General features: G+C 40.0%; 2 protein-coding genes across 3 annotated transcripts; both read left to right on the plus strand.

Annotated features, from left to right (window-relative positions):
* The first annotated feature begins 37,667 nt into the window (after positions 1–37,667).
* On the plus strand, positions 37,668–300,448 carry AMMECR1L (AMMECR1 like). Of its 2 annotated transcripts, XM_053709953.1 has the most exons (8): positions 37,668–37,801; positions 49,768–49,862; positions 63,983–64,309; positions 115,410–115,520; positions 117,425–117,539; positions 118,960–119,050; positions 204,785–204,881; positions 298,903–300,448. In XM_053709953.1, the coding sequence occupies exons 3-8, from the start codon at positions 63,996–63,998 to the stop codon at positions 299,012–299,014; spliced, it is 840 nt and encodes a 279-aa protein (XP_053565928.1). In that variant the 5' UTR covers positions 37,668–37,801; positions 49,768–49,862; positions 63,983–63,995; the 3' UTR covers positions 299,015–300,448. The 2 variants fall into 2 exon arrangements, with proteins under 2 accessions (XP_053565928.1, XP_053565929.1); XM_053709954.1 differs by lacking the exon at positions 49,768–49,862 and having other exon boundaries at positions 37,674–37,801.
* Positions 300,449–422,001: 121,553 nt separating this feature from the next.
* On the plus strand, positions 422,002–451,277 carry POLR2D (RNA polymerase II subunit D). The gene is made up of 4 exons (XM_053709955.1): positions 422,002–422,186; positions 422,644–422,824; positions 450,206–450,301; positions 450,972–451,277. The coding sequence occupies exons 1-4, from the start codon at positions 422,111–422,113 to the stop codon at positions 451,048–451,050; spliced, it is 432 nt and encodes a 143-aa protein (XP_053565930.1). The 5' UTR covers positions 422,002–422,110; the 3' UTR covers positions 451,051–451,277.
* Positions 451,278–576,716: the final 125,439 nt, after the last annotated feature.

A 576,716-nucleotide genomic window follows, 5' to 3' on the forward strand; every position in this document is an offset into this window, starting at 1 on the left:
TTCATGAAAAGAGCGAAAGAGCTCAAATTGCGTCTGAAGGAGAGAGGTTACACAAGAAAAATTATAAGATTGGCATTCCAACGTGCCAAAAGAACCTCAAGAGACTCCTTACTCATACCTAAAAAGAAAAACACTAAACTTGATGATACTGTAAGATTCGTTACAACCTATAACTCAGAACATCAGCACATTCATGAGATACTTAATAAACATGTTAACATCTTGAAATCAGATCCAGTTTTGGCTAATTGTATAGGCCAAAGAATTAACACCAGCTGGAGCAGAGCACCAACAATAGGGAACAAACTGGTACAGAGTCATTTTATTAGGAAAAAAGCAAGTACCAAAAGATTATGTGGAACTTATGCTTGTGGCTCATGTAGCTTCTGCGAATATATACATGATGAAAGAGAATTTTCTACACGTGCTGGAACCAAACGGATGCTTGGTTTTGCTAATTGTAGGACCAAAAATGTGGTCTACTGTTTACTATGTGAATGTGGTTTGAGATATGTGGGTATTATGACCAGAGAACTACGCACCAGAATAGGTGAACATATCAATAGCATTAAAAATTGCATTACTGATATAGGTAAAAATAAAACACTCACTCCGGTAGCAAGACATTACTTAAAGAAACATGGTCCTAGACCACGACTAAAAGTCTCTGTATTACAGGTTATAAAACCAGGCATAAGAGGAGGAGATATAGAACAAATGCTGCACCAATCTGAATGCCGCTGGATTTTTTGGCTTAATACCCTTACACCCAATGGGATTAACGAACAGGATGGATTTGCGGCATTCCTGTAAATGAACAATAGGTGACTTTTAATGTGCATATAGATCAATAATCCATGACAGAAGGAACAGTAACACTATTGTAATAACTCATATAGGGATAAACTACCATACTGGCACGAATGATAGTCCTATACTTGTAGCAGATGACGTTTGGGAAATTACAAAATTATGACTATAACCACTGTAATAAGTGATACACTTTAGAATATTTCGTTTTAGGATTGCATAACAATACTCTTTGCTTTTATAAATAAGAATAGTGTGTTCAATTTAAGTCAATTGGTGGATTAGTGTTGACATTATTCTTTTATTATCGTTTGTTGAAAAACGCAATTAAATTTGGTTAATCCACTAATGGGCAGGATCTGCACTATAGTGATAATATTGGCTGAAATATTGCAAACAATGTCCCGTTTTTGGTTTGCTATTTGAAATGTGATACGCATTACGTGATATTATTGATAAAATCTTACATATAGATTTTTGATATCAAGCTATTTTATGCACTTAATCTACTAGGGACACACAAGAAGATTCCGTTTCAATAGAGTCAATATACTTATTCGTGTTAACATTACTCTTTGCTCTGACAGATAAGAAGAGTGTGTCTTATTTAAGTCAATTTGTGAATGAGTTTTGACATCATTCTCTTATGATCGTTTTTTGAAAAACGCAATTAAAATTAAAATTTTCTATCAATATACATGGAGAGGCTTTATTTATTTATTTTTCTACATCAATAGAGTATTTACCTTCGTGTGATATAGGAAGGATGTTGACATCATTCTCTTATGATCGTTCTTTGAAAAACGCAATCAAATTTTCTATCAACATACATGGAGAGGATTTATGCATCAATTGAGGATTTTCCTTCGTGTCACATAGGAAGGATGAATCTCATTATATGTGTGTTGAAATGTGTGAATGAAAATCTGTTATTGATAATGAACGCAGATTTTTGTATTGTAAGACACTTTCGAATCCAATTGAATATCTAATATCTTATATTACAAAATTGTTTCAACAGGTTACTAGCCTGACATCTGCTTGATACGATCATGTGATGAATCTTTAACCAATTATGTTAAGCCTCTTGTGATAGGCTGCATCTAGAGGTGTGTGCTTAGAACCAATTTCTATTGGTCAATGACGATACAAATACCGGGTTGGGGCCCTGACTCTGGTTAGCCTCTGAGAAAGCCGTGCTAGCGGCGAAATGTACATCAGGCATTGTCTGTGTGCATGAGACTTGCTAATTTGTGTTTACCTGGGACCTCTCTAAGCTCATATTGATGTGGCAATTGCCTTCCTTAATCAGTCATTTACAAACCGTTTCCTCTCCTGCTCTAGATACCAGTATTGCTCAGATTAGGTAATGTTGTTGGGGTCAATCTCCTTTTTAGATTAGCTTTAGAGCAATCCGTGTATTCTCTGAGCCCTGAGGGTTACGGTGTATTTGAACTATTACCCAGGGAAGTAATTCTGTTTTTGAAGTCTCACACACACAGTCCTGATCTGTTTCTTAATCTAAGTTTTAAATGTATGTCTCACATATTTATGTTATACATTTGGTACTATTTACCACATTTTTTATTCTATCATTAGTAAAAGTTACGTTTTAATAACCAGTTCTTGACACAATCCGGTTTTCAATGCATACTGTTACTATATAGTGTTTTGTGAGTGCTGGGTACTGTCAAACTTCTCTCTCTTTTTTTGTACCTATATATCTATCAGACAGTCAGCACCCCCCTTCTCCTACACTTCACCAGTGATACTAACTGGTATATAATGAATACTGAATAGATTATATATCTACTATTATTTCAGCATACTATATTATGAAGGGGTTGATATTTGCTTAAACTAACACCGTTGCCACTATTTCCACTGATATAAAAGCAACCATTGTCAGACAAAGGAATTTTTTGTTTTTGAAAACATAAATATGAAAAATACTTAAAATAGATCAAATGTACTATTAAAGGTAAACCAATCTCAACATCTATGTGGTAGTAAACCAATCCAAAACCTCTAAGTGAAAGCCGCCAGATCTACATTAGCATTGAGGCCCTGTAGGGATAGGGTTTTCAGTTTGTAGATCCAATAAGTTTCCCGTTGTCTAAGTCTAACTAATTTGTTGTAATCATGGGATTTTGGAACATGATCTATTGGCATAAATGTGTATACGTTTGAGTTTCTACAATGAGTACACAAACAATGATTGGGGATACTATGTTTAATTTTGCCGTTCTTGCAATTCCGAAAGTGCTCGCCCCATCTGATTCTGACCTTCCTGGAGGTACGGCCCACGTATTGGAGGCCACAAAAACATTCTACAAGATACACTATGTAACTGGAATCACAATTGTAAAATCCAGAAATTTAAAAATTCTCTCCTGTGATGTTAGTCCTGAAGGATTTACTTCCAAAGTTAAAGGGACACTGAACCCAAAAAAAATATTTTGTGATTCAGATAGAGCATGCAATATTAAGCAACTTTCTAATTTACTCCTATTATCAAATTTTCTTCATTCTCTTGGTATGTTTATTTGTAAAGTAAGAATGTAAGTTTAGATGCCGGCCCATTTTTGGTGAACAACCTGGGTTGTCCTTGCTGATTGGACAGCACATTTAAACAAGTGCTGTCCATGATCTGAACCAAAAATTAGCTGGCTCCTTAGCTGAGATGCCTTATTTTCAAATAAAGATATCAAGAGAACAAAGAAAAATTGATAATAGAAGTAAATTAGAAAGTTGCTTAAAATTACATTCTCTATCTGAATCATGAAAGAAAAAAATTTGGGTTCAGTGTCCTTTTAATATACTTACATGTATTGCAACCTCTCTTATTACACTTATATATTCCCTTAAGTCCAAAAGGGTGGTTACCATTGTGATGAGAGCAGGATGTGATGTCACTAGTTTGGGGGCGGGGCTTAGGTCCGGTAGTCTGTGTCGCAGTTAGTACATTCAAACTGAATAGATGTGTGTTTCTGTGCTCTGTAATAAAATAGAGTTGTACCATCCTTGCTGTGTCCTGCATATGTCCTGCATCTCATGACATGGTGTCAGAAGTTCTGGCCTGCGCTTCTGTTCCTGATCGATGACAATGTCAAAGTTTACCCCACCTAAGCCTTTTGACTTCTCTCAGCCTGCAGCTTGGCCCACATGGCGTCAGCGCTTCAGGATTGCTTCCAAACTGAACAAGGAGAGTGGTGAAGTACAAGTTAATTCTCTTTTATACTCTATGGGGAAAGATGTGGAGCCAGTGTTCAATGCTTTTACTTTCCAAGAAGGGGAAGAATTTAACTTTGATATAGTTATGGATAAACTCAGTGCCCACTTTGTGCCCAAAAGAAATGTGATTCATGAGAGAGCTTGTTTTCACAAACGTAATCAGCGTGTGGGAGAATCTGTGGAGTCATTTGTGCGCAGCCTGTATAAACTAGCTGAATTCTGTGAGTTTGGTGTTGCTAAAGAAGAGCAAATTAGAGACAGAATAGTTATTGGAATTGCAGATGCTGAAGTCTCACTGAAGCTGCAGTTAGAGCCTGATTTAACATTAGATGGGGCTATTAGGATGGCCGCCAGAGTGAACTGGTGAAAAAGCAAAGTGCTGATCTGAGGTCTGAGAGTATGGTGGATGAAGTGCAACAGTCCAGCAAAACTGCTAGTGAAAGGCACAGTGTGAGCGGTAGATCTAAAATAATGGACAGGCCTAGAAGTGGATGGGCGCAGCATGCCCGATGCACACGGTGCTACCGTGCCCATGATCAGAGTGTTATATGCCCGGCCAGAGATAAAAGATGCAGAAAATGTAACAGAATGGGCCATTTTGAACTGGTGTGTAAAACTGAATATATTAAGGAGATGCAGGTGGACAGTGACCAGGAGGGTCAGGAAGTGTCTTTTGTGGGGTCTGTTGTGGAACGGCCAAGCTCAGAAGAAGATTGGAAAGTTACTTTTACTGTAATGGGAGCCAAAGTTGATTTTAAGATTGACACAGGAGCAGATATCACTGTAATGTCTTTTGCTGCATTTATGAAACTGCCTCGACAGCCCCAGCTGGCGAAGGTTACTACAAATGTCCATAGTCCCGGTGGCCGCATTGATTGTGCAGGGAAATTTCTTGCCAGCTGTGAGTACAAGCAAAGAAAATTCACCATGTGGGTGCATGTGATTCGAGGCCAGTGTGTTAGCAATTTATTGAGCAGAAAAGCAGCCTGTGATTTGGGCCTTGTGGCCAGAGTAAATAAGATCTCCGAAGATATGTTTGGCGAATTGGGCCTACTGAATTGCAAGCCAGTTCGTATAGCACTTAAAAGCGACGCAGTCCCATACAGTATTTCTACTCCCCGTAGAATTCCGTTCCCGCTCATGCCTCAAGTGGAGAAAGAGCTTATGCGCATGAAGTCTATGGGGGTTATTGAAGAGGTTGTTGAAGCAACTGACTGGTGTGCCCCCATTGTTCCGGTTGCAAAGAAAAATAGAAAGGTGCGCATCTGTGTGGACCTGAAAAGGTTGAATGAGGCAGTGAAGAGAGAGAGATTTGTGCTGCCGACATTAGAAGACATAGCTCCAAAGTTGGCTGGGGCGAAGTTCTTTTCTACATTAGACGCTTCTAGCGGCTTTTGGCAGATCCCCCTGGATCCAAAGTGCCGCAAACTGACTACCTTTATCACACCGGTAGGTCGGTTTTGCTTCTGCAGACTCCCCTTCGGGATATCCTCTGCTCCAGAAATTTTTCAAAGGGAAATGAGTTCTCTCCTAAGTGACCACGTGGGCTCGGCTGTCGTCATGGACGACATTCTGGTGTATGGGTCTACAGCGGAGGAGCATAATCAGCGTTTAAGTTGTGTGCTGCAGGCTATCAAAGAGTCTGGGCTGAAGTTAAATAAAGAGAAATGCCATTTTAGAAAAACTGAATTATGTTACTTTGGGCATATCATCAATGGGGATGGCATCAAGCCAGACCCCGAAAAAATTTGTGCTATTGAACAGATGAAAAGTCCTTCTGATGTACATGAGCTGAGACAGATATTGGGCCTTGTAAATTATGTGGGCAAGTTTCTTCCAGATTAATCAACAGTTCTACACCCTATCACAGAGTTGCTAAAGAAAGACGTTGCCTGGGTCTGGGGACCTTCACAAGAAAAAGCTTTTATGCAGGCCAAGTCCCTGCTGGGGTATGCCCCAGTGCTGGGGTTCTACGACCCTTCCAAAAAGACTGTGGTTAGTGCTGATGCAAGCAGTTATGGGTTGGGGTCTGCTCTCCTGCAGTTAAATGAAAATAAACTACAGCCCATCGCCTATTGTTCCCGCACACTGACGGCTGCGGAGTCAAAATACGCTCAAATTGAGAAAGAGTGCCTGGCTGCAGTTTGGGCCTGTGAGCGCTTTCAGCGTTATCTAGTGGGTTTGGAGAAATTTAGTCTGGAGACTGACCACAAACCTCTAGTCCCTCTAATCAACTCTTATGATATCGACAAAACACCCTTAAGATGCCAGAGACTTTTAATGAGACTGCTCAGGTTCAATGTTCAGGCAGTGCATGTGCCGGGGAAACAACTGGTTGTGGCGGATACACTATCCAGGCTCCCGCTGGCTGCTGCTGAAGAATCCTCCACTGAATCTGATGTGAAAGTGTATGTTGATTCAGTTCTGGCCTCTAAGTCCATTTCTTCAAGGAAACTGGAGGAGATAAAGAAAGAGACATATTTGGACACAGATCTGCAAGAGGTTATAAAGTACATAAAAGAAGGCTGGCCCGAGAGCCGGGCAGCCTGGATGTCTTTAAGTTCTTACCAGCCAGAGAGGTCGCAGCTCACGGAGCTGGAGGGGTTGGTGCTGTTCCAAGACCGCATCGTAATTCCTGTCAGCATGAGGAGGGAGATGTTGAACAGGATTCACGATTGCCACTTAGGCATTACAAAGTGCAGAGAAAGGGCAGCTACAGCTGTGTGGTGGCCTGGGATCAGCTCCGACATTGCAAATCACGTGTCTAAATGTGACTTTTGCCGGGAACGCCGGCCTACTCAGAGAAGGGAGCCCTTGATTTCTACTCCGCTGCCTGCGGGGCCGTGGCAGAAAATAGCTGCTGATTTGTGTGAACTGCACGGGAAAAAGTTCCTTGTTGTGATCGACTACTATTCCAGGTATTTGGAAATTGCACCTCTGAATGATATCACAAGTCAAGCCGTTATCATTCGTCTGAAGAGCTTGTTCGCCTGGTGGGGCATTCCAATGGAGCTGGTGAGTGATAATGGTATGCAGTTCGCTTCTACAGAGTTCAGTGCTTTCAGCAGGGAATATGACTTTGTACATTCCACGTCAAGTCCACATTATCCGCAGGCCAACGGAATGGCTGAAAGGGCCGTTCAAACAACAAAATTAATTCTAAAGCAATCTGAGCCGTACCTAGCCCTCTTGTCATACAGGGCGACACCCATTCAAGCCACCGGGTTTAGCCCGGCACAGCTGATGCTAGGACGCAAGATTCGCACCACTTTACCCTCAGTGGGTGTCTTCAAGCCACCTGGCCCTGTTCCTGTGGACGAAGTCCTTAGGAGGGATGAAGAGGCCAAAAAGGGTTATCGTTTCTTCTACGACAGGAGACATTTTGTCAGGCCCTTACAGGAACTGACTGCTGGGGCAAAGTGTCAGAATTAAACTGGATGATGAGAAGAAATGGAAGATGCCTGCTACGGTAATTGGACGCTCTCCAGAACCAAGGTCTTATACAGTCCTTACTGATGGAGGGACGGTTACACGCCGTAACCGAAGACATCTTCAGCCTGTACCTGAGAGTCTGGAACCGGATGCCTCAGTACCACTGCCGGTGGGATCCCCTGTTCTAAGAGAGGTGCCTTCCCCTCAGCAAGATCACAGCGGGGATATATCTTTGCCTCCAGCGGACTCTTATTCACCATCTTCTGTATCAGAGGACAGTTCATGCAAAGTTACATCAAGCGGAAGAGTGGTGAAACTTCCGGCCCGATATAGGGACTGACTTTAGCTAGAACAGTGACCGGAAGTATGGGCAGAATAATCCCATGGTCACTGTGGACTAGGGTAGTCTACCCCGATGTCCAAGTCAGGATGTAATTTATGTGTTTATATTTTCTGAACGTATTTGTTTATATATTGTTCGAAAAAAAATGTTGTTGTATACTCTGTTCGTATACCTTGTTATTTGTTATATTCAAATGTATGCTTCGCCTTTGAAAAAGGGGAAGATGTGATGAGAGCAGGATGTGATGTCACTAGTTTAGGGGCGGGGCTTAGGTCCGGTAGTCTGTGTCGCAGTTAGTTAGTACAATCAACCTTAATAGATGTGTGTTTCTGTGCTCTGTAATAAAATAGAGTTGTACCATCCTTGCTGTGTCCTGCATATGTCCTGCATCTCATGACAACCATTATTAAAAGTTTTATTTCTGTTATTGGTTTTATTAGGAACTTCTTTATGTTTGACCCTTTTACTAGGGGCTAATTTGCTTCTTAATGTCGGTGCTATTTTGTATACTATTCTAGGCCTATTTTCTACTATGTTTTTCAAAACAGGGTCTCTCTGTATTATGTGCCAATGTCTATTAAGAATATTTTGGATTTTTTTGTGGTTACTATTATATTGGGTAATAAAGAGGACTTTTTGTTCATTGTTCGGATTTTCATGTTGATTACCAATGTTTTTCTTTTCCTTAGTGAGTAAAGTTTCCCTATCCAAACTTCTAACTCTATCTAGAGCATGTTCTAATAGCGATGGAGGATATCCTTTATCGATAAATCAATTTTTTCGAATCCTTCTAAATTGACTGAAGGGAATATTTTTGATTCATCCCTTATGATGATTGCTCGAGAACTCTAGATAGCTGTTACTCTCTACGGATTTAAAATATGTTTTTGATTCAATATAATTGGAATTATTCCAACCAAGAATAAGATCTTAAAGGGACACTGAACCCAAATTTTTTTCTTTCGTGATTCAGATAGAGCATGCAATTTTAACCAACTTTCTAATTTACTCCTATTGTCAATTTTTCTGCGTTCTCTTGCTTTCTTTATTTGAAAAAGAAGGCATCTAAGCTTTTTATTTTTGGTTCAGTCCGCGGGACAGCACTTTTTATTGGCAGATGAATTTATTCACCAATCAGCAAGAACAACCCAGGTTGTTCACCAAAAATGGGCCGGCAACTAAACTTACATTCTTGCATTTGGGTTCAGTGTCCCTTTAAAATTCAATGGTATAATCTTGAATGTTTCCGTGAAGCATAAACCTAAAATATTTTAATTTAAATGGGAAATAAAAAGATTGGCAGAAATAATGTCACCATTCCATAAAAAAAATAGGTAATCAATGTAACGGCCATAGTAAACCAGGCTTGCCCCTGTGCCATAGGAGTAGATGTATTTCTCCTCAAAACAAATAAAAAGTTTGGCAAAACTAGGGGCAAACCTGGTTCCCATGGCTGTTCCCTTGATTTGTAAATAAAAAGATTCCTGAAAAATAAAATAATTGTGTTTTAAAATATATTCAATGGCTTCCAATATAAATTACTTTTGTAATTCGGGCATATATGGATCTTGTTCTAAATAATAAGATACTGCGCATGCGCAATGTTAGAATATAAAGCGCTCACATCCCAAGTTATCCATAGGAAGTTATCAGTATTTTGAATATTTTGTAGTTGCTGCAGAAGATGTGTACTGTCCCTAACATGTGAAGGTAATGCAATAACAATTTTTTTGTAGGAAATGGTCAATATAGAAAGACAAATTGTATGTAAGATTCCCAATGCCTGCAATAATGGGACGACCCGGGGGCTTTTTTTTTATCCTTGTGGATCTTTGGCAAGTGATAGTAATGTGCTATACTAGGATCTGTAGTTTTTAAGAAATTTATTTTATCCTTGTTAAGAATGCCCAGATCAAAGCCCTTATCTATTAGTACAGCATAAGTGAGTGGGGTCTTTTATTAAAATCTGGTAGTATTCCTTGTCCCCTAAAATTCTATGGGCTTCATCGAGATAATCCCCAATGTTTTGGATGATAATTCCGCCCCCCTTATCCGCATCACGTATAATGATTTTTAGATCTTATTCTTGGTTGGAATAATTCCAATTATATTGAATCAAAAACATATTTTGAATCCGTAGATAGTAACAGCTATCTAGAGTTATTGAGCAATCATCATAAGGGATGGATCAAAAATATCCCCTTCAGTCAATTTAGAAGGATTCGAAAAAATTGTTCCAGATCTGAAGTTTTTGAAGAACAGATTAAAATACTATATCAGAGATTTATCGATAAAGGATATCCTCCATCGCTATTAGAACATGCTCTAGATAGAGTTAGAAGTTTGGATAGGAAAACTTTACTCACTAAGAAAAACAGAAACATTGGTAATCAACATGAAAATCCGAACAATGAACAAAAAGTCCTCTTTATTACCCGATATAATAGTAACCACAAAAAAAATCTTAATAGACATTGGCACATAATACAGAGAGACCCCATTTTGAAAACACAGTTGAAAATAGGCCTAGAATAGTATACAAAATAGCACCGACATTAAGAAGCAAATTAGCCCCTAGTAAAAGGGTCAAACATAAAGAAATTCCTAATAAAACCAATAACAGAAATAAACTTTTAACAATGGTAATGTAACATATGCCTGCCTGATATCACTGTCCCTTTAAGACTGCCTTCCCTGCTACTGACAATCATACTGTTTGGGGAGTATCTGCATTCAACTTACCTGCCAAATAATTTATCATTCATGCACCTGATTCCCTCAGCCTTTTTTCAAATTAACTCAGGCCTAATATGCATTGCATTAGCTTTAAAGTTTTGTTCCAGAACAACAGAGGTCTGTGACTGTTCCAGCATATTCAAACTACAGCCATTCCTTTTAGCTATGCTTAAAATCATCTAATCGCAAGTATCCATATAATTCCATTTTGTTTCCTGGACACTGCTACTTAACAAACTCTGAACTTATTCTAAATTATAAGTATGCATTTGGTTATAATCACTCTCTAATTACTACAACAGCATCTTACTCAGAACTTTATAACTATTCTCTGCTACAAGTTGTCATAGCTGAAATATCCTCCACCAAATATGTTAATATATTCAGAACTCTGCATCTATTTGTTCAGTTAAACAGCCTTCCTGTGATTCTACAAAATATGCACAAACAGTATTTAATGCCTTGAACTTGCAATTTGTCTATCACCTGTGCTGCTCTGCTTATTACTTTGGCACATAGCCCTAAATCATATTATGTACTGAACCTGCAGCAACACTTTGCATCTATGAGACACAATCTTCTACAAGTTTACTCTGAATCCCGAACATCCTACATTGCTATATTTTTCACTCATGAATTCTGTAGCTACTCCTATTAACTATAAGTCACTGTATCAATTTATGTTTCCATTGAAGCCAGAATATATTGTGTACATATGTTTTACCCTCCATGAATTCTACAATAACTTCTTGACACTATGAATCACAGAATATCATCTATCCACGTCTAGGATACTCTTCCCCGGGTCAGGGGTCGGTGTCTCCAATTCCCTACCACTGCCCCGAGTGTCTGTGTCCTGAGTGCATATACACTGGAACATGACAGAAAGCTAATGCCCCAAAAAAGAACTCCACAGTGGTAGTGGATGCCAAGACCCAGGAAGAAAAATAAAAAATTACAAGCTATCAGCTATCCCTAAAGGAAAACCAGAAGATTTTCATACTTTTGAAAATTTAAAGACACAGTACTCCCATTCTAGAGTATCCTCTACTCCTCATGTTCGTGATTTCCATTTTGGTGAAACTGATTCTGAATCCGACTATGAAGATGAAGAGAATGTATTCATAGATTCAACAGAAAAAATTCAGATCTTTAAAGATTTAAAGAGACAGAACCACTTTTCTAGAATTTCATCATCTACTCATGTTCGCGATTTCCATTTTGGTGAAACTGATTCTGAGTCTGACTATGTAACTGAAGAGAATGTATTCATAGATTCAGCAGAAAAAAATCAGATCTTTAAAGATTTAAAGAGACATGACTATTGTTCCAGAATACCATCTACTCCTCCTGTCTGTGATTCCCATCCTGGTGATACTGACTCTGAGTCTGAATATGTCAATGAGGAGGATGACTTCACAGATCCAGCTGAACTGGCATTAGACTGGTATGAGTGCAACTTTATCAGACAAAACTGGTATGAGCGCCACAAAATCAAACAAAACCTCAACCTATTGGATATAATTACATCCTTGGAAGCTATATTTACAATATAGATGCTGCAGACAGCTCCCATCAAGAAACCTCTCATGGAAATACTGATCTTCCTATTTCTGATATTCCCATGGATTCTGTAGATTGGACAGATTCAGAGCTGGAAGAAGAGACATCTGGTTTACAGACTACTGTTTGGAGAAATGGTCCCCTCAAGAACTATGCTGATTTTTTACTTCAGAATTATGCATCCAGTGATGAAGAGGATTTCTGCTCTCAAACTGATATAAGGTACTCCAGGCCACAGTGGCACCACCCTAAGAAGCCTCATTTTGGGAAGAAATATCAGTTATCTAAGCTCTCTCTAAAAAAAAAAAGAAAAAGAAAATCTGCCTACAGAAACTCAGAAGTGTAAAGAGGAAACTCAGCCTGAATCTCCTGTTTTAGTTTCTGTTGTGCCAGATCCTCTCTTGCCTCATGATAATCTCTGCACCAAGCTGGATGTTGACTCTAGTCTAGCACTTAATGGTTTCTCTTCTCAAACTCTACAATTACAAACACTGCTTTCAACTGCTGATTCCTTACATCCATCTCATGCTGCCTCAATGTCTGTAAATCCTGTGCTAGAAGCAAAAGATAATTTTGTTCCAGATATACAACCTTTCAGTTTTCCAGAGGTAGTCCCTGGAGAATTTAGCCCTGAAATTCAAGCTCAAATAAGTATGCCTGCTGAACCCCAGAAAACTTCTCAGTCAGAATCTTGTGTCACAATTCCTCTGCATCTACCTGAGAGTGGCATATTTCAGTACACTCCACCTTCTCAAAATTCTTCTGTTACTGCATCTAAGAAAATGTTTTCCTTGGGAGATACTTCGCATCAACCTACATTTTCTACTACATCTGTTCCCTGTACAGGAATTCCTGATACTGAACCCTGTGAGGTTATTTTTGAACCTAGTTCCCAAGTGGACGTTCTTGATCCTGAATCATGTACTAAAGTTATTGAACCTAGTCCCAAAGTGGACATTCTTGACCCTGAAACTTGTACTAAAGTTTTTCAACAAGATTCTCCAGTGGCCAATCCTGTCCCTGTTTACCATGATGATACTACTAAACCTGGCATCAAGGTGGACTCTCCTATTTTTGACCCTGCTATGGGTATTCCTTTCCTGAAGATAGCCATGCCCTCTGCTCAGAAGCAAGTATGGTTCTTGGCTCTAATGTGGGTCTTGTAAATTCTTTGTTTGTGAACCCTGAAGAAAGCCTTGCCCTCTGCTCAGAAGGGAATATGGTTCCTGGCTCTAAAGTCGGTTCTTTTTCTTTTTCTATAGTTGAACCTGATCCCAGCACAAGTATCTCAGCAACTTTCCCAAATTTGGAAACTCATGTTTCTAACCCTAATGAGGGCATACCAGTCTTCAAGCCTCTTGTCCATGAATAAAGCCTTGACGTTGGCACACCTGTCCTCAGTTTTTCTGTCCTCGAACCTTGCCCTGGTGTGGGCATTCCTGAACCATGCCCTGGAGTGGGCATTCCTGTACCTGATCCTACTGAGGATATTCCTGAACCTTGCCCTGGTGGGGGCATTCCTGAACCTTGCCCTGGAGTGGGCATTCCTGTACCTGATCCTACTGAGGATATTCCTGAACCTTGCCCTGGTGTGGGCATTCCTGAACCTTGCCCTGGAGTGGGCATTCCTGTACCTGATCCTACTGAGGATATTCCTGAACCTTATCCTGATGTGGGTATTCCTGAACCTTGCCCTGGGCATTCCTTTACCTGATCCTACTCAGGATATTCCTGAACCTTGCCCTGGCATGGGCATTCCTATACCTGATCCAAGTGAGGACACTCTTGATTCTGAATCCAGTAAGAACACATTTGATATTGAACCAGAAGATGGCAAGAACTGGTCAAATCTTGCAAATAGCTTTTTCTTTTGGAGTATATCTAATCCTCAACCAAGAGGTTAATTCTGAAGGTACTCAAATCTCTGATCCAAAAGTGGATAATCTGGTTTACAATCCAGAATGTTGCATCTCTATTTCTGAAGTGGAGGAAAGCCTATTCATATGTCTAGGACTGGGTGCCTTTTCATTGGCTATGTACATGGTCATCTATCATGAAGTACTTTCGCCTATCAACCCTGAGGATGATTCCGTGGTTGGAAGCTCATTGTATGTTACGTTCAAGCATTCTCATAATGACTACAAGAAAGATGACTTCAAGTTTTGCTCTCATCATTTTCAAGATCTTTTGATACCTGAAATCCATGGCCTTCACATTGTCATTTTGCTTTTTCAAGAGATCTCCAACCTTCCTTTTTTTATTTTTGGATTGGACTCACTACCTCCATACAGCTATTACTGGCTCTCCATGTCATTGTTGTTCTCTCTCCATTTGGATTGCGTTGGGTGCCCAAAGGTCGCCTTTAAGGGGGGGGTTCTGTAACATATGGCTGCCTGATATCACTTTCCTTTTAAGACTGCCTTCCCTGCTTCTGACAATCATACTGTTTGGCGAGTATCTGCATTCAACTTACCTGCCAAATAATTAATCATTCATGCACCTGATTCCCTCAGCCTCTTTTTAAATCATCTCAGGCCTAATGTGCATTGCATTAGCTTTAAAGTTTTGTTCCAGATCAACAGAGGTCTGTGACTGTTCCAGCATGGATTTTACCAGCATATTCAAACTACAGCCATTCCTTTTAGCTATGCTTAAAATCATCTAATCGCAAGTATCCATATAATTTTATTTTGTTTCTTGGACACTGCTACTTAACAAACTCTGAACTTATTCTAAATTACAAGTATGCATTTGGTTATATTCACTTTCTAATTACTACAACAGCATCTTACTCAGAACTTTATAACTATTCTCTGCTACAAGTTGTCATAGCTGAAATATCCTCCTGCAAATATATTAAGAACTCTGCATCTATGTGCTCAGTTATACAGTCTTTCTGTGATTCTACAGTATATGCACAAACAGTATTTAATGCCTTAAACTTGCAATTTGTCTATCATCTGTGCTGCTCTGCTTATTACTTTGGCACACAGCCCTAAATAATATTATGTACTGAACCTGCAGAAACTGTTTGCATCTATGAGACACAATCTTCTACCAGTTTACTCTGAATCCCGAACAGCCTACATTGCTATATTTTTCACTCATGAATCCTGCAGCTACTCCTATTAACTATAAGTCACTGTATTAATGTATGTTTCCATTAAAGCCAGAATATATTTTGTCCATATGTTTTACTCTCCATGAATTCTACAATAACGTCTTGCAACTATGAATCACAGAATATCATCTATCCTCGTCCAGGATACTCTTCCCCGGGTCAGGAGTCGGTGTCTTCAATTCCCTACCACTGCCCCGAGGGTCTGTGTCCTGAGTGTATATACACCGGAACATGACAGGTAACCACCTTTTTGGACTTAAGGGAATATATAAGTGTAATAAGAGAGGTTGCAATGCATGTAAGTATATTAACTTTGGAAGTAAATCCTTCAGGTCTAACATCACAGGGGAGAATTTTGAAATTTCTGAATTATACAATTGTGATTCTTGTTACGTAGTGTATGTTTTTGTGGCCTCCAATACATGGGCCGTACCTCCAGGAAGGTCAGAATCACATGGGGGGAGCACTTTCGGAATAGCAAAAATTACAAGAATAACAAAAATTAAACAAAGTATCCCCAATCATTGTTTGTTTACACATTTTGGAAACCCAAACATATAAATATTTATGCCAATAGATCATGTTCCAAAATCCCATAATTACAACAGATTAGTTAGACTTAGACAACAGGAAACTTTTTGGATCTACAAACTGAAATCCCTATCCCTACAGGGCCTCAATGCTAATGTAGATGAATGAATAGCAGTTTGTGCACACACCTATAGGCACTTACGTACATTATCTACCTCCCTGGAGTTCTCACTGTCAATAGATAATTCAGGTTAAGACACAGAATTAGGACTAAAATTGTTAATTGCAGTTTGTGCACACAAATATAGTAGTTTGTGCACAAACTTACAGGCACTCATGTTTATAATTATTTTTAAATAAATTCACTCACAATAAGAGATCTACCCCCATGGATTTTTTCACTTCCAATAGATTATTTGTGTATAGATACATATGGAATTAGTATTAGAATAGCAGTTTGTGCACACACTTATAGGTACTTACGTACATAATCCCCTCGAAGTGAGCAATAAGCTCACACACGATTAGAGATTCACCCTCTTGGAGTTTTCACCTTCAATAGATAATTTAGGTATAGACACATAAGGAATAAAAATTAGAATTTTGAATAGCATTTTCTGCACACACATATAGTAGTTTGTGCACACACTTATAGGCACTTACACACATAATTCATTTCAAGTGAGCAATAAGCTCACACACGATTAAAGATCCACCTTTATGGAGTTTCTAATAGACTATTTTAGTAAAGACACTTATGGAATTAGATTTAAAATTGTGAACAGCAGTTTGTGGACACACATTTAGCAGTTTGTGCACACACTTATAGGCACTTACTCATCTCAAGTGAGCAATAAGCGCACACATGTTTAGAGATCCACCTCCATGGAGTTTTCACTATCAATAGATAATTTAGGTAAGACACATATGGTATTAGAATTAGAATTGTGAATAGCAGTTTGTGCACACACATATACCAGTTTGTGCACACACTTATAGGCATAATTCATTTGAAGTCCACACATTATTTATTTTTATTATTAGTTATAATTTTTTAGGTTGTGAGTTATTTCTGGCAGCTTCTGACAGCTTCAACAGAATTTTTACATTGTATTATTTTATCTATACACTGTAGAAATTAACTTTCTTAATGTCAGCATGAATGTGTGATCTACTTTTGATCTATCATATGTGATGTGTCAGTTATTTATTTTATTCTGTTTCATCATAAGCAGTTTTCATCGCTATTTCAATAGGATATATGTACATATGATTTTATTTGTGAAATTGCTTTGTATACAAGGATTAAACAGTTGGGATTGATTGATTGTATTATATAATGTAGACATATTTTAGATCTAACACTGTTTTCAAACTGACTGACACAACAGCTAAAGACTGTTGGTGATTAGATGACATGTTCATTACACCTGTGCTCTCAGAATCTGAATGGATAGGATAGCATTTAAATAAGTGCATCAGTATAGGGTTTGTTATGCCTGAGGAAACAGCGTAACTGCTGAGAAACGCGTTGCATATCTGGGGGTACAGACTGTGTATACCCACCAGTTTTTAACACTGTATTGTTTGAATTTTATATGGTTTTAATAAATCCGTTTTTAAACGACAATATTGTTTACAAGCCCTAATTGCCAGGTGCACATATGTGTTGGGCCTACTGTTTGGTTCATCACTGTGAGTGTGTTTGAGCTGTCCCTGGACTACGTGCAGCTGTCGGGAGGAGGTAAGCTGACACACCTTTATACTGCCAGCCTGCGTCTACTAGCACATAAGGGTGCTCTATGAAAATGTGAGTACCCTGTGTTTGACATTTTCTATCTGATTTGTCTATTTGGTGACTGATGCACACATGAGGCGTCTCTCTTTTATTTGCTAGATGCTGTTGTTTTATTCCACTATATTCGTGTGAAGAGGAGTGCAGCCACTGTGATCCTGAAATTGCTACAGGAAATTTAACCCCTGATGAATTGACAATATATCGGAGTCCAGGAACTTTAACCCCTGATGAACTGATAATATATGGGAGTTCAGTATACCCTGTGACTAGGATTTTTTTTTGTGTATCATTATCTGTATATACTTTGTTTCATCTTGTATGTTTTATGTATTCTATCATTAAGCGCCCCTATAGAGCCATTTTTGTAGTTCTTGTTGAATTATGATTAGTAATGATGTGCTTTAGTATTGTAGAAAATGTATATTTCCAATCTATTCACATATTGTATTACATATTCTAGGTAGGTTCTGGTAGTTAATGTTAAACCGCTAGTTCTGTACATTATTTGGAAATGAATATATCTTCTCACATTATATCTACGCTATCTTCTAGACTTGGGTCTATATCAAGGGAGACCTGCATTAACTTGCGGGAATTTAGTTATAAACCAGACTGTAGGTTGGTTCACATATGTACCAGATTCCTGTACGTTCTCATTCTCTTGTTATTTGATTTACTACCCTAAATAAATTTAAAAAATGTACCATACTTCCTAAACTACTGTACTTTTTTAGATCACTTCCTATTTCGATCTCCATAGCAGAACTACACTAAGTTCTAAAGGAAATCATTATGCTTATATGTGGTGGTAAGAGACCTTGCACAAATAAATCCATTCTGACTAAACATAGGTCAGGTAGGGGCTTAGGAGTACCTCAGCTGACCTCATATTACTATGCAGCCAGGATGGCTCAAACATCCTTATGGCATAATGCTAAGGACGATATTCGATGGGTCCAGCTTAAGTTCCACTTAATACAGATAGCTCCCACTTTGGTCAGCAAAAACATTGAGACCTCCACATTGGAAGCCTTTTAATTCCCCATAGCACACACCATATATCTATGGGACAGACTGAGATCCTCCTACAAACTGATTTCATACCGTTCCAAGGTGACCCCTCTTGATTTTTTGGCGACTCCTCTCCCGGCTTTGGTATTGAACACATGGGCCAACAGAGGCCTTTATAGAATTGTGGATGCTGTCATCAACAATTTGATCCTTACATATACTCAGTATGTGGAACTAGACCCAACTGACTAAGATTATTTGTAATAGTTAATAAATATTATTAGTTAATATTGACCAAAGATAGACACTGGATAACAGGAGTGACTATAATTGTTCAATATTAAAGGGATAGTAAACCCACTTTTTTTTATTTCATGATTCAGATAGAGCATGCAATTTTAAGCAACTTTCTAATTTACTCCTATTGTAAATTTTTCTTTGCTCTTGGTATCTTTATTTGAAAAATTAAGAATGTAAGCTAAGGAGCTGGCCCATTTTTGGTTCAGTACCCCTGGCTACATTTAGCCACCAATAAGCAAGTGCAACCCAAGTTCTGAACCAAAAATGGCTCCTAAGCATACATTCCTGATTTTCAAATAAAGATACCAAGAGAACGAAGACAAATTGATTATAGGAGTAAATTAGAAAGTGGCTTAAAATTGCATGCTCTATCTGAATCATGAAAGTTTAATTTTGACTTTAGTGTCCCTTTAAGTCTAGTGATATCTAAGTTATTTTCATTATGTATTTGGCTATACACTCAGTCTACTTACTGCACAAATAAGACACGATTGAATTTTTATAGCTTAGCAGCATAAAATGAAATCAACAAATTGATCACAAAAACAATCACAAATTAGCATATCAGGTGTAACTATTTCACTAATATCTAGTACCAATAGCAAATCAGATATAACCACAGACAACAAATGTATTTGAAAACAATAACGATACTTAATTCAGCAAATAGGAGATACAGATAAATCAATGTAACTAGACAAGGTTTACTGTTCTATAGAGTGATTTGCTAATTAATCACAGTTCTTTTTATGAAAATGCAATTGCAACTAATTTTCTGTACATTTTATGATAAAGCATTAAAATATATATTATTGAAAAATATTTACCTTAATAGATTTACCTTATTAGCTCAATGCACAATTAAGTCCATATGGTTATCCTTTATTAATGATACTAGTCCTAAAGCCCGTGTGCACGAGCCAAAATTCCCATCCACTTGGATCCCTTCTCCCTCCCTCCTTCCCCTTCCCTGCAGCTCTCAACTTTTTTTTCGGTAGTGCAGCGGTCCCACCCGCTCATGCCCTCCCCCCACCACGCACCGCCCCTCTCTGATGTCTGATCCTCACTGTCTGATCCTTCCTTATGGCCAGGTATGTTTGTCCTCGCGCAGTCTCTACTGCGCATGACTGCATCGGACAATCATACTTGGCCTTTTATAATATAGGATAGGATATTATTGGTACGGTATTATTCATTCAATTACACCCAGGACAAGATTGATTGTTACATTTAATTCATTTATTTTAACTGCAATATAGGTATTACACAATAATTTAATATGCTCACTAAATACTGTTCTATGCTATCTGGTGAGGTAGCTCAGTTGTTAAAATGCCCTGATTACAAAAGCCTGTTCAAAGATCCAAAGGTCACAGACTCACAGGTTCAAATCCCAGCAGGGCCGACTCAGCCCTTCATCCTTCCGAGGTCGATACAATGAGTACCATTAAATTAGGTAATAATAACAACTATTATTATTCAGCTGCCGATTTGGTTAATTCCGAGAGCGAGTGCTAAAAAAGCGCTTTGAGTCCCACTTGGAGAAAGGCGCTATATAAATACTAGTTATTATTATTATGCAAACCAAATGAATATGCTAAGAGAAATAACCGTATTCTCTGTTAAGTAGTTTGTATTCTTTCTGCAGGTAAGAATAAAAACTTACTTATACTACAAAGGTTTAAACGAACCACCATTTATTTGGTCTGATGTCCCAGATACTGAAGTTTAAATTACTCTAGGTAATATTACTTATGGAAAAGAAATTATACTTTACCAACCAGTAGTGAGGACCTTAGACAGGATAAAGCAGGCTTTGGTAATTAGTGATGAATGGAGAAGATGAGTGAAGAGCCTCCTGGTGTGATGGTACAAGATCTTGTAAAATGGGTGCCTCCCTATCCATAGTTTAGTTGACTCTTTGGCCCATATTTATCAAGCTCCGTACGGAGCTTGAAGGGCCGTGTTTCTGGCGAGTCTTCAGACTCGCCAGAAACACAAGTTATGAAACAGCGGTCTAAAGACCGCTGCTCCATAACCCTGTCCGCCTGCTCTGAGCAGGCGGACAGGAATCGCCGGAAATCAACCCGATCGAGTATGATCGGGTTGATTGACACCTCCCTGCTGGAGAGCGTATTGCAAGACCTTGATAAATAGAGGCCTTTATACTAAAAATTTCCTTATTACACATTTGGAAGTGCTTGGAATCAACATTATTATTAAGTGATGTAAATACCCTGATTATGACAGATTCATAATATAACAAGTGTCTATCCTATTTTATTAGACTTAACTAGTCCTAAAGCCAAAATCCCCATCCACTTGTATTCCCCCTCCTTCCCCTTCCCTGCCGCTCTCAACTTTTTTTTGTTTTCTGTAGTGCAGCGGTAACACCCACCCCTCCGCTCGCTCTCAGTTATGTCTGCCCATTCTCTGCTAGTAAAGGTTTTAACAGAAAATCTCTGGACAAACAGCTAAAAGAGTCTTCCAGAGGTGAATTTTAGGTTATCCACATGTCTTCATTATATCCTAAATAAGAAATATATAGTTCACCTTGAACCTAGTTGTCTGTTCAAAGTATCTGACATGACAGACATAACTGGTTCTATTATCTACAGTTATGATCTAGAGTCCAGGCAATGTTATGCTCCCAAGCCCCGGATCCCCTAACTGTATTTGAAATATTGTGCCTCTCCAAAAGCAGACCTAAAAGGCGCCATAGCTCGATTATATCCCATCTTTAATATTCCCTCTATCTGTAATAAAGAGTGATTTATACAATCCTAGGACACAGAAGTTAATGTTAATTGGACCCTTAATAAATGGGCATCCACTTTCTCTCTTAGAGCTACCCTTAAAGAAAATAAAAAAATAAAAACCTATAGGTGGTATTTGAACCCAACTCGACTGTTTAGGTTTTGTTGGGAAAGGGGCACTTACTTTCACATGTGATGGTGTTGTAAATTTGTAACACAAGCATGGTCCCAAACCTCTGAACTACTAAGCTCTATATTTAACAGGTGGATTGACCTCACCCCCACACAAGCCTTGTTACATGACCCTATCCCATGCTTATCACAGAATAGCTGTAAGCTTACTATGACCATCTGTACTGCAGCCAGGTTATGCATAGCCTGATACTGGAAGAGAGACATCCTTAAAGGAATACTGAACAAAAAAATGTTCTTTTGTGATTCAGATAGAGCATGCAATTTTAAGCAACTTTCTAATTTACTCCTATTATCAATTTTTATTTGTTTTCTTGCTATCTTTATTTGAAAAAGAAAGTCCAGAACCCTGGACAGCACTTAATTATTGGTGGATGCATTTATCCACCAATCAACAACAACCCAGGTTGTTCATCAAAATGGGCTGGCATCTAAACTTACATTCTTGCTTTTCAAATAAAAATACCAAGAGAATGAAGAACATTTGATAAAAGGAGTAAATTAGAAAGTTGCTTAAAATTGCATGCTCTATCTGAATCACAAAAGAAAAAAAATGGGTTCAGTGTCCCTTTAACTGTTCCCTTATTATTCGTAAGATTGATTACATCTTTCAGTTGTCCAGCATCTCAGCAGATCTATTGGCCCAAAGGGATCAATTTCTACTAATCTGGGAATCCTGGATAATGTACTCTGAAGCCGCCCATAGATATACTCACAGAACACAACCAGTGGTAGACCAGACCCTTAAACAGCATCATTGCTAATATTATCCCTCCTAGCAACTATGGGAAAGTTTGTATGTGATTATAATATAGAGTGTATACTTTGCTTAAAGGGACAGTCTAGTCCAAAATAAACTTTCATGATTCAGATAGAGAATGTAATTTTAAACCATTTTCCTATTTACTTTTATCACCAATTTTGCTTTGTTCTCTTGGTATTCTTAGTTTAAAGCTAAACCTAGGAGGTTCATATGCTAATTTCTACGCCTTTGAAGTCCGCCTCTTCTCTCAGGGCATTTTGACAGTTTTTCACTACTAGAGTGTGTTAGTTCATGTGTGTCATATAGATAACACTGTGCTCACGCACGTGAGGTTCCAGTGAGACAGTTTTGATTGACTAAAATGGATGTCTGTCAAAAGAACTGAAATAAGGGGGCAGTTTGCAGAGGCTTAGATACAGGGTAATCACTGAAGTAAAAAGTGTATTTATATAACCGTGTTGGTTATGCAAAACTAGGGTATGGGTAATAAAGGGATTATCTATCTTTTTAAACAATGACAATTCTGGTGTAGACTGTCCCTTTAACTACTGCCGCTGTAAATTATCTTATATGTTGTTATTTATCTGTGCAAATGTAAATGTAATTTTGAAAGATTTAATAAAAATTATTTAAATTTTTTTTTAATTTGAGAAAAATCCTGTTTCCTATTTTTTCTACCTTGCTAGAGGTATACCTGATTGAACAAAGAAAAAACGGAGAAGCATTAATTAATTCCTGATGAAACTGGCTCAGTTGTATCCAGTTCCATGGTCTTTTGCTGACATGGATAACCCATCTAATGTGATCTTCCCTATGGGCACGTCATGGTTCTTTGTATCATTAGGTAGCAGAGGCTTGCTCTAAAGCTAAAACACGCAGTTTGATTTTCAAGGCTATGGTGTATGGAAATTATAAGTTAGTTGTACGAAAAGTATATTGCTCAAAATAAAAGCAGAAACTACATGTGTTCCTAATCCCACCTTTCCATACACTTTGTGTTATTATGTGGAATTATCATGAGTCTGAGGCAGAAGCCCTACCTGAGGACTGCGGGGTGACAGGCGTGTTTGCGCTATAAATAAGGGTCTAATGGATTCCCAATAAAATTTGATGTCCAGGAATGTATCAAGTTTTTGGGTTCTATAATAGCCATACTCCTCCAGGACAAGTGTTTCATCAACGTGAGTTATCAACTCAAACCAAGTAGGGACTATTGAGTTTTTCCATTTTCTAGCTATTAATGTTTTAGCCGAATTAAGGATGAATTGCGTTAAACGTTGGTGTAAATAACCAACTTTTCTCGGTAGTAAGTTCAATATCGCTATAGTGGGTTCTAGTCTAAATGAAGAGTTGAACAAATTTTGTAGTAGGGATTCAATGTGGTACCAAAAGGGGCGTAATACGGGGCAATCCCACCACATGTGTAGCATTGTTCCCTTTTGATCACAACCCCTCCAGCATTTGTCTGTGGTGGTAGTGTATATACTTTTTAGCCGAGTGGGCGTGAGGTACCACCTTGTTAAAATTTTGTAGTTAAGTTCTATCATCTTTGTTGAGGTGGATGAGGTTTTAGTGTAGTGGAAGATGCGTTTCCATGTCTGTCTATCCAGTTCGTTTTTCAGCTCTAAGTGCCATTTGTGTGTGAAGGGCGGCATATCTATTGTATTATTGGCTAAGAGAATGGATTTTGCTAATGTTCTGAGAATAATATGTAGATGTATTTTTAATTATATTATAGTTGATCAAAGGACCACTAAATACAGAAGAATTGAGTAATTGACAAATACACAATAAAAAGACAATGCCTAAGCACTCTGAATTTGAAATGAGGAGTAGAAAATGTACTTCAAATTTCAAAGTTAATTCAATTTTCCCTCCCCCTGTATCATGTGAAAAAGTTTACATTTTATTTAAATGATCGCATTTGGTGGCGAAACTGTGGCATGAAATATACTAAAATGAGCCTAGATCAATACCTTGGGTTGTCTACAAAAAATATAAAGTTTTGATAGGTAAATAAAAAAACAAACAAGACTCTGTTTAAATGGAGTGCTAAAAAATCTTCGGTCTTTTAGGCAAGTTTTTCTCTGAAATTCCTGGTCATTAAGGGGTTAATCTCCCTTTCACAATTTTTCTGAACATCTACATATGGTGCACTAAACATTGAAGAAGAAAAAAACCTGTGATTCGCTAGGATCACAGAGCAGGAATGCTTCCCAGAAAGTTCCCCTTGTGAAGATCAAGTACAGAATATGCTGGTCCCTGAGTGCTTAACAGCTCACTCTACAAGGGTAGTCTCTTCTTTTGTGACAGCAGAGGTTAAAACCTCTACTTCAAGCATATGTAAGGTTGTAAGGTAGTCTACACTACTATGGGACCTATTTATCATGATGTGAGTGGACATGATCCAATATTGCGGATTATGTCCGCTGCACATCGATAAATGCCGACAGCATACGCTCTCTGCATTTATCATTGCACCATCGGCCGCTAGCAGGGGGTGTCAATCAACCCGATCGTATTCGATTGTGTTGACTTCCGGTGATGTCTGTCCTCCGCCTCAGAGCAGGCGGACAGGTTATGGAGCAACAGCCTTTAGATCGCTGCTTCATAACTTGTGAAGGCTCGCCAGAAACACGGGGCATCAAGCTCCATTCAGAGCTTGATAATTCGGCCCCTATATATCATTTTGAAGAGCTACAGAATGGATGTTCAGCCAGAAATGTAAAATTATGCATTCTGTTTTGCAATTATAAAATATATAAATATATCACGCTTTAACATTATATATGGTATTTCTCATTCTTAATCTATCCAAATGTATTTTGTTACATGGAAACATAGATTTTGAAGGCAGATAAGAACCATACTGTAATAAAAGATTGGCTCAGAAAATCCTTTTGATTCCACAATACGTAATAAAGTTATAAAAATAAAATGAATTATTGCCACGCACGCAGAAAAATCAAATACTTCTTATTTCAGTTGTAGAATATAAACATTATAGCACCAAGGATACGACTTATATCATAGGAAAATGAAGAGTTGAGAGACTTACTTTCCGTAACATCACGCATCAGGACCATCCACTGTGTGAGTCCGTCTGTACGGCTATCCTCTGTTTGGGGTATCTATATACAGCAACTCTCTACACGTGGAGAACGCTGACCCTCACTCTCGTTCAGGTCCCAACCACGTGACAAGCCTTGTATAATCCAATGAAGCAAACATTGGAACATATGCAGCACTCATGCCAAGGATCATCCGAATTGTGCCTCTATCTAGTAAGCATCCCTCCACTTGAGGAGTTGTGTGCAACTATTCTCTGTACTGTTGGAGCCGCTAAGCCACAGTTTCAGTCAGGAAAGGCCACGTGACCCAGTCTGTCCAATCTACTGCCACCAAATTCAAAGTGTGTACGTTCACTTTGTGCTCTGCTGAAAAAAAACTGGCAGTCTATAAGCTAAAGTGTCACTCAAGGATCCAGTGAGAAATCTTCTTATTATAAAACGTAGCTTTTATTTGCAGTATAAATAAAATACAAAGGAGGAAATCACGAAAAATTAGAAAAACACACAGCGCAACCAGATTTAAGGTGAAAAATAATTTATTAAAAGCACCACCCTGCTTCTAAATGCACTTACAGGGTTGAAATAACAAATTCTCTCATCACAAAGTAATGGACAGCCTCGATACAGTCAGCTTCGATACAGCTTCTGCTTAAATTTACCACTTTACGCTGTTTGCAGTGATCCTCTAGACGAATATGTACTCACACTGCTTACTCCGGCACTTGGTAGCAGAGAAGACCGCTGGTCACATGTTTTTACCCCAAAGAAGTCTGCTCAATTTTAAGCAGATGAAACGCGTAGTGTTTTCAGGGAACATTTATGTTTCTTTTAGACATTCACGGACAATAATGCACAAACAGCTAAGTGAACAGCGGTCTTCTCTGCTTCCAAGTGCCGGAGTAAGCGGTGCGAGTACATATCCATCTGCAGGATCACTGCAAACGTCACAAAGTGGTAAATTTAAGCAGAAGCTGTATCGAAGCTGACTGTATCGAAGCTGTCCATTACTTTGTGATGAGCGAATATGTTATTTCAACCCTGTAAGTGCATTTAGAAGCAGGGTGGTGCTTTTAATAAATTGTTTTTCATCTTGAATCGGGTTGCGTTGTGTGTTTTTCTTGTTTTTAGATATTTTTGTCTTTATTGGGACAAAGTGACACGGTTTTATCTCGTAGCTTCAACTTCGACAATGAGACAACATCCCAACATTGAGTTCACTATCGGAAAATACTCAAAAAATCATTGGATACTTTGAGATCTTAGCTATCTGTGTCTCCAGTAGAACAAGAATGTGCAAGTACTGTTTTATACTCCTACAGTGGACTCTGATGTTTTTGTTGGAACTGTTGTTACTGTTAATATTATATTTTGTTCAGGGTCTCTCAGTTTTTTATACATTGCATCTTCTTTATATATAGTGGTTACTTTCTGTTTTAAAGGGTTTTACATTTGTTTCTCCTTGTTGTGTATATCTGACATATTGCGCTGATAGATTTTTCTGTTTTTTGTTCATTGAGAAAATCACGAGACAATGTGCATCATGAAGAAAAACTTTATTAACTATATAACGAGACGCAACATCAATCTTTTGTTTATACTTAACCCAGGCATTCTCAAAGTCCCCCACAGTGTTTGTCATTACCTCCTCTAATGAAAGTTTAAGATGTTCTTCCTCAAATTGCTATTGAACCTACTACGCTTTAACTTGAGATCATAGCTCCTTTTTCTGGCATTGCTCTTTTTATGAAAAATACTTACAGGGGGCTAGTTATCAAGCCGTCTACTTTTCTGGCTTCGCCGGCCCAATACGTCCGCCTAAGCTCGCCTACCTTCGCCGCCGCGGACCTTGAATACGTTCGCCTAAGTTATCAAATAAAGCTGTCAAAAAGCCGCGGGGCGATGAGCAGCGGACTGTGACAGTTATCACTCATCCGATCTCGCTGCCCTTCGGCTTTTTCCCAGCTTTATTGCTAGCCTGTCACTAAGCACTCACACTAAACTGCACTGTTCTGCCCCCTATACCGGCGCCCCCGGAGCCCCCCGCAACTAAATAAAGTTACTAACCCCTAAACCGCCGCTCCTAGACCCTGCCGCAACTCTTATAAATGTATTAACCCCTAAACCGCCGCTCCCGGACACCGCTGCCACCTACATTATACCTAGTAACCCCTATCCTGCCCCCCCTATACCGTCGCCCTCTATTATAAAATTATTAACCCCTATCCTGCTGATCCCGCACCTCTCCACAACTAAATAAATAGTTTAACCCCTAAACCGCCGCTCCATGAACCCGCCGCAACCTATAATAAATTTATTAACCCCTATCCTGCCCCCCACTACGCCGCCGCCACTGTAATAAAATGATTAACCCCTAAACCTAAGTCTAACCCTAACCATAACGCCCCCCTAACTTAAATATTAATTAAATAAATCTAAATAAATTAACTCTTATTAACTAAATGAATCCTATTTAAAACTAAATACTTACCTTTAAAATAAACCCTAATATAGCTACAATATAAATAATAATTATATTCTAGCTATCTTAGGATTTATTTTTATTTTACAGGTACCTTTCAATTTATTTTAACCATGTACAATAACTATTAAATAGTTATTAACTATTTAATAGCTTACCTAGCTAAAATAAAGAGAAATGTACCTGTGAAATAAATCCTAACCTAAGTTACAATTACACCTAACACTACACTATACTTTAATAAATTATTCCTATTTAAAAATAAATACTTACCTGTAAAATAAACCCTAAGATAGCTACAATGTAATTAATAATTATATTATAGCTATCTTAGGATTTATATTTATTTTACAGGTAACTTTGTATTTATTTTAGCTAGTTAGAATAGTTATTAAATAGTTATTAACTATTTAATAACTACCTAGCTAAAAGAAATACAAAATTACCTGTAAAATAAATCCTAACTTAAGTTACAATTAAACCTAATACTACACTATCATTAAATTAACTAAATAAACTACCTACAAAGAACTACAATGAAATACAATTACATAAACTAACTAAAGTACAAAAAATAAAAAAAGCTAAGTTACAAAAAATAAAAAATTAAGTTACAAACATGTTAAAAATATTACAACAATTTTAAGCTACTTACACCTAATCTAAGCCCCCTAATAAAATAACAAACCCCCCCAAAATAAAAAAAATCCCTACCCTATTCTAAATTACATAAATTTCAAAGCTCTTTTACCTTACCAGCCCTTAAAAGGGCCATTTGTGGGGGCATGCCCCAAAAAGTTCAGCTCTTTTGCCTGTAAAATAAAAATACAACCCCCCCCCAACATTAAAACCCACCACCCACATACCCCTAATCTAACCCAAACCCCCCTTACAAAAACCTAACACTAATCCCCTGAAGATCATCCTACCTTGAGTCGTCTTCACTCAGCCGAGCCACCGATGGAACTGAAGAGGACATCCGGAGCGGAAGAAGTTAATCCTCCAAGCGGCGCTGAAGAAATCTTCCATCCGATGAAGTCATCATCCAGGCGGCGCTGAAGAAGTCTTCGATCCGGCCGATGTCATCTTCAAAGAGGCGCTGAAGAGGTCTTCTATCCGGGCGAAGTCATCTTCCAAGCCGGGTCTTGAATCTTCCTTCCGCCGACGCGGAACCACCTTCTTCACCGACGGACTACGACGAATGACGGCTCCTTTAAGGGACGTCATCCAAGATGGCGTCCCCTCAATTCCGATTGGCTGATAGGATTCTATCAGCCAATCGGAATTAAGGTAGGAAAATCTGATTGGCTGATGGAATCAGCCAATCAGATTCAAGTTCAATCCGATTGGCTGATCCAATCAGCCAATCAGATTGAGCTCGCATTCTATTGGCTGATCGGAACAGCCAATAGAATGCGAGCTCAATCTGATTGGCTGATTCCATCAGCCAATCAGATTTTCCTACCTTAATTCCGATTGGCTGATAGAATCCTATCAGCCAATCGGAATTGAGGGGACGCCATCTTGGATGACGTCCCTTAAAGGAGCCGTCATTCGTCGTAGTCCGTCGGTGAAGAAGGTGGTTCCGCGTCGGCGGAAGGAAGATTCAAGACCCGGCTTGGAAGATGACTTCGCCCGGATAGAAGACCTCTTCAGCGCCTCTTTGAAGATGACATCGGCCGGATCGAAGACTTCTTCAGCGCCGCCTGGATGATGACTTCATCGGATGGAAGATTTCTTCAGCGCCGCTTGGAGGATTAACTTCTTCCGCTCCGGATGTCCTCTTCAGTTCCATCGGTGGCTCGGCTGAGTGAAGACGACTCAAGGTAGGATGATCTTCAGGGGATTAGTGTTAGGTTTTTGTAAGGGGGGTTTGGGTTAGATTAGGGGTATGTGGGTGGTGGGTTTTAATGTTGGGGGGGGTTGTATTTTTATTTTACAGGCAAAAGAGCTGAACTTTTTGGGGCATGCCCCCACAAATGGCCCTTTTAAGGGCTGGTAAGGTAAAAGAGCTTTGAAATTTATGTAATTTAGAATAGGGTAGGGATTTTTTTTATTTTGGGGGGGTTTGTTATTTTATTAGGGGGCTTAGATTAGGTGTAAGTAGCTTAAAATTGTTGTAATATTTTTAACATGTTTGTAACTTAATTTTTTATTTTTTGTAACTTAGCTTTTTTTATTTTTTGTACTTTAGTTAGTTTATGTAATTGTATTTCATTGTAGTTCTTTGTAGGTAGTTTATTTAGTTATTTTAATGATAGTGTAGTATTAGGTTTAATTGTAACTTAAGTTAGGATTTATTTTACAGGTAATTTTGTATTTCTTTTAGCTAGGTAGTTATTAAATAGTTAATAACTATTTAATAACTATTCTAACTAGCTAAAATAAATACAAAGTTACCTGTAAAATAAATATAAATCCTACGATAGCTATAATATAATTATTAATTACATTGTAGCTATCTTAGGGTTTATTTTACAGGTAAGTATTTATTTTTAAATAGGAATAATTTATTAAAGTATAGTGTAGTGTTAGGTGTAATTGTAACTTAGGTTAGGATTTATTTCACAGGTACATTTCTCTTTATTTTAGCTAGGTAAGCTATTAAATAGTTAATAACTATTTAATAGTTATTGTACATGGTTAAAATAAATTGAAAGGTACCTGTAAAATAAAAATAAATCCTAAGATAGCTAGAATATAATTATTATTTATATTGTAGCTATATTAGGGTTTATTTTAAAGGTAAGTATTTAGTTTTAAATAGGATTCATTTAGTTAATAAGAGTTAATTTATTTAGATTTATTTAATTAATATTTAAGTTAGGGGGCGTTAGGGTTAGGGTTAGGTTTAGGGGTTAATCATTTTATTACAGTGGCGGCGGCGTAGTGGGGGGCAGGATAGGGGTTAATAAATTTATTATAGGTGGCGACGGTGTAGGGGGGGCAGATTAGGGGTTAATAAATGTATTATAGGTGGCGACGGTGTAGGGGGGGCAGGATAGGGGTTAATACATTTAATATAGGTTGCGGCGGGTTCAGGGAGCGGCGGGTTAGGGGTTAATACATTTATTATAGTTGCGGGGGGCTCCGGGAGCGGCGGTGTTACGGTACCAACAGTGTACCAAGGGTTAATACCAGGGAACAACGTCCTGCATAGGGAATCAGCAATTCACAAACCAGCCAGTTTTCAGGTTTAAACAGAATATATGCTTTATTTGAAGGCAGCACACAGATTTATACACCCTGGCTTCAGGTTACAAAGGGCATTGGTTTAACAGTAAAGCAAACATATGAACAATGCATCAAACAATTGTCTATTCACAGGTAAAACAGATTAACATATTAAGTTAATTAACTAGGGAAGAACGTTTACTCAGACAATCTGATGTTGGGCAGTCTAGTTAACATAATCACACAAGGACACAATCAGTTTACCCAGACAGACTCCTGAGACACAATCAGATCTTAAACATACATAGAATACATCTTATTACAGAATATAGGAACAGTTCTTATTAGCTATAAAGTCTTTTATGCCCACTTTGCTTATAGAGTCACAATTGCTCCCACAAGGGGCACTCACACCCTGTACCCATCCTGTATTTATGGATACAGGGTGACATAGACATAAGACAGAGGTATGAAAGTACATGGGGTGTCCAGCATATAAAATTCCATATTTCCATGCAGTCTCTGGGTATCCTTAAGCCCATGTACCTCCAGCCCAAAGAATGTTCCATAACAGGCCCTCCAATGTACAGTGGCGAGATTGGTTTTGTCACATCTCTCCCCTTTTCCAAACAGACTAACAGGGTATCTGACCTCCTGCCGGTCAGTGCCCTGGTTAGTCCAGCAACCCACCCATAAAACACAATTAGTAGTACAGCCCACCCACAATAAATGGTTACTACACCTGAGTACGGGGAAAACTTGTCCATGTCCAGGTGCCTCACCACAGCTGTGTGGGGGACTGGTACGCTGAATTGGTGGGTTGCGAGGTGGGCAGAGACCAGCTGTACTCTGCCCGGGTGCCAGCACTACCATGGAAGTAGCCTGGTGGGAGCCTGGTTGCTGGAGGGGAAGACCGACTGTCTCCCCTTCGGATACATAGCTGTGCTGCTGGAGGGGGAGACCAATCGTCTCCCCTTTGGCTAAACAGCCGTGTTGCTGGGGGACAGGACCATCAAACTCCTCTCCCTCTGGTTTGTCATGCTCGGCTGTCCAGGGTATATACTGTGGCATATACCACCAGAGCGCCTGGTAGGCATGTCAGTTTGCTGGGACAATCCATCTGTATTCCCGTTATGAGAGAGAATTCCTGTCCATACAAACAAGGGTTCAAATTCCTCAGTGCCCAGACCAGGGCCAAACAGTCCTTCAAAATCCCATCAGCTTCTTTACGAGTTTTCTGTACCTGCTCTTTATAGGTATCCACAATCCCTTCATACTGACATAGGGTGCCCTTGAGTTGCTGCACCTCACTATGAGCCAGCGTCAGCTTCTCCTCCAGTGTCACTAAGTTTGTCTTTAATGTTTCATGTTCCACTCTCAAGCTGGTGTTTTCTGCAGTTTGTCGGTGCAGCTTGTCTAGCAGAGATTCCTGTTCTAAACGTGCTTTTTCCTCTGCGCTCCTCTTCTCCTTCATCAGCGCATTGTAACGGGACCTCCACATATCAATAGCGGATAGAGATTTACTGAGCTCAGCGTCCTGGGGCTTAGCAGCAGGTGGGTCAGTCTCTGCTGCACGGATCTGGGCACGGGTAGTCACAGAGTTAACATCAGCGGGACCCATAGGAGCGTAGGCAGAAACAAGGGGGGCCAAGTCATTTCCAAGAAGAACATCAGCAGGTAAGTCCTTCTTGACCCCCACATTCACAGGTCTAGCGCCCACTCCCCAATCCAAATGTACCCTGGCAACAGGTAGGCTGAACACATCGCCCCCTGCTACCCTCACAGCCACAGTGTCTCCAGTGTACTGTTTCTCAGACACCAAGTTCTTTTGAAGCAAGGTCATGGTAGCACCAGTATCCCGTAGACCACTGACCTTCTTCCCATTCACTTTAACCAGTTGCCGGTTATTCCGGTGGGCAGCTTGCACAAGGTCTGCCTCATGTAGGATGCTCCAGCATTCTTGCGCCTCTACGTAGCGGGCCGCAGGCTGAGGATTACGTGGGATTCCGCCGGCGGGTCTTCTCCAGGACTGCGCTTGGTTCGCTGCGTTTAGGGGACACTCTGGTCTTTTGTGCCCTAGTTGCTTACATCTAAAGCACCGAATAGGTTGTGAGTAGCCCCGCGAATTGAACAGGGCTCTCTGAGGGTAGTTTGTGGCCGGAGGCCGTGTGGTATAGCGGTGCGCCGGGGTTTGGTAACTGGCAGCTGCTGGGGTGACTGGGGGTCTGTACTCCACTCTAGCAGGGGGCTTAGTGGTAGCAATGTCCAGTTTGCGGGCATCCGTATACTCATCTGCCAAGCGAGCCGCTTCCTGCAGGGTGGAGGGTTTACGGTCCCGAACCCACTCTCGAACTCCTGCGGGTAATTTGTCGAAGCAATGTTCCAACAGGAATAGCTGCAGCACCTCTTCCCCAGATATGGCTTGGCACCCCGCTATCCAGTGAGCTGCTGTGCGGTGCACCTTACATGCCCACTCAAGGTAGGAATCTCCAGCTAATTTAACAGTGTCTCTGAACCGTCTCCGGTATGCCTCCGGTGTAACCGCATACCTGGAGAGCAGAGCCTCTTTTACAGTATTATAATCCCTGACTTCCTCATCTGGAATGGCCCGAAAAGCCTCTCTGGCCCGGCCGGATAATTTTCCAGATAATATCGTGACCCAGTCCTCTGCGGGTACCTTGTGTAGTGCACATTGCCTCTCAAAATCCGCAAGGTACCCATCAATCTCTCCTTCTGTTTCCAGGAAGTTTTTAAAAGCTGCAAAATGTACTTTTCTCTTTTCCATCTTAGTCAGTATTGTAATAATCCCCCTCTTCCTGAGGTTACTGGCTTGTGTAGTTGCTCTTCTGGGCGATAAGGTTCATTCCGTCGCTGCCACCAATGTTACGGTACCAACAGTGTACCAAGGGTTAATACCAGGGAACAACGTCCTGCATAGGGAATCAGCAATTCACAAACCAGCCAGTTTTCAGGTTTAAACAGAATATATGCTTTATTTGAAGGCAGCACACAGATTTATACACCCTGGCTTCAGGTTACAAAGGGCATTGGTTTAACAGTAAAGCAAACATATGAACAATGCATCAAACAATTGTCTATTCACAGGTAAAACAGATTAACATATTAAGTTAATTAACTAGGGAAGAACGTTTACTCAGACAATCTGATGTTGGGCAGTCTAGTTAACATAATCACACAAGGACACAATCAGTTTACCCAGACAGACTCCTGAGACACAATCAGATCTTAAACATACATAGAATACATCTTATTACAGAATATAGGAACAGTTCTTATTAGCTATAAAGTCTTTTATGCCCACTTTGCTTATAGAGTCACAATTGCTCCCACAAGGGGCACTCACACCCTGTACCCATCCTGTATTTATGGATACAGGGTGACATAGACATAAGACAGAGGTATGAAAGTACATGGGGTGTCCAGCATATAAAATTCCATATTTCCATGCAGTCTCTGGGTATCCTTAAGCCCATGTACCTCCAGCCCAAAGAATGTTCCATAACAGGCCCTCCAATGTACAGTGGCGAGATTGGTTTTGTCACAGGCGGTTTAGGGGTTAATATGTATAGAGTAGCTTGCGGTGGGCTCCGGGAGCGGCGGTTTAGGGGGTAATAACTTTATTTATTTGCGGCGGTGTAGGGGGGGTCAGATTAGTGGTGTTTAGACTCGGGGTACATGTTAGGGTGTTAGGTGTAGACAGCTCCCATAGAAATCAATGGGATGTCTGTCAGCAGCGAACTTGTACTTTCGCTATGGTCAGACTCCCATTGATTCCTATGGGATCCGCCGCCTCCAGGCTGGCGCTTTGAAAACCAGGTACGCTGGGCCGTAAAAGTGCCGAGCGTACCTGCTAGTTTTTTGATAGCTAGCAAAAGTAGTGAGAATGTGCCGCACTTGTGTGCGGAACATCTGGAGTGACGTAAGAATCGATCTGTGTCGGACTGAGTCCGGCGGATCGAAGCTTACGTCACAAAATTCTACTTTTGCCGGTCTCGAGCCTTTGATAACTAAGGCGTATCAGCCTCGCCACAAATACGCTGCGGAATACGCAGCGTATTTGAGGTTGACGGCTTGATAACTACCCCCCAGAGCCTCAACTTTACTAAGCCCTGTAATATACTTGAAAGTGTCTATCATGCCACCTATTTCCCTTATCACCTCTAAGCTATACATATTTAGGTCATTGAGCCTTTCCCAGTAAGCTACTACTCTTGTACAATGGGATGCTAAACTCCAATAACTCAGAAGTTATTGTGAGCTCACCCATCACTTTCTCTAATGGTGTGAAGTCAGCATTCAGGGTACCCATCACCCATCATGCAAACAAAACATGGAGACTGGAGAGTGTTTTCCCCCTCTATAATCCTTACACACATCTTCTATGTGTCTTGGACAGTTATGATAAACTTTTCTTTGTTTGTATTAATGCATTGTTTAACTTTATGTAGCTATAGGAGTGACGAAACAATCTTTGTTAGGTTTGTTTCTGTTGACATTGTATAATCATAAAAATAAATAAAAGGTTGGAGAATCATAAGTTGTGAACTCCATTTTATGTGATTAACTATGGTTGGAATTGTATATTTTGAAAATGAATAGTGTTCTATAAATAAACTAAACTGTACCTTTATTTATGAATTTGTATTGAAGATGTGCACCATCATTATTTTATTTAGATAATCATTATATTCCATAACCCCCATCCAGCCGACCACCACAAAAGTTGTTTTTTTTTTTCATTAGGTGACATTTCCACCTCTTATCCAATAGGCATGCTAGCCATAAACAAAAACAGTTTTGTGGGGAGTGCCCAAATGGGGGTTACGGAATGTAACGATTATCTAAATAAAATAATGTTGTAGCGCATCTTCGATTCAAATTCATGAATGAAGGTACAGTAGAAAAAAAAAAAAATCATAATATACATTTGTGCACATTAAAATTTCCAATCAATTTAATGGTGAGAGATCTAATAATCTGTATTCTATAGATAAAGCCTTTGATAAGAGTTGTTAAGTGCCAAGTGTTAAAGGGACACTAAACCCAAAAAAAAATTATTTAATGATTCAGATAGAGCATGCAATTTTAAGCAACTTTCTAATTTACTACTATTTTAAATATTTCTTTGTTCTCCTGCTACCTTTATTTAAAAAGCAGAAATGTAAAGCTTAAAGGGACACTTAATTTTTTATTTTGTGATTCTGATAGAGCATGGAATTTTAAGCAACTTTCTAATTTACTCCTATTATCAAATGTTCTTTATTCTCTTGGTATGTTTATTTGAAAAGCAAAAATGTAAGTTTAGATGCGGCCCATTTTTGGTGAACAACCTTGGTTGTCCTTGCTGATTGGACAGCACCAATAAACAAGTGCTGTCCATGGTCCTGAACCAAACGTTTGCTGGCTCCTTAGCGTAGATGCCTTCTTTTTCAAATAAAGATAGCAAGAGAACGAAGAAAATTTGATAATAGGAGTAAATTAGAAAGTTGCTTAAAATTGGATGCTCTATCTGAATCATGAAAGAAAAAAATTTGGGTTCAGTGTCCCTTTAAGAGCCGTCCCATTTTTGGCTGAGAAACTGGGTTATGTTTGCTTATTGGTTTGCTAAATGTATCCAACAATAAGAAAGTGCTATCAATGGTGCTGAATCTAAAATGGGCTGACTCCTAAGCTTTAAATTGCTGCTTTTTAAATAAAGATAGCAAGAGAACAAATAAAAAATTGATAGTAGGAGTAAATTATAAAGTTGCTTAAAATTGCATGCTCTATTTGAATAATTAAAGAAAAAAATTTGGGTTTAGTGTCCCATTAAAAAGATGCTGTTTTTGTTGCCATATTTACTAAAACTTTTAGACAGAACATTTCATTATTAGAAGAAACCAATGTACAAGCTATTCCATTATTACCAAAGGTTAGAAATAAAAACCCATACTAAGTTCAATAATGTGAAATTCCTCTTGATAGTTTTAAATATAGCTGACCACTCTGGAGTGTAATTTTAGGGTCAAAGAGCTGTATTGATTTTTTTTTACATACAGCCTTCTGCATCATTTGGTAAATCCTAACGCATATTTTATATGAGCTGAATATTATGGTCATGCCCAGCTAACGAAATAGCCACACACACGTATATGTTATATTAACAAAATGCCATCATCCCCTAAAATAAATACAGTAAGTAATAGGATGATGTGGACTAATATTTCTATTCTTAGCTGACACCTATAGACTCGCCCACATAGCCCCGCCTCTTTTCTCTCATTGGTCAATTTACAGTGTTCAGCGTCTGATATTGGGCATCATTCCGCTACTTTGCTCTCCAATTGGTCACCGTTCGCAGTGACTTACCCGGTAGCTGTTTTCCGGTTCCGGTTGGGTTCGGCCCGGTTCGGTTCGGCTGCGGATGGCAGAATCCGGGCTAAGGGCTAGAAGAGACCGGAACCGGAACCAGCCCTGGAGGGAGCAGGTAAGCCCGTGCCTGTATATATTTTATTTAGCTAAATGGGTGCATAAATATCCATGTAGATGTGCAGGTTCGTTAATAGTAATTTTTATTGTAAAATACAATTTGATTGCAAAAATAGCAGATTTCGCCATGTAACAAATAAATATATTTATACATTTTCATTAGTTTAATGTATGATGGCAATTTGCATTATAGTGTCATGATCACAATGCATAATTACCCAGTGTGACAGGCATATGTTCCCATACGTGACAAAAACGCCTTGATTTATATGAAACCAAGTACTCTTTGTATAGTGCACAGAGAAATGTATATGAAAACCTAATATATTGCAGGCGCTTGTTATTATTATATGCCATTGCCAACACCTTAAACATTATACACAAACGTATGCCTTATATATCCCATACATAGACCCACTTGAAGGCACATATTGTACAAAACAGTTTTATAATCACACTTACATTCCCATATATTATTATTTGCACACACAATTAACATATATATATATATATATATATATATATATATATATATATATATATATATATATATATATATATATATATATATATATACATACATGGTCTCACACTATGTACAAAATCTCCTTTACTCAAGCCTCAAAGATATGGTTACATTTCCTCAGGGTGTATATTAAAGGGACATAAGTGCAAAAAGAAAATGCTCTAATGTGAGAGCATTTTATAATTGCAAATGGATGCATGTTTAACTCTGCGAATGATTTAAACACCCACTTAAAATTAGCTCCATTGCAGCAATGCACTACTGCTTCAGAACTAAACATGGCTGGTGGCTATGCACGTATGCCTCTTGTCATTGGCTCACTGACGGTGTTGCGCTATGGTTCAGTGATGAATTGGTACTTGGGAGCTAATATTTTCTTATTACACTTGTATATTCCTTTAATTATAAAAGAATTGAAAGTAAATTGTAGCTGCTGTTAAAATATGTTCTTACATTACTATATATACAATATACAAGGTGAATAAATCCCAACATAGACTGGGACAGGTGTACTGGAGAGGAACCTAGTAACTGGAATGACTTGAAATAACTTGGTTGGTGATAGGTAACAGAATTGACGACAGCAGAATTTGGATGGGTTTGAAACAATAAAGGCTTATCATTAGGAACAGAGTTCTGGAAAATACATGCGTAAACCATCTAGAAATGTGACTGTCCGACACAAGCTGCAGTCAAAGTAATAAAGGGCCTCAGGAGACAAGGATGGCATCTATATCAATTATATTCATACAGTCACTGAAATATAACAGAAGCCACCACAAAGCACATCACATGGGTGACAGACAGGACTTCACATAGCATGTCACATGGATGACATCCGAATATGCTGCATGGAGGTAATGCACAGTCATTGGTGTCTATTTATACACGTTGGCCTCAGTCCCCCCCAGTTAAAGGGACAGTCAACATTAATCCAAAGCTTTCAGCATCTAATTCTCAAAGGGGCATTGCAGTGAGAAAATGACATATTCTAATTTTTTTTAGAGCATGTAATTTTAGCGTTAACCACTCTACGAGTCTGTGTGTTTAACGCATCTCTTTGTAGGGGATAAACATGTGTTTAAGTACCACTCTGGAGCTGCAGAGAACTGCTGGTCTGGAGCAGATGTGGCCTCAGAGCCAATCAGCAGCTGCAGTCACATAACCTACCTGTGTTGCTACTGATTTGCTCACCAGCTGTGTCTGCATGGGAACAACATTATTTCGGGGGCTTTAGGTGGCTAACCACTTTGTGGCTGCTGATTAATTTTTTTAATATATAATAGCAGCAGTCAGTTCTGCAAACCCTACGACAACCTATCACCCCAAGCTTTCCTTTATCAGCGTGTATATGTATAGACCCCGTGAGAGAGCACAGGAAAAAGATTTGGGGAAGGCAGTTGTCTTCTTTTAGGCAGAACCACTTGCTGATTATTTAAATAAAAAGTGGCGCAAGTAGAAGACAACTTTGTTGTAAAAATACTTAAGCAGGTATTGTGGTTTACTTTCAGCTAAAGGGACAGTCAACACCTTGAGATTTTTAGATACAATGTTTAGTTACGTGTAATTAAATATCTTTGTGATGTATTTTCATTTATTTTACTGCTTTTTTTTAATATCATTTCATCTGAAAATTGAGTAATTTCTAATTCTCAAAACTTGAAATGTGCTGACTTCTCAAGGTTAACCCTGCTACATATCTATCTCTAATTGGCTTTGTAAGATAACTGCAAAACAATGTATTTTATGCTAACTTTATGACAGGGGCTAGCCTTTTTGTCTGTGTGCTAAAGCCCAGATTGGCTCCTCCAAATAAGGCAAGTGGTGGGAGGAGTTTGGCAATTGAAAACCAGTTGCAGTAAAAAGGATGTTAATTTGTTTCATCCCCTAAAAGGGCCATTATAGCTGAAAAATGACATGCACTAATTGGTTAGATCATGTCAATATAAGATTGTTGACCTGCTACCACAGTGTGTTTAACCCACGCAAAAGGGGTTAAACACACAGTAGAAGTGTCACTTGGGATCCATCGAGCACGCACTTCTGATCCTGAGTAGAACCTGCTGCTGATATTATCTGCAGTGCTAGTTACACATCTGAGTTGTGCTAAAGTATTGCCATTTCTACACCTATATACTGCTGTTACAGTCCATGCGTTCACTTCAGATATGGCAATAAGCAGCATGCTTGTTTAGTCTAATGCAAATCATTACAGTATCATGCAAGTGGCAATTTCAGCCAGTCACAATGATCACGTCGAAAATGACAAGCTATTGTTTAACAATGGTTGGCTTTAACCCCCTCTCTCTCTTTTAGTACATAGTTAATAAAGTGTATTTATGTATTTTTATATATGTTATTTTAATAAACTTTTTGTTTTTTAAATTTCATTTTAATTCAATGTAGGGGTTTTAATCCTTAAATTGTATTTTTTGCCCTTAGTAATAAAAGGGTTTAATTAAAAATGTAAAAAATGTCTCTAGGTAAGTACCCTGATGTCTAGTTTCTCCAAATATGTTGTTTTGAATTGAATAACCGCTATTAAAGTGATGTTCAAGGAAAAGTAAACTTACGTGCACTTCAAAGCCCCAACGCAAAGTACATACAAAATTAGCTTGACTTTAATTCATGATTTTTAGGATTTATGTAGTATTTTTCTTATAATTCTACCTCGCAATCCGCTATGTCACTTTGCCTGGATATTACATTTTTTTTTTTTTTGACGAAAATCGTCTTCATGATCCTCATTGGTCCCACATTGGCACCCCAAAATACTAACTACATGCCCCCAACTTAAACTGCGCATGCGTGTCTCATTGAATATCCTGCCTCTATACATGCTCGTTCATGAGACACGTATGCAAATTGACGGCACAGGAACAGATAATACGATCTCTGCTACGATACTATGTATCACAATAGAGATCGTATTTTAACGCATGCGCAATACGGGATGCTTCAAAAGGAGCTTGCACGGATGACCACATAAGAGCTGGTGGGACCGCTCTTCTGAAATAGACAAACCAGGAAATGAGCGGGTGGGCTGAGGATCAGTAAGTATGGTATGTCTTAAAATAATAAATATAAAAAAAACAACAATGGATTTAAAAAAAAATTAGCGACTACATACAGGGTGATAATATGGATCAATGGCATTACGTTTTTTGACGAAAATTTACTTTCACTTTAAATGTAAAGTCTTGTAAATTTGCCATTACATCTGTAATGTAAAGAACAATCTGCTTATTTTTTTAAATATATAAATCAGACTTCATAGCTTAGAAAAATATTAACAATATTTTACGCTGTTGTTGTCACCCTTCCCCCTTGCATTTCTCTTTTCTAGAGTTTGGTAACGTATAGAGCGGTTCCACCTGCTTTAAACATAGTAGTAAATACGCAGATCGATGTGATGTACTCCTAAAGTAAACTGAATCAGAAGAAGAGTTCCAATTCACTATTTACTAATATGTCATATATATTGTACTGTAGCCCTCTGTGCTATAGTACACATGCCCTTACTTATTTTGTGATTGAGCACCACAACATAAGGGCAACCAATCATACATGCGTGTATCTCATTTTACCAAAGTCACCCAGAGGCAGAATTTTTTCCATCTAAAGGGGAGGAGAGTCCACGGCTTCATTCATTACTTTTGGGAATAAAGAACCTGACCACCATGTAGAGGCAAAGACACCCCAGCCAAAGGCTTAAATACTATAGAAAAAGTGAAAAAAATTAATGCTCACTTCACAACATTCTATACCATAAAGCTTATAGTGCAACCTAGAAAAGAGATTCAATACATAAATAAAAGGAGAAAGTAGATCTCACAAAATAAGTGAGGTCTAAAAGTCTAGGCAAAACAGCACCTATAAGTATTCATCACAATAAGTAAGTAAAAAATCAGATACAAACGATCTATGCAAAAAAATATAATACATTTATTGGGAGTATAATTATCAAACATATAAACTTTAAAAACATACAAGTGAGGGGTCCCCCATATATGTATTGTAGTACAAGGAAATGGCCAACGTTGATAACTAGAGTGCTGCACCACCTATGCTAAAAATAGCAGTTAATGCCAAAGGAGATTTCCAAAGATTGCTGGGTAGAAATAATAAGCATTGCAGACAGGCATAAGGGCATAAGTGTTAGCAAGCCCAACAAAGCAGTCAATGCTAGTAAAGTTCTCCAGTTTTGACTGAATGATAATAGCGTAATGCAGAAAGTAGCAGAGTATGAGCATAAAGCAAGGCAAATCCACAAGCAGTTGTTAGATCTTCAAACAGCCTGATAGATCCATGCACAATCACAGTCGGTTATCCTCACTTAAGGCAAAGTAGATGATACATGATACATTCACTCAACTGAACCATAGATACTGCACTTTCAGATAGTGTGAAGTAAAAATGCAGCCAGCGTTGTTTCCGGCGCACCGGTCAGTTGTATACTTATCCACATGCAGTGTTCCATCAACAAGGAGTGTTCCGACAAACAGGAGTGTGTACAAGCCACAGAGGATAATCATGTGAAGAGGGGATCCAGAAACAAGTAGAAGTAGTGACAAACCAACGCGTCCCTGTGCGTGTTTCACTCCACTCTCATGGTTGCTCAGAGCTTCTTCCAGGTTGTGATGTCACCCCATGGAGGTTGCTATTTATTGGATACAAGTATCACATGGGGCTCAGCAACTGCTGAAATTCTTAAAGGGCCATTACACAGTCACGCTAAAGCCAACACATTGAGCCTTTTCTTTTTTTAATATATTTCAATGATCCAACCCAGCGTGTCTTGCAACCTTATTTTAACAGAGTGTCGTGGATGAAAAGGATACCCATTTTTTTTACAATCCTCTTAAATACCTCCCCCACTCCCTTCATCCCCCAGTCATTCTTTGCCTTTCGTCACAGAAGGATGGCAGAGAAGTGCCAAAGATTTGGAGTAGTCTCTTATGGAGGGTAGTACTCTTCGAAATGGGAATGGAGTTTTAAGTAGTCCTGTCAGCCTCCCAGTGAGAGACTTGGTGAAAGTTAGAGTCCGGAGATGCAGGGAGAGTCTTTCTGCGAAACCATCCCAACTCATATTAACAGCTCCACAAGCAATCAGCGTTGGCAAGTTTCTCTGCCTGCTTTCTGCACTCAAGTCCATATCAGTAGTGATGCTTCTACCTGTCACACTTGAAGGGCCGTGTTCCTGTTCCACGGCATAGATTCTGGTAAGATCGTTTTATTTTTTATACATAATGATAACACAGAAGACAGGGTCACAGTGTGGCACCTTTAATCTTATGGAATTAAGGGTTAATATTACTGGTAAGGGGATTATTGAACAGGGGGGGTTTATACATGATATTGTTTATTATGTGATTGCTGCATTATGTGTGAGATGAGGCTCTGGCAATGGTAGAACTTTCAGGTTGACTTCCGGGAGTATTTGCTCGGCCGGTTTTGGTGCGTTTACTCCTTAGTGCAGGGGCGGTCCTGCGAGGCATCCATGTGACCGGGTGCGGCGGTCTCCACTTCCTCTGTTGATCAGCGGCGCAGGAGACAAAGCGGTTTCTGTAGTCCGGGTCATAGGAGGTTGTGAGTGCCCCGGCCCTTGGAGGTATAAAGGTGCCTGTTTATTAAAGGGACAGTATACACTTATTTTCATATAACTGCATGTAATAGACACTACTATAAAGAATAAGCTGCACAGATACTGATATAAAAATCCAGTATAAAACTGTTTAAAAACTTACTTAGAAGCTGTCAGTTTTTGGCTCTGTTGAAAAGGTAGCTGGAAAGCCCACTGCAAGTGGCAAATAAGACACTCCCCCCTCCCCCTTCTTTTGCATATGAAAATACCCTTTACAAAAACAGCAGCAAGCTGGAGAAGGTAGCTGACGGTATTCACATAAAACTTTGGGGCTTGGTTAGGAGTCTGAAAATCAGAGCAATGTTATTTAAAAATAAGCAAAACTATACATTTATTTAAAAAAAACAAAACTTTATTGGCTATATAAATAGATCATCTACAAAACATTTATGCAAAGAAAAAATGAGTGTATAATGTCCCTTTAAGTTTATCTAGTCCATAATAAAAGCGCACGTTAGAGGAGGTTCTTATAGATCAGCTTGCTCAACTATGTTCCAAATGCCTTGAAAAAATTGCGACATCTAAAAATAAAAGGATGTCTAGTACTACTGAGCCGTCCACCTCTGAGGGTTCCCCGCCCCGTGAGGTGCGTTCCCTGCTTTCATCTCCGAGTGCACATGTAGCGCCCCAGGGTCCAACCATTACTCCTACGGGAGAGATTCGTTGGTCATCGGATTTTGCGGATCAACTGCAAACGGCAGTATCGAAAGTGATCCATGCGTTACCATGTTCTGCTAAGCGCATGTGTAGGGTGTATCATGGCGGCCCGGCCCAGGGGTTGTCTACGCCTATGGAAATATCAGAGGCGTTATACGATGACAAGACCCACTCCGACTCCTCGGAGGAGGCTCCTTCTTGGTCAGAGTCTAAGTCATCTCATCCTCTGGCTGTGGAGGAGCCTGACTTTAGGTTTAGGATAGAGAATTTGCGCTTTTTTCTGAAGCAAGTGCTTGCTACTCTGTAGGTTCCGGAACCAAAGCTTCCAGAGGAAACTTCAATTCCTAAGCTTGATAATGTATACAAGGACAGGGTGGTGCCTCAGACCTTCCTGGTTCCTGTTAAGATGGCTAACATAATTAAGAATGAATGGGAGTGATTAGGTTCTTTCTTTTCCCCTTCTTCCTTTAAGAAACTGTTCCCCGTCCCGGACTCTCAACTCAAACTGTAGGGGACTGTCCCTAAGGTGGATGGTGCTATTTCCACACTTGCGAAGGGACAACTATTCCTCTCGAGGATAGTTCGTCGTTTAAAGAGCCCATGGATAAAAAGTTGGAAAACATGTTAAGGAAAATGTTTCAGCACACAGGGTTTGTTTTTCAACCGGCAGCAGCTGTAGCTGCTGCGACATATTGGTGTGAATTCCTGTGTGATATGGTCGAGAGGGAGACTTCCATCGACGAGATACAGGATAAGATTAAGGCGTTGAGGGTCGCCAATTCTTTAATTTGTGACGTCAATATGCAAATTATTCGCCTGAATGCAATGATTTCAGGATTCTCTGTTTTGTTTCGCAGGGCTCTGTGGCTAAAGTCTTGGTCGGCGGACATGACCTCTAAGTCGAGGCTGTTCTATTCGGTCCAGGATTGGATTCGATCATATCCACGGTTACGGGAGGCAAGGGAGCTTTCCTACCGTAGGATAAGAAGGCTAAGCCTAAAGGATCTACTTTTCGTCCCTTTCGTGCGAATAAGGCCCAGCGCCAGCAGCCCACTGCGAAAGCGAATCAGTCCAAGGGAACTTGGAAGCCTGCTCAGTCTTGGAACAAGTCCAAGCAGAACAAGAAGCCTGCCGAGAAAAAATCGTCATGAAGGGGCGGCTCCCGACCAGTCTCCGGACCAAGTAGGGGGCAGATTTTCTCTCTTCTCCGAAGCCTGGTTGCAGGACGTTCAGGACCCTTGGGTTCTGGAGGTTGTTGCCCAGGGTTACAGGATAGGATTCAGGTCTCATGCGCCCAGGGGCAGATTCCTATTGTCAAACCTGTCTTCAAGACCGGAAAAGAGAGAGGCCTTTCTAGAATGTGTGAGGGACCTCTCCTCTCTAGGTGTTATCGTTCCAGTACCTCAAGCAGAAAGGGGTCTAGGGTACTATTCAAATCTCTTTGTGGTTCCAAAGAAGGAGGGCACGTTCCGCCCGATTCTGGACCTAAAGTGTTTAAACAAGTTTCTGGCTGTTCCATCGTTGAAGATGGAAACAATCAGATCTATTCTGCCCCTAGTTTAAGAGGGGAAGGTCATGACGACAATAGGATGCTTACCTTCATGTTCCAATTCACAGGGACCATTTCAAGCTCCTAAGGTTTGCGTTTCTGGACCAACACTTCCAGTTTGTGGCCCTTCCCTTTGGTTTGGTGACGGCCCCGAGAGTCTTCACAAAGGTTCTGGGGGCGCTACTTGCAGTGGCCAGATCCAGGGGCATTGCTGTGGCGCCCTATTTGGACGACATCCTAGTCCAGGCGCCGTCGTTCAGCCTTGCAGAGGATCAATCGAGGGCTCTTCTTTTCTTGCTTCAATCTCACGGTTGGAAGATCAACTCAGGAAAGAGTTCCCTGGTTCCCAGTAACAGGGTGGAGTTCCTGGGCACAATAATAGACTCTATGTCAATCAAAATATTTCTCACAGATCAACGACGCAGGAAGATTGTCGTGCCCTTCAGCTCTCCTCAAGCCTTTCGGTGGCTCAGTGTATGGTGATGATAGAATAGAAATCATCCCTTTCACCAGGTTCCATCTCAGACCTCTTCAATTGTGCATGTTGAGACAGTGGAACGGCGATCATTCAGATCTATCTCAGCGGATATTCATGGATGCTCGGACCAGGGACTCCCTCTCTTGGTGGATCCGTCTGGAGCATCTGTCCCTGGGGACATCCTTCTTGAGACCATCCTGGGAGATCGTGACTACGGACGCGAGTCTCGCAGGATGGGGAACTGTTTGGGGTGCCGGGATGGCACAAGGAAAATGGATCTGGGAGAAGTCTCTCCTTCCGATAAATATTCTGGAACTTCAAGCGATTTACAATGCTCTGAGGGCGTGGCCTCCTCTGGGGTTGTCCAGCTTCATCAGATTCTAGACCGACAACATTACCTCGGTGGCTTACATCAACCATCAGGGGGGGTACGAGGAGCTCCCTAGCAATGAGGGAGGTGTCTCGGATTTTGGAATGAGCGGAGTCCCACAGCTGCTCGCTTTCAGCGATGCACATTCCAGGTGTGGACAACTGGGAAGAGGACTTTCTCAGCAGGCAATCCTTCCATCCAGGGGGAATGGTCTCTTCACCCTGAAGTGTTTGCGGAGATTTGTTGCAGATGGGGAACGCCGGAGATAGATCTCATGGTGTCCAGACTCCATTGCAAGCTGCCCGATACGGGTCAAGGTCAAGGGATCCCCAGGCAGAGCTGATAGATGCCTTAGCGGTGCTTTGGGGATTCAGCCTAGCTTACATTTTTCCACTGTTACCACTTCTCGTGTAGTGGCACGCATCAAACAGGAGCGAGCTTCGGTCATCCTGATTGCTCCATCGTGGCTGCGGAGGACATGGTTTGCGGATCTGGTGAGGATGTCATCCTCTCCGCCATGGAGGTTACCATGTCGTAGGGATCTGCTGGAACAGGGTCCCTTTCAACGTCAAAATCTCGTTTCTCTGAGGCTGACTGCGTGGGGATTGAACGCTTAGTCTTAGCCAAGAGAGGGTTTTCTGAAAGTGTGATTGACACTCTAGTTCAGGCAAGGAAGCCAGTCACTCGTCACATCTAACATAAGGTGTGGAGGATTCACTTGTTCTGGTTGGAGAAGCATGGATATCTTTGGCACAAGGTGAAGGTATCCAGGATTCTGTCCTTTTCTCCAGGAGGGGTTGGAGAAGGGTCTTGCCCCCTTCATCAGCTGATGCCGATGATGCTGATGAAGGGGATATTGTCCCCTGAAAACGTTACATTAAAAAGTGATTTACTTTGTTTGAAAAGACCCGTGAGTGCAATCTCTTTCTTGAACTATATATATATATATATATATATATATATATATATATATATATATATATAAAATCAGCATACTCATTTGGTGGTTTACAATTTATATACAGGCCACTTAGTAGTATCGATATGGACTTTGTTTGAATCATGTATTGATGGATCCATGTTTTTTATGTGTGTTTTTTATGATGATACAGGGTATTATATATCTGTTTATAGAGAAGATATTTCCATGTGCTATTTTTTTAATGTGACATGTATTTGAGGTTTTAGGAAGACAGAAATTAATCATGATTGTTTGATTTTTAACATATGTGTATTCAATATGCCCATTAGGGGTGGGGCTTATGTTCATTGGCCCACTGAAGATTTAAATACTATTGAATTGTGCTAGATGCCTGATGAAACTGCAGTTATCGCCGAGAAACGTGTTGCAAATAGGGGGTAAAACTTGGACACCCCTATATCACTCACTGCTTTTGTTTTTAATGTGTTGTTTTTAAATAAACCATTTTAACCTGAGCATAGTGCTAGCACCTTTTGTCTTCCTATTGGAACATCGCATTGTGGTGAGCCCTGCATCCGGTTTGGGAGAGAGAGGGTGAGCTGATACACCCAGAGATATCAGCTTGTTATTACCAGCACATAGGTGTGCTATTGCCGAATGTGAGTATCCTTTTGGCTTTGGCCTATACACTCTGCACCTTGTTTTTGTTGATCTACACATGAGGCGCCCCTCTGTTTTGTACTTCACTTCATAGTTCTGCCCAGGATCATCTGTGAGGAGGAGAGCGGCCTACCTGACCCTGTAACCTGTGGAGGTCTCCACATATCGTGGACAGTGTACAACACTGACCCCTGTTTTGGGACTACTATCATAATACTGCAAAGTTATAGACAGGAATAGTTGTCTTTATGTTTTAACAACATTTTTGCGAATTTCTCGGTAATACACTATATTATTGTATAAATTAGCTATTGTATATTATTAACTGTGTGCCCCCTCTATTCTTCTTTTGCTGTTAATAGCCTAATCCAGCCTGGGCCTCTTTCCCCACAGTGGTTGATATCACACATAATGTATATACCGCACAAACCACACCCCTCCCATGACTCCCAACCTCTAACTCTCAGGACATAGCAATTGCTGCTCCCTAATGGACTGTTCTCTTTAAAACAGTGCTTTGTTGCAGCAGAGTCACAACACTGTTTGACGAGAACAGATTGATGTGGAGCGGCTCATGTGTTCCATTCTTTGTGCAGGAATGCTGCATTTTCTGCGACGCAGATTGCAGCATGTTCTGCCTTCGGGCAACAGTCACATAAAAATTGTGAGCCGTGGAGCATAGATTCTAATTGGATGACAAGGTGGCAAATAAGAAGTAAGACAAAACTATTTGCAATATCGTATAAATTAGAAACAACATGTAAAATAGCTATTAGACTATATATGTTTAACAGATTTAATTCTATGATTCAGAAATGAGGAAAACCACACAGCTTACCATCACTTTAAGCTTATAGTCAATAACTCCATCTTTGTGGTACTTCGCTATAGATCACTTGGAAATCTAGATATATGGGGTATTCCTAAAATCAGGACAAAATAAATAATCGATTTGGATGCATTTTCCTTTAGCTACACTCGATTTTGATTTTAGATTTGATTCTAAAGAAAACTTTTTTTTTCCTTTTAATTTTTGCACCATTATTTAATATTAAAAAGCAAAAATGACAAAAAACATTAAGACTTGGCTGATATGTTATTGTATAACAACACATCAGAAATGTCTTGTAATTACACATTGTTTACTGTCTCTTTAAGAAATAGATGCCGCAAGCTGACTGTCCCCTTTAAGCCAGGTCCAGTAAGACTCCAACCAATAACTCTGCCTTACAGGGTTATGGCCATTTCATCAGGTAACTATATCAAGGCACCATGGAAATCAAATGCAATGTGAATCAGAGTATTTGCTAGGACTAACAACATGAAATATTACCTAATGTATGCAAGGTGTAAAAATACTTTAGACATTTAAATCTGAAGACATTTGCTCTATGCTCAATAATAGAAAAACAAAACATGCACACCTGGTCTAGATAGGCTATATTAAAAAAAAAAAAAAAATGTTAAAGAGATATAAACCCCCACATTTTTCATTAATGATTCAGATAGAGAATACAATTTTAAACTTCTTTCCAATTTACTTCTATTATCAAATTTGCTTCATGCTCTTCCTTTGTTAAAGGAGCAACAATGCATTAATGGAACCTATGTGAACACATCTAGTGAGACAATGACAAGAGGCATATATGTGTAGCCGCCAACCAACAGCTAGCTCCCAGTAGTGCATTGCTGCTCCTGGAACTTACCTAGGTATGCTTTTTAAACAAAAGATACCAAGGGAATTAAACAAATTAGCTAATAGAAATAAATAGGAAAGTTGATCAAAGTGCATGCTCTATCTGAATCATGAAAGTTGGTTTTATGGATTTATTTTTAACAGAGACACGTTTTCAAACCTCTCACACGTATTATTTTAAACCTGGTGTCCAACAGATTACACAACTTCCATTTTTATCATAACCAGAGTGTCAATTGTCCCCCCCTCCATTTGAAATTCAATATTCACAACAAACCATAGCACTTAAATGCCTAGATTACTGCTGACTGCAGTGCACGTGCGATATGGTTTTTTTTTTTTTTTATAATTGTATTTTTTATTGATTTTTGTTAAGATAAAGGTGTAATAGATACAACAACTGTACGAGACAGTCGTACATCAAGTACAAATACATCATACATCATAGCATTTACGTAATCATTACAGACATAAAGTAAATTTCTATGAAAAGGGAGTCAGTGTCCTAACAGGACATAGGTTATCGTCAAGAGGGTTGGGAAGGGGGGGGGGGAGAGGGAAGGGGAAAAGGGTATGAAGATACGCTAAGATTACTTCAAAAGGGGGTTAGTTCAAATGCGTAAGGGTGAGGTCAGATCTACTGCTTATGTGGTTAGGGGTGTACTGCCATTTAAGTGTCAAAGGTGGGGAGCCAGAGAGTATCAAATCTGTTTTTCCAATCGGACCAGATCAGTTCAAAGAAATCAGTCCTACCCGAGGCATAATAGATACTCTTCTCCATAGAGTACATGTATGCCATAGTGGATATAATATCCGACCAGGCTGGGGGAAGGGATCTTTTCCAAGATCTCGCTATATTAAGTTTAACTGCTGATAGAAGGTAAATACACAGCGCACCATAATGTTTGGGTAATTTACATACACCTAAGTGAAACAAAGCCGTTTCGGGAGTTCTGGGTAAGTTGATACCTAAACTGGTTAATGTTGAGAAACATTTGTTCCAGAGAGGTTTGAGTCTGGGACAGCTCCACCAAATGTGGATCATATCTCCAATGTGCGAGCAGTCTCTCCAACAAGTGGGGGAGGCCTCTGGAAAGATTTTTGCAAGCCTAGCTGGGACATAATACCAGTGTGTGAGCACTTTAATGTAAGTTTCAAGGATGGTAATGCAATGAAGGGTTTTCTTTGTAAAAAGGAGCGTGCGTTGCCACTCTAGAGAGGATTTCGTAAAGTCTAACTTCCGTTCCCATTTCAGAATATGCTGGGCTTTGTCAGCTGGGGCAGCGCCTTCCATAAGGGAGTAGTGTAAGGACAGCGGTTTGCCCAATCTGAGCCCCTGTTGCCATCTAGCTTCCCAGATGGTAAGCTGTCGAGGTAGAGATGGTTTGAAACCCCACCTAAATAAGAAACTAGTAACTCTGGAGTATTCAAATTTCATATACAAAGGTGTAGATGGAGTTATGTTGAGTTGGGTGTAGGGGGGAAAAGTTGTATGTGGCGGGGTTGACCATAGGTCTCCCACCTTCATAATACCCAGCCGAGCCCAAGCGTTCGGATGGGAGTCCGGTAAACCAGACAGAAGACCAGTTACGGAGGTAATTGGGGAAGGGTGAGGGGCCACCTTGGGGTTATGCCTCAGGCGGTCCCAGGCAGACAGGCATTCCTTTATAATCGGGTTAGAGGCGCCCAGGTTCCTTCTGCAATGGGGTTGCGTCCATATTGGGTCCCTTAACGTAAGGTTATAAGGTAGGGAGGCTTGTTCAATAGACCTCCATTTGCTGTCTGAGTCCTTGACACCCCATTGAGAAATATGAGTGAGCATAGCGGCATCCGCATACCTAAAAATAGAGGGAGAAGCAACCCCGCCATGTATTTTAGGGTATTGCAGGGCATTATGAGCAACTCTAGGGGGTTTACCCTGCCAAATGTATTTGGTACAGGCGCTCTGAAACTGAACTAAGAGAGTTCTGGGGACTCTTAATGGTAGACAGCGGAGGGCATATGTGAGTTTAGGGAGATAGCTCATCTTTAGAGCTGCTATGCTTCCTAACCAGGATACACATTTGAAGTTCCAACGTGTGGGCAGGGACCTTAGCTCGGTTAGAAGTGGTTTGAGGTTATCTTCGAGAATTTGGGGGAGAGAATTGGATAATTTAACACCAAGATGGGATACGTACTTATGGCTGGGGATAAACTTATATTTTTTACATAAGTTTTTGGAGACCTCCTCGGGAAACCCAGAGGTGAATAATTCAGATTTCGAGTGATTTAATTTATAGTACGACAGGGAACTAAATATCTCTAGGAGGGACAAGAGTCTCGGGATCTCTCGTGAGGGTCTGGAGAAGAACAAGGTAGTGTCATCTGCAAATAGGGCTACTTTATGGACCGTACCGTGTAGGGTGATTCCCGAAATCTCGTTATCTGTCCTGATGGCCGCAGCCAGAGGCTCCATGGCCGATGCGAACAAAATCGGGGAAAGGGGGCAACCCTGACGGGTGCCATTAGATATAGGAAAGGGAGTGGGGTCAAACCCCAGTCCTCTCACCAAGGCCACTGGGGAGGAATATAAAGCTTTGATTGCCAAAATAATTCGTGTAGGGAACTGGAAGTTCTCTAAGACCCGCCAGAGGTATTCCCATCTGACACGGTCAAAGGCCTTCTCGGCATCCAGAGAGAGCACCGCAAGTGGCCTATTCAGTCTCTTGGCCTCTAGGAGTATGTTAAGGAGCCTCCTGGTGTTATCTGGGCCTTCTCTCCCTGGTATGAACCCGACCTGGTCTGGGTCAATAAGTGTTGGGAGCAGTTTAGCTAGCCGGTTAGCCAGGATTTTGGCGTAGATCTTAACGTCGGTATTGATGAGTGAAATGGGTCGGTAATTAGCGCAAAGGGTAGGATCTTTATTGGGTTTGGGAATGGTGATGATGGAGGCCTCAAGGAATTCCCTGTCGAATTTCCCTGTGGACATAGCCTTATTGAAAAATCTAGTAAGCATAGGGGCGAGTTCTGCTAGATATGTCTTGTAGAAAATGGCTGTGAAGCCATCAGGCCCAGGGGCTTTAAGAGATTTTAGTTTTTTAATAACCGATTTAACCTCCTGGCTAGTAATCGGGGAGTCAATGCACTCTTTATGAGAGTCATCAAGGGTGGGAAGCTCGAGGGAGTGAAGGAAGGAATCTATGTTTTCTGAGGGGGCGTTCCCTAGCGCCGCGGAATTGCCTATGTTGTAAAGTTCAGAGTAGAATTTATGGAACTGTTGGCCAATCTGGGAAGGAAGTCGGACTGAACGGCTGCCCTGTTTGATTTCATGAATACTAGTGGCACCTGCACGCTGCCTGATTTTATTGGCTAGTAAAGAGTCTGCTTTATTGCCCTTGGAGTATAGGAGGTGTTTCAGACGGAGGAGATTGGATTGTGTTTTACGGAATTCTAATTGGCAAATGTGCCGCCTAAGGTCTTCTACCTCAGATTTGTGGATTACCGAGTCAGGGATCCGCCGTTGGGTTTCAAGCACCCGCAGTCTGCTATGTGCTTGGGAGAGGGAAATGCCTGCCTGTCTCCTGAGATGAGCCTGCTTACGGATGAAAAGACCTCGTAGAGTAGCCTTAAATGCCCCCCAGATAGTATTCTCACTAACTTCTGGGGTATTATTGGTCTGGAGGGTGAAGCAGATCTCTTTCCTGATCTCTTCTCTAAACGGGACATCCGAAAGGAGATGGTGTGGCAGTCTCCAAGGGGCTCTGGTTTTAGTAGTATGACTAGAGTCAATGTCTAAGGTGATAAGGTCATGGTCTGACCACGGGGTAAGGTGAATATTCACGGAGCGGACCAGATCTAGGTCAGTGGGGTGTCAAAAAAAGTAATCGAGCCTAGAGTGTGTAGAGTGAGGGTGGGAGAAGTGGGTGAAATCTTTATCTAGAGGATGTAGGGACCTCCAAATGTCAAAATACGTAAACTGGCAGATAAGTTCCCGGAACCTACGACTGGTAGGGTCGTGATTGGGGGGGAGTCTCTTAGAGGGGCCTGTTTTCCTATCTATCTTCTCATCCCATACCATGTTCAGGTCACCAGCAAGGATAACTCTGCCTTGTTTAACCTTCTCCACATGCAAAAGGACCTTCCTGAGGTATCTGGGTTGAAGTGAGTTTGGGAGATAGACCGAAACAAGGGTATATGTGACATGATCTAAATTACATATAAGGATGAGATATCTAGCCTGAGGGTCTCTAAATATAAAGAGGGGCTTGTAAGCCACTCTTTTGTGTATTAGGACGGCTACTCCTCTGGCTTTCTTTGTGAAGGAAGCCGCCTCAAGTACTGGGAAGTCCTTGGAGATGTGGGGGGGGGGAGGAGTCCGCTAGGAGGTGCGTCTCCTGAAGGAAGGCTACGTCCGCTCCGTGGTGTCGGAGGGAACGTGATAGAAGGCATCTCTTGCCTACAGTGTTGAGGCCTCTGACATTATGAGTGAGGAATCTGAGGGAGGCCATTTAGAATTCCTGAGGGGGGGGGGGAGGAGAGAAGGGTAGGGTCAAAGGGTTGGTTGGAGTAGGGGATGAAGGATGAAGGATAGCAAGTGGAAGTAGTCCACCTATGTGGGGCCCTAGAATGAGCACCAGAAATTGGGGGGGAGTTAACCTTGTCTAAAAGACAGAGGGACTTGTGCAAGTAGCCCCGCTCAACTATAAGAAAAACACATAATAGCTAATTAACCATATATATCAACTTAAACTCTAACTTAAATTAGTTACAATAAATATTGACAGAAACAAATCACAGTATATGAACCTGACAGTGGTATTGAAATGCATGTCGACAATCTCAAGTGGGTGAGGCTTGAGGCCTTAGGGTGTGGTCAGGGGGGTTCAGTTTTGACCGCTTTGGCCTTTGTTCTTTGACAGACCATTCAGAGGCTGTGACCCTCAATCTGGAGCGAGACTCTTGCTGGTTGCTGGGGGCAGCTTGGAGTCCCCAATTGGCTAGTAGAGTGCCTCCCATAGAAGGTGAAGAGACTGTGTGGGTTTGAATGTCCTTAGTCACAATCAGCTTAGTGGGGAATCCCCACCTATATTTGATCCCTGCTTTCCTCAGCTGAGTAGTAATTGGAGCATAGAGCTTTCGTTGTTGCAAGGTATGTGAGGAGAGGTCAGGTAAGAGTTGGATGTCTTTGAGATTATCGGGCAAAGTAGGTCTGTTGTATGCTGCCTGCATCAACCGGTCTTTGAAGGTAAAATGGTGGAAGCAGACGACCACATCTCTCGGCCTATCTGATGATACTGAACGTGGCCGGAGAGCCCTGTGGGCCCTCTCCATAGCATGCATGTTGCCTTCCAGCGGTCCCAGGTATGCGGTGAACAGAGCTGTGAGAAATTCCTGTAAACCACCCGTGGTTACCGTCTCAGGTATGCCTCTAAATCTTATATTGTTCCTCCTAGCTCTGTCCTCCACATCTGCCAGCTTCAGCTCCAGCTGGGAGATTTGTTCGGCTAGATTTTCTGCGTAGGCCAGGAGGTTCGAGTTATCGGTAGCCAGATCATCTTGTTGCCGTTCGAGGGAATCAACCCTATCTCCTATTTCTTGGATTTCCTTTTTAAGTTCAGCTGAACTTCTCTGAATCTCAGCAGTGATAGATTTAGTCTGAGCTGCGAGGAGTTTCTGAAGAGTACTTTCGGTGATGTAGTGGTTGAGATGTGCAACAGACTGAGAACTTGATTGCGAACCCTCATCTTGAGAATCTGGGTCGCTAATGTCCTTGCTCACAGAGGGAGGTTTCTTGCACGGCTGAGAGAAATGGTCTAGGACAGTCTGCTTCGAGGCCGCTTGGGTCTTGGTGTTTTTTCTAGCTGAGTGTGACATGATTGGTGGTTAAAAGAGACCAAGGAGTATGTCGGTGTGGTGGAGACAAGGCCCACCCTGACCACGTAACCACAGAGAAGTCGTTAAGGCCCTGGACTAAACTTCAGAGAGAGAGAAGGGTTAAATTTCAATACCTGGGTAAGACATTAGCAATATATGGTATACTGTAAGAGCGGGGCTCGCACTGTCCTCATAAGGAGTGACACCTAGCACATAGTACTACACCTCAGCAATGTTAACGGCTCCAAAGAGCCCCCACGCACCTCAGGGAGGGGGGTACGACCAAGAGGAAGGGAAAAGGGGAAGTGGAGGTGACCAACCCAGACAAGCTGGGCCGGAGCGGAGGAGGCGCAAGGGGGACCAATGCAGCCCGTCCCGTGCAGCGGGACCTACAGCACTATTACCAAAACACAGAGCAATAAGGACACACGGCAGTATGCTTCAAAATTTAGATCAACTCTAGGTAGCAAAGGCCCTAGCAGATAACTAGAGTAAAAATGATGGGAAGCACTACGCCCCGAGTGTTGGGGATTAAGCAATCCGAGGCCAAAGCTAATGGGTTGTCACTTAGCTTAGTATAGGGGGAGAGGGGGGGTACTTTATGGTAAATGATATGTGGAAATGACCAGCTCGCCACTGGGGTGGGCCAAGAATGTAAGTGTATACTAATTGCTAGGCTGGCTTAAGTATGTTCCTTAGTATAACCTATAACCACAGTATCGATACAAATATGAAAATGCAGTTTGGGAGCAGCAAAGAGGAGTTAAGTAGACATATGCTTAATATACAGAAAGCATCCACATAGATTAGTACTGTAAATAGAACCTGTGAAGAGAAGCAAGTATTAGAATGGCAGACAAAAGTAATAACACTCCACTTTGAGCATAGAGCCCAAAGGCACATAGGCTGACACAGCAGCAATGGTTACACCAATTAATGGAACAGGTTATTGTGTTCAGAGAGGCTCACTGAGGACACTTTTAGGCAGAGCTGTGAGAGTAGGATTACTGTGACTGCAGTCCCTCAGGTTTTTAAATTTTTCTGCATAGCTTGAGGACACATGCAGCAGGGCACAGTGGGGCAGACTGTCAGGTGGACAGGAGGTCTGGGGTTAATAAGCAGTATAGATCTCGCAACCCTATAAAGACTGTTCTGGCCTTCTCAGCACCTGTTCCCTGCTAGGGCAGGGGCTATGTTAATTCAATTGACTGATAAGGGTAGTCCTTAGCTGTGAGTCTGTGAAAGGGCAGGGAGCTAAATTTAATACTCTGGGATCAGCACAGAGAGGAAGGTATAGAGTCCAAAGTTCCTGTGTGAAGAACCTGAGACCCAATTTAGAGTTGAAGAAGGGAGCTCAAGGGCTCCTGTGTAAAGTTACTGTGGTCCCTCTATTATGGCTTGTTACTTCCCAGCAAATAATATGGTGATGGAGGCCAGCAGAGTGACTCTTATTGGCCCCTCAGGTAGAGTCAAACTGTCTGGCAACTGTACACTTCTGGCAACTGTACTCTGGTTAGTGGTGTAGGAGGTTAGGCCCGGCTAACTATGGCCTGCTAGATGTGAGCCGATCCACGCTAAATGGAACAGCTGTGTAGCCTGGCAAATGGTGTATGAAGACATATAACGTTTTTACTTACGGCGTCCAGCCATCCGCTCCTGATACTCCTCACCTCAAGGTCTGGTGATCTAGCCTGAGGGTCTCAGGGGAGCACGCCACAGGTGTTAAGGAGCTCTCAGTGTGGCAACCAGCTCTCTGTATTTATAGCTGGGATCCGCAGTAACCGGTCGGAGGTGTCAAGAGGGCAGCGGGTGCAGATATAGGTCCAACTTTCAAGGCAGCGCTCTTCTGGTCAGGTGATTTTCCTGCGCTCCCCGCAACCCAGGACCTCAAAGCCGGGGGTGACCTCGGAGCGGAGCCCCGACCCTCCGGGTCACTTCGAAGACGGGTAAAGTAGTTCCGCCACCTTAGGGGTCAGGATCCAGTCAGTCCGCAACTCCTCGAGGACTAGAGTCGCGGATCGGGTGCGAGTTAAGATCTGGCTGCAAGTTCTAGCCCCGGCAGGGAGCAGGTAAGCGGGCCCAAGATGCCGCCGTTTCGCGCCTTTTGTCACGCTAGGTGTCCCTTAGTAGGCTGCAAAAGGAAAAGTCAGTGACTGGATTTTGGGTCGCTCGGTTGAGATAAGGCGGCTTATGGATGCAGAAAGCTGTGAGTTCGGCCCCCTGGCCCCTACCAGGGACTTCTCTGAATCTTAAGGTATGTGCTCCGGAGCGGGTCCCCGGCCCTCCGGAGCAATGCGGTGAAAAGCCGGTAAGTACAGTCCACTAGTAACCTGGTTGTAATAATCTCCAGAGCGGAGCCCCGACCCTCCGGAGATGAAAGACCTCAGCAGGATGTCTCAGGTTAAGGCTGTGGCGCTTGTAATTTAGAAACTTTTGTCCGGTGCAGCGCGGCAATTTGTCTCCTGAGGCCCGGTGTAGGGGCAGTTCCCTGTGGGGCTCAGGCCAACTCCTCTATCCACAGGGAATTGGCAAAGCTGTGAGCAAGGGTAGGAGTCTGAGATTTATGCCCACTTTCCGAAGGTTTTAGGTGTTGAAAATCTCATTGAAAAGGTGTTTATTACTAGTAGCACTCAGGAGCTCAGTGAAAGCACGTCCATGCTGTGCTGCGGCTAGCTCCGCCCCCCCGCGATATGGTTTTTCTTTAAGCTCCATCGAGCCTCTTCAGCCTCGCTAGCCTCACCAGTTCTTATGTTATTAAATAGTATATCAGACATGACTAAGGATGCAAATCCAAAACATTTTTTTTTAATATATATTTTTATTGAGGTTGAAGGCATACTTAGTTACAATCGTAATACGGCAACAGTGACATTGATGGAATTATACAAAAGCATCATAATGTACAATAGTCACACATATTATTCTCAAAACCTCGCATTTTCCATATATTATGTAATTAAAGTCCCATAGAAGCACAACTAAATAATTATCAATTTCCCTTAGTAATTAATTGTGGCCTCTCTTGGACCACCTAAAAAGGCATATGAAAATAATGGGAACATTTAGGGATAACTCAAATAGAAAGAGACCACTTTTGGGTCTCAACTCGTGACCTGCTTTGAAACTAGGAGTAAAGAGGGATAAGGGAAGTCGCCTCGCTACAGTGAAGAAACCATGGCTGACAATAAATCTTTACTATCTACCTTCCTTAGAGATTATTGTCGGATTCAAGTGTGCTGCCCCTTTCCCTGAGACTGGGTTTGGGTCTGTTCTAAATCTGGAGTATTCAAAAACTTTGGACCAGTAGGGAAATTACATAGGTACATGATAGCCCACCGTTGCAGATCAGAGATTCCAGTGACTAGTGTCGGCAAGGCTTCACCCATCAAAATCTACTCATAGGTATACCATGCTCCACTGCCCAGGCCGCGGGCAATGAGACAATAACTCAATACGACAATAGAGGGGGGAAACCACACTAGTACAGGAGATGAGTGCGGGGCCTTAGGTCTCCCGCCACTGTACCTATCAGCACCGAGCTGTCTGTAATAAGGATTGAGATAAAAGCATAGATATCTAGCATTGAGGCTTAACCAATAAAATACAAGTGATCCTGTATAAGCACAAGGGAAGTAAGGTTAGATAGATTATCAACTGGTCTTATCTGGGTAGTGTATCTCCATGTATAGGACATTGGCACAAATATGATGTGTAATATATGCCGCCTCATGGTCTCTATATGTGGTAGTAAGATTTGTTCACTAATGTAATGGAGGCGAATAGCGTAGTGGGAAATGGGAAACCAGGAGAGGTGTGAGGCAGGGTAGAGGGAAGCAGGATGGTATAGTCTTAGCTATAATCTAGTTAGGAGGGTATACCTCAGGTAATGTACACAACAAATAAACTATATTTGGAATTCTAAGGAGAAACAGAAACTGAATATACGTTGCTGTGTATTGAAGGGGGATTTACCTAGCTATCATAAATAATGTCAACATGCTGGAAGATCAATAGGGCTGACTGCCTCAAGCTAAAAGGGGTTGCGTCAACATTGAGTTGGTATATGTAAAAGGTGGGCCTGGCATGCGATAACAATGAAAACAGTACAAATAACATGTAATAACAGAAAAACTTAGTGGGCAATATTAAAATGCTATGCAAAAAACAATCGATAGTACTGTTGGTTACAGGGGTAAAATACTATGTTAGCTAGTAACAGTTTAGGTTTATAACATTGTGAATACAACAATAATGTCTAACCAACTTCTATGAGTTGGAGTAACTGCATTGTCATAGAGAAGTCCCCTCAGAGTCCCATAAGTTACTCATCTGAAAAGTAATAACGTTGTACTGCTTTAGCCCACTCCGCTTCTCTGGAAAGACCATGAATTATCAGCAATCCTCCTGAAGCAAGGGTTCCAAAGACCCTTATGTTCTATCATCTCAGGTGCTGAATTTAAAGTCTCTGGAATCTTAACATACCTTACGGTCTGCGTCCCTAACCCGGCAGTGTGGGACAGAAATTTCTTGCCGTACAAGGTTCTTATCTGTTCCAAGTCCCATGAAGGTGAGACTGTCAGTATCCGTTCATAGCTCGTAGCAGCCGGGCCTCGTCGATCTGCTTGTAAGCTGTTCTCATCTGTGGCCTCAGGCGTCTTCGGAAATAAAATTGCATTCGCGGGAACGCGTTGGTAAGCGGGGGCAAAAAACACTTGTATAGGGGTTAATGTAGACATCGGTTGTGAAAAAGCGCCCAGTACTGTTTCCGATATTAATCCTCTGGAGTCAGTCGCACTTAGTGTCTCTGTTTTCTGTAGAGTCCGTGGGGAGATCAGTGGCCTCAGAATCTTGCATAGTTCCTGTTCTAACTTTTCAAAGTGCCTCTTGAGGAGAGACTGTATCTCCCATTCCCATAGTTCAACAGCAGCCAAAACTGAATCCATGGTGCGACGCTGCCAGGTAGATGTCTAGTACTTTCCAGTCTATTTAGCGTAGGTGTCCAAGCTGTCAAATACAGATTATTACTGCCCCAGTAGAACAATTAGCGACTTCCTTCAGTTATTATCCTATTATATAGGATATCGTAACCCTGGAGTTCAGGGGGGGGGGGGGGGTAATAGTATGGCAGCCCCAGACCTACGTTTCATAACCTATACACGATCTTCTTTTCACAAGTTGCTGCGTAGTTGCAAAAATGGCTTCCAGTCCTGATAATAAGCCTGTCCCATAGCTGCCTCAAAGAACATAGGCAGGAACTCCATCAAAACATCAACTCTAAGAAGATATATATTCACCTTGATGAATATCCGTTTCAAAGCAATAAATATTGAAGGTTTGCTATGTTTAACTTGTAAAAGTAGATTCAGAGAGCTTCACTGAGATGCATCCTGCCACATTGAGTGTAGGCTCCGCCCCCCCCCCCCCAATTTTTTTTTTGATATGTTGGTTTTAATAAAATTTGAGATTTTACTCTGGTGGTGCTGCTATCTTCTTTCTGGACTTTGCTAGTGATGCTGAAGACGCTTGAGGGAGTCTAAAGAAAAAACATATTGCACATGAGCTGCAGTCAGTGCGGCGCGACTTGTAATGTAGGTGAAAAGCTTTTTTTATAAACCAGTTCCTTACGTGTCTACTGTGGTATATGGAGTGTGCGGGGGGGGGGTGCAGGATACAGCATTTCTCCCACACGTCAAAAATCGAATACACAATGAATTGCCAGCATCCATTCCTAAGATATTTCCAATTGAAAGGCAGCTTGAACACAAAACAATATTGCAGTGAAACATGTTTGTAACTCTATTAGATCATTGTGTAGGTGTACCCTTTTCTATGATGTGTATCAGCAAGGCCTGTTTTTTCAATAAATAGGTATACGCTTAACTGACACATAAGTGTTGCCTTTCTATTTGTGTTGTGTTTAATACATTTTTGGTTAGATTTTGCTTGTTGGGTTTGTGTGTGTGTGTGTAAATATATATATATATATATATATATAATCTATCTCAAAATTTCCACTAGCCATTGGGGAGTGAAAATTTAACAGTGGCGAGTAAAAGTAAAGTTAGTAATTGAATGTCTACAAATATTTTCTAAAGGGATATTACAAATCCATGAAAGGTCAAGGATATGTTATTCCTCGTTCCACCACCATCCTCAAAAAAACACTCCCTTGACCCTAATTCTCCTGCAAGGCACCACCCCATAACACTGCTTCCACTAACTTCAAAACTCCTGGAAAAACTAGTTTTCGACCGCCTAACCTGCTTCCTGTTCTCCAATTCCTTGCTTGACTGCCTGCAATCTGGCGTCTGTCCTCAACACTCAACTGAGACTGCCCTCACGAAGGTTACTATCTTCTTTTTGCTAAAAAAAAAATAACGGCCACTACACTCTACTTATTTTACTTGACCTCTCAGCTGCCTTCGACACTGTTGCCCCCCCCTCCTACAGACTCTCTTGCTCCCTGTAACGCCGCCCTCTCTTGGATTTACTCTTATATCTCTAACAGGTCCTTTTTCTGTTTCATTTGAAGGTGACTCAATGCTTCTGTCAGTTGGAGTACCTCAAGCTCTGTCCTGGGTCCTCTACATCTCTTAAGTTTATCCAGTGAAGAAGAATAAATAATCAACAACTATGGCTTTAAATTTTACCTCTATGCTAATGATATTCCAATCTACCTCTCCATCCCTTCTCTCTCTCTCTCCCTCTGCCCTTTCTTTTGTCAGTCTGCTTATCTGGCATTTCTTCCTGGATGGCCTCTCACCACCTAAAGATCCATTTGCTCTCTTTATCCTGCCCAACCACCTACGCAATATCTCCAGAATTTTTCCATTTTTGACCACTGACACCACTGAGCAACTAATTCACTTCCTGGTAATTTCCTGACTTGACTACTGTAATAACCTTCTAACTGACCTTTTATCTCTGCTGCCTCTCCCACCTTCAATCCATCCTAAATGCCTCTGCCTGGCTAATTTTTCCCACCACTCTGTATCTGCTGCCCCTCTCTGTGAATAGCTTCACTCGCTCCTCATTTACAGCAGAATTAAATTCAAACCCCATTTACAGCACAATTAAATTCAAAATTCTCACCTGACCTACAAAGTCCTTACCAACACTGCCCCCCACGTCATTTCCTTAATAATGAACAATTTTATTCCAGCCTGCCCCCCAACAATGACCTGCTCCTTGCATATTCTATCTTTACATCCACCTATGCTAGACTGCAGGACTTCTCTCATGTGGCACCAACCCACTGGAACACACTTCCTCCGACTTTCCCTAATCTGTCCACCTTTAAACACATTTTTGTTCAAGGAAACCTACCACCCAACTCAGTAGTAAATTAATTCTACTTACCTAATTATTGCCTTCATCTAATTCTGATACTAACATCATTCTCGCCATTGCAGTCCTCATCTCCTGTTTCTCACCCTCCTACCCGTCTACATTGTAAATTCCCACTAGAACAGGGACCTCAATTTCTCTTGTATTTGTTTGAAACATTTTGTTGTGTCTCTTAAAAATATTGCATCCTTGTTGTACTTTTGTCTTTTGTACCCTTGGACAGCGCTGCAGAATTTGTTTGCGCTGTATAAATAAAGTATAATATATACCCATTTCCTGGAACAGTGTTAAGAAGTCAGACTATGCAGAAAGCTAATGACATTTCTTCTGAGGTTTGTATTTCAATAAGAGTCTTACCCAAAAAAACAGCCAGCATTAACCAAATTGTTGACAGTAAAAATCCATTGTAAAGTGGGGAGACTAGTGGAATTCAATGCTTTTAAAAATGTCCATGTATTTCTTATGTTGTCTCTACAGGTTGTCTCACAGTATGGGGAAGAGACGTTGTATATCGGCTGCAGAGAACAAGCCATCTTCAGGGTGCTGTGGAGTGAAGAAACTGAAGCTGTGTCCTTCCCCTGCAGGCAGTGTAGCATCCTCAGTCCCACACAACTGCCAGCAACCTGAGGACAAAACGGTTGGACCAGGAGCCCTTACCCCACTCTCCCGGCCCAATGGGACCACAAGTGGTAGGGAGCAGTTGGTGGTGACATCTGAAATGGGTTGCTACTGCTTTGATGTCCTCTACTGTCATCTGCATGGTTTTCCTCAGCCACGTCTGCCACGCTTCACCAATGACCCCTAGTGAGTGCCTGAACCATAGCCAAATGCCAATGAATTAAAAGAGCAATGTATGAGAAATTGCCCATTTAGGTTCATTGTTGTACATAAAATAGCTATTTTTGTTCTTTAAAACAACCAACCCATTACACTTGGCTGATGTTGCAGGCAGAGCAGACATCATTATCTTATTTCTATTGACATAGAGGCTTCATTATTTTATCTCTCTTTGTATACACAAAGCTGTATACTCAGAACAATTGAAAATGAACGTTTTAATACTTATGTCTGCCACCACACACTGGGATTGTTAATGCTTCCGTTCTTATTTACATAGCTGCAGCATTGACATTTTCAGTATAGGTGGTTTTTAACAGGAAAATCAGCTCATTTGAATGGCAAAATAAATGTAAATTAGCTGTTTATAAACAATGTAACCTTAAAGGGGAGACAATTTTACAGTACATGTCCCTTTAATCATAAAAACATGATTTTGATTGAGTAATCAAACACATAGGCATCTATTTATCAAAGCGTCAACTTTCTTGCATTTGCCGGCACCAATACGCTTGCCTAAGATCGCCTAACATCGCTGCCGCGGACCTGAATACATTCTCCAAAATGACCAAAAAAGCTGTCAAAAAGCCGCGCACCAAGTGCGGGGCGATGAGCAGCGGACTGTTGTTAACTAACAGTCATCGATCTCGCTGCTATTCGGCTTTTTCCCAGCTTTATTGGTACCCTGTCACTTAGCACCGACACTATACTATACTGTTTTACCCCCTATACCACCGCTCCCGGACCCCGCCGCACCTAAATAAAGTTATTAACCCCTAAACCGCCGCTCCCGGAGCCCACCACAACTCTAATAAATTTATTAACCCCTAAACTGCCGCTCCCGGAGCCCACCTACATTATACATATTAACCCCTAATCTTCTGCTCCCTATACCGCCGCCACCTACATAAAGTTATTAACCCCTATCCTGCCGCTCCCGGACCCCGACGCAACTAAATAAAGTGTTTAACCCCTAAACCACCGCTCCCGGAGCCCACCGCTACCTACATTATATTTATTAACCCCTAATCTGCCGCCCCACACCGCCGACACCTACATTATATTTATTAACCCCTAATCTGCCCCCCTTCCCCTGCCGCCACCTACATTATATTTATTAACCCCTAATCTGCCCCCCCCACACCGCCGCCACCTACATTATATTTATCAACCCCTAATTTGCCTCCCCTACACCGCCGCCACTATGTTAAATGTATTAACCCCTAAACCTAAGTCTATCCCTAACAACCACTAACTTAAATATAATTTAAATAAATCAAAATAAATTATTCCTATTAAAAACTAAATACTTACCTATAAAATAAACCCTAAGATAGCTACAATATAACTAATAGTTACATTGTAGCTATCTTAGGATTTATTTTTATTTTACAGGCAACTTTGAATTTATTTTAACTAGCTACAATAGTTATTAAATAGTTATTAACTATTTAATAACTACCTAGTTAAAATAAATACAAAAGTACCTGTAAAATAAAACCAAACCTAAGTTAAAATTACACCTAACACTACACTATAATTAAATTAATTACCTACATTAACTACAATTAAATAAAATCAAATAAAATTATCTAAAGTCCAAAAAACAAACACTAAATTACAGAAAATAATAAAATAATTACAAGATTTTTAAACTGATTACACCTAATCTAATCCTAACAAAATAAAAAAGCCCCCCAAAATAATAAAAAGCCCTACCCTATACTAAATTACAAATAGCCCTTAAAAGGGCCTTGTGCGGGGCATGGCCCCAAAGTAATCAGCTCTTTTACCTGAAAAAAAAGTACAATACCCCCCCCAACATTAAAACCCACCACCCACACACCCAACCCTACTCTAAAACCCACCCAATCCCCCTTAAAAAAACCTAACACTAACCCCTTGAAGATCACCCTACCTTGAGACGTCTTCACCCAACCGGGCCGAAGTCCTCAACGAAGTGGTCCTCCAGACGGGCAGAAGTCTTCATCCAAGTCGGGGAGAAGAGGTCCTCCAGACGGGCAGAAGTCTTCATCCATCCGGCGCGGAGCGGCTTCATCTTCAAGACATCCGACACGGAGCATCCTCTTCCATCGACGTCGACTGTAGAATGAGGGTTCCTTTAAATGACGTCATCCAAGATGGCGTCCCTTCAATTTCTAATTTCTATCAGCCAATCGGAATTAAGGTAGGAAAAATCCTATTGGTTGATGCAATCAGCTAATAGGATTGAAGTTCAAATCAGCCTATAGAATGTTCCAATCAGCCTATAGAATGCAAGCTCAATCCTATTGGCTGATTGGATCAGCCAATAGGATTGAACTTCATTCCTATTGGCTGATTGCATCAACCAATAGGATTTTTCCTACCTTAATTCCAATTGGCTGATAGAATTCTATCAGCCAATCAGAATTGAAGGGAAGCCATCTTGGATGACGTCATTTAAAAGAACCTTCATTCTACAGTCGACGTCAATGGAAGAGGATGCTCCGTGTCGGATGTCTTGAAGATGGAGCCGCTCCACGCCAGATGGATGAAGATAGAAGATGCTATCTGGATGAAGACTTCTGTCCGTCTGGAGGACCTCCTCTGCCCGGCTTGGATGAAGACTTCTGCCCGTCTGGAGGTCAGTTCGCCCGGCTTCATGGGGACTTCGGCCCGGTTGGGTGAAGACGTCTCAAGGTAGGATGATCTTCAAGGGGTTAGTATTAGGTTTTTTTAAGGGGGTATTGGGTGGGTTTTAGAGTAGGGTTGGTTGTGTGGGTGGTGGGTTTTAATGTTGGGGGGTATTGAATTTTTTTTTCAGGTAAAAAAGCTGATGCCCCGCAAAAAGCCCTTTTAAGGGCTATTTGTAATTTAGTGTAGGGTAGGGCTTTTTTTATTTTGTGGGGCTTTTTTATTTTGTTAGGGGGATTAGATTAAGTGTAATTAATTTAAAAATCTTGTAATTATTTTATTATTTTCTGTAATTTAGTGTTTTGTTTTTTTTGTACTTTAGATAATTTTATTTAATTGTAGTTAATGTAGGTAATTCATTTAATTATAGTCTAGTGTTAGATGTAATTGTAACTTAGGTTAGGTTTTATTTTACAGGTACTTTTGTATTTATTTTAACTAGGTAGTTAAATAAAGCCTAAGATAGCTACTATGTAACTATTAGTTATATTGTAGCTATCTTAGGGTTTATTTTATAGGTAAGTATTTAGTTTTAAATAGGAATAATTTATTTTGATTTATTTAAATTATATTTGTTAGGGGGTGTTAGGGTTAGACTTAGGTTTAGGGGTTAATACATTTAATATAGTGGCGGCGGTGTAGGGGGGGCAGATTAGGGGTTAATAAATATAATGTAGGTGGCGGCGGTGTAGGGGGGCAGATTAGGGGTTAATAAATATAATGTAGGTGGCGGCGGTGTAGGGGGGGCAGATTAGGGGTTAATAAATATAATGTAGGTGGTGGTGGGCTCCGGGAGCCGCAGTTTAGGGGTTAAACACTTTATTTAGTTGCGGCGGGGTCCGGGAGCGGCGGTTTAGGAGTTAATAAGTATAATGTAGGTGTCGGGGGGCAGATTAGTGGTTAATAAGTATAATGTAGGTGCGGCGGTGTAGGGGGGGCATATTAGGGGTTAATAAGTATAATGTAGGTGGCAGCGGTGTAGGGGGGGCAGATTAGGGGTGTTTAGACTCGGGGTACATGTTAGGGTGTTAGGTGTAGACATTACCATAGGAATCAATGGGATATCTGGCTGCATTGAACATAAGCTTTCGCTGCTTTCAGACTCCCATTGATTCCTATGGTATCCGCGGCCTCCAGGGTGGCGGATTGAAAACCAGTTACGCTGATCCGGAAAAGTGCCTAGCGTACCTGCTAGTTATTTGAGAACAAGCAAAAGTAGTCAGATAGTGCCGAACTTGCATTCGGAACATCTGGAGTGACGTAAGCATCGATCTGTATGTTACGTCAGTAAATTCTGTAGGGTTTGATAACTAAGGCGAATCGGGCTCGCCACAAATATGCTGCAGAATTCCAGCGTATTTGCGGTTGACAGCTTGATAAATAGATGCCGTAGAACCTTTTATTTTTTCAAGAATTTATTTTTTATTGTATATATATATATTTTTTTTTTTAAAAAGGCAATACTTATGATAATAAGAATTGTCTATGTAGTCCTAAGAATCTCCCTTCAGAGTCTCTAGTGATTCGTGAGAGTGTAATCGGAATAATTTTTTTTTTAAAAGGATGTTACTTCCACATTTCTTTGATGCACCTAAACACTGATAATGTTGGGTATAGACAGGGCCCGAATATTTAGGTTATTTTTTATTCCTAAAATGTGTCCTGTAAGAATAGTATATCCCCCTGTCTTTTTGCTAAATCTGAAAATGCCTTTGCTCATTTATATGGGGAGTTCAATCCCTTCGTATTTTGGGTGACTACAATATGTGTGAGTTTTCATGTTTGTTGTAAGACTTAGCTGAAGCACAGACCATGAGTTTTCATGTGTCTCTGAGGGGCAACTGGGTGTATCATGTAACTCTCTATGTCAAATTCTAAAATAAATTTTTCAAACAATTTAAAATATAATAGAAAACATACCAAAAACAACAAATACAACAACATTATCTCTCTGTCTGATACAGGATAATAAGAGAGGAAAGTAAAGGGGAATTGCAAAATACCAGTAAACATATAGTAGACCACAGATAAATAACATGTTACCTTCTTTAACAAGCTGGACATTAAACCAACCCAATACTGACAAACCTGGTAGCATGTTCATTTTCAGTTCTTGCAACTATAGTTCTTACTGCTGATTCAGAGATCTTGGTGGTCTTCAATCTTTTTCAGAATCCGATACCAATGATAGGCCAGATGGACTGTAATGGACTTTCTGTTGAGAAGGAGATGTGGAGGGTGCCACCTTCCTTTTCTGTAATCCTGCTACTTGCCATTTTTTTACATTCTCTTTCTGAGAGCAAAGAAGAGATGACTGAATTCTGCAATTCAGAATGTTACGTATTCTAATTATGAATATTAATAATTAATAGCAGCATACAACTTTTGTCAGTGATATCTACAATTAATATAGCAGAACTTTGTCAGTACACTGCAGTAAGATATTAAATCTCTGTAATGTACTCCAAAATATCACTACTGAGATTTGACAACAATATTATTATTACAAATTAATATTTAACCCTTTGTTCTGATCAGTTAACTTTTATATACACAATTAATTATATTTCCTTTGTAAATAGCGTATTAATTATGGCCAAATATATATGTCTATGTTGTTACAGTTTTCTATACAAGGCAAGCTATGAAAGAAATATTTCTATTAATTAAACTTACTCAAAATGAATTGCTTATTAAAATCACTCCATACCATTAAACTTACAAGGCAATTTGTATTAGCTAACAACACAAGTCCAATACCAAAACATGGATCACTAACTTACAATGCTTAAACAACAACTAGAGAAGTTTGTATATTATCAACACAATAGCCATTGTATGTGCTTATAAACATAAAAAATATTAAACCTCTTCCAAGCAATAAAATTATTTACCACAAATATATATATATTTCTAAATTACACAGGGCTATGGGACATACATTTAAAGTAACATACATAGTAACATAGTAGATGAGGTTGAAAAAAAGACCGAAGTCCATCGAGTTCAACCTATACAAATCTAAAATATATACAATAGCTCCAGTTAAATTTAAATAATCCCACTAAAAGGTGACCCATTTAATACTATCAATCATATCCATTAATTTTGTTTATAGACAGAAATGTATCCAAATAATTTTTAAATGTATCTAGGGTATTGGCATTCACTACCTCCTTTGGTAATGAGTTCCACTATTTTATTGCTCTTACAGTGAAAAAACGTTTCAGTTGCAGGAGATTAAATCTCCTTTCCTCCAACCTTAAATTGTGACCTCTGGTCACAAACAATTTTCTTGGAATAAACAGAGCTTCTGCCATCTCTGTATATTTATATAAATTAATCATGTCACCTCTTAAGCACCTTTTTTCTAAAGAAAACAGACCCAGTTTTGCTAGCCTCTCCTCATAGGTTAAAATCTCCAATCCCTTATTAGCTTTGTGGCCCTTCTCTGAACTTTTTCTAGTTCTGCAATATCTTTTTTTGCAATTGGTCCCCAGAACTGCACTCCACACTCAAGGTGAGGTCTTACCAGGGCTTTATATAGTGACAGAATTATGCTTTCCTCCCTCTTTTAATACATGCTAGTATCTTATTAGCCTTTGAAGCTGCTGCCCTGCATTGTGCACCCATCTTTAGCTTGTTATCTATTACTTCCCCCAAGTCACTTTCCTCCTGTGTTTGGCTAAGTCTTGTCCCATTTAAATAATATGTTGCCTGCTTATTTTTACTTCCAAAATGTAGAACCTTGCATTTTCTCGTATTAAATCTTATTTTCCATTTACCTGCCCATACTTCTAATTTCTGCAGGTCCCTTTGTAACGAAAGTTCATCCTGCGCTGACCTAATGACCTTACTTAACTTAGTATCATCTGCAAAAATAGAGATGTCGCTATTTAATCCTAGCTCCAAGTCATTTATAAAAATATTAAAAAGAATAGGGCCCAGCACTGATCCCTGGGTCACTCCAGTACAAAATACCCTTTTAAATCACCAGTTTACATTAAACTACAGCAACATTGAATACCTTTGCTTTAAAATATTAAATCACAAAAATCACCATACATTACCCAAATAAAAAGTTTCAGCTTTTTCAGAAAAATCCTTTTCACCGTCATATAAAGAAAGTGTGCAATTCTGGAAGTAAAATGTTTAAGCCCAATTTTTTCTTTAAAAAACTCTGAGTATTTCTAATATAGCAGCTTAATTCAGCAGTCAGTTTAAGCAGCATCAGCCAGCCTCTTCTACTCCTGTACATGAGACTTTATCAAGTGATAAAGCCCACCTCTTTTTCTAATCATTGGTGAAAATTTGGGCACGCCCTAAACGGAGCTGAATATCTCATTGACCCAGGGAAATATGTCTTTTAGCAGCCAACCCCTCCTGGCTGCAATACAATTTCTGAACCATCGGTGGCAGCAGACATTGTTAAACAGTTTCATTACCAAATATAACTACAGAAAGGATATATTTCTATCAAATGACTATTTTTATACATTCATAATTTCCTAGTTTTAATAAACTATATGTTCCATACATGGCCCATTTAATCTGACTGATTACATAATTATAAGTCAAAACATGAGTATTCCACCTATAATATTTTAGAAGATACATTTAAAAGTCACATTTTTATTAAAGGACTTAAAAGAATTTCTTTTTAATGACACGATGAGTCCACGGATCATCTAATTACTATTGGGAATATCACTCCTGTCCAGCAGGAGGCGGCAAAGAGCACCACAGCAAAGCTGTTAAATATCACCTCCCTTCCTTTCCACCCCAGTCATTCTCTTTGCCTATGTTAAGAGCAAGGAGGTGATAAATTAGGTGTTAGAAAAGATTCTGCAATCAAGAGTTTATTATTTTTAAAGTAGTACAAGATTTGCTGCTTTGTCCTAGGATGTAGCCGTAGCCCATATCAGTCTCTTCAGTAGAGCAGTGGTGGCTTTAGAGCAATGGGAACTTGTGGGACATAATTCTCACTGCGCCTCCATATACTGATGCTGCCCTAACTCTGAAAACCTGAGGGATATTACTCAGGACTTTCTTTTATTTCACAGATCCATGTGAGGGAGAGGACCTCTCAAACCTGGGAGCTGCCTTGCTGTCAGGTAGAATATGAGGTAAGTGCTGGCTTTATTTCTGGGGGTAGAAAGAAAACTCAGAAAAAGGTTGGGCACTTTATTTTTTAAAATGGGACAGACCTCATTGAAATTAGGCTCTTTATAAGAGGCATAGATTCTCCTAGAGACATAGGGGACACTATGGGCAGCTTAGACGCAGGCACTGGGGCTGGATTTAATATGTGGTGGTTTCACATCTCCTGGCGGTTTCATAACTAATAATAGCCGACCGGGAGATTAGTTATTGGCACGCCCACGATGGGCGGTACTTTAGGAAGCGACAATTGATTGCGTGCCCTTTCTATTCACTTCCCGCTTCATTGTAAGGTGAAGTTGTACATCTTCCTGTCATACTACACATTTTCTGATATATATGCGTGTTTTAATCTGGAGACCGACTTCTGCAACTGCTGCTAGGTTCCGGTTGTGTTTGTGAGAAAACGGCTCCTGCTCAGAGGAAGATAGGCACTGCTGAGGTGTAGACATGTTCTGCAGGATTATTTAAGCTTTTTAGCCTATCTACACTTAATTTTATAAAGGGAATAAAAAAAGTCACAGTTTAAAATTTAAAGTGACAGTAATGTTTTTTTATGTTTTTGACTTTTATTAATAAAATGTAATCCTTTTATGATAAATTGTTTAATTGTGAGTCAGAATGGACCATGAGGCCTTACAAAGTTTCACTTGCTCTTTATGTTTTGATGCCAATGTGGAACCACCAATCCCTTTTTGTTCCTCATGTATTGAGAGAACTTTAAACTTCAGGGATATACTTTATTCTGAGCCAACATTTTCCAAAGAGGATGCAGTTCAGGAATCTAATGGCAATGTTCAATATATGCTGCAGCTTTCTCCTCAAGCGTCCCAAATTTTACCGCCCTCACATGCAGTGCCCTGCGCTTCCTGTCTAGCTCCATCGCTTCTCTTATGTCTTCTGCAGTTTCAGATGCTTTCAGAGTCTGCTTTTCCAATGTTGCAGGGAAAGAGGAAATTCAGACATTCAGTAAGCAAGGTTTCTGACGCAGTTGTTGCTATTTCGAATGCCCCCTCCCAGAAGCCTGAGGAGGACGATACCGTAGTAGCATCTGAAGGTGAAATTTCAGATTCTGACAGTGTAATTCCTCTTGCTGATACTGAAGTGGCATCTTTCAGGTTTAAGCTAGAACACCTCCGTCTGTTACTTAAGGAGGTTTTAGCTACATAGGATGACAGCGACTCCACGGTCCTTGTTAATCCTAAGAAATCCAGTAAGCTAAACAAATATTTTGAGGTACCTTGCTCGGTAGAGGTTTTTCCGGTACCAGACCGAGCTTCTGAGATCATTGCTAAGGAGTGGGAGAGACCAGGTATCCCTTTTTCTCCATCTCCTATATTTAAAAAGATGTTTCCCATAGCCGACTCTATCAAGGAGACTTGGCAAACAGTCCCCAAGGTGGAAGGAACTGTTTCCACCCTAGCTAAGAGAATTACTATACCCATAGAGGATAGTTGTGCTTTCAAAGATTCTATGGATAAACAATTTGAGGGGTTACTCAAAATGATGTATGTACATCAGGGTTTACAATGGCAGCCAGCTGTGTGCATTGCTACCGTCACTAGTGCGGCGACATATTGGTTTGATGCGTTGTCTGATGCTATTAGGACAGACACTCCCCTGGATTAGATCCAGGATAGGATAAAAGCTCTTAAAGGGACATTAAACCTCAAATTTATCTTTCATAATTCAAATAGAGAATACAATTTTTAACAACATTCCAATTTACTTCTATTATCTAATTTGCTTCATTCTTTAGATACCCGTTGTTGAAGAAATAGCAATATGAGTGAGCCAATCACATGAGGCATCTATGTGCATCCACCAATCAGCAGCTACTAAGCCTATCTAGATATGCTTTCCAGCAAAGTATATCAAGAGAATGAAGCAAATTTTATAATAGAAGTAAATTAGAAAGTTGTTTAAAATTACATGCTCTATCTAAATCATGACATTTTTTTTGTAGGTTTCATATCCCTTTAAGTTGGCTAATTCCTTTATTACGGATGCTTCCCTCCAAGATAAAAAACTGGGAGCAAAGATTTCAGGTTTCTATGTTCTAGCTCGCAGAGCTTTATGGTTAATACCTTGGTCTGCAGATGTATCCTCTAAGTCTAAGCTTTTAGCGATTCCTTACAAAGGGAAGACCTTGTTTGGACCGGGCTTGACGGAAATAATCTCTGATATTACGGGACCGGATCTTGTAGGGGGCAGACTTTCCTTCTTCCCTCAGGCCTGAGTTTGAGATGTTCAAGATCCCTGGGCAGTAGACATAGTGTCCCAGGGATACAAACTGGAGTTCAAAAGTTTTCCTCACAGAGGCAGGTTTCTGCTTTGAAGATTATCTGTAGACCAGACAAAAAAGAAAGGCGTTCTTACATTGTGTAAGAGACCTCTTCGACCTGGGAGTGATAGTTCCTGTTCCGATGTAGGAACAGGGTCTGGGGTTTTATTCTAATCTGTTTGTGGTTCCCAAAAAAGAGGGAACCTTCAGGCCAATTTTAGATCTCAAGGGTCTAAACAAATTTCTCAGTGCCGTCCTTCAAGATGGAAACTATTTGTTCCATTCTCCCTTTGGTCCAAGAGGGTCAATTTATGACAACGGTGTATTTAAAGGACGCGTACCTGCATGTTTCCATTCACAGGGATCATCACAAGTTTCTAAGGTTTGCTTTTCTAGACAAACACTTCCAATTTGTGGCTCTTCCTTTCGGTCTTACTACAGCTCCCAGAATTTTCTCAAAGGTTCTGGGATCTCTTCTGGTGGTGCTCCGATTACGGGGCATTGCAGTGGCGCCCTATCTGGACGACATCCTGGTCCAGACGCCATCCTTTCAATAAGCAAGGTACCACACGGAAATGTTATCCTTCCTGCGATCTCACGGTTGAAATTAAATTTAGAAAAGAGCTCCTTAGTTCCAAATACAAGAGTAACTTTCTTGGGAACCATAATAGATTCTTTATCAATAAATATTTTTTTGAGAGAAGTCAGGAAATCAAAGATTTTCGATTCTTGCCTAGCGCTTCAGTCCACTCCTCGGCCATCAGTGTCTCAGTGCATGGAGGTAATCGGGCTGATGGTGGCGGCAATGGACAACATCCCGTTCGCTCGTTTCCACCTCAGATCTCTGCAGTCTCCACAAATTCTACTGGAGCAGGAGACAAGGAATTCTCTTCAATGGTGGTTGTCTCAGGATCAACTCTCCCAGGGAACCTGCTTTTGCAGACCCTCCTGGATGATTGTGAGAACAGACGCTAGCCCCTTATGATGGGGAGCAGTCTGGGGCTCCCTGAAGGCTCAGGGAGTTAGAACTCAGTCAGAGTCTGTTCTGCCTATAAACATTCTGGAGCTGAGATCGATCTTCAATGCTCTTCTGGCCTGGCCCCAGTTAGCCTCGGCCCAGTTCATCAGGTTCCAGTCGGACAACATAACCTCAGTGGCTTACATCAATCATCAGGGAGGAACGCAGAGTTCCTTAGCAATGACAGAGGTAGCCAAAATAATTTGGTGGGCGGAATCCCACTCTTGCTGTTTGTCGCGATCCACATCCCAGGGGTGGACAACTTCCGGGGGAGTGGGAATTCCATCCCAAAGTGTTTTCCAGTCTGATTCTCAAATGAGGTCAGCCGGAATTGGATCTCACAGCATCTCGACAGAATTCCAATCTTCTGAGGTACGGATTGAGGTCCAGGAACCCTCAGGCTGTACTGATAGATGGCCTGGCGGTACCTTGGACCTTCAGTCTAGCATACCTATTTCCTCCGTTCGCTCTTCCTCGGGTCATTGCTCAAATCAAGCAGGAGAGGGCATCGGTGATCCTCATTGCACTGGCTTGGCCTCGCAGGATTTGGTATGCAGATCTGGTGGACATGTTGTCTCTTCTACCTTGGAGACTTCCGTTGAGGAAGGACCTTCTACTTCAAGGGCCCTTTCTTCATCCAGATCTAGTTTCTCTGAAGCTGACTGCTTGGAGATTGAACACTTAATTTTATCCAAGCGGGGCTTTTCAGAATCGGTCATAGAGACCATGATTCAGGCTCGTAAACCTGTAACTAGGAAGATTTACCACAAGATATGGCGTAAATATCTCTATTGGTGTAAATCCAAGGGCTTCTCTTGGAGTAGAGTTAGGATTCCTAGAATTTTGTCTTTTCTCCAAGAAGGTTTGGAGAAAAGATTATTGACAAGTTCCCTAAAGGGTCAAATATCTGCCTTGTCTATTTTGTTACATAAGTGTCTGGTGGACGTACCAGACGTGCAATCTTTTTGTCAGACCTTGGTCAGGATCAGGCCTGTGTTCAAACCAGTTACTCTTCCATGGAGTCTTAATTTAGTTCTTAAGGTTCTTCAAGGGACTCTGTTTGAGCCTATGCATTCCTTAGATATTAAGTTGTTATCTTGGAAAGTTTTGTTTCTGGTTGCTATTTCTTCTGCTCGTAGAGTGTCAGAGCTCTCAGCATTGCAGTATGAGTCTCATTACCTTATTTTTCATTCGGATAAGGTAGTTTTACGTATTAAATTAGGATTTCTTCCTAAAGTAGTTTCTGACCAGAACATTAATCAGGAGATTGTTGTTCCTTCCTTGTGTCCTAATCCTTCCTCTCAGAAGGAACGGCTTCTGCACAATTTAGACGTGGTACGCTTTACAATTTTACCTGCAGGCGACTAAGGATTTTTGTCAGTCTTCTGCCTTGTTTGTGATTTTTTTCGGGAAAATGTAAGGGTCAAAAAGCCATGTCTACTGCTCTATCTTTTTGGCTGAAGAGTATCATACGTTTTGCCTATGAGACTGCTGGACAGCACCCTCCAGAGAGAGTTACGGCTCATTCCACGAGGGCTGTTGCTTCCTCTTGGGCATTCAAAAATGAAGCTTCTGTGGAACAGATTTGCAAGGCTGCAACTTGGTCCTCTCTTCACACTTTTTCAAAGTTCTATAAATTTGAAACTTTTGCCTCGACTGAGGCTGCTTTTGGGAGAAAGGTTCTTCAATTATTGGTGCCTTCTTTTTAGGTTCCCTGTCTTGTCCCTCCCGTATCATCTGTGTACTCTAGCTTGGGTATTGATTCCCAATAGTAATTAGATGATCCGTGGACTCATCATGTCATTAAAATTGATTTCTTTTTTTGACACGAGGAGTCCACGGCCCGCCCTGTTTTATAGACAGGTTGTTGGTTTGTTATAAACTTCAGACACACCTGCACCTTGTTACTTCCTTTCTCTCCTTTACTTTGGTTGAATGACTGGGGTGGGAGGGAAGGGAGGTGATATTTAACAGCTTTGCTGTGGTGCTCTTTACCGTCTCCTGCTGGGCAGGAGTGATATTCCCAATAGTAATTAAATGATCCGTGGACTCATCGTGTCAAAAAATAAATACATTTATCAGGTAAGCATAAATTTTCTTTTTGAAACTTTCAGCATTCCTAGTATCATCTTATACCATACATGTAATTTGAAATGAACTCTGCAGTTAATTAGATAGATATTTTTGGTGTCTGATCTTATTCCATTTACTATAAATATTGTATACTTGTGAATTGTCAGGGTGCCAGGAATTAGACTGAGACGAGAAGTGCAAAAATAATCACACCTTTATTAATAGCAAAAATAATAAAAAAGTCCACAAGTCAAATAACAAGCCAGGAGTCAAAACCAGAGCTGGTAGTCAGACAAGCAGAGTCAGGAGCCAAAGCGAATAGTCAGACGAGCCGGAATCAGGAACAAGGAAAACAGCAGAGTCAGGAACAAGCCAGGGATCAGGAACCAGGAAGGACGTCAGGCAGCCAGGAGGTAATACACAGGAACTCTCACAAACAGGTCTGAGACAACGCAAAGGCAAAGCACACTGAACAGAGGCCCTTTAAATAATAAGTGATGACATCACAATTCTGAGACTGCATCCTGTCTCACATGGATGATGCACACCAGTCTGCCCATAAAAGGAAGTGCAGGAAATGAGCAGCATCCCCCACAATGCACCACAGTCAGGAAGAGAGGTGAGTAAAATGGCTGCAGCAGCACATGGCAAACACAACAGGGAAAAAACCCTGGCAGTACCCTCCCCTCAACGACCCCTGTCCCATGGTAGGACAAAAGGCTTATTGGGGAAACGGGCATGGAAGGCACGGAGGAGGGCGGGAGCATGAACATCAGAGGAGGGAACCCAAGAACGCTCCTCCGGACCGTAGCCCCTCCAGTGAACCAAATACTGTACACAGCCCCTGGACATACAAGAGTCAATAATGCTGCTGACCTCATACTCCTCATGGTTGTCAAAAAAGATAGGATGGGGACGAGGCAACACAGTGGTAAACCGATTACAAACCAATGGTTTCAAGAGGGAGACATGAAAAACATTGGAGATGCGCATAGCAGGAGGAAGGTCAAGAGCGTAGGCCACAGGATTAACCCGTTGGAGTATTTGAAAAGGACCAACATAACGGGGAGCCAATTTATTGGAAGGCACACGAAGGTTCAAGTTGCGGGAGGACAGCCAAACTCTCTCACCAACCTGGTAGGATGGTGCGGGCAGACGCCTACGATCAGCCTGGAACTTTTGGCGCTGCATAGAACGATGAAGGCACGTGGAACAGAGTTGCCGGAGATGCTCCTCCAAAGCCGGAATCCCCTGAGACATGAATGAATCGGGCAACAAGGATGGTTGAAACTCATAATTCGTCATGAACGGGGATAACTTGGAGGAAGCATTAATAGCACTATTACTAGCAAACTCTGCCCAAGGTAACAGTTCAGACCAATTATTGTGGTGATCTGAGACATAGCAACGGAGGAACTGTTCCAGAACTTGATTAGACCGTTCCGCAGCCCCATTGGATTGAGGGTGAAATGCAGAGGAGAAGGAAAGCTGGATCCCCATTTGAGCACAAAAGAAACGCCAAAATCTGGAGACAAACTGGCTACTCCAGTCCGACACTATCTCCTTGGGTAACCCATGTAAACGGAAGACCTCCCGGGCAAAAATTGAAGCAAGCTCCTGAGCGGTAGGAAGCTTCATCAAGGGAATGCAATGTGACATTTTAGAAAAATGGTCAACCACCATAAGGATAACAGTATTGCCATTGGAAACAGGGAGCTTGACAATGAAGTCCATGGAAAGCTGTGTCCGACGCTCACCATTAGCAATAGGTTGAAGAAGACCCACAGGAAGACGTCGAGGAGTCTTATTCTGTGCACAAACTGAGCAGGAGGCAACTTACGCAGCAACATCAGAACGAAGATCTGGCCACCAGAATTGTCAAGTGACAGACCAAATCATTTGGTTCTTGCCTGGGTGACCAGGAAAAGTGGTAAGTGAGCAAAAGTTTAGTTTGAAGATTCTCAGGAACAAAACACTTACCACTAGGTTTCTCAGGAGGTGCAATGGTTTGTGCAGCCAGGATCTCCTCCCCCAAGGGAGAAGTCAAATTAGTTTGTATGGTAGCCAAAATATTGTCAGGAGGTATAACAGGAGTAGGTACAGACTCCTCCTTGGACAGAGGCGAAAATTGTCGAGAGAGGGTATCAGCCCTAACATTCTTACTACCAGGCAGGTAGGAGACCACATAATTAAACCGAGACAAAAATAGCGCCAATCTGGCCTGTCGGGGCGACAAACGTTTTGCTTCAGATAAATAAGGTAAATTCTTGTGGTCAGTAATAATGAGCACTGGCACGCTAGTACCCTCAAGAAGATGCCTCCATTCCTTGAGTGCCAAAATTATGGCCAGTAATTCCCTGTCGCCAATTTCATAATTGCACTCCGCTGGAGACAATTTCTTATAGAAGAAACCACACGGATGCAAGGAACTGTCAGGCGTAGGACGTTGAGACAAGAGGGCACCTACTCCAGTCTCAGACGCATCGACCTCAAGAACGAAAGGCAGGACAGGGTTAGGATGAGCCAGAACTGGAGCGGCAGCAAAGGCAGTTTTAAGACTATGAAAGGCCTTAATGGCAGTAGGTGACCAATGGAGTGGATCATTCTCTTTACGGGTCATGTCTGTGATAGGTTTGACCAAGGAAGAAAATATTTTTAAGAAACTTTCTATAGTAATTGGCGAACCCCAAAAAACGTTGAATAGACCGAAGACCAACTGGGCGAGGCCACTGCAGAACTGCAGATAACTTGTCAGGATCCATGAAGAACCCTGCAACGGAGATAACATAACCTAGGAAGGTTACTTGAGTCTGATGGAACTCACATTTCTTGAGTTTACAAAACAGGCCATTCTCACGTAGTCTCTGAAGAACCCGTGTAACATCAGAACGATGAGCCTCAAGTGTGGGTGAGTGTATGAGGATGTCGTCTAAGTATACCACAACACACTGTTGCAACATTTCTCATAGGACATCATTAATACATTCCTGAAAAACAGCAGAAGCATTACATAGGCAAAGGGCATTACAAGATACTCATAATGCCCGCTCCTGGTGTTAAATGCTGTTTTCCATTTGTAGCCCTCCTTAATCCTAACGAGATTGTACGCTCCTCTCAAATCAAGTTTATTAAAGATTGTAGCTCCCTTGAGGCGGACAAAGAGTTCTGTAATGAGTGGAATAGGGTAAGCATTCTTAATGGTAAGACAATTAAGACCCCTATAATCGATACATGGTCTTAGCTCGCCACCCTTTTTCTTCACAAAGAAGAAGCCAGCCCCTGCAGGAGAGCAGGATTTGCGGATGACTTCCCACGACAGAGCATCGGCAACATACTCCTCCATAGCACAATTCTCTGCAACAGACAGAGGGTACACCCGGCCCCGAGGAGGAATATGGCTCTGGGTTGCAGGTCTATGGCACAATCGTAAGACCGGTGAGGAGGCAACATACCGGCACGCACCTTGTCAAACACGTCTAGGAACTCTCGGTACTCCTCTGGCAATTGAGATACCGAAGAAGTGCACAAGACTTTAACTGGTTTCCGAAGACAAGTGGAAATACATTGCGGGGACCATGACAAAACTTTGGACCTGTGCCAGTCAAGACTGGGATTGTGCTTTTGGAGCCAGGGATAACCCAGAACAACCGGAAAATGCAGAGAGTTTATCACCTGGAACTGGAGGGTTTCAAAATGGAGAGCCCCAACAGCCATAGACAACGGAGCAGTTTTGTGAGTAACGAGTGCGGGCTGAAGGGGCCTGCCATCAATGGCCTCAATAGCAAGCAGAACGGACCGAGGCAAAACAGGAATGGAGTGCTTTGATACAAAAGCACTGTCAATGAAATAGCCCGCAGCACCGGAGTCAACAAGAGCCTGAGTGACTATGGAGGAGTCCACCCAGGAAAGGACAACCGTGACCAAAGGTTTCTCCTTAAGCGGTTCCGGGGACGAGGATAAACCACCCAAGTTCTGCACCCGACAGGACCTTAGGTGTGAGCGTTTCCTGGCCGTGTAGGACAAGACTTCAAAAGGTGGCCCTGTAACCCACAATAGAGGCAGAGCCCCTCCCTCCTCCTAAAGGCCCTCTCCGCCGCGGAGAGAGGCGTGAATCCCAACTGCATTGGCTCAGCAATACCTGGTGACTCGGGACCAGGAGGCATGAGAGGAGAGGGAGGCATGGGTGGGAACGAATACGTAGGAGACAACGGAACAGGAGGCTTCCGCAAGCGCTCCTTGAAAGAGGGCCTCTCTCTGAGTCTGATGTCAATTAGGATAAAAAAAGACACCAATGCCTCAAGATCCTCTGGTAAATCTTTGGCAGCAACTTCGTCTTTAATCGCATCAGAGAGCCCATGAAAGAAGGCGTCAACAAGGGCTTCATTGTTTCAACCTACCTCTGCGGCAAGCGTACGGAACTCAATAGCATACTGATGCAACAGATCTTGTACCTTGCTGAATGGTCATGAGTTGTTTAGCAGCAGAGGAGGAGCGAGCCGGAACATCAAATACCCTTTGAAAGGAGGCCACAAATTCAGGGTAATTTGAAATCACAGGTTTATTAGTCTCCCACAAGGGATTAGCCCAGGCAAGAGCTGTGTCAGAGAGTAACGAGATGAGAAATTCCACCTTAGCTCTGTCAGAAGGAAACGCCTGAGGTAATATCTCAAAGTAAATGCCCACCTGGTTCAGAAACCCTCTGCACTGAATAGGATCGCCTCCATATCGCTGAGGTAGAGGTGCAGAACCGGACATGCTCCTGGTAGGCATAGGTGCAGCAGCGGAAACAGGAGCAGCCATAACTTGCGGGACACTTTGGTCCAAATGTGCAGTGCGAGTCAGCAGGGTTTGCAGGGCTAGTGCAAATTGATCCAAGCCTGGAAATGATGGCAGGTAAAGGTGGATAATTAGCAGCATCAGGATTCATGGCCTTTGCGTAATGTTAGGGTGCCAGGAAACAGACAGAGACGAGAAGTGCAAAAATAATCACACCTTTATTAATATCAAAAAATAATAAAAAAGTCCACAAGTCAAATAACAAGCCAGGAGTCAAAACCAGAGCTGGTAGTCAGACGAGCAGAGTCAAGAGTCAAAGCAAATAGTCAGACGAGCCGGAATCAGGAACAAGGAAAACAGCAGAGTCAGGAACAAGCCAGGGATCAGGAACCAGGAAGGACGTCAGGCAGCCAGGTAATAAACAGGAACTCTCACAAACAGGTCTGAGATAACGCAAAGGCAAAGCTTACTGAACAGAGGCCCTTTAAATAATAAGTGATGACATCACAATTCTGAGACTGCATCCTGTCTCACATGGATGATGCACACGAGTCTGGCCATAAAAGGAAGTGCAGGAAATGAGCAGCATCCCCCACAATGCACCATAGTCAGGAAGAGAGGTGAGTAAAATGGCTGCCAGCAGCACATAGCAAACACAACAGGGAAAAAACCCTGACATGAATATCACTTTAATATTCAGTGCCTAGACATATGTTTATGACCCAATATGCTTGTTGGTTTATTACATGTCTGAAAAATAAAGACAGATGTTGTTATTTTGTAATAGGTCAAACATTTATGAACAACATTGCAGTTATTTATTTAAACTCACAGTCATTTATCTAACATAGTATATTTTTCATATCAACATATATATGTTGTTAATACCATCTGAGTATTTTAAATTATATAATAAATTTAGGCACAGACAATCTTCTATGTTCATATATATATTATTACCATACTGAGGTACAAATTAAATTTTTCTGCAGCTTAAATATATTTCATATTTAAAAATGAACTTTAAGTCCCAGTACCCATTCAATTGTCAGGCATCATTTTGTGTATTGGATTTTCAGAGGAACCCAACATTTGTATATCATACAAGTGTCAGCTACCCACTTTCCTGAGGTCCTGTCGGTTTATCTGATTCAAGGTAGAGAATTGTGTCTCTGTCTCCCCAGGTGGTCATTATCTGGTAATTTTATCACATAGAAGAAAGATCCTCTTAGAAGTGACATCCTGAGATTTTACAGATGTCTTTTCCTTTGTTCTTGAAACCTGTGTTTCAGAACAAGGGTGGTTGATATCACCCATTCCAGTGTTTGTTCACAATGTAGCCAATTCATGCAGTAATAAAGCTTCCTATATGAATGTATTAATCAATATGATATTTGTGCACATAGCTTCCAATGATATCTCGCCTTTACATGACATAATTCCCCCTTTTAATTTCAATATATGTAGGACACATGTATTGGAAATGACTTAAAGTCCAGTAATTGGTGAGTGTACTGACAGTATGCATCATAGACAATCTTACTATGAAGAGAGTTTGTTATTTTTCAATCCTCATATTTATACTCGTTAGCTAGGCATCTTTAAACTACAATACTTCTTTAGTGCATTTAGGGATACTTCATTCTCTCTCTATGACTTGTAGTTGGGATCTAGGCTGGCACGCTCGCAACTGGTTAATATGGACCCATTTATCCATAAAGGTATAATTTTTAGGTATCCTAATTTTATAGGCAAATGGAGATATTTTGTCAGTAATGACAAACGGACCCTTCCATGATGGAAGAAATTTCTTCTCCTTAACCTGATCTCTTCCAAAGTTATAAAGATAAAGTTTATAATTAATTTCATATTCCTTTTTTGACGTTTTGAGATCATAATAGGTTTTAGCGGCGGTTGCGGCCTTCTCTATGTTCTTTTGAGTAAATGCAAAAGCATATTGCAGATGCTTCCTTAAGTTTTCCACATGTTTATGTGTAGTAGCAGCATTTATTAAGTTCTAGTCTGATGTACGGTACAGTAAATGTTGAGGTAGAACCATTCTTCTACCAGTCATCAACTCAAAAGGTGATATTTTTGTTGCACTACTTGGAGTTGCTCTTAATGCCATTAGGACTAGAGGTAATTTTACATCCCAGTCTTTACCTGTTTCACTCACAAACTTTTTGAGAATTTTCACAATGGACTGGTTGTAACAGTCTACACCACCACTAGAGGCTGCTCTATATGGAGTTTTCTTTTACTCCCTAGTATTTTCCACATCTTGGTCATCACTTCGCTAGTGAAGTGGGTCCCCTGATCGAATTCGATTCGCTGGGGTATACCAAATCTGGAAAACACGTGGTTGATGAGCAATGCTGTGCATGTTTCAGCACTGTTATTAGGTGCACTGATACACTCTACCCATTTGGTGAACAGACATGTTACTGTCAACATGTATATGTTAATCTGTTACCTCTTGATGACCTAGTTACTGGATCAATAAAATCAATTTGTATGTCTAACCATGGCATTACCATCCCCCTTTTCTGCAATGACGCTCTGCGTGTTGGCGCAGTGGGTTGGAACTATGGACAGATTAAACAACCTTGACGGTAGGTTTGAACATCCTTCAACATATGTGGCCAAAATGCGTAATCACGCAGTATTTCATATGTTAATTTTTCCGCCACGATGACCAGATGTGGGAGCATCATGGGCATGTTGAAGCCCTGCAAAGCGTGATAGCTCCATTTTAAGAACAGATTATGAGCATTCTGACCCTTTGGTAGCCGTATCCGATATACCCTCACAACGCTCTGAAGTGGGAGCGAGGGATTTGATGTCTCAGGGAGAAGTCTCTGATTCAGGAAGGGTTCCTCCTCAGACAGATTCAGATACATTGGCTTTTAAATTTAAACTAGAACACCTCCGCGTTTTGCTTAGGGAGGTATTAGCTACTCTGGATGACTGCGACCCTTTGGTGATCCCAGAGAAATTGTGTAAAATGGACAAGTACCTAGAGGTCCCTGTTTACACGGATGCGTTTCCGGTCCCAAGGAGGATTGCGGACATCGTTACTAGGGAGTGGGATAGACCAGGTGTTCCCTTTGTTCCCCCTCCTGTTTATAAGAAAATGTTCCCAATATCTGACCCCATGCGGGACTCGTGGCAGACGGTCCCTAAGGTGGAGGGGGCTGTTTCTTCACTTGCTATATAATCAGTTATAGATACTCTGATTCAGGCTAGAAAGCCTGTCACCAGGAAAATCTACCATAAGATATGGCGGAAATATCTTTGTTGGTGTGAATCCAAGGGTTACTCATGGAGTAAGATTAGGATTCCCAGGATATTGTCCTTTCTCCAAGAAGGATTGGAGAAAGGATTGTCAGCTAGTTCCTTAAAAGGACAAATATCTGCTTTGTCTATCCTGTTACACAAGCGTCTGGCAGAAGTACCAGACGTTCAAGCGTTTGCTCAGGCTTTAGTCAGAATCAAGCCTGTCTATAAACCTGTGGCTCCGCCATGGAGTTTGAATCTAGTTCTTTCAGTTCTTCAAGGGGTTCCGTTTGAACCTTTACATTCCATAGACATTAAGTTGTTATCTTGGAAAGTTTTGTTTTTGGTAGCTATTTCTTCTGCTCGAAGAGTTTCAGAATTATCTGCCTTACAGTGTGATTCACCTTACCTGGTGTTCCACGCAGATAAGGTAGTTTTGCGTACCAAGCCTGGTTTTCTTCCTAAAGTTGTTTCTAACAAGAATATTAACCAGGAAATAGTTGTTCCTTCTCTGTGTCCTAATCCATCTTCGAAGAAGGAACGTCTTTTACACAATCTTGATGTAGTTCGTGCTTTAAAGTTCTATTTACAAGCAACTAAGGATTTCAGACAAACATCTTCCTTGTTTGTTATCTATTCTGGTAAGAGGAGAGGTCAGAAAGCGACTGCTACCTCTCTTTCCTTTTGGCTGAAAAGCATAATCCGTTTGGCCTATGAGACTGCTGTCCAGCAGCCTCCTGAAAGAATTACTGCTCATTCTACCAGAGCAGTGGCTTCCACATGGGCTTTCAAAAATGAGGCTTCTGTTGAACAGATTTGTAAGGCAGCGACTTGGTCTTCACTGCATACTTTTGCCAAATTTTACAAATTTTATACTTTTGTTTCTTCGGAGGCTATTTTTGGGAGAAAGGTTTTGCAAGCAGTGGTGCCTTCCGTTTAAGGTACCTGTCTTGTTCCCTCCCTTCATCTGTGTCCTAAAGCTTTGGTATTGGTATCCCACAAGTAAAGGATGAATCCGTGGACTGGATACACCTTGCAAGAGAAAACAGAATTTATGCTTACCTGATGAATTACTTTCTCTTGCGGTGTATCCAGTCCACGGCCCGCCCTGGCATTTAAGTCAGGTAAAAATTTTTTGTTTAAACTACAGTCACCACTGCACCCTATGGTTTCTCCTTTTTCTTCCTAACCTTTGGTCGAATGACTGGGGGGTGGAGCTAGCTAGAGGGGAAGCTATATGGACAGCTCTGCTGTGTGCTCTCTTTGCCACTTCCTGTAGGGAATGAGAATATCCCACAAGTAAAGGATGAATCCGTGGACTGGATACACCGCAAGAGAAAGTAATTTATCAGGTAAGCATAAATTCTGTTTTTATTGAAAATATCGTTTTTTTGAGACACTTTGAAGGTTCCTTTGGGTTTCTTTCAGGGGTTGTTACCCACATGGCTAATATTAAAACACTTTGGAGTGTTTCTTTAGGCCTCACAAGCACCGTAGTGAGGTGGGAGGGGCCTAATTTCGCGCCTCTGTTGCGCAGTTATATTTGACTAGAAGTTCAGGCTGTTTCACATGGAGGGTCCTGCTGCAGTTTGAGGGCCTATAAGAAGCTTTTTCCCCACAAATCTGGTTCGTAAGGGAAGGTAGGGCCACAGCAGAGCTGTGGCAAGGTGCTGAACGTTTTTAAACCGTTTTTTTGGCTTACTGTCGATCCGGTTTGGGCATTAAGGGTTTAATCGTTTTTATTGCTAGTGGTGCAATCTTACTAATCCTTTAGGTACATACTGCAAAAATTTCGAAAAGTTTCTGCATTTTTTCACTGTTTTGCAAAATTGTGTGCCTTTTTTATCTCTTAAAGGCACAGTAACGTTTTTTTCAAAGTGTGTTTTTACTTGATTAAAGTGATTTCCAAGCCTGCTTGCTTTACTACTAGTCTGTTAAACATGTCTGACACCAAGGAAAATCCTTGTTCAATGTGTTTAGAAGCCATGGTGGAACCCCCTCTCAGAATGTGTCCCACTTGTACTGATATGTCTATACACTTTAAAGATCATATTGTTACACTTAAAAATGTGGCCCAAGATGATTCTCAGACAGAAGGTAACGAGGTTAGCCCATCAACCTCTCCCCAAGTGTCACAACCCGTTACGCCCGCTCAAACGACGCCTAGCACCTCTAGTGCGTCTAACTCTTTTACCTTGCAAGACTTAGCGGCAGTTATGAATAATACCCTCTAAACTGCCCGTGTTACCTGCAAAGCGTGATAGCTCTGTTTTAAGAACAGATCATGAGCATTCTGACGCTTTAGTAGCCGTATCCGATATACCCTCACAACGCTCTGAAGTTGGGGTGAGGGATGTGCTGTCTGAGGGAGAAATTTCCGATTCAGGAAAGGTTTCTCCTCAGACAGATTCAGATATATTGGCTTTTAAATTTAAACTAGAACACCTCCGTTTATTGCTCAGGGAGGTATTAGTTACTCTGGATGACTGCGACCCAATGGTGGTTAAAGAGAAATTGTGTAAAATGGACAAGTATCTGGAAGTTCCTATTTATACTGATGTGTTTCCGGTCCCTAAGAGGATTGCGGATATCGTTACTAGGGAGTGGGATATACCAGGTATTCCCTTCGTTCCTCCTCCTGTTTTTAAGAAAATGTTCCCCATATCTGACCCCATGCGGGACTCGTGGCAGACGGTCCCTAAGGTGGAGGGGGCTGTTTCTTCACTTGCAAAACGCACAACCATACCAATTGAAGACAGTTGTGCTTTCAAAGACCCTATGGATAAAAAATTAGAGGGTTTACTTAAGAAATTTTTTGTTCAACAAGGTTTTCTTCTCCAACCTATTGTGTGCATTGTTCCTGTAACTACTGCAGCTGCTTTCTGGTTCGAGGCGCTGGAAGATGCGCTCCAGACGGAGACCTCATATGAGGACATTATGTACAGAATTAAGGCTCTTAAGCAGGCTAATTCTTTTATCACAGATGCCGCTTTCCAACTAGCTAAGTTAGCGGCAAAGAACTCAGGTTTCGCCATTTTAGCGCGCAGGGCGCTATGGCTAAAGTCCTGGTTGGCCAATGTGTCGTCAAAATCCAAACTCTGGAACATCCCTTTCAAAGGAAAGACCCTCTTCGGGCCTGAATTGAAAGAGATTATTTCAGAAATCACTGGGGGAAAAGGCCATGCTCTCCCTCAGGACAAGTCCTTCAAGACAAAGAACAAACAAAATAATTTTCGTTCCTTTCGGAATTTCAGGAACGGTCTCGCTTCATCCTCCCCTGCTGCAAAGCAAGAGGGTAACGCTCCCCAACCCAGGTCAGCCTGGAAACCTTACCAGTGCTGGAACAAGGGTAAACAGGCCAAGAAGCCTGCAGCTGCCTCTAAGACAGCATGAAGGGATAGCCCCAGATCCGGGACCGGATCTAGTAGGGGGCAGACTCTCTCTCTTCGCTCAGGCCTGGGCAAGAGATGTACTCGATCCCTGGGCCTTAGAGATTGTATCCCAGGGATATCTTCTAGAATTCAAGGACTACCCTCCAAGGGGAAGGTTCCACATTTCTCATCTGTCTACAGACATGACAAAGAAAGAGGCGTTCTTACGCTGTGTAGAAGACCTACATACAATGGGAGTGATCCACCCAGTTCCAATAGCGGAACAAGGGCTGGGTTTTTACTCGAACCTGTTTGTGGTTCCCAAGAAAGAAGGAACTTTCAGACCAATCCTGGATCTCAAAATTCTAAACAAATTCCTCAGAGTCCCATCATTCAAGATGTAGACCATTCGGACAATCTTACCAATGATCCAGGAGGGTCAATATATGACCACCGTGGATTTAAAGGATGCGTATCTGCACATTCCTATCCACAAAGATCATCACCAGTTTCTCAGGTTTGCCTTTCTGGACAAGCATTACCAGTTTGTGGCTCTTCCTTTCGGGTTGGCCACTGCTCCCAGAATTTTCACAAAGGTGCTAGGGTCCCTCCTGGCGGTGCTAAGACCGCGGGGCATAGCAGTGGTGCCTTATCTAGACGACATCTTAATTCAGGTGTCGACTTTCCAAAGAGCCAAGTCTCACACGGAAATTGAATTGGCCTTTCTGAGGTCTCACGGGTGGAAGGTGAACATCAAAAAGAGTTCTCTCCCCCCTCACAAGAGTTTCCTTCCTAGGAACTCTGATAGACTCGGTAGAAATGAAAATATTTCTGACGGAGGTCAGAAAGTTAAAACTCTTAACCACTTGCCGAGCCCTTCATTCCATTCCTCGGCCATCTGTAGCTCAGTGCATGGAGACAATCGGATTAATGGTAGCGGCAATGGACATAGTCCCTTTTGCATGGATACACCTCAGACCACTGCAACTATGCATGCTCAAACAGTGGAATGGGGATTATGCAGATTTGTCTCCTCAAATACAGCTGGACCAGGGGACCAGAGATTTTCTTCTCTGGTGGTTGTCTCAGGATCACCTGTCTCAGGGAATGTGTTTCCGCAGACCAGAGTGGATCATCGTAACGACCGACGCCAGTCTGTTGGGCTGGGGTGCGGTCTGGGACTCCCTGAAAGCTTAGGGGTTATGGTCTCGGGAAGAAACTCTTCTCCCGATAAACATTCTGGAACTGAGGGCGATATTCAACGTGCTTCAGGCATGGCCTCAGCTAGCAGCGGCCAAATTCATCAGATTTCAGTCGGACAACATCACGACTGTAGCTTACGTCAATCATCAAGGAGGAACAAGGAGTTCCCTAGCAATGACGGATGTAACCAAAATAATCAGGTGGGCGGAGGATCACTCCTGCCATCTCTCAGCAATTCACATCCCAGGAGTAGACAACTGGGAGGCGGATTTTCTAAGTCGTCAGACTTTTCACCCGGGGGAGTGGGAACTCCACCCGGAGGTATTTGCCCAGCTGACTCAGCTATGGGGCACTCCAGAATTGGATCTGATGGCTTCACGTCAGAACACCAAACTTCCTCTTAACGGGTCCAGGTCCCGGGATCCCCAGGTGGTGCTGATAGATGCTCTAGCAGCGCCTTGGTCCTTCAATCTGGCCTATGTTTTTCCACCGTTTCCTCTCCTCCCTCATCTGGTTGCCAGAATCAAGCAGGAGAGGGCTTTGGTGATTCTGATAGCGCCTGCGTGGCCACGCAGGACCTGGTATGCAGACCTAGTGGACATGTCATCTGTTCCACCATGGACACTACCAATGATGACTGCTTGGAGATTGAACACCTAATTCTATCAAAGCGTGGTTTCTCTGAGTCGGTTATTGATACCCTGATTCAGGCTAGAAAGCCTGTCACCAGGAAAATCTACCATAAGATTTGGCGAAAATATCTTTTTTGGTGTGAATCCAAGGGTTACTCATGGAGTAAGATTAGGATTCCCAGGATATTGTCCTTTCTGCAAGAAGGATTGGAGAAAGGATTATCAGCTAGTTCCTTAAAAGTACAGATATCTGCTTTGTCTATTCTTTTACACAAACGTCTGGCAGAGGTACCAGACGTTCAAGCATTTACTCAGGCTTTTGTCAGAATAAAGCCTGTTTATAGACCTGTGGCTCCTCCATGGAGTCTGAATTTAGTTCTTTCAGTTCTGCAAGGGGTTCCGTTTGAAGCTTTACATTCCATAGATATTAAGCTTTTATCTTGGAAAGTTTTGTTTTTGGTAGCTATCTCTTCTGTTCGAAGAGTTTCAGAGTTATCTGCTTTACAGTGTGATTCACCTTACCTGGTTTTCCATGCTGATGAGGTAGTTTTGCGTACCAAACCTGGTTTTCTTCCTAAGGTTGTGTCTAATAAGAATATTAACCAGGAAATTGTTGTTCCTTCTCTGTGTCCTAATCCTTCTTCAAAGAAGGAACGTCTGTTACACAATCTTGATGTGGTTCGTGCTTTAAAGTTCTATTTGCAAGCAACTAAGGATTTCAGACAAACATCTTCATTGTTTGTTATCTATTCTGGTAAGAGGAGATGTCAGAAGGCGACTGCTACCTCCCTTTCCTTTTGGCTGAAAAGCAGCCTCCCGAAACAATTACTGCTCATTCTACCAGAGCAGTGGCTTCCACATGGGCTTTTAAAAATGAGGCTTCTGTTGAACAGATTTGTAAGGCAGCGACTTGGTCTTCGCTGCATACTTTTTCCAAATTTTACAAATTCGATACTTTTGCTTCTTCGGAGGCTATTTTTGGGAGAAAGGTTTTACAAGCAGTGGTGCCTTCCGTTTAAGGTACCTGTCTTGTTCCCTCCCTTCATCCGTGTCCTAAAGCTTTGGTATTGGTATCCCACAAGTAAAGAGGATGAATCCGTGGACTCGATACATCTTACAAGAGAAAACAGAATTTATGCTTACCTGATAAATTACTTTCTCTTGTGATGTATCGAGTCCACGGCCCGCCCTAGCTATTAAGTCAGGTAGCTTTTTTGTTTAAACTACAGTCACCACTGCACCCTATGGTTTCTCCTTTTTCTTCCTAACCTTTGGTCGAATGACTGGGGGGTGGAGCTGGAGGGGGAGCTATATGGACAGCTCTGCTGTGTGCTCTCTTTGCCACTTCCTGTTGGGAAGGAGAATATCCCACAAGTAAAGGATGAATCCGTTGGCTCGATACATCACAAGAGAAAGTAATTTATCAGGTAAGCATAAATTCTGTTTTCTATTAATTAACCTTACTCAAAATGAACCGCTTATTAAAATCACAGCTTACCATTAAACTTACAAGGCAATTTGTAATTAGCTAACAACACAAGTCCAATTCCAAAATATGGATCATTAACTTACAATGCTTAAACAACAACAACTAGAGAAGTTTGTATATTATCAACACAATAGCCAATGTATGTGCAGTTCTTAAGAGATTTCACAATAAATAAGACTGGCTTATAAACATAAAAAATATAAAACCTCTTCCTAGCAATAAAATTATTTAGCACCAATATAATTATTTCTAAATTACACAGAGCTATGGGACATAAATTTAAAGTACAAAATATGCTTTTAAATGACCAGTTTCAATTAAACTACAGCAACAGTGAATACCTTTGCTTTAAAATAATAAATCACAAAAATTACCATACATTACCCAAATAAACCAATTTGAAAGTTTCAGTTTTTTCAGATAAATCCTTTTCACCGTCTTAAAAGGAAAGTGTGCAATTCTGGAAGTAAAATGTTTAGGCCCAATTTTTTGCATTCCAATGTAGCAGCTTAATTCAGCTCTTAAGCAGCATCAGCCAGCCTCTTCCACTCCTGTGCATGAGACTTTATCAAGTGATAAAGCCCACCTCTTTTTCTAATCATTGGTGAATTTGGACACTCTTTAATCGGAGCTGAACATCTCATTGGCCCGGGGAAAAGTATGTATTTTAACAGCCAACCCCTCCTGGCTGCAATACCATTTCTGAACCATCGGTGGCAGCAGACATTGTTAAACAGTTTCATTACCAAATATAACTACAGAATGGATATATTTATATCAAATGTCTATTTTTATACATTCATAATTTCCTAGTTTTAATAAACTATATGTTCTATTATCAGGTTCCTTGCTTATTTGAATCACAACTGCAGAGTTTAAATAAATTATATATGTTTCACAACTGGAGTACAGGCTATTATATCAGCATAGACTGTATTTACTCAGAGTGATTTTTATAAGGAAATGCAGGAAGACTTTATATGGTTATATATTGTTGTTATACCATATAAGTAATATGAGACTGAAAATAAGTATTAGTATTAATAACAACTTTTGACATTTGTATAGTTCAAGCCCATATAGGAGAGATAGAGTTCATTGTAATAACCACTGAAGCGTGAGAGACATGAGATAGACAAACTGCAGGTGCTGACAGGGGCGTGACCTGCTGCGAGACACAGCACACTGAATAATGTTTGCAGCGTGGATAACTGAACACAGACCAGAGAGTGTATTGAGAGCTGTGAGACACGCTGAGTTGCGAGGAGCTGTCTGACACGCTGAGATATGTGAAGCCGTGTGACGTCACAGAAAGTCCGTTACTGTCGGGTATGGGAATGAATCAAAGAATGGTTATAACATTATCATGAAACATACGTTGCAAATGTTAGTAGTATTTCAGAGACAAAGTCAGTTTAGAAATGTTCAAGAGAAAACATGACATTTGAAATTAGCCGTTAGATTAGGCTTCTAAAGGAAAGTAGAAGTGATACAAATACCGTAGCGGTAGTAAGGAGAATCCTTCTGTTGGTAACAAAGTAGCAATTCCTGTAGAGATGTTAAGTTGAGATAGATTATTACTTCTTGGAATAGTACGCTTCAGGATGAAATGTAACTAGTTGTTATCAGTCCTTAATGAGACCAAACTGCAGCTGGTATTTGTAATCCAAAAGTTGAAGTAGTAAAAGTAAATCTTCTCTTGATATGAATATAGCTTATAAGAAACAGAGCACTGCTTTTAGCAAACAATACTCAACAACTAAGCACTTGTTTGGGGCGTGGTGATGCCTTAAGTACAGGTGAGGGAGGTGAGTTGAAGCAAAAGGTAAAAGCAGGACTGGAATCCTTATATTCCATAAATGTCCCATTTAATCTGACTGAGCACATAATTATAAGTCCATACATGAGTATTCAACCTATAATATTTTAGAAGATACATTTAAAAGTCACATTTTTATGAAAGGACTTAAAAGGATTTTGAAACTTTCAGCATTCCTAGTATCATCTTATACCATACATGTAATTTGAAATGAACTCTGTAGTTAATTAGATAGATATTTTTGGTGTCTGATTTTATTCCATTTACTATAAATACTGTATACTTGTGGATATCACTTTAATATTCAGAGCCTGGACTTATGTTTATGACCAATATTCATAGGACATCTTGTTGGTTTATTACATGTCTGAAAAATAAAGAAACAGATGTTGTTATTTTGAAATAAGTTAAACATTTATCAATAACAATGCAATTATTTATTTAAACTCAGTCATTTATCTAACATAATATATTTCTTTCATGTAATTAGCAAGAGTCCATGAGCTAGTGACGTATGGGATATACATTCCTACCAGGAGGGGCAAAGTTTCCCAAACCTCAAAATGCCTATAAATACACCCCTCACCACACCCACAATTCAGTTTTACAAACTTTGCCTCCTATGGAGGTGGTGAAGTAAGTTTGTGCTAGATTCTACGTTGATATGCGCTCCGCAGCAGGTTGGAGCCCGGTTTTCCTCTCAGCGTGCAGTGAATGTCAGAGGGATGTGAGGAGAGTATTGCCTATTTGAATGCAGTGATCTCCTTCTACGGGGTCTATTTCATAGGTTCTCTGTTATCGGTCGTAGAGATTCATCTCTTACCTCCCTTTTCAGATCGACGATATACTCTTATATATATACCATTACCTTTGCTGATTTTCGTTTCAGTACTGGTTTGGCTTTCTACAAACATGTAGATGAGTGTCCTGGGGTAAGTAAGTCTTATTTTCTGTGACACTCTAAGCTATGGTTGGGCACTTTATTTATAAAGTTCTAAATATATGTATTCAAACATTTATTTGCCTTGACTCAGAATGTTCAACATTCCTTATTTTCAGACAGTCAGTTTCATATTTGGGATAATGCGTTTGAATCAATCATTTTTTCTTACCTTAAAAATTTGACTTTTTTTCCCTGTGGGCTGTTAGGCTCGCGGGGGCTGAAAATGCTTCATTTTATTGCGTCATTCTTGGCGCGGACTTTTTTGGCGCAAAAAATCTTTTCTGTTTCCGGCGTCATACGTGTCGCCGGAAGTTGCGTCATTTTTTGACGTCCTTTTGCGCCAAAAATGTCTGCGTTCCGGATGTGGCATCATTTTTGGCGCCAAAAAGCATTTAGGCGCCAAACAATGTGGGCGTATTATTTGGCGCCAAAAAATATGGGCGTCGCTTTTGTCTCCACATTATTTCAGTCTGTTTTTTTCTTTGCTTCTGGTTACTAGAAGCTTGTTTATTGGCATTTTTTCCCATTCCTGAAACTGTCATTTAAGGAATTTGATCAATTTTGCTTTATATGTTGTTTTTTCTCTTACATATTGCAAGATGTCTCACGTTGCATCTGAGTCAGAAGATACTTCAGGAAAATCGCTGTCTAGTGCTGGAACTACCAAAGCTAAGTGTATCTGCTGTAAACTTTTGGTAGCTATTCCTCCGGCTGTTGTTTGTATTAATTGTCATGACAAACTTGTTAAAGCAGATAATATTTCCTTTAGTAATGTACCATTGCCTGTTGCAGGTCCCTCAACATCTAAGGTGCAGAATGTTCCTGATAACATAAGAGATTTTGTTTCTGAATCCATCAAGAAGGCTATGTCTGTTATTTCTCCTTCTAGTAAACATAAAAAATCTTTTAAAACTTCTCTCTCTACAGATGAATTTTTAAATGAACATCATCATTCTGATTCTGATGACTCTTCTGGTTCAGAGGATTCTGTCTCAGAGATTGATGCTGATAAATCTTCATATTTATTTAAAATGGAATTTATTCGTTCTTTACTTAACCCCTTAATGACCACAGCACTTTTCCATTTTCTGTCCGTTTGGGACCAAGGCTATTTTTACATTTCTGCTGTGTTTGTGTTTAGCTGTAATTTTCTTCTTACTCATTTACTGTACCCACACATATTATATACCGTTTTTCTCGCCATTAAATGGACTTTCTAAAGATACCATTATTTTCATCATATCTTATAATTTACTATAAAAAAAAATATAAAATATGAGGAAAAATTGAAAAAAAACCCCACTTTTTCTAACTTTGACCCCCAAAATCTGTTACATATCTACAACCACCAAAAAACACCTATGCTAAATAGTTTCTAAATATTGTCCTGAGTTTAGAAATACCTAATGTTTACATGTTCTTTGCTTTTTTTGCAAGTTATAGGGCAATAAATACAAGTAGCACTTTGCTATTTCCAAGCCATTATTTTTCAAAATTAGCGCTAGTTACATTAGAACACTGATATCTTTCAGGAATCTCTGAATATCCATTGACATGTCTATATTTTTTTTTAGTAGACAACCCAAAGTATTGATCTAGGCCCATTTTGGTATATTTCATGCAACCATTTCACCGCCAAATGCGATCAAATAAAAAAAATCGTTCACTTTTTCACAAATTTTTTCACAAACTTTAGGTTTCTCACTGAAATTATTTACAAACAGCTTGTGCAATTATGGCACAAATGGTTGTAAATTCTTCTCTGGGATCCCCTTTGTTCAGAAATAGCATACTTATATGGCTTTGGTGTTGCTTTTTGGTAATTAGAATGCCACTAAATGCCACTGCGCACCACACGTGTATTATGCCCAGCAGTGAAGGGGTTAATTAGGGAGCATGTAGGGAGCTTTTTGGGGTAATTTTAGCTTTAGTGTAGTGTAGTAGACAACCCCAAGTATTGATCTAGGCCCATTTTGGTATATTTCATGCCACCATTTCACCGCCAAATGCGATCAAATTAAAAAAAACGTTAAATTTTTCACAATTTTAGGTTTCTCACTGAAATCATTTACAAACAGCTTGTGCAGTTATGGCACAAATGGTTGTAAATGCTTCTCTGGGATCCCCTTTGTTCAGAAATAGCAGACATATATGGCTTTGGCATTGCTTTTTGGTATTTTTAAGGCCGCTAAATGCCGCTACGCATCACACGTGTATTATGGCTAGCAGTGAAGGGGTTAATTAGGTAGCTTGTAGAGAGCTTGCAGGGTTAATATTAGATTTAGTGTAGAGCTCAGCCTCCCACCTGAAACATCAGACCCCCTGATCCCTCCCAAACAGCTCTCTTCCCTCCCCCACCCCACAATTGTCCCCGCCATCTTAAGTACTGGCAGAAAGTCTGCCAGTACTAAAATAAAAGCTATATTTGTTTTTTGGTGGGTTTTTTAAAAGCATATTTACATATGCTGCTGTGTAAAAGTCCCCCCTTAGCCCCCAACCTCACTGATCCCCCCAAACAGCTCTATAACCCTCCCACTCTAACTTAATTGGCGCCATCTTGGGTACTGGCAGCTGTCTGCCAGTACCCAGTTTATAAGAAAAAATGTTTTTGTTGTACATTTTTTTAACGTTTCTGTAGTGTAGCTTCCCCCCCACACAAAAACCAACCCCCCACCCCTCCACGATCTCTTTTTTTTTTTTTTTTTGTTGTGCTTTTAACTTTTAACTTTTAATTCATTTTCCGTAGTGTAGCGGTTCCCACCCGCTCCCGCCCCGTGCACGCGCGCGCGTCCGTGCGCGCCCCCGACGGTTCCGCCCCCGATCCCGCCCCCCTCGACGTCACACGGCACACCGATGGCCGCCCACCCGCCTCCCAAGTCGGCTCCCACCCACCAACGATACCGGCCATCGATGTCCGGTGCAGAGAGGGCCACAGAGTGGCTCTCTCTGCATCGGATGGCCATGTAAGGTTATTGCAGGATGCCTCCATATCGAGGCATCACTGCAATAACCGGAAAGCAGCTGGAAGCGAGCAGGATCGCTTCCAGCTGCTTTCCACACCGAGGACGTGCAGGGTACGTCCTCAGGCGTTAACTGCCTTTTTTTTGAGGACGTACCCTGCACGTCCTCGGTCATTAAGGGGTTAAAGAAGTACTAATTGCTTTAGAAATAGAGGATTCTGGTCCTCTTGATACTAATTCTAAACGTTTAGATAAGGTGTTTAAATCTCCTGTGGTTATTCCAGAAGTTTTTCCTGTTCCTAATGCTATTTCTGAAGTAATTTCCAGAGAATGGGATAAATTGGGTAATTCATTTACTCCTTCTAAACGTTTTAAGCAATTATATCCTGTGCCGTCTGACAGATTAGAATTTTGGGACAAAATCCCTAAAGTTGATGGGGCTATTTCTACCCTTGCTAAACGTACTACTATTCCTACGTCAGATGGTACTTCGTTTAAAGATCCTTTAGATAGGAAAATTGAATCCTTTCTAAGAAAAGCTTATCTGTGTTCAGGTAATCTTCTTAGACCTGCTATATCTTTGGCTGATGTTGCTGCAGCTTCAACTTTTTGGTTGGAGACTTTAGCGCAACAAGTAACAGATCATGATTCTCATAATATTATTCTTCTTCTTCAGCATGCTAATAATTTTATCTGTGATGCCATTTTTGATATTATCAGAGTTGATGTCAGGTTTATGTCTCTAGCTATTTTAGCTAGAAGAGCTTTATGGCTTAAAACTTGGAATGCTGATATGGCTTCTAAATCAACTCTACTTTCCATTTCTTTCCAGGGTAACAAATTATTTGGTTCTCAGTTGGATTCCATTATCTCAACTGTTACTGGTGGGAAAGGAACTTTTTTACCACAGGATAAAAAATCTAAGGGTAAAAACAGGGCTAATAATCGTTTTCGTTCCTTTCGTTTCAACAAAGAACAAAAGCCTGATCCTTCATCCTCAGGAGCAGTTTCAGTTTGGAAACCATCTCCAGTCTGGAATAAATCCAAGCCTTCTAGAAAGGCAAAGCCTGCTTCTAAGTCCACATGAAGGTGCGGCCCTCATTCCAGCTCAGCTGGTAGGGGGCAGGTTACGTTTTTTCAAAGAAATTTGGATCAATTCTGTTCACAATCTTTGGATTCAGAACATTGTTTCAGAAGGGTACAGAATTGGTTTCAAGATGAGACCTCCTGCAAAGAGATTTTTTCTTTCCCGTGTCCCAGTAAATCCAGTGAAAGCACAAGCATTTCTGAATTGTGTTTCAGATCTAGAGTTGGCTGGAGTAATTATGCCAGTTCCAGTTCTGGAACAGGGGATGGGGTTTTATTCAAATCTCTTCATTGTACCAAAGAAGGAGAATTCCTTCAGACCAGTTCTGGATCTAAAAATATTGAATCGTTATGTAAGGATACCAACGTTCAAAATGGTAACTGTAAGGACTATCTTGCCTTTTGTTCAGCAAGGGCATTATATGTCCACAATAGATTTACAGGATGCTTATCTGCATATTCCGATTCATCCAGATCATTATCAGTTCCTGAGATTCTCTTTTTTGGACAAGCATTACCAGTTTGTGGCTCTGCCGTTTGGCCTAGCTACAGCTCCAAGATTTTTTACAAAAGTTCTCGGTGCCCTTCTGTCTGTAATCAGAGAACAGGGTATTGTGGTATTTCCTTATTTGGACGATATCTTGGTACTTGCTCAGTCTTTACATTTAGCAGAATCTCATACGAATCGACTTGTGTTGTTTCTTCAAGATCATGGTTGGAGGATCAATTTACCAAAAAGTTCATTGATTCCTCAGACAAGGGTAACTTTTCTGGGTTTCCAGATAGATTCAGTGTCCATGACTCTGTCTTTAACAGACAAGAGACGTCTAAAATTGATTTCAGCTTGTCGAAACCTTCAGTCACAATCATTCCCTTCGGTAGCCTTATGCATGGAAATTCTAGGTCTTATGACTGCTGCATCGGACGCGATCCCCTTTGCTCGTTTTCACATGCGACCTCTTCAGCTCTGTATGCTGAATCAATGGTGCAGGGATTACACAAAGATATCTCAATTAATATTTTTAAAACCGATTGTACGACACTCTCTAACGTGGTGGACAGATCACCATCGTTTAATTCAGGGGGCTTCTTTTGTGCTTCCGACCTGGACTGTAATTTCAACAGATGCAAGTCTCACAGGTTGGGGAGTTGTGTGGGGATCTCTGACGGCACAAGGAGTTTGGGATTCTCAGGAGGTGAGATTACCGATCAATATTTTGGAACTCCGTGCAATTTTCAGAGCTCTTCAGTCTTGGCCTCTTCTGAAGAGAGAATCATTCATTTGTTTTCAGACAGACAATGTCACAACTGTGGCATACATCAATCATCAAGGATGGACTCACAGTCCTCTGGCTATGAAAGAAGTATCTCGAATTCTGGTTTGAGCGGAATCCAGCTCCTGTCTAATCTCTGCGGTTCATATCCCAGGTATAGACAATTGGGAAGCGGATTATCTCAGTCGCCAAACGTTACATCCGGGCGAATGGTCTCTTCACCCAGAGGTATTTCTTCAGATTGTTCAAATGTGGGGACTTCCAGAAATAGATCTGATGGCCTCTCATCTAAACAAGAAACTTCCCAGGTATCTGTCCAGATCCAGGGATCCTCAAGCGGAAGCAGTGGATGCATTGTCACTTCCTTGGAAGTATCATCCTGCCTATATCTTTCCGCCTCTAGTTCTTCTTCCAAGAGTAATCTCCAAGATTCTGAAGGAATGCTCGTTTGTTCTGCTGGTAGCTCCGGCATGGCCTCACAGGTTTTGGTATGCGGATCTTGTCCGGATGGCCTCTTGCCATCCGTGGACTCTTCCGCTACGACCAGACCTTCTGTCGCAAGGTCCTTTTTTCCATCAGGATCTCAAATCCTTAAATTTAAAGGTATGGAGATTGAACGCTTGATTCTTAGTCAAAGAGGTTTCTCTGACTCTGTGATTAATTCTATGTTACAGGCTCGTAAATCTGTATCCAGAGAGATATATTATAGAGTCTGGAAGACTTATATTTCTTGGTGTCTTTCTCATCATTCTTCTTGGCATTCTTTTAGAATTCCAAGAATTTTACAGTTTCTTCAGGATGGTTTAGATAAAGGTTTGTCCGCAAGTTCCTTGGAAGGACAAATCTCTGCTCTTTCTGTTCTTTTTCACAGAAAGATTGCTAATCTTCCTGATATTCATTGTTTTGTACAAGCTTTGGTTCGTATAAAACCTGTCATTAAGTCAATTTCTCCTCCTTGGAGTTTGAATTTGGTTCTAGGGGCTCTTCAAGCTCCTCCGCTTGAACCTATGCATTCATTGGACATTAAATTACTTTCTTGGAAAGTTTTGTTCCTTTTGGCAATCTCTTCTGCCAGAAGAGTTTCTGAATTATCTGCTCTTTCTTGTGAGTCTCCTTTTCTGATTTTTCATCAGGATAAGGCAGTGTTGCGAACTTCTTTCGAATTTTTACCTAAAGTTGTGAATTCCAACAACATTAGTAGAGAAATTGTGGTTCCTTCATTATGTCCTAATCCTAAGAATTCTAAGGAGAAATCGTTACATTCTTTGGATGTTGTTAGAGCTTTGAAATATTATGTTGAAGCTACTAAGTCTTTCCGAAAGACTTCTAGTTTATTTGTTATCTTTTCCGGTTCTAGAAAAGGCCAGAAAGCTTCTGCCATTTCTTTGGCATCTTGGTTGAAATCTTTAATTCATCTTGCCTATGTTGAGTCGGGTAAAACTCTGCCTCAAAGGATTACAGCTCATTCTACTAGGTCAGTTTCTACTTCCTGGGCGTTTAGGAATGAAGCTTCGATTGATCAGATTTGCAAAGCAGCAACTTGGTCCTCTTTGCATACTTTTACTAAATTCTACCATTTTGATGTATTTTCTTCTTCTGAAGCAGTTTTTGGTAGAAAAGTACTTCAGGCAGCGGTTTCAGTTTGAATCTTCTGCTTATGTTTTTCATTAAATTTTATTTTGGGTGTGGATTATTTTCAGCAGGAATTGGCTGTCTTTATTTTATCCCTCCCTCTCTAGTGACTCTTGCATGGAAAGATCCACATCTTGGGTAATCATTATCCCATACGTCACTAGCTCATGGACTCTTGCTAATTACATGAGTCCATGAGGCCCACCCTTTTTTGTGGTGGTTATGATTTTTGTATAAAGCACAATTATTCCAATTCCTTATTTTATATGCTTTCACACTTTTTTTATCACCCCACTTCTTGGCTATTCGTTAAACTGAATTGTGGGTGTGGTGAGGGGTGTATTTATAGGCATTTTGAGGTTTGGGAAACTTTGCCCCTCCTGGTAGGAATGTATATCCCATACGTCACTAGCTCATGGACTCTTGCTAATATGAAAGAAATGAATTTATCAGGTAAGTTCTTACATAAATTATGTTTTTTCAGATCAACATATATATGTTGTTAATACCATCTGAGTATTTTAAATTATATAAAAATCTAGGCACAGACAATCTTCTAGGTTCATCTATATATTATTACTATTCTGAGGTACAAATTAAACATTTCTGCAGCTTAAAGATATTTCATATTTAAAAATGAACCGTAAGTCCCAGTACCCATTCAATTGCCAGTGTCTCTTTCTGACATCATTTTGTTTTGGATTTTCAGAGGAACCCAACATTTGTATATCATACAAGTGTCAACCACCCACTTTCCTGAGGTCCTGCCAGTTTATTTGATTCAAGGTAGAGAATTTTGTCTCTGTCACCCCAGGTGGTCATTATCTGGTAATTTTATCACATAGAAGAAAGATCCTCTTAGAAGTGAGATTTTACAGATGTGTGTTCCTTTGTTCTTGAAACCTGTGTTTCAGAACAAGGGGGGTTGATATCACCCATTCCAGCGTTTGTTCACAATGTAGCCAATTCATGCAGTAATAAAGCTTCCTATATGAATGGATTAATCAATATGATATTTGTGCACATAGCTTCCAATGATATCTCGCCTTTTACATGACAAGAAGATGGAGATTCTGATGGTTCTAATTCTTATAGTGAGAAAAAAGAAGCTATTTTATCAGGCAACTTGCAAACAAGGAGTTTATTATCATGAAGTGTCAGGGTTTTTTTCCCCCTGCTTTGTTTGCCATGTGTTGCTGGCAGCCATTTTGCTTACCTTTTCTTGCTGAATCTGGTGCAGAGTGTGTGGAGCTGCTCATTTCCTGCACGCCCTCTTATGGCCAGACTGTTGTACATCATCCGTGTGAGACAGGTTGCAGTTTCAGAATTGTGATGTCATCACTTATTTTTAAAGGGCCTCTTTTCAGTATGCTTTGCCCTTGCGTTGTCTCAGACCTGTTTGTGAGTTCCTGTGTATTACCTGGCTGTCTGACGTCCCTCCTGGTTCCTGACTCGGCTTGTCTGACTACTCGCTTTGGCTCCTGACTCGGCTTGTCTGACTACCAGCTCTGGCTTTGACTCCTGGCTTGTTATTTGACTTGTGGACTTTTTATTATTTTTTGTTATTAATAATGGTGTGATTATTTTTGCACTTCTCGTCTCAGTCTGATTCCTGGCACCCTGATATTACGCAAGGGACATGAATCCTGATGGTGCTAATAATCCACCTTTACCTACCATCATTTCCAAGATGGATGAACAGGATCACCGCTTGTATCAATTTGCACTAGCCCTGCAAACCCTGCTTACTCGCACTGCACATTTGGACCACAGTGTCCCACAAGTTTTGGCTGCTCCTGTTTCCACTGCTGCACCTAGTCCTACCAGGAGCCTGTCCGGTTCTGTACCTCTACCTCAGCGATATGGAGGCGATCCTATTCAGTGCAGAGGGTTTTTAAACCAGGTTGGCATTTACTTTGAGATGTTACCTCAGGCGTTTCCCTCTGACAGAGCAAAGGTGGGATTTCTCATCTCGTTACTCTCTGACACAGCTCTTGCCTGGGCTAATCCCTTGTGGGAGACTAATAAACCTGTGATTTCAAATTACCCTGAATTTGTGGCCTCCTTTCGAAGGGTATTTGATTTTCCGGCTCGCTCCTCCTCTGCTGCTAAACAACTCATGACCATTCAGCAAGGTACGAGATCTGTTGCTCAGTATGCCATTGAGTTCCGTATGCTTGCTGCAGAGGTAGGTTAGAACAATGAAGCCCTTGTTGCTGCCTTCTTTCATGGGCTCTCTGATGTGATTAAAGACGAAGTTGCTGCCAGAGATTTACTAGAGGATTTCGAGGCATTCGTCTTTTTTTATCCTAATTGACATCAGACTCAGAGAGAGGCCCTCTTTCAAAGAGCGCTTGCGGAATCCTCCTGTTCCATTGTCTCCTACATGTTCGTTCCCACCCATGCGTCTCTCCTCCCATGCACCCTTGCCCGAGTCACCAGGTACTGCTGAGCCGATGCAGTTGGGATTCACGCGTCTCTCCATGGCGGAGAGGGCCTTTAGGAGGAGGGAGGGGCTCTGCCTCTATTGTGGGTTACAGGGCCACCTTTTAAAGTCTTGTCTTACACGGCCGGGAAACGCTCGCACCTAAGGTCCTGTCGGGGGCAGACCTTGGGTGGTTTATCCTCGTCCCCGGAACCGCTAAAGGAGAAACCTTTGGTCATGGTTGTCCGGTCCTGGGTGGACTCCTCCATAGTCACCCAGGCTCTTGTTGACTCCGGTGCTGCGGGCTATTCTATTGACAGTGCTTTTGTTTCAAAGCACTCCATTCCTGTTTTGCCTCGGTCCGTTCCACTTGCTATTGAGGCCATTGATAGCAGCCCCTTCAGCTTGCACTCGTTACTCACGAAACCGCTCCATTATCCATGGCTGTTTGGGCTCTCCATTTTGAAACCCTCCAGTACCAGGTTATTAGCTCTCCGCATTTTCCGGTTGTTCTGGGTTATCCCTGGCTCTAAACGCGCACAATCACAGGCGCAGGTCCAAAATTTTGTCATGGTCTCCGCAATGTATTTCCACTTGTCTTCGGAATCCAGTCAAAGTCTTGTGCACTTCTTCGGTATCTCAATTGCCAGCGGAGTACCGAGAGTTCCTAGACGTTTTTGACAAGGTTCATGTCGGTACGTTGCCTTCTCACTGGTCTTACGATTGTGCCATAGACCTGCAACCTGAAGCCATTCCTCCTCGGGGCCGGGTTTACCATCTGTCTGTTGCGGAGAATTGTGCTATGGAGGAGTATGTTGCCGATGCTCTGTCTCGGCGAATCATCCGCAAATCCTGCTTTCCTGCAGGGTCTGGCTTCTTCTTTGTGAAGAAAAAGGGTGGCGAGTTAAGACCATGCATCGATGATAGGGGTCTTAATCGTCTTACCATTAAGAATGCTTACCCTATTCCGCTCATTACGGAACTCTTTGACCGCTTCAAGGGAGCTACGGTCTTTTCTAAATTTATTTGAGAGGAGCGTACAATCTCGTTAGGATTAAGGAAGGCCACAAATGGAAAACAGCATTTAACACCAGGAGCGGGCATTATGAATATCTTGTAATGCCCTTTGGCCTATGTAATACTCCTGCTGTTTTTCAGGAATTTATTAATGATGTCCTATGAGATATGTTGCAACAGTGTGTTCTGGTGTACTTAGACGACATCCTCATACACTCACCGACACTTGAGGCTCATCGATCTGATGTCACACCGGTACTTCAGAGACTACGTGAGAATGGCCTGTTTTGTAAACTCGAGAAATGTGAATTCCATCAGACTCAAGTAACCTTCCTAGGTTATGTGATTTCCGTTGCAGGGTTCTCCATGGATCCTGACAAGTTGTCTGCAGTGGCCTCGCCCAGTTGGTCTTCGCTCTATTCAATGTTTTTTGGGCTTCGCCAATTACTATAGAAAGTTTATTAAAAACATTTCTTCCTTGGTCAAACCTATCACAGACATGAACAGTAAAGAGAATGATCCACTCCATTGGTCACCTACTGGCATTAAGGCCTTTGATAGTGTTAAGACTGCCTTTGCTGCTGCTCCAGTACTGGCTCATCCTAACCCTGTCCTGCCTTTCGTTCTTGAGATCGATGCGTCTGAGACTGGAGTAGGTGCCCTCTTTTCTCAACGTCCTACGCCTGACGGTTCCTTGCATCTCCAGCGGAGTGCAATTTGAAATTGGCGACAGGGAATTACTGGCCATAATTTTGTCACTCAAGGAATGGAGGCATCTTCTTGAGGGTACTAGTGTACTAGTGCTCATTCTTACTGACCACAAGAATTTAACTTATCTATCCGAAGCAAAACGTTTGTCGCCCCGACAGGCTAGATGGGTGCTATTTTTGTCGGTTTAATTATGTGGTCTCCTACCTGCCTGGTAGTAAGAATGTTAGGGCTGATGCCCTCTCTCGACAATTTTCGCCTCTGTCCAGTTATACCTCCTGATCATATTTTGGCTACCATACATACTAATTTGACACCTCCCTTGGGGGAGGAGATCATGGCTGTACAAACCAATGCACCTCATGAGAAACCTAATGGTAAGTGCTTTGTTCCTGAGACTCTTCAAACTAAACTTTTGCACACTTCCCACTATCCTAAAGCCGCAGGTCACCCGGGCAAGAACCAAATGATTTGGTCTGTCACTTGACAATTCTGGTTGCCAGGTCTTCGTTCTGATGTTGCTGCGTATGTTGCCTCCTGCTCAGTTTGTGCACAGAATAAGACTCCTCGACGTCCTCCTGTGGGTCTTCTTCAACCTATTGCTAATGGTGAGAGTCCTTGGACACACCTTTCCATGGACTTAATTGTTGAGCTCCCTGTTTCCAATGGCAATACTGTTATCCTAATAGTGGTTGATCATTTTTCTAAAATGTCACATTGCATTCCCTTGAAGAAGCTGCCTACCGCTCAGGAGCTTGCTTCAATTTTTGCCCGGGAGGTCTTCCGTTTACATGGGTTACCCAAGGAGATAGTGTCGGACCGGGGTAGCCAGTTTGTCTCCAGATTTTGGTTTTCCTTTTGTGCTCAAATGGGGATCCAGCTTTCCTTCTCGGCATATCACCCTCAATCCAATGGGCTGCGGAACGGTCTAATCAAGCTCTGGAACAGTTCCTCCATTGTTATGTCTCAGATCCCCACAATAATTGGTCTGAACTGTTACCTTGGGCAGAGTTTGCTCGTAATAGTGCTATTAATTTTTCCTCCCAGTTATCCCCGTTCATGGTGAATTATGGGTTTCAACCATCCTTGTTGCCAGATTCATTCATGTCTCAGGGTATTCCGGCTTTGGAGCAGCATCTCCGGCAACTCCGTTCCACGTGGGTGCAGATTCAGGATTGCCTTCAACGTTCTATGAAGCGCCAAAAGTTCCAGGCTGATCATAGGCATCTGCCCGCACCTTCCTACCAGGTTGATAAAAGGGTTTGGCTATCCTCTCGAAACTTGAACCTTTGTGTGCCTTGCAATAAACTGGCTCCTCGTTATGTTGGTCCTTTTCGAATACTCAGACGAGTCAATCCTGTGGCTTACCCTCTTGACCTTCCCCCTGCAATGCACATCTCCAATGTTTTTCACGTCTCCCTCTTGAAACCATTGGTTTGTAATCGGTTTACCACTGTGTTGCCTCGTCCCCGTTTTATCTCTGTTGACAACCATGAAGAATATGAGGTCAGCAGCATTATTGACCCTCGTATGTCCAGGGGCTGCATACAGTATTTGGTTCACTGGAGGGGCTACGGTCCTGAGGAGCGTTCATGGGTTCCCTCCTCTGATGTTCATGCTCCCGCCCTCCTCCGTGCCTTCCATGCCCGTTTCCCCAATAAGCCTTTTGTCCTCCTGCGGGGGAGGGGTCGTTGAGGTGAGGGTACTGTCAGGGTTTTTTCCCTGCTTTGTTTGCTGCTGGCAGCCATTTTGCTTACCTTTTCTTGATCTCGTGCAGAGTGTGTAATGCTACTCATTTCCTGCAGGCCCTCTTATAGCCAGACTGTTGTACATCATCCGTGTTAGACAGGTTGCAGTCTCAGAATTGTAATGTCATCACTTATTTTTAAAGGGCCTCTGTTCAGTATGCTTTGCCCTTGCGTTTTCTCAGACCTGTTTGTGAGTTCCTGTTCCTGTGTATTACCTAGCTGTCTGATGTCCCTCCTGGTTCCTGACTCGGCTCGTCTGACTACCAGCTCTGGCTTTGACTCCTGACTTGTGGACTTTTTTATTATTTTTTGTTATTAATAAAGGTGTGATTATTTTTGCACTTCTCGTCTCAGTCTGATTCCTGGCACCCTGACATGAAGATCCTATCTGCGTAGGGAATCCACACCTATAGGGGATTTTTTTCATTATTGAGGTGTGAAAATTCCATTCTGAGTTGAGTGTTCGTAAAGAAAGGTCCTGGAAAAATTGCAATACATTGCCCTGAAAACATAATGGTTGAGTTTTACTAGATTGGGCCAGTATCATCTCCTTATCTGCTAAGTTTTTAAATCTTATTATGTCTCTAGGAGGTCATAACCAAGATCTCCAGTAAATACAGGCTCTGAATGCAGGAGAGGTCTTATGCAGTGTATAGTGCAGAGTTCATTGATATACAACCGAACAAACCGTTGATCCTCATGTTGGGCTCATACACACGTGTAACCAACTGCCATCGAAGGTGCCCCATTTGAGTAGGCTTTATGTAGTTTTCTGCTCTATACTTACATAGCCCTCGAGGTGGGCTCTACCTGGGGCTGCAGCACTGGTGTGTAGTAGCGCACTCGATCCTTACCGCACAACTGGCAGCCTAAGAGCTGGAGGCTGATATCAAGATAGAGGGCAAGGTGCTGTACGGCAACAGGAAATCCCATGGGAGGTACACAAAGGCAGGATTATTGGCAGATAACTGCACTGGAATATAGCTGGAGTGGTCTGGTCACGGCACTGTTGTTTATATGTGGCTGGTGGCAGCGTTATTGCAGACAGTACATATAGTGTGAGATAACTGCAGTGGAGCGCCAAAATGACACCGCCATCTTGGCCACAGCCAGCTCCGCCTCCTCTAAACATGTTATATTTTGCATTAGAATGTCCCTTTAATTGATTAAAGTATTTTTAGTTGTATCTAAATTAATTTTAAAATGTATTACAATTTCTTTCATGTAATTGTCAATACTCCATGAGCTAGTGACGTATGGGATATACAATCCTATCAAGAGGGGCAAAGGTTCCCAAACCTCAAAATGCCTATGAATACACCCCTTACCACACCCACAGTTCAGTTTTACAAACTTTGCCTCCTATGGAGGTGGTGAAGTAAGTTTGTGCTTGATTTTCTTCTGTGATATGCACTTCTCAGCATTTTGAAGCCCAATTCCTCTCAGAGTACAGTGTTTGTCAGAGGGATGTGAAGGGAGTATCGCCTATTGATTCTATGGTTTTCCTCACGGGAAATCTTTTCAAAGGTTCTGTTCGTAGAGATTTATCTCTTTTTTTTTTTTAAAAAACTTTTTATTGAAGCAAGATAACTAATTTTACAGGAGTAATTTTTTCAGAATAGGAATAAAACATTCAGACAGAATATGGAGTAAAGTAAATTATACATTTCTTCCATGCATAAACTAAGTATAATAGATCCAACTACGCTTAATTTTCATTTTTGTCTTCCACCCTACAACCCACCCAATACACCTTAATACAGACAACTAACTAAATACGAAAACTGGAGATTGCAGGGAGGTTAACATATTCATTGGATAGTATCTAAAATACCCCCATATCAGCACCAGCTTGCAACTGCGTGCAGTTTGTCAAAATAATAATTCTCATATTCCATTACCTCTACTGATACTGTTTCAGTACTGGTTTGGATATCTGCTATATGTGGATGGGTGTCAGTCGGTAAGTATGTTTTCATTACTTAAGACACTCTCAGCTATGGTTTGGCACTTTTTGTATTAATATAAAGTTTTAAATATATGTATTGTACTTCTACAGTATTTGCCATGAGTCCGGTTTATGTATATTTTCTTTTGCAGACTATCGGTTTCAAAATTGGGAAACATATTTAGGAAGTTATTTTTTCTTACTTGGGGTATAGACTTTTCTTCAAAATTGACTGCTTTTTCATTAATTTTCACGGCAAAATTAGGGTTGAGAGGTTTCAAAATGCTGATATTTATTGCGTCATTCTTGGCGCGAGAAGGTACGTTCGGTGACGCAAATTCGTCATTTCCGGCATCTTAGTTGATGCCAGGTTTCCTTGCACAAAGAATATATGCCTCTTGCCTTTTTTCTCTTTCAGAGGGCTATGCTGTTTGTATTTTTTTCACATTCCTGAAACTGCCATATAAGGAAATTTATAATTTTGCTTTATATGTTGTTTTTTTTTCTCTTACATTTGCAAGATGTCTCAATCTGATCCTGTCTCAGAAACCACTGTTGGAACACTGCTGCCTGATAACAGTTCTACCAAAGATAAGTGTCTCTGTTGTAAATTAGCGGAGATTATATCTCTAGTTGTAGTATAAAACAGTTGTCATGATAAGCTTTTACATGCAGGGAATGTATCCATCAGTACTTGTACAATGCCTGTTGTGCCTTCAACATCTAATGTACATGATATACCTGTGAATATAAAAGATTTTATTGCTGATACGATTCAGAAGGCTTTGTCTGCTATTCCGCCTTCTAATAAACGTAAAAGGTCTTGTAAATCTTCCCATAAAGTTGATGAAATTTCAAATGACGAACAACATACTGAATTATCCTCCTCTGATGAGGATCTATCTGATTCAAAAGATCCTACCTCAGATATTGACACTGACAAATCTACTTATCTCTTTAAGATGGAGTATATTCGTTCCTTGTTAAAAGAGGTGTTGATTACTTTGTATATTGAGGAAACTAGTCCTCTTGATATTAAAACTAGTAAACGTTTAAATTCTGTTTATAAACCTCCTGTGGTTACTCCATAAGTTTTTCCAGTTCCTGATGCTATTTCTGATATGATTTCTAAGGAATGGAATAGGCCTGGTACTTCTTTTATTCCTTCTTCTAGGTTTAAAAAGTTGTATCCTTTGCCAGCAGTTAGATTGGAGTTTTGGGAAAAAATCCCCAAAGTTGATGGGGCTATTTTTACTCTTGCCAAACGTACTACTATTCCTATGGAAGATAGTACTTCTTTTAAGGACCCTTTAGATAGGAAACTTGAAAATCTTATCTAAGGAAAGCTTATTTATTTTCTGGCTACATTCTTAGACCTGCTATATCCATGGCTGATGTTGCAGCTGCATCAACCTTTTGGTTGGAAAGCTTAGCGCAACAGGAAACAGATCCTGATTTGTCTAGCATTGTTCGCTTGCTTCAACATGCTAATCATTTTATCTGTGATGCTATTTTTGATATCATTAAAATTTGAATGTTAATTCTATGTCTTTAGCTATTTTAGCTAGAAGAGCTTTGTGGCTCAAAGATTGGAATGCTGACATGGCATCTAAGTCTAGATTACTATCTCTTTCTTTCCAAGGTAACAATTTATTTGGTTCTCAGTTGGATTCAATTATTTCAACTGTCACTGGGGGGAAGGGAGTTTTTTTTACCTCAGGATAAAAGATCTAAGGGTAAATCTAAAGCTTCTAATCATTTTCGTTCTTTTCGACAGAATGAGGGACAGAAAGCTAATCCTTCCCCAAAGAATCTGGTTCCAATTGGAAACCTTCTTCAAGTTGGAATAAATCCAAGCCTTTTAAGAAACCAGCCCCCATGTCTGCATGAAGGTACGGCCCTCATTCCAGCTCAGCTGGTGGGGGCAGATTAAAATATTTCCAGAACATTTGGGCAGATTCTGTCCAAAATCAATGGATTCAGAGTATTGTCTCTCAAGGGTATTGAATAGGATTTAGAGTAAGACCTCCTGTGAGAAGATTTTTTTCTCTCACGCATCCCAGCAAATTCAGTGAAGGCTCAGGCTTTTCTGAAGTGTGTTTCAGATCTAGAGCTTTCAGGGGTAATCATACCAGTTCCGTTTCAGGAACTATGTCTGGGGTTTTATTCAAATCTATTCATTTTCCCAAAAAAAGAAAATTAATTCAGGCCAGTTCTGGATTTGAAAATTTTGAATCGTTTTGTAAGAGTGCCAACTTTCAATATGGTGACTGTAATGACTAGTCTGCCTTTTGTTCAGCAAGGTCATTATATGTCCACGATAGACTTACAGGATGCATATCTTCATATTCCGATTCATCCAGACCACTATCACTCTTCCATTTGGCCTAGCGACAGCTTTAAGAATTTTTTTCAAAGGTTCTCGTGCCCTTCTCTCTGTAATCAGAGAACAGGGTATTGCGGTGTTTCCTTATTTGGACGATATCTTGGTACTAGCTCAGTCTTTACATTCTGCAGAATCTCACACGAATCAACTAGTGTTGTTTCTTCAAAGACATGGTTGGAGGATCAATTTACCAAAAAGTTCCTTGATTCCTCAGACAAGGGTCACCTTCTTAGGTTTCCAGATATATTCAGTGTCCATGACTTTGTCTCTAACAGAGAAGAGACAAATAAAATTGGTTTCAGCTTGTCGAAACCTTCAGTCTCAATCATTCCCTTCAGTAGCTATGTGCATGAAAGTTTTATGTCTCATGACTGCAGCATCGGACGCGATCCCCTTTGCTTGTTTTCATATGAGACCTCTTCAGCTTTGTATGCTGAATCAGTGGTGCAGGGCGTATACAAGGATATCACAATTAATATCCTTAAATCCCAATGTTCGACTCTCTCTAACTTGGTGGTTAGATCACCATCGTATAGCTCAAGGGGCCTCTTTTTTTTCCAACCTGGACTGTAATCACAACAGATGCAAGTATTTCAGGTTGGGGAGCTGTCTGGGGATCTCTGACAGCACAAGGGGTTTGGAAATCTCAAGAGGCGAGGTTACCAATCACTATTTTAGAACTCTGTGCTATTTTCAAGGCTCTTCAGGTTTGGCCTCTGTTGAAGAGAGAAACAATTTGTTTTCAGACAGACAATATCACAACTGTGGCATATGTCAATCATCACGGTGGGACTCACAGTCCCCTAGCTATGAAAGAAGTATCTTGGATAATATCTTGGGCGGAATCCAGCACTTGTCTAATTTCTGCGGTACATATCCCAGTTGTAGACAATTGGGAAGCGGATTATCTCAGCCGTCAGACTTTACATCAGGGGGAGTGGTGTCTCCATCCAGATTTGTTTTTTCAGATTGTTCAGATTGTGGGGTGTTCCAGAAAAAGATATCAGATGGCTTCCCATCTAAACAAGAAATGTCCCAGGTACTTGTCCAGGTCCAGGGATCCTCAGGCGGAGTCGGTGGATGTGTTAGCAGTTCCTTGGTTTTACCAACCTGCTTATATCTTCCCGCCTCTAGGTTGTCTTCCAACAGTGATCTCCAAGATCATCATGGAACAATCGTTAGTGTTTCTGGTAGCACCAGCATGGCCTCACAGGTTCTGGTATGCGGATCTTCTCCGGATGTCCAGTTGCCAACCTTGGCCACTTCCTTTAAGACCAGACCTTCTGTCTCAAGGACCATTTCTTTCATGTAATTAGCAAGAGTCCATGAGCTAGTGACGTATGGGATATACATTCCTACCAGGAGGGGCAAAGTTTCCCAAACCTTAAAATGCCTATAAATACACCCCTCACCACACCCACAATTCAGTTTTACAAACTTTGCCTCCGATGGAGGTGGTGAAGTAAGTTTGTGCTAGATTCTACGTTGATATGCGCTCCGCAGCAGGTTGGAGCCCGGTTTCCTCTCAGCGTGCAGTGAATGTCAGAGGGATGTGAGGAGAGTATTGCCTATTTGAATGCAGTGATCTCCTTCTACGGGGTCTATTTCATAGGTTCTCTGTTATCGGTCGTAGAGATTCATCTCTTACCTCCCTTTTCAGATCGACGATATACTCTTATATATACCATTACCTCTGCTGATTCTCGTTTCAGTACTGGTTTGGCTTTCTACAAACATGTAGATGAGTGTCCTGGGGTAAGTAAGTCTTATTTTCTGTGACACTCTAAGCTATGGTTGGGTCCATCAGGATCTCAAATCGTTAAATTTGAAGGTATGAAAATTGAACACTTAGTGCTTAGTCATAGAGGTTTCTCTGACTCAGTGATTGATACTATGTTACAGGCTTGTAAATCTGTTTCTAGCAAGATTTATTATCGAGTTTGGAAGACTTATATTTCATGGTGTTCTTCTCATAAATTCTCCTGGCATTCGTTTAGAATTCCTAAAATTTTACAGTTTCTTCAGGATGGTTTCCTCTTTTTGTCCTAATCCTAAGAATTCTTTGGAGAGATCCTTACATTCTCTGGATGTTGTAAGAGTTTTGAAATATTATGTTGAATCTACTAAAGATTTCAGGAAGACTTCTAGTCTATTTGTTGTCTTTTCTGGTCCTAGGAAAGGTCAGAAAGCTTCTGCCATTTCCTTGGTATCCTGGTTAAAGCTTTTGATTCATCAGGCTTATTTGGAGTCGGGTCTCAGAGAATCACAGCTCATTCTACTAGATCAGTTTCCACTTTGTGGGCTTTTAATAATGAAGCTTCAGTTGATCAGATTTGCAAAGCAGCAACTTGGTCTTCTTTGCATACATTTACTCAATTCTACCGTTTTGATGTATTTGCCTCTTCTGACGCAGTTTTTTGTAGAAAAGTTCTTCAGGCAGCTGTTTCAGTTTGATTCCTCTGCTTATGTTTTAGTTTTTTCTTTTCAATTATGAGAAAAGCTTAATTTTTTCATCAGAAAATCGCTGTTCTTATTTTTATCCCTCCCTCTCTAGTGACTCTTCTGTGGCGTGCCACATCTTGGGTATTACTATCCCATATATCACTAGCTCATGGACTCTTGCCAATTACATGAAAGAAAACATAATTTATGTAAGAACCTACCTAATAAATTCATTTATTTCATATTGGCAAGAGTCCATGAGACCCACCCTTTTTATGGTGGTTATGTTTTTTTGTATAAAGCACAATTATATTTCCAGTTCCTTTTTTGATGCTTTTTACTCCTTTTTCTTTCACCTCACTACTTGGCTATTCGTTAAACTGAATTGTGGGTGTGCTGAGGGGTGTATTTATAGGCATTTTGAGGTTTGGGAAGCTTTGCCCCTCCTGGTAGGCTTGTATATCCCATACGTCACTAGCTCATGGACTCTTGCCAATATGAAAGAAATGAATTTATCAGATAAGTTCTTACATAAATTATGTATTATGTATTTATTGATGATTCTGTGCTTCGCACATTTTGTTTTTATGCCTGTGGGGTGGTTGTGTCCATCTGTCAGCTGTGGAGTGTACAAAATTCTTGTTTGTGTCAAAAGGAAAGCAAACTGCTTTAATTACTCTTTGTAATGAAAATGTTTCTCCATCTTTCTCTTTTTTTTCAGCCCTCTGTTTGTCACTTGGAAAGCTGGACGTGACAAGCGTCTTCGCGGCTGTATTGGGACCTTTTCTGCCATGAACCTTCACTCAGGACTCAGGGAATACACCTTAACCAGGTGAAGGAAACCTTCCACTATAATGATATCAAATACTTATTTATAAAGCAGAGTCTGTGTGTTATAAAAGCAGTCTCACACACCTTAACCTAAAACTGTAAGTACACACTATCTATAGTTACACCTTGAGATGTTTTTATAAAATGTTTAGTTATGTCTAATGAAACAACTTTGCAATATACATTTCTTAGTTATTTTTGCCTCTATTTTCATGTAATTTAGCTTTGAATTTTTTTTTCTATTTCTCAGATCTTGAAATGCACCTTACTGACTTCTCAAGGCTAACAATGCTACATATATGTATGTCCATAATTGGCGTTAGCTGATAACAACTACAAAACAATGCATTTTATACTAACAATATGACCATTTGTTACCCTTTTTGTCTACATGCTTAAGTCCAGATTGGTTTCTCCAAATATTACATATGGTGAGAGGAGTTTGGCTATTGAAACACTATTGCAGTAAAAAGGATGTTAATTTGTATTAGATTCAACTGATACGTGTTTCTATAGCTACACAACAGAACTTGGCTTTAGTCTGCAGCCAACAAGGCTAGCCACAGTTCATAATATTAGTATAAAATGCATTGTTTTGCAGTTGTTATCAGTTAAATCCAATTAGGTACCGATATATAGCAGAGTTAGCATTAAGAAGTCAGCAGGGTGCAATTCAAATTCGGAGAAAATTTTCCAAGCAAAATTAAATGAAATGGGGCAAAATAAATATTAGCCGTATAATATTTAATTTTGCATTCATCAAACATTTTATATAACAAACTCAAAATGTTTACTTTCCCATTAGAGGTAGGTAACAGCATATCTAGTGCAAATTTTTTTTTATATATATATATATATATATATATATATATATATATATATATATGTAGTATGTGAACACTTGACCATCACACCTATACTAGCTTGTTGGGGTTGGCCAACCCATTCCAAAACCATGGAATTAATATGGAATCCCCCACCACCACATTTGCAGCTATAAGAGATGATACTCTTATGGAAGGCTACGTTTTCGCAAGATTATGTTGTGTGTCATCTTAAAGGTGTTCAGTAAGGTTGAGTTCAGGACTTTATGCAGGCCACTCAAGTTCCTCAACACCAGATTTGTCAAAATATGTCTTCATGGACCTCGCTTTGTGCAGCATTAAGATGACCTAACAGTAGAACTAAGGGTCCTATCCCAAACCCAAAAACAGCTCCAGACCATTATCCCTCCTTCACCAAACTTTACAGTAGATACTATGCATTCATGTAGGTAGCATTTTCCTTGGATCTGCCACACCCAGACTCTTCCATCAGACTGACCGATAGTGAAGTGCAATTCAACACTCCAGAGAACACATTTCCACTGCTCCAGAGTCCAGTGGTGACGTGCTTTACACAACTCTGACCAACTCTTGACATTGCACATGTTGATGTGGGGCATGTGTACAGCTGCTTGGCCATGGAAACCCATTTCATGAATCTCCGAATGCACAGTTCATGTGCTGATGTTGCATTTAAAGGAAGTTTGTAACTCTGTAGTGAGTGATGCAACAGATAATAGGCATTGTTTTACTTGCTACAAAGTTCAACACTCGGCAACCACACTCTGTGAGCTTGTGTGGTATTCCACTATGCAGCTAGGCTGTTGATGCCCATAATCACACAGTTGACTGAGGCAGATTTAATAGGGCAGAAATGTCATGGACTTGTTGCAAAGGGGGCATTTTATGTGTCATGTTTACAGTCACTGAGTGTGGCTGAGACACCCAAACTCAATCATTAGTATGGGTGTCCATATACTTTTCACCATATAATCTATGTTTGTGTGTGTATGTATATAGATAGAAATGCAGAGTATATTTACAATAACCACCTAATGATAATTCCTGTTGTAATCCTCAGTGCCCTTAAGGACAGCCGCTTCCCCCCGCTTACTCGTGAGGAGCTGCCAAAGTTGTCCTGTTCTGTGTCTCTGCTAACCAATTTTGAGGATGTGGGTGACTTCCTGGACTGGGAGGTGAGTATGGTGGCTGCTAAAATGTTGTGTTTTTTTTTTACTACTATGTCCAATAATTGTATGGTATGTTGGTAATCCAGAATAAATATAGATATAAAGTCCGGATATCACAAAAATTTCTCCATAGTTTGAGGGAATTCACTCTGAAAGAATTGCCATTTAAAAGCAATAGTAGCAGCGTTAGTTTCTAAGATGAAAATGATAACAATGATAATAACAATACATCATTAATTGTCCTGATTACTATGGGCCGGTATTGTTACCAGCAAAGATGGCACCACTAGAGGTGAATTGTAGCAAATTGCTTATGATTCCCAAATATAGGCTCCTAAAATTATTAACTTGAAACACTGTTTCTTCTTTCTTTACTGCTTAATTGTTATATAATTTTAAAGGGACATTTTATTGCAAAAATAAAATATTCTTATCTGTTAGATCATTTAATTGTGGAACTAGTGTCACCTGCAAACTGTTTGTTTAACCCCCCCACAAAACACATTGCAATTCATGAACAGGACATAGCTGGTAATTGTAAGCTTCACGAGTATGCCTCTTTTAATTTGCTTGCTGGCCATGTCATACTCAGGGGGATATTGCAGACTGACTAAACACCTGTGTACAAGAAGAAGGGGGTTATGGTATATAAATACCTTCCCTGCATACAGTATCTTCTTAAAGGGACACTGAACCCAATTTTTTTCTTTCCTGATTCAGATAGAGCATGCAATTTTAAGCAACTTTCTAATTTACTCCTATTATCAATTTTTCTTCGTTCTCTTGCTATCTTTATTTGAAAAAGAAGGCATCTACGCTAAGGAGCCAGCAAATTTGTTTATTGGTGCTGTCCAATCAGCAAGGACAACCCAGGTTGTTCACCAAAAATGGGCCGGCATCTAAACTTACATTCTTTTGAAATAAACATACCACGAGACTGAAGAAAAATTGATAATAGGAGTAAATTAGAAAGTTGCTTAAAATTGCATGCTCTATCTGAATTACGAAAGAAAAAATTTGGGTTCAGTGTCCCTTTAAATATATAGCAGCGTTTTCTTTTTAAAAACTGAAAAATATTTTGATTTAACATAAATATATAAATGAAAGCCGATCATATAGCTTTAGTTTGAAATCATCAATACAAAAAAAACATTAAGCAGATGATTGAAAAGAGGGGTCTCATGCCCCTTTATGTTTCATCTAAAATCTCCCTGGTGCCTAGTGGGCAGGAGAGAGAAATGTGACCACTTGTTTAAAAGAGGGAATTCCCCTCTCTCAAATGAGGTGTGTAGTTCCACCCTAAGTAAACCCGTGGGTGAGATAGGGACTATGGAGCTACTGTTTCTAGGTATCTTCATATAAGAGGCCAAAAGAGTTAACATATATTGTTGCTTTTTCTCTTTTTTATGGTCTTTACTTCTTCCAGGTTGGAGTCCATGGAATCAGAATTGAGTTTGTAAACGAAAAAGGAGTTAAACGCACAGCCACTTACCTGCCAGAAGTAGCCAAGGAACAAGGTGTGTCTTCATCTATTACTTATAAATAGAAATATTAGCATTCTATACTGCACATATTCTCTCACACTCTTCATGGTAGAAAATCGATATTAATTACGTTACTGTAGAAATTCCTGGAACCTGTTTTAGAAGTCACTGCTCTAAAAATGAAGTCACATCACTGTGGTTTTCACTTGTCTTTGTATTTTTTGGAAGAAGTTGACAAAATAAGTTCTTCTAGAAAATGTGTTTTTTATTATTATGATGATTATTATTATGTATTAGTGACCCACAATTGCGGCCAACATCAACAATGGGCTTTAGCCACTGTTCTGCAGTCTTGGTAGCATATAGTGAATACAGGTTTTGACATAAAATAATTTTAACATTTAGCATTTGCTGGCAACACTAACATTAACAAGGCTAGAGAACAGAACTTCCTCTTGCTCTAATAAAAAGAGAGAAGCGCTCAACCTGGGAATGAACAATAGCATAATAGCTTGTTCTATGGCTAGTTATCACCCAAGAAGCAGCCTCTTTTTGCTCAACATGTGCCTTTCACAGAGAAGAACTTTCCTGTAGCATATCAGTCTGATCCTGACTTAACAGTACAGTCCAGCCCCGAAATACCAGGCACTCCCTGAGAGAAACGGCAAAACCCCTTGCAATGACTGCAAAGTTTGTTGCCTAGTTAACAGCAAAGCAGCTATAATATTTAAGCTCCATTTTTCTTTCTGACTTTGAAGGGATGACACTCTCTATTATCCCAATCATGTGCATATTCAGTCTTACAACACAACATAATTTGCTTACATTAAAGAAATTTCCTAGAAGCTGTTCATTCTATATTCATATATGAAATTAAAATGTTATAGTAACCAGTCTTATTGCTATTAACATTAGTAGGAGATTACAACTGGCATATGTTTTCCATCCAGTTTTTCTCCTTTTTTTCCCCTCAAAAAAATAATATATATAAATATATATATATTTTTTTAAATTATTTTTTTTTTAGTAATTTTCATTGGGCTGTTGTTCTGTTGATTTGTTTTAAACCCAAGAAAATGGGTTCTGCTTTAGACTTGCTGTAATCCGAGTTGTTACATAGTACTTGTCAGATAGTAAAACTATGTGGCAGTCAGATTACATTTCTTTCATGTAATTGGCAAGAGTCCATGAGCTAGTGACGTATGGGATATACAATCCTACAAGGAGGGGCAAAGTTTCCCAAACCTTAAAATGCCTATAAATACAACCCTCACCACACCCATAATTCAGTTTTACAAACATTGCCTCCTATGGAGGTGGTGAAGTAAGTTTGTGCTAAGATTTCTACATTGATATGCGCTTCTCAGCATTTTGAAGCCCGATTTCCTCTCAAAGTACAGTGAATGTCAGAGATGTCAGAGGGATGTGAAGGGAGTATCACCTTTTGAATGCAATGGTTTTCCTCACGGGAGATCTATTTCATAGGCTCTCTGTTATCGGTCGAGGAGATTCATCTCCAACCTCCCTTTTCAGATCGACGATATACTCTGATATTCCATTACCTCTACTGATAACCGTTTCAGTACTGGTTTGGCTATCAGCTATATGTGGATGGGTGTCTTTTGGTAAGTATGTTTTCATTACTTAAGACACTCTAAGCTATGGTTTGGCACTTTGTGTATTTATATAAAGTTCTAAATATATGTATTGTACTTATATTTGCCATGATTCAGGTTTCAGTTTATTTCCTTTTGCAGACTGTCAGTTTCATATCTGGGAAAAGCATTTTTAGGATAAAATTTATTCTTACCTGGGGTATAGTCTTTTTTTCAATTGACTGTCATTTTAAATTTGCGGGCCTAATTAGGCTCGCGAGGGCGCAAAATGCTAAAATATATTGCGTCATTTTTGGCGCTAGATTTTTTTTGACGCAAAGTTACGTTTGATGACGTCATTTCCGGCGTCTTAGTCGACGCCGAGTCCTTTCACAAGGTTGCGTCTTCAGTGACGCAAGTGTGTCATTGCTGGATGTCTGTTTGTGTTGTGCGTCATACTTGGTGCCAAATATTTCATTATTTAAAACCCCATTCCTATATGCCTCTTGCCTTTTTTCTCTTTTAGAGGGCTATTCTGTTTGCATTTTTTTCCCATTCTTGAAACTGCCATATAAGGAAATTGATAATTTTGCTTTATATGTTTTTTTTTCTCTCTTACATTTGCAAGATGTCTCAATCTGATCCTGTTTCAGAAATCACTAATGGAACCCTGCTGCCTGTAAACAGTTCTACCAAAGCTAAGTACATTTGTTGTACATTTGTGGAGATTATTTCTCCAGTTGTGGTTTGTAATAGTTGTCATGATAAGCTTTTACATGCAGATAAAGAGAATGTATCTATCAGTAATAGTACTCCTGTTGTTGTTACTTCAACATTTAATGCACAAGATATACCTGTGAATTTAAAATATTTTATTGCTGATTCTATTCAGAAGGCTCTGTCTGCCATCCCGTGTTCTAATAAATGTAAAAGGTCTTTTAAAACTTCTCATAAAATTTATGAAATTTCAAATGACCGACAACATACTGAATGATCCTCCTCTGATAATGATCTATCTGATTCAGAAGATCCTTCCTCAGATATTGACACTGACAAATCTACTTATTTATTTAAAATAGAGTACATTCGTTCTTTGTTAAAAGAAGTGTTGATTACATTAGATATTGAGGAATCTAGTCCTCTTGATATTAAAACTAGTAAACGTTTAAATTCCATTTATAAACCTCCTGTGGTTACTCCAGAAGTTTTTCCAGTTCCTGATACTATTTCTGATATGATTTCTAAGGAATGGAATAGACCTGGTACATCTTTTATTCCTTCTTCAAGGTTTAAAAAATTGTATCCTTTGCCAGCAGTTACATTGGAGTTTTGGGAAAAGATCCCCGAAGTTGATGGGGCTATCTCTACTCTTGCTAAACGTACTACTATTCCTATGGAAGATAGTACTTCTTTTAAAGATCCTTTAGATAGGAAACTTGAATCTTATCTAAGAAAAGCCTATTTATATTCTGGTCATCTTCTAAGGCCTGCAATTTATTTGGCTGATGTTGCAGCTGCATCAACTTTTTGGTTGGAACATTTAGCGCAACAAGAATTGGATTCTGATTTGTCTAGCATTGTTCGCGTGCTTCAACATGCTAATCATTTTATTTGTGATGCCATTTTTGATATCATAAAAATTGATGTTAAATCTATGTCTTTAGCTATTTTAACTAGAAGAGCTTTGTGGCTTAAATCTTGGAATGCTGACATGACTTCTAAGTCTAGATTGCTATCTCTTTCTTTCCAAGGTAATAAGTTATTTGTTTCTCAGTTGGATTCGATTATTTCAACTGTCACTGGGTGGAAGGGAGTTTTTTTGCCTCAGGATAAAAGACCTAAGGGTAAATCTAAAGCTTCTAACCGCTTTCGTTCCTTTCGACAAATTAAGGAACAGAAACCTAATCCTTCCCCCAAGGAATCTGTTTCCAATGGGAAACCTTCTTCAGTTTGGAATAAATCCAAGCCTTTTAAGAAACCAAAGCCAGCCCCCAAGTCCGCATGAAGGTGCGGCCGTCATTCCAGCTCAGCTGGTAGGGGGCAGATTAAGGTTTTTCAAGGATGTTTGGACAAATTCTGTCCGAAATCAATGATATCGAATAGGATTCAGAGTAAGACCTCCTGTGAGAAGATTTTTTCTCTCATGCATACCAGCAAATCCGGTGAAGGCTCAGGCTTTCCTGAAGTGTGTTTCAGGCCTGGAGTTTTCAGGGGTAATCCTGCCGGTTCCATTTCAGGAACAGGGTCTGGGGTTTTATTCAAATCTATTCATTGTCCCAAAGAAAGAAAATTCATTCACACCAGTTCTGAAAGTACCTACTTTCAAGATGGTGACTATACGCACTATTCTGCCTTTTGTTCAGCAGGGGCATTATATGTCCACAATAGTCTTACAGGATGCATATCTTCATATTCGGATTCATCCAGATCATTATCAGTTTCTGAGATTCTCTTTTCTAGACAAGCATTACCAATTTGTCGCTCTTCCATTTGGCCTAGCGACAGCTCCAAGAATCTTTTCAAAGGTTCTCGGTGCCCTACTCTCTGTAATCAGAGAGCGGGGTATTGAGGTGTTTCCTCAGACAAGAGTCACCTTTTTAGGTTTTCAGATAGATTCAGTGTCCATGACTCTGTCTCGGACAGACAAGAGACATTTAAAATTGGTTTCAGCCTGTCAGAACCTTCAGTCTCAGTCATTCCCTTCAGTAGATATGTGCATGGAAGTTTTAGGTCTCAGGACTGCAGCATCGGACGCAATCCCCTTTGCTCGTTTTCATCTGAGACCTCTTCAGCTTTGTATGGTGAACCAATAGTGCAGGGATTATACAAGAATATCACAATTAATATCCTTAAATCCCAATGTTCGACTATCCCTGACTTGGTGGTTAGATCACCATCGTATAGTTCTAGGGGCCTCTTTTGTTCGTCCAACCTGGACTGTGATCACAACAGATGCGAGTCTTTCAGGTTGGGGAGCTGTTTGGGGATCTCTGACAGCACAAGGGGTTTGGAAATCTCAAGAGGCGAGATTACCAATCAATATTTTGGAACTCCATGTAATTTTCAGGGCTCTTCAGTTTTGGCCTCTGTTGAAGAGAGAACCGTTCATTTGTTTTCAGACAGACAGTATCACAACTGTGGCATATGTCAATCATCAGGGTGGGACTCACAGTCCCCAAGCTATGAAAGAAGTATCTTTGATACTTGCTTGGGCGGAATTCAGCTCCTGTCTAATTTCTGCGGTTCATATCCCAGGTATAGACAATTGGGGGGCGGATTATCTCAGCCGTCAGACTTAACATCCGCCTATTTTCCCGCCTCTAGTTCTTCTTCCAAGAGTGATCTCCAAAATCATCATGGAGCAATTGTTTGTGTTGCTGGTGGATTTAGCATGGCCTCACAGGTTTTGTTATGCGGATCTTGTTCGGATGTCCAGTTGCCAACATTGGCCACTTCCATTAAAGCCTGACCTTCTGTCTCAAGGTCCGTTTTTCCATCAGGATCTCAGATCATTAAATTTGAAGGTATGGAAATTGAACGCCTAGTGCTTAGTCATAGAGGTTTCTCTGACTTAGTGATTAATACTATGTTACAGGCTCGTAAATCTGTTTCTGGAAAGATTTATTATTGAGTTTGGAAGACTTATATTTCATGGTGTTCTTCTCATAAATTCTCTTGGCATTCTTTCAAAATACCTAGAATTTTACAGTTTCTTTAGGATGGTTTGGATAAGGGTTTGTCTGCAAGTTCCTTGAAGGGACACATCTCTGCTCTTTCTGTTTTGTTTCACAGAAAGATTGCTAAGCGTCCTGATATTCACTGCTTTGTACAGGCTTTGGTCCGTATCAAGCCTGTCATTAAATCAATCTCTCCTCTTTGGAGTCTTAATTTGGTTTTGAAGGTTTTACATGCTCCTCCTTTTGAGCCTATGCATTATTTGGACATTAAACTACTTTCTTGGAAAGTGTTGTTCCTGTTGGCCATCTCTTCTGCTAGAAGAGTTTCTGAATTATCTGCTCTTTCTTGTGAATCTCCTTTTCTGGTTTTTCATCAAGATAAGGCAGTTTTGCGGACTTCATTTAAATTCTTACCTAAGGTTGTGAATTCTAACAACATTAATAGAGAAATTGTTGTCCCTTCCTTGTGTCCTAATCCTAAGAATTCTTAGGAGAGATCCTTACATTATTTGGATGTGGTAAGAGCTTTGAAATATTATGTGGAAGCTACTAAAGATTTCAGGAAGACTTCTAGTCTATTTGTTATGTTTTCTTGTTCTAAGAAAGGTCAGAAGGCTTCTGCCGTTTCCTTGGCATCATGGTTAAAGCTTTTGATTCATCAAGCTTATTTGGAGTCGGGTCAAGCCCCACCTCAGAGAATTACAGTTCATTCTACTAGATCAGTCTTCACTTCATGGGCTTTTAAGAATGAAGCTTCAGTTGATCAGATTTGCAAAGCAGCAACTTGGTCTTCTTTGCATACATTTACTAAATTCTACCGTTTTGATGTATTTGCTTCTTTGGAAGCAGTTTTTGGTAGAAAAGTTCTTCAGGCAGCTGTTTCAGTTTGATTCTTCTGCTTATAATTTCAGTTTTTCCTTTCATTTATGAGAATAAACTTATATTTTGGGTTGAAGATTAATTTTTTTCAGCGAAAAATGGCTGTTTTTATTTTATCCCTCCCTCTCTAGTGACTCTTGCGTGGAGTTCCACATCTTGGGTATTGCTATCCCATACGTCACTAGCTCATGGACTCTTGCCAATTACATGAAAGAAACCATAATTTATGTAAGAATATACCTGATAAATTAATTTTTTTCATATTGGCAAGAGTCCATGAGGCCCACCACCATTATTTCCAAATTCCTTTGTTGATGCTTTTTACTCCTTCCCTTTTTTTTTTTTTTTCTTTTTTTTTTAAAACAGGCTTTATTGAAGTGTAAAGGTTACAATAACAAAGTCGGGTATAATAACAAATTGGCATAATGTATAATACAAGAATAAAGCAAAAAGGAATCTATACAATTTGAATCAATGCCCATAAAGATTGTACACTTCAAAATAATGTAAACATCATGCTCCTTGACACACAGCAGGAGCATGAGAAATCAGATGAGAGCTTTTTCTGTTTTTGATCAGTTAGAGATATATAGAGGGAGAGAGAGGACAGAGAGGAATAGAAAGGGAGGGGTATGGTGGGGAGGGGAGGGGAAGTGGAGAGAAAAAAAAAAAAATTATAAGTACTAATCAGATTATTCTTTTTCTTTTGTGGTTAGCAAGCGCGAACAGTGGAATATTTAATTATATAGTGCCCTGCCACAGCGCTCGCATGAGCTCATATTCATCTATCTTATGGTTTTTAAGGTAAAAGTATCTTTCCATTAGTAAGACTTCCTCGACTTGCGAGTGCCACTCTTCTAGTGTAGGAGGGTTTTGTTTCTTCCATTTTTTAGGAATCAATTTTTTCGCACTAGTGAGCATAATTAGCAGTAAGGCGAGGTGTGTTCTGCTTTGCGTTTTAGGGAGCTCTAAAAACAGTAGAGCCTCGGGAGTTTTTAGAAGAGGGATATTAAGGATTTCAGCCATTTTATCGAAAATTTCTGACCAAAAGGGCGTTATAATTGGGCAAGACCACCATATGTGGAGCAAGTAGTTGCTCATCATTATTTTACTCCTTCCTTTATCACCCCACTACTTCGCTATTCGTTAAACTGAATTGTGGGTGTGGTGAGGGGTGTATTTATAGGCATTTTGAGGTTTGGGAAACTTTGCCCCTCCTGGTAGGATTGTATATCCCATACGTCACTAGCTCATGGACTCTTGCCATTATTAAAGAAATTAATTTATCAGTTAAGTTCTTACATAAATTATGTTTTTCATCCGTTCATTCTTATTACAGAAACAGAGAGAAAACATCTTATGCCATTTAGCTTTTTTTTTTATTTATTTACTTATTTTTATTTCATTTTTCTTTTTATTAAGGTAAGTAAACAAAAAATTACAGGCAAATTACAACTTTATATTTTCAAACATTCATTGTCATTAATAAAATGTCTAATGAACAATCATATCACATCTTCAAATATTAAAAGCACTAATTTCACATTCCTAAAGTTCAACTATAATCTTGACTAATTATACAAAAAGAAAAGTACCTGCAATTTTCTCAAAACAAAAAATGAACAGTACCTCATATTTTCTTTATAATGCTATGCCTCAAAGCAACATGTGTTATTCTTTTTGGTAGTTCAAAACAAAATATACATTCTTTACAGCAATTAATACTGTATAACATTCCATATAAAACTTATAAAAATCTATAAACTTGCTGGGTATTGCAGAATAGCATTATTTAGAAAAATAGATCCATGAAATGGTTACATAATTCTATTTTGTGAATCACATGGCAAAGATTTAATAAACTGTAATTTTTCTTTCTGAAATAATTTAGGGATCATATTTATCCAAATTCAGTTACATCCTCATTCCCTTAATCAATTTTTCCATTCTTGGAGGGGTTTTAGAATTTCATGTTTAAAAAATTAAATTCCAGCCTAATAATATTAACGTATTAATTAGATCTAGATATACATTCTTTACAGCAATTAATACTGTATAACATTCCATATAAAACTTATAAAAATCTATAAACTTGCTGGGTATTGCAGAATAGCATTATTTAGAAAAATAGATCCATGAAATGGGTAGATAATTCTATTTTGTGAATCACATGGCAAAGATTTAATAAACTGTAATTTTTCTTTCTGAAATAATTTAGGGATCATATTTATCCAAATTCAGTTACATCCTCATTCCCTTAATCAATTTTTCCATTCTTGGAGGGGTTTTAGAATTTCATGTTTAAAAAATTAAATTCCAGCCTAATAATATTACCGTATTAATTAGATCTAGATTTTCAGCTTCCTGAGTGTTATTATGTAAAAATATATATTTTCTCTTGCAAGGTGTATCCAGTCCACGGATTCATCCTTTACTTGTGGGATATTCTCCTTCCCTACAGGAAGTGGCAAAGAGAGCACACAGCAGAGCTGTCCATATAGCTCCCCCTCTAGCTCCACCCCCCAGTCATTCTCTTTGCCGGCTCTAAGCACTAGGGTCTCTCTCAGGAGAGTAAAGTGAATGTGGTGTTAGAAAGGGTTCCTCCTCAGACAGATTCAGATACATTGGCTTTTAAATTTAAACTAGAACACCTCCGCGTTTTGCTTAGGGAGGTATTAGCTACTCTGGATGACTGCGACCCTTTGGTGATCCCAGAGAAATTGTGTAAAATGGACAAGTACCTAGAGGTCCCTGTTTACACGGATGCGTTTCCGGTCCCTAAGAGGATTGCGGATATCGTTACTAGGGAGTGGGATAGACCAGGTGTTCCCTTTGTTTCCCCTCCTGTTTTTAAGAAAATGTTCCCCATATCTGACCCTGTGCGGGACTCGTGGCAGACGGTCCCTAAGGTGGAGGGGGCTGTTTCTTCACTTGCTAAACGCACAACCATACCAAATGAAGACAGTTGTGCTTTTAAAGACCCTATGGATAAGAAGTTAGAGGGTTTACTTAAGAAAATGTTTGTTCAACAAGGTTTTCTTCTCCAGCCTATTGCCTGCATTATTCCTGTAACTACTGCAGCCGCTTTCTGGTTTGAGGCGCTGGAAGACTCACTCCAGACGGAGACCTCATATGAGGAAATTATGGATAGAATTAAGGCTCTAAAGCTAGCTAATTCTTTTATCACTGATGGCGCTTTCCAAATAGCTAAGTTAGCGGCAAAAAATTCAGGTTTCGCCATTTTGGCGCGCAGGGTGCTATGGCTAAAGTCCTGGTCGGCCGATGTGTCGTCTAAATTCAAGCTTTTGAACATCCCTTTCAAAGGAAAGACCCTCTTCGGGCCTGAATTGAAAGAGATTATTTCAGAAATCACCGGGGGAAAAGGCCATGCTCTCCCTCAGGACAAGTCCTTTAAGACAAAAGAACAAAGCTAATTTTCGTTCCTTTCGTAATTTCAGGAACGGCCCCACTTCATCCTCTCCGGCTGCAAAGCAAGAGGGTAACGCTTCACAGCCCAATCCTTACCAGGGCTGGAATAAGGGTAAGCAGGCCAAAAAGCCTGCAGCTGCCACCAAGACAGCATGAAGGGGTAGCCCCCGATCCAGGACCGGATCTAGTAGGGGGCAGACTCTCTCTCTTCGCTCAGGCCTGGGCAAGAGATGTACACGATCCTTGGGCGTTAGATATTGTATCCCAGGGATATCTTCTAGAATTCAAGGGTTCTCCTCCAAGGGTGAGGTTCCACATTTCTCGTCTGTCTACAGATCAGACAAAGAAAGAGGCGTTTTTACGCTGTGTAGACGATCTACATACAATGGGAGTGATCCACCCAGTTCCAATGGCGGAACAAGGGTTGGGTTTTTACTCAAACCTGTTTGTGGTTCCCAAAAAAGAGGGAACTTTCAGACCCATCCTGGATCTAAAAATTCTAAACAGATTCCTCAGAGTCCCATCATTCAAAATGGAGACCATTCGGACAAACTTACCAATGATCCAGGAAGGTCAATATATGACTTCCGTGGATCTAAAGGATGCATACCTACACATTCCTATCCACAAAGATCATCACCAGTTTCTCAGGTTCGCTTTTCTGGACAAGCATTACCAGTTTGTGGCTCTTCCTTTCGACTTAGCCACTGCTCCCAGAATTTTCACGAAGGTGCTAGGGTCCCTCCTGGCGGTTCTAAGACAGCGGGGCATAGCAGTGGCGCCTAACCTAGACGACATCTTAATTCAGGCGCCGTCTTTCCAAAGAGCCAAGTCTCACACAGAGATTGTATTGGCCTTTCTGAGGTCTCACGGGTGGAAGGTGAACATCAAAAAGAGTTCTCTTTCCCCTCTCACAAGGGTTCCCTTCCTAGGGACTCTAATAGGTAGAAATGAAAATATTTCTGACGGAGGTCAGAAAATTAAAACTCTTAACTACTTGCCGAGTTCTTCATTCCATTCCCCGGCCATCTGTGGCTCAGTGCATGGAGACAATCTGATTAATGGTAGCGGCAATGGACATAGTCCCTTTTGCTCGGTTACACCTCAGACCACTGCAACTATGCATGCTCAAACAGTGGAATGGGGATTGTGCAGATTTGTCTCCTCAAATTCAGTTGGACCAGGAGACCAGAGATTCTCTTCTCTGGTGGTTGTCTCAGGATCACCTGTCTCAGGGAATATGTTTCCGCAGACCAGAGTGGATCATTGTAACGACCGACGCCAGTCTGTTAGGCTGGGGTGCGGTCTGGGACTCCATGAAAGCTCAGGGCTTATGGTCTCGGGAAGAAAAGCTTTTTCCGATAAACATTCTGGAACTGAGGGCGATATTGAACGCTCTTCAGGCATGGCCTCAACTAGCTGCGGCCAAATTCATCAGATTTCAGTCGGACAACATCATGACTGTAGCTTACGTTAATCATCAGGGGGGAACAAAGAGTTCCCTAGCGATGACGGAAGTAACCAAAATAATAAAGTGGGCGGAGGATCACTCCTGCCAGCTCTCAGCAATTCACATCCCAGGAGTAGACAACTGGGAGGCGGATTTCCTAAGTCGTCAGACTTTTCACCCGGGGGAGTGGGAACTCCACCCGGAGGTGTTTGCCCAGCTGACTCAGCTATGGGGCACTCCAGAGTTGGATCTGATGGCGTCCCGTCAGAACACCAAACTTCCTCTCTACGGGTCCAGGTCCCGGGACCCCAAGGCGGTATTGATAGATGCTCTAGCAGCGTCTTGGTCCTTCAATCTGGCTTATGTTTTTCCACCGTTTCCTCTTCTCCCTCGTCTGGTCGCCAGAATCAAGCAGGAGAAGGCTTCGGTGATTCTGATAGCGCCTGCGTTGCCACGCAGGACTTGGTATGCAGACCTAGTGGACATGTCATCTGTCCCACCATGGACACTGCCAATGAGGCAGGATCTTCTAACACAGGGTCCGTTCAAGCATCCAAATCTAGTTTCTCTACGTCTGACTGCTTGGAGATTGAACGCTTAATTCTATCAAAGCATCAGTTATAGATACTCTGATTCAGGCTAGAAAGCCTGTCACCACGAAAATCTACCATAAGATATGGTGGAAATATCTGGGTTGGTGTGAATCCAAGGGTTACTCATGGAGTAAGATTAGGATTCCCAGGATATTGTCTTTCCTCCAAGAAGGATTGAAGAAAGGATTGTCAGCTAGTTCCTAGATATCTGCTCTGTCTATCCTTTTACACAAGCGTCTGGCAGAGGTACCAGACGTTCAAGCGTTTGCTCAGGCTTTAGTCAGAATCAAGCCTGTCTATAAACCTGTGGCTCCGCCATGGAGTCTAAATCTAGTTCTTTCAGTTCTTCAAGGAGTTCCGTTTGAACCTTGACATTCCATAGATATTAAGTTGTTATCTTGGAAAGTTTTGTTTTTGGTAGCTATCTCTTCTGCTCGAAGAGTTTCAGAATTATCTGCCTTACAGTGTGATTCACCTTACCTGGTGTTCCACGCAGATAAGGTAGTTTTGCGTACCAAGCCTGGTTTCTTCCTAAAGTTGTTTCTAACAAGAATATTAACCAGGAAATAGTTGTTCCTTCTCTGTGTCCTAATCCTTCTTCGAAGAAGGAACGTCTGTTACACAATCTTGATGTAGTTCGTGCTTTAAAGTTCTATTTACAAGCAACTAAGGATTTCAGACAAACATCCTCCTTGTTTGTTATCTATTCTGGTAAGAGGAGAGGTCAGAAAGTGACTGCTACCTCTCTTTCCTTTTGGCTGAAAAGCATCATCCGTTTGGCCTATGAGACTTGTGGCCAGCAGCCTCCTGAAACAATTACTGCTCATTCTACTAGAGCAGTGGCTTCCACATGGGCTTTCAAAAATGAGGCTTCTGTTGAACAGATTTGTAAGGCAGCGACTTGGTCTTCACTGCATACTTTTTCCAAATTTTACAAATTCGATACTTTTGCTTCTTCGGAGGCTATTTTTGGGAGAAAGGTTTTGCAAGCAGTGGTGCCTTCCGTTTAAGGTACCCGTCTTGTTCCCTCCCTTCATCCGTGTCCTAAAGCTTTGGTATTGGTATCCCACAAGTAAAGGATGAATCCGTGGACTGGATACACCTTGCAAGAGAAAACGGAATTTATGCTTACCTGATAAATTACTTTCTCTTGCGGTGTATCCAGTCCACGGCCCGCCCTGGCATTTAAGTCAGGTAAATTTTTTTGTTTAAACTACAGTCACCACTGCACCCTATGGTTTCTCCTTTTTCTTCCTAACCTTTGGTCGAATGACTGGGGGGTGGAGCTAGAGGGGGAGCTATATGGACAGCTCTGCTGTGTGCTCTCTTTGCCACTTCCTGTAGGGAAGGAGAATATCCCACAAGTAAAGGATGAATCCGTGGACTGGATACACCGCAAGAGAAAGTAATTTATCAGGTAAGCATAAATTCTGTTTTTGCTATTGAAGCTTATTTTCTTTAAAGAAATGTATTAACCAAAAAATTTGCCGTACACCAAAATCTTTGGATTTTAAGTCATAGCCAAAAACAATGCTTTAAATCTGCCTTGGAATAAGAATGTCTATGACAATTAACCTCTTCATTAGCCCTTTATTTCGATAAACATCCAGGAGTAAGGTATGCTTTATTAATAAGTTTCAAATGTGATTCCTTCCAGGCTGCTGAGAAAACAGATCTTTCTAATCTGGCCATCGTATTTGCAATATCCTCAATTTCTAACTCAAGAAACGCTTGAAGCTATTTTTGATGTAACTTATAAAGATTTAATTGACATTGCTTAGCAATAAGAGTTTTATACCAAATAGAGACTGAGTGACTGCCTAATTTATATAGCTTAATGTTCTTGTCCAATGCACCTAACATCCATTTTGTCCCATATTTCTTAGTTAAATTCATACAGTAATTTCTTACTTGTAAATAGGGATAACACTCCTTAGAAGATAAGAAGTTACTAGCTACATTTTCAATAGTTTTAATTAACCCTGACTCCGTCTCTAAGTTGCAATAGAAATTTTAGCCCTTTAGACTGCCATTATTTAACTATAAAGGACTTTAGACTGGGCACGAATATGGGGTTCTCTTTAATAGTCAAAAATTTGATATATATGAGGATTAATCTGTAATGCTAGAGCTATTTTTTTTGCCATGCTTCTATAATGTTTGTAACCATCACTTTATGTTGTATCTCTTTGGGTAAGTTCTTCTTGGGAAAATGCAGAATTGCTTTCAAGGAAAGGGGGGAATTGAGTTCCTCTTCCAGCTTATAAAATGACACAGTTTGCATCTGTTAACAAATCTACCACAATTTTAGCTAAACATACCCAGTTATACAATTTAAGGTTTTGGTAGAGCCATCCGTCTAAATTATGAGCTGTTTGTTTCAATTAGCTGAACGTGGTTTCCTTTTTCCCCAGAAAAAAATTGAACATATAGAATTGAAACAAATTAACTTGTTTTTTCCTTTAAAAAAAAAAAAAAAAAAAAGTAAATTTTGCATAAAATAGAGATCTTTATGAAAGAGGAACATTTTCACTGTTTGAATCTGTAAGTGAAAGGGGTAAGTTAGACCGTTTTCTTAAAATGATATGAAACCCAAAAATGTGTGATTCAGACAGAGCATACAATTCTTAAAAAGTTTCAAATTTACTTCTTTTATCAAATTTGCCTTGTTCCCATGGTCGTCTTTGTTTAAGAGATACCTCGGTAGGTGGCTAGAGCGCTACATGGCAGAAAATTGTGCTGCCATTTAGTACTCTTGCAAACGGATAACATTCTTCCAAAAGATCTGCCATATAGTGCTCCAGACATGGGCAGGCTCCTGAGCTTACGCCCCTGCTTTTCAACAAAAGATACCAAGAGCATGAAAAACATTTGGTAATAGAAGTAAAATAGAAAGCTTTTTTAAATTGCATGCTGTATTTGCATCAAGAAAGAAAATTTTTTTGTTTCATATCCCATTAAATCTGCTGCCACTTTGTCCCACAATTTCTAAATAATTCAAATCATACCAACTGTTGGGGGTCTTGCCTATATATTAACCAAAGTATTTAATATATTAGTCGAGGTATTTAATATATTAACCAAAGTATTTAATATATTAGTCGAGGTATTTAATATATTAACCGAGGTATTTAATATATTAGTCGAGGTATTTAATATATTAACCGAGGTATTTAATATATTAACCGAGGTATTTAATATATTAGTCAAGGTATTTAATATATTAACCAAGGTATTTAATATATTAACCGAGGTATTTAATATATTAGTCGAGGTATTTAACATATTAACCAAGGTATTTAATATATTGACCAAGGTATTTAATATATTAACCAAGGTATTTAATATAGACAGGCAATTTTAGATGACAAACATAATAGGGCAATTTTAGATGACAAACTCCCGTTAACTACAGAGGAATATGGATTTTTATAAATTAATTGATTAAAGTTGCTGAAGTGACCGATTAAACCAAATTTATCTAAAGCTGTAAAAATATGGTCCCGCTATATGAAATTGAAAGCTTTCTCCTGTTAAGTGTAGTCAGTCCACGGGTCATCCATTACTTATGGGATATTAACTCCTCCCCAACAGGAAGTGCAAGAGGATCACCCAAGCAGAGCTGCTATATAGCTCCTCCCCTCTACGTCACACCCAGTCATTCTCTTGCACCCAACTAATAGATAGGATGTGTGAGAGGACTGTGGTGATTAAACTTAGTTTTTATATCTTCATTCAAAAGTTTGTTATTTTAAACGGCACCGGAGTGTGTTGTTTTCTTCTCAGGCAGCATTTGAAGAAGAATCTACCTGAGTTTTGTGTATGATCTTAGCGGACGTAAATAAGATCCATTTGCTGTTCTCGGCCATTCTGAGGAGTGAGGTAACTTCAGAACAGGGGACAGCGGGCAGGTTCACCTGCAAAGAGGTATGTTGCAGTATATTATTTTCTAAGGAATGGAATTGACTGAGAAAATACTGCTAATACCGATATAATGTAAGTACAGCCTTAAATGCAGTAGTAGCAACTGGTATCGGGCTGATATGTATGTATGTTTGCACTTAAGTATTTCTGGGGAATGGCACTTCACTGGGAAAATACTGTATGCATATAACTTTTAGCCTAACTTGCAGTGTGAGCGACTAGCAGCAGGCTTTTAATGACATTTCATAAATTAGATTTTAAACGTTTGCTGGCATGTTAAATCGTTTAATTATCTGAGGTACTTGGTGAAAAATTGTTTTGGGCGTTATTTTCCACATGGCTGTCGTTTGTTTTGAATTAAAACAGTTTACTGAGCTTCCCTCACTGTTGTATTGTGAGTGGGAGGGGCCTATTTTGGCGCTTTTACTACGCATTAGAAATTCAGTCACAGTCTGCCTTCTTCTCCCTGCATGATCCAGGACGTCTCTACAGAGCTCAGGGGTCTTCAAATCTAGTTTTGAGGGAGGTAATCACTCACAGCAGACCTGTGAGACTGTGCTTTGACTGTGATAAAAACGCTTATATTTTCAATTGTTATCCGTTTTTTCTGATATTAAGGGTTAATCATCCATTGCTAATGAGTGCAATCCTTTGCTAAATTTATGCATTTACTGTGAAAATTTGGTTTCTATAACTAATCCGGTTCATTGTTATTCAACTGTGACAGTTTTTTGTGTGCTTCTTAAAGGCACAGTAACGTTTTGCATATTGCTTGTAAATTCAGTTGAAAAGTATTTCCAAGCTTGCTAGTCTAATTGCTAGTTTGTTTAAACATGTCTGACACAGAGGAATCTCTTTGTGCAATATGTTCAAAAGCCAAGGTGGAGCCCAATAGAAATTTATGTACTAATTGCAGTGATGTTACTTTAAATAAAATCCAATGGATAAAAAGTTAGAGGTTCAACAAGGTTTTATATTGCAACCCCTTGCATGCATTGCGCCTGTCACGGCTGCGGCAGCATTTTGGTTTGAGTCTCTGGAAGAGACCCTTGACTCAGCTCCATTAGATGAGATTACACACAAGCTTAAAACCCTTAAGCTAGCTAATTCATTTATTTCTAATGCCGTAGTACATTTAACTAAACTTACGGCTAAGAATTCCGGATTCGCCATTCAGGCGCGCAGAGCGCTGTGGCTAAAATCCTGGTCAGCTGATGTAACTTCTAAATCTAAATTACTTAACATACCTTTCAAGGGGCAGACATTATTCGGGCCCGGTTTGAAAGAAATTATCGCTGATATTACGGGAGGTAAAGGCCATGCCCTGCCTCAAGACAGAGCCAAACCAAGGGCTAGACAGTCTAATTTTCGTGCCTTTCGTAACTTCAAGGCAGGAGCAGCATCAACTTCCTCTGCTCCAAAACAGGAAGGAGCTGTTGCTCGCTACAGACAAGGCTGGAAACCTAACCAAACCTGGAACAAGGGCAAGCAGGCCAGAAAACCTGCTGCTGCCCCTAAGACAGCATGAAGTGAGGGCCCCCGATCCGGAAAAGGATCTAGTGGGGGGCAGACTCTCTCTCTTCGCCCAGGCTTGGGCAAGAGATGTCCAGGATCCCTGGGCGTTGGAGATCATATCTCATGGATATCTTCTGGACTTCAAAGCTTCTCCTCCACAAGGGAGATTTCACCTTTCAAGGTTGTCAACAAACCAGATAAAGAAAGAGGCGTTTCTACGCTGTGTACAAGACCTTTTACTAATGGGGGTGATCCACCCAGTTCCGCGGTCGGAACACGGACAAGGGTTTTACTCAAATCTGTTTGTGGTTCCCAAAAAAGAGGGAACCTTCAGACCAATATTGGATTTAAAGATCCTAAACAAATTCCTAAGAGTTCCATCGTTCAAAATGGAAACTATTCGGACAATCTTACCCATGATCCAAAGAGGTCAGTACATGACCACAGTGGATTTAAAGGATGCCTACCTTCACATACCGATTCACAAAGAACATTACCGGTATCTAAGGTTTGCCTTCCTAGACAGGCATTACCAGTTTGTAGCTCTTCCCTTCGGGTTGGCTACGGCTCCAAGAATCTTTACAAAGGTTCTGGGCTCTCTTCTGGCGGTACTAAGACCGCGAGGAATTTCGGTAGCTCCGTACCTAGACGACATTCTGATACAAGCGTCAAGCTTCCAAACTGCCAAGTCTCATACAGAGTTAGTGCTGGCATTTCTAAGGTCGCATGGGTGGAAAGTGAACGAGGAGAAGAGTTCTCTCTTACCACTCACAAGAGTTCCCTTCTTGGGAACTCTTAGAGATTCTGTAGAAATGAAAATTTACCTGACAGAGGACAGGTTAACAAAACTTCTAAATGCTTGTCGTGTCCTTCATTCCATTCAACACCCGTCAGTGGCTCAATGCATGGAGGTAATCAGCTTAATGGTAGCGGCAATGGACATAGTTCCTTTTGCACGCCTGCATCTCAGACCGCTGCAATTGTGCATGCTAAGTCAGTGGAATGGGGATTACTCAGATTTATCCCCTATGCTGAATCTGGATCAAGAGACCAAAGATTCTCTTCTATGGTGGCTTTCTCGGCCACATCTGTCCAGGGGGATGCCCTTCAGCAGGCCAGACTGGACAATTGTAACAACAGACGCCAGCCTACTAGGTTGGGGCGCTGTCTGGAATTCCCTGAAGGCTCAGGAATCATGGACTCAGGAGGAGAGTCTCCTTCCAATAAACATTCTGGAATTGAGAGCAGTTCTCAATGCCCTTCTGGCTTGGCCTCAGTTAGCAACTCTGAGGTTCATCAGGTTTCAGTCGGACAACATCACGACTGTGGCTTACATCAACCATCAGGGAGGGACAAGGAGTTCCCTAGCGATGATGGAAGTATCAAAGATAATTCGCTGGGCAGAGTCTCACTCTTGCCACCTGTCAGCGATCCACATCCCAGGCGTGGAGAACTGGGAGGCGGATTTCCTAAGTCGCCAGACTTTTCATCCGGGGGAGTGGGAACTTCATCCGGAGGTCTTTGCCCAAATACTTTCGACGTTGGGGCAAACCAGATATGGATCTCATGGCGTCTCGCCAGAACGCCAAGCTTCCTTGTTACGGGTCCAGGTCCAGGGACCCGGGAGCGGTCCTGATAGATGCTTTGACAGCACCTTGGACCTTCAGGATGGCTTATGTGTTTCCACCCTTCCCGATGCTTCCTCGTTTGATTGCCAGGATCAAACAGGAGAAAGCATCAGTGATTCTAATAGCGCCTGCGTGGCCACGCAGGACCTGGTATGCAGATCTAGTGGACATGTCATCCTGTCCACCTTGGTCTCTGCCTCTGAGACAGGACCTTCTAATTCAGGGTCCTTTCAAACATCAAAATCTAATTTCTTTGAAGCTGACTGCATGGAAATTGAACGATTGATTTTATCAAAGCGTGGATTTTCGGAGTCAGTAATTGATACCTTAATACAGGCTAGGAAACCTGTTACCAGGAAAATTTACCATAAGATATGGCGTAAATACTTACACTGGTGCGAATCCAAGAGTTACTCATGGAGTAAGGTTAGGATTCCTAGGATATTGTCTTTTCTACAAGAAGGTTTAGAAAAGGGTTTATCTGCAAGTTCTTTAAAGGGACAGATCTCAGCTCTGTCCATCCTTTTACACAAACGTCTGTCAGAAGTTCCAGACGTTCAGGCTTTTTGTCAGGCTTTGGCTAGGATTAAGCCTGTGTTTAAGACTGTAGCTCCACCGTGGAGCTTAAACTTAGTCCTTAACGTTTTACAGGGTGTTCCGTTTGAACCCCATCATTCCATTGATATCAAGCTGTTATCTTGGAAAGTTCTGTTTTTAATGGCTATTTCCTCGGCTCGTAGAGTTTCTGAGTTATCAGCCTTACATTGTGATTCTCCTTATCTGATTTTTCATTCAGATAAGGTAGTTCTGCGTACTAAACCTGGGTTCTTACCTAAGGTAGTCACTAACAAGAATATCAATCAAGAGATTGTTGTTCCATCATTGTGCCCTAACCCTTCTTCAAAGAAGGAACGACTTCTGCACAATCTAGACGTAGTCCGTGCCCTCAAATTTTATTTACAGGCAACTAAAGATTTTCGCCAAACTTCTTCCCTGTTTGTCGTTTATTCTGGACAGAGGAGAGGTCAAAAAGCATCTGCTACCTCTCTCTCTTTTTGGCTTCGTAGCATAATACGTTTAGCCTATGAGACTGCTGGACTGCAACCTCCTGAAAGGATTACAGCTCATTCTACTAGAGCTGTGGCTTCCACTTGGGCCTTTAAGAATGAGGCATCTGTTGAACAGATTTGCAAGGCTGCAACTTGGTCTTCTCTTCATACTTTTTCCAAATTTTCCAAATTTGACACTTTTGCTTCTTCGGAGGCTGTTTTTGGGAGAAAGGTTCTTCAGGCAGTGGTTCCTTCCGTATAAAGATCCTGCCTGTCCCTCCCGTCATCCGTGTACTTTAGCTTTGGTATTGGTATCCCATAAGTAATGGATGACCCGTGGACTGACTACACTTAACAGGAGAAAACATAATTTATGCTTACCTGATAAATTCCTTTCTCCTGTAGTGTAGTCAGTCCACGGCCCGCCCTGTTTTTTATGGCAGGTCTAAATTTTAAATTATACTCCAGTCACCACTGCACCCTATAGTTTCTCCTTTCTCGTTTGGTTTTCGGTCGAATGACTGGGTGTGACGTAGAGGGGAGGAGCTATATAGCAGCTCTGCTTGGGTGATCCTCTTGCACTTCCTGTTGGGGAGGAGTTAATATCCCATAAGTAATGGATGACCCGTGGACTGACTACACTACAGGAGAAAGGAATTTATCAGGTAAGCATAAATTATGTTTTTTTGCATCAGTTGTAATTAACGCAATATGATATGGGATGAAAGTGCTTATTCTGAACTTTATTCCAGTAAAGCATCACTTTTCGTAAATTATTTTCCTAATTCCGTCCCTGCATGAACTTTGTTTGGTCTTTATGTATCAGTGGAACAAATACACTTTTAAGCCTATTAGCAATTATGTCAGTCAGTAATTTATAATCATTATATAGAAGTGAAATTGATCTATATGAGCTTTGGCCATTAGCTTTGGGTCTCTTTTAGTATTAAAGTTATTATTGAAGCTGTAAAATATGGAGAGGTCATCTCATTTTGCAAATAGTATTTGTTAAATAATCTAGTTAAAGTTGAAAGAAGATAAACGTCAAGTATTTTATAAAATTCTGCTGGAATTTGATCTGGTCCAGAAGTTTTATTAACCGATGTGCAGTTAATAGCCTGGAGAATCTCTTCTTTCAGAATAAGGTGGTTTAAAAAGCTCAGTTTCTCAGGAGACATCCTGGGGATAGCAATATGATTCCAGATTGATATCATTTATCTGCTCTGTCGCATATAACTTTTGGAAAAATTGGATGAAGGCCTCTCCGCTCTCCTGAGGCCCCACAAATCTTTTATCCCCTGCTTTTATGGCTTCAATAAACCATCTAGCTTTTTCTATTTTTTTTTAAACCATCTTTATTAATAAAACTTTTGTTACAACTTTTGGAGTCGCAGCGCCACAATTTATAATTTACAGATGTTGGTTGATTTTCTCAAATGAAAATGGTAGCAATAATATAATGATTAACCCCAGCTAGTGTTAACTTTTCTTTCTTGAGGTAACAGTCCATAAGTGGAAGATAATGGTATTTCATGGTTGGTTTCTCTGGGGGTCATGACATGAATTGTCTTGCAATATTTTTCATTATAAACAAAAGGAAAATGAGAAAGAAAGAAAAAATTATATTAAAAATAACATAAGAAATAAAAATGAATTAAAGGGACATGAAACCCAAAATTTTTCTTTCATGATTCAGATACAGGATACAGTTTTAAACGTCTTTCTAATTTACTTCTATATTTTAATTTGCTTCCTTCTCTTGTTATCTTTTGCTGAAAGGTTTATCTATGGAAGCTCACGAGCAGCAGAGAACCTAGGTTCTAGCTGCTGATTGGTGGCTGCATATATATACTGATTGTCATTGGCTCACCCATGTGTTCAGTTATAAACCAGTAATGCATTGCTGCTCCTTCAGCAAAGCATAGCAAGAGAACGAAGAAAAATTGATAATAGGAGTAAATTAGAAAGTTGTTTAAAATTTCATGCTCTATCTGAATCATGAAAGAAAAAAAATGTGGGTTTCATATACCGTTAACAAAACTTGACTCCTCCACACTCCCCAGTAGGTGTTAAGCCTGTTGTTCCCACTGCCTACTTGGTACATACCGGTAATACATGACCTAAGTATTGCTAAAAAGGTTTATTTATGGTCTGATTTAGTATCTTTAATATAATTATCCCATAAGCATGATATTTCTGTGTATATATCTATTTTATTAATTTTATAAGTTCTGTGACTTAGCCTACATAGTTAAAGATGAGGCTTCTTTATGTCTCCAATTTTTGACTAATAGGTATTTCACCCCGTTGTTCATTACAAAACAATTTAAGATGAGGTTTGTGTTTGATTTGGGGGTTTTTGTTCAGTAGCCATATTAATGGGACTTGTATTTTGAGAATTGATTCGATTTCAGAAATTACTGATCTCCATAAGTTTTGTATGAGGTTACACCACCACTTATGGGCAATATTGCTATTAACATGGCCGCAGCGCCAGCATTTTTTTTTTTTTTGGTGCGGTAAAGGCGGTGTGATTTTTTTAGGTGTAAGGTACCATCTGTGTAGTAGTTTGAGGTTAATTTCTAACATTGTTGATGATATTGAGGACTTTATAGTATTTTGAATGATGGATATACTTGTTTGAGGGAGAATTATAACCCCAAGGTCTGTCTCCCAGCTCTCTAAGTATGGCGGAATAGAGCCATGTGGGTTTTGTGTTAGTATTTTATATACGGTGGATAAGGTATGTCTAAGGGAGGGGTCTGCACACAAAGAGATTCAAAGTTAGTTAGTGACCTAACCATGTTTCTTTTTTCCTTATAGCTTGATATAAAATGTTGGGTTTGTCAGTATGTAAACCAATTCTTGAAACAGTCAAATCTCTTATCTATGAGTTCAGATTGTTAGAGTAATGTTTCATTTTTGGTCAGTAAGTGGATTGTAAGGTCTCTGTGCACAGTGTCATAAGTTGAGTGAGTCATATATGGTCTTATGGTAAATTCACCATTGTCGCTAAGAGAGGTCAGTGGGAGCTTTTTCTATTTTTAACCAAATTGGCTAAGGTTTTTGCAGGTTTCGACCCAAGCCTGTTAAAAGTGGCTTTCATTTTCAGATCCTCCTTGATACTTTTATGGTTGTAAAAAGTTCTCGCTCTATCTTATATTTTAAGATATCTATCCTAAGTATGCTCATTGATATTCCCCAGATAAGTTTATAACTAATCCTGAACTGATTTGCTAATTGCATTTAATTTCGCCTCTTAAAAAAACTTTGGCTAATTTCCAAAAGATTTCAACTCTATCCAGATATGCTTTATTAAATTCTTGAAATGATTTCTATTTTACCAGCAGCCAGTTTTGGAATTATGTGTCATTACTTAGGAATGTAGGGAAAGTAAAACTCATTCATTTTGACGCATTTGATGTAAAATTTAATTCCAATAAGATAACAGCATGATCCGATATTAAAATATCTTTAATATCAGCTTTAAGATCTATACTCATCAACGGTTCACTTATTAGAAAGAAATCTATCCTAGAGAAAACCTTGTGAGCTTTAGACTCACAAGTATAACTACTTTGGTCAGGATGTTTTATGCCCCAAATATCTTTGAAGTCTAAGGCTTTTGGGGAAATATGACAAGCTTTTTGCTTCTTTATTATATAATCTAAGATTCGTTTGACAAACTTTATTTAACTCAGGTCAGTAGGACATATTAAACTCACCAGCTAAAATCAAATTCATCCCAGTATATTTTAAGAAGTCTAGAATATAATTTATCTGAGAATGTAACATCTAATTTATTAGGGCCAAATATATTACACAGCACTAAATTAAGTGTTTTAATTTCAACTTCAAAAATCTATCCTCAATTTCATTTGGATATCATTTTAAAATCTAGATTCTTATTAAATAAGCAGCCATTCCCTGTTTTGCTATATGTAAATGAAATGTAAATAAACTACCCAATCCAGCTAGTACTTAATTTACTGATTTCCTGCAGTTTCAGATGTGTTTTTTGAATAAAGACAATATAAGGTTTAAACTGTTTAATTAGTTTTATAATTTGTTTTCTTTTTATTGGGAGGTTATCCCACGAACATTCCATGAGAATATGTTTAAAATAAAAAAATAAAAAAATAAAATTAATATGAGAAAAAAGAAAGAAAAAGAAAACAACCTGATTGCTAACAATACTACAGACTGTGGAGGTAATTTAACATTTATTTAAATCACCTGAATTCCTTAAAGGGATATAAAACATGACATTTTTCTTTTGTAATTCAAACAGAGCATACCACTTTAAAAAAAAAGTTCCCAATTTACTTCTATTATCAAATTTGCTTCGTTCCCATGATATTCTGTGTTGAAGAAATACCTAGGTAGGCATCTGGAGCACTAAATAGCAGGAAATAGTCGTGTGTCTCTAAGACGCATCACACTCTCTCACAAATCGACTATTTTCTCACCTCCCCCCTAATCACCCCCAGTATACTGAACACATCTATACACCAATACAGATTTTAGACAACATCTAAAGGCATACTGGTTAGAATACACTCTTGATAATGAGCAGCACAGACCTAATCCTGACCTGTTTTGGCATGCCTCTAAGGCGGTCATCAGGGGCAAAATCACAGCATATACAGCTCATCATTTTAAATCCCAAAAGAAGGTCACCACACAACTCCTATCAGATTTGACTACTGCCTACAACACTTACCTAGAAAACCCTACAGAGATAAATCGCCAGAGATACTACACTATTAAAAAAGACAGAGGCACGCACTTACAGATTCTTGATCATAAATTTAATCTGCATAGGCAAGGCAGGTTCTACCGCCACGGTAACAAAGCTGGCAAACTCCTAGCAAACTTAGTGAGACTCCACACGCCCAAATCCATTATAACCGCAATTAAGTCGGGGGAACACCTCAAGACAGACACTAAAGATATAATGCAAGTGTTCACAGCCTATTACAAATCCCTGTACACTAGGCAGAATATAAGAGAGGAAGATAAGAACACGTTCTGGCAAAAGGTTACAGTACCCCGGCTGTCGAATACTCAGAGAGACAGCCTTAATTCCCCCATACATACACGAGAGGTAATACATGCTATTGGAAACTCCAAAATAGGGAAAGCGGCAGGTCCAGATTCCCTACTGATTGAATACTATACGATTCTTAGCACAGATATAGCCCCAACCTTAGCCACCACATATTCTAACTACCTACTAGGGAAATCCACGCCAGATGCGAGATTTACAGATGCCAACATTCGCATACTCCCGAAACCACACAGAGACCATACACAGCCCTCCTCGTACAGACCGATCTCGTTGCTTAACAGCGACTACAAGCTATTCACTAAAATTCTGGCAGACAGACTAGCAGATATACTACCGGACGTAATACATCCTGACCAGACCGGTTTTATCAAACATCGCACTTCAGTGATTAATATCAGAAAGACACTAGCCGTTATATCCCATTATAATAACCCACACTACACAGATCCACAGAAACCCAGTATTGACGCATGCCTTCTCGCCATTGATGCCGAGAAGGCATTTGATAGAGTAGAGGGGGATCATCTGTATGCTTCTTTGGAAAAGTTTGGCATAATTGGAAACTTTCTTAATGTACTCCGACTACTATACACGTCACCATCAGCTTCTATAATCATTAATGGCCAGCTATCCCCGCCATTCCTTCTGGAGAGAGGAACCAGACAGGGTTGCCCCCTGTCTCCGTTGCTCTTCAACTTAGCAATAGAACCATTGGCATGTTATATTCGTCAATGCAGCGAAGGCTTAAGAATTCATAGGCAGACATTACACCTATCCCTCTATGCCGACAACCTTTTGTTATATGTCCCCAATCCACACACCAATGTACCCAAACTGTTACACATACTAAACAAATTTGTAGAATTCTCGGGCTACAAAATTAATACAGATAAATCTGAATTAACATGGCTGCTCAACACTCAAAAAACTCCACTACAGGGCACGGATTTAAAAGTAACTACAGGAACCTTCACCTATTTAGGGATCCACTTACATATAGATACTATCAAATTATACCACCTAAATATAGGTAACACAATAACCCTCATTCATAATCAGGTGAAGGGGTGGAGAAACTTACCCTTGTCCCTTACGGGTAGGATCCATCTTTTAAAAATGATTATCCTGCCAAAGTTGCTTTATCCCCTACAGATGCTTCCTCTCCTTATGACAAAACGAGACCTCAGTGACCTAGCAACTTTGTTTGGCACGTTTGTCTGGAACCAGGGAAAACCAAGGATAAGCAGGCTTCAACTGGCAATGCCAATCAGCTTGGGTGGTCTTAGCCTCCCCAATCTTAGATGGTACAATTGGGCATCTCTGATCAAGGTTATAGTGGGATGGTTGACCCAATCAGATTATTTTTGCCCCCCTGTAGAATGTGAATTACTAGCACCAATACACCCTGCTTTCTTGCCACACACCCAGCTATCATCCCTCCCCCCGCATATAAAACAAAACATACTATTTAGGGACCCGTTGAGGGCTTGGACTAAACTTTGCAAAACATGGGGAATGGAGTTCACATTCAGCAAATACCTACCTTTACAGGGCAATCCCAATTTCATACCAGGATACACAACGACTGTTTTTAAACTGTGGGAACGCCAGGGGCTAAAGATGGTGGCGCAGTTGCTCAATCCTACCACACATCAGGTACTCCTTTTTTCAGATCTTCAAGCCCAATACACTCTCCCCAACACGCATAGATTCGCTTATTTTCAAAGTCGACATTATGTCCAGAATCTTCTGTCTGCGGGATTGGCTTCGTCAGAGATAACGAAGATTGTCACACTTTGCAATCTGGCCTCCCAAGGAACGCACTCCATTACACCTATCTATAAGCAAATAGTAGCACACAAACAATGCAGGGGATAGTAGCTAAATGGCAAGGACAGAGAATCCCTGAGGTTATGCAAGAACATATTACCCATAGCATACAAGCAGCCAGAGCAGCCACCCTATCTTCGAACCTGCGTGAAACACAAGTAAAATTCCTACACCAGGCATACATAACACCCAAAATTAGAGCAAAATGGGTTCCAGATACACCTAATACATGTCCTAAGTGTATGGCTCCCACCCCAGACCTGATACACCTGCTCTGGGACTGTCCTAAGATGCAGAGGTTTTGGGGCAAAGTTAAATTCTGGTTGTCAACAATGCTTAAGACTAATATATATTTGGCCGCAGTAAACATACTCTTATTTCAGGACATTGACATGCCCTCTAGACACCAAAAGTTCTTTAACCTAGTTGTTCTAATGGCCAGGAAATTAATGTTACAATATTGGGCCAGGAACAGGGAACCCCCTTTCAAAAAACTGACTCACGCATTGTATCAACAGCTTTTGATAGAACAAGTGGACGTACAGGGGGACCGCGATGCCAGAATAAAAATATTTATAAACAAGTGGGAACCATACTTACTGTATTTACCGAGAGGCTTAAGGGAAAAACTCCTACGCCCTTTTCAACATACTGTATTCATGCTTAATGAAAATCTCTATGGCCGCTGGTGCTTACTGGGATCTGAAGCGGACACTTGACAGAACATGACTGACATAACAGATGGCCAACTGCTTGAATGACTGGACCCAAGGTCTATGACTAAAACCATCCGCTGATGCATATACGTACTCATATATAAAATGGTATTAACATTGTTTACCTTTACTATTGATAGTATTGCATCCAATTACTCACTTGATCACAGAGCGCATACACTAGTGTTCTGCATAGGGGATCTGAACAGGTACAATAATAAATGATCATATGAAGAGTCTTACATCAGTGTTAATAAGTAACTTCATTGTGGTACAAACAGTACCTCCCTGATTATTTCTCCCTCCTCCCTTCTCTCAATACGCTCTGTTATACCCAGCGATATCATATTATGCCTTTAAACCAATTAATACCAGTGATTAATACTTGTTACTGTTTTTGTTGTTGTTTTGCTTTATTTGTTGTTTTGTTTATTTACATGTTACAATAATACACGGGGCTTGGCCACTCCACATGGTTCAAGAAAAGACTTTTGGACTCTAAGCAGATTCTGCTATGTTGATGAGACAGTACATTGTTGCCTACAAAATGCCTTACGATGTTTGATATTGTGTAAGGCTGTGTGGTGTTGTCCAAGTTTCTCTGTGAAAAATTCAAAAATAAAGTTTTTTAAAAATAAAATAGCAGGAAATAGTGCTGCCATCTAGTTCTCTTGCAAATAGATAATCTTGCAAAACTGCTGCCACATAGGGCTCCAGAAATGGGCCAGCTCCTAAGCATACGTCCCTGTATTTTAACAAAAGATACCAAGAGAACAAAGAAAAATCGATAACAGACGTAAATTAGAAATTTGTTTAAAATTGCATGTTCATATCCATTTAAAGTCTTCTCCTGTAGACCCACTGACTGAGCTTCAAATTTATTCAGAAAATCAGTAGTGTCTGAAATACAGTATCAACAAAAGAATAAAGTGTATTCAATAATAGAAGTAAATTGGAAAGTTGTTAAAATTGTATTTCCTATCTTAATAATGAGAGAAAAAAAATGGGTTTCATGTTCCTTTAATGATTTTTCATTTGGCTGGAAAAATAAGAGTTGCCTGCAAACCCAACTTTATTAGTTGTGAACATAACAGTGTAATTTCCCTTCTTTATTTAATGTTTCAGTTGAGAAACCTTTAAAAAGCAAACTATGATTTTGGCCTATCACAAACGTTTTTTTTCCCCCCTGTAGTTCTGAACAGATGATAGCAGAACACTAGTAATTCCCATTATCTTCAGATAATAAGAATTAGGGGTGTGCTGCCATCATCTGTTCATAACTAGGCCAAAAATTGTTTCTTGCTTTTTCAATAAGACTAAAGATTATTGAAATTACTGGTGTGCTACCATCATCTGTTCAGAACTGTATGTATTATGGGCCTGAGTGTGAGGCCCTGAATGGCGTTTTGCACCCTCACTATAAACACAGGTGCTGGGAAGTATTATTGATGTATTAATTTTCCTGTAGTGTCTAAATATGTTAACTTTATCTTGAAAGTTTAAAAATTTAATCATGATTTGGCGTCTTTTGGAAATCTTATTATCACTGTCTTTAAGTGGATGAAGCCAGTGTATTTTCTCTACCAGAATAGGGTTCTTGTCTATTTGTATTCCTAGGGACTGTGGAAGTACTTCTGAAGCAAACCGTATAAGGTCTTGGAACTCACTGGATTCTGGTAAACCTAGCACTTTAATATTGTTGCATCAAGAGTGGTCCTCATATTTCTCTAATCTAGTTTGTAACATTTGCATTTCTTTCTTATGGTGGTGAGAGTCCACGAGTCATTACTGTTGTTAATTCATTTCCTGGCAACCAGGAGTAGGCAAAGACACACTACAAGAGCTTAAATATCCCTCCTACTTCCTGATTCTCCCATTATTTGCCTTCGCTTAGTCTAAGAGAAGGCGAAGATAGAGGTGTTCTGCATATTCTTCAAGATTAAAGGGATCTTAATCCCGTTTTTTTCCCTTTGTGGATAGTTCCTGGAAGTGAAAGACAAATGAGAGTACTGGCTGTGTAATGTAAATCTCTCTGGAGTTATGGTCACAAGCTTGCCACGGGTGTCACTGGGAAAGTTCCTTAAGCCTCCTCCTGTGCAGACATGAGATGTACTTCCCCAGTATATCCTCTACTGTTAACTAAAGTACAGGATGGGCTGTCTACTGTATTCTCATGGATAATAGCAGGGTAAGAACAGTGGAAGGGACTTTGTCTTATTAAGTACCTGTATGTCTCAAACAGCTTACATTTCTCACAGCACACATTTCTAATGGCTGCATTATTATTATTATTATACAACATTGATGGTGTGTGCACAAGAGAATATAGCACTTTTAGTCAGAAGACTGAACAGCAGGATATCAGACTGCACAAATTTGGCACATTCCTAATGCCTGGATAGTATACAGTAGTGATGGTTTGTGCACAAAAGAGTATAGCACTTTTAATCAGAGGGCTATACCGTAGTTAAATGTTTTTTGATTCTTAATATAACGAGAGCCTACGGCTTCATTCCTTACTTTTCGGAAAAACTAAACCTGGCCACCAGGAGGAGGCAAAGATACCCCAGCCAAAGGCTTAAATACCTCTCCCACTTCCCCTATCCCCCAGTCATTCTTTGCCTTTCGTCACAGGAGGATGGCAAAGAAGTGTCGTCAGATTTTGGAGCTGTTCTTCAGGAGGGATATATGCCTTTTGTTATGGAACTGGGGTTTTAAGTAGTCTCATCAGCCTCTCAGTGAGAGCATTGACGAAAGTTAGAGTCTGGAGATGCAGGGAGAGTTTCTGCAAACCCATCCAGACTGCCTGCTAACAGCTCCTTAAGCAACCAGTGTTGACAAGTTTCACTGTCTGCCTTCTTCACTCAAGTCTATGTCACGAGCGATGCTACAAGACTGTCACACTTGAGAGGCTGCGTTTCTGTTCCACAGCACGGATTCTAGTAAGATCGTTTCAATTTTTACTTATGTTGAAATTGCTGAAGACCGGGTCACAGTGTGACTCCTATCTTTATAGAATTGTGGGTTAATTTCTCCTGAGGGAGGTTATTGAACAGTGGGGATTGATCAAATGTGTTTTATTTGATTTATGCTGCTTTATGTGTGAGATTTATTTTGGGCTCATAGACTATTGTTATGCGGTAACAGAACATACAGGTGTTTTACTTTCACTTTGAACGCTGCGCAGCTTGTAGCTTGGCGCACTTTTTCTCATAGCAGAGGCAGTCCTGCATTGCGCACCACGTGACCTGGTGTGGTCACACTTTTGTTTTCTCTTTCCTGACCGATCTAGCTGTCGGAGAGGTTGCTTCTTCTCTGGTTGCCTGGGTCTAGGAGGTGGTGAGTGCCCCAGTCATTGGGGGTATAAAGGTGCCGTTTTTGTGAGAAATAAAAAGGGCATTTATTTGTATCCTACTGTTGGAGGATCCTGATATGTTTGAGGGTACTCCCTCTATTCCTAATAGTAATACCTGTCTCTATTAAGAGGAGGCCTTGGTGTGCCCACCCTCTCAACTCATCAATCATCTCCATTGTCACATGCAGCTTCCCGTAGCACGCCTGATCCTCCGTCTGGAGGGAGGCTCTTACCATCAGACTTTACCGTGCAGTTAAAGACGGTGGTGTCTGAGGCCCTTAGTGCTCTACCTCATCCTGCTAAGCGCAAGCAAAATGTTAAACATAGCTCTCTGGTCCAGGGGACATCCAGTGATTTGCTTGAAATGTCTGTCCTTCAAGTATCCCAGGATGGGTCACATTCTGAGTCGTCAGAGGGTGAAATTTCTGGATCGGAGTCTGCTACCTCTAGGCTTCCGGCTGCGGGGGAGCCAGCCTTTAGATTTAAAATTGAATACGTACGTTTTCTTCTAAAGGAGTTTCTGTCGACATTAGAGGTTCCAGAGGCCAAGTTGCCTGATGAACCTTTGATACATAAATTAGACACAGTGTACAAGGACAGGGTAGCCCCGCTAACTTTTCCTGTACCTGTAAAAATGGCGAATATTATTAAAAATGAATGGGACAGAATTGGATCTTCCTTTTCCCCTTCGTCTGCCTTTAAAAAATTATTCCCGGTCCCGGACTCTCAGCTAGAGAGGTGGATGGTGCTATCTCCACATTAGCTAAGCATACTACTATCCCTCTTGAGGATAGCTCCTCTTTCAGAGAGCCGATGGATAAAAAGATAGAAACTTTTCTCAGAAAAATGTTTCAGCATACGGGATATTCATTTTAATCGGCAGCGGCTGTTGCCTCGGGTTGCTGGAGCTGAGGCCTACTGGTGTGACTCCTTAAAGGAAATGATCGAGGAGGAGGGTCCCCTCAACGTTATCCAAGACAGAATTAAGGCTTTGAGAATTGCTAATTCTTTTATCTGTGATGCAAACATGCAGATTATTCCCTGAATGCTAAAATTCATGGTTTCTCAGTGCAGACGTGTCAGGCGCTCTGGGGCTTAAGTCCTGGTCTGCAGACTGCTGACTTCTAAGTCTAGAATTCTTTCCCTCCCTTTTAAGGGAAACATTTTATTTGGTCCAGGCCTGGAGTCCCATCATCTCCATGGTTACAGGGGGCAAGGGTGCCTTCCTACCACAGGATAAAAAGAACAAATCTAAGGGACAAGGATCTAATTTTCGTTCCTTTCGTTCTGAAAAGTCCCAACATTAGCCGTCCTCCTCTAAGCCCGGCTCAATCCTGGAATAAATCCAAGCAGAACAATAAGCCTGCCGAGAACAAGTCAGCATGAACGGACGGCCCCCGATCCAAAGCCGGATCATGTAGGGGGCAGACTGTCACTGTTTTCAGATGCTTGGTCCAGGGACGTGCAGGTTCATAGCTCAGGGATACAAGATAAGTTGAACAGCCCACAGCTGTTCGCTGTCAGCGATCGACATTCCTGGTGTGGACAACTGGGAAGCGGATTTTCTCAGCGGACAATCCTTTCATCTGAGGGAATGGTTTCTCCATCCTGAAGTGTTTGTGGAGATATGCTACAGGTGGGGGACGCTGGAAATGGATCTCATGGCGTCTCATCTCAATACCAAACTACCCAGATATGAGTCGAGGTCCAGGGATCCTCAGGTGGAGCTAATAGATGCATTGGAGGTTCAATCTAATCTACCTTTTTCTGCCATTACCACTCCTTCCTCGGGAAGTGGCCCGCATCAAGCAGGAGCAGGCGTCAGTAATACTAATTGCTCCATCATCGCCACGAAGGAAGTGGTTTGCGGACCTAGTGAGGATGTCATCTTCTCCTCCATGGAAGTTACCTTGTCGCAGGGATTTCCCGGGAAAAGGTCCTTTTGTTCATAAAAATCTAGATTCTCTGAGGCTGACTACGTGGAGATTGAATGCTTAGTCCTGGCCAAGAGAGGTTTTTCTGAGAGAGTTATTGATACTCTCATCCAAGCTCGCAAGCCAGTTACTCGTCGCATCTATCATAAGGTGTGGAGAACCTACTTATTCTGGTGTGAAGAGAGTGGTTTTCCTTGGCATAAGGTTAAGGTTGCCGGGATTCTGTTGTTTCTCCAGAATGGTCTGGAGAAGGGTCTTTTGGTCAGTTTCCTGAGGGGTCAGATTTCGGTCTTGTCTGTTTTACTGCACAAGAGGCTCTCTGAGCTTCCAGATGTTCAGTCTATTGTAAGGGCTCAGCTTAGGATCAGACTTGTGTTCAGATCTTTGACTTAAACTTAAAGGGACAGTCTACACCAGAATTTCTATTGTTTAAAAAGATAGATAATCCCTTTTTCTCTTGTTAAGTGTAGTCAGTCCACGGGTCATCCATTACTTATGGGATTATATCTCTTCCCCAACAGGAAGTTGCAAGAGGATCACCCAAGCAGAGCTGCTATATAGCTCCTCCCCTCACATGTCATACCCAGTCATTCTCTTGCAACCTAACTAAGAAAATACTGTTAATACTGAAGTAATGTATGAGCCTTAACTGCAGTAAAAGCGACTGGTAGCAGGCTTATTAATAACACTTCATAACTTTTTAAAATGTATGTTCAAAACGTTTACTGGCATGTTAATCGTTTTTTTGAGAGGTACTTGGTGATAAAACTTATTGGGGCATGATTTTTACCACATGGCTAACTTTTGTTTCTGCATAGAAACAGTTAACTGAGCTTCCCCACTGTTGTAATATGAGTGGGAGGGGCCTATTTTAGCGCTTTTTTGCGCAGTAAAAATTCAGTCACAATCTTCCTACTTCATCCTCCATGATCCAGGACGTCTCTAGAGAGCTCAGGGATCTTCAAAATTCATTTTGAGGGAGGTAATCAGTCACAGCAGACCTGTGACAGTGTGTTTGACTGTGAAAAAAACAAAACAAAAAAAAAAACGTTAATTATTAAATTGTTATCCGTTTTTGGGTATTAAGGGGTTAATCATCCATTTGCTGGTGGGTGCGATCCTTTGCTAACTTAATACATTTACTGTGAAAATTTGGTTGCTATAACTAATTTGGTTCATTGTTATTTCAACTGTGACAGCTTTTTGTGCTCCTTAAAGGCACAGTAGCGTTTTTTATATTGCTTGTAAATTTATTTGAAAAGTATTTTCCAAGCTTGCTAGTCTCATTGCTAGTCTGTTTAAACATGTCTGACACAGATGAATCTGTTTGTTCACTATGTTTGAAGGCCAATGTGGAGCCCCATAGAAATATGTGTACTAAATGCATTGATGTCACTTTAAATAAAAGTCAGTTTTTACATGTAAAGAAATTATCACCAGACAACGAGGGGGAAGTTATGCCGACTAACTCTCCTCACGTGTCAGTACCTTCGCCTCCCGCTCAGGAGGTGCGTGATTTTGTGGCGCCAAGTACATCAGGGAGGCCCTTACAAATCACTTTGCAAGACATGGCTACTGTTATGACAGAAGTATTATCTAAATTGCCAGAATTAAGAGGCAAGCGTGATAGCTCTGGGTTAAGGACAGAGCGCGCTGATGATGTGAGAGCCATATCCGATACTGCGTCACAATTTGCAGAACATGAAGACGGAGAGCTTCATTCTGTGGGTGACGGATCTGATCCAGGGAGACTGGATTCAGAGATTTCTAATTTTAAATTTAAGCTTGAGAACCTCCGCATATTGCTAGGGGAGGTATTAGCGACTCTGAATGATTGTAACACGGTTGCAATTCCAGAAAAATTATGTAGGTTGGATAGATACTATGCTGTACCGGTGTGTACTGACGTGTTTCCTATACCTAAAAGGCTTACAGAGATTATTAGCAAGGAGTGGGATAGACCCGTGTGCCTTTTTCCCCTCCTCCCATATTTAGGAAAATGTTTCCTATAGACACCACCACACGAGACTTATGGCAGATGGTCCCTAAGGTGGAGGGAGCAGTTTCTACTTTAGCTAAGCATACCACTATCCCGGTGGAGGATAGTTGTGCCTTTTCAGATCCAATGGATAAAAAATTAGAAGGTTACTTTAAAAATGTTTGTTCAACAAGGTTTTATCTTACAGCCCCTTGCATGCATTGCGCCTGTCACTGCTGCGGCGGCATTCTGGTTTGAGTCTCTGGAAGAGGCCATTCGCACAGCTCCATTGGATGAGATTATGAACAAGCTTAAAGCACTTAAGCTAGCTAACGCATTTGTTTCTGATGCCGTCGTACATTTAACCAAACTTACGGCTAAGAACTCCGGATTCGCAATCCAAGCGCGCAGAGCGCTATGGCTTAAATCCTGGTCAGCTAATGTGACTTCTAAATCTAAATTGCTTAATATTCCTTTCAAAGGGCAGACCTTATTCGGGCCCGGCTTGAAAGAAATTATCGCTGACATTACGGGAGGTAAGGGCCATGCTCTGCCTCAGGACAGGGCCAAATCAAAGGCCAAACAGTCTAATTTTCGTGCCTTTCGTAACCTCAAGGCAGGAGCAGCATCAACTTCCTCCGCTCCAAAACAGGAAGGAGCTGTTGCTCGTTACAGACAGGGCTGGAAAACTAACCAGTCCTGGAACAAGGGCAAGCAAGAAAACCTGCTGCTGCCCCTAAGACAGCATGAAGAGAGGGCCCCCTATCCGGAAACGGATCTAGTGGGGGGCAGACTTTCTCTCTTCGCCCAGGCTTGGGCAAGAGATGTCCAGGATCCCTGGGCGTTGGAGATCATATCTCAGGGATATCTTCTGGACTTCAAAGCTTCTCCTCCACAAGGGAGATTTCATCTTTCAAGGTTATCAGAAAACCAAATAAAGAAAGAGGCATTTCTACGCTGTGTACAAGACCTCTTACTAATGGGGGTGATCCACCCAGTTCCGCGGACGGAACACGGGCAAGGATTCTATTCAAATCTGTTTGTGGTTCCCAAGAAAGAGGGAACCTTCAGACCAATCTTGGACTTAAAAATCCTAAACAAATTCCTAAGAGTTCCATCATTCAAAATGGAAACTATTCGAACCATCCTACCCATGATCCAAGAGGGTCAGTACATGACCACAGTGGACTTAAAGGATGCCTACCTTCACATACCGATTCACAAGGATCATTATCTATCATGTAACAAGGATGAAAAGTTCTTAAAGAGTGGATCTCAACTGCAGACCCAGTTGTTAGGTAGTAATACAAGGAGATTTAGAGCTGACTCCTGCAATCTTGTTACAGGAGTAGGATGATGAACCCAAAGGCTGTAGCAGGCAGTAATATATGTCAGATTGATAATGAGAGACAGTGGTTGCCTTATATAAGATGCACTGAGAAAGCAAAGTCTATTTGAATCATGAACAGTACTGTTTAAGTAGTTAACAGGAGTTGTGGCAAGTAAACTTGATTAATCAAACAGTTGTAGAGACTGAGAGGCAGTCGCAATTCAGTGTAGCAATACAGTCCGCTTGAACAGAGTAGGGAGAAGTGCTCCGTAGCTGCAGCAGCAGCAGTTGTGAGGGTGTGAGCGGACTAACCAATCAGCACGCTGAATCCGCTGACAGGCTGAGACGACGCTGTGTTCACAGAAGCAGCAAACAGCAGGAGCGGTAAAGTTAAGTGAACGCTGGAAGCCTGACAAGCGGCTAGGATAGCTCAATAGTTCAGTAAGACGGTTATAGTTGAGCCGGCTTGAGAGGAAACTGACCTTGTGATGGTAGGAAGGTAATAAATGGTATTGCCACAACAAGTAGTAAGAGCTTGTTCCGGAGGTTGATAGGAGCAAATAGCTGAATAAGGTATTTGCTTTGCGATGTTTTAGCACAACAGGTCTGGCACAAGAAGTGTTCAATAATTGTAATCCAATAGATTTGGAAGTATAGATTTTAGCCACGAGTAAGAGAGCTGTATCCAGGTAACTTGGTCAGAACTCTAACTAAATTAATTGGCAGGTGGAAGGGGGAGGAGTAGCCTTATATAGAATCTGCTTAAAGGTACAACCTGACTGACAAGTACCTGACAGATCCCCCCCTCAAAGGTGCTGCACTGCAGTACCAGCATGCGGCTTATCCGGATGATCCCTATGGAATCGGGCGACGAGGCGAGTGGCGTTGACATTACCAACGGGCTCCCAAGAATCCTCATCCGATGAACAACCCTTCCATCTTATTAAGTACTGCAGCTCTCCCCGAAATAACCTGGAATTCAGTATAGAAGAGATCTCATAGACATTCTCCTCGACCACCACTGGAGAGGTCGTCTGACCAGATGTCTGTTGTCTAGTAGGGAGGTAGGGCTTCAAAAGAGAGACATGGAATGTGGGGTGTACAGGAATCTCCGCAGGAAGATCCAAAGTGACAGCATTTTCATTTATGACTTTGATTATCTGGTAGGGTCCTATGAAAAGTTGTGAGAACTTTTTCGACGGAGTCTTCAGTTTTAGGTGTTTGGTTGAGAGCCAAACTCTATCACCTAAGCGATAAACAGGAGGTTTCCTTCTTTTTGAATCATAGTACTGCTTATGTTTTTGTTGGGCGAGATGGATGTTCTCCTTGAGGAATTCAACTATCTCAGATAGGGTTCTGGAAGTATCATCTACTTGAGGTGATGCGGAGTTAAGATGTGGGTATAGATGGAATGTTGGATGATATCCGTAATTAGCATAGAATGGAGAGCACTTAATAGAAGAGTTTAAGGTGTTGTTGTAGGCATATTCTGCCATGTATATATTGTTCTCCCAATCGTCCTGTTGGTGGGAGCAATAACAACGTATGTATTGCTCAATCCATTGATTAATTCTCTCCGTTTGGCCATTCGTCTGTGGGTGGAAAGCAGTACTATAACGATGGTCAATTTTTAAAACAGAGCAGAGATGTCTCCAACACCTGGACGTAAATTGCGAGCCCCTGTCCGACACTATAACTGAAGGTAGGCCGTGTAATCGTACAACATGTTTTAGGAAGAGAGCTGCGGTTTCGGTAGCTGTGGGAATTTTATGATGAGGGATGAAGTGAGCCATTTTAGTGAGATAATCAACCACGACCATGATGGTGTTAAAATGGTTTGATGAAGGAAGTTCCACGATGAAATCCATCCCAACTGTGTGCCAAGGCCTTTCGGGTATTGGCAATGACTGGAGTCTGCCAAAAGGTTTGGATCTTTCTGACTTAGAAATTGCACATACATGACATGACTTAATGTATGTGTCCACAGTTCGCTGCAGATTCGGCCACCAATAGTTTCTAGATACAAGATCAGTGGTTTTGTGAATGCCTGGGTGGCCTGCGAGTGGGGAGTCATGGTGTTCTTGGAGAATCTCTTGCCTCAAGGTGGGTGGTATATATATTTTTCCATGCACATGCGAGATGCCTCTGGAATCGAGGTGTTGAATGTCTTTGGATAGGCTGGTGTCTGCTTGTTGGTGAGAACGGAGAGTGGATGAGGCAAGTTTTGAGATACCTAGAAAATGTTGGGGACTCAGGACATGTGAAGGTTGAGTGCACGAACTTGGACGCTGTAAGTGCCGTGAGAGAGAATCAGCTTTACCATTTTTACTACCTGGTCGGTAAGTAATCAAGAAGTTAAATCTGGTAAAAAACAAACTCCACCTAGCTTGTCGAGCTGAAAGCGTTTTACAGGATTGTAGGTATTCGAGATTCCTATGGTCGGTATATATGAGAATCGGGAGCATGGTGCCTTCTAAGAGGTGCCTCCAATGTTCCAGGGCTGACTTAATCACCAACAGCTCTTTCTCTCCGACAGCGTAGTTTTGTTCGGCAGGTGTCATCAGCCTAGAGTAGAAGGCTACAGGATGCATAGGTTCTGTGGGTGTAGTCCGCTGTGATAGGATAGCTCCAAGAGCATACTCAGAAGCATCAACCTCTAAAATGAATTGGAGCTTCGTGTCTGGGAAACGAAGAATGGGAGCAGTAGTGAAGCTACGTTTAAGATAACAGAAAGCATCCTCTGAATCTGGATTCCATTGGAAACGAGTGTGGGAGCCTGTAAGCTTACAGAGGGGTTTTGCAATCTTGGAAAATCCTTTGATGAACTTTCGGTAAAAATTAGCAAATCCGAGGAAACGCTGGACGTCTTTTTTGCTGGAAGGTCTAGGCCAGTTGAGGATGGCATCTATCTTACTGTTCTCCATCTTAATCCCAGAAGATGAAATGTTGTAACCTAAGAAGGTTATTTCATGGTTGTGAAAAGAACACTTTTCTAACTTAGCATACAATTGATGGGTCCTAAGTCGTCCTAAGACCCATCGAACATGTTTAGTGTGTTCTTCTATGGAGTTGGAGTAGATCAGGATATCGTCTAAGTAGACCACAACGCATACGTCCAGTAAATCCCTGAAGATATCATTGATAAAGTACTGGAACGTAGCAGGGGCGTTACAAAGCCCAAATGGCATCACCAGATACTCATAAAGACCGTATCTGGTGCGGAAGGCGGTGAGCCACTCATCCCCTTCTCTGATCCTTATCAGGTTGTACGCACCTCTGAGGTCCAGCTTGGTAAAAATGGTTGCTTTACCGAGACGTTCTACCAGCTCGGGAATCAAGGGAAGGGGGTATCTGTTCTTCTTGGTCCTTCTATTCAACTCACGATAGTCAATTATTGGACGTAAGGAGTTGTCTTTATTCTTTACGAAGAACATCCCGGCACCAGCCGGAGAGGTAGAGGGTCGGATGAATCCCTTCTTTAAATTTTCTTCTAGGTATCCCTTTAGGTGATCCAATTCAGGCTGTGAGAGCGGATATATGTGTCCAAAGGGGATGTTAGATCCAGGTAGCAATTCAATTGGACAATCATATATCCGATGTGGTGGTAGGGATTCTGCCTGCTTTTTGTCAAATCTTGGTATTCAACAGGGATTGCTGGATTAGATAAGTGTAGTATGTTCTGTTGAGGATAGCAAGTCTCCCTACAGTATGCAGAGTCCAGTTGCACTTGGAGGGACTGCCAGCAAATTGATGGTTGATGCTGTTGTAACCAGGATAACCCCAATACAATTGGGAATAAAGGGGAAGGTATGACATCAAAACATATCAACTCAGTGTGCCCTTTACCTATCATGACCTTAAGAGGAATGGTGTGGTGTGTTATAGGGCCAGAACTGACCATAGTACCATCAATGACTCGTATGGAGACTGGAACTGCTTTCACACACAATGGAATTTTATTTTTATTTACAATGGATAAATCAATGAAATTTGCATAAGCTCCTGAATCAATGATTGCTTCCGCCTGGAGAGCCTGGAGGTCCCACTGTATGGATAAAGGAAGAGTACAGTAAGCAACGTCAAAGACCTTGTTTGTTAAGCAATTACTAGTAACTGTTAACTTACTTCTTTTTTGACGTTTAAGCAAGGGACATTCCTTTACTAGATGGGTAGGAGAGGCGCAGTACATACAGAGGTTTTTCTGCTGGCGACGATGTCTCTCTTCCAATGTGAGTGGGCCTTTAGTGAAGCCAATCTCCATGGGAATAGTGGATTCTTTTATGCCCTGAGAAGTTGACGGGAATCTTGGGGGTCCTTCTGTTAGTTGGCGTTCCGAGCGTCTCTCCCTGACCCTCCTATCGATCTGTATTGACAGGTTCATGATACCTTCCAGTGTGGCGGGTAGTTCAGTATGAGCTAGCTCGTCCTTCAGGATATCAGATAGACCCAAGCGATACTGATTACGTAGAGCTACCTCACTCCATTCAGAGTCTTTTATGTAGAGTTTGAATTCTGTAAGGTATTCCTCTACGGGACGTCTGCCTTGTCTGAGAGAACGCATCTTGGCTTCTGCAGTGAGCTGTTTTTGCTTATCTTCGTAAAGGAGACTCATTTGTGCGAAGAAATCGGTCAGTGAGGTGAGGGTTGGATCATTATTCTCGAATAGATTATCAGCCCATATCCTAGGTTCTCCAGACAAGAAGGATATTACTGTCATGACCTTGATTCTTTCGGTTTGGTAAGTCCTTGGGCGCATCTGGAAAAGGAGATAACAGGCATTCCTGAATTGCCTGAAATTCTTCCTGTCGCCCGTGAATCTTTCAGGTAGGCAGACCTGAGGTTCTGGGGTATTGTCTCTTAGAGCTGCCCTCAAGTTATCATTTTGTAATTGAAGGTCTCTGAATGCCTGTGATAGTTGATCAACCCGCTGTGTGAGGGTATAGACCACATTGGGAAGGTCTGCTGGATCCATGAAGGGCCAATTAATATATCATGTAACAAGGATGAAAAGTTCTTAAAGAGTGGATCTCAACTGCAGACCCAGTTGTTAGGTAGTAATACAAGGAGATTTAGAGCTGACTCCTGCAATCTTGTTACAGGAGTAGGATGATGAACCCAAAGGCTGTAGCAGGCAGTAATATATGTCAGATTGATAATGAGAGACAGTGGTTGCCTTATATAAGATGCACTGAGAAAGCAAAGTCTATTTGAATCATGAACAGTACTGTTTAAGTAGTTAACAGGAGTTGTGGCAAGTAAACTTGATTAATCAAACAGTTGTAGAGACTGAGAGGCAGTCGCAATTCAGTGTAGCAATACAGTCCGCTTGAACAGAGTAGGGAGAAGTGCTCCGTAGCTGCAGCAGCAGCAGTTGTGAGGGTGTGAGCGGACTAACCAATCAGCACGCTGAATCCGCTGACAGGCTGAGACGACGCTGTGTTCACAGAAGCAGCAAACAGCAGGAGCGGTAAAGTTAAGTGAACGCTGGAAGCCTGACAAGCGGCTAGGATAGCTCAATAGTTCAGTAAGACGGTTATAGTTGAGCCGGCTTGAGAGGAAACTGACCTTGTGATGGTAGGAAGGTAATAAATGGTATTGCCACAACAAGTAGTAAGAGCTTGTTCCGGAGGTTGATAGGAGCAAATAGCTGAATAAGGTATTTGTTTTGCGATGTTTTAGCACAACAGGTCCGGCACAAGAAGTGTTCAATAATTGTAATCCAATAGATTTGGAAGTATAGATTTTAGCCACGAGTAAGAGAGCTGTATCCAGGTAACTTGGTCAGAACTCTAACTAAATTAATTGGCAGGTGGAAGGGGGAGGAGTAGCCTTATATAGAATCTGCTTAAAGGTACAACCTGACTGACAAGTACCTGACATTATCGGTACCTAAGATTTGCCTTCCTAGACAGGCATTACCAGTTTGTAGCTCTTCCCTTCGGGTTAGCTACGGCTCCAAGAATCTTTACAAAGGTTCTGGGCTCACTTCTGGCGGTACTAAGACCGCGAGGCATAGCGGTGGCTCCGTACCTAGACGACATTCTGATACAAGCGTCAAGTTTTCAAATTGCCAAGTCTCATACAGAGATAGTTCTGGCATTTCTGAGGTCGCATGGGTGGAAGGTGAACGTGGAAAAGAGTTCTCTATTACCACTCACAAGGGTTCCCTTCCTAGGGACTCTTATAGATTCTGTAGAAATGAAAATTTACCTGACGGAGGCCAGGTTATCAAAACTTCTAAATGCTTGCCGTGCCCTTCATTCCATTCCACACCCGTCAGTAGCTCAGTGCATGGAAGTAATAGGCTTAATGGTAGCGGCAATGGACATAGTACCATTTGCGCGCCTGCATCTCAGACCGCTGCAATTGTGCATGCTAAGTCAGTGGAATGGGGATTACTCAGATTTGTCCCCTCTACTAAATCTGGATCAAGAGACCAGAGATTCTCTTCTATGGTGGCTTTCTCGCCCCCATCTGTCCAAGGGGATGACCTTTCGCAGGCCAGATTGTCAGGGATCTACATCCCAGGCGTGGAGAACTGGGAGGCGGATTTTCTAAGGCGCCAGATTTTTCATCCGGGGGAGTGGGAACTTCATCCGGAGGTCTTCGCTCAACCGATTCATCGTTGGGGCAAACCAGATCTGGATCTCATGGCGTCTCGCCAGAACGCCAAGCTTCCTTGTTACGGATCCAGGTCCAGGGACCCGGGAGCGGTGCTGATAGATGCTCTGACAGCCCCTTGGGTCTTCAACATGGCTTATGTGTTTCCACCATTTCCGATGCTTCCTCGACTGATTGCCAAGATCAAACAGGAGAGAGCATCGGTGATTCTGATAGCGCCTGCGTCGCCACGCAGGACCTGGTATGCAGACCTAGTGGACATGTCGTCCTGTCCACCATGGTCTCTGCCTCTGAGACAGGACCTTCTAATTCAGGGTCCTTTCAACCATCCAAATCTAATTTCTCTGAGGCTGACTGCATGGAGATTGAACGCTTGATTCTATCAAAGCGTGGCTTCTCGGAGTTGGTTATTGATACCTTAATACAGGCTAGGAAACCTGTTACCAGAAAAATTTACCATAAGATATGGCGTAAATATTTATATTGGTGCGAATCCAAGAGTTACTCATGGAGTAAGGTTAGGATTCCTAGGATATTGTCTTTTCTACAAGAGGGTTTAGAAAAGGGCTTATCTGTTAGTTTGTTAAAGGGACAGATTTCTGCTCTGTCTATTCTTCTACACAAACGTCTGGCAGAAGTTCCAGACGTTCAGGCTTTTTGTCAGGCTTTGGCTAGGATTAAGCCTGTGTTTAAGACTGTTGCTCCGCCGTGGAGCTTAAACTTAGTTCTTAATGTTCTGCAAGGCGTTCCATTTGAACCCCTTCATTCCATTGATATCAAGCTGTTATCTTGGAAAGTTCTGTTTTTGATGGCTATTTCCTCGGCTCGAAGAGTCTCTGAGTTATCTGCCTTATATTGTGATTCTCCTTATCTGATTTTTCATTCAGACAAGGTAGTTCTGCGTACTAAACCTGGGTTCTTACCTAAGGTAGTTTCTAACAGGAATATCAATCAGAGATTGTTGTTCCATCATTGTGTCCTAACCCTTCTTCAAAGAAGGAACGACTTTTGCATAATCTGGACGTAGTCCGTGCCCTGAAGTTCTATTTGCAGGCAACTAAAGATTTTCGTCAAACTTCTTCCCTGTTTGTCGTTTACTCTGGACAGAGGAGAGGTCGAAAGGCTTCGGCTACCTCTCTCTCCTTTTGGCTTCGTAGCATAATACGTTTAGCCTATGAGACTGCTGGACAGCAGCCTCCTGAAAGAATTACAGCTCATTCTACTAGAGCTGTGGCTTCCACCTGGGCCTTTAAAAATGAGGCCTCTGTTGAACAGATTTGCAAGGCTGCAACTTGGTCTTCACTTCATACTTTTTCAAAATTTTACAAATTTGACACTTTTGTTTCTTCGGAGGCTATTTTTGGGAGAAAGGTGCTTCAGGCAGTGGTTCCTTCCGTTTAAAGTTCCTGCCTTGTCCCTCCCATCATCCGTGTACTTTAGCTTTGGTATTGGTATCCCATAAGTAATGGATGACCCGTGGACTGACTACACTTAACAAGAGAAAACATAATTTATGCTTACCTGATAAATTTATTTCTCTTGTAGTGTAGTCAGTCCACGGCCCGCCCTGTCTTTTAAGGCAGATCTAAATTTTAATTAAACTCCAGTCACCACTGCACCCTATGGTTTCTCCTTTCTCGTCTTGTTTCGGTCGAATGACTGGATATGACATGTGAGGGGAGGAGCTATATAGCAGCTCTGCTTGGGTGATCCTCTTGCAACTTCCTGTTGGGGAAGAGATATAATCCCATAAGTAATGGATGACCCGTGGACTGACTACACTACAAGAGAAATAAATTTATCAGGTAAGCATAAATTATGTTTTCTTTCATGTAATTCGCAAGAGTCCATGAGCTAGTGACGTATGGTATATACAATCCTACCAGTAGGGGCAAAGTTTCCCAAACCTCAAAATGCCTATAAATACACCCCTCACCACACCCACAATTCAGTTTTACAAACTTTGCCTCCTATGGAGGTGGTGAAGTAAGTTTGTGCTAAAGAAGTGTTGATAACTTTGGATATTGAGGAGTCTGGTCCTCTTGATAATAAATCCAGTAAACGTTTAAATTCCGTCTATAAACCTTCTGTAGCAGGGTATTGCGGTGTTTCCTTATTTGGACGATATCTTGGTACTGGCTCAATCTTTTCATTTAGCAGAATCTCACACAAATCAAATTGTGTTGTTTCTTCAAAGACATGGTTGGAGGATCAATTTACCAAAGAGTTCCTTGATTCCTCAGACAAGGGTCACCTTTTTAGGTTTCCAGATAGATTCAGTGTCCATGACTCTGTCTTTAACAGACAAGAGACAAATGAAATTGGTTTCTGCCTGTCGAAACCTTCAGTCTCTATGTGCATGGAAGTTTTAGGTCTCATGACTGCAGCATTGGACGCAATCCCCTTTGCTCGTTTTCATATGAGACCTCTGGAGCTTTGCATGCTTAATCAATGGTGCAGGGATTATACTCGGATATCACAGTTGATATACTTAAATCCCAACATTCAACTCTCTCTGTCCTGGTGGTTGGACCATCATCGGATTCTTCAAGGGGCCTCTTTTGTTCGTCCTTCTTGGACTGTGATTTCAACAGATGCAAGTCTCACAGGGTGGGGAGCTTTCTGGGGGTCTCTGACAGCACAAGGAGTTTGGAATCCTCAAGAGGCGAGGTTACCAATCAATATTTTAGAACTCTGTGCTATTTTCAGGGCTCTTCAGGCTTGGCCTCTATTAAAGAGAGAATCATTCATTAATTTTCAGACAGACAATATCACAACTGTGGCATATATCAATCATCAAGGGGGGACTTGTAGTCCTTTAGCGATGAAAGAAGTATATTGGATACTTTCTTGGGCGGAATCCAACTCCTGTCTATTTTCTGTGATGCATATCCCAGGTGTAGACAATTGGGAAGTGGATTATCTCAGTCGTCAGTCTTTACATCCAGGGGAGTGGTCTCTCCATCCAGATGTATTTTGTCAGATTGTACAGATGTGGGGTCTCCCCGAAATAGATCTGATGGCTTCCCATCTAAACAAGAAGCTTCCCAGGTACCTTTCTAGGTCCAGGGATCCTCAGGCAGAGATGGTGGATGCGTTAGTAGTTCCTTGGTTTTACCAACCTGCTTACATTTTTCCGCCTCTAGTTCTTCTTCCAAGGGTGATCTCCAAGATCATCTTGGAACAATCGCATGTGTTTCTGATAGCACCAGCATAGCCTCACAGGTTTTGGTATGCGGATCTTGTCCGGATGTCCAGTTGTCAACCTTGGCCACTTCTTTTAAGGCCAGACCTTCTGCCTCAAGGGCCGTTTTTCCATCAGGATCTCAAATCGGCAAATTTGAAGGTATGAAAATTGAACGCTTAGTACTTAGTCATAGAGGTTTCTCTGACTCAGTGATTAATACTATGCTGCAGGCTCATAAGTCTGTTTCAAGGAAGATTTATTATAGGGTTTGGAAAACCTATGTTTCATGGTGTTTTTCTCATAAATTCTCTTGGCATTCATTTAGGATTACTAGAATTTTACAGTTTCTTCAGGATGGTTTGGATAAAGATTTGTATGTAAGTACCTTGAAGGGACAAATCTCTGCTCTTTCTGTTTTATTTCATAGAAAAATTGTTAAACTTCCTGATATTCACTGTTTTGTTCAGGCTTTGTTTCGTATCAAGCCTGTTGTTAAATCAGTCTCTCCTCCTTGGAGTCTTAATTTGGTTTTGAAGGCTTTGCAAGCTCTTCATTTTGAGCCTGTGCATTCTTTGGATATTAAACTACTTTCCTGGAAAGTGTTGTTTCTTTTGCCTATCTCTTCAGCTAGAAGAGTTTCCGAATTGTCTGCTCTCTCTTGTGAGTCTCCTTTTCTGATTTTCCATCAGGATAAGGCTGTTTTTCAGACTTCGTTTAAATTTCTTCCTAAGGTTGTGAATTCTAACAGGGAAATTGTTGTTCCTTCCTTGTGTCCTAATCCTAAGAATACTCTTGAAAGATCTTTACATTCTTTGGATGTTGTAAAAGCTTTGAAATATTATGTTGAAGCTACTAAAGATTTCAGGAAGACTTCTAGTCTATTTGTTGTTGTTTTTTTGGTCCTAGGAAAGGTCAGAAAGCCTCTGCCATTTCTTTGGCATCTTGGTTAAAGCTTTTGATTCACAAGACTTATTTGGAGGCGGGACAGTCTCCGCCTCAGAGAATTACAGCTCATTCTACTAGATCAGTCGCCACTTCTTGGGCTTTTAAGAATGAAGCTTTGGTTGATCAGATTTGCAAAGCAAAGCCTTGAGTGCCTTACCTCCCTTTAGCAAACATAGAGAAAGGTTAAACATAGTTCTCCTGACCTAGAGTCATCTAAATATTTGTAGGATTTAGCTACTATGTCCCAGCTATCCGAGGATGAGTTAACCTCTGTAGCTTCAGTGGGTGAACTTTTGAGTCGGAGACTAAAGTTTCTAAACCTCCTTCAGCTGAGGAACCCTCCTTTAGATTTAAAATCGAGCATCTGCATTTTTTATTAAAGGAGGTTCTGTCTACGCTAGAGTTTCCAGAGGCTACACTTCTTGAGGAACATAAGATCCCTAAATTAGACAGGGTTTATTAAGACAGGAAGGTCCCTCTTACTTTTCCTGTGCCAGTTAAGATGGCGAACATTATTAGTAACGAATGGGAAAGAATAGGAACTTCTTTTTCCCCCTCAACTACTTTAAAAAAATTATTCCCGGTCCCTGACTCTCTCATTTAGATTTGAGGGGCTCCATCCCCAAGGTGGATGGCGCTATTTCTTCGCTGGCTAAGCGTACTTTTATCCCTCTGGAGGATAGTTCTTCTTTTAGAGAGCCTATAGATAAGAAAATGGAAACTTTTCTGTAGAAGATGTTTCAGCATACAGGGTTTTTATTTCAACCAGGTGTAGCCGCTGTTGCTGGAGCAGCTACCTAATGGTGCGACACTCTGTCGGAGCTCATTGAGGTGGAGACTCCCCTCGAGGATATTCAGGAGAGAATTAAGGCTCTGAGAATTGCTAACTCCTTTATCTGTGACGTGAATATGCAGATTATTCGCCTAAATGCCAAGGCTTCTGCCTTGGCGGTCCTAGCCCGCCATGCACTCTGGTTGAATTCTTGGTCTGCGGATATGACTTATAAATCCAGACTCCTTTCTCTTCCTTTCAAGGGGAAGACTTTATTCTGTCCAGGGCTGGACTCCATTATTTCTACGGTTACCGGAGGGAAATAGGCCTAAGGGACAGCAATTGTCTAATTTTCGTTCCTTTCATTCTGACAAATCACGACAACGGCAATCCTCATCCAAGTCCGTGCAGCCCAAGAGTACTTGGAAGCTGGCTGAGTCCTGGAATAAGTCCAAACAGACTAAGAAGCTTGCTGAGAACAAATCGGCATGAAGGGGCGGCCCCCAATCCGGGATTGGATCGACTAGGGGGCAGACGATCTCTTTTTTCAGATGCTTGGTTCCAGGATGTACAGGATCCTTGGGTCCTGGAGGTTGTATCTCAAGGATACAGGATAGGATTCAAGTCTCATCCGCCCATGGGGAGATTCCTGCTCTACAGTCTGTCTACAAGACCAGAAAAGAGGGCTGCCTTCTTAGGTTGCTTATAGGATCTTTCCTCTCTAGGAGTATTGTCCCGGTACCTACAGCAGAAAGAGGTTTGGGGTTTTATTCAAACCTTTTCGTGGTTCCAAAGAAGGAGGGAACTTTTCATCCAATTCTGGACTTAAAGTGCCTAAACAAGTTTCTGAACGTTCCCTCTTTCAAGATGCAGACAATACGGTCAATCCTTCCTCTGGTTCAGGAAAGACAGTTTATGACCACCATAGACTTGAAGGATGCATACCTTCATGTTCCGATACACAGGGAAAATTTTCAGTTCCTGAGGTTTGCCTTTCTGGACCAGCACTTCCAGTTCATAGCTCTCCCGTTTGGCCTAGCTTCTGTTACAATTATATTTTTGAAGGTTCTGGGGGCTCTTCTAGCCATTGCCAGAACACAGGGTATTGCAGTAGCACCTTACCTGGATGATATCTTGGTACAGGCACCATCTTTTTGTCTAGCGGAAGAACATTCAGAGTTCCTTCTCAGTCTTCTTCGATCACATGGATGGAAGATAAACTTGGAAAAGAGTTCTCTTACTCTAAGTACAAGGGTCAATTTCCTGGGGACAATAATAGACTCCATATCCATGAGAATATTTCTCACAGATCAGAGACTTTGCAAGCTAGCTTCTGCATATCTTGCCCTCCAGGCCTCCTTGAGACCCTCAGTGGCTCAGTGTATGGAGGTGATTGGACTCATGGTGTCCTGTATGGACATCATTCCTTTTGCCAGATTCCATCTCAGACCCTTACAACTATGCATGCTGAGACAATGGAACGGCGACCATTCAGATCTGTCTCAACAGTTTGTGCTGGACAACCTGTCAAGAGACTCGCTCTTTTGGTGGCTCTGTCCAGATAATCTGTCCCAACGCACGTGCTTCTTGAGACCGTCCTGGGAGATTGTGACTACGGACACAAGCCTTTCCGGCTGGGGAGCCGTTTGGGGTACCAAGAAGGCACAAGGACTGTGGACTCAGGAGGAGTCCTCTCTTCTGATAAATATATTGGACCTCCGGGCAATCTTCAGTGCCTTGAAGGCTTGGCCCCTTCTGGGTGCGTCCCAGTTTATCAGATTCCAATCAGACAATATAACCTTGGTTGCCTACATCAACCATCAGGGGAGAACGAGAAGTTCCTTGGCGATGAGAGAAGTATCTCAGATACTAGAGTGGACGGAGACTCACAGATGTACGCTGTCAGCGATCCACATTCCGGTTGTGGACAACTGGGAAGCGGACTTCTTGGGCAGGCAATCCTTTCACCCAGGGGAATGGTCTCTTCACCCAGAGGTGTTTGTAGAGATATGCAGCGAGTGGGGGACGTCGGAGATAGATCTCATGGCATCCCGCCTCTCTACCAAACTACCCAGGTATGGGTCGATGTCGAGGGATCCTCAGGCGGAATTGATTGATGCCCTATCAGTACCATGGAGGTTCAGACACCTATATATTTTTCCTCCATTACCGCTTCTCGCTCGTTTGGTGGCTCGCATCAAGCAGGAACGAGCATCAGTGATTCTGATTGCTCCATCATGGCCGCTAAGGACGTGGTTTGCAGATCTGGTGGGGATGTCCTCATCTTGTCAGTGGAGGTTACCTTGTTGCAGAGAGCTACTGATACAGAGTCCCTTCATTCATAAAAATCTAGATTCTCTGAGACAGACGGTGTGGAGATTGGACCCTTAGTCTTAGCCAAGAGAGGGTTCTCTGATAGTGTTATCGACACTCTAGTTCAAGCTCGTAAGCCAGTTACTCGTCGTATCTACCATAAAGTGTTGAGGACTTGAGTACTGGTGTGAAGAGCATGGCTTTTCCTGGCATAAGATGGATAAGAGGGACTTCCAGTGTGTGGATCTAAGCAGCGGCTCTCATTGCTGGCGTTCAGAAAACAACTTGAGGGTGAACGTAGGGAATCAGCCTGGAGCAGCTTGGGAGCGGCAAGATACTGTATCCAGAGCAGGCTCAAGCTTACCAGGGCATGATGGTGAATGGAGGTACTTTTTTTTCTTCTTAGGCGTACTGAGAGGGACTGTCTCAGACGCCGGACACCTCACCGCAAACTTCGATAGCTGATGGGGAGCGGCGAGATCTGCAAAGAACCCGGATTCCGGGGGCACACTGGTTAGTTCCGTACGTTCTTACTGGGACTGTGGAAGAAGCTAGTCCTACATCATACCGAAGGCTTTGAATTGTTGCCTTTCAGATAAGTAAATCTTAACTATCATATTAAAAAGCTGACTCAAATCCCAACAATTAATACTTTTCATCTAGCCGTACGTTAACTTTGCTCTCTTAAAAGGGAGATAAACTGGAATGGCTGAATAACCTGTTTTTGGAGATGATAGTATAAAATATTGGGAGGCAGATTTATCTGATGCTCTGCTGTCAATAGCGGTTATAAGGGACTGAACTTTCTTGAGTACTGCTTTCCTTGTTAAAAGGGATATTAACCTGGACCCTGACTGAAGTTTCCCTATATTTTCTCTACAAGAGCAAATATTAGAGAAATTTAATCTTTGGGCAGAAAAGAAGCAAAAAAAGGGGAAGAGGAAATAATCAAGGGGAGTAAAGAATCTGAAGGGTATACTATTGGAGGTTATTCTGCTCCCTGTTTCTCAGACACACCCTGTAAATAATACTCTGACCCCTGGGGTTGGGATATATCGAACAGCTAAGTTTTTCTAATGCTGATCCTGCCTGAAAACTGAGAAACTCAGACCTGATTTGTTGATACCCTAAATTAGCATACTGAGTTGAATCTTTATATAATGGAAGAAAAGTTCTTTTTGCATTCATAAGGTGAAGTATTTACATCCAGTCACTATATAATCTTTTGACATTTGAATAGATATCGTCCAAATACTAGCACTTCTGAAAAAGGGTGATGTTGAACTGTCCTGCTGAGGCTGCATGTGTTGGAATGGCAGGCTTTCATGAGGATAGACGGTAGAGAAATGGAGTATTTCCCTAATAGGGGCCAAGGAGCCTTAACTGGGTACCTGTAACTGAAAAAACTTTACTATATTAAGTCTTAAAGACCTTTAGTAAGCAGAGACTAATTTCCCTCTGAGCATAGAGGCCTAGTAGCGTCTTGTGGTGTGGTATAGTCGCATATATATATATATATATATATATATATATATATATATATATATATACATATATATATATATTTATTTATATACTGTATATGTATATATATATATATATATATATATATACCATCAATAACCCCCCTTTTATTTTTTTTTGTGCACTTTATCATTGGGAAAAAAAGCAATGTGATAGCTCATTACTGAATATTGGAGCACCCCCCCCCCTTTTTTTCTTTTCTTCTCTTATTGTTCTTATATTGCACTATGGAGAATCTATTGAAATTATCTAGTTTTGTAACACTCTATCATTAAAGAAAGGCTTTGTGTTTAAATTGTATATCCAAGTAATGTAACAACTCATTACTGAATCCTGGATCACTTTATTTGGTTGAAAGTTATTATTCCTCCCTTTTTTTTCCCTCTCTCTCCTTCCTATTGAAGAAAGGTTTCTGGGTTGAAATTGTATATGCAAATAATGTGATAACTTATTACTGAACATTGCGGGGATATTCATCTAGGCTAAGTGAGAATATTTCTCTATGGATAAATTTATATCCTCGGCCACTCATACTAAGTCCCCTCAGGAAGAAGGATCAGAAACAGCAGGGAATTCAGAATTGTTGAGACAGATTAATGTTTTTTTTTCTACCCAAATGTGATGCATTACAGAAAATAGATCACAGAGAAATAATTTAAGAGTTATTGAAGTTGCAGAAACTCTAACAGAGAAAGATATACTGCATTTTGCTGCAGTGCAACTCCCCACAATATTAAAGATCCCCAATATAACGTTACCAATCTCAGTGGAGTGGGCTCACAGAATAGGCTTAATTAGGAATCAGGAGGATCTACTGGAAAAACCTAGATCAATAATTATTAAATATTTAAACTTTCAGGACAAGGTAAAAATGTTGCAGGCTTACAGGAACCAAAGAAATGTGTTGTTTGAGAATCGAAAGCTGTTATTATTTCTGGATTTCTCCTATAAAACCTCTAATAGGAGGAAGTTATGTGCTCCAATTTGTACCAAGAAGGAAGGATAGTTAAATTGTTATACCCCGCCAAAATAAGTATAAAAACGAAGAAAGGCTTGTAGATTTTTGATTCTCCCCAAGAGGCGGAAAGCTTCTTAAAAGATGAAAATAAGGAGGGTGAAGGACCTAGACATTACCAAACTAGAAGTGAGCAAAGTTGAAACAAATAATATTGAGATAGATTCTCAAGTGAATGAGAGATATCTAATAGTAGAACTGTAATAGGCGGGTTTATCTGTTTCCCATGCACAAAAGTAATATGTGGTTTTTTTTTCTCTTCTTGTTACTGGTCAGACCTGGGTTATAATATGGACACTTTGTATAATATTGGTTATCTGATGAACTATGTATAATTTTGGATCTTGGAATGTAGGGGGATTTACCTCCCCAGTGAAAAGGAAAGCTATTTTGCAACATTTAAACAAATTAAATGGATATTGCTTTTATACAAGAGACCCACTTAGGTGAATTAGAAAGTAAAAAATGTAAATAGGGATGGGTGGGAGAGGTGATTTCCGCACCAGGATCTCATAGAAAGAGAGGTGTTACCATATTATTCAGGAAGAATCTTCAGTATCAAATTATAAAGAAGGAAATAGATGATCAAGGTAAATTTATTATTATAGAAGTTGTGCTTGAGTGTGCATGTGAATGTCTATAGGTGTTTGTGTGTGTCCATGTGAGTCCCTGTGGTTGTCCTGTTTATGTGTGCATGTGGGTGACCTGATATGTGTTTGCATGTGTCTGTGTGAGCTTGTGTGTGGATTTCTGTATGTGCAAGTATACATGTGCACGCATATGTGTGGATATCTGTGGCTTCTTGTCTGTAGGTTGCTCTTTGTCTGATTGTTGTACTGGTTTTGTATATGTAGGTGTCTGTGTAAACATGTGGTTGCTTGTGGGTGCCTTTGGTATACCTGTGTATGCAGATGCTATGTATGTTTGTATGTTTGTATACTTTTCTGTGAGTACCTGTTTGTGTATTTGCTTTTCAAGCATGTGTTTCATCTGTCATTTAGTATATCTGACAGGTATTTTAAAGTCTTGTTTGAACTCTCATATGTACATATAATAGGTATTTCAGCACCATAGCTATGATGTTCTGGATTTATTTAGTGAAGATGTATAGATTTTTTTTCTCTTCCAACCATATTTTATTATTTTCCTTCCTTTTTTGTTTTGGGGGCAAATGTTACTACCTGTGATTTCACTTCCTTTGATGTCACATTTGCATAATTAATTATACTAATTGTCAAAGATGGTATTTTTTGGCGAACAAAGGTGGCAACCCTAGCTGAGCTGTGCACAAGTGCCTTCACCTGCTATGCCACTGTCATTATTTATTTTAGTATAGTACTGCAATAAGCGTAGTAATATTTCCCTTTGTAAGTGATGGGTGGGTCATAAGATCCAAATGGTGACTGTGATGCACTCCGTTGTCAGAATGATTTGAGCAAGACTGCGTGTTGTGTGTATGTATGTATGACGTGTGTTCTCATTTGCATGCTATTTGTGTATATGTGTGCATTGTGTGTGTATTGTGTGTGTGTGTTTATAGTGTTATTTTTGCAGTATCCTTCACCCCTACCCTTACAAGTGATGTTATGGTTGGTGAACAGAGCCACATCACAGAGTGAGTCATCTGGTGCTGAGGACTGAAGAATCAGTACCAGCAGAAGTGGCAGGCAGTGAGCTGGGCTGATTACCCTGTGGAGTGCAGTTTTCCAAATGCATTTCATTATTATAAGGAACACACACTAACAGTGCAAGATCATGTAGTGGAAACACATATGATTTGATTTCTATTTCAGTTTTTAGTTTTTTTTTTGTTACTTTTTCATTTTTGGGAGATAGAGAAACAAAGAAGGGAAACAAAATTAAAATGGTGGTGGTGGGGATTACACAAATAAATCAGACACAAAGAAGGGGATATTAAAAAAAAACAACAACAAAAAAAAACAATGGAGTAGAGAGTGTAACATGTAAAAGGGAGATAAAAATACAAAGTGGGGAAAGAGCCAGAATCCAAAAGAGAATTACATAAAAGAGGAGAATAAAAGTTAGAGTGACACACACTCAAAGGGGAAAAAAAAAATACTATGTAGTACTGACACTGATCCAAACTGCATTGCTCTGTGTGTTTAAGAGTGTTTCTATGTGTGCGTGTATCTGTGTGTGTGTGTGTGTGTGTATGTGTGCAAGAGAGTGTATTTGAGTGTGTGTGTGTATGTGTGTGTGTGTGAGAGAGAGAGTATTTGAGTGTGTGTGCATGTGTGAGAGAGTGTATCAGAGTGTGTGTGTGTGTGACAGAGAGTATCTGAGTGTGAAAGAGAGCATGTCTAAGTGTGTGTGAGAGTATATCAGAGTGTGTGTGTGTGTGAGAGAGAGTGTATCAGCGCCTGTGAGAGAGAGAGTATCTGAGCATGTGTGGGAGAGAGTGTATCTGAGTGTGTGTGTGTGCGTGATAGAGTATTTGAGTGTGTGAGAGAGAGAGAGTATTTGAGTGTGTGTGAGAGAGAGTGTATCTTAGCCTGTGTGAGAGTCTTTCTGAGCATGTGTGAGAGAGTATTTGAGTGTGTGAGAGAGAGAGAGTATCTGAGTGTGTGTGTGTCTCTCTGAGCATATGTGAGAGAGTTTTTGAGTGTGTGTGTGTGTGTGTGTGTGTGTGTGAGAGTATGTTTGTATGTGTGCAAGAGTGTATCTGAGTGTGTGTGTGAGAGAGAGTATTTGTGTGTGTGAGAGAGTATTTGAGTGTGTGTGTGTGAGAGAGAATCTAAACGTGTGTGAGAGAGTATTTGAGTGTGTGTGAGTATTTTTGTATGTGTGCGAGAGAGTATCTTAGTGTGTGTGTTAGAGAGAGAGTAACTGAGTGTGTGTGTGTGTGTGTGTGAGAGAGTGTATCTGTGTGTGTGTGAGAGAGAGAGTGTATCTGAGTGTGTGTGTGTAAGAGAGTGCATCTGAGTGTGTTTGTGTAAGAGAGTGTATCTGAGTGTGTGTGTGTGAGAGTGTATCTGAGTGTGTGTGTGTGTGTGTGTGTGAGTATCTGAGTGTGTGTGAGAGAGAGTATATCCCAGTGTGTATTAGAGAGTATTTGAGTGTGTGTGAGAGTGTATTTGAGTGTGTGTGTGAGAGTGTATCTGAGTGTGTGTGTGTGAGTATCTGAGTGTGTGTGCGAGAGTATATCCCAGTGTGTATTAGAGAGTATTTGAGTGTGTGTGAGAGTGTATCTGAGTGTGTGTGTGAGAGTGTATCTGAGTGTGTGTGTGAGAGTGTATCTGAGTGTGTGTGTGAGTATCTGAGTGTGTGTGAGAGAGTATATCCCAGTGTGTATTAGAGAGTATTTGAGTGTGTGTGAGAGTGTATCTGAGCGTGTATGAGAGCGTGTATTTGAGTGTGTGTGTGTGAGAGAGAGAGAGTATCTGAGTTTGTGTGTGTTTGAGAGAGTATCTGAGTGTGTATGAGAGAGAGAGAGTATCTGAGTGTGTGTGTGAGAGAGAGAATAATTGAGTGTGTGTGTGAGAGAGAATATGTGTGTGTGTGAGAGAGAGTGTATCTGAGTGTGTGTGTGTGCGTGATAGAGTATTTGAGTGTGTGAGAGAGAGAGAGTATTTGAGTGTGTGTGAGAGAGAGTGTATCTTAGCCTGTGTGAGAGTCTTTCTGAGCATGTGTGAGAGAGTATTTGAGTGTGTGAGAGAGAGAGAGTATCTGAGTGTGTGTGTGTCTCTCTGAGCATATGTGAGAGAGTTTTTGAGTGTGTGTGTGTGTGTGTGTGTGTGTGAGAGTATGTTTGTATGTGTGCAAGAGTGTATCTGAGTGTGTGTGTGAGAGAGAGTATTTGTGTGTGTGAGAGAGTATTTGAGTGTGTGTGTGTGAGAGAGAATCTAAACGTGTGTGAGAGAGTATTTGAGTGTGTGTGAGTATTTTTGTATGTGTGCGAGAGAGTATCTTAGTGTGTGTGTTAGAGAGAGAGTAACTGAGTGTGTGTGTGTGTGTGTGAGAGAGTGTATCTGTGTGTGTGTGAGAGAGAGAGTGTATCTGAGTGTGTGTGTGTAAGAGAGTGCATCTGAGTGTGTTTGTGTAAGAGAGTGTATCTGAGTGTGTGTGTGTGAGAGTGTATCTGAGTGTGTGTGTGTGTGTGTGTGAGTATCTGAGTGTGTGTGAGAGAGAGTATATCCCAGTGTGTATTAGAGAGTATTTGAGTGTGTGTGAGAGTGTATTTGAGTGTGTGTGTGAGAGTGTATCTGAGTGTGTGTGTGTGAGTATCTGAGTGTGTGTGCGAGAGTATATCCCAGTGTGTATTAGAGAGTATTTGAGTGTGTGTGAGAGTGTATCTGAGTGTGTGTGTGAGAGTGTATCTGAGTGTGTGTGTGAGAGTGTATCTGAGTGTGTGTGTGTGTGTGAGTATCTGAGTGTGTGTGAGAGAGTATATCCCAGTGTGTATTAGAGAGTATTTGAGTGTGTGTGAGAGTGTATCTGAGCGTGTATGAGAGCGTGTATTTGAGTGTGTGTGTGTGAGAGAGAGAGAGTATCTGAGTTTGTGTGTGTTTGAGAGAGTATCTGAGTGTGTATGAGAGAGAGAGAGTATCTGAGTGTGTGTGTGAGAGAGAGAATAATTGAGTGTGTGTGTGAGAGAGAATATGTGTGTGTGTGAGAGAGAGTGTATATGAGTGTGTGTGTAAGATAGTATATCTGAGTGTGTGTGTAAGAGAGTGTATCTGAATGTGTGTGTGTGAGAGAGTATCTGAGTGTGTGTGAGAGAGTATATCAGAGTGTGTATTAGAGAGTATTTGCGCATGTGAGAGAGTGTATTTGAGTGTGTGCGTGAGACAGAGTATCTGAGTTTGTGTGTGTTTGAGAGAGTATCTGAGTGTCTGTGTGAGAGTATCTGAGTGTGTGTGTGTGTGTGAGAGAGAGAGAGAGAGAGAGAATATCTGTGTGTGTGTGTGAGAGAGAGTATCTGAGTGTGTGTGTGTGTGAGAGAGAGAGTATCTGAGTTTGTGTGTGTTTGAGAGAGTATCTGAGTGTGTGAGAGAGTATCTGAGTGTCTGTGTGTGAGAGAGTGTATTTGAGTGTGTGTGTGAGACAGAGTATCTAAGTTTGTGTGTGTTTGAGAGAGTATCTGAGTGTGTGTGTGTGAGAGAGAGAGTAACTGAGTGTGTGTGTGAGAGAGAGAATATCTGTGTGTGTGTGTGTGTGAGAGAGAGAGAGAGAGAGAGAGAGAGAGAGTCTATCTGAGTGTGTGTGTGAGAGAGAGAGAATCTGAGTTTATGTGTGTTTGAGAGAGAGAGAAAATATCTGAGTGTGTGAGAGAGAGAGTATCTGAGTGTCTGTGTGAGAGAGAGTATCTGAGTGTGTGTGTGTGAGAGAGAGAAAATATCTGTGTGTGTGTGTGAGAGAGAGTATCTGAGTTTGTGTGTGTTTGAGAGAGTATCTGAGTGTGTGTGTGTGAGTATCTGAGTGTGTGTTTGAGAGAGAGAGAGTAACTGAGTGTGTGTGAGAGAAAGAGAATAGCTGTGTGTGTGTGTGAGAGAGTATATCAGAGTGTGTATTAGAGATTATTTGAGCGTGTGTGAGAGAGTGTATTTGAGTGTGTGTGTAAGACAGAGTATCTGAGTTTGTATGTGTTTGAGAGAGTATCTGAGTGTGTGAGAGGGTATCTGAGTGTGTGTGTTTGAAAGTATTTGAGTGTGTGTGTGTATTTGATTGTGTGTGTGTGTGAGTATTTGTGTGTGTGTGTGTGTGAGAGAGAGAGTGTATCTGAGTGTGTGTGAGAGATAATCTGAGCGGGTGTGAGAGAGCATTTGAGTGTGTGTGTGAGTATTTTTGTATGTGTGCGAGAGTGTATCTGAGTTTGTATGAGTGAGATTATCTGAGTGTGTGTGTGAGTATTTTTGTATGTGTGCATGTGAGAGAGTGTATCTGTGTGTGTGTGTGTGTAAGAGAGAGAGTATATCTGAGTGTGTGTGTGAGAAAGTATATCTGAGTGTGTGTGTGTGTGTGTGTGTGTGTGTGTGTGAGAGAGAGAGGGTATCTGAGTGTGTGTGTAAGAGAGTGTATTTGAGTCTGTGTGAGAGAGAGTATTTTTGTATGTGTGCATGTGTGAGTGTGTATTTCTTTCATGTAATTAGCAAGAGTCCATGAGCTAGTGACGTATGGGATATACATTCCTACCAGGAGGGGCAAAGTTTCCCAAACCTCAAAATGCCTACAAATACACCCCTCACCACACCCACAAATCAGTTTTACAAACTTTGCCTCCTATGGAGGTGGTGAAGTAAGTTTGTGCTAGATTCTACGTTGATATGCGCTCCGCAGCAGGTTGGAGCCCGGTTTTCCTCTCAGCGTGCAGTGAATGTCAGAGGGATGTGAAGAGAGATTTGCCTATTTGAATTCAATGATCTCCTTCTACGGGGTCTATTTCATAGGTTCTCTGTTATCGGTCGTAGAGATTCATCTCTTACCTCCCTTTTCAGATCGACGATATACTCTTATATATATATACCATTACCTCTGCTGATCTTCGTTTCAGTACTGGTTTGGCTTTCTACAACATGTAGATGAGTGTCCTGGGGTAAGTAAGTCTTATTTTCTGTGACACTCTAAGCTATGGTTGGGCACTTTTTTATAAAGTTCTAAATATATGTATTCAAACATTTATTTGCCTTGACTCAGGATGTTCAACATTTCTTATTTCAGACAGTCAGTTTCATATTTGGGATAATGCATTTGAATCAATCATTTTTTTCTTACCTTAAAATTTGACTTTTTCCCTGTGGGCTGTTAGGCTCGCGGGGGCTGAAAATGCTTCATTTTATTGCGTCATTCTTGGCGCTGACTTTTTTGGCGCAAATTTTTTTTTCTGTTTCCGGCGTCATACGTGTCACCGGAAGTTGCGTCATTTTTGACGTTCTTTTGCGCCAAAAGTGTCGGTGTTCCGGATGTGTCGTCATTTTTGGCGCCAAATAATATGGGCGTCTTATTGGGCGCTAAAAAAATATGGGTGTCTCTTTTGTCTCCACATTATTTAAGTCTCATTATTTATTGCTTCTGGTTGCTAGAAGCTTGTTCACTGGCATTTTTTCCCATTCCTGAAACTGTCATTTAAGGAATTTGATCAATTTTGCTTTATATGTTGTTTTTTCTTTTACATATTGCAAGATGTCCCACGTTGCAACTGAGTCAGAAGATACTTCTGGAAAATCGCTGCCTGGTGCTGGAGCTACCAAAGCTAAGTGTATCTGCTGTAAACTTTTGGTAGCTGTTCCTCCAGCTGTTGTTTGTATTGCATGTCATGACAAACTTATTAATGCAGATAATATTTCCTTTAGTAAAGTTCCATTACCTGTTGCTGTTCCGTCAACATCTAATACTCAGAGTGTTCCTGATAACATAAGAGATTTTGTTTCTAAATCCATTAAGAAGGCTATGTCTGTTATTCCTCCTTCTAGTATGCATAAAAAGTCTTTTAAAACTTCTCATTGTTCAGATGAATTTTTAAATGAACATCATCATTCTGATTCTGATAATGGTTCTTCTGGTTCAGAGGATTCTGTCTCAGAGGTTGATGCTGATAAATCTTCATATTTATTTAAAATGGAATTTATTCGTTCTTTACTTAAAGAAGTCCTAATTGCTTTAGAAATTGAAGATTCTGGTCCTCTTGATACTAAATCTAAACGTTTAGATAAGGTTTTTAAATCTCCTGTAGTTATTCCAGAAGTTTTTCCTGCCTATATCTTTCCGCCTCTGGTTCTTCTTCCAAGAGTGATCTCCAAGATTCTGAAGGAATGCTCGTTTGTTCTGCTGGTAGCTCCAGCATGGCCTCACAGGTTTTGGTATGCGGATCTTGTCCGGATGGCTTCTTGCCGACCGTGGACTCTTCCGTTAAGACCAGACCTTCTGTCGCAAGGTCCTTTTTTCCATCAGGATCTAAAATCCTTAAATTTAAAGGTATGGAGATTGAACGCTTGATTCTTAGTCAAAGAGGTTTCTCTGACTCTGTGATTAATACTATGTTACAGGCTCGTAAATCTGTATCTAGGGAGATATATTATAGAGTCTGGAAGACTTATATTTCTTGGTGTCTTTCTCATCATTTTTCCTGGCATTCTTTTAGAATTCCGAGAATTTTACAGTTTCTTCAGGATGGTTTAGATAAAGGTTTGTCCGCAAGTTCCTTGAAAGGACAAATCTCTGCTCTTTCTGTTCTTTTTCACAGAAAGATTGCTATTCTTCCTGATATTCATTGTTTTGTACAAGCTTTGGTTCGTATAAAACCTGTTATTAAGTCAATTTCTCCTCCTTGGAGTTTGAATTTGGTTCTGGGGGCTCTTCAAGCTCCTCCATTTGAACCTATGCATTCATTGGACATTAAATTACTTTCTTGGAAAGTTTTGTTTCTTTTGGCCATCTCTTCTGCCAGAAGAGTTTCTGAATTATCTGCTCTTTCTTGTGAATCTCCTTTTCTGATTTTTCACCAGGATAAGGCGGTGTTGCAAACTTCTTTTGAATTTTTACCTAAGGTTGTGAATTCCAACAACATTAGTAGAGAAATTGTGGTTCCTTCATTATGTCCTAATCCTAAAAATTCTAAGGAGAAATCATTGCATTCTTTGGATGTAGTTAGAGATTTGAAATATTATGTTGAAGCTACTAAGACTTTCCGAAAGACTTCTAGTCTATTTGTTATCTTTTCCGGTTCTAGGAAAGGTCAGAAGGCCTCTGCCATTTCTTTGGCATCTTGGTTGAAATCTTTAATCCATCATGCTTATGTCGAGTCGGGTAAAACTCCGCCTCAAAGGATTACAGCTCATTCTACTAGGTCAGTTTCTACTTCCTGGGCGTTTAGGAATGAAGCTTCGGTTGATCAGATTTGCAAAGCAGCAACTTGGTCTTCTTTGCATACTTTTACTAAATTCTACCATTTTGATGTGTTTTCTTCTTCTGAAGCTGTTTTTGGTAGAAAAGTACTTCAGGCAGCTGTTTCAGTTTGAATCTTCTGCTTATATTTTCAGTTTTTTTCATTATAAAATTTAAATTATTTTGGGTGTGGATTATTTTTCAGCGGAATTGGCTGTCTTTATTTTATCCCTCCCTCTCTAGTGACTCTTGCGTGGAAAGATCCACATCTTGGGTAGTCATTATCCCATACGTCACTAGCTCATGGACTCTTGCTAATTACATGAAAGAAAACATAATTTATGTAAGAACTTACCTGATAAATTCATTTCTTTCATATTAGCAAGAGTCCATGAGGCCCACCCTTTTTGTGGTGGTTATGATTTTTTTGTATAAAGCACAATTATTCCAATTCCTTATTTTTTATGCTTTCACACTTTTTTCTTATCACCCCACTTCTTGGCTATTCGTTAAACTGATTTGTGGGTGTGGTGAGGGGTGTATTTGTAGGCATTTTGAGGTTTGGGAAACTTTGCCCCTCCTGGTAGGAATGTATATCCCATACGTCACTAGCTCATGGACTCTTGCTAATATGAAAGAAATGAATTTATCAGGTAAGTTCTTACATAAATTATGTTTTCTGTGTGTGTGAGAGACAAAGAGTGTGTTTCTCTGTGTCTGGGGGAGAGAGTGTTTCTCCGGGTGTGTTTGTAAGAGAGATAGTGTATCTGTGTGTGTGTGAGAGAGTTTATTTGTATCTGAGACAGTGTTATTACTGTGAGACTGTGTTTCTGTGTGTGTATGTATCTGTGACGTATAAAGCAATATTAATTATAAGGGGTGATGAAAACTTGGTGAGTTCCCACACTTTTTTGTAGGACTTGACCCCTGATTTCAGCTATTTTTAAAACAAACAAAAGTTCGGATGGAAAGGAAAATGTAATATTAATCGGTTCTTCGCAAAGTGGGAAGACTACATAAGTTCATTGGATATTAACACTCAAAAAAACAATTATTAGGCCATTTAAAAATTCAATCTATATTTTGGAAGCAAATTTGAGAGGAGAATGGCTGTATCCTGTGTCTGACTAGTGATTAATTTATTAGGTCATATTTGTATGTATATATATTTTCTTTTTGTTTGTTTGTAAGACTATTTATTTGTTGTTTCAAGTAAAAATATCAATATTGGAAATGGAACAGAAAAGTGACTTAGTGTATTTAAAGAATTTGTATTTTGTTATATCTAATCAGATTGATGTATGGACTTTGGAAAAGAAACTGGCTTTATCATTTCAAAGGGAAGCTGCGTCTTCCAATCTTTTGTATATTTTGCATATGTTAAATAAAGCCGGTTTAAAAAAAAATAAAAAAAAATTGTTATCTTGGAAGGTTCTTTTGTTTTGCTGGCTATTGCCTCTGCGCGCAGAGTTTCTGAGATTTCTGCTTTGCAATGTGACTCCCCTTATCTTGTTTTCCATGCTGATAAGGCGGTTTTTACGTACTAAATTAGGGTTCCTCCGTAAGGTGGTGTCGCATTGTAACATTAATCAAGAAATTGTTGTTCCTTCCTTGTGTCCTAATCCTTCTTCATCGATGGAACGCTTGCTTCACAATCTAGATGTGGTTCGTGCCTTGAAGTTCTATCTTCAGGCTCCTAAGGAGTTCAGACATCTTCCTCTTTGTCATCTATACGGGAAGCGTAAGGGGCAGAAGGCTACTACGACTTCCCTATCTTTCTGGTAGAGGAGTGTCATCCGCTTAGCTTATGAGACAGCGGGGCGACAGCTTCCTGAGAGGATAACGGCTCATTCCACTAGAGCATTGGTTTCCTCCAGGGCTTTTAAGAATGAAGCCTCTAGGGATCAGATTTGTAAGGCGGCTACCTGGTCTTTCTTACACACTTTTTCTAAATTTTACAAGATTGATGTGTTTTTCGGGAGAAAAGTTTTGCAGGCTGTGGTGCCCTCAGAATAGGCCCCGCCTCTTTTTTTGTTCCCTCCCGTTATTCATTCAGTGTCCTCTGGAGCTTGGGTATAGTTTTCCCAACAGTAAGGAATGAAGCCGTGGACTCTCCCTATCTTAGGAAGGAAAACATAATTTATGCTTACCAGATAAATTCCTTTCCTTCCGGATAGGGAGAGTCCACGGCCCACGCCCGCTTTTTATTGTATATGGGTGGTCCCCTATTATTTATTTTATTCTTCTGGCACCATTTATAGCCTTATGTTTCTCCTACTTTTCCTTGTTCCCTCGGCAGAATGACTGGGGGATAGGGGAAGTGGGAGGGATATTTAAGCCTTTGGCTGGGGTGTCTTTGCCTCCTCCTGGTGGCCAGGTGTTGTATATCCCAACAGTAAGGAATGAAATCATGGACTCTCCTTGCCAGGAAGGAAAGGAATTTTTCTGGTAAGCATAAATTATGTTTTTTGTGTGTTGTCACATTGCAGCGGCATGCTCTCCCCTTGACTGAAATCCTTATAGGACAACCGTTGCAATGTCACGCCAAATGTTCCCGCGGCTCTTACACACTGATTGATCATCTTAAACATTGTGTAACACAGTCACGAACAAATCCCATATTACTTATTACCAAAACCCAATCACAGGATTCCCACTGGGACCACGTGATCACTTTAAGACCAACTGGATCCATTTTTTTTAAAAACATAATAAAATGTGAAACATTTCTTCGTCTCCATCAGACCTTACAATCACTCCATTCTTTCAAGAGACCATGTGACCTTTAAGACCCAATCGGCTCCAATACTCTATATCAACTAAACAAACAAATAGATTGTTATTGTAAATTAATACACAAATGTTAAAGTTTACAATCATCCCTTAATGATTTTCTTCTTAAACAGGAAGAGTCCACAGCTGCAGTCATTACTTTTGGGAATTCAGAACCTGGCCACCAGGAGGAGGCAGACACCTCAGCCAAAGGCTTCAAATACCTCCCCACTTCCCTCATCCCCCAGTTATTCTTTGCCTTTCGTCACAGGAGGTTGGCAGAGAAGTGTCTGAAAGTTTGAGTTAAGTCTCTTATGGAGGGTAGTACTCTTCGAAATTTGACTGGAGTTTTAAACATACATTTCTGCTTTTCAAATAAAGATACCAAGAGCAGGAAGAAAAATTGATAATAGCAGTAAATTAGAAAGTTGCTTACAATTGCATGCTCTATCTAAAAAAAAATTGGGTTTACTATCCATTTAAGTTCAGGGGGTGAGTTACCCTCTGAAGGTTCATCTTTAATTCAGATTGGGGATCTGAGGGTTAGACCTTGTGGGCCCCGGCTTAAATTATATATTTTCAACAGGGGCGCTTTTTATCCTCTTAAACAGCCAGTGAGACTGAGAAGCCTTTCCTGGACCAGCCCTTTGAGTTGGGGGCGGCCTGGGTTTCTAAAAGGTATCAGAGTTTGCTCTCCTCACGAGGTGAGTTTTCAGATCAGTATCTTGGAACTTCATGTGATCTTTAGACGCAGCTTCTTCTGAGGACTGACGTCTGCAAGCGGTCAGCAGATTTTCTTTCAGTTGATCACTTTCTCTTTCTTCCTGTTGAACTTTAGCCAAGGGTACTTGCTTGGATTGATCAGGAACAAACTTCAGCATTTGTACCAGCTCCTAAGTTTGGTGTAGATTTCCAACCAAGGCCTAGTTTCCATTGAGAAGGTAAATTGTGGAAACTAGGGATAAAAAACATTTATCTCCATTAAAGTCAACAGAGAATTTTTATGTTACCACCAGTTTCCAAACTTTACCACCTCAATGGAAACTAGGCCCAAGTCGGTTATTTCAAGGTAAGTTTTTGCTTAACGAATATCTTTCATCTCTCGAGATGTGGAAGTTTTTTTTTCCCTTCTTGGTGTTTGGCTCAGGGTTCCTTCCTGACATTTTTTCCTTTTGGTATTTCAGCCAATGCTCTCATTGGTTCTACAGTTGTTATCCTTGGAGGCTTTGATTATTTCTTCAGCTAGAAGACTCTCTGAGTTGTTGTTTTCTCAGAATCCTCCATATTTTGGGTTTTATCAAGTCAAGCTATTTCTACTTTCTATATACTTTGGACAGTTCTTAGGTAAGGTGGTGTCTTCCAAGAATATTATTCAGAAATCTATTTTTAACCTTTTATCTACAGTCTGCTATAGACTTTCAGCAGATCCCCAGTTTTTTTTGTTTTCTTCTTAAACAGGAAGAGTCCACAGCTGCAGTCATTACTTTTGGGAATTCAGAACCTGGCCACCAGGAGGAGGCAAAGACACCCCAGCCAAAGGCTTCAAATACCTCCCCCACTTTCCTCATCCGCCAGTCATTCTTTGCCTTTCCTCACAGGAGGTTGGCAGAGAAGTGTCAGAAAGTTTGAGTTAAGTCTCTTATGGAGGGTAGTACTCTTCGAAATTGGACTGGAGTTTTAAGTAGTCCTGTCAGCCTCTCAGTGAGAGCATGGATGAAGGTTAGAGTCCGGAGATGCAGGGAGAGTTTTTCTGCGAAACCATCCCGACTTATATTAACAGCTCCTTGGCAATCAGCGTTGACGAGTTTCGCTGCCTGTCTTTGTTTACTCAAGCACGTGTCAGAAGCGAGGCTACTATCTGTCACACTTGAAGGGCCGTGTTCCTGTTCCACGGCGTAGATTCCGGTAAGATCGTTTAATTTTACTTCATTATGTGAATGTGATGTTAACGTAAAGGTAGGGTCCTAGTGGGACTCCTTTTATCTTAAAATAAGGAATCATGGGTTAATATCCCCTAAGGGGGGTTATTGAACAGGGGGAACTTTAATCATGTTTGTTATGTGGTTCTATCTGCTGATGTGTAGTAATACTTTAGGCTCATGTCTTTTCGGAACATTAACGGCCTTATCGTCATTTGGCATGATCTTTAGATTTGCGAGCTATTTTATGACTGGCACGGTGCACCTCGTGACCGGGTGCGGTTACGTTGTTTTCACTTCCGTATGCTGACCGTGTGGTGACAGAGAGAGTCTGCTCGTGGGTTGTCTGGTTCACAGGAGGTGGTGAGTGCCCCAGCCATTGGGGATGTAAAGAGGGTGCCAGTTAGTGTTTGTCATTTTTGTAATCCCATGATGGAGGATTCTGACTTTTTAGACACGGATGTTTCCGATGCGGAGAATGCGTCTTGTGATGAATATGAAATGGCCCGGGTTATCCATGCCCATCAGTTATGTTCCGATTGCCGTTCCAGAGTACTTTCTTCTCCCGATTCAGGGTCCTCAGAGTGCATTGAGCCATCCGCCCCCGAGGATGTTAGGTCCTGTGAGGCGTGTGTCCCAGAAACTCCCTTTGCTACGCGAGCAGGTGTACCTTTGGTCTTTACTCCTTCTCCGGAAGGTGATCTGTTTCCTCCAGAGGTTACGGCACGGTTCTGCATGGCCATATCTGTGGCCTTGGTTCATTTGTATCTCCCAAGTGAAATATTTTTAAGATACTGTCCGTGTTCTGTCAACCAGGGCCCGCTGGGCAGGGGATTGCCCGATTCAGTTTGGCCTCCTGGGGAAGTAGGGGCCTGTGAGGCTTCAAGGGCCCCAACCTTTGGGCCAGAGTCATTTGTCGACCCGGCAAGGGATACTTTTGCCTTCCGTTATAGGTTGGCACGTCTTTGTGTCCTACTAAGACATGTTTTGGCGTTGCTAGAGGATCCGAGTCCTAGTGGGCCGAGGGATTTGAGGCCTTAGATGTCAGATGGCAACCTAGATAGACGTTTGGGGATTAAGCTAATCTCCTTGCTTGGGTGAAGGGGGCCTTCTGATCGGCTGGTCTGGTTGGGCATACCTTTTTTTTCCCTTGGGCGTTCACATGTTCTTTCACTGGAAACAATACTTGCGATTTTGTGGTCGCATGACACTTCCTTGGAGGTTGCGCACTTTGGTTAAGTCCGAGGTTATGTTTTTTAGTTCATATTATCGAGCCTTCGGGTCGATTTTTCTTGGACCTTAGACAGATTCTGGAGTGCTCTTGTACCAGACAGGTATTGGTCGGGCGCTGTCTACTGTTTCTTGGGTTCATGCCTCCCTCGTGGTGCTGATTAGCCTGTCGACTTAAAAAAAAAAAAAAAAGAATGTGTCTCTTAAGGCCTAGTGTTATGGACTCCGGACTCGGATCCTACAATGAAGTTTGGGGCCTGGGGCGTAGATCCAACGCTTCTGGTAGGAGGGTTGTGTGCTCCGATATAAGTTTTTTTTTTCTGAGATATTGCTTGAGATGCATGACTGACTTTTTCAGACGTCATTGTGGTTTCTAGGGTCCCTTGGGACTCGGAACCGTGGGTTTCCATTCCTTTGGAAGTCTGGAGATGTGATTGATTTCTGGAGGTTTAGTATCTGAATAGTGGACGATTTGCGTCTTCACTTGCTGTATCTCCGGATGACGACTCTTGTAGCCTAGTCGCATTCCTTTTGCAGTGGCGATGTTTCCTTCCCTCCCGTCTTGGGTTGGGTCATTTGTTATGAAAAAGTGGACATGTCCTTCTTTTTTTCAGCGTTTCGTTTGCTCTAGTGCGTGGAGTGCAGGGGTCTCCCTGCCGTTCTAGCAGGAGCTGCGAGGCTCCGGTTATTCCATTTCAAGGATGTCGGGAGACCGATCCTGCAGGGATCTCTGGAGACTGCCGTCTTCTCAGGATAAGAACTGCCCCTTGTCATACCATGGTCTTTTGACTCTCGGGTGCTACCCGTCAATCTTATTGCAGATCTAGCCCTTCGGGCTTGAGGGTAGGAGGTCTGGAGTCAGTTACAGTCTTTTCGTCCTATCTGGGGTCAGGAAACTGACCATTTAACCTTTCCAGTGTGGGGTCAGGTCGTTAGGCCTGTCTACATGGATTACCTTGTGATCCAAGGGTACTGGTGGCCCTTTCCTAAACCGGTCGGGAGTTCTTTTCAGACTCTTGGGTTTGTGGATGTTGCTAGGTACTTTAAATCTAAGGACTTTAGATGGCGGAAGGCTCTGTCTGGGTGTGCTCCTAACCATAGGAGGTAGCTTATGGGTTCCTCAGGGGTGTCACATTTTCGGATCGGTTCCGTTTTTCGAGGACTCCGGCTAAGGACCATGTCTCTTGACTGGAAAGGGTATGGACGTTCTGCTTAACCTTTGGGTTTGGTTCTCCCCCGTGTCCCTTTGGAGGGGGCAGGGTTTTCTGACTCTGAGAGATTAATATAAACCTGAGGCTTTAGTTTGAGGTTTTCTGATGGGTCCCTACTTGTCTGCTGGGGCATCTGATGCTTCCTGGAAGGCTCCAGTTGCTATCCAACTGGGCTGACAATATTGGCCGAGGGGTTGGCCTCTAGTAGGGTGTTTTCCGTTGATTAATCTTCTCACCTAGGGTGGGAAAGGGATTTTTACGTGTTCTCCTTGGTTTGGAGGTACCTCAGTATCTGTAAAGGGGCCGTGGGTCCTTGTTCTTCTCACCTCGTAGGGTTTTTTCCCTCTCTTGCATTCTCAGTATCACGAAATTTAATTCTGGTATCAGAAGGCTGTGGGTCAGAGTGCCTTCTTCCCTTGAGGAGTGTTCCTTCTTATGGAAGGCTGCAGTGTAGGGTTCCTTAGACCCGAGGATGAGGTTCCTGTCAGGGTTTAGGGTAGCATGCAAATTGTTTAGTAGCGGTCAAAATTCTACTCTGGGGCTTTGATGCCTCGTAGATCCATCCTTTTTCTTCAAAGGGTCTGAGACTCTTGTCTGCAAGAGGTCTTTCACTAGCCTTGGGGCTGGGACCGTTATCCTGGTAGGAAGGTCGGGGATCAGTCTGCTTTTGCAGCATGGACCGTTTACTTTTATGAATCTGTCCTCCCCTTTGTTGGGGGGACTTTTAGTGCCCATCTCTCTATCGCGGCGGCTGTTTCCTGGGATGGATCGCTCTTTGGATTCCGGAATTTTCTGGTTGGGAGCTGTTGTCGAGATCATTTAGCACTTTTCAGTGGGATGAGTCCCACGCTAGCTTAAGACGGCTTTGTTGCCTGTGGACGGGTTATAGCGAGTTTTGCTCACAGGTGGCTCTGTGCCCTCTTGTAGAACTCTTTTTAAGCTGCTGGGATAGTTTTTCCTGTCTCTGCTTGTCTATGCTTAACCTGACGGGATTTGTCTTGTCTTGGTTACAAGGGGGAACTTGCGGGTTTCTGGAACACCATAGTTGGTATGGTGCTGTGTCAGGGATTGGGGTGGCCTTTCTGGTCATCTTAGTGACGTTTTCTACTGACTATGGACTTATCTTCTGGTCCTTGTCCTCCTAGGGAGTCTGTTTCCCTGGACAGTGGTCCTGCAGCAACCTCGGGTTGCTCTAAGTTGATGGTCTTTTGGACATCTCATGGGGCCTCTATTCTCCCTCTCGGGGTAGATAGAGATTTTGACCAGTTTTTGATTTAAGTCTATTTTGGATGGTCCTTCGGATCTCCTGGGTTCCTCTACTCTCCCTCTTGGGGGTTGATAGAGGTTTTTCGGTTTTGGAATTGTGGAAGTTGAGTGCCGCAGGGCTTACTCCTCGGAAGCCTTGTGCTCAGCAGACTCTGGGTCTGAGTGGTCTCTAGCACGGCTTTGCAGGTTGTGTAACAGATGAGTGGTTACCCGGGCTCCAGTTTTTCCCTTGTCGTTATAGTTTTTTGTAGGGTGTCGAGTAATTTCAGGCTGTGGTGCCTTTCGAAGGAGCCACCTCTTTTGTACCCACCCTTTGTTTACATTCAGTGTCCTCTAGCTTGGGTATTGTTTTCCCAAAAGTAATGAATTCAGCTGTGGACTCTTCCTGTAAACATAAATTATGCTTACCTGATAATTTTCTTTTCTTCTGACAGGAAGAGTCCACATCTCCCGCCCGCGCTTTATCTAAAATCACCCTGATATTTCTCCTAATGTTCCTTGTTCCCTTGGCAGAATGACTGGGGGATGAGGGAAGTGGGGGAGGTATTTCAAGCCTTTGGCTGGGGTGTCTTTGCCTCCTCTTGGTGGCCAGGTTCTGAATTCCCAAAAGTAATGAATGCAGCTGTGCACTCTTCCTGTCAGAAAAAAAGAAAATTATCAGGTAAGCATAATTTATGTTTTTGTTTATAGTTAGCATAGAGGTCAGGAGACTTGGTTGTCTTAGCTTTAGGGTTGAAGGGTCACATTCACAGTGATTTCTTGGTGGCAGGATAGTTCGGGACTTTATGAATTACAGCTCATTCCTCTTGTTCTGGGTCTTTTTCCTGGGTTTTCAAGAATGAGGCATTAGTAGAACAAATTAACAAAACAGCATCAGGTTTGTATTTACACTCCTTCACCAAATAATCTTTCAGTTTGAGATTTTTGTCTTGGCTGAAGCAGTTTTTGGCAGGATGGTTCTCCTGGAGGTAGTTCTGGTAAATAGGTGCCTGCCACTTTTCTTTTGCCCCACCCATTTTTCATAGACTATGCAGCTTTGGTTAGTTCCCAACAGTAGTGAATCGGGGACTCTCACCACCATAAGAAAGAAAACATAATTTATGCTTACATGATAAATTCCTTTCTTGGTGGTGAGAGTCCTCAAACCTGCCCAATTCTTCTTAGTGGCAGCAGTTCTAGCTTGCAAGACTAGACTGCAATATAGGTTTTAAGCAGATACTGCAGTATACAATAGAACTGCACAGGTTTAAAGGGACAATCAACACCAGAATTTTTGTTGTTTAAAAAGATAGATAATTCCTTTATTACCCATTCCCCAGTTTTGCATAACCAACACAGTTATAATAGTATATTTTTTACCTCTGTGATTACCTTGTAGCTAAACCTCTGCAAACTGCCCCCTTATTTCAGGTCTTTTGACAGACTTGCATTTTAGCCAATCAGTGCTCACTCCAGGGTAACTTCACAAGCATGAGCTCAATGTTATCTATATGAAACACATGAACTAACGCCCTCTAGTGATGAAAAACTGTCAAAATGCTTTCAGATTAGAGGTGGTCTTCAAGGTCTAGGAAATTAGCATATGAATCTCCTAGGTTTAGCTTTCAACTAAGAATACCAAGAGAACAAAGCAAAATTGGTGATAAAAGTAAACTGGAAAGTTGTTTAAAATTACATTCCCTATCTGAATCATGAAAAAAAAAATTGGATCTTGACTGTCCCTTTAAGCAGATACTGTGTTATATACTAAAACAGTAATACAGGATTTTAGCAGTAACTGTAGTAAACACTAGAACAACAACACATGATGTAGGGAGATACTGCAGTATACACTAGAACTACAATATATGTTTTAAACAGTTACTTTGGTTTAGCAATTCAGTGAACTAGTAATACTCTCACCACCATAAGAAAGAAAACATAATTTATGCTTACAATTGTGTGTTTTCAGTAAGGGCGCTAAGAAAGCTAAAGATATCTGAAATATAATAGCTAAGGGGTACATACAAGAAAAATTATACAGTATTCTAACTGAAAAGTGGATTAAAAATGTAATCAAATTATATGTATATGAAAAACATTTTTTGAGGAGATCATATAGTAAAATTCATTTAATAGTAGCAAAATCTCTAAAAAAAAAAAATGAGACATCAAAATAAAAAGAAAATACCAAAGAGAGTTACCGTAAATGAAATAGGGACGTTTCCCTAATGATTGTACACAATTTTAAAAAAACATCAGGTATTAATATACACAGTCTAAAATAACGCACAAAGACTGAAATGACAGTAATATGTAACTCCCATAATGCATGCAATATCATAAAGGAGGTCAAATTAGTAAATATAACAATGAATTAACCACAAGGAATGGGTTAATATGAAGCAAATAGTTACAGCATGAAATCTCCACAATAACGTATTTGGGACATGAAAGTTCTTGGTATGTAGCAAAGCAGTATGAAGGCAGAGTAAGCAATGTATCACTGGAGAAAACAGATGACTTATGGAGCAATATTGTAGCAGGGTTACTTGTAATCCTACGATAAGATTAAACAGTTTGCAATAGGGAAATATGTTACCTTAAACTTCTATGCCTCTGAGAAGTAGGTACTGTGTATTGTCTGTGGATTTGTTGATCAACCGCGTGTTCACACCACGTGACTTTGTGTCTGACATCATGGGTGACACTCGGGGGGCCCGTCTCGGCCCAACAAACCAACCTTGCTGCAGATTTTTGATAAGGAACGATCCTCTCATCCACCAAAAGATGTTGTTAATCTCTCAGTGAGAGTGATTCTGTGCTTTCGCCTGCACTTAGTACTATGCACGCAGGCAGTGGTTGTTTTTACAGGATCAGGAAGTGATAGCTAACCCGGGTTATAGAAATCTTGTAAAGTGTAGCCAAAGTATTAAAAGAAGTAAAAGGTCACAACATTCAACGCGTTTTGCGCTATCAGAGAGCACACAGTCGATATACAGTACCTACTTCTCAGAGGCATAGAAGTTTAAGGTAACATCTTTCCCTTTTGCAAACTGTTTAATCTTATCGTAGGATTACAAGTAACCCTGCTACAATATTGCTCCATAAGTCATCTGTTTTCTCCAGAGTGATACATTGCTTACTCTGCCTTCATACTGCTTTGCTACTTACCATGAACTTTCATGTCCCAAAGACGTTATTGTGGATATTTCATGCTGTAACTATTTGCTTCCTATTAACCCATACCTTATGGTTAATTCATTGTTATATGTACTAATTTGACCTCATGTACGATATTGCATGCACTATGGGAGTTACATATTAATGTCATTTTAGTCTGTGTGCGTTATTTTAGACTTTCTATATTAATACCTGATGTTTTTTTAAATCGTGTACAATCATTAGGGAGACGTCCCTATTTTATTTAACTCTCTTTGGTATTTTCTTTTTATTTTGATGTCTCATTTTTTTTTAGAGATTTTGCTACTATTAAATGAATTTTACTATATGATCTCCTCCAATTTTTTTTTCATATACATATAATTTGATTACATTTTTAATCCACTTTTCAGTTAGAATACTGTATATTTTTTCTTGTATGTACCCCTTAGCTATTATATGTCAGATATCTTTAGCTTTCTTAGCGCCCTTACTTAACTCACACTTGTACACTTGTTTTTGAATAGAATGAAAGATCTATTTACTTGTAAGAAGTTTGATATCTTTGACCTTTGCGCTCTACTAGATCCCCTCCTCACATAATTTATGCTTACCTGATAAATTCCTTTCTTGGTGGTGAGAATCCACAAACTTGCCCAATTTTTTTTAGTTGTGGCAGTTTTAGCTTGCTGTTTTTTACCCTTCTATCTTTCTTACTTCTTACTCCTATACTTGGCTATACGTCATACCGGAAAGGTTCAGGAACTAGGAGGGATATTTAGATTAAATCTTTTTTATTGAACATTTTAAGGATACAGTACAAATAAAGTCAGTCACATTTAACAGTTGAGGCATCACCTGTCCTGTAAAGAGATAGGCTGTAAGGAGAAAAGAACCTTGAAAGAGTTCAGATTTCCTGTAGTACAACCTCAGAGGCCTGTACTAGTTATAGTACATGAATCAGCATCTCTTATGAGTCTCCATTACAGGCTGTTTGCGAGGGTGGAAGCGTCCTTGAAGTCCATATGACACATTTCCCTCCATAAAATCCATCTGGTGGTATAATATGAGGCAGGTGATTTTCTTGTATAGTTTGGGAAGAAAATTCCATATTATTGACTATTTGTATCAACAAAAAAATAAACATATACAGGTAATATAAACATTTTTATACATACTAACTTAAAATAAACTTTATTTAACTGTCGATAAATCTATTTTTGTCACTTTGTCTCGATCTTTACTACTTTCTGAACTAATTACCTCCATTGCTCATAGGGATTTCAAGATGGTCTTGTCTTCTTAGTTCTACAGTAGCATGTTACCTAGATATGTGTCCCCCCACCTCTACCCCAATTCTAGTTGTCCTGTGAAGTGAGACTTGAGTATGATATGTTCCTTCCCTCATTCCCAAGCATCCAGTAGTACCATATCTTCTGAAAAGAGTCTGATGTATTTTGTATGTGAGCAGCTGATTCATACATAGAGTATGTTTGCTTGATTTTGGACAGTATGTCCGACCATGTGGGTGCTCCCGTTTTCCAGTACTTTGCTATACTGGTTCTAGTTCTGGTGCATTGTATTCTGATGAAAGCATTAATATAGTTATTGAATGCGGGTAGATTGTCATGTAAAAGAGCTTGTGGTATTTCTAGGTTTATATTCTCATCTAGTAGACCACTCAGAAGCCTAGAGAGGTCCTTCCATATAACACTAACCCTGGGGCATTCCCACCACATATGGAGGTAGGTTCCCACCTCTTCGCACCCCCTGTAGCAAAGTCTAGACCCATTATTAACAGAGTGAGCCGTTTGAATGGGAGTCAAGTACCACCTAAAGGAGGTCTTGATGATGTTCTCTCTAAGGTCAGCACTCGGTAGATTCTTACTCGAGTCATGAAACAGCCTGTCCCAATTTTCTTGTTCTTTTTCCACCCCCAGATCAGCCTCCCATCTGAGTATTAGTGGAGATTTGGATTTAAGTTTAGCTATCTGCAAGTCAAGATATATTTGTGATATTGCGTGTTTAGGTCTGTTGGAGGTACTACTCAGTCTTTCCAGATTTGTAGTAGGGTGTATAGTACATTTGGATATGTATGCGCGAATCGCAGATGCAATTTGTAAGTATAGGAACCACTGTAGTGGCAACGGTTCTATTTTTTGCCTCAATTGTGAGTAAGAGATAGGTAACCCATTTTTAACAAGATCCGCGGAGTCCCTTATTTTCCCATTTGCTTATTAGTGGTCTGTAATCTGAGACTATCAAATATTTTAAGGGTTTTTTCAAAGAATTTGCAGGGAAAATGTTGGGGATCTGAAGAGCAGAGTGCCATTCTTGTATTGAAAGTTTAGTAATTGGGGAGTATTGTGTTGTCCCTTCCCCCCAAACTCCGATTTCCATATGATGTCCTCTGGGGAATTGAGTTTCCCCAACTCAGATTCTAAAGCCGGCCAGAGGATGTTGTTATCTCTCCTGCCACATAAGGAAATTTGAGCTAACCTAGAAGCCCGGTAGTAATCATGTAAATTAGGTAGCCCAACCCCTCCCAATTGTCTGTGTCGTGTGAGAACCTGAGAAGGGATCCTAGCCCGTTTCCTGTCCCTGAGAAAGCTGTGCAATGCCGATTGACTTGATTCAAGGTCCTGTTTGTTGACTTTGATTTGTAGAACTCTGAATAAATATAATAATCTTGGCAAAATGTTCATTTTAATGTAAGTTAGTCTTCCATACCATGAGAAATTATATGTCTGCCATCTGTTAAGGTCTGAGCGAATTTTCTTAAATAGTGGGATATAATTTTGTTTGTAAAGGCTGGAGGAATGGGGTGTTAAGTTTTTTCCTAGGTATTTTATACTATTTTTAGCCCATCTGAATTCAAAGTTGGTTTCAATAAGTTTAATTGTGTGTTTTTAGGAGGGAAATTTATGTTTAAATCTTTTATTAGGTTTATTATTTTTACAGAAAAATTAAACAGAATAATACATCAATAAGGCATATCTATTTAAATATGAGCATAATCAGAGGTCCTGATATCTCCACATGTATCCAACTTTTAATGAAGACATTCAATCCTGACCTATTATCTCAATAATGATATGCATAGACATACAAACTTGTAAAGAATACAGAAGAAAAAGAATCAGAAAATAAGGAAAAGGAAAAGAGGAGGGAAGAAGAAGAAAGAAAAAGAAACCCCGAGGATTCAGTGCTACCTCATCTGTCGATATCCAGCTCGTAGATATATTATCATTTATCCCCCTAGTATGGGGTCTCCCAGAGAGCATGAGTAGAAGTAGAGTGGGGAAAGGAGAGAATGAGTGCATAGGTAAGAAAAAGAAAAGGGGTGAGTCAGAGCAGAACAGGGCTCCCAGGCTCCCCCCCCCCCCCCCCGATCGTTGCAAACCATGAATCCTGCCCCTCTAATGAATCTTATCGGGGGTTAAGTGGCTAAGTCCTTATTAAGTGTCCAATAAAACCAGACTCTTTCAAATTGGGATTGAGTGTCTAGAATTTTAGAAGCTGCTTCATACATACGGTACGTCAAGTTTAATTTATTCCTCACCTCTTCCCACGCCGGGGCCCTCACCTTCCAGTATCTTGCGATACACGTTCTGGTGACCGTGCACGCTATCTTAATAAATGTGTTTATCTGTTTGTTGTATTGTGGGAACGGATCATGTAGTAGGGCCTGTATTGGTTTTAGCGCAATTTGATCTTCTAAGACCACCCCTAGGAGGGAGGACAACCGAGCCCAAATAGGCTGTATTAAGGGGCAGTCCCACCACATGTGGAGATATGAACCCACTTCTCCACAGCCTCTATAACAGAATCTATTATTTGTGATGGTCATATGGTGTGTTCTAGTTGGGGTTAGATACCACCTATAGATGGTCTTAATAGTATTTTCTCTTAAGTCGGCGCTAAGTAGGCCAGCGCACGCCGACTGTAGAATCTCATCCCATTCTTTTTTGAGTTTATGTATGTTTAAGTCTTTTTCCCAACTTAAGATTATTGAGGGTTTTGTAGAATTATTTTGGGCTTGAATCTCTACGTATAGTTTAGATATCATCTTTTTAGGCCTGTGAGCTGAGTACATTAAAGACTCTGTAAGAGATGAGGTGTGGTTCCCACCTAGTCTAGTATAGTGTTGAATAGCAGAATTAACTTGGAGGTATTGAAACCATAGCAACTTCTGAGGTGTTATTTGAGTTTGAATTTGTGTGAATGTCTTAGGTTTACCCCCTTCCAACCAATCTGCGACCCTGTACAGTCCCCTATTTGCCCATTTATCCACCATCAGCTGGGTGTCAGAAGTGAAGAGATATCTCATTGGGCGCATGATCGATTGAGTGGGAGATAGTTTAAGTTGTTTACTTACTAGAGACCATAGGTGAGTGGTGTGGTCGGCGACATGTGAGCGATACCTAGTTAGTGCTGTGTCTGTCGATTGTTTGCACCATAGTATATCATCCGTGTGAGTGGATCCCCTTAGGTCTGCTTCAAGCTTGGGCCAGAGGACTAAGTTTCTCCCTCCCCCCACAAGCAATGTTTGTGCCAATCTCGCTGCTTTGTAATATTCAATTAAATTGGGAGCCCCTATTCCTCCTAGGCTTTTATGTTTTGTTATGAGTGAGGATGCTATCCTAGCCATTTTTTTCCCCCTAATGAAGGTCAAAAGTTCCGCCTGCATTTTTTTCAAGTCTGATATCGGGACCTCAATGGGGAGCGTCCTAAATAAATATAGTAGCCGGGGCAAAATCGTCATCTTTACAGATGCAAGCCTGCCCATCCAAGAGAATGGATGCAGCTTCCACTTAGCTAGGTCTCTTTTAGGAGGGAAATTTAAAGGGACATGAAACACAAAAAAATGTCTTTCATGATTCAGATAGAGAATACAATTTTAAACAACGTTCCAATTTACTTCTATTATTTAATTTGCTTCCTTCTCTTGTTATCATTTGCTGAAAGGTTTATCTAGGTAAGTTCATGAGCAGCAGAGAAACTAGGTTCTAGCTGTTGATTGGTGGCTGCATAAATATACCAATTGTCATTGGCTCACCCATGTGTTCAGTTAGAAACTAGTAGTGCATTGCTGCTCCTTCAACAAATGATACCAAGAGAATGAAACAGATTAGATAATAAAGAAAATTAGAAAGTTGTTCTTTCTGTAGGGCGTCTTTACCTCCTCCTGGTAGCCAGGAGATGAATTCCCAGCAGTAATGATTTGTGGACTCTCACCACCAAGAAAGGAAAAAATTTATCAGGTAAGCATATACAATATGTTTTTTAACCCTCGGGTTTTTATTTCAGAATCATGCTCATTAGTATTATCTTCCAATAGTTGTGTATTAGCACACCACACAATCATTTACCCCATCAAGGGAAATATCTATACTATTACTTAACATTTTTTTATGTTTTACACTCATAGCGGGTGATTTTACTTTAGAGTTATTAATACATTTTTCCATGTGTGCCAAAACAAAAAAAATAGAAAAACAGGGGATAAATAACACATGCAGGACCAGATTACAAGTTGAGCACGAAATATTGCTTCCGCAAATGCGATATTTGCGCTCAACTTAGTAATACCAACGCACGCAAGCTTTTCGTTCACAAGAGTGCGCTTCCATAGGCTCTAACGGGAACCTCGTTCTCATCCCGTGAGACACGGCATGAGAACTAGCGAAGCAAAGAGGGTAATTCACTCAGCGATGGGCAGCAAATATAAATATATATTTATATGTATATACACATATTAACACATAAATATATAAGCATACACCTATATATTTACTTGGAACACACAGTTCCCATAGACCGCAATGTAAAGGCACTTTTCAGTGCCATTATTTTTTTTCTAACACGCCACACCACCGACTTTAGCCCCCAAAAACTGCTTAACGCAGTTATTTTAAAAAAAATGCTATGTTTTTTTAAAAGGGACCTCATGTTATTTTGGAGGCTATTGGGGGACATTTAAAAAATTAACCAAAGGTCTGACCTCTGGTTAATATTTTGAGATCTAATTGCTACCGCAAACTCGCGTTATCAATAACCAGCCACTTGTAATGGCTGGTTATTTATTGTGCGTCTGTAAACGGGCAAAGTTGCCTGTTTCCTGGCATGCAATAAATTAGCACTCCACTTGTAATCTAGCCCATAATTGTGAAAAAAACGTCTTCTGTGTAAAGCAAAACGTTATAGTGATACTTAGATAGCTATTACAAATCTACCTATTATTTATTGTGTCTTTTATCTATAGTGGAGCAACCACCCTTTGAAAAATTCACAGATCATTCAATGAGCCTTTTGAGGATATACTAAAAGTGACGGTATAGTAAATGTGAATATATATTTTTTATTTTTCTATACCACTTTCTCAATCGTAAATCGTATGGGCAAGATACACAATTGACCTTATCTCAAAAAAAAAAATGTTGATTCTATTGGAGCTTAACCCGGAACACTAAAGCAAGCAAGCAAGCAATTAATATAGATCTCAGGTCACATAATACGCTTCTTCTACCCTTAGTCTGTTAAACTTAACTAACTTTTTATTAGACATGCTATTATAGCCATTATGAATCTTTACAAATAAGCAACAATAATAGGATTAGTACATCGTACTACACCCATTAAGTGAAATAAACAAAGCCCACGAGAGAACTTAGTGCCCACATAAGCAGATTTCGTAGCCACTATTATCTGATAACAGGCATAGACTCTAACCTGATGTATAGATATAATAATACACATGAACAGTACTAATGCTCCAAAACCTTATAACAAAGCCATGTCTGCAGAGTCTCTCCTGTAAGAGCCCCCAAATTAAAGGTAGCAAATAGTCACAGCCATGTCCATATTAGCAGACAGGATAGCAACTCGAGAGTCCCTGGTTTTCCTTAAGAAACGTACACAGGATTGAAGATTCACTAACTGGAATATTCCTTAGGCAATGGTAATTTTTAGCACAGAGACTCTATATAACATTGGATGATATCCCATTTCCAATCATGCATAACCAGCAACGATTTTCTCAATTCTCTTTCACCACAAGAAAGGCAAACAATTAGCTAAGCAGCACCAGAAACAAGATATATTGATAGATTGCAGCCAGTTCAGCTCTTAAACTCTCCATAGAATCTTATCATATTTGTAGACCGTTAAAACTGGCTTTTTTTATAATGCCAGAAAATAGTACTTATCTTTAAAATCCGGTACGCTCCAGGATACGGTTTAGATTCTTCCCTTTTAAATAAGATGCTGATTCTTCTCTGTACATAAGACAGTAGTCCGCAGGAGTGAGACGAATCGCATTGCATTTTATTCACATTGGTGGGATATTGATATCAATTTAATACAAGCTCCTGCACAGGAGGCGAGCCGAGAAGGGTCTCAGAGTTTACCCGCTCTATCCCTGCTCTAACCTCATAAACGGATCCTTAGAGCAGATCAAGCACAGCTCCTCTTTAACCTCTCACCTACCAGACCGATGATATTGGATCCTGACGCTCAGCGCCTGGGTGAGGCCTACGCCTCCATCATCCTCAGGTATGTGTACCCTCAGGACAGGGCCGGGCAACGTCTACGGATAGGACTTCCACGTGCAGACCCTGATGCCCACAGGTCAGTATCCAAGCTGCGGCACAGCTCCCCCCCCAAAGGATTATTGCAGCTTGTGTGCAATGGTAAACACTCTCCCAGACCGTGAGCGTTTGCGTGACTTCACCCACAACGAAAGCCCATTTAGCTTTTTTAAACAGTTGTACAAAGTGGTAACCTGGTCATCCCTTAATATATGCTCATAATGTTTTACCTGCATAATGCATTTGCAGTCTTGAAAGCAGCCAGTTTCCTAGAACCTAGACAATTTGTCCTTTAGTCTTCTGTACATACTTGCATGTGGACAACTTTGGTTTTACACAATCAGTACTGAATGCGACAGAGGTTGGGAGAAAATAAGATTTTACTACTTACGATAAAACTGTTTTATTTATACTTAAAGCGAATTTACTGGGAGGCCTTCCTTAGTACACTGCTTATACACACTGCTTGTTTAATGTGTAGGGATATTTATCCCAAGATACATCCTAGCTTCACTAAACATGCACTGATGCAGACTAGATTTAACTGGTTATAGTAACACTACTGTGAGCTCCTAAGTACTCCCAAGAAGGCACAAATGTGTGTGGGTGTGTTTGTGCACATATGAAATATGTATGTATAAAATATGTGTAAAATGTGTGTCTGATTTTATAAATGTATGCACTCTGTATAAGACATGTTTAGAACATTGATTTTCAAATCAATCCAAAATTGAGCTTTGTTTTGCCCCCAATTTTCTACTACCATACTACTGGCACTGAACTTGTGGGAAACATATTGGGATTTGTAGTGTCAATACATGAATGGGAAGTACTATTCTCACCATATTGCACATGAAAGCCGTGCCTCCATAGAATGAGCGTGCTGTGATGTCACCACACAACAGCCCATGTAAATCACTTCTGCACGTGAATTAAAGCTTTAGCACTTCAATTGCCTTGTTAGCCTGGAGTAATAAAGAGGTTAATAATTTATTGATATGACTCCATGATTTTGTTTTGTTGAGCCCTTCCCTGTGACAAATTTTGTTTCCAATATTACAAAAGTATAATTTAATGTAATTTTTAAAATGTACACTGTGTTTAACATTTAGGACTAGATTACAAGTGAGGCGCAAAAATGGTTTTGCGCAAGTGATATTGTCTTTTTGCGAGCCATTTTAATTGCGCTGATATTACAAGTTGAGTGAAATTGTGATTGCGCTAGTGCAATAGCCATTTACTCTTCAATCCTTACCACGATCTCAGAGCTGTGGTTAACACACATCAAAAATACATTACAAAGTACAGTTACACTCATTTTAACACTGTCTAATAAATATAAAAAGAAAGTATATATATATATATATTGAATAAAAAAGTTATAAGAGCTTAAAGATATAAGATCTCGGGTGTTAGAAGAAAAAAAAGCCGCCAAAGTACTTTAACATAGAGATACATACACAGCATACATTGCTAAATATGTATTTGTATGTAAATGTATATATATAGTTATGTCTCTATATGTGTACATATGTATGTAAATGTTTATATATGTATTAACAGACATATATATATATATATACATATAAACACATAAATATATAAGTACACACATATATACATATATATATATATATATATATATATAAATGCATTATAGCCCTTTGCAATTAAAGGAATAGTCTAGTCAAAATTAAACATTTTAACGATTCAGATAGAGCATGCAATTTTAAGCAACTTTCTAATTTACTCCTATTTTCAAATTTTCTTCGTTCTCTTGGTATCTTTGTTTGAAAAAGCAAGAATGTAAGCATAGGAGCTGGCCCCTTTTGGGTTCAGAACCTGGGTAGCACTTTATGATTGTTGTCTAAAATGTAGCCTCCAATCAGGAAGCTCTACCCAGGTGCTGAACCAAAAATGGGCCGGCTCCTAAGATTACATTTGAATAAAAATAACAATAGAACAAAGAAAATTTGATAATAGGAGTAAATTAGAAAGTTGGTTAAAATTGCATGCTCTATCTGAATAAAGAAAGTTTAATTTTGACTAGACTATTCATTTAAGTAGATAAAACATGATAAAACATATATATGCAATATTCATATTTAAAGGGACAGTCTACCATAGAATTGTTATTGTTTTAAAAGATAGATAATCCCTTTATTACCCATTCCCCAGTTTTGCATAACCAACACAGTTATATTAATATACTTTTTACCTCTGTGATTACCTTGTATCTAGGAACCTTCTTCCAGCCCCCTGATCACATGACTGTGACTGTTTATTATCTATTGTCTTAAATTTAGCATTGTATTCTGCTAAATCTTAAATATTTTTTTGTGCCTGAACACAGTGTTATCTATGTGGCTCACGTGTACTTTCTGTCTCTTTGTGTTGAAAAGAGATTTAAAAAGCATGTGATAAGAGGCAGCCCTCAAAGGCTTAGAAATTAGAATATGAGCCTACCTATGTTTAGTTTAAACTAAGAATACCAAGAGAAAAAAGCAAATTTGATGATAAAAGTAAATTGGAAAGTTGATTGAAATGAAAAGTCCTATCTGAATAGTGAAAGTTTAATTTATACTAGACTGTCCCTTTAAAGAGACAGTCAACTCAAAAATGTACTTGGAGTACTTTGCCTATCGTACTGCAAGACGTATATATACATCTTAGCTTCAGGAAGCGCCAGCGGTCTCAGCTGTTAAGTTACAGCCGAAAGCTGGAGTTCCTGAAGCTCCAGGCATCTGAAACATATGGACCTGGAGCGCGATCGGCACTCCGGTTCCATATGAGGGTAAATGCGTTATCTCTACAGACTGTAACACTGTGTGTGTCACTGTCTGTAACAATCTTCTGTTGGTGGTGGTGGGTGTGCGGCCCAGCAGTGGAGGGGGGAGGGAGTGGGAGGACCCTACTCTACAGAAAAAATAAATAGACAGGGAGGGATGGGGCAGCTGCACTATAGAAAAAGGGATGTGGGGGTGTAGGTTGTGATAACTAATAATCTCGGGAGATGGGGGGACACTACGCTACTGGTAATATACAGAAGAGAGAAGAAATTAAGAAAAAAAAAAAAAACGTTTTATAGGTACTGGCAGACAGCTGACAGTACCTAAGATGGAGGCTAATAGTTAGAGGTTGGAGGTTTATAGAGCTGTTTGGGGGGATCAGGGAGGTTGGGGGGTAAGGGGGGATCCTACACTGCAGAAAACATCAAAATAAAATAAAAAATAGTTTATTTAAAAAAAAAAAAAAAAAAAGAAGCCTTATATTTTCATACTGACAGTCTGTCTGCCAGTACCTAATATGAGGGTGACCAGTGGGGGTTGTGGGAGGGAAGAGAGCTGTTTGGTAGGGATCAGGGGCTGGGAAGTGTCCAGTGGGAGGGTAATCTCTACACTAAAGCCAAATTTAACCTTTTAAGCTACCTAATTAACCCCTTCTCTGCCAGGAATAATAGAAGTGTGGGCGCAGCTGCAATTCGCGGCCTTCTAATTACCAAAAGGCAATGGCAAAGCCATCTATGTCTGCTATTTCTGAACAAAGGGGATCCCAGAAAACTTTTACAACCCTTTGTGCCATGATTGCACAAGCAGTATGCTCACCCCTTAATAAACTTCCCCAGCTCATCAACACAGTCAGCTCCTGAACTAGATTACTGCCAATGCTGACTCAGTCAAGGAGGATGCCGGTGACCAGTGAGTGAGTGAACTTTCAACTCAGTTGGCAAAGCAAGAGCACCTCCTCCCACCCGGTCACCCTGAGTGCCACAAATTTCACTTAGTCAGTACTGATACTCACACACTGTGCTCCCTGATTGCCAGCAGCAGCCAAACAGAACTTCTAAGTTCTTAGTGACTGTGTCCCAGTCAGCTCAGCTGTCAGTGCAGCACAGTGTGTGAATCCATTACAGGTCCTAGGGACTCTCAGACCGGCAGCCTGAGCCACTACCCTCCTAGTTCCTGCCTGCTTGCTGCCTTCCCTAGTTGCAAGTCCCCCACGGCCAGTGCAGTCTGTCTGTACCTGGCTTCTGCCCCCAAACATTATTACAGTATCAGCTACTTGGGATCAGATAATTCACTGACTTGGACTTACTGAGCTCCACAGAGAGACGAAGCAAGAATTCCTCCTGATGACCCGGCGTCCCCCATCCTCACACTCTCACTCGGAGCACCGCACTGAAGCTGCCACTACCTCACGGGTGCAGCTGTGCGCCAAATGCTTGACTGAAGGAAGTGACTGTAATACCACATGACCATCTGAACACTCGTAACACTATACTATTGGTTACAATTTTGTAAAGTCAGATCCAATAGAATTTAATAAAAACAAAATGTCAAAATCAATAGAGGCCCGGTGCAATGCGGGACACACAACACTCTGCCCGGGACATCGGGACAGACCCCTAAAATCGGGACTGTCCCGCGAAAATCGGGACAGTTGGGGGGTATGTTAATATAACAATGTTGGTTGTGCAAACCTGGGGAATGGGTAGTAAAGGTGTTATCTATCTTTTTAAACAATAACAATTTTGGTATTGACTTCCCTTTAATAAATATTTTAACTATGTATTTACTGTAAATATTTCACATTTGCTAATACCAATATGCTATGTTGTTTGCACGATGGGTGTTTTTTTTTAAAAAAAAAAATCATTGATTTCTATGGGGAATGCAAAAATGCGATCGTGTTTACGTGATCTCAGGTGTTCTACTTTTTTCTCTCTATTGATTTCTATGTGGGAACACATGCACACGCGAAAACTCATTAGGATTTTTGCGCTATTCGGGTTACAGCTTGCCCAAAATAAATGATTTTGGAACTTGTAATACATACGCAACCTGACTAGCGCAAGACGCTTAACTCTAGCGGAGTTTTTGCGATCGCAGGGAAAAAAATACAGTGCCACTTGTAATATACAGGTTTAAAAACCCTTTATCCAAACTGCTTGGGACTGGAAAATGTTTGGATTTCAGTATAGTTTGGATTTTGGAAACATTTGCATCTTGGGACAGTTTGGAGAGTGGATGGAAGTGTAACCAACATCTTATGCCATTTAAACAATATTTCATGTCATAATACTGCTTATACATGCAACTTAAAGGTAGTTTTATATAATTTTTAATACTTTTGTACACATAGTACCCTCAGAAAGATAGTACAATACTGTAATCAGAAAGGTAATCGTTTGTTGTTTTAAAAAAAATATCAATTTGCATTTTAGAACACACAAAAAAAAAGACACAAGCAGAGAAGATTGTAACTTACAGACAGGGAATTATTTTATTTTGTTATAATTATTATTATTTTTTTATTTTTTTTAAATATTAATTAAAAAGTTCGGATATCAGATTGTTTGGTTTCTGGATTTCGGGAATTAGGGTTTTCTCCCTGTACTACTATACATATTGACTGTCAGAAGTCCTTAAATTGAATCATTTCTAAACATGTTCAATATCTCTCTTTAGATTGGGATCAGATTCAGACAATAGATTCTCTGCTCAGGAAAGGTGGCTTTAAGGCTCCCATTACCAATGAGTTTAGGAAAAGCATCAAACTCACAAGGTAAGTTCTCTGTCATTCCCCTTACAGTTAAAAGACCAGTAAATACAGTAGATTTGCATTATCAACAAATACATAATAAAAAAGACAATGCAATAGCACTTAGTCCCTGAACTTCAAATGATTTGTATATTTGTTTTCTGACAAGTTTCAAAGTTTCAAAATGTCTATTTCCACTCATAATGTATCATGTGACAGCCATCAGCAAATCACAGATGCATATACATATATTCTGTGCATTGTTCACATGCTCAGTAGGAGCTGGTGACTCAAAAAGTGTAAATATAAAAGGACTGTGCACATTTTGTTAATGGAGGTTAACTGGAAAGTTGTTTAAAGCGTATTAAGTTGTTTAAAACCATAAATAAGAAAGGGTAAATGTAGCCACCAATCAGCAAGTGCTATCCAGGGTCTGAACCAAAAATGGGTCGACTCCTTAGCTTAGATTCCTGATTTTTCAAATAAAGATAGCAAGAGAACGAAAAAAATTGTAATAGGAGTAAATGACAAAGTTTCCTAGAACTGCATGCTCTAGCTGAAACATGAAATAAAACATTTAGGTTTAGTATCTCTTTAAGAGCCAACCTATTTTTGGTTCAGCACCTGGGTAGCGCTTGCTGATTGGTGGCTAAATGTAGCCACCAATCACCAAGCGGCACCCAGGTGCTGAACCAAAAATGGGTCGGCTCTTAACCTTACATTCCTGCTTTTTCAAATAAAGATAGCAAGAGAACGAAGAAAAAATTACAATAGGAGTAAATTAAAAAGTTGTTGAAAATTGCATGCTCTATCTGAATCATGAAAGAAAAAATGTGGGTTTAGTATCGCTTTAACCCCTTAGTGACCAGACCATTTTTTTATTTTTTTTACCGTTAAGGACTAGGGCTATTTTTACATTTCAGATGAGTTGTTTAAAACGTATTAAGTTGTTTAAAACCATAGATAAGATAGCTGCTGAAAGGGTAAATGTAGCCACCAATCAGCAAGTGCTATCCAGGGTCTGAACCAAAAATGGGTCGGCTCCTTAGCTTAGATTCCTTATTTTTCAAATAAATATAGCAAGAGAATGAAAAAAAATTGATAATAGGAGTAAATTACAAAGTTGCCTAGAACTGCATGCTCCAGCTCAGAGCTTTCCAATCTTTTCATGTTGGTGACGCACTTTTTAGACCTACATCATTTCGCGACACAGTATTTAATTCAGTTGTACTAGCAAAAAGGAGGTTAAACTAACTTGTTTTAAAAGATACAGACACATACATAAATTATATAATAATAATAGGTATTTACAAGTAACAGTATGTATGTGAAAGAATTGAAAAAAAGTTTAATACCACCAATAGCTACTTACTATTTTAATGGGATGTATGAGGTTGATGGAATGAACACAGTTTCTGAATATTTAGTGGAATATTAGATAAAGACACTCGCATTTCATCATCAAGCATTTTTAAGCTTCCACTTCCTATCCATATATCAAGAGCTGGAACAGCAATGCACTACTGGGAGCTAGCTTCCAAAAAAAACAAAACAACACTTTGACTTCTGCGTTTAAGCAGCTGCCCTCAGCGCTCTGTGAGTCCGACTGACTACTGCCTGTGCTGAAAACACACTGCTGTCCCACTCACTGACTACACATGCAGTCACTAGCCAATTAAGGAGACTACACGTGCAGTCAGGAGCCAATGTGCTGCCAATGGCAATAGTTTCAGTTCCCACTGAGCTGTGCCAATAGGTTAAGATGATCTGTGACCCACTAGGTATCAATCACGTGTCAACCATGTGATATGCATAGCAGGCAGAAAGTCGGAACCCCCCCAAAAAAAATTAAAAAAAAAAAAAATGTGTTGAAGCAGGGACACACCTACACACTGCTGCCGACACACTAGTGTGTCCCGACACACAGTTTGGAAAGCACTGCTCTAGCTGAATCATGAAATAAAAATTTTGGGTTTAGTATCGCTTTAAGAGCCAACCTATTTTTGGTTTAGCACCTGGGTAGCGCTTGCTGATTGGTGGCTAAATGTAGCCACCAATTAGCAAGTGGTACCCAGGTGCTAAACCAAAAATGGGCCGGCTCCTAACCTTACATTCCTACTTTTTCAAATAAAGGTAGCAAGAGAACGAAGAAAAAATGACAATAGGAGTAAATTAGAAAGTTGTTTAAAATTGCATGCTCTATCTGAATCATGAAAGAAAAAATGTGGGTTTAGTATCGCTTTAATCCCTTAGTGACCAGACCATTTTTCAATTTTCTTACCGTTAAGGACCAGGGCTATTTTTACATTTCTGCTGTGTTTGTGTTTAGCTGTAATTTTCCTCCAACTCATTTACTGTACCCACATATTATATACCGTTTTTCTCGCCATTAAATGGACTTTCTAAAGATAACATTATTTCTTCTGTTAAGTGTGATCAGTCCACGGGTCATCATTACTTGTGGGATATTAACTGCTCCCCTACAGGAAGTGCAAGAGGATTCACCCAGCAGAGTTGCTATATAGCTCCTCCCCTCTACGTCACCCCCAGTCATTCTCTTGCACCCAACGACTAGATAGGATGTGTGAGAGGACTATGGTGATATATTTAGTTTTTATATCTTCAATCAAAAGTTTGTTATTTTATAATAGCACCGGAGTGTGTTATTCCTTCTCTGGTAGAATTTGAAGAAGAATCTACCTGAGTTTTTCTATGATTTTAGCCGGAGTAGTTAAGATCATATTGCTGTTTCTCGGCCATCTGAGGAGTGAGGTAAACTTCAGATCAGGGGACAGCAGGCAGATTAATCTGCAAAGAGGTATGTAGCAGTTTATTATTTTCTGACATGGAATTGATGAGAAAATCCTGCCATACCGTTATAATGTAAACTCAGCCTTGAATGCAGTAGATGTAGCTGATATCAGGCTGTCATGTATGTATATTTTACACTTCAGTTTTCTGGGAAATGGTACTTCTCTGGCTTTTAAACTGTATACATAGACTTAACCTATTTTGCAGGGACTTGCAATAGGTTTTAAATGACAATTAATTATTGAGGTAAAATGTTTTTTTGCTGGCATGTAAAAACGTTTTTTTCTCTGAGGTACTGGGTGAAAAAATGTTTTGGGCACTTTTTCTTCTGTTATGTGTGATCAGTCCACGGGTCATCATTACTTCTGGGATATAACTCCTCCCCAACAGGAAATGCAAGAGGATTCACCCAGCAGAGCTGCATATAGCTCCTCCCCTCTACGTCAGTCCCAGTCATTCTCTTGCACCCAACGACTAGATAGGATGTGTGAGAGGACTATGGTGATTATACTTAGTTTTTATGACTTCAATCAAAAGTTTGTTATTTTAAAATAGCACCGGAGCGTGTTATTACTTCTCTGGCAGAGTTTGAGGAAGAATCTGACAGAGATTTTTTACTATGATTTTAACCGGAGTCGTTAAGATCATATTGCTGTTCTCGACCATCTGAGGGAGGTAAAGGCTTCAGATCAGGGGACAGCGGGCAGATGAATCTACATTGAGGTATGTGGCAGTTTTTATTTTCTGAATGGAATTGATGAGAAAAGCCTGCCATACCGTTAAAATGACATGTATGTATACACTTCAGTATTCTGGGGATGGTATTTCACCGGAACTACTGTGTTAAAGGTCACTAATCCTTTTAATAACTATTCTCATGTTAAACGTTTTTGCTGGAATGTAGAATCGTTTACATTGCTGAGGTACTGTGTAAATAAATATTTGGGCATTATTTTCCACTTGGCAGTTTTTTGCTTTAATTGTGACAGTTTCGTTTCTCTTCACTGCTGTGTGGGAGAGGGAGGGGCCGTTTTTGGCGCTCTTTGCTACGCATCAAAAAATTCCAGTCAGCTACTTTTATATTTCCTGCATGATTCGGTTCATCTCTGACAGATCTCAGGGGTCTTCAAACTTCTTTGAAGGGAGGTAAATTCTCTCAGCAGAGCTGTGAGAATTCTTATAGTGACTGTGAATAAAAAACGTTGTTTTGTTTTCTTATGTACAAATTTAATTAGTGTTGTTTTTTACTAATGGGAACAAACCTTTGCTAAAAGTTGTGTTGTTTTAAAGTTTGATGCTATAACTGTTTTTCAGTTCATTATTTCAACTGTCATTTAATCGTTAATACCTCTTTGAGGCACAGTGCGTTTTTTTTTTGCTAAAAAAGATTATAACCAAGTTGTAAGTTTTTTTGCTAGTGTGTTAAACATGTCTGACTCAGAGGAAGATATCTGTGTCATTTGTTCCAATGCCAAGGTGGAGCCCAATAGAAATTTATGTACTAACTGTATTGATGCTACTTTAAATAAAAGTCAATCTGTACAATGTGAACAAATTTCACCAAACAGCGAGGGGAGAGTTATGCCGACTAACTCGCCTCACGCGACAGTACCTGCATCTCCCGCCCGGGAGGTGCGTGATATTTTGGCGCCTAGTACATCTGGGCGGCCATTACAGATAACATTACAAGATATGGCTACTGTTATGACTGAAGTTTTGTCTAAATTACCAGAACTAAGAGGCAAGCGTGATCACTCTGGGGTGAGAACAGAGTGCGCTGACAATGCTAGGGCCATGTCTGATACTGCGTCACAGCTCGCAGAGCATGAGGACGGAGAGCTTCATTCTGTGGGTGACGGTTCTGATCCAAACAGATTGGACTCAGATATTTCAAATTTTAAATTTAAATTGGAGAACCTCCGTGTACTACTAGGGGAGGTCTTAGCAGCTCTCAACGATTGTAACACCGTTGCAATACCAGAGAAACTGTGTAGGTTGGATAAATACTTTGCGGTACCGGCGAGTACTGACGTTTTTCCTATACCTAAGAGACTAACTGAAATTGTTACTAAGGAGTGGGATAGACCCGGTGTGCCGTTCTCACCCCCTCCAATATTTAGAAAGATGTTTCCAATAGACGCCACCACTCGGGACTTATGGCAAACGGTTCCCAAGGTGGAGGGAGCAGTTTCTACTTTAGCTAAGCGTACCACTATCCCGGTGGAGGATAGCTGTGCTTTCTCAGATCCAATGGATAAAAAATTAGAGGGTTACCTTAAGAAAATGTTTGTTCAACAAGGTTTTATATTACAACCCCTTGCATGTATCGCGCCGATTACGGCTGCGGCAGCATTTTGGATTGAGTCGCTTGAAGAGAACCTTAGTTCCTCTACGCTAGACGACATTACGGACAGGCTTAGAGTCCTTAAACTAGCTAATTCTTTCATTTCGGAGGCCGTAGTACATTTAACCAAACTTACGGCTAAGAACTCAGGATTCGCCATACAGGCACGCAGGGCACTGTGGCTAAAATCCTGGTCAGCTGATGTTACTTCTAAGTCCAAATTACTTAATATACCTTTCAAGGGGCAGTCCTTATTCGGGCCCGGTTTGAAAGAAATTATCGCTGACATTACGGGAGGTAAGGGCCACGCCCTACCTCAAGACAAGGCCAAAGCTAAGGCTAGACAGTCTAATTTTCGTCCCTTTCGGAATTTCAAGACAGGAGCAGCATCAACCTCCACTGCACCAAAACAGGAAGGAGCTGTTGCTCGTTACAGGCAAGGCTGGAAGCCTAACCAGTCCTGGAACAAAAGCAAGCAGGCCAGGAAACCTGCTGCTGCCCCAAAGACAGCATGAACCGAGAGCCCCCGATCCGGGACCGGATCTAGTAGGGGGGCAGACTCTCTCTCTTCGCCCAGGCCTGGGCAAGAGATGTTCAGGATCCCTGGGCACTAGAAATCATATCTCAGGGATACCTTCTAGACTTCAAATTATCTCCCCCAAGAGGGAGATTTCATCTGTCAAGGTTGTCAACAAACCAGATAAAGAAAGAAGCGTTTCTACGCTGCGTACAAGATCTGTTAACAATGGGAGTGATCCATCCGGTTCCGTGGTCGGAACAAGGACAAGGGTTCTACTCAAACCTGTTTGTGGTTCCCAAAAAAGAGGGAACTTTCAGGCCAATCTTAGATTTAAAGACTCTAAACAAATTCCTAAGAGTTCCATCGTTCAAAATGGAAACTATTCGGACAATCTTACCCATGATCCAAGAGGGTCAGTACATGACCACAGTGGATTTAAAGGATGCTTACCTTCACATACCGATCCACAAAGATCATCACCGGTATCTAAGGTTTGCCTTCTTAGACAGGCACTACCAGTTTGTAGCTCTTCCATTCGGATTGGCTACGGCTCCAAGAATCTTCACAAAGGTTCTGGGTGCCCTTCTAGCGGTACTAAGACCGCGAGGGATTTCGGTAGCTCCGTACCTAGACGACATTCTAATACAAGCTTCAAGCTTTCAAACTGCCAAGTCTCATACAGAGTTAGTTCTGGCATTTCTAAGGTCGCATGGATGGAAAGTGAACGAAAAGAAGAGTTCTCTCTTTCCTCTCACAAGAGTTCCATTCTTAGGGACTCTTATAGATTCTGTAGAAATGAAGATTTACCTGACAGAAGACAGGTTAACAAAACTTCAAAATGCATGCCGCGTCCTTCATTCCATTCAACACCCGTCAGTAGCTCAATGCATGGAGGTGATCGGCTTAATGGTAGCGGCAATGGACATAGTACCTTTTGCACGCCTACACCTCAGACCGCTGCAATTATGCATGCTAAGTCAGTGGAATGGGGATTACTCAGATTTGTCCCCTACTCTGAATCTGAATCAAGAGACCAGAAATTCTCTTCTATGGTGGCTTTATCGGCCACACCTGTCCAGGGGGATGCCATTCAGCAGGCCAGACTGGACAATTGTAACAACAGACGCCAGCCTACTAGGTTGGGGCGCTGTCTGGAATTCTCTGAAGGCTCAGGGACTATGGAATCAGGAGGAGAGTCTCCTACCAATAAACATTCTGGAATTGAGAGCAGTTCTCAATGCCCTTCTGGCTTGGCCCCAGTTAACAACTCGGGGGTTCATCAGGTTTCAGTCGGACAACATCACGACTGTAGCTTACATCAACCATCAGGGAGGGACAAGAAGCTCCCTAGCAATGATGGAAGTATCAAAGATAATTCGCTGGGCAGAGTCTCACTCTTGCCACCTGTCAGCAATCCACATCCCGGGAGTGGAGAACTGGGAGGCGGATTTCTTGAGTCGCCAGACTTTTCATCCGGGGGAGTGGGAACTTCATCCGGAGGTCTTTGCCCAAATACTTCGACGTTGGGGCAAACCAGAGATAGATCTCATGGCGTCTCGCCAGAACGCCAAACTTCCTCGCTACGGGTCCAGATCCAGGGATCCGGGAGCAGTTCTGATAGATGCTTTGACAGCACCTTGGAACTTCAGGATGGCTTATGTGTTTCCACCCTTCCCGCTGCTTCCTCGATTGATTGCCAAAATCAAACAGGAGAGAACATCAGTAATTCTAATAGCACCTGCTTGGCCACGCAGGACTTGGTATGCAGATCTAGTGGACATGTCATCCTGTCCGCCTTGGTCTCTACCTCTAAGACAGGACCTTCTGATACAGGGTCCATTCAAACATCAAAATCTAACTTCTCTGAAGCTGACTGCTTGGAAATTGAACGCTTGATTTTATCAAAACGTGGTTTTTCTGAGTCGGTTATTGATACCCTGATTCAGGCTAGGAAGCCTGTTACCAGAAGGATTTACCATAAAATATGGCGGAAATACCTATACTGGTGCGAATCCAAAGGTTACTCCTGGAGTAAGGTTAGGATCGCTAGGATATTGTCTTTTCTACAAGAAGGTTTAGAAAAGGGTTTATCAGCTAGTTCATTAAAGGGACAGATTTCAGCTCTGTCCATCTTGTTACACAGACGTCTGTCAGAAAATCCAGACGTCCAGTCCTTTTGTCAGGCTTTAGCTAGGATCAAGCCTGTGTTTAAAGCTGTTGCTCCACCATGGAGTTTAAACTTAGTTCTTAACGTTTTACAGGGTGTTCCGTTTGAACCCCTTCATTCCATTGATATAAAATTGTTATCTTGGAAAGTTCTGTTTTTAATGGCTATTTCCTCGGCTCGAAGAGTCTCTGAGTTATCAGCCTTACATTGTGATTCCCCTTATCTGATTTTTCACTCAGACAAGGTAGTTCTGCGTACTAAACCTGGGTTCTTACCTAAGGTAGTCACTAACAGGAACATCAATCAAGAGATTGTTGTCCCATCCTTGTGTCCAAATCCTTCCTCAAAGAAGGAACGTCTTTTACACAATCTGGATGTAGTTCGTGCCCTCAAGTTCTACTTGCAGGCAACTAAAGATTTTCGCCAAACTTCTTCCTTGTTTGTCGTTTACTCTGGACAGAGGAGAGGTCAAAAAGCTTCTGCTACCTCTCTCTCTTTTTGGCTTCGTAGCATAATACGTTTAGCCTATGAGACTGCTGGACAGCAGCCTCCTGAAAGAATTACAGCTCACTCCACTAGAGCTGTGGCTTCCACTTGGGCCTTTAAGAATGAGGCCTCTGTTGAACAGATTTGCAAGGCTGCAACTTGGTCTTCGCTTCATACTTTTTCCAAATTTTACAAATTTGACACTTTTGCTTCTTCGGAGGCTATTTTTGGGAGAAAGGTTCTTCAGGCAGTGGTTCCTTCTGTATAATGAGCCTGCCTATCCCTCCCGTCATCCGTGTACTTTTGCTTTGGTATTGGTATCCCAGAAGTAATGATGACCCGTGGACTGATCACACATAACAGAAGAAAACATAATTTATGCTTACCTGATAAATTCCTTTCTTCTGTTGTGTGATCAGTCCACGGCCCGCCCTATTTTAAGGCAGGTAAATATCTTTTAAATTATACTCCAGTCACCACTTCACCCTTGGTTACTCCTTTCTCGTTGATTCTTGGTCGAATGACTGGGACTGACGTAGAGGGGAGGAGCTATATGCAGCTCTGCTGGGTGAATCCTCTTGCATTTCCTGTTGGGGAGGAGTTATATCCCAGAAGTAATGATGACCCGTGGACTGATCACACAACAGAAGAAAGGAATTTATCAGGTAAGCATAAATTATGTTTTTTCCACTTGGCAATAGTTTTGATTTAAATTAGAGCAGTTCACTGATCCCTCTCACTGTTATGTGTGTGGGGGAGGGGCCATTTTGGTGCTTTCACTATGCATCAGAAAAACTCAGTCAGAGGTTCATTTTCTTCCTGCATGATCCGGTTCATCTCTACAGAGTTCAGGGATCTCAAGAGTCTTTTTTGAGGGAAGTAATCATACAGCAGAGCTGTGCTGATTGTATTGACTGTGATATAAAAAACGTTTATTTGTGTATTTTTTTTTCTGCTGCCTGGGTTAGTTATCATTTGCTGAGGGGAACAATCCTTTGCTAAAACTGTATATTCTGACAAAGATTGATGCTATAACTTAATTATTTTATCTGTTATAATATTTTTCTGTGCTTCTTAAAGGCACAGTTCGTTTTCATATTATTTGTAAATTACTTTTATTTCCAAGTTGCTGTTTATTTGCTAGTGTGTTAAACATGTCTGATTCAGAGGAAGATATCTGTGCTATATGTGTTAATGCCAAAGTGGAGCCCAATAGAAATTTATGTACTAAAGGTATTGATGCTACTTTAAAAAATAGTCAATCTGTACAAATTGAACATATTTCACCAAACAACGAGGGGAGAGTTATGCCGACTAACTCGCCTCACGTGTCAGTACCTGCATCTCCCGCTCAGGAGGTGCGTGATATTGTAGCGCCGAGTGCATCTGGGCGGCCATTACAAATCACATTACAAGATATGGCTACTGTTATGACTGAAGTTTTGGCTAAACTACCAGAACTAAGAGGTAAACGTGATCACTCTGGGATGAGAACAGAGTGCGCTGATAATGCAAGGGCCATGTCTGATACTGCGTCACAGTTTGCAGAACATGAAGACGGAGAGCTTCATTCTGTGGGTGACGGTTCTGATCCAAATAAACTGGACTCAGACATTTCAAATTTTAAATTTAAGCTTGAGAACCTCCGTGTGTTACTAGGGGAGGTATTAGCGGCTCTGAATGATTGTAACACAGTTGCAATCCCAGAAAAAATGTGTAGGTTGGATAAATATTTTGCGGGTACCGACGAGTACTGACGTTTTTCCTATACCTAAGAGACTTACTGACATTGTTACTAAGGAGTGGGATAGACCCGGTGTGCCTTTCTCACCCCCTCCTATATTCAGAAAAATGTTTCCAATAGACGCCGCCACACGGGACTTATGGCAAATGGTCCCTAAGGTGGAGGGAGCAGTTTCTACTTTAGCTAAGCGTACCACTATCCCAGTGGAGGATAGCTGTGCTTTTTCAGATCCAATGGATAAAAAATTAGAGGGTTACCTTAAGAAAATGTTTGTTCAACAAGGGTTTATATTGCAACCTCTTGCATGTATTGCGCCTGTCACGGCTGCAGCAGCATTTTGGTTTGAGTCTCTGGAAGAGACACTTCAATCATCCACACTAGATGACATCACACACAAACTTAAATTCCTTAAGTTAGCTAATTCATTTATTTCAGATGCCGTAGTACATTTAACTAAACTTGCGGCTAAAAATTCAGGATTCGCCATTCAGGCACGCAGAGCTCTGTGGCTAAAATCCTGGTCAGCTGATGTTACGTCTAAATCTAAATTGCTTAATATTCCTTTCAAAGGGCAGACCTTATTCGGGCCCGGCTTGAAAGAGATTATTGATGACATTACAGGAGGTAAAGGTCATGCCCTGCCTCAGGACAAGGCCAAAGCCAAGGCTAGACAGTCCAATTTTCGTTCCTTTCGTAATTTCAAAGCAGGAGCAGCATCAACTTCCTCTGCACCAAAACAGGAAGGAGCTGTTGCTCGCTACAGACAAGGCTGGAAACCTAACCAGTCCTGGAACAGGGGCAAACAGGCCAGAAAACCTGCTGCTGCCCCTAAGACAGCATGAATTGAGGGCCCCCGATCCGGGACCGGATCTAGTGGGGGGCAGACTTTCCCTCTTCGCCCAGGCTTGGGCAAGAGATGTTCAGGATCCCTGGGCGTTAGAGATCATATCTCAGGGATACCTTCTGGACTTCAAATCCTCTCCCCCAAGAGGGAGATTTCATCTGTCAAGGTTGTCAACAAACCTAACAAAGAAGGAAGCGTTTCTACGCTGCGTACAAGATCTTTTATTAATGGGAGTGATCCATCCAGTTCCGCGGTTGGAACAAGGACAAGGGTTTTACTCAAATCTGTTTGTAGTTCCCAAAAAAGAGGGAACCTTCAGGCCAATCTTGGATTTAAAGATCCTAAACAAATTCCTAAGAGTTCCATCGTTCAAGATGGAAACTATTCGAACAATTTTGCCCATGATCCAAGAGGGTCAGTACTTGACCACAGTGGATTTAAAGGATGCTTACCTTCACATACCGATTCACAGAAGTCATTACCGGTATCTAAGGTTTGCCTTTTTAGACAGGCATTACCAGTTTGTAGCTCTTCCATTCGGACTGGCTACGGCTCCAAGAATCTTCACAAAGGTTCTGGGCACTCTTCTGGCGGTACTAAGACCGCGAGGAATTTCAGTAGCTCCGTACTTAGACGACATACTGATACAAGCTTCAAGCTTTCAAACTGCCAAATCTCATACAGAGATAGTACTGGCATTTCTAAGGTCGCATGGATGGAAAGTGAACGAAGAGAAAAGTTCTCTCTTTCCACTCACAAGAGTTCCCTTCCTGGGGACTCTGATAGATTCTGTAGAAATGAAGATTTACCTGACAGAGGACAGGTTAACAAAACTTCAAAGTGCATGCCGTGTCCTTCATTCCATTCAAGAGACCAGAAATTCTCTTCTATGGTGGCTTTATCGGCCACATCTGTCCAGGGGAATGCCATTCAGCAGGCCAGACTGGTCAATTGTAACAACAGACGCCAGCCTACTAGGTTGGGGCGCTGTCTGGAATTCTCTGAAGGCTCAGGGACTATGGAATCAGGAGGAGAGTCTTCTTCCAATAAACATTCTGGAATTGAGAGCAGTCCTCAATGCTCTTCTGGCTTGGCCCCAGTTAGCAACTCGGGGGTTCATCAGGTTCCAGTCGGACAACATCACGACTGTAGCTTATATCAACCATCAGGGAGGGACAAGAAGCTCCCTAGCAATGATGGAAGTATCGAAGATAATTCGCTGGGCAGAGTCTCACTCTTGCCACCTGTCTGCAATCCACATCCCGGGAGTGGAGAACTGGGAGGCGGATTTCTTAAGTCGTCAGACTTTTCATCCGGGGGAGTGGGAACTTCATCCAGAGGTCTTTGCCCAAATACTTCGACGTTGGGGCAAACCAGAGATAGATCTCATGGCGTCTCGACAGAACGCCAAGCTTCCGCGCTACGGGTCCAGATCCAGGGATCCGGGAGCGGTCCTGATAGATGCCTTGACAGCACCATGGACCTTCAGGATGGCTCATGTGTTTCCACCTTTCCCGATGCTTCCTCGATTGATTGCCAGAATCAAACAGGAGAAAGCATCAGTGATTCTAATAGCGCCTGCATGGCCATGCAGGACTTGGTATACAGATCTGGTGGACATGTCATTCTGTCCACCTTGGTCGTTACCTCTGAAACAGGACCTTCTGATTCAGGGTCCTTTCAAACATCAAAATCTAACTTCTCTGAAGCTGACTGCTTGGAAATTGAACGCTTGATCTTATCAAAGCGTGGTTTTTCTGAGTCAGTTATTGATACCTTAATACAGGCTAGGAAGCCTGTTACCAGAAAGATTTACCATAAAATATGGCGTAAATACCTATATTGGTGCGAATCCAAAGGTTACTCTTGGAGTAAGGTTAGGATTCCTAGGATATTGTCTTTTCTACAAGAAGGTTTAGAAAAGGGGTTATCCGCTAGTTCCTTAAAGGGACAGATCTCAGCTCTGTCCATTCTGTTACACAAGCGTCTGTCAGAAGTTCCAGACGTTCAGGCTTTTTGTCAGGCTTTGGCCAGGATTAAACCTGTGTTTAAAGCTGTGGCTCCACCATGGAGTTTAAACCTTGTTCTTAACGTTTTACAGGGTGTTCCGTTTGAACCCCTTCATTCCATTGATATAAAGTTGTTATCTTGGAAAGTTCTATTTTTAATGGCTATTTCCTCGGCTCGAAGAGTCTCTGAGTTATCAGCCTTACATTGTGATTCTCCTTATTTGATTTTTCACTCGGATAAGGTAGTTCTGCGTACTAAGCCTGGGTTCTTACCTAAGGTAGTCACTAACAGGAATATCAATCAGGAGATTGTTGTTCCATCCTTGTGCCCAAATCCTTCTTCGAGGAAGGAACGTCTTTTGCACAATCTGGATGTAGTTCGTGCCCTTAAATTTTATTTACAGGCAACTAAAGATTTTCGACAAACGTCTTCCCTGTTTGTCGTTTACTCTGGTCAGAGGAGAGGTCAAAAAGCTTCTGCTACCTCTCTCTCTTTTTGGCTTCGTAGCATAATTCGTTTAGCTTATGAGACTGCTGGACAGCAGCCTCCTGAAAGAATTACAGCTCATTCCACTAGAGCTGTGGCTTCCACTTGGGCCTTTAAGAATGAGGCCTCTGTTGAACAGATTTGCAAGGCTGCAACTTGGTCTTCGCTTCATACTTTTTCCAAATTTTACAAATTTGACACTTTTGCTTCCTCGGAGGCTATTTTTGGGAGAAAGGTTCTTCAGGCAGTGGTTCCTTCTGTATAAAGAGCCTGCCTATCCCTCCCGTCATCCGTGTACTTTTGCTTTGGTATTGGTATCCCACAAGTAATGATGACCCGTGGACTGATCACACTTAACAGAAGAAAACATAATTTATGCTTACCTGATAAATTCCTTTCTTCTGTAGTGTGATCAGTCCACGGCCCGCCCTGTTTTTTAAGGCAGGTAAATATTTTTTAAATTATACTCCAGTCACCACTACACCCTTGGCTTCTCCTTTCTCGTTGGTCCTTGGTCGAATGACTGGAGGTGACGTAGAGGGGAGGAGCTATATAGCAACTCTGCTGGGTGAATCCTCTTGCACTTCCTGTAGGGGAGCAGTTAATATCCCACAAGTAATGATGACCCGTGGACTGATCACACTACAGAAGAAAGGAATTTATCAGGTAAGCATAAATTATGTTTTTCATCATATCATTTAATTTACTATAAAACAAATATATAAAATATGATGAAAAAATTGATAAATCACACTTTTTCTAACTTTGACCCCCAAAATCTGTTACACATCTACAACCACCAAAAAACACCCATGCTAAATAGTTTCTAAATTTTGTCCTGAGTTTAGAAATACCCAATGTGTACATGTTCTTTGCTTTTTTTGCAAGTTTTAGGGCAATAAGTACAAGTAGCACTTTGCTATTTCCAAACCATTTTTTTTCTCAACATTCACTTTTTCACAAACTTTTTCACAAACTTTAGGTTTCTCACTGAAATTAGTTACAAACAGCTTATGCAATTATGGCACAAATGGTTGTAAATGCTTCTATGGGATCCACTTTGTTTTCCGAAATAGCAGACATATATGGCTTTGGCATTACTTTTTGATAATTAGAAGGCCGTTAAATGCAGCTGCGCATCACACTTGTATTATGCCCAGCAGTGAAGGGGTTAATTACATAGCTTGTAAGGTTAATTTTAGCTTTAGTGTATAGATCAGCCTCTCAACTGACACATCCCACCCCCTGATCCTTCCCTGACCCCCCTCAAACAGCTCTCTTCCCTCCCCCCACCTCATAATTGTCACCGCCATCTTAAGTACTGGCAGAAAGTCTGCCAGTACTAAAATAAAAGGCTCTTTATATATATATATATATATATATATATATATATATATATTTTTTTTTTATATATATATATATATATTATTCTGCAGTGTTGGATCCCCCGTAGCCCCAAACCTCCCTGATCCCCCCCCCCCCCCCAAACAGCTCTCTAACCCTCCCCCCTCTACCTAGTTTTACCCAGTTTGCTAAAAAAATCAAAGTAGTCTAGCTGCAGACTGGAGCTCCACTCTAGACAGGAAACATGTGACTTCCACTGACTCTAGACAGGAAACATGTGACCTCCACTGACTCTAGACTACACTCAAAGCTTTTTTTTTTTTTTTAAATCAACTTTAATGTAACAAACAACCTATAGACAATCATTCTGAAAACGAAACATTTTGCAGCTTTCTTGTTCTTCTTAATGTGCACTCACAGTGGTTTATATTGATTGTTATTTATAACCACTGTGAGTGCACATTAAGAAGAACAAGAAAGCTGTAAAATGTTTTGTTTTCAGAATGATTGTCTATAGGTTATTTGTTACATTAAAGTTGATTTAAAAAAAAAAAAAAAGCTTTGAGTGGAGGTCACATGTTTCCTGTCTAGAGTGGAGCTCCAGTCTGCAGCTAGACCCTTCTCAAAAAAATTGCTTTATTTTATAAAAACCCAATTTTTCTGTAGTGTAGCTGCCCTCCCCTCAATACCCTACCCCCCTCCCAGATCCCTTTCCCAGCACTTATAGCACTTATTCCACCTCCCTCTCCCTCCTTCCACCACAGCACTTAATAGAGCGCATGCTCGCTCCCGCCTTCCCACACTCGCTCCCGCCTTCCCTCGCTCGCTCGCGTCCCCCCTTGTGAGCTCCAGCTGCATTGCTTGCTTTGCCGGAACTAGAAACTCCCTCGCCGGAACTGATCCAGGTATGGGACGACCACCCACCTCCCTGCTATGGCTCCCAACCACCAATGATCGGCACCATCGCTGGCCGATGCAGAGAGGGCTACAGAGTGTCTCTCTCTGCATCGGTGGGTAAAAAAAGGGTATTGCAGGATGCCTCAATATCGAGGCATCACTGTAATACCCTGAAAGCAGCTGGGTACGTCCTTGGTCATTAACGACCGATTTTTTTGTAGGACGTACCCTGCACATCCTTGTTTAAGGGGTTAAGATTTAGATTAACAAGTTATGTAGAAATGTAATATGTTACAATATAACACTTCTTTGTTTTGTGAATATTTGTTTAACTAGAGAGGAAAAGAAATAAAGTAAGGGTAAGAAAAGAGAAAGAAGGCAAACACTATTTTATCCTATATAATAGGTTAAGTGTCCCATTGAAGTATTTCTTATTTTCACTTTCCCCTTCCTATAAATAAAAACACTAAAAATCAGATAATATGATGAGTGTCTTGCTTTGTTTAGGAATATAGGAGGTTGGTGCAGTAAATAGGTAACATATAATATAAGCTTAAAGGGACACTGAACCCAAATTTTTTTCTTTTGTAATTCAGAAAGAGCATGCAATTTTAAGCAACTTTCTAATTTGCTCCTATTATCAATTTTTCCTCATTCTCTTGCTATCTTTATTTGAAAAAAATAAGGCATCTAAGCTTTTTTTGGTTTCAGTACTCTGGACAGCACTTTTTTATTGGTGGATGAATTTATCCACCAATCAGCAAGGACAACCCAGGTTGTTCACCAAAAATGGGCCGGCATCTAAACTTACATTCGTGCATTTCAAATAAAGATACCAAGTGAATGAAGAAAATTTGATAATAGGAGTAAATTAGGAAGTTGCTTAAAATTTCATGCTCAATCTGAATCAAGAAAGAAAAAATTTGGGTACAGTGTCCCTTTAAAAAACCCTATATATTTCTAATTTGACATCTATAATGGATTTAACAAAAATGGCCAGATATTGCTCTAGTATGACAATTAAACTACTGGCTGTGAGTCAGGGTCACATCACTAGTTAGCAATGGGTCCCCCCCCCCACTACACTGTCTACAGGTCTCCCAACATAAACAGTGAATATCTATTTTTTTATTGGTGAGAAAGTATTCACTTTCCATAGTTTCTATATATAGTAGTATAGAGATGACCTGGGTCTATTTAGGACTCTGGGGTTTGCACCAGTTTAGCGATGACTAGTTTGACAGCCATAAATAAATATATATATATATATATATATATATATATATACTGTGTATATATATATATATATATCCCTATCCAAATAAATCCATGGATATACTAAGAGACCCAGTGTTTTTTATTTCCTCATTTCATATATATATATATATATATATATATATATATATATATATATATATATATATATATATACAAGTAACTAACATGTTAAGAGATTTTATTGGGTAAAAAGGGAAATAGTCCCATTTAAGGGTGAGCAAGCCCAGTGACTCTAACAGACAAAAAAGGCCCTAGACCACAGCCGATTGAGTTAATAGTTTAAAGAATAGTTCAAAAACTGTTGCACAATGAATTGCCTGCTTTGTTAAGGTAATTACCTTTGTCCAGGACTCCATGGTAGCTTCAAACTGAAGTGCTGTTTTCCATTGACGGATATAAGAGGATTTAAAAATAATGGGGGGAAGCATCACATCTCTGTAGCAAAGAGAGAGTAGTCTCATAATTGGATTACCAGTTATCCAACATCTTCCCCAATCCGTCATTCGTCTGAGAGGAGAAGCAAGTAAAAAACGTTTTAATCTATAAAATTCAAATTGAAGCAAGGGGGTTGTCGGAAATGTAGTCTGGAATTGTGCCACAGTATAGATAGAGCTCTGAAGAAATAGTTTTCTAACAGTTTCGACCCCAATCTCTGCTCAAAAATCAGGGTGTGAATCTTGAAATGCTGCTAGGAGTCCCTTAACAGAGTGAATTGAAGAAGGGTGTGGTGATACCCCTGGTAGGTGTCGGATCCTGTCCCAGGATTTGAGATTGTAGTTGATATACCTGAATTCCTAGAGTGTTTAGGTATCCATAACAGATCTCGGTGTGATATATCAAAAGATATGGTTGATTGCCCCAAGATCGAGCACTTACTAACAGGAGTAGTATTGGCCCATGCTAAAATATGTGCCAGACAGGAAGCTTCATGATATGTAGAGAAATTCAGCATTGCTGCCCTCCGTTTTTGCCTCCAGACGCAGATGCACGCAGATTGAAATTGAGCGATTAATGCTTTTGGGACTGGAAGAGGTAAACACTGAAATAATTATGGAAGATTAGGTAACAAGTTCATTTTGATTGCCACAATTCTGCCCCACCATGAAAGACTCAGAGAATCCCATCTAGACATTCTTTCTTTGAATTCATATAAAAGTGGGTGGAAGTTGGCAGAAATAATTGTATGAAGGTTATGAGAGAGGATCACCTCTAGGTGTTTGAGTGTAGTTAAAAGGACATGCCAGCCACATTTTTTCTTTTATGATTTAGAAAGAGAATGCAATTTTAAACATCTTTCTAATTTACTTATATTATCTAATTTGTTTTATTCTCTTGATATTCTTTGATGAAAAGCATATCTAGATATGCTCACTAGCTGCTGATTGGTTGCTGCACATAGAAGCATCGTGTGATTGGCTCACCATGTGCATTGCTTTTTCTTCAACTAAGGATATTTAAAAATGAAGCAAAATAAATAATGGAAGTAAATTGTAATGTTGTTTAAATTTCTATTCTCTATCTGAATCATGAAAGAAAGATTTTGGGTTTAGTGGCCCTTTAAGGATCAGGTGAATGGGAATTGACTTTGTAATGCCAGATAATCGGCCTGAGGGATGTTAAGAGCATAGGCTTCTGTTTTTGTGTCAGGTCATCTGCAAATAATGCCACCTTCTGGATTGTATTATGAAGGTGAAATCCTTCAATTGATGGGGAGCACCGGATAGCCTCTGCCAAAGGTTCCATTACCAGCACAAAGAGTAGAGGAGAAAAGGGGCGCCCCTGAGAGGTGCAGTTAGTGATTGTAAAGGAGAGAAACAAAATCCTAAACCCCTGACCACTGCACTGAAGGAGAAGACTACAAGGCCACGATCATAGTTTGGAAAGTATGTGAGAAACCAAATGTATATAGGACCTCTGTGTTTTTATATATTTTTAAAGCTTTCTGGCACAAGACTCTGTAGATGATACTGTTTTGATGCATTTGGATGCTGTGTCCATCATCAGGTAAGTCACAGGTAACAAAGAATGTTTTTGTTTTTTTACTTTAAAGGGACATGATACCCAAATGTTTAAGCACTTAAAAGTGATGCAGCATAGATTTAAAAAGCTGACTAGAAAATATCACCTGGACATCTCTGGAAAAAAAGAAGATATTTTACTTCAAAATGTCCAAAGTATTCATACCACTCTGTAAAGAGACTTTAAGCAGCCAATCAGGATGCTAGTCCCAGGACTTGCAAGGGAATGTGCATTTTGCATGTGCAGGAACAGTGATGTTATTTTCCTATTCCATTTAATTAAGGTTACTATGAAATCTCACGATATCGCAGCAAACCAAAGCCTGACCTCTGCCTTGCTGATTGGCTATTGTTTTTTTTGTTTGTTTTTTCATCTTGCAGCTGGACAGCAGCTGTAGTATAACACAGAACACTCTTGTGAGCTGAAGAAATTTTGAGGTAAAATATCTTCCCTTTTTATATAGAGATGTTCAGGTGATATTTTCATGTCAGCTTTTTAAAGTTATGCTGCATCGTGTTCAGGTGATTTAGCATATGAGTATTATGTATTTTTTTCCTGACATGGCAAGAGATATTGTTTCCAATGGAACTTTTTAGTACTGACAAACCCTACATTTCCAAGAATATGTTGCAAATCTATTCCCCAGATGTTGATTTTTGTCAGGGTTTTTTCCCTGCTTTGTTTGCCATGTGCTGCTGGCAGCCATTTCTCTTGTAAGGTGTATCCAGTCCACGGATTCATCCATTACTTGTGCGATAGTCTCCTTCCCAACAGGAAGCTGCAAGAGGATCACCCACAGCAGAGCTGTCTATATAGCTCCTCCCCCTAACTGCCACCCCCAGTCATTCTCTTGCAGCTCTCGACAAGGGAAGTAGCTAGAGAGATGTGGTGAATTAATGTAGTTTATCTTCAATCAAAAGTTTATTATTTTCAAATGGTACCGGAGTTGTACTATTTTGGCTTCAGGCAGAAAGGTGAAGAAGAGTCTGCCTGAAGTTTTTTGATGATCTTAGCAGCTTGTAACTAAGGTCCATTGCTGTTCTCACACATAACTGAAGAGATGGGTAACTTCAGCTGGGGGAATGGTGTGCAGGGTTTCCTGCTCTGAGGTATGTGCAGTTTTAATTTTTTCTAGTGAGATGATAAGCTAGAAAATGCGGACAGTACCTGATTTATTTAAGGTAAGCCTGATTACAGTGATTTAATAACGACTGGTATCATGCTTGCTGTAAAGGGTAATATTTTTGTTATTTACTCTCATTACTTAATAGATATAACGTTTGCTTGATGTATATAAACGTTTACTACAAATGGTGATAAAACTTTATTCTGGGGCCAGTTTTTCCACATGGCTGACTAGATTTTGCCTAGGACTAGTTTTTTAAGGCCCTCTCACTGTGAGTACATGTTGGGAGGGGCCTATTTTCGCGCCTTAATTGCGCAGTTGTTTTTGCAGCTAGAGATATCCAGCTTCCCTGAAGGAGTCCCCTGACATATAGGACTCTTCTACATGGTTTTTGTGCCTTCCAAAGTCGTTGTATGGACAGGTAGGAGCAACAGTAGAGCTGTGGCAGTTGGTTGTGACTGTTTAAAAACATCTATATCGTTTTTTTGATCCGGTTTTGAAACTAAGGGGTTAATCATCGATTTGCAAGTGGGTGCAATGCTATTTCAGTCTATTATACACACTGTAAAATTTCGTAGAATTTACTGCTTTTTTCACTGTTTTGCAGTTTATGTGATTGTTTTTTTCTGTTAAAGGCACAGTACCGTTTTTATTTTTTGCTTGTTCACAGTTATTAAATTGTTTTCCAAGCTTGCTGGTCTCAGTACTAGTCTGTTTAAACATGTCTGACATAGAGGAAACTCATTGTTCATTATGTTTGGAAGCCATTGTGTACCAAATGCACTGATTTTACTATAGATTACAAAGACCATATTCTGGCTTTAAAAAATTTATCACCAGAAGAAATTGACAAGGAGGAAGTTATGCCGTCTAACTCTCCCCACGTGTCAGAACCTATAACTCCCGCTCAGGGGACGCCGCAAGGCTTCTATTCAAATCTGTTTGTAGTTCCCAAGAAAGAGGGAACATTCAGACCAATCTTAGATCTCAAGATCTTAAACAAATTTCTCAGAGTCCCATCCTTCAAGATGGAGACTATTCGAACCATCCTTCCTATGATCCAGGAGGGTCAATATATGACTACCGTAGACTTAAAGGATGCTTATCTTCACATCCCGATACACAAAGATCATCATTGTTTTCTCAGGTTTGCCTTTCTAGACAGGCACTACCAGTTTGTGGCTCTTCCCTTCGGGTTGGCCACGGCACCAAGAATCTTTACAAAGGTTCTAGGGTCTCTCCTAGCGGTCCTAAGGCCGCGGGGTATAGCAGTAGCCCCTTACTTAGACGTCATTCTGATACAGGCGTCGACTTTTCAAATTGCCAGGTCCCATACGGACATTGTTCTGGCATTTCTGAGGTCCCATGGGTGGAAGGTGAACGAAGAAAAGAGTTCTCTATCACCTCTAACAAAAGTTTCATTCCTAGGGACTCTGATAGATTCCGTAGAAATGAAGATTTACCTAACGAAGGCCAGATTGTCAAAACTTCTAGATTCTTGCCGTGTTCTTTAGTCCACTTCTCGTCCTTCAGTGGCTCAGTGTATAGAAGTAATCGGTTTAATGGTAGCGGCAATGGACATAGTACCGTTTGCCCGCCTACATCTCAGACCGCTGCAACTTTGCATGCTCAGTCAGTGGAATGGGGATTACACAGATTTGTCCCCTCTACTAAATCTGGATCAAGAAACCAGGGATTCTCTTCTCTGGTGGCTATGTCAGGTCCATCTGTCCAAGGGGATGAGCTTCTGCAGGCCAGATTGGACTATAGTAACAACAGATGCCAGCCTTCTGGGCTGGGGTGCAGTCTGGAACTCCCTGAAGGCTCAGGGCTCGTGGCACTCCTTCCGATAAACATTCTGGAACTAAGAGCGATATTCAATGCTCTTCAGGCTTGGCCTCTGCTAGCTGCGGTCAGGTTCATCAGATTTCAGTCGGACAACATCACGACTGTAGCCTATATCGACCATCAGGGGGGAACAAGGAGCCCCCTGGCAATGTTGGAGGTTTCAAAGATAATTCTATGGGCAGAGGTTCACTCTTGCCATCTCTCAGCTATCCATATCCCAGGAGTAGAGAACTGGGAGGCGGATTTTCTAAGTCGGCAGACTTTTCATCCGGGGGAGTGGGAGCTCCATCCGGAGGTATTTGCCCAGCTGATTCAACTATGGGGCAAACCAGAACTGGATCTTATGGCGTCTCGTCAGAACGCCAAACTTCCTTGTTACGGGTCCAGGTCAAGGGATCCCCAGGCAGCGCTGATAGATACTCTAGCAGCGCCCTGGTCCTTCAGCCTGGCTTATGTGTTTCCACCATTTCCTCTGCTCCCTCGTTTGATTGCCTAGATCAAGCAGGAGAGAGCTTCGGTGATTTTGATAGCTCCTGCGTGGCCACGCAGGACTTGGTATGCAGATCTGGTGGACATGTCATCCTTTCCACCATGGACTCTGCCACTGAGGCAGGACCTTCTACTTCAAGGTCCCTTCAAACATCCAAATCTAATTTATCTGCGTCTGACTGCTTGGAGATTGAACGCTTGATTTTATCAAAGCGTGGTTTTTCCGAGTCGGTCATTGATACATTAATTTAGGCTAGAAAGCCTGTCACCAGGAAAATCTATCATAAGATATGGTGTAAATATCTTCATTAGTGTGAATCCAAGGGTTACTTATGGAGTAAGGTTAGGATTCCTAGGATATTATCCTTTCTCCAAGAAGGATTGGAGAAGGGATTTTCAGCTAGTTCCTTAAAGGGACAGATTTCTGCTCTGTCTATTCTTTTGCACAAACGCCTGGCTGAGGTTCCAGACGTTCAGGCATTCTGTCAGGCTTTAGTTAGAATTAAGCCTGTGTTTTAACCTGTCGCTCCGCCATGGAGTTTAAATTTAGTTCTTAAAGTTCTTCAAGGGGTTCCGTTTGAACCTTTGCATTCCATAGATATTAAACTTTTATCCTGGAAAGTTCTGTTTTTAGTAGCTATCTCCTCAGCTCGAAGAGTTTCGGAGTTATCTGCTTTACAGTGTGATTCCTCTTATCTAATTTTCCATGCAGATAAGGTAGTTTTACGTACCAAACCTGGTTTTATTCCTAAGGTGGGTTCTAATAAGAATATCAATCAGGAGATTGTTGTTCCTTCACTATGTCCTAATCCTTCTTCAAAGAAGGAACATCTATTACACAATCTTGATGTGGTTCGTGCTTTAAAGTTTTATTTACAAGCTACGAAGGATTTCCGTCAAACATCTGCTTTGTTTGTTGTCTACTCTGGACAGAGGAGAGGCCAAAAGGCTTCGGCAACTTCTCTTTCTTTTTGGCTAAGAAGTATAATCCACTTAGCTTATGAGACTGCTGGCCAGCAGCCTCCTGAAAGAATTACAGCTCATTCTACTAGAGCAGTAGCTTCCACATGGGCTTTTAAACATGAGGCCTCTGTTGAACAGATTTGTAAGGCGGCGACTTGGTCTTCGCTTCATACCTTTTCTAAATTCTACAAATTCAATACTTTTGCTTCCTCGGAGGCTATTTTTGGGAGAAAGGTCTTACAGGCAGTGGTGACCTCCGTTTAAGCGCCTGCCTTGTCCCTCCCTTCATCCGTGTCCTATAGCTTTGGTATTGGTATCCCACAAGTAATGGATGAATCCGTTGACTGGATACACCTTACAAGAGAAAACAAAATTTATACTTACCTGATAAGTTTGTTTCTCTTGTGGTGTATCCAGTCCACGGCCCGCCCTGTCATTTTAAGGCAGGTGTTATTTATTTTTAAACTACAGTCACCACTGCACCCTATAGTTTCTCCTTTCTCTTGCTTGTCTTCGGTCGAATGACTGGGGGTGGCAGTTAGGGGAGGAGCTATATAGACAGCTCTGCTGTGGGTGATCCTCTTGCAGCTTCCTGTTGGGAAGGAGAATATCCCACAAGTAATGGATGAATCCGTGGACTGGATACACCACAAGAGAAACAAACTTATCAGGTAAGCATAAATTTTGTTTTTACTCACCTTTCTTGCTGAATCTGGTTCAGAGTGTGTGATGCTGCTCATTTCCTGCACGCCCTCTTATGGCCAGACTGTTGTACATCATCCATGTGAGACAGGTTGCAGTCTCAGAATTGTGATGTCATCACTTATTATTTAAAGGGCCTCTGTTCAGTATGCTTTGCCCTTGCGTTGTCTCAGACCTGTTTGTGTGTTCCTGTGTATTACCTGGCTAGTCAGACGTCTCTTCTGGTTCCTGATCCTTGGCTTGTTCCTGACTTTGCTGTTCTCCTTGTTCCTGATTCAGGCTCGTCTGACTACTCACTTTGGCTCCTGACTCGGCTCGTCTGACTACCAGCTCTGGTTTTTTACTCCAGGCTTGTTATTTGACTTATGGACTTTTTTTTATTATTTTTGTTATTAATAAAGGTGTGATTATTATTGCACTTCTTGTCTCAGTCTGATTCCTGGCACCCTGACATTACGCAAGGGCCATGAATCCTGATGGTGCTAATGATCCACCTTTACCTACAATCATTTCCAGGATTGATGAACAGGATCACCGCTTGGATCAATTTGCACTAGCCCTGCAAACCCTGCTGACTCGCACTGCACATTTGGACCAGAGTATCCCACAAGTTATGGCTGCTCCTGTTTCCGCTGCTGTACCTAGTCCTTCCAGGAGCATGTCCGGTTCTGCACCTCTACCTCAGCGTTATTTAGGCAATCCTAATCAGTGCAGAGGGTTTTTGAACCAGGTCGGCATTTACTTTGAGATGTTACCTCAGGCGTTTCCCTCTGACAGAGCTAAGGTGGGATTTCTCATCTCTTTACTCTCTGACACGGCCCTTGCTCGGGCTAATCCTTTGTGGGAGACTAATGAACCTGTGATTTCTAATTACCCTGAATTTGTGGCCTCCTTTCGAAGGGTATTTGATGTTCCTGCTCGCTCCTCCTCTGCTGCCAAACGACTCATGTCCATTCAGCAAGGTACGAGATATGTTATTCAGTATGCCATTGAGTTTTGTACGCTTCCCGCAGAGGTTGGTTGGAACAATGAAGCCCTTGCTGCCGCCTTCTTTCATGGGCTTTCTGATGTGATTAAAAACGAAGTTGCTGCCAGAGATTTACCAGAGAATCTCGAGGCTTTGGTGTCTTTTTTTTAATCCTAATTGACATCAGACTCAGAGAGAGGCCCTCTTTCAAGGAGCGCTTGCGGAAGCCTCCTGTACCGTTGTCGCCTACGTTGTCGTTCCCACCCATTCCTCCCTCTCCTCCCATGTCTGCTGGTCCCGAGTCACCAGGTACTGCTGTGCCGATGCAGTTGGGATTTACGCGTCTCTCTGCGGCGGAGAGGGCTTTTAGGAGGAGGGAGGGGCTCTGTCTCTATTGCAGGTTACAGGGCCACCTTTTAAAGTTTTGTCCTACACGGCAGGTTAAACGCTCGCACCTTGGGTGGTTTATCCTCGTCCCCGGAACCGCTAAAGGAGAAACCTTTTGTCACGGTTGTCCTTTCCTGGGTGGACTCCTCCATAGTCACCCAGGCTCTTGTTGACTCCGGTGCTGCAGGCTATTTCATTGACAGTGCTTTTGTATCACAGCACTCCATTCCTGTATTGCCTCGGTCTGTTCCGCTTGCTATTGAGGCCATTGATGGCATGCCTCTTCAGCCTGCACTCGTTACTCACGAAACCACTCCGTTATCCATGGCTGTTGGGGCTCTCCATTTTGAAACTCTCCAGTTCCATGTGATTAACTCTCCACATTTTCCGGTTGTTCTGGGTTATCCCTGGCTCCAAAAGCACAATCCCAGTCTCGATTGGCGTAGGTCCGAAAATGTTGTTGTGGTCTCCGCAATGTATTTACACTTGTCTTCGGAAACCAGTCGAAGTCTTGTGCATTTCTTCGGTATCTCAATTACCTGAGGAGTACCGAGAGTTCCAAGACGTTTTTGACGTGTTGGTACGTTGCCTACTTACCGGTCTTACGATTGTGCCATAGACCTGCAGCCCAGAGCCATTCCTCCTCAGGGCCGGGTTTACCCTCTCTCGGTTGCAGAGAATTGTGCTTTGGAGGAGTATGTTGTCGATGCTCTGTCACGGGGATCATCTGCAAATCCTGCTCTCCTGCAGGGGCTGGCTGCTTCTTAGTGAAGAAAAAGGGTGACGAGTTAAGACCACGCATCGATTATAGAGGTCTTAATCGTCTTACCATTAAGAATGCTTACCCTATTCCACTCATTACGGAACTCTTTGACCGCCTCAAGGGAGCTACGGTCTTTTCTAAACTTGATTTGAGAGGAGCATACAATCTCGTTAGGATTAAGGAGGGCCACGAATGGAAAACAGCATTTAACACCAGGAGCGGGCATTATGAGTATCTTGTAATGCCCTTTGGCCTATGTAATGCTCCAGCTGTTTTCCAGGAATTTATTAATGATGTTTTACGAGATATGTTGCAACAGTGTGTTGTGGTGTACTTAGATGATATCCTCTTACACTCAGCCACTCTTGAGAACGGCCTGTTTTGTAAACTCGAGAAATGTGAGTTCCATCAGACTCAAATAACCTTTCTAGGTTATGTAATCTCCATTGCAGGGTTCTCCATGGATCCTGACAAGTTGTCTACCGTCCTGCAGTGGCCTCGCCCAGTTGGTCTTCGCTCTATACAACGTTTTTTGGGCTTTGCCAATTACTATAGGAAGTTTATTAAAAACTTTTCTTCCTTGGTCAAACCTATCACAGACATGACCCGTAAGGAGAATGATCCACTCCATTGGTCACTTCTGCCAATAAGGCTTTTTAGAGTCTTAAGATTGCCTTTGCTGCCGTTCCAGTTCTGGCTCATCCCAACCCTGTCCTGCCTTTTGTTCTTGAGGTCGATGCGTCTGAGACTGGAGTAGGTGCCCTCTTGTCTCAACGTCCTACGCCTGACAGTTCCTTGCATCCGTGCGATTTCTTCTCTAAGAAATTGTCTCCAGCGGAGTGCAATTATGAAATTGGCGACAGGGAATTACTGGCCATAACTTTGGCACTCAAGGAATGGAGGCACCTTCTCGAGGGTACTAGCGTACCAGTGCTCATTCCCACAAGTATTTGACTTATCTATCTGAAGCAAAACGTTTGTCGCCCTGATGGGCCAGATGGGTGCTATTTTTGGTTTAATTATGTGGTCTCCTACATGCCTGGTAGTAAGAATGTTATTGCTTATGCCCTCTCTCGTCAATTTTCGCCTCTATCCAAGGAGGAGTCTGTACCTATTCCAGTTATACCTCCTGACCATAGTTAGGAGAGGAGATCCTGGCTGCACAAACCAATGCACCTCCTGAGAAACCTAGTGGTAAGTGCTTTGTACCTGAGAATCTTTGAACTAAACTATTGCACACTTACCACTATCCTAAAGCCGCAGGTCACCCGGGCAAGAACCAAATGATTTTGTCTGTCACTCGACAATTCTGGTGGCCAGGTCTTCATTCTGATGTTGCTGCATATGTTGCCTCCTGCTTAGTCTGTGCACAGAATAAGACTCCTCGACGTCTATCTGTGGGTCTTTTCAACCTATTGCTAATGGTGAGCGTCCTTGGACACATCTTTCCATGGACTTCAGTGTCGAGCTCCCTGTTTCCAATAACAATACTGTTATCCTAATGTGGTTGACCGTTTTTCTAAAATGTCACATTGCATTCCTTTGAAGAAGTTGCCTACTGCTCAGGAGCTTACTTCAATTTTTATTTACTTTTTAAATGTAAAGATTTCAGTGCTATAAGGGGCTATCATTATTATTTGAATATAAAATATATTCCAGAGATTGTTTTTTTGCTTTTATTGGCATGGTCCTCAGTTTTGCTTTCCTAAATTGAGAGCAAGTTTTTTTTTCTTTATTTATTTAAAGGGATATGAAACCCCAAAACTTTATTTTGTTATTCAGACAGAGTATACCATTTTAAAAAAAGTTTCCATTTCACTTTTATTATCAAATTTGCTTTGTTCCCATGATATTGTTTGTTGAAGAGATACCTTGGTATGTCTAGAGCACTACATGGCAGGAAATAGTGCTGCCATCTAATGGTCTTGCAAATGGATAACATTTGCCATATAGTGCTTCAGAAATGGGCTGGCTCCTAAGCTTACATTCCTGCTTTTAAATAAAAGATACCAAGAGATTGAAGACAAATTGATAATAGAAGTAAATTAGAAAGTTGTTTTTTTTAAATTGCATACTTTATCTGAATCATGAAAGAAAATTTGGGGTTTCTTCCCATTAACATGTGTAGTCTCATATGCGAAAATTTGAGGCGCCATTTTAATTTCAAACTATCTTTCTTTCTCTGTGGTATTTGTTTGATACAATTTTTTTGTATTTTCAATTTTCCCTTACATAAATCCAGAAGATGTCTTATAATTGATATTAGATTTATCTGGGCTTATTATAATACACACATCGTTTTTAAGAAGATACTTCCACGGCAGCATATTCCTCATTGTTCTATGTCCTCTTTATGGTTGTGAAATATTGCTGCTTGATGGTTCTTAAGTTTAATTTACAAGGATTGTTTTTTTTAATAGCAATGGGATTAATTTAAGATAAACTGAAGCTTTTTTGTAAGTATATTAAGATTTGTGTAGGTTGAACTCGATGGACTTCTGTCTTTTTTCATCCTCATCTACTATGTTACTATGATATTCTTCCTCTGATCCACCTTTTGTCTTTGAGCTTCAGAGACATTCTGACTACTGTACCTAACAAATCTTATCTTTGTGCCCACTTTCCCTTTCCTGAATGTCTTATCCCCCCCCACACACACAATTATTGTTCTTCCTCAGTCCCCTTCCACTTCTACTTATTAGAAATGTTTGTGTTTTAATAAAAATTTAAATTTTACTTGTGTAAAAATAGTTATAAAAAATGCTTCATGAGTTGACGTATCTATACTTCTCTGGCACATCCTCTGCTTTTTTACTACTTTCTGTTGGTGTACCTTAAGGCTCTGTTCTTGGTCCCCTTCTCTATCTATACTTCATCCTTAGAGTTCTTAATAAAGTCCCATGGTTTCAGTATCATTTGTAAACTAATGACAGCCAAATATACCTCTCTGCATCAGACCTATTATCAGTTATTTGTAGAGCGCCAACAGATTTCGCAGCACTATAAACATGAGTCTAATATGCAAGGTAACAATTATGGGAGACAAAGAAATAGAGGGCCCAAGATTTGCAAATCAGCTTTAATGAAGGTGATCTACACAGCAGCTGGGCTTGAATGCTTACATGCTAAGGGGTTGATAAAAGGAGGAGAGGAACTAAGATAAGAAAATGTTATTGTATATTGTATGCATCCCTGAAGAGTAGAGTCTTTAAGGAGCGTTTGAAAACTAGGGGAGAGTCTTGTGCAGCGAGGCAGAGAGTTCTAGAAGAGAAGGGGCTAATACGGAGAAGTCTTTTATAGACAGGAATGTTAGAAGGTAGCAAGATAGGAGAAGAGAAGGGGGTATGAGCAAAGCTAAGGGGACAGGTGGGAGAGTATATGGAGATATAGGTTCGAGCAGTGTTAGTAAGAGCCTTGAATATCAGTCAGGATTTTGTGTTTTATTCTGGAGGTTAGAGGAAGCCAGTAAAGGGATTGGCAGAGAGATGCAGCAGATGAGGAGCCATGTGTAAGGAAGATCAAACCGAAAGGAAAAATGATATGAAGAATACCAAAATTCCAAAAGTATGCACTTGTAGCACTCTGGGCCCTGAACTAAAGGGCAGGTGGTCCCACCAGGATTTTAAAATATAACTTTTATTATTAAAATTAAAAAACCAAATTGTTGGTTGAAGTACACACACAATTAAAATACACTCCAGTACCAAATTCTAGTGGTATTTACGTTTATTTGATCACAAAATATTGAGATTAGGCCTGTATATGTTCACAGTTATGAGTGATCTAAAAAGTAACAAATAATGTCCGCTAAACACTGTTGCAATATAAATGGAACAAACAGTAATTAGGAGTGTGAGTTGGGTACATATGATCAAAGATTGAGTGAATTGTGCCCCCTCTATTTAATAAAGATTCAAATTCCTAAATAGGAGTGTATCAGAATACCAGATAAAGATATGTCAGTAATATCAGGTATCTAATCAATATTAGTAAAGAACTAAAAATATATCAATTACTGTATACAGTGGACTTGCAGTTCAGTGTTAAATTCCAGGCTTACTAAATCGCCCAGTATGATTATGTATTGTATTCAAACTAATAATAAACTATCAGTTGTAACTTTAAACAAATGCTGCAATATCAGTTGGATTCAATTATATATCAGGCTGATGTCTATATTAGTAGTATTGGTTTATAGTATCACCTAAATACATAATGCTGACTATTACATAAACCGAACTGTGTTTAATTATAATTTTCCATATTGAATATGGGGACAAGGAAAATAGTCCTCAGTATCTAAGTAATTAGGATTATATCAGGTAATCGTCTACTACTCCCTCTTCTCCAGTGTTCTATTCACGGTATCACTGGATCTAACACGCCCCAGGCTGCTTTTCTGTCAATATTGTAACTTCGGTAAACTACGGTAGTTGCCCACAGCTAATACTAGATCACATGAGATACAAAGTACTTGTTCAGCCCAGCTATATGTGTTGGGTGTCAGAGTCAGTAATCCTCTATGGATAATCACGGCGAGTTTAGGTCCTGTTTTTCAGGCATCCACTGTGTTTGAAAGGCTATATATATGATATGACTAAGTCTGGCACAACCCAGGCTGTATGAATTTTGTATTGTACGTTAAAGAGCCTTTTTAGTGGATCAATCTGGATAATAATTACCCGGTCAGCAAGTATAAGTCTACAATCATTCATTCATCATTGAATTTATTCAGGCACACACCAATGCATATCTTCTCACAGAGTTCAGTTTATAAGTATGGCTAAGTCTGGCACAACCCAGGCTGTGTGTTTTTTTACTGTTATAAATTACTGGAGCTGCAGTAACTCCCCACAGCTAATGCTCATTCACACAAGCTGTGCAACACTCGTTCAGCCAAGATTTAATTATTCAAAGTCTGAGCAAAAATTCATCTGTGAGTAGGCACAGAAAGTTTATATTAAGTTGTCTAATATCCACTACATTGACAGGCTATATATAAAGTTTAAATTACGTCTGGCACAACCCAGATTATATGTTGTATATTGTACGTTAAAAGCCTTGTAGTGGATCAGCACAGTGCTTACTGCCCGGTACACTAATACAAACTGTCAGTCACTATTAGTTTCCTGAATTTATCAGGCACACATCACTGCTCCCATATTGTGAACATAACTCTTCAAACGGACATTCATTCAATTCTATTATATTAGTTAAATATCAAGAGGGCAGGTAGTATTGTTATCATACTAGGGTACAGGTCAATACCATACCCCTACACAAACCCAAATCACTCAATGATAGTACTATTTGCAAAGTACAATCTTAGCGGCACATAGATAAATGGTACTGGGCAGTTAAAAAGACACAAAGATCGAGTGTGAAGGAGTCAGCACTCTCCCTTGACGCGTTTTGCCCGATAGGGCTTTATCAAAGGCAGCGAGCCGCCGAGTTTTTGGGGATTTAAACCCTGCAAAACCGGAAGTCCCGCCCTCGCTCCACTCTGATTGGATAAAAATTGTCTATATGTTCGTTGATTGACATTCCTGTAGACCAATCATCAATTCCAATTTACGTACTTGAAGTCTCTATTGAGTTTGTAGGCTAAATATCTTATAATGACCTAGTGATGGTCTCTGGGTAATGATGATGTTACTAAATAAAATTATAATTATGAAAATTCATTGTGTGTCATTATTGTTCAGCACTAAGAATCTGGTTTCCTCGGTTATTCTTTCTATGCATATGTATTAATACCCTTATATTCTTTATTTGTCTTTAGAGTCTGTCGTTATCAGCAAGTTTTTTATATTGTTAATAATTCCAAATAGATATCATATTCATCTTATGCATAATAATTCTATATGACACTCATAAAGTCTTGTGCGGTATGGGTATTAATATCCACTATGCCTGTCTTAGGTTACAGATTGTTATTATTGTATTCTGTACAATTGAATCCTATATGAAAATATGCTAAAGTGACTGTGGATCTAGTGCTGAAAAGGGGGGGGGGGGGTTTAAGTACCCTAGGTGTATATATCGATTCTTCAGATAACTTACATAAGTGTGTGTGAGGATTCACCTGGCTGTGTGTAAATAAATAAAATTATGTTGGACAATATTTAAAAAGGAAGAAAAAGTGAGGGGGGAGAGAAAATTTAAATATTTTTCTCCAGAATTAATGATACTCATATGTCAGTGAAAATCTGAGTGCAATCATATAAGTTGAATACGTGACATTTTAGTGAATTTATTTTATTTGTGCTGATATTTGTGTAGTGAAAAATAATTGTGTTTAAATCTTTAAAATTGTGAAGAAAACCCAAACTCAAAATAATAGTGTGGTGAAAAGGTGAATTTTTAAATAGTGGCATGAGCACACAATCATGATCTATGCCACTCTGATGAAGGAAGGATTCAAATATGTAATATCCTACCTTATTGTTTAGCTCACCAGCTCTTATGGTGCAGCTACTATTAGCAATATATCCATTCCCAGAATTTATTATTAACTGTTATTTTGATATTTTAAATTCATATTCAGAGTACTCTCTCTTACATACAACAATAAGTCCCTGTTATTGCTGTTATAAATTATTAGCTGGATAACTTCCTTATTTTTAAGTAAGGTGTAAAAATACTCAATGTACATATTTTCAATTTTATTTATATTTTGTTAATATAACCTTTTACTCAAATCTTAAAGTTCTCTAAGATCTTAAGTACTCTAAGATCTAGAATTGAGATGAATCGCTATTTGTCATATTCCTAGATGGTTCTTCACCTCTGTATGTAATATTAATTTGATATCAAGTGTTAGATAGTAACACACTGTTTTTCTATCTTGAAACAATATTAGAACATGCTTATGATCTTAAATCTCTGCTTGGGTGTAATCTTGTTCATTTATTATCATCTACAAATAAACATAAAGGTTATTTTGTTCATTGAGACCCCAAGGTTGGACCGAGTTTAATAGGTAGATCCAACGGCTTTCAGACTTTAATAGTGCCGTTTCCAAGTCTCCTCCTCGGAATCCCAAACTCACTTTCTCAATGCCCTAGCAGAATAGGTCTTTCTGGTTAGAATTATGATGTTTTAAGAAGTGTGCAGCTACACTAGTTAAGGTTTTTAGATCTTCTTTGTCTTTAGCAGCATTTTTAATGTTTCTGAGATGTTCAAGAAGTCTAATTCTCAGTTTTCTGGTAGTCATACCCACATAATATAAATTGCACGTGCATTGAAGCACATATATAACGCTCTCAGTGTTACAGCTAATGTATCTCTTAATTTTGTGTTTCTTCCCAAATCTGTCCTCAATTTCAGTGGTATTTTTCATAAAGCTGCAAGTGCTACAATTACCACATTTGTGGGCTCCTGGATTGAAAGAGAAAATGTTTTTTTTCCTTTGAAAATGACTGTTCGTCACAATATCTTTGATGTTCTTAGTTCTCCTAAATCCAAATGACGGAGTTGTTCCCAATGTTGATTTAAGTAAAGGATCAGTCAAGAGATCATTCCAATTCTTTTTAATTATACTTATAATTTGAGGAGTTGTGAGTTAGGATCAGTCTGGGAGTTTGAGAGCTGGTTTTGTTTGTCTTTTGTACAGTAAGTTATTTCTTGGTGTTAATCGTGCTTTCTGTTTCGCCTTTTTAATCGATCTTTTACTGTATCCTCTCTTTAATAATCTTGTTTCCAGATCCAGTGCCCTTGCTTCAAAGGTTTGAGTTTCTGAACAATTTCTGCGGAGCCTCAGGAATTCCCCAGTTGGTAGGCTTTTCATAGTGCCAGGTGCATGTGCACTGCTCCTGTGTAACAGGCTGTTAGTGGCAGTAGGTTTCCTGAATAAATCAGTACTTATGGCTCCGTCAGAGTTTTTTTTTTTTTTTTTTTCTGGATGATACTATCTTTTTTATTTTTATTCAGAAAAAGATCAATGCTGGGATTACAAGACCTGCGTTAAAGCGTGTAAGTATTGCAGCAATGTGAGAATAAACATTTTTTTTTTTTTTTTTTTTTTTTGTAATAATTTTTTATTCGGTTTAAAGGTTATAAGTAACAATTGGGGACACGCAGGACCCCTGTTCTGAAAGACACAAACGTGAGATTAAAGTACACATGTCAAAGAATATTGAACATAGATTCAACACAGATAGGTATACCCATATACAAAATCAAAAATACCCTCTCGTAAGAGGGTTTGTGGCGAAAATAGTCCGCCTAGTTTGAACCCTGGTGTGGGCTCTATAACTGGGGGGGGGGGGGGGAGGTGAACTAGTACAGAATAACCAATGTAACTGAACATAAAGGTGAGTAGGTATAGCATAGTATAAGAGTTAAAAATAAGTGTCACTTGTTCTAAATATAATGTTCTTTCCTTAGCTTACCTTCATGTATAACATGACCTAGCGAATTATAGGTGACATAGTGCTGGACATCTTACGGAGTCTAGGACCCATCTACCATGCTATGGGGTCGTACCGTTTAACAACATTAGATTAAATGGTCTGAGCTTGCATCTATCTAATGGGAATGGATTATCCCTTGGGTATTACAGCCCTCATCTACAATATAGACTTCTCATGTTAGTGAGACCAACTCTCCTACGTAGCCCTTCTCCTTGCTGTATATAAGGGTTTATATTAGTTGATCCTAGGTTGGCGTGTTCGTGGACTAAACTTCCTTTATGTGGTCTCCCTCCAGACCCTGGCCACTGGTCCAGAAGGAGGAACACATATTATAAGTGAAAGGATAATGATACATAACAATATATTGGCGATATATACTTGTCCCTATCGAGGGCCCCCCTCAAACCCCCAGACTGGACAAACGCATATACAGGGTTTATCAGTATCATTAAGGTATTGTGTCAGTAACACACGTACAACACGGTTGTTGTGTAGCTGCTGCGGCATTTGTTGCACTTACACTTATATAAGCATCCCACCCGGGGTTCCCCACCAACCCACAGGCGAGGTATAAAGACTAAATGTCCGCAGCTGCTAATATAAAAGCCGTCCGCCGACCACATGATAAGAGCAAATAGCAAGCTAAAATAGTATTAAGGACCCCCAACATTGTTAATAAGATTATCTTTAAACATCTCTTATAGCAGACTCATTGGAACTACAAACATTAAGGTAGTGGCATGACCTAGACTATAAAATTAGAAATGTGGTATGCCTGATTTTGGGTGCTTGATATTGGCATACCATAACATATAAAAATGTACACATTGGCTTATATACATTGTAGAGTAATACATAAGAACACTCATTATAGGTATGGAATATACTATACACAGGTTAACAAAAAATAATAGCAGCAAGACTCTGTCTTAAACCCCTCTAAATGTCTTCAATGAGCTCTATGTTAATTTTCGATATGGCTATTATGCTGCTAGTATATGCACAGACAGGAATATGCCCCAACGAATATAGGGTGAGAGTGTAGCTAGAGGGTGATGAGCTTAGACCTCTCTAAGCACATTATGTTTCAGAAGGTAGATTATTGGTTTAAGTAAATAAGGGCTAATCTGACAAACAAAAGTAAACAATCATATAACTTGGATGACCAAGGGATGTCCACAGCCTTTCACATAATGTCTTTATTTCTAAAGTCCCTAGAAGGATAGATGGGTGATGGAAGCGTTCCACTCAGCATAGGTATGCCCTAGCAGTGCGAAGTTCAGTTTGCTCTGGGGAATGTGTGGAAAGTTCCAATAGAATACCTTGTAGGGTGCATCATTGAGAAGGAGGTTGATTTGTCCGTTTCAAAAACATTGTTGAGGTGACAACATCTAGGCCTCAGGGCAACCCCCTACCTCTGTACTAATAAAGCTTAACCCACTCCTGTCCTGGTTCTTATTGCGACCTGTGGTCTGTACTGAGGCCTGAGTGGGGAGCATACTTTGTTTGAGAGAAAGCTATATGAAGGGCGAGAGCAGAATCCTATATCAGTAAAAGGGTATAATCTCAAAGGGTCAGACTGTAGGCCTGGTTTTGTGTGGTGAACGGTAGGTGATATGTTACTCAGCGCGGTATCATGTATCCATTTCTGGCTAGACCCCTGTGCACCAAGGAGTAGGAGCCCAGTATCCAGCCCCGTTATCCTAAGGGCATGGATGTCTGTGGTCTGTTCCGACGTACAGAATGTGTCCCTAAATTGGGTAGGCTCCGCAGTGAAGACCCTGTGGGTTTCTGGTAACCGGCTCCTCAGATAAGTTGGAGCCTGCCACTCCGATGCCGTTTTGACTGGTGCCAAGAGTATCTCAGCTCTCAGGTGTGGCCCCTCAGTAAGTCTCTGCTCAGTCACTTGTTCTCCTTCGAATGAGGACCCAGAGGAAGCTACTAAGTCAGCCGCATCCCATGACGCATCAGAAGCCGATTCCTGCTGGTTCAACTGTAGACCTCCAGCCACCCGCCTTGGATCAATAGCATTCCTCAGGCTCCCCCACTCTGTTTCAATCAGCTTGCGTAGTTGGTGAAAGTGGCTGTTCAGAATGCTTTCCATGTCGCTTAGGCGGAGCTGAGTGGTGTTCGCCATCTTAGTGGAAGGACGGTCTGTTGCAAACTTTAACTTGCAAGTAAGATCCTGTCGAGAGGAGGTTAGTGGGCTGTGGGTTGATTACCAGCCGCTAGGTAGTGGTTGCGGCTTGCCTGGGATCAGGGCAGCGGCAAGTACGATTGTCAAGCAGCTTTGGTTGTTCTCCGGCTGCAATGCTATTTGATGTGTCATGGCGCGCTGTGTTGGGCCTCAGTGTTCAGATCGTGGCTGTGCTGCAATCCACCGCTCCCATCTCAGTCTGAGCATCAATGTCCGTGATATGTAGATACCTCAAGTTTGCTGGTTACCAGGGTCAGTTCTGAGTATTAACTCCAATATATATCTCTTTTAAGATGCCTTTTTAATGCTATTTTGAACGGAGCTCATGATGTTTGCGACCGTTCTGTTCAGCGGTTGGCTCCGCCCCCCTCCGTCAGAGTTTTTACGAATAGTAATGTCCAGAAAGTTAATCTGGACTAAACTCTCTTCATGTGTTAGCTTGATGTTTAGTTGATTATTGTTCAGATGTGTAAAGAACTGTAATAATTCTGAATGCGTGCCCTCCCAGATAAAGAAAATGTCATCTATAAATCTAATCCATAATGGTATTAGATCTATGTATTTTTGATTTTCATCAGTGAATACAAATTCTGTTTCCCACCACCCGAGGAACAATTTGGCATATGTGGGTGCACATGTCGTGCCCATAGCTGTTCCTCGGGTTTGTAGAAAGAATTGACCGTCAAACGTTAAAAAATTGTAATTCAGAACCATTTCCAGTAGTTTAAGAATAAAGTGGTCATGTTCCATTCCTTCTTCAGAATTTTTCTCCAAAAAATATTGAACAGCTTGAATACCTTGTCTATGGTTTATGGATGTATAGAGAGACTCTACATCTGTTGTTACTAACCATGTTGTTTCATTGAGTATCAGGTGTTCCAGTCTTTGTAAGACTTGCATGGTGTCTTGAACATACAACGGTAACTCTTCTACATAAGATCGTAATCTGTGATCAATATATTCACTAGCTTTCTCTGTTAGGCATCCAATTCCTGATACTATCGGGCGTCCTGGGGGTATTTCTGCATTTTTATGTATCTTGGGTAGCATATAGAACGTGGCAATTTTGGGGTTGACCACCGTCAGAAATTTATTTTCCTTAATTGTAATTACTCCATCATTATAAGCTTTATTTATGAGATTGGAGTAGATTTTCATATATCCTTCCATTGGATTAAATAGGAGTTTAGTGTAGCAAGATTTGTCTTTTAATTGTTTTGCAGCTTCTTTAAAATACAATTCTAGCGGCCATATCACAATGTTACCTCCCTTATCAGATCCTCTTATTACAACTTGGTCCCATTCTTTCATCTCTTGAATGGCCAGATGTTCTTTATAAGGAATATGACAAATAGCGATCCATCTCAATTCTAGATCTTAGAGTATGAACTTTAAGATTTGAGTAAAAGGTTATATTAACAAAATATAAATAAAATTGAAAATATGTACATTGAGTATTTTTACACCTTACTTAAAAATAAGGAAGTTATCCAGCTAATAATTTATAACAGCAATAACAGGGACTTATTGTTGTATGTAAGAGAGAGTACTCTGAATATGAATTTACAATATCAAAATAACAGTTAATAATAAATTCTGGGAATGGATATATTGCTAATAGTAGCTGCACCATAAGAGCTGGTGAGCTAAACAATAAGGTAGGATATTACATATTTGAATCCTTCCTTCATCAGAGTGGCATAGATCATGATTGTGTGCTCATGCCACTATTTAAAAATTCACCTTTTCACCACACTATTATTTTGAGTTTGGGTTTTCTTCACAATTTTAAAGATTTAAACACAATTATTTTTCACTACACAAATATCAGCACGAATAAAATGAATTCACTAAAATGTCACGTATTCAACTTATATGATTGCACTCAGATTTTCACTGAAATATGAGTATCATTAATTCTGGAGAAAAATATTTAAATTTCTCCAACATAGGTGTGTCCGGTCCACGGCGTCATCCTTACTTGTGGGATATTCTCTTCCCCAACAGGAAATGGCAAAGAGCCCAGCAAAGCTGGTCACATGATCCCTCCTAGGCTCCGCCTACCCCAGTCATTCTCTTTGCCGTTGTACAGGCAACATCTCCACGGAGATGGCTTAGAGTTTTTTAGTGTTTAACTGTAGTTTTTATTATTCAATCAAGAGTTTGTTATTTTAAAATAGTGCTGGTATGTACTATTTACTCAGAAACAGAAAAGAGATGAAGATTTCTGTTTGTATGAGGAAAATGATTTTAGCAACCGTCACTAAAATCCATGGCTGTTCCACACAGGACTGTTGAGAGCAATTAACTTCAGTTGGGGGAACAGTGAGCAGTCTCTTGCTGCTTGAGGTATGACACATTCTAACAAGACGATGTAATGCTGGAAGCTGTCATTTTCCCTATGGGATCCGGTAAGCCATGTTTATTAAGATCGTAAATAAGGGCTTCACAAGGGCTTATTAAGACTGTAGACTTTTTCTGGGCTAAATCGATTCATTATTAACACATATTTAGCCTTGAGGAATCATTTAATCTGGGTATTTTGATATAATAATATCGGCAGGCACTGTTTTAGACACCTTTTTCTTTAGGGGCTTTCCCAAATCATAGGCAGAGCCTCATTTTCGCGCCGGTGTTGCGCACTTGTTTTTGAGAGGCATGACATGCAGTCGCATGTGAGAGGAGCTCTGATACTTAGAAAAGACTTTCTGAAGGCGTCATTTGGTATCGTATTCCCCTTTGGGCTTGGTTGGGTCTCAGCAAAGCAGATACCAGGGACTGTAAAGGGGTTAAAGTTAAAAACGGCTCCGGTTCCGTTATTTTAAGGGTTAAAGCTTCCAAATTTGGTGTGCAATACTTTTAAGGCTTTAAGACACTGTGGTGAAAATTTGGTGAATTTTGAACAATTCCTTCATCTTTTTTCGCAATTGCAGTAATAAAGTGTGTTCAGTTTAAAATTTAAAGTGACAGTAACGGTTTTATTTTAAAACGTTTTTTGTACTTTGTTATCAAGTTTATGCCTGTTTAACATGTCTGAACTACCAGATAGACTGTGTTCTGAATGTGGGGAAGCCAGAATTCCTATTCATTTAAATAAATGTGATTTATGTGACAATGACAATGATGCCCAAGATGATTCCTCAAGTGAGGGGAGTAAGCATGGTACTGCATCATTCCCTCCTTCGTCTACACGAGTCTTGCCCACTCAGGAGGCCCCTAGTACATCTAGCGCGCCAATACTCCTTACTATGCAACAATTAACGGCTGTAATGGATAATTCTGTCAAAAACATTTTAGCCAAAATGAACACTTATCAGCGTAAGCGCGACTGCTCTGTTTTAGATACTGAAGAGCATGACGACGCTGATAATAATGGTTCTGAAGGGCCCCTAAACCAGTCTGATGGGGCCAGGGAGGTTTTGTCTGAGGGAGAAATTACTGATTCAGGGAACATTTCTCAACAAGCTGAACCTGATGTGATTACGTTTAAATTTAAGTTGGAACATCTCCGCATTCTGCTTAAGGAGGTATTATCCACTCTGGATGATTGTGACAAGTTGGTCATCCCAGAGAAACTATGTAAAATGGACAAGTTCCTAGAGGTCCCGGGGCTCCCAGAAGCTTTTCCTATACCCAAGCGGGTGGCGGACATTGTTAATAAAGAATGGGAAAGGCCCGGTATTCCTTTCGTCCCTCCCCCCATATTTAAAAAATTGTTTCCTATGGTCGACCCCAGAAAGGACTTATGGCAGACAGTCCCCAAGGTCGAGGGAGCGGTTTCCACTTTAAACAAACGCACCACTATACCCATAGAGGATAGTTGTGCTTTCAAAGATCCTATGGATAAAAAATTAGAAGGTTTACTTAAAAAGATGTTTGTTCAGCAGGGTTACCTTCTACAACCAATTTCATGCATTGTCCCTGTCGCTACAGCCGCGTGTTTCTGGTTCGATGAGCTGATAAAGGCGGTCGATAGTGATTCTCCTCCTTATGAGGAGATTATGGACAGAATCAATGCTCTCAAATTGGCTAATTCTTTCACCCTAGACGCCACTTTGCAATTGGCTAGGTTAGCGGCTAAGAATTCTGGGTTTGCTATTGTGGCGCGCAGAGCGCTTTGGTTGAAATCTTGGTCAGCTGATGCGTCTTCCAAGAACAAGCTACTTAACATTCCTTTCAAGGGGAAAACGCTGTTTGGCCCTGACTTGAAAGAGATTATCTCTGATATCACTGGGGGTAAGGGTCACGCCCTTCCTCAGGATCGGCCTTTCAAGGCAAAAAATAAACTTAATTTTCGTCCCTTTCGTAGAAACGGACCAGCCCAAAGTGCTACGTCCTCTAAGCAAGAGGGTAATACTTCTCAAGCCAAGCCAGCTTGGAGACCAATGCAAGGCTGGAACAAGGGAAAGCAGGCCAAGAAACCTGCCACTGCTACCAAGACAGCATGAAATGTTGGCCCCCGATCCGGGACCGGATCTGGTGGGGGGCAGACTCTCTCTCTTCGCTCAGGCTTGGGCAAGAGATGTTCTGGATCCTTGGGCGCTAGAAATAGTCTCCCAAGGTTATCTTCTGGAATTCAAAGGGCTTCCCCCAAGGGGGAGGTTCCACAGGTCTCAGTTGTCTTCAGACCACATAAAAAGACAGGCATTCTTACATTGTGTAGAAGACCTGTTAAAAATGGGAGTGATTCATCCTGTTCCATTAGGAGAACAAGGGATGGGGTTCTACTCCAATCTGTTCATAGTTCCCAAAAAAGAGGGAACGTTCAGACCAATCTTAGATCTCAAGATCTTAAACAAGTTTCTCAAGGTTCCATCGTTCAAGATGGAAACCATTCGAACTATTCTTCCTTCCATCCAGGAAGGTCAATTCATGACCACGGTGGATTTAAAGGATGCGTATCTACATATTCCTATCCACAAGGAACATCATCGGTTCCTAAGGTTCGCATTCCTGGACAAGCATTACCAGTTCGTGGCGCTTCCTTTCGGATTAGCCACTGCTCCAAGGATTTTCACAAAGGTACTAGGGTCCCTTCTAGCTGTGCTAAGACCAAGGGGCATTGCTGTAGTACCTTACTTGGACGACATTCTGATTCAAGCGTCGTCCCTTCCTCAAGCAAAGGCTCACACGGACATTGTCCTGGCCTTTCTCAGATCTCACGGATGGAAAGTGAACGTGGAAAAGAGTTCTCTATCTCCGTCAACAAGGGTTCCCTTCTTGGGAACAATAATAGACTCCTTAGAAATGAGGATTTTTCTGACAGAGGCCAGAAAAACAAAACTTCTAGACTCTTGTCGGATACTTCATTCCGTTCCTCTTCCTTCCATAGCGCAGTGCATGGAAGTGATAGGTTTGATGGTAGCGGCAATGGACATAGTTCCTTTTGCGCGCATTCATCTAAGACCATTACAACTGTGCATGCTCAGTCAGTGGAATGGGGACTATACAGACTTGTCTCCGAAGATACAAGTAAATCAGAGGACCAGAGACTCACTCCGTTGGTGGCTGTCCCTGGACAACCTGTCACAAGGGATGACATTCCGCAGACCAGAGTGGGTCATTGTCACGACCGACGCCAGTCTGATGGGCTGGGGCGCGGTCTGGGGATCCCTGAAAGCTCAGGGTCTTTGGTCTCGGGAAGAATCTCTTCTACCGATAAATATTCTGGAACTGAGAGCGATATTCAATGCTCTCAAGGCTTGGCCTCAGCTAGCGAGGGCCAAGTTCATACGGTTTCAATCAGACAACATGACAACTGTTGCGTACATCAACCATCAGGGGGGAACAAGGAGTTCCCTAGCGATGGAAGAAGTGACCAAAATCATTCTATGGGCGGAGTCTCACTCCTGCCACCTGTCTGCTATCCACATCCCAGGAGTGGAAAATTGGGAAGCGGATTTTCTGAGTCGTCAGACATTGCATCCGGGGGAGTGGGAACTCCATCCGGAAATCTTTGCCCAAGTCACTCAGCTGTGGGGCATTCCAGACATGGATCTGATGGCCTCTCGTCAGAACTTCAAAGTTCCTTGCTACGGGTCCAGATCCAGGGATCCCAAGGCGGCTCTAGTGGATGCACTAGTAGCACCTTGGACCTTCAAACTAGCTTATGTGTTCCCACCGTTTCCTCTCATCCCCAGGCTGGTAGCCAGGATCAATCAGGAGAGGGCGTCGGTGATCTTGATAGCTCCTGCGTGGCCACGCAGGACTTGGTATGCAGATCTGGTGAATATGTCATCGGCTCCACCTTGGAAGCTACCTTTGAGACGAGACCTTCTTGTTCAGGGTCCGTTCGAACATCCGAATCTGGTTTCACTCCAGCTGACTGCTTGGAGATTGAACGCTTGATCTTATCGAAGCGAGGGTTCTCAGATTCTGTTATCCATACTCTTGTTCAGGCCAGAAAGCCTGTAACTAGAAAGATTTACCACAAAATTTGGAAAAAATATATCTGTTGGTGTGAATCTAAAGGATTCCCTTGGGACAAGGTTAAGATTCCTAAGATTCTATCCTTCCTTCAAGAAGGATTGGAAAAAGGATTATCTGCAAGTTCCCTGAAGGGACAGATTTCTGCCTTGTCTGTGTTACTTCACAAAAAGCTGGCAGCTGTGCCAGATGTTCAAGCCTTTGTTCAGGCTCTGGTTAGAATCAAGCCTGTTTACAAACCTTTGACTCCTCCTTGGAGTCTCAACTTAGTTCTTTCAGTTCTTCAGGGGGTTCCGTTTGAACCCTTACATTCCGTTGATATTAAGTTATTATCTTGGAAAGTTTTGTTTTTGGTTGCAATTTCTTCTGCTAGAAGAGTTTCGGAACTATCTGCTCTGCAGTGTTCTCCTCCTTATCTGGTGTTCCATGCAGATAAGGTGGTTTTACGTACTAAACCTGGTTTTCTTCCAAAAGTTGTTTCTAACAAAAACATTAACCAGGAGATTATCGTACCTTCTCTGTGTCCGAAACCAGTTTCGAAGAAGGAACGTTTGTTGCACAACTTGGATGTGGTTCGCGCTCTAAAATTCTATTTAGATGCTACAAAGGATTTTAGACAAACATCTTCCTTGTTTGTTGTTTATTCCGGTAAAAGGAGAGGTCAAAAAGCAACTTCTACCTCTCTCTCTTTTTGGATTAAAAGCATCATCAGATTGGCTTACGAGACTGCCGGAAGGCAGCCTCCCGAAAGAATCACAGCTCATTCCACTAGGGCTGTGGCTTCCACATGGGCCTTCAAGAACGAGGCTTCTGTTGATCAGATATGTAGGGCAGCGACTTGGTCTTCACTGCACACTTTTACCAAATTTTACAAGTTTGATACTTTTGCTTCTTCTGAGGCTATTTTTGGGAGAAAGGTTTTGCAAGCCGTGGTGCCTTCCATTTAGGTGACCTGATTTGCTCCCTCCCTTCATCCGTGTCCTAAAGCTTTGGTATTGGTTCCCACAAGTAAGGATGACGCCGTGGACCGGACACACCTATGTTGGAGAAAACAGAATTTATGTTTACCTGATAAATTACTTTCTCCAACGGTGTGTCCGGTCCACGGCCCGCCCTGGTTTTTTTAATCAGGTCTGATAATTTATTTTCTTTAACTACAGTCACCACGGTATCATATGGTTTCTCCTATGCAAATATTCCTCCTTAACGTCGGTCGAATGACTGGGGTAGGCGGAGCCTAGGAGGGATCATGTGACCAGCTTTGCTGGGCTCTTTGCCATTTCCTGTTGGGGAAGAGAATATCCCACAAGTAAGGATGACGCCGTGGACCGGACACACCGTTGGAGAAAGTAATTTATCAGGTAAACATAAATTCTGTTTTTCTCTCCCCCCTCACTTTTTCTTCCTTTTTAAATATTGTCCAACATAATTTTATTTATTTACACACAACCAGGTGAATCCTCACACACACTTATGTAAGTTATCTGAAGAATCGATATATACACCTAGGGCACTTAAACCCCCCCCCCCCTTTTCAGCACTAGATCCACAGTCACTTTAGCATATTTTCATATAGGATTCAATTGTACAGAATACAATAATAACAATCTGTAACCTAAGACAGGCATAGTGGATATTAATACCCATACCGCACAAGACTTTATGAGTGTCATATAGAATTATTATGCATAAGATGAATATGATATCTATTTGGAATTATTAACAATATAAAAAACTTGCTGATAACGACAGACTCTAAAGACAAATAAAGAATATAAGGATATTAATACATATGCATAGAAAGAATAACCGAGGAAACCAGATTCTTAGTGCTGAACAATAATGACACACAATGAATTTTCATAATTATAATTTTATTTAGTAACATCATAATTACCCAGAGACCATCACTAGGTCATTATAAGATATTTAGCCTACAAACTCAATAGAGACTTCAAGTACGTAAATTGGAATTGATGATTGGTCTACAGAAATGTCAATCAACAAACATATAGACGATTTTTATCCAATCAGAGTGGAGCGAGGGCGGGACTTCCGGTTTTGCAGGGTTTAAATCCCCAAAAACTCGGCGGCTCGCTGCCTTTGATAAAGCCCTATCGGGCGAAACGCGTCAGGGGAGAGTGCTGACTCCTTCACACTCGATCTTTGTGTCTTTTTAACTGCCCAGTACCATTTATCTATGTGCCGCTAAGATTGTACTTTGCAAATAGTACTATCATTGAGTGATTTGGGTTCGTGTAGGGGTATGGTATTGACCTGTACCCTAGTATGATAACAATACTACCTGCCCTCTTGATATTTAACTAATATAATAGAATTGAATGAATGTCCGTTTGAAGAGTTATGTTCACAATATGGGAGCAGTGATGTGTGCCTGATAAATTCAGGAAACTAATAGTGACTGACAGTTTGTATTAGTGTACCGGGCAGTAAGCACTGTGCTGATCCACTACAAGGCTCTTTAACATACAATATACAACATATAATCTGGGTTGTGCCAGACATAATTTAAACTTTATATATAGCCTGTCAATGTAGTGGATATTAGACAACTTAATATAAACTTTCTGTGCCTACTCACAGATGATTTTTTGCTCAGACTTTGAATAATTAAATCTTGGCTGAACGAGTGTTGCACAGCTTGTGTGAATGAGCATTAGCTGTGGGGAGTTACTGCAGCTCCAGTAATTTATAACAGTAAAAAAACACACAGCCTGGGTTGTGCCAGACTTAGCCATACTTATAAACTGAACTCTGTGAGAAGATATGCATTGGTGTGTGCCTGAATAAATTCAATGATGAATGAATGATTGTAGACTTATACTTGCTGACCGGGTAATTATTATCCAGATTGATCCACTAAAAAGGCTTTTTAACGTACAATACAAAATTCATACAGCCTGGTTTGTGCCAGACTTAGTCATATCATATATATAGCCTTTCAAACACAGTGGATGCCTGAAAAACAGGACCTAAGCTCGCCGTGATTATCCATAGAGGATTACTGACTCTGACACCCAACACATATAGCTGGGCTGAACAAGTACTTTGTATCTCATGTGATCTAGTATTAGCTGTGGGCAACTACCGCAGTTTACCGAAGTTACAATATTGACAGAAAAGCAGCCTGGGGCGTGTTAGATCCAGTGATACCGTGAATAGAACACTGGAGAAGAGGGAGTAGTAGACGATTACCTGATATAATCCTAATTACTTAGATACTGAGGACTATTTTCCTTGTCCCCATATTCAATATGGAAAATTATAATTAAACACAGTTCGGTTTATGTAATAGTCAGCATTATGTATTTAGGTGATACTATAAACCAATACTACTAATATAGACATCAGCCTGATATATAATTGAATCCAACTGATATTGCAGTTGTGATGCATATGGCAGCATTTGTTTAAAGTTACAACTGATAGTTTATTATTAGTTTGAATTCAATACATAATCATACTGGCCGATTTAGTAAGCCTGGAATTTAACACTGAACTGCAAGTCCACTGTATACAGTAATTGATATATTTTTAGTTCTTTACTAATATTGATTAGATACCTGATATTACTGACATATCTTTATCTGGTATTCTGATACACTCCTATTTAGGAATTTGAATCTTTATTAAATAGAGGGGGCACAATTCACTCAATCTTTGATCATATGTACCCAACTCACACTCCTAATTACTGTTTGTTCCATTTATATTGCAACAGTGTTTAGCGGACATTATTTGTTACTTTTTAGATCACTCATAACTGTGAACATATACAGGCCTAATCTCAATATTTTGTGATCAAATAAACGTAAATACCACTAGAATTTGGTACTGGAGTGTATTTTAATTGTGTGTGTACTTCAACCAACAATTTGGTTTTTTAATTTTAATAATAAAAGTTATATTTTAAAATCCTGGTGGGACCACCTGCCCTTTAGTTCAGGGCCCAGAGTGCTACAAGTGCATACTTTTGGAATTTTGGTATTCTTCATATCATTTTTCCTTTCGGTTTGATTGATTTTGTGCACAAGCACCATTTCCTCTATATACTAACACAGTTACTATATATTAAACAGGTGAATATACAGGTAAATAAAATTAATGAGGAAAAGCCTGAGTAGTGCCACTATTCATTTTTGTGGGTCAATTGTAAGGAAGATCAGCCTGGCAAGTGCATTTATTATGGATTGTAAGTATGACCCCAAGACATCAAGAATGTGGGGTTGGAGTAATGATGTTATTTTCAACAGTTATAGAATATTGAGGGGTAGAGATTTTGAGAGAGGGGGGATAAGTAGCTCAGTTTTGGAGAGATTTAGCATGAAGTAGTGAGAGGACATCCAGGATGAAATATAAGAAAGACAGTTAGTGACACGAGTTAGTAAGGAAAGGGATAGGTCTGGTCAACGCTTCTGTCTATCTGCTTTACAATCCATATTGAATGCCTCTGTCAGGCTGATTGTCCTTACACGGCACTCCTCATCTGCTGCACTTCTCTGCCAATGCCTTCACTGGCTTCTATTGGCCTCCAGAATAAAATACAAAATCCTGACATTCCTGACCTTCAATAACACTGTTTTATACTATATCTTTGACCTTGTCTTCAGATACTCTCCCTCCTGTCCCCTTTGCTCTGCTAATGGCCACCTTCTTTCCTCCTCTCTTGTTACCACATTCACATTTACAGGACTTCTCCAGCATGGCCCCAACTTGTAAAACTCTCACCTAGTTTTTAAATTTTCAAGCGCTCCTTAAAGACTTCACTGTTGAGGGATGCATATAATGTATGCAAACCTTTTCTTACCTTAGTTCCTACCCTCTTTTGTCATCTCTCTGAACCCCCTTAGCATGTAATCCTAAGATTTACAACAGAGTTACTCTAAGATCTGTCTCCTGTCCTCAAACGTCTGTGTCTCTCCCTGAATTTTTCGAAAACACTCTGACCTAATATCAGTTATTTGTAGAGCACCAACAGATTCCGTAGCGCTATAAACATTGGTCTAATATGCAAGGTAACATTTAAGGGAGACAAAGAAATAGAGGGCCCTGCCAAAATTTGCAAATCAGCTCTCATGAAGGTGATCTACAAAGCAGCTGGGCTTGTATGCTTATATGCTAAAGGGTTCAAGGGGATGACAAAAGGAGGAGAGAGCCTGTGACCTAAAAAAAAGGAGTGACTAATAGCGCTACACTCTAACCCTAAAAGAGCTATTTGTAGAACTGGTCTCACAACCAGAACAATAGAAAGTAGATTTAGAAAAGGAAATTACAATAGCACTAAAAAGTACTCAAAAGTTCTAGAAAGCTTAGGGTTAAACTTCAAACTAGGTAATATGGTTAAGAGAGCAAAGTTTATCATATAACAAAGCAATGTGGAAAAAAATGGAAACCTAGATACTGGTGACTGTTAATATACTGTTTAATAAAACTATAATATTCATAAGAGTTTTAAACAATATAAAGCAATAATAAAATGAAGTGGTTAATGAGGACGTCTCCTCTAAAAACATATATCCGGATAAATGGCCTTAGACACCTATAGCTTAAAACGTTCAATGGGCTCAATACCACCTTATTAAAAAAATGTAATAATATATCCAAAAAGTAAAAATAACGTAGAGAAACGATCTCTTGAGCTATTCAACTCAATGCTGAGGGTATCAGTTGCTTATATCATAGTGGAATATAAAATTAGCAACATAAATGTCAATGTTTATATTTTGTAACAAATATTCAACAATCCAGTTTATGGCAACTATGTTACCTCCAAGTACCCATTCTTAGATACTATACCGATCCCTTTGTCAATCTTTTAATCTCGTCCCAACTCTGTGTCCTCCGGTTTTTACCCAGTGCTCGATGTGTGCAATACATAATGTGTTTCTTTCCTTCACACTTCCGGTCTCAGTTAGACCCCTAAATTGTGACTATGTCACGGTCAGGTAAGATGGATCTTTCTGTGAATGACAGTTATCCAGGCCTACCGGTACTTTGTAATCTTGGTTTTCGGGTACTTTGACCCCTTGGATTATCATTGACGCGTTTCGCCTGTAACTAGGCTTTTCCAAGACTGATATTCATGGGGACACTATCCAGTTTAAATACCCCTCCTTGCATTTTAATTTGTTGAATTCTTCCAGTCGGATTCCTAGGCCTAGATTTAGAGTTGGGCGGTAGCCGTGAAAACCAGCGTTAGAGGCTCCTAACGCTGGTTTTGGGCTACCGCCGGTATTTGGAGTCAGTCAGGAAAGGGTCTAACGCTCACTTTCCAGCCGCGACTTTTCCATACCGCAGATCCCCTTACGTCAATTGCGTATCCTATCTTTTCAATGGGATCTTTCTAACTCCGGTATTTAGAGTCGTGTCAGAAGTGAGCGTTAGAAATCTAACGACAAAACTCCAGCCGCAGAAAAAAGTCAGTAGTTAAGAGCTTTCTGGGCTAACGCCGGTTTATAAAGCTCTTAACTACTGTGCTCTAAAGTACACTAACACCCATAAACTACCTATGTACCCCTAAACCGAGGTCCCCCCACATCGCCGCCACTCTATTAAATTTTTTTAACCCCTAATCTGCCGACCGCCACCTACGTTATACTTATGTACCCCTAATCTGCTGCCCCTAACACCGCCGACCCCTATATTATATTTATTAACCCCTAACCTGCCCCCCACAACGTCGCCACCAGCTACCTACAATAATTAACCCCTAATCTGCCGACCGCAAAGCGCCGCTACCTACGTTATCCTTATGTACCCCTAATCTGCTGCCCCTAACACCGCCGACCCCTATATTATATTTATTAACCCCTAATCTGCCCCCCTCAACGTCGCCTCCACCTGCCTACACTTATTAACCCCTAATCTGCCGAGCGGACCGCACCGCTACTATAATAAAGTTATTAACCCCTAATCCGCCTCACTCTCCCGCCTCAATAACCCTATAATAAATAGTATTAACCCCTAATCTGCCCTCCCTAACATCGCCGACACCTAACTTCAAGTATTAACCCCTAATCTGCCGACCGAATCTCGCCGCTACTGTAATAAATGGATTAACCCCTAAAGCTAAGTCTAACCCTAACACTAACACCCCCCTAAGTTAAATATAATTTAAATCTAATGAAATAAATTAACTCTTATTAAATAAATTATTCCTATTTAAAGCTAAATACTTACCTGTAAAATAAACCCTAATATAGCTACAATATAAATTATAATTATATTATAGCTATTTTAGGATTTATATTTATTTTACAGGCAACTTTGTAATTATTTTAACCAGGTACAATAGCTATTAAATAGTTAAGAACTATTTAATAGCTAAAATAGTTAAAATAATTACAAAATTACCTGTAAAATAAATCCTAACCTAAGTTACAATTAAACCTAACACTACACGATCAATAAATTAATTAAATAAAATACCTACAATTACCTACAATTAAACCTAACACTACACTATCAATAAATTAATTAAATACAATATCTACAAATAAATACAATGAAATAAACTAACTAAAGTACAAAAAATAAAAAAGAACTAAGTTACAAAAAATAAAAAAATATTTACAAACATTAGAAAAATATTACAACAATTTTAAACTAATTACACCTACTCTAAGCCCGCTAATAAAATAACAAAGCCCCCCAAAATAAAAAAATGCCCTACCCTATTCTACATTAAAAAAGTTCAAAGCTCTTTTACCTTACCAGCCCTGAACAGGGCCCTTTGCGGGGCATGCCCCAAAGAATTCAGCTCTTTTGCCTGTAAAAAAAACACATACAATACCCCCCCCCCCAACATTACAACCCACCACCCACATACCCCTAATCTAACCCAAACCCCCCTTAAATAAACCTAACACTAAGCCCCTGAAGATCTTCCTACCTTATCTTCATAGGGATAATGTAAGTAGCGGCGGTTTACGGAGCGGCAGATTAGAGGTTAATAATAATATGCAGGGGTCAGTGATAGCGGGGGAGGCAGATTAGGGGTTAATAAGTGTAAGGTTAGGGGTGTTTAGACTCGGGGCACATGTTAGAGTGTTAGGTGCAGACGTAGGAAGTGTTTCCCCATAGCAAACAATGGGGCTGCGTTAGGAGCTGAACGCGGCTTTTTTGCAGGTGTTAGGTTTTTTTTCCAGCTCAAACAGCCCCATTGTTTCCTATGGTGGAATCGTGCACGAGCATGTTTTTGAAGCTGGCCGCGTCCGTAAGCACCGCTGGTATCGAGAGTTCCAGTGGCGTTAAATTATGCTGTACGCTCCCTTTTTGGAGCCTAATGCACTGAAAACCCAGCCATTCTGTGAACTCTAATTACCAGCGGTATTTAAAAGGTGCGGGGGAAAAAAAGCCAGCATTAGCTACGCGGGTCATTACCGACAAAACTCTAAATCTAGGCGCTAGAATTTAAGGTGGTATTGTTTTCTTCTATCTTTTTAAGGTGGTATAATATTGCCCCAAACCTTGTAAATTTATCACACTCAGGAAGTTAAAGGCAAATGAGTAGATGACAGAATTGGGAGAGGATAACTATATATACATTTCCATATAACTGAATCTGCTTTAATCACAGTAATTATAGGTATATTTGGACTAACCATAGTTTAATTCGGGACAAATTAAATTCATATTATAAACAACAAAAAATGTTTTAATCCATGTTCTGCTTAAATTGTCAGAAAAATAGTTTAACAATATCATCAATAAACTTCACATATTTATTTAAAATGTAGTTTCTCATACAGCCTATTTAATCTAATATAAACGGACTTAAAGGGACATTAAACCCAAAATATTTTTTTCATTATTCAGATAGAGAATACAATTTTAAAAAAAGTTTCCAATTTACTTCTATTTATTGTTGAAGAGATACCTAGGTAGGTAGTGTGCACGTGCCTAAAGCACTTCATGACAGGAAATAGTGCTGCCATCTAGTGCTCCTGCTAATGTATAAGATTGTTGCAAAACTGCTGCCATATAGTGCTGCACACACGTTCACACTTTTGAGCTTACATCCTTGCTTTTTAACAAAGGATAACAAGAAAACTAAGAAAATTTGATAACATAAGTAAATTGAAAAGTTGTTTAAAATGGTGTGTTCTATCTGAATCATGAAAGAAATAAAAGAAGGTTTTATATCCCTTTAAGTCCAGTTTCCATATTATATATAAGTTCAGCTTCTTTCTTTAACAGTGATTTTTCAAAATTGATGATAAGACAAAAAGAGGGCGCCTCATAGTGTAATATGTTTCATATGGGTAGATGGATGTTAATGGTGAATGTGCTTACCAATCGAGTTGCAACGTACTATGACCGGTGCTGAAGGGCAGGCTAGCACTTTACAGTGGCTAGTACACTGATCCCGGTGTCTCCGGCGTGGTTCTAAATTGAATCCAAGTTTCGGCAAAGATGCAGACACTTTCAATACACCCCCTTGTGGGATTGAAGGAAGGATAAAAACAAGAGGACAACTTCCGATATTAAAAGGTAAAAAAAAGAACGCTTTATTTCTTACAGCAACGCATTTCTCGACCAAAACACACTGGTCGTTTCTTCAGGCAGTGTAAAAAAATGGATGCAAAGCATTGTAATTAGTAACATTATATACACTTGTAACAAAATAAAAACGTTAGTTGTCACACAAAATGGTAATCAATGATAAATGAAAACGTGAACTGTGGCTTAGGAAAGGAAAAATACTTTGACTGAAGCCGTGACAGGTGTTGAATGTTGAGTACAAATTAAAAAGAATGGTTGATTTTGTAAAGGAGGAAAAACTTTTTGGGCAAAAAACACCTTCTTCGTAAGGTACTATGGATCACATGTGACGTTAGTTCACTGTATTCCAATATCAAACATGAGTTGGGAATATCAGCGGTTTCCCATTTTTTAGAACAGGATATATTCTTACCCAGTTCACAACGGTCATTCATTTTAGAGAGCATTTATTATATTCTCCAACATAATTATTTCATATACAAGGATCGTTATTATTTACAAGTAATGGGTACGGCCATGGGGACCAGGTTTGACCCCAGCTTTGCGAACTTTTTTATGGGTTTGTTTGAAGAGAGATACATCTAGCACACTGAGTTTGGGGCGAGCCTGGTCTTCATTGGTCGATATATTGGTGACCTTATCTGTATTTGGGAGGGGGACAGGTCATCAGCGGAATCCTTCATTTCCCATCTCAATCATAACGACATGGGCCTAAGTTTTACAGCCAACATACAATCACAAAATATAGAGTATTTAGATTTTGTATTGGGCTTGGGAACAAACAACATCATAACATCTAAAACATATTTCAAAGAAGTTGATAGCAATAGCTTTTTAGATTACAATAGCAATCACCACAAAGGTTGGATCCACAATATTCTTTACAGTAAGTTTAGAAGGATAAGGAGAAATTGCACAGATCTAGACACTTTACTTGAGCAAAGTCGAATTATATACAATAGATTTTTGGACAAGGGATATCCATCTACCTTATTAGATCAGGCCCTGATCAGGACCAAGAATTTAGATAGAACCAAGATTTTACAAATGAAAAATGAACGTACCATCAATTCTGAATCTGAAACAAACACTAGGGATATCTTATTTATAACACAATATAACGCTGATTTTCACAAAATACAACATATACTTAACAAATTCGTTTAGCAAAAGATAGCAAAAGCACTACACAGGTAAAGAAGGAACGCTCAAATTTGGTATCTATGTATGTATTAGTTTAAATTCTTTAATATCTGTGTATCCCTGTATATGTATGTATTGTCTATACAAATATATATTTAATGGGTACGTGATTTTATACCTTGTGAGCTTGAGTGCTTGTGCAAAAAAACACACTTGTTACAGATATAGTCTATACCAAAGAGAGGATAGAGACTAGAAGGATGCACTTAGGTAGCACTTCTGTTCCCAAAAATATGAATCATAATTAGAATGAAAACTTCATTGAATACCATCAAAAACCAAAGGGTTGATGTAGAAAATTAAAACATAACTTTTATTAACACTTACAATGAATAAAAAGTATAATATGTGAGTGTGTGCACTTTAAAAACACATAACAACTCGACCAATAATGGGGATGGCTTTGGGTATCTGGTTGGTAAAATTACCTAGGACCTTAAATACTGCTGAAGTGTGTGGATATTGAATAAATATTGAGTATCTGGGTCTATTGGGTAAATACTCTAATCTTGTCCATCAAGATTACACACCAAACAATAATTCAATATCTCCAGATTAGGATTAATATCTTTTAGATTGGAGAAACCGTAAAGTGGATTTATATTTATTAGGGATGGGTATCGCTTAATACCCTGTTTAGTTTGTTTTAAAATGGCATAACAACCCGAATAATTCTATTTATTTAATGTTGGCATGGTTAATATAAGGACCAGATAAATACTTTAATTGTTGTATATTCAATAAGCTGATAGAAGCATATGTTAAGGGCTAGTTACTTATGTATGGTAAAAAACTATAACGGCTAGTTATTTATTTTTGGCTGTTTGCAGCCATAGCATTGGTAACATCATTACGTATAGCTGATTGCTCAAAACGATTATTTGCAGGCATGTGTATTTATGCGGGCTATTATAAGCACAAATAGAGTACTCCAAATTTATTTGTAAATAATGTTTACTTATAAGCACTGATACTATGTGCTACTAACTCTGCTACATGCAATCCGTAGCAAATTAGTGGGCCAATATCTGTGACTATCTGATACTTTAGCCGATCAACACAGAAAGATACACAGGATCTGAATTTTCACAATCTATTAACTAAACATATATTTCTGAGTGTTTCTTATATCCAAAGTTGAATGCCGCACTGTCTAGCAGCGAGTTACTTAGGTGGGTTATACACGACAGCTGTGAATTTGTCTCACATAAGCTGTTCTAATTATAGCACCTGAAAAATCGCAATATAAGAGCTGACAGCCATAATTAAAGGCGATCTAATAATATTTGAAACTCTTGGGTGATTATTAAATTTAAGTATAACACCACCCCAATATCTGTAGCATAAGAAACACAAACTCTATGAATTATAATAAAAAAGATTTTGTGTTTTTCAATCCTAAGCCAAGCAATGAACAAATATCAGCAATAACGAAATTACAGTGCAGGGCTATTAAATGCAATAGCCAATTATTACAGCCTGAAAACTTATGTCATCAGCTTTAATTTTCTCATTTATGGGAGCAACTGTACACTAGTGTTAAGCTAGGTCATTATCTCTCGATTTTAAAAACCAGTGAAAATTGAACATTATCTCTGATAACAATATAAACTCCCTATCTCAGAAGATATTTTGGGTTGATGTACACCAAGCACTGTTGCATGTTATACAACAATTAACTTACAACAATACATGCTGAAATTATACTCAAATATATTTTACATACATGTATATATTCAGTTTACTTTAGCAGTGGAAAAAAACCCCCACCAAACAAAATAATAGAATTATAAGTATACATCATTACTCCACATATGTACAAACAGTACAATTTTACTGTATAATTAGTAATGAGAAACCATAAGTGAAGTTAATCCGTACATAGAATTCACAATTATTTGGGGGTCAATATTCCAATCGCAAGAGAGAAAGGCTTATATATATATATATATATTCAACCTTTCAAGATATTGCCCTAAACCAGTGTAATTTAATGTGATATTCAGGATTATTCTCCTGGGACACAAGTCCCTATACTAACAGCTGTTAATGAATGTTAGACAATCTTACGATTTAAGGGAATATCAATAAGAGATAGAAACCACTATCCTTTCAGAAGGTATATTCTCTCCAATAATCCCCATATCTAACAAATATAAATCCACTTTACGGTTTCTCCAATCTAAAAGATATTAATCCTAATGTGGAGATATTGAATTATTGTTTGGCGTGTAATCTTGATGGACAAGATTAGAGTATTTAACCAATAGGCCCAGATACTCAATATTTATTCAATATCCACACACTTCAGCAGTATTTAAGATCCTAGGTAATTTTACCAACCAGATACCCAAAGCCATCCCCATTATTGGTCGAGTTGTTATGTGTTTTTAAAGTGCACACACTCACATATTATACTTTTTATTCATTGTAAGTGTTAATAAAAGTTATGTTTTAATTTTCTACATCAACCCTTTGGTTTTTGATGGTATTCAATTAAGTTTTCATTCTAATTATGATTCATATTTTTGGGAACAGAAGTGCTACCTAAGTGCATCCTTCTAGTCAATATACTTAACAAACACTGGCATGTGATCCAAAGGGATCTCATACTCAAAGATATAGTGAACAATAAACCAAAAATAGTTTACAGGAGAGCACCAACATTAAGAAATAAGTTAGCTCCCAGTAAAAGAGTAAAACGTGTCCATCATATTGGTAGAGGACATAAAACCAAAATCAATAATAAGGGAATTTTTTGCCTACAAGGAGTTTACAAATGTGGGAAAACTGGATGCGGCTCATGTAAACTTATTAAATCTGGTTCTAAAACTTTCCAATCAACATCCACAGGAGAATCTTTTAACATCCCGGATTTCTTCAATTATGAATCAGATTTTGTAATTTACCTTATAGAATGCTTATGCGGCCTACAGTATGTAGCTCCAGAAAAATTAGGATCAGATGGGGTGAACACCATCGCATTTGTAAAAATTGCAAAAAAAACAAGATCAAACATAGTATACCCAACCATTGTTTAAACAAACACAATGGTAACCCATACATCTTCAAATATTATCCGATAGATTATATTCCAAAATCATCAGACTATAATAGGTTATTAAGATTAAGACAACAGGAAACTTACTGGATATATAAACTGAAGACCCTCTATCCAGTGGGTCTCAATGCTAATTTACATCTAGCAGCATTCAATTGATTCACACTCATCCCACAGTACACATACTATATCACTCAACACCAGTGATGCAAAATAGTTACATTAATATACAATCCCAGCATATCAATACTTGTTGAATGCAGACAGTTTTTAACAGTATACACATACATTTTGAGGTACATCCTTTTTTAAACACTCTATTAATACTGACATGTGGCTTTCGATACATGCACATTAGTTTACACTGGATCATATTTACACATTCTGTCTTCACACATCCTTCTTCAGTTTTACTGAATTTATCTATTACAGATTCAACATTCTGTTTATCTCTTGTAATTGATCAGCTAACTCCCTTTTATACTGCCCACTTTGTGGACATCCAGTCAGCTCCCACCACCCACATTCCTTGGGTGATACAGGTCACACTTGTACTAAATAGCACAGTCAATAAAGTTCTCTATATATACATCGCAAAAATTTTGTCTTCCCCTGAGATCATACAGCTAGCTCCCACCCATTACACTCTGGGGTAGGATATAGGTTACAATTCGAAGAAAATGATGGTTGAAATGTTAGTTAGTCACACACATTGCACTTTATATTATATTATACAATTTTTTTACATACAGCTAGCTCTCACTGGGAACTATTCAACTATCATATTTCTATTCATAGATTATATTCACACCATCCTCCGTTTTTGCACTGAGGATTCATTTATACTAGATTTATAAGACAATGATACATTTAATTATTTTATATATCATTATTTGGTTATCATTATTTGACACCTGACACACTTTGACAGTGAATATTGGATGTTTTTTCAACCAATGGTCATCTTTTATGATGACGTTTGACATATCATATATACATAATTTTTTCATTCATAATTTATCTGATTCTAATAGGCAAATATCTGGATCATGTCTGAAGAGACAATACACTTTTATGTGTACATATACACTAAAATGCATGTTCTTACGAATAAGGTGTTTTATTCATGAAAAGACGATCGTAAATAGAAAAACACAAGTATGTATTGTTTCTAATATGAGGCTCCTTTGGGTATGCTATTTGATTATTGCAATTTGTACAAAAAGTTTTTCCTCCTTTACAAAATCATCCATTCTTTTTCATTTGTACTCAACATTCAACACCTGTCACGGCTTCAGTCAAAGTATTTTTCCTTTCCTAAGCCATAGGCCACTTTCTCATTTATCATTGGTTCCCATTTTGTGTGACAACTTCAGTTTTTATTTTGGTACAAGTTTATATAATGTTACTAATTACAATGCTTTATATCCGTTTTTTACACTGCCTGAAGAAACGACCAGTGTGTTTTGGTCGAGAAACGCGTTGCTGTAAGAAATAAAGTGTTCATTTTCACCTTTTAATATCAGAAGTTGTCCTCTTGTTTTTATCCTTCCTTCAATCCCACAAGTGGGTATTGAAAGTGTCTGCATCTTTGCCAAAACTTGGATTCCATTTGAGAACCACGCCGGAGACACCGGGATCAGTGTACTAGCCACTGTAAAGTGCTAGCCTGCCCTTCAGCACCGGTCATAGTACAGTGCAACTCGATCTGGAAAGCACATTCACCATTAACATCCATCTACCCATATGGAACATATTACACTATGAGGCGCCCTCTTTTTGTCTTATCATCTGTATAGATCGCCCTGTGCACCGGGCTCAAGAGGAGGTTCCTTGATACACATTGGAAACACTGTATATTGTTAAAGATTCTGCATCTTGGCGAATTCGTCACTTTTACATCAAGTAACTGTCTGGTAATATTTGGACAATATACAAACTTACATTCAGCGTGCCTCTCAAAGTTCCCCTCCAGGGTCCTTTAAACATTTTTCAAAATTGCCTCCCCTCCATTGTTAACTTTTTTAATGCCCCAATAGGACAGATCACTAATGTTATTCTTGTGTACTCGTCTAAAATGTTCGTATAGGTGGGTTTCTTGTTCACCTTTTTCTATATTCCATAAATGTTCTCGAATACGAGTGCGTAGGCATCTAGTTGTTTCCCCTAAGTACTGTAGTTTTCACTTGCATTGGAGTTTATAAATAACACCATGATTGCTACATCTGATGGTTTCATTCAATTCTATGTTTATAATTGTTACTGACTGATTCTATCTCTTATTTTACTGCTATGTTTACATGATTTGCAGCTATAGCATGGGTAAAACCCCATGATTTGCCTACCTTTCAGATCTATGTCTTGTTTCTTAGTTGTCTGAGTGAATTCACTAGGGGCCAATATACTCTTCATATTTCTTGTCCTTCTATATATGAAGTCTGGTTTGTCTGTTAGCTGTTAATCTATAATTGGATCATCTTTCATCAGGTGCCAATGTTTTCTTACTGTTTTTTCAACCATTTTGTAATCACTACTAAACTTTGTTATAAATGGAACTTTAAGCTTTATATTATCATCTTCTTTTTTAACTTTATTTTTTCTGCATTTCCTATTCATTTCCCTACCATACTCTATAGCTGTTTCTATTATCGCTTGGTTATATCCCCTTTCAAGAAAGCGATCTTCTAAGATTTTTATTTGGGTCTCATAGTCTGTTAAACTTGAGCAATTTCTACTGATTAAATATTGACCTTTTGGAATGTTGTTAATCCACCTTGGTAGGTGGCAACTGTCTGAATGTGCATAGCCATTTGCATCCACCTCTTTAAAATGATTTTAGTATATATGGTCTTATCCTCTATAAATATATCCAAATCTAAAAATGTTATCTTATCTTTGCTGATTTCATAGGTAAATTGTAGTCCATCAGTATGCATATTCATGTCTCCAAACATTGCAACTAAGCTCTCCTCCCTTCCATACAGTCAGCACGTCATCAATGTAGCGTTTGAAAAGCATGAAGTTTGCGCCCAGCTCATGGGATTCTATAAATTTTTTCTCCCATAATCCCATAAATAGATTAGCATAGCTAGGCGCAAACCTCGTGCCCATAGCTGTTCCTTTAATTTGGATGTATAGTTTATTGTTAAATGCAAATACATTATTCATGAGTATGAATTCTACCCCCTTCAAGATAAAGTCTTTCTGTTTTTGTCGTTCATACCCAAACTTACTTATTTAGGTGCATACCATAAAACATCCCCAGACCCCTCATAAATAGACTACAGAGCCTCATAACAAACTACATATGGAAAGACCACAGACCTCGGACTTCTAGAACCACATTACAGAGACCAACTTCGCACGGGGGCTTATCTCTACGCAATGTTATTCTGTATTAAACTGCGGCCAGATTGTCACACATACTCAGCTGGTCAATCACAGCTACTTGCCCCCGTTGGGTCGATACTGAATCGACTGCCCTACCGTCAGGGCTCACACTACCTTACTTACCATGGATCCCCACCCACTACAGGGAAAGACTAGATAACTTACCACCAATTATACTAGATGCCCTAAGATTTTGGGACCACATTAGACATAACCCAGATCTAGCACCCCACCCCTGCCCTGCCCTCACCTTGACCAGAGCCCTTTACTGCCTCCCGGACTCCCATGTGAAGTCCTGGCAAAACCTACAACCCACCCTAGTTACAGACCTCTACGACCAGGGTCACTGGATCACACACTCGCAATTCTGTTTGAAATATGACATACCTACTTCTTTACGTTTTGAAGCTTTCCGAATTAGCTCTTGGCTAAAATCCTGGGGTTTTCCTAGACAAGATTTGAGATCTCTCTCCAAATGGGAGACAAAGTGGCTTCAGGGACACAGCCTTAAGCATGCTCTGTCTTTCCATTATAACCTCATCCTTGAACCTACCACTCTCCATAAAATATCCCAACATAAAGCCTGGGAGAAAGAGAGAGGTTTTATAGCTGACACCAATACATGGCATACGCGAATACTCATAACCAAAAAGCTCCTTCACTGTGCTACTCTTTGGGAACTACAATACAAAATTCTGGTGCGATGGCATTTGGTACCCTCCACATTGAACAGGATATATGGCACTCACTCCCCCAGATGCTGGCGAGGCTGTGGACAGATAGGGACCCGACTACATATTTGGTGGTCCTGCCCCAAGATACGTCCCCTCTGGAGATGTCTCTTCCGTGTTATCAATCTACTTCATATTGACCTACCTTTCAAACCAGAGATAGCCTTACTTCAAATACATTTTTCAGACTTAACGAAGGCGAAGGAAGCTCTCGCAATCTATCTCCTCATGGCCACAAAACTGTCTGTTGCCCGATTATGGAAAAACAAAGACCCTCCTCCTACACCACAGGTCCTCTCTATTGTGCACTATATCAAACAGATGAAACTATATTCCCATAGATCCTTGGACAAAACTGCCTTTTATTATGAAGTATGGTACCCTTGGATGGAAACCTTCTCAGACTAGAATGAACTCTTCCATCACAATTTCTGCTTATTGTCTGTCTATTTCTCCCTTCCCAAATCCCCCCTTTTTTCTCTCTCTCTCTTTCTCTCCCTCTCCCCCCTTCCCATTAGTTGTTCCCTACCCTCTCCCCTTCTCCCCCCTATCACCAGTTATGGACGCAACTACTCACCAGACATTTACTCTGTACATTCCTTCACATTTTCTCCCCTTAATTACCTACTGCCTGATTCAGCGGCTTATAGCATTTACAGCTTTCAATTTTTACTGGATACAAAAAAAAACATTGAGATATTGGGTTCTATCATATAAACCAACCAAGACTGTTAATCTGCATAAATAATTGTACGTCTGTACCCTATATATTATGTCATTCCTTGGTAACGTATTGATGTATATCTGAACCAAATTCTCAATAAAAATGTTTTTTTAAAAAAAAATAAAAAATCTAATGGCTTCCAAACCCTTTTTATGTATAATACTTGCGTATAGAGCCGTAACGTCACAAGTTGCTAACATATAGGTGTCCTCCCAGTTTAATCTTTCCAATATAGATAGTACTTGTCCTGTATCTTTTAAATAAGTTTGTAATCCTTTTACATATTTCTGTAACTGAATATCTATGTATTTTGATAAATTGGCTGTAACTGAGCCAATCCCAGAGATGATTGGTCTTCCTGGGGGTTGTGTTATGTTTTTATGAATCTTTGGTAAGAAATAAAATATAGCCATTCTGGGATATTCCTGGTTTAGGAACTTAAATTCTTCGTTGTTTAATATTTTATTATAGTTTGCTTCTTTAAGTAATACCTTACATTTTTTAGCTATCTTTTTTATCCTGTTAAGTTTAAGTTCTTTATAGGTGGTTTGATCGTTTAATATTCTATTTGATTCTTTCAGATAGTATTCTGTATCCATTACTACAATACCTCCTTTGTCTGCAGGCTTTATCGTTAAATTTTTTATTATTTTTTAGATTTTCTAATAATGCTTTCTCTTTCTTGCTTAAATTATAATTGATTTTATTTTTAGTGTGTTCATATTTTGCCAGATCTTTTTGTAACATCTTTTCAAAAGTTTCTATGTGACTGCCATTATCTTGGAGGGGGTAGAAAGTCGACTTAGGTTTAAGGTTTGTATGTATAATATTTGAAGTTTGGTCTTCACTGTGTCTTGTAGTACAGGTAGCCCTCAGTTTACGCTGGGGTTAGGTTCCAGAAGGAATGGTTGTAAATTGAAACCCAGTTTATAATGTAAGTCAATGGGAAGTGAGGGAGTTAGGTTCCAGGCCCCTCTCAAAATTGACATAAGTAACACCTAATACATTATTTTTAAAGCTTTGAAATGAAAACTTTAAATGCTAAACGGCATTATAAACCTAATAATATAGATTGTAGCATCATGAAACTAAGTTTAATAAACAAAAACATTTGCTAAACCGCACCTAATAAAATTATCACACAAACACAGACTGTATCATCATCAATCTAAGTTTAATGAACAAAAACAAAATAATCACACAACAGACTGTATCATTATCAAACTAAGTTTAATAAAGAAAAACGTTTTTTTTACTTGCTATTTTCTGCAGCTAAGGGAAGTGGCTGCTAGATCTTGTTCCTTTAAAAAATGGCTCCATTGCTCAGGTCTGGTTATACACTGATTAGCCTGCCTGTGTTTAATCACACAACAGACTGTATCATCATCAAACTAAGTTTAATGAACAAAAACGTTTTTTACTTGCCTTTTTCTGCAAACAGTTCTCTGCATTGAGTCTGCAGCTAAGGGAAGTGGCTGCTAGATCTTGTTCCTTTGAAAGCTGATCCATTGATCATGTCTGGCTTGCTTTTCTTTGCATGTGTTTGCTGAAACACAAGCGGACAGCTCCACCTACTGGCTATTTTAATGTATGCATGTGCTAATGCTTTCAATAGCAGTCAATGCTTTTCAATAGCAAAAAAAAGGGCATTATTCTGAAATGGCGCAAATTGAACCGTCGTAAACCGAGGGCCACCTGTATTTATTTCTCTTTCTCTTGTAAGGTGTATCCAGTCCACGGATCATCCATTACTTGTGGGATATTCTCTTTCCCAACAGGAAGTTGCAAGAGGACACCCACAGCAGAGCTGCTATATAGCTCCTCCCCTAACTGCCATATTCAGTCATTCTCTTGCAACTCTCGACAAGCATGGAGGTAGTAAGAGAGAAGTGGTGAAACATAGTTGTTTTTTTCTTCAATCAAAAGTTTGTTATTTTTAAATGGTACCGGAGTTGTACTATTTTGTCCCAGGCAGAAAATAGAAGAAGAATCTCCATATGATCTCTATGATCTTAGCAGGTTGTAACTAAGATCCATTGCTGTTCTCACACATAACTGAAGAGAGAGGTAACTTCAGCTGGGGAATGGCGTGCAGGTTATCCTGCTATGAGGTATGTGCAGGTAAAAAAAATTTCTAGAGATGTAAATGCTAGAAAATACTGCTGATACCAGATTTATGTAAGGTAAGCCTGAATACAGTGATTTAATAGCGACTGGTATCATGCTTACTTTCAGAGGTAATACTCTTATAGACTTGCAATATAAAACGTTTGCTGGAAATGTTTAAGCGTTTTTATATATACTTTGGTGATAAAACTTTATTGGGGGCCTAGTTTTTTTCCACATGGCTGGCTTAAATTTGCCTAGAAACAGTTTCCTGAGGCTTTCCACTGTTTTAACATGAGTGGGAGGGGCCTAATTTAGCGCTTTATTACGCAGTAACTTTTACAGACTGAGACATCCAGCTTCCTCCAGGAGTCCCCTGAATGCTATAGGACCTCTCTAAAGGGCTCTTAGGCTTTCCAAAGTCGTTTGTTTGGGAAGGTAGGGCCACAGCAGAGCTGTGGCAGTTTGTTGTGACTGTTAACCCCTTAACGACCGACGACGTATGCCATACGTCCTAAAAAAAAAGCACTTAACGACCGAGGACGTATGGCATACGTCGTCGGTTTAACAGAGCACTGGAAGCGATCGAAATCGCTTCCAGCTGCTCTAACAGTATTGCAGGCTTGCCTTGATGTCTAGACATCCTGCAATACTGTTCCCGAGTGCCGGGACCGGATTGATCACTCCCCCACGAGTGATCACTTCCGGTTTCGCTCCACGTGGAGCCCGGCAGTGTTTCAGAGCATCGGAAGCGATCGGACACGCTTCCGATGCTCCGCTTGTGTGCTTAGTTGGTTATTAAATAAAAGTAATAGTTAAGAAAAAAAAAACCGGATAAATAAAAAAAAAAGCCCAAATAGCCCCCCCCCCCCCCCTTCACTAGGCATCCAAGATGGCGATGCCCAGTGCATCATGGGGCCTCTGGGGGTGTCTCTAGCCTGCATCATCATAGGGGCAAGCTAGGGTCACCCAATCTGAGCCTCCCACCCTAAAAAAAATAATAATAATAAAATACCCCATTTGTCTGATCATGTCAATATTTGTAAATATTGACTATGATCAGTGTGGATCTCCCTCCCTCTCCTCACTTGCCATTTTGTTGGAGAGAGAGAGAGACCTGTATTTAGCAGAGAGAGAGATTTATTTCTTTTATTTGTTAAAAAATATAGAACCAAAGGCTCTTTTCAGAGCCATTAACCCCTAGCTTGCCAGTGATCACTATATATCACTGGCAGTAGCATAGGTGCACTTTTTTTTTGCTGTCTGTGCATTTTTTTAGGGGTTAATTTTGTTGTAATTTTTTAAAAATCCAAAGGCTCTTTTCAGAAACATTTAGTTAATTTAATTTAATTTTCAGAGCCATTAACCCCTAGCTTGCCAGTGATCGCTATAAATCACTGGCAGTTGCATAGCTGTACTTTTTTGCTGTCTGTGCATTTTTTTAGGGGTTAATTTTGTTGTTGTAATTTTTTAAAAACCCAAAGGCTCTTTTCAGAAACATTTAGTTAATTTAATTTAATTTTCAGAGCCATTAACCCCTAGCTTGCCAGTGATCGCTATAAATCACTGGCAGTTGCATAGCTGTACTTTTTTGCTGTCTGTGCATTTTTTTAGGGGTTAATTTTGTTGTTGTAATTTTTTAAAAACCCAAAGGCTCTTTTCAGAAACATTTAGTTAATTTAATTTAATTTTCAGAGCCATTAACCCCTAGCTTGCCAGTGATCGCTATAAATCACTGGCAGTTGCATAGCTGTACTTTTTTGCTGTCTGTGCATTTTTTTAGGGGTTAATTTTGTTGTTGTAATTTTTTAAAAACCCAAAGGCTCTTTTCAGAAACATTTAGTTAATTTAATTTAATTTTCAGAGCCATTAACCCCTAGCTTGCCAGTGATCGCTATAAATCACTGGCAGTTGCATAGCTGTACTTTTTTGCTGTCTGTGCATTTTTTTAGGGGTTAATTTTGTTGTTGTAATTTTTTAAAAACCCAAAGGCTCTTTTCAGAAACATTTAGTTAATTTAATTTAATTTTCAGAGCCATTAACCCCTAGCTTGCCAGTGATCGCTATAAATCACTGGCAGTAGCATAGCTGTACTTTTTTGCTAGTTAATTTAGTTAATTAATTTAGTTAATTTAATTTAATTTTCAGAGCCATTAACCCCTAGCTTGCCAGTGATCGCTATAAATCACTGGCAGTTGCATAGCTGTACTTTTTTGCTGTCTGTGCATTTTTTTAGGGGTTAATTTTGTTGTTGTAATTTTTTAAAAACCCAAAGGCTCTTCTCAGAAACATTTAGTTAATTTAATTTAATTTTCAGAGCCATTAACCCCTAGCTTGCCAGTGATCGCTATAAATAACTGGCAGTTGCATAGCTGTACTTTTTTGCTGTCTGTGCATTTTTTTAGTGGTTAATTTTGTTGTTGTAATTTTTTAAAAACCCAAAGGCTCTTCTCAGAAACATTTAGTTAATTTAATTTTCAGAGCCATTAACCCCTAGCTTGCCAGTGATCGCTATAAATCACTGGCAGTAGCATAGCTGTACTTTTTTGCTAGTTAATTTAGTTAATTAATTTAGTTAATTTAATTTTCAGAGCCATTAACCCCTAGCTTGCCAGTGATCGCTATAAATCACTGGCAGTTGCATAGCTGTACTTTTTTGCTGTCTGTGCATTTTTTTAGGGGTTAATTTTGTTGTTGTAATTTTTTAAAAAGCCAAAGGCTCTTTTCAGAAACATTTAGTTAATTTAATTTTCAGAGCCGTTAACCCCTAGCTTGCCAGTGATCGCTATAAATCACTGGCAGTAGCATAGCTGTACTTTTTTGCTAGTTAATTTAGTTAATTAATTTAGTTAATTTAATTTTTTTTTAGTAATTGTTTTCTGTGACAGATACAAAAATGTCACAGAAAAGATATAGTGCTGAGGAGGCGTATGCCATCCTTGCGTCAGAGTCAGATGCCTCTATTTCTGACTCAGACCCCAATTTTGACCCTGCCATGTGCTCAGATACATCACTAGATGCAGTCTCAACTGATAGTGATGTATCTGTGGCTGCTAGCCCCCCTGCCAGCCCCCCTGCTACCCCCCCTGCCAGCCCCCCTGCCAGAAGGAGGCGTGTTGCTGCCATTGCTGCTGAAGAGTGGGTAACGCCTCATCTCCAGAGGCCAGATATCCCACCCTTCACATCAAATTCTGGCATAAATATAGATGTGGCAGGTTTTAGCCCCCAGCAGTTTCTGGAAGTGTTTCTGGGCGATGATATATTGGGGAACATTGTCACCCAAACTAATTTATATGCCCATCAGTTCCGTGCTGCAAAGCCTGGAACATATTTGGCAAAGCAGCAATGGGCCCCCATCCATGTGCCAGAATTCAAAAAATTCTGGGCATTGACTATGCTGATGGGCATCATAAAGAAACCCTCCATTCGCTCCTACTGGAGTAGTAGCCCCATCTGCTCTACCCCCATTTTCTCCCAGACTATGTCGAGGAAGAGGTATGAAATGATTCTGCATTTCATGCACTTCAGCGACAACAGCCTGTGCCCCCCTAGGGAGCATCCCCAATTTGACAGGCTGTATAAAATCCGCCCCCTGATAACCCACTTTTCTGCCAGGTTTGCAGAGGCTTATACACCTGGAAGGAATATATGCGTTGATGAATCCCTAATGAAGTATAAGGGAAGGCTGGGATTCAAGCAGTATATTCCTTCCAAACGCTCCAGATATGGGGTAAAGGTGTATAAGCTCTGTGACAGCGAGACTGGGTATACTCAGGCCTTCCGGGTGTATGAGGGAAAGGATAGCCACCTTGACCCTCCAGGTTGCCCAGAACATATGGGAACCACTGGCAAGATTGTCTGGGACCTGATATTACCCCTAATGAACAAAGGGTATCACTTGTACTTAGACAATTTTTATACAAGTGTCCTTTTGTTCAAGCTACTGTATTGCTTTGATACAGTAGCTTGCGGTACAATTAAAAAGAACTGCGCAGGTTTCCCAGGACAACTTGTACGCACCCGGCTACGAAGGGGGGAGACCTCAGCTCTGCACCAAGAGGAGCTGTTGGCACTTAAGTACAGAGACAAGAAGGATGTATACCTTCTTACCACCATCCACACAGAGAGGACGGTGGCGGTTTCTGTACGTGGCAGAGCTGAGATCATAAGGAAGCCAGTGTGCATCAAGTCTTATAACCGGCATATGGGTGGGGTTGATCTGGCTGATCAGCTGCTGCAGCCCTACCTAATTATGCGGAAGACAAGGGCCTGGTACAAAAAGGTTGCAATTTACCTAATGCAGATTGCAACCCACAACGCTTTTTTGTTGTTCAAAAAAGCAAACCCCAGAGTTAAAAAAACTTTTTTACAGTTTCAGCTCCAGATTATTACTGGGATTTTGTACCATGATGCACCTGTTCCCCGGGCGGTGATGGGAGAGAGCAGAGTTGGGGCTACTCATTTTATTTTTAAAATCCCCCCTGCTGCCGCAAAGCAGAAACCACAAAAAAAATGCAGAGTCTGTACCAAGAGGGGGAAGAGAAGGGACACCATATATCACTGTCCTGATTGCCCTGGACAGCCTGCACTCTGCATTGGGGACTGCTTCAAGCGGTACCATACAATGGTCAATTTTTAAAAAAATAAATACATTTGGTGTTATATATATATATATTTTTTTTTTGGTTATGTTTACTGTTAGATGGGTTTTTTTTTTTTTTTTTACTTTTAATGTGCCAGATTTTTACATTTCACTACTTTTTTTCTAAAATTGGGCCTGTTTTTTTTTTTTAACCAAATACCCCTGTAAAACCTATGCAGGAGGGACATAGGTGTTCTCAGGGTGCCTTGCAAAAAACAACCTGAAGTATGTTTTTGTAATAACTTACAACAGTCTCTCCTAAATCATAGTCAAAAAGCAATGTGTCTGTAAAAATGAAAATTGAAAAATTACCACCATACACTTTCTCCAATTTTTTGGGCTAAAACGGTTGCTTCAAAGGCATCAAACCACACCATATACAATACCTTGGGGTGTCAACATTTAAAAAATATACACTTTCATGGCAATAAATAAAAGTGGGGTATGCGATAGGCCACAAACTAAAGATAAGCCTATCAGAAGAAATACTCTCATTGTTAATAACTAAAATCACAAGTCATAAATTTGTAACATAACCTTCCCAAAATCCTGGCAAACCTATGCATGGGGGGCATAGGTGTACTCAGGGTGCCTTGCAGAAAACAACCTGAAGTATTCTTTTGCAATAACTTACAACAGTCTCTCCTAAATCGTAGTCAAAAAGCAATGTGTCTGTAAAAATTAAAATTGAAAAATAACCACCATACACTTTCTCCAATTTTTTGGGCTAAAACGGTTGCTTCAAAGGCATCAAAGCACACCATATACAATACCTTGGGGTGTCAACTTTTCAAATATATGCACATTCATGGAAAACAAATAAATTGGGGTATGTTAAAAGACCCCCCAAAAAGACGATAGGCAAAGAAAATATGTTAAATGTGAAAAAAAATCACAAACGCATGTCAGACATTTGGCATTGCACCCCCAAACAAGCCACCAAACCTATGCATAGGTGGTATCACTGAACTCAGGAGATGTTGGTGACCACATATTGGTGTCTTCTTTGGTAGTAACACATAACAGGAGCTGTGAATCCATGTCTAAAGTACAATGTATGTGAACAATAACACAAAAATATGAATGCCCAATAGTTTGACAAAGACTAGGGGTTAAATTAGTGCATGGAAAGTGTTAAAATACCTGCATTTGAAATACCCTAGGAAGTCTACTTTTCAAAAATATATGGTTTGATTGAGGTAAATTACATTGGCCGGCTTCAGAAATGTCTTAAATAGGACATGGGTGCATGGGATGTGAAAATTCAAAGTGGAAAAAATGGAATGGGCTTCCTAAAAATAAGGCCTTTTAGCCCCCAGAGAACCCAACACACCTATACATGGGTGGTATCACTGTACTCAGGAGAGGTTGTTGAACACATATTGAGGTGTTTTTTGGCAGTAACACATAACAGGAACTGAAAATCCATGCCTAAAGTACAATGTGTGTGAAAAATAACACAAAAAAATGACTACCCAAAAGTTTGACAAAGACTGGTGGTTGAATTAGTGCATGGAAAGTGTTAAAATATCAGCATTTGAAAAACCCTAGGGTGTCTACTTTTCAAAAATATATGGTTTGATGGGGGTAAATTCCATTGGCCAGCTTCAGAAATGTCCCAAATAGGACATGGGTGCATGATGACCGATGTGAAAATTCCAAGTTGAAAAACTGGAATGCGCTACCTAAAAATAAGGCCATTTAGCCCCCAGAGAACCCAACACACCTATACATAGGTGGTATCACTGTACTCGGGAGATGTTGTTGAACACATATTGAGGTGGTTTTTGGCAGTAACACATAACAGGAACTGAAAATACATGCCTAAAGTACAATCTGTGTGAAAAATAACACAAAAAAATGACTACCCAAAAGTTTGACAAAGACTAGTGGTTGAATTAGTGCATGGAAAGTGTTAAAATACCAGCATTTGAAATACCCTAGGGTGTCTACTTTTCAAAAATATATGGTTTGATGGGGGTAAATTCCATTGGCCAACTTCAGAAATGTCCCAAATAGGACATGGGTGCATGATGACCGATGTGAAAATTCCAAGTTGAAAAACTGGAATGCGCTACCTAAAAATAAGGCCATTTAGCCCCCAGAGAACCCGACACACCTATACATAGGTGGTATCACTGTACTCGGGAGATGTTGTTGAACACATATTGAGGTGGTTTTTGGCAGTAACACATAACAGGAACTGAAAATACATGCCTAAAGTACAATGTGTGTGAAAAATAACACAAAAAAATGACTACCCAAAAGTTTGACAAAGACTAGTGGTTGAATTAGTGCATTGAAAGTGTTAAAATACCAGCATTTGAAATACCCTAGGGCAGTGCTTTCCAAACTGTGTGTCGTGACACATTAGTGTGTCGGCAGCAGTGTGTAGGTGTGTCCCTGCTTCAGCACAAATTTTTTTGAATTGTAATTTAAAAAAAAATAAATTTTTGTTTCCGACTTTCCACCTGCTTGCTACCAATTAACATGGTTGACTCGTGATTGATACCTAGTGGGTCACAGATCATCTTACCAGGGCTTGACAAACCCAGGAGCCTGGAGCCACTGGCTCCTAGAATTTTACCCCATGGCTCCTAACTTTTTGGGTTATTCTCCATATATCTATATACAAATCCAACTGTCTGGCTCCTAAAAATATGCCTGGCTCCTAAATATTCTTACTGGCTCCTAATTTTTGAACATATTTGTCAAGCATTTAACCTATTGCCGCAGCTCAGTGGGAACTGAAACTATTCCCATTGGCGGCTTTGGCGGCACATTGGCTCTCGAATGCACGTGTAGTCTCCTCAATCGGCTTGTGGCTGCATGTATAGTCAGTGAGTGGGCCTGCAGTGTGGGTTGTAGTCAGTGTAACTCGCAGAGCTCTGAGGGTGGCAGCTTAAACGCTGAGTTAAAGGCAGAAGTCAAAGTGTTTTGTTTTTTTCCAGCTAGCTCCCATGCTTGATGAGGAAATGCGAGTGTCTTTATCTAATATTCCACCAAATATTCAGAAACTGTGTTCATCCCATCAACCTCAAACATTCTATCAATATAGTAAGTAGCTATTGGTGTTATTAAACTTTTTTTTTATTTTTGCACATACATACTGTTACTTGTAAATACATTTAGTTATTATATTATTTATGTATGTGTCCGTATCTCTTAAAACAGGTTAGTTTAACCTCCTGTTTGTTAGTACAACTCAATTACTGTGTCGTGAAATTATGTAGGTTTAAAAAGTGTGTCAGCAACTTGAAAAGTTTGGAAAGCTCTGCCCTAGGGTGTCTACTTTTCAAAAATATATGGTTTGATGGGGGTAAATTCCATTGGCCAGCTTCAGAAATGTCCCAAATAGGACATGGGTGCATGATGACCGATGTGAAAATTCCAAGTTGAAAAACTGGAATGCGCTCTCTAAAAATAAGGGCTTTTAGCCCACAGAGAACCCGACACACCTATACATGGGTGGTATCACTGTACCCAGGAGATGCTACTGAAGACATATTAGGGTGTTATTTGGCAGTAACCCTTACCATTTTATCAGTAAATGTATTCTTAAATTGCTATTTGTCAAAAAATCAAATTATTTTTTTTCCCCCCAAACTTTGGCATAGATTGGTGGTAAAATGGTTGCATGAAAAAAGTCAAAATACCCCAAGTTTAATACCTTAGGTTGTCTTCTTTTAAAAAATATATACATTTGAAGGGTTATTCAGGGATTCCTGACAGATATTGGTGTTACAATGTAACTATCGCCAATTTTGAAAAAACATGGTTTTGAAATAGCAAAGTGCTACTTGTACTTATTGCCCTATAACTTGCAAAAAAAGCAAAGAACATGTAAACATTGGGTATTTCTAAACTCAAGACAAAATTTATAAACTGTTTAGCATTGGTATTTTATGGTGGTTGTAGATGTGTTAGAGATTTTGGGGCTCAAAGTTAGAAAAAGTGTGTTTTTTTTCATTTTTTCCTAATATTTTATAATTTTTTTATAGTAAATTATAAGATATGATGAAAATAATGGTATCTTTAGAAAGTCCATTTAATGGCGAGAAAAACGGTATATAATATGTGTGGGTACAGTAAATGAGTAAGAGGAAAATAACAGTTAAACACAAACATCGCAGAAATGCAAAAATAGCCTTGGTCCCAGATGGTCAACAAATTGAAAAGTGGCCTGGTCACTAAGGGGTTAAAAAAAGTCTATATCGTTTTTTTGATCCGTTTTTTGAACTAAGGGGTTAATCATCCATTTGCAAGTGGGTGCAATGCTCTGTTAGCTTATTATACACACTGTACAAATTTCGTTTGATTTACTGCCTTTTTTCACTGTTTTTCAAATTCTGACAAAATCTGTTTCTCTTAAAGGCACAGTACCATTTTTATTTTTTGTTTGTTAACTTGATTTAAAGTGTTTTCCAAGCTTGCTGGTCTCATTGCTAGTCTGTTTAAACATGTCTGACATAGAGGAAACTCCTTCTTCATTATGTTTATAAGCCATGGTGGAACCCCCTCTTAGAATGTGTACCAAATGTACTGATTTCACTTTAAGTAATAAAGATCATATTCTGTCTTTAAAAAAATTATCACCAGAGGAATATGACGAGGGGGAAGTTATGCCGACTAACTCGCCCCACGTGTCAGACCCTTTGACTCCCCTCTCGCTCAAGGGACTCCCGCTCAAGGGACTCGCGCTCTAATGGCGCCAAGTACATCTAGTGCGCCCATAGCGTTTACTTTACAAGACATGGCGGCGGTCATGGATAATACACTGTCAGCGGTATTATCCAGACTACCTGGGTTTAGAGGAAAGCGAGACAGCTCTGGAGTTAGAAGAAATACAGAGCATACTGACGCTTTAAGAGCTATGTCTGATACTCCCTCACAATATGCAGAAGCTGAGGAAGGAGAGCTTCTGTGGGTGATGTTTCTGACTCAGGGAAGAGGATTCAACCTGATTCTGATATGTCTACATTTAAATTTAAGCTTGAACACCTCCGTGTATTGCTCAGGGAGGTTTTAGCTGCTCTGAATGACTGTGATACAATTGCAGTGCCAGAGAAATTGTGTAGATTGGACCAATACTATGCAGTGCCGGTGTGCACTGATATTTTTCCAATACCTAAAAGGTTTACAGAAATTATTACTAAGGAATGGGATAGACCAGGTTTGCCATTCTCTCCCCCTCCTATTTTTAAGAAAACGTTTCCAATAGATGCCACCACATGGGACTTATGGCAGACAGTCCCTAAGGTGGAGGGAGCAATTTCTACCCTAGCTAAGTGTACTACTATCCCTGTCGAGGATAGTTGTGCTTTCTCAGATCCAATGGATAAAAAGTTAGAGGGTTACCTTAAGAAAATATTTATTCAACAAGGTTTTATTCTACAGCCCCTTGCATGCATTGCCCCAGTCACTGCTGCTGCGGCTTTCTGGTTTGAGTCTCTGGAAGAGGCTTTACAGGTAGAGACCCCATTGGATGACATACTTGACAAGCTTAGAGCACTTAAGCTAGCCAATTCTTTTGTTTCTGATGCCATTGTTCATTTGACTAAACTAACGGCTAAGAATTCTGGTTTTGCTATTTAAGCGCGCAGGGCGCTATGGCTTAAATCATGGTCAGCTGACGTTACTTCAAAGTCTAAGCTGCTTAACATTACCTTCAAGGGGCAAACCCTATTCGGGCCTGGTTTGAAGGAGATCATTTCTGATATCACTGGAGGAAAAGGTCATGCCCTTCCTCAGGATAGGTCCAAATCAAGGGCCAAACAGACTAATTTTCGTGCCTTTCGAAACTTCAAGGTGAGTGCCGCATCAACTTCCTCTAATGCAAAACAAGAGGGAACTTTTGCTCAGTCCAAGTCGGTCTGGAAACCTAACCAGACCTGGAACAAAGGTAAGCAGGCCAAAAGCCTGCTGCTGCCTCTAAGACAGCATGAAGGATCAGCCCCCTATCCGGTAACGGATCTAGTAGGGGGCAGACTTTCACTCTTCTCCCAGGCTTGGGCAAGAGATGTCCAGGATCCCTGGGCGTTGGAAATTATATCCCAGGGATATCTTCTGGACTTCAGAGCTTCCCCTCCAAAAGGGAGATTTCACCTTTCACAATTATCGGCAAACCAGATAAAGAGAGAGGCATTCTTACACTGTGTTCAAGACCTCCTAGTTATGGGAGTGATTCATCCAGTTCCAAAGAGGAACAGGGACAGGGATTTTACTCAAATCTGTTTGTAGTTCCCAAAAAAGAGGGAACCTTCAGACCAATTTTAGATCTCAAGATCTTAAACAAATTCCTCAGAGTTCCATCATTCAAGATGGAGACTATTCGTACCATCCTACCTATGATCCAGGAGGGTCAATATATGACTACAGTGGATTTAAAGGATGCTTATCTTCACATTCCGATACACAAAGTTCATCATCGGTTTCTTAGGTTTGCCTTCCTAGACAGGCATTACCAGTTTGCGGCTCTTCCCTTTGGATTAGCTACAGCCCCAAGAATCTTTACGAAGGTTCTCGGGTCACTTGTGGCGGTCCTAAGACCGCGGGGCATAGCAGTGGCCCCTTATTTAGACGACATCCTGATACAGGCGTCAAATTTCTAAATTGCCATGTCTCATACGGACATAGTTCTGGCATTTCTGAGGTCGCATGGGTGGAAGGTGAACGAAGAAAAGAGTTCTCTATCCCCTCTCACAAGAGTCTCCTTTCTAGGAACTCTAATAGATTCTGTAGAAATGAGGATTTACCTGACAGAGTCCAGGTTACCAAAACTTCTAAATTTCTGCTGTGTTCTTTATTCCACTTCTCGCCCTTCGGTGGCTCAGTGTATGGAAGTAATCGGCTTAATGGTAGCGGCAATGGACATAGTGCCGTTTGCACGCCTACATCTCAGACCGCTGCAACTCTGCATGCTCAATCAGTGGAATGGGGATTACACAAATTTGTCCTCTCTATTAAATCTGGATCAAGAGACCAGGGATTCTCTTCTCTGGTGGCTATCTCGGGTCCATCTGTCCAAAAGTATGACCTTTCGCAGGCCAGATTGGACAATTGTAACGACAGATGCCAGCCTTCTAGGCTGGGGGGCAGTCTGGAACTCCCTGAAGGCTCAGGGATCGTGGATTCAGGAGGAGACACTCCTTCCAATAAACATTCTGGAACTAATAGCGATATGCAATGCTCTTCAGGCTTGGCCTCAGCTAGCGACAATGAGGTTCATCAGATTTCAGTCGGACAACATCACGACTGTGGCTTACATCAACCATCAAGGGGGAACAAGGAGTTCCCTAGCGATGTTAGAAGTCTCAAAGATAATTCACTGGGCAGAGATTCACTCTTGCCACATATCAGCTATCCATATCCCAGGTGTAGAGAACTGGGAGGTGGATTTTCTAAGTCGTTAGACTTTTCATCCGGGGGAGTGGGAACTCCATCCGGAGGTGTTTGCACAATTGATTCATCGTTGGGGCAAACCAGAACTGGATCTTATGGCGTCTCGCCAGAAAGCCAAACTTCCTTGTTACGGATTCAGGTCCAGGGATCCCAAGGCGACGCTGATAGATGCTTTAGCAGCCCCTTGGTCTTTCAACCTGACTTATGTGTTACCACCGTTTCCTCTGCTCCCTCGTCTGATTGGCAAAATCAAGCAGGAGAGAGCATCAGTGATCTTGATAGCGCCTGCGTGGCCACGCAGGACTTGGTATGCAGATCTGGTGGACATGTCATCCTTTCCACCATGGACTCTGCCGCTAAGACAGGACCTTCTACTTCAGGGTCCTTTCAACCATCCAAATCTAATTTCTCTGAGACTGACTGCCTGGAGATTGAACACTTGATTTTATCAAAGCGTGGCTTCTCCGAGTCAGTCATTGATACCTTAATTCAGGCACGAAAGCCTGTCACCAGGAAAATCTATCATAAGATATGGCGTAAATATCTTTATTGGTGTGAATCCAAGGGTTACTCATGGAGTAAAGTCAGGATTCCCAGGATATTATCTTTTCTCCAAGAAGGATTGGAAAAAGGATTGTCAGCTAGTTCCTTAAAGGGACAGATTTCTGCTCTGTCTATTCTTTTGCACAAGTGTCTGGCGGATGTTCCAGACGTTCAGGCATTTTGTCAGGCTTTAGTTAGAATCAAGCCTGTGTTTAAACCTGTTGCTCCGCCATGGAGTTTAAATTTGTTTCTTAAAGTTCTTCAAGGGGTTCCGTTTGAACCTCTTCATTCCATAGGTATCAAACTTTTATCTTGGAAAGTTCTTTTTTTGGTAGCTATTTTCTCGGCTCGTAGAGTTTCAGAGTTATCTGCCTTACAATGTGATTCTCCTTATCTGATCTTCCATGCAGATAAGGTAGTTCTGCGTACCAAACCTGGGTTTTTACCTAAGGTGGTATCTAATAAGAATATCAATAAGGAGATTGTTGTTCCATCATTGTGTCCTAATCCTTCTTCAAAGAAGGAACGTCTATTACACAATCTTGACGTGGTTCATGCTTTAAAGTATTATTTACAAGCTACTAAAGATTTTCGTCAAACATCTGCTTTGTTTGTTGTCTACTCTGGACAGAGGAGAGGCCAAAAGGCTTCGGCAACCTCTCTTTCGTTTTAGCTAAGAAGCATAATCCGCTTAGCTTATGAGACTGCTGGCCAGCAGCCTCCTGAAAGGATTACAGCTCATTCTACTAGAGCTGTGGCTTCCACATGGGCCTTTAAAAATGAGGCTTCTGTTGAACAGATTTGCAAGGCGGCGACTTGGTCTTCGCTTCATACCTTTTCAAAATTCTATAAATGTGATACTTTTGCTTCTTCGGAGGCTATTTTTGGGAGAAAGGTTTTACAGGCAGTGGTACCTTCCGTTTAAGTACCTGCCTTGTCCCTCCCTTCATCCGTGTACTTTAGCTTTGGTATTGGTATCCCACAAGTAATGGATGATCCGTGGACTGGATACACCTTACAAGAGAAAACATAATTTATGCTTACCTGATAAATTTATTTCTCTTGTGGTGTATCCAGTCCACGGCCCGCCCTGTCATTTTAAGGCAGGTATTTTTTAACTTTAAACTACAGTCACCACTGCACCCTATGGTTTCTCCTTTCTCTGCTTGTCTTCGGTCGAATGACTGGATATGGCAGTTAGGGGAGGAGCTATATAGCAGCTCTGCTGTGGGTGTCCTTTTGCAACTTCCTGTTGGGAAGGAGAATATCCCACAAGTAATGGATGATCCGTGGACTGGATACACCACAAGAGAAATACATTTATCAGGTAAGCATAAATTATGTTTTCTGTGACCTCGCCATGTATAGGGTCTAATATTGTAACATTTTTTTATGATGTTTTCCTTTCCCATTTGCTGGTTTTGAATTGCTCTTAAGTTATTACAAATTATTTAAAATGTTCTTCTGGGTGTTACCACTTCTTTCTAGTGTGGTATATAGGAAATCGTATGCTGCACTGCTTATTAGTAACACATATCAAAAGCACTAATACATTCAAGGACTTAATTCTGTGGGGAATACTTAAAGTCAAAATTGAAATGCATATATAGATGAATTACATCTTTGAATAGAAATATATTCGCAATATACATGCAAAAATGATTCTAGTAAAAGTTATCACTGTTTTAGTGTTAATATTTTTCTCTGCACATGCATGTGAAGCAAAACTAGATATCCTCAGTGCACCAGCATTTTAAATACTGCAGCTGCTCAGAGCATCAGTGGGGCTTGTTTCATGTCATCTATTAACCTATTGAGTCATTAACAGATGGCTCTCTGAGCAAGTGCTGTGTTTAAAATGCTGGTGCACGGTGCATACATATATATTACAAAAATGTTTCTATTCAAAACTGAAATACATCCATGGGAATTCCAATTTTGGCTGGGATGTCCCTTTAATTATCAGGTGGTTTTTGGTATATTGAAAAATTACTTTTTGGCTATGATTACCACCTTGGGAGTTACAGTAATGGGTGTTATAAATGTATATTAAATAATATCAGGACAGAAAAGTGGTTCCTTCAGTCCACAAAAACATAAAGAAGGCATTTACAAAGAGATATATTGCTCTTGCTGTATTTACTGTGATTGATTGTAAGTTTATGAACAGTAAGTTATGTTTCCTTCTTAATATGAGTAGAGTCCACGGCATCATTCATTACTGTTGGGAAATACTGAACCTGGCCACCAAAAGGAGGCAAAGACACTCCAGCCAAAGGCTTAAATACTCCCCCTACTTCCCTTATATTCCAGTCATTCTTTGTCTTTCGTCACAGGAGGTTGGCAGAGAAGTGTCAGAAGATTCAGAGTAGTTCCTTATGAAGGGTATCTACCCTTCAAAATTCGACTGGAGTTTTAAGTAGTCTTGTCAGCCTTTCAGTGAGAGGTTTGACAAAAGTTAGAGTCTGGAGATGCAGGGAAAGTCTTTCTGCGAACCCATCCAGACTCGTATTAACAGCTCCTAAGCACTCAGTGTTGACGAGTTTCACTGCCTGCTTCCATCACTCAATTCCATGTCAGGAGCGATGCTACAAGACTGTCACACTTGAGAGACTGTGTTTCTGTTCCACAGCATAGATTCCGGTAAGATTGTTTAATTTTTTACACATATGATAACGCCAGAAGACAGGGTCACAGTGTGGCTCCTTTTATCTGTATGGAATCACAGGTTAATATCGTCTGAGGGGGATTATTGAACAGTGGGGATTAATCACATAAGTTTATTTGATAATGCTGCAACATGTGTGAGATGTTTTTTGGGCTCGTTGGAACGTACAGGTTTTTACTTTCGTTTTTTGAGCTGCGCAGCGTGAAAGGCTTGGCGCTTTTTTTTTTGCTCTCATAGCAGATGTGGTCCTGCATTGCGCACCATGTGACCGGATGTGGTCACACTTTATTTCCTCTTTCCTGACCGTGCTGGTTACCAGAAAAGAAGCGGTTTATCTGTTTTGCCTGGGTCATAGGAGGTGGTGAGTGCCCCAGCCATTGGGGGTATAAAGGTGCAGTTTTTTCTTATTAATCAATAGTCTGCGTTGTAAGCGCAAGCTATGGAGGATTCTGATGTGTTAGAGGGTACTCCCTCTTTACCTAATACCTGTCTATATTGTAAGGAGGCCATGGTATACCCCCCTGCTCAATTATGTTCCACATGCCTTGATAAAGTAATCGTGTCAAATACCACTGAAGAGTCTCCGTCACGTGAGGTACGCAGCCTACAGACATCTCCTAATACACATGCAGCTTCCCGTAGAACTCCTAATCCTCCATCTGGAGGGGGCCTTTTACCGCCAGACTTTACTGCGCAGTTACAAATGGCTTTGTCTGCGGCCTTTAGGGCTTTACCTCGCCCTGCTAAGTGCAAGCGAAAGGTCAAATATTGCTATCCTTCCCAGGGGTCATCAACTAGTTTTTTGGATTTATCTGATACGAGATTATCCGATGATGAAGGCGCCTCTGATACTTCAGAGGGCGCACTTTCTGGGTCGGAATCTGCTGCCTCTAAACCTCTAGCTGCGGAGGAACCAGACTTTAAATTTAGGATTGAACATTTACACTTTCTGTTGAAGGAAATTTTGGCTACGTTAGAGGTTCCAGAGCCCAAATTGCTTGAGGAACCTTTGATTCCTAAATTATATAAGGTCTACGAGGACAGGGTTGTATCACGAACTTTCCCGGTTCCTGTAAAGATGGCGAACATTATTAAGAATGAATAGGAAAGGATTGGTTCTTCCTTTTCCCCTTCGTCTTCCTTTAAGAAATTGTTCCCGGTCCCGGACTCTCAATTGGAGTTGTGGGGTTCTATCCCCAAGGTGGATGGCGCTATCTTCAAGCTTGCTAAACACACTACTATCCCGCTTGAGAATAGTTTGTCGTTCATTGAGCCCATGGATAAGAAGATAGAAACTCTGTTAAGAAAGATGTTTCACAGTTAATGAAAAAAGTGGGTGTAATACTCAAAAAGACCTATCATGGGAAAATATTAGTAGGTCACAATCAGTGAATGTTAATATTCATAACATTGGTATCCCGAGGTGGAGCAAATATCAAATGCAAGATTCTGTAGGTACCCTCAAAAGACCAGTTCATAAATTACCATTCTTTTTCGTTATCATTCATAGAGCCATAACAAATAAGCAAAATGTTGTACCCCGTTAAACTCACACTTCTAAATGGCTGTGCGGTTACTTCCGGCGGGACCCGCCCGGCCACAGAAATATATTTCAAACGCTGCTTCAGCGTTGCCACTTAGGCAGGTCACTCACCACTTACTCCCGCCGCATGCCAACTCGCTGTCAGCGAGGAAGGAGGAGGGGATAGACGTCACCGATGACTGACTCAGGCTCCGGTCTCCCGACTGATGAATGAGAGGGTAGGTGTGTCCTTGCTCCAATAGCGTCATCCACAGAGACAAAACTTGGTTAACTCCTCAGGCACCAAAAGGCACCAGTACAGCTGGAGATAACAATCTGTCCTTGCTGGTGGAACATCAATAATACAAGAGGTGCGGACAGATTGAAATATAAAAAGTCAAATTTTATTATTAAATAAATAAAATTTGACTTTTTATATTTCAATCTGTCCGCACCTCTTGTATTAAGAAAGATGTTTAAACATACGGGATATTTGTTTCAACCGGCAGCGGCTGTTGCTGCGGTTGCTGGAGCAGCTACCTACTGGTGCGACTGCTTATCTGAGTTGATCGAGGTGGAGGGTCCCCTCGACATGATCCAGGAAAGAATTAAGGGTTGCTAATTCTTTTATGTGTGATGCAAATATGCAAATTATTCGCCTGAATGCTAAGGCTTCAGGTTTTTCTGTTCAAGCCCATAGGGCACTCTGGCTGAAGTCCTGGTCTGCGGACAAATCTAGACTTCTTTCCCTCCCCTTTAAGGGAAAGATTTTATTTGGTCCAGGCCTGGACTCAATTATCTCCACGGTTACTGGAGGCAAAGCTGCCTTTTTACCGCAAGATAAAAGGAACAAGGCAAAGGGACAAGGTCCTTATTTTCGTTCCTTTCGTTCTGATAAATACCAACGTCAGCAGCCCTCTGCAAAGCCTGAGAAATCCAAGAGTACTTGAAAGCCAACTCAGTCCTGGAATAAATCCAAACAAAGCAAGAAGCCTGCCGAGACAAAGTCGTCATGAAGGGGCGACCCCCGATCCAGTTCTGGATCACATAGGGGGCAAACTGTTGCTCTTTTCAGACGCTTGGTTTTAGGATGTGCAGGACCCGTGGGTCCTGGAGGTCATCGCTCAGGGATACAATATAGGTTTCAAGTCTCATCCACCCAGGGGCAGATTCCTCCTATCAAACCTGTCTTCCAGACCAGAAAAGAGAGAAGCCTTTCTGGGGTGAGTGAGGGATCTATCCTCCCTAGGAGTCATTGTTCCGGTACCTCTCACAGAAAGAGGTTTGGGATACTATTCAAACCTTTTTGTGGTCCCAAAGAAGGAGGGAACTTTCCGCCCAATTCTGTACATAAAGTGCTTAAACAAATTCCTATCTGTCCTCTCGTTCAAGATCGAGACAATAAGGTCCATCCTTCCCTTAGTTCAGGAAGGACAGTTCATGACCACTATAGATCTGAAGGATGCTTACCTTCACATTCCAATCCACAAGGAACACTTGAAGTTCCTAAGGTTTGCGTTCCTGGACCAGCACTTCCAGTTTATTGTTCTTCCATTTGGTCTAGCTACTGCTCTAAGAGTTTTTACAAAGGTTCTAGGGGCTCTGCTTGTAGTTGCCAGAACCAGAGGTATAGCAGTAGCTCCATACTTTGACGATATTTTGGTTCAAGCACCATCTTGTCGTCTGGCAGAAGACTATTTGAAATCTCTTCTGTTTCTTTATCGATCTCATGGATGGAAGATAACCTTAGAAAATAGTTCTCTTATTCCCAATACCAGGGTGGAATTCCTGGGTACTATAATAGACTTCATATCCATGAGGAAATTCCTTACAGACCAGAGAAGTTGCAAGCTAACTTCCACTTGTCTTGCCCTCCAGACCTCCTTAAGGCCCTCTGTGGCTCGGTGTATAGAGGTGATTGGTCTCATGGTGTCCAGCATGGACATCATTCCTTTTGCCAGATTCCATCTCAGACCACTAAAGCTGTGCATGCTAAGACAGTGGAACGGCGATCATTCGGATCTGTCGCAAAACAGATTTCTCTGGACAACCGGTCGAGAGAATCGCTCTCCTGGTGGCTCTGTCCAGATCACCTGTCCCAAGGGACATCCTTTTTGAGACCATCCTGGGAGATTGTGACCACTGACGCAAGTCTATCAGGATGGGGAGCTGTTTGGGGTGCCAGGAAGACACAGGGCCTGTGGACTCAAGAGGAATCCTTCCTCCTGATCAACTTTTTTTAACTTCGGGCAATCTTCAATGCTCTGAAGGCCTCTTCTGGGTGCATCCCAGTTTATCAGATTCCAATCAGACAACATAACCTCGGTGGCTTACATCAACCATCAAGGGGGAATGAGAAGCTCCCTAGCAATGAAGGAAGTATCTCGGATTCTGGATTGGGCGGAGGCCCACAACCGCTCGCTGTCAGCGATCCACATTCCTGGTGTACACAACTGGAAAATGGATTTCCTCAGCAGACAATCCTTTCATCCGGGGGAATTGTCTCTCCATCCCGAGGTGTTTGCGGAGATTTGCAATAAATGGAGGACGCCGGAGATAGATCTCATGGCGTCCCGGCTCATTTCCAAGCTACCCAGATATGGGTCGCGGTCCAGGGATCCTCAAGCGGAGTTAATAGATGCATTAGCAGTGCCTTGGAGGTTCAATCTGATTTACATTTTCCCGCCGGAGCTGGCATCAGTGATACTGATTGCTCCATCGTGGCCGCGAAGGATTTGTTTCGCGGACCTGATGGGGATTTCTTCATCTCCTCCGTGGAATTTACCTTGTCGCAGGTATCTGCTGGATCAGGGTCCTTTTGTTCATCAAAATCTAGATTCTCTGAGGCTGACTGCGTGGAGATTAAAACGCTTAGTCCTAGCCAAGAGAGGTTTCTCTGAGAGGGTTATTGATACTCTCATTCAGGCTCGTAAGCCTGTAACTTGTGTCATCTATCATTAGGTGTGGAGAGCTTACTTATTCTGGTGTGAAGAATGGGGTTTACCCTGGCATAAGGTTAAGACTGCCAGGATACTTTCTTTTCTCCAGGAGGGTCTGGAGAAGGGCCTTTCTGCCAGTTCCTTGAAGGGACAGATTTCGGGCCTATCTGTTTTGCTGCACAAGAGGCTCGCAGAGCTCCCTGACTTGCAATCTTACGTTAAGGCTCTGATTAGAATCAGACCTGTGTTTAGATCTAATGCTCCACCTTGGAGTTTGAATCTTGTTCTTAAGAATTTGCAATGGGCTCTGTTTGAGCCTATGCATTTGGTTGACATCAAATTGTTTTTCTGGAAGGTTCTTTTTCTACTGGCTATTGCATCAGCATGCAGAGTTCCTGAAATAGCTGCCTTGCAATGTGAGCCTCCTTATCTGGTGTTCCACACTGAAAAGGCTGTCCTACGTACCTGCTTGGGTTTTCTTCCTAAGGTTGTGTCTGATTGCAACATCAATCAGGAGCTTGTGATTCCTTCCTTGTGTCCTAATCCTTCTTCTTCGAAGGAGTGTTTACTTCATAATCTGGATGTGGTTCAAGCTTTGAAGTTTTATCTTCAAGCTACTAAGGATTTAAGACAAACTTCTTCCTTGTTTGTTATGTACTCTGGGAAGCGTAAGGGTCTGAAGGCTTCTTCGACTTCCTTATCTTTTCGGTTGAGGAGTGTTATACGCTTAGCTTATGAGTCAGCGGATTACGGCCCATTCCACTAGAACGGTGGCTTCCTCTTAGGCCTTTAAGAACGAGGCCTCTATGGATCAGATTTGTAAGGCGGCTACCTGGTCTTTGTAGCAAAAGGGGGTTTCAATGGCACTGCTTAGTAGGTTATCATGACTACACCCTAAATAGATTACTGGTTTTATTTCATATAATCACAGGGTAAATGGTGCTGTGTATTGTCTAGACTACAGGAAGAACATGGGCAAAAGGACCAAGGAAGAATACACGAATAGCACTCTTGTAGTCATCTGACACAAATTGTGTATATATGTGTAGAAAGATAGAGTGCCAAATGGTAAGGGGAGTACGCTGAGATAATTAAAACATAACTTTTATTAATTACGCAAAAAAACAGGAGATAAAATAAAGGGATGTGCAATAGCTACCTGGGGCGTGATACATAGATGTATCTTATAACATTAAAGTATTAGTGTGTAACAATTCGAAGTTATTGTGTAGTTGGGGTGCCACAGTGGCAGAAGAGGCAATTTCAAATGTCATAATTTCAATTGTAAAGCTTGTAAATCTGTTATTATTGGCAATCATTTTTATTCCAATAGCACATTGAAATCATTTGAAATAAATTTCTATGCCTATGCCACATGCAGAACCAAGTGGGTAGTATATGTACTCAATTGCAATCTTTGCCAACAACAGTATGTAGGTCAAACCTCCCGTGAATTCAGAGATAGAGTTAGGGAACATTTAAGAGACGTTGAGAATTTCAACAAAAACTCAGCGGTTGCAAAACATTTCAATGGTCTGCACCTCACTGGAGTTCCCAGCTTTGGAGCACAAATCATTGAGGTAGTGCACAAACCTGTCAGAGGGGGAGACAGACATAAACTACTCACAAAAAGAGAGCTGTTCTGGATTCTAAAGTTAGAAACTAGACACCCAAAGGGTATAAATCTGGAATGGGATATTTCTTATTTTATAGATTAACATATTAAATATCTTCTTCTTTTTCTCTTTTCTGAAATACATCCACCTAGACGCATGTCTAATAGAATGTACACAGCAATGACTGTGTTTACTTTTCATAGACCACTTATTTCTTTATTGCAAACGGCATATTTTCTAATCATTTTTTCCAACCATCCCTTAACTATTTTCAAAACCTTACCATTTACATTGTTAACAACACTATTTTCCAAACATCTTTTAAAAACTTTTATACCGATTAACTGAACACTATACATGAATATCACTTTTTTATTATCTTTACATTGCCATAAAGCTTTGATGTTAAAAAGTAATATATTTACATATCGTCCTAGGTTTAATTGTTAGCTTTGGATTTGTTTATTATATTATAATACATTATAATCTAGGCATTTCTTATATATTAATCATTTAGGCAATTCTTAAGATACATTGATCAATTAACTTACTCTTCATGTATAATGTGTTTTCTATTCTGCAAGCCTGTAATCATGCATACTGGGACTTTTGTATCTACAGTTTTATTATCTACATTGTTTTTTTAAAAAAGCACTTTTCCTTGTGCTGTGGTGGTTCTTTCAGGGGCGGCGCCCAATGACACCTATTACAGGTCAGTGATTGGTCAGTCGCCCCTTTAAGTATACCACAGACACCTCTAGCACCTATTCCTATGACTAAGCGCCACTAGGGGGCGCGAAACGCGTCAGGATTGCTGTCCTTGCTTACCTGCATTGAGATGCAGCTTTTACCCTTATTTCAATAAAGATTTATTAAGGATTTTACTTGCCCCCGAGTGCACAGATCATTGCTTCTTTTGGATTCTCACTTTGGCGGTTCTTGTTCCCACCGCACTTCTGTAGCACCACACTATTGGTAATTACAAACAACCCACTGCTTGCATTTGTCTCCCATACTGCCTTCACATTTGTGCTGTACTCGGCATCGAGCGGTCTCTCTGTCTTCCTGTCGCGGCAACTGCTGATGACGTCACACGCTGGAACTCTCTCTCATTGCCAGCACGGAACAGACCATACCGCAACATCAACGTCGCTTCTCAGACAACTCTGAAACTCAGCATCTGCTATCCTGGCTTAACAATTCTGCCTCTCACGGTTCATGGACTCCAGGACCAGGTAAACTTCTTTACCCATTTTTTCATGTGTTGCACTAAAGACTTATTTCTGTGTATTGGTCAACGAAGAAAAACACACCACCATAAAATGCATATTGCATAAAGCTTATGTCTCTATACATCAAAGCGAAAAAAACCGAAGCCGTTAAACCATGAAAATATTGAAAATATGTTAGTTTAACAACGGTTTCTGAAAGGGCAATACATTTTTGTCAAATTTTGTGACTCAAAAAACAACACTTGTTATTATTGCAAACTATATTATTGCATCTGAACACATAAGCAGCGGGTTTACTATAATATAAAGGGCTGAAAACATAAATAGTTGATCACCCAAAAATCAATATTACCAATAGTGCTTCTAATCATTTAGAAGGGTGCATAGTATGATTATTTCCAATATCCAAATTTTGGATTTATAAAATATACAAAATTCATACTACATTTTCCTAGGTGTTTTATAAATCTTTACACCTAGACAAACATGCAGGACAAACCATCTTGCTCCACAGGCTCATTCTTTGATTTGGAAAATAGAAAGGCATATTTCAATACCGTTTTCAATAAAATAGATGATGGAGTGGAATCTACTGGAGACATTAAATCACAGTTTACTATCCATGAAAAATTATTATCTACAGACTTAAGACTCATGTGGGACATTGTCACCTTTGATCACTATTTAGAATCAAACAGAATACCCAGAGGTCTGCGATTAAGAAAATTTCCAACATACCAACTGGAGGATCAAGACCTTATAGATGAGTGGACTGACACTCTTACCCTCTGCTCCAATACACTCATAAAAATTCTCATTAAAGATAAGCAGAGAAGAAGGGACAAATTAAAAGACACCATCTTAACTGACAAGATTGCACTAAAGAGTCATAAACACAATGAGGCCTACATTAATTTGAAAGCCCAAATGAAAGAACATATACAGAAATTGGATGCTGAATTGGCAGAATTTAAATGGAACAAGTTTGATAGAGACCGTAAGGACTATGAGAGCAACAGAGTCTATTCTTGGCCACAATATGGCAATAGAAGATACAGGCGCCAAACAGGTCAGAGAAAAGAAGTTAAAGACAAAGACACTCCAAAGTCTATACTAAAAAACAAGCAAAAGAACAAGGAAAAGAAAGTGTCCTTCTCTTCCACAGAACAGGAATCCTCTGATCAAGAGTCTAACTACATGAGTTCCTCGGCACCTGAGAGCGGTTCTACATCAGCCTCCTCCATGGAGGACTCAGATGATGAAATCTCTACTAATACAAATACACTACCTACTACTACTAAGAAGAGTGGCCCTTTAGGCGTAGGACAAGGAGATCAAAAAGGCGGAACAGCAGGCAAAAAATCTACGCGCAAGAACAAGAAATAACAGATAACAACCTTAATATTGTCAATCTCTCGGATTATCAACTATCAGAAGAAGAAAAATCGCTCCTGCAAAGAGGATTAGGGTTTGCTCCATCAAACAAGTTCTCAGTTTTTGAGACAATCCTAGATGTAAATAAATTTGTCCGAAAATTGACGCTTAAAAAATTCTTTCTTGATAATTCATCGGATCAGATTAATCAAACCAATACCATCCAGGAACGTGACTCTTCTTCGGGACAAAATCTACAATTGAAAGACTTCAAAGACTGTTGCACTTTGGAGGTTATGAGAGATTTATCTTGCAGTGGGGATCAATTCAATGGTCTTGGAACGCACTCCATAACACCTCCTATAACAAAAAATAGGGATTTTTATCCCATACAAGTTAGAGGGCCATACATTAATGCCTTTCAACAAAGTGTTGAAAGAGATCTGCTAGAATTAGCCAAAAAAACTAGTGATAACAAACATCATTGCCATACCAACTTAACACAAAAAGAATCTATTGCCTTGAAAAAATTACAGTGTAACAAAAACTTGGTTTTGAGAAATGCAGACAAAGGTGGCGCTATTGTTCTTATGAACAAAAGTTCTTACCCTACAGAAGCAAACAGGCAACTAGCAAACACTTCTATTTATCGTAAACTGCCTTCAGATCCAACAAATATTTTCAAAAGTGATCTTGGGGATCTGTTGGAAGATGGTCTGGCTTTGGGAATATTACAAAGAAAAGATATTGAACTTTTAATACCTAAGTCCCCAGTCATACCAATCTTCCACCATGTCCCCAAGATCCACAAGGATATTCTCTCTCCCCCGGGCAGGCCCATTGTTTCAGGCATAGGCTCCCTTTTGGAGCCTGTGTCTGAATGGTTAGACTCCATCCTTCAGCCACTTGTAGTAAACCTATACAGTCATCTTAGGGACTCTGGCCACTTATTAGACAATTTAAAAAGTATTAAATGGAAGGATAACTTCAACTGGGTAGTTATCGATATTGAATCACTGTATTCATGTATTCCTCACAATCAGGGAGTCAGAGTAATAAAATGGTTCATGGATAGAGACACTACATTTAAACAAGAAGAGAAAATCTTCATTTGTGATTGTTTGGAGTTCCTACTAACCCACAATTATTTCATTTTTGATAAAGAATTTTATCTCCAACTTTGTGGAACGGCGATGGGGGCGAAATTCGCCCCCTCATATGCCAATTTATATGTGGGTTGGTGGGAACTCCAATACATTTATTCTCATCAAAATCCATTTATAAATGACACCATTTTTTATAACAGATTTATTGACGACATGATTTTTATAATTGAAAGCAGAGAACAAGAAGGTTTCTCACTTCCCTGCTTTTTGGAATATTTAAATACTAACACTAGTCTATTAAAATTCACTGGAGAATCTAATCTCTCCACAGCCAACTTTTTGGACTTGACATTGGAAGGGGTTGCGGTTGATGGCTCAATTATATCAAGCACGTATAGAAAACCCACTGCGGGAAATACTATTTTACATGCCCGATCAGCCCATCCTCAGCACCTTCTCAAATCAATTCCTAAAAGCCAATTTTTAAGACTCAGGAGAAACACCAACAGTAATGAGATCTACTCTAATCAATCAAATGATTTAAAAAAGAGACTATTAGCCAGAGGATATGACTTGAGTCTCTTAGAAAAAGCACAACAAGATGCCATAGTAGAGAGTATCCCTAAACCAAAAAGATCAAATAAAACATTTTCAGAAAACTCTATAGTGTTTAGTACCCCATTTTCTAACCAGTATAGTGAAGTAGTAAATATCTTAAAGAAACATACTCCTCTTCTCAAGAATGAACCCCTAATATCTAATTCATTGATCAACTTCAAATTTGTCTCAAGAAAGCAGGAAACTTTGGGTTCCAAATTAGCTCCCAGCATGATACAAACTACTAACCCCTCTTCCTCAACATGGCTCCACAGTGGCAGAGGAGGCAATTTCAAATGTCATAATTTCAATTGTAAAGCTTGTAAATCTGTTATTATTGGCAATCATTTTTATTCCAATAGCACATTGAAATCATTTGAAATAAATTTCTATGCCACATGCAGAACCAAGTGGGTAGTATATGTACTCAATTGCAATCTTTGCCAACAACAGTATGTAGGTCAAACCTCCCGTGAATTCAGAGATAGAGTTAGGGAACATTTAAGAGACGTTGAGAATTTCAACAAAAACTCAGCGGTTGCAAAACATTTCAATGGTCTGCACCTCACTGGAGTTCCCAGCTTTGGAGCACAAATCATTGAGGTAGTACACAAACCTGTCAGAGGGGGAGACAGACATAAACTACTCACAAAAAGAGAGCTGTTCTGGATTCTAAAGTTAGAAACTAGACACCCAAAGGGTATAAATCTGGAATGGGATATTTCTTATTTTATAGATTAACATATTAAATATCTTCTTCTTTTTCTCTTTTCTGAAATACATCCACCTAGACGCATGTCTAATAGAATGTACACAGCAATGACTGTGTTTACTTTTCATAGACCACTTATTTCTTTATTGCAAACGGCATATTTTCTAATCATTTTTTCCAACCATCCCTTAAAGGGACACTGAACCCAAAAAAATTATTTTGTGATTCAGATAGAGCATGCAATTTTAAGCAACTTTCTAATTTACTCCTATTATCAATTTTTCTTCGTTCTCTTGCTATTTTTATATGAAAAAGAAGGCATCTAAGATTTTTTCTAGGCTCAGAACTCTGGACAGCAGTTTTTGATTGGTGGATGCATTTATCCACCAATCAGCAAGGACAACCTAGGTTGTTTACCAAAAATGGGCCGGCATCTAAACTTAAATTCTTGCATTTCAAATAAAGATACCAAGAGAATAAAGAACATTTGATAGTAGGAGTAAATTAGAAAGTTGCTTAAAATTGCATGCTCTATCTAAATCACAAAAGAAAAAATTTGGGTACAGTGTCCCTTTAACTATTTTCAAAACCTTACCATTTACATTGTTAACAACACTATTTTCCAAACATCTTTTAAAAACTTTTATACCGATTAACTGAACACTATACATGAATATCACTTTTTTATTATCTTTACATTGCCATAAAGCTTTGATGTTAAAAAGTAATATATTTACATATCGTCCTAGGTTTAATTGTTAGCTTTGGATTTGTTTATTATATTATAATACATTATAATCTAGGCATTTCTTATATATTAATCATTTAGGCAATTCTTAAGATACATTGATCAATTAACTTACTCTTCATGTATAATGTGTTTTCTATTCTGCAAGCCTGTAATCATGCATGCTGGGACTTTTGTACCTACAGTTTTATTATCTACATTGTTTTTTTTAAAAAGCACTTTTCCTTGTGCTGTGGTGGTTCTTTCAGGGGCGGCGCCCAATGACACCTATTACAGGTCAGTGATTGGTCAGTCGCCCCTTTAAGTATACCACAGACACCTCTAGCACCTATTCCTATGACTAAGCGCCACTAGGGGGCGCGAAACGCGTTAGGATTGCTGTCCTTGCTTACCTGCATTGAGATGCAGCTTTTACCCTTATTTCAATAAAGATTTATTAAGGATTTTACTTGCCCCCGAGTGCACAGATCATTGCTTCTCTTATAAATAACTTAGGCTTGGTATAGTAAGTCACTGTAATATTAGAGATAACCAATATATCTTGTGTTGATCATATTAATACAGTTAGTTATCCCAAGCTTTATTACACCATATATTTTTTACAGTGAAAAACAAATGAGGCCAATAATGTTTAAGTTTTACCCAAATTTACTTGTTAATAGAATATATTCAAGGTTATATTGAGCACATACATGTAAACAGAGCAAAAATCATTAGTTGTCAGTGTGATTGGTGCATACTTAAAGTATTTATGTTTGTCTGTTGAATATCTTACAGACTAGAACATTATACCTTGGCATATCGTAAAAATACGAATTTGATCCATATGTGTGAAAATGGTTGTATAGACAGCTGTCACTTAATTTGTAGCAATTACTAAATACAAATAGTATCTCTTAGTCTATGGTAATTGCAAAATGCAGCTACTATATGTTTGTTTGTGAAAATTCCTAAGAATATTGGTTCTATTCACATATGTTGATAGGCTTGCCAATAATTGCGAGTAATCTCATATTTTTTAATATTAATTCTATTGAATCAAATTTAAGGTACTGATATTGGCCTGCCAAAATGTGATTTAGTATTCACAAATCAATGAACCACTATTGCTGCAGCTTTTTATAGATTTGCTGTATAGTGAATAACATCTGATGTGCAAACGAGAGAGAACAACGTTTGATGCTGTGCTTGGCTGTGTTATTTATTACAATATAATACCGTTTTGTGAACAGCAACTATTTGTGCTGAATTATTGTGCAGCATACAACGTTGGATTTCTAACCAATAGCTTTATAGTTAGCTTCTGTAGCGTTAGTGAATCACATCAGACATTACTATTCATATTACACAAATTGGTATTCAACCGATACCTCTGTTTGCGCTAAGTTTGCAAAACAGCACGTGTTTGCATTTAAATAAATATATAACAGGTGTACTTGAGTTAGTAGCCGGCTTCTGTGTAACTTGGCTCTATAGTATTAGTAAATCGTGTCCATATAAGTTATGCAAGTTTAATACAGCTGAGTTAGATATATAAATAAATGCGCTTATACAACAGGATTAAAGTTTTGTCTTTGGTTAGACACCCAGATATTTAGCGTGTAATCTGTCTTTGTCTAACAACAGGCTGGCTTGTACTTAGCTGCTATAATAATGCCTTTAGGTTACGCTGCTGTTGAGATTTGTACCTTAGTGCTGTATCTAGATCTGTTATATTAACAAGCTTCGGTTAGCAGAATGTTTTACAGTTAATGATTGACCTACCTGGTCCTCCTTACATACTTTTTGTAAATTTTGACGTTTTTGCTTCGGCCGAAGCAGCTTTTGGGAGAAAGGTTTTGCAGGCTGTGGTTCCCTCAGATTAGGGTCCGCCTCTCTTTTACCCCTCCAGTTATCATTCAGTGTCCTCTAGAGCTTGAGTATAGTTTTCCCAACAGTAAGGAATGATGCCGTGGACTCTCCTCATACTAAAAAGGAAAACATAAATTATGCTTACCTGATCATTTAATTTCCTTCTGTATGAGGAGAGTCCACGGCCCCCGCCCTTATACTCCGATGGGTGGACCAAAATTAGGTTTTCTCTTCTGGCACCATTTCTACCCTGATATTTCTCCTACTGTTCCTTGTTTCCTTGGCAGAATGACTGGAATATGAGGGAAGTGCGGGAAGTATTTAAGCCTTTGGCTGTGGTGTCTTTGCCTCCACCTGGTGGCCAGGTTCAGTATTTCCCAACAGTAAAGAATAATGCCGTGGACTCTCCTCATACAGAAGGAAATGAAATTATCAGGTAAGCATAATTTATGTTTTCATGAACATTCCTGCATTCTGTCAGATCTCTGAGGAAGTGCATGTGCGCATATGCGAAACGCGTAAGTTCAGTTGGAGTCCATTACTGAGCAATCTACTGTTTATTCTACTATTAAACAAACTTGATTTTCATTCAGTTCATTCAGCTCTCTCTTCTATTTACTGTGCAGCTTGTTCCAGTAATGCATTGCTGCTCCTGAGCCTACATATGTATGCCTTTTATTAAAGGATACCAAGAAAACAAAGCAATTTTTATAATAAAAATGTATTGGAATGTTGTTTAAAATTGTATGCTCCGTCTAGATTACTAAGAAAATGTTTAGAGTTTCATGTCCCTTTAATACAAGATTGATGCATCAGATTTTTTGTTTCCAAATTGAAATCTTGTTTTGTGCATTGGTCCCAGGCAGGGGCCATGCAAGGGTTAAAGCTATTTATATTATTATTTAATAAAATAATTCTCATTTCCAGTTCCCAAGTATCTTTGTAATCTTGAGCACACGTTAGTCAGTGACAGGTCTAGTTATCCTGTTTAAACAATTTATGTTTCAGAAATAAAATCTAATAAATGTATCATACATTGAGGCTTTGGGTCACTTGAATTGAGCTGGTATTGTGTTTGTTGATATTAATTGTGATGTGTAACAATATTTTCTTCTGGCACAGGTACCGTAGTGAGAAGGTGACAATCAATTACACAGAATATATGGCCACACGCCAGCCCCACCTACAGAACGGTACTGTGCATGCACCTCCTTTGTACAGTCATTACTCCTGACACAACGCTGCCCACGTCACAGCCCTGCTCCCCGCTCGCCGGCAATGCCTGTGACCTCCTGACATCCGACTCCTCCTCTGCCTCCTCCTCCTGGTCCAGCTACTTGTATTACTGCACCATCTTATGAGCTTCACTGGAGGAGGAAAGCTGTACCCAGAGACTTGCAGTCACAAGAACAGCCTTACCTCACCCTATGCTCTTCAAAGAACTCTTAGAAGGAAGAAGAGCTAAAAAGGGGGTGTTGTGGCCTCTTCCAACCTGTCCAGGATAAGGAGTCAGCCACCCCAGGAAAGCACTTTTAGGTTTTTACATTTGGAGTTCATTATAATTTTTTTTATATATATATACATATATATATATATATATATATAATTAAATATATGTAATTTTTTTTTTTAAAAACTCAAGGAAAGCCCTACATTATGAACTTGTTCTGTCCCATTTCTCAAGCTTACATTGGTATTGACCGGAGAGGTTTATGTTGATTTTGCAATAGGATTGTTTAAGCGGCCTCAGAACTTGTGCTATAACGATGAGGTGGCTGGTAAACACTCTTAAGTTGGTTGTTGTTTATTTTTAAGTGAAAAATCTCTTATTTATGGACATTTCTTTCTTCATTTTTTCACCTTTATCTCGTACCTTTCTTTTGTCTTCCTGAACTTATACTGACTACCTTAGACAGTATTAAAGAAGTGAGGATAATGTTGAATGTGGTACTATTTTTGGTAATTGTCTAGAGGACAAGCTTTCCAATAGTACCTCAGTCTGTATTATAAGATGTAATGTCATCCTCTACTTAATGCAAAGATAAGACTTAATTTAATTCTTTACTTAATTGTGCATTCTCTCCTATTCACTCTCAAAGTATCCTCCACTTACTGTATTTTCACTCTTTTCTTTATTTTCGTCTTTTCCCCCTTAAAGTGTGGGGATACACTTCTACTATTGGTTTGTTTTTCTGATATTGTAATTCTTTATGCCACAGTAGTGCTGGTCAGGGGACAAACTAATGGAAAATACTGTCAACTGTTATGGGAGTTTGATGGTACTCTTGGTGGTACCCATATTTACCCATATAGTCTATATGATTTCCCATATATGCCATCAAATATGTTATTTGAGACTTAATATGAGATATGATCATAACTGCTAGCACATTGGAAAAGCAGCTCAGGGGAACAGTATAAACATATTTGGCAGAGATGGGGAGTGTGGATGGTTTATGCACATGAAATGTCAGACTTCCCTGCAGTCAGTTTGGTCTTTAATTCTTTGGTTCTGGAGGGTTATACAAACTGTGATGCAGACCCTCTAGCAGCAAAAGATTTAAGCATCACTCAAGAGTGTCCCCCTCTCCTATCCCTTTATTTAAGGTATTACAAAGATTGTTTTCCCTTCATGCTGCTGAGAATAAATTGAAATGATTGAATCAGGGATTTTTGTTGTGTTATTAATGTGTAAAAGAGAATTGTTATAATGTAATGTGCTTGTAGGGGGTTATACTAATTTATTTGATCGTTTTAAAATCCTAACCTTTGCTGTAGAGAATTACATTACCTGAAGGACAAATGTATGTTCAGACAAACTGAAATACTCATTATAAAAGTCAGTTTACCAAAATAAAATAAGCTCCACAATCATACTGATGCTCAACCATTCAAAATACTTAAAATAATTTCTCAAGCCTTGTTATTTGGTCTTGGTCATTTGTTAGATAAATGCTCTCCAGGCAGAGGATATTTATTTATTTCAGCAAGTAGTTAATTGTGTATTAAAGAGTAGCAAAACCCCAAAAAATATTATTTAATGATTTAGACAGAGCAAACAATTTTGAAAACAGTTTCTAATTTACTTTTACTATAAAAAACAAAATGTATGCTTACCTGATAAATTTATTTCCGGATATGGTGAGTCCACGGCTTGAGTAATTACTGTTGGGAATATCACTCCTGGCCAGCAGGAGGAGGCAGAGAGCACCACAGTTAAACTGTTAAGTATCACTCCCTTAACCACAACCCCCAGTTATTCGACCTAAGGGAAATGGAGAAAAAGGAGTAACACAAGGTGTAGAGGTGCCTGAGGTTATAGTCAAAAGAACAACTGTCTTAAAATAAAGGGTGGGGCCGTGGACTCACCATATCCGGAAAGAAAGAAATTTATCAGGTAAGCATAAATTTTGTTTTTCTTTCATAAGATAAGGTGAGTACACAGCTTGAGTAATTACTGTTGGGAACCAATACCCAAGCTAGAAGACATGGATAAATAGGGAGGGCCAAGACAGGCAGTCCTAAATAGAAGGCACCACCACTTGAAGAACCTTTCTCCCAAAAGAAACCTCAGCTGATGCAAAAGTATAAAATTTGGAAAATGTATGAGAAGACCAAGTTGCAGCCTTGCAAATTTGTTCCACAGAAGCTTCATTTGAAAGCCCAAGAAGAGGAAACAGCTCTTGTGGAATGAGCCATAATTCTCTCAGGAGGCTGCTGTCCAGCAGTCTCATAAGCTAAAACGAATTATACTTTGTAACCAAAAAGAAATTGTAGTAGCAGTAGCTTTCTTAGAATTTAGGAGCACGTACAACATCCAAATTGTGTAACAAACGTTCTTTGGAAGAAGGATTAGGACACAGAGAGGGAACAACAATTTCCTGGTTGATAGTTCTATTAGAAACAACCTTAGGAAGGAAACCTAACTTAGTACGAAGAACCGCCTTATTGGCATGAAAAATAAGATAAGGGGAATTACACTGCAGAGCTGAGAGTTCCGAGACTCTTCGAGCAGAAGAGATAGCAACAAGAAATAAAACCTTCCAAGATAACAACTTAATGTCTATGGAATGCAACGGCTCAAACTGAGCCAGCTGTAAAACTTTAAGAACAAGGTTAAGGCTCCAAGGAGGAGCAACAGACTTAAAAACAGGCCTGATTTTGACCAAGGCCTGACAAAACAAAAAATCTGCCACATCCGCCAAACGTTTTTGTAGTAAAACTGATAAAGCAGAAATATGACCCTTCAGGGTACTGACTGACAATCCCTTCTCCAGGCCTTCCTGAAGAAAAGATAAAATTCTAGAAATTCTAATTCTACTCCAAGACTAGCCCTTGGATTCACAGTCACACCAATAAAGATATTTATGCAATATCCTATGGTAAATCTTTCTGATAACAGGCTTGGGAGCCTGAATCATGGTCTCAATGACCAACTCAGAAAAACCATGCTTAGACAGAATTAAGCGTTCAATCTCCAAGCAGTCCGCTTCAGAGAAACAAGATTTAGATGAAGGAATGGACCCTGAATCAGGAGGTAGTCTCCAAGGTGGGAGAGATGACATCTCCACTAGGTCTGCAAACCAGATCCTGCGAGGTCACGCAGGGTCTATTAGAATCACTGACGCCCCCTCCAGTTTGATACAAGCAATGACTCGTGGAAGGAGAGCAAACGGAGGAAACAGGTATGCCAACCTGAAAACCCAAGGAACCGACAGAGCATCTATCAGAACGGCCTGCGGATCTCTTGACCTTGAACCGTACATTGGAAACTTGGCGTTCTGACAGGACGCCATCAGATCTAACTCCGGCACCCCCCATTTGAGGACTAAGCTAAAAAAACACTTCCGGATGGAGTTCCCACTCCCCGGGATGAAAAGTCTGTCTGCTCAGAAAATCCGCTTCCCAGTTGTCTACTCCTGGAATGTGGATGGCAGATAGACAGCAATTGTGTGTCTCTGCCCACTGAAGAATCCGAGTAACCTCCTTCATAGCTAAGGAACTCAGAGTTCCTCCCTGGTGATTGATGTGTAAGCCACAGAGGTTATGTTGTCTGACTGGAACCTGATAAACTGGGCTGAGGACAACTGAGGCCAAGCCAATAGAGCATTGTAAATCACCCTCAACTCCAAGATGTTGATGGGAAGAGCAGACTCCTCCTGAGTCCAAAGGCCCTGTGCTTTTAACAAGTTCCAGACTGCTCCCCAGCCCAGCAGGCTGGTATCCGTGTTCACGATCACCCAGGAAGGTCTCCGAAAGCATGTGCCCTGAGACAGATGTTCCTGAGAAATCCACCACGGGAGAGAATCCCTTGACGACTGATCTAACTCTATTCTCTGAGATAGATTCGCATGGTCGCCATTCCATTGTTTGAACATGCAGAATTGGAGAGCTATCAAATGGAATCGAGCAAAAGGAATGATGTCCATGGAAGCCACCATCAGACCGATAACCTCCATACATTGAGCCACTGAAGGATGAGCAGTTGCCTGAAGAGAGAGGCAATAGGAAATGATTTTGTTTTTCCTGACCTCTATCAGAAAAATCTTCATCAATAGAGAATCTATTATGGTCCCTAAGAACACTACTCTTGTAGCAGGGGAAAGGGAGCTTTTTTCCAGATTCACATTCCATCCGTGGGAACAAAGAAAAGACAACAATATCTCTAGGTGAGATTTTGCTTGTTGAAAATATGTCGTCCAGATAAGGTGCCACAGAGAACGGATCACTGCCAAAAGAGCCCCCAGAACCTTTGAAAAAATTCTGGGAGCCGTGGCTAGACCAAATGGACGGGCCATGAACTGGAAATGTTTGTCCAGAAAGGCAAATCTCAGGAATCTGTGATGTTCCCTGTGAATAGGAACATGAAGATATGCATCCTTTAGGTCTTTGTTTGTGATGAACTAACCCTCTTGTACTAAAGTAAGAATGGAGTGTATAGTCTCCATCTTGAAGGATTGAACTTTGAGACACTTGTTTAGACACTTCAAGTCTAGAATTGGACGGAAAGTTCCCTCTTTTTTGGGAACCACAAATAGGTTGGAGTAGAACCCGAGACCCTGTTCCTGCACTGGAACTGGAACTATCACTCCCAGGGAGGAAAGATGTTGTATACATTTCAAGAACGCCTCTCTCTTTATCCGGTCTGCAGATAATCTTGAAAGAAGGAATCTGCCTCTGGGAGGAAAAGTCTTGAATTCCAATTTGTAACCCTGGGATGCTATGTCCACAGTCCAGTAATCTGGGACATCTCCTATCCAGAATTAAGAGAACTAAGAAAGTCTGCCCCCCACCTGATCGGATCCCGGATCAGGGGCAAACCCTTCATGCTGATTTGGAATCAGCTGTGGGTTTCTTTAATTGTTTCCCCTTGTTCCAAGATGGATTGGGTTTCCAAGAAGACTTGGATTGTTCCTGTTTGGAAGAAGAAGGGGATGGCTTTCCTCTGTAGTTATGAAAGGAACGAAAATTACTCTGACGTCCTTTAGGCCTATTCTTCTTATCTTGAGGTAGAAAAGACCCTTTTCCACCCGTAATATCAGAGATAATTTCTGCCAAACCGGTCCAAACAAGGTTTTGCCCTTGTAAGGAATCGCCAAAGCTTGACTTTAGAGGAAGCGACCGCAGACCAGGATTTCAACCATAAAGCCCTGCAGGCTAGGACAGCAAAACTAGAAGTTTTAGCTCCTAGTCTAACAACCTGTAAAAATGGCATGTCCAATAAAGGAAATGGCCAATTTAAGAGCTTTAATCCTATCTTGAATTTCATCCAAGGAAGTCTCTACTTGAAGAGAATCAGACAAGGCTTTGAACCAATAAGATGCCGCACTAGTCACAGTGGCAATACACACCGCAAGTTGCCATTGGAGACAAAGTAGAAAAAATGGCAGGCTCTCAATCCAAAACTTATGATAAAAACTGAAAATTTATTGGACAACGTTAAAAAGAGATACATCAGACATGGCAGTAAAAACAGTGCAGGAAATCTTACATGTTTCGCGCCCCCTACAGGCGCTAACTCTAAATCTATGAGTTAGCGTCTGTAGGGGGCGCGAAACATGTAAGATTTCCTGCACTGTTTTTACTGCCATTTCTGATGTATCTCTTTTTAACGTTGTCCAATAAATTTTCAGTTTTTATCATAAGTTTTGGATTGAGAGCCTGCCATTTTTTCTACTTTCTTACCTATGGCAATCTGATCCCCTGCTCTCCGGCTACGGCACTCCGTGCATGCAGTTGCTCTGTTTGTTTGGGACTCCTTTCCATACCGCTTTGCCTCGCGGTTTGGTTTCTGGACTGATTTCCGGTTCATCGGGTGACCGGCCGGCTGCGTTCACTGTTTGTTTTCCTGCCACCTTGATGAACATAAATCTTTTTCAAATAAGCCTCCAGCTTCTTGTCCATCAGATGCTTAAAAGAGCAGCGATCCTCAATAGGAATAGTGGAAATGGCCCCTTCAACTTTGGGTACAGTATACCAAGAGTCTTTAATGGAGTCCTCGACAGGAAACATTTTCTCAAAAATGGGAGACGGGGAAAAAGACACCCCTGGTTTCTCCCATTGCTTTGAGATAATCTTTCTAGCACGGTCCGGCACAGGAAAAACCTCCGAAGTGGAAGGTTCATCAAAGAAACTATTGTTTACTAGATTTCTTAGGAGTGACAACGACAGGGGTATCAGAGTCATCTAAAGTAGCTAAAACCTCCTTTAACCCCTTAATGACCAAGGATGTATGCCACACGTCCTCAAAAAAAATACAGTTAATGACCGAGGACGTGTGGCGTACGTCCTTGGTCTGGAAAGCAGCTGGAAGCGGACATCGGTGGCCGGTATCGTTGGTGGGTGGGAGCAAGTCTGGGAGGTGGGTGGGCGGCCATCGATGTGCCGAGTGGAGAGAAGGGGGGCAGGATCGGGGGCGGAACCGTCGGGAGCGCGCACGTGCACGGGGGGCGGCGGGCGTGTGCACGGGGCGGGAGCGGGAGGGAACCGCTACACTACGGAAAAATAAGGCTGTGAAAAGTTAAAATAAAAAGTTTTCAAATATTACAAATAAACAGCTAAGGGATCTGGAAGGGGTGGGGGGATGGTCTTGGGGGGGGGAAAGCTACACTACAGAAAAGGGAATTTTTTTAAAAAAAAAGGCACATTTGTTACTAAACTGGGTATTGGCAGACAGCTGCCAGTACCCAAGATGGCGCCCATTAAGGCAGAGGGGGAGGGTTAGAGAGCTGTTTGGTGGGGGATCAGTGAGGTTGGGGACTAAGGGAGGATCCTACACAGCAGCATATGTAAATAGGCCAAAAAAAAACAAAAAAAAGCCCAAGTATAGCTTTTATTTTAGTACTGGCAGAGTTTCTGCCAGTACTTAAGATGGCGGGGACAATTGTGGGGTGGGGGAGGGAAGAGAGCTGTTTGGGAGGGATCAGGGGGTCTCATGTTTCAGGTGGGAGGCTGAGCTCTACACTAAAGCTAAAATTAACCCTGCAAGCTACATAATTAACCCCTTCACTGCTAGCCATAATACACGTGTGAAATGCAGCGGCATTTGGCGGCCTTCTAATTACCAAAAAGCAACGCCAAAGCCATATATGTCTGCTATTTCTGAACAAAGGGGATCCCAGAGAAGCATTTACAACCATTTGTGCCATAATTGCACAAGCTGTTTGTAAATGATTTCAGTGAGAAACCTAAAATTGTGAAAAATTTAACGTTTTTTTTTTATTTGATCGCATTTGGCGGTGAAATGGTGGCATGAAATATACCAAAATTGGCCTAGATCAATACTTGGGGTTGTCTACTACACTACACTAAAGCTAAAAGTATCACTAAAAGCTCCCTACATGCTCCATAATTAACCCCTTCACTGCTGGGCATAATACACGTGTAGTGCGCAGTGGCATTTAGCAGCCTTCTAATTACTAAAAAAGCAACGCCAAAGCCATATATGTCTGCTATTTCTGAACAAAGGGGATCCCAGAGAAGCATTTACAACCATTTAAGCCATAATTGCACAAGCTGTTTGTAAATAATTTCAGTGAGAAACCAAAAGTTTGTGAAAAAATTAGTAAAAAAGTGAACGATTTTTTGTATTTAATCGCATTTGGCGGTGAAATGGTGGCATGAAATATACCAAAATGGGCCTAAATGAATACTTTGGGATGTCTACTAAAAAAAAATATATACATGTCAATGGATATTCAGAGATTCCTGAAAGATATTAGTGTTCTAATGTAACTAGCGCTAATTTTGAAAAATAATGGTTTGGAAATAGCAAAGTGCTACTTGTATTTATGGCCCTATAACTTACAAAAAAAGCAAAGAACATGTAAACATTGGGTATTTCTAAACTCAGGACAAAATTCAGAAACTATTTAGCATGGGTGTTTTTTGGTGGTTGTAGATGTGTAACAGATTTTGGGGGTCAAAGTTAGAAAAAGTGTGTTTTTTTCAATTTTTTCCTCATATTTTATAATTTTTTTATAGTAAATTATAAGATATGATGAAAATAATGGTATCTTTAGAAAGTCCATTTAATGGCGAGAAAAACGGTATATAATATGTGTGGGTACAGTAAATGAGTAAGAGGAAAATTACAGCTAAACACAAACACAGCAGAAATGTAAAAATAGCCTTGGTCCCAAACGGACAGAAAATGGAAAAGTGCTGTGGTCATTAAGGGGTTAACAATGCACAAAGATGTTCAAGCTTAAATCTAAAGGATACCACCTCAGTTTTAGAAGAAGGAATTATACTGTCCGAATCTGAGATTTCACCCTCAGAAAGTCCTGATGTATCTTCCTCATCAGACTTATGAGAAACGGCAACTTGAGAAGCAGAACTGAGGACAGGCACCTTACTTTCTGAATTTCTATATTTCCTCTTGCATTTTCCCTGTAATCTGGGAATGGCAGCTAATGTCGCAGATACCGCTGAAGATACCTGGGCAGCAATTTCTGCTTTTAAATAAACTCCACTAGGAGTTATAGAGGAACCACAGGGCACTGCATGTGACGCCATTGAGGCTTGTGATGTAACAGGAGAAAGCTGAGATATTATTTTAACAGCATCATCCTGAGAGACATTAGGCTCAAAAATGTTACCTTTATTTTGCAGGGTTTTCTTGACACATGAAGAACAAAATTGCAAAGGAGCTGCAATTTGTGCATCTAAACCTAATAAGCATGAATTCATGAGAGCAGGCTCTTGCTCCATATCAGACATGTTGTGAAACAGTAAATAAACTTGTACAGATAAGTTTCAAAGATTTTAATATTCAATTAAAATAAGCCAAGGAAAAAATACACTTTAAATTTTATCCCAAATTAGGATCGATCCCCAGCTAAATTTATGTAATAAAAGTTAAGAAAAAACATTTAATAAACATCAAATAAACTTCTAAAATACCCCTCAGGCAACCCCACACCTCAATTATTGAGGTGCCTTACTGCTACCAATTAAGACCGGATCACCCAGAAATGGAGAAAAAAACAACAACTTTTTCTTCAGAAACGTTATGAAGTAAAGCCGGTCATGTGACCTTAACTGCTGTTATGTTGTCTGACTTTTAAATTACTGCTGCGACACAGAGAGGCACTAAAAATAGCTTACTGGTACACTGAGTACTAGAAATATCCGTTTTTTTCAAACCGGACAGTTTAAAATGTTGCATCGTTTTATTTAAAGCAAAGGGGAAATGAATAAGCTGCTGAAATAGAACATTCAGCCTTACTTTCAGTTTAAACTTGTATTGTTTATTCAAGTAAATATGTGTCAGAAAATAAAGCCTAATAAAAACATTTTACCCTTTCTTTTTTAAAAGAGTTTAAATGTTAGTCTCACACATGCTACAGTGCCTGCTTCATGCCCCAGTATAACCCAGGCTTATCTATGTCCCAATAATAAAACAGTGTCTTTTAATTTATTAAGTACATGGTCTCCCCAACTGGAAGAAAAAGCACTACCCTGCACCGCTGTCCGGCATGTAGACAGTTACAAGGTATGAGAGGACACAGTTCTTCACAGCGACCTTTGAAAAGGTAAGAACAGAGTAGCCAACTCTGGCTTTCTAAACTAGGGCAGCAATTGTTAGGAAAACTCAGTAAGTACCTCTTTACAAGTTCCTAACTGCTTTAAAGCAACCACTACCCCACTGCAAGGAATGACGTAGAATACGGCTATACCCCAAAACTTGCTTGTAGAGTAAATCAAAATTTTTCTTCAGACACCTAAACTTCACCTCCTCCATGCACTGAAGGCAAAGAGAATGAATGGGGGTTGTGGGTAAGGGAGTGCTCTTTGCCTCCTCTTGTTGGCCAGGAATGATATGCCCAACAGTAATTACTCAAGCCGTGGACTCACCATATCTTAGGAAAGAAATTTGTATTTTGTTCCCATGGTGTTCTTTGCTGAAAAGATACCCAGATAGGTGTCTAGACTGAGCATTAGATGGAAAGAAGTAATGCAGCCATCTAACGTCCTTGCAAATGGATAATACTCAAAATGCAAAATACTGTCACATAGTGCTCCAGACACTTGCACTCTCCTGAGCTTATGTCCCTGCATTTCAACAAAATATACTAAAAGAACAAAAAAATGATAATAGAAGTTAATTAGAAAGTTATTTAAAATTGCACGCTCTAGCTAAATCATGAAAGAAAAATGTTGGGCTTCACGTCACTTTAAGTCTGAAATTTCCACTGAATGATCACAGCCTCTCAGACATAGGTTTGTGCACAGATTGTAAGAGTACATGTACCCTGCCCCTCACTTCTGCTGCATCCAGTGGAGTAAGACCTCAAACAGGACTCCATATTAGTGCTAGGTACCCCCATTTTAAAGGTAAGTTGTCAGTTGAGAACTTACTGTTTCTTGAGATGCTGCATAGCCATAGTGTTTTGGCCATCATTGTCAGGTGATAAATTATTTTAATAAAAATGATGGCAGCATTTGCTGTCTTTTTACTGTGTGCATAATATTCCATGCATACTTAGATAGGCTGTGTACGCAAGCACACATAGGCTTCAAGTGCTGCTTATGCTACACTATGCATCGCTAATGGTTCTTGGGTGCCTGTGCAAGAAGGAAATGTGCACAACCTACAGGCATATGCTCAGTAGGTAAAATGCACAATAAAATGTATCACAAAGACTGATAATTTTTACAAGAAGCAGTTTTGCAAAAATATTTTTTTCGTACATGTGGTGAGAGTCCACGATCCATTACTCCTGGGAATTACTTTTCTCTATTTAAAGCAATCAATAAAGTGTGCACTAGGGTTAGTGCATGCCACTCCAGATAACCTTTACACTAGGTAATAATCCTACAAACTGGTTTCAACAAGAATACATGCTGGAGGGTACAAATCAATGCTTAAACACTTTCTACCTAGTAGTATACAAAATTACCCCTACACTGGTGTGTGAAAAAAATCCTTTTAATTATCTAATCTTATGTACAAATGATTCAGAAAAAACACATAAAAAATAACAAATTTCTCATAGAAATTGAAATATAGAGGACGTCTCCCCTTTTCTAAAATTCTATGTGGATGCAACCAATAAAATTAAAAAATAGTAATCTTAGAGGAAAATCTCTAGATCTAAATGCAGTCTTTGCAAGCAGTACAAGTTTGTTCTTCCGTCCTAATAGTCAAATACCACCTTTAGAAGACACAGTCTTTCTATGTTCGCATAACAGTTGTGATGCCCAATCTGTAATGCTCTTAAAACAGCACAATTCGTACCTTTACCACTCCGCTCCACTCGAACTTTAGCCACTCTTCTCCCAGGGCTCCACAAGATCTCACGCGGTATGTAGCTTTGTATTTTTTTAAGCCACTCCGGAGCCGGTCACATGACCTTTAAGGTGCGATTTGATTGGATCCATTTGTGGATGTCAGCTAACGTCTTTCTCAATATTAGCGTACTGATATCAGTAATTTTATCATAAGGGCACTAAATCTTAGTGATCCATCGACGCGTTTTGCCCGTAATCTCTGGCTTTATCAAGATTACTCATCTCTACCACTAGGAGGAGCCAAAGATTCCCAAACATCAAGAGCCTTATATTACCCCTTCCACCTCACTCATACCTCAGTCTTTACTTTGCCTCGGCTGGATGTGGTTGAAGAATGATGATGTTCATTTGATTCTTATGAGAGAGGGGTTTTATGTTGAGGCCCAATTTCCCCTCAGAGTACAGTGTTTGTAAGAGGGATGTATACAGGGTATAGTTTTTTATTCTTTATTCACCTCATGGGAATTGTTTTCATAAACTTTCCATAATCAGTCACAGGGACTTGTCTTTTGCTTCCCTCTATGAATCTACAAAAAACTCCTATTCCATAACCTCTGCTGATACGTTTCAGTACTGGTTTCGCTGTCTTGCTGCTTTGCTAGTGGACAAGTGTCTATTGGTAAGTATCATTATTATATAGACACTCTTTGAGCGATGTATGGGCACTGTTTGTTTATATATACTGTGTATATATACTGTGTATATATATATATATATATATATATATATATATATATATATATATATACAGTACCCCACAAAAGTGAGAACACCCCTCACATTTTTTAAATATTTTATTATATCTTTCTTCTATAAAGGTAAGACGAGTCCACAGATTCATCCTTTACTTGTGGGATATTATCCTTCCCTACAGGAAGTGGCAAAGAGCACCACAGGAGAGCTGTCTATATAGCTCCTCCCTTAGCTCCACCCCCAGTCATTCTCTTTGCCTACTCTAAGTACTAGGAAGGGTAAAGTGAAAGAGGTGATAAAATATTAGTTTTTAATTTCTTCAAGCAAGAGTTTGTTATTTTAAATGGTACCGGTGTGTACTATTTACTCTCAGGCAGCAGATGGATGAAGACTGCTGCCTGGAAGATGATGATCTTAGCATTTGTAACTAAGGTCCATTGCTGTTCCCACAGAGGCTGAGGAGTACAGGAAACTTCAGTGTGAGGAACGGTTTCATGCTATGCAGCAATGAGGTATGTTCAGTCATATTTTTCTGGAGAGACTGTGTATTTCAGAAAGGCTGACATTATACCCAGGAGGGTAAGGATAAGCAGTAATCCTAGAGCTAAAAGAAGGGCATTACTTAGCTTGCATATGGGGCCAGTTTCTAATATGGTTGACACTGAATAGACAAATGTTTGTGAGCAAACGTTTTTTTGTTGATTGGGAGTGCTTAATGTTTTTGTGGGCAATAAACGTTTTTGGGCAATTTGATTAGGGCACATATGGCTTAATTTTCGGGTCTTACAACCCACATTGCTAGTTATAACCGCTCTGGTGTGGTTCTTTAAGGCTGAGGAAACATCGAGTGAGATGGGCGGGGCCTATTTTCGCGCCTCAGATGCGCAGTTAGTTTTGTCAGTAAACAGCAAGCTCTAACTTCTGAGGGCCCTGATGTATGTTTTGGGCCAAATCGAAGCTTTTACCCCTCACTTTCGATCCCTGAGGGCAGGTAGGGCCACAGCAGGGCTGTGGCAAGGTGCTGAGAGTGTTTTTTTCCGGATCTGGGCCTATTTTCGATCAAGTTTGGAAACTAAGTGGTTAATTGTTAAAAAATTTTGTGGTAGCAATCTTAACTACCTATAGTGTGTCTACATACAAAATTTTGAAAAAATTGATGCATGTTTAGACTGTTTTGCAGAACGTGTATGCTTTTTTTCTCTTAAAGGCACAGTACCGTTTTTTAAGATTGTTATTTTTTCATTAAATAAAGTGTTTTCATGCTTGTTTGTAGTCATTACTAGCCTGTTCAACATGTCTGACATTGAGGAAAGTCAATGTTCAATATGTTTAGAAGCCATTGTGAAACCTCCACTTAGAATGTGTCCCTCATTCACTGAAAGGTCAATAAATTGCAAAGAACATATTTTAGCTACTAAAAGTATGTCACAGGATGATTCTCAGGTTTTGCCATCTAATTTTCCCCAAGTGTCACAACCGTTAACGCCCGCACAAGCGACGTCAAGTACGTCTAGTGCGTCTAATTCTTTCACCCTGCAAGATATGGCCGCAGTTATGAATACTACCCTCACAGAGGTTTCTTTCATGTAATTAGCAAGAGTCCATGAGCTAGTTACGTATGGGATATACATTCCTACCAGGAGGGGCAAAGTTTCCCAAACCTCAAAATGTCTATAAATACACCCCTCACCACACCCACAATTCAGTTTTACAAACTTTGCCTCCCATGGAGGTGGTGAAGTAAGTTTGTGCTAGATTCTACGTTGATATGCACTTCGCAGCAGGCTGAAGCCCGGTTTTCCTCTCAGAGTGCAGTGAATGTCAGAGGGATGTGAAGAGAGTATTGCCTATTTGAATACCATGGTCTTCCTCTAGGGAATCTATTTCATAGGTTCTCTGTTATCGGTCGTAGAGATTTCTTCTCCTACCTCCCTTTTCAGATCGACGATATACTCTTATATACCATTACCTCTACTGATTCTCGTTTCAGTACTGGTTTGGCTATCTACTATATGTAGATGAGTGTCTTAGGGTAAGTAAGTCTTATTTCTATTTATGACACTCAAAGCTATTGTTGGGCACTTTATATGTAAAGTTCTAAATATATGTGTTTAAACTTATATTTGCCATGATTCAGGATAATCAGTATTCCTTCATTCAGACTGTCAGTTTCATTTTTTTGGGAAAATGCATATAAAATTTTATTTTTTCTTACCTTAAAATTTTCAATTGACTTTTTTTCAAAAATTGCGGGCTGTTAGGCTCACGGGTGCAGAAAATGCTTCTATTTATTGTGTCATTCTTGGCGTGAGACTTTTTTGGCGCAAAAATTTCGTCATTTCCGGCATCATAGTTGGCGCCGGAAGTTTTCACGTAATTGCGTCATTTTTTTGACGTATGTGTATTGCGGACGTTTTTTTGGCACCAAAAAATATGGGCGTCATTCTTGGCGCCAAAATATGTGGGCGTTATACTTGGCGCCAAAAATGTGGGCGTCATACTTGGCGCCAGTTTTTTTCACATTATTTCAGTCTCACTTTTTAGTTGCTTCTGGTTTTCTAGAGGCTTGTTTCATTTTGCATTTTTTCCCATTCCTGAAACTGTCATTTAAGGAATTTGAAAATTTTGCTTTATATGTTGTTTTTTCTTTTACATATTGCAAGATGTCATTACCTGACCCTGGATCAAAATCTACTTCTGGAAAAGTGCTGCCTGATGTCGGTTCTATCAAAACTAAGTGCATTTGTTGTAAACTTTTGGTAACTGTTCCTCCGGCTGTAGTTTGTGTTAGTTGTCATGATAAGCTATCCAACGCTGACAATATTTCCATTAGTAATAATCCATTACCTGTTGTTGTTAGTTCCTTCAACATCTGTTCAGGATGTTCCTGTTAATGTTAAAGAATTTGTTTCTAATTCTATTCGGAAGGCTCTGTCTGTTATTTCTCCTTCTAGTAAACGTAAGAGGTCTTTTAAAACTTCACATATTTCAGATGAATTTTTAAATGACCGCCATCATTCTGACTTATCTATTTCTGATGAGGATCTATCTGGTTCAGAAGATTCTACCTCAGATATTGACACTGATAAATCTTCATATTTGTTTAAGATGGAGTTTATTCGTTCTTTACTTAAAGAAGTGTTGATTGCATTAGATATGGAGGATTCTAGTCCTCTTGATATTAAAACTACTAAGCCTTTAAATTCAGTTTTTAAACCTCATGTAGTTATTCCAGAAGTTTTTCCAGTTCCTGATGCTATTTCAGAAGTAATTTCTAGGGAATGGAATAGTCTGGGTACTTCATTTACTCCTTCTCCAAGGTTTAAGAAATTGTACCCTTTGCCATCTGGTAGATTAGAGTTTTGGGAGAAAATCCCCAAAGTTGATGGGGCTAGCTCTACTCTTGCTAAACGTATTACTATTCCTACGGCAGATAGTACTTCGTTTAAGGATCCTTTAGATAGGAAGCTTGAATCCTTTCTAAGGAAGGCTTATTTATGTTCAGGTAATCTTCTTAGATCTGCTATTTCTTTGGCTGATGTTGCTGCAGCTTCAACTTTCTGGTTGGAGGCTTTAGCGCAACAAGTGTCAGACCATAATGCTTATAGCATTGTTAAACTCCTTCAACATGCTAATAACTTTATTTGTGATGCCATTTTCGATATCATTAGAATTGATTTCAGGTATATGTCTTTAGCTATTTTAGCCAGAAGAGCTTTATGGCTTAAGTCTTGGAATGCAGATATGACTTCTAAGTCAACTTTGCTTTCTCTTTCTTTCCAAGGTAATAAAGTATTTGGATCTCAGTTAGACTCAATAATTTCAACTGTTACTGGGGGGAAGGGAGCCTTTTTACCTCAGGATAAAAAATCTAAAGGTATATATAGGGCTGCTAATCGTTTTCGTTCCTTTCGTCAGAATAAGGAACAAAAGCCTGACCCTTCCTCTAAAGGAACAGTTTCCTTTTGGAAACCTTCTCCAGTCTGGAATAAATCCAAGCCTTTTAGATAGTCAAAACCAGCTCCCAAATCTGCATGAAGGTGCAGCCCTCATTCCAGCACAGCTGGTAGGGGGCAGGTTACGATTTTTCAAAAATGTTTGGATCAATTCGATTCAAAGTCTTTGGATTCAGAACATTGTTTCACAAGGGTACAGAATAGGTTTCAAGGTAAGACCGCCTGTGAGAAGATTCTTTCTTTCACGCATTCCAGTAAACCCAGTAAAGGCTCAAGCGTTTCTGAAATGTGTTTCAGATCTGGAGTCAGCTTGGGTAATTGTGCCAGTTCCAGTTCTGGAACAGGGCCTGGGGTTTTATTCAAATCTGTTCATTGTTCCAAAGAAAGAGAATTCTTTCAGACCAGTTCTGGATCTAAAAATATTGAATAGCTATGTAAGGATACCAACATTCAAGATGGTGACTATAAAGACTATTCTGCCTTTTGTTCAGCAAGGGCATTATATGTCCACAATAGACTTGCAGGATGCATATCTTCATATTCCGATTCATCCGGACCATTATCAGTTCCTGAGATTCTCTTTTCTAGACGAGCATTACCAGTTTGTTGCTCTTCCTTTTGGCCTAGCAACAGCTCCAAGGATCTTTTCAAAGGTTCTCGGTGCCCTTCTTTCTGTAATCAGGGAGCAGGGTATTGCGGTATTTCCTTATTTGGACGATATCTTGGTACTCGCTCAGTCTTTACATTCTACAGAATCTCACACGAATCAACTTGTGTTGTTTCTTCAAAGACATGGTTGGAGGATCAATTTACCAAAGAGTTCCTTGATTCCTCAGACAAGGGTAACCTTTTTGGGTTTCCAAATAGATTCAGTGTCCATGACTTTGACTCTAACAGAAAAGTGACGTCTGAAATTGGTTTCAGCTTGTCGAAACCTTCAGTCTCAATCTTTCCCTTCAGTAGCTTTGTGCATGGAAATTTTAGGTCTCATGACTGCTGCATCGGACGCAATCTCTTTTGCTCGTTTTCACATGAGATCTCTCCAGCTTTGTATGCTGAACCAATGGTGCAGGGATTATACAAAGATATCACAATTAATATCCTTAAATCCCAATGTTCGATCTTCTCTGACTTGGTGGTTAGATCACCATCGTTTAGTTCAAGGGGCCTCTTTTGTTCGTCCAACCTGGACTGTGATCTCAACAGATGCAAGTCTTTCAGGTTGGGGAGCTGTATGGGGATCTCTGACAGCGCAGGGGGTTTGGGAATCTCAGGAGGCGAGATTACCAATCAACATTTTAGAACTCCGTGCGATTTTCAGAGCTCTTCAGTTCTGGCCTCTTCTGAAGAGAGAATCAAGGGGGGACTCACAGTCCTCAGGCTATGAAAGAAGTATCTCGGATACTTGTATGGGCGGAATCCAGCTCCTGTCTAATTTCTGCAGTTCACATCCCAGGTATAGACAATTGGGAAGCGGATTATCTCAGTCGCCAGACGTTACATCCGGGCGAATGGTCTCTTCACCCAGAGGTATTTCTTCAGATTGTTCAAATCTGGGGGCTTCCAGAAATAGATCTGATGGCCTCTCATCTAAACAAGAAACTTCCCAGGTATCTGTCCGGATCCAGGGATCCCCAGGCGGAAGCAGTGGACGCGTTGTAATTATCAACCTGCTTATATCTTTCCGCCTCTAGTTCTTCTTCCAAGAGTGATTTCCAAAATCCTAATGGAGCGTTCGTTTGTACTGCTGGTAGCTCCAGCATGGCCACACAGGTTTTGGTATGCGGATCTCATTCGGATGGCAAGTTGCCAACCTTGGACACTTCCGTTAAGGCCAGACCTTCTGTCTCAAGGCCCATTTTTCCATCAGGATCTCAAATCATTAAATTTGAAGGTATGGAGATTGAACGCTTAATACTTAGTCATAGAGGTTTCTCTGACTCAGTGATTAATACTATGTTACAGGCTCGTAAATCAGTGTCTAGAAAGATCTATTACCGAGTCTGGAAGACTTACATTTCTTGGTGTTCTTCACATAAATTCTCTTGACATTCTTTTAGAATTCCTAGAATTTTACAATTTCTTCAAGATGGTTTGGATAAGGGTTTGTCTGCAAGTTCCTTGAAAGGACAAATCTCTGCTCTTTCTGTTCTTTTGCACAGAAAGATTGCTAATCATCCTGATATTCATTGTTTTGTACAGGCTTTGGTTCGTATCAAGCCTGTCATTAAGTCAATCTCTCCTCCTTGGAGTCTCAATTTGGTTCTGAGGGCTTTACAGGCTCCTCCGTTTGAACCTATGCATTCTCTGGATATTAAATTACTTTCCTGGAAAGTTTTGTTCCTTTTGGCCATCTCTTCTGCTAGAAGAGTTTCTGAGTTATCTGCTCTTTCTTGTGAATCTCCTTTTCTGATTTTTCATCAGGATAAGGCAGTGTTGCGGACTTCATTTAATTTTTTACCTAAAGTTGTGAATTCTAACAACATTAGTAGAGAAATTGTTGTCCCTTCATTGTGTCCTAATCCTATGAATTCTCTGGAGAGATCTTTACATTCTTTGGATGTAGTAAGAGCTTTGAAATATTATGTTGAAGCTACTAAAGATTTCAGAAAGACTTCTAGTCTATTTGTTATCTTTTCTGGTTCTAGGAAAGGTCAGAAGACTTCTGCCATTTCTTTGGCGTCTTGGTTAAAGTCTTTGATTCATCATGCTTATGTAGAGTCGGGTAAATCCCCGCCTCAAAGGATTACGGCTCATTCTACTAGGTCAGTTTCTACTTCCTGGGCTTTTAGGAATGAAGCTTCTGTTGATCAGATTTGCAAAGCAGCAACTTCTTTGCATACTTTTACTAAATTCTACCATTTTGATGTTTTTTCTTCTGAAGCAGTTTTTGGTAGAAAAGTACTTCAGGCAGCTGTTTCAGTTTGATTCTTCTGCTTATAATTCAGTTTTTTTCATTATAAGATTAAAACTTTTTGATTTGGGTTGTGGATTATTTTTTCAGCGGAATTGGCTGTCTTTATTTTATCCCTCCCTCTCTAGTGACTCTTGCGTGGAAGTTCCACATCTTGGGTATCGGCTATCCCATACGTCACTAGCTCATGGACTCTTGCTAATTACATGAAAGAAAACATAATTTATGTAAGAACTTACCTGATACATTCATTTCTTTCATATTAGCAAGAGTCCATGAGGCCCACCCTTTTTGTGGTGGTTATGATTTTTTTGTATAAAGCACAATTATTCCAATTCCTTATTTTTTATGCTTTCGCTCTTTTCTTATCACCCCACTTCTTGGCTATTCGTTAAACTGAATTGTGGGTGTGGTGAGGGGTGTATTTATAGGCATTTTGAGGTTTGGGAAACTTTGCCCCTCCTGGTAGGAATGTATATCCCATACGTCACTAGCTCATGGACTCTTGCTAATATGAAAAAAATTAATTTATCAGGTAAGTTCTTACATAAATTATGTTTTTATCTAAGCTGCCTGGGTTGCAGGGGAAGCGCAGTAGGTCTGGTGTGAGAACAAACGCTGAGCCCTCTGACGCTTTATTAGCCATATCCGATGTACCCTCACAATGTTCTGAAGTGAGGGATTTGCTGGCTGAGGGAGAGATTTCTGATTTAGGAAATATGTTACCTCAGACAGATTCAGATATGACGGCTTTTAAATTTAAACTAGAACACCTCCGACTCTGGATGATTGTGACCCTATTGTAGTTCCAGAGAAATTGTGTAAAATGGACAGATTCCTAGAGGTTCCTGCCTACACTGATGTTTTTCCGGTCCCTAAGAGGATTTCGGAAATTGTTACTAAGGAGTGGGATAGACCAGGTATTTCGTTCGCTCCCCCTCATACTTTTAAGAAAATGTTTCCCATATCAGACACCATGCGGGACTCGTGGCAGACGGTCCCTAAGGTGGAAAGAGCTATTTCTACCCTGGCTACGCGTACAACTATACCTATCGAGGACAGTTGTGCTTTCAAAGATCCTATGGATAAAAAATTAGAGAGTCTTCTGAAGAAAATATTTGTTCACCAAGGTTTTCTTCTCCAACCTATAGCATGCATTATTCCTGTAACTACTGCAGCGTCCTTTTGGTTCGAGGCTCTGGAAGAGGCTCTTCAGGTTGAGACCCCATTAGATGATATTCTGGATAGAATTAGGGCTCTCAAGCTAGCTAATTCTTTCATTACAGATGCCACTTTTCAATTGGCTAAATTAGCGGAGAAGAATTCAGGTTTTGCCATTTTAGCGCGTAGAGCGTTATGGCTTAAGTCCTGGTCTGCTGATGTGTCATCAAAATCTAAGCTTTTAGCCATCCCTTTCAAGGGTAAGACCCTATTCGGGCCTGAACTGAAAGAGATAATTTCAGACATCACTGGAGGGAAAGGCCATGCCCTTCCTCAGGATAAGATGAATAAGATGAGGACCAAACAAAATAATTTTCGTTACTTTCGGAACTTTAAAAGTGGTCCCTCTACCTCTTCCCCTGCCACAAAGCAAGAGGGGAATTTTGCTCAATCCAAGTCAGTCTGGAGACCTAACCAGACTTGGAGCAAGGGTAAACATGCCAAGAAGCCCGCTGCTGCCACCAAGATAGCATGAAGGGGTAGCCCCCGATCCGGGACCGGATCTAGTAGGGGCAGACTTTCTCTCTTCGCTCAGGCTTGGGCAAGAGACGTTCAGGACTCCTGGGCTTTAGAAATAGTAACCCAGGGGTATCTTCTAGATTTCAAAGATTCTCCCCCAAGGGGGAGATTCCATCTTTCTCAATTGTCTGTAAACCAGACAAAAAGAGAGGCGTTCTTACGCTGTGTAGAAGACCTATATACCATGGGAGTGATCTACCCAGTTCAGAAAACAGAACAGAGGCAAGGGTTCTACTCCAATCTGTTTGTGGTTCCCAAAAAAGAGGGAACCTTCAGACCAATTTTGGATCTCAAGATCCTAAACAAATTCCTCAGAGTCCCATCCTTCAAGATGGAGACCATTCGGATTATTTTGCCAATAATCCAGGAGGGTCAATATATGACCACCGTGGACTTAAAGGATGCGTATCTACACATTCCTATCCACAAAGATCATCGCCAGTTCCTCAGGTTCGCCTTTCTGGACAAGCATTACCAGTTTGTGGCTCTTCCCTTCGGGTTGGCCACAGCTCCCAGAATTTTCCCAAAGGTGCTAGGGTCCCTTCTGGCGGTTCTAAGGCTGCGGGGCATAGCTGTGGCGCCTTATCTGGACGATATCTTAATCCAGGCGTCAACTTTAGAACTAGCCAAGTCTCTCACGGACATCGTGGTGGCTTTTCTATGATCTCACAGGTTTAAGGTGAACGTACAAAAGAGTTCACTTATCCCTCTCACAAGCGTTCCTTTCCTGGGAACTCTGATAGATTGGGTGGACATGAAAATTTTTCTGACGGAGGTCAGGAAATCAAAAATTGTATCCATCTGCCGAGCTCTTCATTCCATTCCTCGCCCGTTAGTGGCTCAGTGTATAGAGGTAATCGGCTTAATGGTAGCGGCAATGGACATAGTTCTGTTTGCTCGCTTGCATCTCAGACCACTGCAACTTTGCATGCTCAAACAGTGGAATGGGGATTATGCAGATTTATCTCCTCAGATAAATCTGGACCAAGAGACCAGAGACTCTCTTCTTTGGTGGTTGTCACAGGATCATCTGTCCCAGGGAATGTGTTTCCGCAGGCCAGCGTGGGTCATAGTGACGACGGACACCAGCCTATTGGGCTGGGGTGCAGTCTGGAATTCCCTGAAAGCACAGGGATTGTGGACTCAGGAGGCTCTCCTCCCGATAAGTATTCTAGAACTGAGAGCGATATTCAACGCGCTTCAGGCGTGGCCTCAGCTGGCGTCGGCCAGATTCATAAGATTCCAGTCGGACAATATCACGACTGTAGCATATATCAATCATCAGGGGGGAACAAAGAGTGCTCTAGCGATGATAGAGGTTACCAAAATAATTTGATGGGCAGAGACTCATTCTTGCCATCTATCAGCAATCTATATCCCAGGAGTGGAGAACTGGGAAGCAGATTTTCTAAGTCGTCAGACTTTTCATCCGGAGGAGTGGGAACTCCATCCGGAGGTGTTTGCACAATTGATTTGGTAATGGGGCACACCAGAATTAGATCTGATGGCGTCTCGTCAGAACGCCAAACTTCCTCATTACGGCTCCAGGTCAAGAGATCCTCAGGCAGTACTGATAGATGCTCTAGCAGTACCCTGGCCGTTCAACCTGGCTTATGTGTTTCCACCATTCCTCTCCTTCCTCGTTTGATTGCCAGAATCAAACAGGAGAGAGCTTCGCTGATTTTGATAGCACCTGCGTGGCCACGCAGGACTTGGTATGCAGACCTGGTGGATATGTCATCTCTTCCACCATGGACTCTGCCATTAAGACGGGACCTTCTGATTCAAGGTCCGATCCAGCATCCAAATCTAGTTTCTCTGCGGCTGACTGCTTGGAGATTGAACGCTTGATCTTATCCAAGCGGGGTTTCTCGGAGTCGGTCATAGATACCTTGATTCAGGCTCGAAAGCCTGTCACCAGGAAAATTTATCATAAGATATGGCGTAAATATCTTTATTGGTGCGAATCCAAAGGCTACTCATGGAGTAAGATCAGGATTCCTAGGATTTTGTCCTTTCTCCAAGAAGGATTGGAGAAGGGGCTATCAGCTAGTTCCTTAAAGGGACAGATATCTGCTTTATCAATTCTACTGCACTAACGTCTGGCAGATGTTCCAGACGTTCAGTCGTTCTGTCAGGCTTTAGTTAGAATCAAGCCTGTGTAAACCTGTTGCTCCACCATGGAGTTTGAATTTAGTTCTTAAGGTTCTTCAAGGGGTTCCGTTTGAACCTATGCATTCCATAGATATTAAGCTTCTATCTTGGAAAGTTCTGTTTTTAGTTGGTATCTCTTCGGCTCGAAGAGTTTCTGAAGTATCTGCATTGCAATGCGACTCGCCTTATCTTGTTTTCCATGCTGATAAGGTGGTTTTGCGTACCAAACCTGGATTCCTTCCTAAGGTTGTTACTAATAAGAATATTAATCAGGAAATTGTTGTTCCTTCTCTGTGTCCTAATCCTTCCTCTAAGAAGGAGCGTCTATTGCACAACTTGGACGTGGTTCGTGCTTTAACGTTTTACTTGCAAGCGACCAAAGATTTTCGTCAAACATTTTCTTTGTTTGTTGTCTATTCTGGAAAATGTAGAGGTCAAAAAGCTACGGCTACCTCTCTTGCCTTTTGGCTGAAAAGCATCATCTGTTTGGCATACAAGACTGCTGGACAGCAGCCTCCTGAAAGAATTACAGCTCACTCTACTAGAACGGTGGCGTCCACATGGGTTTTTAAAAATGACGCTTCTGTTGAACAGTTTTGTAAGTCTGCGACTTAGTCTTCGCTTCATACCTTTTCCAAATTTTACAAATTTGATACCTTTGCTTCTTCGGAGGCTATATTTGGGAGAAAAGTTCTTCAAGCAGTGGTGCCTTCTGTTTAACCATCTGTCTTGTCCCTCCCGTTCATCCATGTCCTGTAGCTTTGGTATTGTATCCCATAAGTAAAGGATGAATCCGTGGACTCGTCTTACCTTTATAGAAGAAAACTAAATTTATGCTTACCTGATAAATTGATTTCTTCTATGGTAAGACGAGTCCACGGCCCGCCCTGTCAGTTTAAGACAGATTATATTTTTTTGATTTAAACTCAGTCACCTCTGCACCTTTTAGTTTCTCCTTTTTCTTCCTGTACCTTCGGTCGAATGACTGGGGGGTGGAGCTAAGGGAGGAGCTATATAGACAGCTCAGCTGTGGTGCTCTTTGCCACTTCCTGTAGGGAAGGATAATATCCCACAAGTAAAGGATGAATACGTGGACTCGTCTTACCATAGAAGAAATCAATTTATCAGGTAAGCATAAATTTAGTTTTTCATGTGACAACACTGAAGAAATGACACTTTGCTACAATGTAAAGTAGTGAGCGTACAGCATGTATAACAGTGTAATTTTGCTGTCCCCTCAAAATAACTCAACACACAGCCATTAATGTCTAAACCGTTGGTAACAAAAGTGAGTAGTGGAAATGTCCTATTCCTTATGCTGTTTCTGACATGATTTCAAGCGAATAGTCTAATCCACGAAATTAATTTAATCCTTCTGCAAGGTTTAAAAGTTATATCCTTTACCTGCTGCTAATATTGAGTTATGTTCCTAAGGTTGATGGGGCCATTTCCACTCTGGCTAAGCGTACTACTATTCCTTTATAAGACAGTGTTTCTTTTAAGGACCCACTGGATAGGAAATCAGAGTCCTTCCATAGAAGGGCCTTTTCCATTTTAATACGAGGAGAGTCCACGGCTTCATTCGTTACTTGTGGGAAATAGAGAACCTGGCCACCAGGAGGAGGCAAAGACACCCCATCCAAAGGGGGATATTTATCAAAGCCTCAACTGTGTTGCATTCGCCGGCATCAATACGCTCGCCTAATATCGCCTAACATTGCGGCCGTGTATTTTAATACACTCTCCATATTTATAAAAAATCCGGCAAAAAGACGCGCACCAAGTACAGGGCGATAAGCATCGGACTGTTGTTAACTAACAGTCATCAATCTCACGTCTATTTGCCTTTTTACCAACTTTATTTATACCCTGTCACTAAACGCCACCACTATACTAAAAATTTTAACCTTTATCCCGCCGCTCCCGGACCCTGTTGCAACCTAAATAAAGATATTAACCCCCTATCCCGCCGCTTCCAGACCCCGCCGCCACTAAATAAACGTATTAGAGCCTAAACCTCTGGCCTCCCACATCACTACCACTAACTGAACCTATTAACCTCTAAACCGCCAGCCCCCCACATCGCCATAAACTTAATTAAGCAATTCACCCCTAAACCTAACAACCCGCTAACTTTATATTAAAATTACAACATCCCTATCTTAAAATAAATTTAAACTTACCTGTAGAATTAAAATAAACTATTTTTAAACTATTAATTAACCTACCCTAACTATTATACTACAATTAAATTAAACTACCAATTAAATAAACTAAATTACATATTTAAAAAACCTAACCCTACTAAAATTATTTAAATCTACTATTAAACCTTATTACAAATTACTAAAGTACCAAAAAAAATAAACGCTAAGTTACAAAAAATAAAAAACACTAAATTACGAGAGAAAAAAACTCACATCAAAAATAAAAAATAATTACACCTAATCTAATAGCCCTATCAAAATAAAAAAGAAAAAAGCCCCACAAAATAAAAAAAAACCTAGCCTACAATAAACTACCAATGGCCCTTAAAAGGGCCTTTTGTTGGGCATCGCCCCAAAGAAATCACAAACACCCCCTAACAGTAAAACCCACCACCCAACCTACCAACCCCCACAAATAAAAACCCTATCTAAAATTACCTAAGCTCCCCATTGCCCCGAAAAGGGCTTTTGTATGGGCATTGCCCTTAAAAGGTCATTTAACTCTTTTACTTGCCCAGACCCTAATCAAAAAATAAAACCCACCCAAAAATCCCTTAAATAAACCTAACACTAACCCCCAACGATTTACTTAGAGTTATTGAAGTCCCACTTGAAGGATCCATCCAGTCGGCAATAAGTCTTCTTCCAGGCGGCCTCTTCGTTCTTCATCCAGCTGGCGAAGTCCTCATCCAGGCGGCAAAAAGTCTTCATCCGGGCGGCCACTTCCATCTTCATCCAGCCGGAGAAGTCTTCATCCAGACGGCATATTCTATCTTCATCCATCCGGCGTGGAGCGGGTCCATCCTGAAGACATCCGGCACGGAGCATCCTCTTCAATATGGTCTCCGCCGTAAACTGGAACTTCAATGCAAGTGATGTCATCCAAGATGGCATCCCTTGCATTCCTATTGGCTCAAAGATTTCAATCAGCCAATAGGATTAGAGCTGCTAAAATCCTATTGCCTGTTCCAGTCAGCCAATCTGAGGGATCTCTCCTCTCTAGGAGTAATTGTACCGGTACCTCTAGCAGAAAGAGGTCTACGGTACTATTCAAACCTTTTCGTGGTCCCAAAGAAGGAGGGCACGTTTCGCCCAATTCTAGATCTAAAGTGCCGAAACAAGTTTCAGTCAGTCCAATCGTTCAAGATGGAGACGATAAGGTCTATTCTGCCCTTAGTTCAAGAGGGTCAGTTCATGACTACGATAGACTTGAAGGATGCTTACCTTCATGTGCCAATACCCAAGGATCACTTCAAGTTCCTAAGATTCACTTTTCTGGACCAGCCCTTCCAGTTTGTAGCTCTCCCCTTCGGTCTGGCCACTGCTCCAAGATTCTTTACGAAGGTTCTGGGAGCCTTGCTCGCGGTCGCAAGATCCAGAGGTATTGCAGTAGCACCTTATCTGGACGACATCCTGGCCCAGGCTCCGTCCTGCCGGCTGGCAGAGGACCATTCGAGAGCTCTTGTACTTCTCATGGATGGAAGATAAACTCAGGAAAGAGTTCTCTGGTTCCCAGTACCAGAGTGGAGTTCCTGGGCACGATAATAGACTCCATATCCATGAAGATATTCCTGACAGACCAGACACGTTGCAAGACTGCCTCCAGCTGTCTTGTTCTTCAGATCTCCTCAAGGCCATCTGTGGCCCGGTGTATGGAGGTGATTGGGCTCATAGTATCCAGTATAGATGTCATTCCATTCGCCAGGTTCCATCTATGACCTCTTCAGTTGTGCATGCTGAGGCAATGGAACAGCAATCACTCGGATCTATCCCAACAGATCTCTCTGGATAACTGGTCGAGGGAATCCCTCTCTTGGTGACTCCCTCCAGATCAGCTGTCCCAGGGGACATCCTTTCTGAGACCATCCTGGGAGATTGTGACTACGGACGCGAGCCTCTTAGTATGGGGAGCTGTTTGGGGTGCCAGGAAAGCACAGGGCAGGTGGAATCGGGAGTCGCTTCTTCCGATCAACATCCTGGAACTCCGAGTGATCTTTAACGCTCTGAGGGCTTGGCCCCTCCTGGGTTCGTCCCAGTTCATCAGATTCCAATCGGACAACATTACCTCTGTGGCTTACATCAACCATCAGCGGGGAACGAGAAGCTCCCTAGCCATGAGGGAAGTATCTCGGATTCTGGAGTGGAGGGAGACCCACAACTGCTCGCTGTCAGCAATCCACATCCCGGGTGTGGACAACTGGGAAGCGGATTTTCTCAGCAGACAATTGTTTCATCCGGGGGAATGGTCTCTTCACCCCAAAGTGTTTGCGGAGATTTGCAACAGATGGGGACTTCAGAGATAGATCTCATGGCATCCAGACTCAACATCAAGCTACCCAGATACGGGTTACGGTCCAGGGATCGACAGGCAGAACTGATAGATGCCTTAGCAGTGCCTTGGGGATTCAACCTAGTCTACATATTTCCACTGTTACCACTTCTTCCTTGAGTAGTCTCAATCTCCATGAGTCTTTCTCTAACAGATCAGAGAAGGCTAAAATTGGTGTCAGTCTGTCTGGACCTTCAGCCACTCTCCTTTCTCTGTACTCATTGTATGAAAGTACTGGGTCTCATGAGTGCAGCTTCAGATGCATTCCATTTCCTCGATCTCACATGAGACCTCTTCAGCTTTGTATGCTTTGTCAGTGCTTCAGGGATCATACGCTATCTCAAAAGATTTTTCTGGATCTCTGACTTGGTGGCTGGATCATCAATTTATTATTCAGGGGCTTCTTTTGCTCATCCCATCTGGAATGTGATCACTACAGATGCAAGTCTTTCAGGTTGGAGAGCTGTCAAGGGGTTTGGGCACCTCGGGAGGTGAGGTTGCCAGTAAATATTCTAGAACTATGTGCTATTTTCAGGGTTTTTCAGACTTGGCCTCTTTTGAAAAGGGAGTCTCATCTCACAGCAGTGGCTTATGTCAATCATTCGTTCCCTAGCCATGAGGGATGTGACTCGAATTCTCTCATGGGCAGAAGTCAGTTCCTGTTCGTCTCTGCAGTTCATATTCCATTAGTAAAAAACTGGGAAGCAGATTTTCTCAGGTGTCAGTCTCTGCATCCAGAGAATGGTCTCTTCACTATGATGTGTTCAATCAGATTGTGGATCTTTGGGGGTCTTCCAGAGATAGATCTGATGGCTGCTCCAATGAACAACAAACTTCCCAGGTACTCTTCCAGGTCTAGGGAGTTTGGGAGGGAGAGTGTGTGCATAAAGGGGTTAATTGCAATAAGCCACTGGTTCCCTAAAACCTTGTAACTCTACAAAGGACCTTAAAAGGGACACCAAATTAACCCCCAAATCTTGTCTACACCAACCTAGTATAACACAGTCACTGCCGCCACCAAAACGTTGAATAAAGGGAACCCACAATAACTCACACAATTTAACAATTAGGTAACGTACCTTTAACCTTGTCTCAACAGAGTGTGAATTCAGATATTAGAGTCCAAAAACATAATTATTTTTTCTATGTGTTTAATAACAAAAATACCAATTCAGGTTACACAGTGCCAAATTATAAAAACATTCCAAAATAACATACAGGTGCAAAAATACAATGCTTTAAAAATAGTTTTCCTGTTACAAGTTAAACTCAGCTTTCTTTGTCTTGTCAAAGTCCCCGCTCTTGTTATAATTTACTACATCTACATACATAGTCAGCCTTAACTCCCAGTACAAGAAGTACCATTCACCCAGAAAAGGGGGGAGGAGGGGGGGTCTTAGATCACAGCATTCCTAAACACAAATATCACACAAAGAACAAGCAGTTCACATTAACCTGCAATGCTGAGACCACAATACCACCTCTGCTGGGTAGCAAATCCAGGAATCCACTAATCCACATGATTGTTTCATGAGAATTGGTCATTTCAGCTTGCTTATTTGTTTCCTCAAAACAAGTGCTCCAAATTATCGAGGTAAATAACGGTATTACCAACTTGCTCTTGTAAAACTTTCAAAAACTTTATTTTGCAGTGAAAACAAATGGGGCTAACACAACTCCATACACCTCAACCATCATCCGACGCGCTTCCTGCCGCTACACGGCACTTCGTCAGGGATCCCGTTATTTACCTTGATAATTTGTAGCACTTGTTTTGAGCGGTGAAGGAGTAAGCTGTGGAGGTATTCGGTCATTGCTTCACTGCTGACACCAGGCTGACCGGTGACGCGGAGTTCAGAGGATAACCGCTATCCCTCGGTAGTGGGGCCGGTACAGTGAGTAACAAGGAATTTCAACTTTGTATATTGTGTTCATAGCTATGCACTTCACTTGAACTAAGTCTATACAGCTTATAAACCACTTGTGATACATTATGTTATACCGCTTGACATAATAGACATAAGATTCGGGAGTGTGAAATTTGCTATTACTGTTTATTGCACAGAAAGCATTGCAACTTCTATACAAAGACTTTTCCACTGGCTCTTTACTCGCATACTGCATGTCATAGCATTATGTTACGATATAGACATTTTGAAGTTATTGAGCAATAAAAGTGCATCCCTTTCGAATTATAAAACCCACTATTAAGTGGAAGGCTGTTGCATACATATGCAAGGAAAAATAGTATCACATTTAATACGCTGAAGCCTTCTTAGATATATCTATGTATTTATATGGCAAAAAGATGGGTTATAAATAAGGACTTTAAAGTATTTTGGTCAGACAGTGCTGTATGTTTGATTATTTGTTTCCTCCTCTGGTTCTTCTTCCTAGAGTGATTTCCAAAATAAGGCTAGAGAAATCGTCCGTAATTCTGATTGCCGCAGTTTAGCCTTGCAAGATTTGGTATGCAGATCTTGTTCAGATGTCCATTTGTCCTCCTTTGCCTCTTCCTTTTCGACCAGACCTTCTGTCTCAAGGTCTGTTTTTCCATCAGGACCTCAAATCTCTAAGCTTGATGGCATGGAGATTGAGGGTTAGTTCTTAAACGCATTCTGTGATTGAAAACTTTAATCCAGGCTCGAAAGCCTGTGACTAGCAAGATTTGTCATTAGGTCTGGAAGGATTTTATTGCTTGGTGTATAGATCATGGCTTTTCCTGGCATTCTTTTAAAATTCCTAGAATACTGCAGATCTTACAGGATGGTTTGGATAAGGGCCTATCTGCCAGTTCTCTGAAAGGGCAGATTTCTGCTCTTTCAGTTTTATTTCATAGGAAGATTGCTAATCTTCCTGACATTATTGGTTTGGTTCAGGCTTTGGCACAAATTAAAGGGATAGGAAAGTCAAAATTAAACTTGCATGATTCAGATAGAGCATGCAATTTTAAGACACTTTAAAATTCACTTCTATTTTCAAATGTGCTTGGTTCTCTTACGGCTAGATTACGAGTTGTGCGTTAAGGTAAAAAAGCAGCGTTAAGAGGTCCTAACGCTGCTTTTTTACGCCCGCTGGTATTATGAGTCTTGAAGGTTTAGGGTCACCGCACACTTCTTTGGCCTTACCGCAAAACGACTTACGTAAACTTTGTAAAGTCTTTTCTTTCATGTAATTAGCAAGAGTCCATGAGCTAGTGACGTATGGGATATACATTCCTACCAGGAGGGGCAAAGTTTCCCAAACCTCAAAATGCCTATAAATACACCCCTCACCACACCCACAATTCAGTTTTACAAACTTTGCCTCCCATGGAGGTGGTGAAGTAAGTTTGTGCTAGATTCTACGTTGATATGCGCTTCGCAGCAGGCTGAAGCCCGGTTTTCCTCTCAGAGTGCAGTGAATGTCAGAGGGATGTGAAGAGAGTATTGCCTATTTGAATACAATGGTCTTCCTCTAGGGGATCTATTTCATAGGTTCTCTGTTATCGGTCGTAGAGATTTCTTCTCCTACCTCCCTTTTCAGATCGACGATATACTCTTATATACCATTACCTCTACTGATTCTCGTTTCAGTACTGGTTTGGCTATCTACTATATGTAGATGAGTGTCTTGGGGTAAGTAAATTGTATTTCTATTTATGACACTCAAAGCTATGGTTGGGCACTTTATATGTAAAGTTCTAAATATATGTTTTAAACTTATATTTGCCATGATTCAGGTTAATCAGTATCCCTTCTTTCAGACTGTCAGTTTCATTATTTTGGGAAATGCATATGAATAAATATTTTTTCTTACCTTCAAAAATTTTCAAATTGACTTTTTTCCTTGCGGGCTGTTAGGCTCGCGGGGGCAGAAAATGCTTCAATTTATTGCGTTATTCTTGGCGCAAACTTTTTTGGCGCAAAATTTCGTCATTTCCGGCGCCATAGTTGACGCCGGAAGTTTACACATGGTTGAGTCATTTTTTGACACATGTGTGTTACAGACGTTTTTTTGCGCCAAAAAATGTGGGCATCATTTTTGTCGCCAAAAAATATGGGCGTTATACTTGACGCCAAATAATGTGGGCGTCTTACTTGGCGCCAAAAAATGTGGGCGTCATACTTGGCGCCATTTTTTTCACATTATTTCAGTCTCACTTTTTTGTTGCTTCTGGTTGCTAGAGGCTTGTTTGTTTTGCATTTTTTCCCATTCCTGAAACTGTCATTTAAGGAATTTGATAATTTTGCTTTATATGTTGTTTTTTTCTATTACATATTGCAAGATATTTTAAAAGCTGATCCTGAATCAGAAAATACTGAGGGATTCCTGATGACTGATATCAGTCCTACAAAAGCTAAGTTAATTTATTTTAATGTTATGAATGTTTATATTTAGCTATGGTTTGTAATAAGTTTTTATGATAAACTTTTACATGCAGAGTCCATTAGTATTTATGCATTATCTATTGCTATTCTTTTTACATCTTATGTACAAGATATATTAGGAATTTATAAGAATATTTTTCTGATTCTAGTATAAAGGCTTTGTCTGCTATCCCGCCTTCTAATAAAAAATTTTAGGTCTTTTTTAAACTTTTCATTTAGTTGATGAAGTTTCAAATGACCAACAACATACTGAATTATCCTTCTCTGATGGTGTGTTTTCTCATTCAGAATATTCTTCATCAGATATTGACACTAACAAATCTACTTTTTTATTTTAAATAGAGTGCATTCGTTTTTTGTTGAAAAGGTGTTGATTTTTTTGGATATTGAAGTAACTAGTTCTTTTTGATTAAGACTAGCTAACATTTAAATTCTGCTTATTAACCTTCTGTGGTTTCTTCAGAGGTTTTTTTCCAGTTCGTGATACTAGGGAATGGAATAGGCCGGGAATTTCTTTTATTCCTTCTTTAAGGTTTTTAATTGTATCCTTTGCCGGCAGTTAGTTTTCAGTTTTGAGGAAGATCCTCCAAGTTAATGGGACTATCTATTCTCTTGCTAACATACTACTATTCCTATAGCAGATAGTATTTATTTTTTTCCTTGGGAAACTTGTATCTTATTTAAGGAAAATTATTTATTTTCAGGTACTTTTCTTAGACCTGTAATTTATTTGGCTAATGTTGCAACTGCTTCAGTTTTCTGGTTGGATATTTTAGTGCAACAAGTATCGGATTATGATTTGTTTAGCATTGTTAAGTTGATCAACATGCTAATAATTTCATTTGTGTCGTCATTTTTTTTATATTTTCGCAAAAGAGGTTTAATCTATGTCTTTAGCTATTTTAGCTATAAGAACTTTATGATTTCAATCTTGGAATGCTAATTTGATTTCTAAATTCCATATTTCATTTTTTCCAAGGTAATCAATTATTTGGTTCACAATTGGATTCAATTCTTTAACTGTTACTCTGGGCTGCAAGATTGAGTTCTAAGGCTAAATATTAAGCTTTTTTTCTTACTAAGGAACGGAATTCTAAATTCTTCCCCAAGTAACATGTTTATAATTGGAAGTTTTCTTCAATTTAAGCCATTTTAAAAAGCAAAGTCAGCTCCCCAAAATTTGCATTTAGGTGCAGTTCTTATTCCAGCTTAGCTGGTAATGGGCAGGTTAAGACTTTTTTAATAAATTTGTTTGGTTCAATTCGGTCCAAACTTCTTAGATTTGGATACAGAATAGGATTCAGAGTAAAACCGTCTGTGAGAAGTATTTTTTCTCTCTCTAACATATTCCAGCTATTCCAGTAAGGCTTACACTTTCCTGAAGTGTGTTTCAGTCCTATATGTATTGGGTACTTGTGAAGCGCAGCTGGTCACCCATTGGGGCTCAAGGCGCTGCTCAGACCTGGAGTTTTCTGGGGTATTTATACCAGTTCCTTTTTAGGAACAGGATTTGGGGGTTTTATTCAAAACTATTCAGTATTTCAAAGATAGAAAATCTTTTTGAATTGTCATATAAGTATACCATCTTTTAGAATGGAGTTTATATGGTCTATTCTGCCTTTTTTGGTCAGTAATGGCATTATTTGTTCACAATAGATAAAATAGATGCATATCTTCATTTTCTGTTTTCATTCAGATTATTTTCATTTTCTGAGATTCTCTTTTTTTGACAAGCATTGTTGCTTTTCCTTTTGGTCTAGCGACATCTCTAAGAATCTTTTCAAGGTTCTCAGTGTTTCCTTATTTGGACGGTCTCGTGGTACTGGCTCAGTCTTTTCGTTCTGCAGAATCTCATACGATTCAACTTTTGTTGTTTCTTCAAGACATGGTTAGAGGATCTTTTTATCAAAAGCTCTTTGATTCCTCAGACAAGGGTCACCTTTTTTTTAGGTTTCCAGATAGATTGTGTCAATGTCTTTGTCTCTAGCAGACAAGTGACAATTTTATTGGGTTCCGTTTTTTGGAACCTTCAGTCTCTATTATTTCCTTCAGTTGCTATATGCATGGAAGTTTTTGGTATTATGGCTGCAGCATTGGATTCGATTCCCTTTGCTCATTTTCGTAAGAAACCTTTCCAGTTTTTATACTGAATTAATGGTGCAGGGATTCTAGGATATCACTTTTTATATCCTTGAATCCCAATGTTTAAAAATATTTGATTTGGTGGTTAGATCACCATCATATAATTCTACGGGTCTCTTCGGTTCATTATACCTGGACCATGATCACTACAGACGCGAGTCTTTTAGGTTGGAAGGCTGTCTGGGGATCTCTGTCAGCACAAGGGGTTTGGAAATCTCAGGAGGCGAGATTACCAATCGATATTTTGGAACCCCGTGCATTTTTCAGAGTTCTTGAGTTTTAGCTTCTTTTTGAAGAAAGAGACGTTTATTGTTTTTCAGACAGACAATGTCACAACTGTGGCGTATGTCAATCATCAGGGTGGGACTCTCAGTTCTTAGGCTGTGAAAGAAGTATCTTGGATACTTGTTTGGACTAAATCCAGCTCCTGTCTAATTTCTGCCGTCCATTTCCCAGGTATAGACAATTGGGAAACGGATTATCTCTGTCAATCAAGCTTTAGATCCGGGAGAATGGTCTTTACCTAGATGTGTTTTTTCAAATTGTTCAGATGTGTGGGCTTCCAGAAACAGATCTGATGGCATCTCATCTAAACAAGGAACTTCCCAGGGGCCTATTCAGGTCCGGGGATCCTCTGGCGGAAGCAGTGTATGCATTGACACTTCCTTGGAGTTATCAATCTGCCTATATTTTTTCGCCTCTGGTTCTTCTTTTTAGAGTGATTTTCAAAATCATCAGGGAGCAATCGTTTGTGTTGCTGGTGGCTCCAGTATGGCCACACAGGTTTTGGTATATGGTTCTTGTTCGGATGTCCAGTTGCCAATCTTGGTCACTTCCATTAAGGCCAGACCTTATATCTTAACTTTCATTTTTTCCATCAGGAACTCAAATTATTAATTTGATGGTATGGAGTTTTAATGCTTAGTACTTAGTCATAGAAGTTTTTTGACTCAGTGATTAATACTATGTTGCAGGCTCGTAAATCTGTGTCTAGTAAGATTTATTATCAAGTTTGAAAGATTTACATCTCTTGATGCTCTTTTCATAAATTCTCTTGGCATTCTTTTAGAATTCCTAGGATTTTATAGTTTTCTTCAGGATGGTTTAGATAAGGGTTTTTTGTCTGCAAGTTCCTTGCAAGGACAAATCTCTGCTTTTTCTGTGCTGTTTTCATAGAAAAATTTGCTAATCTTTCTGTTATTCATTGTTTTGTTCAGGCTTTGGTTCGTATCAAGTCTGTCATTTAAGCCAATTTCTCCTCCTTGGAGTCTTAATTTGGTTCTGAGGGCTTTACAGGCTCTTCCGTTTGAGCATATGCTTTCTTTGGACATTTTTATTACTTTCATGGAAAGTATTGTTCCTTTAGACATCTCTTCAGCTAGAACAGTTTTTGAATTATCTGCTCTTTCTTGTGAGTCTCTTTTTTCTGATTTTTTATCAGGATAAGGTGGTTTTGCTGTCTTCTTTTCAATTTTTACCTAAAGTTGTGAATTTTAATAACATTAGTAGAGGACTTATTGTCCCTTCCTTGTGTCCTAATACTAAGAATTCCTTGGAGAGATTCTTACATTCTTTGGATGTGGTAAGAGTTTTGAAATTATGTTGAAGCTATTCAGATTTCAGAAAGACTTCTAGTCTATTTGTTATCTTTTCTGGTTTTAGGAAAGGTCAGAAGGCTTCTGCCATTTCTTTGGCTTTTTGGTTAAAGCTTTTTGATTCACCTTGCTTATTTGGAGTCGGGTTAATCCCCGCCTCAGAGGATTACGGCTCATTCTACTAGGTCAGTTTCTACTTCCTGGACTTTTAAGAATGAAGCTTCTGTTGATCAGATTTGCAAAGCAATGACTTGGTCTTCTTTGCATACTTTTACTAAATTCTACCATTTTGATGTTTTCTCTTCTTCAGAAGCAGTTTTTGGTAGAATAGTACTTCAGGCAGCTGTTTCAGTTTGATTCTTCTACTTATAACTTCAGTTTTTTTCATTATAAAAATGTAAACTTTTTATTGGGTTGTGGATTAATTTTTCAGCGGAATTGGCTGTCTTTATTTTATCCCTCCCTCTCTAGTGACTCTTGCGTGGAAGTTCCACATCTTGGGTATCTGCTATTCCATACGTCACTAGCTCATGGACTAATTACATGAAAGAAAACATAATTTATGTAAGAACTTACCTGATAAATTCATTTCTTTCATATTAGCAAGAGTCCATGAGGCCCACCCTTTTTGTGGTGGTTATGATTTTTTTGTATAAAGCACAATTATTCCCATTCCTTATTTTTGATGCTTTCGCTCCTTTCTTATCACCCCACTTCTTGGCTATTCGTTAAACTGAATTGTGGGTGTGGTGAGGGGTGTATTTATAGACATTTTTAAGGTTTGGGAAACTTTGCCCCTCCTGGTAGGAATGTATATCCCATACGTCACTAGCTCATGGACTCTTGCTAATATGAAAGAAATGAATTTATCAGGTAAGTTCTTACATAAATTATGTTTTTTCTATGGGACTTCCAAAGCGCCGGTATAACGAGTCTGTCCTGGGAATCCAAAAAGTGAGCGGTACACCCTACCCTGTCAAGAGTCCTAACGCATTTAAAAGTCAGTAGCTAGAAGTTTTATGGTACAACGCTGTAACATAAAACTCATAACTAAAGTGCTAAAAAGTACACTAACACCCATAAACTACCTATTAACCCTTAAACCGAGGCCCTCCCGCATCACAAACACTAAAATTAAATTTTTAACCCCTAATCTGCCACTCCGGACACCGCCGCCACCTACATTATATTTATGAACCCCTAATCTGCTGCCCCCAACATCGCTGACACCTACATTATATTTATTAACCCCTAATCTGCCGCCCCCAATGTCGCCACAACCTACCTACACTTATTAACCCCTAATCTGACACCCATAAACTACCTATTAACCCTTAAACCGAGGCCCTCCCGCATCACAAACACTAAAATTAAATTTTTAACCCCTAATCTGCCACTCCGGACACCGCCGCCACCTACATTATATTTATGAACCCCTAATCTGCTGCCCCCAACATCGCTGACACCTACATTATATTTATTAACCCCAATCTGCCGCCCCCAATGTCGCCACAAGCTACCTACACTTATTAACCCCTAATCTGACACCCCCAATGTCACCGACACTATAATAAACATATTAACCCCTAAACCGCTGTATACCTGCCTCGCAAACATCAGTTAAATATTATTAACCCCTATATAAATATAATTACAATAAATCTAAATAAAATTCCTATCATTAACTAAATTATTCCTATTTAAAATTAAATACTTACCTATAAAATAAACCCTAAGCTAGCTACAATATAACTAATAGTTACATTGTAGCTAGCTTAGGGTCTATTTTTATTTTACAGGCAAATTTGTATTTATTTTAACTAGGTACAATAGTTATTAAATGGTTATTAACTATTTAATAACTACCTAGCTAAAATAAATACAAAAGTACCTGTAAAATAACTACACTACACTATAATTAAATAAATTTACAAAATGAAATACAATGAAATAAATTAAATTAGCTAACGTACAAAAAACAAACAAACACTGAATTACAGAAAATAATAAAGAAATTACAGATCTTTAAACTAATTACACCTAATCTAATAGCCCTATCAAAATAAAAAAGCACCCCAAAATAAAAAAAAACCTACCCTAAACTACCAATAGCCCTTAAAAGGGCCTTTTGCGGGGCATTGCCCCAAAGTAATCAGCTCTTTTACCTGTAAAAAGAAATACAAACAACCCCCCCAACAGTAAAACCCACCACCCACACAACCAACCCCCCAAATAAAATGCTATCTAAAAAAACCTAAGCTCCATATTGCACTGAAAAGGGCATTTGGATGGGCATTGCCCTAAAAAGGGCAGTTAGCTCTTTTGCGGCCCAAAGTCCCTAACCTAAAAATAAAACCCACCAAATACACCCTAAAAAAACCTAACACTAACCCCCTGAAGATCGACTTACTGTTCTGAAGATCTGACATCCATCCTCAACGAAGTCGAGAGAAGTCTTCATCCAAGCCGGGCGAAGTGGTCCTCCAGACGAGCATAAGTCTTCATCCGAAGGCATCATCTATCTTCATCCATCCGACGCGGAGCGGCTCCATCTTCAAGACATCTGACATGGAGCATCCTCTTCATCCGACGGACGAATGAAGGTACCTTTAAGTGACGTCATCCAAGATGGCGTCCCTTAGATTCCAATTGGCTGATAGAATTCTATCAGCCAATCGGAATTAAGGTAGAAAAAATCCTATTGGCTGATGCAATATGATTGAAGTTCAATGCTATTGGCTGATCCAATCAGCCAATAGGATTGAGCTTGCATTCTATTGGCTGATTGGAACAGCCAATAGAATGCAAGCTCAATCCTATTGGCTGATTGATTTTTTTCTACCTTAATTCCGATTGGCTCATAGAATTCTATCAGCCAATCGGAATCTAAGGGACGCCATCTTGGATGACGTCACTTAAAGGTACCTTCATTCCTCGTTAGTCCATCGGATGAAGAGGATGCTTGTCAGATATGTCAGATCTTATGTATTGAAACTACAAGGAAGAACAAGATGTGCAGATTTAGAAGATTGTTTATAGTAACAAGAAATAAGTTTGAGTATGTTGCTACTTTGTATTGAACACTCCTTCTTTGTGTAAGGCTTGTGCAGTTCAGTAGCATTTAATATACTAATGTATGAGGATCTAGAGTAATACTTAAACAGGAGATTCCTCATGAAGTGGATAATGTGATCACAGCATATTTATAAATATATATTAAGCCAGACCGCACTGACTCAAATGAAATGAGAAAAGGTAACAAGAGGAAAAAGGATTACTCTAATTTGTACATAAGATGAGCAGGTAAGAGATGAATATCAAATAATACAATTTAGGAAACTGATAAGAAATACTTGTGAGAGTATACAAATAAAGTAGCAAAATCAGTAGACCAGCTGACAGAGTAAATCACATTTGGTATGATGATGAGGCTGTATACAACATGACAACTTTGGTAAGTTTACCAGAATTATTGATAGTAGTTATGGTAGCAGTACTGTTGCCTGATATGACAATATGTTGTAGTAATAGGAAAGTACTTACAGGAGGTTGCAGGAACGAACAAACCTGAATACACGGAACGGAACTGGAGTAAGTTTGACCGCGAAGCACTGAACACAGAAGGAGGCGGTCCAGAGAGACACCTGACAGGCACAGATCACAGCAAGATTTCACCTTGCCAGGATAGATCAGGGTAGAGCAGCTTAGTGAGCTGGAACAGAACTACAAATGGCTAGCACTGAGAATTCCCACAGCAGGGGGAAATTACTTAATTAACAAGCAAAGATGATTAGGAAGTTAGTGCTTATAAAGGAGGATAAGACCTCACTGAATTAAAGGGATAGTACATGAATCTGGAACACAGTATAGTGGAAATATATACAGAACATAACATGTCCCCTGCACAAGGAAAACCTCCAGGTTTTCAAGTTGAAGGCCGATCCGGATGACGTTTATGGAACAATGAAACTAAATGTGGTGCAGATAGGTTAGATGCAGGTTCCCAGGAATCTTCTTCATGTGGGAAACCCTTCCAATGCACCAGATATTGAAGAATACCCTTAAAATATCTGGAATCCATAATGTCAGATACCTCATACTCCACATCATTCTGAGATTGGATAAAAGGTTCTTGAGGTTGTACCGGCTGCAACCTTACGTTCTTATATGGCTTAAGCAGGGAGACATGAAATGAGGAATGTATGCGGTAGGTATCTGGTAATTGGAGTACAACAGCATTTGGGTTTATGATTTTCGCAATAGGGAAGGGTCCGATAAGCAGTTGGTTAAACTTCCTTGTTGAGGCTTGTATCTTTAAATTGCGAGTGGAGAGCCAAACCAAATCGCCAATTTTGTATTCAGGAGATGGTCTGCATCGCAGATCATAGTAAACTTTTTGGCGAGTTTGGGAATGTTTTATATTATCTTGTAGTGTTTTGAAATTTTGTGATATGGTATTTACAAGATCATCCACTATGGAGCAAGAAGCATGCATGTTAGGTAGAAGATGAAAGTCTGGATGAAATCCATAATTAGCGAAAAATGGAGTTTGTTGAGTAGAATTGTTTTTTGTATTTTTATAGGCGAACTCAGCAGTGGCTATGTAATCAGCCCATTTGTCCTGTTGTTGGGAACAATAAATTCTTAAGTACTGTTCTAAACTCTGATGTGTCCTTTCGCATTGGCCATTAGTCTGAGGATGATAGGATGTTGTTAATTTCCTATTAATGTTTAGCCTATTACACAATGAGTCCCAGAATTTGGAGGTGAACTGGCTTCCTCTGTCAGTGAGAATGGAAGATGGTAGGCCATGAAGCTTGACTATATTAGAAATGAATAATTTGGCTGTTTGAGAAGCAGTTGGCAAAGACTAAGTAGGCAAGAAATGTGCCATTTTGGTAAATAAATCTATCACTACAAGGATAGTAGTGAATGATGAGGATTTGGGTAATTCGACTATAAAGTCCATTGCAATTTCCTTCCATGGACGTTTTGGTATAGGTAGAGATAACAGATATCCAAAAGTTTTTTTATGATCCTTTTTAAGTTAAGTACAGGTTGTACAAGATTCAACTTAAGTTTTAACTGAGTTTATCATCTTTGGCCACCAATATGTTCTCCTCAGAAAGTTATAGGTTATTTTGGATTCCTGGATGTCCAATGAGTAATGGATCATTAGTGTTATTAAGTATAGTTTCTTGTAAAACCGGAGGTATATTTATCAAGTCACCAAAATAATAAAGTCCATCCTGACGTTTTTGTAATTCAAATTTGTGAAGGTTGGGGTCCTTTTCTTGAGCTTTTTGAAGTTCCTGCAAAAAAGATGTAGTACATGATATGAAATGTTCAGGTGGGATCACTGTAGACATGTTTTTTAAAGGTACAGATGGAATTACTTGTTGTGAGAGCGCATCTGCTTTTCCATTGCGGGAACCTGGGCGATACTGAATGTGGAAGTTAAACCTAGAAAAATATAAACTCCATCTAAGTTGTCTTGAGAATAGAGTTCAGTTAGTTTGTAGGTATTCTAAATTTTTATGGTCAGTATAAATCAGGATAGGTGTTGTGGTTCCTTCTAGCAAATGCCTCCAATGTTCTAACACTGCTTTAATTGTTAGAAGCTCTTTTTCTCCTATGGGATAATTAACCTCAGGAGTTGTTAGAGAACGAGAGTAGTAGGCTACTGGATGTACTGGTTCGGTTAAACATTTGCGTTGAGATAAGATTGCTCCAATGGCATATTCAGAGGCATCGACTTCCATGATAAACTGGAGTGATGGGTCCAGCTAATGGACGATCGGAGCTGTTGTAAACTTAGTCTTAAGTAACTCGAAAGATTGTTTTGCCTCAGAAGTCCAAATGAACTGTGTGTTTTTCCCAGTGAGTCTAGTTAGGGGTTTCACAATAGCTGAAAAATTTCTGATGAATTTTCGATAAAAATTTGAGAAGCCTAGAAAGCTCTGGAGTTCCTTCCTGTTCCTTGGTTGAGGCCATTTGGTGATGGCAGATATTTTACTATATTCCATATGGACTCCTTGAGGTGTAATTCTGTAACCAGGGAATGATATCTCTTGAGTATGGAACGTACACTTTTCTGGTTTGGCAAATAAATGATTCTCCATTAATCTTGAGAGGACGGTTTTCACATGTTCAATGTGCTCGTCATAGTTATCAGAAAATATAAGGATGTCATCCAAATAAATGATAACGTATATATCGAGTAAATCTCGGAAAACCTCATTTATGAAGTTTTGAAAGGTTGCGGGCGCATTACAGAGCCCAAATGGCATCACTGTGTACTCATAGAGTCCATACCTGGTACGGAACACAGTGAGCCATTCATCTCCTTTCCTAAAGCGGACCAGATTATAAGCACGCCTCAAATCCAATTTTGTGTATATGGTGGCGGTGCTTAATCTTTCGATTAGTTCTGGTATAAGGGGTAATGGGTAACGTTTTTTTATTGTAATTTTATTGAGTTGCCTATAATCAACAATGGGTCTTAAGGTATTGTCTTTGTTGCGCACGAAGAATATCCCTGCAGCAGCTGGTGAAGTTGAAGGTCTTATAAAGCCTTTTTTAAGGTTTTCGTCTAAATATTGTTTTAAATGTAGTAATTTGGGTTGAGACAGGGGGTAAATATGGCCATATGGAATAGGTGAACCAGGTAAAAGATCGATGGGGCAATCAAAGGATCTGTGTGGTGGTAGAGACTCTGCTTCTTTTTTTATCAAAAACGTCTTGAAATTGTTTATATTGAGTGGGTATAGAGAATTCTGGTTTATCTTTAAGTGAAGTGGTGAGTGAGGATAAGATAGTGGTTTGACAAGAATTTTTACAATGCTGTGATGTGAAATGTACCTTAAGAGATTGCCAATGTATAGTTGGCTGGTGAAGTTGTAACCACTTTAATCCTAGAATGATAGGAAATAAAGGAGAGGGTGTGATGTAAAAGCTGAGGTATTCTCTATGGCCTTTCTCAGTTACTACTAAAATAGGTGCTGTGTGATGGGACCATTAGCAGTTTTTGTTCCATCAAATAGTCGTAACACATAGGGATTTAATTTTTTTATAGTTGGTATTTTATTAGTACAGACAACATTGGTATCAATGAAATTACATGATGCACCAGAATCAATAAGAGCCTTCAATGTTATCTCCCTTAAACCCCCCTGTAAGGAAAGAAAGAGTTGACAGTAAGTTGCAGTTTGAGATGTGTTACAGTATTGTTCTTGAAATTTATTAGTGTTACCTTTTTTGTTTCTGGTAAGACTAGGGCAATCCTTGACCTCATGTCCCTTGGCTGCGCAATATAGACAAAGGTTATTAGCTCTTCTCCTCTGTTTTTCTTCTGGCTTTAGAGGACCCCTAATAAAGCCTATCTCCATAGGCTCTTCTGAGTTTTTTGGGGAACGATTAGTTACAGGTGAAGATTTTTTTATAGTAAATTCTGGTGTAAATCTTTCTTTTTTACGCTCTCTTAAGCGTCGGTCAATATTAATTGATAAGGCCATTAAGCTGTCCAAGCTTTCTGGTAGCTCTATTCTGGAGAGTTCATCTTTAAGTGTTTCGGACAGGCCTAGTCTAAACTGATTCCTAAGTGATATATTGTTCCACTGTAAAATGAAGAAAAAAAGAAGAGGTGCCACATGGTGTGGTACAAACAGAAAAGGTATTCCCACAGGAGATAGGGGACCCAGAGCCCTAGGTATTGGAGACTCACAAAACAAAGCGGCACAACCGGAGTGCCAGACAAGGTGGCACGGGACACAAAGAGTCGCCCGTAAGACTCGCAGCTTCCACTGGAGCGTGCAGCGTAAGGTCAGGATACCAACGATAGCCAATCAAAAGACGCCGACCGTCTGATAGCTCGCACCCAACAGCTGACGCCAGACGGGCTCAATGTGCCGACTCAGGAAGCGGGGAGTAGCCAGAAAGGAGGGTGTGTGTGTGGCAGGAGACACAGAGATAGGCACGCTTGACCCAGATATGGAGATATTAAAAACTCTTATGAGTCAAGAGTAAAGTGAACAAGCTGGTGGATATTAAAAAGTGTATATTTATTAAATACACTGATAAATAGCAACGCGTTTCTCAGCAGAAAATGCTGTTTCATCAGGCTGTATAATTCCACAACAGCTTGCTCCACATATATATCCTGAACTAACCAATCAGAAACTAACACAATACCACACCTTCTCTTGTGTCAGATTACACGCTGTCAGGTGTACTCATAAGGTAGAATGTCAGTTGGTGAGAGGTAAGTAGACAGGGGATATAAATTATATTAAAAAATAGACATATAAAACAATTAAATAGGAAACATACCAACATTTGATATTACAAAAAATATATATATATAAATGCATATACATGTATAATATAAAAGTATAACAAGATATAAAATATATATAACCACATTTATAGGACTAATGTCGACATTTGATATAAACTTGGTTAAAAGCACAGTCATAATATCACCATCTGAGTCTCTAACTCATAATAGAGATAACATAATCAGATATGCTAGTAGATTGTGTGATTACTGATGTAAAACCAAATATTATAAAAAAAGGTTTTTGGTACATAGACAATAAACCAATTCAGATAAGCAGCTACAGATAAAAACATGTATGTAAATATATAAGATGATATATAGTGATTCTAAATATGTATTATAAAATGATATATATTGTATATTAACTATTAGCAGTGATAACTGCCCGCCACTAGGGAAGCCAGTATATAGATATTGGTGAGTGTATATTATTGATTTGAGATAATCTAAAACTATATAGCTAAATTCGCCCTTGTGGCGGAAACACTAGATCAATTCGGAAGGGTAGAGATGTTTAAGACAAATCTATATAACTCTAAAATATACTTAAGTAAGTATGAGCGGAGGTATAACTAATACTACATAAGACTAAGAGGCAGTCTATGTGTGACAATGTCACAGAAGACGATCCATCACCATAATAGATACCCAGTTGATATTGGATACTAGTCTATAACAGTATATATAGTAAATACACGCCAAATCAGAATCATAATGATATCAGAAGAAAGCTATAGTTATTGGTCAGGAACTGATACAATATTAGTGGCCTATGGTTTGGTTAGAAATCATTTGGCATATATAGTCCACCAAAAAGATCTGATAGGATACGATAAAAAATTAGTAGGTAATAGGATATAGCTGAACAGTCAAAATCTAACAGACATCCAAATGGGGAACTTTAATTAAAAGCTGCTAGATCTATATTAAGATTAAGCCCAGTGGGGTGCAGACTCTTAAGAACATGAATCCAATAGGTCTCCCTCTGTCTCAACCTAAAAAAAATCGATTATAGAGATGAGAGGGAGGAATATACTCCATTGGAGTAATGGAATAGCAGTTCTTACGAGGATGTTGAAGATTGCAGTGTCTTGGGACACTGTGATTTTTGAGATTGTTCTTGATGTTACGTTGATGTTCAGACCATCTAATGCTTAATCGTCTACAGGTATGCCCAATATATTGTACCCCACATATACAAGTAAGGAGGTAAACAACATATTTTCTTTCATGTAATTAGCAAGAGTCCATGAGCTAGTGACGTATGGGATATACATTCCTACCAGGAGGGGCAAAGTTTCCCAAACCTTAAAATGCCTATAAATACACCCCTCACCACACCCACAATTCAGTTTTACAAACTTTGCCTCCTATGGAGGTGGTGAAGTAAGTTTGTGCTAGATTCTACGTTGATATGCGCTCCGCAGCAGGTTGGAGCCCGGTTTTCCTCTCAGCGTGTAGTGAATGTCAGAGGGATGTGAGGAGAGTATTGCCTATTTGAATGCAATGATCTCCTTCTACGGGGTCTATTTCATAGGTTCTCTGTTATCGGTCGTAGAGATTCATCTCTTACCTCCCTTTTCAGATCGACGATATACTCTTATATATATACCATTACCTCTGCTGATTTTCGTTTCAGTACTGGTTTGGCTTTCTACAACATGTAGATGAGTGTCCTGGGGTAAGTAAGTAAGCTTATTTTCTGTGACACTCTATGCTATGGTTAGGCACTTTTTTATAAAGTTCTAAATATATGTATTCAAACATTTATTTGCCTTGACTCAGGATGTTCAATATTCCTTATTTTCAGACAGTCAGTTTCATACTTGGGATAAATGCATTTGTTTTAATCATTTGCGGGGGCAGAAAATGCTTCATTTTATTGTGTCATTCTTGGCGCGGACTTTTTTGGCGCAAAAAATTTTTTCTGTTTCTGGCGTCATACGTGTCGCCGGAAGTTGCGTCATTTTTTGACGTTTTTTTGCGTCAAAAGTGTCGGCGTTCCGGATGTGGCGTCATTTTTGGCGTCAAAAGCATTTAGGCGCCAAATAATGTGGGCGTCTTTTTTGGCGCTAAAAAATATGGGCGTCATTTTTGTCTCCACATTATTTAAGTCTCATTATTTATTGCTTCTGGTTGCTAGAAGCTTGTTCACTGGCATTTTTTTCCCATTCCTGAAACTGTCATTTAAGGAATTTGATCAATTTTGCTTTATATGTTGTTTTTTCTTTTACATATTGCAAGATGTTCCACGTTGCAACTGAGTCAGAAGATACTTCAGGAAAATCACTGCCCAGTGCTGGAGCTACCAAGCTAAGTGTATCTGCTATAAACTTTTGGTATCTGTTTCTCCAGCTGTTGTTTGTATTGCATGTCATGACAAACTTATTAATGCAGATAAAATTTCCTTTAGTACTGTTACATTACCTGTTGCTGTTCCGTCAACATCTAATTTTCAGAGTGTTCCTGATAACATAAGAGATTTTATTTTTTAAATCCATTAAGAAGGCTATGTCTGTTATTTCTCCTTCTAGTATACATAAAAGTCTTTTAAAACTTCTCTTTTTTTCTGATGAATTTTTAAATGAACATCATCATTCTGATACTGATAATGGTTCTTCTGGTTCAGAGGTTTCTGTCTCAGAGGTTGATGCTGATAAATCTTTGTATTTGTTCAAGATGGAATTTATTCGTTCTTTACTTAACCCCTTAATGACCACAGCACTTTTCCATTTTCTGTCCGTTTGGGACCAAGGCTATTTTTACATTTCTGCGGTGTTTGTGTTTAGCTGTAATTTTACTCTTACTCATTTACTGTACCCACACATATTATATACCGTTTTTCTCGCCATTAAATGGACTTTCTAAAGATACCATTATTTTCATCATATCTTATAATTTACTATAAAAAAATTATAAAATATGAGGAAAAAATTGAAAAAAACACACTTTTTCTAACTTTGACCCCCAAAATCTGTTACACATCTACAACCACCAAAAAACACCCATGCTAAATAGTTTCTACATTTTGTCCTGAGTTTAGAAATACCCAATGTTTACATGTTCTTTGCTTTTTTTGTAAGTTATAGGGCCATAAATACAAGTAGCACTTTGCTATTTCCAAACCATTATTTTTCAAAATTAGCGCTAGTTACATTAGAACACTAATATCTTTCAGGAATCTCTGAATATCCATTGACATGTATATATTTTTTTTTAGTAGACATCCCAAAGTATTAATCTAGGCCCATTTTGGTATATTTCATGCCACCATTTCACCGCCAAATGCGATTAAATACAAAAAATCGTTCACTTTTTTACTAATTTTTTCACAAACTTTTGGTTTCTCACTGAAATTATTTACAAACAGCTTGTGCAATTATGGCTTAAATGGTTGTAAATGCTTCTCTGGGATCCCCTTTGTTCAGAAATAGCAGACATATATGGCTTTGGCGTTGCTTTTTAGTAATTAGAAGGCTGCTAAATGCCACTGCGCACTACACGTGTATCATGCCCAGCAGTGAAGGGGTTAATTATGGAGCATGTAGGGAGCTTTTAGGGATACTTTTAGCTTTAGTGTAGTGTAGTAGACAACCCCAAGTATTGATCTAGGCCAATTTTGGTATATTTCATGCCACCATTTCACCGCCAAATGCGATCAAATTAAAAAAAACGTTAAATTTTTCACAATTTTAGGTTTCTCACTGAAATCATTTACAAACAGCTTGTGCAATTATGGCACAAATGGTTGTAAATGCTTCTCTGGGATCCCCTTTGTTCAGAAATAGCAGACATATATGGCTTTGGCGTTGCTTTTTGGTAATTAGAAGGCCGCCAAATGCCGCTGCATTTCACACGTGTATTATGGCTAGCAGTGAAGGGGTTAATTATGTAGCTTGCAGGGTTAATTTTAGCTTTAGTGTAGAGCTCAGCCTCCCACCTGAAACATGAGACCCCCTGATCCCTCCCAAACAGCTCTCTTCCCTCCCCCACCCCACAATTGTCCCCGCCATCTTAAGTACTGGCAGAAACTCTGCCAGTACTAAAATAAAAGCTATACTTGGGCTTTTTTTTTGTTTTTTTTTGGGGCATATTTACATATGCTGCTGTGTAGGATCCCCCCTTAGTCCCCAACCTCACTGATCCCCCACCAAACAGCTCCCTAACCCTCCCCCTCTGACTTAATGGGCGCCATCTTGGGTACTGGCAGCTGTCTGCCAGTACCCAGTTTAGTAACAAATGTGCCTTTTTTTTAAAAAAAAAAATCCCTTTTCTGTAGTGTAGCTTCCCCCCCCCCAAGACCATCCCCCCACCCCTTCCAGATCCCTTAGATGTTTATTTGTAGCATTTATTTTATTTTTTATTTTAACATTTCACACACAACTTTTCCGTAGTGTAGCGGTTCCCTCCCGCTCCCGCCCCGTGCACGCGCCCCCCCCGCCGCCCCCCGTGCACGCGCGCGCTCCCGATGCTTCCGCCCCCGATGCCGCCCCCCTTCTCTTCATTGATCACTTCGATGGCCGCCCACCCGCCTCCCAGACTTGCTCCCACCCACCAACGATACCGGCCACCGATGTCCGGTGCAGAGAGGGCCACAGAGTGGCTCTCTCTGCATCGGATGGCCAAGGGGGGTTATTGCAGGATGCCTCCATATCGAGGCATCACTGCAATAACCGGAAAGCAGCTGGAAGCGAGCAGGATCGCTTCCAGCTGCTTTCCAGACCAAGGACGTACGCCACACGTCCTCGGTCATTAACTGTATTTTTTTTGAGGACGTGTGGCGTACGTCCTTGGTCATTAAGGGGTTAAAGAAGTATTAATTGCATTAGAAATAGAGGATTCTGGTCCTCTTGATACTAAATCTAAACGTTTAAATAAGGTTTTTAAATCTCCTGTAGTTATTCCAGAAGTGTTTTCTCTCCCTGATGCTATTTCTGAAGTAATTTCCAGGGAATGGAATAATTTGGGTAATTCATTTACTCCTTCTAAACGTTTAAGCAATTATATCCTGTGCCATCTGACAGATTAGAATTTTGGGACAAAATCTCTAAGGTTAATGGGGCTGTCTCTACTCCTGCTAATCGTACTACTATTCCTATGGCAGATAGTACTTCATTTAAGGATCCTTTAGATAGGAAGATTGATTTCCTTTCTAAGAAAAGCTTACTTATGTTCAGGTAATCTTCTTAGACCTGCTATATTTTTAGCGGATGTTGCTGCAGCTTCAACTTTTTGGTTAGAAGCTTTAGCGCAACAAGTAACAGATCATAATTTTATAGCATTATTATTATTCTATAACGTGCTAATAATTTTATTTGTGATACCATCTTTTGATATCATTAGAGTTGATGTCAGGTATATGTCTCTAGCTATTTTAGCTAGAAAAGCTTTATGGCTTAAAACTTGGAATGCTGATATGTCTTCTAAGTCAACTTTGCTTTCCCTTTCTTTCCAGGGTAATAAATTATTCGATTTTCAGTTGGATTCTATTATCTCAACTGTTACTGGAGGGAAGGGAACTTTTTTACCAAAGGATAAAAAATCTAAGGTAAATTTAGGTCTAATAATCATTTTCGTTCCTTTCCTCACAACAAGGAACAAAAGCCTGATCCTTCATCCTCAGGAGCGGTATCAGTTTGGAAACCATTTCCAGTTTGGAATATATCCAAGCCTTATAGAAACCTATAGCCAGCTCCTAAATACCCATGAAGGTGCGGCCCTCATTCCAGCTCAGCTGGTATGGGGCAGTTTACGTTTTCTTTTAAGGTACAGAATTGGCTTCAAGTTAAGGCCTCCTGCAAAGAGATTTTTTTCTTTCCCGTGTCCCAGTAAACACAGCAAAGGCTCAGCATTTCTGAAATGTGTTTCAGATCTAGAGTTGGCTGGAGTAATTATGCCAGTTCCAGTTCTGGAACAGGGGCTGGGGTTTTATTCTATCTCTTCATTGTACCAAAGAAGGTCAATTCCTTCAGACCAGTTCCGGATCTATCTATATTGAATCGTTATGTAAGGATACCAACATTCAAGATGGTAACTGTAGGACTATCCTGCCTTTTGTTTAGCAAGGGCATTATATGTCTACAATAGATTTACAGGATGCATATCTGCATATTCCGATTCATCCAGATCACTTTTAGTTTCTGAGATTCTCTTTTTAGACAAGCATTACCAGTTTCGTGGCTCTACCGTTTGGCCTAGCGTCAGCTCCAAGAATTTTTTTTTTTTTTCAAAGGTTCTCGGTGCCCTTCTGTCTGTAATCAGAGAACAGGGTTTTGGTATTTCCTTTTTTGGACGATATCTTGGTACTTGCTCAGTCTTCTCATTTTCGCAGAATCTCATACGAATCGACTTGTGTTGTTTCTTCAAGATCATGGTTGGAGGATCAATTTACCAATCAGTTCATTGTTTCCTCAGACAAGGGTAACCTTTTTAGGTTTCCAGATAGATTCAGTGTCTATGACTCTGTCCTTGTCAGATAAGAGAAGTTTAACATTGATATCAGCTTGTCAAAACCTTCAGTCACAATCATTCCCTTTGGTAGCCTTATGCATGGAAATTTTAGGTCTTAGGACTGCCGCATCGGATGCAATCTCCTTTGCTCGTTTTCACATGCGACCTCTTCAGCTCTGTATGCTGAACCAGTGGTGCAGGGATTACACAAAGATATCTCAATTAATATCTTTAAACCGATTATACGACACTCTCTGACATGGTGGACAGTTCACCATCGTTTAGTTCAAGGGGCTTCTTTGTTCTTCCGACCTGGACTATAATCTCAACAGATGCAAGTCTTACAGGTTGGGGAGCTGTGTGGGGGTCTCTGACGGCACAAGGGGTTTGGGAATCTCAGGAGGTGAGATTACCGATCAATATTTTTGAACTCCGTGCAATTTTCAGAGCTCTTCAGTTTTGGCCTCTTCTGAAGAGAGAGTTGTTCATTTGTTTTCAGATAGACAATGTCACAGCTGTGGCATACATCAATCATCAAGGAGGGACTCACAGTCCTCTGGCTATGAAAGAAGTATCTCGAATTTTGGTTTGGGCGGAATCCAGCTCCTGTCTAATCTCTGCGGTTCATATCCCAGGTATAGACAATTGGGAAGCGGATTATCTCAGTCGCCAAACGTTGCATCCGGGCGAATGGTCTCTTCACCCAGAGGTATTTCTTCAGATTGTTCAAATGTGGGAACTCCCAGAAATAGATCTGATGGCTTCTCATCTAAACAAGAAACTTCCCTGGTATCTGTCCAGATCCCGGGATCCTCGGGCGGAAGCAGTGGATACATTATCACTTCCTTGGAAGTATCATCCTGCCTATATCTTTCCGCCTCTAGTTCTTCTTCCAAAAGTAATCTCCAAGATTCTGAAGGAATGCTCGTTTGTTCTGCTGGTAGCTCCAGCATGGCCTCACAGGTTTTGGTATGCGGATCTTGTCCGGATGGCCTCTTGCCAGCTGTGGACTCTTCCGTTAAGACCAGACTTTCTGTCGCAAGGTCCTTTTTTCCATCAGGATCTCAAATCCTTAAATTTTAAGGTATGGAGTTTGAACGCTTGATTCTTGGTCAAAGAAGGTTTCTCTGACTCTGTGATTAATACTATGTGACAGGCTCGTAAATCTGTATCTAGTGAGATATATTATAGAGTCTGGAAGACTTATATTTCTTAGTGTCTTTCTCATCATTTTTTCTTGGCATTCTTTTTGAATACCGAGAATTTTTCAGTTCTTCAGGATGGTTTAGATAAAGGTTTGTCCGCAAGTTCCTTGAAAGGACAAATCTCTGCTCTTTCTGTTCTTTTTTCACAGAAGGATTGCTATTCTTCCTGATATTTCATTGTTTTGTACAAGCTTTGGTTCGTATAAAACCTGTCATTAAGTCAATTTCTCCTCCTTGGAGTTTGAATTTGGTTCTGGGGGCTTTTCAAGCTCCTCCTTTTGAACCCATGCATTCTTTGGTCGTTATATTACTTTCTTGGAAAGTTTTGTTTCTTTTGGCCATCTCTTCTGCCAGAAGAGTCTCTGAATTATCTGCTCTTTCTTGTGAGTCTCCTTTTCTGATTTTTCATCAGGATGGGGCGGTGCTGCGAACTTCTTTTGAATTTTTTACCTAAGGTTGTGAATTCTAACAACCTTAGTAGAGAAATTGTGGTTCCTTCATTATGTCCTAATCCTATGAATTCTAAGGAGAAATCATTGCATTCTTTGGATGCTGTTAGAGCTTTGTATTATTTGTCATCTTTTCCGGTTCTAGAAAAGGCCAGAAAGCTTCTGCCATTTCTTTGGCATCTTGGTTGAAATCTTTATTTCATCATGCTTATGTCGAGTCGGGTAAAACTCCGCCTCTAAGGATTACAGTTCATTCTACTAGGTCAGTTTCTACTTCCTGGGCGTTTAGGAATGAAGCTTCGATTGATCAGATTTGCAAAGCAGCAACTTGGTCCTCTTTGCATACTTTTTCTAAATTCTACCATTTTGATGTGTTTTTCTTCTTCTGAAGCAGTTTTTGGTAGAAAAGTACTTCAGGCAGTGGTTTCAGTTTGAATCTTCTGCTTATGTTTTTCATTAAACTTTATTTTGGGTGTGGATTATTTTCAGCAGGAATTGGCTGTCTTTATTTTATCCCTCCCTCTCTAGTGACTCTTGTGTGGAAAGATCCACATCTTGGGTAGTCATTATCCCATACGTCACTAGCTCATGGACTCTTGCTAATTACATGAAAGAAAACATAATTTATGTAAGAACTTACCTGATAAATTCATTTCTTTCATATTAGCAAGAGTCCATGAGGCCCGCCCTTTTTTGTGGTGGTTATGATTTTTTTGTATAAAGCACAATTATTCCAATTCCTTATTTTATATGCTTTCGCACTTTTTTCTTATCACCCCACTTCTTGGCTATTCGTTAAACTGAATTGTGGGTGTGGTGAGGGGTGTATTTATAGGCATTTTAAGGTTTGGGAAACTTTGCCCCTCCTGGTAGGAATGTATATCCCATACGTCACTAGCTCATGGACTCTTGCTAATATGAAAGAAATGAATTTATCAGGTAAGTTCTTACATAAATTATGTTTTTAAGAACATGATATGTGGCCTATGATAGAGTAATGTCTACTAGTCACATTGGATTTGAACGTCTTGTTTGTATGAGAGATCTTAATACATAATTTACATTTCTTGTTATAACATTTATAGCTACCCGAAGAGCTTGCTAACGACTTCCTATTCATATTACAGGAAATATCATTTCTTTTGTTTTTTACAATCTTACTAGGAGCTAAATTGTTTTAAGGGTGGGTGCTCTTTTATAGACTACTTTTGGTGCATTTCCTATTGTACTACCTAAAATCAGATCTTCGGTCAAGATACCCCAATGTTTAGTGATAGCATGCTTTATAATATGGTGATTGCTGGTAAATTGAGTGATAAAAAGAGGAGATTGTAATATCGGTTCTAATTCTGTAGTTGTTTTTTCAATTTTTTTATTATTATTATGGTAGTCAAAGTACTTATTTCTGTCATCAGATCTAGCTCTATAATAGCTTTTATTAATGATATTAAGAGGGTATTTCTTTTCTAAGAAACGCTCTTTAAGAATAGAACTTTGTGTATCAAAATCTGCAATTGTACTACAATTCCGACGTACCCGCTTGAATTGCCCGTAAGGGACATTACGTTTCCAAGGCAGTTAATGGTTGCTCGTGAAATCTAGATAACTGTTGCAATCGACTGATTTGAAATGAGTCGTGCTATTAACTTTACCATTACTAAACTCAAGATTAAGATCAAGGAAAGTAATCCTTTTGGGATCAATAGTACTGGTAAAACAAAGACCCCTATCATTTTGGTTGAGATATTCAACAAAAAGATTAGCAAAGGTGATATCACCTTTCCAGATAAAAATCAAATCATCAATATACCTGCCGTAGAGTACCAGGTTCGCCCCATATGTTGAACCGTATATGTACCTTTCCTCAAAAAGGCCCATAAATAGATTCGCATAACTGGGGGCGAACCTGGTACCCATCACAGTTCCCTTGATCTGTAAATAGAATTCATCTTGAAATAAAAAATAATTGTGTTTTAATATGAATGAGACTAAAGATAACAAAAAATCGCATTGGTTGGAAGGAAGATAAGGATCCTGTTCTAGGTAATGTGCTATTGCTATAAGACCTAAGTGGTGTTGTATATTGGAATAGAGAGCTTGAACATCACAAGTTATCCAGATGTTGTTCAAGTTTCTCAATTAGATCAGATGAATCACGTATATAGGATTCTAAACCAAGAACATATTTTTGTAGAAAATGATCTACATATGTAGATACATTATCTGTAAGACTGCCTATTCCAGCTATAATAGGTCGACCGGTGGGGGGGGCAGTTTGGATTTTTATGAAGCTTAGGCAGATGGTTCAATTGGAACTAGGAAATCTCTTTCTTTTTTTAAAATAATACCCTCTTTAAAGGCCTCCTCAATATGATCCTTGAGCTTATTCTTGTACAAAGTAGTGGAATCATGTTTAAGATGGATGTAATAGGATAGATCCTGGAGTATTTTTCTGCCTTCTAAAAGGTAGTCCTCCAGATTTTGTAAGACGATCCCTCCACCCTTATCCTCTTGTCTAATGACAAGAGATTTGTTATTCTTAAGATCAAGTAAGGCTTTTTTCTCATTGGGGAACAAATTGTTCCTTTGGTATGGGCCTATTATTCCTAGGGATAAGTTCAAATTCGTCCATGACCAACTGCTTAAAAATCTCAATATGAGCATTATTTGTTAATGATGGAGTGAAAATAGATTTATTTTTAAAATTGGTGTGAATATAACCTTCATGAAGTTGTTCTACTAAGGTGTCTGGTTCGAAAACTGGGATATCATGTCCATTCAGTCTATCGTCCATATTATTAGTTAAAATAGGAAATCTATTCTCATCTTTTAAGTATTTTTTTTTTTGCATTGATAGTTTTTGTGTGAAGCGATTAAGGTCCACAAATAGAGAAAATAGATTGTGCTTGTTAGTAGGGCTAAAGGATAATCTTTTACCCAGGACACAAACCTCATCATCTGTCAAAGTATGTGAGGATAAATTAAAAATGCCTTTCTTTAGTGCCTGTAATCTTGCCTTTTTGAAGGCTGTTCCCCGGCGTCTTTTGATTGGCTATCGTTGGTATCCTGACCTTACACTGCACGCTCCAGTGGAAGCTGCAAGTCATAAGGGCGACTCTTTGTGTCCCATGCTGCCTTGTCTGGGACTCCGGTTGTGCCGCTTTGTTTTGTGAGTCTCCAATACCTAGGGCTCTGGGTCCTCTATCTCCTGTGGGAATACCTTTTCTGTTTGTACCACCCATGTGGCGCCTCTTCTTTTTTTCTTCATTTTAGATTGACATCGTTAGATCCCTTCCATACAAGAGTGCAGCCGTTTCCTGTCTTCCTACGTCATCTTTTTGCACGAGCGCACCTCCTGGGACTTTCTGGCGTCCTTTTTCGCATATGAGAACTCTGTTATCTGCTTTGTGGTTGCTGCTGTGTTTTTCAACATATTTATCGCCATCTGACCACCATCTTGGAACTCTTATTCTGGGACTGTGTTCCTAAGGGTAACACTTATTTTGTCTATTCTCCTCTTGTTCATATGTTATATTTGACTCTTTGCATTTGTGTATTTTTAGTATAATACTTACTCATTATTTGTGTCGATTCTGATATCTGTCCTATATGATGTCCTATTTAGATTATTATTATAGCTGGAATACACAGTCTTACAGATAATGTATCTACATATGTAGATCATTTTCTACAAAAATATGTTCTTGGTTTAGAATCCTATATACGTGTAATATGTATCACTATTTTAATTAAGCAGCAGTAGATGATACAAACTTTGGATTCTGTACTTTCGCTGTCATACAGATAAAGTAGTCAGATGTATAAATAATAATAATAATAATAAGACCGTGGTAGAATTTAGTTACAGGGTATAACTCTACAAAGTATACACTTGCTTGTAGTAGATTGGAGCTTAGGAGAGAAGTCAAGTTACCGCAAAGGAAACTAACAAAATACTAAGCACAGGTATCACTGTGAGGTGTGGCTTTATAGGAGGTGTGTGAGTGTGATAGGAGGAGTATATTTAAAGGCATAGAATCCTGCCATGCATATCCTGACAATACGTGATTCATCTGATCTAATTAAGAAACTTGAACAACATCTTATTACACCAGAATGTATCTGGATAACTTGTGATATTCAAGCTCTCTATTCCAATATACAACACCACTTAGGTCTTATAGCAATAGCACATTACCTAGAACAGGATCCTTATCTTCCTTCCAACCAATGCGATTTTTTGTTATCTTTATTCTCATTTATATTAAAACATAATTATTTTTTATTTCAAGATGGATTCTATTTACAGATCAAGGGAACTGCGATGGGTACCAGGTTCGCCCCCAGTTATGCAAATCTATTTATGGGCCTTTTTGAGGAAAGGTACATATACGGTTTGACATATGGGGCGAACCTGGTACTCTACGGCAGGTATATTGATGATTTGATTTTTATCTGGAAAGGTGATATCACCTCTGCTAATCTTTTTCTTGAATATCTCAACCAAAATGATAGGGGTCTTTGTTTTACCAGTACTATTGATCCCAAAAAGGATTACTTTCTTTTGCAAAATGTACAGAGTCCACGGTTTCATCCTTACTTTTGGGATATTATCCTTCCCTACAGGAAGTGGCAAAGAGAGCACCCACAGCAGAGCTGTCTATATAGCTCCTCCCTTAACTCCACCCCCAGTCATTCTCTTTGCCGGCTCTAAGCAGGAAGGGTAAAGTGAAAGAGGTGATAAACTGTTAGTTTTAATTTCTTCAAGCAAGAGTTTGTTATTTTAAAATGGTACCGGTGTGTACTATTTACTCTCAGGCGGGAGATGGATGAAGATTTCTGCCTGGAGGATGATGATCTTAACATTTGTAACTAAGATCCAATGCTGTTCCCACAGAGGCTGAGGAGTACTGGAAAACTTCAGTGTGAGGAACGTTTTTCATGCTATACAGCAATGAGGTATGTTAAGTCGCTTTTTCTGAAGAGACTGTGATATTTCAGAAAGGCTGACAGTATCCCCATGAGGGTAAGGGTAAGTAGTAATCTTAGACTTATAGTGGCATTACTAAGCTTGCATAAAGGGCTAAGTGAAATTATGGCTAATGGTAGCGGCAACTATGCATCTATGCATGCTCAGACAGTGGAATGGGGATTATGCAGATTTATCTCCTCAGATAAATCTGGATCAGGAGTCCAGAGATTCTCTTCTTTGGTGGTTGTCACATGATCACCTGTCCCAGGGAATGTGTTTCCGCAGGCCAGCGTGGGTTATAGTGACGACAGACGTCAGCCTACTGGGCTGGGGTGCAGTCTGAAAGCACAGGGTTTGTGGACTCAGGAGGAGGCCCTCCTACCAATAAATATTCTAGAACTGAGAGCGATATTCAATGCTCTTCAGGCGTGGCCTCAGCTGGCTTCGGCCAGATTCATCAGATTTCAGTCGGACAACATCACGACTGTGGCTTATATCAATCATCAGGGGGGAACAAGGAGTTCCCTAGCCATGATAGAAGTTTCAAGAATAATCCGATGGGCAGAGACTCACTCTTGCCATCTATCAGCAATCTATATCCCAGGGGTAGAGAACTGGGAGGCGGATTTTCTAAGTCGTCAGACTTTTCATCCGGGGGAGTGGGAACTCCATCCAGAGGTGTTTGCTCAACTGATTCAGCTATGGGGCACACCAGAATTGGATCTGATGGCGTCTCGTCAGAACGCCAAACTTCCTTGTTATGGGTCCAGGTCAAGGGATCCTCAGGCAGTACTGATAGATGCTCTAGCAGTACCCTGGTCGTTCAACCTGGCTTATGTGTTTCCACCATTCCCTCTCCTTCCGCGTCTGATTGCCAGAATCAAACAGGAAAGAGCTTCGGTGATTTTGATAGCACCTGCGTGGCCACGCAGGACTTGGTATGCAGACCTGGTGGACATGTCTTCTCTTCCACCATGGACTCTACCGCTGAGACAGGACCTTTTGATTCAAGGTCCGTTCAAACATCCAAATCTAATTTCTCTGCAGCTGTCTGCTTGGAGATTGAACGCTTGATTTTATCAAAGCGGGGTTTCTCTGAGTCGGTCATAGATACCTTGATTCAGGCTCGAAAGCCTGTCACCAGGAAAATCTATCATAAGATATGGCGTAAATATCTTTATTGGTGCGAATCCAAAGGCTATTCATGGAGTAAGATCAGGATTCCTAGGATTTTGTCCTTTCTCCAAGAAGGATTGGAGAAGGGATTGTCAGCTAGTTCCTTAAAAGGACAGATATCTGATTTGTCTATTCTATTGCACAAGCGTCTGGCAGATGTCCCAGACGTTCAGGCGTTCTGTCAGGCTTTAGTTAGAATCAAGTAGTAAGAAGTGAATACAGCGCCAACAAGAGGCCAAGGGATAAATATACTCACAGAGAGATAAAAGAAGATTATTTAATGAACCATGTTAAAAAGCATCAGTAATAAAAGACTATATATAAAAAATGTAAAAAGCACTTTTATTACTGATGCTTTTTAACATGGTTCATTAAATAATCTTCTTTTATCTCTCTGTGAGTATATTTATCCCTTGGCCTCTTGTTGGCGCTGTATTCACTTCTTACTACTTGTGCATATTTTTTGGAGGTTGGTTAGGATCTCTGTTTGGATACAGCTTGGGGATTACCTTAGCGCTTGTACACACACCCTTTTTCACTATTTAGTTAGAATCAAGCCTGTGTTTAAACCTGTTGCTCCGCCATTGTCAGGAACCACCTAATTGACATACTGTCACTTTAACTTTCTACATCATGTGATCAGCACATCCTATTTAAGCTTACCTGTGTCCATCAATCATTGCTAGGTAATTTGATACTACTGAGAATCTTCACTCTAGCCTCACTTTGGATCAGCACAGACTGAACTCTGAATCCTCATTAATTGTTCCTGGGATCTCAGCTCTCTAATCCCCTCAGCGGTTCACCATTCTGCCAGCACTAATTGGTAACGTGTTATTTTTAATTTTCTCTCACCACCAACTGCAAGTTCTTTTCTCACACAGTACTGCATCTGTACACATTGGAGTGTGTTACGTCACTCTGCAGAGCGACACAGTGATCTCAAACTCAGACTCAGGACTTCCTGTAGCCACGCAGCCTGTCAGCACTAGCAGCACCAGAGGACAGAATCTATGTACGGTACAGAGTTCATTCAAATAACACATCCTTACATTTTACTGGCATAATAAGACTTTTACTACTTGCTGATGTATTGCTACTTTTGCCTGATACTCAGTTACTTTAAATTGGAGATTGTTTCTCTTTTACTGATTCATACCTATGCTGCACACTTACTCACCACTGCCATCTACTGCTGCTAACTTACAGGAATCTTATTGCTTGCTATTCCATTTAACAAATTGTGTTATACATATATGTACCAGCTTACTCACTGCTACATTTTGCTCAATATTAGGAATTCCATTCTGGGCCTTTGAATTACTTATTTCCCCTTTTGTATTCCATAGCTATAGTTTAGATTTATTTAGTGTAGGTATGTCCCCTGTGTATAGGTACTAATAAGTACTGTTCCACTACCTTTGACCTATGTTGGTCACCCTCATGTCTATGAGCAAACCAGGGTTTATTCTTGTAATAAAACCCGAAGTGGGGTGTGAGACTGAGCGGTTATTCATATATATATGTATGCATATAAGGGTGTTGTACTGATTCCTCACATATTACCTAGCCATTAAATTGTTCACCCTCTCTACATATATATATTCTCTTTCACAGAAAATGGATGTAGCAGAATTGACTAACCGTGTTGGAACTCTCGCACAAAATATGGATCTCATGATCCAGGGGTTGAGAGAAATGCAAGCAGAAAATCTGGAGCTGCGTAAATTTATACGCGATCAAGCACAGCAAAAACCTGTTACTGCTGAAGCCCCACCTCCTGAGCCTATACCTTGTCCTCCTGACAAATTCTCTGGTGAAAGATCACAATTTCGTGATTTTAAAAACTCTTGCACACTTTACTTCTCCTTAAAACCACGTAGTTACCCGACTGATCGAATAAAAGTTCTCACAGTCATCTCATATTTGAGTGGTGAACCAAAGAGTTGGGCGAATACTTATTATGAGACTGACGATCCAATACTAGATTCTCTAGAGTCCTTTTTCTCAGCTATGTCTCTTCTATATGAGGACCATGATAAGCAGACAACTGCAGAAACAGCTATTAGGTCCTTGAAACAAGGCCGGCGTCCCGTTGAAGAATATATAGCTGAGTTTAAAAGGTGGGCTCCGGATACTTTGTGGAACACCCCAGCCTTAAAAAACCAATTTCGCATCGGTTTATCCGACTTATTAAAAGATGAACTTGCCCGTATAGACATGCCTGATAACCTTGAGAATTTAATGACTCTCACGATTAATATAGACCGTCGCCTCAGAGAAAGGAAGCATGAAAGGGGCACATCAGACCTATTCCAAAGGAAACCATACAGCTCTAGTTCTATTAGTACTCCTAAAAACCAGGATGAACCTATGGATATAGCTTTTGTTCGTGGGCCTCTTAAGCCAGAGGAAAAGACTAGACGCCGGTTAAACAACTTGTGCCTTTATTGTGCCTCCAAGGACCACACCGTAAAGGAATGCCCAACCCTGCAAAAGTCAAGAAAGGGTAAGCATGAAAGGTTTAATCCTGAGCTTAAGCATAAAAATGTTTCAAATAACACTTCACATTTTAATCATTCTGTTTCTCTGCAGTGGGATCATCAGGTGGTATCCGCGGTAGCGGTGATTGATTCAGGAGCCACAAACAGCTTTATAGATTCCACTTTTGTGCACTTGTATAATATTCCACTAATAAAGAAAACTGTTTCACTCGCAATACGTGTTGTGGATTGGTCTTTAATTAATTCAGGTCCTATATCGCATCACACTCGACCTATACAGTTAACATTTCCAAATGGTCATACTGAAGTGCGCACCTTTGATGTTATACACTCACCTCTTTTTCCTCTAATCTTGGGTTTTAATTGGCTGAAACAACACCAGCCCACGATAAACTGGCTTCAAGGCACTCTTACCTTTGATTCTCATTTCTGTAGAACTAACTGCATGCCTGAACCTATTCTGTTACAGTCCTCTACATAAATGATCCCAGATGAGTACTCAGATTTTAAAGATGTGTTTGACAAAAAACAAGCTCAAGGTTTGCCACCCCATAGGCCATTTGATTGTCCTATTGATCTCATACCCGGTTCAAAGATTCCTGTAGGTCATGTGTACCCTCTCTCACAACCAGAACTCACTCATTTGAAACAATATCTCAATGAAAATTTAGGTTTCATAAGGCCATCTTCCTCACCGGCAGGGGCCGGCATGTTCTTCGTCCGTAATAAGGATGACACCCTTAGACCAATCATTGACTACAGGGAACTCAATAAGTGCACAATAAAAAATCGATATCCTCTCCCTCTCATCCCGGAGTTGATTGAACGTCTCCAGGGTGCCAAAATATACACTAAGCTTGACTTACGCGGTGCATATAACTTGGTCAGGATGAGAGAGGGAGACGAGTGGCTCACAGCGTTCCGCACCCGATATGGCCTTTATGAATATCTAGTAATGCCATTCGGGTTGTGCAATGCCCCTGCCACATTTCAGTATTTCATTAATCATCTCTTTAAAGATCTACTTGACACTTGTGTAGTCATTTATTTGGATGATATCCTCATATATTCAGACACCATCGATAACCACATTAATCATGTTAGGACTGTTCTACTCAGACTTAGAAAGAATCAGCTGTTTGCTAAATTGGAGAAATGTATCTTCCATTCCGAGACTATTTCATTCCTAGGCTACCACATTTCCCCTAGAGGTATTAGGATGGAGTCAAACAAAGTAGAGGCCATTACCAACTGGCCCCCACCAGCTTCCAAAAAGGATGTACAGAGATTCCTAGGCTTCTCGAATTTTTACAGAAAGTTCATCAAGGATTTCTCAGCAATAGTGAAGCCTTTAACAGCACTCACAAGAAAATCAACCAAATTCCTCTGGACTCCAGAAGCTGAATGTTCTTTCCACATGCTCAAGAAAAGGTTTGTCACTGCTCCTGTTCTTCAGTTTCCGGATCCCGAGAAGCAGTTTTTTCTCGAAGTGGATGCTTCGGATTATGCACTAGGCGCAATTCTATCCCAAAGACTAACGGAAGAAGAACCTCTGCATCCAGTAGCGTATTATTCTAGGACTATGAATAATGCCGAACTAAACTATTCTATTGGCGAAAAGGAGCTCTTAGCAATCAAGGCAGCTCTTGAATATTGGAGGCATCTTTTGGAAGGCGCAAGCCATCCCACTATTATCTACACAGACCACAGAAACTTGCAGTATTTAAAGACTAATAAAACGTTATCGGCTCGCCAAGTGCGTTGGAGCCTTTTCTTCACACGTTTTAACTTTATTATCACATATCGTCCAGCCTCTAGAAATCAAAAGGCTGATGCTCTCTCCAGATCCTCACCTAGACCGTTCAAGCAGTATGCACAGGAAACTATAATTCCACCCCATAAATTCATTGGGATCACCATGCATCAGGTTGCTTATTTCCGTAAGCACCAGAAGACCGATCCAAGCATACAAAACTTACAGCTACAAAAAGATTCCCATGGACTTTTCCATTCGAAGGGGAAGATATATGTCCCTCAGACTCTCAGAGATACAGTTATGCGTAATGCACATGAAACTCCTCTGTCTGGACACCCAGGTATTCGGAAAATGCTTCACCTTATTCAAAGGGATTTCTGGTGGCCTGGCATTGCAAACAGTGTGAAGCATTATGTTCAAACTTGTCCTGTATGTGCTACCTGTAAACCTTCTCATATCAGACCTTATGGCCATCTTCTATCTCTACCTATAGCAGACAGGCCATGGCGGCATATCGCCATGGATTTTATTGTTGATCTTCCTACTTCCTCCAACCATAACACAATTTTAGTTGTGGTCGACCAGTTCTCTAAAATGGCCCACTTTATTCCTATGCTGGGTCTTCCAACTGCATCGGAAACAGCTGAAACTTTCCTAAAAAATGTGGTACGTCTCCATGGACTCCCTGATTCCATAACAACTGACAGGGGGTCCCAATTAACTTCCAAGTTTTGGATTCATCTCTGTAAATGTTTACATATTGACAGACATCTTACTTCGGCATACCATCCCCAGTCAAATGGTCAGACTTAGAGGACTAACCAGACTCTTGAACAATACCTTAGATGTTTTTGCAACTTCCAACAAGATGACTGGTATGCTCTTATTCCGACTGTTGAATTCTCTTTTAACAACACTGTCAATACTTCAACAAGGCTTACCCCTTTTTATGTAAATTATGGCTATCACCCTACTTACCATCTCCTCCACAGGAATGACAACATTTCTCCTATGGTAACGGATTCTATCAATAGCCTTAAACAAACTTTTAAGTTACTACAGGAAACCCTGACATTAGCCCAAGCTAAGCAGAAGCATTACTATGATCTACGGAGATCTCAGCCACCACCGTATAAACCTGGAGATCTAGTTTGGTTATCCACAAAGAACCTCAAACTACAAATTCCTAGCAAGAAATTGGGCAGTCTTTTCATCGGACCTTACAAAATCCTCAGGGTTCTCAACATTAATGCCGTTACTTTGGAACTACCACCTTCTTTTAAAATACATCCCACCTTCCATGTATCCTTGCTTAAACCTCACAATCCTACGAGGCCTCCTGCCACACTGACTACTCTTCCCATGCCTGATCCGGATATTAAAAGCTATGAAGTTGCCGATATTCTTGATTCCCGTATCTACAGACGTGCTCTACAGTATCTTGTTCGTTGGAAGGACTACGGACCTGAGGAAGATTCCTGGGAACCTGTTTCCAACATCTCAGCTCCGAGGTTGGTCTCCCTCTTCCACCAACGTCATCCTGACCGGCCCCGTCCTTGATTTGGAAGGGGACTCTTGAGGGGGGTATACTGTCAGGAACCACCTAATTGACATACTGTCAATTTAACTTTCTACATCATGTGATCAGCACATCCTATTTAAGCTTACCTGTGTCCATCAATCATTGCTAGGTAATTTGATACTACTGAGAATCTTCACTCTAGCCTCACTTTGGATCAGCACAGACTGAACTCTGAATCCTCATTAATTGTTCCTGGGATCTCAGCTCTCTAATCCCCTCAGCGGTTCACCATTCTGCCAGCACTAATTGGTAACGTGTTATTTTTGATTTTCTCTCACCACCAACTGCAAGTTCTTTTCTCACACAGTACTGCATCTGTACACATTGGAGTGTGTTACGTCACTCTGCAGAGCGACACAGTGATCTCAAACTCAGACTCAGGACTTCCTGTAGCCACACAGCCTGTCAGCACTAGCAGCACCAGAGGACAGAATCTATGTACGGTACAGAGTTCATTCAAATAACACATCCTTACATTTTACTGGCATATATAAGACTTTTACTACTTGCTGATGTATTGCTACTTTTGCCTGATATTCAGTTACTTTAAATTGGAGATTGTTTCTCTTTTACTGATTCATACCTATGCTGCACACTTACTCACCACTGCCATCTACTGCTGCTAACTTACAGGAATCTTATTGCTTGCTATTCCATTTAACAAATTGTGTTATACATATATGTACCAGCTTACTCACTGCTACATTTTGCTCAATATTAGGAATTCCATTCTGGGCCTTTGAATTACTTATTTCCCCTTTTGTATTCCATAGCTATAGTTTAGATTTAGTTAGTGTAGGTATGTCCCCTGTGTATAGGTACTAATAAGTACTGTTCCACTACCTTTGACCTATGTTGGTCACCCTCATGTCTATGAGCAAACCAGGGTTTATTCTTGTAATAAAACCCGAAGTGGGGTGTGAGACTGAGCGGTTATTCATATATATATGTATGCATATAAGGGTGTTGTACTGATTCCTCACAGCCATGAAGTTTGAATTTAGTTCTTAAAGTTCTTCAAGGGGTTCCGTTTGAACCCATGCATTCCATAGATATTAAGCTTCTATCTTGGAAAGTTCTGTTTCTAGTTGCTATCTCTTCAGCTCGAAGAGTTTCTGAACTATCTGCATTACAATGCGACTCGCCTTATCTTGTTTTCCATGCTGATAAGGTGGTTTTGCGTACCAAACCTGGATTCCTTCCTAAGGTTGTTACTAACAGGAATATCAATCAGGAAATTGTTGTTCCTTCTCTGTGTCCTAATCCTTCTTCTAAGAAGGAACGTCTGTTGCACAACTTGGACGTGGTTTGTGCTTTGAAGTTTTATTTGCAAGCAACCAAAGATCTCCATCAAACATCTTCTTTGTTTGTTGTCTATTCTGGAAAGCGTAGAGGTCAAAAGGCTACGGCTACCTCTCTTTCCTTTTGGCTGAAAAGCATCATCTGTTTGGCATATGAGACTGCTGGACAGCAGCCTCCCGAAAGGATTACAGCTTACTCTACTAGAGCGGTGGCTTCCACATGGACTTTTAAAAATGATGCTTCTGTTGAACAAATTTGTAAGGCTGCAACTTGGTCTTCGCTTCATACCTTTTCCAAATTTTACAAATTTGATACTTTTGCTTCTTCTGAGGCTATTTTTGGGAGAAAGGTTCTGCAAGCAGTGGTGGCTTCCATTTAGGTTCCTGTCTTGTCCCTCCCTTCATCCGTGTCCTAAAGCTTTGGTATTGGTATCCCACAAGTAAGGATGAAACCGTGGACTCTGTACATCTTGCAAAAGAAAACAAAATTTATGCTTACCTGATAAATTTCTTTCTTTTGCGATGTACCGAGTCCACGGCCCGCCCTGTCTATTCAAGAGAGATAGTATTTTTTATTGAAAACTTCAGTCACCTCTGCACCTTATAGTTTCTCCTTTTTCTTCCTAAGCCCTCGGTCGAATGACTGGGAGGTGGAGTTAAGGGAGGAGCTATATAGACAGCTCTGCTGTGGGTGCTCTCTTTGCCACTTCCTGTAGAGAAGGATAATATCCAACAAGTAAGGATGAAACCGTGGATTCGGTACATCGCAAAAGAAAGAAATGTATCAGGTAAGCATAAATTTTGTTTTCTTTGATCTTAATCTTGAGTTTAGTAATGGTAAAGTTATCAGCACGACTCATTTCAAATCAGTCGACTGCAACAGTTATCTAGATTTCACGAGCAACCATTACCTGCCTTGGAAACGTAATGTCCTTACGGACAATTCAAGCAGGTACGTCGGAATTGCAGTACATTGCAGATTTTGATACACAAAGTTCTATTCTTAAAGAGTGTTTCTTAGAAAAGAAATACCCTCTTAATATCATTAATAAAAGCTATTATAGAGCTAGATCTGATAACAGAAATAAGTACTTTGACTACCATAATAATAATAAAAAATTGAAAAAACAACTACAGAATTAGAACCAATATTACAATCTCCTCTTTTTATCAATCAATTTACCAGCAATCACCAAATGATAAAGAATGCTATCACTAAACATTGGGGTATCTTGACCAAAGATCCGATTTTAGGTAGTACAATAGGAAATGCACCAAAAGTGGTCTATACAAGAGCACCCACCCTTAAAACAATTTTAGCTCCCAGTAAGATTGTAAAAAACAAAAGGAATTATATTTCCTGTAATATGAATAGGAAGTCATTAGCAAGCTCTTCGGGTAGCTATAAATGTTATAACAAGAAATTTAAATGATGTATTAAGATCTCTCATACGAACAAGACTTTTAAATCCAATGTGACTGGTAGACATTACTCTATCATAGGCCACATATCATGTACTTCCAAATATGTTGTTTACCTCCTTACTTGTATATGTGGGGTACAATATATAGGCGTACCTGTAGACGATTAAGCATTAGATAGTCTGAACATCAACGTAACATCAAGAACAATCTCAAAAATCACAGTGTCCCAAGACACTGCAATCTTGAACATCCTGGTAATAAGAACTGCTATTCCATTACTCCAATAGAGTATATTTCGCCCTCTCATCTCTATAATCAATTTTTTAGGTTGAGACAGAGGGAGACCTATTGGATTCATGTTCTTAAGAGCCTGCACCCCACTGGGCTAAATCTTAATATAGATCTTTTAATTAAAGTTCCCCATTTGGATGTCTGTTCGATTTTGACTGTTTAGCTATATCCTATTACCTACTAATTTTTATTGTATCCTATCAGATCTTTTTGGTGGACTATATATGCCAACTGATTTCTAACCAAACCATAGGCCACTAATATTGTATCAGTTCCTGACCAATAACTATAGCCTTCTTCTGATATCATTCTGATTCTGATTTGGCGTGTATTTACTATATATACTGTTATAGCCTAGTATCCAATATCAACTGGATATCTATTATAGTGATGGATCGTCTTCTGTGACATTGTCACGCATAGACTGCCTCTTAGTCTTATGTAGTATTAGTTATACCTCCGCTCATACTTACTTAAGTATATTTTAGAGTTATGTAGATTTGTCTTAAACATCTCTACCCTTCCGAATTAATCTAGTGTTTCCGCCACAAGGGCAAATTTAGCTATATAGTTTTAGATTATCTCAAATCAATAATATACACTCACCAATATCTATATTCTGGCTTCCCTAGTGGTGGGCAGTTATCACTGCTAATAGTTAATATATATATATATATATATATATATATATATATATATATATAATTTTATAATACAGTATTTAGAATCACTATCTATCATCTTATATATTTACATACATGTTTTTATCTGTAGCTGCTTATCTGAATTGGTTTATTGTCTATGTACCAAAAACCTTTTTTATAATATGTGGTTTCACATCAGTAATCACACAATCTACTAGCATATCTGATTATATTATCTCTATTATGAGTTAGAGACTCAGATGGTAATATTATGACTGTGCTTTTAACCAAGTTTATATCAAATGTTGGCATTAGTCCTATAAATGTGGTTATATATATTTTATATCTTGTTATACTTTTATATTATACATGTATACGCATTTATATATATTTATTTTGTAATATCAAATGTTGGTATGTTTCCTATTTAATTGTTTTATATGTCTATTTTTTTATATAATTTATATCCCCTGTCTACTTACCTCTCACCGACTGACATTCTACCTTATGAGTACACCTGACAGCGTGTAATCTGACACAAGAGAAGGTGTTTTATTGTGTTAGTTTCTGATTGGTTAGTTCAGGATATATATGTGGAGCAAGCTGTTGTGGAATTATACAGCCTGATGAAACAGCATTTTCTGCTGAGAAACGCGTTGCTATTTATCAGTGTATTTAATAAATATACACTTTTTAATATCCACCAGCTTGTTCACTTTACTCTTGACTCATAAGAGTTTTTAATATCTCCATATCTGGGCCAAGCGTGCCTATCGCTGTGTCTCCTGCCACACACACACCCTCCTTTCTGGCTACTCCCCGCTTCATGAGTCGGCACATCGAGCCTGTCTGGCGTCAGCTGTTGGGTACGAGCTATCGGACGGTCGGCGTCTTTTGATTGGCTATCGTTGGTATCCTGACCTTGCGCTGCACACTACAGTGGAAGCTGCGAGTCATACGGGCGACTCTTTGTGTCCCGTGCCGCCTTGTCTGGCACTCCAGTTGTGCCGCTTTGTTTTGTGAGTCTCCAATACTTAGGGCTCTGTGTCCCCTATCTCCTGTGGGAATACCTTTTCTGTTTGTACCACACCATGTGGCGCCTCTTCTTTTTTTCTTCATTTTAGATTGACATCGTTGGATCCCTTCTATACAAGAGTGCGGCAGTTTCCTGTCTTCCTACGTCATCTTTTTGCACGAGCTCACCTCCTGGGACTTTCTGGCGCATATGAGAGCATTGTTCCACTGTGAATCCTTAGATACATTTTTAAACTCAGCTATATAGTCCTCCACAGGCCAATTTCCCTGTTTCAGAGCTCTCATCAAAGTTTCCGAATTAAGTTGCTTACAGGGGTCATCATATAGTAGAGCCATAGCATGGAAAAGGGCCTCTAATGAGTCTAATATTGGGTCATTTTGTTCAAAATACGAATTTGCCCAAGTTCTGGGTTCAGCTCTTAGGAAAGATATTACTGTGAGAACCTTTTGCTGTTCAGTAATTTTAATTTTAGGTTTCATAGTAAACAACAGAAAACAGGAGTTTTTGAAGTCTCTAAACTGACTCCTATCACCAAAAAACATCTCAGGGAGAGAAACTGCAGTTTCATTTGTTGAATCTACTGTGACTTGTTTTGGTAATGCTGTATCTTTAAATATATCACGGAAAGTCTTATTTTCTACTTGTACCTCTCGTAACCCCTGTGTCAATTGATTCACTCTTTGGGAAAGGTTATACACATGGGTGGCGATATCTGCTTGTTCCATTTTAGGCTTGTTAATATGTCAGATATGTCAGATCTTATGTATTGAAACTACAAGGAAGAACAAGATGTGCAGATTTAGAAGATTGTTTATAGTAACAAGAAATAAGTATGTTGCTACTTTGTATTGAACACTCCTTCTCTGTGTAAGGCTTGTGCAGTTCAGTAGAATTGAATATACCAATGTATGAGGATCTAGAGTAATACTTAAACAGGAGATTCCTCATGAAGTGGATAATGTGATCACAGCATATTTATAAATATATATTAAGCCAGACCACACTGACTCAAATGAAATGAGAAAAGATAACAAGAGGAAAAAGGACTACTCTAATTTGTACATAAGATGAGCAGGTAAGAGAACTCCAGAACTCACCACTCACCGCCGACCCACCCACCCACCCCCACCTCACCCAAACCATCCACCCGCCACCGTCTACGGACTACCTGTATCCCCCTCACCACGGAGGACACATTAAGAATCATGAAATCTATCCACTCCGGAGCACCCTCAGACCCATGCCCACACCACATATTCAACAAAGCGGGTTTTACCCTTGCCCATGAACTCTGCCTCACCATAAACTGCTCCATCAAAACTGGCACCTTCCCAGAAGACTGGAAGCATGCAGAGCTGAAACCCCTGCTGAAGAAACCCACAGCTGACCCCATAGATCCTAAAAACTACTGCCCCATCTCTCTACTCCCCTTTCCAGTCAAAGTAATCAAGAAGGCCATCAACGCACAACTTGTTGACCACATCGAGACCAACCACATCTTGGACCCCTCCCAATCCAGTTTCAGGAGCAATCACAGCACCGAGACCGCCCTCCTCGCCGCCACAGACGGCATCAGTGCCCTGCTCGACCAAGGAGAGACTACCGCCCTCATCCTTCTAGACCTCTCAGCCGCATTTGACACTGTAGCCCACAGCACCCTCCTCACGTGCCTACACGATGCCGGCATCCGCAATAAGGCCCTGGAATGGATCGCCTCCTTCCTTAGTGGCAGAACCCAGAAAGTCAGACTCCCACCCTTCTCCTCCAATCCTACAGCAATCAGCTGCGGCGTACCCCAAGGCTCTTCTCTTAGCCAAACCCTCTTCAACATCTACATGGGCCCCCTCGCCGCCATCGTCCGACAACACAACTTCAACATCGTCTCCTACGCCGACGACACCCAGTTAATCATCTCACTCACCCAAGACCCCGCCACCACCAAGAAAAACGTCCACGAAGGACATACAGCAATTGCCACCTGGATGAACAACAACCGTCTCAAACTCAACACTGACAAGACCGAAATCCTCCTTCTCGGACCCACCAAATCTGCATGGGATGACTCCTGGTGGCCACAGCCCTCGGACACCCTCCAACTCCAACACCCCATGCATGAAATCTAGGCATCATCCTCGACTCATCACTTTTCATTGACCGCCAAGTCAACGCCGTCTTTTCGACTTCTTTTCACATACTCCACCTACTGCGAAAAATCTTCAAGTGTATCCCCACCGAAACTAGAAAATCTAAACCCACGCCCTCGTCAGTAGTCGACTGTACTACGGCAATGCACTCTACACCGGGTCAACCATCAAGCTCCAGAAACGACTCCAACGCATCCAGAACACCTCGGCCAGACTCATCCTCTACATCCCTCACCAAAACCACATCACCGAACACCTAAGGAACCTACACTGGCTCCCCGTCAACAAGAGAATCACCTTCAAGCTCCAAACCCATGCATTCAAGGCCTTCCACAACATCGGTCCTGAATACATCAACCACCGTGTCAATTTTTACACCCCCTCCAGATAACTCTGCTCTGCTGACCAAGCACTCACAGTCATCCCCCGCATCAAGAAAAAAACAGCTCTAGGAAAATCCTTTTCCTATATGGCAGCAAGGTCATGGAACTCCCTCACGTTGCACCTCAGACAATCCACCTCCCTTACAAACTTCAGGAAGGACCTCAAGACCTGGCTCTTCGACTGAATTGTCTTCCCTTAGCCCCCTCCCCCTCCCATAGGGACTTGAGACCCTCACAGGTGATTAGTTTGCGCTTTACAAGTACCCGATAGATAGATAGATAGATAGATAGATAGATAGATAGATAGATAGATAGATATGAATATCAAATAATACAATTTAGGAAACTGATAAGAAATACTTGTGAGAGTATACAAATGAAGTAGCAAAATCAGTAGAACAGCTGACATAGTAAATCACATTTGGTATGATGATTAGGCTGTATACAACATGACAACTTCGGTAAGTTTACCAGAATTATTGTTAGTAGTTATGGTAGCAGTACTGTTGCCTGATATGACAATCTGTTGTAGTGATAGGAAAGTACTTACAGGAGGTTGCAGGAACGCACGAACCTGAATACACGGAACGGAACTGGAGTAAGTTTGACCGCGAAGCACTGAACACAGAAGGAGGCGGTCCAGAGAGACACCTGACAGGCACAGATCACAGCAAGATTTCACCTTGCCAGGATAGATCAGGGTAGAGCAGCTTAGTGAGCTGGAACAGAACTACAAATGGCTAGCACTGAGAATTCCCACAGCAGGGGGAAATTACTTCATTAACAAGCAAAGACGATTAGGAAGTTAGTGCTTATAAAGGAGGATAAGACCTCCCTGAATTATAGGGATAGTACATGAATCTGGAACACAGTATAGTGGAAATATATAAAGAACATAACAATGCTCCGCGTCGAATGTCTTGAAGATAGAGCCGCTCCGCGTCGGATGGATGAAGATAGAAGATGCCGTCTGGATGAAGACTTATGCCCGTCTGGAGGACCACTTCGCCCGGCTTGGATGAAGACTTCTCCCAGCTTTGTTGAGGACTTCGACCCGGTTGGATGAAGACTTTTGCCGCTTCCTTGAGGATGGATGTCGGATCTTCAGAACAGTAAGTCGATCTTCAGGGGGTTAGTGTTAGGTTTTTTAAGGGTGTATTGGGTGGGTTTTATTTTTAGGTTAGGGACTTTGGGCCGCAAAAGAACTAACTGCCCTTTTAAGGGCAATGCCCATCCAAATGCCCTTTTTCAGGGCAATGGGGAGCTTAGGTTTTTTTAGATAGTATTTTATTTTGGGGGTTGGTTGTGTGGGTGGTGGGTTTTACTGTTGTGGGGGTTGTTTGTATTTTTTTTTACAGGTAAAAGAGCTGATTACTTTGGGGCAATGCCCTGCAAAAGGCCCTTTTAAGGGCTATTGGTAGTTTAGTTTAGGCTAGGGTTTTTTTGTTTTTTTGGGGGGGGGGCTTTTTTTTTATTTTGATAGGGCTATTAGATTAGATGTAATTAGTTTAAAGATCTGTAATTTGTTTATTATTTTCTGTAATTTAGTGTTTGTTTTTTTTGTACTTTAGCTAATTTAATTTAACTTATTTCATTGTATTTAATTTAGTAAATGTATTTAATTATAGTGTAGTGTTAGGTGTTATTGTAACTTAGGTTAGGTTTTATTTTACAGGTACTTTTGTATTTATTTTAGCTAGGTAGTTATTAAATAGTTAAAAACTATTTAATAACTATTGTACCTAGTTAAAATAAATACAAACTTGCCTGTAAAATAAAAATAAAACCTAAGCTAGCTACAATGTAACTATTAGTTATATTGTAGCTATCTTAGGGTTTATTTTATAGGTAAGTATTTAGTTTTAAATAGGAATAATATAGTTAATGATAGGAATTTTATTTAGACTTATTTAAATAATATTTAAGTTAGGGGGAGTTAGGGTTAGACTTAGGTTTAGGGGTTAATACATTTAGTATAGTGGCGGCGACGTTGGGGACAGCAGATTAGGGGTTAATAAGTATAGGTAGATGGTGGCGACATTGGGGGTGGTAGATTAGGGGTTAATAAATATAATGTAGGTGTCGGTGATGTTGGGGGCAGCAGATTAGGGGTTCATAAGTATAATGTAGGTGGCGGCGGTGTCTGGAGCGGCAGATTAGGGGTTAATAAACATAATGCAGGTGTCTGCGATGTCGGGGGCTGAAGATTAGGGGTTAATAAGTGTAAGATTAGGGGTGTTTAGACTCGGAGTTCATGTTAGGGTATTAGGTGTAGACATAAATTTTATTTCCCCATAGGAATCAATGGGGCTGTGTTACTGAGTTTTACTCTGCTTTTTGGCAGGTATTAGACTTTTTCTCAGCCGGCTCTCCCCGTTGATTCCTATGAGGACGTACAACCAGCTCACAGCTGACTTAAGCAGCACTGGTATTGGAGTGCGGTAATTAGCAAAATTTTGCTCAACGCTCACTTCTTGCCTTTTAACGCCAGGTTTGTAAAAACTGGTAATACCAGTGCTGTAGGTAAGTGAGCAGTGAGACAAAACTGCTTGTTAGCACCGTACAGCTCAAAACGAAAAACTCGTAATCTAGCTGACTGTATCCCTTGTTAAAAAATGAATACGCACATATCATACACTAGTGGGAGCTGCTGCTAATTGTTGCCTGCACACATTTGTCTCTTGCGATTGGCTAAATATATATTTTCAGTTTCCTGTCAGTAGTGCAATGCTGTCCCTTCAGCAATGAATAACAAGAGAATGAAGAAAATTTGATAATAGAATTAAATTGGAAAGTTGTTTAAAGTTGTATGTTCTATCTGAATCATAGAAGAAAATTTTGGGGTTTACTATCTCTTTAAGCCTGTGATCAAGCCAATTTCTCCTCCCTGGAGTCTTAACTTGGTGTTAAAGGTTTTGCAGGCTCCTCCTTTTGACACTATACATAAAGTGGGTTATTATGCACTTGTTAATTGTAATATTCATAGGGAAATTGTTGTCAATTTGTGTCCTAATCCTAAAAATACTTCAGAGAGATCTTTGTATAATTTAGATGTTGTTAGAGCATTGAACTATTGTATTGATGCTACTAAGGATTTCAGATAAGCTTCTAGTTTGTTTGTTAACTTTTTTGGTTTTAGAAAAGGATAGAAAGTTTCTGCAGTTTCTTTGGCCTCTTGGTTCAAAGGTCAGCCTCCACCAAAACGGATTACTGCTCATTCTACCACTTCTTGGGCTTTCAAGAATGAGGCTTCAGTTGACCAAATTTACAAGACAGCTACTTGGTTTTTGCATGCTTTTACTAAATTCTACAATTTTGATGTTTTTGCTTCTTCTATGGCAGCCGTTGGTAGGAAAGTCCGTCAGGCAATTGTTTCAGCTTGATTTATTTGTTACTTGTTTAAATTTGAAGTGCTTAAAAAATGCCCTTTTTGGGATCTTGTGGGGTTGTAGATTTAGTTCTTCAGCTAAACCAATCATTTTTAAATCCTGCCCTTTATGTTTCATTACTCGTGGACTCCACAGCTTGGGTATAAGTTCCCTGGAGTAATGGATTGTGGACTCTCACCAACTGAATGAAAGAAAACATTATTTATGCTTACCTGATAAATTAATTTCTTTCATATTGGTGAGAGTCAATGAGACCCCACCCTGTTTTTTGTGTTGTTTTTTATTTTCTTATTCACATCTTTTTTCCCTGCTCTTTTTATTTCTTTCATGTAATTGGCAATATTCAGACCAAACAAAGCTTTCAGTATTAAGAAGGAAACCTTTACATGGTTAACCCTTAACACAAACTGGACATCTAACTCCAACTGTTGTGTACCATCAAGAAGACATTCTTTAATTTAAATCCCCGTTTCTCAGACTTTTCCATTATGAAATGAATTATTCTTTTTGTTCATTTTGTTTAGGTATATTTTGCTGTACATAAAAAAAAATTTGTTTTGTTTTTCTTTTTTTACATTAAAGAAGCAGTTTGTGCATTTTTTCATATCCTCCTTTTTCATGCAGGTCTTGTGTGTGTGAAAAAATAACATAATTTATGTAAGAACTTACCTGATAAATTCATTTCTTTCATTTTGGCAAGAGTCCATGAGCTAGTGACGTATGTGATATACAATCCTACCAGGAGGGGCAAAGTTTCCCAAACCTAAAAATGCCTATAAATACTCCCCTCACCACACCCAAAATTCAGTTTTACAAACTTTGCCTCCTATGGAGGTGGTGAAGTAAGTTTGTGCTTGATGTTTTCTAATTTCTTCTGTGATAAGCGCTTCTCAGCATTCTGTGTCAGGCTTCTGTCCGTTCATCGCTGTGTCGCTGCGGTTCCCGGATCTCCTCCATGGGCTTTGACGTCTCGTTGCCTAGCAACGTGACGCGATCGTTCCAAACACGCCCTTCTGACGTCACGGTGTCTCTGCTTGGGCTTTAAAAGATGGCGGGAGATCCTCCTCGGGGCCCGTTTGTTCTCTGTATTCCGGACTGTATTGTGAGTACCTTATTCTGAACCTAACCTGCCTGACTTCGCTTGCCTGAAACCTGTTTTGGATATTTTTGATTCCTGCCTGCCTGACTTGGAGTTTTCCAGGTTTCCTCAATCTTTCTGTTTAAATGTTCTGACCCTTTTCAGCTTGATCATTTGCTTTACTCTAACCTGCTAAAAAGAACATTTACCTTTGTTTGGTGCTAACCTGCTTAAAGGGACATTTATCATTTGCTTTACTCAAACCTGCTAAAAGGAACATTTACCTTTGTTTGGTGCTAACCTGCTTAAAGGGACATTTATCTTTTGCCTTACTCAAACCTGCTTAAAGGAACATTTACCTTTGTTTGGTGCTAACCTGCTTAAAGGGACATTTATCTTTTGCTTTACTCAAACCTGCTTAAAGGAACATTTACCTTTGTTTGGTGCTAACCTGCTTAAAGGGACATTTATCATTTGCTTTACTCAAACCTGCTTAAAGGAACATTTACCTTTGTTTGTTGCTAACCTGCTTAAAGGAACATTTATCATTTGCTTTACTCAAACCTGCTTAAAGGAACATTTACCTTTGTTTGTTACTAACCTGCTTAAAGGAACATTTATCATTTGCTTTACTCAAACCTGCTTAAAGGAACGTTTACCTTTGTTTGTTGCTATCCTGCTTAAAGGAACTCTTTACTTTGTAATTGCAAACCTGAGTGGGTCACGTCCTGGTTTATTCTCAGTGTGCTACCGTGTGTTTTACTTTTCATGCTAGCAGTTGGGTAGAATCCTGGGCTGATCCGTTATGGCTGATATTACAAACGGGCCATAAATGGACCCCACTGAATTATCCATGGCCGTGGCCCACCAGGGACAATTACTGGGTTCTCATGCTACTCATTTGCAATCCTTGGACACTAAGTTAGATCAGATAACAGCATTATTACAGAACTTGGTTGCTCCTCTACCTCCCAATCCTGCTCCTTTGGAACCCACGCCTCCTCCGATTCCTCCTACCCAGTCACAAGGACAACTCAGTCCTAGGATACCCCTTCCAGATAAATATGATGGGAATCCTGAAGACTGTAGAGGTTTTCTGAATCAATGCCGCCTTCATTTCCGTAACAGTCCTGTTCTCTTTGCTACTTCCTCTTCTAGAATCACATTCCTTATTTCCTTAATGAAAGGAAAAGCATTGGCCTGGGTATCACCTTTGCTTGAAAAGAATGATCCTATACTTCTGGATGTGGATTCTTTCCTTTCAGTATTTTCAAATGTCTTTGACAAGCCTGGAAGATCCTCCACTGCTGAAGCTTCCCTCTTAGACCTAAGGCAGGGAGCGCAACCCGTGTCTCAATATGCCATTGAGGTCCGCACCCTTGCATCAGAAACTACTTGGAATCAGGGAGCTCTTAGAGCAGCTTTTCGTAAAGGACTTTCTGAACGTCTCAAAGATGAATTGGTGTATCGGGAACTCCCAGAGTCCTTAGAAGCCTTGATTAATCTTTGTATTTGTCTCGATTCCCGATTTCGGGAACGTCAACAAGAAAGAGAGAGAAATCAGAAATCCTCAAATCGTCCATCTTTTCGTCTGGCTCCTCGTTTCTCAAACCCCATAACTCCAGCTTCTCCACCTTCTGACCAGGTTGAGCCCATGGAAGTAGGCACCATAAAGTTGACCGAAACTGAATGCCTGAGAAGACGCTCTCTTGGCCTGTTTTTGTACTGTGGTCTTAAAGGACACTTATTAAGGGATTGTCCCACTAGACCAGTAAAAGCCAGGGCTTAACTTCTGACCGAGGGACTGAGTTAAGCCAAATAGGATTTCATTCCCTCAATAATAAACTTTATGTTCCAGTGAGTCTCCAACTTGGAGGAAATAAAATTCATACTCAAGCTCTCATTGACTCGGGTGCTGCAGGAATTTTCATTGACTCTACCTTTGTATCTACTCACACTATACCCTTACTTAGAAAAGAATATTCTATTCCTGTCTCTACTGTTAGTGGAGATCCTTTGGGTTCCGGACTTATCCAGTTTGCTACTAAGCCCCTTCTCTTTACTGTAGGAGTTCTTCATTCTGAGATAATATGTTTCAACGTCATTTCGACTCCGCAATTTCCCATAATCTTGGGTCTTCCCTGGCTCCAATTACATAATCCTATATTCTCTTGGACACAAGGTGAACTCACTTCTTGGGGATCTTCATGTCAAACCAATTGTCTTCAAGTACCCACAAAAATACCACTTACAGTTGCTCTCACTACCGATACCTCTGGGTCAATACCCACTCCTTATCAAGACTTGATTGATGTTTTTTCCAAGAAAGAAGCAGAACGTCTCCCTCCTCACCGTCCTTTTGATTGCCCCATTGACCTTCTTCCTGGGGCTCCCTTACCTCGTGGCAAAATTTATCCACTTTCAAGACCTGAGAATGTAGCTTTGGAGGAATATATTCAAGATAATTTGGCTAGAGGATTTATTCGACCCTCTTCCTCTCCTGTAGGGGCTGGATTATTTTTTGTGAGTAAGAAGGATGGAGGTCTGCGACCTTGTATTGATTACAGGGGTTTGAATCAAATCACTATCAAGAACAGTTACCCTTTACCCCTTATTCCTGAACTGTTTAATTACCTTCAAGGATCCACAATATTTACTAAACTGGATCTTCGTGGTGCGTACAATCTTATCCGTATGCGCAAGGGGGATGAATGGAAGACTGCCTTTAACACTCGATTTGGACATTACGAGTATCTGGTCATGCCTTTTGGGCTTTGTAATGCCCCTGCTGTTTTTCAACACTTTGTGAATGAGATTTTTCGAGATTTCTTGAACACTTTTGTCATCATATACCTTGATGATATTCTAATTTTTTCTCGAAACTATCAAGATCATGTGCACCATGTCAGAAAAGTATTGCAACGGTTAAGAGACAACCATTTGTTTGCCAAATTGGAGAAATGTTCTTTCCATCAAAGATCCATACCTTTCTTGGGTTATGTAATCTCCGAATCCGGATTCGAAATGGATCCTACCAAACTTACTGCCATTTTGGATTGGCCTAGACCTGAATCTCTTAAGGCATTACAACGTTTTCTGGGTTTCGCCAGTTATTATAGGAAATTCATCAAAGGATTTGCAACTATTTCTTCTCCTCTTACTTCTCTCACTAGAAAGGGGCAGAACTGTAAAGATTGGCCTCCAGAGGCTATTAAGGCTTTTGAGTCTCTTAAAGAGGCCTTTGCTTCTGCACCTATTCTCCGCCACCCAAATCCGGATTTTCAATACATCCTGGAAGTGGATGCTTCTGCTGTAGCTGCTGGGGCTGTTCTTTCCCAACGATTACCTGACACTGGAAAGATTCATCCTGTGGGATTCTTCTCCAAGAAATTTACTCTTTCTGAATTGAATTATGACGTAGGCAATAAGGAGTTGCTTGCCATCAAAATGGCTCTGGACGAATGGAGGCATTGGTTGGAGGGTACTCCATTACCATTTTCCATACTCACAGATCATAAAAATCTTCTTTATCTCCAAACTGCCAAACGTTTGAATTCCAGGCAAGCTCGTTGGTCCTTATTTTTCTCACGTTTTCATTACAATCTGTCTTATATACCTGGTTCTAAGAATATTAAAGCTGACGCTCTTTCCAGACAATTTCAAACCACCTCTATTCCAGAGTCTGGTACTATCCTTCAACCACATAGAGTCATAGCCCAGTTATCAGCCTCTTGCTTACAAGACTTACAGACTGCTCAAAAGGATCTTCCTTCGTCCTGCAAACCTCCTGATGGTTTGCTATTTGTTCCTGAACGTCTTCGCTCCAAGATTCTTCATTGGGCTCATGATAGTCCTCTCTCCGGACACCCAGGTATCAGTAACACTACTCGGAACCTCAAACAATATGTCTGGTGGCCTACCCTCATTCAAGACGCTAAAGACTATGTTTCAGTATGCACACAATGTGCTGCCAATAAGACTCCTCGTCAACTTCCTCATGGTTTGCTTCAGCCTTTGCCCATACCTCACCAGCCTTGGACCCATTTATCCATGGATTTTATAACCGACCTTCCTCTTTCAGCGGGAAACAACACTATTTGGGTGGTAGTCGACAGGTTTACTAAAGCAGCTCATTTTATTCCTTTACCTGGCTTACCCTCTGCTAAAAGACTTGCTGAGCTTTTTCTTTTACATATTGTGAAATTACATGGGTTCCCACTGGATATCGTCTCAGATAGAGGTGTACAATTTGTTTCCCGGTTCTGGAGATTACTCTGCAAACATTTTGGAATTACAATCTCATTGTCTACTTCTCATCATCCACAGTCTAACTGCCAAACCGAAAGGGTTAACCAATGCCTGGAGACTTATCTTAGACATTATGTGGATCATCATCACTCTAATTGGACTCGCTATCTTCCATTGGCGGAATTGGCGCATAATGCACGTTACAACTCGTCTCTTCAGTCTTCTCCTTTTTATGCAGCTTATGGATTCCAACCCAGGACGTTTCCTCTACATACTTCTTCCACTGAAAATCCTGCTTCTGATCATTCTGCTCGGAGATTGACTCGCCATTGGCGGAAAATACGTCTTCTCCTTTCCAAAGCCTCTAAGCGATACAAGTACTTTGCAGATCGCCGACGGAAGAAGGCTCCCAAATATCGTCCTGGAGACAAGGTTTGGATTTCTACGCGTCATCTTCACCTTAAACAACCTTCTACTAAATTGGGACCCCGATATGTAGGTCCTTTTCGAATACTAGGTCAAGTTGGTTCTACTGCTTATCGAGTTGCTCTTCCCAAGACTCTCAAAGCCCATCCTGTCTTTCACGTTTCGCTTTTGAAACCAATGATGTCAAATAGGTATACTAAACCTTTGCCTAAACCTCCACCTCTTTTGGTTCATGGTCAACCTGAATTCGAAGTTAGCCACATTCTGGATTCCAAACTTCGTGGAAAGAAATTGTACTATCTCATTCATTGGAAGGGATATCCAGTCACTGAGCGTTCCTGGGAATCTGCTCAGCAAGTACACGCTCCGGCCTTGATTAAAGCCTTTCACAGAACTCATCCTGCTAAGCCTGGTCCTGTCCCCCGGAGGGGTCCTTGAGGAGGGGGTGCTGTCAGGCTTCTGTCCGTTCATCGCCGTGTCGCCGCGGCTCCCGGATCTCCTCCATGGGCTTTGACGTCTCGTTGCCTAGCAACGTGACGCGATCGTTCCAAACACGCCCCTCTGACGTCACGGCATCTCTGCTTGGGCTTTAAAAGATGGCGGGAGATCCTCCTCGGGGCCCGTTTGTTCTCTGTATTCCGGACTGTATTGTGAGTACCTTATTCTGAACCTAACCTGCCTGACTAACGGCTAGATTTAGAGTTCGGCGGTAGATGGGCTGTTAACGCCACGCGTGTTTTATGTCTAACGCACGGCATTGTTTGACTCCGGTATTTAGAGTTAATATAAGACCATCTAACGATGCTCCTAACGCGTGTATGTCACACGCGTAATCCTGCCCGCGTTAGACAGTCTCCCATAGAGATCAATGGGAAAGGCAAAAAATAGCTTTTTTCACCTAACACTCGATCTCGCGAGAAATACGCACAGCTCGGTCATATGACGCATACCACATCATGCACAACAATAACACGCCGCAAATGTCACAACATCAATCAATCAACAAAGCACACAAGCATGACCATAGTTGCCAACAGTCCCTGATTTCCAGGGACAGTCCCTGGATTTTGTTGTATGTCCCTGGATTTTTTTTGTCCCTGGAAATGTCCCTGAAAATCTCTTTTGCACAACATTTGTTGTTTGCATATATATATATATATATATATATATATATATATATATATATATATATATATATATATATATATATATATATATATATATATATATATATATATATATATATATACACACACACATACACATATACAATTAGATAGATGATAAATAGATGTAGTATATTATTTAAATATAATTCATTCCTAATGGAATATTGTTATTATTATTGAATGGGTTCACATATTATTTGTCTTTCTAATTTTGATGCTGTGTTGTAAAAATAACCATATGCCCAGAATGTGTTCCAGAGAATGGGTAGGTGTAAGAGCTTGGTGCTGTAATCTGTATAATAAACTATGGATAAGTATAAATTATACTATTACTTTCAAATGGGTGTGTTTTGATTGCAGAACTGAGTGGGCGGAGCAGTTGAACAGTAGGTTGCCAATACTCCAGTAACCCGCTTGCTTGCTCTGCTGCAAAGTGTCCCTGGAATTTTTTTTTAAAAGTTGGCAACTATGAAGCATCACACATTCACAAGCGGGGGAAGTTTTAATACTATTTATACGGGGAATACGCATATACTTTAAGATGCGGAAAATCGCACAATAACAACAAGGATTAAAAAATATATACATACACTAAAAAAAAAATCGCATTCAATATCATTATATATTATGAAAAACATACATATACAACACTTCACGAAGAACACACCATCGCAAATTCACATTTAAAAAGAATACTATTGGACAATGTTAGAGAAAACGACCACTATGACATCATCGCATTCTACACATTCCACAAATACCAACTCAAAATGAGCATGCGCAAATTAACACACCTAATACACATTGCAATAATATTAATTGCTAATAAAGCACACCTGAACACTAATTACAATGGAAATTGGGACATCATTAAACATTTACACAGGGTATATAAGCACCACACAAGCAGGGCTTCTTTGACTGTGTTGCTGGTGGGTCTTTGGAGATTTAAGAATAGAGATTTTGCGATTTTTTGAGAGTGAGTTAGTGTTAGTGTGAGAGAGTCAGTTGGTAGTGTTAGCGTGAGAGAGTCAGTTGGTAGTGTTAGCGTGAGATAGTCAGTTGGTAGTGTTAGCGTGAGAGAGTGAGTGAGTTAGTGGGAGTTAGCGGGAGTGGGAGAGAGTCTGTTAGTGGGAGCGTGAGTGAGTTAGTGGGAGTTATTAGTGATAGTTGTTAGTGTGAGCGTCAGTTAGTGGTAGTTAGTGAGCGTTAGTGGGAGTGTTTGTTATTGAGAATTAGAAGTAGTGTTAGTTAGCGAGCGAGTGATTTATCTGTACACTTAACACATTTACACGCAAACACATTCAATACATACATACACTTATCAATAACACTACATACACTCCATACCCCCTACCCCCTCATACTACACTCCATACCCCATTCCTTGTAGTCCCATTCCCTTTCATCCCATTTACTCTTATCCCATACCCCATACCCATCCCATACCCATCCCCTAGTTACATTTAGTTTACATATCCTCCTTTTAGTCTTATTCTTTTCGTTTATTTAAATACTCCTTACCCTCTTTGTTTTTTTTTACATCCCTCACACTTTAAGCACCTTTTTTGTCTTTTTAGTTCTTTATTTTGACCCCCTTTCATTTCATCACACTCACTTTTTTTTGATTATTTGGGGTTTAGTTTAGGGAGGAGATGGAGGCCAGGCAGGGGACAGGTAGAGGGAGGGGGAGAGGAACAGGGCAGGAAGGGGGGCAGGAAGGGGGGCAGGAAGCGGGGGTGGAAGCGGTGGGTGGACCCAGCCACTTGGTTCAAGATGACCAAGTGGCTGGGCCCAGTGGCGGTCAGAGTAGGGCTTCACAGTCCGGGAAACAGAGGGCATCGTCACAGGGGAAGGCCAAGGCGACTAGGGAGGCGAGGTTTACGATGGAGGAGAAGGAGGCCCTCGTAGAGGCCTATATGGCCAGGTATAGGATGCTGCAGCACCAGAAGACTACCCCGACTGACAGGAGGAGGCTCTGGAACGAGATTCGGAATGCAGTCAATGCAGTGGGTTGCCGGAACCGGGATATGGATTCCATCAAACATCGGTACCGGGACTGTAAACTTGAACTTAAAAAAAAGTTAAGCCTGGAGGCCCGACATGCCGCAGGGACCGGTGGCGGCCCTGCCCTTGAAATGGAGTACTGCAGATGGGAGGAAATGTTGCGGCCCAGCATCTCCGAGGTGGAAGTAGTCGGTATCGGAGGAATCGATACCGGGAACCTGCCACTCTCATCTGACGGTAAGCTCATTGAACAATAATTTCACATACGAATGTATTTCAATGGACACTATACGCAAACATTTACTTTCATGATTGAGGTAGCGAATACAATTTGACAAAACATTCAAATGTACTTATATTACATAATTTGATTCATTCTTGAGATATATTTTAATGAAGAAATAGCCATGCACACGGTGAAACAATCACAGGAGGCAGCTATATTCAGCTAACAATCAGAATCTTATAAACATATTTAGATATGCTTTTCAGCAAAGAATATCCAGAGAATGAAGCTAATTAGATAACAAAAGTACATTCGAAAGTTGATACTAAATGTATGCTTATAAATCATGAAAGATAAAACATTGGGTTTCATGTGTTAAGGATCAGATTAATGCTATTACGCTGTTTACACGCATTCTATTACTTAGCGGTTACATCAGTATCTAGGCTATAGGTTAGGTGTGCATTTAAACAGACTGAAAACAAACGCAAAAACATTCACATTGACCAGATATCACAAACACTGTTTAGAAAAAGCGGAAATCGTATTGATTGTTTGTTAGATTTCAAAGTGGATTAATGATTCTGCATTTGTAATTGTATCGTAAGCTAAGTCATTTAAACCTTTATTTGCAAATATGCTAATATATACATTTCTTTTTTTATTTTTTTTTTAATATACAGAGTCTGGGGACGAGGCAGCACAGCCTCCTGCATCTCCCCGGGATGAGAGTGGTGGTGAGGAATTCCCACTTCGGAGGGAAGAGGCCCCCCGTGACGAACAGCGCACGGGAGATGATCAAGAGGCCCCGGAAGCACAGGAGGATGCCGCTGAAGCCGCGGAACCCGAGGTCCCTCAAAGACCCGCACTCCGCCGTGCACGGGCACCCCGCCGTGCACGGGTTCAACAGGCACAACAAGAAGAAATAGCGGAGGTGCGGGTTCTACTGGAGTACATAGACCAGATGCGTACCTCCCGGATAGAAAACATAGAAGGACGACGCAGAATACTTGATGGGCAGAATCAAATAATTCAAGGCCAAAACGAAATAATCAGTATACTGAATACAATACAAGAAGGACAAACAAGAATGTTCAATCTTCATCAGGAAATGTTCACATTATTCCGGGAGGCGCATGCTGGTCTACCTCCTGTTGCTGGGCCTCTTGTTGCTGGGCCTCTTGCTGCTGGGCCATCTCCTCCTGCCGGCCCATCTCATCCTCCTCCTCAGCCATCTACTCCTCCTCCTCCTCAGCCATCTTCTCCTCCTCCTCCTCAGCCATCTTCTCCTCCTCCTCCTCAGCCATCTACTCCTCACCTTGGTCGTCCCAGTACTCTTCCTTCCACTCCTCCCACAACAGCTCCAAGGAGGACTCTTCGGAGTCGGCAGTTGCCTCTCCCAGAGCCTCAGCCCCGTGGGAAGAGGGGAAGGAAGAGGAAGTAAGTATTTTTTTCCATCTTAAATTATTTTTTTTGGGTAATGGATAGGTATGTGATGATGTGGTTTTCATACACTTGTGGACCACACTCTGTATATAATCGACTTCTATGGGACCGGGTCCATGGAGGAAGATTCTTTGCAGAGTGTGGGTTATAAGTGTGTGAAAACCACATCATCACATACCTATCCTTGTTCATGATATTGATTGGTTTCTGTGATGTGATGTCCAAACTGTTTCCCGAATCGCTAACTAAATTACCATAACAATTATCCATGATGGCATATTACTGTTTGAATGCCAATAACACAGCTTAAAGGGACAGTCAGAAAATTATTGATTACAAAGAAAACACTGTATTACGCATTATAAAGTTTGAAACAACAAAACATGGAGAAATACATGTGTGACTTATGTGCTTACCCTTGTATCTATGACTATGAAAAATGACCACTTATTTGTTGTTCTGACATAACAACATTTTAGATATCAATGATCAATACATGGTCAATAATATGCTGTATGAGCACAAGATTTTACATATACAAATGCTATCCAAATGCCCTCTAGTGCTCAAATTGTATAATGATTACAAGCACTCTTCAAGATTTAAGAAATGAGCACACCAACCTCATAGGTTTAGATAGCAAATTTAGATAGCAAATGTTCAATTGTTGAGAAACATTTGATATCCTTGTTATTACAGAATTGACTTTTCGAATAATGTAAAAAATTTTTTTTTCGAAACTGTCCCTTTAACAACATTACATATGCTAACACATTTTAAGCTTGTTGCTATATCTACATGTACTTTGTCAAAAAAAATATTTGAAAATCACATTTATATTGACGTGTTAAATAAAGTCTATTTTCTTTAAGAGACATTATTGTGTTAATATTTTATTGTAACTATTTTTATTTTAACAATGAATATGGTTTAAAGTCCTTTTAGGAGTGGGGGGGTGAAATATGCTAACAAAAATATATTTGAAGATTAAACTATGTGGATCTCATACATGATACAAAAAAACAACATTTGCATTCAAGGGACAGTATCCTATATTTTTTACATAACTGTATGTAATAGACACTACTACAAACAACAAGATTAACATATACTGATAGCAATATTAAAAAGCTTCAAACACTTGCAAATAAAATAGGGTTAGCTATATTTTAAATATAGATGAACCACCATTACAACCGTAAAACATAATACCCCATCATTAACATATGAAAAGAACCTTTACACAAACTGGACAAAGCTGGAGATGGTACTCACATGAAACTCATTGGCTTTGCGAGGAGTAAGAAAATTACTTACATTTTCTTACAACACAAGACAAAATAAACCTATTGGTTAAACAATGGACTATCTAACTAGAGACAAAATCAAATATTTTTATTTATAATGTGAGTGTCTAATGAACCTTTCATAAAATATACAACGAAATTACATTTAGAAGAAGTCGGCATCATATATTTAGCATATGATAAATGCATATTGATTACTTTATTCAAACACAATAGCGCATATTTATTAATTAGATATGTTCAACATTAAACACAACATTAATTTTTAAGAAAAAGGAACATTGTTGACAAACATATTAAACATGGACTGTAGAGATTTGCACTTGCCTAGAAATATCCTATGCATGAAAACATTTTGCTTTCGTTCGTTGATTCAACCAGACATCCAGCAAAAGAGAATGTGTTGGTCTTTATCAGCTACGGGTCAACAATGTAACATGATGCAAATAATACATATTCGCAAGCTTTTTAAAATTGCATGCAGTCACAAACGTTTTTAACGTGCACAAATATTGCGGGACTACGCAATCCAATCACACGTTTTTTTAACTTTACATGTGCCGTCTTAACATGGCGCTTCCTTGATCACGTAAGAACGCCATCCAATGAAAGGCACATTATTGATCACGTAAGAACGCCCAAAAAAAAAGGCGCATCCTTGATCGCGTCAAAACGCAATCCAATAAAAGGCATATTCCTGATCACGTAAGAACGTCAGTCAATACAAGGAATCATTGGACAGCCTGGCAGGTGACGTCTTAAGCAACATGGCGCATCCGAGATCGCTGAAAAACCGCAGACAATACAAGGACTCAGTGACATCTTGGCATATCATTAAGAAACGTATTTATATTTTAGGAACTAGTATGTGTGTAGATTGCTATCTAGGAATGTCACCAAATTATGAATCATCTTTTCGGACTTGACTGTCCCTTGAACTATAGCTATGGTGTATATCTTTAACATTTAAAAGATACACATGAGAAATACATATGCCATTGATGTTTTAAGATATCTTTGGATTGTTGTTGAATAACAATAGTTATACATGTATTGATTAAACGTGTCATTTATTCAAGTTTAATTATGGTCAGCCTACCTATAGCCATATATGGGAGGAGATGTATTTTGTTAACATATTAGTTAACTAATATTCATCATCTACATTATTTGTATTACACACAGAGATTGATTTGGTTACACTTTGACAATAATATAGATTTGAAAATGAAATACAGGTGCTGTCAACATTACAATAAGATTGTTTATTAATAAAACTATATGTCCTTGTTCTTGTAAAAAGGACAAAAACGCTTTACAAATGGAAATACATTCATTTACAATAGTGATCAACATCACTTAAAGGGACATTATTTTGTTTTTAAAAAGAGCATACACATAGTCAATACTATTTAAATAAAATGAACACTTTAAAGGGATTATATCATTGTATCAATACTCAGATCATTTGGTAAAGGTGCATCAATTCATGCAGAGTTTATAAATACACACATGGATATGAACATTTAAATATACATATATACACAAATACAAAAATATATATACATATATAAAGAAATTACTCTGCTAATCATAATCAGGCAATGATAGAGCTAAGAGAAAATAATATAAACACAAATAATAAGATTACATTGGAGATGTTAATCTTAAAGTCATTTACTATTGTCTTACATATATGATTTCATTATAACAAATAGATTTGTTAGGTCCCTTTAAGGATAAACAACATAAACTAGAGCTTGCAAAAAATAACAGGAAGAATGAGGACAAAGATTTGTGAAATAAAATTTATTTTATTAGTATGTAAGAAAACATACACAACGTTTATAAATAATCTTGTAAAAATAAGGAATATATGAGCCATATGACAAGGTAACACAGTGCATCACAGTCCATGAAGAGAGTTGCCAAGGGCCAGCATAGCCTCATTGGAGACACATGACAAGGTAACACAGTGCATCACAGTCCATGAAGAGAGTTGCCAAGGGCCAGCATAGCCCCATTGGAGACACATGGCAAGGTAACACAGTGCATCACAGTCCATGAAGAGAGTTGCCAAGGGCCAGCATAGCCTCATTGGAGACACATGACAAGGTAACACAGTGCATCACAGTCCATGAAGAGAGTTGCCAAGGGCCAGCATAGCCCCATTGGAGACACATGGCAAGGTAACACAGTGCATCACAGTCCATGAAGAGAGTTGCCAAGGGCCAGCATAGCCTCATTGGAGACACATGACAAGGTAACACAGTGCATCACAGTCCATGAAGAGAGTTGCCAAGGGCCAGCATAGCCCCATTGGAGACACATGGCAAGGTAACACAGTGCATCACAGTCCATGAAGAGAGTTGCCAAGGGCCAGCATAGCCCCATTGGAGACACATGGCAAGGTAACACAGTGCATCACAGTCCATGAAGAGAGTTGCCAAGGGCCAGCATAGCCTCATTGGAGACACATGACAAGGTAACACAGTGCATCACAGTCCATGAAGAGAGTTGCCAAGGGCCAGCATAGCCCCATTGGAGACACATGGCAAGGTAACACAGTGCATCACAGTCCATGAAGAGAGTTGCCAAGGGCCAGCATAGCCCCATTGGAGACACATGACAAGGTAAAAGAGTGCAACAGGCACAACAAAAAACTGATAAAAAGGCCAAATGGCAACAATATAAATACAAATTCAACATGTGGACAGAGGATTATTATCTGCCACCATGGAGCATATCCAGATCCTCCACTTACTGGTCATCCTCTTCATTGTCCTGTGCATGTCCAGCTCCAGATTCAGGCCTTGAACGTAATTGCATAATTTCACGCAGAGTCAAGTCCTGAACCCGGAGCTGGGCCTGCATGGTGTCGTTCATCCCTCTCAGGACAGCTGCGTTCCTCAACACGGCCTGCTCTACTCTTGCTATCCCTTCTAGCATGAGCCATGCTGAGTCACAGCCTAAAATAAAATAAAAATTAATATTAAGGATAATTACACAACAGAATAAAAGATTTTAATACATACATTGTCATCATAAAGACAAATAATTTTTTACATCAATTATTTTTCATATATTCTTTACACATGAATTAGGTTATTCAGACAGACAGAAATCATTAAAGGCTCATGTTACTCAAACATGTTGAACCCTTTAATTGGTTTTAGATGATCCACTTATACAGCTTGAGTGTATCAAATCTTGTTAAAGGATTTACATTGTACTTACATTAGCAATTTAAAAATTCAATTTAGACTGTGGTAGGCACACATATCCTTAAACATTTTGGCATTGAGGACAAGCTGTGTAAACATAGCAACCAGAAGAAATTACATTCCCACTGGGTTAGACAAGAGATAATGTATCCACATTTGGACATAAAATTTTGTATCCAAGTAGTGGTGTTTGGTATATGTAGTGATATCCAATTAAAGGGACACTGAACCTAAATATTTAATGGACTGATTCAGATAGAGCATGACATGACAAATCTTTAGAAATTACACATATTCATTATATGTTTTAATTGTCAAGCTATATTTTGAATGCAAGAATGTTGGTTTTTATGGAAGCCAATATTTGTTGATGAACCTTGTTTGTGCATGCTGGTTGATGGATACATTCATCCAACAATAAAGAAATGATGGCCACATTTATTTTATTGTTTAAACTAATTATAGGAATAAGTTGTTTTCAATAAATATATCAAGAGAATGACGAATAATTCATAAGAGTATTCTATTATACATTGGCTTAACATTGCATGCTGGATTTGAATCACAATTTAACCAATTTAACTTCACTGTACCTTTAAGTATCTTATAAAGTGTATTTAGAATGATACTTACAGCTGTGCCTGGGAAGGACAATCTGACACCCAGGACAATGAAGGTTTAAACAGGGGGGAGGGATGGGATTGGCTCGGGGAGGGATGGGAATGGCTTGGGGAGTGGTGAGCTGCTGCTCCAGGGTAGGCCGTACAGCTGGGGAGTGGGGAGTTTGGGTCTGGGCAGCTGTACGGGCCAGAATACGGGGAGAGCGGCGAAGGGGGGTGTATGGGCGTTTTTTGGGAGGGACAGGATATGAAATATGGGAAGGGCTGGCAGTGGTCGGGGCATGGTCATGGGTTTGGTGATGGGAAGGGCTCTGGGTGTGTGCAGAGGTGTGGCCATGGTCAGGGGTGTGTGCACGGGGAGGGGTCTGTGACTGGGCAGGGGCGGAATCCAGATGACCAGAAGTGGTGGATCCATCTGAAAATGTAAAAGAAATATATTAACATCTCATACATCCTGACATCAAATCAACGCATTTAAAATTGATTATGTTTTCAATATACCTCGAAGTGTGTTTGAATCTGTAAACTATTCTGAAATGAGGATATGGTATCTATATAGGCACTCAGATGAATCTCAATGACTGTCTGTACAATGTGAAACTTATTATTGTGTTTTGGCATGGAATATGCATGTGACATAATGATGGCATGAATTATATATTCTTAAAAAAATATATACAAGCAGATTTTCATGCTGCCTGATATAGAAAGGGGGCAGTAGTGTATTTGAACAGACAAATAATATTCCTTTTTAAAGGGAAAAAGCTGTAGACTTTGAATGTCTTCAATAAAATGATTTCAAAAAAAGAAACATGTTGGAAACATGATAGATATATTTCACATACCATCAGACTCCAAGGCAGCCTCTTCCTCCTCCATCCCACATGTGACATCAATCTCTGTAAAACATAACATGTTGTGTACACCTTAAGATCAGATATTATAACATATGTTACTGTTGCTCAAATACGCACATCAATGTTGCATTAAAGATATACACACACAAAGTTATGATTTACATCATTTTGATGGAGCATACAAATGACAATAGATTTGTTATTGTCAATAAATCAGAATATTAATGTATTGTTTGTCTTAATGTTAAATTCATAAAAGCATAGTACATAGAACATTTAAGATTTCTCATGTGTGTATCACTTGATGACTGTTGTTAAAAAAAAAAAAAATTAAAAAAACATATGTTAGACATCTTATGAATAACAAATGTGTAGAATAATAAAGTAGAAATTATTAATCGCTCAATATAAAAAATAAATATATAATCAGAAGATAAATTCTATGATTTTTTATAATGTTATGCTTCATCGGAATCATGATCATAATATTGATTAGCAATACACCTTCAATTACATATAAATGAGTCAATGGACTTACCAGGAGACCGCAAAGGCGGCTCTATGTCACTGCTGGATTCCTGTGGGCTCCCCACACCAACTCTCTCTATGAATGATATAGATATATATTATTAAACACATTTTGGATATCACTAAATCACATCTGTCTAGAATTTTAACATTAATCAACTTTAAAATGTGAAGAATAGAGCAGTCATTACACCAGAAAATGCTTGATTGAATCAAGGGGATTCTGTAAACATATCTGTATTCAACATATGTTTAATGTCAGACTACATTAGACATCAAATTCATCTCAGATGCTGCTATTGCATATCTAAATATACCCAATGATCAATGTTCTTAACCCTTTAAGGACACAGCTTTCACTTAGCTCAATTGTTTTATGACGGAATAATTCCGTCATATGTCCTTAAGAAGTTACAAGAATACACACAAACCACATATTGAGGAGCATCTGTTGACAAATCTAAACAAACATGTGTCACATCGAGCCATTTTTTCAATGTACAGTAATCTTGTTTAGGACACAACACATATTTATCACAATACATAACAAACTTTATTATTACAAATATGTAATCATGGTGCTGTTAGAGTATGCAGATATATATAAAGTAACTCCAACAGATAATTAGATTTATATATCAATAGTTTTTAATAAAAATAATGTAATGATGAATGAATCTATTTTGTCTTAAAGGGACACTGACATGATTAATTTAAATAATTGATTTCTATGTTCAAACTGTAAAAAATGATTTAACATTGACTCCTATTATAATTCGAATGTTGTTCGATATTAATCTTAAAGGCAGATAAGGAATATTGGATTCAATAAATATTGTTTGTTGAAGGTATCCACCAATCATCAATATAAACCCAGGTTGGTCAACAAATATTTAGATGCACATAAACGTACTTTATTTATTTTAAAATACATTTAGCAATAGAATATGTCACATATGATGATAGTATTATATTTTATGTTTATTAATATTGCATACTGTATGTGAAAGACAATATTAATAATTGTAGTTCAGTATCCCTTTAATCTAAAATTAAATAGATTCCACAATGTTGTTGTTTGTTAATGAATTATCTACTCCATATGTTGATGTAATGAATGGTATTGAGCATGCAATTAAAATCAAATATGTTATTTAAGTATATCCGAATAATTATATAATTTTCATCTATTAAATAGACATTACATATAAATATAGAACAATGTGTATTTAGTATGTAATGTTCATTCCATGTTTCTAAGACAAATGTCAATTAAAATGAGACATACCATACTGTGACAAGCCCTGGCTTGAGGATCCAGCAGCCACATCCATATCTGTAATATATTAAATGAGGATTGCATATCATTAATACTAATCATGCCATGTTTAAAATATTTACATTAATAACAAATCAATAGAAAAATATTAATCCTTTGGTAGTCCCATGAGTTAATAGTTTCCGCAATTAAATGAATGATAAATATATCCTGGACTCTTATTTTCAATCAGTTGTGTTGTTTACTGTATCTTTAAGAATATATGCTTGTTATTACATAATCATCAATTGATGGCCATATGTTATAATTTATTAGTATTATTCGTTTTTTATTAGATATAATATTTAAAATAAGAATACTGTATTCTTCACTAATCTAAGATTTTCCATTTAATTTTTAACAACATGTATAAAGCAATGCCACTTTCCGCAAACCCATGTTAACGTGGATGAGAAATGCCATTTTCGCGATCATTGCGCAATGATTCCAAGCGGAATTACGCATCCGTCATTTGACCAACATGTATAAAGCAATGCCACTTTCCGCAAACCCATGTTAACGTGGATGCGAAATTAGATTTCCGCTCTGTGACGCATATTCTGTAGAGCGCAATAAACATCATTCCAATTTCATGTATCACTAATGTAAAATCAGATATCTAAACATCATATGTAGTGTATGTTGTGAGATCTGTATAGGTTTAGTATCTGACTAAATACACATTTTGGATTTTTAACATTATAAATATTATATGAAGTTGGATAATTACCTGGTTCAGATTCTCTATCGGGTCCTCCCAGGCCACCGGACGGAGAAGCATCTGCCCTGTCCCCCGCGTCAGGACTTTCAGATCCCGCAGCTGGGAGGGAAGAAGAGGAGGCCGAGGATGGCGAGGATCTAAATCTTTTGGGGACCCGGAGATTGAGGAGCTCGCATAAAGTCACCTCATAAGGGAGTAGGTACAGTTTCCGCGGGGCCTTTCTTTGGCCCCCTCTTTTACGGGCTTGTACCCAGTCCCTTATGAGGTTGACTTTTTTCGATAAACGCAACCTCATATCTCCGAATCTCCTCATGATCTGATCCTGGGACCTCTGGACGTCACACACCAATCTAACCGCATTGGTGATAGACTCCCAGAGGGCCTTCTTAACAGGCGCATCTGTCGAGCTCCTCTTGTTCCCAAACAGCTGGGGATAAAAGTCCTTGACGGCGTGGACCAGTGCAGCGCTCTCCTCCTTGGTGAACCTGGGAACTGACATGCCTGCTGGGTTGTACAATAAATATATTATAATAATATAAACTGCCTGCAGGCATTAGAGAACTGACAAAGATGGCAACGTGTAATGGACTTTTATATGGTGAAGTAAACATGAGATGCACCATGGGACAATTTATCTGTACATCTGATTGGATAAAATTTTGAAATATTGTTATAATGTCTGTGAGACCATCCTGACTCAAGTTGTGTTTGTGTGATGAACTCTGATTGGCCGTTCCTTAATGTTTCATATCTTAGTAACTTCCTTACACATACCGCTTGGTGGTGCTGTAACTTCATTTTTCATGTAGACTTATTTGTAACTCATGGGCCTGTCATGCGGATATGTGTGACGCAGATTTAATATCCGTGATCCGTGAAATATTAATGATTAAATACTCTTTAAAATCTCATCCTGTCACATTATTAATGTTGTAGACATTTCTCGGTTTAATAACGGTCTGTTTCTTTAATACAAATACACATTTAATATTGTATGTCTTTATTGTTCTTTAAATAAATTGATTGTGAAGTATTGACATTGCTCTATTAAATGTATTTATAATGCACATTGATTGTGTGCTATTGCGTGACATTACACTAATGTTTAAATATGCTAATCTGGTGTTTGAAGATGCGTTTCCCACGCAATATTTATTAATGTTAAAATTCCGGGAAGAATGTCAGTAACTTTGATAATCTGTTTATAAATGTTAAACTACAGCTTTGTTATTCGCAAATAAACCTCGAGCTTGTATTTCTCTGAAGTGCTCATATATGTTATTGTGCAATGGCGTCTTTAGTTTTAAAGAGACATTACAAACAATTGTATCAAATGATCTGTAGAGATAGAAGATTGTTTAGACTTTAAAATGTAAATCATTTTCTCTTAGTATTTATATATCCTCAACATAAGAAATTTAAATGCACATGGTTGAGCCAATCACATAAGGCATCTCTGTGCATCCACCAATCTTCATCTACTGAGCCTATCTCGATATGCTTTTCAAGCAAAGTATGTCAAGATAGGAAGAGAAGTAAATACACTATTTCAAGCTCTTAAAGGGACACTGTCCAAACAAATTTACCATTGGTGATTGAGCATGAAATGTTAATCAACTTTATTATTTAATACGATTATCAAATGTTAAGTTATATTGTTATGTTTCTTTGAAAATCAATAATGATATTTTATATTACGGACAATTGTTTAATAAAAACCTGGGTTGTCCTTGACGATTGTTGCATCAATTATTCCAAACAATCAAGTTTTGTCCAGAGTACTGAAGCAAATAAATTAGCTATTTACTGGCTTATTTCTAAAGTAATGATAGCAACATCACAATGAGCATTCATAATATGAGACAAGTTTTAAAGTTTATTAAAATAGAATACTCATTCAGAATGTATAAATCATGGTTTTTTTAAATGGCTACCTTTAAGTATATTTTGAGTTCATGTCCCTTTAAATAAACATTTCACAATAATGCTTAATATATCATAAACCTAGGCACCTTCCTTTTGCTAAATGAGTCTAACATATGAGTAAAGCAAATTTAGATTAACTTCTAGATTGTTTTACACACTGACTGAAATATATTTATTAAATGAGGTATTTTTTAGCCTTCAGCGTAGAGGGACATTAAGCTATATGTTATGTATGCATTTTGTATCATAATCTTATATTTGACCAACTTAATATGTTTTGTTATTCAATCATTATATTGTAATTATATATATTCGTGGATTAAATACATCTCTACATAGGCTATTTTGATGCTGATTGTTGTTTGCATATAGATGCCTTATATCATTCACTAAGATATGTGCATTTATTTTTATTTTAACAAGTATATTTAAAGACTGAATGTAATTCTATAGTACATTCTAAATATGTTTAAATTCTTGTATGATATTTGTAACAATGTATACAAAATATACATTTTGAATGACCCCTTTAAGGACCCAAACATATTGTATTTTTATTTAACATTGACAAAATAAACTAAAGGGGAAATTACATTCTATATAGATATTTGATGTCTAACCCAAGAGGTAAGATTGTAATAAATACATAATATTACTAAGTATAGTTAAATGACTCCACTAGAAAATTACATAGATTAACCTGGCATCCAATAACTAATTATTAAAAATTATAAAGTTAAATGACCTACCATTTATAAATGTAATAATTGTAAAATATTTTCTAATAATGTTTTGAGATACCTAAGGAAGATACATGATCTTATACAATTCTTTTTACATTCAACAACACTGTCACTTTCATGTAATTGAACCACTTCACCTTATTAAATGTTAAAACAATCATAATATTAATACATATCCTAAATATTTTTAATATATACTTTTTCAATATAAAAGCATTGAAGAATATGACTCCCCAATTAATGTTAAAATATATCTTTTAATATTCTCTGAAGAATTTTATTTTCTACTATTAATGCATTATTTTCTCTTATGCATGTGCTTGTCAAATAGCCAACTACCAGTCATGGGAGTCCAAGTTTTATTTATTTACAGATTATATTGATATATATTAGAATCTGCTAAAAAAAAAATATATATTTAATAGAAAATAAATAAATATTCCATGAAGTCATCAGATGCCAATCTGAAATGACAAATAATAAAAATGGAACAAAGTTAATACACACGTTGTAAAATATTCATAAAATACATTTAAAATCATATGGTGTCTATGCTCTAACTTTGATCAACATTTTTTAAAGATAATCATTACATTCATTTTAAATTAATGAAATACATACACCATTATATTGTTGATTAAAAATAATATTTAAATTTCAAAAATTAAATTTATACATAATAATGTATATCACATGTAAACAATATATGTATGCTGAACATAAATGTAATATTTCATGTCCATTCAAATACCTCTATATCAACTATAATATGTATTCCTTTTTCTGATTGTGATCCCTAAATATCTAATTAAGAACTAAATATGACTAATGTATGTAAGCTACTAATATTCTACAGTCTTCACTAGCATGCATTGGTACACCAACCTGGACAATGCATGGTCTTTGAATGTCAATTCAGGGGTAAACAGTTGATCTTCAATAGGTGTCTTATTCATCAGTTCATTAAATAGAGGACTGGGAAATACCATCTAAAAAAGTAAAATCATCTAAGTGTCTGATTGTGATCCCTAAATATCTAATTAAGAACTAAATATGACTAATGTATGTAAGCTACTAATATTCTACAGTCTTCACTAGCATGCATTGGTACACCAACCTGGACAATGCATGGTCTTTGAATGTCAATTCAGGGGTAAACAGTTGATCTTCAATAGGTGTCTTATTCATCAGTTCATTAAATAGAGGACTGGGAAATACCATCTAAAAAAGTAAAATCATCTAAGTGTCTGATTGTGATCCCTAAATATCTAATTAAGAACTAAATATGACTAATGTATGTAAGCTACTAATATTCTACAGTCTTCACTAGCATGCATTGGTACACCAACCTGGACAATGCATGGTCTTTGAATGTCAATTCAGGGGTAAACAGTTGATCTTCAATAGGTGTCTTATTCATCAGTTCATTAAATAGAGGACTGGGAAATACCATCTAAAAAAGTAAAATCATCTAAGTGTCTGATTGTGATCCCTAAATATCTAATTAAGAACTAAATATGACTAATGTATGTAAGCTACTAATATTCTACAGTCTTCACTAGCATGCATTGGTACACCAACCTGGACAATGCATGGTCTTTGAATGTCAATTCAGGGGTAAACAGTTGATCTTCAATAGGTGTCTTATTCATCAGTTCATTAAATAGAGGACTGGGAAATACCATCTAAAAAAGTAAAATCATCTAAGTGTCTGATTGTGATCCCTAAATATCTAATTAAGAACTAAATATGACTAATGTATGTAAGCTACTAATATTCTACAGTCTTCACTAGCATGCATTGGTACACCAACCTGGACAATGCATGGTCTTTGAATGTCAATTCAGGGGTAAACAGTTGATCTTCAATAGGTGTCTTATTCATCAGTTCATTAAATAGAGGACTGGGAAATACCATCTAAAAAAGTAAAATCATCTAAGTGTCTGATTGTGATCCCTAAATATCTAATTAAGAACTAAATATGACTAATGTATGTAAGCTACTAATATTCTACAGTCTTCACTAGCATGCATTGGTACACCAACCTGGACAATGCATGGTCTTTGAATGTCAATTCAGGGGTAAACAGTTGATCTTCAATAGGTGTCTTATTCATCAGTTCATTAAATAGAGGACTGGGAAATACCATCTACAAAATAGAAAATCATCTAAGTGTCTCCAATAGGATGTCTCCACAGCCTTATTCTATCAAATAGTTTGCACTTACCATGTGAACATGTCTTTGTATGGTTTTCAAGGTCAGCAGAATTTAAATATGCCAGACATGATCCCATTGGTATACTTCAATTTCAATCTTGGCTTTTTCCCCACTGTCAGTCTTGGAAATCTTCACTGTCAGGCTTCAAATTGTTCCCTTTCAGTCTTTATATTAAGTCATCTCCCTAATGTAAGAAATTATATATAAAGATTTCATACAAGTGTGTGAATCAGTTCTGTACCCCTCTCCCACCCCCCATTTCATAATAAATATCTATCACTAGCTTACTAAGCCTGTGTATGAACCTGTGTTATTTTCTATCAAGTGTGAAGATGAGTCATATTGAGCAGAACAAACCTCTGTGTGACATTGAACCATAGTCATTCTAGAGTATCCCTTTCTGATTATGTACATAAGTAATGTGTAAACAAAGTTATATTTTTAAACATTTATGCCATATTATGTATTTGTGTACAAATCATGCCAGCAACAGTCCATACATTTCTACTTACCATCTGATGTCCTCTATAAAAACCAGGTGGCAAAGACTCGCTATAGGACCCAATGCCCAGAGCATCACCTATATTATGAGAAATAAATATTATTATAACATTTTATCAATACTAACATGTTTGCACAATTCTCTACTTGTCATTTCCCTAGAGTTCACATCTATTGAAAATACTCCAGTGTAACTTCTATTATTTACCGTCTAAAGTGGCGGTTGATGACGTCTGCTCTGACATCAAGTCCCTCGTCCTGGAATTCCCCCTCTAGAACAGGATCATCCTCCTCATCTCTGAGGAGGTCTCTGTCCACCGGGACGGCCTGCAGCATCCCAGCCCGCTGTGCAATATTATGCAGGACGCTACAGGCTACAACGATCTTAGCCACCTTCTTTGGGTTGTACTGGAGTGCTCCTCCAGAACGGTCCAGGCACCTGAATCTCATCTTCAGGAGCCCGAACATCCTTTCAACCACCGCCCTGGTTCTCTTATGAGCCCTATTGTAGCGCTCCTCAGACACATCAGTTGGGCTACGCAAGGGGGTAATGAGCCAAGGCCGGCTCATGTACCCAGAATCACCTATAAATTTAGAACAGAACATAATTCAAACAGAATACTTAAACTAGTATATTGTTGTATAAATATATTTTTTAAAAACCATAATCCATATTAAAAGTTGTCAGAAACATAAAAAAATTAAAAAAAAATTATATATAAATCTGTATCTAGCCATTTCATCGAAGACATGCTACATATGCGTATTTCTCCTAAACCAAACCTTGTGTAAAATGCTAACTACATGTTTACATTGCATTCTCTATATGAACACTTAAGGTAAGACATGCTACATATCTGCTTTTCAATAAAAATAGACATTAGCAGAAAAATACAATGACAGGGTTAAATTGCATGAGATAATATCTTGCCATTTCATCTAAGACATGCTACATATGCGTATTTCTCCTAAACCAAACCTTGTGTAAAATGCTAACTACATGTTTACATTGCATTCTCTATATGAACACTTAAGGTAAGACATGCTACATATCTGCATTTCAATAAAAATAGACATTAGCAGAAAAAGACAATGACAGGGTTAAATTGCATGAGATAATATCTTGCCATTTCATCTAAGACATGCTACATATGCGTATTTCTCCTAAACCAAACCTTGTGTAAAATGCTAACTACATGTTTACATTGCATTCTCTATATGAACACTTAAGGTAAGACATGCTACATATCTGCTTTTCAATAAAAATAGACATTAGCAGAAAAATACAATGACAGGGTTAAATTGCATGAGATAATATCTTGCCATTTCATCTAAGACATGCTACATATGCGTATTTCTCCTAAACCAAACCTTGTGTAAAATGCTAACTACATGTTTACATTGCATTCTCTATATGAACACTTAAGGTAAGACATGCTACATATCTGCATTTCAATAAAAATAGACATTAGCAGAAAAAGACAATGACAGGGTTAAATTGCATGAGATAATATCTTGCCATTTCATCTAAGACATGCTACATATGCGTATTTCTCCTAAACCAAACCTTGTGTAAAATGCTAACTACATGTTTACATTGCATTCTCTATATGAACACTTAAGGTAAGACATGCTACATATCTGCATTTCAATAAAAATAGACATTAGCGTCGGTAAATAACAAATGGTTAAATTTAATCCTATAGCTGAACATGACGCTAACAGTTAAAAAATACAGGGGCAATTGTCAAAATAATTAACCATGTTGTGCACAAATACTCACCAACGAGATAACCAGGGGGCATTTGTCTTTCCTCAAACTGTCTCCACAGGGACGACAGAGAGAGGATGCGGGCATCATGACAAGCACCTCCAAAATTCGCATACACATGCATAATCCTCATCCGTGCGTCACAAACATACTGCACGTTGAGGCTATGAAAATGTTTGCGATTTCTGAAGGGCAAGTCATCAATTGGAGCACGCAGCGCAATGTGGGTACAATCAATGGCTCCCAAGACATTGGGCAATTGAGCAATATCAAAGAATTCCCGCTTCAGGCGCCTCCAATCACCATCATTCTGTGGGAATCCTATGTATTGCTTACTGATACGTACCATGGCGTTCAGAAAGTTATCAAACACCCCAGAGAATGTACCTTGAGCCAGGCCATGCATGTACAGTTCTCCGGATTGAAAACTCCCGGAGGCCAGGACGTATAGACAGCTTAGCATCTTACTCATGGGGGGAACAGCAGTCCTTATTTGTATACGTGGCTCCAAATGAGGTTTAAGAAGCTCGTAAAGGCCAATGAGCTGTTCGCGATCGAGCCGATACTTATCAAAAACCTCAAAGTCACTCATGTTTTCCAAGGTGGGTCTCACCCTGTAGACACGAGGACCTCGAACCAGACGACCCCTTCGTCTCGGTCTGAGCCGCCGAGGCTGCCTGATTCGACCAACAGCTAGTTCGCCAATAGCACCACCAGCAGCGTCTACCATGTCATCGTCATCCATCTTTCAAAACAGCGTAACAAGGTAAGCACTTGATCTGATGTGGATCACAAGTGATGCATTGGCCATGTTGTTTGGGGGATTTATAGTACAATTAGTCCAATGGTAGTGAGTTTGTAATGATTGCTGATTGTATTCACCTGTTTGTATGTGAGCGGCGCGAATGCTTTCACAGTGGGCGTTTATTTGTTGTTTGCTGAAATGTTAGTTTCAAACAATGATTCTCAATGTGAAAGTGTCAAATATCACACATACAGTGCATGTTTGTAATGTTTGATCATATGTGTAATCAATATTTCTTAAACGCGATCTTATAGTAACAAGCACACGTCCAGGCTAACATGAATGAAAGTGCATAGTTGTGTATAATGTGCATCGAATGTGATCGATCAATGTTGCTGCAATATTGTTTGTAAATGATAAAGGAACATCTGCCATCTGTAGGATTGTATATATAAGTGATTGCCGAGCTGTCAATATTGTACGCGTCCCTTTAAAATCGCAATAATAATTCCGAACTTCCCGTCTGCCATCTGTAGTATTGTATATATAAGTGATTGCCGAGCTGTAAAATATTGTACGCGTCCCTTTCAAATCGCAATAATAATTCCGAACTTCCCGTCTGCCATCTGTAGTATTGTATATATAAGTGATTGCCGAGCTGTAAAGTATTGTACGCGTCCCTTTCAAATCTCAATAATAATTCCGAACTTCCCGTCTGCCATCTGTAGTATTGTATATATAAGTGATTGCCGAGATGTGAATATTGTACGCGTCCCTTTCAAATCGCACTAATACTGAATAACTTCCGGCTGTCATCTGTAGTATTGTATATATAAGTGATTGCCGAGATGTGAATATTGTACGCGTCCCTTTAAAATCGCAATAATAATTCCGAACTTCCCGTCTGTCATCTGTAGTATTATATATATAAGTGATTGCCGAGCTGTCAATATTGTACGCGTCCCTTTAAAATCGCAATAATAATTCCGAACTTCCCGTCTGTCATCTGTAGTATTATATATATAAGTGATTGCCGAGCTGTCAATATTGTATGCGTCCCTTTAAAATCGCAATAATAATTCCGAACTTCCCGTCTGCCATCTGTAGTATTGTATATATAAGTGATTGCCGAGCTGTAAAATATTGTACGCGTCCCTTTCAAATCGCAATAATAATTCCGAAATTCCCGTCTGCCATCTGTAGTATTGTATATATAAGTGATTGCCGAGCTGTCAATATTGTATGCGTCCCTTTCAAATCGCACTAATACTGAATAACTTCCGGCTGTCATCTGTAGTATTGTATATATAAGTGATTGCCGAGATGTGAATATTGTACGCGTCCCTTTCAAATCGCACTAATACTGAATAACTTCCGGCTGTCATCTGTAGTATTATATATATAAGTGATTTTCGATCTGACGATATTGTATGCGTCCCATAAAAATTGCACGAATACTGAATAACTTCCGGCTGTCATCTGTAGTATTATATATATAATTGATGTGCGATCTGACAATATTTCTGAATTGTCCCATTGAAATCTCCATAATAATGCTGTTCAAAAGTGTGTTTTACGTATATGTTGTATTGTAGTATTGAGTGTTAAAGTTCCTAAAGGGGCGGTACAGTGGTGAATCTGTGATGTGTATGGTTGAATCTTGTAATGACGTCATGATATTATTAACCTGCCTATGTAGTTGTGAAATCCTCATTGTGTTGTTGTATTGTGCTACATTGTTATTGTGTGCTGAATAAAATCTAAATGTGTGCTTTGTGGTTGCGTGATGGGTGATGCGTGTTATGTACATGTACGTATATATTGTGATTGTGTCCCACATATGCTGACTTCTATATAGCGGTCTGGCATTGTTGTTCCTTCCCATAAAGTGACATCTGTAATCTGGTGTAATGATGTTCTTGTTGTACGTAATTCCTAATGGTTTCTGGTGATGGAATCATGATGTTAAAAGTACAGTAAAATCCATATGTTGTGTTTTGTGATTCCTCGAGAGAATGTAATGTGTTTTTCCCCCATCATTTGAATGCACATGTATGATTGAATGTTAAAAGTAATGTATGTGCATCCATGAGTGATCATGTGTTAAGCCTATGTAGATATGCAGTTGCTGCAAGCATATGAGTTGAATAACAGAAATGCAATAATAAAGGTAAATGAGAGATGTTTCCCATTGTGTAGTGTTTGTGAATCCAGAAATGTGTATTGAATTTTATTTTAATTGTAAATGTAATTTTATTGAAATAATAATGTGTTACTAGTGATGGGGATTTGTAGTTGATGTAATCTAAAAGTGTTAAAAATATTTATGGTGTGGTGAATATTTAATATTAAAAAACATAAATCCACCATAGGGAAATAGTCATTTCTTGATCTATTTATCATAGCTGTGTCTAACGCATAAAAGCATGTATTTTCTAGCGCTGGTATTTGGAGTTTTTCAGTCTACGCTATTTGCGTGCGTTAGGGAAATGAGGGTTTCGCGTGCACGAGCACGTCTTCCCAATAGAAGTCAATGGAGGCTCCAAAGATTTCTATATTTTTTTTTCTAAGACTGGTTTTCCTCGTAAAGTGAGTGACGTCATGAGCTTGTGTGAAAAAGTAACTAAATCGTGTTCTTTTTGTAATAAATAAATATTTTGTGTATGTAATGTGGTGTATATTGTTTGTATGCATCGATGAGTGTATGTTTGTGATAATGTTATTCGTTAGATATAGGTATATGAGGGTCTTTTCCCGTATGTCCATGTAAGTCAATGGGAAAATGGATTTGTGTGGATTTTTTTCAAACACCCGAGATCTCGCAACTTTAATCCTTTGTATTTTTAAGAAAAAATAAAAATTCCGAAAAATAAAGATAGTGTTGTGTTTGTATGAGTGTAAGTGTACTTTGTGTAATATTTGTTTTGTGATTCGTGGATGTTTTTTTGTGCGGTATATGTTTACTACTGGGTCTGAGGTGGCGGTAGAAAGTTGAGCGTTAGGTGTATTTTGAGTCGCGGTAAATAAACTCTAAATACCGGAGTGCGTAAAAAACCCGCGTTAGGAGCCTCTAACGCTGGTTTTGACGGCTACCGCCGAACTCTAAATCTAGGCCTTTGCTTGCCTGAAACCTGTTTTGGATATTTTTGATTCCTGCCTGCCTGACTTGGAGTTTTCCAGGTTTCCTCAATCTTTCTGTTTAAATGTTCTGACCCTTTTCAGCTTGATCATTTGCTTTACTCTAACCTGCTAAAAAGAACATTTACCTTTGTTTGGTGCTAACCTGCTTAAAGGGACATTTATCATTTGCTTTACTCAAACCTGCTAAAAGGAACATTTACCTTTGTTTGGTGCTAACCTGCTTAAAGGGACATTTATCATTTGCTTTACTCAAACCTGCTAAAAGGAACATTTACCTTTGTTTGGTGCTAACCTGCTTAAAGGGACATTTATCTTTTGCCTTACTCAAACCTGCTTAAAGGAACATTTACCTTTGTTTGGTGCTAACCTGCTTAAAGGGACATTTATCTTTTGCTTTACTCAAACCTGCTTAAAGGAACATTTACCTTTGTTTGGTGCTAACCTGCTTAAAGGGACATTTATCATTTGCTTTACTCAAACCTGCTTAAAGAAACATTTACCTTTGTTTGTTACTAACCTGCTTAAAGGAACATTTATCATTTGCTTTACTCAAACCTGCTTAAAGGAACGTTTACCTTTGTTTGTTGCTATCCTGCTTAAAGGAACTCTTTACTTTGTAATTGCAAACCTGAGTGGGTCACGTCCTGGTTTATTCTCAGTGTGCTAGCGTGTGTTTTACTTTTCATGCTAGCAGTTGGGTAGAATCCTGGGCTGATCCGTTACGGCTGATATTCTGAAGCCCAATTCCTCTCAGAGTACAGTGTTTGTCAGAGGGATGTGAAGAGAGTATCGCTTATTTGATTTTATGGTTTCCCTCGCGGGAAATCTTTTCAAGGGTTCTCTGTTATCGGTCGTATGGATTCATCTTCTACCTTCCTTTTCAGATTGATGATATACTGTTGTATACCATTAACTCTGCTGATAGTTTTCAGTACTGGTTTGGCTATCTGCTATATATGGCTGGGTGTCTTTCGGTAAGTATGTATCATTATTTAAGACACTCTCAGCTATGGTTTGGCGCTTTATGTATAAAGTTTGAAATATATGTATTTTACTTATATTTGCCATGAGTCAGGTCTATGTGTATTTCCCTTTGCAGTCTGGCAGTTTCGTTATAGGAATTATGTTTAGGCAGTTTGTCTTACCTGGAGTAAAGTCTTTTATTCAATTTGACTTGTTATTTTTCTTTAAAACTTGCAGGCAAATTAGGCTCGCGAGGGTCGCAAAATGCTGTTATTTATTTAGTCATTCTTGGTGCAAGAATTTTTTTGGCGCAAATGTGCGTCTGTAGTGATGCACGTTCGTCATTTCCTGCGTCTTAGTTGACGCTAGGTTGTTTGGCGCGGAATTGTGTTTGTTATGACACGATTTGCGTCATTTCCGGATGTTTGTTGGTGCCAAAAAATTTCTCAACTTCCTTTTGCGTTGTGCGTCATACTTGGCGCTAAAAAAATTTAGTTTTATTTTACCTCACTTCCTATATGCTCCTTGCCTTCTTTATGCTCAGAGGGCTATGCTATTTGCTTTTTTTTGCCAAATTTAGCATTTGCATTTTTTCCCATTCCTGAAACAGCTATATGTGGAAATAAGATATTTATGTTTAAATGTTATTTTTACTTTTACATTTTACAAGATCTCTCAATCTGATCCTGTCTCAGAAGCTGCTGTAGGAACCATGCTGCCTGATCAGTTCTACCAAAGCTAAGTGTATCCAGCTATAGTATGTAAAGTTGCCAAGATAAACTTTTGCATTCAGAAAAAGTTTCTATTAGTGCTAGTACAGTATCTGTTGTTCCTTCAACATCTAAAGTACATGATATCCCTGTTGATATGAAAAATTATATTGCTGATACGATACAGAAGGCTATGTCTGCTATACAGCCTTCAAATAAATGTAAAAGGTCTTTTAAAACTTCTCATAATACTGAGGAAATTTGTAATGACCGACAACATACTGATATATCCTCCTCTGATGAGGATATCTCTGATTCAGAAGATCCTACTTCAGACATTGACACTGATAAATCATCTTATCTTTTTAAGATTGAGTTTATTCGTTCTTTGTTAAAAGAAGTGTTGACAACTTTGGATATTGATGAGTCTGGCCCTCTTGATAACAAGTCCAGTAAACGTTTACATTCTGTATATAAATCTCCTGTGTCTACTCCTGAGGTTTTTCCTGTTCCTGATGCTATTTCTGATGTGATTGCTAAGGAATGTTCTAAGCCTGGTACTTCTTTTGTTCCTTCTTCAAGGTTTAAAAAGTTGTATCCTTTGCCAGTGGCTAAATTAGAATTTTGGGGAAAAGTTCCTAAGGTTGATGGGGCTATTTCTACTCTTGCTAAACGTATGGAAGATAGTACTTCTTTTAAGGATCCTTTAGATAGGAAAATTGAATCTTATCTAAGCTTATCTAAGGAAAGCTTATTTACATTCTGGCTCTATTCTCAGACCTGCCATTTCTTTTTTTTTTTAATTCTCTTTATTTATATGTAAAGAACAGTAAATACATGAAAATCAAACTACATATCTTGCGCCACGCAGGGCCCAGCATACTGTATGGTACAACGAACAAAAAAAACACAAAAAGAGAAAATGGAACCAACACTGTAAAGATTTTATCTAAAAGTCCACGAATTAAGGTATATCAATGTACAACATCCAAAACCAAATATATACCTATTGGGTCCTTTCTTTTCCTTATCTGCTCTTTACATACTTTTTCCTCTTTCTTCCCATATTTTCAATGAACAAATTTAATCGTCATAATACAAGATAATCTTCAAAAATTGAAAGTCACACAAACACAGACACACACACAAAAAAAAAAAAAAAACCCCAGAAACTTTGGTCCTGCCCCCCCTCCCCTCCGCCTCTACCTCATACTCCTCTCAAGGCCGCGTAATCCAAGTATGTGGAAAGACATTTAATAACGTCAGTTCCGCAAAGCTCACTGAAGCTAAGAATGGGGAAAGGATCACTCTCTGAGATGCAACTGTAAAAGACAAAATAACAGGAGACCATTTCCATAGAAACTTCTTAATTCTCTTCTCAGATACATCATACAAATTATATGATTCAAAGAGAATTTGATTTTGGAGAGTTTTAAAAATCATAGAAAGTCCAGGTACATGCCTGGCTTTCCAGTTCTTAAGTATACAGGATCTTACTGCCAGAATAATTGTATTGAGGCTATTTACAGTATTACTATTAAAAACATCTTTTAGCTGAAATAAAAAAATAATGTCCTCGGCGGAAAGGGCAATTGTAACTTTATATGATTTATTGAACCAATAGATAATTTTCAACCATAGTTGTCTAACTTTGGGGCATGACCATAACATATGAAGTATATCTGCTCTAGTATGTGCACAGTATGGACATAAGTTAACCACAGAGGGATACATCTTCATTAGTTTCCATGGAGAAAAATAAAAGTTATTAATCAATTTCATATGAGATTCATTCCAAGCCACCGGCACTTTACATTTACGTATTAACTCAAAGCTCTGCTTAATTGTATCATAATCTACCGAAGGAATTAATGGTGCCCAAAATTTGCAAATATTATCCTTAACTATTAGACTCTGCTTATTCAGCATGATGTCATACATCAGAGAGATTGAAGAATCACCTGAATTAAATTTTTGTATACATAGCTTAACATCTGACCAGCCCACCAAAGATGGAGCATACCAATTCTGCTCTGATAAAAAATGGCGGATTTGAAAGTAAGCAAATAGGTTTGTTCTGGGTATTCCAAATTTGCTAAAGACCTCCTCTGCAGCTAATATTTGATGATTTTCATCTAATAATTGTCTTACATAACAGAGTCCTTTATCAGCCCAATCTTTGAATGCTCTTTGATATAAGCCCGGTAAAAAACTTGGATTGTTTAATATGGGTAGAAACTCTGAGACAGAGTAATCCAGATCTAAAATTCTACAAAAGTTTTGCCAAGCCTGAACTATGTTCTTAAAGGACATGAGACAGCTTACATTCTGCAGCAGTTTCTGCACTTGCATATGTAATAGGGCTTTTACAGAGAACGGGGCGATTAGAAAAGATTCCAAATCTATTGATGATACTAGGCTGGATCCCGAAAGCCAATCTATTGCTATTTTAGCCATAGCCGCCAGATTATATAATCTAAGATTGGGGAGAGCAAGTCCTGCTGCCCCAATATTTTGCATTAGTTTCATAAGAGCAATTCGAGGCTTCTTATTATTCCATATAAATTTAGAAAAAAGTGCATTAATTGATTTAAGGTCTTTATATGGTATAAATAAGGGCAAATTCTGTAACGGGTAGAGCAGATGCGGAAAGATAATAGACTTGACAAGATTAACATGAGCTGTCAGTGGCAATGGGAATGCTGTCCACAGCCGAAGGTCTATTTCAATTTTTTCAAGTAAGGGCCCAAAATGATCTTTGTACCAGAAAATAGGATTTTTATGCAAAACTAGACCAAGATATTTAATAGCATCCACTCGTTTAAATGGATCCGTATGAGTTTTAATTTTTACATTATTAAAACACATCAACTCACTCTTTTCAAAATTTATCTTGTATCCAGAAAAAGAGCTAAACATTGTCAAGATTTGCAATACAGCTGGTATAGTCTGATGTGTATTGACCAAAAATAATAAGACATCATCAGCATATAACAGAGTTTTAAGATACTGGGTACCACACAAAACTCCTAATACTTCTCTAAATCGTATAGCCAGAGGTTCTAGTGCAATATTAAAAAGCACCGGAGACAAGGGACACCCTTGTCTGGTACCACGTTGTAGCACAATTTTAGAAGAGACCGACCCATTAATAAGAATATAAGATATTGGGTTATAATATGCTATATGTATAAACCAAAGAAATTCACCATTAAATCCAAATTGTTCTAACGCCTTAAACAAGTAATCCCATACAATCGAATCGAACGCTTTAACTGCGTCTAAAGACAAAATGGCTGCATCTTGCCATAATGGCTCCCTCTTACCCTTATCCACATTCCACGCATAATCCAGAAAGTTAATTAATTTACGAATATTTTTGGACGGATTCCTGGACGCCATGAATCCGGATTGGTCTGGGTGAATAATTTGGTACAAACAAAGCGATAATCTGGACGCTATGATCGTCATTAATATTTTATAGTCAATATTTAAAACCGAAATTGGTCTATACGAGGCTAGATCTTCAGAGTTTTTACCTTTCTTTAGGATAAGGGAAATATTTGCAGCCAAAAAATACGTTGAAATGGGATTCTTTGTACAATAGTAAAAATTAAAAAAGTTTTTCTAGAATAATAAGTATATCTTCACCAATACACCGATAATATTCAGCCGGAAAACCGTCTGGACCTGCAGCTTTGTTTAACTTTAATTTATCTATGGTGCTTTTGATTTCTTCTAAAGAGATCTGGGCATTAATTGCATTTAAATCCTCCGAAGATATTTTAGGTACTACTACCGTATTCCAGAAAATATCTTGGTTCACATTATCAGTTTCTATCGCTGAATAAAGTTGTTGATAATAGTTAAAAAAAGTTTCTAATATCTCTTTGGAATCTGTTGATCTACCTTTAGTTGTTCGAATGGCGAGAATAAGATTTTTTCTTTTCCTAGCTTTAGTGAGTCTGGCAAGATATTTAGCTGAACAACCATATAAACCTCTAAAATGGAGATTTATTTTAGCTTCCTCCTCTATTGATTTTTGTTTAAGAAAAAGGTCTCTTTCTTGCCTATTAGCTCTGTACTTTCTCCAGTTGCCTTCTGTACGATTTAAACAAAATTTCCTATAAGAGTTTCTAACTTGATTTGTAATTTGAGTTTCTCGTGCTCGCCTTTTCTTCCTAGCTATACTCACATATGACTGGATCTCACCCCGCAACACTGCTTTATATGCCTCCCATAAAATTTCCGGTTTGTTAAGATACTCTATATTCTCCATATAATATCTGTGCCAGGATTCTTTTAGATAACTAATAAATTTAGGATTGGTGTAAAGGTAACGAGGAAAAACAAAACTAGGTATTTTTGCCCTTTCCTTGTTACCTAATGGGAAAAATAATGAAATGATTGCATGATCTGAGATTATAATATCTCCCACCTCTACCTCTGATTCCCATACGGATAATGTTTCAGAGATTAAAAAAAAATCTATTCTAGAAAATGTACCATGAGCCATAGACTCACATGTAAATACTAGTTTATCTGGATTTTTTAGTCGCCAGATGTCTACTAATTTTAACTGGGTACAAAATTGTTTTAAACATTTTGCATTTCTTTCATGGGCCGATCTATTCTTATCAGAAAATCTGTCCAATACTGGACAAAGGGTTGCGTTGAAATCTCCTCCTAATATTAGATTCTCAGTGGTAAAGGGAAATAGTTTCATTTTTATTTTTTCCCAAAAATCCCTAGAAAATTTATTTGGGGCATAAATATTACATATCACTAATTTTATATTTTTTAGCTGGATTTGTAGCAGAATATATCTGGCAGCAGGATCTATTTCTATTTTAACGATCGTGTAGTCTAGGTCTTTATGTAGAAGAATAACTAACCCACATTTTCTATTGCACCCTGAGGTAGAAATTACTTTACCCACCCATTTAATCTTCAGTTTTGCTGCTTTGAGCTCCTTAAGGTGGGTCTCCTGCAACAGGGCTATATCTGGTTTATGCGTTGCTAGTGTTTTAATAACAAGTTTGTGCTTAATGGGGGAGGTTATCCCCCCCACATTCCATGATAAAATTTTAATTCCCTCAGCCATCTAACATCAGGACAAGCATAAATCAAGGATTATCGGCCTAGAGATATAGCATCTACAGTGTAGAGGAGAGGCCTTCCATATTTAACCCCATAGGCAGAGAAGGGTGAGAGAGGACCAAAAAAAAAAAAAAACCCATACACACAAAGCCAATAAAAAAAAATAAAAACAGAGAAAAAACAAATTGCTATACTATCCACTGAGGACAACATATCGTCCTATTACATGCAGCTTCAACAAGGAGTCAGCCTTCTTCCTATCTATCCTATGCGGCTAGACCACATCACTTCTCGAGGGTCTCTATATATTTTTTTACCTCCGTGACCTCTACAAAGGAGCACCTGGCACCTTCAACATCAACTATGATACGTGCTGGATACACCATACGTGCTTTTAATCCTCTATTTATTAGTTGGGTGCAAAAAGGCGCCATCGCTCTCCTTTTAGAAGAGGTCTCAGAGGAAAAATCCTGGAACAGTAATACTCTGCTGTTTGCAAAGAGTGGGGGGTCAGATGTTTTAAACAGCCTCAACAATTCCACTTTATCTTGATAATTTAAGAGTTTAAACAGACAAACTCTATTTTTCAATACTCCATCTGGCAATACTTTCCTCTGACCTAATCTGTGGGCTTGTTCAATCGATAGTGGTAACATATGTGAGGGCATCCCTAATGCTAGGGGTAATGTAGTTGAGGTAAATTTTAGTAGATCTTCGTACTCTGCTAGTTCGGGAAGACCAACTAATCTAATATTATTACGCCTGGAGCGATCCTCTAGATCCTCCAGGCGCAACTGCATATTTTTAATTTTAGATTCCTGTTTCTGTGACATTTCATAAAGTATATGTGTCTGGTCTTCTACATCCGAAATTCTTGTCTCTGCCTCATTTAATCTAGCTGAAAACTGTCTTACTTCAGCCGACAGGGAGAAAATTTCAGAGGAAATAGACCCTAATTCTTTTTTAATGAGTTCAAATTGAGGGGAAAAAATGTCTGAAATTTTAGATATTAATTCCTGCAAATCCACAGCGGTTTTGCTAGGCTCCATTGAGCAGTCTAAACTGGTATCAGTTACTTTTTTTTTATCTTTAACTTTCGCCGGCATTATGGGTGAACTTGATTTCACCTGAGTGATATACTTTTCCATAAATTGTGAAAATTCAAAACACTACTACGCTGGCCTATCTAGGCCTAGCTATACAAACAGTGAATATATACAAAGCGTGTACAATCTGACCTTGTCCCCTTTCCTATTACTACCCGGGGATGGTACAAACAAAAATGTGAGGGAAAAAAAAAAAAAAAAAAAGTGAAACAAAAAAGTGAAACAAAAAAAGAGCCGGCAAAGGAAACTTTACATATTTAACCAGTTAGATACAATTCTAAACACCTTTTCCTTCCTCCCTGTATAAAATAAACAGTCAAATACCTTTTTACAGAAAATATTCTCTAAGACAATCGTGTTTCCTTACAAAATTACTTACACAATATACCCCTAGCAATTAGCAAATCTTTATCTAAACAGTCCTAGTTCCTTATTTTTATGTTAAATTATATATATCGAGAAGATGGTATCACCTGACTATAAATCCTAATAGTTTTAAATTAAATTACATTTAATAACTATAATTGCCTTCATCTATATACAACCTCTGAAGGAAAAAACACAGTTTATGGAAATAACCGTATAATTTAAGCTTAACCCTTGAGACAACCTACAAGTTTGTCTATCTATGCATGTAAAAAAAAGGAAGGAACATAAAAGCTTAGAACAACCAAACAAAAAAAAAATACAAAAGTCTGAATATGCAATAGAAGCTCTTGAATTCAGATTCGTTGCCACCTTGTACTGAAAAAAAAGCAAGCTCATATAGGGCCTTCTGAAATAGAGCTATACCGTCCTTACAGGCTTTTTAACATGCTCTTTTGGCTATACAGAATGAGTAACAGGCGGCAATATGATTAGCATAGTCCTTTTGTATCGACCTAATGAATAGTTCATTAAATTTTAATCAAACAATGACCAAATATAATGTGGCTTCTTTCAGGCTATACATGCTTTTAACCAGAGTTCCGGGCAGCACAACCACTGCAGCAGTTAACCTTTATAGCCTGTGTAGCGCCCTTTAGCTGGATGGGACTCCGTAAAATATCACAGCACTTTCACAGCCAGTACCCAAAATCATTTGTCAGCCCGCTTATTCAACAATCAGCACAGCGGTTAGGCTCTTACGTATCTGGAGTCAGTGTTGTGTTGTTCCCGCTGTGTATAGACGCCTTTCCACACACCTCCGGCTCTCATTGGTTATCTCTGGGGGCTTTGCCTCCGTCCTGCTCCCTGATTGGAAGAAGGTGTCTAGCTGGATCCATCTGTCATGGTCGCCTCCGCGAATCAAGAGGGCTGCCCACGCCGGGGCGATAGACTGAAGCAAGCGGATAGCCAAGCCCTAGGAGATACAGCAATCCCACAGCGGGCCAGGACTCACTCGTACCGCAAGGCTACTGGAAACAGATTTTTATCTTTTCTTCCTTTGCGCGCTGTCTTGCGGGGTTCACGGAATATATTACCCTCTGGACAGCTGTGTCTCCTTTACAGCGCAAGTTTGGATTCGCTGGTAACTAGCAGGCAGAAGAAGCCGTCAGTATGCTTGTAGCGTCTACCCCTGCTGGAGCGTTAACAAGCAGGATTCTAGTATAGCAAAGTTGCGGCTCTATCCTACGAGCCGATACAAAACAGGCAAATAGTTCTGCAGAGGGGCCCAGATACCATGGCCCATCTCTCTAGGGTGACACCGCACCAACAACGAAAGAAAATACTGCAGGTGGGAATAGCTGAAAAGGCTGTTTGTGCTCCACACTACACGCTGCTCACCGGCCTCAGCATGTGCTCTGCACTAAACAGCTCCTCCCACTTGGCAACACCTGTTCTCAATCCAGACCTGCCATTTCTATGGATGATGTTGTGGCTGCATCAACTTTTTGGTTGGATAGCTTAGCACAACGGGAAAAAGGTTCTGATTTACATAGCATTGTTTGTTTGCTTCAACATGCTAATCATTTTATCTGTGATGCTATTTTTGATATCATCAAGATTAATATTAAATCTATGTCTTTGGCTTTTTTAGCTAGAAGAGCTTTATGGCTCATATCATGGAATGCTGACATTGTATCTAAATCTAGGTTACTATCTTTATCATTACAGGGTAATAATTTGTTTGGTTCCCAGTTGGATTCTATTATTTCCACTATTACTGGGGGGGGAGGGAGTTTTTTTGCCTCAAGATAAAAAGTCTAAGGGCAGGGGGGCGGTGCCTACAGCCGATGCGGCAGGACATGTTTTTGAAGAGCTCCTGACTTTATATCATATTTTCAATGTTAAGCTATTATTTCCTTGGTAGCTTTATATCACAGAAAGTTTGCAAGACTCAGGAAAGTATTCCTAAACTTTGTACCTGACCTATGCTCTTCGGCTCAACTTCCTAACCATCTAAAGAACTTATAAGCAGCGTGGCCTGTAAGGCCTACTCTTTTGGAGAGGAACAGCGGAGTTGGGGCAGCCGCACAGTACCCCCCCCCCCCCAGACTTCTGGGTTACAAGCTCATAACGAAGCACAGTCTCTATCAGAATTCATTTTGCCATTTCTAACTATTTCACATTTCAGAGGAACTATCACAAGGAAGTACCTGCTCACCTAACGACTACAACTGGCCTTTAATGGTGACTTACTTGAACTTTCTATTACAAATGGAGGGCCTACGACAATGGGAATCTCAAATGACCCAGCTCATAGATGACTACTGTCAATCCCTGGAGAGAGAACTGTGCGACTTCCTTACAATGGCTCTAAACATTGAGAGAGCAGCACCGAAAACCACAGATCATCTCCTAAGGAACTCGGATGAAACCCCTTCAATTTATGAGGCTGGGATTATTGTTACAGAGGGCCCTCACTCCTATACTTACGGAGGGTCTGCAAACGAAGCTCCCAACATACCTTTGCTCTCCCCAAATTGCCAGCCAGAAAGACCCGCAACTTTAGGCTCCATGTTACGTGACACAAGCTCAGACGCTGTGGAGGAGCTAACTACAATGATTGCAGAGACTGGAGATAAGTGCTCCCCGGAACCAACAGAGGAGACAGTCCCTTCCCATACACCCAGTAACACAGCTTTGGTCATCATGGCTAATCGGAGCTTAGACAGATCAACCAGGCTGGGGATAACATATCTGAAGAGAGAGATTGCCCCTGTCCGCCTGCTCCGAGCCTGGAGAGTACATGGAGACATGCTGCACCTAAAGAAGTCCATGCAAAAGCGCACCATCCAGACCTACGATATATCGGTGCTTCTCACATCGCACAGGATACAAAATCTGTATGCGGACATTCTCTATACACTTGGACTGACTCTACTGACAGCCGGTACTGTACTTATGGGGCACAGGGAGATGTACCGCACTGGAGTGGGCTAAGCATAACACTACTTAATCCGGGGATCTTGTACTGATCATATTTACAACAAGAGCCACGGTTACTATGCCTTCCGATCTAACCTCACTTGTCCTTTATTGGAACTTCTAATAATTAATGCTCTAATTAGCGACCATTTGGACACTTTTTTCAGCAAATTACTGATAATATTCTCTTTCTTATTGGGCACAGTATGATGTATGCTCCATGAGGGGGGATGGGTTGGAACTACCTGCAATTTGTTTCTATGTACATTGTGGCTCACAGGGACATTACTATTAGGTCTCCCCCTTTAGTCTAAAGCCCATACGCAGTAAATTTTCCTCAGCTTATAAGATGGTCCATTTACAACATCCTATTGTATTGCCTTACAGTATAATATTGCTTTTTTCTACAATCCTTGTTGTTACATAAGGGGCATATACTCACATGCTAGCTATCTTATTATAGTATCCTCATGCGTGGCCCTAATATGTGTATTTGAAAATTTGAATACTGTTCTGCACTGAGAGATGTAGTATGCACAATATATGTTAGCAGTTAACTCCTCAACTTCTCACAGTCACTAATAGAGCTTAGTTCCACTTATACCTTTTGAAAAAAGAATGTGTTAGTAAGATACTATGGATTGACCCTTTGAGCTGAGAAATAATGATAGTATATATATAGATTGCCATCCTTGTACCATAAGCCATGACATCTTCAGCTTTCTATAAGCCTAAGGGCTCTAAGTCAATTCAATTTGCCGTGGTGTATAGTTTGGGTTATTTATGTTTGGGTTCTAAGTGTATTTATATAGTATGTGTTTAATATTTCAGGTATGTGCACCTCCAGATATACAGCTATGTTTAAATCCCCCTCCATACTACTAGATATGGATTAGCACCTAATTTTCTAGCCATAGCAAATACATGCCTGAGAGCTAGGAACCAGGTCAATTAAGTATATTTTCCCTATCTAATGGCTGGCTCATGGACCGCATGGAACACTATGGTTTTTAACTTGCATTTTAGTTATTACCCTGAATCTCTCTACTGGGAGCATGTATAACAGTCACCGCCATTGCCTATTGTATAACACAGCATTGCCTAGTTATTTGTCTTGCACATAGCACACTGTCATATGGCTGTTTTCTGTGTATATGTTGGAAAGTCATCGGCCAGGTTATCTATTGGATTATTTCAATATATCTCCTAAGTTACCATCTCCTCCCATTTAAGCTGGTAATCTATAACTTAGATGGATAAGCTTAACATTCACATATGTATATATAATGTTCAAACATATATGCTTTACCAGTTAGTAGTCTTCATTTATACTTACATTATGATACCCCCTTAAAAAGTTATATAGTTCCAGACCTGAGAGGTCTATTAAAAAAGACCTGCATCAATTTAGGGGGTCTCTCGACACCACAATTTTTATTTTCAATATTACCCATTGGCACATATAAGTGATGTTAAATTAGTTGATATTATCATTATCCAAATAAAAAAGAGGTCCGTTAGTTGAGACCCATGAGTGGTCTCCTTAGTCATACATGATCACCTATAGTGTTATTTCTTCCAGTTATTTTTAGAGGTTCAAAAGTGGCCTCTTGCTTCAATCAGGTGGTCTCTAGATGACATAATTTACCTATATTACTCACATGATAGTTGTATTTTCTTATTTGCATTCCTCATGATCTCATCTTGTTGATGTTTTTACTCGTTGTTTACCTAACATTATTTCATGTGACATATGTTTTGCTTTTACATTGCTGTATGTCTTGAAAGAAACCTCAATAAAATATTTATAAAAAAAAAAAAAAAAAGTCTAAGGGCAAATCTAAAGCTTCTAATCGGTTTTGTTCCTTTCATCAGAATAGAGAACAGAAAACCACTTCTTCCCCTAAGGACTCTGGCTCCAATTGGAAGCCTTCCTCGAGTTGGAATAAATCCAAGTCTTATAAGAAACCAAAGCCTGCATGAAGGTGCGGCCCACAATCTAGTTCTGCTGGTGGGGGGCAGATTGAAATTGTTTCAAGACGTTTGGGCAGGTTCTGTTCAGAATCATTGGATTCAGAATATTGTTTCTCAGGGGTATCGAATAGGTTTCATAATAAGACTTCCTGTGAGAGATTTTCTCTCTCACATTCCAAAAAATCCTGTGAAAGCTTAGGCCTTTCTGAAGTGTGTTTCAGATCTAGATCTTTCAGGAGTAATTGTACCAATTCCACCTCTGGAACAGGGTCTGGGTTTTTATTCAAATCTATTAATTGTCCCGAAGAAGGAAAATTCTTTCAGACCAGTTCTGGATCTGAAGTTTTTCAATAAATTTGTAAGGGTCCCAACTTTCAAGATGGTGACTATAAGGACTATTCTGCCTTTTGTTCAGCAAGGTCATTACATGTCCTCAATAGACTTACAGGATGCGTATCTTCACATTCCGATTCATCCAGACCACTATCATTTTCTGAGATTCTCTTTTCTAGACAAGCATTACCAATTTGTTGCTCTCTCATTTGGCCTAGCAACAGCTCCAAGAATCTTTTTGAAGGTTCTCGGTGCCCTTCTATCTGTAATCAGAGAGCTGGGTATTGCGGAGTTTCCTTATTTGGACGATATCTTGATACTGGCTCAATCTTTTCATTTAGCAGAATCTCACATGAAACAACTTGTGTTTTTTCTTCAAAAACATGGTTGGAGGATCAATTTACAAAAAAATGAAGAAGAATAGTAGACAGCAATCTCCCATCAAAGAATCCCCATTAAAAAGTATGGTTTGTGGGGATAAAATTGCTGGTGCATACAAAATGTGTGGGGTGTGCAGAAGGGGAGGTACACAAATGGTTAATCAGTCAGCAAAACACAGAAAATGTAAATGCTTTACTCCACAGTTCATGTCCCGCCTGTGTGTTTATGGCAAAGTGAGTAAATATAGACAACGATGCACAGTGCAATCTATGCAAGCAGATACAAATGATACTGGGCTGGAGCTGCTATGATTCAGTACAATTCGGTAAATAAATGAATCACAGCCTTTTTAAACAGTTCGTTCTTTTACTCACAGTGGTGCTGGGAAGATGGAGGGTATCACCGGCCCCGGATTGCTCTTTATTTGGAGGATCAATTTACCAAAGAGTTCTTTGATTCCTCAGACAAGGGTCACCTTTTTAGGTTTCCAGATAGATTCAGTGTCCATGACTCTGTCTTTAACAGAAAAGAGACGAATGCAATTGGTTTCTGCCTGTCAAAACCTTCAGTCTCGATCATTCCCTTCAGTGGCTATGTGCATGGAAGTTTTAGGTCTCATGACTGCAGCATCGAACGCGATCCTCTTTGCTCATTTTCATATGAGACCTCTGCAGCTTTGCATGCTGAATCAATGGTGCAGGGATTATACTCGGATATCACAGTTGATATACTTAAATCCCAATATTCAATTCTCTCTGTCCTGGTGGTTGAACCATCATCGGATTCTTCAAGGGGCCTCTTTTGTTCGTCCTTCCTGGACTGTGATTTCAACAGATGCAAGTCTCACAGGTTGGGGAGCTGTCTGTGGGTTTCTGATAGCACAAAGAGTTTGGAATCCTCAAGAGGCGAGGTTACCAATCAATATTTTAGAACTCCATGCTATTTTCAGGGCTCTTCAGGCTTGACCTCTATTAAAGAGAGATTCATTCATTTGTTTTCAGACAGACAATATCACAGCTGTGGCATATGTCAATCATTAGGGGGGACTCGCAGTCCTTTAGCGATGAAAGAAGTATCTCTGGTACTTTCTTGGGCGGAATCCAACTCCTCTCTAATTTCTGCGATGCATATTCCAGGTGTAGACAATTGGGAAGCGGATTATCTCAGCCGTCAGTCTTTACATCCAGGGGAGTGGTCTCTCCATCCAGATGTATTTTGTCAGATTGTACAGATGTGAGGTCTTCCCAAAATAGATCTGATGACTTCCCATCTAAACAAGAAGCTTCCCAGGTACCTTTCCAGGTCCAGGGATCCTCAGACGGAGATGGTGGCTGCGTTAGCAGTTCCTTGGTTTTACCAACCTGCTTACATTACATTTTTCCGCCTCTAGTTCTTCTTCCAAGGGTGATCTCCAAGATCATATTGGAGCAATCGCATGTGTTTCTGATAGAATTCTATCAGCCAATAGGAATTCAAGGGACGTCATCTTGGATGACGTCCCTTAAAGAAACCTTCATTCTTCAGTAGCCGTCGACAGAAGAGGACGCTCTGCGCCGAATGTCTTGAAGATGGAGCCGCTCCGCATCGGAAGGATGAAGATAGAAGATGCCGTCTGGATGAAGACTTCTGCCTGCCTTGAGAACGACTTCTTGCTGCTTGGATGAAGACTTCTCCCAGCTTCGTTGAGGACTTCTGCCCGCTTGGATGAAGATTTCTCCCGGCTGGATGAGGATGGATGTCCGGTCTTCAAAAACTGTAAGTGGATCTTCGGGGGTTAGTGTTAGATTTTTTTAAGGGTTTATTGGGTGGGTTTTATTTTTAGATTAGGGTTTGGCCAATGTTAAAGAGCTAAATGCCCTTTTCAGGGCAATTGGGAGCTTAGGTTTTTTAGATAGGATTTTATTTGGGGGGTTTGGTTGTGTGGGTGGTGGGTTTCACTGTTGGGGTTTTTTTGTATTTATTTTTTTTTACAGGTAAAAGAGCTGATTTCTTTGGGGCAATGCCCTGCAAAAGGCCCTTTTAAGGGCTATTGGCAGTTTAGTTTAGGTTAGGGCTTTTTTATTTTGGGGGGGCTTTTTTTATTTTGATAGGGCTATTAGATTAGGTGTGATTAGTTTAAATATTTGATAATTTCTTTTTTATTTTGTATAATTTAGTGTTTATTTTTTTGTAATTTAGTTAATTGTATTTAATTAATGTAATTGATTTAATTGCAGTGTAATGTTAGGTGCTAGTGTAAGACAGGTTAGGTTTTATTTTACAGGTACATTTGTATTTATTTTAACTAGGTAGCTAGTAAATAGTTAATAACTATTTACTAACTAGTCTACCTAGTTAAAATAAATGCAAACTTGCCTGTGAAATAAAAATAAAACCTAAGATAGCTACAATATAACTATTAGTTATATTGTAGCTAGCTTAGGTTTTATTTTATACGTAAGTATTTAGTTTTAAATAGGTATTATTTAGTTAATGATAGTAATTTTTATTTAGATTAGGGTTAGACTTAGGGTTAGGTTTAGGGGTTAATAACTTTAGTAAAGTGGCGGCGGTGACGTTGGGGGCGGCAGATTAGGGGTTAATAATATTTAACTAGTGTTTGCGATGCGGGAGTGCGGCGGTTTAGGAGTTAATATTTATTATAGTGGCAGCAATGTCCGGAGTGGCAGATTAGGGGTTAATATTTTAATTTTAGTGTTTGCGATGCGGGAGGGCCTCGGTTTAGGGGTTAATAGGTAGTTTATGGGTGTTAGTGTACTTTATAACACTTTAGTTATAAGTTTTATGCTACAGATTTGTAAATTAATACTCATAACTACTGACTTTAGATGGCGGTACGAATCTTGACGGTATAGGCTGTACCACTCACTTTTTGGCCTCCCAGGCAAAACTCGTAATACCGGCGCTATGGAAGTCCCATTGAAAAAGGACTTTTTGAAAGGTGTGGTAGTTATGTTGCGTTACGGCCAAAAAAGTGTGCGGTACACCTATACCTGCAAGGCTCGTAATAGCAGCGGAAGTGAAAAAGCAGCGTTATGAGGCTTTTTCACTCATAACGCAAAACTCGTAATCTAGCCGCATGTTTACTAATAAACTGGTTATGTCACCTGTGGTTTAATTCAGATATTTTGGTAATCTAGCCTGATTGGATCCTGATTGGATCAGCAGCAGTTTCCACTCAGGACAAGCAGTGCTCTGAGTCATGGGTAGTACTTCTACTATGTGTTTAACCCTTTTGTAGGGGTTAAATACAATTGTGCAGTGTCAAGTGTTTTAAAATTACATGCTCTAACGAATTAGAGTATGTCATTTTTCAACTATTATGGCCCTTTAAGGAACAGTAAACACTTTGTAATTACAAGACATTTGTTATCTTGCTATATACTAATTTATAAACATTAGTAAAACAAATTACAATTTTATTTACTGCAGTTGATTTTAAAGGTACATGAAACCCAAAAATGTTATTTCATGATTAATATAGAGAATATAATGTTAAACAACATTCCAATTTACTTCTATTATTTAATTTTCTTCATGTTTTAGATATCCTCTGTTGAAGAAATAGCAATGCACATGGGTGAGCCAATCACACAATGGATCTATGTGCAGCCACCAATCAGCAGCTACTAAACCTATTTATATGATTTTCAACAAAGGATATTAAGAGAATGAAGCAAATTAGATATTATATTACTCCAAGTAAGGCAAATCCACCCACAATTTGCCTTACTTGGAGTAGCCAATCAAGGGTTTAATCTGCAGACAGCAATGCTAGTTACAGTCTGACTGTAACTAGTTAGTGGAAGTGTATTATTTTGTAGTCGTTTTCAGCAACAGCCAATCATGAAATGCTATGCAACAGTGTTAGCTTTTAAAAGTCAGCAGGGTGCATTTCAAGCTAGCCAAGTATAAGTGTTATTTTTGAGTATAACTTGACTTGTTTTATTATAACCTCAATGTGTTGTTCTTTTCTTGTTGAAAACACGATTCTATCGACATAAATACATATTTCTAGCTATAACTCTTTAGATTCAATAGTGCGTTGTTCTCCTGACAAACATGCAAGGGGTTACGTTGCAAAATGCATATAAAACAACTGAACTGAGGAGGACTATTTCTTCTCGTGCCCACGTGGTTAATCATCATAGAGTTCCACAATCATTTCGGTAACAGTAAAGGATTGTCGAGTTCTCTATGGTAATGCAATTTCCGCTTCCGGTTATAACTGCGGAACTGCAAAACAGTAAGTATGGCGGCTGGAGGTAGTGAAAATCGATCTGGAGGAGATGTAGAAGAGGACGCGTCCCAGCTGTTGTTTCCGAAAGGTTAGAAAACTGTGTCAGGAATGGATCTGACTGTGTGTTATAGCATATATTGTGTTTGTTGGCGCTGTATGTGTACGACTATGTCTGTTACTGTTAGCGAGTACATAGCTCAAAACATTTCAAGTTACCAACTAGGGACAAACATTTCATGATGTCAGTAGTGTTATACTGTATCCCTGATATGTATGGCTAGAGACCATAGTACCAAATATGTTACGTATAATAGTGCTATGGATGTTTTTATCACAGTAATATAGTAGCATTCAGTACAAGCAAATTTACAGTCAATAGGAAGCTCTTACTTGGGAGTTTATTATATTTAAATATAACCAACCTGTGTGATGATTTTAAAATTGGCACATCCTAGATTTTTACATTAACATGTGATGTTACATTGACGTGTGTGTGTGTTTTTAGCCAGTAAGAGTGATGTTCTTTAATGTTTATCTCTGTCTAGAGTTTGAGAACGCAGAAACGTTGCTGAATTCTGAAGTGCACATGCTGTTGGAGCACAGAAAGCAGCAGAATGAGAGTGCTGAAGAAGAACAGGAGCTATCTGAAGTTTTTATGAAAACACTCAACTACACTGCCAGATTCAGCCGCTTTAAAAACAGAGAAACTATCGCTAGTGTCAGAAGGTAAAGCTTATAAACCTAAGCTATGTTTCATTGTAACAACATGGGTAAAAACTTTATTCACGACCATTTAATACTAGGATCATTTATCAATAAGCAATCCTTTTTTTCTTTTTCATCTAAGCAGCTCTTGTAGAGTCATTGTGGTTATAACACTTGACATACAGTTCTCAATTGTTGCAAGGCTATGGTGCTTAAAACAGTTATGTTTAATGTGGATGACCAGCTGTGTGTACATCTGTAATATTCTGATTCAGAGAGATGTGGCGACTTTTTTATTGAGCCCTGGCATTTTTTGCTATGTTAACCCTTTGAGTGCTAAGCACTTTCCCACCTGGTTGCTAAGATTTTTTAAGGTGTGTGTTTGTTTTCTTTTCTTGTTTTTTTTCAGACCCCCAATACTTACTGTTTGGAAGGTTAGGCGATTACCTTTCCAATGGTGGGTCTGTAGCTGCTTAGATAACTGAGATACAGGCTTCTAAGCATCATGCCCCCTGCTCCTATACTTAACATTAAGTATAAATAAAGTTGTGCAGTGACGTCATCACGTTATTGCGCATGATGTCACCGCGCATAACGTGAAGCCCCGGCGATGCCTGTCATTCTACAGGCACGATCGCCTGGGTGAGACCAGATCTCTCTCAAGGTGGGAAAGTGCTAGTGATGGCTCTGAGCCGTCATTCCCACCAGAGTGGGAAACTCTGTGACGGCTCAGAGCAAGTAAGTCCTATCAAAATTAAACTTCCATGATTCAGATAGAGCATGCAATTTTAAACAACTTTCTAATTTACTTCTATTATTTATTCTTTATTTGAATGTAAGCTTAGGAGCCGTCCCATTTTTGTTTCAGCGCATAGGTAGCTCCTGCTGATTGGTGGCTACATTTAGACACCAATCAGAAAGTGCTACTCAGGTCTGAACCAAAAATGTTCCGGCTCCTATGCTTTCATTCTTGTTTTATCAAATAAAGATTCCAAGAGAATGAAGAAAAATTGATAATAGGAGTAAATTAGTTGCTTAAAATTGCATGCTCTATCAGAACCATAAAAGGTTAATTTCTTTCATATAGGTGGTGAGAGTCCATGATTCGTTACATATGGGATATACATTCCTACCAGGAGGAGGCAGAGTTTCCCAAACCTCAGCCTATAAATACCCCACCCACCTCACTCATATCTCAGTTTAAACTTTGCCTTTTTTTGGAGGTGGTTAAAGTTTGATGTGCTTCAGTGTACATTGAAGTCCATTTTTTTTCCCCCCTTAGTTACAGTGCTTGTCAGAGGGACGTGAAGGGAGTTTTGCCTAAGGTTTATCATGTTCTACCTCTGTTTAAAACCTTTTCTATGTGCTATCTGTAAATCGGTCGCAGAGATTCATTTCCTGCCTCCCTTTATAGTTTAACATACTCCTATATCTGTACCTCGGCTCATATGTTTTTCAGCACTGGTTTAGCCTGTCTGCATTTGTGGACAAGTGTCTGCTTCATTACGGTAAGTACATATTTTTTTTTTTTTTTACTAAAGCATTCCTGACTAATTTGGGCACTTTTTAAAAAGGTTTATTGCATTATTGTATCATATATTGCAGCCCAGGGACTTTAGTTTTTTTTCCGCTTAAATTGAGATATTTCGCTAAATTTTAGTGTTTTGAGGATGGATTATTAACTGCTGCTATGCGCTAAGGTTTTTTGTTGTTGCTCTTAAACTTAGATGCTTACCTTTAACCGGTCACTTGAATCTGGCAAGAGCACCGCCGAATAGCGTCTTTTTTTTTAAACCCGCCCCCTATAACGTAATTTTCGCACCATTTTTCACTCACTTTTTTTTGCCGTGATTTTGCACATTATTTTAGCCTTAAATAGATGCTCTTTGCATGTGACGCCTCACAGTTTAATAGGGGCTTTATGTTTTCTGCATAAACTTATATACTTAAAGCTCTTTTACACGTGTGTTTGAGTATTTAATTATCATAGCAAAGACTTTTTTCCCCAAATCTTCAGTCTTTTTAAACAAAAGAGTTTTCTCTATAAAATTGTAATTTTTTACCTTTTTTTTTTTTTTTTTTTCTCTGCCATAATAGAACAATCCACTACTGTCCCTGAAATCACCATAGGACCTGAGTCTGTTGAACACATTTCTACTAAAGCTAAGTGTATCTTTTGCAAAACTTCTGAAGTGCCATCTTCAGCAAATTTATGTGACTTATGTATATTGTTTTTTCACGACCTACTGATGTTCCTATGGTTTCAAATGCTCCTTCTGTTTCAGCAATGAAGACATTTATTGCTGCTTCAATTGAGAATTCTCTGACTGAATTTACGCCTTCAAATAAGCGTAAGAGATCAGCACATGTTTTGCCTTCATCTAGTAAAATCTGTACTGATCAGACTAATACTGACGTATCTTCTCATGATGATAATTCCTTTGATACTGAGGCTCCTTCATCTGATACAGAACCAGAAAAATCTTTTTTTTATTTAAAATTGAGCATATTCATTCTCTTTTAAAAGACGTTTTAGTCACTTTAGGTATTGAAGAAGTTAAACCTTCTGAGGATATTCCTTGTAACAAGTTAAATTCCTTTTTTAAGTCTAACATTGTTATTACTGAAATATTTCCTGTTCCTAATGCAGTCTCCAATATCTCTAAAGAATGGTCTAAACCTGGTGGTACTTTTAATCCTTCTTCTAGGTTTAAAAAAATTGTGTCCTTTACCTGTTGCTAATTTGGAGCTATGGGAAACTATCCCTAAGGTAGATGGGGCTATTTCTTCTCTAGCTAAGCGTACTTCAATTCCATTAGAAGATAGTACTTCTTTCAAAGATCCTTTAGATAGGAAACTTGAATCTTTATTGAGAAGGGCTTTATTTACATTCTAGTTATGTTCTTAGGCCAGCTATATCTATTGCTGATGTAGCAGCTGCCTCTACTTTCTGGCTTTCTAATCTTGCTCAGCAACTTTCTTCAGACCCTGAATGCTGTAATGTGATACATTTACTACAAGAAACACATCTTTTTATATGTGATGCAGTATTTGACATTTGTCAAAATTAACATTAAAACTATGTCTTTAGCTATTCTTTCTAGAAGAGCTTTATGGCTTAAAACTTGGAATGCTGATATGTTTTTCCAAGATGAGATTACTATCTTTCTTTTCAGGCTAAGAATCTATTTGGTTCACAATTAGATTCAATAATTTCTTCCATTACTTGGAGGTAAGTCAGTTTTTTTTTTACCCCTAGATTATAGATCTAAAGGGAAGTTCAAGGCTCCAAATCATTTTCGTTATTTTTCGAAACAAAGATCAGAAGCCTTCCCCCTCTCCAAAAGCCCATGGCTCTATCTGGAGACCTTCTTCCAATTGGAATAAATCTAAACAATTCAAGAAACCTAATCTTGTCCAGAAACAGCGTAAGGTGCGGCCCCCAATCCAGTTTTTCTGGTAGGGGACAGATTAAAACTTTTTCAAAAAATTGTCAGAATCTGTCCAAAATCCCTGGATTCAGAATATAATTTCTCAAGGATATCAAATTGGTTTCAAAATCAAACCCCCAAGGGGACGGTTTTATATAACTCCAGTTCCAAAACATCCATTAAAAGCTCAGGCTTTTCTAACATGTCTCTCATCTAGAATTGATGGGAGTGATTGTCCCAGTTCGTCTGCAGGAACAAGGAAAGGGTTTTTACTCCAATGTATTCATTGTACCAAAGAAGGAGAATTCCTTCAGACCAATCTTGGATCTGAAAACACTAAACAAATTTGTAAGAATTCCAACTTTCAAGATGTAAACTAATAAGGACTATTCTACCTTTTGTTCAGCAAGGTCAGTATATGTCCACAATGGACTTACAGGATGCTTATCTTCACATCCCTATTCATCCAGACCATTTTTAAATTTCTGAGATTTTCTTTTCTAGAATAGCATTTTCAATTTGTTGCTCTTCCGTCTGGCCTAGCAACAGCACTAAGAATATTTTCAAAGGTTCTCTGTGCCCTATCTGGTGTTTTCTTATTTGGACAATCTCTTGGTTCTAGCTCTTTTCATTTAGCAGAATCTCACGACTCAACTATTTTTGCTTCTTCAAAATCATGGTTGGAGGATCAATTTTTTTTTTTTTTTTTTTGATCAGACAAAGGTCACTTATTTGTTATTCCAAATAGTCTCAGTGTCTATGACTCTTTCTCTGACAGAAGAGTTAGTTTCAGCTTGTCTAAACCTTCAGTTTCTATCATACCCTTCAGTAGTTACGTGCATAGAAGCAGGGCCGCCACTAGAAATTTTGGGGCCCCTGACTTATCCATTGATCAGGGCTCCCCCCCCCCCCCTCTTTGACGTGCAATTTTTGACCAAGTGACTAAAACGTATATGCACTTTATTCAATTGTAGTCAAACTTGGAAATGTTGTAAAGGTAGTAACACACAGACACACTCATACACTGAAACGCGCACACACTCAGACATAAGATTTCACATATAGACACTCTAGCAGATTTGCAAAGAAAGACACTCGGCACTTGTTTACATTGACCTGACAAGTAATGAGGTAGACTACAGTTTTGTCAAAAAGGGAGATTTACAAAACCAAATATGGAGTTCTGATTATCTTTGTCAAGGAAGATGCCAATTAAATAACAGCATGCAGTGGCTGAAAGGAAGGGCCCTGAACTGCCTAAACAATAATTTAAAGGTTAAATGGTGGATTGGTGACTTCTGGAAAGGTCTCATTAGTCTTAAAGTCTGTAGAAAGATGTGAATAATCAGTAGTAAGGTCAAAATGTCCTAAAAAGGAATACACACACACACACAGACATATTCACCCACCCTCACAGAGGCGCCCACAGAAAATGCACACAGACATATTCACCCACCCTCACAGAGGCGCCCACAGAAAATGCACACAGACATATTCACCCACCCTCACAGAGGCGCCCACAGAAAATGCACACAGACATATTCACCCACCCTCACAGAGGCGCCCACAGAAAATGCACACAGACATATTCACCCACCCTCACAGAGGCGCCCACAGACAATGCACACAGACATATTCACCCACCCTCACAGAGGCGCCCACAGACAATGCACACAGGCATATTCACCCACCCTCACAGAGGCGCCCACAGACAATGCACACAGGCATATTCACCCACCCTCACAGAGGCGCCCACAGACAATGCACACAGGCATATTCACCCACCCTCACAGAGGCGCCCACAGACAATGCACACAGACATATTCACCCACCCTCACAGAGGCGCCCACAGAAAATGCACACAGGCATATTCACCCACCCTCACAGAGACGCCCACAGACAATGCACACAGACATATTCACCCACCCTCACAGAGGCGCCCACAGACAATGCACACAGGACATATTCACCCACCCTCACAGAGGCGCCCACAGACAATGCACACAGGCATATTCACCCACCCTCACAGAGGCGCCCACAGACAATGCACACAGGCATATTCACCCACCCTCACAGAGGCGCCCACAGACAATGCACACAGGCATATTCACCCACCCTCACAGAGGCGCCCACAGACAATGCACACAGACATATTCACCCACCCTCACAGAGACGCCCACAGACAATGCACACAGACATATTCACCCACCCTCACAGAGGCGCCCACAGAAAATGCACACAGACATATTCACCCACCCTCACAGAGGCGCCCACAGAAAATGCACACAGGCATATTCACCCACCCTCACAGAGACGCCCACAGACAATGCACACAGGCATATTCACCCACCCTCACAGAGACGCCCACAGACAATGCACACAGGCATATTCACCCACCCTCACAGAGACGCCCACAGACAATGCACACAGGCATATTCACCCACCCTCACAGAGGACGCCCACAGACAATGCACACAGGCATATTCACCCACCCTCACAGAGACGCCCACAGACAATGCACACAGGCATATTCACCCACCCTCACAGAGGACGCCCACAGACAATGCACACAGGCATATTCACCCACCCTCTCAGAGACGCCCACAGACAATGCACACAGGCATATTCACCCACCCTCACAGAGACGCCCACAGACAATGCACACAGGCATATTCACCCACCCTCACAGAGACGCCCACAGACAATGCACACAGGCATATTCACCCACCCTCACAGAGGCGCCCACAGACAATGCACACAGGCATATTCACCCACCCTCACAGAGACGCCCACAGACAATGCACACAGGCATATTCACCCACCCTCACAGAGACGCCCACAGACAATGCACACAGGCATATTCACCCACCCTCACAGAGACGCCCACAGACAATGCACACAGGCATATTCACACACCCTCACAGAGACGCCCACATACAATGCACACAGGCATATTCACCCACCCTCACAGAGACGCCCACAGACAATGCACACAGGCATATTCACCCACCCTCACAGAGACGCCCACAGACAATGCACACAGGCATATTCACCCACCCTCACAGAGACGCCCACAGACAATGCACACAGGCATATTCACCCACCCTCACAGAGACGCCCACAGACAATGCACACAGGCATATTCACCCACCCTCACAGAGACGCCCACAGACAATGCACACAGGCATATTCACCCACCCTCACAGAGACGCCCACAGACAATGCACACAGGCATATTCACCCACCCTCACAGAGACGCCCACAGACAATGCACACAGGCATATTCACCCACCCTCACAGAGGCGCCCACAGACAATGCACACAGGCATATTCACCCACCCTCACAGAGACGCCCACAGACAATGCACACAGGCATATTCACCCACCCTCACAGAGGCGCCCACAGACAATGCACACAGGCATATTCACCCACCCTCACAGAGGCGCCCACAGACAATGCACACAGGCATATTCACCCACCCTCACAGAGACGCCCACAGACAATGCACACAGGCATATTCACCCACCCTCACAGAGACGCCCACAGACAATGCACACAGGCATATTCACCCACCCTCACAGAGACGCCCACAGACAATGCACACAGGCATATTCACCCACCCTCACAGAGACGCCCACAGACAATGCACACAGGCATATTCACCCACCCTCACAGAGACGCCCACAGACAATGCACACAGGCATATTCACCCACCCTCACAGAGGCGCCCACAGACAATGCACACAGGCATATTCACCCACCCTCACAGAGACGCCCACAGACAATGCACACAGGCATATTCACCCACCCTCACAGAGACGCCCACAGACAATGCACACAGGCATATTCACCCACCCTCACAGAGACGCCCACAGACAATGCACACAGGCATATTCACCCACCCTCACAGAGACGCCCACAGACAATGCACACAGGCATATTCACCCACCCTCACAGAGACGCCCACAGACAATGCACACAGGCATATTCACCCACCCTCACAGAGACGCCCACAGAAAATGCACACAGGCATATTCACCCACCCTCACAGAGACGCCCACAGACAATGCACACAGGCATATTCACCCACCCTCACAGAGACGCCCACAGACAATGCACACAGGCATATTCACCCACCCTCACAGAGACGCCCACAGACAATGCACACAGGCATATTCACCCACCCTCACAGAGACGCCCACAGACAATGCACACAGGCATATTCACCCACCCTCACAGAGACGCCCACAGACAATGCACACAGGCATATTCACCCACCCTCACAGAGACGCCCACAGACAATGCACACAGGCATATTCACCCACCCTCACAGAGACGCCCACAGACAATGCACACAGGCATATTCACCCACCCTCACAGAGGCGCCCACAGACAATGCACACAGGCATATTCACCCACCCTCACAGAGACGCCCACAGACAATGCACACAGGCATATTCACCCACCCTCACAGAGACGCCCACAGACAATGCACACAGGCATATTCACCCACCCTCACAGAGACGCCCACAGACAATGAACACAGGCATATTCACCCACCCTCACAGAGACGCCCACAGACAATGCACACAGGCATATTCACCCACCCTCACAGAGACGCCCACAGACAATGCACACAGGCATATTCACCCACCCTCACAGAGGCGCCCACAGACAATGCACACAGGCATATTCACCCACCCTCACAGAGACGCCCACAGACAATGCACACAGGCATATTCACCCACCCTCACAGAGACGCCCACAGACAATGCACACAGGCATATTCACCCACCCTCACAGAGACGCCCACAGACAATGCACACAGGCATATTCACCCACCCTCACAGAGACGCCCACAGACAATGCACACAGGCATATTCACCCACCCTCACAGAGACGCCCACAGACAATGCACACAGGCATATTCACCCACCCTCACAGAGACGCCCACAGACAATGCACACAGGCATATTCACCCACCCTCACAGAGACGCCCACAGACAATGCACACAGGCATATTCACCCACCCTCACAGAGACGCCCACAGACAATGCACACAGGCATATTCACCCACCCTCACAGAGACGCCCACAGACAATGCACACAGGCATATTCACCCACCCTCACAGAGACGCCCACAGACAATGCACACAGGCATATTCACCCACCCTCACAGGAGACGCCCACAGACAATGCACACAGACATATTCACCCACCCTCACAGGAGACGCACACAGACATATTCACCCACCCTCACAGGAGACGCACACAGACATATTCACCCACCCTCACAGGAGACGCACACAGACATATTCACCCACCCTCACAGGAGACGCACACAGACATATTCACCCACCCTCACAGGAGACGCCCACAGACATATTCACCCACCCTCACAGGAGACGCACACAGACATATTCACCCACCCTCACAGGAGACGCACACAGACATATTCACCCACCCTCACAGGAGACGCACACAGACATATTCACCCACCCTCACAGGAGACGCACACAGACATATTCACCCACCCTCACAGGAGACGCACACAGACATATTCACCCACCCTCACAGGAGACGCACACAGACATATTCACCCACCCTCACAGGAGACGCACACAGACATATTCACCCACCCTCACAGGAGACGCACACAGACATATTCACCCACCCTCACAGGAGACGCACACAGACATATTCACCCACCCTCACAGGAGACGCCCACAGACATATTCACCCACCCTCACAGGAGACGCACACAGACATATTCACCCACCCTCACAGGAGACGCACACAGACATATTCACCCACCCTCACAGGAGACGCACACAGACATATTCACCCACCCTCACAGGAGACGCACACAGACATATTCACCCACCCTCACAGGAGACGCACACAGACATATTCACCCACCCTCACAGGAGACGCACACAGACATATTCACCCACCCTCACAGGAGACGCACACAGACATATTCACCCACCCTCACAGGAGACGCCCACAGACATATTCACCCACCCTCACAGGAGACGCCCACAGACATATTCACCCACCCTCACAGGAGACGCCCACAGACATATTCACCCACCCTCACAGGAGACGCCCACAGACATATTCACCCACCCTCACAGGAGACGCCCACAGACATATTCACCCACCCTCACAGGAGACGCCCACAGACATATTCACCCACCCTCACAGGAGACGCCCACAGACATATTCACCCACCCTCACAGGAGACGCACACAGACATATTCACCCACCCTCACAGGAGACGCACACAGACATATTCACCCACCCTCACAGGAGACGCCCACAGACATATTCACCCACCCTCACAGGAGACGCCCACAGACATATTCACCCACCCTCACAGGAGACGCCCACAGACATATTCACCCACCCTCACAGGAGACGCCCACAGACATATTCACCCACCCTCACAGGAGACGCCCACAGACATATTCACCCACCCTCACAGGAGACGCCCACAGACATATTCACCCACCCTCACAGGAGACGCCCACAGACACCTCACAGGAGGTAACATTTCTGCTCATTGCATCCCCTAAATCAACAGTGTGTGTGACATGCATGATAAAAAAAAAAATGCAGAAATTAAGAGATCACTTTTTAAAGATTCATATTTGTAACTGTGCATACAAAAATAATTCTGTGAATTCAAAATTGTACATTAATGATCTGGGTAGATGGCTAGATGAAGAAAAGTACTTTTAAAAGGTTGACATATGTTTTTTTTTTTTTCCCCCAACCAAGAGCACCTCTTCAAATATAGTGTACAAATGTTCCCATCTGTCAGCTGTACTTATGGATTTTGAAAATGCTGTACTCTATATGGTCTTGGTGGAACCATAAGCTGTGGTACTCATACCATTAGATCTGGTTAAATGCAGGATTTAGGCGTGTTTGTATGTATTTCAAAATGAAGTCAGCTGTAGTGTAAACTGAACAGTTTAAAGGGACAGTCTACACCAGAATTTTTATTGTTTTAAAAGATACATAATCCCTTTATTACCCATTCCCCAGTTTTGCATAACCAACACAAATATATTTATATACATTTTACCTCTGTGATCTTGTATCTAAGCCTCTGCAAACTGCCCCTTTATTTCAGTTCTTTTGACAGACTTGCAGTTTAGCCAATCAGTGCTGACTCCCAGATAACTTCACGTGCATGAGCACAGTGTTATCTGTATGAAACACATGAACTAACACCCTCTAGTGGTGAAAAACTGTTAAAATGCATTCTGAAAAGGTGGCCTTCAAGGTCTAAGAAATTAGCATATGAACCTCCTAGGTTAAGCTTTCAACTAAGAATACCAAGAGAACAAAGCAAAATTGGTGATTAAAAGTAAATTGGAAAATTGTTTAAAATTAAATGCCCTATCTGAATCATGAAAGTTTATTTTGGACTAGACTGTCCCTTTAAGTTAACCTGTCTCATTTCAAACACTGAGTAATCTTAGTCTGAGTATAACATTTTATGCAGATGTAAAAATCATATATAAAATGCCTCCATGCATCTGCAAAGTCATTGCATAAAGGAGCAGTAAACTGAAATGTAAAGTGTATGTATGTATGTATATATATATATATCACACCTCTACCATTTGTCTATTGAGGAGGAAACATTTCTGCATGGCTTTAAATATAGAATTTCTACATCATTGTCAAATCATAAATACACTGCTGCTAAAAATAAAATGTTTTTATGGACCCCTGGCCCCACCATACAACTACTACCACACTGAAGTTACAATTCAAAATTGCACAAAGAAATAAAAAAACATTTACTAAGTAAGTCCTACCTCCTCTGCAAATGAAAGTGATCTGCCGTCTGACTCAGGCACACACTGTACAAAGTGCCAAGTCTTTCCTCACACTGTGCATAGTGGTTTAGTGCACACTCAGAAATACTCTCAAATGCTAATACTTGTAATAATATTTCCCATGCTTAATTAGAATTGTGCTGTAGTACCCACTGGTGGCTGCCAAAATAAAAAAAAAATTGTTCTTGCCTCATGGGGCCCCTGACAGGAGTCACCCCTGTCACCCCCTGGTGACGGCCCTGCATAGAGGTGTTGGGCCTAATGATTGCAGCATTGGACGCAATCTCCTTTGCTCGTTTTCATATGAGGCCTCTTCAGCTTTGCATGTTGCCCCAATGGTGCAAGGATTATACTCTAATATCACTAATATTCTTGGATCCCAACACTCTTTTTTTTTTTTTTTTTTTCTGACATGGTAGCTAGACCACCAATTTCTTCATGTGGCCTCCTTTGTTCGCCCTATCTGGTCTGTGATTACAACAGATGCAAGTCTTATGGGTTGGGAGAGCAGTATGGGGGTCCCTGACTGCATAGGGAGTTTTGAATATTCAGGAAACAAAGATTCCAATCAAAATCTTAGTACTCAATGCTCTTTTCAAAGCTCTTAAAGCTTGGCTTCTTTTGAAGAACGAACCTTTCCTTAGTTTTCCAAACAGACAACATCTCAACAATGGCATATGTCAATCAAGGGGGAACTCAGTTACCTAGTCATGAAAGAAGTATCTGTTACTTTCTTTGGCGGAAACCAATTCCTGTCTCATCACTGCGATTCACATCCCAGGTATGGACAACTGGGAGGCAGATTATCTCAGCCACCCGTCACTACACCCGGGAGAATGGGCTCTCCATTAGGATGCATTCTTCCAAATTGTTTAGATCTGGGGTCTTCCACATAGATTTGATGGCCTCTCGTCTGAACAAGAAACTTCCCATCAAGGGATCCTCAGGCAGTAATGACGGATGCTCTAGCAGTCCCTTGGTCATTCCAATATGCTTATATATTTCCTCCAATAGTTCTACTTCCCATGGTGATTTTAAAAATCAAGATGGAACAATCATCTGCACTTCTGATAGTTTCTGCGTGGCCTCTCAGGATCTTGTATGCATATCTAGTTCCGATGTCCAGCTACCTGCCGTGGCATCTTCCTCTAAGGCCAGACCTTCTGTCGCAAGGTCCCTTCTTTCATCCAGACATAAAATCTCTGAACTTAATGGTGTGGAGATTGAACACCTAGTTCTCAGTCAGAGGTTTTTCAGATTCTGTAATTTAATACTATGATTCAAGCAAGAAAACCTGTTTCCAGGAAAATGTATTATATGGTTTAAAAAACTTATTTCCTGGTGTTCCACTCATTTTTCTTGGCATACATTTACAATTCTTCAGTTTCTTCAAGATGGTTTAGATAAGGACTTATCTGCCAGTACTTTGACAGGTCAGATTTCTGCTCTTTCTGTTTCACCAAAAGATTGCTCATCTTCCTCACATTCATTGTTTTGTTCAGACTTCGTCTACAATAAAAACTGTACTTAAAGTGAATGTCAACTTTCATGAATCAGTGACCGTTTTTTAAAAAAAACTATTAAAAACAGGGGCACTTTCATTCATGAAAGTTTACATTGCACCAGAATTTACAAATACTTACCTTCTTCTCCTGAAACACCAGATCGCCGATCCCACGCCTGCAGCTCCTCTGTACTTCGTCAGAAATGACTAAACCGTCTCTCCAATAACTGCTTCCCCCCCCCCCCCCCCCAGGAGCATTCATCTGGTGAGGCCATGCCGTGGAAGCCGATTTCGTCATTGCTGTGTTTGTACAGTAGGAAGAAGCAGGCGGGGTGACAGGCGATCCGGTGTTTCAGGAGAAGGTAAGTATTTGCAAAATCTCGTGCAAGGGGGCAATTTTATAAATGAAAGTTTACATTGCACCTGATTTTACAAATATCACCTTCTCCTGGAACACCGGATCGCCCCGTCTGCTTCTTCCTGCTGTACTAACACAGCAATGACGAAACTGGCTTCCTCCAAATGCGGTGTGGCTTCACCAGATGAATGCTCCTGGGGGGGGGAAGCCGTGATTGGAGAGAGCCGGTTTTGTCATTGCTTACTAAGTACAGAGGAGCTGCAGGCGTGGGGTCGGCGATCCAGTGTTTCAGGAGACGAAGGTATTTGTAAAATCCGGTGCAATGTACACTTTCATGAATAAAAGTGCCCCTGTTTTTAATATTATTTTTTTTAAACGGTCACTGATTCATAAAAGTTGACGTTCACTTTAAATCTATTTCTCCTCCATGAAGCCTCACTCTAGTGTTAGTCTTTACAGGCTCCTCCTTTTGAGCCTATGCATTCTTTAGACATTAAACTACTTTCTTTGAAAGTTCTGTTTCTTTTAGCTATCTTTTCTGCTAGAAGAGTTTCCTAATTATCAGCCCTTTCTTGTGAAACACCTTACTTGATTTTTCATCAAGACAAAGCAGTTTTGCGGACTTCTTTAATTTTTTTGCCAAAGGTTGTTAATTATAACAACATTAATAGGGAAATTGTTGTTCCCTCTTTGTGTCCTAATCCTAACAATGATGCAGAAAAATCTTTACATTCTTTGGATGTTGTCAGAGCTTTGAAATATGTTGCTGCCACTAAAGATTTCAGAAAGACTTCTAGTTTTATTTTCTCATTTTTATTGGTTCATGGAAGGGTCAGAAAGCTTCTGCTATTTCTTTAGCTTCTTGGATAAAACTTCTTATTCCTAAAGCTTATTTGGAAGTGGGTCAGTCTCCGCCTCAGAATTACTGCTCATGCTACAAGATCAGTTGCCACATGTTGGGCTTTCAAGAATGAGGCTTCAGTTGATCATATCTGCAAAGCAGCCACTTGGTCTTCTTTGCATACTTTTACCAAATTTTACCATTTTGGTTTTTGCCTCTTTAGAAGCAGCTTTTGGTAGAAAAGTTCTTCAGGCAGTGGCCACTCGTTCATTCTGTTGTGTGTGTGTGTGTGTGTGTGTGTATATGTATATATATGTATATATATATATATATATATATATGTATATATATATGTATATATATATATATATATATATATATATATATATATATATATATATATATATATATATATATATATATATATATATATATATATATATATATATATATATATATATATATATATATATATATATATATATATATATATATATATATATATATATATTCTCCTCTATCCACACACGTTAGGTTCCAGGAGGAATGGTTGTAAATTGAAACCCAGTTTATAATGTAAGTCAATAGGAAGTGAGGGGGTTAGGTTCCAGGCCCCTCTCAAAATTGTCATAAGTAACACCTAATACATTATTTTTTTTAAAGCTTTGAAATGATGACTTTAAATGCTAAACATTATAAACCTAATAATATAGATTGTATCATCATCAAACTAAGTTTAATGAACAAAAACATTTGCTAACAGCACCTATTTAAATAATCACACAACAGACTGCATCATCATCAAACTAAGTTTAATAAACAAACTTTTTTTTACTTGCATTTTTCTGCAATCTGTTATCTGCATTGTTAGCATGTTACATAATATTGGGTCTGCACCTATTCTATGCATTTCAATCTGCAGTGATTAAAAGGCAGTTAGGCACCTTCACCTCAAGCTGCTGGACAGGAAGATAATAGGGAAGTGCCTGCTAAATTTTGCTCGATTGATCTGTTCTGTGTATACAGATCAATTTCAAGCTGTTAAGTTGCATAACTTTGCTGCAAAACAAGCGGGCAGCTCCACCTACTGGCTATTTTAATTAGTGCGCTTTTGCTTAACAAAACTTTGAGGTTTGGGAAACTTTGCCGCCTCCTGGTTGGAATGTATATCCCATATGTAACAATTCGTGGACTCTCGCCACCATGAAATGATTTTATCAGGTAAGTTCTTACATAAATTGTTTTTGACTAGACTATTCCTTTAACCCCTTAACATCCGAGGACGTGCCAGGAACGTCCTACAAAAAACACCCTTAAAGTGAATGTCAATTTTGATGCTAAAGTGCCCGGTTTTTAAAAATTTGATTAAAAACAGGGGTAGTTTAATTCATCAATTTACATTTCACTCCTGTTGAGAAAAAAAAATAATTACCTTTCTTTCATGTAATTAGCAAGAGTCCATGAGCTAGTGACGTATGGGATATACATTCCTACCAGGAGGGGCAAAGTTTCCCAAACCTTAAAATGCCTATAAATACACCCCTCACCACACCCACAATTCAGTTTTACAAACTTTGCCTCCCATGGAGGTGGTGAAGTAAGTTTGTGCTAGATTCTTCGTTGATATGTGCTTCGCAGCAGGTTGGAGCCCGGTTTTCCTCTGTGCAGTGAATGTCAGAGGGATGTGAAGAGAGTATTGCCTATTTGAATTCAATGATCTCCTTCTACGGGGTCTATTTCATAGGTTCTCTGTTATCGGTCGTAGAGATTCATCTCTTACCTCCCTTTTCAGATCGACGATATACTCTTATATATACCATTACCTCTACTGATTCTCGTTTCAGTACTGCAGAGCTTTCCAAACTTTTCATCTTGGTGACACACTTTTTAGCCCTACATCATTTCGTGACACAGTAAATCAGTTGTACCAGCGAACAGGAGGTTAAACTAACTTGTTTTAAGAGATACGGACACATACATAAATGATATAATAACTAAATGTATTTACAAGTAACAGTATGTATGTGCAAGAATTAAAAAATAACTACACCAATACCTACTTACTATTTTAATGTTATGTATGAGGTTGAAACAAAGGAACACAGTTTCTGAAGATTTGGTGGGATATTTGATAAAGACACTCGAATTTCATCAGCAAGCATTTTTAAGCTTCCACTTCCTATCCATATATCAAGAGCAGGAGCAGCAATGAACTACTGGGAGCTAGCTGCAACCCCCCCCCCCCCCCACTGACTTCTGACTTCAGCTCAGCGTTTAAGCTGCCGCACTCGGTAAGTCTGACTACTGCCCGCGCTTTAAGCACACTGCTGTCGCACTCACTGACTACACATGCAGTCACGAGCCAATTAAGGAGACTACATGTGCAGTCAGGAGCCAATGTGCCGCCAATTGGAATAGTTTCAGTTCCCACTGAGCTGCGGCAATAGGATAAGATGATCTGTGACCCCCTAGGTATCAATCACGTGTCAACCATGTGATATGCGTAGCAAGCAGGTGGAAAGTCAGAACCCCCCCCCCCCCAAAAAAAAAAAATAATAATTAAATTTAAAAAAAAATTGTGCTGAAGCAGGGAGACACCTACACACTGCTGCCGACACACTAGTGTGTCCCGACACACAGTTTGGAAAGCACTGCAGTACTGGTTTGGCTTTCTAATATATGTAGATGAGTGTCCTGGGGTAAGTAAGTCTTATTTTCTGTGACACTCTAAGCTATGGTTGGGCACTTTTATATAAAGTTCTAAATATGTGTTTAAACATTTATTTGCCTTGATTCAGGATGTTCAATATTCCTTATTTCAGACAGTCAGTTTCATTATTTGGGATAATGCATTTGAATATTAAATTTTTCTTACCTTTTTAAAATTTGACTTTTTTTCCTGTGGGCTGTTAGGCTCGCGGGGGCTGAAAATGCTTCATTTTATTATGTTGAAGCTACTCAGATTTCAGACAGACTTCTAGTCTGTTGGTTATCTTTTCTGGTTTTAGGAAGGTCAGAAGGCTTCTGCCATTTCTTTGGCATCTTGGTTAAGCTTTTGATTCATTATGCTTATTTGGAGTCGGATTATTCCCCGACTCAGAGGATTACGGCTCATTCTACTAGGTCAGTTTCTACTTCCTGGGCTTTTTAAGAATGAAGCTTCTGTTGATCAAATTTGCAAAGCAATGACTTGGTCTTCTTTGCATACTTTCACTACATTCTACCATTTTGATGTTTTCTCTTCTTTAGAAGCAGTTTTTGGTAGAATAGTACTTCAGGCAGCTGTTTCAGTTTGATTCTTCTGCTTATAATTTCAGTTTTTTTCATTTTTAAAATTGAAACTTTTGATTTGGGTAGTGGATTCATTTTTCAGCGGAATTGGCTGTCTTTATTTTATCCCTCCCTCTCTAGTGACTCTTGCGTGGAAGTTCCACATCTTGGGTATTTATATCCCATACGTCACTAGCTCATGGACTCTTGCTAATTACATGAAAGAAAACAACATAATTTATGTAAGAACTTACCTGATAAATTCATTTCTTTCATATTAGCAAGAGTCCATGAGGCCCACCCTTTTTGTGGTGGTTATGATTTTCTTTATATAAAGCACAATTATTCCAATTCCTTATTTTTTATGCTTTCGCTCCTTTTTTATCACCCCACTTCTTGGCTATTTGTTAAAATGAATTGTGGGTGTGGTGAGGGGTGTATTTATAGGCATTTTAAGGTTTGGGAAACTTTGCCCCTCCTGGTAGGAATGTATATTCCATTCGTCACTAGCTCATGGACTCTTGCTAATATGAAAGAAATGAATTTATCAGGTAAGTTCTTACATAAATTATGTTTTCTCTTGTTAACTGTATTCAGTCCATGGATCATCCATTACTTATGGGATATATTCCCTTCCCAACAGGAAGTTGCAAGAGGATCACCCAAAGCAGAGCTGCTATATAGCTCCTCCCCTCCACGTCATATCCAGTCATTCTCTTGCAACTCTCAACATAGTAGGAAGGTGTGAGAGGAGTGTGGAGTTTTTATACTTAATTATTTCTTCAATCAAAAGTTTATTTTTAAATGGCACCGGAGTGTGCTGTTTTTTCTCTCAGGCAGTATTTAGAAGAAGAATCTGCCTGCGTTTTCTATGATCTTAGCAGAAGTAACTAAGATCCACTGGCTGTTCTCGCCCATTCTGAGGAGTGGGGTAACTTCAGAAAGGGAATAGCATGCAGGGTTCCCTGCAGATGAGGTATGTGCAGTAAAATATTTTTTCTAAGGAATGGAATTGACTATACTGCTGATACCGATGTAATGTAAGTACAGCCTTAAATGCAGTAGTAGTGACTGATATCAGGCTGATGAATGTATGTACAGTAAAGTAATTTTCTAAGGAATGGAATTTGACTAAGAAAATGCTGTTAATACTGAAGTAATATATGAGCCTTAACTGCAGTAGAAGCGACTGGTAGCAGGCTTATTGATAACACTACATAACTTTTAAAATGTATGTTTAAAACGTTTACTGGCATGTTATTTGTTTTTGTGAGGTACTTTGGTGATAAATCTTTTGGGGCATGATTTTTTCCACATGGCTGATGTATATTTCTGCATAGAAAAGGTTAACTGAGTTTTCCCACTGTTGTAATATGAGTGGGAGGGGCCTATTTTAGCGCTTTTTTGCGCAGTAAAAATTCAGTCACAATCTTCCTGCTTCTTCCTCCTTCATCCAGGACGTCTCTAGAGAGCTCAGGGGTCTTCAAAATTCATTTTGAGGGAGGTAATCAGTCACAGCAGACCTGTGACAGTGTGTTTGACTGTGATAAAAACGTTAATTGTTAAATTGATTATCCGTTTTGGGTATTAAGGGGTTAATCATCCATTTGCAGTGGGTGCAATGCTTTTTTAACTTAATACATTTACTGTGAAAATTTGGTTGCTATAACTGATTTGGTTCATTGTTATTTCAACTGTGACAGTTTTTTTGTGCTTCTTAAAGGCGCAGTAGCGTTTTTTATATTGCTTGTAAACTTATTTGAAAGGATTTTCCAAGCTTGCTAGTCTCATTGCTAGTCTGTTTAAACATGTCTGACACAGATGAATCTGTTTGTTCACTATGTTTGAAGGCCAATGTGGAGCCCCATAGAAATATGTGTACTAAATGTATTGATGTCACTTTAAATAAGTCAGTCTTTATCTGTAAAGAAATTATCACCAGACAACGAGGGGGAAGTTATGCCGACTAACTCTCCTCACGTGTCAGTACCTTCGCCTCCCGCTCAGGAGGCGCGTGATATTGTGGCGCCAAGTACATCAGAGAGGCCCTTACAAATCACTTTGCAAGACATGGCTGCTGTTATGACAGAGGTATTATCTAAATTGCCAGAATTAAGAGGCAAGCGCGATAGCTCTGGGTTAAGGACAGAGCGCGCTGATGATGTGAGAGCCATGTCCGATATTGCGTCACAATTTGCAGAACAGGAGGACGGAGAGCTTCATTCTCTGGGTGACGGATCTGATCCAGGGAAACCGGATTCAGAGATCTCTAATTTTAAATTTAAGCTTGAGAACCTCCGTGTATTGCTAGGGGAGGTTTTAGCGGCTCTGAATGACTGTAACACAGTTGCAATTCCAGAGAAATTATGTAGGCTGGATAGATACTATGCGGTGCCGGTGTGTACTGACGTTTTTCCTATACCTAAAAGGCTTACAGAAATTATTAGCAAGGAGTGGGATAGACCCGGTGTGCCCTTTTCCCCACCTCCTATATTTAGGAAAATGTTTTCAATAGACGCCACTACACGGGACCTATGGCAGACGGTCCCTAGGGTGGAGGGAGCAGTTTCTACTTTAGCTAAACGTACCACTATCCCGGTGGAGGATAGTTGTGCTTTTTCGGATCCAATGGATAAAAAATTAGAAGGTTACCTTAAGAAAATGTTTATTCAACAAGGTTTTATCTTACAGCCCCTTGCATGCATTGCGCCTGTCACTGCTGCTGCGGCATTCTGGTTTGAGTCTCTGGAAGAGGCCATTCGCACAGCTCCATTGGACGAGATTATGGACAAGCTTAAAGCACTTAAGCTAGCTAACGCATTTGTTTCTGATGCCGTTGTACATTTAACCAAACTAACAGCTAAGAACCTCGGATTCGCCATCCAGGCGTGCAGAGCGCTATGGCTTAAATCCTGGTCAGCTGACGTGACTGCTAAATCTAAATTGCTTGATATTCCTTTCAAAAGGCAGACCTTATTCTGGCCCGGCTTGAAAGAAATTATTGCTGACATTACTGGAGGTAAGGGTCATACTCTTCCTCAGGACAGGGCCAAATCAAAGGCCAAACAGTCTAATTTTCGTGCCTTTCGTAACTTCAAGACAGGAGCAGCATCAACTTCCTCCGCTCCAAAACAGGAAGGAACTGTTGCTCGTTACAGACAGGGCTGGAAAGCTAACCAGTCCTGGAACAAGGGCAAGCAGGCCAGAAAACCTACTTCTGCCCCTAAGACAGCATGAAGAGAGGGCCCCCTATCCGGAAAAGGATCTAGTGGGGGGCCAGACTTTCTCTCTTCGCCCAGGCTTGGGCAAGAGATGTCCAGGATCCCTGGGCGTTGGAGATCATATCTCAGGGATATCTTCTGGACTTCAAAGCTTCTCCTCCACAAGGGAGATTTCATCTTTCAAGGTTGTCAACAAACCAAATAAAGAAAGAGGCATTTCTACGCTGTGTACAAGACCTCTTAGTAATGGGGGTGATCCACCAAGTTCCGCGGACGGAACAAGGGCAAGGTTTTTACTCAAATCTGTTTGTGGTTTCCAAGAAAGAGGGAACCTTCAGACCAATCTTGGACCTAAAAATCTTAAATTCCTAAGAGTTCCATCATTCAAAATGGAAACTATTCGAACCATCCTACCCATGATCCAAGAGGGTCAATACATGACCACAGTGGACTTAAAGGATGCCTACCTTCACATACCGATTCACAAAGATCATTATCGGTACCTAAGATTTGCCTTTCTAGACAGGCATTACCAGTTTGTAGCTCTTCCCTTCGGGTTAGCTACGGCCCCGAGAATTTTTACAAAGGTTCTGGGCTCACTTCTGGCGGTGCTAAGACCGCGAGGCATAGCGGTGGCTCCGTACCTAGACGACATTCTGATACAAGCGTCAAGTTTTCAAATTGCCAAGTCTCATACAGAGATAGTTCTGGCATTTCTGAGGTCGCATGGGTGGAAGGTGAACGTGGAAAAGAGTTCTCTATTACCACTCACAAGGGTTCCCTTCCTGGGGACTCTTATAGATTCTATAGAGATGAAGATTTACCTGACGGAGTCCAGGTTATCAAAGCTTCTGAATGCTTGCCGTGTCCTTCATTTCATTCCACGCCCGTCAGTAGCTCAGTGCATGGAAGTAATCGGCTTAATGGTAGCTGCAATAGATGTAGTACCATTTGCGCGCCTGCATCTCAGACCGCTGCAATTATGCATGCTAAGTCAGTGGAATGGGGATTACTCAGATTTGTCCCCTCTACTAAATCTGGATCAAGAGACCAGAGATTCTCTTCTCTGGTGGCTTTTTCGGGTCCATCTGTCCAAGGGGATGACCTTTTGCAGGGCAGATTGGACGATTGTAACAACAGATGCCAGCCTTCTAGGTTGGGGCGCAGTCTGGAACTCCCTGAAGGCTCAGGGATTATGGACTCAGGAGGAGAAACTCCTCCCAATAAATATTCTGGAGTTGAGAGCAATATTCAATGCTCTTCTAGCTTGGCCTCAGCAACACTGAGGTTCATCAGATTTCAGTCGGACAACATCACGACTGTGGCTTACATCAACCATCAAGGGGGAACCAGGAGAGTTCCCTAGCGATGTTAGAAGTCTCAAAGATAATTCGCTGGGCAGAGTCTCACTCTTGCCACCTGTCAGCGATCTACATCCCAGGCGTGGAGAACTGGGAGGCGGACTTTCTAAGTCGCCAGTTTTTTCATCCGGGGGAGTGGGAACTTCATCCGGAGGTCTTCGCTCAACTGATTCATCGTTGGGGCAAACCAGAACTGGATCTCATGGCGTCTCGCCAGAACGCCAAGCTTCCTTGTTACGGATCCAGGTCCAGGGACCCGGGAGCGGCGCTGATAGATGCTCTGGCAGCCCCTTGGGTTTTCAACATGGCTTATGTATTTCCACCATTTCCGCTGCTACCTCGACTGATTGCCAAGATCAAACAGGAGAGAGCATCGGTGATTCTGATAGCGCCTGCGTGGCAACGCAGGACCTGGTATGCAGACCTAGTTGACATGTCGTCCTGTCCACCATGGTCTCTGCCTCTGAGGCAGGACCTTCTAATACAAGGTCCTTTCAACCATCCAAATCTAATTTCGCTGAGGCTGACTGCATGGAGATTGAACGCTTGATTCTATCAAAGCGTGGCTTCTCGGAGTCAGTTATTGATACCTTAATACAGGCACGGAAGCCTGTTACCAGAAAAATTGACCATAAGATATGGCGTAAATATTTATATTGGTGCGAATCCAAGAGTTACTCATGGAGTAAGGTTAGGATTCCTAGGATATTGTCCTTTCTACAAGAGGTATTAGAAAAGGGCTTATCTGCTAGTTCGTTAAAGGGACAGATTTCTGCTCTGTCTATTCTCTTACACAAACGTCTGGCAGAAGTTCCAGACGTCCAGGCTTTTTGTCAGGCTTTGGCTAGGATTAAGCCTGTGTTTAAGACTGTTGCTCCGCCATGGAGCTTAAACTTGGTTCTTAAAGTTCTTCAAGGGGTTCCGTTTGAACCCCTTCATTCCATTGATATTAAGCTTTTATCTTGGAAAGTTCTGTTTTTGATGGCTATTTCCTCGGCTTGAAGAGTCTCTGAGTTATCTGCCTTACATTGTGATTCTCCTTATTTGATTTTCCATTCAGACAAGGTAGTTCTGCGTACTAAACCTGGGATTTTACCTAAGGTAGTTTCTAACAGGAATATAAATCAGGAGATTGTTGTTCCATCATTATGTCCTAATCCTTCTTCAAAGAAGGAACGACTTTTGCATAATCTGGACGTCGTCCGTGCCCTGAAGTTCTATTTACAGGCAACTAAAGATTTTTGTCAAACTTCTTCCCTGTTTGTCGTGTACTCTGGACAGAGGAGAGGTCAAAAAGCTTCGGCAACCTCTCTCTCCTTTTGGCTTCGTAGCATAATACGTTTAGCCTATGAGACTGCTGGACAGCAGCCCCCTGAAAGAATTACAGCTCATTCCACTAGAGCTGTGGCTTCCACCTGGGCCTTTAAGAATGAGGCCTCTGTTGAACAGATTTGCAAGGCTGTGACTTGGTCTTCGCTTCACACTTTTTCAAAATTTTACAAATTTGACACTTTTTTGCTTCTTCGGACGCTGTTTTTGGGAGAAAGGTTCTACAGGCAGTGGTTCCTTCCGTTTAAGTTCTTGCCTTGTCCCTCCCATCATCCGTGTACTTTAGCTTTGGTATTGGTATCCCATAAGTAATGGATGATCCGTGGACTGAATACACTTAACAAGAGAAAACATAATTTATGCTTACCTGATAAATTTATTTCTCTTCTAGTGTATTCAGTCCACGGCCCGCCCTGTCTTTTTTTTAATGCAGATCTAAATTTTAATTAAAACTCCAGTCACCACTGCTCCCTGTGGTTTCTCCTTTCTTGTCTTGTTTCGGTCGAATGACTGGATATGACGTGGAGGGGAGGAGCTATATAGCAGCTCTGCTTTGGGTGATCCTCTTGCAACTTCCTGTTGGGAAGGGAATATATCCCATAAGTAATGGATGATCCGTGGACTGAATACACTACAAGAGAAATAAATTTATCAGGTAAGCATAAATTATGTTTTTAATCTTCAAAGCAGCTCCAGCTTCCTCCGGTTGTTGCAAGACATTCTGACGTCAGAAATGATGGATAGGTCATCCTCCAATCACGGCTTCCCCCCCCCCTGGGGAATCGGTGTCTGATTCAACGCCATGATTGGAGGAAGCCAGATTCCTCATTTTAGACCCAGGAAGAGGCTTTGCGACGGGCGGAGGAAGCTGGAGATACTGTGAAGTTTAAAAGGTAAGTTGTTTTGTTTATTTGTTTTTTCTCAACAGGAGTGACATGTAAATTTTGATGAATTAAAGTGCCCCTGTTTTTAATCGAATTTTTAAAAACCGGGCATTTTAGCATCAAATTTGACATTCACTTTAACGACCAAGGACGTTCCTGGCTCGTCCTCTGGTCTTTTTTTATGGTATTGCAGTGATGCCTTGATATTGAGGCATCCTGCAATACCAATTTTTTTACAAACCGATGCAGAGAGAGCCACTCTGTGGCCCTCTCTGCACCGGTAGCACTGGTGCCGATCGATCATCGTTAGTGGGTGGGAGCATTGGCTGGTGGGCGGCCCATCGCTACCCGGCATCCGGTTCCTCTATGTGCATGCCGGGTGGGGGCCATCAATGAAAGTGAATGGGGAGGGCGAGGGAGAGGGGGAAAAATAACGATCGGAGGATCTGGGAGGGGGTTAGCTAGGGTGACTTTGAGGGGGGGCTGCTACACTACAGGTAGCGAGGGGGAGGGTTAGAGAGCTGTTTGGGGGAGATCAGGGAGGTTGGGGGCTTAGGGGGGTCCATCAGAGCTACATAATTATTTAAAGCCTTATTTTAGTACTGGCAGACTTTCTGCCAGTACTCAAGATGGCGGGGACAATTGTGGGGAAGGGAAGAGAGTTGTTTGGGAGGGATCAGGGGGTGGGATGTGTCAGGTGGGAGGGTGATCTTTACACTAAAGCTAAAATTAACCCTGCAAGCTACCTAATTAACCCCTTCTCTGCTGGGCATAATACACGTGTGGTGCGCAGTGGTATTTAGCAGCCTCCAATTACCAAAAAGCAACGCCAAAGCCATATATGTCTATTTCTGAACAAAGGGGATCCAAGAGAAGCATTTACAACCATTTGTGCCATAATTGCACAAGCTGTTTGTAAATAATTTCATTGAGAAACCTAAAATTGTGAAAAATTTACTTTTTTTTTTTTTTTTTTTTTAAATTTGATCGCATTTGGCAGTGAAATGGTGGCATGAAATATACTAAAATGGGCCTAGATCAATATTTTGGGTCGTCTACTAACAATATATATATGTCAAGGGATATTCAGGGTTTACTGACAGATATCAATGTTCCAATGTAACTATCACTAATTTTGAAAAAAAAAATGGTTTGGAAATAGTGCTTCTTGTACTTATAACATGTAAACACGGAGTATTTCTAAACTCAGGACAAAATTTAGAAACTATTTAGCGTAGGAGTTTTTTTTTGGTGGTTGTAGATGTGTAAGATTTTGGGGGTCAAAGTTAGAAAAAGTGTGGATGTTTTTGTTTTTCCCCCCTCATTTTATAAAAAAATGTATATTAAATTATAAGATATGATGAAAATAATAGTATCTTTAGAAAGTCCATTTAATGGTTAGAAAAACGGTATATAATGTGTGGGTACAGTAAATGAGTGAGAGGAAAATTACAGCTAAACACAAACACAGCAGAAATGTAATAATAGCCCTCGTCCCAAACGGTCAGAAAATGGAAAAGTGTTCTGGTCACGAAGGGGTTAATGTTAAAAACTTTGTCATAGTTATGAATACAGCCTTAAAAAAGAGTTTAAGCAGAAGGTGCATATGTTAAAGTGCCAGTATAGTAATAAAATTGCATGCTCTAATGGAATAGAACATGTCATTTTAACACTATAATGGTCATTTAAAGGGACAAGAAACCCAACATTTTTCTTTCAAAAGTAACGTACATCACACAATAATAATAAACATCTTTCCCACTTACGTTATCAAATTTTGGTTTATTCTCTTTGTATGTGATGTGCTACTGGGAGCTAGCTGAACACATTGGTTACTCAATGACAAGGCATATATGTGCAGCCACCAATCAGCAGCTATCTCACAGTAGTGCATTACAGCTCATCAGCCTACCTAGGTATGCTTTTCAACAAAGAGAACAAAGCAAATTACATAACAGTAAATTGGAAAGTTGTTTAAAATTGCATGCTCTTAATGAATCATTAAAGTTTAATTTTTATTTTACTGTCCCTTTTTTAAATATTCATATCTTCTATATAGACTTTGTTTGGGGGTGGGAAGAATTTTCTTTCAGAGTTTTGAAAGGAGATAGTTGCAGAATTATTGTTACAATTTATGTATATTTAAAGGGACACTGAACCCAAATTTTTTTCTTTCATGATTCAGATAGAGCAACTTTCTAATTTACTCCTATTATCAATTTTTCTTTATTTGAAAAAGAAGGCATCTAAGCTAAGGAGACAGACAATTTTTGGTTCAGGCACTGGACAGCACTTGTTTATTGGTGGGTGAATTTATCCACCAATCGGGAAGAACAACCTAGGTTGTTCACCAAATATGGGCCGGCATCTAAACTTACATTCTTGCTTTTCAAATAAACATACCAAGAGAATGAAGAAAATGTGATAATTGGAGTAAATTAGAAAGTTGCTTAAAACTGCATGCTCTATCTGAATCACGAAAGAAAAAAAATTGGGTTCAGTGTCCCTTTAACGGGACATAAAACACAAAATATTTCTTTCATGATTCAGATAGAGAATATAATTTTATACATTCCAATTTACTTCTATTATGTAATTTGCTTCATTTTTCAGATATCCTTTGTTGAAGAAATAGCAATGCACATGGGTGTGCCAATCACTCGAGGCATCTATGTCCAGCCACCAATCAGCAGCTACTGAGCCTATTTAGATATGCTTTTCAATAAAGGATATCATGGGAATGAAGCATATTAGAAAGAGAGCATGCAGTTTTAAACAACTTTCCAAATTACTTCTATTATCTAAGTCATGGGGGGAAACTCTCATGATTCAAATAGATCAGTTTTAAACAACTTTGCAGTTTACTTTTAATATACAATTTGCTTTAATCTCTTGGTAACCTTTGTTGAAGGAGCAGCAAAGCACTACTGGGAGCTAGCGGTCTCACTAAATTTGTTCAATGACTAGGCATATGTGTGCAGCCACCAATTGGTAACTAGATCCCAATAGTGCATTGCTTCTCCCAAGCCTACCTAGATTTGCTTTCAGCAAAGGATGCCGAGAGAATGAAGCAATTTAGAAAGTCAAAATTAAAACGTCCATGATTCAGATAGAGCATGCAATTTTAAAGGGACACTAAATACATTTCATGCACCTTCTTCTAAACATAGGTACTGCCATTATGGAACCTGTTACACTGCAGGTATCTGAAGGAGAATTGCTGCAAACAGGTCAGCACTGGAATGTAATGAAAGGTAGATTTGACATAAATCTGGCTGTATAATTTTACAGTTAGTTTATCATGCGTTTGCTACTACACTATAACATGATTCTTTTTCTTCCACAGTTTGTTGCTACAGAAAAAACTGCACAGGTTTGAATTGGCATGTTTAGCCAATCTATGTCCAGAGACAGCAGATGAGGCTAAAGCTCTGATACCAAGGTAACTGCCCAGTAGATTTATTTAAATGTAAAATACATTTTTACTTGCTTTGGACTGTTAAGAAATTAGGCTGTTGCCTATATTTACCATTGCATAGATCTGTAACATTTTCTATAAGGTTATATTTCCAACCTTGTGCACGTGATAAACCTGGAAGACTGTATTTGTGCTTCGCTTGCTGTATATTTATTTTACCATTTTAAAATGTCTCTGCCAGTTATACATACACACTTAATTGTAAGGGACTCAACAGGCATTTTACTGAAGGCCTGCAAAACAAATTGTGTTGAATATGATCTAGTCTATCACTTGGATAATAATAGTGCTTATTAAATATATAAAACATTTTAATACCCTTTAAAGTGGTATATAAGAGTGCAAAATCTCTCATATGTTAGAGCATTTTATTATAGCACTATTGCTTTTATATAACTGTTTAACTATGTTTAATCCCTTTGCAGTGGTTGGCTCCAGAGCAGCAATGTGCTACTGGGAGCTATTTGAAAACACCTGAGCCAATGACAAGAGACAAATGTGTAGCCATTAATTGCCAGCTAGCTCCCAGTAGTGTAGGATATGTACATACTGTCTTTGCTTTCAACAAGGAAATTTAATTTTGATATTCATTTCCCTTGTTTGCCTCTAATTATTTTTTTTAATATCCTTCCAGTTTAGAAGGGCGGTTTGAAGAAGAGGAGCTGCAGCAAATCCTGGATGATATTCAGACCAAACGAAGCTTTCAGTATTAAGGAGGAAACCTTTACATGGTTAACCCTTAACACCGACTGGACATCTAACTCCAACTGTTGTGTACCATCAAGAAGACATTCTTTAATTTAAATCCCCGTTTCTCAGACTTTTCCATTATGAAATGAGTTATTCTTTTTGTTCATTTTGTTTAGGTATATTTTGCTGTATATAAAAAAAAAAAATTGTTTTGTTTTTCTTTTTTTACATTAAAGAAGCAGTTTGTGCATTTGTTAATATCCTCCCTTTTCCTGCAGGTATTGTGTGTGAAAAAATAACATAATTTATGTAAGAACTTACCTGATAAATTCATTTCTTTCATATTGGCAAGAGTCCATGAGCTAGTGACGTATGGGATATACAATCCTACCAGGAGGGGCAAAGTTTCCCAAACCTCAAAATGCCTATAAATCCACCCCTCACCACACCCACAATTCAGTTTAACGACTAGCCAAGTAGTGGGGGATAGAAAAAGGAGTAAAACGCATCAAAAAAGGAACTGGAAACATAATTGTGCTTCATACAAAAAACATAACCACCATAAATGGGTCTCATGGACTCTTGCCAATATGAAAGAAATGAATTTATCAGGTAAGTTCTTACATAAATTATGTTTTCTTTCATGTACTTGGCAAGAGTCCATGAGCTAGTGACATATGGGATAGAAATACCAAAGATGTGGTACTCCACAGAAGTCACTAGAGAGGGAGGGATAAAAATAAAAACAGCCACTTTCCGCTGAAAAAAATTAAATCCACATCCAAAAAAAAATGTTTCTCATAATTGAAAATAAAAAAACTTAAAACATAAGCAGAGGAATCAAACAAATAGCTGCCTGAAGAACTTTTCTACCACAAACTGCTTCCGAAGAGGCAAATACATCAAAACGGTAGAATTTAGTAAGTGTATGCAAAGAAGACCAAGTTGCTGCTTTGCAAATCTGATCAACTGAAGCTTTATTCTTAAAAGCCCACAAAGTGGAGACTGATCTAGTTGAATGAGCTGTGGTTCTCTGAGGCAGGGACTGACCCGACTCCAAATAAGCCTGATGAATAAAAAGCTTTAACCAAGATGCCAAGGAAATGGCAGAAGCTTTCTGACCTTTCGTAGAACCAGAAAAGACAACAAATAGACTCTAAGTCTTCCTGAAATCTTTAGTAGCTTCAACATAATATTTTAAAGCTCTTACTACATCCAAAGAATTCTTAGGATTAGGACACAAAGAGGGAACAACAATTTCGCTATTAATGTTGTTAGAATTCACAACTTTAGGTAAAAATTAAAATGAAGTCCGCAAAACAGCCTTATCTTGATGGAAAATCAGAAAAGGAGACTCGAAAGAAAGAGCAGATAATTCGGAAACTCTTCTAGCAGAAGAGAGAGCCAAAGGGAACAACACTTTCCATGAAAGTAGTTCAATATTCAAAGAATGCATAGGCTCAAAAGGAGGAGCCTGTAAAGCCTTCAAAATCAAATTTAAGACTCCAAGGAGGAGAGATTGATTTAATGACAGGCTTGATACGGACCAAAGTCTGTACAAAACAGTTAATATTAGGAAGCTTACCAATCTTTCTGTTAAATAAAACGGAGCAGAGATTTGTCCCTTCAAGGAACTTGCAGACACACCTTTATCCAAACCATCCTGAAGAAACTGTAAAATTCTAGGAATTCTAAAAGAATGCCAGGAGAATTTATGAAAACACCATGAAATGTCTTCCAAACTTGATAATAAATCTTCTTAGGAACAGATTTACAGCCTGTAACATAGTATCAATCACTGAGTCCGAGAAACCTATATGACTAAGCACTAAGCGTTCAATTTCCATACATTCAAATTAAAGTGAAGGTAAACTTTGATGAATGAAAACCCGTTTTTAAATAATACTATTAAAAACAGGGGCACTTTCATTCATCAAAGTTTAAGAAGGCAGCCGTTTTAATTAAAAACTTACCTCCCCCCCCCCCCCCCCCCCCACAGCCAGAGCAGCTTCCCCCACCCGCAGATCCTCTCTTCACACATCATCAATGACTAATCTAGCTTCCTCCAATCACGGCATGGCCTCAGGCAATGACTACCCTTGGGGGAAAGCCGTGATTGGAGGAAGCTGGATTAGTCATTGATGACGTGTGAAGAGAGGATCTCCGGGTGGGGGAAGCTGCCCTGGCTGTGCAAAGAAGAAAGGCAAGTTTTTAATCAAAACGGCTGCTTTGTAAACTTTGAATGAAAGTGCCCCTGTTTTTAATAGTATTTTTAAAAAACGGGCTTTCATTCATCAAAGTTTACCTTCTCTTTAATTTGAATGTATGGAAATTGAACTCTTAGTGCTTAGTCATATAGGTTTCTCGGATACTATGTTACAGGCTGTAAATCTGTTCCTAGGAAGATTTATTGTAGAGTTTGGAAGATATTTCATGGTGTTCTCATACATTCTTCTGGCATTCTTTTAGAATTCCTAGAATTTTACAGTTTCTTCAGGATGGTTTGGATAAAGGTTTATCTGCAAGTTCCTTATCTCTGCTCTGTTTTATTTCACAGAAAGATTGCTAAGCTTTGATTTGAGATCCTGATGGAAAAAATGGTCCCTGAGACGGAAGGTCTGGTGTTAAAGGAAGTGGCTAAGGTTGGCAACTGGATATCCGGACAAGATCTGCATACCAGAACCTGTGAGACCATGTTGGTGCTACCAGAAACGCAAACGATTGTTCCATGATGATCTTGGAGATCACTCTTGTAAGAAGAACTAGAGACGGGAAGATATAAGCAGGTTGGAAAAACCAAGGAACTGCTAATTCATCCACCTACTCTGCCTGAGGATCCCTGGACAAGTACCTGGGAAGTTTCTTGTTTAGATGGGAAGCCATCAGATCTATTTCTGGAAGACCCCACATCTGAGCAATCTGAAAAAACACATCTGGATGGAGAAACCACTCCCCCAGATGTAAAGTCTGACGGCTGAGATAATCCGCTTCCCAATTGTCTACACCTGGTATATGTACCGCAGAAATTAGACAAGAGCTGGATTCCGCCTAAGAAAGTATCTGAGATACTTCTTTCATAGCTAGGGGACTGTGAGTCCCACCCTGATTATTGACACATTGTGATATTGTCTGTCTGAAAAAGAATGGTTCTCTCTTCAACAGAGGCCAAACCTGAAGAGCCTTGAAAATAGCATGGAGTTCTAAAATATTGATTGGTAACCTCGCCTCTTGAGATTTCCAAACCCCTTGTGCTGTCAGCGATCCCAGACAACTCCCCAACCTGAAAGACTTGCATCTGATGTGATTACAGTCCAGGTTGGAAGAACAAGAGGCCCCTTGAACTATACGATGGTGATCTAACCGCCAAGTCAGAGAGAGTCGAACATTGGGATTTAAGGATATTAATTGTGATATCCTTGTATAATCCCTGCATCATTGATTCAGCAAATAATGCTGAAGAGTTCTCGTATGAAAACGAGCAAATGGGATCGCAGTCATGAGACCTAGAACATCCATGCACATAGCCACTGAAGGGAATGATTGAGACTGAAGATTTCGACAAGCTGAAACCAATTTTATTTGTCTCTTGTCTGTTTAGAGACAGTCATGGACACTGAATCTATCTGGAAACCTAAAAAGGTGACCCTTGTCTGAGGAATCAAGGAACTTTTTGGTAAATTGATCCTCCAACCATGTCTTTGAAGAAACAACACTAGTTGATTTGTGTGAGATTCGGCAGAATGTAAAGACTTAGCTAGTACCAAGATATCGTCCAAATAAGGAAACACCCTGAGCCTTCACTGGATTTGCTGGGATGCGTGAGAGAAAAAAAATTATTCTCACAGGAGGTCTTACTCTGAATCCTATTCGATACCCTTGAGAGACAATACTCTGAATCCAATGATTTTGTACAGAATCTGCCCAAAAATTTTAATCTGCCCCCACCAGCTGGGCTGGAATGAGGACTGCACCTTAATGCAGACTTGGGGGCTGGCTTTGGTTTCTTAAAAGGCTTGTATTTATTCCAACTTGAAGGTTTCCAATTGGAACCAGATTCTTTGGGGGAAAGATTAGCTTTCTGTTCCTTATTCTGTTGAAAAGAACAAAAATGATTAGAAGTTTTAGATTTACCCTTGGATCTTTTATCCTGAGGCAAAAAACTCCCCCCCCCCCCCCCCAGTGACAGTTGAAATAATTGAATCCAACTGAGAACCAAATAAATTGTTACCTTGGAAGGAAAGAGTAATCTAGACTTAGATACCATGTCAGCATTCCAATATTTGAGCCACAAAGCTCTTCTAGCTAAAATAGCTAGAGACATAGATTTAACATCAATTTTGATTATATCAAAAATAGCATCACAGATAAAATGATTAGCATGTTGAAGCAAGCAAACAATACTAGACAAATCAGGATCTGTTTCCTGTTGCGCTAGGCTTTCCAACCAAAAAGTTGATGAAGTTGCAACATCAGCCATGGATCTAGCAAGCCTAAAAATGTAGCCAGAAAATAAATAAGCTTTCCTTAGTTAAGATACAAGTTTCCTATCTAAAGGGTCCTTAAAAGAAGTACTATCTTCCATAGGAATAGTAGTACGTTTGGCAAGAGTAGAAATAGCCCCATCAACTTCAAACTCTAACTGCTGGCAAAGGATACAACTTTTTAAACCTAGAAGAAGGAATAAAAGAAGTACCAGGCCTATTCCATTCCTTTGAAATCATATCAGAAATAGCATCAGGAACTGGAAAAACCTCTGGAGTAAACACAGGAGGTTTAAAAACAGAATTTAAACGTTTACTAGTTTTATTATCAAGAGGACTAGTTTTATCAATATCCAAAGTAATCAACACCTCTTTTAACAAGGAACGAATATACTCCATCCTAAAGAGATAAGTAGATTTGTCAGTGTCAATATCTGAGGTAGGATCTTCTGAATCATATATATCTTCATCAGAGGAGGATAATTCAGTATGTTGTCGCCAAGTATGATGCACAAAGCAAAATTAAAGTTTTTTGCCGTAACAACATCCGGAAATGACACAACTCGCGTCATGGCAGACTCAACCTTGTGCAAGGAAACCTGGTGTCAACTAAGATGCCGGAAATGACGAATTTGCGTCACCGAACATACCTTCTCGCCAAAAAAAAAATAATCTTGCACCAAGAATGATGCAATAAATATCAGCATTTTGCGACCTCACAATCCTAATTTTGCCTGTGAAAATTAATGAAAAAGCAGTCTATTTTGAGGAAAAGACTATACCCTAGGTAAGAAAAAATAACTTCCTAAATATGTTTCCCAGTTTTGAAACTGATAGTCTGCAAAAGGAAATATACATAGACCTGACCCATGGCAAATATAAGTACAATACATATATTTAAAACTTTTTATTAATACATAAAGTGCCAAACCATAGCTGAGAGTGTCTTAAGTAATGAATACACACTTACCGAAAGACACCCATCCACATATAGCAGATAGCCAAACCAGTACTGAAACAGTATCAGTAGAGGTAAGGGAATATGACAGTATATTGTCGACCTGAAAAGGGAGGCAGGAGATGAATCTCTACGACCGATAACAGAGTACCTTTGAAAAAAATTCCTGTGAGAAAAACCATAGAATCAATAGGCGATACTCCCTTCACATCCCTCTGACAAACACTGTACTCTGAGAGGAATCGGGCTTCAAAATGCTGAGAAGAAAATCAAGCACAAACTTACTTCAACACCTCCATAGGAGGCAAAGTTTGTAAAACTGAATTGTGGGTGTGGTGAGGGGTGTATTTATAGGCATTTTGCAGTTTGGGAAACTTTGCCCCTCCTGGTAGGATTGTATATCCCATAGCTCATGGACTCTTGCCAATTACATGAAAGAAATACATATTTATCTTTCTTTTTTCTTATTTTGTATAAGCAAGTTGCTGTTAAAGGGACACTGAACCCACATTTTTTTCTTTCATAATTCAGATAGAGCATGCAATTTTAAGCAACTTTTAAATTTATTCCTATTATACATTTTTCTTTGTTCTCTTGCTATTTTTATATAAAAAAGAAGGCATCTAAGATTTTTTTGTTCAGTACTCTGGACAGCATGTTTTTATTTTAATTAATTTATCCACCAATCAGCAAGGACAACCCAGGTTGTTCACCAAAAATGGGACGGCATCTAAACTTTCATTCTTGAATTTCAAATAAAGATACTAAGAGAATAAATAAAATTTGATAATAGGAGTAAATTAGAAAGTTGCTTAAAATTTCATGCTCTATATGAATCACAAAAGAAAAAAATTGGGTTCAGTGTCCCTTTAATGTTAAAGATTAAAAGGGAACACAAAAAAGCCATATCAGGACAAAGCTGTTTACATCCTCTGAAAATGCGGAGATCTAATGACTTATTCCTGAATTCTTGTTTTGAGCATACATTTATCTAAAACATTTTGAAATCTATCTAAGGTATTGGCATTCCCTACCTCCTTAAGCAAATAATTTTATAATTTGATTGCTCTTACAGTGAATAAACATCTGCGATGGTGAAAATTAGATCTGCTTTTTTCTAGCCTTTGTGTGACCTCTTGCTACAACCAATTCCCTTTGAATAAACAGAGCTTCCACCACCACTGTATATGGGCCTTGAGTATATTTATATCACGTAATCATATCACCTCTCAATTGCCTTTTTTTTTTATAGAGTAAACAGACCAATTTTTGCTAACCTCCTCTCAGTTTAAATCCTCTATTCCCCTTCTTAGTTTTGTGACTCTGAAACTTTTCTAATTTTACAATGTCCTATTTAAAATTTGCCTGCAGAACTGCACTCCATACTCAAGGTGAGGGCTTACTAAGAATTTATGAAATTGAATTACACTTTCCTCCCCTGTTTTAATACATGCTAGTATCTTATTAGCATTAGAAGCTGCTGTCTTGTGTTGCACACTAATTTTTAACTTTGTGTGTGTGTGTGTATATATACATATATATATATATATATATATATATATATATATATATATATATATATATATATATATATATATATATATACCATAATGCTTTTCCTCTGTTCTTCTAAATCTACGTGTTTAAAGAATAGGTAGCCTACATATTTTTACTTCTGAAATATAGAATGTTACATTTACCAGGATTCAATCTCATTTGCCACTTACCAGCCCATTCTTTCAGTGTGAATCACCTTGCAAAGCAATTACATCCTGCATTAATCTAATAACCTTACATATCATTGTATCATCTGCAAAAATAGAGCTGTTGCTAAATAATCCTTCCTCCCAAGTTATTTATAAAAATATTAAATAGAACAGGAACTAGTATTGATCCTTGGGGAAACAATTACCTTTTCTTTTACAAGATATGACGAGTCCACGGATTTCATCCTTACTTATGGGATATCGCCTCCTGGTCAGCAGGATGAGGCAAAGAGCTCCACAGCAGAGCTGCATAAATAGCTCCTCCCTTCCCCCCCAACCCAGTCATTCTCTTTGCCTGCGTTAGTGATAGGAGTGAGGTAAACTGAGGTGTTAGTTTAGATTCTTCAATCAAGAGTTTTTTATTTTTAAATGGTGCCAGAGTGTACTAATTTACTTTAAGAGCAGCTTCTGCAGTTATAGCCTTCTAGCTATGGGAACTGGTGGTCTTTTAGCCTCACTGCGCCTCCCATTATTGTTCTGCTCTACTGTAATGGTCTTAGAAAGACTTAACTAAGACCCTTCTGTCTTCACAGGACCTCAGGAGGAAGAGTGGACCTCTTGACACTGTGAATTGTCATGATGTTCCTCAGCATGGAGGTAAGTGCAGTTTTTTACTCTGGGGCTCTGCAGCATATCCCGGACCTGACTGTACTTACTCCCCTATCAGGGTTTCCCTGCTTTAACCCCAAACATTCTGAGACAGTAATTTCTATAGAAGCGTTGGGGCTTATGGTGGTAAAGACAATATGCTAATTCTCGTGAACAATATAGTGAGATCTGACATATATTATTCCCCAGACATTCTGTGACAGTACATACTACAGACACGTTAGGGGGTTATGGTGGTAAACACTGTTTATTTTTTATGTTGGGCTACTCTGATTGTGGTGACACACTTGCTTCAGTATTTGGCGGACGCTGGGGATTACCGGAGGTTATGTTTATTAAGTAAATAGGCTCCGGTAAATGGCGGTTCACAGTATATTACGGATTAGGTTTACGCCCACGATGGGCGGGGCTTGTTGTTCACGCGCTCGCCGCGCAGTTTCTCCTCCATTAGGTTCCGGCTAGCAGCGTTCTTCACGACACCTAAGTTTACTTCAGTAAACAAGTAAACATAAGTGCGCTGTATGAGGAGTGATAGTGCCGAGAACGTGGAAGGTAGGAGCCACAGCGGAGCTGCGGCAGGGTGACTGTGTTTTTTTTCTAACAAGTGGGAAAAGAGCCAGTAAGTTAATTTGTAGTTGATATCTACACAGGTAGTGTGGTTAACTTTATTAGGGGTTCCCTCTATCTTTTTTGCCTGTAAGGGGTTAGCGCAGAGGGAGTTTTTTAAAGACACAGTAATATATATTTATTAGTGTTACGTTTTGTATTCTTGTTATCATGGATGACCTTGAGCAGCATACATGCCCCATGTGTTTAGATGCCATTGTGGAACCCCCAGTTACTCTTTGTGACTCTTGTCTTGAGAGAGTCTTACAATGTAAAATATGTAAGATATGTCTAAAGAATGTTCTCAGACAAATGAGATTAAGGGTATGCCGCAATTTTCTCCCCAAGCGTCACAGCCTTTAACGCCCGCTCAAACAACGCCATGTTCCTCAACGGCGTCTGCTTCTTTTACCTTGCAGGATATGGCTGCAGTTATGTCATCCACTCTCACAGAAGTTTTGTCTAAGTTGCCAGTGTTACAGGGCAAATGCAGCAAGTCAGAGACCCATGTGGTGCCTGCAACTTCTGATGCTTTGATGGCTATCTCCGATGTATCCTCCCAGGGATCTGATTTGGGGGGTAGGGAGGCCCTCTCTGAGGGGGAACTGTCTGACTCAGGAAGTGCATTACCTCAGACAGATTCGGAAGTAATGTCCTTCAAATTTAAATTGGAACACCTCCGTCTGTTGCTGCGGGAGGTTTTGATAACTCTGGATGACTGTGACTCTATTGTGGTACCTCCAGAGAAGTTGTGTAAGATGGACAAATACTTAGAGGTACCTTCTCACTCTGATGTCTTTCCGGTTCCTAAGAGAATTTTGGAAATTGTTATACGGGAATGGGAAAGACTGGGTATCCCGTTTTCCCCTTCTATTTTTAAGAAGATGTACCCTATAGCTGACCCTGTTCGGGACTCTTGGCAAACGATCCCTAAGGTGGAGGGAGCTATTTCTACCCTGGCTAAGCGTATGATTATCCCTATTGAGGACAGTTGTGTTTTCTTCTAAAAAAGCTATTTGCTCATCAAGGGTTTCTATTACAACTGACGGCCTGCATTGTACCAGTCCCAACTGCGGCTGCCTTTTGGTTTGACGCCTTAGAGGAGTCTCTTAAGACTGAGACTCTTTTGGAAGAAATAATGTATAGAATTAAGGCCCTTAAGCTGGCCAATTTTTTTTTTTACGGATGCCACTTTTCAGATCGCCAAGTTGGCGGCTAAGAATGCAGGATTTGCCATTTTAGCACGCAGAGCCTTATGGTTAAAATCTTGGTCTGCGGATGTGTCTTCTAAATCCAAACTTTCGGCTATTCCTTTCAAAGGAAACACCCTATTCGGGCCTGAATTGAAAGAGATCATTTCTGACATTACGGGAGGTAAGGGTCATCTCCTCCCTCAGGATAAGTCATCTAAACAAAGGAGACAGAGTAATGTTCGTTCCATTCGAAATTTCAAGGGAGTCCCTTCTTCCTCGTCCGTTAAGCAGGAAGGGAACTTTGCACAAGCCAAGCTTATCTGGAGACCCAACCAGGCTTGGGACAAGGGTAAACAATCCAAGAAGCCCGCTGCTGCCCCCAAGACTGCATGAAGGGGCGGACCCCGATCCAGGACCGGATCTAGTAGGGGGCAGACTTTCTCTCTTTGTCCAGGCTTGGATAAGAGATGTTCAGGATCCCTGGACACTAGAAATCGTGTCCCAGGGGTATCAACTGGAGTTCAAAAATTCCCTCCCAAGGGGAAGGTTTCTTCTTTCACGATTGTCTGTAGACCAGATAAAAAGAGAGGCGTTCTTACGTTGTGTAAAAGACCTCTCCACTTTGGGAGTAATTCATCCCGTTCCAATACAGGAACAGGGGTTTTACTCAAATCTTTTTGTGGTTCCAAAAAAAGAGGGAACGTTCAGACACATTTTAGATCTCAAGAGTCTAAACAAGTTTCTCAGAGTCCCATACTTCAAGATGGAGACGATTCGGACAATTCTGCCATTGATCCAGGAGGGTCAATATATAACTACCGTGGACTTAAAGGATGCATATCTTCACATTCCTATCCACAGAGATCATCACCAGTTTCTAAGGTTTGCCTTCCTGGACAAACATTTTCAGTTTGTGGCACTTCCCTTCTGGTTAGCCACGGCACCCAGGATCTTCACGAAGGTTCTAGGGTCTTTGCTAGCGGTTCTCAGACCACGGGGCACTGCAGTAGCGCCTTATCTGGACGATATTCTAATCCAGGCATCGTCTTACCAACTGACAAAATCTCATACCGACATGGTTCTGTCCTTTCTAAGGACTCATGGGTGGAAGGTGAATCTAGAAAAGAGTTCACTCATTCCACAGACAAGAGTCCCTTTCCTGGAAACTCTAATAGATTCTGTATCCATGAAAATCTTCTTGACTGAAGTCAGAAAGTTAAAGATCTTGAATACATGCCGAGCCCTTCAGTCCAATTCTCGGCCATCAGTGGCTCAGTGCATGGAGGTAATTGGATTGATGGTGGCGGCAATGGACATCATTCCGTTTGCTCGTTTCCATCTCAGACCTCTACAACTGAGCATGCTCAGATAGTGGAATGGAGATTATGCATATTTGTCTCCTCAGATAGATCTGGATCAGGAGACAAGAGATTCTCTGCTTTGGTGGTTGTCGCTGGATCATCTGTCCCAAGGGACGTGCTTCCACAGACCTTCATGGGTGATAGTGACAACGGTCGCCAGTCTACTAGGATGGGGTGCAGTCTGGAATTCCCTGAAGGCTCAGGGTGTGTGGACTCGGTCGGAGGTTCTACTTCCCATCAATATTCTGGAGTTGAGAGCAATATTCAATGCACTTCAAGCTTGGCCTCAGTTGGCTTCGGCCAAATTCATCCAATTTCAAGTCAGACAACATCACAACTGTGGCTTACATCAATCATCAGGGAGGAACAAGGAGTTCCTTAGCGATGACAGAAGTGTCCAAGATAATTCGGTGGGCGGAGGCTCACTCTTGTTATCTGTCAGCAATCTACATCCCAGGAGTGGACAACTGGGAGGTGGATTTTTTGAGCAGACAGACGTTTCATCCGGGGGAATGGGAACTCCATCCAGAGGTCTTTGCTACCCTGATTCTCAGGTGGGGCAGTCCAGAATTGGATCTGATGGCGTCTCGTCAGAATGCCAAGCTCCCGAGATACGGATCCGGGTCCAGGGATCCCCAGGCCAAACTGATAGATGCCTTGGCAGTGCCTTGGTCATTCAACCTAGCTTATGTGTTTCCACCGTTTGCTCTTCTTCCCCGGGTGATTGCACGGATCAAACAGGAGAGGGCTCCGGTGATTCTAATCCCTCCTGCGTGATCTCGCAGGACTTGGTGTGCCGATCTGGTGGACATGTCTTCTCTGCCGCCGTGGAAGCTTCCGTTGAGGCAGGACCTTCTCTGTCAGGGACCCTTCCATCATCCAAATCTAATTTCTCTGCAGCTGACTGCTTGGAGATTGAACGCTTGATTTTATCTAAGCGGGGGTTCTCTGATGCAGTCATTGATACCTTGATTCAGGCACGCAAGCCTGTTACTAGAAAGATTTACCATATTCATGGAGTAGGGTTAGGATTCCCAGGATTTTATCCTTTCTCCAAGAAGGATTGGAGAAGGGGTTATCAGCAAGTTCCTTAAAGGGACAGATTTCTGCTTTGTCTATTTTGTTACACAAGCGTCTGGCAGATGTTCCAGATGTTCAATCTTTTTGTCAGGCCCTGACTAGAATCCGGCCTGTGTTTAGATCAATTGCTCCTCCTTGGAGTTTTAATTTAGTTCTTAATGTTCTTCAAGGGGTTCCGTTTGAACCTATGCATTCCATAGATATTAAGTTATTATCTTGGAAAGTTTTATTTTTGGTTGCTATTTCTTCTGCTCGCAGAGATTCTGAGCTTTCGGCATTACAATGTGATTCTCCTTATCTTATTTTCCATTCTGATAAGGGGGTGTTACGTACCAAACCTGGGTTTCTTCCTAAGGTTGTTTCTAACAAGAATATTAATCAGGAAATTGTTGTTCCTTCCTTGTGTCCTAACCCTTCTTCTATTACATAATTTGGACGTAGTCCGTGCCTTAAAGTTCTACTAGCAGGCGACTAAGGATTTTCATCAAACATCTTTATTATTTGTTGTTTTTGCTGGGAAATGTAGGGGTCAGAAAGCTACGGCTACCTCTCTTTCTTTTTGGCTGAAGAGTATCATCCGTGTTGCATATGAGACTGCTGGACAGCAGCCTCCAGAACGAATTACGGCTCATTCTACTAGGGCTGTGGCTTCCTCATGGGCATTTAAAAATGATGCTTCTGTTGAACAGATTTGCAAGGCAGCAACTTGGTCGTCTCTTCACACTTTTTACAAATTTTCCAAATTTGATACTTTTGCCTCATCTGAGGCTGTTTTTGGGAGAAAGGTTCTTCAAGCAGTGGTGCCTTCCGTTTAAGTCCCTGTCTTGTCCCTCCCTTTCATCCGTGTCCTATAGCTTTGGTATTGTATCCCATAAGTAAGGATGAAATCTGTGGACTCGTCATATCTTGCAAAAGAAAAGGAAATTTATGCTTACCTGATAAATGTATTTCTTTTACGATATGACGAGTACACGGCCCACTCTCTTATTTTTCTAAAGACAGGTTTTTATTTTTGTTAAACTTCAGTCACCTCTGCTCCTTGGCTTTTCCTTTCTCTTCCTAACTTCGGTCGAATGACTGGGTTGGGGGGTAAGGGAGGAGCTATTTATGCAGCTCTGCTGTGGAGCTCTTTGCCTCCTCCTGCTGACCAGGAGGCAATATCCCATAAGTAAGGATGAAATCCGTGGACTCGTCATATCGTAAAAGAAATACATTTATCAGGTAAGCATAAATTTCCTTTTTCCAATCTGAGTATAATCCATTTACTACAACTCGTTAGTCTCTGTCTTTTATCTAGCTATTTATCCATGACCTAACATTTTTCAATAGGCATGTGCATTCGGATCAGTCGAGATAATCCGAATGCGGAGGAAGGCCCCTGCTCATGGCATTTCGGCTCTTTTTAGTGATGGATATCTTCTTGTGAAAGTGCAACACACTAAGATCAGGATTTGCACAAATCTTAGTGTGTTGGACTTTCACAAAAAGGTATCTGAAAAGAGCCGAACGCTGTGAACTGCCGCTGCATTCCACATTCGGATCATCACAACTGATGCAAATGTCTAATTTAGAGCTATTCCCAATCGCTTAATTTTGTACAATAACCTATCATATGGTGCTGTATCAAAAGCCTTTGCAAAATTCAAGTATATTGCATCAACTGATTCACCTTTATCCATATTCATGCTACCTCATAGAATCTAATTCTATTACGTTGGCATGATCTATTTCTCATAAAACAATGCTGTTTTAAACTCATACTTTTCTTTTTACCAATATACTTTAAAATATAATCCCTTCCGATATCTTCTTCTAATGCTTACTGGTCTATAGCTTCCTGGATCATCCCTGCTTCCCTTTTTAAAAAGGTGACACTACATCAGTCATGTTAAAGGGATAGTAAACCCAAAACATTTTTTCCCATTGTTTGAAACATCATATCTAGTTGTTTATATCAACAAATAACACCTATTAGCCATTTTTTTAATTTACATACAAGTTGCAATTGAAAATACAGTGGGGCAAAAAATTATTTAGTCAGCCACCAATTGTGCAAGTTCTCCCACTTAAGAAGATGAGAGAGGCCTGTAATTTTCATCATAGGTATACCTCAACTATGAGAGACAAATTGTGGAAACAAATCCAGACAATCACATTGTCTGATTTGGAAAGAATTTATTTGCATATTATGGTGGAAAATAAGTATTTGGTCACCTACAAACAAGCAAGATTTCTGGCTCTCACAGACCTGTATCTTCTTCTTTAAGAGGCTCCTCTGTCCTCCACTCATTACCTGTATTAATGGCACCTGTTTGAACTTGATCAGTATAAAATACACCTGTCCACAACCTCAAACAGTCACACTCCAAACTCCACTATGGTGAAGACCAAAGAGCTGTCGAAGGACACCAGAAACAAAATTGTAGACCTGCACCAGGCTGGGAAGACTGAATCTGCAATAGGCAAGCAGCTTGGTGTGAAGAAATCAACTGTGGGAGCAATAATTAGAAAATGGAAGACATACAAGACCACTGATAATCTCCCTTGATCTGGGGCTCCAAGCAAGATCTCACCCCTAGTGAATGACCTGCAGAGAGCTGGGACCAACGTAATAAAGGCTACCATCAGTAACACACTACGCCGCCAGGGACTCAGATCCTGCAGTGCCAGACGTGTCCCCCTGCTTAAGCCAGTACATGTCCGGGCCCATCTGAAGTATGCTAGAGAGCATTTGGATGATCCAGAAGCGGATTGGGAGAATGTCATATGGTCAGATGAAACCATAGTAGAACTGTTTGGTAGAAACACAACTCGTCGTGTTTGGAGGAGAGAGAATGCTGAGTTGTAACCAAAGAACACCATACCTACTGTGAAGCATGGGGATGGCAACATCATGCTTTGGGTCTGTTTCTCTGCAAAGGGAAAAGGACGACTGATCCGTGTACATGAAAGAATGAATGGGGCCATGTATCGTGAGATTTTGAGTGCAAACCTCCTTCCATCATCAAGAGCATTGAAGATGAAATGTGGCTAGGTCTTTCAGCATGACAATGATCCCAAACACACCGCCCGGGCAATGAAGGAGTGGCTTCGTAAGAAGCATTTCAAGGTTCTGGAGTGGCCTAGCCAGTCTCCAGATCTCAACCCCATAGAAAACCTTTGGAGGGAGTTGAAAGTCTGTGTTGCCCAGTGACAGCCCCAAAACATCACTGCTCTAGAGGAGATCTGCATGCAGGAATGGGCCAACATACAAGCAACAGTGTGTGACAACCTTGTAAACACTTACAGAAAACGTTTGACCTCTGTCATTGCCAGCAAAGGATATATAACAAAGTATTGAGATGAACTTTTGATATTGGCCAAATACTAATTTTCCACCATAATTTGCAAATAAATTATTTCCACATCAGACAATGTGATTGTCTGGATTTGTTTCCACATTTTGTCTCTCATAGTTGAGGTATACCTATGATGAAAATTACAGGCCTCTCTCATCTTCTTAAGTGGGAGAACTTGCACAATTGGTGGCTGACTAAATACTTTTTTTGCCCCACTGTATATATATATGCTGCCAAACCCTTATTTTCAGTCAATATGCTGCCGAATTAACAAGTTCTACCTAGGTAGAGCTAATATGGCATCACCCATGCGCATTTACACAAACTTTTTCAATGCATGCACATATCGGAATTCTCTCCTGGTGTTTCAGTCGCCGTGTTATTACCATCTCGCCAGATGCCGTTGAAGAGTTGCTTGATCGACGATTAACAATGTATTGCGCTTGCGAGTGCCCACACACATTAGATTGCACATGCCGAGATTGAGGAGAGGCATTCCTTTAAATATTGTAATTAGCTGTTAAGTGCTGCAGCACCATTGGAGGAAGAGAGGGAATGCATTATGTTACTCCAGCCTACATCTATGGGCGGCTGTTTACAGGGAAAACTGTTGTATAATTTTCTTAAACATTAAAGCTTTATTTTAAGGTAAGATTTAATAATTTTTAATCTATGAAACCTTAACTAAGTGGTTGTGTATTTTTCAGAATGCTGCAAAGTAAAGATTTCTAACCCTTTAATGGCTTGATTAGTATATGGATGACCACGTAAAATAGCTTATAAATTCTTTAATTGAAATGCACTAATTGAAAAACAAGAATTGTGTAAACCTTTTAAACTGTTTAGCAATTTCACAACATATGCAGAAGTTGTTGTTTATATATGTATTTTTTACTCATTGCATTTATATATTTTACTGCTTTTTCTGTGAAGTACCCACACATTAAGCTAGATTACAAGTGAAGCAATATAGTTTGTGCGCGATTGATAACAGCTTTTTGTGTGCTTCGGAAAAAGCAGGCATTTTACAAGTTGAACGTAAACATGTTCGCTCGAGTGCAATCGTGATTTACGCTCATTGGGTTAGCACTATTTGAAAGCTTGTATAACGGCTGGGGGGGAAGAAAAAAAGTTGCATTAAACACAACATAAATTCACTTAAAAGTACAATTACACTCATATAAACACTGATACATATTATATATATAAAAAAAAAAAACCAAGTTATGATGTTCATGTTATTTTAAAGTTTTTAAGGATATTACACTATATTTGTATTTATTTTGTCTTTTGAGATTACCTGTCACAGAACGGATATTTCAGCACATTCTACATATATCCTTTTTTAGTTGAAATAATCTTTATTGTCAAAAAGGAAGACAAGAGACATATCTAATACATCATGCCCCTAGTTCAGATAAACATATTTATATTCATTGTTACAGTCTCAGGACCTCTTATTCTGTTCGATAAAGTTTTATAATTCCATATATCTGTCTCAAACAACATGAAAATGAGTTGGAGGATGAAACAACTTCTTTCAGCAATTAGTATATCCATCCGGCTTTCCCAATGTATCTCCATCATTACTGAAATCTCTGAAAGTCCATAGAGTCCTAGGAAAAGCTCCCACCTACTGAAGTTGCCTTCAGGCATAGGAAATATATGAGGTCCTGCTTATTTTCCTGAAGTAGGAACGAAATTATCTATAGTCTTCCTTCCCCTCCCTTTTCTAATGTGTTTTCCTTTTATTTTAATAATTATAAACATTAAACATAAACTTTTGAAACTGTAAAACAATAAACTCATAACTGTATAACCTTTCCCGTCGAGCAGAGAGAGAACCATCAAATTGTATCTAAGATGTATATAAGTTCCCCATAAAAGACTTAGTGGTAATAAGTTTAGGAGAGATCCCCTATCGTGTTATAACTCTTGAAAGACTTAAATTTCCCTTATCTCACTTCTATCTCTGTTCATGATCCAGTGGACCCAAATCTTTTGGAAATGTGTTGTTGTATCCTGCAACCAAGAGGCAGATTCTGACATAGCATATATATTATCTAACCTGTTAATCACTTCTGACCACGTTGGTGAACCTGTTCTCCAGTGTTTGGCTATACATATCCTTGTGGTTGTACAAAGTATATTTATGAATATATTGGTAGCTAAGTTTAAGGATTCATCTGAAACATGCAAGAGGGCCTGCGCCGCCGTTAGCGTCATAGATTTATCTAATAGGATACTTATCAATTTAGAAAGTTTGTTCCAAATTTGTTTAATCTCCCCACATTCCCACCACATATGCATATAATTTCCAATTTCTGCACAGCCTCTGTAACAGAGTCTACTTTTCTGCAATGTATAATGTGCAGTTCTTATGGGTGTAAGATACCACCTGTAAGATGTTTTAATAGAATTTTCGATAAGGTCTGCGCATATCAGCCCCTTGCTAATCCTAGAAAGTATTTGTGTCCATCTGTCATCATCATATGTTTCACCTAAGTCTCTTTCCCAATTCTCATGAAGCGGCAATTTGGAGCCTTTTTTTGCATCTTGTATTGCCAAGTACAGTTGTGATATTAGTTTTTTATTTCTACCTGGGGTTGCAATAATGCATTCTGTTGTAGTGTATGGGTTTAATGGTTTGTTTTGTCTGTATTTGTATATTGTGGTGGATATCTGAAGATATAGGAACCAATGTAAGGTGTCCGGCTGAAGTTTATCTTTCAGTTGGGTGTATGTGAGCATTTTACCTTTATCTAAAAAGTCTGCAACTCTGTAGAGGCCCTTATTTTCCCACTTACATATTAGTGTTTGAAATTCTGCAGGAAGTATAGCACCCAGTGGTATTATCTTAGTACCCTTGGGTATGAGGCCTAGAGAAGATGTGAGGTATTTCCACATATGCTTGGACTCCTCTGTCACCTTGAGTTTGTATAGTGTTTTGTTTGTAGTGTTTGAGGTATTCCAAACAATCGTGGCTGGATCATTCACCCCAGCTAAGTCTGCCTCTAGTCTAGTCCAAGTTATTTCTCGACAGTTTTTGCTTATCAGCGTAATTTGTGATAACCTAGCTGCCTGATAGTAGTCTAGCAAATTGGGCACCCCCACTCCCCCCAACTGTTTGTGTTGTTTTAATAGTTGGGAGGCTATTCTAGCTGTTTTGGGTCCTCGTAGGAACCTAATTAGGTCCATCTGGAGATCTGCTAGCTCTCTTTGCGGTACTTTGATTGGTAATGCTCTGAAGAGATATAATATTCTCGGTAGAATATTCATCTTTATAATCGATAATCTGCCATACCAGGAGAAACACCCCCTCCTCCATCTACCCAAATCCCTTCTTACGGTCTTAAAGATCTCAGTATAGTTTGCCTTATAGAGTCCCTCTAGTGTGTTTGTTATGTTAACTCCCAAGTATTTGATATATTTTTTAGCCCACTTAAAGTCAAAATTCGCTTCTATCAACTTACGAGTATGTAGTGGTAGTGTCAGTGGTATAGCCTCACACTTATCTGAATTTATTTTGAAGCCTGAGATTTTTGAAAATTCATCAATGACTTGATATAGATGAGGAAGTGATCTTAAAGGTTTCGTCAATGTAAGCAAAATGTCATCCGCAAATAAGGTGAGTTTATATTCTTCTTTGTTAATTTTTACTCCGGTAATGTCTTTTGCTCCCCTGATGTAGGCCGCTAAAGGTTCTATGCTTAGTGCAAATAATAGAGGAGATAGCGGGCAGCCCTGACGTGTCCCATTTAATATTTTAATTGGCCTAGACTGATGGCCCGTTGCTCTGATAGTTGCTGTTGGGTCTGAATACAGGTTTTTGATAGCCGTCATGAATTGTCCTTTGAAACCCATGAATGTTAGTGTCTCAAACATATATTCCCAGTCGACCCTATCAAACGCCTTCTCTGCGTCCAGAGATAGGAGCAGAGAAGGCGTTTTTGTCCCCACCAAGTACTCCACCAGAGACACCGTTCGTCTCACATTATCTGGGGCTTCCCTTTCTTTTATGAATCCTACCTGGTCGGGATGTATCAATGAGGGTAGATATAATTTGAGTCTATTTGCTAAAATTTTTGTAAAATTTTTTAAATCTTGGTTAATCAATGAGATCGGCCTATAGTTTTGGTATTTTTTGGGATTCCTTCCTGGTTTGGGTATAACCACTATTTTGGCCTGCAATATGTCCTGTGGGATACGGGTACCCTGCATGATGTCATTGCAGAATTTGTGCAAGTGGGGGACCAGACATTTTTTAAATACTTTATAATATTCACCTGAGAACCCGTCAGGACCCGCCGCCTTGCCTATTTTAAGATCTTTTATTGCTAGGGCAATTTCGTTTATTGTTATTTCTGTGTTTAAGGCTTCCATGTCTGTAGCATTAAGTTTCGGGAGTTTAGCCTTTTGCAGAAAATGGTGTCTAAGCGTTTTTGTCTGAGTAGTATGTTGAACTTTTTTCCCGTCATAAAGAGATTCATAATATTGTGCAAAGCAGTCCGTTATGTCTTGAGGGTGATATATTAGCGTCCCGTCTTCTTTTTGTAGTTGTTGTATAGTTAGATTTTTCGTCCTTTCCCTTAGTTTGTGAGCTAGAAATCTATCTGGCTTATTAGCATATATAAAGTAATGTGCCTTCAACTTATGCATAGCTCTGAGGGAGTTCTCATTTAAAATCTTAGCTAGTGTTTGTCGCTTATGTGTAAGTTTATTGAAAATATCTGAGGTTAGTGTGCTTCTATGTTGGATTTCAAGCGTTTCTATTTCCTGTTGGAGTATCTCTATGTGAGCCTTAACTTTTTTTGTGTATAGAGCTTTTTCCTTTATCAATAAACCTCTTATGAATGGTTTGTGAGCAGCCCACGTGATTGTTGGGGTGGTTTCTGGGGTTGTGTTTATCTTCCAGTATTCTGTCAAGTTATGCATAATTTTGTCATATAATTCAGGTTTTTTCAATAAATTTGGATCATAAGTCCATGACCTTTGTCTGTCCACATTGACCAGTCCCTCTAATTGTATCTGGATAATAGAATGGTCTGACCAGACACATGCATGAATTGTGGAGCTGTGTAAACTGGGGAGTAGAATCTGACTAATAAATATATAATCTAATTTGGTATAAATTTTGTGTGCTGGGGAGTAGTAAGTATGGTCATTCGTCTGCCCATATAACGTTACCCAGGTATCTATAACATTATGAGATTCTAAGATATTCTTAATATTTTTAGAGATGGAATTATGTCTGGTTTGTTTATTAGTGAGTTTGTGGGGCGTATCTACTTTGTGTGTTTTCAGATTAATATTAAAGTCTCCGGCTAATATGATTTTTGATTGTGACCATTGTGTCAGTAGGTGTGATAAGTGGTGAAAAAAGTTGTGCTGTTGTTCATTGGGTGCGTATATATTGCAAAGTGTAAGCGAGGTGTCTAGCATACGTCCTCTCACTATAAGATACCTGCCCTCTTTATCTGTCAGCACTTCTTCTTTGATAAAGTTAAGTGCATCATGTATAAGTATTGACACTCCTCTCTTTTTTTTGTCAGTTGTGGAGTGGTATTGTTGCGTGAAATATCTACTCCAATATTTGGGTATTTGATTATTTGTAAAATGGGTTTCTTGCAAGAATATAATATTAGCATTTAGGTTGTGATACTGTGTAATTGCTGTTTTTCTTTTATTATCCGTATTTAACCCCCTTACATTATGTGAGATTATTCTTATCTTGGGAGTCATGAGTCAGTTCCCCTCCCCTTCTCTACCTGTAGCTGACCAATATCTTCACTTGCAATGTTATGAAATCCTCTGCTCTCCTGTATAACTTTTCCTGATGGAGAAACTTTCGTCTCACCTGCTCGACGGTACATAAAATAAATTGAAATAAACAAAAAACAAACAACAATAAACATTTGAATCTTATAACATTGTTTTTCCCTGTAGCATATTTGCATAGTTCTAACCATAATGTCGGGATAGTAGTTTCTTAATATATAGAGTTACTAACAACTTAAATTTATTGAAAGTGGGAATTATATATATGGTCTAAGGAGCGGGTTGTAGTGGCATACGGCAAAGATATTGCCCAGATCTTATGTGAATGTTGGACTTAATCTGCTTATCCTCCATCACAAGTAACCAATGATTATATATAACATAAATTTTACATCTTTATGTCCATCAATATATCCCAAGCAAAGTTAGTTTTGTAGATTGACATTTATATACTCATCTGTATCCAGTATCCTCTGCCAATATTATGAGGGACACATGTAGGGTATAGTCCAAGAGATCAGGGAGTAGCGCTCTTCTAAGGATGCACCAAAAGAAGGCAAAGAAAAAAAAATCCCAGCCTCGGTCACTGTCTACTCCATGATTCAGGGTCTTTGTTTCTTCTTTGGAACTTTAGACCACTTCTCTGTTTGAGAGATGCTTTGTTGTTGTCCGCGTGGTCTTCTTCTGGTGTCTGGCTGACTTTCCCGCATTTCTGGACATTCTAATTTGAGAAGTTGGCAGGCCTCTAAGATATCCTCTTTGACTTTCACTGTGGTTGTTTTACCATCCTGGAATATATGAAGTGCGAAGGGGAATCCCCATCGATACGCTATTTGATTCTTCCGTAGCAATTGTGTTAGGGGACGTAGTGCTGAGCGTTTCTGTAAAGTTCTGAGACATAAGTCTTGGTAGAATTGTATTACAGATCCTTTGAATTTAAAAGTCGGATTCTTCCTAGCTGCCGCCATTATCTCCTCCTTTTCTTGAAAGTGGGATAATTTAGATATTATATCTCTTGGAGGTTCCCCCTCCTTTGGTTTTGCTCTAAGAGCTCTATGAGCTCTTTCCATTTGAAATTTTCCGTCTTCAGATGTCCCTGTGATGGCTTGAAATAGATGTTTTAAATACTCATTTAGTTCTGTTGCAGTTATTGATTCTGGAACACCCTTTAGGCGTATGTTGCACCTCCTGCTTCTATTTTCTAAGTCTTCCATCTTTTCAAGAATATCTTCTATATCCTGTTGTTGATCTGTCAGTTGATGTGTAATGTTAGTGATATCTTCTTCTATGGATTCATCCTTTTCTTCTAGTGTTTCCACTCTTGTTCCAAGCTCCAATATATCTTGTTTAATTTCTGCAAGACTGCTTATTATTGTGTTTTGAAATGAATCCATTTTTTCCCACATCTTATTAAAGTTTGCATTGATATCTTTTTTGGAGACTAGGTGCCTTAAGTCCCCTTTAGTAGCAGGAATGTCACAATCATGTTGCTGAGGTTCCAATTCATGTTCTAACTCCTCATCTTGTGTGTTAGGTTCCATTTCCTTTATTTTATCACTTTTAGATGATTTGAAGAAAAGATTTGCTGCAGCAGATTTACATGGTGTAGTTAATTTATTTTGTCTTTTAGTTGCCATGTTGCAATGAATATTGCTAGTGCTAGAGTAACTGTGCTGCCTTTGCTTTTGTATGTTAATGCAGAGTCATCAGAGTTCAAACAATGCAGAAAGCAGCCTTTAAAGTCTTTAGTTAATGAGGGCAAATGCAGCTGTTATCTCAAACTGTATCTTCATTAAAATTTAAATGCTGCAGCTTTTTTTTTTTCCCTCCTTTATTTAAAAAAGTTTATACATAGACCAGTTGTAATCTCTGTTGCCTTTAGCTTATATTGTAGCTTGGGAAAAGTTATGAGGGAGAAGTGCAAACTGTCACTGTTTCATTTCTCTGCTGTGTTAAGATTATGAACTGACTTCTCCACACTTGCTTTATCTTAATATTTATTTCCCTCAGTCTTAAGTATCACTATATGTAGTGCTAAAACCAACCTGGTTTATTTGTGTATTGATTTCCCTTTGCACTGTTTAAAATAGATTGTTAGGCATTGTGTGATATTCAGCAGCTAGCTAGGAGTCCTGTCTGGTGGCCATCTTAGTTTATTCCCACATGGCTATATAAAGTTTTATAACTGTTATATTCTCATCATCCTTAAGCATGTATATTGTTTATAGGCTTACCAGACTTCTAGTGGAGATGTATCAGGTTATTGTTGATGCTGAGATGATTTTTCTGTCTCCATTTCTGAGTAGCTCCTTTTTCTTGTTTCCCTGCAGCTTGTAAAATCTTTTTCCAGCTTGAATTCCTTTATCTGCAGTTTTCTGATCACATTTTTGGTTGCTGTCTGCTATTGTAAAGTGTATTTAATGTCCTATAACAGACCTGCAAGCTTTTGAGAATTATAATCCCACTTTCTCTTGAAACTACAGCAGGAGCTCACACTTTACATGTCTGCCACCATGCTCATCCAGGCTCCACCTCATATATCCTTTTTTAATCAAATGTATTCACTATTATTCAGATTGTGATTTATTTTATTTTTTTGTTACTTTATAATTGAAAATATATAGGGCTAAACTACAAGTTGAGCAAACGGGCAAATAACCAGCTATTACAAGTGGCTGATATTGCTATTGCAAGCTCACGGTAGCAATTAGTACTCTAAAAAAAGACCTCTGGTTTTAAAAAAAAAGAAAGTCGAATTTTATTTTTTAAACTGTACTAAGCAGTTTTTGGGGGCTACATTTTTTGGCTGTGGGGTATTAGAAAAAAAACCTGGCACTGAAAATGCCTTTACATTGTGGTCTATGGGAACTGGGTGTTCCCTGTAAATATATATGTACTAGTCCTAAAGTCTGTGTACACAGGCCATTTTTTTTAAGTACCGCTGTCCCACCCCTTGCTCTCTCCCCCCCCTCCCTTTTGCGCTCTCTCTCCCCATCTCTTTTGCACTTTCTCTCCCCCTCTCTTTCTCTCCCCTCTCTTTTCCTCTCTTTTTCTCTCCCCCTCTCTTTTACTTTCTTTCTCTCCCCCTCTCTTTTGCTCTCTTTCTCTCCCCCCTCTCTTTTGCTCTCTCTCCCCTCCTTTTTGCTCTCTACCCCCTCTTTTTTGCTCTCTCCCCTCTTTTGCTCTCTCTCTCCCCTCTTTTGCTCTCTCTCCCCCTCTTTTGCTCTCTCTCTCCCTCTCTTTTGCTCTCTCTCTCCCTCTCTTTTGCTCTCTCTCTCCCTCTCTTTTGCTCTCTCTCCCTCTCTCTCCCTTTCTTTGCTCTCTCTCCCTCTATTTTGCTCTCTCTTCCCCCCTCTATTTTGCGCTCTCTTCCCCCCTCTATTTTGTGCTCTCTTCCCCCCTCTATTTTGCTCTCTCTTCCCCCCTCTATTTTGCTCTCTTCCCCCCTCTATTTTGCTCTCTCTCTCCCCTTCTTTTGCTCTCTCTCCCCTCTCTTTTGCTCTCTCTCCCCGCTCTTTTGCTCTCTCTCCCCGCTCCTTTGCTCTCTCTCCCCTCTCTTTTGCTCTCTCTCTCCCCTCTTTTTCTCTCTCTCCCCTCTTTTGCTCTCTCCCTCCCCTCTTTTGCTCTCTCTCTCCCCTCTTTTGCTCTCTCTCTCCCCCTTGCTCTCTCTCTCTCTGTCCCCTCTTTTGCTCTCTCTCTCTCTCTGTCCCCTCTTTTGCTCTCTCTCCCATCTTTGCTCTCTCTCTCTTCCTCCTCTCTTTTGCTCTCTCTCCCCTCTTTTGCTCTCTCTTTTCCTCCTCTCTTTTGCTCTCTCTCTTTTGCTCTCTCTGCCTCCTCTCTTTTGCTCTCTCTCCCCCCTCTCTTTTGCTCTCTCTCCCCCTCTCTTTTGCTCTCTCTCTCCCCTCTCTTTTGCTCTCTACCCCCTCTCTTTTGCTCTCTATCCCCCTCTCTTTTCTCTCTCTCTCCCCCTCTCTTTTGCTCCCTCTCCTCTCTCTTTTGCTCTCTCTCTCTTGCTCTCTCTTTCCCACTCTTTTGCTCTCTCTCTCTCCCTCCTCTTTTGCTCTCTCTCCCCTCTCTTTTGCTCTCTCCCTTCTCTTTTGCACTCTCTCCCTCCTCTTTTGCTCTCTCTCTCCCCCTCTCTTTTGCTATCTCTCCCCCCTCAATTTTGCGCCCTCTCTTTTGCTCTTTCTCTCTCTTGCTCTCTCTTCCCCCCCTCTTTTGCTCTCTCTCTCTCTCCCTCCTCTTTTGCTCTCTCTCCCCCCTCTCTTTTGCTCTCTCTCTCTCCCTACTCTTTTTCTCTCTCTCTCTCTCTCCCTCCTCTTTTGCTCTCTCTCTCCCCCTCTCTTTTGCTATCTCCCCCCCCACTCTTTTGCGCTCTCTTTCCCCCCTCTCTTTTCATCTCTCTCACTCCTTTCTTTTGCTCTATCTCCCTCCTCTCTTTTGCTCTCTCTCCCTCCTCTCTTTTGCTCTCTCTTCCTCCTCTCTTGTGCTCTCTCTCCCTCCTCTTTTGCTCTATTTCCCTCCTCTCTTTTGCTCTCTCCCCCTCTTCTCTTTTACTCGCTCTCACCCCCGCCTCTCTTTTGCTTTCTCCCCTTTGTTTTGCTCTCTCCCCTCTGTTGCTTTCTGCCACGTCTGCCCACTTGTCACGCTGCCGGCCACGCTTCCATCACGGCATGCCCGCTCAGCCACACCCCGTCACGTCACTCCCATCCGGCCACACCCCCTCCACTGCAGCTTCCGAAAAACACTTTCTCTGCTGCTCAAGGCCAGGTATGCTTGTCCTCGTGCAGTCTCTACTACGAATGACTGCATCTGACAAACATACCTGGCCTTTTATTATAGAGGATATGACTATATACATATATATTTGTGTTAATATGTGTAAATACACATATTAACACATACATATATATGTATATAATCTTATACATATATATTTACATTTCCTGACCATCGCTGCACAATTTACAGCCTATGGATTTGCGGTCTCGTGAACATAATGCTTCTGTTTTCATTACACTCGTAATACCAGCGCAAATTTGTGACTCCTAAAGGCTAAGCCTGCTACATATCTGTCCCTAATTGGCTTTAGTTAATAACAGCAAAACTCTTTATACTAACTTTATGACAGTGGCTAGCCTTGTTGTCTGAAGAATAAAGCCCAGATTGGCTTTTTCACCAAATAAGGCAAATGGAGGGTGCAGTTTGACTACTGGAGCATAGCTGCAGTAAAAAGTTAATTTGTTTTAAAACATTAAGGGACAGATTAGGAGTGGAGCACAAAATTGATATTTGCGCTTTACTCGTAATACCAGTGCATGCAATTGTGCACTGATATTTCAAGTGGCTCACAACTAGCTTTTTTTTTCTAACACCCCACATCCGCTAACTTTAGCCCCAAAAACTTTGTGCAGTTGTTTTTTTGTTTTTTGTTTTAAATTATACTTTTTTTTTTTTAATAAAAAACTAAAATATACTTTATATTGGAAGCAATTGGGGCACTTTTTGGAAAATTAACCAGGTTCTCAACCAAAAATGGGCCGGCTCCTGCATCACATTCCTGCTTTTTAAATAAGATAGCAAGAGAACGAAGAACAATTGATAATAGGAGTAAATTAGAAAGTTGAAAGAAAAAAAATTGGGTTTAGTGTCCCTTTAAACAGCTTTACATTTTACTTTTGTTATATAATTTGCTTTTTTCTTTTGGTATCCTTTGAAAAGCTTACCAAGGTAGGCTCAGGAGTAGCAATATACTACTTGGAGCTAGCTGCTGATTGTTGTCTGCATATATATGCCTCTTGTCATTGGCTCATTTAATGTGTTTAGTTAGCACTCAGTAGTGCATTGCCAAGAGAAAGAAGCAAATTTAATAATAGCATTAAATTGGACATGCAACCTGCCAGTTTAATTGTAAATTCAAGCTGCCTCCGTTGGGTTCATATATGTGTTTCAGTAACCGGGCCCACTTCTAGGGGCCCATTTATCAAAGGGCTTGCGGACCTGATCCGACACTGCGGATCAGGTCCGCAAGACCTCGCTAAATGCGGAGAGCAATACGCTCTCCACATTTAACATTGCACCAGCAGCTCACAAGAGCTGCTGGTGCAACGCCGCCCCCTGCTGACTCGCGGCCAATCGGCCGCCAGCAGGGAGCTGTCAATCAACCCGATCGTATTCGATCGGGTTGATTTCCGGCGGTTCCTGTCCGCCTGCTCAGAGCAGGCGGACAGGGTTATGAAGCAGCGGTCTTTAGACCGCTGCTTCATAACTTGTGTTTCTGGCGAGTCTGAAGACTCGCCAGAAACACGGCCCTTCAAGCTCCATACGGAGCTTGATAAATGGGCCTGCTAGACTCTATTGTGATCACACAGCTGTGTTATAATGGTGTCACTTGAGCAAAGAACCAAGTACATTGTTTAAATAACGTCTTTGTTTGGAATAGCAGACTTATAAAGAGTCAAAGTATTGTGTGTCTTTAACTTCCACACACATTTAAAGGGATATTAAAAAGTATGATATTGCAATATAACATTAAATTATGTGTAGTTAACAAACTTTGCAATATACTTTTATTACTTATTTTGTCTTGTTTTCCTGTAATTTAACTCTGAATTTTTTTTTTTTTAAATTCTGTACAGTGATGTGTGCTGCCCCCATTTTGCACTTGCTTTTCCCTTATTTGTCTCTCCAACTGAGAAATTAAAGTAATTATCTAACAAGGTTACCACGCAGCCTTGTTTGCACAGCTTCTTTCATTGTCTGTTTTGTATCTGTCCTTAAAGGACCAGTACATATAGTAGATTGCATAATCAACAAATACATGGTAAAAAGACGATGCAATAGCACTTAGCCTGAACTTCAAATGAGTAGTAGATTTTTTCTTCTATAAGATACGACGAGTCCACGGATTCATCCTTTACTTGTGGGATATTATCCTCCTGCTAACAGGAAGTGGCAAAGAGCACCACAGCAGAGCTATCTATATAGCTCCTCCCTTGACTTCACCCCCCAGTCATTCTCTTTGCCTACTCTAACAGGCCCATTTATCAAGCTCCGTACGGAGCTTGAAGGGCCGTGTTTCTGGCGAGTCTTCAGACTCGCCAAAAACACAACTTATGAAGCAGCGGTCTAAAGACCGCTGCTTCATAACCCTGTCCGCCTGCTCTGAGCAGGCGGACAGGAATCGCCGGAAATCAACCCGATCGAATACGATCGGGTTGATTGACAGCTCCCTGCTGGCGGCCGATTGGCCGCGAGTCAGCAGGGGGCGGCGTTGCACCAGCAGCTCTTGTGAGCTGCTGGTGCAATGTTAAATGCAGAGAGCGTATTGCTCTCCGCATTTAGCGAGGTCTTGCGGACCTGATCCGCAGTGTCGGATCAGGTCCGCAAGCCCTTTAATAAATGGGCCCCTTTGTACTAGGAAGGGTAAATTGAAAGAGGTGATAAAATGTTAGTTTTTATTTTCTTCAAGCAAGAGTTTTTTTATTTTAAATGGTACCGGTGTGTACTATTTTCCCTCAGGCAGCAGATGGATGAAGACTTCTGCCTGGAGGCTGATGATCTTAGCAGTTGTTAATAAGATCCAGTGCAGTTCCCACAGAATGGCTGAGGAGTACTTAAGAAACTTCAGTGTGAGGAACGTTTTTCATGCTATAAGCAGTGAGGTATGTTCAGTCATTTTTTTCTGGAGAGACTGTGTTATTTCAGAATTGGCTGACAGTATCCCCATGAGGGAGAGGGTAAGCAGTAATCCTAAGTATAAAGAGGGGTATTACTGAGCTTGCATATATGGGCTATATAAAAATGGTTGACACTGATGTTTGAATGTTTGTGGGCAAACATTTACATGTTTGGGAGTGCAGTTAACGTTTTTAAAGGAGAGACGTTTTTTATGCTTTATTTAAGAAGGGTACACATGGCTTCATTTCTGGGTTTATGAACCCACATGGCTAGGTTTTTAGACCTCTCCGGTGCTGTTAAGTTGGGCTGTGAGGCATCGAGTGAGATGGGCGGGGCCTATTTTCGCGCCTCAGTTACGCAGTTTTCTTTCATGTAATTAGCAAGAGTCCATGAGCTAGTGACGTATGGGATATACATTCCTACCAGGAGGGGCAAAGTTTCCCAAACCTTAAAATGCCTATAAATACACCCCTCACCACACCCACAATTCAGTTTTACAAACTTTGCCTCCGATGGAGGTGGTGAAGTAAGTTTGTGCTAGATTCTACGTTGATATGCGCTCTGCAGCAAGTTGGAGCCCGGTTTTCCTCTCAGCGTGCAGTGAATGTCAGAGGGATGTGAGGAGAGTATTGCCTATTTGAATGCAGTGATCTCCTTCTACGGGGTCTATTTCATAGGTTCTCTGTTATCGGTCGTAGAGATTCATCTCTTACCTCCCTTTTCAGATCGACGATATACTCTTATATATACCATTACCTCTGCTGATTCTCGTTTCAGTACTGGTTTGGCTTTCTACAAACATGTAGATGAGTGTCCTGGGGTAAGTAAATCTTATTTTCTGTGACACTCTAAGCTATGGTTGGGCACTTTGTTTATAAAGTTCTAAATATATGTATTCAAACATTTATTTGCCTTGACTCAGAATGTTCAACTTTCCTTATTTTCAGACAGTCAGTTTCATATTTGGAATAATGCATTTGAATTAATCATTTTTTCTTACCTTCAAAAATTTGACTCTTTTTTTCCTGTGGGCTGTTAGGCTCGCGGGGGCTGAAAATGCTTCATTTTATTGCGTCATTCTTGGCGCTGACTTTTTTGGCGCAAAAATTCTTTTCCGTTTCCGGCGTCATACGTGTCGCCGGAAGTTGCGTCATTTTTTTGACGTTATTTTGCGCCAAAAATGTCGGCGTTCCGGATGTGGCGTCATTTTTGGCGCCAAAAGCATTTAGGCGCCAAATAATGTGGGCGTCTTATTTGGCGCTAAAAAATAAGGGCGTCGCTTTTGTCTCCACATTATTTAAGTCTTATTTTTTCAGTGCTTCTGGTTGCTAGAAGCTTGTTCTTTGGCATTTTTTCCCATTCCTGAAACTGTCATTTAAGGAATTTGATCAATTTTGCTTTATATGTTGTTTTTTCTCTTACATATTGCAAGATGTCTCACGTTGCATCTGAGTCAGAAGATACTACAGGAAAATCGCTGTCTACTGCTGGAGCTACCAAGCTAAGTGTATCTGCTATAATTTTTGGTATCTGTTTCTCCAGCTGTTGTTTGTATTGCATGTCATGACAAACTTATTAATGCAGATAAAATTTCCTTTAGTACTGTTACATTACCTGTTGCTGTTCCGTCAACATCTAATTTTCAGAGTGTTCCTGATAAACATAAGAGATTTTATTTTTTTAAATCCATTAAGAAGGCTATGGCCTAGATTTAGAGTTCGGCGGTAGCCGTCAAAACCAGCGTTAGAGGATCCTAACGCTGGTTTTGGGCGCCCGCTGGTATTTGGAGTCAGTGATTAAAGGGTCTAACGCTCACTTTACAGCCGCGACTTTTCCATATCGCAGATCCCCCTACGCCATTTGCGTAGCCTATCTTTTCAATGGGATCTTTCTAACGCTGGTATTTAGAGTCGTTTCTGCAGTGAGCGTTAGAGCTCTAACGACAAGATTCCAGCCGCCTGAAAAAAGCAGGAGTTAAGAGCTTTCTGGCTAACGCCGGTTAATAAAGCTCTTAACTACTGTACCCTAAAGTACACTAACACCCATAAACTACCTATGTACCCCTAAACTGAGGTCCCCCCACATCGCCGCCACTCGATTAAAATTTTTAACCCCTAATCTGCCGACCGCCACCTACGTTATACTTATGTACCCCTAATCTGCTGCCCCTAACCCCGCCGACCCCTATATTATATTTATTAACCCCTAACTTGCCCCCCACAACGTCGCCGCAAGCTACTTAAAATAATTAACCCCTAATCTTCCGACCGCAAATCGCCGCCACCTACGTTATCCCTATGTACCCCTAATCTGCTGCCCCTAACATCGCCGACCCCTATGTTATATTTATTAACCCCTAATCTGCCCCCCACAACGTCGCCGACACCTGCCTACACTTATTAACCCCTAATCTGCCGAGCGGACCTGAGCGCTACTATAATAAAGTTATTAACCCCTAATCCGCCTCACTAACCCTATCATAAATAGTATTAACCCCTAATCTGCCCTCCCTAACATCGCCGACACCTACCTTCAATTATTAACCCCTAATCTGCCGACCGGAGCTCACCGCTATTCTAATAAATGTATTAACCCCTAAAGCTAAGTCTAACCCTAACACTAACACCCCCCTAAGTTAAATATAATTTTTATCTAACGAAATAAATTAACTCTTATTAAATAAATGATTCCTATTTAAAGCTAAATACTTACCTGTAAAATAAATCCTAATATAGCTACAATATAAATTACATTTATATTATAGCTATTTTAGGATTAATATTTATTTTACAGGCAACTTTGTAATTATTTTAACCAGGTACAATAGCTATTAAATAGTTAAGAACTATTTAATAGTTACCTAGTTAAAATAATAACAAATTTACCTGTAAAATAAATCCTAACCTAAGATATAATTAAACCTAACACTACCCTATCAATAAAATAATTAAATAAACTACCTACAATTACCTACAATTAACCTAACACTACACTATCAATAAATTAATTAAACACAATTGCTACAAATAAATACAATTAAATAAACTATCTAAAATACAAAAAATAAAAAAGAACTAAGTTACAGAAAATAAAAAAATATTTACAAACATAAGAAAAATATTACAACAATTTTAAACTAATTACACCTACTCTAAGCCCCCTAATAAAATAACAAAGACCCCCAAAATAAAAAATTCCCTACCCTATTCTAAAATACAAAAATTACAAGCTCTTTTACCTTACCAGCCCTGAACAGGGCCCTTTGCGGGGCATGCCCCAAGAATTTCAGCTCTTTTGCCTGTAAAAAAAAACATACAATACCCCCCCCCCAACATTACAACCCACCACCCACATACCCCTAATCTAACCCAAACCCCCTTAAATAAACCTAACACTAATCCCCTGAAGATCTTCCTACCTTGTCTTCACCATCCAGGTATCACCGATCCGTCCTGGCTCCAAGATCTTCATCCAACCCAAGCGGGGGTTGGCGATCCATAATCCGGTGCTCCAAAGTCTTCCTCCTATCCGGCAAGAAGAGGACATCCCGACCGGCTCCATCTTGAAGACCTCCAGCGCGGATCCATCCTCTTCTTCCGACGACTAGACGACGAATGACGGTTCCTTTAAGGGACGTCATCCAAGATGGCGTCCCTCGAATTCCGATTGGATGATAGGATTCTATCAGCCAATCGGAATTAAGGTAGGAATTTTCTGATTGGCTGATGGAATCAGCCAATCAGAATCAAGTTCAATCCGATTGGCTGATCCAATCAGCCAATCAGATTGAGCTCGCATTCTATTGGCTGTTCCGATCAGCCAATCGGATTGAACTTGATTCTGATTGGCTGATTCCATCAGCCAATCAGAAAATTCCTACCTTAATTCCGATTGGCTGATAGAATCCTATCAGCCAATCGGAATTCGAGGGACGCCATCTTGGATGACGTCCCTTAAAGGAACCGTCATTCGTCGTCTAGTCGTCGGAAGAAGAGGATGGATCCGCGCTGGAGGTCTTCAAGATGGAGCCGGTCGTCATCGGATGGAAGAACATAGAAGATGCCGCTTGGAGAAGATGTTTGCCGGTCCGGATGTCCTCTTCTTGCCGGATAGGAGGAAGACTTTGGAGCACCGGATTATGGATCGCCAACCCCCGCTTGGGTTGGATGAAGATCTTGGAGCCAGGACGGATCGGTGAACCTGGCATGGTGAAGACAAGGTAGGAAGATCATCAGGGGCTTAGTGTTAGGTTTATTTAAGGGGGGTTTGGGTTAGATTAGGGGTATGTGGGTGGTGGGTTGTAATGTTGGGGGGGGGGGGGTATTGTATGTTTTCTTTTACAGGCAAAAGAGCTGAACTTCTTGGGGCATGCCCCGCAAAGGGCCCTGTTCAGGGCTGGTAAGGTAAAAGAGCTTGTAACTTTTTAAATTTAGAATAGGGTAGGGAATTTTTTATTTTGGGGGTCTTTGTTATTTTATTAGGGGGCTTAGAGTAGGTGTAATTAGTTTAAAATTGTTGTAATATTTTTCTTATGTTTGTAAATATTTTTTTATTTTCTGTAACTTAGTTCTTTTTTATTTTTTGTACTTTAGATAGTTTATTTAATTGTATTTATTTGTAGCAATTGTGTTTAATTAATTTATTGATAGTGTAGTGTTAGGTTAATTGTAGGTAATTGTAGGTAGTTTATTTAATTATTTTATTGATAGGGTAGTGTTAGGTTTAATTATATCTTAGGTTAGGATTTATTTTACAGGTAAATTTGTAATTATTTTAACTAGGTAACTATTAAATAGTTCTTAACTATTTAATAGCTATTGTACCTGGTTAAAATAAATACAAAGTTACCTGTAAAATAAATATTAATCCTAAAATAGCTATAATATAAATGTAATTTATATTGTAGCTATATTAGGATTTATTTTACAGGTAAGTATTTAGCTTTAAATAGGAATCATTTATTTAATAAGAGTTAATTTATTTCGTTAGATAAAAATTATATTTAACTTAGGGGGGTGTTAGTGTTAGGGTTAGACTTAGCTTTAGGGGTTAATACATTTATTAGAATAGCGGTGAGCTCCGGTCGGCAGATTAGGGGTTAATAATTGAAGGTAGGTGTCGGCGATGTTAGGGAGGGCAGATTAGGGGTTAATACTATTTATGATAGGGTTAGTGAGGCGGATTAGGGGTTAATAACTTTATTATAGTAGCGCTCAGGTCCGCTCGGCAGATTAGGGGTTAATAAGTGTAGGTAGGTGTCGGCGACGTTGTGGGGGGCAGATTAGGGGTTAATAAATATAACATAGGGGTCGGCGATGTTAGGGCAGCAGATTAGGGGTACATAGGGATAACGTAGGTGGCGGCGGTTTACGGAGCGGCAGATTAGGGGTTAAAAGTGTAATGCAGGGGTCAGCGATAGCGGGGGGCGGCAGATTAGGGGTTAATAAGTGTAAGGCTAGGGGTGTTTAGACTCGGGGTACATGTTAGAGTGTTAGGTGCAGACGTAGGAAGTGTTTCCCCATAGGAAACAATGGGGCTGCGTTAGGAGCTGAACGCTGCTTTTTTGCAGGTGTTAGGTTTTTTTTCAGCTCAAACAGCCCCATTGTTTCCTATGGGAGAATCGTGCACGAGCACGTTTTTGAGGCCGGCCGCGTCCGTAAGCAACTCTGGTATCGAGAGTTGTATTTGCGGTAAAAATGCTCTACGCTCCTTTTTTGGAGCCTAACGCAGCATTTGTTTGAACTCTCGATACCAGAGTTAAATTTATGGTGCGGCCAGAAAAAAACCCGCGGAGCGTTAACAGCCCTTTTACCGCCAAACTCCAAATCTAGCCGTATGTCTATTATTTCTCCTTCTAGTTTACATAAAAGTCTTTTAAAACTTCTCTTTTTTCAGATGAATTTTTAAATGAACATCATCATTCTGATACTGATAATGGTTCTTCTGGTTCAGAGGTTTCTGTCTCAGAGGTTGATGCTGATAAATCTTTGTATTTGTTCAAGATGGAATTTATTCGTTCTTTATTTAAAGAAGTATTAATTGCATTAGAAATAGAGGATTCTGGTCCTCTTGATTCTAAATCTAAATGTTTAAATAAGGTTTTTAAATCTCCTGTAGTTATTCCAGAAGTGTTTAATCTCCCTGATGCTATTTCTGAAGTAATTTCCAGGGAATGGAATAATTTGGGTAATTCTTTTACTCCTTCTAAACGTTTAAGCAATTATATCCTGTGCCATCTGACAGATTAGAGTTTTTTTGGGACAAAATCCCTAAGGTTATGGGGCTGTCTCTACTCCTGCTAAATGTGCTACTATTCCTACGGCAGATAGTAATTCATTTAAGGATCCTTTAGATAGGAAAATTGAATCCTTTCTAAGAAAAGCTTACTTATGTTCAGGTAATCTTCTTAGACTTGCTATATTTTTAGCGGATGTTGCTGCAGCTTCAACTTTTTGGTTAGAAGCTTTAGCGCAACAAGTAACAGATCATAATTTTATAGCATTATTATTATTCTATAACATGCTAATAATTTTATTGGTGATACCATCTTTTGATATCATTAGAGTTGATGTCAGGTATATGTCTCTAGCTATTTTAGCTAGAAAAGCTTTATGGATTAAACTTGGAATACTGATATGTCTTCTAAGTCAACTTTGCTTTCCCTTTCTTTCCAGGGTAATAAATTATTATTTCAACTGTTTCTGGAAGGAAGGGAACTTTTTTACCAAAGGATAAAAAATCTAAGGTAAATTTAGGTCTAATAATCATTTCGTTCCTTTCCTCACAATAAGGAACAAAAGCCTGATCCTTCATTCTCAGGAGCGGTATCAGTTTGGAAACTATTTCCAGTTTGGAATATATCCAAGCCTTTTAGAAAACCTATAGCCAGCTCCTAAGTACCCATGAAGGTGCGGACCTTATTCCAGCTCAGCTGGTATGGGGCAGATTACGTTTTCTTCAAAGAAATTTTGATCAATTCCGTTATCAATTTCTGGTTTCAGAACATTGTTTCAGAAAGGTACAGAATTGGCTTCAGTTAAGGCCTCCTGCTAAGAGATTTTTTTCTTTCCCGTGTCCCAGTTAACACAGCAAAGGCTCAGCATTTCTGAAATGTGTTTCAGATCTAGAGTTGGCTGGAGTAATTATGCCAGTTCCAGTTCTGGAACAGGGGCTGGGGTTTTATTTTATCTCTTCATTGTACCAAAGAAGGTCAATTCCTTCAGACCAGTTCCGGATCTATCAATATTGAATCGTTATGTAAGGATACCAACATTCAAGATGGTTACTGTAGGACTGTCCTGCCTTTTGTTTAGCAAGGGCATTATATGTCTACAATAGATTTACAGGATGTGTATCTACATATTCCGATTCATCCAGATCACTTTTAGTGTCTGAGATTCTCTTTTTAGACAAGCATTACCAGTTTTGTGGCTCTACCGTTTGGCCTAGCCTCAGTTCCAAGAATTTTTTTCAAAGGTTCTCGGTGCCCTTCTTTCTGTAATCAGAGAACAGGGTTTTTTGGTATTTCCTTATTGGACAATATCTGGGTACTTGCTCAGTCTTCTCATTTTCGAAGAATCTCATACAAATCGACTTGTGTTGTTTCATCAAGTTCATGGTTGGAGGATCAATTTACCAATCAGTTCATTGATTCCTCAGACAAGTGTAACCTTTTTAGGTTTCTAGAATAGATTCAGTGTCTATGACTCTGTCCTTGTCAGACAAGAGAAGTTTAACATTGATATCAGCTTGTCAAAACCTTCAGTCACAATCATTCCCTTTGGTAGCCTTATGCATGGAAATTTTAGGTCTTAGGACTGCCGCATCAGATGCGATCTCCTTTGCTCGTTTTTCACATGCGACCTCTTCAGCTCTGTATGCTGAACCAATGGTGCAGGGATTACTCAAAGATATCTCAATTAATATCTTTAAACCGATTATACGACACTCTCTGACATGGTGGGCAGATCACCATCGTTTAGTTCAGGGGCCTTCTTTGTTCTTCCGACCTGGACTATAATCTCAACAGATGCAAGTCTTACAGGTTGGGGAGCTGTGTGGGGGTATCTGACGGCACAAGGGGTTTGGGAATCTCAGGAGGTGAGATTTCCGATCAATATTTTGGAACTCCGTGCAATTTCAGAGCTCTTCAGTCTTGGCCTCTTCTGAAGAGAGAGTTGTTCATTTGTTTTCAGATAGACAATGTCACAACTGTGGCATACATCAATCATCAAGGAGGGACTCACAGTCCTCTGGCTATGAAAGAAGTATCTCGAATTTTGGTTTGGGCGGAATCCAGCTCCTGTCTAATCTCTGCGGTTCATATCCCAGGTATGGATAATTGGAAAGCGGATTATCTCAGTCGCCAAACGTTGCACCTGGGCGAATGGTCTTCACCCAGAGGTATTTCCTCAGATTGTTCAAATGTGGGAACTCTCAGAAATAGATCTGATAGCTTCTCATCTAAACAAGAAACTTCCCTGGTATCTGTCCGGATCCAGGGATCCTCGGGCGGAGGCAGTGGATGCATTATCTCTTCCTTACAAGTGTCATCCTGCCTATATCTTTCCGCCTCTAGTTCTTCTTCCAAGGGTATTCTTAATATTCTAAAGGAATGCTCGTTTGTCCTGCTGGTAGCTCCAGCATGGCCTCACAGGTTTTGGTATGCGGATCTTGTCCGGATGGCCTCTTGCCAGCTGTGGACTCTTCCGTTAAGATCAGTCTTTCTGTCTCAAGGTTCTTTTTTCCATCAGGATCTCAAAACCTTAATTTTAAGGTGTGGAGTTTGAACGCTTGATTCTTGGTCAAAGAGGTTTCTCTGACTCTGTGATTGATACTATGTGACAGGCTCGTAAATCTGTATCTAGAGAGATATATTATAGAGTCTGGAAGACTTATATTTCTTCAGGATGGTTTAGATTAAGGTTTGTCCGCAAGTTTCTTGAAAGACAAATCTCTGCTCTTTCTGTTCTTTTTTCACAGAAGGATTGCTAATCTTCCTGATATTCATTGTTTTGTACAAGCTTTGGTTCGTATAAAACCTGTCATTAAGTCAATTTCTCCTCTTTGGAGTTTGAATTTGGTTCTGGGGGCTCTTAAAGCTTCTCCTTTTGAACCCATGCATTCTTTGGTCGTTATATTACTTTCTTGGAAAGTTTTGTTTCTTTTGGCCATCTCTTCTGCCAGAAGAGTCTCTGAATTATCTACTCTTTTTTGTGAGTCTCCTTTTCTGATTTTGCATCAGGATAAGGCGGTGCTGCGAACTTCTTTTGAATTTTTTACCTAAGGTTGTGAATTCTAACAACATTAGTAGAGAAATTGTGGTTCCTTCATTATGTCCTAATCCTATGAATTCTAAGGAGAAATCATTGCATTCTTTGGATGCTGTTAGAGCTTTGTATTATTATGTTGAAGCTACTAAGTCTTTCCGAAAGACTTCTAGTCTATTTGTCATCTTTTCCGGTTCTAGAAAAGACCAGAAAGCTTCTGCCATTTCTTTGGCATCTTGGTTGAAATCTTTATTTCATCATGCCTATGTTGAGTCGGGTAACACTCCGCCTCAAAGGATTACAGCTCATTCTACTAGGTCAGTTTCTACTTCCTGGGCGTTTAAGAATGAAGCTTCGGTTGATCAGATTTGCAAAACAGCAACTTGGTCCTCTTTGCATACTTTTACTAAATTCTACCATTTTTGATGTGTTTTCTTCTTCTGAAGCAGTTTTTGGTAGAAACGTACTTCAGGCAGTGGTTTCAGTTTGAATCTTCTGCTTATGTTTTTTCATTAAAATTTTATTCTGGGTGTGGATTATTTTCAGCAGTAATTGGCTGTCTTTATTTTATCCCTCCCTCTCTAGTGACTCTTGTGTGGAAAGATCCACATCTTGGGTAATCATTATCCCATACGTCACTAGCTCATGGACTCTTGCTAATTACATGAAAGAAAACATAATTTATGTAAGAACTTACCTGATAAATTCATTTCTTTCATATTAGCAAGAGTCCATGAGGCCCGCCCTTTTTTGTGGTGGTTTTGATTTTTTTGTATAAAGCACAATTATTCCAATTCCTTATTTTATATGCTTTCGCACTTTTTTCTTATCACCCCACTTCTTGGCTATTCGTTAAACTGAATTGTGGGTGTGGTGAGGGGTGTATTTATAGGCATTTTAAGGTTTGGGAAACTTTGCCCCTCCTGGTAGGAATGTATATCCCATACGTCACTAGCTCATGGACTCTTGCTAATATGAAAGAAATGAATTTATCAGGTAAGTTCTTACATAAATTATGTTGTTTTTCTCAAGCAAGCAGCAAGCTCCAGATCCGGTGGGCCTTTGTGAGCTGTATTGGGCCAAAACAAAGGTTTAACCCGGTTTTACAGACCCCTGAGGGCAGGTAGGCACCACAGCAGAGCTGTGGCGAGGTGCAGGGGGTGCTTTTTATTGAAATAAACGTTTTGCATTTTTCCATTTTTTCCTGTAAGGGTTAAGTATTCCTTTCCTTGTGGGGCAAACTTAGCTGCAGTATTGGGATGCTTCTACCATAAAATTGGGACAATTTGATTGTTTTTAAGCAGTTTTGGAAAAATTGTATGCTTTTTTTCTCTTAAAGGCGCAGTACCGTTTTTTAAGATTGTTATTTTTTCACTAAATAAAGTGTTTTCAAGCCTGTTTGTGGTCATTACTAGCCTGTTTAACATGTCTGACATTGAGGAAAGCCAATGTTCCATGTCTTTAGAAGCCATTGTGGAACCCCCACTTAAAATGTGTCCCTCATGTACTGAAAGGGCCTTTCATTGCAAAGAACATATTTTAGCTGATAAAAGTATGTTGCAGGATGATTCTCAGTCAGAAGAGAATCAGGTTTTGCCATCTACTTCTCCCCAAGTGTCACAACCTTTAACGCCCACACAAGCGACGCCAAGTACTTCTAGTGTGTCTAATTCTTTCACCCTGCAAGATATGGCCGCAGTTATGTCTACTACCCTCACAGAGGTATTATCTAAACTGCCTGGTTTGCAGGGGAAGCGCAGTAGGTCCGGTATGAGAGTAAATGCTGAGCCCTCCGACGCTTAATTAGCCTTCTCCGATTTACCCTCACAATGCTCTGAATTGGGGGTAGGGGAATTGCTGTCTGAGGGAGAACTTTCTGATTCAGGAAAGATGTTCCCTCAAACAGACTCAGATATGACGGCTTTTAAGTTTAAGCTTGAACACCTCTGCTTGTTACTCAGGGAGGTTTTAGCGACTTTGGATGACTGTGACCCTATTGTAATTCCTCCAGAGAAATTGTGTAAAATGGATAGATATCTAGAGGTTCCTTCTTACACTAATGTTTTTCCGGTCCCTAAGAGGATTTCGGACATTGTTACTAAAGAATGGGATAGACCAGGCATTCCGTTCTCTCCCCCTCCTACTTTTAAGAAAATGTTTCCCATATCTGACACCATTCGGGATTCATGGCAGACGGTCCCTAAGGTGGAGGGAGCTGTTTCTACCCTAGCAGTTGTGCTTTCAAAGATCCTATGGATAAAAAATTAGAGGGTCTTCTAAAGAAAATATTTATTCATCAGGGTTTTTTTCTGCAACCTATAGCGTGCATTGTTCCTGTAACTACTGCAGCTGCCTTTTGGTTCGAGGCTCTTGAGGAGGCTCTTAAGGTTGAGACCCCATTGGGTGAGATTTTAGATAGAATTAAGGCTCTCAAGCTAGCTAATTCTTTTATTACAGATGCCGCTTTTCAACTGGCTAAATTAGCGGCAAAGAATTCAGGTTTTGCCATTTTGGCGCGTAGAGCGTTATGGCTTAAGTCCTGGTCTGCTGATGTGTCATCAAAATCTAAGCTATTAGCTATTCCTTTCAAGGGTAAGACCCTATTCGGGCCTGAACTGAAGGAAATCATTTCCGACATCACTGGAGGAAAGGGCCATGCCCTTCCTCAGGATAAGACAAATAGAATGAGGGCCAAACAGAATAATTTTCGTTCCTTTCGAAACTTCAAAGGTGGTCCCTCTACCTCCTCCCCTGCCACAATGCAGGAGGGGAATTTTGCTCAATCCAAGTCTGTCTGGAGACCTAACCAGACCTGGAATAAAAGTAAACAAGCCAAGAAGCCCGCTGCTGCTACCAAGACAGCATGAAGGGGCAGCCCCCGATCCGGGACTGGATCTAGTGGGGGGCAGACATTCTCTCTTTGCTCAGGCTTGGGCAAGAGACGTTCAGGATTCCTGGGCATTAGAAATGGTGGCCCAGGGGTATCTTCTAAAATTCAAAGATTCTCCTCTAAAGGGGAGATTTCATCTTTCACGGTTGTCTGTAAACCAGACAAAAAGAGAGGCATTCTTACGCTGTGTAGAAGACCTTCCAATAAATATTCTAGAACTGAGAGCGATATTCAACGCACTTCAGGTATGGCCTCAGCTGGCTTCGGCCAGATTCATAAGATTCCAGTCAGACAATATCACGACTGTAGCATATATCAATCATCAAGGGGGAACAAAGAGTTCTCTAGCGATGATAGAGGTTTCCAAGATAATTAGATGGGCAGAGACTCACTCTTGCCATCTATCAGCAATCTATATCCCAGGAGTGGAGAACTGGGAAGCGGATTTTCTAAGTCATCAGACTTTTCATCCGGGGGAGTGGGAGCTCCATCCGGAGGTGTTTGCACAATTGATTCATCAATGGGGCACACCAGAATTGGATCTGATGGCATCTCATCAGAATGCCAAACTTCCTTGTTATGGGTCCAGATCAAGGGATCCTCAAGCAGTACTGATAGATGCTCTAGCAGTACCTTGGTCGTTCAACCTGGCTTATGTGTTTCCACCATTTCCTCTCCTTCCTCGTCTGATTGCCAGAATCAAACAGGAGAGGGCTTCAGTGATTTTGATAGCACCTGCGTGGCCACGCAGGACTTGGTATGCAGACCTGGTGGAAATGTCATCTCTACCACCATGGACACTGCCACTGAGACAGGACCTTCTCATTCAAGGTCCGTTCCAGTATCCAAATCTAGTCTCTCTGCGGCTGACTGCCTGGAGATTGAACGCTTGATTTTATCTAAGCGGGGATTCTCTGAGTCGGTCATAGATACCTTGATTCAGGTTCAAAAGCCTGTCACTAGGAAAATTTACCATAAGATATGGTGGAAATATCTTTATTGGTGTGAATCCAAAGGCTACTCATGGAGTAAGATCAGGATTCCTAGGATTTTGTCCTTTCTCCAAGAAGGATTGGAGAAGGGGTTATCAGCTAGTTCCCTAAAGGGACAGATATCTGCTTTATCAATTTTACTGCACAAGCGTCTGGCAGATGTTCCAGACGTTCAGTCGTTTTGTCAGGCTTTAGTTAGAATCAAGCCTGTGTTTAAACCTGTTGCTCCGCCATGGAGTTTGAATTTAGTTCTTAAAGTTCTTCAAGGGGTTCCGTTTGAACCTATGCATTCCATAGATATTAAGCTTCTATCTTGGAAAGTTCTGTTTTTAGTTGCTATCTCTTCGGCTCGAAGAGTTTCTGAACTATCTGCATTGCAATGCGACTCGCCTTATCTTGTTTTCCATTCCGATAAGGTGGTTTTGCGTACCAAACCTAGATTCCTTCCTAAGGTTGTTACTAATAAGAATATTAATCAGGAAATTGTTGTTCCTTCTCTGTGTCCTAACCCTTCTTCTAAGGACGTGGTTCGTGCTTTGAAGTTTTACTTGCAAGCGACCAAAGATTTTCGTCAAACATCTTCTCTGTTTGTTGTCTATTCTGGAAAACGTGGAGGTCGAAAAGCTACGTCTACCTCTCTTTCTTTTTGGCTGAAAAGCATCATCCATTTGGCATACGAGACTGCTGGACAGCAGCCTCCTGAAAGAATTACAGCTTACTCTACTAGAGCGGTGGCTTCCACATGGGCTTTTAAAAATTATGCTTCTGTTGAACAGATTTGTAAGGCTGCGACTTGGTCTTCACTTCATACCTTTTCCAAATTTTGCAAATTTGATACTTTTGCTTCTTCGGAGGCTATTTTTGGGAGAAAAGTTCTTCAAGCAGTGGTGCCTTCTGTTTAAGCATCTGTCTTGTCCCTCCCGTTCATCCGTGTCCTGTAGCTTTGGTATTGTATCCCACAAGTAAAGGATGAATCCGTGGACTTGTCGTATCTTATAGAAGTAAATTTATGCTTACCTGATAAATTGATTTCTTCTATGATACGACGAGTCCACGGCCTGCCCTATCAATTTAAGACAGATTATATTTTTTGATTTAAACTTCAGTCACCTCTGAACGTTTTAGTTTCTCCTTTTTCTTCCTATACCTTCGGTCGAATGACTGGGTGGTGGAGTCAAGGGAGGAGCTATATAGACAGCTCTGCTGTGGTGCTCTTTGCCACTTCCTGTTAGCAGGAGGATAATATCCCACAAGTAAAGGATGAATTTGTGGACTCGTCGTATCATAGAAGAAATCAATTTATCAGGTAAGCAGAAATGTACTTTTTTCAGACACATTTCAGTTATGTCTATTTCCACTACTCCTGTATAATGTGACAGCCATCAGCCAATCACAAATGCATATACGTATATTCTGTGAATTCTTGCACATGCTCAGTAGGAACTGGTGACTCAAAAAGTATAAATATTTACACTTATATCTTCAATATTTAAACAATTAATATAATATAATTGTAAAAATACATCTACATATTATTCTAAGGCTAAACTTTGAATACATCATTATGTCTAGCATGCACATGTTTAATATCCCTTTATTGAAAGCAAACCAACGAGAGAAAAAAACACTAAATAAATATAAATCAAAACTCTTATTAAAGGGATATGAAACAGTACTTATTTAGTAACAGCAATTTTTATTAATTTATATTTAAGTAAACATAAAAAGAAACAGATTGTGTTAAAAAAGCAAACCATTTATTTGTTTTCTTGCAAAATGAGCACTTAGAAATTCTCAGTCTAGCCCCTGCCCACAGCTAAACAAGGAAGCAGACATTGGCTGCGTTCGGGCAGCGCTCAGGAGCTAGTGGAGGCACTTCGCTTCCAGCGATGACGTGGCGCTAGGTGACGTCACAAGCAAGGGAGCTTAGAGAAAACGTTTGCATGCGCAAAGGGATCTGCTGCACAATAATGGACTTTGCGCATGTGAACGTTTAAGCTCCCTTGTGTATTACATGCTCAACCCACTGCAGCACATTGGCTATTTATTACTAAATAGGGCTAATAAATAGCCAATGGGCTGCAGAGGGTTAAGCATGTGTGTAGCAAAACTAAGCCTCACTATGAATAAATACAAAATACCCCCACTTTTTGCCAATACGGTAACGGTTGCCAGCCCACCCCGTGAGGGAAATAGTAGTTAGTAGGCACAATGATTGAACGTCAGGTCTATTATGTTTTTATATATATATAATATGATTTTTCGTGTGCTCTAGAGAATGTATCCCATTTCTTTTCACTTCATACTTTTCACTTCATACTTCAACTTCATATATTATATATATAAAAACATGGCAGCCTCCACAGCAAGGCTGCCATGTTTCCAAGCGTCTGAGCTCTGAAAAGTCCCAGCTTTTCCAGCACGCTGTAAGCGCTGGGACTTACGTCACCAGAGCGCTCAAAAAACGCCAGGCATCTCACTTGCAAGTGTAAGGAAAACGCTCCAAGCGAGTTCCAGTTCGCTTGGAGCACTGTCTGAACGCAGCCATAGTAAAACTTACATGATTTTTGCAGCAGAAGTCCTATATTGATCATGGGCAGTTAACTGACTGGAGCTATATTATAGTGTCTCCTAGCAACGCTTCTAAAGAAACACTATACCTTTGCCTTCCTGTTAAGGCCTCCTCCTCCTTGAGAGGCTGGGACAGGAAGTAAAGGACACTGCAGAAATAAAGTTTTAAAAAAAGGATTTAAAGATAAAATCCCAGTACCACAGGCAGATAGCTGCACGTCACTTTAGGGTCACTGCCCTGGACCCCAATATAATGATACAAAAATAGGCAGCAAGGTGACAGCAGAACAATTTAATGATATATCAGGAGACAAGAACAGACAGGAGATGTTTCGGGAACTTATACCTTCCTTATGCCTTGCCTGACAAACAAACAATGCTTCTTTATACACAAACATACCACAAGGTGGTGCTGTAGAGCAATAAACTTTTACCCAAATTGTTACAATATTTACAAACATATATTTACAAAAGAGCCCCTAGTGGAAATAAATCACTAATATACAGGTTAGTATTATAGAAGGCAACAGTATATCTTTGTGATGGGATAATCAAATTTAAAGACACCGACCTTAATATTAACATAATGTCTAATCAAAATCAAATAATTAAACAAATTAATTATAAGAAAACTGATGAATCCCATTCTTTATTAAGACCCCTAGGTTTAAGAGTCCCTAATTCAAAGATCCAAAAGGATTCTCTCTGCTTAAGCAACAACTCTCTATCACCGCCTCTACGTGGTTTAGCTATGTGATCTATAATTTGACTTGTGAAGTGTCCTGTTTTCAAAAAATGATTGGCTAGTGGGGCTTTCAAATTACCTGTGCGGATATTACTTTTATGCTCTATAATGTGATCTTTGGCACTTCTTGTCGACTCACCAATATAAACTCCACCACATGTGCATTTAATCATATATATAATATATGTAGTAAGGCAGGTGAAATATCCTTTAATTTCTGACTTTCCTGTATGGGGATGATAAAATACTGAACCTTTGCTGACATTATTACAGCATGAACATCCCAGACAGGGGAAACAGCCCAAGTTCTTGGATGTAATATATTGCGTATTAATTTTAATACTAGAACCCACATCTGCTTTCACTAATTTAAACTGAGTGTTAGTGCCCCTTCTATATGCAGGCATAGGGCCTACTTTAAACTCTTGTATATTGGGGTAAGAGTTAGTTAAAACATCCCAATGTTTAATAATAATTTGCAGAATTTCAGAACTCTGAGCATTATATTCAGTCACAAATATAAGCCTATCATTTTTAATGGTTTTATTAATATTAACATTACCAAGCATCCTAGGTTTCAGTAGACTAGATCTAGGGATTGATTTAACAATATTTATCTCTTCATTAATTAATGTTTCAGGATGCCCTCTCTCTTTAAATCTCTTGCCCATCTCTTTGAGTCTAACATCAACTATATTCTCGTCTGAGACAATTTTACGTACACGTAGCATTTGACTATGGGGTAAACTTTTAATAAGAGAAGGTGGATGAGCACTTTCATATCTTAATAGACTATTACGGTCCGTGCTCTTTCTGAATAATTCAGTGTTGAAAGAATTGCCCATTTTTGTAACTCTGACATCAAGAAAGTCTATGTATTCCTCACTCCAGGTCAGTTTAAACTTGATACTGCTAGTTGCTATATTCAATTAATTAACAAATCTAACTAGGATTCCAACGTCGCCCAGCCATATTCCGCCATATTGAATTAAAACTGATTCGAAAAAACATACCTTTCTTCACATAAATTCATAAAGATATTGGTGGAATTCTGAGGGCGACGTTGGAACCCATGGCAGTGCCTTGGAGCTGAAGATAAAAATCATCCTGGAACATAAAATAATTATTATACAGGATAATCATTAATAAATTCATAAAACAATCAGAATTATACTTGTTGTCTGACTGTAAAGCAATTTTAACAGAATCAATCCCACTTGAATGTTTAATATTAGTGTATAAGCTTTCAACATCTAAGCTATACATAATTAAGTTAGTGGTGGGAAGAGCAAGAGAATTAAGCTTAAGTAGAAAATCCCCTGTGTCCTTGATAAAGGAGTTAGATAGTTCTACATAAGGAAGAAATATCTTATCTAGAAATATAGAGATGTTAGTGAAGACTGAATTGGTGCTTGCCACTATTGGGTGGCCAGGAGACTTAGACACTTATGCACCTTTGGGAGGGTGTAAATAACAGGGGTACTAGGTTTCTCTATAAACAGAAAAACTGCTACATCTTTCCCTATAATATTATTCTTAAAGCAATAGAAATTGCACTCTATCTCTTTCTGAACTTTAAATACAGGGTTGTAAGACAGCTTCTAATAAACCAGTTTGTCACCAAGTTGTCTATTGATTTCATGTATATAATCATTCTTATCTAAAACGACTACAGCGCCACCTTTATCCGCCCTTTTAAAAATGATATCTTGCTGCTTTTGTAGATTTTGTAATGCAAGCTGCTGTTTATCGGTAATATTAGTTTTTTTAGGTTTATATTTTTTACCCTTCTATCTATGTTGTTCATTTTTTATTTCCAGCTTAGAGATGGCATTCTGTACTAAAGATATAAACGTTTCTACGCTGTGGTTAACAGATCTAGGGTTAAAATGACTTTTCTTTTTAAGACCTAGTTGATTTAAATTAATTGTTGGACTCTCATTTTTAGATAGTGTTATATTTTTCCAATTATTCAAACACTTTCAAACACATTTTTGCAGATCCGCCATTCAGAAGTAGAAGAGGGGAGAGTGCTGCCTGAGTCCTTGTGTGCTGTTTACATCATTTTGGAGACACTTTATCATATCATCCTTACTCTGAACTTTTAGATTTAAACTGGACAGCATTTTGAATTGTATTATTTTGGATTTATTATTTTTTAATGAGGTCCTACCTTCCATCTATATATCATTGTATAATGTTGATTGGTTAAAAATATTTTTTTTTCCAGGTTATATATGAAATGACACCAAACAATTATTTTGTGCTTATTTTATTTTTTGTATACTAGCGCCCTCTAGTGTCCATTCACAATTTCTAGCTATTTTTCCAATTAATAGTTTTAGGAATTTAAACAAGTCCTTTTGCAATTTAAAAAAATTGCAGTTCTTATTTGGACAGAAGGACAATCCGATGATCCGGTACTACTGCTGTTTTGCGACTGACTACGTCCCTGACGCCTCTGTGCGTTTGGCATGTACCTCCGTCTGGCGCCCTCAGGGTCATAGCGCCATCTGTATACTCTGCTGGAAGCATAGTCAAGCTCGTCTCGAGTGAATTTCGTCTGTTCGCGATCTTCAATAATCTTTTTCAAATCCTTTATTTTAGTATTCATCTCCAGAATAAGTTTTTCAAAGTCTTCTGAAGGTAATGTCTTTTTCAGACCTCTTTCCATATCAGCTAATTTTGTAGATTGCTCTTCTATTTCTCTGTTTAAACACTCAACAGTTAGTACTATAATGTCCATAGAACATTTATTCAAGATTTGTTAGAATCTATTACAATAATCTTGGTTATCCCTCATGAGCGTTGGTCTAGCGTTCATAAGCAACCCCTACTACTTTAAACTCTTGTATGACTGTATTAAAAATGATAGGCTTATATTTGGGACTGAATATAATGCTCAGAGTTATGAAATTCTGAGAATTATTTATAAAGATTGGGATGTTTTAACTAACTGTAACCCCAATATACAAGAGTTTAAAATAGGCCCTATGTCTGCATATAAATGGGGCACTAACACTCAGTCTAAATTAGTTAAAGCAGATGTGGGTTCTAATGTTAAAATTAATACGCAATATATTACATCCAAGAACTTGGGCTGTTTCCCCTGTCTGGGATGTTCATGCTGTAATAATGTCAGCAAAGGTTCAGTATTTCTCTTGTAAGGTGTATCCAGTCCACGGATTCATCCATTACTTGTGGGATATTCTCCTTCCCAACAGGAAGCTGCAAGAGGATCACCCACAGCAGAGCTGTCTATATAGCTCCTCCCCTAACTGCCACCTCCAGTCATTCTCTTGCAGCTCTCGACAAGAAAGGAAGTATCAAGAGAGATGTGGTGAATTAGTGTAGTTTATCTTCAATCAAAGGTTTGTTATTTTTAAACGGTACCGGCGTTGTACTGTTTTTACCTCAGGCAGAAATTAGAAGAAGAGTTTTGCCTGAGGTTTTTGATGATCTTAGCAGGTTGTAACTAAGGTCCACTGCTGTTCTCACACATAACTGAAGAGTATGGGAAAACTTCAGCTGGGGGAACGGCCTGCAGAATTAACTGCTCTGAGGTATGTGCAGTATATTTTTTTCTAGAGAGATGATAAGGTCTAGAAAATGCTGACAGTACCTGATATATTTAAGGTAAGCCTGATTGCAGTGATTTAACAAATGACTGGCATCATGCTTGCAATAAAGGGTAATATTCATGTTACTTGCTCTTATGACTTAGTATGTGAAACGTTTGCATGATATATAAAGAACGTTTTTTACTAAAGGGTGATAAATCTTTATTTGGGGCCTAGTTTTCCACATGGCTGACTAGATTTCTCCTAGGAGTAGTTATTTATGGCCCATTCACTTTGAGTGCATGGTGGGAGGGGCCTATTTTTGCGCTCTAATTGCGCAGTAGTTTTTACATTCTGAGACATCCAGCTTCCCTGAAGGAGTTCCCTGACATATTGGACCTCTGTAAAGGGTTTTTGTGCCTACAAAAGTCATTTTATGGGAAGGTAGGAGCCACAGTATAGCTGTCGCAGTTTGCTTGTGACTGTTATAACCGTTTTTCTGCTTTGTTTTTGAGCCTGAGGGGTTAATCATCCATTTGCAAGTGGGTGCAATGCTATTTTAGTCTATTATACACACTGTAAAAAATTTGTAGAGTTAACTGCTTTTTTTCACTGTTTTGCAGTTTATGTGTTTGTTTTTTTCAATTAAAGGCACAGTACCGATTTTTATATTCTGCTTTTTCACATTTATTAAAGTGTTTTCCAAGCTTGCTGGTCTCATTACTAGTCTGTTAAACATGTCTGACATAGAGGAAACTCCTTGTTCATTATGTTTAGAAGCCATTGTGGAACCCCCTCTTAGAATGTGTACCAAATGCACTGATCTTACTATAAGTTATAAAGACCATATTCTGGCTTTAAAAGATTTATCACCAGAGGAAATTGACAAGGGGGAAGTTATGCCGACTAACTCTCCCCACGTGTCAAAGCCTATAACTCCCGCTCAAGGGACGCCAAGTACATCTAGCGCGCCCATTGTGTATTCTTTACAAGACATGGCGGCAGTTATGAATCATACACTTACAGAGGTATTGTCCAAATTGCCAGGGTTACAAGGAAAGCGAGACAGCTCTGGGGCTAGAACAATTACAGAGCTCTCTGACGCTTTAGTAGCTATGTCTGATATACCCTCACAATGTGCAGAAGCCGAAGCAGGAGAACTTCTATCTGTGGGTGATTTTTCTGACTCAGGGAAGACACTTCAACCTGATTCTGATATGTCTACATTTAAATTTAAGCTTGAACACCTCCGCATGTTGCTCAGGGGGGTTTTAGCAACTCTGGATGACTGTGACGCCATTATAGTCCCAGAGAAATCGTGTAAATTGGATAAATACTATGCAGTGCCTGTTTACACTGATGTTTTTCCAATACCTAAGAGGTTTTCAGAAATTATTACTAAGGAATGGGATAGACCAGGTGTACCGTTCTCTCCCCCTCCTGTTTTTAAAAAGATGTTTCCTATAGATGCCGCTACACGGGACTTGTGGCAAACGGTCCCTAAGGTGGAGGGAGCAGTCTCTACCCTAGCGAAGCGTACAACTATCCCTGTCGAGGACAGTTGTGCTTTTCTAGATCCAATGGACAAAAAATTAGAGGGTTACCTTAAGAAATTTTTTATTCAACAAGGTTTTATTCTCCAGCCCCTTGCATGCATTTCCCCTGTCACTGCTGCAGCGGCCTTCTGGTTTGAGTCTCTAGAAAAGGCTCTACAGGTAGAAACCCCATTGGATGATATCCTTGACAAGCTTAAAGCTCAGGTTTTGCTATTCAGGCGCGTAGGGCGCTATGGCTTAAATCCTGGTCAGCTGACGTTACTTCAAAGTCTAAGCTTCTCAATATTCCCTTCAAGGGGCAGACCCTATTCGGGCCTGGACTGAAGGAGATCATTTCTGATATTACTGGAGGAAAAGGTCCCGCCCTTCCTCAGGATAGGTCCAACAAATTAAGGACCAAACAGACTAATTTTCGTTCCTTTCGAAATTTCAAGAGTGGCGCAGCTTCAACTTCCTCTAATACAAAACAAGAGGGAAATTTTGCCCAGTCCAAGCCGGTCTGGAGACCTAACCAGACTTTGAACAAAGGAAAGCAGGCCAAAAAACCTGCTGCTGCCTCTAAGACAGCATGAAAGATCAGCCCCCGATACGGAAACGGATCTAGTAGGGGGCAGACTTTCTCTCTTCGCCCAGGCTTGGGCAAGAGATGTCCAGGATCCCTGGGTGTTGGAAATTGTGTCCCAGGGATATCTTCTGGACTTCAAAGCTTCTTCCCCAAAAGGGAGATTTCATCTCTCACAATTATCTGCAAACCAGATAAAGAGAGAGGCATTCTTACATTGTGTTCAAGACCTCCTAGTTATGGGAGTGATCCACCCAGTTCCAAAGGAGGAACAGGGGCAAGGCTTCTATTCAAATCTGTTTGTAGTTCCCAAGAAAGAGGGAACTTTCAGACCAATCTTAGATCTCAAGGTCCTAAACAAATTTCTCAGGGTCCCATCCTTCAAGATGGAGACTATTCGAACCATCCTACCTATGATCCAGGATGGTCAATATATGACTACCGTGGACTTAAAGGATGCTTATCTTCACATTCCGATACACAGAGATCATCATCGGTTTCTCAGGTTCGCCTTCCTAGACAGGCATTACCAGTTTGTGGCTCTTCCCTTTGGGTTAGCTACGGCACCAAGAATCTTTACGAAGGTTCTAGGGTCACTCCTAGCGGTCCTAAGGCCGCGGGGTATAGCAGTAGCCCCTTACCTAGACGACATTCTGATACAGGCGTAGAATTTTCAAATCGCCAGGTCCTATACGGACATTGTGCTGGCATTCCTGAGGTCTCATGGGTGGAAAAGAGTTCTCTATCCCCTCTCACAAGAGTTTCCTTCCTAGGAACTCTGATAGATTCTGTAGAAATGAAGATTTACCTGACAGAGGCCAGGTTGTCAAAACTTCTAAATTCCTGTCTTGTTCTTTATTCTACTTCTCGCCCTTCAGTGGCTCAGTGTATGGAAGTAATCGGCTTAATGTTAGCGGCAATGGACATAGTGCCGTTTGCCCGCCTACATCTCAGACCGCTGCAACTCTGCATACTCAGTCAGTGGAATGGGGATTACACGGATTTGTCCCCTCTACTAAATCTGGATGAAGAGACCAGAGATTCTCTTCTCTGGTGGCTATCTCGGGTCCATCTGTCCAAGGGTATGACCTTCCGCAGGCCAGTTGGACAATAGTAACAACAGATGCCAGCCTTCTGGGCTGGGGTGCAGTCTGGAACTCCCTGAAGGCTCAGGGCTCGTGGACTCAGGAGGAGGCACTCCTTCCGATAAACATTCTGGAACTAAGAGCGATATACAATGATCTTCAGGCTTGGCCTCAGCTTGCTGCGGTCAGGTTCATCAGATTTCAGTCGGACAATATCACGACTGTAGCCTACATCAACCATCAAGGGGGAACAAGGAGTTCCCTAGCAATGTTGGAGGTTTCAAAAATAATTATATGGGCAGAGGTTCACTCTTGCCATCTATCAGCTATCCATATCCCAGGAGTAGAGAACTGGGAGGCGGATTTTCTAAGTCGACAGACTTTTCATCCGGGGGAGTGGGAACTCCATCCGGAGGTGTTTGCACAGTTGATTCAACTTTGGGGCAAACCAGAACTGGATCTCATGGCGTCTCGTCAGAATGCCAAGCTTCCTTGTTATGGATCCAGGTCCAGGGATCCCAAGGCAGCACTGATAGATGCTCTAGCAGCGCCTTGGTCCTTCAACCTGGCTTATGTGCTTCCACCGTTTCCTCTGCTCCCTCGTCTGATTGCCAAGATCAAGCAGGAGAGAGCTTTGGTGATTTTGATAGCACCTGCATGGCCACGCAGGACTTGGTATGCAGATCTGGTGGACATGTCATCCCTTCCACCATGGACTCTGCCGCTGAGGCAGGACCTACTACTTCAGGGTCCTTTCAACCATCCAAATCTAATTTCTCTGCGTCTGACTGCTTGGAGATTGAACCCTTGATTTTATCAAAACGTGGTTTCTCCGAGTCGGTCATTGATACCTTAATTCAGGCTCGAAAGCCTGTCACCAGGAAAATCTATCATAAGATATGGTGTAAATATCTTCATTGGTGTGAATCCAAGGGTTACTCATGGAGTAAATTCAGGATTCCTAGGATATTATCTTTTCTCCAAGAAGGATTGGAGAAGGGATTGTCAGCTAGTTCCTTAAAGGGACAGATTTCTGCTCTGTCTATTCTTTTACACAAGCGTCTGGCCGATGTTCCAGACATTCAGGCGTTTTGTCAGGCTTTAGTTAGAATCAAGCCTGTGTTTAAACCTGTTGCTCCACCATGGAGTTTAAATTTAGTTCTTAAAGTTCTTCAAGGGGTTCCGTTTGAACCTCTGCATTCCATAGATATCAAGCTTTTATCTTGGAAAGTTCTGTTTTTGGTAGCTATCTCTTCGGCTCAAAGAGTTTCAGAGTTATCTGCCTTACAGTGTGATTCCCCTTATCTGATCTTCCATGCAGATAAGGTAGTTTTGCGTAGCAAACCTGGGTTTCTTCCTAAGGTGGTATCTAATAAGAATATCAATCAGGAGATTGTTGTTCTGTCACTGTGTCCTAATCCTTCTTCAAAGAAGGAACGTCTATTACATAATCTTGACGTGGTTCGTGCTTTAATGTTTTATTTACAAGCTACTAAGGATTTTCGTCAAACATCGGCATTGTATGTTGTCTACTCTGGACAGAGAAGAGGCCAAAAGGCTTCAGCAACTTCTCTTTCTTTTTGGCTAAAAAGTATAATCCGCTTAGCTTATGAGACTGCTGGCCAGAATTACAGCTCATTCCACTAGAGTGGTGGCTTCCACATGGGCTTTAAAAATGAGGCTTCTGTTGAACAGATTTGTAAGGCGGCGACTTGGTCTTCGCTTCATACTTTTTCTAAATTCTACAAATTTGATACTTTTGCTTCTTCAGAGGCTATTTTTGGGAGAAAGGTCTTACAGGCAGTGGTGCCTTCTGTTTAAACGCCTGCCTTGTCCCTCCCTTCATCCGTGTCCTATAGCTTTGGTATTGGTTTCCCACAAGTAATGGATGAATCCGTGGACTGGATACACCTTACAAGAGAAAACAAAATTTATGCTTACCTGATAAATTTATTTCTCTTGTGGTGTATCCAGTCCACGGCCCGCCCTGTCATTTTAAGGCAGGTGTTTTTTATTTTTAACTACAGTCACCACTGCACCCTATAGTTTCTCCTTTCTCTTTCTTGTCTTCGGTCGAATGACTGGAGGTGGCAGTTAGGGGAGGAGCTATATAGACAGCTCTGCTGTGGGTGATCCTCTTGCAGCTTCCTGTTGGGAAGGAGAATATCCCACAAGTAATGGATGAATCCGTGGACTGGATACACCACAAGAGAAATACATTTATCAGGTAAGCATAAATTTTGTTTTTATCATCCACATACGGGAAAAAAATATAATATTAAAGGATATTTCACCTGCCTTACTACATATATTATATATATGATTAAATGCCTATGTGGTGGAGTTTATATTGGCGAGTCGACAAGAAGCGCCAAAGATCGCATTATAGAGCATAAAAGTAATATCTGCACAGGTAATTTGAAAGCCCCACTAGTCAATAATTTTTTGAAAACAGGACACTCCATAAGTCAATTTAGGTTTCAAATTATAGATCACATAGCTAAACCACGTAGAGGCGGTGTTAGAGAGTTGTTGCTTAAGCAGAGAGAATCCTTTTTGATCTTTAAATTAGGGACTCTTGAACCTAGGGGTCTTAATAAAGAATGGGATTTATCAGTTTTCTTATAATTTATTTGTTATTTTTTTTTCGATTTTTTCTTCGGTTTTGATTAGACATTATGTTAATATTAAGGTGTCTTTACATTTTATAATCCCATCACAAAGATAAACTGTTGCCTTCTATAATACTAACCTGTATATTAGGGATTTCTTTCCACTAGGGGGGTCTTTGTAAATACATGTTTGTATATATTGTAACAATTTGGGTAAGAATTTATTGGTCTACAGCGCCACCTTGTAGTATGTTTGTATATAAAGAAGCATTGTTTGTTTGTCAGGCAAGGCATGAGGAAGGGATAAGTTCCCGAAATGTTGCCTGTCCTTGTCTCCTGATACATCATTAAATTGTTCTGCTGTCACCTTGCTGCCTATTTTTATATTAATTATAGCCACTGCTTAGTGCTTCTTTTTTTTTACTACAATTAGTAGTTTAACATCCCTTTAATAAAGAATACTTTAATTTGTGGTGCCACAATAATTGCAGGCTCAAACTTTCATCCCTTTAATGATGTCTGAGCATGTTGTATTATAAGAAAAAAATTAATTGCAGATAAGGCAGGGCAGCAACAGACAACATCCACTTATTGGGAAGTCTAACAGACCACAGCCTTTATGAGGAAGTCTACTGCTGACAGGTCTAATTTGGTTTATTAAAGGAATCAAGCATAAAGGAAGATAGCACAATAAAAATAACATATATTTTGGCAACATTATCGGCTTTTTTGTGAAACCATTGCACATGAATCTACAATAGATGAATGTAAAACAGAAAAGATAGAGGGCGCCATATGGTGCAGATCAGGCTGGAAACCAAAATCTAAATGGTATAGGTGCTGGTGGAATCTTACTCACGTGATGAAGAGCACAAATGTGCAAAACAGGCAAGCCGGAACCAAAGTGTCATCAGGCAGACACCTAGGCACAGTGCAGGTGACAAGTATCCTCGTCCCAACCATGGGGGGTCCAAAGATCTTCCTTAGTTCTCTCTGCAGGATATCAAAGGGCTATCGGTTTTGGATTTGATAGATGCTTTGCTGAATTTCATCTCTTTGCTCCTTAGCTCTGCTGCTCAGGTTTTCATTGTGTAAACTCTCTGACAAGTAATGTTCTGCTCCGTTGACTACAGTACTATCACGTTTCATTTAAATAATTCAATCTGAATCTACAATAGGCCAGAAAACATGAGGTCCTACACTTAGCTTAAACATAACTAGTAAAGTACAATACCATTACAAATGAGTAGCAGATAAGCCTAGAAAGTGACATAGTATTGTCCCCCAATAGAGGTGAAAAAATAGTCTGCCAGCCACTGTCCCTAAAAAAAACCCCACAGCATTTAAGGGATAGAGAATATTTCCTTTGTTCATTTCCTAGTCCCCATTTGCACTATGTTTTCATTCACTGCATGGAGCAAATATAATAAACATGGGGAGTATAATGATTACCATTTGCTAGCCAGGAAACAGCGTATGCCTGGATATCACTGTTTCACAAAGCCTTTCACAGGAAGTAGGCACCGACAATGTAAATATGTGAAATTGTGAGGCAACATCAGTCACATTATGATTTTTGCACAAAGCTACAGTACTTAAAATATATGTTTCTAAAAATATGAGCACTGGGAATTTGATGCAGTAATTGTTCTTGCTGTGTTTGCATGCAACATATTGGGAAAGTACAAAAACATAATTTATGCTAACCAGATACCCCGGATAGGGAGAGTCCATGGCTTCAATTCTTACTGTTGGGAAATTCAACACCTGGCCACCAAGAGGAGGCAAAGACACCCCAGCCAAAGGCTTAAATATTCCTCCCACCTCCTCATTACCCCAGTCATTCTGCTGAGGGAACAAGGAAAAGTAGGATAAACATTAGGGTATAAATGGTGCCAGAAGAATAAAATAAATAATAGGGGACCGCCCATAGACAAGAAAAAATGGGCGGGGGCCGTGGACTCTCCCTATCCGGAAGGAAATTAATTTATCTGATAAGCATAAATTATGTTTTCCATCCTAAAATAGGGAGAATCCACAGCTTCATTCCTTATTGTTGAGAAAACTATACCCAAGCTCCAGAGGACAATGAATGAATAATGGGAGATATCAAAAAGGACCCTATTCTGAGGGCACCACAGCCTACAAAAACTTCTCCCGCAAGCAGCTTCAGCCGAAGCAAAAACATCAAACTTATAGTATGTAAGGAGGACCAGGTAGCCGCCTTACAAATCTGATCCATAGAGGCCTTGTTTTTAAAAGGCCCAAGAGGAAGCCACTGCTCTAGTGGAATGAGCCGTTATCCTCTCAGGAGGACAATGTCCCACTGTATCGTAAGCTAAGCGGATGACATTCCTTAACCAAAAAGGTAGGGAAGTCGAAGTAGCCTTTTGCCCCTTACGCTTCCCAGAATAGACAACAGACAAAGAGGAAGATTGTCTAAACTCCTTAGTAGCCTGAAGAGAAAACTTCAAGGCGCGAACCACATCCAAATTGTGAAGTAAGAGTTCCTTCGATAAAGAAGGATTAGGACACAAGGAAGGAACCACAATCTCCTGATTGATGTTGCGATCTGACACAACCTTAGGAAGAAAACCTAATTTAGTACGTAAACTGCCTTATCTGCATGAAAAATCATATAAGGGGGCACACATTGCAAAGCAGAGATCTCAGAAACTCTGCGCGCAGAGGCAATAGCCAATAAAAGGAGAACCTTCCAAGATAACAATTTAATGTCAACGCAATGCAGAGGCTCAAACAGAACCTGTTGCAAAACCCGAAGAACAAGATTTAGGCTCCAAGGAGTAGCCCCAGATCTAAACACAGGTTTGATCCTAATCAGAGCCTTAACAAAGGACTGCACATGTGGAAGCTCAGCCAGTCTCTTGTGCAATAAAACCGACAGGGCCCGAAATCTGTCTCCTCAGAGAACTAGCAGAAAGGCCCTTCTCCAGTCCATCCTAGAGAAAAGATAAGATCCTGGCAACCTTAACTCTGTGCCAGGAAAAAACACGCTCTTCACACCAGAATAAGTAGGTCCTCCACACCTTGTGGTAGATTCGCCGAGTAACTGGTTTACGAGCTTGAATAAGAGTATCAATGACACTCTGGCTAAGACTAAGCGTTCAATCTCCACGCAGTCAGCCTCAGAGAATCTAGATTTTGATGAACAAATGGACCTTGTATCAGCAGGTCTCTTCGACAAGCTAACTTCCACAGAGGAGATGAGGACATCCCCACTAGATCCGCAAACCACGTCATTCGCAGCCACGATGGAGCAATCAGGATTACTGATAACCGCTCCTGCTTGATGCGGGTCACCACTCGAGGAAGAAGCGGTAATGGAGGAAAAAGATATATGAGTTTGAACCTCCAGGGCACTGCTAGTGGATCTATTAGATCCACTTGGGGATCCCTCAACCTGATAAACTGGGACGAACCCAGAAGTGGCCAAGCCTTCAAGGCCTCGAAGATTGCCCGTAGTTCCAAAATAATGATCAGGAGGGAGGACTCCTCCTTAGCCCACAACCCCTGTGCCTTCCTGGCACCCCAAACAGCTCTCCATCTGTATAGGCTTGCGTCCGTAGTCCCAATCTCCCAGGATGGTCTTAAGAAGCATGTCCCTCGGCACAGATGATCTGGACAGAGCCACCAAGAGAGTGATTCTCTCAACCAGCTGTCTAATACAATCTGTTGAGACAGATCTAAATGATCGCTGTTTCATTGCCTCAGCATGCACAGTTGTAAAGGTCTGAGACGGAACCTGGCAAAAGGAAGGATGTCCATGCAGGACACCATGAGACCATGAGACCAATCACCTCCATACTGTCGCGTTGCATCACTCTAGCTATTGCTAGGGACACAGTGCCTGCTGTCTGCTCATTGCCTAGGAGGCAGTCAGCTCCTCTCTGCGTGCAACGGTGACGTCATCGCTGCACGCTTCCTCCTGCAGATGCCGGACTGGGTCTCCTGTGGCGCAAATCCTGAGCCTATGTAAGTAACTTCAGTCCTACCTATCACTGCCCAAGTATAGGTGTTACTTACTGTTCTCCTGGGTGTTATTGATTCGTATGCTGAACTGTTAATTTGTTGCTGCCCCCTGCTTGACTACTCTGCCTCTTTAACCCTTAACTGCTGGATTGATACTGCTGCTGAACTTTGCTTGCCTGACCACTCTGCCTCTTTTACCCTTTACTGCTTGATTGATATTGTTGCTGAACTCTGCCAGTCTGACCACTCTACCTGTTAACCCCTATCTGCCCTGGATTGCCTCACTGTTGCCAAACCCTGCCTGCCTGACCATCCTAGTGGTTTACCCCTGGACTACCTTACTGTTGCCGAACCCTGTCTGCCTGACCATCCTAGTGGTTTACCCCTGGACTACCTTACTTTTTACAAACCCTGCCTGCCTGACCATCCTAGTGGTTTACCCCTGGACTGCCTTACAGTTGCCGAACCCTGCTTGCCTGACCACCCTAGTGGTTTATCTCTGGTTTCCTGCCTGTTGCCGCCAAGGACTGTCCTGCCGGTGGTGAGTGCCTTTTATCTCATCTTGCAAACCTACTCTGCTCTGGTATATTCCGTATCATTCCGGCTCGACACCGGGATAACAAGACTGCTGGCCAAGTTCGGTCTGATAGAGGAGTATCCCACGAGCATTACACATACACTGAGTCACAGAGGGACTCAAGGAGGTCCGGAGGTCAAGACATGCCGAAGTTAGCTTGCACCGTCTCTGGTCTGTTAGAAATATCCTCATGGATATGGAGTCTATTATAGTACCCAGGAATTCCACCCTGGTACTTGGGATAAGTTTATCTTCCAACCATGTGATCGAAGAAGACTGAGAAGGGACTCTGAGAATTCTTCCGCAAGACGAAAAGGATGGTGCTTGCACCAGAATATCGTCCAAGTATGGGGCTACTGCAATACCCTGAGTTCTGCCAACGGCTATAAGAGCCCCCTGAACCTTTGTAAAGATTCTTGGAGCTGTAGCTAGGCCAAACGGAAGGGCAATAAACCGGAAGTGCTGGTCCAGGAATGCAAACCTCAAGAACTTAAAGTGTTCCCTATGGATTGGAACATGAAGGTAAGCATCCTTCAGATCTATAGTGGTCATAAACTGGCCTTCCTGAATCAAAGAAAGTATGGACCTTATTGTCTTGAAGGAAGGGACACTGAGAAATTTGTTTAAGCACTTTTGGTACAGAATTGGGCGGAAAGTTACTTCCTTCTTTGGGACCACGAAAAGGTTTGAATAAAACTCCAAACCTCTTTCTTCAATAGGCACCGGGACAACAATGGGAAGATAGATCCCAACTCACCCTAGAAAGGCATCCCTCTTTTCTGGTCTGGACAGATTCGAGAGAAGGAATCTGCCCCTTGGCAGATGAGATATGAAGCCTATCTTGTATCCCTGAGATACCACCTCCAGAACCCCCGGATCCTGTACGTCCTTGAACCAGGCATCTGAAAAAAGTAACAGTCTGTCCCCTACACCATCCGATTCTGGATCAGGGGCCGCCCCTTCATGCTGACCTGTTTTTGGCGGGCTTCTTATTTTGCTTGGATTTATTCCAGGACTGAGCCGGATTCCAAGTACTCTTCGGTTGCTCGGGCTTGGAGGAGGATTGTTGTCATTGGGATTTGTCAGAACAAAAGGAACGAAAATTAGAAGATTGTCGTCCCTTAGACTTGTTCTTCTTATCTTGCGGTAGCAAGGCACTCTTGCCTCCGGCAATCGTAGAAATAATGGAGTCCAGTCTTGGACCAAATAAAATCTTTCCCTTGAAGGGAAGAGAAAGGAGTCTGGACTTAGAAGTCATATCCGCAGACCAAGACTTCAACCAGAGCGCCCGGCAGGCTAGGACCGCAAAGTCAGAGACCTTTGCATTTAGGTGAATAATTTGCATGTTCGTATTACAGATAAAAGAATTAGCAATTCTCAGAGCTTTAATTCTGTCTTGAATATCCTCAAGGGGAGACTCCACCTCAATGATTTCCGACAAAGAGTCGCACCAATAGGTAGCCACTCCGGAAACCGCGGCTACTGCAGCCGCCGGTTGAAACAAAAATCCTGTATGAAGCTACAGAGGTTAGCTCATCATCAGATAACTGGGACATAATAGCTAAATCCGATAAATATTTAGATGACTCCAGGTCAGGAGAGCTATGTTTAACCTTTCTCTTGCGTTTGTTAGAGCAAGGTAATGCACTGAGGTCTGCAGACACCGCCGTTTGTAACTGCGAGGCAGAGTCCGCAGGAAGAAGGCTCCCTCCGGATGCAGGATTAGATGTGCTATGGGGAACTGCATGTGGAGTGGATAATGTAACAAGGGTAGTAATCTCACTGGACACCGAGTCTTGAGAGGTAGATGGCTCAGTGGGACTAAGAGCCTTAGCAGGCTGTCTCCCTTCTTAGACTTTATAATGGTGTTAATGCATATGAAACATAATTGAGTGGGCGGGAAAACCACGGCCTCCTCACAATATAAGCAGGTATAATTTAGTACAGAAGGAGTAACTTCTAACATGTAAGAGTCCTCCATAGCTCAGGTTAAACCCACAGAAGGACACAAATAAAAACGTTTTTTTTATTATAGAAAACTGCACCTTTATACTCCCAATGGCTGGGGCACTCACCACCTTCTAGATCCAGACAGTTACCAGAGAAAACGCTCTCCTCAGGTTCAAGTCTCAGCTGGAATGGAGGAAATTAGCATAGACCTCACCAGGTAGGTCACATGGAGTGCAAGACAGTACTTCCCCTGTTTTTACAAGTACAGCAAGCACTTTCAAAAACAAAAGTGAAACTTAAAAGTGAAACCTGTTTGTTTCAGCCAAAAACACACAGTCTATCAGCCTAGGAAAAAAATCACACAAATAATTAATACACTGATTAATTAACCCCAACTGTTCAATAAACCCCCTTCAGAGGATATTAACCCTAGATCCTATCAAGGTATAAAGGACCCACACTGTGACCCTGTTATAGCATTCTATGTGTAAAAATGGAATCAATCTTACCTCCAGGATCCATGATGTGGAACAGAACACAGCCTCTCAAGTGTGCCAGTCTTATAGCAGCGTTTCTGACATGGACTTGAGTGAGAGAAAGCAGGCAGTGAAACTCGTCAACACTAATTGCTTAGGAGCTGTTAGCAGTAGTCTGGATGGTTTCGTAGAAAACCTTTCCCTGCATCTCCAGACTAACTTTCATCAATACTCTCACTGAGAGGTTGACATGACTACTTGAAACTCCAGTCCTATCTTGAAGGGCAGATACCCTTTTTCAGGACACTCCAAATCTTCTGACACTTCTCTGCCACCTTCTAATGTGACAGAAGGCAAAGAATGACTGGGGTAATGAGGAATTGGGAGGAATATTTAAGCCTTTGGCTGGGGTGTCTTTGCCTCCTCCTGGTGACCAGGTGTTGTATTTCCCAACAGTAAGGAATGAAGCCGTGGACTCTCCCTATCTTAGGAAGGAAATTTACATTTTGCATTACCATTAAGAGACTGCTAAAACTAAGAATTCCCCTGCTTTTTCACATTGTCAGAACCTACACTGGCATGCATAAGGTTTTTGCTATTTATATACAATATAATCTGTAGGAAACCAGTAAAAGGTATGATGTAGTAACACAGTCTACAGTACACTATCATGTATATTTGGCACATCAGAAGTGAAATGTGAGACATACATATGTCTTTTCTAGCTCCACATTTCACTGTATAGCAGGCTGAGTAAAGCCTTTTCTGTATGACACACTGCATCATTAAACCATTATTTTATAACATAATTGGCAATTGTAATAAATATTTATGACCTCAATAAATAAGTTTTTATTGAGGTTTTCAGAACACATATCATACATTGAAAATTCAATTTTCAGTATTCTCAGGAAACATGTTACAATAGAATATAGGACCATAAGTAAAAAAAAGTAAAAGCATATTAAACAGTAGTCTACATAATGACTGTGAAATAATTTTGCCCAACATCAAATATCGTGGCTGCTCTGAATTAACATATCTCCAGCTAGTAAGCTGATCATAGCAAAAATGCTTAGATAATAAACTTGTGTCAGTAACATTGCTTGCACTAACAATCTGCCCTGTAAATTGAATGATAAAAGTGAGACCTCATTTTTATTTATATTCTCTACTACCTATTCCCCTTAGGACAAATATGGACCACTATGGGCCTAGTCACTCAGATGCATCACAATAGAGGAAGTAGTAGATAAAATAGGAAAGGGGTTATAAATGGCCGCTATATTGATGTAGATATATAAGAGATATCAGGGAAAGGTTCTGTGGAATCTGCGTTCCTTTGTTTAGCTAGTAAACAAATCTTAGCAACTAACATTTAACTACTTTCTATACTAAGTCTGATAAAATAAAATAAAGTACAGATTCAAGTAATATTCAAATAGTGGAGATAAGGGTCTTGGGTATCTATATTTCTTGGGCCCAAGATATTATAAAACGTGGGGGTAATTAAGGGTTGATATGGGTTATATACTAATGTTATGAAATAGGCAAACTGTCCAGAAGCGGGAGGCCGGTGATATCCAGAGGCCAATCCCCATTATCAATTACCGGAGTGGCCTATCTAAAAGTATCTTAAACATTCGTCATATTTCTAAACAATTAGAATTTTGCAAGACAATTATTATGATAGCATACCATATAACTCCACTATAGAAGCAGTATAACCAGAGTACACCATCTTTAGTATTATCATGTATACTTCTGTGAGTCCTTTAGCTCTCTCCATCCCTGACATAAACCTTGTCCTGCTTATTATATCTATAGCAAAGAACTATACATTACTAATATGGTTATAATGTAGGAATAAAGATAAACGTGCCATCTCGGCCACAGATAGCACGTCAACAACTTAGCCACATTTAAATATAACCAGACAGTATGGCCAGAATATAGTTATAGCCATGCCAAGGAGGGAAGAGTGAAGGCAAGTTTAATACTCATGTGCCATATAACTTGCATCTCTATTTAAAAAAAAATAGTAAAGCTATATTTCACACCAACAAACGTAGTTTCTAAATACTTAATGGCCTCATGGTCGCAGGATAGTAGAGTGAAACTTTTCCTAAACTGTATACTGCTACCTCCAACCTATAGGAGCGAAGGAGTTATAGGTGTAAATTAAACCTTAATCCATTATCTTGCTAGAAATGGCCTGCAGCTATATAGTAATGGTAAATAAGTATATAGTACCCGTTTACCAGAATCCCTATAAGGTGCAATCTGCAACTAGCAGCTAACAGATAAGGACATATTAATATACCGTTACCGTTAAACAAGTCCCTACAGACTATAATCTGCAATAAGAATGTGGTAAAACAACAGGCTGGAAAATAACAGCTGCAGAAATAGAGACAGGTCCCAGGTTCAATTCCAGGCTGAACCCTGACAGTACCCCCTCCTCAAGGACGACCTCTGGGCGGACCCAGCATTCTCGTATAGCATCAGATCTTTAATACGTACCAGAGTGCCATCAGAGGCATATGTACAATAAGGGGGTATTTTCTTCTTTGAAGGGCTCTTCAGAAGAGGATTCTGGGGACTGGAATTAGTATAGAGGGCCCCATCAGGACTGATCTTTGGTTTCTGTGCAGTTCTAGGCTTGTAGGTTCTGGAGAGGTGGGTCTGAGGTAGAGGTGGTAAAGGACCTTTTGACCGCACAGCAGTTTGAAGCACTGTCCCTCCAGTGTCAGAATCAGTATCATCTTCAATGGTTGAATAGTTAGACATTTCCTCTGGAAAGCACAAAGATAAGAATGTAGCTGGATCTGGTAGGAAAATCTCTGGATTCATATTACTAGGATTCTGTGGATGACATGTTAGCACTTCACAGGAATCAGAGTCTTTGAAAGGTGCAGTCTTAGGCTGATCAAATTGGGGATGTAACATAGAACCCATGCAGAGCTCATCTCCAGAGGAATCTGAAGTGGGATAACAGTTTGACTTCCTCTCTGTAGCCTGTCCATTTGATGACTCAGGATTTAGAGTGGAGACCGCGGAACAGACTTCTTAGGGGGTCTCACTGGACAATAGGATATTACATGCCCAGTAGCTCCACAATAGAAACATAATCCATTATTTCTCCTTCTGGCCATTTCATCAGTGGTAAGAGGGGTTGAAATCCTCCTTTTGATTGATAAGGATACCGCCTTTGGGGTAGTGGGCACAGGAGTAGGAGTGCCAAACCCAAACATTTTTTTATTGAAAAAGTCTTTCAGGCTATCCTGTAAAGTCTGGAATCCCGCAGTGAAATCTTGGATAAGTGACTTCAATGCATCTGGAAGAGATTTTAGAAGTTGGTTAAGTTGTCGTAGATGAGAGTCCACAGACAAAATTCTCTCTGACACTTCAGTCAAAGAGTGAATCACCTCTGCAAGCTCCAATTTAAGGCTTTCACATTCTGTCATACTCTGCAAGGGAGCAGGTTCAGGAGTAAGGAGCTGTTGTGCAGAGGTGTCAGGTTTTGGGGTTAATGTTGTGTTTTGTCTGCGCGAGTCTTTCCCTTTAAGCATAATTAAACAGGTACAACTTTTTAGGAAATAAAGGAGATGGTTTTATTTATAAGACAAAGTCTATAGGTTGTAGTATAAGGCAGGAATACAGTTCTTTGTAATAACAGGCAGGAATGCAGAGCTTTGTAATAACAAACAGCATATTTGCATATGCTGTAGACTGGAACTGTGTAATAACACTCAGGAAAGCAGTGCTTTGTAATAACAAGCAGGATACTTGCATATGCTGTAGAACTGGAACTGTGTAGTATCAGGCAGGAAAGCAGGGCGTGTATAACAGACAGGATACTTGCATATGCTGAAGACTGGAACTGTGTAATAACACACAGGAATGCAGTTCCTTGTAATAACAAGCAGGATACTTGCATATGCTGTAGACTGGACACAGTTGTAACAAACTGGAAACTTGCATAAACTGCAAACTAGTACTTTAAGGAAACTTGCATAAACTGCAAACTGGTACTTTAAGGAAATTTGCATAAACTGCAAACTGGTACTTTGTAGAAACAAACAGGATATTTGCATAGACTGCAATTGAAACTTTGTAGTATCAGGAAACAAGCATACAAACTAGGTGTGCTAGCTGGAGACGCTGGTTCAGCTTAGTGCAAACTTGTATCAGTCGTTGGTGTCTTCCTTACTTCCTCGGTTGTATAACTCTAGGTGCAAAATAGTGGTGCTGAAATATCAGGAAATACACCATACAGAGGTGAATATCTACTCACAGAGTATATTGCAGGTTACCGGCTCCTTCCCAATATGAAAAGACAATATCACAGATTCAGTAAAAAAGTGTGTCTTTATTTGGCTCAACGCATTTCAACGGTCCCAGCCGTCTTTCTCAAGAGCAATAAAAGTGCTTTACAAACCAAAGCATACAGGCGGCCTTTAAATACATATCAATAACGCTACCTGCTTCCCCATTGGAGGAGAGCAGGTTTACACCCGATTCAAAATTTCAATTGTAAGTTTAAAATAAATATCTAAAAGAACATAAAAAACAATATTAATTATATTAGAAACTATAGGTTTGTTTTACAATATAAAATTTCTGTAGATATCATCATTTTCGCCGGTTTCGTAGTTCCCTTTCAGGTAGTTCTCTGTTTTAAGTTCTCTTTCAGGTCCGGTATGTCAGTGAAGATCACATGTTATAGGTTATCCAATGAGATTCAGTTTCTGGTATAGTGATGTTTTGTAGTTCCCTTTCAGGTAGTTCTCTATTTTAAGTTCCCATTCAGGTCTGATATATCGGTGAGGATCACATGTTATAGAATGTCCAATGAAAAACAGTTTCTGATATAATGATGTTGATTGCCTTTTTTCAAAATAAAGAGACATAAGTGTTATTCACAGACACAAAGTTTCCCATATGAATTCTACTCATCCAAATATTTAGGGAAGGTAGAATAAATTGCTACTTAGAAGTTTGTTACAAGTTAGGATACTTTGTATAATTAAACATCCATATTCTAAAAAGACTTCTATACTTATGGAATGTTAAATATTGACACAGCGACTTGTGTGTTGCGTATAATTTCTTATAATTATATTAAATTATATTCTTTTGTACAATATGTGTATATATATATACATTAAGTGTGAAGATATAACATGAACTGTCTATATAAATACATATTTATTTTGCCCCCCCCTTTCATGTACTAATATTTTTCAATATTCACTTTACAAAAATTTTACTGGTTTATTTGGGCCCCATTTTTTTTCTTAGGAACACATTATAGATTGTCATCTGTGTTGCCCCCGTTTCATATGTTAAAGGTTTTTAAGACAAAAGCAGCAATTTTTTTTTTGTGTCCTTGTACTCGTGAACGGAATGAATTAAATTCCGCTCACGAATACAAGTATTCACCTCAACAAGAGCAAAAGATGTTACTGAATTATTTAGGCCCCATATTTTCACATTTTGAATTTATCATTTATTTGCCCCCCTTTCATATGTTAAGAGTTTTTTTAGACAAAGGCAGCAATTTTTGTGTCCTTATTTAGACCCCATTGCGCATATGTTCTAAGTGTATGTATCCATTTTAATTCTCTTTGATCTAGTTGTTTCGCCAGATTACCACCCCTCCAATGAAGTTCAACCTTCTCAATTCCTATCCATAGAAAGGATTCTTTTGTGAAATGTTCACAATTGTTGCAATGTAGCGGCACTCCGTGGTCATCATGATTCTTTTCTATTTTATTTTGATGTTCCATGATTCTTGTTTTTAAAAATCTGGACGTTTGTCCTAAATACTGGATTTTGCAGCCACATTGCAACAAGTATATCACATTTTTACTTTTGCAAGTAATAAATTCTTTTATTTCAAATTTTTTCCTGTAACTGTGGAGTCAAATGTTTTATGTGTTCTTCTGGTGTAGTTACAACCTTTGCATTTGCTGCAAGTGAAGAAGCCTGTCATGTTACTTATTTGTAAAGGTTTTTTGGGGGCTATGCCTTTTATCAGTGAGGGAGCTAATTTTTGTTTCACATTTTGTCCTTTTCTGAAGATAACTGTGGGCTTAGCTGGAATTATAGGTCCTAAATATTCATCCTCCTTTATAATGTGCCAGTGCTTTTGTATAATTTTTTTGATTGTATGATGTTCTACATTAAATGTGGTCACAAATATAGGGAAATTATTATTAAATGAGGTCTCATTTTTATGTTTGTTTTCTAACAGAGTTGATCTTATTTTATTTCCAACTTCTTTTCTTTCTTGTTCTAAAGCTCTTTGGTCATATCCTTTTTGTATGAATCTTTCTTTAAGTATTCTTGATTGTTGTTTGTAATCATCTATATTGCTGCAGTTCCTGCGTATTCGTAGGAATTGGCTTTTTGGTACTGACTTTAGCCAGTTAGGATGGTGGCAGCTATCATGTCTAATGTAAGTGTTAGTGTCACACTTCTTAAAGTATGTTTTGCTGTGGATTTTTTCATCTATAGTGTAAAGAGTTAAATCTAAAAAAATTATTTCTTTTTTTGTCATATTCTACTGATAATGTGACTTGCTGATTGTTGTTAAGTATTTGTACAAATTCAATGAGTATGGACTCATCCCCCTTCCATATGCACAGAATGTCATCTATATATCTATGCCAGGACACCAGGTCTGCACCAAATTCTTGATTATGCCATATATGAATCGTCTCAAAATAGTCCATGTAAATATTGGCATAACTTGGTGCAAACCTGGTGCCCATGGCAGTCCCACAAATCTTTAAATAGTAGTTCCCATTGAATCAAAAAAAGTTGTGATATAGAATAAATTCTATGGCTCTAAGTATGAAATCTAGTAATTTTGGTGATAAATCTTTATCTTCTGATAGTTTCCATTTAACTGCCTCAATCCCTTTTTTATGATCAATTATGGTATACAAGGAAGTCACGTCCATGGTGACCCAAAAGTAATTTTCTTGCCAGGGTATATTTTGTATGATTTGTAAAACATGTTTGGTGTCTTTTAAATTAGATTTTGCCTTCTGTGCATAGGGTTGGAGAAAAAAATCTATGAATGCTCACAAGTTTGAACTTAAAGAATCTATCCCACTAATAATCGGCCTCCCTGGTGGCTTTGTTGCATGCTTATGTAATTTGGGTAAAAAATAAAAGATTGGGGTCTTGGAATCTCAAATTCCTCTTCTGTTATTATATTTTGGTTAAATGCTTCTATAAGTAGTTTTGAAGAGTGGAGGTGTATTCTTTTTTAGGATTCTTTGTTAAACTAATATATGTATTTGAGTCTCCTAGGATTCTGTTAGCTTCTTCCATATAATGTTCTTTATCTAGAATGACCACACCTCCACCCTTGTCCGCCTCCTTTATCACTATATCTTCTCTCTTGTTTAGATTTGTAAGAATATCCTTTTCTTGTTTTGTTAAATTGTGATAACTTTTATTCACTTTGTAGGTTAAATTGTCTATATCTTTCATTATCAATTTATTAAATACCTCTATATTGGGACCCTTTATGTGACTTGGGTAAAATCTTGAGGGGTTTTTAAATTTACTTCTTAGACTATCTTGAGGTGGTATATATTGTACAGATGGCTGTTTGGCAAAGAATCTTTTTACCGTTAAATTTCTCACACATTTTTGTGCATCTAAAAAGAGTTGAAAAGAATTAACTTTTTGTGTGGGGATACATTTTAGTCCCCTAGATAAAACTGATTTTTCATTGTCACTTATGGTTTTGGATGAAAGATTAAAGATCCCCTGTGTTACTGTCTCCTCTTTCTTTGATTTCCCTCTTCCTCCTCTATTTCCTCTATATTTGGAGTTCTTCCCCTCTTTTTCTGAGGATGATCTATCCTGATTGGTGAGTATTTGTTTTGATGTGTCCAATTTTCCCTGTGTGAATGTTTCTCTCTCTCCCCCATATGATCCTCTTTCTGGTATGTGTAATGATGAGGTGGTCTTGAAAAACTTTCCCTCATTTCTGTTTTGTGTTTCTCTTTTGTTTCTCCCTTCATAAAAGGAGATCATGATCTTTTATATTCTTGGTGATGTGCACGTGATGTTTTTGGTGTATAGTGATAATTATGTGTATCTTTTTGATAATGATCTTTTTGTTTTTTATATTGATTTTGAGCATTGTGTGGAAAATCGTAGTTCCTGTGATCATTTCTTTGTGTGTAGTCTCTGTGTTGTGACCTGTGTCTTTGGTTTCTTTCATTGTAAATAAATTTTTCATTTACCAGTTCTTTATTGTGCGATCTTGGTCTCTGATTTCTTTCTTGATGTGTGTACTGATTTCTACTAGTGTCCATGCTATAATTTCTGTGCATGTGACCGTGATTTAGATCTTTTCTATCTCTAGAATATTCATTACTGTGATATACATTTTTTCTGTTGTGATGTGAATAATTATTACCATTATTGGTTTTTGTTCTCCCCTTTCATCAAGTGATTTGTTTTGCTGTGTAGGCTTTTTTTGTACATATTGTGTCCCACCTTGAAAGTCTTCATTATCTCTCATATATTTTTGATGTTTTTTGTCACCTATTGTTTCATCAAATTCTTTTGCTTTCTCTTTAATGTATTCAAACTTATCTTTACATTTCTTGTTATCTAAATAACCACTGAGTTCTTGTTCTAATGTATTAATTTCTTTCTCTAGAGATTTCAATTGTAAGTCTTGCATCTCATATAGTAAGATGACTAATTCTAGAGAACATTTGTGTAAAGCTGCGTTCCATTTTTTCCAAAAAATATCATCCTCTAATCCAAATGCTGGAATTTTAAATACTCTAAGTCCTCTGGGTACAATACTTTCATTAAGGTATCTACTTAAAAATGTTATTTCCCACCATTTTTTGGCTTCTTTTGTGTATAGTTTTTGTAATTTAAAAATTATAGACTCCCATTCGGAGTTAGAGTTTTCTGTTTTACCAAATATATCATTATATTTGGACTGTCTTGCAGTCCTCTAATCATTTAAAGTATTATTAACAATGGTATTTTCCATATTATACAGGAGAGAAAAAAACAGATATGCATGCAAACAGGTGTATAATATGTGTTAATACTTTCCCCTTCTGGTGAACCGCAGCCGTCCCACAGTCTCTCCCAAGGTCTGTGTGAATAGATCAGGTGTGCTAGCTGGAGGCGCTGGTTCAGCTTAGTGCAAACTTGTATCAGTCGTTGGTGTCTTCCTTTCCTTACTCGGTTGTATAACTCTAGGTGCAAAATAGTGGTGCTGAAATATCAGGCAATGCACCATACAAAGGTGAATATCTACTCACAGAGTATATTGCAGGTTACCGGCTCCTTCCCAATATGAAAAGATAATATCACAGATTCAGTAAAAAAGTGTGTCTTTATTTGGCTCAACGCGTTTCAACGGCCCCAGCCTTCTTTCTCAAGAGCAATAAAAGTGCTTTACAAACCAAAGCATACCTTTCCGCTGCACAGGCGGCCTTTAAATACATATCAATAACGCTACCTGCTTCCCCATTGGAGGAGAGCAGGTTTACACCTGATTCAAAATTTCAATTGTAAGTTTAAAATAAACATCTAAAAGAACATAAAAAACAATATTAATTATATTAGAAACTATAGGTTTGTTTTACAATATAAAATTTCTGTAGATATCATCATTTTCGCCGGTTTTGTAGTTCCCTTTCAGGTAGTTCTCTGTTTTAAGTTCTCTTTCAGGTCCGGTATGTCAGTGAAGATCACATGTTATAGGTTATCCAATGAGATTCAGTTTCTGGTATAGTGATGTTTTGTAGTTCCCTTTCAGGTAGTTCTCTATTTTAAGTTCCCATTCAGGTCTGATATATCGGTGAGGATCATATGTTATAGAATGTCCAATGAAAAACAGTTTCTGATATACAGTAATAATGTTGATTGCCTTTTTTCAAAATAAAGAGACATAAGTGTTATTCAGTGTTTCCCATATGAATTCTACTTATCCAAATATTTAGAGAAGGTAGAATAAATTGCCACGGAATTTAATTCATTCCGTTCACGAGTACAAGGACACACAAAAAAAAAATTGCTGCTTTTGTCTTAAAAACCTTTAACATATGAAAGGGGGGCAAAACAGATGACAATCTATAAGAATCTCCATCTCTAAGAAAAAATGGGGCCCAAATAAACCAGTAAAATTTTTGTAAAGTGAATATTGAGAAATATTAGTACATGAAAGGGGGGCAAAATAAATATGTATTTATATAGACAGTTCATGTTATATCATCACACTTAATGTATATATATATATATATATATATATATATATATATATATATATATACACACATATTGTACAAAAGAATATAATTTAATTTCAAGAAATTATACGCAACACACAAGTCGCTGTGTCAATATTTAACATTCCATAAGTATAGAAGTCTTTTTAGAATATGGATGTTTAATTATACAAAGTATCTATTCTAACTTGTAACAAACTTCTAAGTGGCAATTTATTCTACCTCTAAATATTTGGATAAGTAGAATTCATATGGGAAACTTTGTGTCTGTGAATAACACATATGTCTCTTTATTTTGAAAAAAGGCAATCAACATCATTATATCAGAAACTGTTTTTCATTGGACATTCTATAACATGTGATCCTCACCGATATATCAGACCTGAATGGGAACTTAAAATATAGAACTACCTGAAAGGGAATTACAAAAAATCACTATACCAGAAACTGAATCTCATTGGATAACCTATAACATGTGATCTTCACTGACATACCGGACCTGAAAGAGAACTTAAAACAGAGAACTACCTGAAAGGGAACTACAAAACCGGCGAAAATGATGATATCTACAGAAATTTTATATTGTAAAACAAACCTATAGTTTCTAATATAATTAATATTGTTTTTTATGTTCTTTTAGATGTTTATTTTAAACTTACAATTGAAATTTTGAATCGGGTGTAAACCTGCTCTCCTCCAATGGGGAAGCAGGTAGCGTTATTGATATGTATTTAAAGGCCGCCTGTGCAGCGGAAAGGTATGCTTTGTTTGTAAAGCACTTTTATTGCTCTTGAGAAAGATGGCTGGGACCGTTGAAACGCGTTGAGCCAAATAAAGACACACTTTTTTACTGAATCTGTGATATTGTCTTTTATATTGGGAAGGAGCCGGTAACCTGCAATATACTCTGTGAGTAGATATTCACCTTTGTATGGTGTATTGCCTGATATTTCAGCACCACTATTTTGCACCTAGAGTTATACAACCGAGGAAGGAAAGGAAGACACCAAAGACTGATACAAGTTTGCACTAAGCTGAACCAGCGCCTCCAGCTAGCACACCTGATCTATTCACACAGACCTTGGGAGAGACTGTGGGACGGCTGCGGTTCACCAGAAGGGGAAAGTATTAACACATATTATACACCTGTTTGCATGCAAAGCATACAAACTAGCAGGCTGCAAAAAATAAAAGTAAGAAAGGGGAGGAGTTTTCCTCTAAAGCCTTTTCAGCTTGTTACAATGTTTAAAGTCTTCACACTGTGTTTTCACAAGACCGGTGCTTTATAAAGAAATGGGGTGCTGCTAGTTATTGAGAGGAAAATAAGTCTTGTGAGAATTAGATTCAGAGCACAATACCTTGATACAAATAAACGTTTTTGAAGTTGCAGTTTGTAGCTTTCAGGATGTTATAAGCAGTAGTTGGAAATCAACAGCAACTTAGTAGCAAGTCTCTGAAGTTGAATTTTCTAGTTGGAGCAATACCTGAGTCAGTCTTTAGTAAATAGAGTTTTAGGCAAGATCAATTGCCAGGAAATCAGTCCAAAAATGAAAAACAGTGCCAAGGGATTATCCAGAAGAGTAGTCAGTAGTTGAAGCAGAGTTCAGGAACCAGGAAATCCAACAAATCTGTATTTTCACACAGGATACAGGAGCAGAGAGTCTTTCAGAGTATCACACTTAATGTGTCAAGCACAGAATTGCAAACAAACCTCCTAGATAAAGCAGGCTGCTGATTAAATGATTTATTTCAGCTGGCAAGCAGGTGGAGCCAGAGAGCCAAAGTTGCAGCAAACAGAAAAACACAATATTCCTTTCCTGTGATCAAGCCATCTGGTGGCACAGTGGTAAAACAACAGGCTGGGAAATAACAGCAGCAGAAATAGAAACAGGTCCCAGGTTCAATTCCAGGCTGAACCCTGAAAGCCACATATCTGTGATGGTATCAGGATGACTTCCAGAATCATAGAAATCATAGGTTTAGCCATCTTGTGAGTTGCGTTTGTAGTCATTTCAGCAGCCAGTGCGTCTGCTTCATAAATATCGGATATTACATTCCTATAGCTGGCTTCGGAATTGGATGTGAAAACATTCCCATCTGGACCATCCGTGGTCGAGCATCTAAGGGTATATTAGGCGGTGGGTGCCGGGGCCCCAGGGCACCGCCGTTGTCATCTCGTTTGCCGACAAAAGAAATTCGGAGGGCTTCAATAAGTGAAGTAGAGGTATGGTGGTAAAACGCTGAGCGTAGAGATTCTGTAAAAGGACTCTTGGAAGTTAGCAAGAAGGCCATCTATTTCTCTCAATAGGATGAAAGTATCCATAATGGTAAATTTTATTGTTACTGTAGATCTGTAGGTATTGAGCATGGAAGTATCTCTGTACTTCGTGACCCAGGTAACTGGGGGAGGAATTGTGTGTGGCAGCCTTAACCACGTGGAGTTGCACTAGATATAGCACATAGGCCTGAGTAATGGTGGTTTCGTGTGGTGCTCCTAAAGAACATAGGCCAGGGTCGCAATCAGTCTTTCCACTCTCGCAGACTATCCATGATGCAAACAAGTCTCCATCTTTCTAAAGTGCAGATTATACTACACTAGGCTTAATATTTTAGAGGAAATATCTATGGAAACTATATTATAGCAAAGAGCTTCATTGAGATGCGTCCTGCCGCTTCAGGAATCGGCTCTGCCCCCCTATTTATGACATATTTTATATTAATTTCCTTTTTTATTTATTCAGTTAATTTAAAGGTCATTTTTGATTATGTGGACAAGCCATTACATTCATAAGCAAAGATCGGGGTTATATTTTGGCCTAGGCAAACAAGGCACTTGCCTAGGGCTGCAGATTGGAGTCGGGAAGCACTTTTTTGTAGCTATATTTGTAAGAAGCTTACAATTATTTTAGAAGTATTATATAGGTATATAATGAGAGATTTTGCCAAAGGAGCTTACATTCTAGGAGGCTATAATAAGAGACAATTTAGAGGTAACTCTGAACATTTAATTTAGTTAGCTAGCTATTGCCTTTAGTTCTGTTGGCTTTCAGCATTAGTATTGTGTTTGAGGAAGTACTGTATCAAGAAATCTGTGTTTAGGGTTTTTATATATATAGCAGTGAAAGGTGTGTGTGTATGTGACTGTGTGTGTGTTTGTGCATGTGTGTATGTGTATAACTGTGTATGTGTGACTGTGTGTGTGTGTGTGTGTTTGTGCATGTGTGTATGTGATTGTGTGTGTGTGTGTGTTTGTGCATGTGTGTATGTGACTGTGTGTGTTTGTGCATGTGTGTATGTGACTGTGTGTGTGTGTGTTTGTGCATGTGTGTATGTGTATAACTGTGTATGTGTGCCTGTGTATGTGTGCAAGTCCTTATGAACATTTACTTAAGAAATTAATTTTGATTGCCTGTGGCAGCAAAAAAAAACTAAATATGCCACTGGTATAGATGTTTCAAAAGAGATAAAACTTCAAAACAAGGGATTCATGAGAATGCAAATGAGCAGAACCACACTATAAATACTGTTTGCATGTCCTTTCGTGAATTATACTCCTTTCTGTGTATGGAGGGCTGCTTACATACTGGGACAATGTATCAGTAGATACTGTAAAGCCCAATTTCTCTTACTTTATTTTTTTAAATTCATTATTTTCATTAATTAAAAAATGCCTAATCAGTAACTGTAATATGGCTGTGTAGTGATTCCAAATATCTAAAAATATGGAGACCGACATGTAACATATATATATAAAAAGCAGTGATATATTTGTGCAGTAAGAGAATCATTTTGGAGTCCATATGACCCATCTTATCACAGACACTTTCGGTAGCTATGTCAGGTACTAATTTCCCAATAATTTTGCATAACCGGACAAGGCTCTATAACTAGTCAAGGTAGGACAATGTGATCAGGCATCATTTGACAGGGGTGGCACATATGGAGAATATATTCTGGCTAATAGTGATTTTAAAAAAAATTTTTTTTAGGAGAACTTTCATATGAGGCCCATCAACTTGGTATATGAATGTTCACATGTAAAATTCCAGTTTGGTAAACTTTAATATCTGACACTGCTTACTATTATTTGTTTAGACTGAAGTGGACAGAGAGTTGGGGAAATCATTCTCACACTCAAGAAGCACATTGTCTTGGGCTACCCCTGCACATTTTATGGCAAACCCCCAGTGTGGGAGCACTGTCACGCTGTCCCTTCATACAGCACACACTTCTCCAATCTCTCCTGCATATGACATATCCAATCCCACCAATGACACAATCTTACCCCATCTGGTGCCTGCCCTGACTGCACCCCAGTTTGTAGTAAATCTGCTACATTTCTTCCTGATTCAGACTCTTAGTCTTGGAAATAATCTGGGAAACATAAAGAGATATATGGGGAGGGCTACACCATGCATACAGAGGTAAACTTTATTTAATGTTTTACAAAACCAAAGCTTGCATATTTGTATAAATACCAGGGATAGCTCTGGGGTGCATTAAACATATACATGGATCCTGAAATGCACAGTAGTGCTTTTAAATCTCACTAGAAGCAATATGCTTGAGTTTACAAAACTGCTTTTCTATGCCTTCCTATACCACATGTATGATCATCTAGCACTCACACATAGCCCAAGTGCTAGTGGTGACATCTTGTGGCCTACTAGGAAATCAAACCAGCCCTGGAAACATTTTTAAGACTGGCCCAGTCTGCCTTCCCCCAGGCCCAGCCCCCCTTACCTTGCCTCAGTTGCCAGCCAAGTCCTCTGTCTGTTCTAAGGGACAACTGGGATATTGCCGGTATCCTGGTTGGCCATTCTGGCACTGCCTTCTACCATAGTCTCAGCCGGTTGCTTGTTCAAGAAAAGTTATCACTTTTCGAACAAGCATTTTTAAAAAAATAAGCACATTGTCAAAAAGCTTCTAAGCAAATTTTAGACACATGGCCATGAGTTTTAAATTCAGTCATACTTTCCTTTATTTCATTATTTCCATTTTATTTTAAATATCAGGGAATTTTTGGCAAATAGGGAAATGTGTTTTTTTGGAATGCACTAGCTGTAGAAAAAATTAGTCATCTGGGCTCCAGTAAATTAGAGAAACATTTATACAAGATAGCTATATAGCTCAAATGTTATTTTATCGGCAGGGATGTTAGCATGAGCAGCTGCAGGAATCCCTCCCCCCGCCCCATGTAAGTGGGCTAGATAATTAAATCAAATAAATATCCCTTATATGATAATATCAATATTAACAAATACACTATATTTTGTCAGTTGATACAGAATATAGCCAATATGGCTGATATAGATACATAGGGGCCTATTTATCAAACTGCCAACCGAAAATATGCCAGAATTCCGCATCATAATTGTTACGAGATTGATCCGACCTAGTTATCAAAGCCTCAAGTTTGTCAAATGTTGAAATTTGTGACGTAACATACGATCCCACGATCTTAATCCGACGCAGATCAATGCTTACGTCATTACAGATGTTCCGAATACACGTTCGGTTCTATTTGACACTTTTTGCAATTTATCAAACTTCTAACAGGTACGCTCGCGGCTATTCCGACACATCAGACCTGGTTTTCATTCCGCCACCCTTGAGGCCGCGAATGTCATAGAAATCAATGGGAGTATGAAAGCACCGAAAGCTTTTTTTTTCGATGCTACAAGAGAATGAAGCATACCCCATTGACTTCTATGGTAGAAAAAAAGTTACGTTTACACCTAACACTCTAACATAAAACCCGAGTCTAAACACCCCTAATCTGCCGCCCCCGACATCGCGCCACCTACATAATGTTATTAACCCCTATCCAGCCGCTCTCCGACACCGCGACAACCGAAATTAACGTATTAACCCCTATCCCGCCCCTCCCCAACACCGCCACAACATAAATAAAGTTAATAACCCCTATCCTGCCGCTCCCCGACACCGCCGCAACTAAATTAACTTATTAACACTCAAACCTCTGGCGTCTGTCATGATTCTGCCTAGGACTATACCTTTAAATCAGGATCTCCTCCCTTGTCTCTAGCCCTATTTAAGTCACTCCTTCTCCTCACTGCATTGCTTGATTATTGCAGTCTGAGGGAAGTTTGTTCTAACACTCCTTGGTCTCTGCAAGCTTAATTAAACCGTCCTCACCTAACTCTCATTTTTTCTAAAGTTTTATGGTTCTTATCTCAAGTAGCTTTTATCTAAGTTACTTCTTTTTCCTTGCTGGAATTATTTAATTAAAATACCGTGGATTCCTCACTACCGTTTACCAAGCCTGTACAACGGATCAAGTCAGCTTCAAGGCGGGACTTTGCCTCAAGCGTCTTTGTTTTGTGACGTCACACGCCGCTGCACAACCTGTGCTGTCGGCGCGCCAGTCTCCCCACACACGCTGAATACTCAGCACAGAGCCACACGGATATTAAATTGCTCACTCGGGCTAAATCCTAAAACTTAAGGACTAAAGGTATGTACATATCAAAAGACTTAAAACATGCTAATATCGAGATCTCCAACTTTAATCACTATTACAACCCTCTCCACCTCGTATAACAAGAGACTGATAAACAACTCATTCCCGGTCATTCCAATTGTTCATGCAACAACTCAGTTATGTCAGCTTAATACACTTTATCACAAATCACTAAAGCCTCTACATTATATCTTTATTTGTGACTGATCATCCATATTCATACTTTGAGACAAGACTGTGACTTTTCATTTAATCTGAGATGCGCATAGCAGGAGGAAGTTCAAGAGCATAGGCCACAGGATTAACCCGTCAGAGTATTCGAAAAGGACCAACATAACGGGGAGCCAATTTATTGGAAGGCACATGAAGGTTCAAGTTGCGGGAGGACAGCCAAACTCTCTCACCAACCTGGTAGGAAGGTGCGGGCAGACGCCTACGATCAGCCTGGAACTTTTGGCGCTGCATAGAACGATGAAGGCAATCCTGAATCTGCACCCACGTGGAACGGAGTTGCCGGAGATGCTCCTCCAAAGCTCCTCCAAATGCATCCTCCAAAGCAAGGATGGTTGAAACCCATAATTCGCCATGAATGGGGATAACTTGGAGAAAGCATTAATAGCACTATTACGAGCAAACTCTGCCCAAGGTAAAAGTTCAGACCAATTATTGTGGGGATCTGAGACATAGCAACGGAGGAACTGTTCCAGAGCTTGATTAGACCATTCCGCAGCCCCATTGGATTGAGGGTGATATGCCGAGGAGAAGGAAAGCTGGATCCCCATTTGACCACAAAAGGAACGCCAAAATCTGGAGACAAACTGGCTACCCTGGTCCGACACTATCTCCTTGGGTAACCCGTGTAAATGGAAGACCTCCCGGGCAAAAATTGAAGCAAGCTCCTGAGCGGTAGGCAGCTTCATCAAGGGAATGCAATGTCACATTTTAGAAAAACGGTCAACCACCATAAGGATAACAGTATTGCCATTGGAAACAGGGAGCTTGACAATGAAGTCCATGGAAAGATGTGTCCAAGGACCCTCACCATTAGCAATAGGTTGAAGAAGACCCACAGGAAGACGTTGAGGAGTCTTATTCTGTGCACAAACTGAGCAGGAGGCAACATACGCAGCAACATCAGAACTAAGACCTGGCCACCAGAATTGTTGAGTGACAGACCAAATAATTTGGTTCTTGCCTGGGTGACCTGCGGCTTTAAGATAGTGGTAAGTGTGCAAAAGTTTAGTTAGAAGATTCTCAGGAACAAAACACTTACCACTAGGTTTCTCAGGAGGTGCATTGGTTTGTGCAGCCAGGATCTTCTCCCCCAAGGGAGAAGTCAAATTAGTACGTATGGTAGCCAAAATATGGTCAGGAGGTATAACAGGAGTAGGTACAGACTCCTCCTTGGACAGAGGCGAAAATTGTCAAGAGAGGGCATCAGCCCTAACATTCTTACTACCAGGCAGGTAGGAGTCCACATAATTGAACCGAGACAAAAATAGCATCCATCTGGCCTGTCGGGGCGACAAACATTTTGCTTCAGATAGATAAGTTAAATTCTTGTGGTCAGTAAGAATGAGCACTGGCACGCTAGTGCCCTCAAGAAGATGCCTCCATTCCTTGAGTGCCAAAATTATGGCCAGTAATTCCCTGTCGCCAATTTCATAATTGCACTCCGCTGGAGACAATTTCTTAGAGAAGAAACCACACGCATGCAAGGAACCATCAGGCAGCCAGGTAATACACAGGAACTCTCACAAACAGGTCTGAGACAACGCAAAGGCAAAGCATACTGAACAGAGGCCTTTTAAATAATAAGTGATGACATAACAATTCTGAGACTGCATCCTGTCTCACATGGATGATGCACACCAGTCTGGCCATAAAAGGAAGTGCAGGAAATGAGCAGCATCCCCCACAATGCCAACTAAGCCATGTGGAAATCACTAAATACTATGAAGTCGGTTATCTGCATTGATTGGGCTGCTGCATTATTTCCCCCCAGGAAACTGGGTTAGTCAACAAGTAGATAATACTGCGTTATAATATTTAATACAGACATGGAGGCAATACATACAGCTGTTGAGACTCTATTGGACGATTTTGAAGAAAGGTTACACAACAGTATTCATATTGCTTTTATGCCATTGCAATTATGAAAGCCTGAGTATGGAGCTGATCAATATTCATATGCCAGATACCTCCTGGGGCCTAGACCTATCAGGCCTCTCTCACATTACCCTACCTAATTTGAACCCACATCTGTGCACTCAGGAACTCACTGGGACCACTACAGAGGAGCTGAGAGGGGTCTATGTGGTTCAGAAATCCGCAGATATAAGTAATGGAGACGGGTTCCTGCATGTCGAGCTCATGAGAGAATTTTGTAGTTTATTGTGCAAAAATGTTCCTGAGTTTAAATATTTGGGTAGAGGTTGGGGGATTTATAAATCTTAATGTCTGAGATGGCGTTAGCTCAGTTAAAACTCTCTACTCTTATAATAAATATATGTTTGTCATTTTAGAAATATTAAAGGGACATTCCAGCCAAAATTGGAATCTACATGGATGCATTTCTGCTTTGAATAGAAGCATTTTTTGTAATATAAATGTATTAGCAAAAATGCTTCTCATAAAAGCTATAACTGTTTCAAAACTGTATTTAAGTATGCACCGTGCACGAGCATTTTAAACACAGCACTTGCTCAGAGAGATTAAGCTGCTTGTACCATCTGGTAATAATGACTCAATTTGTTAATTGCTGACATGATACAAGCTTCACTGGCATTCTGAGCAGCTGCAGTATTTAAAATGCTGGTGCACTGAGAATATTGAGCTCTGCTTCACATGCACGTGCAGAGAAAAATGTTAATACTAAAATTGTGATAATATTTACTAGAAACATTTTTGCCAATATATGTATACTGCAAATATATTTGTATTCAAAGATGTTATTAATTTATGTGCATTGAAATGTTGACTGGAATGTCCCTTTAATCAATCTCCCATAATAACCTATAATACTAGACCCGACAATCTGTCAGCCACTTGATGTTTATACATTCTTTCCTATAAGTACATTTGGCCAGTGGTTAGATGTTCAGCTATTGTAATTATTTTGTATGGCATTTACTATAACAAAATAGATGGGATGCCTATAGTTTCGAGTCTCTACTTGATTTCTCACATCACACCCAGTATCTCTACATAAAGCTACATTATAAGCCCTGATACCTTTGCATTTAGATCATAACTGACCCTCTCTTCCCCCTGAATGAGCAGTCCCTGCTTTGTAGTCCAGTGGGGTATTCCTGAAACCCCATCTACTCACCAGAGCCTGTTAATGGCTTGTTTGATGTATTCTCTGTATTATTTACGTATATTTTGTGGTATTAAGGTGTAAGTTGCCCGTGCCTTATGTTTAAAAAAAAAAAAATCATATTATGCCTTCTGATAATATAATCCCCCTTGTGTACAGGACCAAGAGTAACAATTATGTGTGATTTTGAAGCCTTGTGAAGAGAAAGTAGATCCAGCGACTCTAGCACTTAACCTTCCTCAATCCGGTCAACCTGGAAGTGACACGATAGCCGTAGGAACCAAATACTCCTGGAGTGCCGTAGCCGATGGCAGTGCAACCAAACTGCCGTAATGTATTGAAGGTGAAAAAAGTAGCAGGCACTACACACAAAATTTAGTATACAAAATAAAGTCCACAGTTTATTTAAGGAATACACTGTAAATACCAATCCATAAAAAAGTGGAACAATCCATCAATGGAACTCACAGTCAAAGGTGGTGTGGACAGTGACATATGTTTTATGATTTTGAATCCTTCATTACTACCATTTAATAGATATTTGTATGGGTCCAAAAGTGGCCCTTGTTTTTTTCCCCAAATTTCCCCATTGCAATCTTATGTATTATCTGAGTGGTCCAAGAGAGGTCACTGTTTGCCACTAGGGGAAACTGTTTTATTTTTACTATGTTGATATTTTCATAGGGGATACTTAATTATAACTTATTTAGAAATGTGAGGTTGTTATTAGTTATATTTTGCCATAAAATGTTTACTGAATATTAAATCTAAATGATGTCTCTATGTCAATAGATTCCTTATAACGGATGTCCTTTAAATGATATTGAAATAGTATATTGCAATGTTATGTATATCAACAGTCCTGTTAACAGATGTAACTTCCAAATATTCCTGCCATCATATTTCTTGACTGTTCTCCCTTGATTTATGGCAATTCTGTATTTTCCTTTGTTTTCAACCTAAAAAAAATAATATTACATAGTAACATAGTAGATAAGGTTGAAAAAAGACCGAAGTCCATAGAGTTCAACCTATACAAATCTAAAATACTTACAAAAAGCCCCAGTTAAGCTTAAATAACCCACTAAAAGGTTACCCATTTAATACTAGCAATCATATCCATGAATTTTGTTTATATACAGAAATGTATCCCGACTATTTTTAAATGTATCTAGGGTATTGGTATTCACTACCTCCTTTGGTAATGAGTTCCACAATTTTATTGCTCTTACAGTGAAAAAACGTTTCCGTTGCAGGAGATTAAATCTCCTTTCCTTAAATTGTGACCTCTTGTCACAAACAATTTTATTGGAATAAACAGAGCTTCTGCCATCTCTGTATATGGGCCTTGAATATATTTATATAAAGTAATCATGTCACCTCTCAAGCGCCTTTTCTCTAAGGAAAACAGACCCAGTTTGGCTAGCCACTCCTCATAGGTTAAAGGGACACTCAATCAAAATTAAACTTTCATTATTCAGATAGAGCATGCCATTTTAAACAACTTTCCAATTTACTTCCATTAACAAAATGTGCACAGTCTTTTTCTATTTAAACTTTTTGAGTCACCAGCTCCTACTGAGCATGTGCAAGAATAAGTGTGTATGCATTTGTGAATGGTTGATTGCTGTCACATGGTACGTGTATGCATTTGTGATTGGCTGATGGCTGTCACATGGTACAGGGGGAGTGGAAAAAGACATAACTTTTAAAATTGTCAGAAAAAAAATCTACTACTCATTTGAAGAAAAGACTAAGTGCTATTGCATTGTCTTGTTATCTTGCATTTGTTGCTTATGCAAATCTACAGTGTTGACTGGTCCTTTAAATTCTCCAATCCCCTTATTAGCTTTGTGGCCCTTCTTTGAACTTTTTCTAGTTCTGCAATATCTTTTTTTGCGATCGGTCCCCAGAACTGCACTCCATACTCAAGGTGAGGTCTTACCAGGGCTTTATATAGTGACAGAATTATGCTTTCCTCCCTTGAATCAATGCTTCTTTTAATACATGCTAGTATCTTATTAGCCTTTGTAGCCCCTGCCCTGCATTATGCACCTATCTTTAGCTTATTATTTATTACTACTCCCAAATCCCTTTCCTCCTCTGTTTGGCTAAGTCTTGTCCCATTTAAAAAATATGTTGCCTGCTAATTTTTACTTCCAAAATGTAGAACCTTGCATTTTACTGTAGTATATACTTGCCCATACTTCTAATTTATGCAGATCCCTTTGTAACGAAAGTTCATCCTGCTCTGACCTAATGACCTTACTTAACTTAGTATCATCTGCAAAAATAGAAATGTCTCTATTTAATCCTTGCTCCAAGTCATTTATAAAAATATTAAAAAGAACAGGGCCCAGTACTGATCCCTGTATCTAGAAAGTAAAGCACAACTTCAAAGTTAAAACATAAAAATGGTATTAATGAAATCTGGAAATGTAAGACAAACTAAAATAAGTCAAATTAAAGATACGTAAACAGAGCAAATAAGGTTCAAGATGAAACTGGAGAAAAATTCAATTTGGCAATTCTGAAATTATAAGTACTGTACATTTGGTATGTTTGTCTCTCAACAAAAGATGCAAGCAACACTGAAGTCAGCTCTGAAACAGAGGTTAGAGGAGATGAGGGTTAAGGAACACAATAGAAACTTGCAGCTAATGTTAACAAAAAGTGTTCCAGGGTATACAATAAAAGATTATGGCCCATTTTATAATTGTGTTGTTTGAATGTAAAGTAATGTATTCTAATGATCTGAATTCAAGTGAATGGTATAGCATTTCTGATAAAATAACTTGTGCAGATAAGTGTTTTAATGATTCAAAGGTTAAAGGGACAGTCTACACCAGAATTTTTATTTGTGTAAAAGATAGATAATCCCTTTATTACCAATTCCCCATTTTTTTTATAATTAACACTGTAATATTAATACACTTTTTACTTCTGTAATTACCTTATATCTAAACCTCTGCAGACTGCCTCTTATTTCAGTTCTTTTGACAGACTTGCATTTTAGGCAATCAGTGCTGACTCATAGGTAGCTCCACGGGCGTGAGCACAATGTTATCTATATGGCACACATGAACTAACACCCTCTAGTTGTGAAAAACTGTCAAAATGCATTCAGATAAAAGGCGGCTTTCAAGGGCTAAGAAATTAGCATATGAGCCTACCTAGGTTTAGCTTTCAACTAAGAATACCAAGAGAACTAAGACAAACTGATGATAAAAGTAAATTGGAAAGTTGTTTAAAATGACATGCCCTATCTGAATCATGAAAGTTTATTTTTGACTAGAATGTCCCTTTAAGCAATAACAAATTAAAACTGTGTTTTATATTTACTCATTGAAATTGTAAGTAAGGTAATTGATTTTCTCTAGTATATGTTATCAGGGATTAGCAATAGACAAAATAATAGTGGTGTTTTGGGAAACTGGTAACAATTAAAAATGCTTATTTGTCAATACTGCATCTGTGCAAGGATATAGTGAAAATATGTGTGGAAGCAAAATAAGTTGTATGTATTGTTGCACCATAGTTAAGTTTGTGTATAGGAATTGTGTATTATCGAATGGGAAAAGCTAGCTAACAGTTGTTGTATGTTTCATGCTTTATCTCACTGTGATGTACGTTATTATTATTTTTATTATTATCAGGTATTTGTAGAGCGCTAATATGTTATGTGAATGAACCCGTTCCATGTGTCTGTGTTGTATGATTTTGGCAGTGTTGTACTGTACAATGTGTATTTAAAGGTAAATATTGTATCTTAAACAATTGTGTGTATATTGGTAGGGTTTATTGTGTTCTCCAATGAAAGTAAACAGATTTAATAAAAGAGTATAATACATTTTATACTTGAAGTAAATTGGAAACTATTTTAAATTTGAATGCTCTATGTAAATAAAAAAATATGGAGTTTCATGTCCCTTTAACGATCAATCTGTTTTGTTTTTCCATACATGGGTGCATATGTATCAAGCTCCGAATGGAGCTTGATGCCCCGTGTTTCTGGCGAGTCATCAGACTCGCCAGAAACAGCAGTTATGAAGCAGCGGTCACAAAGACCGCTGCTCCATAACCTGTCCGCCTGCTCTGAGCAGGCGGACAGACATCGCCGGAAATCAACCCGATCGAGTATGATCGGGTTGATTGACACCCAATGCTGAGTCTGCAGCAGGCGGCGTTGCACCAGCAGCTCTTGTGAGCTGCTGGTCCAATGCTGAATACGGCGAGCGTATTGCTCGCCGTATTCAGCGAGGTCTGGCGGACCTGATCCGCAGTGTCGGATCAGACCTGGTCTCTAGTGGATTAAATGTTCATAATTTATTTATATATTTTTTTTTCTAAAATGGAAAACTTGTTTAGTTTACATTTTATATTTAAATAAAAAAATAAAATATTGCAGTATTGGTTTTGTACTTTTTATTTACTCTCACTGGCTGATAAGGACAACTACAGCGCCACATGACAGGAAATAGTGCTCCTCTTACTAATGTATAACATTGTTGCAAAACTGCTGCCATATAGTGCTGAAGACACGTGCACGCTCCTGAACTTGCCTTCCTGCTTTTCTGAAAAGGATAACAAGAAAACTAAGGAAATTTGATAATAGAAATAGAAAAGTTGTTTTAAATTGTATGGTCTTTCTGAATCATGAAAGAAAAAATGTGGGTTTTATGTCCCTTTAATCGCAGCCATGATTTTATCAGTTGTATCTCATACACTATTATACTTACTTGAGGTGATAAATCAACTAACCAGACACTTAGCAACTGCTTGATCAATAGCTATTCCTATTATTTCCTATGGGCTGCGTTTAACACCCTTTTGCTTGTATTACAACACTGATGTAATCAGTTACACTACATGATTTTTATACCAGGTCGATGCCTTTACTACTAGTTAAAACCCTTGCAAATTAGTGTAAAAATGACATTGACATTTAAGGCTACATAAGACAAAATGTAATTAGATATTTTAAATCAATATTTTTCATATTTAAAAAAATATGTTGAAATTTCTTTTACATATTTAAAAAAAAAACAAAAAAACATTCATTCAATTATTGGAACAACACCAGTAGGGATGGGTGAATGTGCTAATTCCTGTGGAAATTCGTTTTGGACAATCGAATGTTGATAAGAATGAAAATCCATTAAAAATCGGTAATCAAATGTTATTTCCATTTTTTCAATGTTCATAATTAGATGGAATATCCAAATTTGAAATTTTGAATATAACATTCTATTTAACAAATATTATTCAGAAGTTCATTAGTTCACATGGTAGGGAATTTTGTAAATTGATACATAATAGATACAAATATATCAATTCGAATGTTTCTATTTCGAATATTGCATAATTTGAATATTTAATTTAAATAGACCATAAAAATACTATTACAAATATAGATTTAAATTTTTCAAATTAGAACATTGCATAATTCAAATCAAATTATTATAAACATTCTAATAAAATATTACATTTAAAGAAATACTATTATATTAAAGAATGTTAGAATCTTTAATAAACATTCAAAATTTGAAACGAACGAACAAATGTGTTAAAATTTGTTTCAATGTTGCAAAACATTTACCCATCTCTAAATACCAGTAGGAGATGCTAATACTGCTTTATACTGTAGGAAAGAAGGGTATTTTTTCTGCTAACACATCTATCAAGCTGTCTCTATAAAGTACTGACTCTATTGTAATTTAATGGTTATATAACAATAGAGCTGAAGTGACTTGTTATTTACAGCTACTGTTTGCACCAGCTACAGTAATCATAAGTATTAACAAATAACAATATGAAGCTGAACTTGTATACCAAACTCCCACTGATGAGTGCCTGAAAATAATAAAGAAAATGTCAAGTGCCCCAAATAACTGAGAAAAGTGCACACTCTACACAGCAAGGCCTTTACATAGCATATCACCTTTATTATACTATAAAAACATACACAAACTCTACATTATAAAGTGTTGTTTACTTCCTTAAAACAAATCCCTGCAACAATTCCCATTGTACATAACCATATGTAAGTTTGGTAATACATTACAAAAAAACCAAGTGTAACAAAAAAAGGCTCACAGCTCTGTAAAATGATATTGGACTGCAAGTAGTCCCTGGTATGTAGGACATTGTTTTTAATTAAAGGGACATACATAATTTATTAAGCATTGTATTGTAAATACATGTTTTACAATCTTTTAACACTCACTTTGTAAGCACAATATACAAGGTTTAGCAAATGATCAATTTTGCCTGCTGGAGTGTATAAAATGTTTACAAATAGATCATTTACATTTAGTTTGTCATTTGAAATAGTTACTTTTGCCTTTGAAACTGCCGCCTATACTACAAATTTCAGTACTGAAGTATTATCTATAGAAAAGATATGTAAACAAATGGCAGCAGCAAAAATCAACCTCCAAATTAATAGGAGAGTGCTCAGCCTGTTTGAAAGGGTATTCCTGAAAACAGCTTTGAATACAATGAATTCCCATAAGCTGTCCGTTTAAACATTTTATGCGGTTAATAAATATTAAGTTTAATGTCTCTTTAGGTCTGCCATTTTTTTTTTAGAGATTCATTTTGTTTTACTGCAATAGTAGGAGTTACTATAAATCTAGATATTTATTCCCTTAACCCCTTGTTTTTTGCTGCACAATTACCTTAATAAACTAAATAAGATAGTGTTTGCTGGTTTTGGTATTCTGAATCAAAAATCTACAAGTTAATTTGAAAAATATTTTACTACATGGTCTTTACTAGCTTCAAAACGTTTCCACCTAAGACAGGCATGGCAAACCTCTGAGAGTGTCTGACCAAATTGGTGACATTTTCAGAAGCATGTTCTAGTGGAAAATATGACACTAATAATGCACAGTATGATCATTACCTATGGGTAGCAGTGGTTGCCGTGTACCAACCGTATTCCTATACCCTGCTAAGTTTCCAGCAATGGAACTGGCGATTTTCAGTAGTAGTTATAACTAGCCTCATATATAGAATGTTTATTTTGGTAAAAAAACATAATTTATGCTTACCTGATAAATTTATTTCTCTTGTAGTGTGTTCAGTCCACGGGTCATCCATTACTTATGGGATATATTCTCCTTCCCAACAGGAAGTTGCAAGAGGATCACCCAAGCAGAGCTGCTATATAGCTCCTCCCCTCACATGTCATATCCAGTCATTCGATCGAAACAAGACGAGAAAGGAGAAACTATAGGGTGCAGTGGTGACTGGAGTTATAATTTAAAATTTAGAACCTGCCTCAAAAAGACAGGGCGGGCCGTGGACTGAACACACTACAAGAGAAATAAATTTATCAGGTAAGCATAAATTATGTTTTCTCTTGTTAAGTGTGTTCAGTCCACGGGTCATCTATTACTTATGGGATACCAATACCAAAGCTAAAGTACACGGATGATGGGAGGGACAAGGCAGGAACATTAAACAGAAGGAACCACTGCCTGTAGAACCTTTCTCCCAAAAACAGCCTCCGAAGAAGCAAAAGTGTCAAATTTGGAAAATTTGGAAAAAGTATGAAGTGAAGACCAAGTTGCAGCCTTGCAAATCTGTTCAACAGAGGCCTCATTCTTAAAGGCCCAGGTGGAAGCCACAGCTCTAGTGGAATGAGCTGTAATTTTTTCAGGAGGCTGCTGTCCAGCAGTCTCATATGCTAAGCATATTATGCTACGAAGCCAAAAAGAGAGAGAGGTAGCCGAAGCCTTTTGACCTCTCCTCTGTCCAGAGTAAACGACAAACAGAGAAGAAGTTTGTCGAAAATCTTTAGTTGCCTGTAAGTAGAACTTCAGGGCACGGACCACGTCTAGATTATGCAAAAGACGTTCTTTCTTTGAAGAAGGATTAGGACATAACGATGGAACAACAATCTCTTGATTGATATTCCTGTTAGAAACAACCTTAGGTAAAAACCCAGGTTTAGTACGCAGGACTACCTTGTCTGAAAGATCAGATAAGGAGAATCACAATGTAAGGCAGATAACTCAAAAACTCTTCGAGCCGAGGAAATAGCCATCAAAAACAGAACTTTCCAAGATAAAAGCTTAATATCAATGGAATGAAGGGGTTTAAACGGAACACCCTGAAGAACTTTAAGAACCAAGTTTAAGCTCCACGGAGGAGCAACAGTTTTAAACACAGGCTTAATCCTAGCCAAAGCCTGACAAAAAGCCTGGACGTCTGGATTCTCTGCCAGACGCTTGTGTAAAAGAATAGACAGAGCAGAAATCTGTCCCTTTAGTGAACTAGCAGATAAGCCCTTTTCTAAACCCTCTTGTAGAAAAGACAATATCCTAGGAATCCTAACCTTACTCCATGAGTAACTCTTGGATTCACACCAATATAAATATTTACGCCATATCTTGTGGTAAATTTTTCTGGTAACAGGTTTCCGAGCCTGTATTAATGTATCAATAACCGAATCCGAAAACCCACGCTTTGATAGAATCAAGTGTTCAATTTCCAAGCAGTCAGCCTCAGAGAAATTAGGTTTGGATGGTTGAAAGGACCCTGAATTAGAAGGTCCTGCCTCAGGGGTAGAGACTATGGTGGACAGGACGACATGTCCACTAGGTCTGCATACCAGGTCCTGCGTGGCCACGCAGGCGATATCAGAATCACCGATGCTCTCTCCTGTTTGATCCTGGCAATCAGTCGAGGAAGCAACGGAAAAGGTGGAAACACATAAGCTATGTTGAAAACCCAAGGGGCTGCTAGTGCATCTACCAGCACCGCACCCGGGTCCCTGGACCTGGATCCGTAACAAGGAAGCTTGGCGTTCTGGCGAGATGCCATGAGATCCAGATCCGGTTTGCCCCAACGACGAATCAGTTGAGCAAATACCTCTGGGTGGAGTTCCCACTCCCCCGGATGAAAGGTCTGGCGACTTAGAAAATCCGCCTCCCAGTTCTCCACGCCTGGGATGTAGATCGCTGACAGGTGGCAAGAGTGAGACTCTGCCCAGCGAATTATCTTCAAGACTTCCAACATCGCTAGGGAACTCCTGGTTCCCGCTTGATGATTGATGTAAGCCACAGTCGTGATGTTGTCCGACTGAAATCTGATGAACTTCAGTGTTGCTAACTGAGGCCAAGCTAGAAGAGCATTGAATATTGCTCTTAATTCTAGAATGTTTACCTGAGCCTTCAGGGAGTTCCAGACTGCTCCCCAGCCTAGTAGGCTGGCATCTGTTGTTACAATCGTCCAATCTGGTCTGCGAAAAGTCATTCCTTTGGACAGATGAACCCGTGACAACCACCAGAGAAGAGAATCTCTGGTCTCCTGGTCCAGATTTAGCAAAGGGGACAGATCTGAGTAATCCCCGTTCCATTGACTTAGCATGCATAGTTGCAGCGGTCTGAGATGTAGGCGCGCAAATGGCACTATGTCCATTGCCGCGACCATTAAGCCGATTACTTCCATGCACTGAGCTACTGATGGGCTTGGAATGGAGTGAAGGACACGGCAAGCATTGAGAATCTTTGATAACCTGGACTCCGTCAGGTAAATCTTCATCTCTACAGAATCTATAAGAGTCCCTAGAAAAGGGACCCTTGTGAGTGGTAACAGAGAACTCTTTTCCACGTTTACTTTCCACCCATGCGACCTCAGAAATGCGAGAACTATCTCTGTATGAGACTTTGCATTTTGAAAACTTGACGCTTGTATCAGAATGTCGTCTAGGTACGGAGCCACCGCTATGCCTCGCGGTCTTAGTACTGCCAGAAGTGAGCCCAGAACCTTTGTAAAAATTCTCGGGGCCGTAGCTAACCCAAAGGGAAGAGCTACAAACTGGTAATGCCTGTCTAGAAAGGCAAACCTTAGGTACCGATAATGATCTTCGTGAATCGGTATGTGAAGGTAGGCATCCTTTAAGTCCACTGTGGTCATATATTGACCCTCTTGGATCATGGGTAGGATGGTCCGAATGGTTTCCATCTTGAACGATGGAACCCTTAGGAATTTGTTTAAGATTTTTAAGTCTAAGATTGGTCTGAAGGTTCCCTCTTTCTTGGGAACCACAAACAGATTTGAATAAAACCCTTGCCCCTGTTCCGTTCGCGGAACTGGGTGGATCACTCCCATCACTAAGAGGTCTTGCACACATTGTAGAAATGCCTCTTTCTTTACTAGGTTTGTTGATAACCTTGACAGATGAAACCTCCCTTGTGGAGGAGAAGTTTTGAAATCCAGAAGGTATCCCTGAGATATAATCTCCAACGTCCAGGGATCTTGTACATCTCTTGCCCAAGCCTGGGCGAAGAGAGAAAGTCTGCCCCCCACTAGATCCGTCTCCGGAAAGGGGGCCCTGTCTTCATGCTGTCTTAGGGGCGGAAGTAGGCTTTCTGGCCTGCTTGCCCTTGTTCCATGACTGGTTGCCTTTCCAACCCTGTCTGTAACGAGCAGTAGTTCCTTCCTGTTTTGGAGCGGAGGAAGTTGATGCTGCTCCTGCCTTGAAATTACGAAAGGCACGAAAATTAGACTGTTTGGCCTTTGATTTGGCCCTGTCCTGAGGAAGGGTGTGGCCCTTACCTCCAGTAATGTCAGCAATAATTTCCTTCAAGCCGGGCCCGAATAAGGTCTGCCCTTTGAAAGGAATGTTTAGTAGTTTAGACTTAGAAGTTACAACTGCTGACCACGATTTAAGCCATAGCGCTCTGCGCGCCTGTATGGCGAATCCGGAATTCTTAGCCGTAAGTTTGGTTAAATGCACTACGGCATCCAAAACAAACGCATTAGCCAGCTTAAGGGTTCTAATCTTGCTCAAAGATTCATCCAATGGTGCTGTGCGAATCGCCTCTTCCAGAGACTCAAACCAGAATGCCGCTGCAGCAGTGACAGGCGCAATGCATGCAAGAGGCTGTAATATAAAACCTTGTTGAACAAACATTTTCTTAAGGTAACCCTCTAATTTTTTATCCATTGGATCTGAGAAAGCACAGCTATCCTCCACCGGGATAGCGGTACGCTTGGCTAAAGTAGAAACTGCTCCCTCCACCTTAGGGACCGTCTGCCATAAGTCTCGTGCGGTGGCGTCTATAGGGAACATTTTTCTAAATATCGGAGGAGGGGAAAAAGGCACACCGGGTCTATCCCATTCCTTGCTAATAATCTCTGTAAGCCTCTTTGGTATAGGAAAAACGTCAGTACACACCGGTACCGCATCGTATTTATCCAGCCTACATAATTTCTCTGGGATTGTCACTGTGTCACAATCATTCAGAGCCGCTAACACCTCCCCTAGCAACACGCGGAGGTTCTCAAGCTTAAATTTAAAATTTGAAATTTCTGAATCCGGTCTCCCCGAATCAGAACCGTCACCCACAGAATGAAGCTCTCCGTCCTCATGTTCTGCAAATTGTGATGCAGTATCAGACATGGCTCTCGTGTCATCGGCGCGCTCTGTCCTTAACCCAGAGCTGTCGCGCTTGCCTCTTAACTCGGGCATATTGTATAATACTTCTTTCATAACATTAGCCATATCATGTAAAGTGATTTGTAAGGGCCTTGATGTACTTGGCGCCTCAATCCTACGCACCTCCCGAGCGGGAGACGAAGGTACTGACACGTGAGGAGAGTTAGACGGCATAACTTCCCCCTCGTTGTCTGGTGATAATTTCTTTATCGGTACAGATTGACTTTTATTCAAAGTAATATCAATACAATTGGTACACATATTTCTATTGGGCTCCACATCGGCTTTTAAACATAATGAACAAGCAGATTCCTCTGTATCAGACATGTTTAAACAGACTAATAATGAAGCTAGCAAGCTTGGAAATTACTTTCAATAAGTTTACAAGCAATATAAAAAACGCTGCAGCGCTTTTTTTTAAAAAAACACAGTTGAATAACAAAGAACTAATTCAGTTATAGTCAACAATTCTTTAAATGTATTAATTAGCAGAGGATTGCACCCATTAGCAAAAGGATGATTAACCCCTCAGTACCCAAAAACGGATATCAAATTAAGATTTAACGCTTTTATCACAGTCAAACACACTGTCACAGGTCTGCTGTGACTGATTACCTCCCTCAAAAACGAATTTTGAAGATCCCTGAGCTCTCTGGAGACGTCCTGGATCAAAGAGGAAGAAGCAGGAAGACTGTGCTAGAATTTTAACTGCGCAACAAGGCGCTAAAAAAAGGTCCCTCCCACTCCTATTACAACAGTGGGAGACCTGATATAACGGTTTCTATGCAGTAATATACGTTAGCCATGTGGAAAAAAATCATGCCCAAAAAGATTTATCACCAAAGTACCTCACAAAATGATTAACATGCCAGTAAACGTTTAAAAAAAAAAAAAAAACAACAACATTTCAGATGCTGTGTAAAGTTATTACTAAGCCTGCTACCAGTCGCTTCTACTGCAGTTAAGGCTCACACATTATATCAGTATTAACAGTATTTTTTCAGTCAAATTCTAGTCCCTAGAAAATAACTACTGTGCATACATTTATCAGCCTGATACCAGTCACTACTACTGCATTTAAGGCTGTACTTACATCATACGGGTAACAGCAGTGTTTTCTTAGACAATTCCATTCCCAGAAAATATTGTACTGCACATACCTCATTTGCGGGAGACCCCGCATGCTATTCCTATTTTCTGAAGTTACCCCACTCCTCAGAATGTCGAGAACAGCCAGTGGATCTTAGTTACACCTGCTAAGATCATAGAAAACGCATGCAGTTTCTTCTTCCAAATACTGCCTGAGATAGAAAAAACAGCACACTCCGGTGCCATTTAAAATAACAAACTTTTGATTGAAGAATAATTAAGTAAAAACTCCAACTCCTCTCGCGACCTCCTTCTTTGTTGAGGGTTGCAAGAGAATGACTGGGTATGACATGTGAGGGGAGGAGCTATATAGCAGCTCTGCTTGGGTGATCCTCTTGCAACTTCCTGTTGGGAAGGAGAATATATCCCATAAGTAATGGATGACCCGTGGACTGAACACACTTAACAAGAGAAAGCTATGTTTACACTCTCAATTACAACTATTTTATAGGCCAAATGAAACAATATTCACAAAATCCTGTCATGTAATTATAAATATAAAATCCTGTTATAATACATAAAACTGCTGGAAGTTGAGTATGGTGGTAAAGTGCTGTCACTTCAGGAGTTGCAAGCATCTTGTTTGTATGTAAAATTGGTACTTAAGAAGTTCATGGATTAAGTTTGGGTGATGGTGCGTCATTGTTGTCACAGGGTGCAGCATCTGAGGTAAGTGTGTCTGGTGCCTCTATTTCTATGGATTGGGACATTTCCACTTCTCTGTCTGTAGTATCATCATCTGGTTCCACTCCAGTAAAAGACACGGGGAAGTGAAGCCTGAAATCACTGGTATCTGAGATATCAACTGCAGAAAATAAAAAGCAGGTTTCTAATTATAATTCATCATCATCTATGATTAAGGCCATACTAGGTAGAAATGCGTCATCATCCAGTATCCGGTTATTAAAGTGATAGCAGATCACTCAAATTGCTTTACATATTTATAATGGGTAAGCTTCAGGTTTATAATATAAATAATTATATTTATTTTCCTGCTTTAAATCACAAACCCCCACCTCCGCCTCTCTGCAAAGTAATTTTTTCTTAATTTGACATGTGAGCAGTACAGCCAATAGGAACAGCTCTTGTCTACAGCAGAGAGCTCCAATGATGCTGATTGACAGAAGCATTGTCTTTCACTGTAAATTTGGAGCTTACTGCTATAGACAAAGTGTAGCCTGTGCAATACCTATTGACTGTCTGCTTGTTAAACTATTAAAAATGACTTTGTGGAAAGGAGGAGGAATATGATTAATATCAGATAAAATAATGTAAGTTGTTTCTATAGAACCAATGCATTTACAGTCCTTAGCCCCTTCATTGCCTGGACTTTCAGAGAAAACCTTGCCCAAAATACCAGATCATTTTTAGCATTTTTGCTATCACTCCATTTAAACAGAAATAAATCATTTTTTTATTTACCTATCAAAACTATATATATTTTTAAGTAGACAACCCAAGGTATTGATCTAGACCCATTTTGATATTTTTTATGCCACCATTTCCCTGATAAATCCGATCAAATAAAAAGAATTGTTAATTTTTTCACAAACTTGGGTTTCTCACTGAAATTATTTACATACCGCTTGTGCAATTATGATTGTGTACCCATAATGCCTCAGCTCAAATGGATTAAACAATGTTATTTGTTTTTAAAACAAATACCTTTGATTTCTATAAACATATTTGTTATTGTCACCACATTGCAACACAAAATACTGTAATTTCAAAATGGCATCTATTCATTACCCACATAATACATCGTTCAGAAAGGAAAATTGCACTAATGCAAATATTAAATACATACAGGCATTGCATGAAGTAGCACAGCAATTTTCAAAATGTTTTGATCGCAATTTATGTATTTTTGTATTTCTATTGTTCTCATGTGCTATGAGACATCACATATAACAGGCCAGTTAATATATTTAAATATTTAGATTTTAGGACCAACCAATTGTAAAGAACTATAAAACAGAGATGAATATAGCTTGAATTAATCTAGACCAGGGCTTTTCAAACCTGTCCTCAGACTTCCCTAAAAGGTCAGATTTTTGAGAATATCTGAACTGGAGCACAGGTGAAATAATCAGCTTATTAGTAAACATGGTTATTAACCTGCTCTCAACCAAAGTAATCCTGAAAATCTGTCCTGTTAGGGAGGCATGAGGACAGCTTTGAAAACTTATGATCTAGACCACTGTATATTAAGTATATCTAAAATGGCATTAGTGTGTTTTGTCTTGAAATAGTATGCAAATAAAAGCAAAGAGGCCAGTTTTGCGGTTTATGAAGTACTGTAAGAGCAGTCATAATAACTTAACTAGGGCTTTTCACTTTGGTTAAAGGGACATGAAACCTATAATTTTTCTTTCATAATTCAGATAGAACATGAATGTTACGGTACCAACTGTGTACCAAGGGTTAACCCCAGATGAACAATGTCCTGCATAGACAATCAGCAATTCACAACCCAGCCAGTTTCAGGTTTAAAACAGAATGACACTTTATTTGAAGGCAGCATACAGATTTATACAGGTTTTTGACCCCCCCCCCCCCAGATGGGGGTTGAAAGAATGTTGTACATTAGATAAAAGGGAGAAGCGCCCTTGACATGATACAATAGGATTATTTTACTTAAACACTTCAACCACAAAACACTCTTGACTCTTCTTATCACTTTCTCTCTGGAGGTGATCAAACAATAGAATGCTAAGCATTAATTAGATTGTAGCTGGAGCCAGCCACTTGTGGTTAGAAAATAAAGTTAACACTTTCAGTCCTGACCGAAGGGTCTGTCACATAGCTCCCCCCTTGTGGAACACTCCGGCAGACCCGGCTTGACCCTTTTGCGGGTCAACCTGGGGATGACCGGACTAGGAGGTGGTAGGCATGTCAGTTTGCTGGGACAATCCATCTGTATTCCCGTTATGAGAGAGAATCCCTGTCTGTATAAATAAGGGTTCAACCTCTTCAGTGCCCCGACTAGGGCTAAACAGTCCTTCAAAATATCATCGGCTTCTTTACATGGTTTTTGTACCTGCTCTTTATAGGTATCCACAATCCCTTCATACTGACATAGGGTGCCCTTGAGTTGCTGCACCTCCCTATGAGCCAGCGTCAGCTTCTCCTCCAGTGTCACTAAGTTTGTCCTTAATGTTTCATGTTCCACTCTCAAGCTGGTGTTTTCTGCAGTCTGTCGGTGCAGCTTGTCTAGCAGAGATTCCTGTTCTAAACGTGCTTTTTCCTCTGCACTCCTCTTCTCTCCCGCTAGCACTGTTACATGATTATTTAACGTGACCATTTTATCCTCTACGTGACTCTTCTCCTTCATCAGCGCATTGTAACGTGACTCCCACATATCAATAGCGGATAGAGATTTACTGAGCTCAGCGTCCTGGGGCTTAGCAGCAGGGGGGTCAGTCTCTGCTGCACGGATCTGAGCACGGGTAGTCACAGGGTTAACATCAGCGGGACCCATGGGAGCATAGGCAGAAACAAGGGGGACCAAGGTATTTCCAAGGAGAACATCAGCTGGTAAATCCTTCATGACCCCCACATTCACAGGTCTAGCGCCCCCTCCCCAATCCAAATGCACCCTGGCAACAGGTAGGCGGAACACAGTGCCCCCTGCTACCCTCACAGCCACAGTGTCTCCTGTGTGCTGTTTCTCAGACACCAAGTTCTTTCGAAGCAAGGTCATGGTAGCACCAGTATCCCGTAGACCACTGACCTCCTTCCCATTCACTTTAACCAGTTGCCGGTTATTCCGGTGGGCAGCTTGCACAAGGTCTGCCTCATGTAGGATGCCCCAGCATTCTTGCGCCTCTACATAGCGGGCCGCAGGCTGAGGATTACGTGGGATTCCGCTAGCGGGTCTTCTCCAGGACTGTGCTTGGTTCGCTGCGTTTAGGGGACACTCTGGTCTTTTGTGCCCTAGTTGCTTACATCCAAAGCACCGAATCGATTGTGAGTAGCCCCGCGAATTGAACCGGGCTCTCTGAGGGTAGTTCGTGGCCAGAGGCCGTGTGGTATAGCGGTGCGCCGGGGGTTGGTAACTGGCAGCTGCTGGGGTGACTGGGGGTCTGTACTCTACTCTTGCAGGGGGCTTAGTGGTAGCAGTGTCCAGTTTGCGGGCATCCGTATACTCATCTGCCAGGCGAGCAGCTTCATGCAGGGTGGAGGGTTTACGGTCCCGAACCCACTCTCGAACTCCTGCGGGTAACTTGTCGAAGCAATGTTCCAACAGGAATAGCTGCAGCACCTCTTCCCCAGATACGGCTTGGCACCCCGCTATCCAGTGAGCTGCTGTGCGGTGCACCTTACATGCCCACTCAAGGTAGGAATCTCCAGCTAATTTAACAGTGTCTCTGAACCGCCTCCGGTATGCCTCCGGTGTAACCGCATACCTGGAGAGCAGAGCCTCTTTTACAGTATTATAATCCCCGACTTCCTCATCTGGAATGGCCCGAAAAGCCTCACTGGCCCGGCCGGATAATTTTCCGGATAATATCATGACCCAGTCCTCTGCGGGTACCTTGTGTAGTGCACATTGCCTCTCAAAATCCGCAAGGTACCCATCAATCTCTCCTTCTGTTTCCAGGAAGTTTTTAAAAGCTGCAAAATTTACTTTTCTCTTTTCCACTGGGTTTGCTGCAGCGCCGCTTTGGCGAAGTAGGTTGGCCTCCACAGCTGCTATGACCCGGTCGATAATTTCTGCAGATGGGTTGGGGCCATAATATGCCAGTCTTATTTTAACCGCCCGATCAAAGCTTGCTTCTGCGGGGGTTCTGTCTGCTATGCTGGGCCCATTGGTTCCTTCTGTCCCTGGTACTCTTTCCATCTTAGTCAGTATTGTAATAATCCCCCTCTTCCTGAGGTTACTGGCTTGTGTAGTTGCTCTTCTGGGCGATAAGGTTCATTCCGTCGCTTGCCACCAATGTTACGGTACCAACTGTGTACCAAGGGTTAACCCCAGATGAACAATGTCCTGCATAGACAATCAGCAATTCACAACCCAGCCAGTTTCAGGTTTAAAACAGAATGACACTTTATTTGAAGGCAGCATACAGATTTATACAGGTTTTTGACCCCCCCCCCCCCAGATGGGGGTTGAAAGAATGTTGTACATTAGATAAAAGGGAGAAGCGCCCTTGACATGATACAATAGGATTATTTTACTTAAACACTTCAACCACAAAACACTCTTGACTCTTCTTATCACTTTCTCTCTGGAGGTGATCAAACAATAGAATGCTAAGCATTAATTAGATTGTAGCTGGAGCCAGCCACTTGTGGTTAGAAAATAAAGTTAACACTTTCAGTCCTGACCGAAGGGTCTGTCACAATGAAATTTTAAACAACTTTCTAATTTAACTCTATTATCAAATTTTCTCTGTTCTCTTGGTATCTAATGTTGAAAGCAGGAAGGTAAATTCAGATGCCTACCTAGGTCTCTCTTCAACAAAGAATACCATGGAAACAAAGCAAATAATGTAATAGAAGTAAATTGGAAACTTTTTTTAAATTGTTCTGCTCAGGCTCAGTCACAAAAGAAATTTTTTTTTTGGGTTTCAAACGTCTTTAATATTTCAAGTGTTAATGTTATTAGTGATTGAGTACAAGGTTTAAAGAGGGTTTGCTATCGTTATTGAAAGTATAGGGGCCCCTATCTAAGAAGGTCTGGCGAACCTGATCCGACAGTGTGGATCAGGTCCGCCAGACCTCGCTGAATACGGCGAGCCATATGCTCGCCGTATTCAGCATTGCACCAGAAGCAGACTCGCGGCCAATGGGCCGCCAGCAGGGGGGTGTGAATCAACCTGATCGTACTCGATCGGGTTGATTTCCGGCGATGTCTGTCCACCTGCTCAGAGCAGGCGGACAGGTTATGGAGCAGCGGTCTTTGTGACCGCTGCTTCATAACTGCCGTTTCTGGGGAGCCTGCAGGCTCGCCAGAAACACGGGGCATCAAGCTACATTCGGAGCTTGATAGATAGGCCCCAGGGAGTGGAGTTGCAATATTTTTTTCAAGCCCAAGTTGTAATATGTGTTCAAGCTGTAAAAATATTTCAACCTTGAGATCACGTTTGTGCTTCTCGTGGTAATGATTGCACTCCACTAGTAATCTAGGTCGTAATGTGTTCCCAATAATCTATTTTACCTGCTGGAGGATTTGTAAGTGTTTGCAAGCAATACCTTTACCTTCATTTTGATATTTGAAATTATCACTTTTATATGTTTAAACCGGCACCTTTTCAGAAAATATGAATACATACGTATTCTCTGTAGGAAAACTATGTAAGCAGGAGACAATAGTACTAATTAATGTCCCAGTATAGAGTAGTAGAGAGATCTTTGTGTCTGAAATTGCAGGTTGTGCTTATTGAAACCCCAGCCATAATAAGAATTTCAATACATAATTATTTGGCGGTGTGTTAAAGACCTTGATATGACATAAGTATATCTGCTTTACCAGCAGGCTCAGACCATTATCTGGGCATGTACCCGCAACAATAAGTGATGATTTTAATAAGCAAAACAAGCTATTTCAAATTGTCAGGATATCTGTGAGTGTTATTAAATAATATATATGTATGTATATTTTATCTACACATAGATATATGATAAGACCAAGAACTCATTTTATTTGTGAAACTGTTTGTAAAACAACCCCCTCTTGGTCTGAAACACAGACTTGTAGAACAAAAGAAATAGACAGGACTTCTAAAAAAGAACAAACATTGAAATCTCTAAATTGATTTAGCTTTGAAGCTCATCACTCCACATGAGGTCATAACAGGGATGTGATAATCAACCAAGCCAGCATATATCATGGGATGTTTGGAGACGACATTCTGCACATAAAATCAGATAAACTAACAGAAATTCTAGAATATAGTAATTAGCACAGACCTGTTAATTGCCCCTAGACCTCGGAACCACATCTGTGCTGGCTAACAGAGACACATGTTTTGCATTGTAACTCTCAAATTCATTTAAAAAAACACAAAAAAAAAAAACTTGTATAATTTTCAATACTGCATAAAAATGTATAATGCCATGGATCTGAGAAATGCATTTCAGATTTGTAATAAATTAAATGAATAAATACATTAGTATATATAAATACTCAAGTTATTTCAGGATAAATACATTTTTCTCTGTTTTCCAGAAATCTAGTGAAAATTACAAGGAAGAACTGATGTGAAAATTAGATTTCTATACAAGATGCCCTATGAATATTGATCATAAACATGAATCTATGCACTCAAAAAATTATTAGAAATATGAAATGTGCTGTATTTATTTAAGATGCAATACAATACCAGGATGTTGAATACTATGATTCTGTGAAGAAAGATGGTTAACAGTGAGCTGCTTATTAATATGATCCTAGAAATAATACTCATATTTCATATTAAAATCATCAGAAAAGATGGCGCTATATGGTGCCATCTATATTAAAATTGTAAGTGATTTATACTGGATTTGATAAACATTTTTTTTAAGGTTAGATAATTAAGCTATTAGCAATGTTGATGGAGACTGCATTTGTGATTGCTGCCCCTTAGGCGATTAAAAATGGTATGACAGCCAAATGGATTGACTACTAGAACACATGCAAATCCATATGAACCAACAAGAGGGACAAGCTTCGAGGGCCAATGGAAAGACAGCTCCGTTAAGGGCCTATCGAATTCAGATCACTGATGATTAGAATAAGAAAAGGGGGGTATATCACATGATATAACCTCATGCAAGGGGAAAGAAAGAAAAAATAAGTATTTTTGTTTGCTAACTTTTGAGTGAAAACTTTGCTTCCATTTTTGGGGACACAGTCATTATAAGCAAAACCTGGGACTAATTTCTTGATCTGATTGCAATATCTTTCTTCATATGATGTGAACTGAATCTACTTGGAAAAGGGAACATTTAATTTGGTCCATGTGGTGATGTATGACTGTTCTATATTGTTAATATTTTAAACAAAGGTATTCTAAGACTATAGTCAAATTGCAGCTATACAGATATATTTTAGGATTTACCTTATTGTAGATAAATAATAATTTATTTCAGCTCAGATAAATTGGCTATTTGCATTAATAATATATATATAACTTCTGTTGTTTTAATTAGAGTTATATAGAATCATTTGTGGGCTAAGTAGCTTAATTATATTTGTCTGGAAGTTAACAATCCATACATTGGTATCTCATTGTGGTATTTTAATGCAACTCTGATTTGGGAGATTATTGTGAATAAGGTAATTTGTAAAGGGATGTTTTTATGATCTTTGTATAGAATATTATAACAGCAAAAGTGTGGATCATTTGATTCATAATCTGGTTTTCTATAAATATAATTCAATGTGTTTATAACTTTAACTAATATAAAGAAATTAGGAATAAAATATTGATTTTAATTGTTTCGTATATGCATTTTATTGAGGGTTTGTTTTAAAGAATAATTATGAAATAAATTGTATTATAACCCGGCCATATACTGACAAAATAGAAAAATAAATATGCAGAAACAATTTCCCATATATGTAATACACTGAATAAGTATAACAAGACATTTAGAATACATTAATAAAACAACTATATTTACAGCAGAGGGTCCCATTAAGAAATTACTGAGGAAGGAATTCAGATTCTCCCAATAAAAAGATTGATGTTACTAATCTGAATTTGTCTTTGTTATTTTGTTTTTTTACATTAGACATGCTGTCTCTGGCTATCTTTTCACTTAGCTTGTTTAGTGGTTAAAGTGAAGGTAAATCCTAGCATTTGTGAAACGCTAGGATTTACCATTAGAACAAATAAAGGGGACTTTCAGTCATGAAGTATAAAATACTTCATGCTGAAAGCTCCTTTATTTTTTGGAAGTGTTCGCCACACTGAGCTGCTAAGGCAGCTCGTGGCAGAATGCTATTTAGCTGAGAGGTGACGTTTCCACCTCTTAGCCAATAGCCGTGCAGGAAATCCGGGGCCAGACACCCAGATGGCGCCAAGCTGGATTTCCCGCACGGCTATTGGCTAAGAGGTACAAACGTCACCTCTCAGCCAAATAGCGTTCTGCCGTGGGCTGCCTTAGCAACTTAGTGCGGAGAACACTGCAAACAAATAAAGGAGCTTTCAGCATTAAGTATTTTATACTTCATGACTTAAAGTCCCGTTTATTTGTTCCAATGGTAAATCCTAGCGTTTCACAAATGCTAGGATTTGCCATCACTTTAAGTTTATAATCAACTATTGATTCTTATACAGTCTCTGTGATGCAAATGTAGCTTCCCACTACAAAACAGTCAGAAGCTGTACTTGAGGATTTATCCTCTTTTTAACCAGATTTGTACTTGTAGGTAGACTGGATATCACGGGCAGAAAACGGCATGTCAAAAATCTCACTGCCCATTACATCCTGGTGAAAGAAAGTCAGCTCGACGACATGAGCCTAAATTGAGTGTAAGAGGTTAGGGTAAGACAGAGTTAGAGAATTATTCTTTGTAAAGCATTGCTGACCTCTCTGGCATCTAATGGGTTAACAGAAGTTTGATTTTCTTTCTCAGCAGAATTTCTCCTGCAACATTCCTGTGCCAGTAACAATGCTGCAGTAGAATTCTACCCATGGTAACATTACAGCAACATTCCTAAATAAGTCACTAAATTTATATGACACTTTGGTTGTTTAGAAATGAAAAACACAGAGTATGAATGCATCATAAACCACAATAAGCCCATGTAAAGTCAGAATTTCTGGTAAATATTCAGTCATGTGTACTAACCAGTACTGGGATCCTCTGACTGTTGAAAAGCATCATTTGGATCAAGCTCTGAAATGTCCAGAGAATCTGAAGTCTCCAGATTGTCAAAATTCACTTCCATCGAGGAGACACTGTCCAGAGGAGCTGCAGTGGGAGGGTAAAAAACACATTTCTTACCTTAAATGCTTTAAATTGTATTTATTAACTCAATACAGTAGAAGCATTAAAGGGACAGTCTACACCAGAATTGTTATTGTTTTAAAAGATAGATAATCCCTTTATTACCCATTCCCCAGTTTTGCATAACCAACACAGTTATATTAATATACTTTTTACCTCACAATGTTATCTATATGGCCCACATGAACTAGCAGTCTCCTGTTTTGAAAAGCAAATAAAAAAACTTGTTATAAGAGGCTGTCTATAGTGGCTTAGAAACAGGCAGAAATTTAGAGGTTTAAATGTTATAAAGTATATTAATATATCAATGTTGGCTGTGAAAAGCTGGGGAATGGGTAGTAAAGGCGTTATCTATCTTTTTAAACTCACAATTTTAGTGTAGACTGTCCCTTTAACCAAATTGAGATCAGCCCTGACTTAAATCTGATGGATCAGGGTTGACACCTTGGGGCCTAGTTATCAAGCCGTCAACCTCAAATACGCTGGAATTCCGCAGCGTATTTGTGGCGAGGCTGATTCGCCTTAGTTATCAAAGGCTCGAGACCGGCAAAAGTAGAATTTTGTGACGTAAACTTCGATCCGCCGGACTCAGTCTGACACAGATCGATTCTTACGTCACTCCAGATGTTCCGCACACAAGTGCGGCACATTCTCACTACTTTTGCTAGTTATCAAAAAACTAGCAGGTACGCTCGGCACTTTTACGGCCCAGCGTACCTGGTTTTCAAAGCGCCAGCCTGGAGGCGGCGGATCCCATAGGAATCAATGGGAGTCTGACCATAGCGAAAGTACAAGTTCGCTGCTGACAGACATCCCATTGATTCCTATGGGAGCTGTCTACACCTAACACCCTAACATGTACCCCGAGTCTAAACACCGCTAATCTGACCCCCCCTACACCGCCGCAACTAAATAAAGTTATTACCCCCTAAACCGCCGCTCCCGGAGCCCACCGCAACTATAATAAATGTATTAACCCCTAAACCGCCGCTCCCTGAACCCGCCGCAACCTATATTAAATGTATTAACCCCTATCCTGCCCCCCCTACACCGTCGCCACCTATAATAAATTTATTAACCCCTATCCTGCCCCCCACTACGCCGCCGCCACTGTAATAAAATTATTAACCCCTAAACCTAAGTCTAACCCTAACCCTAACGCCCCCCTAACTTAAATAATTAATTAAATAAATCTAAATAAATTAACTCTTATTAACTAAATGAATCCTATTTAAAACTAAATACTTACCTTTAAAATAAACCCTAATATAGCTACAATATAATTAATAATTATATTATAGCTATCTTAGGATTTATATTTATTTTACAGGTAACTTTGTATTTATTTTAGCTAGTTAGAATAGTTATTAAATAGTTATTAACTATTTAATAACTACCTAGCTAAAAGAAATACAAAATTACCTGTAAAATAAATCCTAACCTAAGTTACAATTAAACCTAATACTACACTATCATTAAATTAACTAAATAAACTACCTACAAATAACTACAATTAAATACAATTACATAAACTAACTAAAGTACAAAAAATAAAAAAAGCTAAGTTACAAAAAATAAAAAAATAAGTTACAAACACGTTAAAAATATTACAACAATTTTAAGCTACTTACACCTAATCTAAGCCCCCTAATAAAATAACAAACCCCCCAAAATAAGAAAAATCCCTACCCTATTCTAAATTAAATAAATTTCAAAGCTCTTTTACCTTACCAGCCCTTAAAAGGGCCATTTGTGGGGGCATGCCCCAAAAAGTTCAGCTCTTTTGCCTGTAAAAGAAAAATACAACCCCCCCCCCAACATTAAAACCCACCACCCACATACCCCTAATCTAACCCAAACCCCCCTTACAAAAACCTAACACTAATCCCCTGAAGATCATCCTACCTTGAGTCGTCTTCACTCAGCCGAGCCACCGATGGAACTGAAGAGGACATCCGGAGCGGAAGAAGTTAATCCTCCAAGCGGCGCTGAAGAAATCTTCCATCCGATGAAGTCATCATCCAGGCGGCGCTGAAGAAGTCTTTGATCCGGCCGATGTCATCTTCCAAGAGGCGCTGAAGATGTCTTCTATCCGGGTGAAGTCATCTTCCAAGCCGGGTCTTGAATCTTCCTTCCGCCGACGCGGAACCACCTTCTTCACCGACGGACTACGACGAATGACGGCTCCTTTAAGGGACGTCATCCAAGATGGCGTCCCCTCAATTCCGATTGGCTGATAGGATTCTATCAGCCAATCGGAATTAAGGTAGGAAAATCTGATTGGCTGATGGAATCAGCCAATCAGATTCAAGTTCAATCCGATTGGCTGATCCAATCAGCCAATCAGATTGAGCTCGCATTCTATTGGCTGATCGGAACAGCCAATAGAATGCGAGCTCAATCTGATTGGCTGATTCCATCAGCCAATCAGATTTTTCCTACCTTAATTCCGATTGGCTGATAGAATCCTATCAGCCAATCGGAATTGAGGGGACGCCATCTTGGATGACGTCCCTTAAAGGAGCCGTCATTCGTCGTAGTCCGTCGGTGAAGAAGGTGGTTCCGCGTCGGCGGAAGGAAGATTCAAGACCCGGCTTGGAAGATGACTTCGCCCGGATAGAAGACATCTTCAGCGCCTCTTGGAAGATGACATCGGCCGGATCAAAGACTTCTTCAGCGCCGCCTGGATGATGACTTCATCGGATGGAAGATTTCTTCAGCGCCGCTTGGAGGATTAACTTCTTCCGCTCCGGATGTCCTCTTCAGTTCCATCGGTGGCTCGGCTGAGTGAAGACGACTCAAGGTAGGATGATCTTCAGGGGATTAGTGTTAGGTTTTTGTAAGGGGGGTTTGGGTTAGATTAGGGGTATGTGGGTGGTGGGTTTTAATGTTGGGGGGGTTGTATTTTTCTTTTACAGGCAAAAGAGCTGAACTTTTTGGGGCATGCCCCCACAAATGGCCCTTTTAAGGGCTGGTAAGGTAAAAGAGCTTTGAAATTTATTTAATTTAGAATAGGGTAGGGATTTTTCTTATTTTGGGTGGTTTGTTATTTTATTAGGGGGCTTAGATTAGGTGTAAGTAGCTTAAAATTGTTGTAATATTTTTAACATGTTTGTAACTTAATTTTTTATTTTTTGTAACTTAGCTTTTTTTATTTTTTGTACTTTAGTTAGTTTATGTAATTGTATTTATTTGTAGTTATTTGTAGGTAGTTTATTTAGTTAATTTAATGATAGTGTAGTATTAGGTTTAATTGTAACTTAGGTTAGGATTTATTTTACAGGTAATTTTGTATTTCTTTTAGCTAGGTAGTTATTAAATAGTTAATAACTATTTAATAACTATTCTAACTATCTAAAATAAATACAAAGTTACCTGTAAAATAAATATAAATCCTAAGATAGCTATAATATAATTATTAATTATATTGTAGCTATCTTAGGGTTTATTTTACAGGTAAGTATTTATTTTTAAATAGGAATAATTTATTAAAGTATAGTGTAGTGTTAGGTGTAATTGTAACTTAGGTTAGGATTTATTTCACAGGTACATTTCTCTTTATTTTAGCTAGGTAAGCTATTAAATAGTTAATAACTATTTAATAGTTATTGTACATGGTTAAAATAAAATTAAAGTTACCTGTCAAATAAATATAAATCCTAAGATAGCTAGAATATAATTCTTATTTATATTTTAGCTATATTAGGGTTTATTTTAAAGGTAAGTATTTAGTTTTAAATAGGATTCATTTAGTTAATAAGAGTTAATTTATTTAGATTTATTTAATTAATATTTAAGTTAGGGGGGCGTTAGGGTTAGACTTAGGTTTAGGGGTTAATAATTTTATTACAGTGGCGGCGGCGTAGTGGGGGGCAGGATAGGGGTTAATAAATTTATTATAGGTGGCGACGGTGTAGGGGGGGCAGGATAGGGGTTAATAGGTTTAATATAGGTTGCGGCGGGTTCATGGAGCGGCGGTTTAGGGGTTAAACTATTTATTTAGTTGCGGAGAGGTGCGGGATCAGCAGGATAGGGGTTAATAATTTTATAATAGAGGGCGACGGTGTAGGGGGGGCAGGATAGGGGTTACTAGGTATACTGTAGGTGGCAGCGGTGTCCGGGAGCGGCGGTTTAGGGGTTAATACATTTATAAGAGTTGCGGCGGGGTCTAGGAGCGGCGGTTTAGGGGTTAGTAACTTTATTTAGTTGCGGGGGGCTCCGGGGGTGCCGGTATAGGGGGTAGAACAGTGCAGTTTAGTGTGAGTGCTTAGTGACAGGCTAGCAATAAAGCTGGGAAAAAGCCGAAGGGCAGCGAGATCGGATGAGTGATAACTGTCACAGTCCGCTGCTCATCGCCCCGCGGCTTTTTGACAGCTTTATTTGATAACTTAGGCGAACGTATTCAAGGTCCGCGGCGGCGAAGGTAGGCGAGCTTAGGCGGGTGTATTGGGCTGGCGAAGCCAGAAAAGTAGACGGCTTGATAACTACCCCCCCTTTAGTTCAGGTTAAACTCGAACACTCTTGTGCCGTGCACAGCACAGCAACATTTTTATTTAGTACACACTATGTATAAAAGTACATAAACACACAGATATTCACACTCTCTATCTCACACACTCACACACAAACACACACACATACTATCTCACAAAAACTCAAACACACACACAAAGACACACACTAACACATACACTCACACACATTCTCTCTTACACACGCTTTCTCTCTCTCTCTCTCTCTCTCTCTCTCTCTCTCTCTCTCTCTCTCTCTCACACACACACACACACAAAAACACTCACTCTTTCACACTGGCTCACACACACACACACAAACACACTCTCACCCACACTTACACTCACTAACACACACACACACAAAGCCACTCAAGCTCTCACACACACACAGACACACACATACTCTCACACCCACACACACACAAAGACACTCAAGCTCTCACACACACATACTCCCACACAAACTTACACCCACACACACAAAGACACAGACTAACAAATACACTCTAACACATATTCTCTTACACACACATTCTCTCTCTCTCTCTCACACACACACACACACACACACACACAAAGACATGCAAGCTCTCACACACACATACACACACTAAAACATATATTCTAACACACATTCCCTCTTACACACACTTTCTCTCTCACACACACACACACACACAAAGAAACTCAAGCTCTCACACACAGACACACACTAAAACATATATTCTAACACACATTTTCTCTCACACACTTTCTCTCTCTCTCTCTCTCTCTCTCTCTCTCTCTCACACACACACACACTCTCACACACACTCACACACACACACACACAGACACACACACACAGACACACACACACACACAGACAGACACTCAAGCTCTCACACACACAGACACACACTAATACATACACTCACGCACATTCTCTCTTTCACACACTGACTCACACACACACACAAAGTCACTGATAAAATACACACACTCTCACGCCACAGCTAAGCATGATTTAGAAGTTATCACTCAGTAAGAAGAACAGTACTAGTACAGTACTACTAGGCAGTGTATATTTGCACCACATTTCCCACCAAACACGGACATTTGCATGTCTGGCTCTGACTAAGCTTCAAACCCGGACACACAGATGGAAACCCAGACTGTCCTGATCCTTTCCAGACAGGTGGCAACCCTATGATGGATAGAAATAGTGTATCACCGACCCTAGAACATTTAAAGACTCTTGTTGAATTCTTGTCCTCCGAGCAATCTGATGGCTGGCATAAAAATCTCCACAAGCTTTAAAGGGACAAAGTACTGTAAAATGTGTTTCCTCTCAAAGTGTTCCCAATGACTTGTTATACCAGTTGCAGAGTATTTAACATATTGGCAATTGCTTCTTTAGGTATATTTCGTATTTGAAATAGCAGCTTTTGTTCATTAAAATCACCACCCATTTTTCTCAAGTGTGCATAAACAGCCGAACTCCTTATCAATCTCCTTATATCATCTAATTCTCTCTATACACAAAGACTATTACTTAGGTGGTTTCAATTAGAAAAATCAACTATTTTGTTTGCAAAAATAAACAGAGACAATTTCCAATACTTTTTATACTCTGCAGCTGGTATAGCAAGTTATTTGGAACACATTAAAGGGAAGAAAAATTACAGCGTCCCTTACAGTGGGATCTGGGCTGAAAATTGCACCCCATTAAAAGTGACAGGGATATGTAGTGATAACTTGATATTGTAGCTCTTTCAATGGAAATCCACGCCTGGGGTTGGATGTATTCACCCACTAATGTAGAGGAGGTTGCAAGTGATTGCTCTTTATTTTCTAGAAATGCAAAATCTTTTCTAGAAATCAGGGACAAAGGAATTAGGTGTATTTTGTGACATTCACTAATTCCTCAGCGTCCAAATATCACTGTTGTGAGCAGGAAGTTTAGAAATGTATTTATTAAACTGAAAAGAAAGTATTGTTCCCGAGAGTTTAAACATCCTTTTACACAGAGTAAAACCCAGGGATGAAAGGCAGATGCTTATAATGACATTAATATTAAATTAATGCTGTTGTTTTGCTAACACAATTTACAAGGTCTTGCAAATCAAGAGCAGTTCAGCAGTACACCCATTGAAAAGTGTGATGAAATCCATGTTTATGGTCTCCTTTTGCTGGTGCTGGGCTCTAATTTGTAGAATTTTGCAAACTTAGATAGTTTTCGCCATACTAAACTATGAATGAGTCACTCCAGGAAGTGGAGTAAACAAGGTTTTCAGAGATATAAAAGCAGGCAAAAATAAAATAGTGAATGCTGTTTTATTTTCAATAATTACATTTTACAGAGGGCAATCAATTGAAGTTTTACAACCCTTTAATAGTACTAGCTACAAGCCAAATGACAGGGTTTCTAACTTTAAGAAGGACAGCCTATATCTACCAACATCCCCTGAGGAGCTAAACAAAATGAATGCTACAGGTGAGCCAGGATTATCCTCCAAATCCTCTGCAGTATATCACACATAAATATGTAGCAGACATTGGCCCCTATTTATGAAAGTCTGGCGGACCTGACCCGACAGTGAGGATCAGGTCCGCCAGACTTTGCTGAATACGGCGAGCAATATGCTCGCCGTATTCAGCATTGCACCAGCAGTTCACAAGAGCTGCTGGTGCAACGCCGACCCTGCAGACTCGCGGCCAATCGGCCGCCAGCAGGCCGACAGGTTATGGAGCAGCGGTCTTTGTGACCCCTGCTTCATAACTGCTGTTTCTGGCGAGCCTGCAGGCTCGCCAGAAACGCGGGGCATCAAGCTCCATACGGAGCTTGATAAATATGCCCCAAAGTGTATTGATTAGTATCAGTTATTATTAAATGCTTTTTGGTAAATGTGGAACACAACTGTAGAAAATATGTAGTTTGTCACACTGAATGTAATGAATCAACTATATGGAAGTAGATTCAATTTGTTCAATGCTTTAATAAGAAATGGTAACAACAACCTGAGTTTAATTGGTAACTCAGATAGTTGAGAAATTACAAGAGACTTATATTAAGCTAAACAGATAGTACTGTCACTTTAAGACATACACTTTTACTGAAGATTCCTTAGGAAGGAGTATAAGGCAATGCAGTCTTATTTGGTAATTCTTAAGCGGTTCTGTGTGCTGTTAGTAAAAGAGCATGTTCCTTTAAGTTTCACACAGGTTGAGCACAGATTTCACTCAGACCGGAATTTATTGTTGAGCAGGCAAACAAGTAACTGAAACAGATTCACTCCTAAGTTAGACCCAAGAAGAGGTGATATATTCACAATATGCTAACTTGCACATACCTTGGAGGCCAATGTTCGTAGGAAGCAGATATCCGGCGTCTGGCAGGTCTTGCGTTCACTCTCAGACTGGAGCTGTCAGCGCGGTTGAGGAGGAGGAGTCTGTGACGTCACCGGCTACGAGAGTTAGCCGTGGAAGCAGGAGAGCTGTGACAATTAGCATGAGAGTATCAGAGGTTGTAAATAAGTTAGAATAATTACCCCACTGAATGTGAACAGTCCTGGAAGGCTCTGCAAAAGTGTAAGTTCAGGCTCTGTTGTTTAGAAATCCTAGAGAGAGATTGTTCCAAGAGGAGTAATGAATGGTTGCTGCAATTCAGCTGGTCTCAGTCCGGAGCTTGTGAGTCAGTGATCACAGGTTCAGAAATTCAATACCAAGCACTGACACCTGTGTGAAGTGTAGTTTTAAAGGTGGAGCAACCAATCAAATAAGGGTAGAGCTTATTCCTTAAAGAGACAGTCTATAACCCTGACATGACCCCCTACTCAAGGAAGCTGTTCCACAGCGGCAGGACGGGGTCTATCAGGATGTCTCCGATGAAACTGAGACAATAAGCAAGGAGCATTCAGATTTGAGATGGGTTCCCAAGTATCCTCATCAGGTGAATAGCCTTTCCACCTAACCAGATACTGCAAGAACCCCTTACAGTATCTAGAATCTAGAATAGTTTCAACCTCGTATTCATCCTGTCCAAGGATGGTTGTTGCAGGAGGAAGAAGGATGTCATCGTCCCTGGTCCAAACATAAGGTTTCAAGAGAGAAACGTGCACAGTTGGATGAATCTTTAGAGTGGTTGGAAGCTGTAATCTGATGGCATTCTTATTGATTATTCATTGTATTGGGAATGGGCCAATGAAAAGACTTGCTAATTTTTTGGAGGGTATCTGAAGTTTCAAATTCTTTGTTGAAAGCCACACTAAATCGCCAACTGCATAATCAGGCGGAGGTCTTCTTCTTCTAAGATCTTAGTAATGTTTTTGTGTTGATTGGGAGGATAGAATATTCTCATGGAGGTATTTGAAATTTTCCTGTAGTGAGTTAACGATATCATCTACCAAGGTTGAATCTGAAGAACCAAGTAGAGAAAAGGTTATATCTGGGTGGTAGGCATAATTTGCGTAAAAAGGTGTCATCTTCGTGGAGGCATTCACAGAATTATTATAAGCATACTCGGCCATTGAAAGAAATTTCATCCAGTCACCTTGGTGATATGAACAGTAGCATCTTAGGTAATTTTCTAGCCACTGGTTCAATCTTTCTGCCTGACCATTCGTTTGAGGGTGGTAAGCAGTGGTAAAACGATGATCGACCTGGGTTATCTCACAGAGCTTAGTCCAAAACTTTGAGGTGAATTGTGTTCCCCTATCTTTAGTGAGAATGTGAGGTATACCATGTAATTTGACAATATTATCGATGAATAAATGGGCTGTCTCTGAAGAAGTGGGTACTTTATGATAGGGGATAAAATGTGCCATCTTAGTGAAAAGATCTATGACTACGAATATGGTTGTTTGCTTGCTGGAAGGTGGTAGATCGACAATAAAATCCATTGAGACATGGTGCCAGGGTCTTTGGGTACAGGAAGTGGCAAGAGAAGACCATAAGGAGCTTTTCTTTCGGGTTTGGAGGTGGTACAAATTTTGCAAGTTTTTATGTACTCTTGCACAGTAGTTTTCATATTCGGCCACCAAAAGGTTCTTGAGAGGCGTTCCAGGGTTCGATGGATGCCTGGGTGACCAGCAAGAGGTGAGTCATGAGACGATTCGACTAACTGCATCTTCAGGTGAGGTGGTATAAACAGTTTTTTCTGATGATAATACAACCCAGAAGTTTTCAGGAGTTGAGGTACGGGTGGTATAGGTACCTCTTTACAGTATAACTTAAGCTCAGTAAGGAATTGGGTTGTAAAACCAATGAAGCAATCAGGTGAGACAATGGCGGTCCGAAGTGGGATGTCATCTGGTTTCTCGAGAGAGAGCGGGATAGGGCATCTGCCTTCCCATTTTTATCTGCTGGCCTATATATGATATTGAAGTTGAATCGGTCAAAGTAAAGGCTCCAGTGAACCGATAAGGTCTTGTTTCTTTGCAGGTACTGCAATTTTTTATGGTCAGTGTAGATATTAATAGGAAGAGTTGTTCCTTCAAGGAGATGTCTCCAATGTTCGAGGGAACGGCGGATGGCTAGAAGTTCTTTGTCTCCTATTGCATAATTTCTCTCAGCAGGTGACATTATCTTTGAGTAGAAAGAGATGGGATGCAGAGGATGCTTTAAAGATATTTGCTGAGAGAGAACAGCTCCGATAGCGAAATCTGAGGAGTCTACTTCCAGAGTATATTGGTACTGAGGTTTTGGGAATTGAAGAATGGGAGCCGTAGTGAATTTGGTCTTTAACAAGCGAAAAGCTTTCTCAGCCTCTGAATCCCAAACAAACGGTGTTGTACTGCCAGTTAAAGATGATAAGGCTTTGACTAATAAGAAGAAATTTTTAATACATTTTCTATAATAATGGAGAACCCCAGAAAACGCTGTAATTCCTTTTTTGTCTTTGGTTGAGGCCAATCCTGGACTGCTGTGACCTTTTCTGTCTGCATTTGGATTCCTGAGGGGGAGATGTTATAACCAAGGAAGGACACCTGATTAGTGTGGAACAAACACTTTTCTGGCTTTGCATACAATCTATGGACTCTGAGTCTGGAGAGAACTTTTCGAACATGTTTTATATGTTCTTCTTTAGTTCTTGAAAAAATGAGTATGTCATCCAAATAAATGACAACACAGACGTCCAACAAATCACGGAACACATCGTTAATGAAATGTTGGAACGTCGCTGGTGCATTACATAGGCCGAACAGCATTACCAGGTACTCAAATAGGCCATACCTGGTCCTGAATGCCGTCAACCATTCGTTGCCCTCCTTTATCCGGATGAGATTGTATGCTCCTCTTAAATCTAACTTGGTAAAGATGGTGGCATCAGAAAGTCTTTCGATCATCTCAGGAATCAATGGTAGCGGATATCGATTCTTTATTGTACATTTATTGAGCTTGCGGTAGTCAATGATTGGTCTCAGACTGGAATCTTTATTTCGGACAAAGAATATGCCAGCTCCTGCTGGGGATGTGGAGGCTCTAATGAACCTCTTCCTTAGGTTCTCCTCTAGATATTGTTTCAGGTGTTATAATTCTGGAGGGCTGAGAGGGTAGAGATGTCTAGATGGAATTCTGGATCCAGGTTGGAGGTCAATAGGACAATCGTAGATCCTATGAGGTGGTAGGTTCTCCGCCTCTTTTTTACTAAACACATCTGCAAAATCAGCATATTCAATGGGTAAAGTATTGGTGTGTGAATCAGTTTGTAAAAACAAATGATCAGTGAAACAGGTATCTGCAATAATCAGACATAAATTTTATTTGAATAGGGGACAAAAAAAATAGAGGGGTTATGAAGTTGAAGCCACTTCATCCTGAGCACTTAAGTAAAATGGGGGGAAGGTAACACATCAAAGGACATCATTTCTATGTGTCCAGAGATCTTAACAAGAATAGGAACTGTCTCGTGGGTGATAGGTCCGGATAACATAGGTGATCCATCAATAACCTTGATGGGTATAGGAGTTTTCTTAGTAATGAGGGGAATCTTTTTCTGACGACAGAAATGGAGGTCCATGTAGTTCCCTGTTGCTCCTGAATCAATTATAGCGTCATCAATTTTCAGTAGACTTTGTTCCAGCTGCAGAAAAAGAGACAGCGTACAGTAAGGGGTTTGTTGTTTAGATTGTACAGAAGAGCAAATGTAAATAGACTTACACTTCTTAGATTTCAGCAAAATGGTACAGTATTGTACATTATGGGCTGGCCTAGCACAGTATAGACACAGATTCTTTGACTTACGGCGCTGTTTCTCTTCAGGACTGAGTGGTCCTCTGAGAAATCCTATCTCCATAGCCTCGGGTTGAGGTCTAGTGGGAGTATAGGAAGTACTGGCAGATGTTGAGTAAGCAACTTTTGTTTTTATATCTGTTGCTGATCTTTCTGCTTTCCTCTCACGAAGACGGCAGTCGATTTGAGTAGCCATTCTCATGAAAGCTTCAAGGGTCTTTGGCTGTTCAATCCTGGCGAACTCGTTTTTGAGTGCCTCAGAGAGACCTATAGGGAATTGATTCCGCAAAGCTATGGGGTTCCAGAGAGAGTCAGTAGAGAACTGTTTAAAGTCTGTAATATACTCCACCATGGGCCTCTTCCCTTGTCGGAGACTCCTCATAGAGGATTCAGCTGTTAGCTGAATATCTGTATCTTGAAATAGCTCGTCCATGGAAGTAAAAAAGCATCTAAAGAACCCAATATCGGATCCTCTGTTTCGAAAAACTTGTCGGCCCAATTTCTGGGTTCCCCTCTGAGGAATGATATTGTCGTCAGGACTTTCACTCTCTCAGTGGGGTAAGATCTGGGTTTCAAATTTGAGAACAGTAAATGGCAAGCGTTTTTAAACTGCCTATATACTTTCCTATTCCCAGAGAAATGTTCTGGTAATGAAACTTGAGGTTCCAACATCATCTCCATTTGAGTAGTTTTAATGGCTATAGAATCTTTAATAATATTCCTCAGAGCCACATTTTCTACTTGTAGATCATGTAGTCCCTGGGCTAGCTGATCAACCTTTTGTGTCAGGTTATACACTACCTGTGGTAGATCTACTGGTTCCATACTTTATTGGGCTTGGTATTATATCAGGTATTATTAAATGCTTGTTGGTAAATGTGGAACAAAACTGTAGAAAATATGTAGTTTGTCACACTGAATGTAATGAATCAACTATATGGAAGTAGATTCAATTTGTTCAATGCTTTAATAAGAAATGGTAACAACAACCTGAGTTTAATTGGTAACTCGGATAGTTGAGAAATTACAAGAGACTTATATTAAGCTAAACAGATAGTACTGTCACTTTAAGACATACACTTTTACTGAAGATTCCTTAGGAAGGAGTATAAGGCAATGCAGTCTTATTTGGTAATTCTTAAGCGGTTCTGTGTGCTGTTAGTAAAAGAGCATGTTCCTTTAAGTCTCACACAGGTTGAGCACAGATTTCACTCAGACCAGAATTTATTGTTGAGCAGGCAAACAAGTAACTGAAACAGATTCACTCCTAAGTTAGACCCAAGAAGAGGTGATATATTCACAATGTGCTAACTTGCACATACCTTGGAGGCCAATGTTCTTAGGAAGCAGATATCCGGCGTCTGGCAGGTCTTGCGTTCACTCTCAGACTGGAGCTGTCAGCCCGGTTGAGGAGGAGGAGTCTGTGACGTCACCGGCTACGAGAGTTAGCCGTGGAAGCAGGAGAGCTGTGACAATTAGCGTGAGAGTATCAGAGGTTGTACATAAGTTAGAATAATTACCCCACTGAATGTGAACAGTCCTGGAAGGCTCTGCAAAAGTGTAAGTTCAGGCTCTGTTATTTAGAAATCCTATAGAGAGATCGTTCCAAGAGGAGCAATGAATGGTTGCAGCAATTCAGCTGGTCTCAGTCCGGAGCTTGTGAGTCAGTGATCACAGGTTCAGAAATTCAATACCAAGCACTGACACCTGTGTGAAGTGTAGTTTTAAAGGTGGAGCAACCAATCAAATAAGGGTAGAGCTTATTCCTTAAAGAGACAGTCTATAACCCTGACAATTAGATTCTACATTATGGGCAAAATGTACTATGCCCTCAGACGGACAGGTTCGCAAGTAGTGAACCTGTCTGCTTAAAGTCGATACTTGCAATCTTGCACTGCACGGTGAAATGTACAATTGCACAAGAAGATTCTTGTGAAGTGCCACCCCCTGCTCTGGCTCAACCCCGAACGACCAAGTGTCGGGGTGACTGATCTCACCATCTCTGAGGTGGTGGAGAAGAAAAAGAAGCGGTTTCTGTTTCTTAAATATGTGGCAGCAGACTCGCTTATGCTAACCTGCTCCACATACCCTAAAAACTGCAAATGCAGCGTATTACATTTAGCTCTATAGTTATCTTTTATGCATTAGCTCCCAGTTTTCAAATATCAGGTATCTACACTACATTTACTGCAAATGTACTTTAACCCCTTGAGTGCTAACGACGGCTCTGAGCCGTCGCAGAGTTTCCCACTCTGGTGTTAACGATGGCTCAGAGCCGTCGCTAGCACTCTCCCACCTTGAGGGAGATCTGGGGATTCCTACCCCGGCAATCGGGCCTGTATAGTGACAGACATCGCTGGGGCTTCACATTTTGCGTGGTGACGTCACGCGCAATGATGTGATGACGTCACCGTGCACCTTTATTATAAATTTACAATACAAAGTATAGGGAAAAGGGGCATGCTGCTTAGATGCATGTATCTCAGGCATCTAAGCAGCTACAGACCCCCAAGACCCACCATTGGAAAGGTAATGGCCTAACCTTTCCAATGTTGTAAGTCTTGGGGATCTAGAAAAAACAAGCAAAAAAAATTAAAAAAAAAAATTAAATCACCTTAGCCCCCAGGTGGGAAAGTGCTTAGCACTCAAAGGGTTAAGATTCCAACTACATGTTATACTTAACTATTGTGACCTGTATTGCATATGTACAATGAGATTGTTGTTGTTGTTTTGTCTGATGCACACACATTCTAAACTGCAAGTACAGGATTTACCATAGTGCATCTGAATTGCAATAATACTGCAGTGCAAACTGAGAACATAAAGGGACATGAAACCCTAATTCTTTCTTTTATGATTCAGATATAGCATAGAATTTTAGACAACTTTCCAACTTAATTCTATTATCTAATTTGCTTTTTTTCTCTTGGTATCATTTGTTGAAAGGATACCTAGGTAGGTTTGGGAGATGGGAGCTAGCAGTAGGTGGCTTGAAAATATCTGCCTCTTGTCATTAGTTTACTGATGTGTTTAGTTAGCTCCCAGTAGTGCATTGCTGCACTTTCAATAAAGGATACAAAGAGAATGAAGCAAAATTGATCATAGAAGTAAATTGGGAAAGTTGTTTAAAATTGGATTTTCTATCTGAACCATGAAAGAATAATTTTTGGTTTCATCTCCCTTCCAGCTTCAGAGAGAAGAAGATATGTTCTGCCTGAATGCACATTACATAAACAGCAACTATTATTTTTCCTGGGAACTGAGATGTTTAAACCCTAACCAGCCTGGTATGTGAGTACTGGAGTTGTACTCACTTGTTGCAAAAGGCATTTGTATACAGATACACAGACAAAAGTATAGTTTCTCCTTCTACACATAGCACATTTGGGTAAAGCTTTCTATACATTCTGTATCTATGTTTCCTGACAGAGGGCTTTAGGCAAATGTGCCAGCATAAATTAAATGATTTTATTAATACTTTAGATTTAAAAAAAACGACACTAATGTAAAGAGCCTCTATAATGTGTTTAAAGCATTACTGGGAATTTCTTTATTGAATAAGAATTTGTTTAGCATTGTTGGGCCATTCACATTATTTTCGAAAAAGGCACAATGTCGCATGGTAGATGAGGATGGAACAAAACAAATGGCTCTGTTTATGAAGCTGTGGTTGCAGTTCCAGGGCTCTTTCAGTGTAGACTTACTTTTGTGAGCCTGCAGCCACAAATGAAAAAGCAGCGTCCTTAGAGTTAAATCACCCTGGACTGATCCCCCTGGGATGACTGACATGCCCTGCTCTTATGCAGCTGACATGTTAAACAGGTGTATAACTGTGAACAGACATGTTCCCTACCTGGGAATGTATCCACTCACATATAAACAAATAGGGGCCAAATAATTTATTGAGTTCAACCTTTCAGATCCTCTTTGATTCCTATTTGGGAAAAAACTCCTAAATGATCTAACAGTAATACTTTAAAAATGCCTACCCAGGCAGACACATCTGAAGAGAAAAATAGATAGATATATGGATAGATAGTTAGATAGTTAGATAGATAGATAGATAGATAGATAGATAGATAGATAGATAGATAGATAGACAGAGATTTACAATGGTCCCCTGGGTTTGGCCTTGGTTCTAAAGAATAGACATCTCAAATATTTTTTTCTGAAATCATCTCTTCTAAATCTATTTCATTCTTAGATAAATACATCTAGAAGTACTATATAATAACAGTAGTAATAAATCATGCTGGTATGAGATATTTCATTCTGCATTGTTGGTGTTAAACAAATATCTTCTGTTTGGTGAGGTTATATGGAAGTGCACAATATGCCTTTTTAAGCAATTGTTTACCAAACACATTTTTCTAAAAATTGCTTTCTAGGATCAAACCTTATATGGATTTTTCAATTGGATTTTATCATTTTAAAATATTCTGTTAAAGCATCATGGAAGTCAAAATGAATTTTTTTATGATTCAGATGGAATTTACAATTAAAAAAGAATCTAAATGAATTTAATCATACAAAGTATCTCTTTCTCTTGATATCCATTGTTAAAACTAACCTCTTTTCCATTAGCGCATATTTGTCTTCAGAACTATATGGATAACATTTTTGCAAATACTGTTGCCATAAAATGCTCACGACACACGCTACTTTCTGAGCCTGCTGCAGTACGCTCTCATAGAACAGAGCTAGAAGTGAATTTCATGACAGATATAAAGTGTAAAGTTGTTTTTTCTTTCAAATTTTACTCTCTGTCTGTATCATCATTTTTTACATCCAAATCACTTTCTATAAATTGTACTGTTCTGTATCGGACAATGATTTTATTGCTAAAACTGAGCTATATTCCATACAATTTACAAATGATTAAAAGAGCACCCCCAGCACCAACAAGTGGTACAAACTGGGCATTGATCATCATTTCCATTATTCCTTTACTTATAGTGGAATTGTACAATGCAGTGCATTCATGGCAACAGAATATTGATACTTGATTTAACTATACAATGCAGGGTATTCATAATCAAAGTCTATAGGCTCTCTGTGGGACACTACAATGCGCACTATTCATACAGAGCCTATAGATACACAGCGGAACTATTAGTGATCAGGAGATACATTGCATGTGACTAACTATAAAGAATACCCATTATCACTGTGCAATGCAGGTTAACATATTCAGATCAAATTATTTTTGTTTTTGGAACATGCAATTAATGTGATAATGATTTATTAGTGCATACTACAATTTATTAATGCATATTCTGTCATTTAAAAGGTAGATTAGAAAAAAGAATTCTACTTATCAAATCATTCTTTAGATTTAACACAGATCAAATGAAAGAATGAATTTTAAAGTTGTATGTTCTAACTGAATCATGAAAGAAAAATGTTGGGTTTCAAATCCCTTTAAGTAAGTGAAAACAGAGTTTGATAGTGGATGTCTGGCTTAATTTGATGGGCAAGGACCTGTGCCCTCTGATAACTGAACCCCAAAAATCATTGTGTTTTATTGGGGCAGATTAAAGGGACATGAAACCAAATTTTTCTTACATGATTTAGATAAAGCATACAATTAAACATTTTTTCTAATGTTCTTCTAGTATCAATTTTGCTTTATTCTCTTGGTATCCTTTCTTAAAGCTGAAGCAATGAACTACTGGGAACTAGCTGAGCATATCAGTAAGCAAATCACAGGAGGCATATATGTGCAGGCACCAATTTGCAGCTAGCTCCCAGCTCCTGAGCCTATCTAGATATATAACAAAGGACACCAAGAGAATGGAGCAAATTAGATAAAAGAAGTCAATTCAAAAGTTGTTCTAAATGTATGTTCTATTTGAACCATAAAAGACATTTTTTGGGTTTTATGTCCGTTTAATAACGACATTCTCCATACACTGCAGTGTGTGATATACATTGCAGTAAAAAGTACCTTGAGTGCCACTTTATAAGTAAAAGCTAATAATCCATTCATGTCTGTCTGTCTTTCCCCATATAACTCTGTTAGAAAAAAAAACAGGTGACAAAATATAGCTAGACATTTATATATCTACATGTGTAAATATAGTATCATCATGAAGGAACAGATGTTCTCTGTATAATATTCACTGAGGGTTAAATGTAAGCTTCTATTCACCACACTTACCACTGTACAACTATATCATACTCTCTGTATACAAACTTCCTGCAAACATATAACACTCATATCAAGGTGGATATCTCAGGTATAACAAGGTCTCACTGCCCATGAGATTTTGGTGCAAGAATGTTGCAACCTATAATCTTTATCTATGGTCAGATTAGTAAAATTTGGGATTAGGTTTCAATTTATAATTTGGGTTAACCCCTTGGATACCAGAGATTCAATGCACAGGTAGCCATACTATGATCCTGTTTTAGCCATGGTGACAAACCCCATACTGTGCAATAACAGATATTATAGCGTAACATTAACTCTTCTAAGCAGCAACATGCAGCTGTAACCAGTACTGTAAATGCTTAAATAAAAGGAATCTTTGCGTTGTGCATTTGCATGTAACACTGCCTTACACCCCCTCATCACTTTGTATTATCACTCACGCCTCCAACACTCCCTCAGCAGGTGTAACTGGGGGTAGAACAGGTCCACATCATGCTCCAAAACATCCTCAAAGAACCTCTGGCGTTCTCTCAAGTGCTGTGTACTGGAAGTCTGGGACTGATACATGGGGTGACCCTAGTAAAAACAGCAAGACATTGTTAATCTTAAATGCATTAAACCCATGTTTCCCAAATAAAATTGAAACACATTTGAGTTAACTGGAATTAAAGAAAGGTGGGCATTTGTTTTCCATATTATTTAGGGTTATCATATTGCCCCTTTAAAAAGGCACACATGAAAAATACATACGTCAGGGTTCTTATAATGGAACATTATTCAAAACATTTCTCTAAACAGCCCTGACATGTATTTTTCATAGGAGTCCTTTTTTAAAGCGGCAATATGGTAACCCTATTATTATTAGAAAGTGTTTTAATTTGTTATAAAGTTCTGTAAAAAACAGTAGCAAAAAGACTATAGTATAGTAGTACAATAATAGAACACTGATACATTACAATACACATAAAGCATACCAACAATACTTATTGAAACACAAGGGATACACCCTACAACTAAGAAGAAAACTAGTATCCTCTAAACTTGTACCATGACTCTGTGGCAGTTACATGATATTTAACACTATGAATAAGCATGAGGCTTACTATAAAGCAGGACTGAATGCCACATGACTTTTTTCCGACATGACCCCAGCCCAGCGACTCCTGCTGCTTTGCTGACAGCTACCTTGCTAGGGACTTAAAACAAAAATCACAGAGACGTAGGGAGGGGTCAGACAGGGAGCAATGCTGTATATCTCAAGCAATAAAAGTGCAGTGATGTCTGGAGACAGCTGGAAAGTGGCAGTGGTCTGTTCGGCCTCTGTATAGCTGTATCGTATGGCTTTACCTGTGATCTTGCTGTCATTTTCAGGCAGGATATAGAGACTCTGAGATCTGCTCTGCACGAGTTCACTGGAGTTTCCTTTGCTCTCACAGTGAGCCGGTGGGAGGGGACATACACTTGTCATTACTCATCGGGGGTGATGTCTGTGTGTGAGAAAATCTCTGTACAATAGTGTATCAGGGGTATTAGGGGGGCGTTTGTATTTATTTGCATATATAACTCACTGAAATTGTAATGTGTTTAAATTCGCTACTGTGATTATGTATCTGCCTTTTTATGTGCCTGCACAGATTGTTATGCAGGTGTCCTGTGGGTCTGCTTTCATTCAGAGAATTTAAAGGGACATATTCATTTGCATGCTTTTCCTGTATTTTAGTTTTAAAAATATATTTTTTTTTCTCTGCCACACTACGTACATCATGCAGGAATGTAAACTTTTATCCTGTAACATGCTGCACAGTTATAGGTTGGTCAGAGCAGATTTAAAGGGACAGTATACCCTACATTTCCTCCCCTTTGTTTCCAATAATCCATTTTACCTGCTGGAGTGTATTATATTGTTTGCAAATAGCTCCTTTTACTTTATTTAACATTTGAATAGCTTATTATGCCTGATGTATTACAACCTATACTGAAAGATTCTGGTCCAGATTACAAGTGGAGCCCTAAATAATGCTTTTGAGAAAGCAATACTAGCGCTCCACTGAGTAATAACAGCCTCATGTGCTTGCATCTCTCGTCAAAGCTATTCTCTTATTTTAACCTTTCAAAAGTGCTGGTTATTGAAGCTCTGCATCCTCAAAGTGAGTGCCGCCATCTTTTAATATAAGTATTCTTGTACCCTGTGACAGAAGAGGTGCACATTCACAGATCAGTGATATTGTAGTCTTCTTGGCAAGCTGTATCCTGCATTTCAGTTTAATGCACAATACAGAGTGGGAGCTGTACATTTTTGCAATGGCTGAATTTTTCCTAAGGGTTTTTTATATAGATGTAATTTAAAATTGTATAAAAAAAAACTGATCAAATGGAACTCTTCTGCTTTCTATTGTGCAAGGTACAGCTGTCAAATAGCCAGCAGTGTCACTGATTTGTAAAAGTGCACTGCTTTTGTCACATGATGCATCAATACACGCAAACCAAGATGGTAGCGACCAGTATAAGAATGCAGAGCTTAGCCAACCGGCTTCTGTGAAAGGTTAAAATAAGAGAGCGGCTTTAAACAGCTGCAAATACAGAAGCAAAAAACAATACCGTGATGAGAAGTAATCATGCTACTGTAGTTGTACTCAGCAGTTTAATGTCCCTTTAAGTAAATTATGTGTTATTGAAGCCAATGCAGTGCACTATTATTGACCATATCTGATTATTTAACCAAAAACACTGTAGAGAGTTTTATTTTAGCTACTTAATTACCTTTTTCACAAGATGCCATTTTTCAGTAGTGACATAGCAAGAAGAACAGCCAATCAGAGGCTGTACTGTGCTATTGACTTCAATACCCGCGCACTCCCAGGGCCTCTGATACAGAGAAGAAGGAGGAACAGCAAAATTTCAGGAATGTGCAATATCAGTGCACCACATATAGAGTTATGTGCAATTCACTCCAAACCACATTCTTTGCTATCATGTTTGTATATTGTTTTTAAGCCCAGCTATATGATATAAACCATGTAACCAGATTTACAAAGTGAGTGTGTGCAGAAGCAGATCCTTCTAGAAATACAGCTATAAAATGCTTACACTCCTAGGTCTGGTAATAGACAAGGAGGTGGTGTAGGTATTTTACTTTCCTCTCATTGCACCTTTTAACAAATACATCCTATCTCTTCCCTCACATTTTCCTCATTCGAAACCCACATGATTTGCTTATTCTCTCCTCTTTCTATACATGTTGCAGTCATAAACCATCCTCCTGGCTCCTCAACTCAATTTCTAGATCACTTGGCTGCCTGGCTACCTTATTTCCTTTCCTCAGACACCCCTTCCCTCATTCTTGGTGACTTCAACATCCCTCTTGACAATCCCACTGCCTTCTCTGAAAAACAACTTCTGCAACTCACTTCCTCTTTTGGTTTGTCACAATGGACTGATTCTCCCACTCACAAAGATGGTCACTCCCTTGACCTGATCTTTAGCTA

Source organism: Bombina bombina, chromosome 4 (genome assembly GCF_027579735.1).
Source record: "Bombina bombina isolate aBomBom1 chromosome 4, aBomBom1.pri, whole genome shotgun sequence".
Lineage (NCBI taxonomy): Eukaryota > Metazoa > Chordata > Amphibia > Anura > Bombinatoridae > Bombina > Bombina bombina.

Coding starts and splice junctions, on each gene's coding strand:
- AMMECR1L (XM_053709953.1), top strand. CDS start 63,996: ATGGGGAAGAGACGTTGTATATCGGCTGCAGAGAACAAGCCATCTTCA. Junction 64,310..115,409: donor CGCTTCACCAATGACCCCTA/GTGAGTGCCTGA, acceptor CTTTTTTTTCAG/CCCTCTGTTTGTCACTTGGA. Junction 115,521..117,424: donor AGGGAATACACCTTAACCAG/GTGAAGGAAACC, acceptor TGTAATCCTCAG/TGCCCTTAAGGACAGCCGCT.
- POLR2D (XM_053709955.1), top strand. CDS start 422,111: ATGGCGGCTGGAGGTAGTGAAAATCGATCTGGAGGAGATGTAGAAGAG. Junction 422,187..422,643: donor CCAGCTGTTGTTTCCGAAAG/GTTAGAAAACTG, acceptor ATCTCTGTCTAG/AGTTTGAGAACGCAGAAACG. Junction 422,825..450,205: donor ACTATCGCTAGTGTCAGAAG/GTAAAGCTTATA, acceptor TTTCTTCCACAG/TTTGTTGCTACAGAAAAAAC.